This window comes from Ranitomeya variabilis, chromosome 4 (assembly GCF_051348905.1).
Source record: "Ranitomeya variabilis isolate aRanVar5 chromosome 4, aRanVar5.hap1, whole genome shotgun sequence".
In the NCBI taxonomy this organism is placed as follows: Eukaryota; Metazoa; Chordata; class Amphibia; order Anura; family Dendrobatidae; genus Ranitomeya; species Ranitomeya variabilis.
Genome location: NC_135235.1, coordinates 630,513,933 through 630,952,631, shown reverse-complemented (window position 1 = coordinate 630,952,631; position 438,699 = coordinate 630,513,933). Strand labels below are relative to the sequence as shown.

At 44.6% G+C, this 438,699-nt stretch overlaps 7 protein-coding genes and 1 long non-coding RNA gene across 14 annotated transcripts; 6 read left to right on the top strand and 2 right to left on the bottom strand.

The window, feature by feature from the left end:
* The first annotated feature begins 16,776 nt into the window (after positions 1–16,776).
* On the top strand, positions 16,777–76,612 carry LOC143767231 (uncharacterized). Of its 3 annotated transcripts, XM_077255407.1 has the most exons (8): positions 16,843–16,871; positions 38,685–38,876; positions 38,964–39,557; positions 39,687–39,860; positions 39,940–40,063; positions 40,141–40,280; positions 50,424–50,514; positions 73,880–76,612. In XM_077255407.1, the coding sequence occupies exons 3-8, from the start codon at positions 39,480–39,482 to the stop codon at positions 75,574–75,576; spliced, it is 2,304 nt and encodes a 767-aa protein (XP_077111522.1). In that variant the 5' UTR covers positions 16,843–16,871; positions 38,685–38,876; positions 38,964–39,479; the 3' UTR covers positions 75,577–76,612. The 3 variants fall into 3 exon arrangements, with proteins under 3 accessions (XP_077111524.1, XP_077111522.1, XP_077111523.1); XM_077255409.1 differs by lacking the exon at positions 38,685–38,876 and having other exon boundaries at positions 16,777–16,871; positions 39,408–39,557; positions 40,141–40,238; positions 73,880–76,610; XM_077255408.1 differs by having other exon boundaries at positions 16,844–16,871; positions 38,685–39,557; positions 40,141–40,238; positions 73,880–76,610.
* Positions 76,613–76,627: 15 nt separating this feature from the next.
* Positions 76,628–94,494, bottom strand: LOC143768144 (gastrula zinc finger protein XlCGF66.1-like). The gene is made up of 5 exons (XM_077256832.1): positions 94,417–94,494; positions 94,153–94,290; positions 93,947–94,070; positions 93,766–93,863; positions 76,628–78,539 (listed from the first exon to the last, which is right to left on the bottom strand). The coding sequence occupies exons 1-5, from the start codon at positions 94,492–94,494 to the stop codon at positions 78,480–78,482; spliced, it is 498 nt and encodes a 165-aa protein (XP_077112947.1). The 3' UTR covers positions 76,628–78,479.
* Positions 94,495–110,123: 15,629 nt separating this feature from the next.
* LOC143767223 (uncharacterized) lies at positions 110,124–433,768 on the top strand. Of its 2 annotated transcripts, XM_077255376.1 has the most exons (7): positions 366,140–366,232; positions 388,731–388,877; positions 388,998–389,171; positions 389,254–389,377; positions 389,459–389,556; positions 411,584–411,674; positions 431,174–433,768. In XM_077255376.1, exons 2-7 carry the CDS (start codon positions 388,776–388,778, stop codon positions 433,183–433,185), a joined length of 2,601 nt encoding a protein of 866 aa, XP_077111491.1. In that variant the 5' UTR covers positions 366,140–366,232; positions 388,731–388,775; the 3' UTR covers positions 433,186–433,768. The 2 variants fall into 2 exon arrangements, with proteins under 2 accessions (XP_077111490.1, XP_077111491.1); XM_077255375.1 differs by lacking the exons at positions 366,140–366,232; positions 388,731–388,877; positions 388,998–389,171; positions 389,254–389,377 and adding exons at positions 110,124–110,387; positions 110,517–110,696; positions 110,779–110,902 and having other exon boundaries at positions 431,174–433,761.
* Positions 149,768–156,525, top strand: LOC143767025 (uncharacterized). The gene is made up of 8 exons (XM_077255044.1): positions 149,768–150,409; positions 150,492–150,615; positions 150,694–150,791; positions 153,129–153,219; positions 153,895–154,590; positions 154,637–154,765; positions 155,081–155,124; positions 155,720–156,525. The coding sequence occupies exons 1-8, from the start codon at positions 150,206–150,208 to the stop codon at positions 156,368–156,370; spliced, it is 2,037 nt and encodes a 678-aa protein (XP_077111159.1). The 5' UTR covers positions 149,768–150,205; the 3' UTR covers positions 156,371–156,525.
* On the bottom strand, positions 179,492–226,047 carry LOC143767258 (uncharacterized). The gene is made up of 7 exons (XM_077255461.1): positions 225,925–226,047; positions 192,622–192,771; positions 192,313–192,492; positions 192,108–192,231; positions 191,932–192,026; positions 186,584–186,674; positions 179,492–182,819 (listed from the first exon to the last, which is right to left on the bottom strand). Exons 2-7 carry the CDS (start codon positions 192,697–192,699, stop codon positions 181,564–181,566), a joined length of 1,824 nt encoding a protein of 607 aa, XP_077111576.1. The 5' UTR covers positions 192,700–192,771; positions 225,925–226,047; the 3' UTR covers positions 179,492–181,563.
* On the top strand, positions 221,433–223,292 carry LOC143767304 (uncharacterized). The gene is made up of 3 exons (XM_077255537.1): positions 221,433–221,922; positions 222,016–222,175; positions 222,287–223,292. The coding sequence occupies exons 1-3, from the start codon at positions 221,808–221,810 to the stop codon at positions 223,233–223,235; spliced, it is 1,224 nt and encodes a 407-aa protein (XP_077111652.1). The 5' UTR covers positions 221,433–221,807; the 3' UTR covers positions 223,236–223,292.
* On the top strand, positions 239,286–330,419 carry LOC143767300 (gastrula zinc finger protein XlCGF66.1-like). 4 transcript variants are annotated; one of them, XM_077255529.1, is made up of 8 exons: positions 245,438–245,494; positions 278,919–279,065; positions 279,195–279,371; positions 279,460–279,583; positions 279,667–279,764; positions 280,736–280,771; positions 297,503–297,593; positions 329,486–330,419. In XM_077255529.1, the coding sequence occupies exons 2-8, from the start codon at positions 278,988–278,990 to the stop codon at positions 330,163–330,165; spliced, it is 1,284 nt and encodes a 427-aa protein (XP_077111644.1). In that variant the 5' UTR covers positions 245,438–245,494; positions 278,919–278,987; the 3' UTR covers positions 330,166–330,419. The 4 variants fall into 4 exon arrangements, with proteins under 4 accessions (XP_077111646.1, XP_077111647.1, XP_077111644.1 ...); XM_077255531.1 differs by lacking the exons at positions 245,438–245,494; positions 280,736–280,771 and adding an exon at positions 239,286–239,344; XM_077255532.1 differs by lacking the exons at positions 245,438–245,494; positions 280,736–280,771 and adding an exon at positions 239,892–240,222.
* Positions 248,269–249,012, top strand: LOC143769272 (uncharacterized). The gene is made up of 3 exons (XR_013214319.1): positions 248,269–248,707; positions 248,788–248,880; positions 248,959–249,012. It is a non-coding gene; the product is annotated as an uncharacterized LOC143769272 (long non-coding RNA).
* Positions 433,769–438,699: the final 4,931 nt, after the last annotated feature.

Here is a 438,699-nt window from a genome sequence, read left to right as displayed (position 1 = left end):
TAGTCTAACATTATGTTTGGTGCCAGGATTCTCCCACTCTTCTGCGGTCTCCCATTCTGCTTCAGCCAAAGTGGGAGCTGCTCAGCAAAGACATCAATCACAGTGTCTTGCCCAGACTGGTGATGTTCATTTGGTTACTGCTGGCTCTCCAGCCAAAGCTATTGTAACTAGCAATAGGCAGCGGCAAGCAGGCGTTCCAGAGGGCTTCCTCCACATCTGAACATCGCCGACACTATTGAAACCTGTATACATGACCCAATTGTCCGGGACTCCTGTCAGGAGCTCAGATACGCCCTCGGATGATTTCAAGGTCAATGCCATTGTTGGGTCCAAGGTGGTGCGTGGCAAAATTATTTTGGGTGGACTGGAAGGGTCATGGGCAGCAGGATAGGTCCCTGCCAAATGAGATCCTCAACTCATTGCAGCTTTCAAGCATAATGAACGTCGCCGGGTGTGGGGCCTAGCATGGAGGGGTAATGTTAGGCACCAGAATTCTCCCAATGAACAGGGTAGACCCCAAGCCTTGACTGCCTCTACAGTCTCCCATTCTGCTTCAGCAGCAGTGAGATCTGCTCAGCAAAGACATCTGTCTAAGCATCTTGCTCAGACTGATGCTGTTTGCTCAGTTACTGTTGGATCTCCTGCTAAAGCTATAGTAACTAGCAATAGGCAGCAGCGGGCAGGCATTCCACAGGCTAAGTCCAGAAATCACTCTACTGAGCATGCTTGTGAGGTGGCGACCTCTCATCGGTGGTTGGCCGTCAGCTGCTCGGGCGATGTGGCGGTTCCGGATTGGTCCACGAGCAAGATCCTGTCTGACTGGACTTGAACAGGAACTTATAAATGGTTTCCTGGAGCACGCTAAGATAATTTATGTCTTGTATGTTGGTGGATACATTACCACTTTGTGTGCACGTGTGCCGCTTCTAGCACGGTGATTGTGTGTCTAGGCAGGAAGTGTAGGGTGGGAACGTTTAGCACAGCCGAGTGTCAGAGCGAGCACAACCACCAGCTTAGACTTCCCTGGAGAGTAGCTATAGGGACCTAAACTAGAGTCAATACTGCTTTACTCCTGTGACATCTAACAGGGTAATGTTCTGAGTACTTTCCTCTTAGCACAGCTCTGTGGTGCAGCAGAGCTAGGTACTTAGCGCCCTGTTCACACTGAGTGACCTTTAACTCTGTGTGTTTATAGTGCTAGCTCGCAGCTTTGCTCTGCCATTGTTCACTAGCTGTGGTTATCCATCACTGCATGGTGGACCCCGGGCTGCAATCGCGCTTTATCTTAATTTATATTTAGTGCTATCCACAAACCCTAACAGTATATTAGTGCCAGGGTCTGGCTAGCAATGGCGGACAAGCTTTGTTTACAGCGATACATCCAGCAGCTGGAGGGCAGGTTGTCCTCTCTAGAGCGCACGACGACAGCAGTGGATGTTACCGCAGTAGCAGCTCATGCAGCCAGTGAAGCTGTGTCCAGAGTTTCCATTGCCACCCCTGTTCCGTCTCTCATGCACTTTCCCCTGCCTGATAAGTTCTCGGGGGACAGCAAAGTTTGTCAGGGATTCGTGCTGTGAATTCCGTTCTTGGGCTCCATCCTGTGGTTGCGAATGGTATTTTTGGGAGTTCTGCTCTTGGGCTCCCTCTGGTGGTTTCAAGTGGAACTTAGCAGCTGCGTTCACTAATCGGTTTCCTGGCCTTGTTATTTAACTGGGCTTTTGGCTTTAGTGGATGCCAGCTGTCAATGTATTTCCTGTGGATTCAGTCCTTTCCTGGAAGTTCTCTGTTGGCGAGTCCATTTTCAGCTTAAGATAAGTCTGCTACTTTTTGGGTGTTTCCCTGCTTATGACCTTCTGTTCAGTTCAATTTATGTCTCTTTGTCAAGCTTGTCATTATGAAATATTCCGGCTAGTTGGAAGCTCTGGGGTCGCAGATTTGCCCCTCCACACCATGAGTCGGTGTGGTGGTTATTTTTGTAAACTCTGCGTGGACTTTTAGTTTTTATACTGACCGCACAGCAACCTATCCTATCTCTGTCTATTTAGATAGTAGTGGCCTCCTTTGCTAAAAAAATCTAGTTTCATTTCTGAGTTTGTCATTTCCCTCTCCACTCACTGTCAATATTTGTGGGGGCTATCTTCCTTTGGGGGTTTCTCTGAGGCGAGATAGCTTTCCGTTTCCATCTTTAGGGGTAGCTAGCTCTTAGGCTGTGCAGAGGCGTCTAGGCAGAGTTAGGTACGCTCCACGGCTATTTCTAGTGTTGGTGTTAGGACTAGGGATTGCGGTCAGTAAAGTTACCACCTCCTCAGAGCTAGTCCTATTTTTGTTTTACCCACCAGGTCATTTCAGTGCTGCTCCGTAGTGAGTCCATGATTGGTTTTGCCCACCAGGTCATCTCAGCACCGCTCCGTACCCACCAGGTCATAACAGTACAGCTGGCCCACAATGTGTTAAATGCATCTCAAAAGAGGGAAGAGAAAGTTCTGAGTCATTTTTTTTTTTATTTGTGTTGCTTGTTTTGTCCTTTTTTTTCCCCTTGATTTTTGGATGGTGCAGGAGCTTGGTGCTGATATGGAGGTTCAGGGTTTGTCTGCACGTGTTGATCATCTCGCTGCAAGGGTACAGAGTATCCAGGACTATGTTGTTCAAACTCCTGTTTCTGAGCCTAGAATTCCTATTCCTGATTTGTTTTCTGGGGATAGATCTAGGTTTTTGAATTTTAAAAATAATTGCAGATTATTTTTTGCTCTGAGACCCCGTTCCTCTGGTGACCCCATTCAGCAGGTGAAGATTGTTATTTCTCTGTTGCGTGGTGACCCGCAGGACTGGGCATTCTCCCTTGAGCCAGGGAATCCTGCATTGCTCAATATAGATTCGTTTTTTCAAGCACTTGGACTGCTTTATGACGAACCCAATTCTGTGGATCAGGCAGAAAAAATTTAGCTGGCTCTGATTCAGGGTCAGGAAGCAGTAGAGATATATTGTCAGAAATTTAGAAAGTGGTCTGTGCTTACAAAATGGAATGAGGATGCCCTGGCGGCTATTTTCAGAAAGGGTCTTTCTGAAGCTCTTAAAGATGTTATGGTGGGGTTTCCCACGCCTGCTGGTTTGAACGAATCAATGTCTCTGGCCATTCAGATTGATCGGCGCTTACGTGAACGTAAGGAGGTGCACCATATGGCGGTGTCCTCTGGGCAGAGTTCTGAGCCTATGCAATGCGATAGAGTTTTGACGAAAGCAGAACGGCAGGAGTTCAGATGTCAGAATGGGCTGTGTTTTTACTGTGGTGACGCTACTCATGCTATCTCTGACTGCCCGAAGCGAACTAAGAGGGTTGCTAGGTCGGTTACCATCAGTACTTTACAGCCTAAATTTATCTTGTCTGTTACCCTGATTTGCTCATTGTCGTCCTTTTCTGTAATGGCATTTGTGGATTCTGGCGCTGCCCTGAACTTAATGGACCTGGAATTTGCCAAGCGCTGTGGTTTTTCCTTGGAGCCATTGCAGAGTCCTATTCCCTTGAGGGGGATTGATGCTACGCCATTGGCCAAGAATAAACCTCAGTACTGGACACAGTTAGCCATGAACATGGCTCCAGCACATCAGGAAAATATTCGCTTTTTGGTGTTGCATAATTTGCATGATGTGGTTGTGCTGGGGTTTCCATGGTTGCGGGTACATAATCCAGTGCTGGATTGGAAATCCATGTCCGTGACTAGTTGGGGTTGTCAGGGGATACATAGTGATATTCCTCTGATGTCAATTTCCTCGTCCCCTTCTTCTGAGTTTTTGTCAGATTTCCAGGATATATTTGAGGAGCCTAAATCCAGTCCTCTGCCTCCTCATAGGGACTGTGATTGCGCTATTAATTTGATTCCTGGCTGTAAGTTCCCTAAGAGTCGACTTTTCAATCTGTCTGTACCAGAGCATGCCGCTATGCGGACTTATGTAAAAGAGTCCTTGGAGAAGGGGCATATTCGCCCGTCTTCGTCACCGTTGGGAGCGGGGTTCTTTTTTGTTGCCAAGAAGGATGGCTCCTTGAGGCCCTGTATAGATTATCACCTTCTCAATAAGATCACGGTCAAATTCCAGTACCCTTTGCCTTTGCTTTCTGATTTGTTTGCTCGGATCAAAGGGGCTAGCTGGTTTACCAAGATTGACCTTCGAGGGGCGTATAATCTGGTTCGCATCAAACAGGGTGATGAATGGAAAACAGCATTTAATACGCCCGAAGGCCATTTTGAATATCTTGTGATGCCTTTCGGGCTCTCTAATGCTCCATCTGTGTTTCAGTCCTTTATGCATGATATTTTCCAGGAGTATTTGGATAAATTTATGATTGTATATTTGGATGATATTTTGTTTTTTTCCGATGATTGGGAGACTCATGTGAAGCAGGTCAGGATGGTATTTCAGATTCTTCGTGCTAATACACTGTTTGTGAAGGGGTCTAAGTGCCTTTTTGGAGTTCATTTTTTCTCCCTCGGCTATTGAAATGGACCCTGTTACGGTCCAGGCTATTTATGATTGGACTCAGCCCACATCTGTGAAGAGCCTTCAGAAATTTTTGGGCTTTGCTAATTTTTATCGTCGCTTCATTGCTAATTTTTCTACTGTGGTTAAACCTCTGACCGATTTGACCAAGAAAGGTGCAGATGTGGTGAATTGGTCCTCTGCGGCTGTGGAGGCCTTTCAGGAGCTTAAGCGTCGTTTTACTTCTGCCCCTGTGTTGCGTCAGCCAGATGTTTCTCTCCCTTTTCAGGTTGAGGTTGACGCTTCTGAGATTGGGGCAGGAGCTGTTCTGTCTCAGAGAAGCTCTGATGGCTCTGTGTTGAAGCCGTGTGTTTTCTTCTCCAGAAAGTTTTCGCCTGCTGAGCGTAATTATGATGTCGGCAATCAGGAGTTGTTGGCTATGAAGTGGGCATTCGAGGAGTGGCGACATTGGCTTGAGGGAGCCAAGCATCGTGTCGTGGTCTTGACCGACCATAAGAATCTGATTTACCTTGAGTCGGCCAAGCGCTTGAATCCTAGACAGGCTCGGTGGTCTTTGTTTTTCTCCCGTTTTGATTTTGTGGTCTCGTATCTTCCGGGATCTAAGAATGTGAAAGCTGATGCCTTGTCTAGGAGTTTTTTGCCTGATTCTCCTGGAGTCCGTAAGCCGGCTGGTATTCTCAAAGAGGGGGTGATTCTTTCTGCTATCTCCCCTGATTTGCGGCGGGTGCTTCAGGAGTTTCAGGCTGATAGACCAGACCGCTGTCCTGTGGGGAAATTGTTTGTTCCTGATAGATGGACTAATAAGGTGATTTCTGAGATCCATTGTTCAGTGTTGGCTGGTCATCCTGGGATCTTTGGAACCAGAGATTTGGTTGCCAGGTCCTTTTGGTGGCCTTCTTTGTCACGGGATGTGCGTTCCTTCGTGCAGTCCTGTGGAATTTGTGCTCGGGCTAAGCCCTGCTGTTCTCGTGCTAGTGGGTTGCTTTTGCCCTTGCCTATCCCTGAGAGGCCCTGGACGCATATTTCCATGGATTTTATTTCCGATCTTCCTGTGTCTCAGAAGATGTCTGTCATCTGGGTGGTTTGTGACCGGTTTTCTAAAATGGTCCATTTGGTACCTTTGCCTAAGTTGCCTTCCTCCTCTGATTTGGTTCCTTTGTTTTTCCAGCATGTGGTTCGTTTGCATGGTATTCCGGAGAATATTGTGTCTGACAGAGGTACCCAGTTTGTTTCTAGGTTTTGGCGGTCCTTTTGTGGTAGAATGGGCATTAATTTGTCTTTTTCTTCGGCATTTCACCCTCAGACAAATGGACAGACGGAGCGAACCAATCAGACCTTGGAAACCTACTTGAGATGCTTTGTGTCTGCTGATCAGGATGATTGGGTTACCTTCTTGCCGTTGGCCGAGTTTGCCCTTAATAATCGGGCTAGTTCGGCTACTTTGGTTTCACCTTTTTTTTGCAATTTCGGTTTTCATCCTTGTTTTTCTTCAGGGCAGGTTGAGTCTTCGGACTGTGGTGGACAGGTTGCAGCGGATTTGGACTCATGTGGTGGACAATTTAACATTGTCTCAGGAAAAGGCTCAACATTTTGCTAACCGCCGTCGGTGCGTTGGTCCCCGGCTTCGGGTTGGGGATTAGGTCTGGTTGTCTTCTCGTCATGTTCCTATGAAGGTCTCTTCCCCTAAGTTCAAACCTCGTTTTATTGGTCCTTATAGGATTTCGGAAATTATCAATCCTGTGTCATTTCGTTTGGCCCTTCCAGCTTCGTTTTCCATTCATAATGTGTTCCATAGATCTTTGTTGCGGAGATATGTGGTGCCCATGGTTCCCTCCGTTGACCCTCCTGCTCCGGTGTTGGTTGAGGGGGAGCTGGAATATGTGGTGGAGAAGATTTTGGATTCTCGTCTTTCAAGGCGGAAACTTCAGTATTTGGTCAAGTGGAAGGGTTATGGCCAGGAGGATAACTCTTGGTTTTTTTCCTCTGATGTCCATGCTGCCGATTTGGTTCGTGCTTTTAATTTGGCTCGTCCCGATCGGCCTGGGGGCTCTGGTGAGGGTTCGGTGACCCCTCCTCAAGGGGGGGGGGTACTGTTGTGAATTCCATTCTTGGGCTCCATCCTGTGGTTGCGAATGGTATTTTTGGGAGTTCTGCTCTTGGGCTCCCTCTGGTGGTTTCAAGTGGAACTTAGCAGCTGCGTTCACTAATCGGTTTCCTGGCCTTGTTATTTAACTGGGCTTTTGGCTTTAGTGGATGCCAGCTGTCAATGTATTTCCTGTGGATTCAGTCCTTTCCTGGAAGTTCTCTGTTGGCCAGTCCATTTTCAGCTTAAGATAAGTCTGCTACTTTTTGGGTGTTTCCCTGCTTATGACCTTCTGTTCAGTTCAATTTATGTCTCTTTGTCAAGCTTGTCATTATGAAATATTCCGGCTAGTTGGAAGCTCTGGGGTCGCAGATTTGCCCCTCCACACCATGAGTCGGTGTGGTGGTTATTTTTGTAAACTCTGCGTGGACTTTTAGTTTTTATACTGACCGCACAGCAACCTATCCTATCTCTGTCTATTTAGATAGTAGTGGCCTCCTTTGCTAAAAAAATCTAGTTTCATTTCTGAGTTTGTCATTTCCCTCTCCACTCACCGTCAATATTTGTGGGGGGCTATCTTCCTTTGGGGGTTTCTCTGAGGCGAGATAGCTTTCCGTTTCCATCTTTAGGGGTAGCTAGTTCTTAGGCTGTGCAGAGGCGTCTAGGCAGAATTAGGTACGCTCCACGGCTATTTCTAGTGTTGGTGTTAGGAGTAGGGATTGCGGTCAGTAAAGTTACCACCTCCTCAGAGCTAGTCCTATATTTGTTTTACCCACCAGGTCATTTCAGTGCTGCTCCGTAGTGAGTCCATGATTGGTTTTGCCCACCAGGTCATCTCAGCACCGCTCCGTACCCACCAGGTCATAACAGATTCGTGAACCAGTGTGCTATTCATTTGGAGCTACTGGCATCACGTTTCCCATCAGAGCGGGCTAAGGTGGGGTTTGCGGTCTCTTTATTAATGGACAGGGCATTAGAGAGGGCTACGCCGCTGTGGGAGCGCAAAGACCACATGGTGCAGAGCGTCTCCGCTTTCTGAGCGCTCTGAAACAGGTATTCTAAGGACCTTTTGTTACCTATTACTCTGCTCTCCAACTCTTGGTGTTAACTTGCCACACTGGAGGACCTATTATCAGTCTCTACCTGCATTGACCTTTGGCATGCCCAACGAAGGTTGGCGCGAGTCCAGTGTAGGCAGAGGTTTAGTCTGGCTTCAAATTTTGCCAAACCTCTGAAGTCTCCGGCTCAATCTAGCGAGGCCATGGAGGTATCGTGAGTGGAATCTAGGTCACGTTCTGCTCGCACACACCCGACCTGCCATGTTTGTCCCCAGCGGCAGGGAAACGACTGCGTCCAGTGGCTATCAGAGGAGGCTCCCTAGACACGGCGGAGATGTCCTCCAAACTAACTTTTAGGGCAACACTTTCTTATGGATTGACCTCCCACACTTCTGAGATTTGCATGGATACCGGGGCTGAGGATAATTTTATGTCCTCCACCCAACGGCACGCAAAACTTCTAGTAATGCTCTCCAAACCGATCACTGTCATGATCTCAATGGCAAGAGAACATAGCATCAGCATATATAGGAACTAGCTCTTGGAAGATGGAAACTGAGCTGACCATGAACTAAACCTAACGCACAACTAGCAGTGGCCGGGTAGCATGCCTACGTTGATTCTAGATGCCCAGCACCAGCCGGAGGACTAAATAAAGCTAGCAGAGGAAAATATTAGTCCTAGCTCACCTCTAGAGAAATACCCCGAAAGGAGACAGAGGCCCCCCACATGTATTGGCGGTGAGTTAAGATGAAATAACAAACGTAGTATGAAAATAGGTTTAGCAAATTTGAGGTCCACTTACTACATAGCAGAAGACAGAAAGGACACTTTCATGGTCAGCTGAAAACTCTATCAAAATACCATCCAGAAATTACTTTAAAACTCTGGCATTAACTCATAACACCAGAGTGGCAATTCCTGTTCACAAGAGCTTTCCAGACACAGTAACGAAACTACAGCTGTGAACTGGAACAAAAATGCAAAAACAAACATGGACAAGAGTCCAACTTATCTAGTAGTTGTCTAGGAGCTGGAACAAGCACAGAGAGGCTTCTGATAACATTGTTGACCGGCAAGCAACTAACAGAACAGCAAGGTTATATAGCGACTCCCACATCTTGATGGGAACAGGTGAACAGAGAAGATGAAGACACCAGTTCAATTCCACCAGTAGCCACCGGGGGAGCCCAGAATCCAAATTCACAACAGTACCCCCCCCTCAAGGAGGGGGCACCGAACCCTCAACAGAACCACCAGGGCGATCAGGATGAGCCCTATGAAAGGCACGAACCAGATCAGAGGCATGAACATCAGATGCATTAACCCAAGAATTATCCTCCTGGCCGTATCCTTTCCACTTGACCAGATACTGGAGTCTCCGTCTGGAAACACGAGAGTCTAAGATTTTCTCCACAACGTACTCCAACTCACCCTCAACCAACACCGGAGCAGGAGGCTCAACGGAAGGCACAACCGGTACCTCATACCTGCGCAATAATGACCAATGAAAAACGTTATGAATAGAAAAGGATGCAGGGAGGTCCAAACGGAAGGAAACAGGGTTAAGAATCTCCAATATCTTATACGGGCCGATAAACCGAGGCTTAAACTTAGGAGAAGAGACCCTCATAGGGACAAAACGAGAAGACAACCACACCAAATCCCCAACACAAAGCCGAGGACCAACACGACGGTGGCGGTTGGCAAAAAGCTGAGTCTTCTCCTGGGACAACCTCAAATTGTCCACCACCTGCCCCCAGATCTGATGCAATCTCTCCACCACAGCATCCACTCCAGGACAATCCGAAGATTCCACCTGACCAGAGGAAAATCGAGGATGAAACCCCGAATTACAGAAAAACGGGGACACCAAAGTGGCAGAGCTGGCCCGATTATTGAGAGCGAACTCCGCCAATGGCAAAAAAGCAACCCAATCATCCTGGTCAGCAGACACAAAACACCTCAGATATGTCTCCAGGGTCTGATTAATCCGCTCGGTCTGGCCATTCGTCTGAGGATGGAAAGCGGACGAAAAAGATAAATCTATGCCCATCCTAGCACAGAATGCCCGCCAAAATCTAGACACGAATTGGGTCCCTCTGTCAGAAACGATATTCTCAGGAATACCATGCAAACGAACAACATTTTGAAAAAACAGAGGAACCAACTCGGAAGAAGAAGGCAACTTGGGCAGAGGAACCAAATGGACCATCTTAGAAAAACGGTCACACACCACCCAGATGACAGACATCTTCTGAGAAACCGGCAGATCTGAAATAAAATCCATCGAGATGTGCGTCCAAGGCCTCTTAGGAATAGGCAAGGGCAACAATAATCCACTAGCCCGAGAACAACAAGGCTTGGCCCGAGCACAAACGTCACAAGACTGCACAAAGCCTCGCACATCTCGTGACAGGGAAGGCCACCAGAAGGACCTTGCCACCAAATCCCTGGTACCAAAAATGCCAGGATGACCTGCCAACGCAGAAGAATGAACCTCAGAGATGACTCTACTGGTCCAATCATCAGGAACAAACAGTTTATCAGGTGGGCAACGATCAGGTCTATCCGCCTGAAACTCCTGCAAGGCCCGCCGCAGGTCTGGAGAAACGGCTGACAATACCACTCCATCCTTAAGGATACCTGTGGGCTCAGAGTTACCAGGCGAGTCAGGCTCAAAACTCCTAGAAAGGGCATCCGCCTTAACATTCCTAGAACCCGGTAGGTATGACACCACAAAATTAAACCGAGAGAAAAATAATGACCAGCGCGCCTGTCTAGGATTCAGGCGCCTGGCGGTCTCAAGATAAATCAAATTCTTGTGGTCAGTCAATACCACCACCTGATGTCTGGCCCCCTCAAGCCAATGGCGCCACTCCTCAAAAGCCCACTTCATGGCCAAAAGCTCCCGATTCCCAACATCATAATTCCGCTCAGCGGGCGAAAATTTACGGGAAAAGAAGGCACAAGGCCTCATCACGGAGCAGTCAGAACTTCTCTGCGACAACACTGCCCCAGCTCCGATCTCAGAAGCGTCGACCTCAACCTGAAAAGGTAGAGCAACATCAGGCTGACGCAACACAGGGGCAGAGGAAAAACGGCGCTTAAGCTCCCGAAAGGCCTCCACAGCATCAGGGGACCAATCAGCAACATCAGCACCCTTCTTAGTCAAATCGGTCAATGGCTTAGCAATATCCGAAAAACCAGCAATAAATCGACGATAAAAGTTAGCAAAACCCAAAAATTTCTGAAGACTCTTAAGAGAAGAGGGCTGCGTCCAATCACAAATGGCTTGAACCTTGACAGGATCCATTTCAATGGAAGAGGGGGAAAAAATATATCCCAAAAAGGAAATCCTCTGTACCCCAAAAACACACTTAGAACCCTTCACACACAAAGAATTAGACCGCAAAACCTGAAAAACCCTCCTGACTTGCTGGACATGAGAGTCCCAGTCATCCGAAAAAATCAGAATATCATCCAGATACACAATCATAAATTTATCCAAATAATCGCGAAAAATATCATGCATAAAGGACTGGAAAACTGACGGAGCATTTGAAAGACCAAAAGGCATCACTAAATACTCAAAGTGGCCCTCGGGCGTATTAAATGCGGTTTTCCACTCATCCCCCTGCCTGATTCGCACCAAATTATACGCCCCCCGAAGGTCAATCTTAGAGAACCACTTGGCCCCCTTTATGCGAGCAAACAAATCAGTCAGCAACGGCAATGGGTATTGATATTTAACAGTGATTTTATTCAAAAGCCGATAATCAATACATGGTCTCAAAGAGCCGTCTTTTTTTGACACAAAGAAAAAACCGGCTCCTAAGGGAGATGACGATGGACGAATATGTCCCTTTTCCAAGGACTCCTTTATATATTCTCGCATAGCAGCATGTTCAGGCACAGACAGATTAAATAAACGACCCTTTGGGTATTTACTACCCGGGATTAAATCTATGGCACAATCGCACTCTCGGTGCGGAGGTAACGAACCAAGCTTGGATTCTTCAAAGACGTCACGATAGTCAGACAGGAACTCAGGAATTTCAGAGGGAATAGATGATGAAATGGAAACCACAGGTACATCCCCATGAGCCCCCTTACATCCCCAGCTCAACACAGACATAGCTCTCCAGTCGAGGACTGGGTTGTGAGATTGCAGCCAAGGCAATCCTAACACCAAATCATCATGTAGATTATACAGCACCAGAAAGCGAATAATCTCCTGGTGATCCGGATTAATACGCATAGTTACTTGTGTCCAGTATTGTGGTTTATTATTAGCCAATGGGGTGGAGTCAATCCCCTTCAGAGGAATAGGAGTCTCCAAAGGCTCTAAATCATACCCACAGCGTTTGGCAAAGGACCAATCCATAAGACTCAAAGCGGCGCCAGAGTCGACATAGGCGTCCGTGGTAATAGATGACAAAGAGCAAATCAGGGTCACAGACAGAATAAACTTAGACGGTAAGGTGCAAATGGAAACAGATTTACCAAGCTTTTTAGTGCGCTTAGAGCATGCTGATATAACATGAGTAGAATCACCACAATAGAAACACAACCCATTTTTCCGTCTAAAATTCTGCCGCTCGCTTCGGGACAGAATTCTATCACACTGCATACTCTCTGGCGACCTCTCAGTGGAAACCGCCAGATGGTGCACTGGTTTGCGCTCCCGCAGACGCCTATCGATCTGAATAGCCATTGTCATGGACTCATTCAGACCCGCAGGCACAGGGAACCCCACCATAACATCCTTAATGGCATCAGAGAGACCCTCTCTGAAAGTCGCCGCCAGGGCGCACTCATTCCACTGAGTAAGCACAGACCATTTACGGAATCTTTGGCAGTAAATTTCCGCTTCATCTTGCCCCTGAGATAGGGACATCAAAGTTTTTTCTGCCTGAAGTTCCAAATGAGGTTCGTCATAAAGCAACCCCAAGGCCAGAAAAAACGCATCCACATTGAGCAACGCAGGATCCCCTGGTGTCAATGAAAAAGCCCAGTCTTGAGGGTCGCCCCGGAGCAAGGAAATCACAATCCTGACCTGCTGTGCAGGGTCTCCGGCAGAGCGAGATTTCAGGGACAAAAATAATTTGCAATTATTTCGAAAATTCTGAAACCCGGATCTATTCCCCGAGAAAAATTCCGGCAAAGGAATTCTCGGCTCAGATACAGGTGCATGACAAACAAAATCTTGCAATTTTTGTACCTTCGTGGCGAGATTATTCAAACCTGCAGTTACACTCTGAAGATCCATTACAAACAGGTGGACACAGAGCCATTCAAGGGTTAAGAGGAGGTAAGAAGCAGCTAGACAGCAATTAAGGGCTAGGCAGCAAAACTCTGAAGGGAAAAAAAAAAAAAAAAAAATTTCCCTTAAACACTTCTCTATCTCCTGCTTCAGCCCAAACAATTAACACTTTGTTGGCCGGTCAAACTGTCATGATCTCAATGGCAAGAGAACATAGCATCAGCATATATAGGAACTAGCTCTTGGAAGATGGAAACTGAGCTGACCATGAACTAAACCTAACGCACAACTAGCAGTGGCCGGGTAGCATGCCTACGTTGATTCTAGATGCCCAGCACCAGCCGGAGGACTAAATAAAGCTAGCAGAGGAAAATATTAGTCCTAGCTCACCTCTAGAGAAATACCCCGAAAGGAGACAGAGGCCCCCCACATGTATTGGCGGTGAGTTAAGATGAAATAACAAACGTAGTATGAAAATAGGTTTAGCAAATTTGAGGTCCACTTACTACATAGCAGAAGACAGAAAGGACACTTTCATGGTCAGCTGAAAACTCTATCAAAATACCATCCAGAAATTACTTTAAAACTCTGGCATTAACTCATAACACCAGAGTGGCAATTCCTGTTCACAAGAGCTTTCCAGACACAGTAACGAAACTACAGCTGTGAACTGGAACAAAAATGCAAAAACAAACATGGACAAGAGTCCAACTTATCTAGTAGTTGTCTAGGAGCTGGAACAAGCACAGAGAGGCTTCTGATAACATTGTTGACCGGCAAGCAACTAACAGAACAGCAAGGTTATATAGCGACTCCCACATCTTGATGGGAACAGGTGAACAGAGAAGATGAAGACACCAGTTCAATTCCACCAGTAGCCACCGGGGGAGCCCAGAATCCAAATTCACAACAGATCACTATCCGGGTGGTAAATGGCTCCTCTCTATCCTCTCAGATTACACATCAGACCATTCCTCTCTCCCTTGCTATATCTCCAAAACATCAGGAGATAATCTCCTTATTGGTCATTCCTGAGGGTGTAGTCGAAGTATTGTTGGGTATACCTTGGTTGCGTCACCAATCACCTCACATTGACTGGTCTACTGGGAGCATATTAGGATGTGAGGGACGGTGTCTGGGGCCCCAGGTTCTGGTCAGTTCATCTGAGGTCACCACAGATCTAACCTCTCTCCCTAAACATTATTGGCAATATGCAGACGTGTTCTCCAAAAAAGCCACAGAGACTCTTCTGCCTCATCGACCATACGTCCTATTGACCTCTTGCTGGGTTCTGAGCCTCCCTGGGGGAGTTTACCTGCTATCTCTCCAGGAGACTGAGGCTATGTCCCAATACATCAAGGAGAATTTGTGACAGATTGCCCTATCTGTTCCCCTATTAATTGAATCCACCTCTATCACCACCTGTCTGGCTGTCTGGCCTGCCTGGCACTTCTATGTCCCCCTTACTGGAACAGACACTCCCTCGGCTTTCAGAGGACATGACTCGCTGCAGCAGTGCTACCCCTGTACACTGCTCATCTGCCAACTTAGCAATCTTGTTGGGGTGTGCCAGATCAGGACAAGACTGTCTGACACTCTTCCCTCTACTCCACCTTCTAACGGTCACCAAGCTAGCTGCCTCACTGTCCTGAAGCTCCATTCTATTGTCACGAACGGACATGGGTATGTCCGGCGGACAACACAACATATACAGTTGAAACCAAAAGTTTACATACACTATATAAAAAGAAACAAATGCATGACTTTCTCAATATCTTACATGAAATCAGAATAACCTTTCTTGTTTTAGATTAATTAGGTTTACCATAATTATTAATATTTGCCAAATGCCATAATAATGAGAGTCAAAATGTTTCAAGGCATTTTTATAACTTACTGCAAAGTCAAAAATGTACAAACATTTCATTAGTATTTGGTACCATTGCCCATAAATTGAATGACTTGGGTCAAACGTTTGGGATATCCTTCCACAAGCTTCTCACAATAGTTGGCTGGACAAAACTGGTGTAACTGATCCAGGTTTGTAGGTCGCCTTGCTTGCACCTGTCTTTTCAGCTTTGCCCATACATTTTCAATAGGACTTTGACTTTGCTATCCTAAAGGCCCCTTTCACGCATCAGAATGATGTAATGTGATATCATCAGAATCTCTCACCTCTCCAGTAAGCCGGAAGAGGATCTCTAGGGTCAGGTGTAATATCCTCTCCGCCATCTTGTCCCTGTCCCTATCCATCCTTGTAGGGTCACTCAGGAGAATTCTCTTATATAGAAGATCTCCACTGAGAGGATCCGATATTGTAGGGACCTGAATGGGGAGAAGATGACGACGTAACATCATAAAGATCCCATGTAAGAAATCTCCACGAGGCTGAAGTTGGTTTCTTATTCGGCAATTTTTTCTTTTCTGTTTTTTATATGTTTAACCTAAAAAATAAGCATCACAATAACAACATACAATGCAGTGTTGTGCCCTGATGTGAATACACTTAACAACAGCTGCAAAAATTATAAAACTGGCACAAAAATAGGCATCAAAGTGGGCACGGAAGGGCGCTAACGAAAAGGTTGAATGACTTTGGGCCACTGATATCACACTGCAAACATATAGAACAGGGTACCCCACTTAAAAATCAGGTCACTCCAGCTGGGTCCCAAATGTGTTCTGGGCATCAGAACTGGCAACAATGTGGGCAGTCGATTTTGGCCATTTGAGTAAGTAACTGTTGTTTTTAAGGGGTTACATTACTTTGGGCCACTGATCTCACTCTAAGAATACATAGGTAGTTGTGCCTTGCATCAAACACAGGACCCTCCAGCCTGGCCCAAATGGGTTCTGGGCATCAGAGCTGGCATCAAAGTGGGCAAACAGCCCATTTTAACACATTTGAATAAGTAACTGATGTTTTTAAGGGCTTAAATGACTTTGGGCCACTGATCTCACACTAAGAATCGGACATGGGTTTGATGTGGGCCATCGCTATCTGTGTATTCTTAGTGCAAGATCAGTAGCACCAAGTCATTTAACCCCTTTAAAACATCAGTTAATTATTCAAATGTGTGAAAATCGGCTGTTTGCCCACTTTGATGCCAATTCTGATGCCCAGAACCCATTTGGGCCAGGCTAGAGGGACCTGGGTTTGATGCAGGGCATCACTCTCTGTGTATTCTTAGTGTGAGATCAGTGGCCCAAAGTCATTTAACCCTTTGATTAACCCCTTTGGTGCCCATTTTTGTGCCAGTTTTATAATTTTTGTAGCTGTTTTTAAGTGTATTCACATCAGGGCACCTCGCTGCATTGTATGTTATTATTGTGATGATTATTTTTTGTTGTTAAACCTCTAAAAAACAGAAAAGAAAAAATTGCAGAATAAATGACCGACGAATAAGAAACCAACTTCAGCCTCCTGAAATCTCCGGCGCTGTCACTGGCATCACATGATCACTACATCCAGTCATGGCCCCGTCCTGCCCCTTGTATAGCACACAGTCCCATTATAGTCACATACAGAGATTTATCACAGGCTCAGCACTGAGGGGGTTAATGTGTCCCCTTGCCCAGTAATGGGGAATCTCCACAGACCTCCACCAGCAGAGCCACACACTAGGTATAAGGGTATGTGTCCACGTTCAGGATCGCATCAGGATATGGTCAGGATTTTCCATCAGTATTTTGTAGCCAAAACCAGGAGTGGAACAATTAGAGGAAAAGTATAACAGAAACATATGCACCACTTCAGCATTTATCACCCACTCCTGGTTTTGGCTTACAAATACTGATGAAAAATCCTGACCAAATCCTGATGCAATCCTGAACTTGGACACATACCCTTAGACTGTTCTGTGCGCACAGGACCTGTGATGAGGTCACAGACATGTGATCAGTCCCATGGAGGGGAAGGGCCAGACTCCATTTTGCTCCATGTGAGAGAAGACGTCTGCACTGGTGACAGGTAATGAGGGAGCAGGGAGTGTGTGATGGGGGTACAGGACTAAACCCTAATGGGCTGAAGGTCGGGGTCTCTCTGACACAAAGATGTAAGGAAAATATCTCGCTCCAGGACTAAAATCAAATGTCTTTATTTATATATCTTAAAAAGAAAAAGCCAGGCTGTCAGACCATCGTACCGGTAATACTGGAGGAAGAGTGCCTAAAACGGACACGTTTCGAAAACATTGAGTGTTCTTAGACTCATTGTGAACAGGGAAAGACGAGTTACAAAAAACACAAATTAGGTGAAACCCATAACATAATCAGAAGAACCCATTTGTGAACGAATGCACATTAAACAAAAATCTGTGTAAATGGCAAAAACTTCAGAGTATCAAAGACAATATTATGAAGCATAAAATTAATAATGCAGCATGATTTCTTTTTTAAGATATAATCCTAATGGCACTCGGGTATTTAATAAATATATCCAATAGGTTTCCCTATTACGTAATCTTTTTTCTTTATCTCCACCACGCAAATTTTTATGTATTTGTTCAACTGCTAAGGCTACTTTCACACTAGTGTCGTTTGGCCTCAGTTGCTATGCGTCGTTTTGGAGAAAAAATGCATCCTGCAAAAGTGCTTGCAGGATGCGTTTTTTCTCCATTGACTTGCATTAGCGACGCATGCGTCGTGCTTTGGCGGACCGTCGGCACAAAAAAATGCTACATGTAACTTTTTTTGTGCCGACGGTCCGCCATTTCCGACCGCGCATGCGCGGCCGGAACTCCTCCCCCGCCTCCCTGGACCTTACAATAGGGCAGCAGATGCGTGGAAAAACTGCATCCGCTGCCCCCGTTGTGCGGCGCTTGCACAGTATGCGTTGGTGCGTCGGGCCGACGCAACCCGACGGCCCCGTACCGACACTAGTGTGAAAGTAGCCCTAATTGTAAAGTGCTGTGGAATATGTTGGCGCTATATAAATAAAAAATATAATTATTATTAATTGCAAAGACATTAAAATGTATTACTTGTCATGAAATGTAATAAAGTGATAGGAAACATTTGATATATTGCGGGCAGTGGGTTGAACAATGTCATAAAGATGTTCTCTAATTTTTTTAGTTTTCTTAAAGTGGAACCCACATACAGTGGGTACGGAGAGTATTCGGACCCCTTTCAATTTTTCACTCTTTGTTTCTAGATGTGTGGCGAGCACTTTGAACCCCCAAGTTCTTCACAGAAGTATATAATGTAGAGCTGTAAAAATAAAAAATATTTTTTTCACAAAAATTATCTTTTAGCCCCCAATTTTTAATATTCACAAGGGTAACAGGAGAAATTGGACCCCGAATGTTGTGCAATTTGTCCTAAGTAAACTGATACCCCATATGCGGGGGGAACCACTGGGCGCATGGCAGAGCTCGGAAGGTAAGAAGTGCCGTTTTGGAATGCAAACTTTGATGGAATGGTCTGCGGGCGTCATGTCGCAGAGCCCTTGACGTGCCTAAACAGTAGAAACCCCCCACAAGCGACATCATTTTGGAAACTAGACCCCCCCAAGGAACTTATCTAGATGTGTTATGAGAATTTTGAACCCCCAAGTGTTTCACTAAAGTTTATAATGCAGAGCCGTGAAAATAAACATTTTTTTTTTTTACCACAGAAATGATTTTTTAGCCCCAATTTTGTATTTTCATAAGGGTAACATGAGAAATTGGACCCCAAAAGTTGTTGTCCAATTTGTCCTGAGTACCCTGATACCCCATATGTGGGGGTAAACCACTGTTTGGGCGCACGGCAGAGCTCGGAAGGGAAGAAGCACCGTTTGACTTTTTCAACGCAGAATTGGCTGAAATTGAGATCGGACACCATGTCGCGTTTGGAGAGCCCCTGATGTACCTAAACAGTGGAAACCCTCCAATTCTAACTCCAACCCTAACCCCAACACACCCCTAACCTTAAAACCCAACTCTAACCATAACCCTAACCACACCCCTAACCCAAACCTAACCACAACCCTAAGCCCAACACACCCCTAACCTTATTTCCAACCCTAACCTTAACCCTAACCAAACCCCTAACCCTGACACACCCCTAACTGTAATCCCAACCCTAATCCAAACCCTAACTTTAGCCCCAACCCCAAAAGTAACTTGAGCCCCAATCCTAACCCTAACTTTAGCCCTAACCCTAATGGGAAAATGGAAATAAATACATTTTTTTAATATCATTATTTTTCCCTAACTAAGGGGGTGATAAAGGGGGGTTTGATTTACTATTTATAGGTTTTTATGTTCGGCAGCTGTCACAAGCTAAAATACACTTTTTATTGCAAAAAATAGTTTTGAGAGGTATAATTTTTCCATATTTTAGCCCACAGAGTCATGTGAGGTCTTGTTTTTTGCGGGATGAGTTGACGTTTGTATTGGTAGCATTTTCAGGCACATGACTTTTTTTATCACTTTTTATTATGATTTTTGTGAGACAATGAACAAGAACCAGCAATTCATGAATTTTTTATTTTTTTTTTGGGGGGGGGGCGGCGTTTATACCATTCCATGTTTGGTAAAATTGATAAAGCAGTTTTATTCTTCGGGTCAGTACAATTCTTCGGGTCAGTACAATTACTGTGATACCTCAGTCATATCTTTTTTTATGCTTTGACGCTTCTATACAATAAAAACTTCTATATAAAAAATAATTTTTTTTTGCAACGCTTTAATCTGAGGACTATAACTTTTTTATTTTTTCACTGATGAAGCTGTGTGGCAGGATGACGTTTCAGCGGTACCGTGTTTATTTATATCTGTCTTTTTGATCTCTTGTTATTCCACTTTTTCTTTGGCGGTATGATGATGTAGCATTGTTTTTTTGCCTTTTTTTAAGGGATTTACTAAAGGGGTTAACTAGTGGGACAGTTTTATAGGACTGGTCGTTACAGATGCGAAGATACTAAATATGTGTACTTTTATTGTTTTGGTTTTTTTTTATTTACATAAAGAAATGTATTTATTGGAAAAATATTTATTTTTATTTATTTAGGAATTTAAAAAATATATATTTTTACACATACTAATATTTTTTAAAAAACTTTTTTACATTGTCCCAGGATGGGATATCTCTATATAAAGTCAGATTGCTGATCTGACACTTTGCACTGCACTGTGTCAGGTAAGCGATCTGACAGTCAGTGAAGGAGGCTTGCCGGCTCCTGCTCTTAGCAGGCGCTCACAAGCCATCTCCCTGCAGGACCTGGAAGGACCCCGTGGCCATCTTGGTGTCAGGGGTCTCCATGGAGACCCTCAAAATAACGCCCCCTCCCTGTGCGATGCTTCTCCATGCCTCTGCTGCCACAAGAACACTGTGATCTTGCTTGATCGCAGTGTTAAATAAAGGCAAGGAAAACACCACAGGCAATTATAAAACAATCTACCGTATATACTCGAGTATAAGCCGACCCGAGTATAAGCCGACCCCCCTAATTTTGCCACAAAAAACTGGGAAAACTTATTGACTCGAGTATAAGCCTAGGGTGGAAAATGCAGCAGCTACCGGTGAATTTCAAAATTAAAAATAGATGCTCCATACTGTTCATTATGGCCCTATAGATGCTCCACATAAAGCTGTGCCACATATAATGCTCTGCACTGTTCATTATGGCCCCATAGATGCTCCACATAAAGCTGTGCCATATACAATGCTCTGCACCGTTCAGTATAGCCCCATAGACGCTCCACATAAAGCTGCCCCATATATAATGCTCTGCACAGTTCATTATGGCCCCATAGATGCTCCATAGAAAGCTGTGCCATGTACAATGCTCTGCACCTTTGATTATGGCCCCATAGATGCTCCATAGAAAGCTGTGCCATATACAATGCTCTGCACCTTTGATTATGGCCCCATAGATGCTCCATAGAAAGCTGTGCCATATACAATGCTCTGCACCTTTGATTATGGCCCCATAGATGCTCCATAGAAAGCTGTGCCATATACAATGCTCTGCACCTTTGATTATGGCCCTATAGATGCTCCATAGAAAGCTGTGCCATATAAAATGCTCTGCACCTTTGATTATGGCCCCATAGATAGCTGTGCCATATACAATGCTCTGCACCTTTGATTATGGCCCCATAGATGCTCCATAGAAAGCTGTGCCATATACAATGCTCTGCACCTTTGATTATGGCCCCATAGAAAGCTGTGCCATATACAATGCTCTGCACCTTTGATTATGGCCCCATAGATAGCTGTGCCATATACAATGCCCTGCACCTTTGATTATGGCCCCATAGATAGCTGCGCCATATAAAATGCTCTGCACCTTTGATTATGGCCCCATAGATAGCTGTGCCATATACAATGCTCTGCACCTTTGATTATGGCCCCATAGATAGCTGTGCCATATACAATGCCCTGCACCTTTGATTATGGCCCCATAGATAGCTGTGCCATATACAATGCCCTGCACCTTTGATTATGGCCCCATAGATAGCTGTGCCATATACAATGCCCTGCACCTTTGATTATGGCCCCATAGATAGCTGTGCCATATACAATGCCCTGCACCTTTGATTATGGCCCCATAGATAGCTGTGCCATATACAATGCCCTGCACCTTTGATTATAGCCCCATAGATAGCTGTGCCATATATAATGCTCTGCACCTTTGATTATGGCCCCATAGATGCTCCACATAAAGCTGTGCCATATATATAGTGCTCTGCACCGTTGCCCCATAGATACTCCACATAAATCTGTGCAATATACAATGCTGCTGCTGCTGCAATAAATAAAAACAAAACACATACCTCTCTTGCTTGCAACTCCTCAGCGTCCCGGCGTCTCTCCGCACTGACTGATCAGGCAGAGGGCGGCACGCACACTAGTACGTCATCGCGCCCTCTGACCTGAACAGTCAGAACGAGAGGACGCGAAGACAGAGCGGCGCTCGGCGTGTGGAACGCGGACAGGTAACTATGAGATACTTACCTGCTCCCGGCGTCCCTGGCTCCTTCTCCCGGACAGATGGTCTCCCGGTGCCGCAGCCTCTTCCTCTGTCAGCGGTCACCGTTACCGCTGATTAGAGGAATGAATTTGCGGCTCCACCCCTATGGGAGTGGAGTCCATATTAATTTCTCTAATGAGCGGTACCATGTGACCGCTGAACAGGGGACGAGCTGCGGCACCGAAGACCGTGGGACGGGCAGGGGGAGCACCAGGAGCGCCGGGACTAGGTGAGTATGCGACACGCTCTCTCCCCCTCACCCGCCGACCCCACCGCCGACCGTGACTTGAGTATAAGCCGAGAGGGGCACATTCAGCCCAAAAATTTGGGCTGAAAATCTCGGCTTATACTCGAGTATATACGGTAATCATTGTATCTTACAAAAAGCAATCCATCTAAATAGGTCAGGCCTGTATATGGAGCAGTGTGGGACACACTGATATTGCAAAAAGCTAATCCATAGTGTCAGGACTCTGAACATTTTTTACCTTTTGTGCATTACTGCCCTTTTCCAAGATGGTGTCTTTGGTCTCATGTGCACTGTGTCTTCCTGCTCTAAAACTCCACCCCAGCCTTCAGTCTGTGCTAGAGTATTCTTCCTTGCATCCAGCTCCTGACCTCTGATTACTCCCTGGCTATACACCTGCTCCTGTGAACCTGTGTGGTGATCCTGCTACTCTGCTCTGAGTTCCTGCTGCATACACAAGCTTCCAGTAATCCTTCATCTGCTGCTCCTGTTTACTTCCATCTGCATTTGCTGGACATGTAAGCTGTTGCTGCTTTGCAATAACCTGAGACTATTAACCAGGCCTCCCTGGGTGAGCTAAGATATGATTTGAACTGCCTTATAAGCATATCTATCTGTGTCTGGACTAAGACAAGGATTTATTTTTGTCAAGTATCCTCAAGAATAACTGTGCTTCATAGACTTTCTGCTTGATTGCATTTTTCTCTGAAGTTTCCTATAGACTGCTAAGCTGCGTTTATTATTTGCACCAGGTGTTGTGGACTTGAGTTTCTCTCTGCACCTGTTTGAATCACCGTGTGATAATATAGACTTTACCACTTATAAAACTGTGTCCTGTAGTTGTCTTGTTCCACGCAAAGAGTCTCCTGAGTTATCCCCTATAATTATTACACATAGGAACAAACTGTGCAATAGTCCAGACAGGTCCGGCTCCAGGTTTTCATGGGCCCTGGGCGAAAGAGTCCCAGTGGGCCCCTTTAACACATACCACAATTCATAATGCACCGATACGGCAGAGAAATAAAGGTATAGTACAATGCCAAAGATTTCACTTACTTCTTACATTACATGAGTAATATCTATTGTACATTCTACATTAGCTCAGAAACCGGACAGTATAGTCCTCTATATAGAATAATGAGCCCCATATATTGCTCCAAACAGAATAATGAGCCACATATATTGCCCCATACAGTATAATGGCCCCCTATAGTACTCCATACAGTATAATTCGCACCACATAGTCCTCTATACAGAATAATGAGCCCCATATGTTGCTCCAAACAGAATAATGAGCCTCATATAATGCTCCATACAGTATAATGGGCACCACAGAGTGCTCCATACAGAATGAGCCGCATATATTGCTCCATATGGAATTGACCCCATATAATGCTCAATACAGTATTGTGAGCCACATATAATTCTCCATACAGTATATGATGGGCCCCATCTATTGCTCCATATATAATGGGCCTCATATAATGCTCCATACAGTATATGATCGGCCCCATACAGTATACTGACTCCCATATATTGCTCCATACAGAATGGGCCCCATATGATGCTCCATACAGAATCAGCCCATATAATACTCCTTATAGAATGGGTACCATATAATGCTTCAAAAATAATTGGCCCCATAAGATGCTCCATGTATAATGGGCCCCATATAATGCTCCATATATAATTGGCCATATAAAATGCTCCATATATAATTAGTCCCATAAGATGCTTCATATATTATTGGCCCCATATACTGCCCCATATGTAATTGGCCCCATATACTGCTCCATATTGGATTGGCCCCATAAGATGCTCCATATTAAATTGGCCCCATATAATGCTTCCTATAGAATTGGCCCCATAAGATGCTTCCTATATTATTGGCACATAAGATGCACCATATAGAATTAGCCCCATATAATGCTCCATATATGGGCCCCTTCTGATGGTCCCCATATATTGCTCCAAATATAAAGAAAAAAATGAAATACCTCTCGTTCCTTGACGCTGCTCTGCTCTGGACTCTTCACCGTCGGCGTCTTCCTGCTCTTTGCTGCGACTGCTCAGGCAGAGGGCGCACACTGGTGACGTTATTATCGCGCCCTCTGACCTGAACGTCACAGTGAGAGGATGGAAGACGCTGCAGCGCTGGAACCGGGAGAGGTAAGTATCGCAAGTGCCGGGGCCCGGAGCAGGCGGGGGGTCCACTCACGGGGGCCGGCACTATAGCGCGCCAGTGTCCCCAACAGCGAGTGGGCCCCCTGCCTGCTCAGGGCCCCGCCACTTGCCCGGGTGCTGACGCCGGCCCTGAGTCCAGATGTAGATAAATCATGAAAAAGTTTATTCAAATATAAATATTTAGACAAAGAGCATGTGCAAAAAGCATGGGTTAAAAGCGACTACATGAAACATGGAATACTGGTGTTGAGGGAGGATCTAAATTGATCCTTCACGGTTAACTCAGTGATTTCCAAATTAATCTACAGGGCGTTGCCGGCAACTGAAAATGACCAGACGGAGACGTGTGTCTCTGTATGGGGGATCGAGCAGATCTCTGGCCCCCGTTTTATTGTGTATCGCTTTTCATAGCCATAGAAATTATACTTCAACCAATCAGCATAAGAACACGCTCACAGTTCTTAACCTATAAGAATGCAGGAAAAACTTAACCCATGAGTATACAGAAAAACCGGAGAAAAACAGACTCAAGGTCTTTATACCAATTATGAACAATAGCCTAGTTGAATAACAGGCTTGTGAACAACAAGATAAAGTTACTTCATGGCAGCTATAACCTTTTACCTGATTAAATAACAGAATTTATCTTTAAGCAACAAGAAAATGGAGTCGAAAAGCACAAAATGGAGAATCGTTCTTAATTTGTCCCTTCACATTCCCCCCTAGATAAATTTAATTAATGTCCAGCATCAGAGGTACTATACCAAGCTCTAAGCTCGAGGGGTACTGGTCTTCACATGACTGGTGCCATGTTACCAGCCATGGCTGTTGCGGCGTACCCGTCCCCCTGTATACTAGAATTTACGAATAACAATTGTTGATGACAATGGTGGGGATCTTTTGAAAATAGCCATGCACTTGGCTCCAACATCTTCATCAGGTAACTTTGTGAAATCGGTGTAGAGAAGAGCAGGGGTGGCAACGCTTTTGGTATCATCATTAGTTGTCTTAGTGCAGAATTTCCTAATACATACAGAAATACACCAAAGAACAAGTTTTAGTATTACATACACAACAAGGATAAAGGCAACAATATACAACAAACTTTGAAAGATTTCAGCTATCCAGCCCCCAGGTCCCTCAAACCAATTGGCTGGATTAGGAAAGGAGAAGGTATCTGCCCACCAACTGTCCTTATTACGGTCATTGTCTTTATTATATTGATCTCTGAGTCTTTGAATATCCTCTAACTTTAACTTCATAGTGCTATTGGGATCTGTATAATAACAGCAAGCGGGTCCAATAACCTGACACATACCACCCTGTGCTGCTGTTAAATAATCCAGTACTACAGTGTGTTGATTAGTGACTATGATAAATTGGTTTTGGACAACAACAGTAGTATTAAGTATATCCAATATATCCCAAATTTGATCATCTAGATAGTCTGTGGCCCTAACCAATTTATCCCACATTTGTGTAATCATAGGGTAAATAAAAACAGAACTGACAATTTTATTGGCTATACCCATCTGTACTACTAATCTTTCATGATATTGTACAAACTTATTATTCAAGGATATTGGGGAATTTAGGCTGTCCCATGCGGTTACCAATATTATTATATGGCAATACGAAAAACCAAAACATTATGTCCCCTTATTTGCTACTAGTCTGTTTGACCAGCTTGCAGTGCGATATGTGGATCCACGTTGACCTTCCTTCCAGCTTTACTGACATAGGAATAATGAGGAGGACTTGGTAGGGACCGTCATACAAGGGTTCTAGTCCGTACTTTCTGACATGGCTTTTCACGACCACGAAACCACCAGACTTTAAAGTTGTGACAAGTGTCGGTTTCTGCTGAATCTGGAAAGGAAGAAAAAACTAAAACATAGATATTAGCAAGATTTTTACTAAGCTGAATAACATTGAACAGCACGGTCAGTTTCCTCTGATAACTACTGAGGCTGGAAAATTGCAACTGGGGGCCTAGCACCAAACAATATCTCATATGGGGACAGGCCATATTTTGCCTTAGGGGTAGTACGAATGTGGTACAGTACAATGGGTAGGAGCCCTGGCCATGGAGCCGTAGTCTCCTGCATCATTTTGGTCAGTTGTCCCTTCAGTGTGCCATTCAGCTTCTCAACTTTCCCACTGGATTGTGGATGGTACGGAGTATGGAGGGCTACAGTGGATCCAAACCTTGTCAAAACCTCCTGATACACATGAGAAGAAAAGGCCGGGCCTTGGTCACTTTCGACGACTTCTGGAACACCATATCTGCATATAACTTCTATCACCAGTTTCTTCGCTGTGGTTTTTGCAGTCATGTTGGTAATGGGGAATGCTTCTGGCCAACTGGAGAACATGTCGACAACCACCAGACAATATTAATACCTTCCAGACTTAGGCAACGTGATGTGGCCCACTTGGAGCCTTTGGAAAGGATAGTCAGGTTAGCAAGGTGCTTTGGGAGTACACGTTGAAGTTGACTGGGATTGCAGGTCTGACAGATGTTACATGCATGGTTGAGTGCTGTCAGGACTGTAGAAATACCTGGAGCCCAGTAGAATTTTTGTACATTTTTTTCCTCGATGTGTGGGCCCATGTGCCCACGTGGCAATAGCAGGGTACATCCGCTTAGGGAGACACACAAGTTGGTCCTTTTTCCAGAGACCATTGTGCATACATGCTCCATCAGCCTTCCACCGCTTCACTTCTTCCTTTGGGGACATTCTCTGCATCGTCATTAAGCGGTCTCGCGGGGTCCGGTAGAAAACCTCAGTCTGTTGTGGATCATCAGGTTCCTGTAGAGTCAGTGTTTCTTGTAACTGTTTACGCTGAGAGCGTGTGGTCACCATAGTTGGTATGGTCAGTTCAACGGGTAGGAGAGCAGCAGCTTTTGCTTGCATATCCACAAAGGCGTTACCAACAGTGTGTGGACTTTTCCTAGGACCGTGCGCCTTAGTTTTGATAATGGCCACCTGGGTAGGTAATTTGATTGAGTCCATGAGGGTTTTAACATCTTCAGCATTTTTCACTGGAGTTCCAGCGGTAGTAATAAACCCTCGATTGGCCCATAGGGCTCCGAAATCATGAGCAATACCAAATGCATACTGTGAGTCCGTGTATATATTAGCCCGCCTGTCTTTGGCCAGAACACATGCAGTAGACAGAGCCTGAAGTTCTACTTCTTGTGCTGACAGTGAGGGAGGGAGTGCAGCTCCGTGCACTACAGTATCTTCCGTAGTAACAGCATATCCGGTGTGGAATCTGCCAAATCATCAGCACATCTTAAACCGTCTTCCAGGGCATTGTAGAGAGGTTGCATTATGCGGGATGCGTCCGGTATCCACTGACGACAATAAGTACATAGTCCAAGAAAACGCTGGGGTTCAGTCTCATCTTTTGGTAAAGGAAGGGAGCTGACGGCTATTTTTCTTTCTTTTGTGAGGTGTCTGACATCCTGAAGGAGACAGTGACGCAAAAATATCACTTGACCAAGGCAGAACCGAAGTTTCGAGGCCGAAACCCGACAGTTCAGATCTGCCAGATACTTGAGGAGGCTAACAGTGGCAACAATGGCTTCCTGCTCTGTTCGTGCACACAACAAAAGATCAGCCACATACTGAAGCAGCATGACATAGCGGTGATCTAACTGCCAGGGAAAAAGACACTCGCCCATATTTTTTGCAAACTGATTGGGACTATTTTGGGCCCCTTGTGGCATAACTGTCCACGTCAATTGTCGTCCCTGATAAGTGAATACAAACAGAACTGGCAATCTGGGTGTAATGGAATGCTGAAGAAGGCATTGGCAAGGTCGATAACTGTGAACCAAGCAGCATCCTGAGGTATCTGGGACAAAAGAATATGTGGCTTAGGCACCTCTGGAGTTTCCAGAACAGTAGCTGCATTAACTGCCCGTAGATCTTGTACCAGCCGGTACACAGGGGGTTGGCCGGGTGGGGGCTTTTTCTTAATGGAAACAAGGGCGTGTTACATGGGGAAACACAGGGTACCAGGGCACCATTATCGAGCAACGTTTGTATTTGCCCCTTGAGGCACCGCTCCTGATCATGTTTCAAAGGGTACTGATAGACTTTGGGAAAAGGGGCACAAGGTTTGAGAAACACTTTTACTGGTTTCACAGGCATTATTGGGGGTGGATCTGGGCCTATCAGGGCCATCATAACCGTGGGAAGGGCGTGTAGGATACAGATCTCATTGTGTTCATCTGCATAGGGGTTATATAATGTGAGGACCATCTGACCATCATCTTGGAATTGTATTCTGAAGCGGAACTGTGATAATAAATCTGCCCCCAGTAAATTTACAGGACATGTGGGAGAGATTACGAACTGAGCAGTAACTTCAGAGAAAGGCCCCACAGGAATGGGTTTTGTAAGAGTATGTTTATTGGGTCTGCCATCTACACCGATTAAAACAAGCTCTTGGTCTGAGAATTGACATTGGAGGGCTTGGGAGGGAGATTCCCAGACAGGGTTAAAAGGGATATTGGATGTGTGTAAGGTGGGGAGGGCAGGAGCTGAAGTCTGTTACATGGGCCACTGATAAGGAACAGAGCTGCGTCCTTGCAGCTGTGAGGGGGGGGGGGGCTGAGATTGGAGTGGGAATTGCTGTGGCTACTGATTTAACCTTTAATTTCCCTGCTGATGCAGAACGGGCTAAATTCTTTTGAAAACTCTTTACTATTTTCAATGCATCATCCGGAGGGGAAGTCTCGATATCAGGTTTAACTGACATTATTGCCTCTTTCAATTCAGATTTAAAGTCGAACATTAAAGCTGCCACAAAAAGGTGTGAATGGGCTTTATTTTACAATGAGTATCCCAGATCTTTAAATACTACCATAAGACGCCCATAGAACTTCTCGGCAGTCCAGGATATATTGGTGCCTTGGGGTTAAGGGGCACAGAGCTTACAGTCGGGAGTAAAGGCTTAATTTCCTGGGGAGGGACCATATTATCTAGCAGGGAGACCCCCTGTCCCAAATTTTTTGACTGTTTGCTTTCCCGACACATTTATCTCAGTCACTTTCTCAGTTCCTTCTTGCACCACAAAACATCCAGTTTTTTTTTTTGTCATAGTAATAGACAACTTTCCTTCTTCAACGTAATTCACTTCCTCTGTTGATCCTCAATTTGCTATATATCAACCACTCAACTTGAAGCCGGTGAATCTTTTACCAATCTTTCAATTACTCTGATAATCAAACAATCTCTTACAAATTTCCTTCTAAAACTAGGTACCATATTTCAACTTTTGTTTAAACACAAATCTCCCAGCGCGACAGAAAATATAGAGAAACTTAGAACACAGGTACGTGCCCCCTCCATACGAGAGGCACAGCAGAGATAAGAAAATCACAGCATTCCTCAACACAGAGAAAGCAATAACGCAGCTGTTTGACTCCCCCCTCCCATCGGGTATCTTAGAGATAAACACAGAAACGGAATACAGCAGTTCTCAGACTTAATTAATTTCTACAAAACCTTCATCACACAATTCACATACCAGAACACCTTAGAAAAACCCATAATTGAGAATATTTTCCCCGTCTTTGGGCTAACAATATCAGATTCATCACACAAATTCAAAGTCTTCTTTTCCTTCCACGGAAACTGATTCTCCTTTAGAGCTAAATATCCTTACTTAGTCGTGCATAGTACTAGAGCGGCCGTATAGTCTATTCCACTGGGTCTACCTGTCCCCCGCTGGGACAACCCAAAAACGCGGTACTCAGTGAAAGGAGGAGGGCGTCTTAGACTTTCCCTCCGGACACCTCTGGACATATATAAAAATATATAACTCCTGAGTTACGCATCCTACCCAATCTTTTATCACCTCACCGCGCCTGATTCTAACAGTGATCAGGAATTCAGGATATTTTGACTATAAAGAGAATTACATCACTGGTCAATCCGGGGTGTCTGTCCCTTATGAGGTACGGTTCGAGCACTGGGCTTCCAACGGAACTACACCTCTATATGATTCCACCCAAAAATCACCCCACCATCGGGGACAAACCTCAGATCCTCTTTGCAGCAACAAACACTGGAAAACCACACCAAATGGTCAGTCTGGACAGTATAACTGCCAACTTACCGTGGTTGTTGTGCGGGATGATCAGTCCCAATTTTCCAGTGCCTGTGTCCGGTTCGAGGGTCCTTTGTCTTGTTGTCCTCCGGGGGGCAGAGGCGTTCCTGTTTGGGGCCCCACGTTTTCGGGCGCCAACTGTTGAGGGAGGATCTAAATTGATCCTTCACGGTTAACTCAGTGATTTCCAAATTAATCTACAGGGCGTTGCCGGCAACTGAAAATGACCAGACGGAGACGTGTGTCTCTGTATGGGGGATCGAGCAGATCTCTGGCCCCCGTTTTATTGTGTATCGCTTTTCATAGCCATAGAAATTATACTTCAACCAATCAGCATAAGAACACGCTCACAGTTCTTAACCTATAAGAATGCAGGAAAAACTTAACCCATGAGTATACAGAAAAACCGGAGAAAAACATATACTCACAGGTGCCTCAAAGTCTTATCTAGCGATACACCCCTGAGTCCCTTCCCTGGCTCGAGTCCGAAGACTCAAGGTCTTTATACCAATTATGAACAATAGCTTAGTTGAATAACAGGCTTGTGAACAACAAGATAAAGTTACTTCATGGCAGCTATAACCTTTTACCTAATTAAATAACAGAATTTATCTTTAAGCAACAAGAAAATGGAGTCGAAAAGCACAAAATGGAGAATCGTTCTTAATTTGTCCCTTCACACTGGGAGCCGGGCAGCAATCTCCATGGTAGAAAGCAAATGCATAATACTGTGTATATCCTTCTCAAATGGATTCAATACATGTCAGGTTCCCCATCAATGGCAGTGTAAGAATGAAATGTAACAGACCGGGAACACAAGAAAAAGATTTATCAACCATATTAGATAGAGACATACCAGTAGTAGAACAGGGGAAATCGCACCGTCTCCCGCCCACCCGGGGTAGGAGGAGTAGAACCATCTCAAGGAGGATCACAAGGAAATGGACAGCATGTAACTTAAATATGAGTGTCTGAGCAAAGGGTCTGAATACTTATCACCATGTGATATTTCAGTTTTTCTTTTTTAATAAATTTGCAAAAATTTCAACATTTCTGTTTTTTTCAGTCAAGATGGGGTGCAGAGTGTACATTAATGAGAAAAAATGAACTGTTTTGAATTTACCAAATGGCTGCAATGAAACAAAGAGTGAAAAATTTAAATGGGTCTGAATACTTTCCGTACCCACTGTTTTGCACTGTTTTGCAGGGGTGTTGTCCACACTTGTAATAACCTGTAGTGGATAACCAAGTGGAAGAATTCGGTGCCTTATTTGGATTGTAAAAGCTAGGAGACAGAGAATTACCTAAAGTAGGAGCACGTCTCGATACTGTTTTAATGCCATTTTTTACCAAAGCATCCATGATATTGTATCTCAAAATATTTAAATTTCAGTGTAAAATATCCAAAATTGACTTAAAATACTGTATATACTCGAGTATAAGCAGACCCGAGTATAAGCCGAGACCCCTAATTTTGCCACAAAAAACTGGGAAAACTTAATGACTCGAGTATAAGCCTAGGGTGGGAAATGCAGCAGCTACCGGTAAATGTCAAAAATAAAAATAGATACCAATAAAAGTAAAATTAATTGAGACATCAGTAGGTTAAGTGTTTTTGAATATCCATATTGAATCAGGAGCCCCATATAATGTTCCATGCAGTTCATGATGGGCCACATATAATGCTCCATACAAAATACACCCCATATAATGCTCCATATAGTTTAATATGGAGCATCTTATGGGGCCCATCATAAAGTATGCCCCATATAATGCTGCACAAATGCTGATTATGGCCCCATAAGATGCTCCATACAGACATTTGCTCCATATAATGCTGCACAAATGCTGATTATGGCCCCATAAGATGCTCCATAGAGACATTTGCCTCATATAATGCTGCACAAATGCTGATTATGGCCCCATAAGATGCTCCATACAGATATTTGCCCCATATAATGCTGCACAAGTGTTGTTGGTTATGGCCCCATAAGATGCTCCATAGAGACATTTGCCTCCATATAATGCTGCACATGGCCCCATAAGATGCTCCATAGAGATATTTGCCCCATATAATGCTGATTATGGCCCCATAAGATGCTCCATAGAGATATTTGCCCCATATGCTGTTGCTGCGATAAAAGAAAACTAAATCACATACTCCCCTCTCGTCGCTCAGGCCACCGGCACTTGCTATATTCACCTATCCCACGTTCCACCGCCGAGCGCCGCTGTGTCATCTGCGGTGGGCACACTAATCGCGTCATCGCACCCTCTGACCTGAGCGTCACTGCAGAGGACGCGGAAGACGGAGCAGCGCAGACGGTGGAACGTGGGACAGGTGAATATGCCCCCGTTATACTCACCTGCTCCTGGCGCGGTCCCTGCAGGTCCCTGGTTTTCCGGGCGCCGGCAGCTTCTTCCTGTATTGAGCGGTCACATGGTACCGCTCATTACAGTAATGAATATGCGGCTCCACCCCTTTTGGAGTGGAGTCGGGTCCATATTCATTACTGTAATGAGAGGTACCATGTTACCGCTCAATACAGGAAGAAGCTGTCAGCGCCCGGAGAACCAGGGACCGCGCCAGGAGCAGGTGAGTATTATTAGACAGTTGCCGCTCCCCCTCCCCTGCCGACCCCTGGGAATGACTCGAGTATAAGCTGAGAGGGGCAATTTCAGCCTAAAAAAATGGGCTGAAATTCTTGGCTTATACTCGAGTATATACGGTAAGTACTGTATGTAAGAACCAAAACAGGTTGTTCTAAAGAAAGTTTTTCTTTATTTTTGGTACTCTTATTGATTGTGTCAGGTTTGGAATTAGAAGTCGTAGTAATGAGTTCTCTCGATTTATTGTGTGCAATGTTAAATGTGCGATCAATCGTCCAACTAGGGTATTTTCTATCCATGAGACTTTTTTTAATACTCCTTTTTTTCCATGTTAAGTGACAACTCTTCACCTCAGTTTCTTTTAGACCTTAACCCCTTTCCGACATCGGGCGTCCATTTACGCCAATGTCGGACTCCCTCACTTTCATGTGGATTCTGGCGTGAGCCCACATTTTTCCTGACACATGTCAGCTGTTTTGAACAGCTGACGTGCCCGCAATAGCCGCAGGTGGAATCGCAGTAACCAGTAAAATGCCGCTGTCAAACTCTGACAGCGGCATTTAACAAGCACTTCCGTCAATCGCGCTGAAAATCCACCTTTAGTATTAGCTATCCCTCCTAGCTTTGTGTCTTCAGCAAATTTAATCAGTTTACCCTCAATTCCTTCATCTAAATCATTGATAAAGATGTTGAACAATACAGATTCCAGGACAGAGCCCTGTTGTACTCCAATTGAGACATTCTTCCAATTGGCTGTGCAGCCATTTACGACAACTCTGTAGGTCCGATCACTAAGCCAGTTATGAATCCACCTAACAGTTGCTTTGTCCATTCCATACTCAGTCATTTTTCCAATAAGGACAGCGTGAGATACTTTGCCAAATGCTTTGCTGAAGTCAGATATACTCTATCTACAGCATTTCCCTGATCCACCCAGTCAGTGATGTTGTAATAGAAGGAAACTAAGTTAGTCTGACATGACTTATTAGTTACAAACCCATGCTGAATCTAGTTAATTGCTTCATTCTTATCCAGGTACTTACATATTTAACAATTTGTTCAAAGATCTTTCCTGGTATAGAGGTCAGACTCACCGGTATATAGTTCCCTGGGTCCACCTCATTCCCCTTTTTGAAGATAGGAACAACATTTGCTCTTCTCCAATCTTCTGGGATTTCTCCTGTTCTCCAAGAATTTTCAAAGATTATGCAGAGTGGTTCAAAAATGTCTTCTGCTATCTCCTTCAGTACTCTGGGGTGCAATTCATCTGGATCTGGAGACTTGAATTCATTTATGTTAACTAAGTGTTTCCTCACTATCTTTCTTTTTATAGATATCCTGGATTCTTCTATTCCTTTAATAGGACAGTGAAGATCAGTTGATGTTACATTTCCTTTCTGAGAGAAAACAGATATAAAATAGGAATTTAAAAGTTCGGCCTCCTCAACATCCTTTCTTACCATTTCAACATTTTCATCCTGTAAAAATCCTATAGCATCTTTGATTTCTTTTACTTTTGACTTATCCCACAAATCCTTTTTTATTGCTTTTGATGTCTCTTGCAAGCCTTAATTCATTGTCAGCTTTAGATAATCTGATTTGGGCCCTGCAACTTCTGCAGACAGCATTATATTCTTTAGATATGCCTCCCTCTTTCCATTTGAAGAACATTTCTTTCTTCCTTTTTAGCATGTGTTTAAGTTCTGTGTTCATTCATCCTGGTTTTCTTAATGCGTCCTATTCTTACCTCTTTTCGGAATTGTTAACGATTGTACTTTGAGAATCTAATTTTTCACGATCTCTCATCCTTCCTAGACATTTTTGTCCTTAAGGATATCCAGCCATTGGATCCCTCCAATTCTCTTTCTGAGTCGCTTAAAATCTGCCTTTCTGAAATCTAACCTTGAAGTCTGAGTCTTCACAGGTCTTCCTCCTCTAGTTATCCAAAATTCTAAAATAGCTTGGTCGCTACCTCCTAGTGTCCCAGCCACTCTTACCACCTCAACCATTTCCTCCTTGTTTATAATGATTAGATTCCAAGGTAACAGATTCCTTTATTTTCTCACCTACCTTTTGGAAGATAAAGTTGTCAGCAAGAGGGGATAAGAATTCGCTTGACCTGTTAGTTTTGCCTGAGAGAGATTCCCAACAAATGTCTGGATAGTTGAAATCTCCCATGACCACTATGTCATATTTTTTGGAGAACTTGGCCATATGAAGAACTGCTTAAATTTTTGCTCCAGAAGCAGTGTGAAAGACTGATGGAAAGCATTCCAAGACGCATGAAAGCTGTGATCATGGTTATTTCACAAAATATTGATTTCTGAACTCTTCCTAAGTTAAAACATTAGTATTGTTGTTTCTAAATGATTATGAACTTGTTTTCTTTGCATTATTTGAGGTCTGAAAGCACTGGGGTTTTTTTTGTTTTTTTTTTTATTTTGACCATTTTTCTTTGTCAGAAAAAAAATACAAAATTTATTGCTTGGAAATTTGGAGACATGTTGTCAGAAGCTTATAGAATAAAAGAACAATTTACATTTTACTAAAAAATATACCTATAAAGAAAAAAATCAGACAAACTGAACATTTTGCAGTTGTCTTTTAATTTTTGCCAGAGCTATATGTACAGCAGTGGCCGTGCCCATTCTCCCCGCACTGTGAGGTTAGACAACAAAAGCTGAGGACGCTGCCTGGTCTGGGAGAGTAGAATGTAAACAAACTGGGTACAAGGAATGAAATTCAAGAGAAAATAAAGGTAGAAACCAAAAACAGGTGGATGCACCTATCAGTTATGCTCCCGGCTGCAGTAAAAACCCGCTTTGACAAAATACTAACAGCAGGGCAATTCAGCACCTCCAAGGCATTGATGGACAATTCATGCCACATGTCCAGCTTGGATACCTAATAGTTGTATGGCAAAGAGGAATCACGGAGGCTTGCTGGAATGGTCTGCTAGGTACTTGTTAACCATCTTCAAAAACTTTTCCCTTCTTGTCAGACTAACCTGCGCATGGGAGGGTCTAATGAAACTGTCACAGAAAATTGAATATGAACAGGAAGTCAGAGACCAGCAGCAGCCCAGACTTCCTCTTCATTTTCAATTTATCTGAAGGCAGGGACAGTGATGCCAGCTCTGATTGGGCGCAGGGGTTGTGTCACAACAACTGCATGAGAGAGCGAGTGCCGACACCTCAGGAACAGCCTTGGCATGGGAGCTGAGTATAAGCTTTATGCCAAGAGTGAGATATGAGAAAGGGTATTCGTAGTGGACAACCCATTTAAGTACTTATAGCACTGAGCACCTTATCCATTTTTTAGTGTACCAACGTGTGTGAATAATCAGTGTTTGGTCCGAGCTTTGCTCTTTACCACTGTTGATTTTAACTTATTGAATAAAAGTTAATTTTTAAAAATAATTAGAATCATAGAATGTTAGAGTTGGAAGGGACCTCCTGGGTCATCTGGTCCAACCCCCTGCTCAAAGCAGGATTCACTAAATCATCCCAGACAGATGTCTGTCCAGCCTCTGTTTGAAGACTTCCATTGAAGGATAATTCACCACCTCTCGTGGCAGCCTGTTCCACTCATTGATCACCCTGTCAGAAATTTTTTTCTAATATCTAATCTGTGTCTCCTCTCATAACGTTTTATCCCATTGCTTTGAGTCTTTCCTTGTGCAAATGAGAATAAAGATGATCCTTCTACAATGTCACGGCCCTTGAGATATTTGTAGAGAGCTATTAAGTCTCCTCTCAGTCTTCTTTTTTGCAAGCTAAACATTCCCAAATCCTGTAAATGTTCCTCATAGGACATGGTTTGCAGACCAGTCACCATTCTGGTTGCTCTTCTCTGAACTTGCTCCAGTTTGTTGATGTCTTTTTTTTTAAAAATGTGGTACCCAAAACTGAACACAGTATTCCAGATGAGGTCTGACCAAAGAGAAGTAGAGGGCAATAATGACTTCACATGATCTAGTCAACTATCACTGCAGCCCTCCACCAGTTGGGCCTTTATGGCAGAGAGGCCCGACGGAAGCCTCTCCTCAATGCAAGAGATATGAAAGCCCGCATGGAGTTTGCTAAGTAACACATGAAGGACTCCCAGACTATGAGAAATAAGATTCTCTGGTCTGATGAGACGAAGATAAAAATTTTGGTAATAATTCTAAGATATATGTGTGGAGAAAACCAATCACTGCTCATCACCTGCCCAATACAATCCCAACAGTGAAACATGGTGGTGGCAGCATCATGCTATGGGGGTGTTTTTCAGCTTCAGGAACAGGACGACTGGTTGCCATTGAAGGAAACATGAATGCGACCAAGTACAGAGATATCCTGGATGAAATCCTCTTCCAGAGTGCTCTGGACCTGAGAGTTGGCGGAAGGTTCCCCTTCCAACAGGACAATGACCTTAAGCACACAGCTAAAATAACAAAGAAGTGGCTTCAGAACAACTCTGTGACCATTATTGACTGGCCCAGCCAGAACCCTGACCTAAATCCAATTGAATAGAAAAAACATTCTCCAAGCCATTCTTAGCTATATGTATAGCGGTGCGTTAATTCGCATCTGTATGCTGATTGCATACTGTGATAATAGCGACTCAAATATACAGAATATGAACAAAAAAAGGAGAGAGCTGAGTCAATACTAATTTAACATACAAATTTAACAATATTTTATTTTAAACCCGTAAATCACACTAAGGTCAATACAAAAGTTAAAAAAGCAACGTATAGAGCAGTACAAAGAACAACTATATATACTGGGTCAGTGATAAAAATCCAAGATGATGAGTACCGCTCACAATGCAAAGCACCATGGGCAAATATAGAAAAAAGGAAAATACAATTACTGCTATAAATGTTAATTCATTAGTGGCTGATAAATTGGCTCAGCTGCGAGGCATATTCCAATAGGTGCAACCAGCTACCAGCAAAAAATTCAAAGAGAGGGCCTCCTGACTCCAAACAGCTGTATATATATTAGCCACATTCACTATATACCACACATGAATAGACAGTAACAAGGTCAATGAATAAAGTTAGGTTCTATTACCCATAGTGGTGCAAAGCAGGTGAGCTGGGACTCACTCCCCAACGTACGTTTCGGTACAGATCTTCAGGGGGTGTGAAGAAGGAGATCTGTACCGAAACGTACGTTGGGAGTGAGTCCCAGCTCACCTGCTTTGCACCACTATGGGTAATAGAACCTAACTTTATTCATTGACCTTGTTACTGTCTATTCATGTGTGGTATATAGTGAATGTGGCTAATATATATACAGCTGTTTGGAGTCAGGAGGCCCTCTCTTTGAATTTTTTGCTGGTAGCTGGTTGCACCTATTGGAATATGCCTCGCAGCTGAGCCAATTTATCAGCCACTAATGAATTAACATTTATAGCAGTAATTGTATTTTCCTTTTTTCTATATTTGCCCATGGTGCTTTGCATTGTGAGCGGTACTCATCATCTTGGATTTTTATCACTGACCCAGTATATATAGTTGTTCTTTGTACTGCTCTATACGTTGCTAACTTTTGTATTGACCTTAGTGTGATTTACGGGTTTAAAATAAAATATTGTTAAATTTGTATGTTAAATTAGTATTGACTCAGCTCTCTCCTTTTTTTGTTCTAAATCCAATTTAGCATCTCTGGAGAGACCTGAAAATGGCTGTCCACCAACGTTCACCATCCAACCTGATGGAATTGGAGAGGATCTACAAGGAAGAATGGCAGAGGATCCCCAAATCCAGGTGTGAAAAACTTGCTGCATCATTCCCAGGAAGACTCATGGCTGTACATCTCAAAAGTGTGCTTCTACTCAATACTGAGCAAAGGGTCTGAATACTTATGATCATGTAATATTTCAGTTTTTCTATTTTAATAAATTTGCAAACATTTCTACATTTCTGGGTTTTTTTTTAGTCAAGCCAGGGTGCAGAGTGTACATTAATGAGAAAAAATTAACATTTTTGAATTTACCAAATGGCTGCAATGAAACAAAAAGTGAAAAATGTAAAGGGCCTCTGAGTACTTACCGTACCTACTGTAAGTAAGAACTTAGTGTGTTGGGTGTATGGACTAATTGGGGGTACGTTATGTGTTAAATTTGAAGTCTGAGAGATGTAAGTGTGAGATTAACTTTGTAAGGGGTTCACATCACTTTACGTCACCCCTATCCAGTGTCATGTGGTAGCTAAGTGAGGGCCTGACCATGACAGTGACTATAATTTGATTGTGTGTTATACTGGGGCAGGATGGAGCCCATGACTGGATGTAGTGATCATGTGAAGCCGGTAACAGCGCTGCAGATTTCTTACATGGGATCTTTATGATATTACAGTACGTCGTCATCTTCTCCCTATTCAGGTCCCTACAATATCGGGCCCTCTCAGTGGAGATCTTCTATATGAGAGAATTTTCCTGACTGACCCTACAAGAATGGATAGGGAACAGGACAAGATGGTGGAGAGGATATTACACCTCACCCTAGAGATCCTCTTCCAGCTTACTGGAGAGGTGAGAGATTCTGATGACGTCACATTACATCATTCTTATCTATGGGAATAACAGATGGACAGAACTGGAGAGGTGAGGACTCTGGGAATGTCTGTAGTGAGATTTATTAATGTGTTTCTCCGTAACCAGGATTACACAGTAATGAAGATGTCTAGTGAGAGATGTCAGGCCCCTGTGTCTGAGGGAAGTGGAAGACCCCCGAGAATCACAGGGCCTCCATCTCACCCCCTGATACATGAGGACATCAATGAGCAAAAGATCCTAGAACTCACCTATAAGATGATTGAGCTGCTGACTGGAGAGGTGACATTGCTGGGAATGTTGTGACATACTGTAACGCTGTGAAGGGATCGATGGATAACAGTATCATTGTATGTGTCAGGTTCCTATAAGATTTCAGGATGTCACTGTCTATTTCTCCATGGACGAGTGGGAATATTTAGAAAGACACAAAGATCTCTACAATCACATTATAATGGAGGTTCCCCAGCCCTTCACATCACCAGGTAATAGACAGGACTAAATACACACATCCTATATGTATGTGAAGAATGAATTAAATTCCTGTATGTGTTTCCTACAGATTTATCCAATAAGAGGACAGCACGAGAAAGATGTTCCCATCGTCTTCTACCACAGGACTGTAAGCAAGAAATTCAGAATGTTCCTCAGGATCATCAGGTAGATGGTGTAAAAAAGCTACTCATTTGGGAGCAGGATCAGGTATCACAGAAATTGTTTCTGTTTAAAAGTCTGGCTGGTTTATTTCACTCCTTACAAACCACATTACAGGAAACCTTAAATACAGCCCTTGTCTGGCACAAAGTGAAACATAAAGTAAAAGCTCCATACAATAGTCCAGCTTCTTAGTGTTTTAGCAAAGGGACACAATCCTGGAGGCCTACACACCTCCAAACACAGACCATGTGTGAGACAAACCGGTCCCATTTTACAATTTGAAAAACACCCAAGAGTGGAGATATTGTGAGCAGCTGTCCAGCCAAACTCTTCAGCTGCTCACATTAAACCTGGCCCTGTCATAGCTGATTAACTTCTCTTAGTACTATGTGTACTAGAGCATTACTTCATATTTACATCACAGAGTACATTCACCTCTGTGATACATATCTCCCATCCACTATGTGTCCGGCAGCCAACTTACAATGGAGAGAAAGTGTCATGGAAAATCCCCTATAGTGTGTAGAAACTGTGAAAGTCTTGTCTTCAGTTTTGTTTTATACACCAGAATTATACACCGAATGAAAATTTTGTGGACATCATATTTACACTAGATAGCGGGCACTCAACTTTATGAACATTTCCTACACAATATAACTCATTTTCCACATGCAGTTCCAATTCCTTCCTTTTTCTCATGTGTCCTATATTTTCACCTTTCCTCTTTACTTCACCACAACCCAGCACAGTACTATAGCCCAATAAGCAAGAGTCCTATTCTCAACCCGTGGTTCCGTGTCTTCTTTCCCATCTAGAGAGCTATATTGCCAGTATGGCCAGTACTTAACTTCTCTGTCACTGACGCCTTGGAACTCCCGCCCAGGCCATTCTCTTCCTCTCATGTACTCTGTCCGATCTTGGCCTGTTACCTCTCGGAGTATTAAAGGGAACCTGTGACCCCCAAAATCGATGGTGAGGTAAGCTCACCGTCATCAGGGGCTTATCTACAACATTCTGTAATGCTGTAGATAAGCCGCCGATGTTACCTGAAAGAGGAGAAAAAGACGTTAGATTATACTCACCCAGGGGCGGTCTCAGGTCCGGTAAAGCGCCTCCCATCTTCATTCCATGACGTCCTCTTCTGGTCTTCATGTTGCGGCTCCGGCGCAGGCTGTTGTGAAATTGGATTTTGGGCTCCCCCGGTGGCCACTGGTGGAATTGAACTGGTGTGCATCATCCTCTCTGTTCACCTGTTTCCATCAGGATGTGGGAGTCGCTATTTAGCCTGCCTCCTCTGTCACTTCCATGCCGGTCAACATTGTAATCAGAAGCCTTTCTGTGCATGTTCCTGCTGCTAGACAACTTCCAGCTAAGTTGGACTTTAGTCCTTGTTTGTTTTTGCATTTTGTTCCAGTTCACAGCTGTAGTTTCGTTTCTGTGTCTGGAAAGCTCTTGTGATCTGAAATTGCCACTCTGATGTTATGAGTTAATACTAGAGTCTTAAAGTAATTTCAGGATGGTGTTTTGATAGTGTTTTTAGCTGACCATGAAAGTGTCCTTTCTGTCTTCCTGCTATTTAGTAAGCGGACCTCAATTTTGCTAAACCTATTTTCATACTACGTTTGTCATTTCATCTAAAATCACCGCCAATATTTGTGGGGGGCCTCTGTCTGCCTTTCGGGGAATTTTCTCTAGAGGTGAGCCAGGACTATATTTTCCTCTGCCAGGATTAGTTAGTCCTCCGGCCGGCGCTGGGCGTCTAGGGATAAAACGCAGGCTACGCTACCCGGCTACTGTTAGTTGTGCGGCAGGTTTAGTTCATGGTCAGTTTAGTTTCCATCCTTCCAAGAGCTAGTTCTTATTTTTGCTGGGCTATGTTCTCTTGCCATTGAGAACCATAACAGTTTGACCGGCCCAAAAAGGGTTAAATTAATTGACAGAGAAAGGAGAGACAAGAGAAGTCTGCTGAAGATTTTTTTTTTTTTTTCCTTCAGTTCTGAGTGTGCTTGTAATTGAATCCTTGCAAGTCTGCCTATGTTGCAGCCTTTCTCTCTCTCTCTCCTTCTAATCCTGGAATGGCTCTGTGTTCACCTGTGTAAAATGGATATTCAGAGTTTAGCTGCAGGTTTGAATAATCTTACCACGAAAGTTCAAAATTTACAAGATTTTGTTGTTCATGTTCCTATATCTGAACCTAGAATTCCTTTGCCTGAATTTTTCTCGGGGAATAGATCTTGCTTCCAAAATTTCAAAAATAATTGCAAGTTGTTTTTGTCCCTGAAATCTCGCTCTGCTGGAGATCCTGCTCAGCAGGTCAGGATTGTGATTTCCTTGCTCCGGGGCGACCCTCAGGATTGGGCTTTTGCATTGGCTCCAGGGGATCCTGCGTTGCTCAATGTGGATGCGTTTTTTCTGGCCTTGGGGTTGCTTTATGAGGAACCTCAGTTAGAACTTCAGGCGGAAAAGGCCTTGATGTCCCTATCTCAGGGGCAAGACGAAGCTGAAATATACTGCCAGAAATTCCGTAAATGGGCTGTGCTTACTCAGTGGAATGAGTGCGCCCTGGCGGCGAATTTCAGAGAGGGTCTCTCTGATGCCATTAAGGATGTTATGGTGGGGTTCCCTGTGCCTGCGGGTCTGAATGAGTCCATGACAATGGCTATCCAGATCGATAGGCGTCTGCGGGAGCGCAAACCTGTGCACCATTTGGCGGTGTCTACTGAGAAGACGCCAGAGAATATGCAATGTGATAGAATTCTGTCCAGAAGTGAACGGCAGAATTTTAGACGAAAAAATGGGTTGTGCTTCTATTGCGGTGATTCAACTCATGTTATATCAGCATGCTCTAAGCGTACTAAGAAGCTTGATAAGTCTGTTTCAATTGGCACTTTACAGTCTAAGTTTATTCTATCTGTGACCCTGATTTGTTCTTTATCATCTATTACCGCGGATGCTATGTCGACTCTGGCGCCGCTTTGAGTCTTATGGATTGGTCCTTTGCCAAACGCTGTGGGTATGATTTGGAGCCTCTTGAAACTCCTATACCCCTGAAGGTGATTGACTCCACCCCATTGGCTAGCAATAAACCACAATACTGGACACAAGTAACTATGCGGATTAATCCGGATCACCAGGAGATTATTCGCTTTCTTGTGCTGTATAACCTACATGATGTGTTGGTGCTTGGATTGCCATGGCTGCAATCTCATAACCCAGTCCTTGACTGGAAAGCTATGTCTGTGTTAAGCTGGGGATGTAAGGGGACGCATGGGGACGTACCTGTGGTTTCCATTTCATCATCTATTCCCTCTGAGATTCCTGAATTCTTGACTGAATATCGTGACGTTTTTGAAGAACCTAAGCTTGGTTCATTACCTCCGCACCGGGAGTGCGATTGTGCCATAGATTTGATTCCGGGTAGTAAATACCCTAAGGGTCGTTTATTTAATCTGTCTGTGCCTGAACATGCTGCTATGCGAGAATATATAAAGGAGTCCTTGGAAAAGGGACATATTTGTCCTTCGTCATCTCCCTTAGGAGCCGTTTTTTTCTTTGTGGCTAAGAAAGATGGTTCTTTGAGGCCGTGCATTGATTATCGGCTTTTGAATAAGATCACGGTTAAATATCAATATCCGTTGCCACTGCTGACTGATTTGTTTGCTCGCATAAAGGGGGCCAAGTGGTTCTCTAAGATAGATCTCCGTGGGGCGTATAATTTGGTGCGAATTAAGCAGGGGGATGAGTGGAAAACCGCATTTAATACGCCCGAGGGCCACTTTGAGTATTTGGTGATGCCTTTTGGTCTTTCAAATGCCCCTTCAGTCTTTCAGTCCTTTATGCATGACATTTTCCGTGATTATTTGGATAAATTTATGATTGTGTATCTGGATGATATTTTGATTTTTTCGGATGACTGGGACTCTCATGTCCAGCAGGTCAGGAGGGTTTTTCAGGTTTTGCGGTCTAATTCCTTGTGTGTGAAGGGTTCTAAGTGCGTTTTTGGGGTTCAAAAGATTTCCTTTTTGGGATATATTTTTTCCCCCTCTTCCATCGAGATGGATCCTGTCAAGGTTCAGGCTATTTGTGATTGGACGCAACCCTCTTCTCTTAAGAGTCTTCAGAAATTTTTGGGCTTTGCTAACTTTTATCGTCGATTTATTGCTGGTTTTTCTGATGTTGTTAGACCATTGACTGATTTGACTAAGAAGGGTGCTGATGTTGCTCATTGGTCCCCTGCTGCTGTGGAGGCCTTTCGGGAGCTTAAGCGCCGCTTTTCTTCCGCCCCTGTGCTGCGTCAGCCTGATGTTGATCTTCCTTTTCAGGTTGAGGTCGACGCTTCTGAAATCGGAGCTGGGGCGGTTTTGTCGCAGAGAAGTTCCGATTGCTCCGTGATGAGACCTTGTGCTTTTTTCTCACGTAAATTTTCGCCCGCCGAGCGGAATTATGATATTGGGAATCGGGAGCTTTTGGCCATGAAGTGGGCTTTTGAGGAGTGGCGTCATTGGCTTGAGGGGGCTAGACATCAGGTGGTGGTATTGACTGACCACAAAAATCTAATTTATCTTGAGTCCGCCAGACGCCTGAATCCTAGACAGGCGCGCTGGTCGTTGTTTTTCTCTCGGTTTAATTTTGTGGTGTCCTACCTGCCGGGTTCTAAGAATGTTAAGGCGGATGCCCTTTCTAGGAGTTTTGAGCCTGACTCCCCTGGTAATTCTGAACCTACAGGTATCCTTAAGGATGGAGTGATATTGTCTGCCGTTTCTCCAGACCTGCGGCGGGCCTTGCAGGAGTTTCAGGCGGATAGACCTGATCGTTGCCCACCTGGTAGACTGTTTGTTCCTGATGATTGGACCAGTAAAGTCATTTCTGAGGTTCATTCTTCTGCGTTGGCAGGTCATCCTGGAATCTTTGGTACCAGGGATTTGGTGGCAAGGTCCTTCTGGTGGCCTTCCCTGTCTCGAGATGTGCGAGGCTTCGTGCAGTCTTGTGACGTTTGTGCTCGGGCCAAGCCTTGTTGTTCTCGGGCTAGTGGATTGTTGTTGCCCTTGCCTATCCCGAAGAGGCCCTGGACGCACATCTCGATGGATTTTATTTCGGATCTTCCTGTGTCTCAGAAGATGTCTGTCATCTGGGTGGTGTGTGATCGTTTCTCTAAGATGGTCCATTTGGTTCCCCTGCCTAAGTTGCCTTCTTCTTCCGAGTTGGTTCCTCTGTTTTTTCAAAATGTGGTCCGTTTGCATGGTATTCCGGAGAATATCGTTTCTGACAGAGGTACCCAATTCGTGTCTAGATTTTGGCGAGCATTCTGTGCTAGGATGGGCATAGATTTGTCTTTCTCGTCTGCTTTCCATCCTCAGACTAATGGCCAGACCGAGCGGACGAATCAGACCTTGGAGACATATTTGAGGTGTTTTGTGTCTGCAGATCAGGATGATTGGGTTGCTTTTTTGCCTTTAGCGGAGTTTGCCCTCAATAATCGGGCCAGCTCTGCCACCTTGGTGTCTCCCTTTTTCTGTAATTCAGGGTTTCATCCTCGATTTTCTTCTGGTCAGGTGGAATCTTCGGATTGTCCTGGAGTGGATGCTGTGGTGGAGAGGTTGCATCAGATTTGGGGGCAGGTAGTGGACAATTTGAAGTTGTCCCAGGAGAAGACTCAGCTTTTTGCCAACCGCCGGCGTCGGGTTGGTCCTCGGCTTTGTGTTGGGGACTTGGTGTGGTTGTCTTCTCGTTTTGTCCCTATGAGGGTTTCTTCTCCTAAGTTTAAGCCTCGGTTCATCGGCCCGTACAAGATATTGGAGATTCTTAACCCTGTGTCCTTCCGTTTGGACCTCCCTGCATCTTTTTCTATTCATAATGTTTTTCATCGGTCATTATTGCGCAGGTATGAGGTACCGGTTGTGCCTTCCGTTGAGCCTCCTGCTCCGGTGTTGGTTGAGGGCGAGTTGGAGTACGTTGTGGAAAAAATCTTAGACTCCCGTGTTTCCAGACGGAAACTCCAGTATCTGGTCAAATGGAAGGGATACGGTCAGGAGGATAATTCTTGGGTGACTGCCTCTGATGTTCATGCCTCCGATTTGGTCCGTGCCTTTCATAGGGCTCATCCTGATCGCCCTGGTGGTTCTGGTGAGGGTTCGGTGCCCCCTCTTTGAGGGGGGGGTACTGTTGTGAAATTGGATTTTGGGCTCCCCCGGTGGCCACTGGTGGAATTGAACTGGTGTGCATCATCCTCTCTGTTCACCTGTTTCCATCAGGATGTGGGAGTCGCTATTTAGCCTGCCTCCTCTGTCACTTCCATGCCGGTCAACATTGTAATCAGAAGCCTTTCTGTGCATGTTCCTGCTGCTAGACAACTTCCAGCTAAGTTGGACTTTAGTCCTTGTTTGTTTTTGCATTTTGTTCCAGTTCACAGCTGTAGTTTCGTTTCTGTGTCTGGAAAGCTCTTGTGATCTGAAATTGCCACTCTGATGTTATGAGTTAATACTAGAGTCTTAAAGTAATTTCAGGATGGTGTTTTGATAGTGTTTTTAGCTGACCATGAAAGTGTCCTTTCTGTCTTCCTGCTATTTAGTAAGCGGACCTCAATTTTGCTAAACCTATTTTCATACTACGTTTGTCATTTCATCTAAAATCACCGCCAATATTTGTGGGGGCCTCTGTCTGCCTTTCGGGGAATTTTCTCTAGAGGTGAGCCAGGACTATATTTTCCTCTGCCAGGATTAGTTAGTCCTCCGGCCGGCGCTGGGCGTCTAGGGATAAAACGCAGGCTACGCTACCCGGCTACTGTTAGTTGTGCGGCAGGTTTAGTTCATGGTCAGTTTAGTTTCCATCCTTCCAAGAGCTAGTTCTTATTTTTGCTGGGCTATGTTCTCTTGCCATTGAGAACCATAACAGCAGGCGTACTTTGTCTGCCCTGTTCAGGGCAGAGCAAAGTACTGCAGTGTGCAGGTGCCGGAAAGGTCAGAGAGGCCCGGCGCCTGCGCCCCAAAGTCCTAATCTTTAATTCTAACTCTCCCTACCATCAGGCAACACGCAGTACCGACATCATTAACACATATCGCAATTAACATTACACAGAATAAATTACAGTTGTTCTTAAAAGAACATCTCCTTACATTTCACCTTTCTTTAATGATGGCCATCCAACCTGAAAAACACCAATACACTCTCCTGCACATAACTTATATCAGACCAGATGAAGTCCTTTTGTTTTCCTTGAGACAGACCCAGTTTTACTTGGTTAGGACTCTGGAACCGTGTCCATTCGAGTAACTTTTTTAATTTTGTTCCTAACTTGCCACCAGGCCTTCTAGTTAATTTGGCACCTCAGAACAAAGACCCTCAATCCAAAACAACATGGCACAGTCCTTCCCATTTAGTGCAGCTCTTTCTGCTGAGGGCACATCAGTGATGATGAGTCACTTCTCACTGATAAGTCGTCAGTCGGAATAATCAAGGAGGCCGAGATCAATAGCCAGGAAGATACGTCATCAACAGAGGGAAGAGACAGGGTCGTAGTCAGGTAATGGTCCGAGGCCAAAATACCAGGAGAGTGGATCAGAGCAAAGGGGTTTAAACAGACGGATGGTCAGAACGAAGTCTAAGGTCAGGCCATAGATCAATGAAAACCAGTGTAGAACCACTCAGTGTCTCTTAATCCAGCAGGGAAATGCGCAATGAGCACAACAAAAGAAGGGGAGGAAACACTCTTCTGCCATCCATGGCCATTAACATGGGGGAGTCCTAGATGCATATGGGTTCTAGAACCGCTGAACTGTGGCCTTTAGGGACCCGAAACTGTCCCAATCATTAGGTGTAACAAGCACAACATGGCCTCTTTCAGTCTCTGACTCCATTGTCCTTCACCAACCTTCCTCTCTCTCTTGAGAAAGCAGAGACAACTCCACTCCTTCCCTTCTGTGTGCCTGCTCCTGCTATGATACTGCCTCTAAGGCCACCAGAGTCTTGGGCATGTGAAGATGAGCCAAGGCTCCTTCCATAACCTGGACAGTAACAGACCATGGCGCCAGCTAGGCCATCCCCCTATGCCCCACCGATGGAATAGGTTTTGTACCCCTGAACTGATTGGCCTTCATGTTTCTTTCCCAGGCCCTCTCTAGTTCCCACATATGTACAGCAGTGGCCGTACCCATGCTACCCACGCTGTGAGGTTAGAAAGCAAAAGCTCAGGAAGTTGCCTGGTCTGGGAGAGTAAAATGTAAACAAACTGGGTGCAAGGAATGAAGTCAAATTCAGGAGACACTAAAGGTAGAAACCAAAAACAAAAATTATAGGGCTGTTATATATTATAATACAGCACAGATAAGCTTAAAAAAATTTGGAGTTTGGGGCCGGAAAACCTCTTTAATTATGTTCCGTGCATACACAAGACAAGGAGTTGAGAAAGGGGTATTAACACACAATTTTGAATACAAACTAATGGTAGAATATATTAAAACCATACTGTTATTTTCTTTCCAAAATCCATAAATGTTTATACTATACATCTGTACGTTCTGTAATAGTGGGATGTAATTCAGTTACTTCTATCCCGATATTTAGACCTTGATTGAAAAGAAGGATTCCAGCTGGCAACAATGGACATTGAGAGCCTGTACACCCACATTCCACAGGGTTCCAGTATACAGGCTGTAAGACATCGATTGAAGAATAATAATACCAAGGATTAACTATTACAATTTACACTATATGTAAATCCTTATTCTTTGTTTTAGGACATAATTCTTTTCAATTTGCGGACCACTGGTATACCCAAGCAGCTAGTACCGCAATGGGTACCCCAATGGTCCCAATATTTGCAAATACACTCACCGGCCACTTTATTAGGTACACCATGCTAGTAACGGGTTGGACCCCTTTTGCCTTCAGAACTGCCTCAATTCTTCGTGGCATAGATTCAACAAGGTGCTGGAAGCATTCCTCAGAGATTTTGGTCCATATTGACATGATGGCATCACACAGTTGCCGCAGATTTGTCGGCTGCACATCCCAAAGATGCTCCATACAAGGCAGGATGGATCCATGCTTTCATGTTGTTTACGCCAAATTCTGACCCTACCATCCGAATGTCGCAGCAGAAATCGAGACTCATCAGACCAAGCAACGTTTTTCCAATCTTCTACTGTCCAATTTCGATGAGCTTGTACAAATTGTAGCCTCAGTTTCCTGTTCTTAGCTGAAAGGAGTGGTACCCGGTGTGGTCTTCTGCTGCTGTAGCCCATCTGCCTCAAAGTTCGACGCACTGTGCATTCACAGATGCTCTTAGGCCTACCTTGGTTGTAACGGGTGGCGATTTGAGTCACTGTTGCCTTTCTATCAGCTCGAACCAGTCTGCCCATTCTCCTCTGACCTCTGGCATCAACAAGGCATTTCCGCCCACAGAACTGCCGCTCACTGGATTTTTTTTCTTTTTCGGACCATTCTCTGTAAACCCTAGAGATGGTTGTGCGTGAAAATCCCAGTAGATCAGCAGTTTCTGAAATACTCAGAGCAGCCCTTCTGGCACCAACAACCATGCCACGTTCAAAGGCACTCAAATCACCTTTCTTCCCCATACTGATGCTCGGTTTGAACTGCAGGAGATTGTCTTGACCATGTCTACATGCCTAAATGCACTGAGTTGCCGCCATGTGATTGGCTGATTAGAAATTAAGTGTTAACAAGAAGTTGGACAGGTGTACCTAATAAAGTGGCCAGTGAGTGTATATCTTTGTGGTATTTTGAAACTTGACCATATGAACTTGGAATAAAAAAAACACAAAATAATGCGCCAGTGGTGAATGCCACTCATTTTTCTTCTTCTTTCATAATTTTTAAAAATATTGCTGCACAGTTGCGCACCACCATATCTGGCATTCTCTTTTAACCAGCATAGCATACTCCAGTGGTATATACTTGCAGCATTGCTGGTTTGCTTGTCTTTTCAATTGAACGTAAAGCTGATCATACACACTAGAAGTTGTCTGGATCATCTCACAATTTTCTAGCTGTAGAGACTGCTGGTTAGAATTAGGAGCCAAAAGGTTGGATTTATATGGAAAACCTGCAGCTATGTGATAACTACTCCTGCATTGTCATTTATGGTCCTCATGTTAAATGATCTTTTCAGTTCTTCTAAATCATTCCACAAGACGCCTCCATCTTTCTTTGTCTTTTACAATTTTGCTCTAGGGTAAAGATTTGACCCATATTGATACTACAGAGACATATGTGAAGAGTGATGAGTGGTGTAAAGGGGAGATTCCTACAGATAACTGCACAGGTGAGTGATTACAATTAAAGGCAGAGAAGTCACATATTCTACTTAGTCAATGGCTTGTAGAATTTCTTTATATGTTTAATGTTTTATACAGAGCTTTACTTGTGGATTTTACATGTAAAGATTTAATGTTTCAAAATAAAAAACACATTTTGACACTGTTTTCGCCATGATCGCTTCTGAGCTGCTGTAGAGGAGATCCTTCTGTATTCATAGTCTTGTCCATTGCAGGACACTGAGCTCAGTGAATCCCTCTAAATATTCTTTTGAAGATTGTTAGTGTTGGGAACCTATGATACAGAAAAATATAGAAGAAAATACACTCTCTGACAGAAGTTATATCACTTATCCATGTTATGTACAGTACAGACCAAAAGTTTGGACACGCCTTCTCATTTAAAGATTTTTCTGTATTTTCATGAATATGAAAATTGTACATTCACACTGCGTTATGCCGCGGGTAACTCACTCCGTTACCGCCGCTATTAACCCTGTGTGACCAAGTTTTTACTATTGATGCTGCCTATGCAGCGTCAATAGTAAAAACATCTAATGTTAAAAATAATAAAAAAAATAAAAAATCATTATATACTCACCTTCCGCGGCCTTTCCCGCTCCTCGCGATGCTCCGGTGACCGCTCCATGCAAGCGGCAGGTTGCGGTGACAAGGATGGTCTGCGAGAAGGACCTGCCATGACGTCACGGTCATGTGACCGCGACGTCATCACAGGTCCTGCGCGCCTGCGTGAGAAGGACCTGCCGTGACGTCACGGTCATGTGACTGCGACATCACAGGTCCTGCGCGCCTGCACGAGAAGGAGGCGACAGAACTACAAGGGGCCCTCGGAAGGTGAGTATATGTTTATTTTTTATTTTTTAACCTGTGACATACGTGGCTGGGCAATATACTACATGACTGGCTAATATACACTGTGTTCCAAATTATTATACACAAAGAATTTAGGAGTGATAAGGTTAGAAGTTTTTTGTTTGTCATTAAAACTCATTGATGGTGATGTGTGTCAGGGCTCTTTATATCACTGAAAGCAATTGCAGATACCTGTGCAAATTAGTTTGACAGGTGTGTCCAAATAAAGGCAAGACTGCTTAAGAAGGCTGTTCCACATTATTAAGCAGCCTACATTTTTTGCCAAAATGGGAAAGAAAAAGGATGTGTCAGCTGCTGAGAAGCAACAAATTGTGGAGTATTTAGGTCAAGGCATGACTACAATCTACATTGCCAAGACACTTCATCGTGATCATCGCGCAATCAAGAAGTATGTAGCTGATTCCCAGCACACACGTGTGCGTGCTGATAAGGAAAAATTGAGGACTCTTTCCAACAGGCAATTGTGTAAGGTTAAAAGAGCAGCTGCAAAAATGCCTTGTCATAGCAGCAGACAAGTTTTGAAGCTGCTGGTGAATCCAACGTCCCCAGAACAACAAGATGCAGGGTCCTTCAGAGGTGCGTAAGCCATCCTGTCGACCACCTCTATCCACTGCACACAAGCAGAAATGGCTCCAGTGGGCCAAACGATACATGAAGACTGACTTCCAAACAGTTTTGTTCACCGATGAGTGCCGTGCAACGCTCGATTGTCCAGATGGATGGAGTGGAGGATGGCTGGTCGATGGACACCCCATGAAAACACGGCTAAGGCACCAACAAGGAGGAGGTGGAGTAATGTTTTGGGCTGGAATCATGGGGAGAGAGATTGTCGGCCCCTTTATGATCCCTGAAGGGGTAAAGATGAACTCCATAATCTATGTGGAGTTTCTAAAACAAAACTTCCTGCCATGGTTCAAGAGGAAGAACCGTGCTTTCCGCAGCAAGATCATTTTCATGCATGATAATGCACCGTCTCATGCCGCAAAAAACACATCTGCATCTCTGGCTGCTATGGGCATAAAAGAGGACAAACTTATGGTGTGGCCACCATCTTCCCCTGATCTCAACCCCATTGAGAACATCTGGAGCATCATCAAAAGGAGTGTCTATGATGGCGGGAGGCAGTTCACATCTAAGCAACAGCTCTGGGAGGGTATTCTGTCCACATGCAAAACAATTGAAGCAGAAACCATCCAAAAACTGACAAATTCAATGGACGAGAGAGTTCAGAAGCTTCTTTCGAACAAGGGGTCCTATGTGCAAATGTAACATCACCTAGAATACAGTTTTCACTTGAAAACTGTTTGATTTCATTTTGTAATAAGCTGATAATGCTTATAACTTCACAACTGACCATTTTTTTGTTCAAAATAAAAAAAAAAGGTTGAAAACTCTGCTGTGCATAATAATTTGGAACATGCATTTTGAGTGTTTATTTTATTTTTTTAAAGATACTGTTTTCATAGGCAGTTTGTTCCAAAGCATTGCAATTATACTAGAATAGTAGATGACTGGAAACTAACAATGACTGCAATTCAGATAGGTAATTTAGAGAAAATATGAGGAAATATGATTTGCATAATAATTTGGAACACAGTGTACTACGTGGCTGGGCAATATACTATGTTACTGGGCAATATACTACATAACTGGGCAATATACTACGTGGCTCTGTGCTGTATACTACGTTGCTGTGCAATATACTACGTTACTGGGCAATATACTACGTGGGCTGGGCAATATACTACGTGGGCTGGGCAATATACTATGTGGGCTGGGCAATATACTATGTGGGCTGGGCAATATACTACGTGGGCTGTGCAATATACTACATGGACATGCATATTCTAGAATACCCGATACGTTAGAATCGGGCCATCATCTAGTATCTTATATTCTAGTTTCTTCAAAGTAGCCACCTTTTGCTTTGATGACTGCTTTACACACTCTGGGCATTCTCTTGATGAGCTTCAATAGGTAGTCACTGGGAAAGGTTTTCACTTCACAGGTGTGCCCTGTCAAGTTTAATAAGTGGGATTTCTTACTTTATAAATGGGGTTGGGACCATTAGTTGTGTTGTGCAGAAGTCTGGTGAATACACAGCTGATAGTCCTACTGAATAGACTGTTAGAATTTCTATTATGGCAAGAAAAAAGCAGCTAAGTAAAGAAAAACGAGTGGCCATCATTACTTTAAGAAATGAAGGTCAGTCAGTCCGAAAAATTGGGCAAACTTTGAAAGTGTCCCCAAGTGCAGTGGAAAAAACCATCAAGCGCTACAAAGAAACTGGCTCACATGAGGACGGCCCCAGGAAAGGAAGACCAAGAGTCACCTCTGCTTCTGAGGATAAGTTTATCCGAGTCACCAGCCTCAGAAATCGCAGGTTAACAGCAGCTCAGATAAGAGACCAGGTCAATGCCACAGAGTTCTAGCAGCAGACACATCTCTACAACAACTGTTAAGAGGAGACTTTGTGCAGCAGGCCTTCATGGTAAAATAGCTGCTAGGAAACCACTGCTAAGGACAGGCAACAAGCAGGAGAGACTTGTTTGGGCTAAAGAACACAAGGAATGGACATTAGACCAGTGGTAATCTGTGCTTTGGTCTGATGAGTCCAAATTTGAGATCTTTGGTTCCAACCACCGTGCCTTTGTGCGACGCAGAAAAGGTGAACGGATGGACTCTACATGCCTGGTTCCCACCGTGAAGCATGGAGGAGGAGGTGTGATGATGTGGGGGTGCTTTGCTGGTGACACTGTTGGGGATTTATTCAAAATTGAAAGCATACTGAACCTGCATGGCTACCACACATACTGAACCTGCATGGCTACCACAGCATCTTGCAGCGGCATGCTATTCCATCCGGTTTGCGTTTATTTGGACCATCATTTATTTTTCAACAGGACAATGGTGCCAAACACACCTCCAGGCTGTGTAAGGGCTATTTGTCCAAGAAGGAGAGTGATGGGGTGCTACGCCAGATGACCTGGCCTTGACAGTCACCAGACCTGAACCCAATTGAGATGGTTTGGGGTGAGCTTGACTGCAGAGTGAAGGCAAAATGGCCAACAAGTGCTAAGCATCTCTGGGAACTCCTTCAAGATTGTTGGAAGACCATTTCCGGTGACTACCTCTTGAAGCTCATCAAGAAAATTCCAAGAGTGTGCAAAGCAGTCATCAAAGCAAAAGGTGGCTACTTTGAAGAACCTGGAATATAAGACATATTTTCAGTTGTTTTACACTTTTTTGTTAAGTATATAATTCCACATGTGTTATCTCATAGTTTTGATGCCTTCAGTGTGAATTTACAATTTTCATATTCATGAAAATACAGAAAAATCTTAAAATAAGAAGGTGTGTCTAAACTTTTGGTCTGTACTGTAAATAAAAGCTTATAACCTGACGTTAAACTCATCCATTGGTTGTATAAATTATTCTTTTGAAAGCTGAAGCCCTCGGAAATGTGGTTAAGGTTAAGAAAATAAATTTGCATCAATGCAGAAGTATTGATCAGTTAATGGACACAGAATGGTCAGATTTTGGCAAGACAAATGTTTTGTCGCCCACAGAAAGTAATGTGATATTCAAACAAATAATTAACTTAAAATACGAATATATGTTGCATAACATTAGTAAATGAAGTTGTGGTGCTATTAGAGTCATATTTAATATTTTGTGTGAGTTCCATGAGCTTGAAGGACTGCATCCATGCGGTTCAACACTGATTCATACAATTTATTAATGAAGTCATCAGGAATAGCAAAGAATGCAGTCTTACATGCCTCCCAGAGTTCATCTAGATTCTTTTGTTTTGTCTTCCAAGCTTCCTCTTTCATCCTACCCCAAACATGCTCAATGATGTTCATGTCTGGTGACTGGGCTGGTCAGTCCTTGAGCACCTTGATCTTTTGCCTGGAGGAACTTTGTTGTAGAGATGGATGTATGAGATGGAGCACAATCCTGCTGCAGAATTTGACCCCTTTTATGATTTGGAATATAAAAAGTAGCTAATACTTCTTGATATTTTAGGCTATTGATATTGCCTTCCACCTTGCAAATATTTCACCCCCCCCCCATACTGAATGTAACCCCAGACCATGATCTTTCCACCACAAAATTTAACTGTTTTCTGGGTGTATTTTGGATCCATACGGGCTCCAGTAGGTCTCCTGCAGTATTTACGGCAGCTGTGGTGTAATTCTACTGAAGATTCATCAGAGAAATCCACCTTCTGCCACTTTTCCAGCATCCATCTGTTTAGCAGGCTGTGGGACTTTGCAAATGCCACACGGTTTTTTATTTGCCTTTTGTTTAGTGCTGGCTTCTGGGCCCTGATTTGACCGTGGAGGCCATTTCGAGACAGAATCCTACAAACTTTTTTAGTTGATACAGGGACTTGAGGTGACCAGGCCTGTTGGAGCTCTGCTGCAGTGGAAGAGGGGTTTGCTTTGGATTTTCTAACCAACAAATGTTCCTCCTGAGCAGTTGTCTTGCGGGGGTCTGCCGCACCTGGGCTTGTCAAACACATCTCCAGTCTCTTCAAATCTTTGTTTAATTCTTTGTACTTGACGCTGAGACACATTAAAGGTGCCAGCCACCTCTGCAGTGAAACTGGTCTTCAGCCTCTTGATAATCCAGGCTTTGGTCGCAGGGTGGATTTTTGGCATGTTGTCAGAGCTCAAGTTGCACTTCAAGTGAAGGTCTGGGGTGCTGGATTTCTTTTTATACACGCACACACTAATTAACCGATCATTTACTGAGCACAGGTGAGGATGTAAACTAGGATTGGGTGCATTATTGTTGTGAATTCCGTTCTCGAACTCCCTCCTGTGGTCATGAATGGTACTTCGGTGAGTTCTGTCCGTGGACTCCCTCTGGTGGCGGTGAGTGGAGCTGCTGGTTCTGAGATTCCTTCTCCAGCTGCCCTCATTTAGGGCTAGGCTGGATTCTCTATTTAACTCCACTCAGATCGTTACTCCATGCCAGCTGTCAATGTTCTAGTACTGGTTCAGATCTCTCCTGGATCTTTCTGAGGACCTGTCTACTTCAGCAGAAGCTAAGTTCCTGCATGTTCATTTATTACATATGGTTTTCCTTGCTAAGTTCTAGTCCAGCTTGCTATCATGAAACTGCCTGGCTAGCTGGAAGCTCTGGGGGTGCAGAGTGGCACCACCGCACCGTGAGTCGGTGCGGGGGTATTTTTTGCACACTCTGCGTGGTTTTTTGTAGCTTTTTGTGTTGACCGCAAAGATCCCTTTTCTATCCTCAATCTGTTTAGTTAGACTGGCCTCTCTTTGCTAAAATCTATTTCATCCTGTGTTTGTGATTTCCTCTTAACTCACAGTCAATACTTGTGGGTGGCTGCTTTTACCTTTGGGGAAATTTCTCTGAGGCAAGTGAGGCTTTGTTTCCTTTCTTTAGGGGTAGTTAGCTCTTAGGCTGTGAAGAGGCGTCTAGGCAGAGTCAGGCACGCTCCACGGCTATTTCTAGTTGTGTTGATAGGAGTAGGGTTTGCGGTCAGCAGAGTTCCCATTTCCCCAGAGCTCGTCCCGATTCCGTGTTTAACTATCAGGTCATTCCTGGTGCACCTAACCACCAGGTCCATAACAGTACAGCTGGCCCACAAAGTGTTAATGCATCTCAATAGAGGGAAAAGAGAAGTTCTGAGACCATTTTTTTTTTCTCTGCAGTGTGTTTTGCCTTTCTTTTCCCCTTAAACTCTGGGTGGTTCAGAACTCAGGTGTGGATATGGACATTCAAGGTCTGTCCTCTAGTGTAGATCAACTTGCTGCAAGGGTACAAAACATTCAAGATTATGTAGTTCAGAATCCTATGTTGGAGCCTAGAATTCCAATTCCTGATTTGTTTTCTGGGGATAGATCTAAATTTCTGAATTTCAAAAACAATTGTAAACTGTTTCTTGCTCTGAAACCCCGCTCTTCTGGTGACCCTATTCAGCAAGTAAGAATCATTATTTCTTTGTTGCATGGCGACCCTCAAGACTGGGCATTCGCCCTGGCGCCAGGAGATCCTGCATTGCGTAATGTAGATGCGTTTTTTCTGGCGCTGGGTTTGCTTTATGATGAACCGAATTCTGTGGATCAGGCAGAGAAAAGTTTGCTGGCTTTGTGTCAGGGTCAGGATGAAGCGGAGGTATATTGCCAGAAGTTCAGAAAGTGGTCTGTGCTTACTCAGTGGAATGAGTGTGCCCTGGCAGCAATTTTCAGAAAGAGTCTTTCTGAAGCCCTTAAGGATGTTATGGTGGGGTTTCCCACGCCTGCTGGTCTGAATGAATCAATGTCCTTGGCCATACAGATCGATCGGCGCTTACGTGAGCGCAAAACTGTGCACCATTTGGCGGTATCCTCTGAGCAGAGGCCTGAGCCTATGCAATGTGATAGGACTTTGACCAGAGCTGAACGGCAAGAACATAGACGTCAGAATGGGCTGTGTTTTTACTGTGGTGACTCCACTCATGCTATCTCTGATTGTCCTAAGCGCACTAAGCGGTTCGCTAGGTCTGTCACCATTGGTACTGTACAGCCTAAATTTCTTTTGTCCGTTACTCTGATTTGCTCTTTGTCATCCTATTCTGTTATGGCATTTGTGGATTCAGGCGCTGCCCTGAATTTGATGGACTTAGAGTTTGCCAGGCGCTGTGGTTTTTTCTTGGAGCCCTTGCAGCATCCCATTCCTTTGAGGGGAATTGATGCTACGCCTTTGGCCAAGAATAAGCCTCAGTACTGGACCCAGTTGACCATGTGCATGGCTCCTGCGCATCAGGAGGATATTCGCTTTTTGGTGTTGCATAATCTGCATGATGTGGTCGTGTTGGGTTTGCCATGGCTGCAGGTCCATAATCCAGTATTGGATTGGAAATCAATGTCGGTGTCCAGTTGGGGTTGTCAAGGGGTACATGGGGATGTTTCATTATTGTCAATTTCTTCCTCCACTCCTTATGAATTCCCTGAGTTTTTGTCGGATTACCGGGATGTATTTGATGAGCCCAAGTCTAGTACCCTACCTCCTCATAGGGATTGTGATTGTGCTTTTAATTTGATTCCTGGTAGCAAGTTCCCTAAGGGACGACTTTTCAATTTGTCTGTGCCAGAACACACCGCTATGCGGAGTTACAGTATATAAAGGAGCCCTTGGAGAAAGGGCATATTCGCCCGTCGTCGTCACCATTGGGAGCAGGGTTCTTTTTTGTGGCCAAGAAGGATGGTTCTCTGAGACCTTGTATAGATTACCGCCTTCTTAATAAAATCACGGTCAAATTTCAGTACCCTTTGCCTCTACTGTCTGATTTATTTGCTCGGCTTAAGGGGGCTAGTTGGTTCACCAAGATAGACCTTCGAGGGGCGTATAATCTCGTGCGTATTAAACAGGGCGATGAATGGAAAACAGCATTTAATACGCCTGAGGGACATTTTTAGTACCTGGTGATGCCATTCGGCCTTTCTAATGCTCCCTCTGTGTTTCAGTCCTTTATGCATGACATCTTCCGAAAGTATCTGGATAGATTCATGATCGTATATTTGGTTGATATTTTGGTCTTTTCGGATGATTGGGAGTCCCATGTGAAGCAGGTCAGAATGGTGTTCCAGGTCCTTCGTGCTAATTCCTTGTTTGTGAAGGGATCTAAGTGTCTCTTTGGAGTTCAGAAGGTTTCCTTTTTGGGCTTCATTTTTTCCCCTTCTACTATCGACATGGATCCTGTTAAAGTCCAAGCTATTTATGATTGGACTCGGCCTACATCGGTGAAGAGCCTTCAGAAATTTCTGGGCTTTGCCAATTTTTACCATCGCTTCATCGCTAATTTTTCTAATGTTGTTAAACCGTTGACTGATTTGACCAATAAGGGTGCTGATGTGGTGAATTGGTCCTCTGCGGCCGTTGAGGCTTTTCAGGAGTTGAAACATTGTTTCTCTTCGGCTCCTGTGTTGTGTCAGCCAGATGTTTCGCTCCCTTTTTGGGTCGAGGTTGATGCTTCTGAGATTGGAGCAGGGGCTGTTTTGTCTCAGAGAAGTTCTGATTGCTCTGTAATGAAGCCATGCGCTTTCTTTTCGAGAAAGTTTTCGCCTGTTGAGCGTAATTATGATGTTGGCAATCGGGAGTTGTTGACTATGAAGTGGGCATTCGAGGAGTGGCGACATTGGCTTGAAGGAGCCAAGCATCGCGTGGTGGTCCTGACAGATCACAAGAATCTGACTTATCTCGAGTCTGCCAAGCGGTTGAATCCTAGACAGGCTCGTTGGTCGCTGTTTTTCTCCCGTTTCAATTTTGTGGTTTCGTACCTTCCGGGTTCTAAGAATGTGAAGGCTGATGCCCTTTCAAGGAGTTTTGTGCCTGATTCTCCTGGGGTGCCTGAGCCGGATGGTATTCTCAGAGAGGGGGTAGTTCTGTCTGCCATCTCCCCTGATTTGCGGTGGGTGCTGCAGGAGTTCCAGGCTGATAGACCTGACCGTTGTCCAGCGGAGAAACTGTTTGTCCCTGATAGATGGACTAATAGAGTTATCTCTGAGGTTCATTGTTCAGTGTTGGCTGGTCATCCTGGGATTTTTGGTACCAGAGATTTGGTGGCTAGGTCCTTTTGGTGGCCTTCCTTGTCGCGGGATGTGCGTTCTTTTGTGCAGTCTTGTGGGACTTGTGCTCGGGCTAAGCCCTGCTGTTCTCGTGCCAGTGGGTTACTTTTGCCCTTGCCGGTCCCGAAAAGGCCTTGGACGCATGTTTCCATGGATTTTATTTCAGATCTTCCTGTTTCTCAAAGGATGTCGGTCATCTGGGTGGTTTGTGATCGCTTCACTAAAATGGTCAATTTGGTACCCTTGCATAAATTGCCTTCTTCCTCTGATTTGGTTCCATTATTTTTCCAACATGTGGTTCGTTTGCATGGCATTCCGGAAAACATTGTGTCTGACAGAGGTTCCCAGTTTGTTTCAAGGTTTTGGCGCTCCTTTTGTGCTAAGATGGGCATTGATTTGTCTTTTTCTTCGGCTTTCCATCCTCAGACAAATGGCCAAACCGAACGAACCAATCAGACTTTGGAAACTTATCTGAGATGCTTTGTTTCTGTGGATCAGAATGATTGGGTGACCTTTTTGCCATTGGCTGAGTTCGCCCTTAATAATCGGGCCAGTTCGGCTACTTTGGTTTCGCCTTTTTTTTGTAATTCTGGTTTTCATCCTCGTTTTTCTTCAGGGCAGGTTGAGCCTTCGGACTGTCCTGGTGTGGATTCTGTGGTGGACAGGTTGCAACAAATTTGGACTCATGTGGTGGACAATTTGACCTTGTCCCAAGAGAATGCTCAACGTTTCGCTAAACGCCGTCGCCATGTTGGTCCCCGACTTCGTGTTGGGGATTTGGTTTGGTTATCATCTCGTTATGTTCCTATGAAGGTTTCTTCTCCTAAGTTTAAGCCTCGTTTCATTGGTCCTTATAAGATTTCTGAAATTCTTAATCCTGTATCATTTCGTTTGGCCCTTCCTGCTTCTTTTGCCATCCATAATGTGTTCCATAGGTCGTTGCTGCAGAGATATGTGGCGCCTATGGTTCCCTCCGTTGATCCTCCTGCTCCGGTGTTGGTCGAGGGGGAGTTGGAGTATGTGGTGGAGAAGATTTTGGATTCTCGTATTTCGAGACGAAAACTTCAGTACTTGGTCAAATGGAAGGGCCATGGTCAGGAGGATAATTCCTGGGTTGTTGCCTCCGATGTCCATGCTGCCGATTTAGTTCGTGCCTTTCATTTGGCTCGTCCTGATCGGCCTGGGGGCCCTGGTGAGGGTTCGGTGACCCCTCCTCAAGGGGGGGGGTACTGTTGTGAATTCCATTCTCGAACTCCCTCCTGTGGTCATGAATGGTACTTCGGTGAGTTCTGTCCGTGGACTCCCTCTGGTGGCTGTGAGTGGAGCTGCTGGTTCTGAGATTCCTTCTCCAGCTGCCCTCTTTTAGGGCTAGGCTGGATTCTCTATTTAACTCCACTCAGATCGTTACTCCATGCCAGCTGTCAATGTTCTAGTACTGGTTCAGATCTCTCCTGGATCTTTCTGAGGACCTGTCTACTTCAGCTGAAGCTAAGTTCCTGCATGTTCATTTATTACATATGGTTTTCCTTGCTAAGTTCTAGTCCAGCTTGCTATCATGAAACTGCCTGGCTAGCTGGAAGCTCTGGGGGTGCAGAGCGGCACCTCCGCACCATGAGTCGGTGCGGGGGTATTTTTTGCACACTCTGCGTGGTTTTTTGTAGCTTTTTGTGTTGACCGCAAAGATCCCTTTTCTATCCTCAATCTGTTTAGTTAGACTGGCCTCTCTTTGCTAAAATCTATTTCATCCTGTGTTTGTGATTTCCTCTTAACTCACAGTCAATACTTGTGGGGGGCTGCTTTTACCTTTGGGGAAATTTCTCTGAGGCAAGTGAGGCCTTGTTTGCTTTCTTTAGGGGTAGTTAGCTCTTAGGCTGTGAAGAGGTGTCTAGGCAGAGTCAGGCACGCTCCACGGCTATTTCTAGTTGTGTTGATAGGAGTAGGGTTTGCGGTCAGCAGAGTTCCCATTTCCCCAGAGCTCGTCCCGATTCCGTGTTTAACTATCAGGTCATTCCTGGTGCACCTAACCACCAGGCCCATAACACATTATGTGACCAGGTGACAAAACTTTTGTCTTGCCAAAATCTGACCATTCTGTGTCCATTAACTGATCAATATTTCTGCATTGATGACAATTTATTTTCTTAACCTGAACCGCATTTCGGAGGGTTTCAGATTTCAAAAGAATAATTTATACAACCAATGGATGAATTTATCGTCAGGTTATAAGCTTTTATTTACATAACATGGATAAGCGACATAACTTCTGTCAGGGAGTGTAGAGGACACGGGTGCTGTCGCTAATGATCATCCAAAGATTAAAACATGCAGTTATTAAAGCATAAGATATTCATTCTGCATTCGATACCGAATTGGCATCTACACCAGGCCAAATGCCAGTTCAGTATCAAAACGTGTTGCCTGAATGTGTTATCAATATAGAACCTATTACTATGTCTTGTACTGGTTAGATGGTAATTGTCAGCAGCGCCTGTGTTCTTCATTTTTTGCCATATCGTTGTGCATCTTGTAATGTTTTTCCTTCATTGCTCTGGAAAGGAGCAGCAGCTGACAGACCATAATTCTACAAGCCTTTACAAGGGTTGTGTCTGTAGATGCACAACTCCAGAAGGTGAGCTCATCCTCCACTAATCTACCCATATCTCCAACTTTTTTGGGTTTACAGCACATAGGAGGCACCATGACTTTTTTTTACCACAATTATTACTTCTGATCCAGAAGGCAACAAAATGATTGATCAGCCAAAGGCTGCACTGTTATGTACAAGAGAATTTTCTCAATGTAAAAACCTTAATAGCATTTTTTTTTTACAAACGGAATATATTGGTCTACTGTGTGACGTTACAGTGACACTAAATCCATTCTCACGGATAAGCCGTGACTCGAGATGGTACATCATAAACATAGGAAAGAGACAAAGGCGTAGTCAGGTAACTGTCCAAGGTCAAAATACCAGGAGAATAGCGGATCAGAACAAAGGGGTTAAAAAAATGGAGGTTCAGAAGGAGGTCCAAGGTCAGGCAGGGAAATATCATCAAGCAAAACACTAGGCACAGAGAAAACCAATGACACATAGCTGAAGCTACTTCTGGCAGAGGTCTGGAACTAACAGCCCAGCTAAATAGCCATGCAATAACCTGGGGCAATGAACACATGAAGACAGCCCAGGTCCTCCCAGTCTCAGATTGGATGACTGAGCTGTTAATCAAAACAACGACAGCTCAGCACCAGACTGGACACTGAGCTGTCAAACAAAGTACTGTCAGCTTGCTTCAGCACACCATTGTACCAGGGTGGTTGGCTGAGGAGAGAGAAAGAGACTCCAGAATGGAATCTCTATGATTTGCATAGAAAATGGTGTGAAAACCTGATCCGGTCGCCGGATTGTTGTTTCATATCTCCGTTTCTCCATGATTTGCATAGAAAATGGTGTGAAAACCTGATCCGGACGCCGGATTGTTGTTTCACATCTCCGTTTCATCAGTTTTTTGCCGATTCCGTTTTTTCCGGTGGACAAAAAAAGTTGCAGTAGACGTTCTGTCCGTTCGCCGGAAACGACTTTTTGAACGGATCCGGCAAAAAATAGATAAAACGTCTGGCCATCAGGCACAATCTAATACAACTCTATGGGAAAAAAATGGATCCGGCGTAAAAAAAAATCCGGATCCGTTTTTTACAAAAAGTGCCGGATTGTGCCTGAAACAAAAAGCCTGATGTGTGAAAGTAGCCTTAACCTGCTAAGAATGGGGCAATTTTTTTAAATATTATTTTATTATTTTTTTTTTTTTTTTCTTTTGTATGTTTCTCCTCTTATTCCAAGAACCATAACTTTTTTAATTTTTCCTTCAATATACTTCCGAGGGCTTGTTTTTTTGGACAAGTTGTACTTATGAATAACATAACCCAATTTATCATGTTTTGTACTGGAAAGCGGGAAAAAATTCCAAGTTCGTTGTTAAAGCAGAAATAATGCAATTCCGCAATTGTTTTTTTACTTACAGCATTAATTTTACTGTAAAAATGATCTGCCAATATGATTCTCCAGGTCAGTCCAATTACAGAGATTCCAAACATGCATAGTTTTTGTTTCATTTAACCCTTTCAAGACTGTTGACGTACATGTACGTCATCAGCTGTGTCCCTGCCTTTGATGCGGGCTCACATGCTGGTGCTGCATCTTTCCCCACATTTAATGGTTGACTTAAACTTTTTCGCTGATGCACCCATGGTTGTTAACCAGTTAACGCGCAGACAGGAAGCACGTCATTGATCCTGCCCATCAGTGCATCCATCACATGATCATGGGGCGCCAATGGGTTGCCATGACAGCTGGGGGTCTTCTGAAGATCTGTCATTACGATCCTCCTGTGCTTAACCACTGCTATGCATACCACAGGAGATCTGACAATTGGGGATTCAAGTATCCTAAAAGGGACTATTAAAAACAGTAAAAAGAAAAAAAAAGTTTAAAAAACCCCCCAAAAAGCGTATAGTCTTAAATCAACCCCCTTTTCCCGATTTTAAAATTAAAAAAATACATATATTTGGTATCGCCATGTTCAGAAATGTCCAATCTACCAAAATATAAAACAAATTAATCAAATCAGTGTACGGCATTATGGTAACGAGAAAAAAAAACAAAAACACCAGAATTATAAAAAAAATTTTGGTCGCCGCAACATTGCAATAAAATGCAATAGCAGGAAATCAAAACATCGTATCTACCCCAAAATAGTATCAGTAAAAATGTCAGCTCAGGGCGCAAAATATAACCACATCTACACAGCCCTATGTCCAGAAAAATGAAAACATTGCAGCTTTTCGGGAAAATGGCTACAAAACGACCCTATTCTCTCACATCTGCTTTAGTCCCTCTCCCCGACTGTCACTACCTACCTAACTAAAATATTTAGCCTCTTTTTTTTAACGGATACTTTCCTAACTCATTCAAGCGTACCATCATAACCCCTTTACTTATAGGGAACCTCCCACCAGGAATGACACTGTTAACCTGCAGAAATGGGGTTAATCTGCAGGTTAACAGAGTTATGATGCTTTCCGGAGCCTGCAAATGCAGTGGGGAGAAAATGATCTTTATTCTCTCCCCAAGTATTCAGTCACTGCTCTGAGTATACTGAGCAGCCACTGTAACTGCGCCCCCAGCTCTGACTGACAGCCGGCCGCAATGTAGAGCCAGGGCGCGGTTACAGCGGCCACTCTGTATACCCAGAGCAGTGACTGAACACATGGCACCCCCGCCTCCATGACCGAAACCGAATCCTGGCTGGGAACAGGAAAATAAAGTTCATTTTCTCATGGCTACATGCGGGAGCCGGACAGCATAATAAAGCTATTAACCTGCAGATTAACCCCTTTTCTACAGGCTAACAGTTTTATTCCTAGTGACAGGTTCCTTTAAAAAACCATCCCTCCACCAGAACTGCACTGCTAATTACAGACCAGGCTTTAATCTCTCCTTGTGCTCTAAACTCCTGGAATCCTTGATACATTCTTGACTAATCCATTATCTCTCAGATAACTATTTTCTTAACCATTTATAATCTAGTTTCCATTCTTTACACTCTACTGAAACTCCCCATACTAAAGTCTCTAATGATCTACTAACGGCTAAATCCAAAGATCACTACTCCCTGCTGATTCTTCTGGGTCTCTCTGCGGCATCTGACACTGTGGACCATCAGCTCTTCCTCACTATCCTCTGCTTCATTGGCCTCAAGGAAACCATTCTCTCTTGGTTCTCCACCTACCTTTCTGACAACTTCTTGACTGTATAATTTGCCGGCTCTTCTTCCTCTAAGCTTTCACTCACTGAAGGAGGTTGCTTTCCCTGCTCCTTGCCTGGAACCACTTAGTCAGACAGCTGGGTTGTTGGGGGGAAGACTTTCTGCCCTGGACAGAGGGGACGTGGTGACTGCTGGGAAAAGAGAGGGGAGTGGTCAGAAAAGTGCGGAAGAGAGAGCGCGCCAGAGAGGGGACAGCGTGCCAGAGAGAAAGCAGGCTGCAGCGCCTTGCTCCCCATGACAGAGTGCTCCCCGTGAGGGCACTAAGGCTGGAGTGAGAGTGGGGACTTGGAAGCCTCCATAATCTGAGAAGACTCTTCCCCTGACAGTGCAGAGACAGTGACTCAGTGCAGCCCTGGTGACCGCAGTGACAAGCAAAGATCCCTGAGTGAGATTAGTAACTGTCCAGTGTGTGTGACATCGTTATTACAGAGAAGCTGCCAGACTTACGGAGACTCCTGCAGCAGTGAAGGAAAGACTGTGCTATTTCCTGGTTCCAGTTCCACTTTGAGAAGAACAGGCTGCAGAGACTTAACCCCGGACTTTCCAGGAGACACAGAAAAGACCAGAATCTCAAGCCCTGCTGGTGACTGTATCCACGTTGGTAAAAGGACCCTCCAGTCAGGATCTCCATGGACTGATAAGTTACAAGAACACTCGTTAACCCTTTCGTTTCTGTTTAACTGTTTACTATTGTTTTACCTCTATTAACCCCCTGTTTACTCCCTGCGAGGAGAATCTACTCCTGTTAATAAATTCCCCTCAACAGTTGGTCTGTCTGTTCCGTGGTGACATACGCAACCCTGCACTCTATTACACACTGTTGAGGTTTCTCAAGCTTTAGTCCTCTCCTCTTCTGTCTATATACTGCCCCTTTTGGACAAACTATCAGCAGATTCAGTTTCCAGTACAATCTACATATTGATGACACCCAATGATACACCTCTTCTCCTGACATCACTCCCACATTATGGGACTATTATCCTCCAAAATCTAAATCTTCCACTTCCATCTCCAAAGCATCTCTTGTGCTGTGCCTGTTTTCTTAAATGTATTATCCAAGATCATCCAATAAATACCTATCCCCCAAATTTTTAAGCATGCTTTAAAACTACATCTTTTTAGACAGGACTATAACCTTACTTCACTAATCCAACTCTTCACTGTTCCCCCTTTCTAAATTTTCCTCAAAATCTGGTCCCCCCGTTTCATCTGTCTCCACATCCTCCGTGCACCCATTAGAACCCATTGGAATCTGCTGTAATACAGCGGGGTTGGTGCAGTGTGACAAATAGGCAGGGACCACGGGAAAATTCACAGCAAACGTGTTTAATCTTCACACAGTGCACAGCACACTGTATCCTCCTGATCGCAGCCGGGTCGTTACAACAGTCTGTACACAAGACCTGTTGCCGAGGGCGACTGCATCACTATATCAGGCTGCAGGGTGCCAGGCGTTCGCTGCTCTTGGCTATGTGTTAGCTCACACATGCTGGACGCTGCAGAGCCACATGCTCTGCTACTTGCAAACAAACACTGACACACCCAAACCCTACACTGCAGGGTTTTTAACTGGAATCTGTGGCCATGGGCCACCTGTAAGACCCGGCTTGGAGGAAGCGGACCGCCCCACTACCATCCTGTAGTAAGCTTAAAAAATAAAAGCCCTTACCGGGTTTTCCTGCACATTGCCTTGGTGAAATAGCTTTACCAGGTCCACACTAACTTTTACTTTGCTTTTTGACTCACAGGCATCCTGCTGTGAATACAAGGCACTCCAGCGGGTCTAATAGGACTCCATCCACATCCTGGGGGATATATATCGACCCTCCCATATGATCCTCTCACTGCTTCACATCCGCCCTCTATTCAAATTTGTGGGATTGAACTTTTGTCACCATACAGGGTGTGGAAAACATAACCTCCACAGTCGGGTACTCTCGGAGTTCCCCATGTATACACACCACCCCCACTTTCCATCCATTGGGGTTGTCCCCAGCAACAAGAGACCTATGGACCAGAGTCACTAAGCTCCCTGAGCCCAAGAGAGCCTCCGTTTGGTACCCGTTGACGAGTACCTGGCACATTTGGGATTCGCTGCCTGCGGTGCCTGTAGATGCGCTGGGCGTATATAGATACTTTGCGAGTATACACGCAGTCCATGGGTTCAGCTGTTAGAGAGCAGTTGGCACCGCCAACACTTAATAGCTGTGGTACGACTGGACCTTGGGGCCGATTTAGGAGAAATGAGACTTCTTTCACCCTCACTCCGTATTACCCCCTCAGTATTGGCTCACTTCTGATTGTTAGGTGTCGAGTTCCCGCCACTGCACAGGGGGAATCTCGAACCATGTCAGCTGCGGTCTCCCATTCTCATACAGCCACAGTGGAACCTGCTCAGCGGAGACATCGGTCCCAGCGTCTGGCTCAAGCTGATACTGTGCGAATGGTTACTGCTGCCTTTCCAGGCTCTGCCTTTTTAGCCAGCACTGATCAGCAGCAAGTAGGCCTTTTTGGGACTAAGTCCTGCTTTTCCCATACTGATCATACCCACGGGATGACCTCCCATTGGAAGTCGGGGGTCACATGCTCAGGTCCTGTTGCGGCTCCTATTGGACCATCAGGAAGGTCCTGGAGCACTACTGCTTTAAAAGATTTGCATGGCCATGTGCTAGTGTAAACTGATTTACTTGTGTGTGTGTAGATGAGTGCCTGTTGATGGATGAAAGCTCCGAATCATTCCCATCCCTAGTGTTGTTGCCTGCTCATGAATGGTGGAAGCTACCTAGTGCCAGACAGTGCTACTCTACACATCCAGCACACAATTCAGCTTCTCTCAGCAGCGACCGCCAGTGCGGCGCCGTGTGCTTAGTGCGCTTTCCGGGCCCCGGTTAGGGTGGTTGGTGGTGTCCGCCAGAGCGGCGTTGTACGCACTCTTATGCGATAAATTATTATTATTAGTTCAGTTCTACCCCTGACACCACAGTAACGGTGTCAAGCGTAAGGGGTCTAAAGGAACTCTTTCCCCGTGTCTTGGGACAAAGTTCTGTGACCCTTTACTTGCGCTCTCTGTGCAGTATCGCGGCCCTGTGACGCAACAGGGTTCACTTCCTTCATACCGGGTGAAGCTAACCCGTGTGTGTATTCATATTATACCACCATCTAGTCCGCCATTACCGAGCAGCAGGTGTCCTTTCTGCACGGTGGACCCCAGACTGCGAACGCACCTCATATCCTCTCTAAATATTATTTGGTGCGTTCCACCAGTCCTAACACTGATTAGCCCCACCAGAGGGTTGTGGACCTTTCTCAGGCTTCTGGGTTGGTGGAGCCAGTCGTGAAAGCTGAAGTGGAGCAGTGTCCCGTATAAAGTCCTGAGTGGCTGTATACCACTCAACCAGTCCAATCATCTGGTCCAGAGTGCCCGGGTGCCCTAGCCCCACCCAACACTGTATGGCTGCTGGCAGAGCCCTCACTAACGGGTCGACCACCACCTTCTCTACTATCTGGAAGGGAACTAATGTCTCAGGCTGGAGCCATTTGCAGTAAGTTATATGCCTGAGACCTGGCGGGATGAGACTCCACAAAAGACCGTTGAAATACTCGTTGTACACATACATATGTGTTAACCCCCAGTCGGGCAAGGATCTCACCTTTCAATTTACCATTGTCCAGGTAATCGTCCCGACTGAGGTCCAGGTAGGCTTTCTTGGCATCTCCTGTCAGGAAGGGGGCCACCAGCTCATTGGGAACATGCCAAGAGCTCCCGCTTGTGGTGCGCTCGAAGACGGTGAGGAAGGCCTCCATGTCCTCAGGACCCACCTTCCTTAGTGCTGACAGGACTTTGTACCGTGCCTCCGAACGAACCATTGTCTCTGGGGAGGATGTCTCAGCCGCAATCTGTTGCAGGATCAAATTGTTGGTTTCCTGCTGTAGTTGCTACTGCTGAAACTCCTGCAACTTCTGCTGTTGCACTTGAGAGACCGCCAATGGTCTTAGTATTTTCTCCATCTTGTCTGCAGTCTTGGGCTGCAGATTTGGAGGCCTGATCACCGACATGCAGCATGCTTTGGGGTATACCTCAGTTCACACTGCCAACCTTCTCCAACAATGTAATGCACCGGGGTTAGTGCAGTGTGACAGATAGGCACGGACCACAAGAAAGTTCACAGCAAACATGTTTAATGTCCACACAACTCACACAGAGCACAGCACACAGTATCCTCCGGATCGCAGCCGGAGCTTCACAACAGTCCGTACACAAGACCAGTTGCTGAGGGCGAGTGCACCACCGTATCACGCTGCGGGGTGCCAGGCGTTTGCTTCTCTTGGCTCTGTGTTAGCTCACACATGCTGGACGCTGCAGAGCCACAAGCTCTGCCACTTGCAAACAAACACTGACACACCCAAGCCCTATACTGCAGGTTTTTTAACTGGAATCTGTGACCATGGGCCACCTGTAAGTCCCGGCTTGGAGGAAGCGGACCTCCCCACTACCATCCTGTAGTCCGCTTCAAAAATAAAAGCCCTTACCGGGTTTTCCTGAACATTGCCTTGGTGAAATAGCTTTACCAGGTCCACACTTACTTTTACTTGGCCTTGTGACTCACAGGCGTTCTGCTTTGAATACAAGGCACTCCAGTGGGTCTAATAGGACTCCGTCCGCATCCTGGGGGATATATATTGATCCTTGCATATGATCCCCCTCACTGCACAGATACTGACTGATGACTTGATCCTGCAGCTTTATATAATAACTCCTACTTATTATAATGATGGCTGGAGCATACATGACGAGTGCAGTTTATCTAATTTGTCCCGCTTTGCCTCTATGTCCCTATAGATTGTAACTTGTGATCAGGGCCATAACTCCTCCTGTAACTGTTCAACTATGCATTACTTTGTACTATCCTTATTGTTTGTACATGTAACCCTTAATTGCAAAGTGCTGCAAAATATGTTGGCGCCACATAAATATTATTATAGGTTCACCTGTTCACCCTGCCAGTAATCCTCCTCGCCCATCCTGGTCAGAGGCAGTCTTGAGTGCAAGGTTTAACAGATCCTTGACTCTCGGTGTTAGGTGTTGAGTTCCCACCTCTGCACAGGGGGAATCTTGAACCATCTCCGCTGCGGTCTCCCATTCTTCTGCAGCAGCAGTGGAGTCTGCTCAGCAGATATGTCGGTCCCAGCGTCTAGCTCAGGCTGATACTGGACGACTGGTTACTACTGCCCTTCCAGGCTCTGTCCTTGAAGCCAGCAATGTTCAGCAGCTTGCAGGTCTTTCTGGGACTAAGTTCTGCTTTTCACATACTGAGCATGCCCACGGGACGACCTCCCATTGGAGGTCAGGGGTCACATGCTCAGGTCCTGTTGCAGCTCCTATTGGTCCATCTGGAAGGTCTTGTAGCACTGCCGCTATAAAAGGTTCGAAAGGCCGCTCGGCCATCCGCTAGTGTACACTTGTAAACGTATGTGTGTGTGTTGATGTGTGAAAGTCGTTCATTAATTATCCCCTCCCTTGTGTATGACTGCTCGCGTAAGGTGGATGATTGCTATCTAGCGCCTGACTTAGCTATCAGCACGTGACACACAAAACAGCATCTAATTGCTGTGACCGCCAGTGCGGCGCCGTGCGCTTTCACAACGCTTTCCTTACCCAAGACTGGGTGATTAGTGGCGTCCGCCAGAGCGGCACCGCACGCACTCTCGTGCATCTAAATAATTATTATTTTATTCTCTCTGACACTCCAGTTGTGGTGTCGAGCACAAGAGGTCTAGTTGAACTCTAATCCAGAGTCTTGGGATTGACTTCTGTGACTCCTTGCTTGCACTCTTTTGTGTGGTACCATGGCCCTGTGACGCAACAGGGTTTGCTTTCTTCATACAGGGTGAAGTTAACCCGTGTGTGAATCCATTTTGTACCGCCATATAGTCCGTCATTACTCAGCAGCAGGTTCCATCTCTGCACGGTGGACCCTAGGCTGCGAACACACCTTATTCTATCTATCTAATTATTTGGTGCGTTCCGCTAGCCCTAACACTCGGTTTCTGGGAAGATCACTTTAATATTTCGCTTATTGAAAGGATTATGTACCAGATGACAAATCATGGGTATCAGCTACTAACATTAATGAGCACAACCTGATCAAAAGATTTCACCGATCCATTCCAGATCAGCCTTTCCCTGAGGGATTCTGATAGCTGACACCCAGCACCCAGGGCCAGGAGCGGTTCCACACCACTCCCGGCACTTTAACCCCCTAAATGCTGTGATAGAACACAGCAGTTCAAAGGGAGAATTTCACTGCGTTGAACTCGCCTCTGCACGGCAAGACTTTTTCTCACTGTGTTGAGGTCACCACAGTTCATTTGCCGGCTGAGAATTCAACTTCAGTGACCAGCAGTAACCTTGGTGACATCACTGCTAGTCACTGACGCTGCGCTCAAAGCAGCTCATTCACCAGTGGTTCTCAGCCTGGACGGTTGCATCTTGGCACCGTCCAGATTGAAAACTATTTATCTCCAGACATGTATTTCAGCGTGGAACAAAATAACGGACAGATGAGGGATATTGTTGTTTTTTATTTTTGTTTTATTGCAGGAGACGAAGGATTCAGTGGAATTAGGTCTTAGGTGAGTATAACTGTTTATTTTTAAATAAAAATGGAAAAGTATGCTTTGTTTTATTCTAATAAAGGACTTTATACTTGTGTCTTTATTTACCATATAACTATAGGATTAGTATTGGATAGGTGTCTTATCGTCAATCAGAAGCACGACAAACACCCAGTGTTTGGGGGCCGAAGAATAACATGGGATTCCTGATGAAGTCTGTGTTCAGTGTCCGTGCCTAAAACGTAGGTGTTTGGTACAGATGCCTAACTTTACTGTTCGGATTCGCTCATCTCTGATTTAAGAGCGTAAGTATTTAAAGTTTGAAAACTGCAAAATTTTTGCCAAATTTCAGTTTTTTTCACAAATAAACTCAAGTTATTTTGAAGAAATGTTACCACTATCATGAAGTACAATATGTCACAAAAATAACTAACTCAGAATAAGTAGGATCTGTTGAAGCTTTCCAGAGTTATGACCTCATAAAATTACCCTGGTCAGAATTGTAAAAATTGGCCTGGTCATTAACTGGGGGGTAAAGGGGCTAATGTCAAAACCTCGGGTAACACTTACCAAGCATATTAGGATGCTTTTTTACCTTTATTGTACCTTTTTCTGTTTTTCGGATAGTTTTTTTAAATTTAAAAATAAAAGTTACATTTTAATACCATTTTTGCTATATTTGATATAACTTTGAAGTGGGCATTCACGTATATAAATCCTAGCTGATGAACAGTTATAATCTGACTTGCTTCTGTGAAACTTGTGTGCCTTGCTATTCTCCCAGTGGACATTCCAGATGTTTGACCACAGCTGGCTTTTTTACCATTCTTTTTTTTTTTGACACTTTTCATTTCATCGACCTCTTGGTTCTTACCTGTCTACCCGACATTCTCTTGCCTCTGATTAGCTTCTCTTGATAGTAGCTTTTCCAAGGAAGCAATCCAGCTGACTCAATTGTAAAACCAGATCCTTGTACAGGTGTAAAGTGATGAAGGTCGGAGTTCCTCTGGAATGTGCCAGAGTAGCTTGCACCAAGTCTGTCCTATGTAGTTTTTTTGAGTCTGTGGCCTCTGAGAGACATACCAGTGTGTAGATGAACATGAACTGTACTTGCACCTATCAGAGAGTGAATGAAATGGAAGCACCTAATAAAACTGATTAGAGGTCTCTTTATGAGTCTCTTCTGAAAATGCAACTGTAAATAATTGAGGACAAGCACAGTGAAACAGAAACCTACAGAGAAGATGTCTACAATAGAAAATTTAAAATTTGAAAGAGTACAAACTGGTGGCCTGACACCATAAACTATCAGCCCGTCTTTTGTGGTCTACTGCCTTAGTCTGTCGATAATGGAATTGTATTACAATTTGTATGGAAGTGATATAAATATATAAAAACATAAATAATTCAAATGCAATGTTATTTAAAAATAATAAAATCTGTTTTATTTTTGGCAGATGACTTTACGAGGAGCTCCGAGGGACATCTGATATTTTCAGATTTTGCACCTGATAATTCTAGTAGCACACCAGATACATGTGAAGAACAAGTAATTTTCACAGATACAGCTAAAGCTCATCAAAGAAAATATCTATCATCTGATCCTTTTGAAAATGTCTTCTCTTCTGCTTCATCAAAGACAAATATGCAAAATGAAAGTCAAAGAAGTGCTGTTGAAAATGAAATAGCTTACATAGGGGAGACATCATTTTCATGTTCAGAATGTGGAAAATATTATAGAAGTAAATCAAGCCTTGCTAAACATCAGATAGTTCACACAGGGGAGAAGTCGTATTCATGTTCAGAATGTGAGAAATCTTTTACAGAAAAATCATATCTGATTAAACATCAGAGAATTCATACACGGGTAAAGCCATTTTTATGCTCAGAATGTGGGAAATGTTTTAATTGGAAAGCAAGTCTTGTTGCCCATCTGAGAATTCACACAAGAAATAAGCCATTTTCATGTTCAGAATGTGGGAAATGCTTTCGTGTGAAAGAGCAACTTGCAATACATGAGAGAATTCACACAGGAGAGAAGCCATTTTCATGTTCTACATGTGGGAAATCATTTAAACAACAATCAGTTTTAACAGGACATGAGAACATTCACACAATTAAGAAGACATTTACATGCTCAGAATGTGGGAAATGTTTTATAGACAAATCACAACTTGTTAAACATCAGATAAATCACACAGGGAAAAAAACATTTTCATGTCCAGAATGTGCAAAATGTTACAATAGTAAATCAAGCCTTGTCACACATCAGAGAAGTCACACAGGGGAGAAGCCATATTCATGCTCAGAATGTGGGAAATGTTTTAATTGGAAAGAATGTCTTGTTAGACATCTGAGAATTCACACAGGGGAAAAACCATTTTCATGTTCAGAATGTGGGAAACGTTATAGAACAAAAGATGAACTTGTAATACATCAGAGAACTCACACAGGAGAACGGCCATATCCATGCACAGAATGTGGGAAATATTTTACCTGCAGAACAATTCTTGTTGCCCATCTGAGAATTCACAGAGGAGATAAGCCATTTTCATGTTCAGAATGTGGGAAACATTATAGGGTGAAAGCCAACCTTGAAATACATCAGAGAACTCACACAGGAGAGAAGCCATTTTCATGCTCCAAATGTGGGAAATCATTTAAACAGCAATCCGTTTTAACACTACATGAGAAAATTCACACTAGGGAAAAGCCATATTCAAGTTCAGGATCTGGAAAAGATTATAGTGAGAAATCTAAACTTGGAATTCATCAGGGAAATCACACAGAAGAGAAACCATTTGTCTGTTCGGAATGTGGGAAATGTTTTAAACGAAAAGCAAGTCTTGTTACACATCAGAGAATTCACACAGGGGAGAAGCCATTTGTCTGTTCAGAATGTGGGAAATGTTTTAATCAGAATGCAAATCTTGTTAGACATAAGTTAACTCACACAGGGAAGAAACCATTTTCATGTTCAGAATGTGGGAAAAATTTCATTAGGAAATCAAGACTTGTTGGACATCAGAGAAGTCACACAGGGCAGAAACCATTTTCATGTTCAGAATGTGGGAAAGGTTTTAGGTATAAACAAGAACTTTCTATTCATCAAAGAACTCACACAAGGGAAAAGCCAATTTCATGTTCAAATTGAGGAAAATATTTTAATCGGAATTCAAATCTTATCACACATTGGAGAACTCACACAGGGGATAAACCATTTTCATGTTCAAATTGTGGGAAAGCATATCTTGTCAGCCATCAGAAAACTCACACAGGGAAGTAGCCTTTTTATTTTATTTGTTTTATTGACAGCATGTACTAGAAAAGCATGTAAGTTATAGTAAAGTCACTCGTCTACAAAAGAAAGGGAAAACAATTTAGTGCACTAAATGATTACTAGAAAATGTATACAATTATCAATATCCATTTGTTATTGAAAACTAATAAGTATAAATTAATACACCTATATTTGAACAAAGTTTTTTTTGTACATTTCTACAACTACAGTATAAAATGGTTGTCTGTTGATGCTTTCTTCCATCCTATTTGACATTGACTGTGGAGAGATGATGCTATACATGATCAGTTGCCAAGCTAACCATTCAATGCCCTGCTTGTCTCATCCAATTATAAGCGTCACCTATAGGTAAGACCAGGGGCACGCATAGATATCCTGAGTAGTGATGAGTGAGTGTGCTCGTGTCCTAATCGAGTATTTTCGGTGTGCGCGAAAAATATCCTAACAGGCAATCCCTGCATGTGTTGCGTCTGTCGAACAGCTACAAGACATTCAGCCGCGGTGAGTCAAGCATTTTTTCAAGCATGCTGAAAATACTCAATTAGAAACGAGTGTGTTCAGATAACACCTTATCCGAGCACGCTCGATCACCACTAATCCTGAAGTGTAAAAGGAAAAGTCTGAATTGAAAATTCTTTTAAACAATTTGTTTAGGGGTGAAACAATTTTTGCATGGTCAAGAGTATAATTCACAACTTTTAAAGTTGGAAAGAGATAAATATATTGTGTCATGCATACAAAAATAGTGATGCCCCTTGGACTACGTTCCCACGATGAGCTTTTAGTGCGTTAGACAAGTCTATCAAGGTGGATGGGATTTATAGAATTCTCATGACCACTGTGCTTTTTTAACACTACAAAACTCACCTGTGGTGCATTTTTCAAATCTGTAGCATATCAAATTCTTTTGTGGGCACACTGAGTTTTCTGAGCTGAATTTCCCCATAGGGTTGAATTAGGTGCAGAGATTCAGCAGTTAAAAAATGCATATGCGTTTTAAGTGTGCTTCCGCAGCAGAAACATATCAAAAACACATGTAATCCTCACAAGTATGTCAATAAAGTATTGTCAAAAAAAAATTAAGGAAGTATCAAAAACAAAGCAGATTTATTTAAAGCATGACACAGCAAACATACAAAAAAAACAATAAAAACGCATGTTAAAAAAAGGCACACAAAAACGCAATGAAAAAACACAAGTAACCTAATTTAAATAATAGTTGCAGAAATGGTGCTGAAATTCTGCAACATCAAAAATGCACCAAAAGCTCACTGTGGGAACATAACCTTGTGTCCCACCCACTATAATACATGTTCCATGGCATCCACCTAGTATAACACCCCAATGATAGCTCTCCACAAAGTATGGTGCCCCCACATCGTATAATGTCACCACAATTCCATGTACACATTTTACTCCTTCGCTACCCCTCAGATGGACAGTATGATGCCTTCATTGCGCATTCCCCTACACAATGATGCCCCCTCAGTTCTACCACACAGTATGATGCTCCTCATAGTGCCCCTCACACACATGATGATGCCCCCACAGTGCCCTCAATTTATTTTGCAGTCAACACAGTTCTCACAATACATTGTAAGGCTGCCACAGTGTCCCCAATACAGCATGATGTCCACAATATGTTTCCTAATTCAGTATGAGGCCTCCATTGGGCTCCCCAATCTATAATATAATGCTGGATGCGTCCTGTCTGAATCCTCTGTAGACTGGTTCTGGGAAGTGTGGTGGAATAAGAAGAAATCATCCAGAGTTCATAGCTGACAGGGAGGAGGATGGGGATGTAGGAGTGTGGCGTCAGAGATTGCAGTATGCATAGGCGCTGACCACATACAGCGATCTGAGGCATCATGAAGACATACTGCGATCTCCGGTGCACACAGTGTCTTCAACAAAATGGCGCTGGATAGTGTGTAATAGTATGCAGGGTATGATACTGAGTGTGTCACCACGTAACAGACAGATCAACAGTTGAGGGGTTTATTAACAGGAATCAGGTTCTCCTCGCAGGGAGGAAGCAGTAGAATATAACTAACAATAAAACAGTGCAAACATATGGGTGTCAAACTGTAACAAGTAAGCAGGATTTCTTGAGAAAAAAACACTTATCAGTCTGATGAGGACTTGCTTGAAGGGCCGTCTTCAACGTAGGCGCCGAGAAACAGCGGCACTTGTCGGTAGTCTCTAGGAACCCGCTGCCTGCGGTTTCGGGAGTTAATGTGATATGCACAGGCTCTGAGTCTTTAGCTTTTACAGCACAGCCTATCCCGGGAAAACGATGGTCAGTCTATTATTAAGTCTCTCACCAGGAATCAAGGGCTCTGCACTGATACCGTGGGTACCAGGGGTCACAGTCTCTGCACTGATACCGTGGGTACCAGGGGGTCATAGTCTCTGCACGGGCCAATGCCTCTGCACTGGTCTCAAGGCGCCCCTCTCCAGTCACAGCAGAGTCCGCTTTCATGTACTCACAAGATGCAGTCTTTCTGGGCAATCTCCCTGTATTTGTCCTCTGACCGGGAGCTCTCTCTCTCTCCCGGAGCGCAGCTGCGCCCTGCTCTGACCGCTGCTCACGCTGCTCTGACCCTTGCGCGCGCGCCTTTCCCGCTCTAGGCCCGGCTTCTTTCCTGTCCCAGTCTCTAAGTCTTCCCCCTGGGGAACCTGTAGCACAGCTCAATGGTTCCAGGCACGGAGCAGAGAAGGTAACCGCCCTCAGACTCTTCTTGTGCTTCACCTCCTTACAAGTGCAATATGCACACGCGCTGACTCGGGTGCCATTTTATTATGCAGACGATGCACTGCAGATGCGCGGGGGAAAGGTGTGTAGGATTGTTTGTTTTTTGTATGAATGTACAGTACAGACCAAAAGTATGGACACACCTTCCCATTTAAAGATTTTTCTGTATTTTCATGACTATGAAAATTGTACATTCACACTGAAGGCATCAAAACTATGAATTAACACATGTGGAATTATATACTTAACAAAAAAGTGTGAAACAACTGAACATATGTCTTATATTCTAGGTTCTTCAAAGTAGCCACCTTTTGCTTTAATGACTGCTTTGCACACTCTTGGCATTCTCTTGATGAGCTTCAAGAGATAGTCACCGGGAATGGTCTTCCAACAATCTTGAAGGAGTTCCCAGAGATACTTAGCACTTGTTGGCCTTTTTGCCTTCACTCTGCGGTCCAGCACACCCCAAACCATCTCGATTGGGTTCAAGTCTGGTGACTGTGGAGGCCAGGTCATCTGACACAGCACCCCATCACTCTCTGTCTTGGTCAAATAGCCCTTACACAGCCTGGAGGTGTGTTTAAGGTCATTGTCCTGTTGAAAAATATGATGGTCCAACTAAACGCAAACTGTATAGAATAGCATGCCGCTGCAAGATGCTGTGGTAGCCATGCTGGTTCAGTATGCCTTCAATTTTGAATAAATCCCCAACAGTGTCACCAGCAAAGCACCCCCAGACCATCACACCTCCTCCTCCATGCTTCACGGTGGGAACCAGGCATGTACAGTCCATCCGTTCACCTTTTCTGCGTCGCACAAAGACACGTTGTGTTGTGAATTTGCTTTTTGCTCCCTCTAGTGGTTACTAGTTTTTTGACTCTGGTTTTTCTGTCATTCCTTTTATCCGCACCTGGGTCGTTAGTTAGGGGTGTTGCTATATAAGCTCCCTAGACCTTCAGTTCAATGCCTGGCAACGTAGTTATCAGAGCTAATCTGCTGTGCTCTTGTCTACTGATCCTGGTTCCAGTTATATCAGCTAAGTCTGCCTTTTGCTTTTTGCTATTTGTTTTGGTTTTGTATTTTTGTCCAGCTTGTTCCAAATCTATATCCTGACCTTTGCTGGAAGCTCTAGGGGGCTGGTGTTCTCCCCCCGGACCGTTAGACGGTTCGGGGGTTCTTGAATTTCCAGTGTGGATTTTGATAGGGTTTTTGTTGACCATATAAGTTACCTTTCTTTATTCTGCTATCAGTAAGCGGGCCTCTCTGTGCTAAACCTGGTTCATTTCTGTGTTTGTCATTTCCTCTTACCTCACCGTTATTATTTGTGGGGGGCTTCTATCCAGCTTTGGGGTCCCCTTCTCTGGAGGCAAGAAAGGTCTTTTGTTTTCCTCTACTAGGGGTAGCTAGATTCTCCGGCTGGAGCGTGTCATCTAGAATCAACGTAGGAATGATCCCCGGCTACTTTTAGTGTTGGCGTTAGGAGTAGATATATGGTCAACCCAGTTACCACTGCCCTATGAGCTGGATTTTTGTATTCTGCAGACTTCCACGTACCTCTGAGACCCTCGCCATTGGGGTCATAACAGTTTGCCAGGCCAGTATTAAATGTTTAATGCATTGCAGAAGAGGGATTATAAGAAAGAAGATTCTGAGTTTTTTGTTTTTTTTTCTTTCTTCTTCCCCTTTACCTCAGAGTGGCTATGCTTGCTGCAGACATGAATGTCCAGACCTTGATTACAAGTGTGGACCAGCTGGCTACTCGTGTGCAGGGCATACAAGACTATGTTATCAGAAATCCTAGGTCAGAACCTAAAATACCGATTCCTGAACTGTTTTCCGGAGACAGGTTTAAGTTTAGGAATTTTGTGAATAATTGTAAATTGTTTTTGTCCCTGAGACCCTGTTCATCTGGAGACTCTGCTCAGCAAGTAAAAATAGTTATTTCGTTCTTACGGGGCGACCCTCAGGATTGGGCTTTTTCGCTGGCACCAGGAGATCCGGCATTGGCTGATATTGATGCGTTTTTTCTGGCGCTCGGTTTACTTTATGAGGAACCCAATCTTGAGATTCAGGCAGAAAAGGCCTTGCTGGCTATGTCTCAGGGGCAGGACGAGGCTGAAGTGTATTGCCAAAAATTTCGGAAATGGTCCGTGCTGACACATTGGAATGAGTGTGCACTGGCCGCTAATTTTAGAAATGGCCTATCTGTAGCCATTAAGAATGTTATGGTGGGTTTTCCCATTCCCACAGGTCTCAATGATACTATGGCACTGGCTATTCAAATTGACCGGCGGTTGCGGGAGCGCAAAACCGCAAATTCCCTCATGGTGTTGTCTGAACAGACACCTAATTCGGTGCAATGTGATAGAAAAACCGCAAATTCCCTCATGGTGTTGTCTGAACAGACACCTGATCTAATGCAATGTGATAGAATCCTGACTAGAAATGAGCGGAAAATTCATAGACGCCGGAATGGCTTGTGCTACTACTGTGGTGATTCTACACATGTTATCTCAGCATGCTCTAAACGTATAGCTAAGGTTGTTAGTCCTGTCACCGTTGGTAATTTGCAACCTAAATTTATTCTGTCTGTAACTTTGATTTGCTCACTGTCGTCTTATCCTGTCATGGCGTTTGTAGATTCAGGTGCTGCCCTGAGTCTTATGGATCTGTCATTTGCTAAGCACTGTGGTTTTACTCTTGAACCATTAGAAAATCCTATTCCTCTTAGGGGTATTGATGCTACGCCATTGGCAGCAAATAAACCGCAGTATTGGACACAGGTTATCATGTGCATGACTCCTGAACACCGCGAGGTGATACGTTTCCTTGTTTTACATAAAATGCATGATTTGGTTGTTTTAGGGCTGCCATGGTTACAGACCCATAATCCAGTCCTGGACTGGAAGGCTATGTCAGTCTCAAGTTGGGGCTGTCGTGGTATTCATGGGGATTCCCTGCCTGTGTCTATTGCTTCTTCTATGCCTTCGGAAGTTCCGGCGTATTTGTCTGATTATCAGGATGTCTTCAGCGAGTCTAAGTCCAGTGCACTGCCTCCTCATAGGGAATGTGACTGTGCAATAGATTTGATTCCTGGCAGTAAGTTTCCTAAGGGAAGACTGTTTAATCTGTCGGTACCTGAACATACCGCTATGCGTTCATATATCAGGGAGTCTCTGGAGAAAGGACATATTCGTCCGTCTTCTTCCCCCCTTGGTGCGGGATTCTTTTTTGTGGCAAAAAAGGACGGATCTTTGAGACCTTGTATTGATTATCGGCTTTTAAATAAGATCACTGTCAAATTTCAGTATCCTTTACCGCTGTTGTCTGACTTGTTTGCCCGGATTAAAGGTGCCAAGTGGTTCACCAAGATAGACCTTCGTGGTGCGTACAACCTTGTGCGCATTAAGCAAGGTGATGAATGGAAAACCGCATTCAATACGCCCGAAGGTCATTTTGAGTACTTGGTGATGCCTTTTGGGCTCTCCAATGCGCCTTCAGTTTTTCAGTCCTTTATGCATGACATTTTCCGGAAGTATCTGGATAAATTTTTGATTGTTTATCTGGATGATATTTTGGTTTTTTCTGATGATTGGGATTCGCATGTGGAGCAGGTCAGGTTGGTCTTTAAAATTTTGCGTGAAAATTCTTTGTTTGTCAAGGGCTCAAAGTGTCTCTTTGGTGTACAGAAGGTTCCCTTTTTGGGGTTCATTTTTTCCCCTTCTGCTGTGGAGATGGACCCAGTCAAGGTCCGAGCTATTCTTGATTGGACTCAGCCCTCGTCGGTTAAGAGTCTTCAGAAGTTCTTGGGTTTCGCTAACTTCTACCGTCGTTTTATCGCTAATTTTTCTAGCATTGTGAAACCGTTGACGGATATGACCAAGAAGGGTTCCGATGTAGCTAACTGGGCTCCTGCTGCCGTGGAGGCTTTCCAGGAGTTGAAGCGCCGGTTTACTTCGGCGCCTGTTTTGTGCCAGCCCGATGTCTCACTTCCCTTTCAGGTTGAGGTGGATGCTTCAGAGATTGGAGCAGGGGCCGTTTTGTCGCAGAGAGGCCCTGGTTGCTCTGTTATGAAACCTTGTGCCTTTTTCTCCAGGAAGTTTTCGCCTGCCGAGCGAAATTATGATGTGGGCAATCGGGAGTTGTTGGCCATGAAATGGGCATTTGAGGAGTGGCGTCATTGGCTCGAGGGTGCTAAGCATCGTGTGGTGGTCTTGACTGATCACAAAAATCTGATGTATCTCGAGTCTGCTAAACGCCTTAATCCGAGACAGGCCCGCTGGTCATTGTTTTTCTCCCGCTTTGATTTTGTTGTCTCGTATTTACCAGGTTCAAAGAATGTGAAGGCCGATGCTCTTTCTAGGAGCTTTGTGCCTGATGCTCCTGGAGTCGCTGATCCTGTTGGTATTCTTAAAGATGGAGTTATCTTGTCAGCTATTTCTCCGGATCTGCGACGTGTGTTGCAGAGATTTCAGGCTGATAGGCCTGAGTCTTGTCCACCTGACAGACTGTTTGTCCCGGATAAATGGACCAGCAGAGTCATTTCCGAGGTTCATTCCTCGGTGTTGGCAGGTCACCCGGGAATTTTTGGCACCAGAGATCTGGTGGCCAGGTCCTTTTGGTGGCCTTCCTTGTCAAGGGATGTGCGGTCATTTGTGCAGTCCTGTGGGACTTGTGCTCGAGCTAAGCCTTGCTGTTCTCGTGCCAGCGGTTTGCTCTTGCCCTTGCCTGTCCCGAAGAGACCTTGGACACATATCTCCATGGATTTCATTTCTGATCTTCCGCTATCTCAGGGCATGTCCGTTATCTGGGTGATATGTGATCGCTTCTCCAAGATGGTCCATTTGGTTCCTTTGCCTAAGCTGCCTTCCTCTTCCGATCTGGTTCCTGTGTTTTTCCAGAACGTGGTTCGTTTGCACGGCATCCCTGAGAATATTGTGTCAGACAGAGGATCCCAGTTCGTTTCTAGGTTCTGGCGATCCTTTTGTAGTAGGATGGGCATTGATTTGTCGTTTTCGTCTGCTTTCCATCCTCAGACTAATGGACAGACAGAGCGAACCAATCAGACTTTGGAGGCTTATTTGAGGTGTTTTGTCTCTGCTGATCAGGACGATTGGGTGACATTCTTGCCGTTGGCTGAGTTTGCCCTTAATAATCGGGCTAGTTCCGCCACCTTGGTTTCGCCTTTTTTCTGCAACTCTGGTTTCCATCCTCGCTTTTCTTCGGGTCATGTGGAGCCTTCTGACTGTCCTGGGGTGGATTCTGTGGTAGATAGGTTGCAGCGGATCTGGAATCATGTGGTGGACAACTTGAAGTTGTCACAGGAGAGGGCTCAGCGCTTTGCCAACCGCCGCCGCGGTGTGGGTCCCCGACTACGCGTTGGGGATTTGGTATGGCTTTCTTCCCGCTTTGTTCCTATGAAGGTCTCCTCTCCCAAATTTAAACCTCGTTTTATTGGGCCTTACAAGATATTGGAAATCCTTAATCCTGTATCTTTTCGTCTGGATCTTCCTGTGTCGTTTGCTATTCACAATGTATTTCATAGGTCCTTGTTGCGGCGGTACATTGTGCCTGTAGTTCCTTCTGCTGAGCCTCCTGCTCCGGTGTTGGTTGAGGGCGAGTTGGAGTACGTGGTGGAGAAGATCTTGGATTCTCGCCTCTCCAGGCGGAGGCTTCAGTACCTGGTCAAGTGGAAGGGCTATGGTCAGGAGGATAATTCCTGGGTGGTCGCCTCTGATGTTCATGCGGCCGATTTAGTTCGTGCCTTTCATGCCGCTCATCCTGATCGCCCTGGTGGTCGTGGTGAGGGTTCGGTGACCCCTCACTAAGGGGGGGGGTACTGTTGTGAATTTGCTTTTTGCTCCCTCTAGTGGTTACTAGTTTTTTGACTCTGGTTTTTCTGTCATTCCTTTTATCCGCACCTGGGTCGTTAGTTAGGGGTGTTGCTATATAAGCTCCCTAGACCTTCAGTTCAATGCCTGGCAACGTAGTTATCAGAGCTAATCTGCTGTGCTCTTGTCTACTGATCCTGGTTCCAGTTATATCAGCTAAGTCTGCCTTTTGCTTTTTGCTATTTGTTTTGGTTTTGTATTTTTGTCCAGCTTGTTCCAAATCTATATCCTGACCTTTGCTGGAAGCTCTAGGGGGCTGGTGTTCTCCCCCCGGACCGTTAGACGGTTCGGGGGTTCTTGAATTTCCAGTGTGGATTTTGATAGGGTTTTTGTTGACCATATAAGTTACCTTTCTTTATTCTGCTATCAGTAAGCGGGCCTCTCTGTGCTAAACCTGGTTCATTTCTGTGTTTGTCATTTCCTCTTACCTCACCGTTATTATTTGTGGGGGGCTTCTATCCAGCTTTGGGGTCCCCTTCTCTGGAGGCAAGAAAGGTCTTTTGTTTTCCTCTACTAGGGGTAGCTAGATTCTCCGGCTGGAGCGTGTCATCTAGAATCAACGTAGGAATGATCCCCGGCTACTTCTAGTGTTGGCGTTAGGAGTAGATATATGGTCAACCCAGTTACCACTGCCCTATGAGCTGGATTTTTGTATTCTGCAGACTTCCACGTACCTCTGAGACCCTCGCCATTGGGGTCATAACAACGTTGGTTGGAACCAAAGATCTCAAATTTGGACTCATCAGACCAAAGCACAGATTTCCACTGGTCTAATGTCCATTCCTTGTGTTCTTTAGCCCAAACAAGTCTCTTCTGCTTGTTGCCTGTCCTTAGCAGTGGTTTCCTAGCAGCTATTTTACCATGAAGGCCTGCTGCACAAAGTCTCCTCTTAACAGTTGTTATAGAGATGTGTCTGCTGCTAGGACTCTGTGTGGCATTGACCTGGTTTCTAATCTGAGCTGCTGTTAACCTGCGATTTCTGAGGCTGGTGACTTGGATAAACTTATCCTCAGAAGCAGACGTGACTCTTGGTCTTCTTTTCCTGGGGCGGTCCTCATGTGAGCCAGTTTCTTTGTAGCGCTTGATGGTTGCCACTGAACTTGGGGACACTTTCAAAGTTTGCCCAATTTTTCGGACTGACTGACCTTCATTTCTTAAAGTAATGATGGCCACTTGTTTTTCTTTACTTAGCTGCTTTTTTCTTGCCATAATAAAAATTCTAACAGTCTATTCAGTAGCACTATCAGCTGTGTGTTGTGAACTCTGTTTTTGGGCTCCCTCTAGTGGTCACAAGCAGTACTGTGTAGTGTTGTCTTTCTGCAGGTTGGCGCATCAGCTGGTTCGTTATCCTTGGTTGGGTTTCCTATTTAGTTCACCTGGATACTCAGTTCCTTGCCTGCTCTCAATGTATTCAGTGCTCTTCAGATTCCTTGTGACTACCTTGCTCCCAGTCTCTCCAAGACAAGCTAAGTTTTTGTTTGATCATTTTTTGATTATCAGCATTTATTATGTTTTTAGTCCAGCTCGCTAAAATGTGATTTCCTCGCTTGCTGGTTGCTCTAGGGGACTGAGTTTCTCCCCCCCACACCGTTAGTTGGTGCGGGGGTTCTTGAAATCTCAGTGTGGATATTTTGTAAGGGTTTTTTACTGACCGCACAGACCCCTTTACTATTTTCTGCTATCTAGTGTTAGTGGGCCTCATTTGCTAAATCTGTTTTTACCCCTGTGTATGTGCCTTCCTCTTACCTCACCGTTATTATATGTTGGGGGCTTCTATTTCTTTGGGGATTATTTCTCTGGAGGCAAGAGAGGTCTTTCTTTCTCTCTAGGGGTAGTTAGTTCCTCAGGCTGGCTCGAGACGTCTAGGATTTTTTAGGCACGTTCACCGGCTACTTCTAGTGTGTTTGGATAGGTTCAGATTTGCGGTCAGTCCAGTTGGCCACCTCCCTAGAGCTTGCCCTATGTATGTTACTTAGCTGGAGTAATTTGTGATCCTCAACCACTAAGGATCATAACAGTAGAGCAGGCCTCAAAAGTGTTTAATGCATCGCAGAAGTGGGATAAAAAGAAGACCTGAGTACATTTTTTTTTTCCCTCCCGCTTTTCCTTTGCTGCAGTCTGTTTAGCTTCTTTCATCCCCTTGAACTCTGGGTGGTTTTGAGCTCAGCTGCAGACATGAATATTCAGACTCTGACTTCTAGTGTGGATCATCTGACTGCACGGGTGCAAAGTATTCAGGATTTTGTTATTCATAGCCCTATGTCAGAACCAAAGATACCCATTCCTGAATTGTTTTCTGGTGATAGATCTAGGTTTCTAAACTTTAAGAATAATTGTAAGTTATTTCTATCTCTGAGACCTCGTTCCTTTGGTGATTCCGCTCAGCAAGTTAAAATTGTTATCTCCTTGTTGCGTGGCGACCCGCAAGATTGGGCTTTCTCTCTGGCACCAGGAGATCCTGCATTGCTTAATGTAGATGCATTTTTTCTGGCTCTTGGACTGCTTTATGAGGAGCCTAATCTTGAGAATCAGGCAGAAAAAGCGTTGCTGGCTATCTCTCAAGGTCAGGATGAAGCAGAGGTGTATTGTCAAAAATTTCGGAAATGGTCGGTGCTTACTCAATGGAATGAGTGTGCCTTGGCTGCAAATTTCAGAGAAGGTCTTTCTGAGGCCGTTAAGAATGTTATGGTGGGGTTTCCCACCCCTGCAAGTCTGAGTGATTCTATGGCTTTAGCCATTCAGGTTGATCGGCGTTTGCGGGAGTGCAGGTCTGCTCATCCTTTGGCGGTATTTTCTGAACGGAGACCTGAGTCTATGCAATGTGACCGAACTCTGACCAGAATTGAGCGACAAAGTCATAGACGTCAAAATGGGTTGTGCTTTTACTGTGGTGATCCTACTCATGTTATCTCAGCATGCTCTAAACGCTTAAAAAAAATCGCTAAACCTGTCACCATTGGTACTATGCAGCCTAAGTTTATTTTGTCTGTTACTTTGATTTGTTCTTTGTCATCCTACCCGGTTATGGCTTTTGTGGATTCGGGTACTGCCCTGAATCTGATGGATTTGTCGTTTGCCAGGCGCTGTGGTTTTGTCCTGGAGCCTTTGGAATTTCCTATTCCTCTGAGGGGAATTGATGCTACGCCATTGGCTGAGAATAAGCCTCAGTATTGGACGCAAATGACCATGTGCATGACTCCCGTACATCAGGAGGTGATTCGCTTTCTTGTTCTGCATAATTTGCATGATGTTGTCGTTTTGGGTCTGCCATGGCTGCAGGCTCATAATCCAGTTTTAGATTGGAAAGCTATGTCTGTGTCAAGTTGGGGTTGTCAGGGAATTGATGGCTATGTTCCGTTGGTGTCTATTGCTTCTTCCACTCCTTCTGAGGTCCCTGAGTTTTTGTCTGACTACCAGGATGTATTTGATGAACCCAGGTCCAGTGCCCTGCCCCCTCATAGGGATTGTGACTGTGCTATAAATTTAATTCCTGGTAGTAAATTCCCTAAGGGACGACTTTTTAATCTGTCTATACCAGAGCATGCCGCGATGCGGAGTTATATAAAGGAGTCTTTGGAGAAGGGACATATTCGCCCATCCTCTTCCCCTCTTGGTGCAGGATTTTTTTTTTGTTTCCAAGAAGGACGGTTCGTTGAGACCTTGTATAGATTATCGTCTTCTGAATAAAATCACAGTCAAATTTCAGTATCCTTTACCACTATTGTCTGATTTGTTTGCTCGGATTAAGGGTGCCAGTTGGTTCACCAAGATAGATCTCCGTGGTGCGTATAACCTTGTGCGCATTAAGCAGGGAGATGAATGGAAAACAGCATTTAATACGCCTGAAGGCCATTTTGAGTGCTTGGTGATGCCTTTTGGACTCTCTAATGCTCCTTCTGTGTTTCAGTCTTTCATGCATGACATCTTCCGAGAATATCTGGATAAATTTATGATTGTTTATCTGGATGACATTTTGGTCTTTTCTGATGATTGGGAGTCCCATGTGAAGCAGGTCAGGATGGTGTTTCAGGTCCTGCGTGCTAATGCTTTATTTGTGAAGGGCTCAAAATGCCTCTTCGGAGTACAGAAGGTCTCCTTTTTGGGTTTTATTTTTTCTCCTTCTACTGTGGAGATGGACCCAGTCAAGGTCCAGGCTATTCATGACTGGACTCAGCCCACGTCTGTTAAGAGTCTTCAGAAGTTCTTGGGTTTTGCTAATTTTTATTGTCGTTTCATCGCTAATTTTTCTAGCGTGGTTAAACCTTTGACGGATTTGACCAAGAAGGGTTTTGATGTGACTAATTGGTCTCCTGCGGCCGTGGAGGCCTTTCGGGAGCTGAAGCACCGGTTTTCTTCAGCTCCAGTCTTATGTCAGCCAGATGTCTCTCTCCCCTTCCAGGTCGAGGTTGATGCTTCTGAGATTGGAGCAGGGGCTGTTTTGTCGCAGAGAAGCTCTGATGGCTCTGTGATGAAACCATGTGCCTTCTTTTCAAGAAAGTTTTCGCCTGCCGAGCGGAATTATGATGTTGGTAATCGGGAGTTGTTGGCTATGAAGTGGGCATTTGAGGAGTGGCGACATTGGCTCGAAGGAGCTAAACATCGTGTGGTGGTCTTGACTGATCACAAAAATCTGATTTACCTTGAATCTGCCAAGCGCCTGAATCCTAGACAGGCTCGTTGGTCGTTGTTTTTCTCCTGTTTCAACTTCGTGGTCTCATATCTGCCTGGTTCGAAGAACGTGAAAGCTGATGCACTTTCTAGGAGTTTTGTGCCTGACTCTCCGGGAGTTTCTGAGCCGGCTGGTATTCTCAGAGAGGGAGTGATTTTGTCTGCCATTTCCCCAGATTTGCGACGAGTGCTGCAGAAATTTCAGGCGGATAGACCTGACCGTTGTCCACCAGAGAGACTGTTTGTCCCGGATAGATGGACCAGCAGAGTTATTTCCGAGGTTCATTCTTCGGTGTTGGCGGGTCATCCTGGGATTTTTGGTACCAGAGATTTGGTGGCTAGGTCCTTCTGGTGGCCTTCCTTGTCGCGGGATGTTCGTTCCTTTGTGCAGTCTTTTGGGATTTGTGCTCGGGCTAAGCCTTGCTGTTCTCGTGCCAGCGGTTTGCTTTTGCCTTTGCCTATTCCGAAAAGGCCTTGGACGCACATTTCCATGGATTTTATTTCGGATCTTCCGGTATCTCAGAAAATGTCTGTCATCTGGGTGGTGTGTGATCGTTTTTCCAAGATGGTCCATTTGGTGCCCTTGCCTAAGTTGCCTTCTTCCTCTGATTTGGTTCCTCTATTTTTTCAGAATGTGGTTCGCTTGCATGGCATTCCTGAAAATATTGTGTCTGATAGAGGATCCCAGTTTGTGTCCAGGTTTTGGCGGACTTTTTGTGCTAAGATGGGCATTGATTTGTCTTTTTCGTCGGCCTTCCCTCCTCAGACTAATGGCCAAACCGAGCAAACTAATCAGACGTTGGAAACTTATTTGAGATGTTTTGTTTCTGCTGATCAGGATGATTGGGTGACTTTTTTGCCATTGGCCGAGTTTGCCCTTAATAATCGGGCTAGTTCTGCTACTTTGGTTTCGCCTTTTTTCTGCAATTCTGGTTTCCATCCTCGTTTTTCCTCGGGTCAGGTTGAGCCTTCTGACTGTCCTCGGGTGGATTCTGTGGTGGATAGGTTGCAGCAGATTTGGAACCATGTGGTGGACAATTTGAGGTTGTCACAAGAGAAGGCTCAGCGCTTTGCCAACCGCCGCCGCGGTGTGGGTCCCCGACTTCGTGTTGGGGATTTGGTGTGGCTGTCTTCTCGGTATGTTCCTATGAAGGTCTCCTCTCCTAAATTCAAGCCTCGCTTCATCGGTCCTTATAAGATCTTGGAAATCCTTAACCCGGTGTCTTTTCGTTTGGATCTCCCAGCATCGTTTGCCATTCATAATGTGTTCCATAGGTCTTTGTTGCGGAAGTATGTGGTACCTGTAGTTCCTTCTGTTGAGCCTCCTGCTCCGGTGCTGGTCGAGGGCAAATTGGAGTACGTGGTGGAGAAGATTTTGGATTCTCGTATCTCTAGACGGAGGCTTCAGTATTTGGTGAAGTGGAAGAGCTATGGTCAGGAGGATAATTTCTGGGTTGTCGCCTCTGATGTTCATGCGGCCGATTTGGTTCGTGCCTTCCACGCGGCTCATCCTGATCTCCCTGGGGGTCTTGATGAGGGTTCGGTGACCCCTCCTCAAGGGGGGGGTACTGTTGTGAACTCTGTTTTTGGGCTCCCTCTAGTGGTCACAAGCGGTACTGTGTAGTGTTGTCTTTCTGCAGGTTGGCGCATCAGCTGGTTCGTTATCCTTGGTTGGGTTTCCTATTTAGTTCACCTGGATACTCAGTTCCTTGCCTGCTCTCAATGTATTCAGTGCTCTTCAGATTCCTTGTGACTACCTTGCTCCCAGTCTCTCCAAGACAAGCTAAGTTTTTGTTTGATCATTTTTTGATTATCAGCATTTATTATGTTTTTAGTCCAGCTCGCTAAAATGTGATTTCCTCACTTGCTGGTTGCTCTAGGGGACTGAGTTTCTCCCCCCCACACCGTTAGTTGGTGCGGGGGTTCTTGAAATCTCAGTGTGGATATTTTGTAAGGGTTTTTTACTGACCGCACAGACCCCTTTACTATTTTCTGCTATCTAGTGTTAGTGGGCCTCATTTGCTAAATCTGTTTTTACCCCTGTGTATGTGCCTTCCTCTTACCTCACCGTTATTATATGTTGGGGGCTTCTATTTCTTTGGGGATTATTTCTCTGGAGGCAAGAGAGGTCTTTCTTTCTCTCTAGGGGTAGTTAGTTCCTCAGGCTGGCTCGAGACGTCTAGGATTTTTTAGGCACGTTCACCGGCTACTTCTAGTGTGTTTGGATAGGTTCAGATTTGCGGTCAGTCCAGTTGGCCACCTCCCTAGAGCTTGCCCTATGTATGTTACTTAGCTGGAGTAATTTGTGATCCTCAACCACTAAGGATCATAACAGCTGTGTATCCACCAGACTTCTGCACAACAAAACTGATGGTCCCAACCCCATTTATAAGGCAAGAAATCCCACTTATTAAACCTGACAGGGCACACCTGTGAAGTGAAAACCATTCCCGGTGACTACCTCTTGAAGCTCAATCAAGAGAATGCCAAGAGTGTGCAAAGCAGTCATCAAAGCTAAAGGAGGCAGTTTTTTGTTAAGTATATAATTCCACATGTGTTAATTCATAGTTTTGATGCCTTCAGTGTGAATGTACAATTTTCATAGTCATGAAAATACAGAAAAATCTTTAAATGAGAAGGTGTGTCCAAACTTTTGGTCTGTACTGTATTTCTCTGTTTTAAGGGCATAAAAATTTAAAGTTTGAAAATTACAAAATTTTCAAAATTTTTGTCAAATTTCCATTTTTTACACAAATAAACCCAAGCTATACCGAAGAAATTTTACCACTATCATGAAGTACAATATGTCACGAGAAAACATTCTCAGAATCTCCAAGATCCGTTGAAGCGTTCCCGGAGTTATTACCTCATAAAGGGACAGTGGTCAGAATGGTACAAATTGGCCCGGTCATTAACGTGCAAACCACCCTTGGGGGTAAAGGGGTTAAAGGTAACCTGTCAGCAGGATTGAGTTAATGATATGCTTGTGATCCGGGGTGGGACTGTGGGGGTGTCTTCATGTGGTGCTCTGCTTAGATATTCATGAGTATGGCTTCTGACAGGTCACTGATCCCTTGGTGACCTGCCCCCTAGTTTACATAATGAATATTATATATATTGAAAAAATAAATAAATCACCTTCAGCAGGCAACCTGCGCTGTAGCATGATCGCATGTGTAATGTGCATTAAATTCTTTAACTTGCTTGTATAAATCTACTGCGCAGGCACGGCCGGGGCCATTTTGAGACAGATTTTTTAAAATCAATTCATTTATAGAAGCAAGTTAAATATTTTAATGAAACGTCAAAATCTAAAAAGAAATGCAGCACTCACCCGATTATGTTTCAACTTGTGGTTTAATCCGTTATACAGAAAACACAGTTACATGCGGAGGTGCATGTGTCAGGGGAGTAGTTCATAAGAATAGAAGACCTGATGGATGTCCGTCCACCTGCACCTCCGCATGTAACTAAGTTTTCTGTGTGACGGAATAAACCACAAGTTGAAAGACGATCGGGTGGGTGTTGCATTTCTTTTTAGATTTTGACATTTCACTATATGCACTTTAAGAGTTTGAACCATCCAGAAGAGATCCTGCGAAGATAATCAAGAGGATTCTGGTAGCGTCAACTCAACACACTAAATGCTGGAACTTGGTGCCTGGAATAACCCTTTTTTCATAAATACTTTAATGAACATTATACATGCAATTATGCTGCTGCGCAGACGCCGGCACCCGCCTGCCGAAGGTGATTTTTTTTTCAATGTATATAATATTCATTATGTAAAATAGGGGGCAGGTCACAGAGGGATCAGTGACCTGTCAGAAGACATACAGAAGAATACCTAATCACCACATGAAGACCCCCACAGGCCCGCCCCGGAGCACGAGCATATCATTAACTCAAAACTGAGATTACACAGCAACCACAAGACAGATTTCATCAACCAAGGTATCATTGCAATCAGTATAACGGCGCCAATCTGACACTTTAACAAGAGGGTAGCAGTGTGGAGGAAATATTTTTGAAAGGGGCAGTTTTGGTGAATATTTAGAGAGGATCAGTGTAGGGTGTATATTATGGAGTGGGGCACTATGTGTGGGGATATTAGGGAGAGTGGCACTGTGGGTGGAGTAAGATGTAATGGAGAGGCTCATTGTGTATGTGGAGAGGATATTCTGGAGTGTGTCACTATGGGGGTTATTATAAAGAGGTTTATAGTCTGTGGGGGTATGGTATGGAGTGGGGCAATGTGGGGGGAATATTATGGAGAATGGCTATGTGAGGGGGACTTTATGGAAATGCTTATATTATGGAGAGGGATCACATAGGCAGAGGAAAAATTGGGTACTAGTAAGCACCAGGAGAGGAATCACATTAGGTTAGGCTCCCAGCAAAGAGGATCGCCTTGTCGTGACTGCTAGGCATACATGAATTAGCCAGTTTATGCGCTAAGTATCATTGTTTTTTCCTATTTTCTATAGCAGTAATGCACTTCCAATTTCATATATTTCATGTTTGTATGCTATAGCATTACAGAGTGCAACTTTATCTGTTAGTTATATATGGAAATAGCTACTCTTTGTATGCATCTGTTCAAACCTGTTTTCTGTTTGGAAGTGATTGTCAGTCTTCGATAAATTGATAAAACAAGACTGAATACAAAACCTTCACAGCCGTCTACATATCATAGAGGACATTTCATGAGACAAACTCTCCATCTACCTGATGATCCTGAGGAATATTGGGATCTTCTTGTTTACAGTCATGTGGAAGAAGAGGATGGGGACATCTTTCTGGTGTTGTCCTCTTACTCGATAGATCTGTAGAAAACACATACAGGGACTGAATTCATTCTTTACATACACATAATTATAGACCGTGTGTATTTAGTCCTATCTATTACCTGGTGATATGAGGGACTGTGGAACCTCCATGAAAACGTCCTTGTACAGATCTTTGTATCCTTCTAAATACTCCCACTCCTCCATGGAGAAATAGACGGTGACATCCTGACATCTTATAGGAACCTGACACATACAATGATACCGTCATCCCCCGATCCCTCCATAGTGTTACTGTATAATGTCCCAGCATTCCCAGCAGTGTCACCTCTCCAGTCAGCAACTCAATCATCTTGTAGGTGAGTTCTAGGATCTTCTGGTCATTGATGTCCTCATGTATCAGGGGATGAGGTGGAGGCCCTGTGATTGGGCTCAGGGTTCTTCCCCATTCCTCAGACACAGGGGCCTGGTTATGGAGAGACACATTAATAAACCTCACTACAGACATTTCCAGAGTCCTCACCTCTCCAGTTCTGTCCATATGTTATTCCCATAGATAATGATGTAATGTGACGTCATCATAATATCTCACTTCTCCAGTAAGCCGGAAGAGGATCTCTAGGGTGAGGTGTAATAAACTCTCGGCCACCTTATCCCTATCCGTATCCATCCTTGACTGGCAAATCAGGAAAATTATTTTATATAGCAAATCTCTACTGATAACTTGCAATATTGTAGGGACCTGAATGGGGAGAAAATGAGCAGATGTAAAATCATAAAAATCCCATGTTAAAAATCTCTGGAGTATTTTACCGGCTTCACATGACCACTACATCCAGTTATGTGCACCGTCTTGCCCACCTTATAACAAACAATTCAATCATAGTCACTGTCACGGTCAGGCCTTCACTAAGGGTACCGTCTCACATAACGATTTACCAACGATCACGACCAGCGATACGACCTGGCCGTGATCGTTGGAAAGTCGTTGTGTGGTCGCTGGGGAGCTGTCACACAGTCAGCTCTCCAGCGACCAACGATGCCGAAGTCCCCGGGTAACCAGGGTAAACATCGGGTTACTAAGCGCAGGGCCGCGCTTAGTAACCCGATGTTTACCGTGGTTACCAGCGTAAAAGTAAAAAAAAAAAAAACAGTACATACTTACATTCCGGTGTCTGTCCCCCGGCGTTCTGCTTCTCTCCACTGTCTGCGCCAGCCGGAAAGCACAGCGGTGACGTCACCGCTGTGCTCGCTTTCCGGCTGGCCGGCGCTCACAGTGCAGAGAAGCAGAACGCCGGGGGACAGTCACCGGAATGTAAGTATGTACTGTTTTTTTTTTTTTTACTTTTACGCTGGTAACCACGGTAAACATCGGGTTACTAAGCGCGGCCCTGCGCTTAGTAACCCGATTTTTACCCTGGTTACAAGCGAACGCATCGCTGGATCGCTGTCACACACAACGATCCAGCGATGACAGCGGGAGATCCAGCGACGAAAGAAAGTTCCAAACGATCTGCTACGATGTACGATACTCAGCAGGGTCCCTGATCGCTGCTGCGTGTCAGACACAGCGATATCGTATGGATATCGCTGGAACGTCACGGAACGTACCGTCGTAGCGACAAAAGTGCCACTGTGAGACGGTACCCTTAGCCTTTGCCATGACGTCGGATGAGGCTGACTATATGGGTCCACGTCACTCTACAGCTCAAACTCACACTTGCCCCTCACTCAGGTTACAGATTGAGCACATTGACGCACCCCCAACCATTCCCACACCAAACATGCTCAAAGCTGACACCACATATTAAAAGGGAGGCAAGTCCCAATTCAACTTAGAGACAGTTGTTTTCAATCAATGAGATGACAATTAGGTGTGAGTGAGGGACCAGTGTTATTTAAAAAACAGAGATCTATCAGTCTTCACAATACATATTTGTGGAAGTGCATCATGTTGTGACATGAATATAGGATATTTCTCAGAAGAGTTGTTGAGCTTCCTCAGGTTATAGAAAGTTACTAAACTATATTTATCAACTTTGGACTTCACCAATCTGAAGTTAGAAAGGCTATGCATGAAAGAGGATATTCCAGACAATTTTACCCTACTCTGAAGTAGTCAATCAACAAAGATCACCCCAAAAAACAAGGTTAACAAGTTGATCATAAAGAGACCCAAGGTAACCTCTAAGCAAAGGTCTCTCTCACATTAGCTAATGATAATGATCATGAGCCCACTATGGGGAGGACTGTGAATAACAATGGTGTGCATGGTGTTACACCCGGTCCAGCTCCGGTACCTTCCCAGGGTCCCCGTCGGGACTCCCGCTCTGTGCCGGCTCCACGCACTCTGGATACATCTTCTCCTCTCAGCTGCTTCCTGGCACGCAGCCAGCAAGTTCCCAAGCAGAGTACTTAAGTCGCGCGTGCGCTCACTCCCGGTCTCTTGAAGAAACAGCGTGCATTTTCCAAAAGTACTTCTGACAAATGGTGTGTTAGTGATCACTATTTCTAGCCCCTCCACCATAGGGAGGGTGCCGGAGCAACAAGTATCCACTGTTGCTTACTTCCGGTTCCTGTCTGCACGTGCTCCTGTTTCTGAAGTTCTTTTGCTAGTACTCCGCTTATACTACCAGAAACACATGGGCTACTTGCACACTGAACAAGTCTGTAGGAACCTGTTCACACCACCAGAAAACTTGAAGACACAAAAAAGCACAGTGAGGTCAAAAATACTCTGTTGTAAAAAAATCACAGTAATAAGCAAGTGCTAGTCAAAAGATGTAAAGAAAACAGGGTATTTAGTTGATACGTTTTTTTGCAAAAAAATGTATACTAAGCTGCTCCACCAAATCGCCAAGGTATACCCTTATAGAGCAGTCCTAACTAATGTATGCAATCCCTATCTGATGTATTTAAAACCTGATTATCTGTATAGTACCTGTATAAGCAGGGTTCAGAGAGAAAAAAATATACATGTGGACATGCAGGATGGAACAGCTTAAATGCAAATGACCCACAGAGGAGTGGTGGACTCCCCAGTCTTGTAGAAACAAGAGAACAATTATAGAACCAGAAACACATGGGCTACTTGCATACTGAATAAGTCTGTAGGAACCTGTTCACACCACCAGAAAACTTGAAGACACAAAAAAGCACAGTGAGGTCAAAAATACTCTGTTGTAAAAAAATCACAGTAATAAGCAAGTGCTAGTCAAAAGATGTAAAGAAAACAGGGTATTTAGTTGATACTTTTTTTGCAAAAAAATGTATACTGAGCTGCTCCACCAAATCGCCAAGGTATACCCTTATAGAGCAGTCCTAACTAATGTATGCAATCCCTATCTGATGTATTTAAAACCTGATTATCTGTATAGTACCTGTATAAGCAGGGTTCAGAGAGAAAAAAATATACATGTGGACATGCAGGATGGAACAGCTTAAATGCAAATGACCCACAGAGGAGTGGTGGACTCCCCAGTCTTGTAGAAACAAGAGAACAATTATAGAACCAGAAACACATGGGCTACTTGCACACTGAACAAGTCTGTAGGAACCTGTTCACACCACCAGAAAACTTGAAGACACAAAAAAGCACAGTGAGGTCAAAAATACTCTGTTGTAAAAAAATCACAGTAATAAGCAAGTGCTAGTCAAAAGATGTAAAGAAAACAGGGTATTTAGTTGATACGTTTTTTTGCAAAAAAATGTATACTAAGCTGCTCCACCAAATCGCCAAGGTATACCCTTATAGAGCAGTCCTAACTAATGTATGCAATCCCTATCTGATGTATTTAAAACCTGATTATCTGTATAGTACCTGTATAAGCAGGGTTCAGAGAGAAAAAAATATACATGTGGACATGCAGGATGGAACAGCTTAAATGCAAATGACCCACAGAGGAGTGGTGGACTCCCCAGTCTTGTAGAAACAAGAGAACAATTATAGAACCAGAAACACATGGGCTACTTGCACACTGAACAAGTCTGTAGGAACCTGTTCACACCACCAGAAAACTTGAAGACACAAAAAAGCACAGTGAGGTCAAAAATACTCTGTTGTAAAAAAATCACAGTAATAAGCAAGTGCTAGTCAAAAGATGTAAAGAAAACAGGGTATTTAGTTGATACTTTTTTTGCAAAAAAATGTATACTGAGCTGCTCCACCAAATCGCCAAGGTATACCCTTATAGAGCAGTCCTAACTAATGTATGCAATCCCTATCTGATGTATTTAAAACCTGATTATCTGTATAGTACCTGTATAAGCAGGGTTCAGAGAGAAAAAAATATACATGTGGACATGCAGGATGGAACAGCTTAAATGCAAATGACCCACAGAGGAGTGGTGGACTCCCCAGTCTTGTAGAAACAAGAGAACAATTATAGAACCAGAAACACATGGGCTACTTGCACACTGAACAAGTCTGTAGGAACCTGTTCACACCACCAGAAAACTTGAAGACACAAAAAAGCACAGTGAGGTCAAAAATACTCTGTTGTAAAAAAATCACAGTAATAAGCAAGTGCTAGTCAAAAGATGTAAAGAAAACAGGGTATTTAGTTGATACGTTTTTTTGCAAAAAACTCCGCTTATACTGTCTGTTTCCACAGATCATCAGCTACCTGTTACCCGGCTATCCTGGACGATAACTGTTCAATCTAAGCAATCCCATCTCGTCCCGTCAGTCAGCCATCTACCTCTCCATACAACGCCAGTCACACCGGTACCAGCTCTTACCCGTATACCCGGTATCATCTGGTTAGCTCTACGTCTTCCGCTAACCCTGCTTGTCCGTCTATTCCACTGGGACAGCTGCCACGAGTCCGGGGTCTAACTGGAGGTAGCACCCGTGTCCCCCAGACATTCCATTCTGACCCTGTTCGAGGGGGCTCACGTAGTCACACTCCCTTCTGAGCCCCCCGGACCATGGTCCCGAGGTTCCACATTAAACTTCAATAAAAATGAATGTGATCTTCATCTTCTGTGCCTTCGTTTCCATTTGTTACACATGGTTATTCAGGACAACAAGGAGAAAGCCACTGCTTTCTATAAGCACCTTGCTGCCCATCTGTAGTTTGCTAAAGATCATCTGGACAAGCCATAAGGCTATTGGAAAAATGTTTTATAGACAGATGTGACCAAAATAGAGATTTTTGGTTTAAATGAGAAGTGTTTTTCTGCATCTAGGCCAGGATGCATGTCCAGCAATAGCGTAGCTACCGGGGGGGCAGAGGTGGCAGTCGCCCTGGGCCCTGTGCTCTGAAGGGGTCCACTTGAAGCTACACTACTGTAACTATTGGCATGCACAGCACAATTACACTTTGTGGCACTGTGAGGCCCCTGAGCAGGAGGGGGCCCGGTGCCAGCAGTGGCCCCTCACTCCATCATTGCTAGCACAACTGTATCGGCTAGATGCTGATATAGTTGACCGCAATAATGAGAGTAGCAGCAGTACGCTCCCTCTCCCATCATCCCCCTCTCAGTGTCTGATGTCACTGATGCAGACACTGATAGCATCACTACTCGGCGCCCGCTGTCCTGATATAGGCGGGAGCTCGGAGCAGCGGAGGAACGAGGAGGAGAGGTGAGTATTGCATTTATTTTTTTTTTAGGGGTGCATTATTTTAAACAGAGTCTGCCTATGGGGGGTGCATTATACTATAGAGTCTCCCTATGGAGGGTGCATTATACTATAGAGTCTGCATATGGGGGTGCATTATACTATAGTCTGCCTATGGGGAATATATTATACAATATAGAGTCTGCCTATTGGGGGTGCATTATATAATATAAAGTCTCCCTTTTGGGGTGCATTATACAATATAAAGTCTCCCTATGGGGAGTGCATTATACAATATAGAGTCTGGTATGGGGAGTGCATTATACTATATAGAGTCTGCCTATGGGAGATGCATTATACTATAAAGTTTGCCTATGGGAGGTACATTATACAATGTAAAGTCTGCCTATGAGGAGTGCATTATACTATATGGAGGCCTATTGGGAGTACATTATACTATATGGAGGCCTATGGGGAGTGCATTATACTATATTAAGGACTATCTGGTGCATTATACTATATGAAGGTGTGGAGAAACGGGGTCAGTGGGTGCTCTGGTCCGCTGGCTCGGCTGTCTTTAGCAAGACTTCATGGACCACGGCTCATACCCGCTCTATCTCCCCGTGGGCACTACACTTCACAGACGACACAGGGTTAAGGTAAAACAGTGTGGCAATACTTTATTGAACCACAACACACAATAGCAAACAGAACAATCCCACCATGACTGGAATTGTTTGGTTACATGGGCGCATATAAAATATCACTGCATCTCCACGTATTTCCAGTATGACATGATGTCAGAGCTCCCAGGGTCACATGCGCGCATATAAAAGATCACTGCATCTCCATGTATTTCCAGTATGACATGATGTCAGAGCTCCCAGGGTCACTACTCCATCTGTGGATGAACGCACAGAGAAGGGGTAACGACAAGCATAGGGAGATGACCAAGAACTGTCCATAGAGTCCATACAAGGTCCAAAGCCAGTTGACATGATGTCAGAGCTCCCAGGGTCGCTACTCCATCTGTGGATGAACGCACAGAGAAGGGGTAGCGACAACATAGGGAGATGACCAAGAACTGTCCATAGAGTCCATACAAAGTCCAAAGCCAGTTGACACGAGAGCCACCACCTGGCTTATCTGACCATCTCCATGGAACCAGGCGACCAGCGGGTCCCATACCTGGCTTTCTCCAAACATATCCATGGTTCAGAGATGGTCACTGGATCAGATCTGTGTCCTTCCAACCGGAGCCGAAAACCCCTAGGTTGTATCCTATAGAATCATAGATCAGTGTCCCTCGTGATGGTGCCATGATAAATTGGCTGCAGTCCTTTCTCTTGTCTGTTGGGTGGTTTGCAGAATGTCTGGCTGGTAGCTCTGTATTACTTCAGACTCTCAAGATGTGAACTCTGAGGGTATGTGCACACGTCTGGATTTCTTGCAGAAATTTCCTGAAGAAAACCGGAAATTTTCTGCAAGAAATCCGCATTTTTTTGTGTGTTTTTTTTCCGTTTTTTTCGCGTTTTTTTTTAGCATTCTGCAAGCGTAATTAGCTTGCAGAATGCTAAAGTTTTCCAAGCGATCTGTAGCATCGCTTGGAAAACTGACGGACAGGTTGGTCACACTTGTCAAACATACTGTTTGACAAGTGTGACCAACTTTTTACAATTGATGCTGCTTATGCAGCATCTATAGTAAAAGATAGAATGTTTAAAAATAATAAAAAAAATAAAAAAATGGTTATACTCACCCTCTGCAGACAGCCAATCTCCTCAGCGGCGTCCGTTCCTATAGATGCCGGTGTGGTTCAGGACCTTCGATGACGTCGCGGCTTGTGATTGGTCGCGTGAGTCACATGAGCGGTCACACGACCAATCACAAGACAGCGACGTCATCACAGGTCCTGAACCACACTATCTATAGGAACGGAAGAGAGAGCATGCACCGGAGAGGTGGGAACACTTCGGGGGCCATCAGAGGGTGAGTATATCACTATTTTTTATTTTAATTATTTTTTTTTTACCAATTATATGGTGCCCAGTCCGTGGAGGAGAGTCTCCTCTCCTCCACCCTGGGTACCAACCGCACATAATCTGCTTACTTCCCGCATGGTGGGCATAGCCCCGTGCGGGAAGTAAGCAGATCAATGCACTCCTAGGTGTGCGGAATCCCCGCAATTCCGCATTTTTAATGAACATGTTGCTTTTTTTTCCGCGATGCGATTTTTTCGCGGAAAAAAATGCAACATTTGCACAAAAAATGCGGAATACCCTGTAAATAATAGGAGGCATATGTAAGCGTTTTTTTCGCGTTTTTATCACGTTTTTATAGCGAAAAAACGCGAAAAAAACGCGAAAAATCCTGAACGTGTGCACATGGCCTGAGTCATTTTATACCCAAGGCATGTAAGCTATTTTTAGAATTACCCAGGGTCTTTCAGTCCAACATCAAGATAAGGTAAACAATGGTGATGGGATTAAGTAGCACTATTAAGGTACCTTCACACTGAACAACTTTCCAACGAGAACGACAACGATCCGTGACGTTGCAGCGTCCTGGATAGCGATATCGTTGTGTTTGACATGCAGCAGCGATCTGGATCACGCTGTGATATCGTTGGTCGGAGCTAGAAGGCCAGCACCTTATTTCGTCGTTAGGTCGGTGTGTATCGTCGTGTTTGACAGCAAAAGCAACGATGCCAGCAATGTTTTACAATGGTAACCAGGGTAACTATCAGGTTACTAAGCGCAGGGCCGCGCTTTGTAACCCGATATTTACCCTGGTTACCATTGTAAAAGTAAAAAAATGTCTGTCACGTCCCTCGGCGTACGCGCTGCTGCTCAGAGCTTCCTGCACTGAACGTGTCAGTGCCGGCCATAAAGCCGAGCACAGCGGTGACATCACCGCTGTGCTCTGCCGGCCCTGACACATTCAGTGAAGGAAGCTCTGAGCAGCAGCGCGGACGCCGGGGGACGTGACAGACATCAGAAGGTGAGTATGTACTGTTTTTTTTTTTTACTTTTACAATGGTAACCAGGGTAAAAATCGGGTTACTAAGCGCGGCCCTGCACTTAGTAACCCGATGTTTACTCTGGTTACCCGGGTGCTGCAGGGGGACTTCGGCATCGTTGAAGACAGTTTCTACGATGCCGAAGTCGTTCCCCTGATCGTTGGTCGCTGGAGAGAGCTGTCTGTGTGACAGCTCCCCAGCGACCTAAACAGCGACGCTGCAGCGATCGGCTCGTTGTCTATATCGCTGCAGCATCGCTGAGTGTGACGGTACCTTTAGCATATAAGCACACATCAATAAACAAAGCTTAACCCACTCAATGTACAGTCACTATTACAGACTTAGGCCATGTGCACACGTTCAGTATTTTTCGCGTTTTTTTCCACTATAAAAACGTGATAAAAACACGAAAAAAACGCTTACATATGCCTCCCATTATTTACAGTGTATTCCGCATTTCTTGTGCAAATGTTGCATTTTTTTCCGCGAAAAAATCGCATCGCGGAAAAAAAAGCAACATGTTCATTAAATTTGCGGAATTGCGGGGATTCCGCACACCTAGGAATGCACTGATCTGCTTACTTCCCGCACGGGGCTATGCACACCATGCGGGAAGTAAGCAGATTATGTGCGGTTGGTACCCAGGGTGGAGGAGAGGAGACTCTCCTCCACGGACTGGGCACCATATAATTGGTAAAAAAAAAAAGAATTAAAATAAAAAATAGTCATATACTCACCTTCGATGGCCCCCGGAGTCTTCCCGCCTCTCATCAGTGCATGCTGCCGCTTCCGTTCCTATAGCTGGTGTGTGTGAAGGACCTGCGATGACGTCGCGGTCACATGACGTCATCGAAGGTCCTGCACACACACACCATCTATAGGAACGGACGCCGCTGAGGAGATCGGCTGTCTGCAGGTGAGTATAACCATTTTTTTTATTATTGTTAAACATTCTATCTTTTACTATTGATGCTGCATAGGCTGCATCTATAGTAAAAAGTTGGTCACACTTGTCAAACACTATTGACCAACCTGTCAATCAGTTTTCCAAGCGATGCTACAGATCGCTTAATTACGCTTGCAAAATGCTAAAAGAAACGCAAAAAAAAGGGGGGAAAAACGCAAAAAAAAAATGTGGATTTCTTGCAGAAAATTTCCGGTTTTCTTCAGGAAATTTCTGCAAGAAATCCTGACGTGTGCACATACCCTTATACAGTATGTTAGATAGTATATCAGTGGGCAAGTCTGTCCTCTTGACCCACCAGACACAAACACCTAAATTCACAAGCCAATATACAGATAAAAAGCCAGTTCTTTTGTTTTTGAAAAACATGGTTGTCTGGGAAATTAAGATACAATCTGGTTTCTTCACATTCCTCCCCCATCTGAATTAACCAGACATGATAGGCTTCCGATCATCAAGTTTCCTTAGAGCATATTCCATATGCTCCTTACGAAAATAAACTCCATACCTAATTGAAGCGTAACAACTGGTGTAACGGGGTCTACCGTGCTGGAGTACCTCTTTCAGCACCACCCCATGTCTCAGGAGGCCCACTCTGCCCTGGCTGGAGTCTGAATGAAGGACGCTGGCTGGAACTCCTTGGTTACATGGACGCATATAAAAGGTCACTGCTTCTCCACGTATTTCCAGTGCGACAACACTCCACTCACAGGACACAGAATATAAGGACGCTGGCTTGAACTCCTTACATGGACGCATATAAAAGATCACTGCTTGTCCACGTATTTCGTAGCTCCTGCATTAAATTCTATTCAATCCTTTGAAGCTGGAACATCTCCTGTAGTTTCTGTTTCTTGTTGAGGTCATATAGCTACTCTGGTCCTCTTCCCAAGGCCGATTTGGTGGGGTTGGATATAGTGGCATCCGAAACCTGCTGTGCATGCCTCATCAATGGTCTGCTGGGTCTGTCTGTATACCTCCCTGGTTGTGAAGCCCTGTACGGTGTCTACGAACACCAGTCCCCTGCAGCTCCCCCGGTTCCGCCGGGCTGAGTAGTGTCCCACTGCTGCCACCAATTGTGGAGAAACGGGGTCAGTGGGTGCTCTGGTCCGATGGCCCGGCTGTCTTTAGCAAGACTGCATGGACCACGGCTCATACCACTGAACACTTGCTCTATCTCCCCGTGGGCACTACACTACACAGACAACACAGGGTTAAGGTAAAACAGTGTGGCAATACTTTATTGAACCACAACACACAATAGCAAACAGAACAATCCCCTCCATTGTTTAGTTACATGGGCGCATATAAAATATCACTGCATCTCCACGTATTTCCAGTATGACATGATGTCAGAGCTCCCAGGGTCACATGGGCGCATATAAAAGATCACTGCGTCTCCATGTATTTCCAGTATGACATGATGTCAGAGCTCCCAGGGTCGCTACTCCATCTGTGGATGAACGCACAGAGAAGGGGTAACGACAAGCATAGGGAGATGACCAAGAACTGTCCATAGATTCCATACAAGGTCCAAAGCCAGTTGACATGATGTCAGAGCTCCCAGGGTCGCTACTCCATCTGTGGATGAACGCACAGAGAAGGGGTAGCGACAAGCATAGGGAGATGACCAAGAACTGTCCATAGAGTCCATACAAAGTCCAAAGCCAGTTGACACGAGAGCCGCCAGTTGACACGAGAGCCACCACCTGGCTTATCTGACCATCTCCATGGAACCAGGTGACCACTGGGAGATGACAGAACCGAAAGATTTCAGAGTTAATTCACTGCACATTACTTATAACCTGGGTGCCAAGAGGCTGAATAATAGCTCGATTATGTTTGCAAAAGATTTCACCAATGCAAATGATGGGGAAAACAGTCAGGGTAGTCACAGCATGATCCCTCCAGCCAGGACTTCCATACATGAGACCTCCAGACGTAGTATAGGTATTGTTATATTAGTTACTATAGATTCAGTTTTATTCTGTCATTTAATTTCCTGCTTTACAACACACACTCCCCTATAGATGAGGGACCTCTGTCTCTTTCCAGTCTGAGCCTGCTGGTTCATGTATACAATGACAGAACCACAGTAACCACTGACACTCACATAGCACCGTAGTGGCCTCTTTACAGAGGCTGATCCCGACCCTTAGAGGGGTGATTTCAAGATTGAAAATGATCAACTATATGTAACACCCCTTTAGGGCTACCTCGGTACACTGGGTGTTATGGGGGTCTCACCTCTACAGGGCGCAGTGCCTCCACCCGAATCTTGATTGGAGCTCTCTCTGGGACTGCAGAAGGACTATTATCTTCTGCCAGGGGCTGACTTGGGAAGCCCCTGCCACACTCAGTACACACTCACAGGTATCAGGAGTAAAACAGTTTAACAGGTTTATTGCTATGCAGCATAAATGAGATGGATTTAAAAGAATAACATGCAACTGTGCTCTGTCAAAGTCATATACACATCACACTCTAATTCTACTTCAACCCTGCAAGTATAACCTAGCAGGGTTTTTTTTTCTTTCTTCTGGTTTAACTCATTCCAAAGGTTGGGGCCCAGTTGCCGCGGATGTTGGCACGCATATTAGAACAGTTGGTGCACTTAGATGAATATTAATGACAATAGTCTGGGCTGTAGTGTACTCACTGTAAATAGCGCTGGTAGGACCACGTCTCAAAAGAGCACTCCCTGCACGTTTCCAACGGTCGGATGGCTCTCTGGACGCCAGCTGGGGGTGGCCGGATTCAGTCCTTTATACGGTGGGAGTGCCGGCAGAACTCTCCAAGTTCTTGATGTAACTTGCTTCAAAGGGTAAAAGAAACCGCACTTTCTCCAAGAGTTCGGGTATATCCGAGAGGACAACAACACTCCAGCGTAGAGGGATGCAAATCCGCCTTGCTCAGTCTCTCACAGCAAGTTGCCACGCTCACTTCTTTCTCTGCACTCTTGCTTTCACTTTCTGCCCAGCTCCTCCCTCTAAGTCCCTCCTCATCCAATCCAGGCTGTGTCATCTGGCTGAAACAAGGGTCCCTGGGAATTGTAGTCCACTGCAGCTCAGGGGAAAATCTGCTAATGTCTGTACATCCCTGTTTAACAGCAGCTGCAAAGCTCTCCTTAGTATCTGTAAGTCCCAGTATACCAGTAGCTTCCCTGACAGTTCCCAGTGCAGGTGTTACATATGTGTGGGATATGGGAGAACTTCCTGATCGCTGGGGGTCCAAGCAATATCACTCTTGAATTAGGGATGCCACCCAGCAAGTCCTGTATTTTGCATGTACCAAGCCATAGCTGCATGTACGAAGCGTAAAGGAAATTGATGGCCTATCCCTAGGACAGGTATTCAATATCAAATTGTGGTCTGACAGCCGTTACCAGTTCCTGTGGCAGCGAGAAGTGAACAGTATATGGATTAGGAACATCAAAGCTGCAGATCATATTCACAGCTATGGTAGACACTATTACATTGAAGATGCAAACCTGTATAATAACATAAGATTTGGGGAAATGTTTTATTTTACTTACAGTTGAAACTAGAAGTTTACATACGCTATATAAAAGGACACATATGAAGCAGTGTGTTTCAGGTGTGTATTAAAATAGATCCACAGGTGTGTCTCTAATTAACTCCAATGTTGCCAAAAAAACAGAAGCTTCCAAACACATATCTTCATGATATGGGCAGTCCAGAATTGTTTAAAGGAATAATAATCTTAGTGTATGTAAACTTTTGACTTTGCAGTAAGTAATAAAAATGCCTTAAAACATTCTTTCTCTCTCATTATTCTGGCATTTGGCAAATATTAATAATTATGGTAATCCTAGATGACCTAAAATGGGAAAGGTTTATTCTGTTTTCATGTCAGATATTGAGGAAAACCTGCAGATGTGTCTTTTTACATAGTGTATGTAAACTTCTAGTTTCAACTGTATTTTACACTTTTGTAATCACCCCACACATTTTGTCAATGTCACCAGAAGGCTATCTAATGCTGCAGCTTAGTGCTTGTTCTCTCTAATAAATAGTTTCTTTTTATTTCATTAGTATATATCTACTTATTATTATGTTGATTTATAAGACTTACATATTTCTATGGAGACTTATTATCGCGCCCCTTCTATATTCCAAACCTCTTGATTAGCTGCTCTGGTGTGAATGTGGCTTCACCCTGCCTGATTTTATATTCATTTTAATGGGTGCGCTCGCCCTGGAATTGCAATGTCCTAGTCTCTTTGGTGATGCATTCTCTCTGTGAAATTCTGATCCTCTCCTCCCCATGATGCACCTGAACGCTGTTTCTGGATATCATCTGGGTAATCCGGTTTCCTCCCACATTCCAAAAAAACATACTGTTAGAGACTTTAGATTGTGAGCCCCTCGGGGACAGTGATGATAATGTGTGCAAACTGTAAAGCGCTGCGGAATATGTTAGCGCTATATTAAAATAAAGATTATTATTATTAAATCTGATTTGTATGTAATGTATCAGCACAAAATAATCTAAGTTGGTGAAGTGAGAAAAATATAAGCATAAAATACATTTATGAAAGGAAAAAGTATCCTCCAGCGAATCATTACGTAATGGTAGAAAAAACTTTAAGTTTATTGTTTCTATAAAATCTTCGCGGATCCTGCAAAACCAACGCGTTCCTGCTAACGCGCCATACACCCTTACACTATGAGTAAGGCTTGTTAGCAAAAACGCGTTGGTTTTGTCTGCATTAGAGGATCCGCCAAGATTTTATAGAAACAATAAACTTGAAGTTTTATCTACCATTACTTACTGCTCCACTGGAGGATACTTTTTCCTTTCCTGTTTGCTGCACCTGGAGTCGGCCGGCTCCGTGTGAAGGCTCAATCCTTATCCTTGCTGCAGTGTGAGTGGTGAGCTGACTCTCCTCCCTTACCCTGTTTGGAAATTAAATTTATGGGATCAAAAAAACTAAAAATTGGCATGGGCATATGTTTTTACCCCTTCTGCTATGAAGCACCTAAAAATTTATCATGCAAGCTATTACCTTCATAAGTCACATGCTTACGGAGAAGTCCACCTATGTGCAGCCTAAGTGTCACATGGACTGTCAGTATATACACACATTGTCTAAAAGGTCACATAGGCTGCAACACCATTAAGCAAGAGGCAACAATAACCAAACAACACCATGAAGACCAAGGAGATCTCCAAACAAGCCAGGGACACGGTTGTTGAGAAGTGCAAGTCATGGTTGGGTTTAAAAAAAATATCCCAATTTCTAAGCACCATCAAATCCATTATCATCAAATCAAAAGAACATGGTACCACATCAAACCTGCCATGAGAGGACTGCTCACCAGAACTCTCAGCCCGGGCAAGGAGGGCATTAATCAGAGAGGCGGCACAGAGACCAAAAGTAACCCTGAAGGAGCTGTAGAGTTCCCAAGCAGAGACTGGAGTATCTGTTCATACGAGCACAATAAGCCGCATGCTCCATAGAGGAGGCCTCTATGGAAGAGTGGGTAGAAAAAAGTTTTGACTTACACACAAAAATTGTAAGGCTCGTTTTCAGTTTGCCAAAAGACATGTGGGACACTCTAAATACATGGAGGAAGGTGCTGTGATCAGATAAGACCAAAATTAAACTTTTTAGCTACCAAGGTAAACGCTATGTCTGGCGCCAAACCAACACAACTCATCACTCCAAGAACACCATCAGCTGCAGCAGCTGCAGATACAGAGAAAATGGTCCGTAATTCTGGCGCTTTGACTTTTTTTCTTGCTACTCCGTTTAGCGATCAGGTTAATCTTTTTTTTTATTGATAGACCGGGGGATTCTAAATGTGGCGATACCAAATATGTATAGGTTTGATTTTTTTATTGTTTTATTTTGAATGGGGCGGAAGGAAGGTGATTTGAACTTTTTTTTTTTTTTTATATTTTTAAAAACATTTTATTTTTAACTTTTGACATGCTTCAATAGTCTCCATAGGAGGTTAGAAGCTGCCACAACCTGATCGGCTCAGCTACATACAGGAGATGCTCAGATCACCTCTATGTAGTAGAATTACTCACTTGCTATGATTGCCGACCACCAGGAAGTAATAGAGGCCCAGGTAATAACAGCATATTAAGAAACTTTATTTAGAAGACATAATAATGAAAAAAAAAAAAGTTTAAAACTTTGCAAAATTAAGGGCGAATGGCAGCAAAAGATTCCCAATATCCAGGCCCTATCTAATGGAATACCATCTGATGAGTTTGAAATTTCTTGACATAAGCTGCACAGTATATAAGGAAGAAAGTATGAAACAATGATGACTTCTGTTGGTCAAAAAAATAATAGCAATTGCACTTCTATAAGAAGGAAGAGTAGAAGATAGGTCCTGTTCTGTCTCCGTCCATGTTGGATTTATACATTTAGGACTTGTGTGAGAATCTGATGGAGTTTTAGGTCAAATTTATTCAGAAATATGGAAAATTCTAGAGTTCCCGACCTTTCTGCCTCCGTCCACTGTATACTCTAGGAGTCAGAGAGACCCCGACCTTCAGCCCATTAGGGTTTAGTCCTGTTCCCCCATCACACCCTCCCTGCTCCCTCATTACCTGTCACCAGTGCAGACGTCTTCTCTCACATGGAGCAAAATGGAGACTGGCTCCTCCTCTCCATGGGACTGATCACATGACTATGACATCATCACAGGTCCTGTGCGCACAGAATATTCAACAGTCATATATCTAGTGTGCGGCTCTGCTGGTGGAGGTCTGTGGAAATTCCCCATTACGTTTCCCCTCGGACGTTCTCCTCCTCAGTAATATTTATCTCATTGTAATATTACATGGATCTTTATGATGTAACATCATCATCTTCTCCTCATTCAGGTCCCTACAATATCGGATCCTCTCAGTGAAGATCTTCTATATAAGAGAATTCTCCTGAGTGACCCTACAAGGATGGATAGGGACAGGGACAAGATGGTGGAGAGGATATTACACCTCACCCTAGAGATCCTCTTCCGGCTTACTGGAGAGGTGAGAGATTCTGATGACGTCACATTACATCATTCTTATCTATGGGAATAACAGATGGACAGATCTGGAGAGGTGAGGACTCTGGGAATGTCTGTAGTGAGGTTTATTAATGTGTCTCTCCATAACCAGGATTACACAGTAGTGAAGAAGACCTCTAGTGAGCGCTGTCAGGCCCCTGTGTCTGAGGGATGGGGAAGACCCCTGAGCCCAATCACGGGGCCTCCACCTCACCCCCTGATACATGAGGACATCAATGACCAGAAGATCCTAGAACTCACCTACAAGATGATTGAGCTGCTGACTGGAGAGGTGACACTGCTGGGAATGCTGGGACATTATACAGTAACGCTATGGAGGGATCGGGGGATGAAGGTATCATTGTATGTGACAGGTTCCTATAAGGTGTCAGGATGTCGCCGTCTATTTCTCCATGGAGGAGTGGGAGTATTTAGAAGGACACAAAGATCTGTACAAGGACGTCATGATGGAGGTTCCCCAGCCCCTCACATCACCAGGTAAAAGACAGGACTAAATACACACGGCCTATAATTGTCGGAATGAAAATAATTAATTCAGTCCCTGTATGTGTTTCCTCCAGTTCTATCCAGTGAGAGGACAACACCAGAGAGATGTCCCCGTCCTCTTCTTCCACAGAACGGTAAACAGGAAAATCACAATGTTCCTCTGGATCATCAGGTAGATGGAGATAAGGTGTCATGAGATCTCCCCTATGATGTGTAGAAGACTATGAAGGTCTTGTGTTCAGTCTTGTTTTATCCATCACTATAATACACGGAATGGTAATTTATTAGAGACACCAACTTTTTCCTGATTGAATCATTCCTGAAAATTTGACCAGTGACCCTTGAGTGCAGGAGAAAATCAAATAATTAGTTTTCTGTAGATCACATGCAGTGTACTCCGACATTATTGTGGGAGAATCGAGCAATCAATATTGTTTTGTCCACCAAAAGTATACAGTTAACAGATAACAGGGCCGGTTTTAGGCAAAGTGGGGCCCTAGGCAAAGTTTAAAATGGGGCTAACATGCTAACATATTGCACATCAAACAGAAGCATTTCGGTTGTATTTACATGCGCTGATCTCAGGCGGCTAAACGAGTGTGATCTTCAATACTGAAGTCGTTGGACGCTTGTTTACTGGCCTCTTTCCACTGTCTGAGAAAGAATGAAGGGGACAGAACGATCACTAATAGATCACTAACAGATCACCATACAGTATCATGTTATCAGCAGCACATCTACAGCGGCGATGTCCTGCTGAGAACAATGGTTATTATTCTGGCATAAACAATCCAATCACCCAATGAATATGCAGCATTTTGCTTGTTTAGTATAATACACCCCATTCTCCTCCATATATTATAATGTGCACCACAGTCCTCCATATTGTAAAATGCATACCCCATAGTCCTCCATATAATATAATGTGCCCCATACTCCTCCATATTGTATAATACACTCCTCATAGTCCTCCATATAGTATTATACACTTCCCATAGTCCTCCATATAGCATAATACACTCCTCACAGTGCTCCATATAGTATAATGCACCGCCATAGTCACCCATGTAGTACAATTCACTTCCCATAGTATAATACACCCCATAATTCTTCATATAGTATAATGTATTCCCCAAAGTCTTCGATACAGTATAATTCAGCCCACATATAGTATAATGCAGCCACCACCCCACAGAGTATAATGCAGCCACCCCACAGAGTATAATGTAACCCCCCACAGAATATAATGTAACCCCCCCACAGAGTATAATGTAACCTACCCATAGAATATAATGCAGCCCCCCATATAGTATAATGTAGCCCCCTCATAGAGTATGATGCAATCACCCCTCATAGAATATAAATATAATACAGCCCCCCATCGAATATAATGTAGCCCCGAACAGGATATAATACAGCCCACCTCCCCATAGAATATAATGTAGCCCCATCAAAGAGTATGATGCAATCATCCCTCATAAAATCTAATAAAGCCCCCCACAGAATATAATGCAGCCCCCCATAGTATATAACACAGCCTCCTCCATAGAATATAATGTATAATGTACCCCCTCAAATATATAACACAGCCACATAGTATATAACACAGCCTCCCCCATAGAATATAATATACCCCCATAGTATATAGCACAGCCCACATAGTAGTATATAGCACAGCCCACATAGTAGTATATAGCAAAGCCCACACAGTAGTATATAGCACAGCTCACACAGTAGTATATAGCACAGCCCACACAGTAGTATACAGCACAGCCAACACAGTAGTATATAGCACAGCCCACACAGTAATATACAGCACAGCCCACACAGTAGTATACAGCACTGCCCACACAGTAGTATACAGCACTGCCCACACAGTAGTACACAGCACTGACCACACAGTAGTATACAGCACTGACCACACAGTAGTATACAGCACAGCCCACACAGTAGTATACAGCACAGCCCTCACAGTAGTATACAGCACTGCCCACACAGTAGTATACAGCACAGCCCACACAGTAGTATACAGCACAGCCCACACAGTAGTATACAGCACTGCCCACGCAGTAGTATACAGCACTGCCCACACAGTAGTACACAGCACTGCCCAAACAATAGTATACAGCACAGCCCACATCCCCCTTCCCTCCCCTCCTCTCCCCTCCCGAGAATGGCCCCACACTCCAGTAAAAAAAAAAAAAACACTCCTCAACTCTCCTCGTGCCCGCGCTGCTCCCTGCTCCTGTGTCAGCGGCTGTTGCCGCACTGCCTGGCACACAGTGAGTGCGCGATGACGCGCACCCACAGTGTCAGAGGCAGAGCGGGGAATGATGGAAGAGGAAGCGTCAGGTGATGCTCTCTCCTCCATCATTGCTTTGAACTGTACCGGCAGATGCCGGTATAGTTCAATGCGGCGGGGGAGTTGGCGCTGGCGGCAGGCGGGCCCCCCTGTCTCACAGGGGCCCCATAGCGGCTGCATGACTTGCCGCTGGCTGGGGGCCCCTGGGGGAGCGGGGGCCCCAGGCAGCTGCCTGGTCTGCCTGCCCCTAACACCTGCCCTGACGGATAATTTATTACAGACATTGATCTCTTCCATCTAAAACTTATTAGGGTATGTGTCCACGGGCTGGACTACATCTGGATTAGCTGCGGATTGAACGCTGCATACAACCGCAGCATTCAACCCACAGCATCCAGATGTTACAGCGTAGTGGAAGGGATTTTATGAAATCCCATCTCCACTATGCGTGCGAAGACGCATCCGGCGGCTTTGCGTTTACGGACATCCGGCGCGTCTTTTTAGAATGCAGCAGGTCTGTTTACCTTGCGGCGACAAGGTAAATAATAGGGTCCTGTGTATAAGGTGCGGAGATTCCGGATGTGTGCAATGAACACATCCGGAATCACCGTGCGTACAGAAGGAGGCGGCGCTTTGGGCGGAGCTGGTTTTCCCACTCCGTCCAAAGCGCCGAAAATCCGGACCGTGGACACACACCCTTAGACTCATGACCCCAACTTGCATCATAAAACAAAATAATGTTTAGAAAAAGAGAAAATTGAAGTCTTTAAATACTTCAAAAGTACAAAACCTTCCATCAATACACAGCACTGAAAATAGATAGATACATAAGAACGGAGTATACAATGATCACAGCAAAAGACAAAGCGTCTGGTGCAAGATGTCAAGCAACAAATCTAGTAACTCAGACCCACGACAAGAATAGCAATCATGACCTCATAGTCCTTATTATAAGTGAACCTATGTGGGTGACAATTATATACATGCATTGACTGATACACTGTGGAATAATGAACAGTCATGACTATATAGTCGTAAATGCATAGTGACCAAGATATCTGTAGATAAATGTTACATAGATATAGTGGTAAAAAGTAGCATAGCAGTAAATAGGCACCAGAGGAGAAGTCAGTTAGGAGAGCTTCCCCAGTGTCCCTGACGTGCGTTTCGCGTGTTTACATATTACGCTTTATCGTGCTACTTCTAACCACGGTATCTGTGTAATATTTACCTGTGGATATCTGCTCACTATGTATTTTTCTATTTTCAATGTTGTGTATTAATCAAATATTTTGTACTTTTGAGGTCTAAGGGGTAATTTTCTCTATGTGGAGAGTGACATACTGCCTCTGGAGCTTACCCCTTAGACCTTAGTCCAGAGCCTCTCACCTAGCTAAATCAGTTCTCATACCTTGCACTGGCAAGGGGCAATATCCCAAAACACTGTGTCTGCAAATGAGATTCTGATTTTGCATTTCAAGGTTTGTTAAAGGGTCGATAGTGAATTGTAGGATCGCTGCTCGCAACATGTGGCGCTATAGAGTTCAAATCCTCTTCCTCTCTGAAGAGGAAGTTTGCATATTGGAATTTTGAAGCATATAAAGGCTCCAATTTTCTCTTTTTCTAAACATCTAATCTAATATGCTTCTTAGGCCAGTTGTGGCGAATCATGGGTTGCTCATATATGGCGACAATTCTATGACTACTTTGTACCTAGTGGATTTTGGTTTACTACGTAAAATAAAATAATCAGTTTTCAGAATGGGAAGATTAAGCAATCTGAATGACTTTGCACAAAGTCATTGATGCTAGATTAGCGAGCACGAGTATTTCGAAATTTTTACATGCAATGATGTCAAGATTGTACTGACAATAGTGTGATAAAAGAAAATTATCCAGTTATATTACATTTTGTGGATATAAGCAACTTATAACGGAAGATACTAAGAATTGTTCGAAGAACAGGTGGTTCACAGGCATGCAAATTGCAGACTAATCCAATTAACGTGTTCAAATGCACTCATCGTTCTTTAGCTATATCAACAGACAACCAGTTCCAGTGCCATTGCTTTCCAACAGAAACAGAAAGTAAAAAAAATTTATTGGGCAAAAGAAAGTGAAAATAATGTCACTGAGCAGTAGAAAACATTGTCTGTTTGAATTACTCCAGTTTGCAGTTGCACCATTCCGATGGGAGGATTAGAATATAGCACAAGCAACATGAATCTAAGTTCCCTTCCTGTCAGATGTCAACATTTCAGACTGGTGGAGGTCGGTCGAGTAATGGTGTGGGGAATGTTTTCTCGGCACATCTTTGGTCCTCTGACATCTGTGAAAGGATGTTTGGATACTAGGGTTTAACTAAGTGTTGTGACCTACCAAGTTCATTCCTTCATGACAGCTCTTTATTTACAATATTAGTACAATGAGCCATGTCATAAAGGCCATGTAACTGGAGGAAAGACTAATGCGTATGTAGAAAGTGCACACCCAAGGTACAAAAAATATCAAAAACTACTTTATTATCACCAAAGCACAAACATGATTAAAAACATTTAAAAACAACAATGATAACACCCCCATCCACGTACAATAATACATCTATGTGACCCTAGGACATGATACCATAGCAACATAGGCACTCATAATGGAAGTGCAATATGCATGAATAATGTAAACACCAAAAAGTTATCATAAGGTCATAACAGTCCAGCCATAAATAATAAAATAACAATCAAGTCAATATAGTTGGCTGAGTGCCCATACCATGGACCCTAGAATGTGGGCATCCCCACAGGTGTAAGCTCGGTGTCTGAAAAAGATAAAGCAATTGTCCAAAGAAGGGGGGGTCACATACTGTGACAGGAAGCATCCTAGATCCCTCATGCGTGCAAAATAGCACTATACAAATTGGAACAAGAGCGCAGAAAAAACGAAACTTCTCCCTTTCTTCCGGATTTTTCTGCACAACTAATATCATGTCGCAAATGCCAACAATGAGCAGTAAATAGTGCCACAACCTCACTGTACAGAGCTCCAGGTAAGAAACATGCACTACAACTAGAGTCTATTGTGTATACAGTACAATTTACACCACATGGTGAACCACCTAGAAACATCTCCTAAGACTCCCCCCAGCTTCAGACCTGTGGAATCGATGATAGGAAAAATTGCTGAGGTTCTGAAGGCTAAAGGAGGTCCACCATGCTAATAGATTGGTCTCTTTGATAATGTAGCAAATCAGTTCATGCTTTATACTTGGAGGAAATGACAGGATAAAGCTGATCATAGACATTAGATATTAGATGTTGTCTGGATCTTATCTGGTTATGGAAACTGCTGGTTAGAATTAGGAGCCGAAAGTTTGAAATTACGGTATACAGGAGACCTGCAACTATGGGATAACTACTGCTGTCATATCTGATCGTCATGATAACTCAGGATCTTTTCTGTTTTTCTGAATCATTTCACACGACTTCTCTGTTTCAGGGTAAAGATCTGACCAATATTAATACTACAGAGAAATATGTGAGAGGTGATGAGCGGTGTAAAGAGGAGAGCCCTACAGGGAACCGCACAGGTGAGTAGTGACCACTAAATGTAGAGAAGTCACATATTCTACTCAGTCACTGGCTTCTATAATTACTTTATGTTGATTTTTTTAATGTATGTTATACAGAACTTTACATGTGGATTTTACGCTTTAAGATTCAGAGTTTTAAAATAAAAAACACATTTTTACACTATTTTTGCCATAATTGCTTCTGAGCTGCTGTAGAGAAGATCCTTCTGTATTCACACTGCTGTCCATCACAGGACACTGTGCTCAGTGGATGACTCTGAATATACTTTTGAAGATTGTTAGTGTTGGGAACCTCTGATACAAAACAATATAGAAGAAAAAATAGAAATGTTGTGGATGGACCTAAAAAGAGCAGTTCATGGAAGAAAACCCCCCAAGCTCATCTAACCCAACGTGCAGGACTAATAGACAGTTGCCAGAACTGTTCAGATGCAGTTGTTGCTGCACAAGGGTCAAAAAGACTGACCGTCACATCCAAACATAAATCAGGTCTGAACAGGTGCTTACCTAGAGGAGCAAACTCATATACAATGAGTACACATGAATTGGCTAATTCATGCTCTAAGCATTCTCAATTTTTCATATTTCTAGTGCAGTAATGCAATCCAATTTTCATATTTTATGTTTGCATGTTATAGCGCTACTGAGTGCTGCCTTATCTGTTTCATTGTATGTAAGTTGGCGACTCTAGGTAAGCACCTGTTCAGACCTGATTTATGTTTGGATGTGACGGTCAGTTTTTTTGATATTTGTATTAGCCTTCTGACTGAGCACTCTGCCCCTTAGCCTTAGGTGTTTTTAATTGCAGCAGGATTCTACCCCTCCACAGAGATATAGACTTTAGTCCAGAGAGGATTCACATTAGGTTCCCAGAGAAATGTAGACTGTCTAAGAGAGGATTGGCATTAGGTCCTGGCCATGAGAAACACCTCAATGTGGCTGCCAGGTACACATGTATTGGCCAATTCGTGCTCTAAGCATTCTCAATTTTTCATATTTCTAGTGTAGTAATGCAATCCAATTTTCATATTTTATGTTTGCATGCTATAGCGCTACTGAGTGCTACCTTATCTGTTTCGTTGCTGCAAAAGGCGTCACGCCAGATATAGAAAGTAAAGTTTCACATACTTTTGTCACTCAGACATATGATATTGAATAATTTTCCTCATTGAAAAAATGACAGTCTAATAATTTTAACTTATGTATTTGATTTGGTTCTCTTAATCTAAAATCTGATGTACGGTAGTTGTATTTCAAATTTATGCAGAAATATGGACAATTTGGAAAATTATGAAGGGTTTACAAACTTTCAAGCACCAGTGTAAGGCAAGCAGACCTACGAAAAAAACAGGGACTGACAGCAACGGCATTCAGAGAACACTGCTGCAAATACTTTTTCAGATACCCCTTTGCTACCGTATTCGTATTTTTGCCTACTTTCTGTTGGCTTGCATGACATACAAAAGAATATAAAAATCTGCTAATTTCTTGCTTGTTACATTACAAAAGAAATACAAAACCTTACACTTTCTCCAAATCCTTTGGCGTCTGTGTGTGAGATCTGCATTAGTGCCTGCCTTTCCTGAAGCTCTCTCGTTGCCAGCGAAGTGGGGTGACAGTTCTTGTTTTATTTCCTCTGGAACTTGAAGTTGTACAGACTGGGCAATATAGAGTTAACATCTATCAGTGTTTGCTCTCTGCTGGGTTGTGCTGCAAGCTATTTAAGCTCCTGAAATCCTGCTGTCCACTGCCAGGTGGTGTGCCTTGCTATTCTCCCAGTGGAAATTCCTGATTTTCAACCTCAACTCACTTTTTAACTATTCTCCTTTACAATATTGTCCATACAACGACCTCTTGGTTCTGACCTGCCTACCCAACCCGACCATTCTATTGCCTCTGTTTCTCTCCTTTGGATAGCAGCTGTTCCATGGAAGTAATCAAGTGAATAACCGTTTAAGGGCTCATGCCCACTTGCGATGAAATCGGATGAATTCAATCCGATAAAAAAATTGGATTGAATTCAGACCAATGTTAATCTATGATTTTGTCTTCATCTGCGTTTTTTCCAGCTTGGATCGGATCATGATCGGGCTGGAAAAAAAATTGCAGCATGCTGCGATTGCAAACAGAGATCGGATTGCATCCCGCAATAGAAGTCAATGGGTGCGAGAAAAAAATTGCACAGCACTCGCACCACCGGTGTTCTTTGAAAACTCTGGCTATTCATATGCGACTACTGTAAAATCACACTGACAGGTTAGAATAGAAAAGATAGAATACAAATATACACATAGAATAGATAGATAGATAGATAGATAGATAGATAGATAGATAGATAGATAGATAGATAGATAGATATTATATAGTGTGGGAAAATGAAATGGCATTTTCCCATGCTCCAGAGTTCAGCGCAGGTCAGGCTGTGAGGGAGTGCAGCTTGAGTGATGGCACTGCTAGTCACTGAAGCTCCGCTCACAGCATCTCCTCATTCACCAGTAGTTTTCAGTCAGGGCGGTCGCATCTTGGCACCGTCCTTGTTGAAAACTGTATATACCCCAGATATGGATTACGGCGTGGGACACATCGACGGACAGGTTATTGTTGGTTTATTATTTCATGTTTATTACAGGAGAGCGAGGGCGTCACAGGAATTAGGAGTACAATAAAGATGGGAAACTGTGTTGTGTTTGATTTTATTAAAATACTTTATTCTGGCTGTGTCTTTATTTACCCCCTTATCAGCTATTGGATTAGTAAGTGTCTAGTTGACACCTCTCCATTACTAAGCTGGGCTTGATGTCACCTTACAATACAAAGGTGACATCAACCCCCACAACTATTACCCCGCTTGCCACCACTACAGGGCAAGTGGGAAGAGCGAGGCTAAGTGCCAGAATTGGCGCATCTCAGAGATGCGCATTTTCTGGGGCGGCTGTGTGCTGATGCTTTAGCTGGGGGGGGGGGCAATATCCATGGCCCCTTCCTAGGCTATTAATATCATCCCATCTATCTATCTATGCAAATATATATATATATATATATATATATATATGTGTGTATTATATGTGTATATATCTATTCTATTCTAACCTGTCAGTGTGATTTTACTGTATTCTTCTATCTATTATCTATCTGTGTTTTGAAGAATATTTCCTTTGAGAATGATGTGTAAATAATTATGTAAATGCTCATGCTAAAATAGCATTGCAGGCGGATAGCAATCGCACTGCATTCGGATGTAAATCGGATGCTAGGTGTGAAATATCATATTGTACTCACATGAAAAATTCATGACACTTGCATTACACTTGTCTGACTCTCCTGCATCACAATTGGACTGATGTTAAAATCGCTAGTGTGTCTCCAGCCTAAGACCAGATTCCTGTACAGGGGTTAAAAGGTGAATGCTAAAGGTACCGTCACACTAAGCGACGCTGCAGCGATAGCGACAACGATGCCGATCGCTGCAGCGTCGCTGTTTGATCGCTGGAGAGCTGTCACACAGACCGCTCTCCAGCGACCAACGATGCCGAGGTCCCCGGGTAACCAGGGTAAACATCGGGTTGCTAAGCGCAGGGCCGCGCTTAGTAACCCGATGTTTACCCTGGTTACCAGCGTAAAATGTAAAAAAAACAAACAGTACATACTTACATGCGTCCCCCGGCGTCCGCTTCCTGCAATGACTGAGCGCCGGCAGTAGCAGGGCACAGCGGTGTCGTCACCGCTGTGCTATGCTTTCACTTTCACTTTGCGGCGCTCAGTCAGTGTGGGAAGCAGACGGCAGGGGACACATGTAAGTATGTACTGTTTGTTTTTTTTACATTTTACGCTGGTAACCAGGGTAAACATCGGGTTACTAAGCGCGGCCCTGCGCTTAGTAACCCGATGTTTACCCTGGTTACCAGTGTAAAATATCGCTGGTATCGTTGCTTTTGCTGTCAAACACAACGATACACGGCGATCGGACGACCAAATAAAGTTCTGAACTTTATTCAGCGACCAGCGACATCACAGCAGGATCCTGATCGCTGCTGCGTGTCAAACTAAACGATATCGCTAGCCAGGACGCTGCAACGTCACGGATCGCTAGCGATATCGTTTAGTGTGACGGTACCTTAAGGTTTGTTTGTAATCTGCCAGAAAGACTGACTTGTGCTAAATTTGTCCAAGGTAGCCTTTTTCTTTACCTGCGGTCTCATGACAATGTGTACATGACCAGTTTATGCTCCTCCAAAGTGTTTTCCTCCATACTAGAGTGCTTGTACCTGTCAGAGAGTGCATGAGATGGAATTACCCAATACAACTGATTACAGGGCTCTTTACTAGTCTCTTTAGAAAATTTAACTGGAATTGATTGGTGACAAACTCAGTCAAACATTAACCTACAGAGAAGATGTCTACAAAAGAAAAGTGAAAATTTGAAAGAGCACAACCTGGTGGACTTTCGCCAATTCTCTTTTGTGGTTTACTGTCGATAATAGAATTCCATTACAGTTTGCATGGAAATGTTCTAAAGTATATAATAATATAACTTAATATAATTCAAATTATCTGTTATTTAGTAATAAAATAAGTTTTATTCTTGGCAGATGACTGCACCAGGAGCTCCAAGGGACTAGTGCTATTCTCAGATTTTGCATCTGCTAATTGTAGTAGCACATCTCATACATGTGAAGAACCTGTAATTTTCACAGATACACCTCAAGCTCATCTGAGAAAAAATCTGACACCTGATCCTGTTCAGCAGGTCCTCGCTTCTGCTTCATCAAAGGCAAATATGCAAAATGAAAGTCAGAGAAGTGCTGTTGAAAATGAAATAGCTTACTTACGAGAAAAATCAATTTCGTGGTCAGAGTGTGGAAAATATTACAGAAGTAAATCAAGCCTTGTTACACATCAGAGAAATCGCACAAGGGTGAAGCTGTATTCATGTTCAGAGTGTGGAAAATGTTTCATAGACAAATCATCTCTTGTTATACATGAGAGAATTCACACAGGGGAGAAGCCATTTTCATGCTCAGAATGTGGGAAATGTTTTACTCAGAAAGCAAATCTTGATACACATCAGAAAATTCACATAGGGGAGAAGCCATTTTCTTGTTCAGAATGTGGAAAACGTTATAGTGAGAAAGCCAAACTTAAAATACATAAGAGAACTCACACAGGGGAGAAGCCATTTTCATGCTCAGAATGCGGGAAATGTTTTAATCAGAAAACAAATCTTGTTACACATCAGAAAATTCACACAGGGGAGAAGCCATTTTCTTGTTCAGAATGTGGGAAATGTTGTAGTTCGAAATCTGATCTTGCTAGACATCATATAACTCACACAGGGGAGAAGCCATTTTCTTGTTCAGAATGTGGTAAATGTTTTACACTGAAATCAAATCTTGTTAGACATCAGTTAAATCACACAGAGCAGAAACAATTTACATGTTTAGAATGTAGTAAATGTTATACTACTAAATCAAGACTTGTTACACATCAGAGAAGTCACACAGGGGAGAAGCCATATTCATGTCCAGAATGTGGGAAATATTTTACTGAAAAATCAAGACTTGTTAAACATCAGAGAAGTCACACTGTGGAGAAACGATTTTCATGTTCAGAATGTGAGAAATGCTTTAAGGAAAAATCAGATCTTGCTAGACATCTGAGAATTCACACAGGGGAGAAGCCATTTTCATGTTCAGAATGTGGGAAAAATTTTAATCAGAAAGCAAATCTTGTTACACATCAGATAACTCACACGAGGAAGTACAAGTTATCGTAACATAACACGTACAAAAGAGAGTAAAAACAATTTGGTGCACTAAATAATTATTTGAAAATGTATACAATTAACAATGACCATTTGTAATTGAAAATTAATAAGCATAAAATAATAAAGCTATATTTAAACAAAGTATGTCTATTTGACATTGACCATTTAAGCGATTCATGATCAGAACAGATGCCAAGGTAAGCACTCAATACGCTGCTTGTCTCATCCATTTATTAGGGTGATCTGCTAATAACATAAGACCCGGGGCATAAATAGAAATTATGCAGTGTCAAAGGAACTTTTGAATTGAAAACTTCTTCAAACCTCTAAGCAAAACCATTATTTAGCGTGGTCATGAAGAGTATAATTCACAACTTTTAAACACAGGAAAGAATGAAATGTATTGTGGCATTCACACAAAAATTGTGATGCCCCTTAGTGTCCCAACCAATATAATATATCTTCCATGGCTTCCGCACAGTATGACATGCCCACGATGGCTGTCCACAAATTAAGATGTCCCCCACATAATATATTGTCACTAGTGTTGAGCGATACCGTCCGATACTTGAAAGTATCGGTATCGGAAAGTATCGGCCGATACCGGCAAAGTATCGGATCTAATCCGATACCGATACCCGATACCAATACAAGTCAATGGGACTCATGTATCGGACGGTATTCCTGATGGTTCCCAGGGTCTGAAGGAGAGGAAACTCTCCTTCAGGCCCTGGGAACCATATTAATGTGTAAAATAAAGAATTAAAATAAAAAATATTGCTATACTCACCTCTCCGACGCAGCCTGCACCTTACCGAGGGAACCGGCAGCGTTGTTTGCTTAAAATTTGCGCTTTAACTTCCTTACGTGAAGTCCCGGCTTGTGATTGGTCGCGTGCCGCCCATGTGGCCGCGACGCGACCAATCACAGCAAGCCGTGACGTAATTTCAGGTCCTTCAGGATTTTAAAATTACGTTCCGGCTTTGTGATTGGTCGCGTCGCGGTCACATGGGCGACGCGACCAATCACAAGCCGTGACGTCACGGGAGGCTGGACACGCGCGCATTTTAAAATGCGCGCGTGTCCTGCCTCCCGTGACGTCCCGGCTTGTGATTGGTCGCGTCGCCCATGTGACCGCGACGCGACCAATCACAAGCCAGAACGTAATTTTAAAATCCTGAAGGACCTAAAATTACGTCACGGCTTGCTGTGATTGGTCGCGTCGCGGCCACATGGGCGACGCGACCAATCACAAGCCGGGACGTCACGGGAGGCAGGACACGCGCGCATTTTAAAATGCGCGCGTGTCCAGCCTCCCGTGACGTCACGGCTTGTGATTGGTCGCGTCGCCCATGTGACCGCGACGCGACCAATCACAAAGCCGGAACGTAATTTTAAAATCCTGAAGGACCTGAAATTACGTCACGGCTTGCTGTGATTGGTCGCGTCGCGGCCACATGGGCGGCGCGCGACCAATCACAAGCCGGGACTTCACGTAAGGAAGTTAAAGCGCGAATTTTAAGCAAACAACGCTGCCGGTTCCCTCGGTGAGGTCCAGGCTGCGTCGGAGAGGTGAGTATAGCAATATTTTTTATTTTAATTCTTTATTTTACACATTAATGTTGTTTCGATACCGATACCCGATACCACAAAAGTATCGGATCTCGGTATCGGAATTCCGATACAGCAAATATCGGCCGATACCCGATACTTGCGGTATCGGAATGCTCAACACTAATTGTCACCGCTATTCTGACTACACATTTTACTCCTACATGTAGAGACACAATAAAAAAAAATCACCTTGCCTTGTTCCCATTACCATGGGGAGAATAAGTACAAAGAATGGAAAGGTCTGTAATTTTTATCCAAGTACACTTCAACTGTGAGAGACAGAATCTAAAAATAGAAAACAGAAAATCACATTATATGATTTTTAAATAATTAAATTGCATTTTATTGCATGAAATAAGTATTTAATTCACCTACCAACCATCAAGAGTTCTGGAGCTGTCTAAGGACGCCAGGGACAAAATTTTACACCTGCACAAAAGCTGGGATGGGCGACAGGGCAATAGGCAAGCAGTTTGGTGAGAAAACAACAAATGTTAGCACAATTATTAGAAAATGAAAGAATTACAAGATGATTGTTAAACTTCCTCGGACTGGGGCTTTATGCAGGATCTGGCCTAGTGGGGTAAGCATGTTTCTGAGAAAGGTCAGGAATCAGCCCAGAACTACATGGGATGACCTGGTCAATGACTTGAAGAGAGCTGTGACCACAGTCTCAAAAATTACCGTTAGTAACACAGTACGCCATCATGGATTAAAATTCTACAGGGCATGCAAGGTCCCCCTGCTCATGCCAGCACATGTCCAGGCCCATTTGAAGTTCACCAATAACCATCTGGATGATCCAGAGGAGGCATGTGAGAAGGTCACGTGGTGAGATGAGACCAAAATAAAACTTTTTGGTGCCAACTTTACTCACCATGTTTGGAGGAAGAAGAAGAAGGATGAGTAGAACACCAAGAACACCATCCCAATCGTGAAGCAAAGGGGACAGGACAACTGCACCGTATTGAAAGGATGGATGGTGTCATGTATTGAGTGATTTTGGCCAACAACCTCCTTCCTCAGTAGAACATTGAAGACAGGTCGTGGTTGGGTCTTCCATCATGACAAATCTTCGGAGGAAGCTGAAACTCAATGTTGCCAAGTGACATCCCCAAAACCTGAAAGATCTGGAGAAGAGCTGTATGGAGGAGTGGGCCAAAATCCCTGCTACAGTGTGTGCAAACTTGGTCAAGAACTACAGGAAATGTCTGAACTCTCTAATTGCAAAGAAAGGTTACAGCATCAAATATTAAATTATCTTTTGTATTGTTTCAAATACTTATTTCATGCAATAAAACACAAATTAATTATGTAAAAATCATACAGTGTGACTTTCTGTTTTTTAAGATTCTGTCTCTCACAGTTGAAGTGTACCTACGATAAATATTAAAGACCTCTCCATTATTTGTAGGTGGAAAAACTTGTAAAAACAGCAGTGTATCAAATATTTATTTTCCCCAGTTCATGAATGACAGTGCATTTTCCCACAGGCCAGAGTTCACTGCAGTTCAGGCTTTGAGGGAGCGCAGCTTCAGTGATGTTACCGCTAGTCACTTAAGCTACTCTCACAGCATCCCATTCACCAGTGGTTTTCAGCCGGGAGATCGAGGGCTTCGCAGGAATTAGGTGTGGTTGTAAGTATGAGGAAAAAATTGACTTGAATTTACCAAATGGCTGCAATGAAGCAAACAGTGAAAAATTGAAAAGGGTCAGAATACTTTCCGTACTCACTGTATGTATGTATATATATATATATATATATATATATATATATACACTGCTCAAAAAAATAAAGGGTACACTATAATCCCACATCGTAGATATCACTGAATTAAATATTCCAGTTGTAAATCTTTATTTATTATATAGTTGAATCTGGGGGTCTGAGGATCTCATCTCGGTACCTAATGGCAGTCAGGCTACCTCTGGCGAGCACATGGAGGGCTGTGCAGCCCTCCAGAGAAATGCCACCCCACACCATTACTGACCCACTGCCAAACTGGTCATGCTGGAGGATGTTGCAGGCAGCAGATCGCTCTCCATGGCGTCTCCAGACTCTGTCACGTCTGTCACATGTGCTCAGTGTGAACCTGCTTTCATCTGTGAAGAGCACAGGGCGCCAGTGGCGAATTTGCAAACACTGGTGTTCTGTTCAAATGCCAAGCGTTCTGAACAGTGTTGGGCTGTGAGCACAACCCCCATCTGTGGACATGGGGTACTCAGACAATCCTCATGAAGTCGGTTTCCAACCATTTGTGCAGACACATGCACATTTGTGGCCTGCTGGAGGTCATTTTGCAGGGCTCTGGCAGTACTCCTCCTGTTCCTCCTTGCACAAAGGCTGAGGTAGCGGTCCTGCTGCTGGGTTGTTGCCCTCCTATGGCCCCTCCACATCTCCTGGTGTACTGGCCTGTCTCCTGGTAGCACCTCCAGCCTCTGGACACTGCGCTGACAGACACAGCAAACTTTGTCACAGCTCGCATTGATGTGCCATCCTGGATGAGCTGCACTACCTGAGCCACTTGTTTGGGTTGTAGAGTCCGTCTCATGCTACCACGAGTGTGAAATCACAACCACCATTCAAAAGTGATCAAAACATCAGCCAGAAAGCATTAGTACTGAGATGTGGTCTGTGGTATCCACCTGCAAAACCAGTCCTTCAATGAGTGTGTCTTGATAATTGCCAATAATTTCCATCTGTTGTCTAAGCCATTTGCACAACAGCATGTGAAATTGATTGTCAAACAGTGTTGCCTCCTAAGTGGACAGTTTGATATCACAGAAGTTTGATTTACTTGGAGTTATATTCTGTTGTTTAAGTTTTCCCTTTATTTTTTGAGCAGTATATATATATATATATATATATATATATATATATATATATATATATATATATGTGCTTGTGTTTTGATGAATATTTCCTTTGAAAACGACGTGTAAATAACAGAAAATTGCTGTATGTAAAAGCTCAGGTTAAAATCGCATTGCAATGTAGAGGTGTCAATAAGACACCTATCCATTACTAATCCTATAGTTTGTAAAGGGTTAAATAAACACACACAGATGCAGAATAAAGTATTTTAATGAAATAAAACACTAAACACTGTTTGACCATTTTATTGTTACTGGTAATCCAAGCAAAGCCCTCGATCTACAGTAAAAAATTAAAAATAAAACAACAATATATCCTTACCTGTCCGGCATACAGTCAGTCCCACGCTGTAATCCATATCTGGGGTATATACAGTTTACAACCGGGAGCGGTGCTAATGGGACCGTCCTGGCTGTAAACTACTGGGGAATGAATGAAACGCTGGGAGCGGAGCTTCAGTGACTAGTGGTGACATCACCGAAGCTGGGCTCCCTGCCGGCCTAAACTAAGATGAACTCTTCAGCATGGGAAAGTCAGCTGGCATTTTCCCACACTCAAGAGTTCATTTGAGTTTATGCCGGCAGGGAGAGCAGCTTCAGTGACATCACCACTAGTCTCTGAAGCTCCGTACCCAGCATTTCATTCATTCCCCAGTAGTTTACAATCGGCTGGTCGCATTAGCACTGCTCCCAGTTGTAAACTGTATATACCCCAGATATGGATTATGGCGAGGGGCTGACTGTATGCTGGACAGGTATGGATATATTGTTGGTTTGTTATTTTTCCATTTTTTACAGGAGATCAAAGGCTTCGCTTCGATTACCAGTAACAATAAAATGGTCAAACACTGTTTAGTGTTTTATTTTATTAAAATACTTTATTCTGCATGTGTGTGTGTTTATTTAACCCTTTACAAACTATATGATTAGTAGTGGATAGGTGTCTTATTGATACATTACCCCATATGCCACCGCTACAGGGCAGTGGGAAGAGAGAGGCTAAGTTCCAGAATAGGTGCATCTTACAGATGCACCTTTTCTGGGGTGGCTGGGGGCAGATGTTTTTAGCCAGGGGGGGCCAATAACCATAGTCCCTCTCTAGGCTATTAATATCTGCCCTCAGTCACTGGCTATCCCTCTCTGGCGCAGAAAATTGTGAGGGACCCAACGCCATTTTTTTCCGTGAAAACATTCTTTTATTAAATACATACAGGTCCCAAATTTTACACACACATACTATTAACAGTATTAGACACTGACAAATATAATTCTAACTGTTCTGCAATGGTTTACTGTATGTAAACCATGTCTCCTATCCTGTCGGCTTCTGCAATGATTTTGCAGAAGCCGACAAATGAATTATTGGCTAGTCTGCTATCTATCTCTCTATGAAATATAAAGATATATATGTGTGTCACTGACATATATATATACATACCTATTTTATGTGTATATATATGTAATCTTGCATCGCAAGTGGGCATGAGCCCATAGGATGAGATTCTAGAAACAAGTATTGAATTGCTGAAATATAACCCTCTAAATTTCTTTTTTAGTTGTGGCAATATGTTTTCGAAGTTTTTCTTTCATTATAATTTTTTTTAGAATTTTTTTTTTTTCCAAACTAGTGATTCTAGAAAGGTAAAAGTTGAGATATTGCACCACAACACAAGAACTCCATTGAAAATTTACTTCAGAGAAATGATTTGCCTGAAGAACATAAAAGGAGATAAAAATGTACTAAAATTGTAGACATTTAGTTGCAGTGATTTCCTCTAAGGACTTGATGTGAGAAGCATAATTTCTTCTCAATTTTGTGTTTATTAGAAAATTTTACATTTACATCAAATATTTCAAGCTCTGAAAGCAATAAGTTTTGAGTTATATATTCACACAAAGTACAATTAGTATATAACAGAAATATAAGCAACAAGATATGTAGCCAGGGGCCGGATTGTCAGATCCTCTCTCTACGATTGGGTTGGGAGAGAGGTGAAGTAGAAAATATTCTGATATTTTAACTTCCAGCTGTTATATTTGATTCAAAGCAGTAATTTTTAATGTGTTCTCCAGAACATATTCCTAAACCACAACATTCCTATCAGAGTGGTGTGCTCCTGGGAATGCCGGGAGGGAAGGATATTCGCAGGACTCCCGTACAGTGGTCACAGATTACTGACCTGGCCGAGCGACCACAGTCCTGTAGATCAATTCTCCCATCTCCATTTAGAACTTTTTGTTATTTCCCTGCTCCTCTGCTCTGGAATTCAGCATTTTAATCATGTTTATGTACATTGTATTAATATTGTGATAATCAATTGCTATCCAACACTGAATAAAGATTTATATTTGTGCTTTTTGTTTCCTTTAATATTTCGTGGACATCCAATATTTGATATTTTTAGACCATACATGGTGCCTGTAAAGTTTTATGTAGTAGGCAGACAACTTCTTTAAAAGGGTTTTCCAGTGTTAAATATTGATGACCTATCCTTAGTGGGGGTACAACACATCAATGATCAGCTGTATTTTTCAGCCCTAGTGGCCATATGTATACAGTGAACAGAGCTGTAGCAGCAACCTGTGTACACTACGTAGTTGCCTAAGGCTGCTTTCACACTAGCGTCGGTACGGGCCCGTCGCAGTGTGTCGGGCCGATGTACCGACGCATGCTGTGAAAGAAATGCCCAACATGGGCAGCGGAAGCAGTCTTACGACGCTTCCGCTGCCCCATTGCAAGGTCCGGGGAAGAGGGGGCGGAGTTTCAGCCGTGCATGCGAGTCGAAAATGGCGTACTCGACGCACAAACTTACATGTAACATGCGCCAAAACACGACGCAACCGTCACACGCAATGCGTCGGTAATGTTAGTCTATGGGGAAAAAACGCATCCTGCAGACAACTTTGCAGGATGCGTTTTTTCTCCTGAACGACGCATTGCAACGTATTGCAAACGACGCTAGTGTGAAAGTAGCCTTAACAGCTTGTCTATTGTGGCAGTGAATATGATCGGCAGCTCTGGTGTTCCAAATCCATATACTGTTCACTTCTAGCTGCCGCATGAACTGCTGACGGCTGTCAGCCCCCAAACAATCTGATATTGAATGCCTATCCTAAAGTCCATCATCATCTAAATACTGGAAAATATAGCAATGATTGGACTACACAGAGCGGGGTTTTGAGTGCGGCATCTACATTAGCAAATTTCTATTGTGGGTTAATTGATGTCACTTTTCCTGGTGTCTGCACCTAATTTTTGTATATGTTTGGACTCCAAGATGGATCTCATTCAAGTGTGTTGCCTGAATTTGGCAGTGCCCTTACAGCACCAGGTCTACACCTGTCACGGTGGCACAGTGGTTAGCACAGCAGCCTTGCAGCGCTGGAGTCCTGGGTTCTAATCCCACCTTGGACAACATCTGCAAAGAGTTTGTATGTTCTCTCCGTGTTTGCGTGGGTTTCCTCCGGGCACTCCGGTATCCTCCCACATTCCAAAGACATGCTGATAGGGAATTTAGATTGTGAGCCCCATCGGGGACAGCAATGATAATGTGTGCAAACTGTAAAGCGCTGCGTAATATGTTAGCGCTATATAAAAAATAAAGATTATTTATTATCCACATGTCAATGTTTAAGCTAGAAATGCTGGTCCAAGCCCTGTCCGAGGTACTGTCCCTTGCATCCATGCTGCACAATTATAGTATTTATACTCTGGTTCAATTGATGCCATTTTCCTGGTGTCTGCCCCTAATTTTTCGCTGTTTGGGAAGCTTTTTGGGCCCCCCTTAAGGTATTGTTTATACATTTGGTTTTGCCTCCCATTCGGGTATGTTCGACGAACCGAACTGAACTGAACCTTCAAAGGTTTGCTCATCTCTAGTCATAAACAAATTAAAAAAAATTAACTTGTCAAAAATTTTCCACCTCCACATTTATATCAGAAATGGCATTAAATTCAGGGATGAATGGAGTAGTCAAATCTGAAGCCTCCCATTTGGGAATGCTACATCAAGTGGAAAAATCCCTTGTACATTGGTACGTGCGAATTCATTAGTACTAGGGACAACGCTTGTACTGGGCATTGTTTCCTGGTTTGAAGACATTTCTCGAGCAGCGCTATTTGCCTCTCTTACACTGGTCCTTGTTGTGTTTGAGAGAGAAGCAGATTGCAGAGCCACACACTAGATATATGGCTGGTTTTTGCTTCTAGGACCTGTGATGAGGTCACAGTCATGTGATCAGTCCCATGGAGAGGAGGATCCAGTCTCCATTTTGCTCCATGTGAGAGAAGACTTCTGCACTGGTGACAGGTAATGAGGGAGCAGGGAGGGTGTGATGGGGGAACAGGACTAAACCCTAATGGGCTGAAGGTCGAGGTCTCTCTGACCCCTAGAATATACAGCGGAGCCTGAAAGGTCGGGAACTGTTTAGTATTTTCCATATTTCTGCATTAGTTTAACCTAAAACTCCATCAGATTCTCACACAAGTCCTAAATGTATAAATCCTACATGGAACGAGACGGAAAATTATAAAGATTGAAGATCGTCGCTTTACAGCATAATAGAAATCTTTATTAATTCACCTGATAAATATCTAAGTCTATGGAGACATAAAATAATGGGAATTTCCAGGATTCTGAGACTGGATAAAAAGGTGACGGCAATACACACTATAATATATGTACAATAGATCAGATCCTGTGTCAGCGCAGAGTAAGTCACGGTGTCAGAGGAGCGAAGGCCGCACACCTGAGCATAGCAAAGCAGTGGAAGGAATACAGGTATAATGGGTATATCACACTCAGGAATGAATCCCAGTACCATACAGTAACACCAGAGACATCATTGATGTGCATTTCACTTTCAGCTTTTTCAGAGGGGCCTGTAAGAATGAGTGAAAGGGGGGTCTTTTTATAGAGACAGATGCCCAATGGCTGAACAAACAGTTATACCTGTGACTGGGCAGATCGGTATGGCAGTGGCACTTAATACTGTGCCCAGACGCGTCATGGGTAGGAGGGTATTGACGCATTATAGAGTGAATGCGTCACCAGGGGCATACATAGAAATCAGTGTGCCCAATAACAAAAGTTCTAATTGCCCCCCCCAAAAAAAATCATATTCGACAGAGTCACAGAAGAGAATATCTCCAAGCTTTGCAACACTTACAAAGTAAATTTCCTCCTACTGAAGCCGATACAGTTAAATGAGCGATGACGAGCCCAGTGCCATCGCTAGATAGCATATATATTATATAGGACTGTGTGTTACAAAGCAGGGAATTATATGACACAAGAAAATTGAATCTGGATCAGGAGATTTAAATTAATTTAAATTAGCATATTGTTTCCTCACCATCTCTCTGTTTATAGATAGTGTGGATTTGTTTATTCCTTCAATAGCACAGTGAAGATCAGTTGATGTTACAATTGCTTTCTTAGAGAACACAGATGCAAAATAGAAATTTAAAAGTTCGGCCTTCTCAACATCATTTTTGACCACTTCACTCTTTTCATACTGTAAAAATCCTATAGCATCTTTGACTTTTCTTTTGCTTTTGACATACCCCCCAAATCCTTTTTTATTACTTTTGGTCTCCATTGCAAGCCTCATTTCATTACCAAGTTTAGCTCTTCTAACGCTTGCCCTGCATTCCCTAGGACAGCATTATATTCTTCTATAATTATGCCACCCTCTTTCCATTTGCTATACGTTTCATTTTTTATTTTTAGGAACTATAAAAGGAAAAGGAAATAAAATATAATATTTCCTTTCCTTTTCAGACATATTAACCCCTTAACCCCCAAGGGTGGTTTGCATGTTAATGACCGGGCCAATTTTTACAATTCTGACCACTGTCCTTTTATGAGGTTATAACTCTGGAACGCTTCAACAGATCCTGATGACTCTGACACTGTTTTCTCGTGACATATTGTACTTCATGATAGTGGTAAAATTTATTTGATATTACCTGCGTTTATTTGTGAAAAAAAAGGAAATTTTGGCAAAAATTTTGAAAATTTTATAATTTTCCAACTTTGAATTTTTATGCCCTTAAATCACAGAGATATGTCACACAAAACACTTAATAAGTAACATTTCCAACACTTTGAGGGGTCTATATGATAGAAAAGTGTGACACCATTCTAAAAACTGCACCCCTCAAGGTGCTCAAAATCACTTTCAAGAAGTTTATTAACCCTTCAGGTGTTTCACAGGAATTTTTGGAATGTTTAAAAAAAAAAAAAATGAACATTTAACTTTTTTTCACAAAAAATTTACAATACAGACCAAAAGTTTGGACACACCTTCTCATTTAAAGATTTTTCTGTATTTTCATGACTATGAAAATTGTAAATTCACACTGATGGCATCAAAACTATGAATTAACACATGTGGAATTATGTACTTAACAAAAAAGTGTGAAACAACTGAAAATATGTCTTATATTCTAGGTTCGTCAAAGTAGCCACCTTTTGCTTTGATGACTGATTTGCACACTCACAAAAAGAGAAAACAGATTGGACTACAAAAAGGCCAGCACAGCCACATCATGTAGAAGATAGAAAAAGGTTTTATTTAAACACCACAGCAAGACATATAAAAACAATTAAAATACAACAAATGTAAGCACAACAACCCCATACACACATGATGTGTCTGCAAGCATTACATGAAAATACAAAATGGAATGAAATCGGTCGGGCTAACATTAATATGTGTCCCCGCAATTGTAGGAAGGTGACTCATGGCCGCAAGGGAAACCCATTAGACATATGAAAAAATATATAGAAATAGGAAATCCAAGGTGATATACATTGGGTCCCAAGGCTCCCTGTTAATGCATTAAGGTAAGAGGGCATAAGGAGCACATGATAATGAAAGGCTCACTGAGTACACAGAAAATGCAGAGAAGAAATACCTTTGCAGAGAAATGAGAGCAAAAATATGCCATGAATACTCAACTGACAAGAGTAAGAGACACCTTGAAGCCCAAGGATCAACAGCCCATAAGAAGCCTAGCAGAAGTCCAAGCCCTAAGTAGCCGGCATAAGGACAGAACGGGGTGTGTGGAAGAAACCCACGCGTATCGCCGCCGCAGCGGCTTTGTCAGGGAAAGTGGGTTAAGTCGTGGAAAACTTACGTTTAAATACAAGTGTAATCATCCATAATGCACAACGACCGCGGCGTCCCCAGCTGGGAGGTGTATACCGGAAGGCGCGCATTAGTGCAGAGTAACGAGACAGGGCGGAAGTATCAGAAATCTCCATGGAGATTGGTGGCGCATGCGCAGTCGCGGCTCAAAATTGAGCCACGCTGCGCAAGCGTCTAGCAAAGATAAAATGAAGAGCGCACGGCAGTGCGAAAAGCAGAGAAACACCCGTCGAACAGAGTATTGTGGAGCAAAACAAATAGCCATACAGGCAAGAATAAAAGACCTGAATGAGGGAGGAATATATATTGTTAATGCATACAAGAAATATATATATACACCACGGCAAATGGCCATATATAAAGCCCAAGTAAATAATATATACAAGTGGAACAATCTATGTCAAAAACATGGCCAAGTGGCCGTAACACCTCTAAAATATAGAGGAGAGTTATATAAGTGCACATATATACATAAACCGATGGCTACTGGAACACAAGACATATAGTTTATTCATAGTCCAAAAGTGAGCCAGCTGGTAGAATATGCAAAGCGTAGCAGGCATGGGAAAAGGGAAGAACAACTACTGTCTTGAGAAAGCATCCGAAAAGTTGTCCTTCTTTGATCTTCCCTTTAACCCTCAATGTGGCAAAGTAGGGATAAGACAGACGTACATCCAAAAATTGTGCATTGTCCACCAATTTACTGTCCATGATTGTCCAAAGGTAAAAGGCAGCAGCAGGTCATGTACAGGAGAATGGAATATCCGACAAGAGTGCTTTATGAAGCCGATAAATGTTAGAGCATACCAATCCTGATAAAGGGCTAAAGAGAAAAAGAGGGGAACAAAAGTATGAATGTTAAAAACTATTAAAGAAGTCCAACAAAGCCTATCCCCTCCATGGATTGGCATCCCAAAAATCCCGTAAAGAGAAGTTCTTCGTTTAATCCAGAGGGAGCAACAGACTGTAATTGGAAAATCCATCTGGATTCTATTTGAAGAAGCAATTTACGTCTGTCCCCACCTCTCTCATTGGGAGTGAGTTTTTGTAGGCCCACCACCCTAAGATTGTGTGAAGAGCCCCCATGATTACCTAGGAAATGTTCGACCACTGGGGTAAGAGTCTTTCCCCTTCTTGAATCCGACGCGGCTAGATGTATTGTCGAGATATGCTTCTGGACACGTCTCCTGAGCTCTTGTGAGGTCTGTCCAACGTATACCATCTTACAAGGGCAGATAAGGGCATAGATTACATCCCTGGATTTACAATTAATGTATGCCCTAAGGGGGTGTCTACTAAGGAGTGTGGGGTGAGTAAAGAGATCACGAGTCGGAGCCATGTGGGGACAAATGTTACAGTCTCCACATGGGAATGAGCCCTTAGGGTGTGGGGTGAGTAAAGAGATCACGAGTCGGAGCCATGTGGGGACAAATGTTACAGTCTCCACATGGGAATGAGCCCTAAGGGCTCCTTCCTTAGTGGACACCCCCTTAAGCTCAGGAGACGTGTCCAGAAGCATATCTCGACAATACATCTAGCCGCGTCGGATTCAAGAAGGGGAAAGACTCTTACCCCAGTGGCCGAACATTTCCTAGGTAATCATGGGGGCTCTTCACACAATCTTAGGGTGGTGGGCCTACAAAAACTCACTCCCAATGAGAGAGGTGGGGACAGACGTAAATTGCTTCTTCAAATAGAATCCAGATGGATTTTCCAATTACAGTCTGTTGCTCCCTCTGGATTAAACGAAGAACTTCTCTTTACGGGATTTTTGGGATGCCAATCCATGGAGGGGATAGGCTTTGCTGGACTTCTTTAATAGTTTTTAACATTCTTACTTTTGTTCCCCTCTTTTTCTCTTTAGCCCTTTATCAGGATTGGTATGCTCTAACATTTATCGGCTTCATAAAGCACTCTTGTCGGATATTCCATTCTCCTGTACATGACCTGCTGCTGCCTTTTGCCTTTGGACAATCATGGACAGTAAATTGGTGGACAATGCACAATTTTTGGATATACGTCTGTCTTATCCCTACTTTGCCACATTGAGGGTTAAAGGGAAGATCAAAGAAGGACAACTTTTCGGATGCTTTCTCAAGACAGTAGTTGTTCTTCCCTTTTCCCATGCCTGCTACGCTTTGCATATTCTACCAGCTGGCTCACTTTTGGACTATGAATAAACTATATGTCTTGCGTTCCAGTAGCCATCGGTTTATGTATATGTGTGCACTTATATAACTCTCCTCTATATTTTAGAGGTGTTACGGCCACTTGGCCATGTTTTTGACATAGATTGCTCCACTTGTATATATTATTTACTTGGGCTTTATATATGGCCATTTGCCGTGGTGTATATATATATTTCTTGTATGCATTAACAATATATATTCCTCCCTCATTCAGGTCTTTTATTCTTGCCTGTATGGCAATTTGTTTTGCTCCACAATACTCTGTTCGACGGGTGTTTCTCTGCTTTTCGCACTGCCATGCGCTCTACATTTTATCTTTGCTAGACGCTTGTGCAGCGTGGCTCAATTTTGAGCCGCGACTGCGCATGCGCCACCAATCTCCATGGAGATTTCTGATACTTCCGCCCTGTCTCGTTACTCTGCACTAATGCGCGCCTTCCGGTATACACCTCCCAGCTGGGGACGCCGCGGTCGTTGTGCATTGTGGATGATTACACTTGTATTTAAACGTAAGTTTTCCACCACTTAACCCACTTTCCCTGACAAAGCCGCTGTGGCGGGGATACGCGTGGGTTTCTTCCACACACCCCGTTCTGTCCTTATGCCGGCTACTTAGGGCTTGGACTTCTGCTAGGCTTCTTATGGGCTGTTGATCCTTGGGCTTCAAGGTGTCTCTTACTCTTGTCAGTTGAGTATTCATGGCATATTTTTGCTCTCATTTCTCTGCAAAGGTATTTCTTCTCTGCATTTTTTGTGTACTCAGTGAGACTTTCATTATCATGTGCTCCTTATGCCCTCTTACCTTAATGCATTAACAGGGAGCCTTGGGACCCAATGTATATCACCTTGGATTTCCTATTTCTATATATTTTTTCATATGTCTAATGGGTTTACCTTGCGGCCATGAGTCACCTTCCTACAATTGCGGGGACACATATTAATGTTAGCCCGACCGATTTCATTCCATTTTGTATTTTCATGTAATGCTTGCAGACACATCATGTGTGTATGGGGTTGTTGGGCTTCCATTTGTTGTATTTTAATTGTTTTTATATGTCTTGCTGTGGTGTTTAAATAAAACGTTTTTCTATCTTCTACATGATGTGGCTGTGCTGGCCTTTTTGTATTCCAATCTGTTTTCTCTTTTTGTGATTATATTATTTATTGGACTGGGCTCTGCACCCTCTTACCCCCCTTATATTTGTATTCAGCTCGAGTGCACCCTTCCTTATTACTTATGCTGATTTGCACACTCTTCACATTCTCTTGAATTCTTTCTTGAGATAGGACATCATGTCGCGTTCGGAGAGCCCCTGATGTGCCTAAACATTGAAACCTCCCACAAGTGACACCATTTTGGAATGTAGACACCCTAAGGAACTTATCTAGATGTGTGGTGAGCACTTTGACCCACCAAGTGCTTCACAGAAGTTTATAATGTAGAGCTGTAAAAATAAAAAATCATATTTTTTCACAAAAATGATTATTTCGCCCCCAATTTTTTATTTTCCTAAGGGTAACAGGAGAAATTGGACTCCAAAAGTTGTTGTGCAATTTGTCCTGAGTACGCTGATACCCCATATGTGGTGGTAAACCACTGTTTCGGTGCATAGCAGAGCTCAGTAGGGTAGGAGCGCCGTTTGACTTTTCAATGCAAAATTGACTGGAATTGAGATAGGACACCATGTTGCATTTGGAGAGCCCCTGATATGCCTAAACATTGAAACCCCCCACAACTGACACAATTTTGGAAAGAAGACCCCCTAAGGAACTTATCTGAATGTGTTGTGAGAACTTTGAACCTCCAAGTGTTTCACTACAGTTTATAATGCAGAGCCGTGAAAATAAAAATTCTTTTTTTTCCACAAAAATTATTTTTAGCCCCAAGTTTTGCATTTTCCCAAGGGTAACAGGAGAAATTGGACCACTAAAGTTGTTGTCCAATTTGTTCTGAGTACTCTGATACCCCATATGTGGGGGGGAACCACCGTTTGGGCGTATGGCAGAGCTCGGAAGGGGAGGAGCGCCGATTAGAATGCAGTTAGATGGAATAGTCTGCAGGCGTCACATTGCGTTTGTAGAGCCCCTGATGTACCTAAACAGTAGAAACCCCCCACAAGTGACCCCATATTGGAAACTAGAAGCCCCAAGGACCTTATCTAGATGTGTTGTGAGAACTTTGAACCCCCAAGTGTTTCACTACAGTTTATAACTCAGAGCCGTGAAAATTAAAAATCTTTTTTTTTCCACAGAAATTATTTTTTAGCCCCCAGTTTTGTATTTTCCCAAGGGTAACAGGAGAAATTGGACCACAAAAGTTTTTTTCCAACTTGTCCTGAGTAAGCTGATACCCCATATGTGGGGGGAACCACTGTTTGGGCACACGGGAGAGCTTGGAAGGGAAGGAGCACTGTTTTACTTTTTCAATGCAGAATTGGCTGGAATTGAGTTCGGATGCCATGTCGCGGTTGGAGAGCCCCTGATGTGCCTAAACAGTGGAAGCTCCCCAATTGTAACTGAAACTCTAACCAGAAGACACCCCTAATCCTAATCTGAACCCTAACCATAACCCTAACCACACCCCTAACCCTAATGCCAACCCTAATCCCAACCATAAATGTAATCCAAACCCTAACTTTAGCCCCAACTCTAACCCTAACTTTAGCCCCAACCCTAACCCTACCTTTAGTCCCAAAACTAACTTTAGCCCCAACCCTAACTGTAGCCCTAACCCTAACTTTATCCCCAACCCTAACCCTAACTTTAGCCTCAACCCTAACCCTAACTTTAGCCCCAACCATAACTGTAGCCCTAACCCTAACTTAAGCCCCAACCCTAACCCTAATGGGAAAATGGAAATAAATACATTTTTTTAAATTTTATTACTTTTCCATAACTAAGAGGGTGATGAAGGGGGTTTGATTTACTATTTATAGCGGGTTTTTTAGCGGATTTTTATGATTGTCAACTGTCACACACTAAAAGACGCTTTTTATTGCAGTTTTTGCGTCTCCCCATTTTGAGAGCTATAATTTTTCCATATTTTGGTCCACAGAGTCATGTGAGGTCTTGTTTTTTGCGGGACGAGTTGCCTTTTTTATTGGTACCATTTTTGGGCGTGTGACATTTTTTTTCGCTTTTTTTCCTATTTTTGTGAAGCAGAATGACGAAAAACCAGATATTCATGAATTTCTTTCTGGGGGGGGGGCGTTTATACCGTTCCATGTTTGGTAAAATTGATAAAGCCGTTTTATTCTTCGGGTCAGTACGATTACAGAGATACTTCATGTATATCATTTTTTTATGTTTTGGCGCTTTTATACGATAAAAACTATTTTATATAAAAAATAATTATTTTTACATCGCTTTATTCTGAGGACTATAACCTTTTTTGTATAAATCAGTTTTATTGGTCAGAACAATAAAGAAAACATTTGAAAATACAAATTAGTAAATCTGTGCATTATTAGACAGTAGTTACATATTAATCAGATAAAACAACGTTACAATACTTAAGTCTTGCAATTTAACTGTCTGACTGATAATGTTGTTATTCATCTCGAGATTGTGAAATACTAACAGTAGAGATATTTAATGATTATCATTAAGTTGTTTTGTAAACAATTAAGGATATAATATACACTCACCGGCCACTTTATTAGGTACACCATGCTAGTAACGGGTTGGACCCCTTTTGCCTTCAGAACTGCCTCAATTCTTCGTGGCATAGATTCAACAAGGTGCTGGAAGCATTCCTCAGAGATTTTGGTCCATATTGACATGATGGCATCACACAGTTGCCGCAGATTTGTCGGCTGCACATCCCAAAGATGCTCCATACAAGGCAGGATGGATCCATGCTTTCATGTTGCTTACGCCAAATTCTGACCCTACCATCTGAATGTCGCAGCAGAAATCGAGACTCATCAGACCAAGCAACGTTTTTCCAATCTTCTACTGTCCAATTTCGATGAGCTTGTGCAAATTGTAGCCTCAGTTTCCTGTTCTTAGCTGAAAGGAGTGGTACCCGGTGTGGTCTTCTGCTGCTGTAGCCCATCTGCCTCAAAGTTCGACGCACTGTGCGTTCAGAGATGCTCTTAGGCCTACCTTGGTTGTAATGGGTGGCGATTTGAGTCACTGTTGCCTTTCTATCAGCTCGAACCAGTCTGCCCATTCTCCTCTGACCTCTGGCATCAACAAGGCATTTCCGCCCACAGAACTGGCGCTCACTGGATTTTTTTTCTTTTTCGGGCCATTCTCTGTAAACCCTAGAGATGGTTGTGCGTGAAAATCCCAGTAGATCAGCAGTTTCTGAAATACTCAGACCAGCCCTTCTGGCACCAACAACCATGCCACGTTCAAAGGCACTCAAATCACCTTTCTTCCCCATACTGATGCTCGGTTTGAACTGCAGGAGATTGTCTTGACCATGTCTACATGCCTAAATGCACTGAGTTACCGCCATGTGATTGGCTGATTAGAAATTAAGTGTTAACAAGAAGTTGGACAGGTGTACCTAATAAAGTGGCCAGTGAGTGTATATCCAAACCAGTTATGGGGAAGACAAACAACTAGAGTAAGAAAAGAAAAGAAAGGGAGGTAAAAAGAAGAAAAGAGGGGTGGATGAAGGTATGGGAAATGTGAGAAAAGGGGGGAGAGTGGCTGTCGTCCCGTCCAGCGGCCAAAGCGTAGGCCACAAAACGATCCGGGAGCTCACATGAGTGAGCTGTATGATATATTAAGTTCTAGAAATCCAGAGATCTAGCTCAGGGGTTTCCCTAAAAACAATCCAGGGGGCCCAAGTATTGTAGGTTTTTTCAAAATTATCAGATGACTGATTTATCAGTTGCTCCATTCTATAAATGTTATTAAGTTCAGCCACAAATTCCGCACGAGAAGGAAATTTTTCTTGTTTCCAGAAACGTGGAATTAGATTCCTAACTGCTGTAAGAAAATGTCTAAGAATGCCTCTTTTGAATCGAGATATCGACAAGTCACATAAGGACAGCAATGCTAGACTCGCTGAAGGTTGGATCTGTGTGATAGACAGCTTGTTATGAAGTTCAAAAATAGCCAACCACAGATCCTTTATGGGGGGGCAGTCCCACCAAATATGCATGTAAGAGCCTATTTCCTTTAAGCATCTCCAACAGGTGTCAGGAGTCGTGGGGAACACCGCATGTACCATAGATGGGCATCTATACCATCTTGCTAGGATCTTGTAGCTCCTCTCCTGTGATACCACGCACAATGATGATCTAGACGAGAAGAGAAGGATTTTTTCCCTGTCCTCGGAAGATAAGGGTCTTCTCAGATCACCCTCCCATCTCGAGAAAAACATTGGCCAACCCTGCGGCGAAGCTCCCCCCTCTTTGAAGATTTTATATAGCAGCGAGACAGTGTGATCTGGGGGGTTTGTTGATATGCAGAGTACCTCAAAGGAAGTTAGCGGCCTACTGATATTAGTTTGTTTAATAGTCTTGTGGATATAACTTTTCAGCTGCTCATAGAAAAACCAGTCAACAGGGTGCATTTCTTCCTCTGGGAATAATTCCCGAAGGGACTTCATCCGATTAGCCTTCAAATAATCATGGATGATGGGTTTGGAGTCTTTTCTTTTGTTTAAATACATCTCTTTATGTAGCCCTGCCGGGAAAGTGGGATTATCATAAATCGGGGTCAAGGGGCCCGGGACAGCTGCAATCTGGAGGTCTTTGTTTCTGTTTTTAATAAGGAGCAATATGTTTCTTGTGAGAAAGGGTATATAAACATCCAGCCCCGTCCCCCTGCTTCCGGACCAGAGAACAACTTGAGAATCACATCCATTAAGATCGTTTTCCAGGTTTACCCACTTTTTACTGGTTTTACTGTGATAAAGATCCAGGATGCATGATCCTATTGATGCATAACTATAGATCGCAAAATCCGGGAGGCCCAAACCACCCATCAGTTTAGATCTACTTAATGATGAGTATGAGATACGTGCCCGGTTATGAGACCAGACGAAGCGAGTGATTATTTGTTTGAGGCGAGAAAAGAAGGAGGCTGGTAAGAATAGAGGGATTGTTTGAAAAAAATATAAGAGGTGAGGCAGAAGATCCATTTTAACTGCGTTAATCCTGCCTAACCAAGACAATTGGAGCTTGTGCCAATTCTCTAAATCCGATATTACTTTTTGAAGGGTTGGCGCAAAGTTGGTCTCAAACAATTTAGACGTTCTACTTGTAATTTTGATACCCAGGTAGGTGAGAAAGTCAAAACGCCATTTAAATGGGAAGGTCGTTCTCAATTTATCAACCAAGGGGAGTGGAAGTGAAATATTCAGGATTTCGGATTTAAGGGAGTTCATTTTAAACTTACTTAAAAGGCCGAATTTATTTAGTTCCGAGATAATGTTTGGTAAGCTCGTAGAGGGGGATGTGATATATAGGAGAATGTCATCTGCAAAAAGTGCTAGTTTATGTTCTTCAGACCTTAATTTTATACCCTTAATTGAGGGGTTATTTCTCAGGGCCACAGCCAGATGCTCCATTGTTAGGACATATAAAAGGGGGGAAAGCGGGCACCCCTGCCTCGTACCATTTCTGATCGGAAACAAATCCGATAATACACCGTTTACCTTGACCTGTGCACTAGGGGAGGAGTACAAGGCAGAGATCCTGCGCAACATATTTTCTTTTAAGCCAATTTCCTCTAGGGTCTGAAAGATGAACTCCCAATGCACCCGGTCAAAGGCTTTTTCAGCATCGATTGACATGATACATAGGGGATCCCCCCCAACCCGCCTTATCAAGTAGGGATATGGTACGAATTGTGTTGTCTCTTGCTTCTCGTCCTGGCACAAAGCCCACCTGATCTTGGTTTATTAATTTTGGCAACAAGGGGCGTAACCTATTGGCCAACATCTTCGCATATATTTTAATATCTAAATTTATCAAAGAGATCGGGCGATAATTATCACATGTAGAGGGATCTTTACCAGGCTTGGGTAGAACTGTTATGTGAGCGGTGAGTGCCTGAGAAGGAAAGGGCTCTCCAAGAGAGACAGAATTACAAGCCTTCAGAAATATTGGACTGAGTAATGTGTTAAACGACTTGTAGAAGCCTGCTGAAAACCCGTAAGGCCTTGGGCTCTTTCCCTGTTTCAAGTCTCTAATGGTTTCAGAAACTTCTTCTACTGAGAATTCCCTTTCAAGATCAAGCAAATCATCTTCAGGCAGTATGGGTAATTTGTGTTCCTGTAGGTATGATTTAATTTTGCTACGTAACGAATGTAGTGGAGCATCTTTATAATGTCCTGCTATATTATATAGAGATTTATAGTATTCACTAAAGTTAGAAAGAATATCTCTAGTATGAAACACTTTTGTCCCCTGTCTGTTCCTAATAAAAGGGATGTAGGTATTGGGATTGCGTCGATTGAGGGCTCTGGCCAAGAGCCTACCACTTTTATTGCCGAGCTGGTAGAATCGGCTCTTGAGTCTCTCTCTGAGACACCTGGATTTTTGGTCTATGATGGTTAGCAACTTTTGTCTGGCTGAAGAGAGCTGAGTAAATGTGTTGGCCTCAAGGTTTCGTTTATGTTTGTTTTCCAATTGGTGAATTTGCTCTGTTAGGCTGACTATCTCTGCCGCTCTTTCCCTTTTCAAACGAGCACCATGAGAGATGAGGACGCCTCTTATTACACTTTTTAAAGCCTCCCATTTCACAGTAGGGGACGTGGTGTCCCTCTCGTGGTCAGCCACGAATTCTATGATTGTTTGTTCAATCCTAGTTTTACATATGTATGTGATCCTGGAGCAAGTTTTCATTCAAACGCCAGGAGAAACATGGTCTCGAGGCAGAATGAAGCGAGATTGTTAGGTAAATAGGAGCGTGATCTGACCACAGAATCGACCCCACGCCGGCCCTCACCTGCATATCAAGCAGTTTATGTGAAATAAAAAAATAGTCTATTCTGCTGTAAGTATTGTGTATTTTTGAGAAGAAGCTATAGTCCCTAGTTGACGGGTTAAGGACCCTCCAGACATCTATCAGTCTCAAGCTGTGCAGTTGAGATCTTATTTTGTTAATGGAAGATGCAGGATATGAAGACATGAGACATCAACCGCAGGATTCATTGGGATATTAAAGTCGCCCCCAAGTATCACAGGAGAGGAACCAGCGAACTCCTCGAGGCATCTTTTGCAATCGGCTCCAAACTTCTGCTGCCCTTGGTTTGGGAAATATACGTTCGCTATTACAAGTTTATGAGCTGCCCATGCGATAAGTAAGAAGATAAATCTGCCGTTTTTATCAATTAGTGAGTCCAAGATCTCAGGCACAAAGGACCTGTGGAAGGCTATTGAGACACCCTTAGACTTTGAGAATGGATTTGGGCTGTGATACCATTTTGGATAATTTTTTGTGATACACTGTGGCACCGCACCAGTTTTGAAATGTGTCTCCTAGAGCAGTAGCACAGAGATCTGTTGCTTGTGACTATCAAATAGGACCTGTCGTCTTTTTTCTGGTACATTTAGTCCCTTTACGTTGAAGGAACAGAATTTAATTTCATCCATTATCAAATATCTTTGCGCCAGCTCGCAATAACGTGCACCCCATCCGCCAAAGCACACAACAGCCATGGGTAGTAAGGAAAAAACAGTAGGAGGGGAGGGAAAAAGACAGGTTAAAGGAGAAATAATATAGCATGGAAAACAAAGAAGAAGGTGCGCTAGGGTTTACGCACCAAGTCAAACTGTGCATCTGTGAAATTAGAGCGAGAAATGGAGAAGGAAAAATTCCCTCCCCTCTCTCACCCGTACACCCCGAGCGGACAAGGGAAGCCGAGAGAAGCACCAGCCCCTCCATCCTCCCGCGAACTCAGCAAGGCCTATGGATAAGAATTTACAAACATGTAAAGTAAATTTAAACAGAGTAATAGCCCTTGTTCAAGCTAACATACACATATACACTCACTGGCCACTTTATTAGGTACACCTGTCCAACTTCTTGTTAACACTTAATTTCTAATCAGCCAATCACATGGCGGCAACTCAGTGCATTTAGGCATGTAGACATGGTCAAGACAATCTCCTGCAGTTCAAACCGAGCATCAGTATGGGGAAGAAAGGTGATTTGAGTGCCTTTGAACGTGGCATGGTTGTTGGTGCCAGAAGGGCTGGTCTGAGTATTTCAGAAACTGCTGATCTACTGGGATTTTCACGCACAACCATCTCTAGGGTTTACAGAGAATGGTCCGAAAAAGAAAAAAAATCCAGTGAGCGGCAGTTCTGTGGGCGGAAATGCCTTGTTGATGCCAGAGGTCAGAGGAGAATGGGCAGACTGGTTCGAGCTGATAGAAAGGCAACAGTGACTCAAATCGCCACCCGTTACAACCAAGGTAGGCCTAAGAGCATCTCTGAACGCACAGTGCGTCGAACTTTGAGGCAGATGGGCTACAGCAGCAGAAGACCACACCGGGTACCACTCCTTTCAGCTAAGAACAGGAAACTGAGGCTACAATTTGTACAAGCTCATCGAAATTGGACAGTAGAAGATTGGAAAAACGTTGCTTGGTCTGATGAGTCTCGATTTCTGCTGCGACATTCGGATGGTAGGGTAAGAATTTGGCGTAAACAACATGAAAGCATGGATCCATCCTGCCTTGTATGGAGCATCTTTGGGATGTGCAGCCGACAAATCTGCGGCAACTGTGTGATGCCATCATGTCAATATGGACCAAAATCTCTGAGGAATGCTTCCAGCACCTTGTTGAATCTATGCCACGAAGAATTGAGGCAGTTCTGAAGGCAAAAGGGGGTCCAACCCGTTACTAGCATGGTGTACCTAATAAAGTGGCCGGTGAGTGTATTTATATACATGTTATACCGACGGCATGCGGAATATTGCATGTCCAAATGATCAGGGATTAGAATCAGACCTCCCAGGCAAACCAACAGTGGGATAATCCGCCCCGCTAGTAAAATCAATCAATCAACAACAAATACCATGGAGCCATTCAACCGCAGCAGAGTGTATATATACATTGCAGCAACGAGCAGAAACTAATAAACACCAAAAGATAAATGGGAACGAAGAAAAAGAACGTCATGGAGGATCAGAGGAGCTCTCATTGACATGCCGATTCTTGGAACTGGGGACCTTGAGCCATCTAGGAGGAGCGTCTGGGAGAGTCGGGACCAGAGGCCAGTCTGGAAGTTCTATTAGTGGGAGTTCAAACGTGCCAAGGAAGTTGGCCAGGTCTCCAATCCGACGGAAGTATGCGCTTTTGCCTCCTTTGAAAGCTATTAGTTGAAAAGGGAACCCCCACCTGTAGGGGATATCCCTCTCCTTGAGAACCGCCAACAGAGGTTTCAGGGCTTTGCGTAAGAATAGAGTACATCTTGATAGGTCTGATAGCAGTAGAATTGGTTGTCCTTCAAATTGAAGGGATCCTTTTTTTCTAGAGGCTGTCATGATGGCCTCCTTAATTCTGAAGTAATGTACCCTGCAGATGACGTCTCTAGGGCGTGAATCAGACGTGGGTTTGGGACCAAGAGATCTATGAATTCTGTCAAATTCAATGGAGTTGTCTTCATAGTCGCCGAGAATGTCCAGGAATATTCTCTGAGCCGTGCGGTCTAGGTCCTGAGGACCGACGGATTCTGGAAGACCACGTATGTGGATATTATTACGCCTATTGCGATTCTCCAGGTCCTCAAGACCGGATGACATTTCCTCTAATTTCATAGTATGGTCCATTAAGATTTCTCTGTGCGTCTGAAGTTTTTGAGCGATCTTCTTGTGTCTTTTCCACGTCCTCTATACGTGATGTAAATTCCATCTGCAGGTTATGTATCTCCTTTTTGTACGAGTTCTCAAGCCTACATGCAAAACTTTCCAGATCTGTTTTAGTAGGAAGAGCTTTAATATATTTACTCAGTTCAGCAATATTCATGTCCTCAGGCATGTCTCTGTCTCCACCACCATTATCTGTTGATTTCCTAGGAGAGTTATGAGAGGTCTGTGGGTCTTTTAAAGAGGAACTATTTTTATGCGGAGTTTGCGACATTGCTGATCTGGTGTTTCTTGTTTGGAGTGGCTGGTTCAAGAATCGTTCCATATCCTCAATAGGAGGCTCCTTGTGTAAGCTTGAGGGTTGCCCAGAAATCTTCTTAGTTTTACCCATAAATGTCCGCTGTCGCTGCTTGCCTGTTATATTGCTCAGGGGGGCATGGGGGTGCAGTGATCACCACATTAGGCACAGCTCCCCATCAGCAAGCCCCTTCCAGGGTGTATTTGATTATGGTCTTAAGGTTGGTGAAGCATATATTGTGTCCTGAACCAGGAGAGATGAGCCTCTGGATGTCATAAACGGTCCCAGCACTAGGTGTCGCCAGAGGACTAGAGTTGTAAAGTGCAGACTTATTAAGTGGTAAGCTGATGTTTTGCTTCTCAGTATTACTGGAGATAAAGCACAATAACAGCTCATGAAATGGTGAAGGTAAGGTGGCTGCTCCTTTTCTGCAGTGAGGACTATGTGCAAGACAATGTGCAAAAGTGCCAGGTATTCTGAATAAGCCCGCCCCAAGATGGTGTTTCACTGAGAGGGGATCCAACCCCAAGATGGCATCCGCCCTCTCACTGGCGGGAAAATGATCAGCACTGGGATACTATGGCGGGGGCCCTAGGGAATCCCCTGTCCAGCCGGGGCCAGCACTATCCTGCTCACCTTCCTCTTCTGTGTAGTGCGATCCGCGCACTTATCAGAGTCCTCCCTGTAGAGGCTCCGGTGAACGTGTCTGCGGTGCCTCACCACCGTCGCCACGTGGGATTCAAGGGAGGGAGAGCCTCTCCTTCACCTCCACAGCCCGATGGAGGACTTGCAGACCTCTGCCCGCTGCCGCACACCTCACCACCAGCCGCCCGCCGAGTCTCCTCGGGCCGACTGCTGCTCCTGCAGAGATCCCGCTCTGCCGACCTGTCTCCAGAGCACCGCGCTGCAAGGCCGCTCCGTCTCTGAGGGTCCGGTGTGCCGACTCCCAGCTGCAAGGGGGGCACAGGCTGATGATCCTCTCCACCCCAGGTATGCCGCCCGGGATTTTCTGGTGGTCTGTGTGTGATTGGAGTCTGGGGGAAGACCTTTATCTCCTCTTTGCTGGAGGAGCTCTCCACCATGTGTCCTTCTTCACCAACCGCTGGCCACGCCCCCCAGGACTATAACTTTTTTACTTTTTTGTTGATGATGCTGTATGGCGGCTCGTTTTTTGCGGGATAAGATGATGTTTTCAGCGGTACCATGTTTATTTATTTCCGTCTTTTTGATCGTGTGTTATTCCACTTTTTGTTCGGCGGTATGATAATAAAGCGTTGTTTTTTGCCTGTTTTTTTTTTTACGGTGTTTACTGAAGGGGTTAACTAGTGGAACAGTTTTATAGGCCGGGTCGTTACGGATGCGGCGATACTAAATTTGTGTACTTTTATTTTTTTTTTATTTAGAAAAAGAAATGTATTTATTGGAACAATATTTTTTTTTTCTTATTTAGGAATTTTTTAATTTTTTTTTTACATATGAAAATATATTTTTTTGTACTTTATAACATTGCCCCAGGGCGGCACATCACATTATCATGTCAGATTGCAGATCTGACACTTTGCAGAGTACTGTGTCAGATCAGCGATATGACAGGCCCTGCAGGGAGGCTTGCCGGTGCCTGCTCTGAGCAGGCGCTTGCAAGCCACCTCCCTGCAGGACCCGGAAGGAGCCCCGCGGCCATTTTGGATCCGGGGTCTGCAGGGAGGAGATGCTCGATAGAACGCTATCACATTGTGTTTTACCGAGGGTCTTAGGGAAGCACGCAGGGAGCCCCCACCCTGTGCGATGCTTCCCTATGCCGCCGGAACGCTGCAATCATGTTTGATCGCAGTGTTCCGGAGGTAGTTGTGCCGGGAGCGGTCTGTGACCACTTCTGGCACATAGTGCCGGATGTCAGCTGTAATAATCAGCTGAAACCCAGCGCCGATCGGTCGTGCTCCCCCCGAGAGCGCGGCCGAACGCCTATGACATACTATCCCGTCCCTGGGAATTAAGTCCCAGGTCACCACGACGGGATAGTACGTCATATGGGATAAAGGGGTTAAGCACTGTAATTTTTTTTTGTTAAAACCCCAACACTTTCATAGCTCTGCTTTGTTGCCCTAAGGATCCTAAGTGTTTCCATAAAGACTTAGTGGTAGTTTATGCAGGCAACCTGTATATGGTCTGCGAGTAGTGAGTACATTGTGCTCAAGACATTGGGACATTGGTAAGCATTTAGCGTCTTGGGTGTATGGTCTAATTGGAGTTACGTTATGTGTTCAATTTGTAGTCTGAGTGAGGGGCGTGTTTAGATTGACCTGTTAAGTGATGTGAACCCCTTATCGCCATCCTCTTCCCATGTCATGGTGGAGGCTAAGTGACATTAACTAGAATTTGAATCTGTTTTATACTGGGGGCACGATGGGGTCCATTACTGGATGTAGTGATCATGTGAAGCTACTAACAGCTCCGAAAATTTCTTGCATAGGCTCTTCTCCCCATTCAGGTCCATACAATATCAGATCCTCTCAGTGAATATCTTCCACATCAAAGAATTTTCCTGATTGACCCTCCAAGGGATGGTAGGGACAGAGACAAGATGGTGGAGAGGATACTACATCTCACCATAGAGAGCCTCTTCCGGCTTACTGGAGAGGTGAGAGATTCTAACAATGTCACATTACATCATCCTTAACAACAGAAGAAGAGAACTGTAGAGGTGAGAACTCTGGAAATGTCTGTAGTGAGATTATGAATGTGTCTCTCCATAACCAGGATTACACAGTAGTGAAGAAGACCTCTAGTGAGTGCTGTCAGGCCCCTATATCTGAGGGATGGGGAAGAACCCCAAGCCCAGTCACGGGGCCTCCACTTCATCCCCTGATACATGAGGACATCAATGACCAGAAAATCTTAGAACTCACCTACAAGATAATTGAGCTGCTGACTGGAGAGGTGACACTGCTGGGAATGTTGGGACATTATACAGTAACGCTATGTAGAGATCGGGGGATGACGGTATCATTGTATGTGACAGGCTCCTATAAGGTGTCAGGATGTCACTGTCTATTTCTCCATGAAGGAGTGGGAGTATTTAGAACGACACAAAAATCTGTACAAGAACGTCATGATGAAGGTTCCCCGACCCCTCACATTACCAGGTAATAGATTAAATACACACGGCCTATAATTATCTGTATGTAAAGAAGGAAATCAGTGCCTGTATGTGTTTCTTACAGAACTATCCAGTAAGAGGACAACACTAGAGAGCTGTCCCCATCCTCTTTTTCCACAGGACTGTAAACAAGAAGATCCCGATGTTCCTCAGGATCATCAGGTAGATGGAGAGAAGATGTCATGAAATCTTCCCCATGATGTGTAGAAGGCTGTGAAAGTCTTATGTTCAGTCTTGTTTTATCCACGATTATTATATACTGAAAGGCCAAATTATTATAGGCATCTGCTGTCTCCCAACTGCAGGTTCAATGTGTGAAAATTAGGCAGCAGCCCTTTCTCATCTATAACTTACTAGACGTGATGGTGCAGTATGAAATGATCAGTTTTCTGAATGCGAAGATTAAGTAATCTGAACAACTTTGCATAAGTTAATCACTGCTAGATTATGGGGTTTTACGTACCATTATGTCACGTGCATTGAGAATAGTGTGATAAAAGAACAACTTCAATAATATTACACCTTATAGATATAAGCAACTCATCAACAAAGACAACATGCTGTTTAAAAATGTATTCAAAGATCTTTCCTGATATAGATGAAGTAAGGCTCACTGGCTTGTAATTTACTGGCTCCATCGTCTTTCCTTTTTCGAAGATAGGGACAACATTTGCTATTCTGCAATCTTTTGGGACTTCTCCCATTCTCCAGAATTTTTCAAAGATTCTGGCTACTGGTTCTGCAATTTTGTCTGCTATTTAGTACCCTAGGATGTAATTCATCTGAGCTAGGAGATTTAAATTCATTTAAATTAGCTAAGTGTTCCGTCACTATTTCTCTGTTGATAGATAGTGTGGATTATTTTATTCCTTCAATGGCACTGTGAAGATCAATTGCAGATCCTCTTGTTCTCTCGTCTACCTTTCGAAAGATAAACTTGTCAGCAAGAGAAGATACGACTTTTCTGGACCCACTACTTTTGCCTAAGAGAGGGTCAGACAACCTCTTTAATCTTTCGTGTGCCCCTGAGGGATCCCCTGAGGGAGCACAATGTGAGGACCAAGGAGCAACAGGCTTTCAATTGACTAGGTTCTAACAAATACATAGTTATAAGAGATAGCAGACAAGGGATGTAATATTGTGGTCACGTTAAAAAGTTACATAGTTACATAGGTTGTAAAAAGACCAAAGTCCATAAAGTTCAACCTTCCTACAACAATTTTAAATTCTTTGTAATTAAATTATCTCTAACCTTAATGCCATTTGTTTGAAAGAATACATCCTCTTCTTTTCTAAAAACTGTTATAGCGCCTGCCATTACTACCTCTTCTATCTGGGCATTCCACAGTCTGATTGCTCTAACTTTCCTACTTAGCTGCCGGAAATTGCCTTTCTTCCACCCATAATTAGTTCCCCCTGTCCTGTGCATACGATATGGCTGAAGCCAATCAACAATTAAGTAATAAAAATACCTATATTTATCTTTAAGCTCAGATCCCTCACACTTCCATAGGGAACGATTGCGATCATTATTAAGACAAAGGGTATTATCACACAATGTTGAAAACAAACTGATGGTAGAATCTCCTAAATCCAAACCGGTACCGGTATTTTATTTCCAAAATCCATAAATGTATAGTCAATCCACCTGTACATTCTGTAATAATAGGATGGGGTTCAGTTACTTCTATGCCGATATTTGGACTGTATGTTATGCCCAGTGGTTGAGAAAACTCCCTTGTATATACATCACGCAGGAATTGTTTTTACAAATACTGGACCATCTTGATTGGCAAGAAGAATTCCAACTGGCAACAATCAACATCGAGAGCCTGTACTCCCACATTCCTCAGGGTGCCAGTATACAGGCTGTAAGACATTGGTTGAAGAATAGTAATCCGTAGGGTTTACTATTGGAATACTTATATTTTGTTTTGGGACATGATTCATTTCAATTTGCGGACCACTGTTCTACCCAGGCAGCTGGTACCGTAACAGGTACACCAGTGGCCAGACATTTGCATATATATTTTTGTGGTATTTTGAAACTTGACCATATGACCTTGGAATGAAAATAAGCACAAAACAATACATCATTAGTGAGTGCCACTCATTTTTAATCTACTTACATACATTTTGAAGATTGTATTGCTGCACAGTTGACCACCACCATGTCTGCCATTCTCCTCTAACCAGCATTGCATACTCCAGTGGTATATACTTGCAGCATTACTGGTCTGTTGATCTTTGGAATTTGATGTAAATCTGATAATAGATACTAGATGTTGTCTGGATCTTCTCACAATTTTCTAGTTATGGAGACTGCTGGTTAGAATTAGGAGCCAAAAATTGAATTTATGCAGAAAATATGCAGCTATGTGATAACTAATGCTGTAATGTCATTTTTGGTCATCATGTTAAATGATATTTTTTTTTTTTTTCTGAATCATTCCACACAACATCTACATCTGTCTTTGACTTTAACAATTTTTGTTTCAGGGTAAAGATCTGATGCATATCAATACTACAGAGACATATGTGAGGGGTGATGAGCGGTGTAAAGAGGAGATTCCTACAGATAACCGAACAGGTTAGTAGTGACCAATAAATGCAGAGAAGTCACAGATTCTACTCAGTCATTGGTTTGTAGAATTACATTAAATGTTAAAGTTTGTTATGTAGAGCTTAACATGTGGATTTTACATGTAAACTATTTTTGCCATAATCGCTTTTGAGCTGCTGTAGAGGAGATCCTTCTATAGTCACAGTCCTGTCCATCACAGGACACTGCGCTCAGTGGATGCCTCTAAATATACTTTTGACAATTGTTAGTGTCGGAAACCTCTGTTATAGAACAATATAAAAGAAAATAGGGCCACTGGTGATAATGATCGTCCAAAGAATAAAAGATGCAATCATTAAATGCAATCATTAAAGCATAAGACATTCAGTCTACGTGTTTCGATACCGATTCTAATACCAGTTTTTATTTTTTCATGCACTTTTCTTCCTTTTTGGTCTTGGCTTTTTAATTTTTCTTTTTTTCAGATTGGGGAAATTATCGGATATTGTTCTCATTGCACAAAAGCAAATCTTTTTTTCTCTTTTGATCTGACAAATTATCAGCATTATCTTATAGTTATATATTTATATGTATTATATTTTGTATGGAAATTATGTAAATATATATATAAAAAAGTAAATATTAATATAATTCAAATGCAGTGTTATTTAAAAATAATAAAATCAATTTTATTCTTGGCAGATGACTGTACCAGGAGTTCCAAAGGACATGTGATATTCTCAGATTTTGCAGCTGATAATTGTAGTAGCACACCAGATACATACGAAGAACATGTAATTTTTGCAGCTACACCTCAAGCTCAAATAAGAAAACATCTGTCATCTGATCCTTATGAAAAGGTCCTCTCTTCTGCTTCAGCAAAGAAAAACATGCAAAATGAAAGTCAAAGAAGTGCTGATGAAAATGAAATAGCTTACATAGGGGAGAAATCATTTTCATGTTCAGAATGTGGAAAGGCTTACAGTAGTAAATCAAGCCTTGTTACACATCAGATAATTCACACAGAGGAGAAGCCATATTCATGTTCAGAATGTGGAAAATATTTTACAGAAAAATCATACCTGGTTAACCATCAGAGAACTCATACTGGGGTAAAGCCATTTTTATGTTCAGAATGCGGGAAATGTTTTAATTGCAAAGCAAGTCTTGATACCCATCAGAGAATTCACACAGGAGATAAGCCATTTTCATGTTCAGAATGTGGGAAATGTTTTCAAGTGAAAGCCAAACTTGTAAATCATCAAAGAATTCACACAGAAGAAAAGCCATTTTCATGCTCAGAATGCGGGAAATGTTTTAACCTAAAAACAAATCTTGTTACCCATCAGAGAATTCACACAGGAGATAATCCATTTGCATGTTCAGAATGTGGAAACCGTTAGTGTGAAAGAAAAACTTGAAATACGTCAGAGAATTCACACAGGAGAGAAACCAGTTTCATGTTCCATATGTGGGAAATCATTTAGACAGCAATCAGTTTTAACAGGACATGAGAGAATTCAGACAGGGAAAAAGCCATTTTCATGCCCAGAATGTGGAAAATGTTTTAAAGGCAAATCCAATCTTGACAAACATCAGAGAATTCACATAGGGAAGAAGCCATTTTTATGTGCAGAATGTGGAAAATATTACAGTAGTAAATAAAGCCTTGTTACACATCAGACAAGTCACACAGGGGAGAAGCCTTATTCATGCTCAGAATGTGGGAAATGTTTTTATTGGAAATAATGTCTAGTCAGACATCTGAGAATTCACACAGGAGAAAAGACATTTTCTTGTTCAGAATGTGGGAAACGTTATAGGTTGAAAACCAACCTTGAAATACATCAGAGAATTCATACAGGGGTAAAGCCATATTCATGCTCAGAATGTGGGAAATGTTTTACATGCAAAAGAATTCTTGCTACTAGTGTTGAGGGATACCGTCCGATACTTGAAAGTATCGGTATCGGATAGTATCGGCCGATACCCGAAAAATATCGGATATCGCCGATACCGATACCCGATACCAATGCATTTCAACGGGACGCAAAGTATCGGAATGGTTCCCAGGGTCTGAAGGAGAGGAAACTCTCCTTCAGGCCCTGGGATCCATATTCATGTGTAAAATAAAGAATTAAAATAAAAAATATGGATATACTCACCTCTTCGGTGGCCCCTGGATCTTACCGCTGTAACCGGGAGCCTCCGTTCCTAAGAATGAGCGCGTGAAGGGCCTTCGATGACGTCGCGGCTTCTGATTGGTCGCGTGACCGCTCATGTGACCGCTCACACGACCAATCCGAAGCCGCGACGTCATCGAAGGCCCTTCACGGGCTCATTCTTAGGAACAGAGACTCCCGGTTACAGCGGTAAGGTCCAGGGGCCACCGGAGAGGTGAGTATATCCATATTTTTTATTTTAATTCTTTATTTTACACATGAATATGGTTCCGATACCGATTCCCAAAAGTATCGGAACTCGGTATCGGAATTCCGATACCGCAAGTATCGGCCGATACCCGATACTTGCGGTATCGGAATGCTCAACACTACTTGCTACCCATCTGAAAATTCATACAGATGAAAAGCCATTTTCATGTTCAGAATGTGGGAAATGTTATAGTGTAAAAGCCAACCTTGAAATACATCAGAGAGTTCACACAGGAGAGAAGCCATTTTCATGCTCAGAATGTGGGAAATGTTTTATACACAAATCACATCTTGTTAAACATCAAAGAGCTCACACAGGAGATAAGCAATTTTCAAGTTCAGAATGTAGAAAAAATTATAGTGAGAAATCAAAACTAAGAATACATGAGAGAAATCACACAGGAGATAAGCAATTTATCTGTTCAGAATGTGGAAAATGTTTTAATCAGAAAGCAAGTCTTGTTAGACATCAGTTAACACACACAGGGGAAAAGCCATTTTCATGTTCAAAATGTGGGAAAAATTTCATTAGTAAATCAAGACTTGTTGTACATCAGAGAAGCCACACAGCGGAGAAACGATTTTCATGTTCAGAATGTGAGAAAGGTTTTAGGGATAAATCAGAACTTTCTATACATCAAAGAACTCACACAGGGGAAAAGTCATTTTCATGTTCTATTTGTGGGAAATGTTTTAATCGGAAATCAAATCTTGTCAGCCATCAGAGGATTCACACAGGGAAGTAGCCATTTTATTTTTTTAATTGCTGTATTGGCAACATGTACTAGAAAAACATATAAGTTATAGCAAAGTCACTCATCTGCAAAAGAAAGGGAAAGCAAGTTAGTGCACTAAATGATTATTAGAAAATGTATACAATTACCAATGACAATTTGTTGTTGAAAACTATTAAGCATAAAATAATACACCTATATTTTAACAAAGTATGTATTTTACATTTGTATAACTACAGAGTAAAATGGTTGTTTGTTGAAGTTTTCTTCCATCCCATTTGACATTGACCATGGATGGATGATGCAATACATCAGGACAGTTGCCAAGGTAACCATTCAATGCCCTGCTTATCTCAACCATTTAAAAGAGTCACCTATAGATGAGACCTGGGCGTACATAGACATCCTGAGGTGTCAAAGGAAAAGTCAGAATTGAAAACTCCATTAAACCTCTTGTTAACTGGTGAAACAATATTTAGCGTAGTCATGTGTGACGCTGAATTATTACTCATGGACAAGCCAGGAGATAGGGTAATTGCAGCGCCCCAGAGTCCTGGTCATTGCAGTACTGTCGCTCCGCCACTAAGGGGAGTGATGGTACGTCTGATTGCACTAAAGGAGTTCACCTGACCAGGTATCACAGTCACACATTACACTTCACACTCTGGCCACCAGGGGGATCAAAGGGTTCTATGTATTAGGCCACTCCTCACACTCTGGTAAAACTGGGGGTTGGATAGGAAGTTAGAGAGAAGCTGACTGGGTTTTGCCCAGGCAACACCTAGTGAGAGAAGAGGTTCCTTGGGAAGATTCAGGGGGGTCCCTGTCAGGGATGGGATCCTGACAGAGGCCTAGCAAAAGGACAGATCATTACGGAGCCGCGCCTGCACTTCATTGCGGCGGCATCTTAAGAAAGGACACGAAGCGAGGTATATTGTGGAGAAGTGAGAAACAAGATCACAGCACAAAGGCGACAGAACCAGTAGAAGTCGTGCCCCGAGATCGGCAACATCCTACTGAGGCTCGTAGCCGGTGGCCAGAACGCCGAGGAAGTATTGGGCTCTACGCATTACTTCAAACCAACGGCAGGGCAGTTAATTTTAGGTTGGCTGCCTCACCTAAATCACCTAATGAAGACAACGGAGGCAATTGTGGGAGAGGGGCGTCTCTAGGGTCCCTATAAAATAACTCCAGGCCTACCCCGTCATACGGGTGCGTCCTATCCATAACATCTGGGGGACGGAGAGAAAGAACAGAAACATACACAACAGTTGTGAGGACTATCCCGTGGTGCTCAGCAGGGAAGTACTACAACACCCAGGCGCTAGTAGGTAGGCACTGATTTCCACCTGCAAAGGGAACTCTGGATGTGCCTTCGGACCGGCTGGTCTCAGCCAGCCCTGTTAGCAGTGCTCTGGATTGCGGATGCCGAAGCCTTCAGTAAAGAGGTAAAGAGACTGCAACCCTGTGTCCTCGTTATTTACTGCGACCTACACCACCACCTACACCTTTTATTGGGCGCCCCTTAGCAGGACCACGGACCGGGTCAGGCCACCGTGACATCCTCAGAACCGTGAAACCCGGTACCGAGTACCCCGCTGTCCTGCGTCTGGGGGCCGCTCCATAATCAAGAGGGCCGAGGTCAAATAGCAGGAGAGGTTGTAATGCAGAAGAGTAATATAAAAGTGTCAATATTTAAAAAAAAAATACAAGAAATTGGCGCTTCCGCTCAGTGTTTCCAGGATCCTTCAATATGGTTTATTAAAATGCAAAAATAAAAACAACGTGTTTTGGCTGGGTCAGCCTTTGTCAGGTGAATAGCTCAATAATGAAACATGCAACTTATTTCTACCTTTTCCGATGCTAGTAGTGGGTGGAGCTCCTTTGCATAGTAATTAGTTTCAAAGTACCTGTCCTCACTTTTTCTTCTTTCTATATCTTTCCTTAGTTTCTTTCTTTCTTATATTGGATGTGTATACATATTGTGACAGGTTGACACACTCAGCTGCTTTCCTGGGTAGACACAGGAGCCGTTCTGGTAGAAGATCACCTGCTGGTTTATTGTGGATAGCATAAACCTTGGCAGGGTTCAGCAACATAAACGGAGTCTTGCTGGCATAATGGTAAAATAAACAAAACACATTTCATAAGAGTCCTTTCACTGCAGGGTTCACCTGCAGTTAACCCTCACATTCCTTATCTCCTCTGAGGAGCTATGTGGGAGTTTCTTCTCTCCCAAGACACAACATCCACTGACTCTCATGGCCAGGTATTCAACACCACATGTGATCATCACATGACCTTGACATCACATAGGTCCTGTCAGGTCTCCGCAGGTGGAGATACGGTGGACCGCCTCCCACCCGCTCTATGGAGGTCCACTAAAACCAGCCCATAACATAACAACCCTCTCAACATATTACGTACTGGAGGAAAACAATTCTGGTTTTACATCACTGATGCTAATATGCACAGTGACACATATCTCCCTTCATACACTGTGCCAGTGACCCTATCACATATTCCCCCTCTGCCCAAAGCCGGGGGTTTCGGCATGTTCAGAAACTAAACAGGGAATTCGGGAGAGAGCATCCATGATGCCATGTAACTTCCTTGGCCTATGTTCCATGTGGAACGTGAAGTTTTGAAGGGCTAAGAACCACCTAGTCACCCTTGCATTCTTACCCTTCTCTCTTAACCGTCTCCGAGCGGCATGGTCTGACACCAACTTAAACCTATGGCCTAACAGGTAGTATTTTAGTGTGTTTAACTCCTCAACTATGGCATAATTCTTCTCGCAAGCAGAGAGTTTCCATCTCAGGTGTAGGATTGGATGCTCCTATCCTTTTAATTTCTGTGACAGCACAGCTCCAAACTTCTGAAGCTTTGGTCTGGACCACAAATTCTTTGCTAAAGTCTGGTGTGACCAGAACCGGATGCTTGCACAGAGCCCGCTTGAGTTCTTGAAACACCCTCACTGTATCAGGAGTCCATTTCACAATCGTCGACTTGGTGCCTACAAGGAGATCTGTTAATGATGTGGCAATTATGGCAAAGTTTGAGATAAAATGCTGGTAATTAACCACAATCCCAAGAAACTCCCTCACTTGCTTCTTGGAAAGCAGTTGCGGCTACTCCTGAATTGCCTCTATTTTATTCAGCTGGGGCTTGATTTCGCCTCTCCCAATGATGTAGTCTCAGTATCTTGCATCTTCCTTCCCTATGGCACACTTTTTGGGATTTATGGTGAATCCCGCTTTCCTCAATGCATCGAGGATTGCCTGTAGCTTTGGCAGGTGTGAACTCCAGTCAGGGCTGAAAATGACAATGTCATCCAAGAAGGCTGCAGCATAGTTCTTGTATGGAGTCAGGATTCGATCCTTCGCCCTCTGGAAGGTAGTTGGTAATCACTGCAGTCCAAAGGGCATTCTGTTGTACAGAAAACACCTATCCGAAGTTGAGAAGGCCGTCTTCTCCTTAGCGCTCTGGGACATGGGGATGTGCCAGTACCCCTTCGTCAGGTCGAGGGTGGTGATGTGCCTTTCATGCCCCAGTCGCTTAATGAGTTCACCCACACGGGGCATCGGGTACGTGTCAAAACAGGACCTCATTGAGCTTGCTGTAATCGTTACAAAACCGCCACTCACCATTGGGCTTCGGTACGTAGATGATGGGACTTGATCAGCCACTACTTCATTCCATTGTCACCCTTAGGAACATTCTCTTCACCTCTTTGGAGATTATCTCCCGGCATGCTTCGGGGATTCTGTAGGATTAGAAGTTTACCCTTACATGCGGCTCCGTCAGCACATCGTGTTCCACGACCTGTGTGTGTCCTGGCAACTCCGAGAACAGGTCACAGTTCTTCTGAAGCAGTTCTCGACATTGTTGCTTCTTGGCGGCATTAGCATCTCAGCGATCATGACCTCCTTGATCTTGACTTCAGAACGGCTACCCAGGCAAGGAGCTTCCAGTGGTTCACGGTCCTGCTGAGGTTTGAGTAGGTTCATACGGTATACCTGGTTTGGCTTCTTGCAACCGGACTGGCGCACCTTGTAATTCAAGTCCCTGATTTTTTTCCACTATCTCATACGGGCCTTGCTACCTCACCAAGAATTTGCTCTCCACCATAGGGATACATACTAGCACAGGGTTCCTGGGCTGGAATTGCCTTAGCCTTGCTGATTGGTTGTATATCCTCTCTTGGGCATCCTGTGTCTGGAGAAGATGTTCCCCTCGATAGGCATTACATGTGCCATCCTTTCTTGCAGCTAGGCGACATGCTCAATTACATCTTCCACTACAGCCAACCAGCAGATGGACACCCAACCAGGAGTGTTCACATTTCCCAAAATTAGTGGCAGACACCACCAAAGTGGCATCAATTTCACAATAGTAGAAATAGTATAATAGGGACCAACACTTCTTCCACTACAACCAACCCAGCAGATGGAGAGACCCAATCAGGAGTGTTCACATTTCCAATAATTAGTGGCAGACACCACCAAAGCGTCATCAATTTCAATACAGTATAACTATAAAAATGAGGACTGACACGTCCTCCATTACAGCCAACCCATCCCATGGACATTCAACCAGGAGTGTTTACATTTCCAAAAATTAGTGGCAGACACCACCAAAGTGGCATAAATTTCACCATACTAGAAATAGTATAATAGGAACTTACATATGTTCCACTACAGCCAACCCAGCAGATGGACACTCAACCAGGAGTATTGACATTTCTAAAAATTAGGGTCGAACACCAATGAAGTGGCATCAATTTCACAAGAATAGAAATAGTATAATGGAGAAAAATATCTCTTGCACTACAGCCAACCCAGTTGATGGAGAGACCCAATCAGGACTCTCCATATTTCCAAAAATTATTGGCAGACATCACCAAAGTGGCATAAATTTGACAAGAGTAGAAATAGTATTATAGGGAACGACACATCTTCCACTACAACTATTATTGGCAGACACAACCAAGTGGCATCAATTTCACCACAGTAGAAATAGTATAATAGGGACCGACACCTCTTACACTACAGCCAACCCAGCAAATGGACACCCAACCAGGAGTGTACACATTCCCAAAAATTAGTGGCAGACACCAACAAAGTGGGACCAATATCACCACAGTAGAAATAGTATAATGGAGAGCGACATCTTTTCCACAATAGACAGCCCAGTAGATGGACACCCAACCAGGAGTGTTCACATTTCCAAAAATTAGTGGCAGACACCACCAAAGTGGCATCAATTTCACCACAGTAGAAATAGTATAATAATAATAATTTTTATTTATATAGCGCCAACATATTCCGCAGCGCTTTACAACTTATAGAGGGGATTTGTACAGACAATAGACATTACAGCATAACAGAAATCACAGTTCAAAACAGATACCAGTAGGAATGAGGGCCCTGCTCGCAAGCTTACAAACTATGAGGAAAAGGGGAGACACGAGAGGTGGATGGTAACAATTGCTTTAGTTATTTGGACCAGCCATAGTGTAAGGCTCGGGTGTTCATGTAAAGCTGCATAAACCAGTTATCAGCCTAAGTATGTAGCAGTACAGACACAGAGTGCTATTAACTGCATAAAGTGTATGAGAACATGATGCGAGGAACCTGATTATGTTTTTGTTTTTTTTTGTTTGTTTTTGTTTTTTTAAAATTATTTTTTATGTATTTATTTATTTATTTTTTTTAATGGGCCACACAGGGATGGTTAGGTTAATGCATTGAGGCGGTAGGCCAGTCTGAACAAATGAGTTTTTAGGGCACGCTTATGGAGCGCCCCCACACCGCTGCAGGGCCGGGGGGTACCCGGAGCCGGGCCTCTGGGTCTCAGTCCTGGGGTTGTCACGATGGCTAGACCCGGTCCGTGGCCCTGTCTGTCAGTGGGGGACGTCCGGTGCAATAAGTGGTGGTGTAGCGGTGCAGTTGTGGGGTGCAGGTCGCGGTAAGTAACGAGGACACCAGGTTGCAGTCTCTTTACCTCTTTACTGAAGATCTCTGGGTCCTCAGTCCGGAATACGGTTCACCAGGCTGCGCAAGTCCGGCCGGTCCAATGGCACCTCCAGAGTTCTCTTCACAGGTGGAAATCTGCGCCTTCCCCCTAGCGCTAGGTGTTGTGGTCCTTCCCTGCTGTGCTTACGGAAAGTACCCCACAACTGTTGTGTCTGTTTCTTAAGTTCCCTCACAACTCGATTAGATGATGTTCTGCTAATCCTCCGTCCCTCCCTGATGTTCTGGTTGGGACGGCACCCGTTTGACGGGTAGGCTCGTAGCTCTTCCGGGACCCTAGAGACGCCCCTCTCCACAAGTTGCCCCCCAAGACTGCATAGGTGATTTGAGTTAGACAGCCCGCCTTAGACTGACTGTCCTGCCGCTGTTTAGAGTATTGCTTGAAGCTGGATATTATGATACTCTCTCGGCATTCCGGCCACCGGTTATGCGCCTCAGTAGGATGTTGCTTTGATCTTACAGCACGACTCCTACTGGTATTCTCCTATTGCTATGATCTCGTTTCTCACTCAGCACAATCTATCTCGCTTCTGATCCTTTCTTGGGCACCGCCGCTATCCTGAGCAGGCACGGTCCCGTTACGTTCGTTCAAGTTGCCAAGCCTCTGTCAGGATCCCACCCCTGACAGAGACCCTACTGTATCTTCCCCCACAACACCCTCTGCCACAAGGTGTTGCCTGGTTCCAACCCAGTCAGCTTCTCCTCTAACTTCCTGCCTGACCCCCAGTTTACCCACTATGGTGGGGAGTGGCCTAGTGAATAGAACCCTTAGCTCCCCCCGGAGGCCCGGCTGTGAAATGTATTGGTGTCTGTGATACCTGATCAGATGAACTCCTTCAGTGCCATCAGACGTACCATAGCTCCCCATAGTGGCGGAGCCACAGTACTGCAACGACCAGGACTCTGGGGTGCTGCACTCCCCCCTGGTTAAACACAGTACTCCGGGACTGGGAAGAAAACAACAATACAAGTTAGCAAAAAGACATACAGTTTTGTTGAGTGCAATAACAGTAAGTATACTTGAACAGGCTTCCCTTTATGGGAGGTAAGGACACTTGAACGTTACAAACATGGTTAAATATCATAGCAACATGCTATAAACAACTCTTCTTACCCAACCGGGTATTCTACTTAGTGCAACATTGTTGAACAATGATTTAACTTTGCCTTTAAGGACTTACACTCGGAATCCACTAAAGACCTTCTTATAATCACATTATAAGGCAATTTAACTTTTACATTCTCCTTCTTTAGATCTGCAGGACCGCCTGTCCTATCAGCACCAGACCTACTGCCTCTCCTTTCTTACAGGACCGCTCCTTTCAGCCCGAGCCTTCTGGCTTTCAACTACTATACACAGTATAGAACATAACATTACTTTCAATTTAAGAGCACTGAGCCATCTCTATATGGCTCCTATGAGGACTCAGGGTTTACCTTCTATCCTCATTATCTATCAACATTATTAAACATTTCCTATAGAACATCAACCTTCTCATTATTTTTCTCACTAACATGCACGCTGGACACTTCGTCTATCCCTATGGGCCCACTGCGTCCTTCTTCTAGCTTTCACTTTCAGGGAGCATCATCAGCATTTCTTTTACAATTAACTAGTTGTATACATATAACTTTCTTTCACAAACATTATCATTTTCTTTCAAGGCATCGTTATCACTTTACTGTTTGAAGGCAGTATTACTCATAAGTACACAGATGGACATCCCCTTTAAGAGGGGACCAAGTCTTTATGAGGTAGCGTATCTTCTCAGGCTACCAGTCCATATTCATCAAAGGCTCCGGTGCGGTATCTTCGCAAAGAGTCTCTCTTTAAGTAAAACCAGTAGGGGGCGCCTTTAATAAGGTGCAAACTATGTACAAAAAGTTTGTATCATGCACTGTTCATGATTGCGGCAGTTCTTAAAACTTGTGCAAAAACTCAGAAAAAATAAACAAAACAACAGGGATCCCGGGTCAACAAAGGGATCCCTTTTAAAAGTTAACCCTGAACGGGTTTAGCAGCAAAACAGAAAACAGTAACTATATACATATTTTAAGAGTAGTATTATCTTACTCATTCGGTGCAGAAGGTGGTTTCCTCCCGGGCATCACCAGACCAACGGGTCGCGCTGGTGTTCCAGGGAGTGGTTCTGGTCCCAGCAACGACAGGATCCCTCGCCGCGATGCTCTTTTCGCCGAGGATCCTGCACGCCCCCAGGGTACATGGTGGGTCCGGGTTCTCCGCTGCTCCGCTAGGTCAGGTTCCATTGCCTTTTCGGCAGGAGGCTCATCTTCAGATGTTGCAGCGGCGGCCTGGAGCGCGACGCACCGCTGGATGCCCCGCGCCATCCAGCCAGCCTCGCCGGTTGCCCTCCTCCACCTAGTATAAGTGACAGCATCACCGGGCTCCAGGTCGCGAGCAAACCTTCTCCCGCAGGGCTCGACCTCCTCCCGGTCCACGTGGACTTGTAGCGGCTCCCGGATCTCCTGTATAACCCCTCTTCCATGTCGGGGGTTGAAGGAGACCACTACACCCCAGTGTGACGACGGGGTTTCTCCCACACTGGTCAAATCAATCTGAGCTGTAGGCTGGGGCCGGCTCCGCCACGCCGTCATCAGGTGCCGCAGGTGCTCGGCCTCCGGCAAGATCCTCATACCCTGTGTGGGCAGCGTACCTTCCGCCGCGGCCGGGTTGGGAAGAGCAGGGGACACCGGAGATAGACGGATCTCCGTGGGCTGGCCTAGCCGAGTAAGCACGCGGGCATCAGCCTCTAAGCGGCGCGCTATTTGGCGAGCCTCGGCTGCAGCTACACACTCCTCAGACGGTGGCAAGGGGGGTCGGCCCATCGGTAACTCCGTGAGGGTCAGTCCCTGCAACGTTGATGCATCTGGGGCTGTGTCAGGTGGTGCAGCCTCAGGCTGGATCGGGTCAGTCCCACGCGGTGTTCTCGGTGTCGCCATCTTTCTTCCTTCTCCAGTGTCTTCTTCCCGCGGTCTTTTTCGTGGGCGGCCCCGTCTCCATGGTCTCCACCCTCCAAACAGGATCAGGAGGCGGACCTCGGCTTCTGACGGACACGTCCTCAGGACACAGAAATATTTAGACTGGGCGGCCATTGTTGTTCGCGCTCTCCAGCTTACCTACGCCCACTCCACGCCCCTCTTCTCTTCCTGCGCTCTCCTCAGCGCTGCAATGGCGGCGGATTTTGGCGGCAAGTGGCGCAGCACACAGTCTTTGCAATAAAGTACAGTCCAAGCACAGTAAATCACAGTTCCAAGGCACACATGACCTGATTCTTCAGGCTTAAGTAGATCCTGTTCGTGACGCCAAGTTGGAGCGCCCCCACACCGCCGCAGGGCCGGGGGGTACCCGGAGCCGGGCCTCTGGGTCTCAGTCCTGTGGTTGTCACGATGGCTAGACCCGGTCCGTGGCCCTGTCTGTCAGTGGGGGACGTCCGGTGCAATAAGTGGTGGTGTAGCGGTGCAGTTGTGGGGTGCAGGTCGCGGTAAGTAACGAGGACACCAGGTTGCAGTCTCTTTACCTCTTTACTGAAGATCTCTGGGTCCTCAGTCCGGAATACGGTTCACCAGGCTGCGCAAGTCCGGCCGGTCCAATGGCACCTCCAGAGTTCTCTTCACAGGTGGAAATCTGCGCCTTCCCCCTAGCGCTAGGTGTTGTGGTCCTTCCCTGCTGTGCTTACGGAAAGTACCCCACAACTGTTGTGTCTGTTTCTTAAGTTCCCTCACAACTCGATTAGATGATGTTCTGCTAATCCTCCGTCCCTCCCTGATGTTCTGGTTGGGACGGCACCCGTTTGACGGGTAGGCTCGGAGCTCTTCCGGGACCCTAGAGACGCCCCTCTCCACAAGTTGCCCCCCAAGACTGCATAGGTGATTTGAGTTAGACAGCCCGCCTTAGACTGACTGTCCTGCCGCTGTTTAGAGTATTGCTTGAAGCTGGATATTATGATACTCTCTCGGCGTTCCGGCCACCGGTTATGCGCCTCAGTAGGATGTTGCTTTGGTCTTACAGCACGACTCCTACTGGTATTCTCCTATTGCTATGATCTCGTTTCTCACTCAGCACAATCTATCTCGCTTCTGATCCTTTCTTGGGCACCGCCGCTATCCTGAGCAGGCACGGTCCCGTTACGTTCGTTCAAGTTGCCAAGCCTCTGTCAGGATCCCACCCCTGACAGAGACCCTACTGTATCTTCCCCCACAACACCCTCTGCCACAAGGTGTTGCCTGGTTCCAACCCAGTCAGCTTCTCCTCTAACTTCCTGCCTGACCCCCAGTTTACCCACTATGGTGGGGAGTGGCCTAGTGAATAGAACCCTTAGCTCCCCCCGGAGGCCCGGCTGTGAAATGTATTGGTGTCTGTGATACCTGATCAGATGAACTCCTTCAGTGCCATCAGACGTACCATAGCTCCCCATAGTGGCGGAGCCACAGTACTGCAACGACCAGGACTCTGGGGCGCTGCACTTAAAACTGTGGGGATTGGGGATTAATCGTATTAACCTAGGTAATGCATTCCAAAGAATCGGCGCAGCACGTGTAAAGTCTTGGAGACGGGAGTGGGAGGTTCTGATTATTGAGGATGCTAACCTGAGGTCATTAGTGGAGTGGAGGGCACGGGTAGGGTGGTTGACTGAGACCAGAGAGGAGATGTAGGGTGGTGCTGAGCCATGCAGTGCTTTGTGGATGAGGGTAGTAGTTTTGTACTGGATTCTGGAGTGGATGGGTAGCCAGTGTAATGACTGGCACAAGGTAGAGGCATCGGTGTAACGGTTGGTGAGGAATATGATTCTGGCAGCAGCATTCAGGACAGATTGGAGCGGGGAGAGTTTGGTAAGAGGGAGGCCGATTAGTAGAGAGTAACAGTAGTCCAGACGAGAATGAATAAGTGAGACAGTAAGAGTTTTTGCACAGTCGAAAGTAAGAAAAGGGCGAATTCTAGAAATGTTTTTGAGATGCAGATAAGAAGAGCGAGCCAGTGATCGGATGTGGGGGGTGAATGAAAGCTCGGAATCAAGAATGACCCCAAGGCAGCGGGCATGTTGCTTTGGAGTAATGGTGGAACCACACACGGAGATGGCAATGTCGGGCAAAGGTAGGTTAGTAGAGGGAGAGAACACGAGGAGTTCAGTTTTTGACAGGTTCAGTTTCAGATAGAGGGAGGACATGATTTTAGAGACAGCGGTAAGACAATCACTGGTGTTTTCTAAAAAGGTCTGCGTGATAACAGAAGAAGAGGTGTATAATTGGGTGTCGTCAGCATAGAGATGGTACTGGAAACCAAATCTACTGATTGTTTGTCCAATCGGGGCAGTATACAAAGAGAAGAGGAGGGGGCCTAGGACTGATCCTTGAGGAACCCCAACAGTAAGGGGAAGGTGAGAGGAGGAGGAACCAGCAAAACATACAGTGAAGGATCGGTCAGAGAGATAGGAGGAGAACCAGGAGAGAACGGTGTCCTTGAGGCCGATGGAGCGGAGCATAGTGAGGAGGAGCTGATGATCCACAGTGTCGAATGCTGCGGAGAGATCCAAGAGAATTAGCATGGAGTAGTGACCATTAGATTTAGCTGTTAGTAGGTCATTAGAGACTTTAGTGAGGGCAGTTTCAGTAGAGTGTAAAGAGCGGAAGCCAGATTGAAGAGGGTCGAGAAGAGAGTTATCTGAGAGATAGCGGGTAAGACAGGAGTGGACCAGGCGTTCCAGGAGTTTAGAGATGAAGGGAAGATTAGAGACAGGTCTATAATTAGCGGCACAATTTTGGTCGAGGGAGGGTTTTTAAGTAACGGATGTATGATGGCATGCTTAAATGAGGAGGGAAAAATACCGGAAGTGAGGGAAAGGTTGAATATTTTTGTTAGGTGAGAGGTGACAGCCGGGGAAAGGGACTGGAGGAGATGTGACGGAATGGGGTCACTGGTGCAAGTGGTTGGGTGAGAAGATGCAAGGAGCCTGCTTACTTCTTCTTCTGTAACTGGTTCAAACTCAGAGAGTGAACTAGATGCAGTGGGGGAGGGAGGACAGTGCATGGTATGAAGTGATTGGGAGATGATTTCCTGTCGAATGTGGTCAATTTTTTCTTTGAAGTAATTGGCCAGATCGTCAGCGTGGAGATCTGTGGTTGGGGCCTGCTCTCTTGGGTTGAGTAGGGACTGGAAAGTGTCAAAGAGACGTTTAGGGTTATTTGACAGTGAGGTGATGAGGGTGTTGAAATAGGTTTGTTTGGAGAGGTGAAGGGCAGAGTTATATGCTTTTAGCATGAACTTATAATGGATGAAATCTTCGGGTAGATTAGATTTTCTCCACAGACGTTCGGCACACCTGGAGCACCGCTGCAGGAAACGTGTTTGCAGCATGTGCCACAGTTGTCGCCGTCTGTGCCGAGTTGTTCTATGTATAGGAGGTGCAGCTTCATCCAGGGCACTTTGCAGGGTTTCATTGTAATGCTTCAGAGCAGAATCAGGACATGAGATGGAGAAGATTGGGGCCAATGAGGACTGCAAGTTCTTCATAAGTTTCTGGGTGCTAATGGCCTGTATGTTTCTATAAGTGTGGAAAGTGGGGGTGACTTGAGTGGGATGGCAGTTCTTAATAGAGAATGAAAGAAGGTTGTGGTCAGAGAGTGGGAGAGGGGAGTTTGTGAAATTGTCCACTGAGCAAAGCCGGGAGAAGACCAAGTCAAGGGAGTTTCCATCTTCATGTGTTGGAGAGTTAGTATGCTGCGAGAGGCTGAAAGAGGAGGTTAGAGATAAAAGGTGAGAAGCAGATGGGGAGGGGAGAAGCAATAGGGATGTTGAAATCACCCATGATAAGGGTGGGGGTGTCACAGGAGAGAAAGTGTGGAAGCCAGGTGGCAAAGTGATCCAGGAACTGATGAGAGGGGCCAGGAGGACGATACACCACTGCCACTCGCATGGAGAAGGGGATGTAGAGTCTGACAGCATGGACCTCAAAGGAAGGGAATACAAGTGAGGGTACTTGGGGGATGACTTGGAAGGTACATTTGGGTGAAAGGAGCAGACCTACGCCTCCACCTGCTCTGTTGTCTGATCTTGGGGTATGAGAAAAGTGTAGTCCACCATATGAAAGAGCAGCAGCAGCGGTGGTGTCTGACTGCTGGATCCAGGTTTCAGTAAGAGCCAGGAGATTAAGAGAATTAGAAAGGAAGAAATCATGAATGAAGGAGAGTTTATTACACACAGAGCGAGAATTCCAAAGGGCACAATTGAAAGAGACAGAAGGCATGCATGGAATATTAATAAGGTTAGAGGGGTTTCTGGGTGTAGCAGTTGGGAGGTTTGACTGGCTATAACATGGGGGGTCGGGGTTGGGAGAGATATCTCCAGTGACTAGGAGAAGGAGGATAGAAAGAGTGAGCAGATGGTTAAGTGATTTGTGAGAGCGTTTCTTGTGTTGGATGGTGGGACTAAATGGATCTGCGCTGTTAAGCAATGTGAACAGAGCGTGAGTGCTATACATAGGAGAGGAGAGGACAGAGGGGCCGATATGGATGGAGTTTAAAGAGTTTATGCATGGGCGGTGAATGTGAGTGAATGCAGCAGCCAGGATATAGATTATACAGATACATATGGTGTGTATTTGTTCTGTTTCAAGTGAATAGGGAATAGGTTTAGATTGTCTTACCTGTCTCCTGCCCTGTCTAACTGCCATGTTATAACTGCCGAATACTTAGAAAAAAAGTACTTTGAATAAAAGTACACGAATAATAGTGCACGAATGCACCCCTGCATGAATGCATCCCCAAGCTATGTCTACATTTATAGAAGGTTAGCTCTTAGCTCTCACTTTTTTTTTGGGGTGTTTCTCCCCCTCTCGTTACAAATCAATCTAACTCAGTTGAGACAGCAGGACACAATAAATGTAGTGATCAGATAAACAAATGTCCAGGTCTACATGGATCATAAACCCCTTTGAAACAGTTATGTGATTTCTCTGCATAAGGACAGGCAGAAGTGAGTTAAATATCTATAAACACAAACAAATGCATAATAACATGACTAGCATATATAGATATATGCAGGATTCAATGCCGAAGATAGAATGACTCAGATACCATTCAAGCCGCTTGCTGTCAGGGAATGGAGCAATAGGCATGCAGGATATTTCAGTTCAGAGAATGAATGATATGTTTACCTGTATGAGGAGAGAAGAGATGAGATATAACAGGGACTAACACCTCTTAAGGTACCGTCACATTAAGCGACGCTGCAGCGATAGCGACAGCGATGCCGATCGCTGCAGCGTCGCTGTTTGGTCGCTGGAGAGCTGTCACACAGACCGCTCTCCAGCGACCAACGATGCCGAGGTCCCCGGGTAACCAGGGTAAGCATCGGGTTGCTAAGCGCAGGGCCGCGCTTAGTAACCCGATGTTTACCCTGGTTACCAGCGTAAAAGTTAAAAAAACAAACAGTACATACTCACCAGCGCGTCCCCCAGCCTCTGCTTCCTGACACTGACTGAGCTCCGGCCCTAACAGCACAGCGGTGACGTCACCGCTGTGCTTTCACTTTCAGTTTAGGGCCGGCGCTCAGTCAGTGTCAGGAAGCAGAGGCTGGGGGACGCGCTGGTGAGTATGTGCTGTTTGTTTTTTTAACTTTTACGCTGGTAACCAGGGTAAACATCGGGTTACTAAGCGCGGCCCTGCGCTTAGTAACCCGATGTTTACCCTGGTTACCAGTGTAAAATATCGCTGGTATGGTTGCTTTTGAACACGGCGATACACGGCGACCTAGCGACCAAATAATGTGCAGACCTTCTAGCAGCGACCAGCAATTTCACAGCGGGATTCTGATCGCTGCTGCGTGTCAAATACAGCGATATCGCTCCCTAGGACGCTGCAACGTCACAGATCGCTGGCGACGTTGCTTAGTGTGACGGTACCTTTACACTACAGCCAAGAAGCAGATGGAAAGACCCAATCAGGAGTGTTTACATTTCAAACAATTAGAGTCAGACACCACCAAATTGGAATCAATTTCACCACAGTAGAAATAGTTTTATAGGGACCTTTACATGTTCCACTACAGCCAACCCAGCAGATGGACACTTCACCAGGAGTGTTCACATTTACAAAAATGTGTAGTAGACACTACCAAAGTGGCATCAATTTCATCACAGTAGAAATAGTAAAATAGGAACTGACATATCTTCCACTACAGCCAACCCAGCAGATGGACACCCAACCAGGAGTGTTCACAATTCCAAAAATTATTGGCAGACACCACCAAACTGGCATCAATTTCACGAGAGTAGAAATAGTATTATAGGGAACGACACATCTTCCACTACAACTAGTGGAATTGTCTAGGCCAGATAGTTTGTTGACTTCGAAAATAGAGGAGGAAAAAGTATGTAGATAGTTTAACTAATTAAGTAATGCTACTTGATCTCATATCCAATCTTACCGTTTAATAAATACTGACTGAAGGACACTTGTACTGAGTCAGAGAGAGAGACAGCCAGAAATTCAGCCAAGACATTCAAAGGACCAGAGACAGCACAGCAGCCAAGACTGCATGGCTCTATCACAAGAAACACAGATTTATTATTCTACAGGATGCTTAGGGGACTTTGGCCCTGGCTGGAAGAACACAGATTTGCTCCACTGACTATCTATGAACCATGGATACGTTTGGAGAAAGCCAGGATTGGGACTCGATGGTCGCCTGGCTCCATGGAGATATCTGGAGAAGCCAGGTTGTGACCCTCGGATCAACTGGCCTTGTACCTCAATGGACTGTCATCTTTCTAAGCTTGTCATTACCTCCTCTGTGTGTGTACCACAGGTGGGTTAATCGACTCGAAGATGAAGCCAGGTTGTGACCCTCCAGTCAACTGGCCCGTGTATCTGAATGTACTGTCATCTTCCTGCGCTTGTCGTTACCTCCTCTCTGTGCATATCACAGGTGGGGTAGTCAACCCTGGAAGCTCTGAAGTAACAGTTGCCATTATCCCGGTGAGTCAGCGAGTCAGTGGAAGGGTGAGACTCTGTAATGTGCACCATCTTGGAGTATTTTGCTGGGACTGTTCTATGTGTTATCTGTCTGTTTTGTGGTTCAATAAAGCATTGTCACACTGTTTTACCCTCACCCTGTGTTGTTGGGGTAGAGTTATGCCCACGTTAAAAAGAGATAAGGCATTTGGTGGGATGATCCCAGGTCCATGCGGTTTCAGCTAGCGGACCTGTGGCGGCTACCGACCCCCCACAATTATCCTCTTCATTTCCTGACAGTTGCTCACCCATCACATCTTTCTCCTCCATTTGTTGGAGGGGTTACCTTTTCCTGCCTCTATTTGGTTCTTGGGTGGCTATTTATTGGTGCTATTTTTGGCAGCCTTTGTCAGTGATAGTTCATGCTTCCAGGCTAGAGCAGCTGACCCATATACCCTGGTAATCCTTCTGCCTCTGACGTCCCATACTTGTGTGAGACTTGTTCCCTATCCCTGACTTAGTATTCATCTGGTTTTTTCCCTACAGTGTATGGCTTGGCCTGATCTCTGAACCCACGCCTCTTGTTTTCCGTCTCTGATACCACATTCCCTGTCCGTCTTTGATTCTCTGTCTTGTACCCTGACTTTACAACAATGAAAAGAAAAGACTGGACTAATAATGGTATGCACACCAATAAATAATGAAAAATATATATATAAAGCAAATTTTATTACACCTCAAGAAAGGACAAACATGCATTAAAACCATTTAAAAAGGGTCTAAACATAAGACATGTGACCAATACCCCCCAAAAAAGGTATTACATGTAAATAAAGACAATAAACCAAAATGTAGAATAAAAAATATAACTTGCCCATCCTCAAAATAAATGCAGAATAACCAAAGGAGACTGATGTGATTATATGCAGAAAGCAATATAATATAAAGTGAGGGATTTAGCCGATAAAGTACATGAAGGAGTGGACATATATTGTTTAACATACCCAGTGTGCACGGCTAAACTCCCATATGCATGTAGACCAGAAACCTAGGTCCTGCATATGGACAACCATATCAAGGTAATGCACCTATACATCAAATAAAAATGTATTCCGGGCATACTGAAATAATGCCGGTATAAGAAATAACCACCAGATAATTATGTCCAAATGGCACACCAATATCACCCAGACATAGGGTGGTGTGAGAAAAAAGTTTATAAATAAGCACTGGAACTAGGAAACCCAGACGATAAGAAATGTCTAATACAGGAAGGAAAAAGCCCAAAATACAATGAATGTAACCATAAAAGATGTCACCAAAGGTATGGGCACAGTAGTTGTAAAAAAGGATTCCATAATCCCGCAAGCTGGGCAAAGAAATGAGTATACCTAAAATGAAAGAACCAGTGCCAAATGCTGAGGAAGCCGGCTGACAGCCAGGGGTCCAAGGAGAGGCAAGAAGAAAGGGGGTAGGGTGAAGGCCCCACGCGTATCGCTGCCTCAGCAGCTTCGTCAGGGGAAGTGAGGCAAACAATCCTACCTGAAGTAATTATAGTGAGAGTAAATGAGCTGCATACAAACCGGTGTGCAACAATGGCGCCGCACGCCCGTATCGACCGCAGGAGAAGCAACACCATGGAGGGAAACCAAAACTCTGGCACTTTACCAGGGCAGTCTCTTGTCCTGAATTGCCTGGTGCAGCTCTGTGACCTGGAATTACCCAATGTTACTTGGTGTAAAACAGCGGGAGAACAGTGTGATCCTGTGAGAACCAGAGATGGGATCTCCTCTAAGGTGGAAGCCCAGAGAGAAGACAGCACTGTTTATGTTCTGAAATTTGACTCTCTACAAATTAACGACACTGGATATTATCAATGTAAAGCCAAGTTTAAGAATCAGGAGATAATGGGCCACCCAGTAGAACTTAATATTTTTGGTGAGTCCCATAGGTTTTCATTGTGATCATGTGAACTGTAATTTATATTAGCTCATAAGCAGGGTCGAAGTCAGCACCCGGGCAAGTGCCGGCGACCTGAGCAGGCAGGGATCTCCACTTGCCATCGGGGACACTGGCGCCCTATGGGGGCCTGTTGCCAACACCGCAAGTGGGTCCCCCGCCGCTTGCTCAGGACTCCAATACTTGCAATACTTACCTCTCGCTGTTCCTGCCCTGTGGCATCTTCAGCGTCTCCTGACATTTCAGGTCAGAAGGTGCGATGACATCACGTTTGTGCAATAATCTGCCTAAACAGTCACTGTGCAGAGAGACAGAAGATGGTGATGCTGCGGAGTCCAAAGCAGAGCAGCAGCCGGAGAGGTGAGTATTTAATTTTTTTTATGTTTGAAGCATTATATGGGGACAATCTTATACTGGAGCAACATATGGGCCCATTATATATGAAGCATGATATGGGGCCCATTAAATATGGAGCAATATATGGGATCCATCATATACTGCAGCATCAAATGGGACCCATCACATACTGGAGCATCATATGGGGCCCATTATGTATGGAGCAATATATTTTCAGCTTATTATGTATGGAGCAGTATATGGGGCCCATATACTGTATAGAGCATTATATGGGGGACATTAACCCCTTCACCCCCGGAGCTTTTTCCGTTTTTTTTGTATTCGTTTTCACTCCCCTCCTTCCCAGAGCCATAACTTTTTTAGTTTTCCATCAATATGGCCATGTGAGGGCTTATTTTTTGCGGGACGAGATGTACTTTTGAACGATACCATTGGTTTTACCATGCCGTGTAACAGAAAACGGGAAAAAAAATCCAAGTGTGATGAAATTGCAAAAAACGTGCAATCTCACACTTGTTTTTTGTTTGGCTTTTTTGCTAGGTTCACTAAATACTAAAACTAACCTGCCATTATGATTCTCCAGGTCATTACGAGTTCATAGACACCTAAAATGTCTAGTTCGCATCTCTGCTTCAGGAAAATGGCCGCAGCAATCTCCATCTGCACACGCGCGGCATCCCGCGGCCATCTTCCTGAAGCCGCGGCCAGCAGAGCGCCGCTTCTGCGCACGCGCGGCCAAAGGAAGATGGCCGCCCCCACGATCACCAATGAAATAGCGCAAATCGTGCTCTTTTCACTCCCCTGTGCAGTGGATTCGGGACCTTGGACATGCGCACACCACTACGCCACCAACGGAAAACTAAGCAAGATCTGGGGGAAGACACCACGCCCATCTGACCAGACCAGCCTGATTGACAGGCGAAAACGACTACTTTGGTAATGTATTTCGGCAGCATAGGTGGGGAATCGGGGTTCACAAAATACACTATTGCAATGCACAGCTCAGGCCCTATTTAACAGTATTTTTATCTCATACGGAAAAAACGGGGTGACAGGTTCCCTTTAATGCAAAGGCTTTACCAATGTAGGAGTCCCACTCAAAATGGGAAAAAATTGCTTTCTAAGGCCCTCCTTTGTGTTTTTATGTATCTGAGTCCTTCTTCCTTCTAATTTTTGGCAGTTCTCATTTTGTGCATAAGCTTTAACAATTCCACTCCTTAAAAAATGAAAAAAAAAAGGTTTTCTGAGGCCCTCTTCTACATGTCTTCCAGAGTGTATGGCAGTCCCTCCTTCTAATTTTTGACAGACCTTGCACTTAGTGCATAGGAGTCCCACTGCCCAACAATTTTACTAGGATGTGTATGAGGCTTTACCAGTCTAAGAGTCCGACTCCATAAAAATGGGAAAATAAAACATTTCTGAGGCTCTCCTGTATGTGTCTTTCAGGGTGAATTGCAGTCCTTCCTTCTAATTTTCGGAAACCTTGCTCTCAGTGCATAGGTTTTACAAGTCTAGGAGTCCCACTCCTTAAAATGGAAGAAAAACATAGGCTTTATGAGCCCAGGCGTCCCACTATCTAACAATTTTAACATGTGTATGAGGCCCTCCTTTATGTCTAATACTGGGTATATCAGAATTCCTCTTACTTCTAATTGTTGGCAGTTCTTGCATTGTCCGCATAGGCTTTTTGAGTTTTAGAGTCCCTCCTTCATAAATTAAATAGGATGTGTCTGACCATGTCACATACACCACATGACCAAATAAGGTAATAAAATGCTAAAAAGACATTTACTGGTGGGTGTAGTTTTATTTCTCCCTCTACTATGTCATCTTCTATAGTCATAGGCGATGGGGAATATGGTGAGAGATGGCCTGGCTATTAAGGGATAGAAGGTGTTTTTCTGTTTTTTATTTTGCCTTATATACTAGTCATTATACAGGAAAGAATGTTTCCTAATATTTTTCCTGTAAAATCCATTTTATCTTTGGTTTTGTATGTTTTATTGCAAGATCGTAAAAGTGGAGTAATACTTTGACAACATTGTTTCCAGCAGAGACCTGGAGTCTGACACTCATCCAGGTGTCTTCCTCATACTAAGAGAAACCCAAAAGAAGGTATTCAAAACAGGTAAAAACATTTTTTCTAAAATAATCACTTTATTAGATAAACTGCATATAAAAGCAACATAAAGACAAGGACATATAAAAAATATAAAAATACAGCTCAGGAGCTGGAAGGGTAAGTCCAAAAAAAAAATGTAGGCCATTGACGTACTCAGAAAATCTCCTTAGAATTTTTTATCCTTTGTAGCAAAATGACGCTTCAGATCCGCCTCGAGAAAAATGGAAGGCCGATAGGAAACGTTCAGCAGGTCCCATTTTCAAAGTAGGTGAAGGGACCTGCCTTCTTAAGCTGAAAGTACCATCAATGAAGTTTGGTCCTAAATTTATTGGTCCATACGAGATTCTGGAAGTAGTTAATATGATGGCATTTAGACTAAGACTTCCTCTAACTCTATTCCACAGATTTTTGTTGAAAGAGTTTGTCCCGTCAGTGTTGTCTGCCTTGTCTCTGCCTCCCCATTTCTGTCACTGGAGGTTTGGAGTATGAGGTGCAGAGGTTCGTGGATTCTCGGAGGCTCCAAAATTATCTCCAATATTTTGTTGATTGGAGGGGATACAGATCTGAAGAGAAATCCAGGGTACTGGCTCCTTCTATGAAGACTTATCATCTTGTCAGTGCCTTCAATCACATTTCCTGGGAAACCCTAGGGTCCAGTGGCCCCCCTAGAAGAGGTGGTACTATCATGATTCCGGTGTGGCTGGAGGCAGTGTGTGACAGTTCAGCCATCCAATTTGGGAGATACGGGTCTGCTGTTACTATGGTTATGGACAGCTCAGCCATCCAATCGGAGGCTGGGGCTTGCTGAGCTGTTAGTGTGTGTTGATTGATAACTCAGCAATCCAATCAGGGGTGGGATATGCTAAGGTTTCCTCCTTGTGTTTATTATTCTAGTGATTACCTGGCTATTTATCTGGCTCTCTGCCTGCAATTAGTGCCAGTTGTAGCTTAGCTCAAGTTGAGTGTACTTTGTACTTTGAGTGATGTTCTTTTATTTGATCTTTGCTGTCCAACCATAGACCTTGCCTTTGACCACCCATTTGCCTTGTTCTTTAGTCTTGATCTGCTACCTTCCCGGGACTTTGACCTTAAACTGTGACTTGCTATGCCTTTGTCTTACCCCTTTTGTTTATGATCAGCCCTCTTTATATCTGATAAAGCTGAGGACTGCTGTTTAAAGTTTAGACACTGGGCAGTAGAGACCTCCTGGATAACCCTGCTCTACATTGTCAATTCTGCCAGGGTCTTTCGGATCAGATTAAGGATATGCTAGTCTACAGTTCCTGGGAGCAGTCCCAGGAGGAAGCTATGACACTTGCGTGTCATTTAGATAGACACCTGACAAACAGAGACACATTTAAAAGGTGTTTCAGTGGCATCTTCCTCGTTACCTGTTGAAACTGGTGAATCTGTGCAAATTGGTGCTTGCAGAGATCCCAGAGGGAGTATGGAACTCCGAGAATCTGCTCCGTTTTGTTTATACTGTGGTTGTTCGGGTCACATCGTGGTTCAAAGTTTCAAATATAAAAATTAATTTCTAAAAGAGAAAGAAAAAAGACTTTAAAGTGTAAAGGTACAGGATTCAAGAGTCTGAGATTATCTATTGTACTTGCAACTGGGTTTAGTTTACAAGTATTCCTGGAAACTAACTGTTTTTATCTTTACGCCTAGATTTGTTTATTCAGTTTCTGCTTTAAATATAATTGATCATGATTTTGACGTAAACTGTGGTTATGATGCCTCTACGCTCAGCCTTTCCATTCCTGTTTCGGCAATTGATAACTCTCCTCTTTCTCAGTCACTTACTATGAAGGTCAAGAATGTATAAAAGTAGGAGTGTTACGTATTGAATCCATTTACTCGCTTTTTCAGGAGGAGCAGCATGAGCATATCATACAGGCTCTTCAGATCCTAAGTCATAAAACCATTTATTTGAGCAGGTCCAGTTCTTAGGACATTTGGTTTTTGCATCTGGGTTTTCGGATGGGCCCTGTTAAGGTGCAAGCTGTCCTTGAGTGGGTTCAACCAAGTTCTCTGAAAGCAGAGATTTCTGGGTTTGCAAATTATTATCTGACTTTCATTATACCCAAACCATTAACTGACATGCTTTTTCTTCTCTCAAATGTAGTTTTTTCATCACTGTATCATTCCTACAAAATTTCCAAACTTATAATAAATAGATATCAAATCAATTGAAAAACACAAATACAAACCTTTATTCGATGTGGGTTACAATTGTTTATCACAATATTCAAACAACATAAATACTTTTATGTATGAGTGATATCTTTATTGGCTAACTAAAAAAATATATATTTGTAAGCTTTCAAAGCACAGAGGCTCCTTCTATAGGCAGATTTACAAAAGTATTTACATAGATTTTACTGGCTAGTCAAAACCACAATATATATATTTTTTTATTGTACATCGATATTAAAACCAGACATATATACTCATTGGACATGATTAAGTTACTGAATATCAGGGCAGAGGAGCAGAGAAGTACTCAGCAGAGACGGGTGAAATGATTTGAAGAATTGTGATCACTCGGCCAGGTCAGTAATCTGTGACCACTGGCCGGGAGACCTGAGAATTAGTGATGAGCGATTATGCTCATTGATCGGGTTTGCTGAGCATGCTCGAGTCGTCTCTGAGTATTTGTGAGTGCTCGGAGATTTAGTTTTTGTTGACGCAGCTGCATGATTTACGGCTGCTAGACAGGCTGAATACATGAGGGGGTTGCCTGGTTGCTAGGGAATGCCCAAGCTGTCTAGCAACCGCAAAACATGAAGCTGCCGTCAACAAAAACTAAATCTCCGAGCACTCACAAATACTCGGATACCACCTGAGCCTGCTCGGGCAGACCCGAGCAATGAGTATACTCGCTCATCACTACTGAGAATATCTTTACATTCCGGCATTCCCAGACGCACACTACTCTGATAGGAATGATGTGGTGTAGGAATAAGATACAGATTACAAATCATTGCTCTGTATCAAATGTAACGGCTCGAACTGACAAACCGGATCCTGACTACATTTCTTGTTCCTTATATTTCTGGTATTCTCCAATTGTACTTTTTGTGAATATATAACTCAAAACTTATTGTATATTATTGGGACAGTTGCCAAGGCAACTTATTTGATTCTCAACTATTCCGATCCAGTGCTGAACATTCTCAAGTCTAATGGTATCTGCATCTTGAGGACATAGATTCAGTTGCATACATTTGTGGAACAGGGAGCGATCAGATTGTTGCTCCATCATTCAGCCTGGGTGTCTACGTTTTGGAGCTGCAAGCGATATCATTGTGCCTTCTATGGGGTGCCTCAGTCCTCACATAGCACAGACTGGAGCAGCACAGTCTCCTGCATGAGGAGGAGGGACACCAAAATGTACAGTATTTAGGACCAATTTCTTGGCTTCATACTGTATTGGGAGTGCAATGGTGGCCTCATACTGAATTGTGGAACATACTGGGGGAATCATGCTGTTTTGGAATCTCTGTGGCATCCTCATCATGTATTGAGAGAACTATGGTTGCTTCACTGGCACCGTGGGGACATCAATAATGTATATGAGGGGCACTATGACGGACATCATACTGTGTGGTGGAACTGAGGGGGGCATCATTGTGCAGAGAAGGCATCATAATGTGCATTTGGGGGTTAAATTTGGGGTAAAATGTGTAGTTGGAATTGTGGGGACATTATATTATGTGGGAGGCATTTAACTTCAATGAAAGCCATCTTGAGGGGTGTTGCACTGGGTGGACGCTGTAGAAGGTTTATCATACTGGGTGGGACACTATGGCGAATCACTATTTTTGTGTGCCTGCCACAATATATTCCTCAGTTCTTTGTCTTTCAAAGTTATACTCTTCATAACCATGTCAAATCATTGTTTTGTTTAGGGGTGAGTGGATCGAAGGAGTTTTCAATTGTGAAGAGCGGAACAAAAATGGTTACCTCAATGAACCAAAAAGAATTTGTGATCAATATTGACCTGTCCATTCAAGGACATTTTAGTTATAGTGTGAAATCCTATTTTTTGTTTGTGAAACTGCCACTTAGGCGAAACTGTACTGTTTTGTTTGTTGTGAAACTATCACATAGCCGAAACTGTTTTTTTTTTGTCTTCTCTTTTCTCTCTTTGTTTAAACAAGCAAAACTTGTATAACCACTGAAACTACCTGTACAACTATATAAAGAGGGGATAGCACCTTGAAGGCAGGCGTGCTTCAGAGGCTTATCCCAGTGATATACTATACGAGACGTGTCTTGTGTATTATTTCTGGTGATTCCCCACTTCCAAAGGCTTCTCCGACTGAGTGTGGTCCCGACACAATTCAGAATTTTCTTTGATGCCTCATAATTTCTATGTACGCCTTGGGTCTCATCTAAATAAGTCACTCTATTAATTGGATGAGACAAGAGGGGCATTGAAAGGTCACCTTGGCAATTGTCCTTAAGTATAGCATCATAATGTCTCCATGGTCAATGGCAAATAGGATGAAAGCGTGCAATAACAGACCACCCATTTAAAATGAATTATACAAATAAAAAAATACATGCTTTGTTCAAATATAGGTGTATTATTTTATACTTATTATTTTTTTAATAACAAATAGTTATGGGTATACATTTTCTAATAATCATTTTGTACACTATATTGTTTACATTTCCTTTTGTAGATGAGTTACTTTACTATAAAGTATATGTTTTTCTAGTACATGTTGTCAATAAAACAATTTAAAAAAAGTCTACTTCCCTGTGTGAATTCTCAGATGGGTAACAAGATTTGAATTCCGATTAAAACATTTCCCACATTCTAAACATGAAAATGGTTTCTCCCCTGTGTGAGTTCTCTGATGTGTTACAAGGGTTGATTTCCGATTAAAACATTTTCCGCATTCTGAACATGAAAATGGTTTCTCTCCTGTGTGAGTTCTCTGATGTTTGACAAGATTTGACTTCAGACTAAAACATTTCCCACAATTTGAACATGAAAATGGCTTTTCCCCTGTGTGAGTTCTTTGATGTATAAACAGATCTGATTTATTCCTAAAACCTTTCCCACATTCTGAACAGGAAAATGGTTTTGTCCCTGTGTGAGTTAACTGATGAGCAACAAGATTTGATTGCTGACTAAAACATTTCCCGCAATCTGAACAGAAAAATGGCTTCTCCCCTGTGTGAATTCTCTGATGTTTAATAAGACTTGTTTTCAGATTAAAACATTTTCCACATTCTGAACAGAAAAATGGTTTCTCCCCTGTATGACTTAACTGATGCCTAACAAAATTTGCTTTCAGATTAAAACATTTACCACATTCTGAACAGAAAAATGGCTTCTCCCCTGTGTGAATTATCTGATGTGTAACAAGATGTGATTTTCGATGAAAACATTTCCCACATTCTGAGCATGAAAATAGCTTCTCTCCTGTGTGACTACTCTGATCTTTTAAAAGTATGGATTTCTCACTATAATTTTGTCCAAATTCTGAACTTGAAAATTGCTTATCTCCTGTGTGAATTCTTTGATGTGTAACAAGATTTGTTTGCCATTTAAAACATTTCCCACATTCTGGGCATGAAAATGACTTCTCCCCTGTGTGAACTCTTTGATGTTTAACAAAATGTGATTTGTATGCAAAACATTTCCCACATTCTGAACATGAATACGGCTTCTCCCCTGTGTGACTTCTCTGATGTGTAACAAGGCTTGATTTACTACTACAGTATTTTCCACATTCTGAGCATGAAAATGATTTTTCCCCTCCATAAGCCATTTCATTTTTAACAGCACTTCCATGACTTTCATTTTGTATATTTGTCTTTGATGGAGCAGAAGAGAGAACCTTTTGAAAAGGATCAGGTGTCAGATTTTTTCTGAGATGAGCATGAGGTGTAGCTGTGAAAATTACATGTTCTTCACATGTATCAGATGTACTACTATGATTATCATCTGTAAAATCTGAGAATATCACATGTCCCTCTGAGCTCCTGGTACAGTCATCTGCCAAGAATAAAACAGTGTTATTATTTTTAAATAAGACTGCATTTTAATTATATTAATATGTATTTTTCTATATACGGCACTTTATATGATTTCTATACAAACTGTAATACAATTCAATTATCGACAGACTAAGGCATTAGACCACTAAATAGGGGCTAACAGTTTATAGTGATAGCCCACCAGGTTGTGCTCTTTCAAATTTTCACTTCTGTATTTTATCCATCTTTTCTGTAGGTTCATGCTTCACTGTGTTTGTCACCAATCATTTCCTACTACATTTTTAGAAGAGATTCATAAAGATGAATGTAATCAGTTTTATTATGTGATTCCTTTTCATTCACTCTGTTAGGTGCAAACACAAAGCAAATCACACGGGATAAGCCCAGACTGGTCATGTACACCTTGCTATGTCTATCAGGGGCCGCAGGCTCATAAAAGCTACATTGACAGACTTGCCAAGACCCACCCTGTCTGGCACATTACATAATAACTCCACCCTTCAAGATTGACTTAGAGACAAGGTACCTTGTGATAGCACCACTCTAGCTCCAAATTCAGAGGCATCGAACTCCACATTACAAAAATTGCTCAAGATCAAGCTGAATCAATACAGTGTCAGATACAAAAAACTTCTATTAATTCACTGGAGGCATGGATTTCATCTCTGACCCCTTCTTAGTCAAGTCAGCCATAAATTTGGAAATCTTTGAAACATTTTTAATAAATTTCCGATAATAATTTGCATCAGAAATGTTAAAAGCATCTGTAAGGAGTTTGTATGTTCTCTCCGTGTTTGTGCAGGTTTCCTTTGGTTCTCCGGTTTCCTCCCACACTCCAAAGACATACTGATAGGGCATTTAGATTGTGAGCCCCATTGGAGATGATAATGTCTGCAAACTGTAAAGCACTGCGGAATATGTTGGCGCTATATAAAAATAAGATTATTATTAAATAAAGAGTATTATTATTATCTCCTTCTCTTATACGGATCAGGTTATACTCACCCTAAAATCAAGTTTGGTAAACCAACAGGCTCCCAATCAGCTGGTTATAAAGACCAGGGATGAGTGATAGAGAATACTGATTCTTTACGGTATTTTTTTTAAGTTCCCTATAATCAATACATGAGCTAAAACCACTATCTTTTTCTATCAACAAAATAGAAACCTGGGCCTATTGATGACATGGACGGTCTGATACACCCTTTTTCAGACTGTTTGTTATATAATCTTTCATGGCCTGGATGTTCTGGACCAGAAAGATTATATAATTTATTCTTCATGAGATGGGAGTTTAGTAACAGATTACTAGAACATAACCTCTATGTGGAGGTAATTTTTCAGATTCAGACATACAAAGACTTTCGCAATTTCCATTATTTCAGGTAAACCACTAGGTATGGCTTTAGACAGATTCATAGATAAAGACCTACATTTCTTCTGACACTCAGGATTCCAGTGTACATTATCACCCTGGTGTCCTGATGGTTATAGCAATAATTATTATAAATCATTCCGTGAAATTCTTGTCCCCCATTTAGTTAAAATTTTCAATGCCGCTGCGTCCGTTAGTTCTTTCCCTAGGGAAAATTTGGATGCCACAATTATACTTATTCCCAAGCTTCATACTAGTCCTGATCAAATACTTAATTACCGTCCCATTTCATTAATTAATACTGATCTCAAAACTTATTCCAAAGTCTTAGCTAACCACCTTAACCTTATTTTGCCCAAATTAATTTCCACGGACCAGATTGGATTTATCAAGCATCGGCAATCCATTGAAGGCACCAGGAAGCTGATAAATATTATTAAATTAATTAATTCCCGAAAAATTAACTCCACTTTAATTTCCCTTGATGCAAAGAAAGCGTTTGATCGCTTAAATTGGACTTTTCTCAAATGTTTGCTACAAAAATTTGGCTTTGATTTGGACTTTATAAATAAAATTATGGCTTTATATTCTGATCCTCAGGCAAAAATTTATATTAATAATCACTTTTCTTCCCCGTTTCCAATCTCTAATGGTACCCGGCAGGGTTGCCCCCTTTCTCCATTGCTTTTTGCCCTTGTCATAGAGCTATTAGCCCAGCTCATTAGAGATAATCCCTGCATAGAGGGAGTTTGCACGGATCGTAAGGAATTTAAAATCAGTTTATATGCTGATAATATTCTCCTGTCCCTTACCAATCCTTGTCATTCTATTCCAGATTTACAAACCCTTCTTAAAAAAAAAATCATTTTTTTCATACTTTAAAATAAACGAGTCCAAGTTGAAAATTTTTCACTTTAACCTCACTGATTCTCAAATCTGGAGTATAAAGGATATTTTGCCCTGTGGTTGGGCGGAGAGCGATATTGTTTATTTGGGTCTGAGGTTTTCTAGAAACCTTAGCTCCTTGATTCCCAGAAATTTTATCTGCCAGTACGAAACCAATGGCGTAGAGTCTGGTCATTCCACCGTGAGTCTGTGGCTCTTTGCTAAATCTATGCATAGTAATTCTCTACAGTACTTTGCCAAAGCTATACGGCCAAGGTTGTCATACAGGAGCCCTAATTCTCCAAGTTAGGAGTCAGCAGTGGAGAGTTCTGGAGCATCAGGAGGCAGAGAAAAAGCCCAAGCCTGAGGGTTTCATAACAGGAGGGAAATTAAGAATCACACAAGCTGGCTCTCAGAACAAAATGAATGTCGGTAGAGCCTAAAAAGAATTCCTATGGTCACCTGAAGATCGGTCAGGTTAACTTTGACTTCAGAAAAAAAATCAAGGAGAGTGCAACAGGGGCTTGGGTCTAACCAGTTTTGTTATGCTGAAACCATACTATAAGATTGTGGACTAGCTTGGCCAGGTCTTGCATGTGATCGAACACTGCATGGAGAAGAACCATATGGCCAGTTATATAGTTACTAGTGATGAGCGAGTGTACTCGTTGCTTGGGTTTTCCAGAGCACGCTGAGGTGGTCTCCGAGTATTTGTTAGTGTTCGGAGATTTAGTTTTTGTTGCCGCAGCTGAATGATTTGCGACTACTAGACAGCTTGATTACATGTGGAGATTCCCTAGCAACCAGGCAACCCCCACATGTACTCAGGCTGGCTAGCAGCTGTAAATCATTCAGCTGTGATGATGAAAACTAAATCTCCGAGCAGTCATAAATACATGGTGACCACCCGAGCGTGCTCGAGAAAACGCGAGCAACGAGTATACTCGCTCATCACTAATAGTTACGTCAGAGACAATAAGCTAAAGAAAGGCTACTTTTCACAGATTTCGTATGAGCCATTCCATCTGACAGAAATTCCAGAGAAACCCAACCCTTCACCACTTAACCCAGTACAAGGATCTGGTTTTAAAACGGGATCCACTGGATTTCTTAAATGGAAGAGTTGCTGGCTGGAAGAGCAAACCAGAAGAAAAGAAAATGGTTGGGTAGCCAGGTCAAGAAGCAGGAAGTTGGGGTAGGTACAAAATCATAAAGAAGAAGAATTTTCAAAAATTCCATTTTCGTCTGTATTATATCCAAGGTTCCCAATACTAACAAACTTCAAAAGTATATTTAGAGGCATCCACTGAGCACAGTGCCCTGTGATTACAGAAGGATCTCTTCTACATCAGCTCAGACGCAATTATGGCAAAATAAGCACTAAATCTTACAGTGTAAAATCCACATGTAAAGCAAACCCTAAAAATATTCAACATACAAATTCTAAAAAGCCATTGACAATATAATGTGTGACACTTCTGCATTTAGTGATCTCTATTCACCTGTGCAATTATCTGTAGGAATCTCCTCTTTACACCGCTCATCACCCCTCACATACGTCTCTGTAGTATTAATATGGGTCACATCTTTTCCCTGAAACAAAGATTGTAACAGTCACAGACAAATAGAGAAATGATTTAGAAGAACAGCAAAGATCTAAAATTAGCATGAGAACTAAAAATGACATGACAGCAGTAGTCATCACATAGCTGCTGGTATCCTGTATAAATACAACCTGTCGGCTCCTAATTCTTATCAGCAGTTTCCATAGCCAGAAAATTGTGAGAGCTAGACAACATGTAGTGTGATTAGCTTTACATCCATTTCAAAAGATCAGTAGACAGGCATTGTTGCAAGTATATACCACTGCAGTATGCAATGTTGGTTAAAAGAGAATGACAGACATGGTGGTGCTCAACTGTGCAGCAATCCAATCTTCAAAAATTAAAAGAGTAGGAAAAAAAGAGCAGAACTCCCCACTGACACTTTATTTTGTGCTTTTTTTAGTTCCAAGGTCATGCGGTAAAGTTTCAAAATACTAAAAATACACTTTCAAAAAAATATTTGCAAAAGTTGGGGCCACTAGGGTACCCATTGCGGTACCAACTGCCTGGGTATACCAGTGTTGCGCATATTGAAAGAAATTATGTCGCAAAACAAAGCATAAGGATTTACATATAAATCCCAGTAGTTTGTCCTTGGTATTTGTCATGGATCCCTTCTCTGTGGTGTCACTTATTCATCACGTGCCTGCTCTCACATGTGACTTGGGGTTGTGCCTGCAAGGGTTAATCTATCTCCCCAATCTCAGTCCAGCATTCAACCTATGTCCTATGCTGTAATGGGAGCATAAATCACACACTGACCCAGGCCACACACCCGCTCATACACGCTGCCACCACTCATCGAATACACGGGCGATGAGTCCCAGAAATAATAATACTAATAAAAATATGTCTATCACTCATAAGGCTCACACACCTTAGGCTATGGATTCTTTTAGAACATTCAAGGTTCAACTTGTTAAAGCTTTATACTTTAATAACAAAAGGTTCAATGCTTACAATAAGAAAAGGTATAAAAATATGATAATAAAAATACATACAACTTATGCAACACAGTATCAAAATAAACAGGACAAACTTACAGAAGTTATCTAACTGGTAGTTGCTTCTGCTCCCTGAGGGTAGGACGAATGTAGGTTGGAACACACCAGCTTCTCAGGCTGCCCCCATCATGTGAACACAATTCTCTGTCTGCAGCCTAAATTTATAACTTTGGTCTGGAGGTCAGGTTTCTAGACCGGCCCCTCAAGTTAATATCATAACTGCTGCCTGTTTGATTGGGCCATGGCCACGCCCCCAATGAATACATTATTTTCTCTTGAGATACTTGTGAAAAGGTTCTCAGGAATAGATGCCCTCCAGCCGCAATTGGCATCTCCCCTCCTAGAACTCAGAGGTGCCAAATGTTACCTTTCTTCTTGGCCCTAGCTAGACCTCCTGGTGAGATATGGAGACACAATTTCTACTAGTCCCAAGGAAGTACCTATTAACACCTAGGTGCGACTTGCCTTCAGGACAGATGTTACATTATCACTAGTCACACATATAACCCTAGACATATGTCACTACACACATATAGATATATATACACATATTTCACCACAGTATTATTATCCTGCAATGTCTTACTGCCTGTACACTGGCATCTTGTTCGATGCGGGTGTTCAGGCACTCTACGTCAATCGTCATCAACTGGAATGTTTCTTGCCAATCAAACTGGTCCAGTATTGGTAAAAACAATCATGTGTCCTTTAAACATGAGGGAGTTTTCTCAACCAATAGGCTTAACATCCAGTCCAAATAGGCTCAGTAACCGAATCCTCACCCGCTATTACAGAACAACCAAGTGGATTATCTATACATGTATGGATTTTGGGATTAAAATACCAGTATGGGTTTTTAGGATACTCTACCATTAGTTTGCTTGCAAAATTGTATAATAATAACCTTTCTCAACTTCTTGTCTTCATGATCGCAATCGTTCCCTATGAGAGTTTGATGGATCTGAATTTATAGATATATAGGTACTTTTAGCACTTAATCGACAATTGGCTTCAGCCATATAGTATGCACGGAACATGTCAACAATATTACACCCCTTGTCTGCTGGCTTTATAACTATGTCACTGTTGGAGCTCAGCCAATTGGGAGCATACAGCTCTTTAGTCGTCATATTGGGCTTCCCACAAAGTACAGTAAAGATTTATCATCTCTCACAACATGATTGTAAAACAGGTCCAAAGAAGAGCCAGCAGGCATGGGAGGATTTAATGAAGAGAGGACCTCACCTGTAAATGGAGTCATTTTGTTATCAGATGATGCTATATTTCTATTAAGACACCTAAAACTTTAATATCAGATTCTTGAAAATTTTGGTTAAAAATAAAACCCAAAACATTAATCTGTTGTTCACCTGCATTGTTTTTTATTCCCATACTGACTTCTAAAGATCCATTTCAAATTTATAATTTTTAACACAAAAATGTAACCCTTTAGGTACAGTAACACTGATAAACTTGTGTCAGATAATTGTACCTTAGAAAATTGAATGACATTAGTCTCCGTAACATTTTCTGATACATGACAATTCATGGATCCACTTCTCTTCTCCAAGAGATCTGTTTGCTCTTGAAGTCATCTCTAGTATGTTTTCTGATTTGGTCATCCCATACAGATTGAGCATCTAAAAAGAACTGCGTTTCCTCCCATTTCCTGACTAGTCACATGTTTATGAGATGATATTTCATCATTAAAGGGGGTTTTGTTTATTTCAATTAATAGATCTTGAAATAAAAATAATTTCCACAACTGGATGTGTTAATAAAAAATGCTCCTGTTCTGAGAGTCTTATACGTATATGTGCCTCTGCTATGTACTGTGCAATGGCCGTGTCTGACCGTGCAGGAGCATGGTCTGATCATACCACATCTCCGGGGCAGGGGAGGAAGCAAAGAGTATACTGACATTACATCATGGGATTGCTAACTATTCTTTTTGTGAGGCAAAAACATTTCACTGCTTGTTTTTAAGCAATGTTTTACCTCAAAGAAAGCATAATCTGCGATCCCCTGCTGAAATCTACTATATAATTGTCTAAGGGGTACTTCCATCTTTCTGTCTGCAACTTCCGTCACAGAAATCCCACGACGCTGATTGGTCTCGCCAGCTGCCTGTCCTGGTTGCCATGACCAATCAGCGACGGGCACAGTCCGGCCGACAATTAGTCCCTCCCTACTCCCCTGCAGTCAGTGCCCGGCGCCCGCATACTCCCCCCTCCAGTCAGCGCTCACACAGGGTTAATGCCACCGTTAACGGACCGCGTTATGCCGCAGGTAACGCACTCAGTTAACGTTGCTATTAACCCTGTGTCCCCCCAACTTTTTACTATTGATGATGCCTATGAAACATCAATAGTAAAAAGATGTCATGTTAAAAATCAAAAAACAAAAAACCTGTTATTCTCACCTTCCGTAGTCCGCCCAGGCGCGCGTGGCTGCCGCCAGCTTCCGTTCCCAGAAGCTAACTCATCTGGGTAATTTCGCAATGCATCCTGGGAACGGAAGATGGCGGCAGCCGCGTGCGCATCGGCACAGCTTCGCTGGATCCCGGCGGGTGAGTATATGGGATATGGTGCCCACACTGCTAAATACTACGTGGGCTGTGTTATGTACCGTGTGGCTGCTATATACTACCTGGCCAGTGTTAGATACTATGTGGCTGTGTTATATACTACGTGGGCTGTGTTATATATTACGTGGCCAGTGTTATATACTATGTGGGCAGTGTTATATACTGCGTGGCCACTGTTATATAATTCGTGGCCTGTATTAACGCATCGGGTATTCTACAATATGTATGTATATAGCAGCCACATAGTATATAGCACAGGCCACGTAGTATTTGTCTGCTATATACTACATGGCTCCTATATACTACGTGGCCTGTACTATATACTATGTGGCTGCTATATACATACATACATATTCTAGAATACCCGATGCGTTAGAATCGGGCCACCATCTAGTGTCTTTATAGTTTCTTTTGCTTCCTCCCTTGCCCAGGAGCTGTGGTATGATCAGACCATGTTCCAGCATGGTCAGACCACAGCCATTACACAGTACACAGCAGGGGCACATTTATAAGATTATCTCAGCACAGGAATTGGAACACATCCAATTGTGGAAATTAATATTCTATTTATTAAAATGTTGATCAATATTCATGATATTAATATCCACATCGTGGGAAAACCTCTTTAATACTGGAATCTGAGCCCGAGTTCGTCATCCAATAATTAGTGTTTTTAACTTTTTTTTTTCTATAGTTCCAAAATAGTTTGGTATTCTTATTCCCTGAAATATTAAGTCTAGATCAAAGTCTGGTTCTGATTCACTGAAAAATTCTGTCTTCATCAAAGTCTCGTTCTTCTGTATCATGATATAGGATATATAAGATATTTGTTGCCACAGTAAACTATTAAGTATGTGTCTCTATTGGAAACAGATGTGAGTGACAAGTTCTGTACCTGCTAATCTCTCTATATTGTATCTGTTACATCGAGTTCTTCAGTAGGATTGAGTTTATTTTCATAACATTAAAGCAATCATTTGTCTATAGATTACATCTGGAGTGTCTGTGTCATCTGATTATATGTAGCCACACAGGAAAACTTCTGCACAACTTAACAAAACGTACCATGAGGAACTCCACTGCTCTGTAAAATCATTGTTACTTTCTTTTGCTCAATGCAGTTCTTTTGTTTCTGTTTTGTTGGAAAGCAATGTCACTGGAACTGGTCATCTACTGCTACAGCCTAATTGGGCTCAGGAACGATGATTGCATCCGGACAGGTTAGTATTCATCTGTAATTTGCATGACCGTGCACCACCTGTTCTAAGAACAATTCTCAATATCTTTGTTGATGACTTGCTTTTATCCTCGAGATCTAATATTAGTGGATGTTTTTCTTTTATCACACTATTCTCAGTATACTCTTAACATCATTGTATGTAAAAAACAAACAAAAAAAACAATCAAGCAATGATGACCTTGTGTGAAGTTATTCAGATTGCGTAATCTTCACGTTCTCAAAACGGATCATTAAATTTCATACTGTTCGCCAAGGTCATATGTCTAATAAGTTTCAGTTTAGAAAGGACCGGTGTTTCTAATTAAATCGGCCTTTCAATATATTATATTGGTGGATAAAACAAGACTGAAAAAACAATCTTCACAGACATCTACACAGCATAGGGAAGATTTCATGACACCATCTCTTCATCTACCTGATAATCCTGAGGAACATTGGGATTTTCTGGTTTACAGTCCAGTAGAAGGGGATGGGGACATCTCTCTGGTGTTGTCCTCTCACTGGATAGAACTGGAGGAAACATACAGTGATTGAATTCATCCTTCACATACAGATAATCATAAGAGTTTTGCATTTAGTCCTGTCTATTACCCAGTGAGGTGAGGTTCTGGGGAACCTCCATCACGACGTCCTTGTACAGATCTTTGTGTCCTTCTAAATACTCCCACTCCTCCATGGAGAAATAGACGGCGACATCCTGACACCTTATAGGGACCTGACACATACAATGATACCGTCATCCCCGATCCCTCCATAGTGTTACGGTATAATGTCCCAGAATTCCCAGCAGTGTCACCTCTCCAGTCAGCAGCTCAATCATCTTGTAGGTGAGTTCTAGGATCTTCCGGTCATTGATATCTTCATATATCAGGGGGTAAAGTGGAGGTCCCATGATAGCACTCAGGGGTCTTCCCCATCCCTCAGACACAGGATCCCGATAGAGCTCATTAGAGGTCTTCTTCACTACTGTGCAATCCTGGTTATAGAAAGACACATTAATAAATCTCACTACAGATATTTCCAGAGTCCTCACCTCTCCAGCTCTGTCCATCTGTTATTAGTATAGATCAGAATGATGTAAAGTGACGTCATCAGAATCTCTCACCTCTCCAGTAAGCTGGAAGAGGATCTCTAGGGTGAGGTGTAATATCATGTCTGCCGTCTTGTCCCTGTCCGTATCCATTCTTGACAGGTCAATCAGGAAAATGTTGTTATGTAGAAAATCTCTACTGATAACTTCCAATATTTTAACGACCTGAATGGAGATAAGATGAGCAGATATAAAGATCCCATGTAAGAAATCTCCAGAATATGTTATCTGCTTCACATGATCACTACATCCAGTCACTTGAACCGTTCTGCCCACAATATAACACACAATCAGATTATAGTCACTATCGCAGTCAGGCCTTCACTCAACCTCTGCCATAGCGTGGCATTGGACCTACGTCACTCTACAGCTCATTTTCACACTCGCCCCTCACTCAGGCTACAGATTGAACACAGGATGCACCCTCAACCATTCCACACACTAAACACACGCAAAGCTGCCACTACTTATTGCAAGAGTCACAAGTCCCAACTCAAATTAGATTCTGTTGATTTCAATCAATGAGATGTCAATCAGGTGTAAGTGATGGACCTGTTACACATAAAAGGACAGGGATCTACTGTATCAGAGTTTTACTTTCACAATACAAGTTTGTGCAAATGTATCGTGACCCAAATATAGATTTCTCAGAAGAATTGTTGAGGCTCATCAGGCTGTAGAAGGTCACCGAACCATCTTTAACCAGTTTAGATTATGTATGAATGAGGAAATTCAAGGCCATTTTTACCCTACCCCAGAGTGGTCAATCAACAAAAATCACCAAAAAAAGCAATGTGTATAACAGATGGTGATTTCATAAAGAAACCCAAGGTAACCTCTAAGCAACTAAAGGCCTCTCTCCCATTAGCTAATGGTAATGCTTACGAACCCACTATGAGAAAGATACTGAATACAATGTTGTGCATGGTAGGATAGCAAAGAGAAAGCCACTGCTCTCTAAGATTATTGCTGCCCATCAACAGTTTGCTACAGATCATCTGGACAAGCTATAACTCTTCTGGAACAATGTTTCATAGACAGAAGAGACCAAAATGGAGCTTTCTAGTTTAAATGAAAAGTGTTATGTTTGGGAAAAAAAGTATCAGTGCTTGGGCCTGTTTTTCTTCATCTGGGCAGGATGCATGTCTGGGATTATCTTAATGAGGAGAATGACTGATAGGTACAAATTACTCTGTGCAACACTCACTGCCACCACACTACAGTAATACCTATTCCACATTGTTCCTTGCTCTGTTCCTTCACCTTTCCTTATCAGTTTGTAAATTTGCTGTGGGGAAATTGTAGTCAGGTAGTAAAGAAGATAAGGTCCCACAGTGAGGTGCAAACTTTCGATTGCTCTTTCTCACACACTTTCCTCACCTTGGATGTTCCTGAGTCCGCTTGCACTGACCTTACTATCTCCCCCACTGGGAGATGACAGAACAGAAAGTTTTCAGAGTTAATTCTCTGCATGCTACTTATAACCCGATAGCCAAGAGGATGAAGAATAGCTCGATTACGTTTGCCAAGATTTTGGGAATGCAAATTATAGGAAATTCAGACAAGGGAGTCATAGCATGACCCCTCCAGCCAGGACCTCCTTAAATGAGAGCCCCAGATGCAGTATAGGTATTGTTATATCAGTTACTATAGATTCAGTTTTATTCGGTCATATAATTCCCTGCTTTACAACACACTCCCCTATAGTTGAGGGACCTCTGTCTCTTTCCAGTCTGAGCCTGCTGGTTCATGAATACATTGACAAAACTACAGTAACCACTGACACTCAAATAGCACTGTAAAGGCCCCGTCTCACATAGCGAGATCGCTAGCGAGATCGCTGCTGAGTCACAAGTTTTGTGACGCAACAGCGACCTCCATAGCGATCTCGCTATGTGTGACACGTACCAGCGATCAGGCCCCTGCTGCGAGATCGCTGGTCGTGTCGGAATGGCCTGGACCTTTTTTTGGTCGTTGAGGCCCCGCTGACATCGCTGAATCGGTGTGTGTGACACCGATCCAGCGATGTCTTCACTGGTAACCAGGGTAAACATCGGGTTACTAAGCGCAGGGCCGCGCTTAGTAACCCGATGTTTACCCTGGTTACCAAAAAAAACAAACACTACATACTCGCCTTTCGGTGTCCAGGTCCCTTGCCGTCTGCTTCCTGCTCTCACTGACTCCCGGCCGTACAGTGAGAAGTGAGAGCACAGCAGTGACGTCACCGCTGCGCTCTGCTCTCAGTGTACGGCCGGATCTCAGTGAGAGCAGGAAGCAGACGGCAAGGGACCTGGACACCGACAGGCGAGTATGTAGTGTTTGTTTTTTTTGGTAACCAGGGTAAACATCGGGTTACTAAGCGCGGCCCTGCGCTTAGTAACCCGATGTTTACCCTGGTTACCCGGGTGCTGCAGGGGGACTTCGGCATCGTTGAAGACAGTTTCAACGATGCCGAAGTCGTTCCCCTGATCGTTGGTCGCTGGGGAGAGCGGTCTGTGTGACAGCTCCCCAGCGACCACACAGCGACTTACCAACGATCACGGCCAGGTCATATCGCTGGTCGTGATCGTTGGTAAATCGCTTAGTGAGACGGGGCCTTAATGACCTCTTTCCCAGACTGATCCGGCAACTTAAAGGGGTGCTTTCTAGTGATGGGTGAGCACTAAATTGCTCCGATGCTCGTGTCGAGCAAATTGGAATGTTCGGGTGCTCGACCCGAGCAACGAGCCCAATGGGAAACTCGAGCATTTTTCCGGCGGCAGCCCCCTGCGGTCTGCAGAGGGACTAGAAATTGCAGAAATCGATGGGAACAGCGCTCAAATGACATGAGAACAGCATGGGGATCACCCCTGGAAGCATTTCTGACTCCCAGGTCACAGCTGTGAACAATGTTGTCAGAGTCTTACGCCACTTTAACAGACTCACAATAAAACATACAAAAACAATACCAAAATGGATTTTCAAGGGAAATATGTTAAGGAACATCCTTTCCAGAGTAATGACTTGTATATAAGGCAAAATAAATAACCAAAAACAAAATTGCTCCTCCACACCTTGGGCTATGTTTACACGTAGCGTTTTTGATGCGTTTTTGAACTTTAGCACTGCTTTCATCCAAGACAAATGCATTCACTGGTAAATGTCATTTTAACATTTTACAACCTTATCTGGTCATGTGGTGTGTGACACATAAGACACATCCTGTTTCATTTATGAAGGAGGGACTCTGAAAGTCACAAAGCCTATTTTTGTGGGGCCATCAGGTGGCCTTTACTATTCTTAGAGAGCCATCAGCCGACTATGCTTTGTTGCTCTTATTATTAAACATAGGGTCTCCTATACTGTTATTGCGTATGCAGTGAGTGGCAGGGCTGCCCAAAATTTGGACGCACCCCAATACCCCTTTGAAGAGACGTACAGGAGGGCCTCCTGAAAACAATGTTCCCATTATTAGGAAGTGGGTCTCCCATACTGTTTGCCTATGCAGTGAATACAAGGGCTGCCAAAAATTGGGAGGCACTTGAATGCCCCTTGGAAGAGACGTGGAGGAGGGCCTCATAAAAAAAATGTTCCCATTTGAAACGAGCGGGTCTCCTATACTTGTAATGCCCATGCACTAAGTGCATGGGCCGATAAACATTACCCCTGGGGGGGTCTACATGAACATACTATATAACAAATTATTTTTACGGGCATCATAAACACCCTTTAAAGAAATTATGTGGGTGTTGCATCATGGATAATGGTCACCCTGGTGATGTGGTGGTGGAGGATGAGGATGAGGAGAAGGACAACAGCAAATAGCCAAAATCCAAAAAAAGACACTGGATTTGAGTTTATGCTACACTGCTATCATTCGGTTCAGTAGTGTTGAGAAGTCTGGCCCAATCCAGCCCTTGTTTATTTTTATAAGAGTCAGCCTGTCAGCATTTTCAGTTGACAGGCGGATGTGCTTATCAGTTATAATTCCAACAGTGGCATTAAAAACCCGCTCTGACAAAACGCTAGTGGAAGGGCAGGCCAGGCCAGGACCTCCAAGGCGTAGAGAGCCAGTTCATGCCACGTGCCCAGCTTGGATACCCAATAATTATTAGGCACAGAGGAATCACGGAGGATGTTGGTACAGTCAGCAAGGCACTCCCTCAGCATCTTCCCAAACTTTGCACTACTTGTGAGAGTACCCCCAGCCTCAGGGCCTGTACAGTGGGAGGGTCTGAGAAAACTCTCAAAAAACTTTGACAATGTTCCCCTGCCTCTGCTGGATTGGAGATGTGTCACTCTTGTCTGTACTCCTTGGTTGTCCAACGAACTGTGACCTGTGCCGCCAGCGTATACAGATGGGAATTTTTTTATAATTCCGCAACAAGGGCCTTCTGGTACTGCCCCATTTTAGTAGACCTGTCCACCTCGGGAAAAAGAGACAAAGTCCTCCTTGTAGCGTGGGTCTAGAAGTGTCACCAACCAGTAATCACTGTCACTGAAAATTTTGAGAACAAGAGGGTCACGGGAAAGGCAGCGTAACAAACTCAGCCATGTGTGCCAGACTAACAGGCAAGAATTCCGTGTCCTCACCAAGAGGAAGACTGACCATTCTCTCCTCCTCCCTGTCCTCAGGCCATCCACGCTGAACAGACGGTATGACAGTTGTGCAGGTAGTACTGTCTATAGCACATGAAACTAGCTCCTGTTCTTCCTCCTCCTCTTTGTCACCCAATTCACGTTGGGATGAGATGAAGCTGGGCTGTGTGTAATCACCCTGTATGGTTCCTTGTTCCATCTCATCATGCTCCACCTGCAATGCATCCCCTTTGATTGTGAGCAGAGAGCATTTCAGAACACAGGATGGTGGTGCTAATTATGGCGTCATCGCCACTCATCATCTTGGTGGAGTCCTCAAAGTTTTGGAGGATGGTACATATCCACCTGCAATGCATCCCCTTTGATTGTGAGCAGAGAGCATTTTGGAACACAGGATGGTGATGCTAATTATGGCGTCATCGCACTCACCATCTTGGTGGAGTCCTCAAAGTTTTGGAGGATGGTACATATGTCTGACATCCATGTCCACTCCTGAGGTCTTTTGTGTGGAGTGTGAGCTGATTACCGAAGGCCTTGTTGATGCTGGTAGTAAACAACTGTCCTCTTCTCCTCACAAATCCTTCCCAACAATTGCAGTGTAGAGTTCCAATGTGTGAGGACATCACACACCAATCAGTGAGCCAGAAGCTGCAAACGCTGCTGAAGCACGGCCAGGGCAGCGGAAGCTGTAGCTGACCTTCTAAAGTGGACACACAGGCGGTGTACTTTGACAAGCAGATACGGCAGCTACGGGTAGGTTTTGAGAAACTGCTGAATGACGAGGTTAAGCACATGGGCCAGGCATGGTACATGTGTGAGCTCGCCTTGCCTCAGAGCCGCCACCATATTCCAGCCATTGTCACACACGACCATGCCTGGCTGTAGGTTCAGCGGTGTCAGTCACAGATCTGCCTGCTCTTTCATAGGTGTCCACAACTCTTCAGCATTGTGAGGTTTGTCACCTAAGCATATTAGCTTCAGCACAGCCTGTTGCCACTTGGCTGAGGCAGTGCTGCTGTGCTTCCAGCTTGTGACTGATGTGGTCATTTCGGAGATGGAGGCTGAAGAGGAGGAGGAGATGCAGGAGCTCTAGACTGTGGGGGCAACTCTGATTGATGTAGGGCCCGCAGTCCTCGACCTCGGGAGGACGTGTTCCATTTGAAGGTCTGACTGGGTCCCGGCTTCCACTATGTTAACCCAGTGTGCCGCCAGCCATATTTACCATCCCTGTCCACGTGTCCGTGGTTAGGTGGACTTTCCGAGAAACTGCATTGTTGAGTGCACGGCTAATGTTGTGGGACATGTAATTGTGTAATGCTGGGATGGCACATCAGAAGAAATAGTGGCGGCTGAGGACCAAGTACAGAGGGACGGCCGCCGCCATCAGGTTGCGGAAAGCTTTCATCTCTACGAGCATTAAAGGCAACATTTTGAGCGCAAGCAGTTGAGAAATGTGGGAATTTAGTAGTGTGGCCTGTGGGGCATTGGCTGCGTATTTACGCTTGCATTCCAAGGACAACTGGTCAATTGAACGTTGCGCTGGGACAAGGATGTGGACGTGCTTGCTGATGGTGCAAGTTGAGTGTGTGCAATGACAGGTGCAGGGCAGGAGGCAGCTTCGTATGCACCATGGACAGGGAATTGGCTTGCATGCACAACAGTGGAAGAAGCAGTGGTGTCACCCACTGACACTGTACTTGGACCCTGGGGTTCGGCCCACAAAGTCGGGTGCATTGCTGCCATGTGCCTGATCATGCTGGTGGTGGTCAGGCTGGTAGTTTTGCTACCCCTGCTGATGCTGGCCTGGCAAGTGGTGCAAATGGCCTTTTTTGGGTTATCGTCAGAGTATTTAAAAAACAACCAGACTTGAGAAGACCTAACAGTTGGACTGGCAACTTCCGTTGTGTTGGTGTTAAGGGGAATGGTTTCCCGCCTTCTGTCTGCGGCCACCACACTGCTTCTTCCTGCCTGTTGGGGTGCTACACCCATCTCCCCCTGTGTGCTGTTGTCCTCACTCTGCATGTTCTCCTGCCAGCTTGGGTCAGTTACTATATCATCCACCGCTTCGTCTTCCACTTCTGCACCCTGGTCCTCCTCCTGACTTCCTGGCAGTTGTGTCTCATCATCGCCCACCTCTTGTGACATTTTCCCAGCGCTGCCTTCATGTGACCGTGTCTGCTCAAATATTTGGGCATCGCTACATGCGATCTCCTCTTGCCTTTCTTCAAGTGGACCGGGCGAGAGGCCCGAATCTATAAATGGAAAAGTGAACAGCTCTTCAAAGTGTCCAAATGTGGGATCCAGTAGAGTAAAGTGTGGGATCCAGTAGTGTAGCTACCAGGGGGGCAAAAGGGGCCATCACCCTGGGCCCGTTGCTCAGAGGGGGCCCTGTTGTGAATTCCGTTCTGGAACTCCCTCCTGTGGTTGCTAATGGTATTTTTGTGAGTTCTGCCCTTGGGCTCCCTCTGGTGGTTTCGAGTGGAACTGCTACTCCTTTAGGTAGCTGTAGCAGCTGCCTTCACTAATCGCCTTGCCTGGGTTTGTTATTTAAACCTGCTCTGGGCTTTAGTTCATGCCTGCTGTCAATGTTCTAGGTTGGATTTGGTTCTTTCCTTGGATTTCTCATATGGCCTGTCCTTTTCAGCAAAAGATAAGTTTTGTTTGTCCATTTGCTTTGGACTCTATTGCTCTGCAAATATGTCTCTTTTTGTCCAGCTTGTCACTATGTCATATTCAGGCTAGCTGGAAGCTCTGGGGAAGCAGATTTGCCCCTCCACACCGTGAGTCGGTGTGGAGTTCATTTTTGTAAACTCTGCGTGGATTTTTTAGTTTTTAATACTGACCGCACAGTATACTTTTCTACTCTGTCTATCAAGTTTAGTATTGGCCTCCTTTGCTAAAATCTGATTTCATTTCTGTGTATGTCATTTCCCTCTCCACTCACAGTCAATATTTGTGGGGGGCTATCTTTCCTTTTGGGGTTTTCTCTGAGGCAAGATAGCTTTCTATTTCCTTCTTTAGGGGTAGCTAGTTCTTAGGCTGTGACGAGGTGTCTAGGGAGAGTCAGGAACATCCCACGGCTATTACTAGTGTTGTTGTTAGGATTAGGAACTGCGGTCAGTAGAGATACCACCTCCTCAGAGCTCATCCCATGTTGCGTTTTAGCCACCAGGTCATATCAGTGTGGCTCCTTAACCACCAGGTCATAACAGGGCCCACCCGGAGCTATGCAATTGTAACTGTATCAGCGCGGGCAGTGCGCCGATACATTTACATTCTGTGGAAGAGCAGGGAGAATCGATCTACCTGCTATGCTGCTATGGGGCCCCCGAGAAGGCAGGGGGCCTGGTGCAAGCAGTGGGCGCCCCGCCTGTCATCGCAAGGTCAGCTGTTTTCTGCATTTAGCCAATACAGCTGACCGCATTGATGAGGGAAGGAGTGCTGTGTTATGCTCCTTTTCCCATCATCCCCATGTCAGCATCTGACATTACCGACACTGACAGCAGGCGATGATGTCACTACCCGGCGCCCGCTGTCAGGAGACGAGCAGGAGCTCAGAGCTCCGCGGGAACAAGGAGGAAGAGAGGTAAGTATTTATTGTTTTTTATGGGGTGCTGCCTTATACTACAGGGTCCGCCTATGGGGTGCTGCCTTATACTACAGAGTCTGCCTATGGGGGTGCTGCCTGATACTAAAGGATCTGCCTATGAGGTGCTGCCTTGTGCTATAGAGTCTGCCTATGAGGGTGCTGCCTTATACTACAGGGTCTGCCTATGGGGTGCTACCTTATACTACAGAGTCTGCCTATGGGGGTGCTGCCTTGTACTACAGAGTCTGCCTATGGGGGTGCTGCTTTATACTAAAGGGTCTGCCTATTGGGGTGCTGCCTTATACTAAAGGGTCTGCCTATGGGGTGCTGCCTTATTCTAAAGGGTCTGCCTATGGGGTGCTGCCTTATACTACAGAGTCTGCCTATGGGGTGCTGCCTTATACTATGGAGTCTACATATGGGGGTGCAGCCTTATACTAAAGGGTCTGCCTATAGGGGTGCATTATACAATATAGAGTAGGCCTATGGGGAGTGCATTATACTATATTGAGGACTATCTGGTGTATTGTGCTATATGGAGGCTATCTAGGGGGCCATCGTACAGTGTGGGGATAACAGTGAGGGGGCAGCCATACAGTGTTGGAGCCATCAAACAGTTTGGGGGCTACTAAGGGGTGAGTATATTGTGTGGGTGGTACTATACAGTGAGGGTGCATTATACTGTGTATAAGAGCATCATACTGTGTATAGGGGAGCTGTACAGGGGGAGACTCAGGACATTATTAAATGTAAAGTGGGCACTTATTGTTAAAGGGAAACTCAGGTTACTGTGACTGTCAAAGGGGCACACAGGGCATTATTACTTTCTAGGGAGCAAAATATTTGCACTGTTTTCTAGGGCACTTGCACGCGGCATTACTATATTATAAAGGGTTGGTTTAGAATTTAAAAGCCACAGAAAACCACACAGCAGGTGCAGTAATAGGGACACATTCGTCAGAAGAGGCTCAGCATTGGGGTATCAGCAGAATGAGAAGTTTGTGCAGATTAGGAATAGATGGTGGTGGGGCTGGAATATGAGAAGTGAAATGTCTTTGTTGTAATCTCTGCAGCCGAGTCCTGGCTGGAAGAAGTTGTCATGTCGGTCTGGGCCAGATGGAAAAGATAAGAAAAGTGAACAAATGCATCAGAAAGAACGTCAGCGGTAAGTCATTATCTGTAACTGTGCTGTGATCTGTTATATGTTCTGCAGGGCTGGTCGCTACCACTGACCATATGGCGGTATTGTCTATATTGGTCTTTTTATAGAGATTATCTTCAGTAATAGTGCGGTCATCTACTGAGGTTCTCTTCCTCTATTATGGCGCGTCACTGAGTTGTAATCAAGGTCACCTGGTTAGGTGCCAACTAAGACATTTCGCCCCTGAACCAAAACCCTAGCTACTCCTCTGGTTGGATCAGTTGTCTCTAGGCACTCAGCATGGTAGGAGGAAGGAGGATCAGTGTGAGGAATATGCGGTCCAGACTCACGGCTCCTGAGATTTGACCGTGTGGAAGACAGGGTGGTGGTGGTGATGGCAAAGTGACTGGAAGAAATATCTGCTATCCAACCAACAACCTTTTGACAGTGCTCTGGGTTCAATAGTGGTGTGCTGCTGTTGTCCTCTAGTAATTGGGACAGGTAGGTCGGGCGAGAAGATGTGGGTATTTGTTGTGGCACAATTTCAGCTTGCCCACGGCCTCGGTATGCACCATCATGTCCAGTTCCCCATCCCTTGCCACGCACCTTGCCCATTTTAAATGGAGGACAATATTTTCCATGTTCACTACAAATGGCTGAATTTGGAGTGAACTTATATGTGATCGGTGTGACGGACAAACCACAGTTTTAAATAGATGGCCTGTAGGTAACTATTTTTAACAGCAAAATGGTGTCAATAACTTCGCTAACAAACTGCAACAAAATTTAAATGGAGGCCAGAAATGGCAGAATTTTGAGCGCTACTATAAGTGATCCGTGTGACGGACAAAGCACAGTTTCAAACAGCTGGCATGTAGGTAACTATATTTTAACAGCAAACTGGTGTCAACTTCACTAACACATTGCAACAAAATTTAAATGGAGGCCAGATATGGCAGAATTTTGAGCGCAATTATATGTGATCCGTGTGATGGACAAACCACAGTTTTAAATAGCTGGCCTGCAGGTAATTATTTTTAACAGCAAACAGATGTCAATAACTTCGCTAACACACTCCAACAAAATTTAAATGGAGGCCAGAAATGGCAGAATTTTGAGCGCAATTATATGTGATCCGTGTGACAAATGGACAAATCAAAGTTTTAAATAGATGGATTTTTAGCGCTTTAATATGGAAAGGATCTGGCTGTATTCTGCAGTGCCAACAAGCAAATGGAGCAGAAAAACGGTGTTCTCTGGATTGCTTTTTAAGCAAATAATCAGCAGAACCTCTCCCTACACTGCCTGATTCCGGAGTAGACTGTGACGAGCATGGCGGTGCCAGGTCTGATATAGACCGGATGACGCTGTGCGGCCTGCCAATCACTGTAATGTCATAACCAACATGGCTGCAGCATTACATTGTGTGGCAGACAATCCCTGCATGTTCATTGGCTGTCTAATAAGCGCCAAACATGCAGGGATGGGACCCGAGCTCCCACCGAGCAACCCCGGAAATACTCGGCGAACTCCGAGCATCTGGAGCAGTGAGATGCTCAGGTGAGTACCGAGTAGTGGCAAGCATGCTCGCTCTTCACTAGTGCTTTCAAGTTTGAAAATTATCACCTATGTATGAGATATGGGAGAACTTCATAATCGCTTGGTGTTCAAACAGTATCACCCAGTAATTCCTGTATTTTGCATATACTAAGCCATCGCTGCATGTACGAAGCGTAAAGGAAATTTCCAGCACTTCGATATTGATGGCCTATCCCTAGCACAGGTCTTCAATATCAGATTGTGGACTGAAAGCCTTTACTAGTTCCTGTGGCACAAAGTAGTGAACAGTATATGGATTAGAAACATCAAAGCTGCAGATCATATTCACAACAATGGTAGGTTATATTACATTGAAGAAAAGGAAACATGCAAATCTGTATAATAACATAAGATTTGGGGCATTATTTTATTTCATACTTTTGTAATCACCCCACACAACTAATTATGTTAATATCACCAGAAGGTTATCTAATTCCACTGCCAAGTACTTGTTCTCTCTAAGATATAGTTTCTCTTTCTTCCATTTGTATATATCTGCTTATTATTATATGATATAAGACATGTATTTTTCTGTGGAGACTTATTATTGTGCCCCTTCTATGTTCCAGATCTCTTGATTAGCTCTTCCGGTGTGCATGCAGAATCAGTCTGTCTGATTGTCTATTCATTTTGAATGGGGTTATGCCAACAAATAGAACATATAGGTAATGCTGTAGACATCATATAAACAAATAGTTTTGTAAATTAAACCTATTACAAATGTTGTACCATTTAATGCACATGTACCTTTGATGGTCAGGATAGCGCCCAGTGGTTATAGCATTACTGGTTTCTATGTTCATCCATCTAGCCCTCTGTAGAGACTACCCATGCAGGTTGGACCCCCACACGCATTAGCTGGCTGGATCTCATCCAACTGGCTGAAAGAAGTTAGGCACAGAAGCGTCTTAAATGGGTTGTCAGGTCCAAATCGACGAGTCTGCAGTCTGTGACTGGAGACTAATGATGTCCCACCAGCTCACACACTGTGCGCTGCGGGGATTCACCAGTTTCTGAGCCAGGACAGGAGTTATGCATACTCCTGGCCAGAGGCAGTAGGTGGGTGCATCCTCGCTCCATACACTTGTAAAGAGCTCGGCCAAGCCCTGTAGTCAGCCATGTCTCTGCCCTGGTAGCAGTGCTCGAGAATGCAGAGTCTTTACTGACTACTCCACTAAGGCTACGTTCACATTAGCGTCTTTGGGCGCAGCGTCGTCGACGGATACCGACGCATGCGTCATGCGCCCCTATCTTTAACATGGGGGGCGCATGGACATGCGCTGGTATGCGTTGTCAAGCGTTGTACGACGCATGCGTCATTTGGGCGCACCAGACAGGGCGCGGCCGACGCTACACGTTGCATTTTTACTGCTCCAAATTTCCGGTAAACAACGCATGCAACGCACTTGCGTCGTAAATGCGCCAAAAAAACACATTACTATGTACAACGCATAGGGCGCAGGTGCCTGCGTTGACCCGCGTTGTTCGACGCATGTGCCTTTTGAGTAAAAAACAAGTGATGAAGTGTCTAGACAATGACAAGACCACCCCATAGATATAAAAAAAGGGTGATAGCATTGTATTTCACTTGCCTGCACGTCTGGAAACAGAGAGTACACGAGACACAGCTCTGCCTTCAACAGATGTAAGTATATAATTTCTCTGCCCATTTTTTTTAATTCCTTGCAATGTTTGTTGTTTTTTTTTTTTACGTGTGTGACATTTTTTTTTTCTTGCAATTTATGGTGGTTTATTTAACCCCTTAATCCCATATGACGTACTATCCTGTCGAGGTGGGGTGGGCCTTAATTCCCACAGACGGGATAGTACGTCATAGCGATCGGCCGCGCTCACGGGGGGAGCGCGGCCGAGTGTCAGCTGCCTATCGCAGCTGACATCCGGCACTATGTGCCAGGAGTGGTCACGGACCGCCCCCGGCACATTAACCCCCGGCACACCACGATCAAACATGATCGCGGTGTGCCGGCGGTACAGGGAAGCATCGCGCAGGGAGGGGGCTCCCTGCGTGCTTCCCTGAGATGATCGGTAGAAGGCGATGTACTCACCTTGTACCGAGCGTCTCCTCCCTGCAGTCCCCGGATCCAAAATGGCCGCGGGACTGCATCCGGGTCCTGCAGGGAATACTTCCGGGTGCTGTGCAGGCGCTGGTAAGCCTGCACGGCTGTATGTCAGATCACCGATCTGACAGAGTGCTGTGCAAACTGTCAGATCGGTGATTTGTGATGTCCCCCCCTGGGACAAAGTAAAAAAGTAAATAAATAAATAAATAAATTCCTAAATAAAGAAGAAAAAAAAAATATTATTCCCATAAATACATTTCTTTATCTAAAAAAACAAAAAAAAACAATAAAAGTACACATATTTAGTATCGCCGCGTTCGTAACGACCCAACCTATAAAACTGTCCCACTAGTTAACCCCTTCAGTGAACACCGTAAGAAAAAAAAAAAAAAACGAGCCAAAAAACAATGCTTTATTATCATACCACCGAACAAAAAGTGGAATAACACGCGATCAAAAAGACGGATATAAATAACCATAATACCGCTGAAAACGTCATCTTGTCCCGCAAAAAACGAGCTGCCATATAGCATCATAACCAAAAAAATAAAAAAGTTATAGTCCTCAGAATAAAGCGATGCCAAAATAATTATTTTTTCTATAAAATAGCTTTTATCGTATAAAAGCGCCAAAACATAAAAAAATATATAAATGAGATATCGCTGTAATTGTACTGACCCGACGAATAAAACTGCTTTATCAATTTTACCAAAAGCGGAACGGTATAAACGCCTCCACCAAAAGAAATTCATGAATAGCTAGTTTTTGGCAATTCTGCCTCACAAAAATCAGAATAAAAAGTGATCAAAAACTGTCACGTGTCCGAAAATGTTACCAATAAAAACGTCAACTCGTCCCGCAAAAAACAAGACCTCACATGACTCTGTGGACCAAAATCTGGAAAAATTATAGGTCTCAAAATGTGGAGACGCAAAAATTTTTTTGCTATAAAAAGCGTCTTTTAGTGTCTGACAGCTGCCAATCATAAAAATCCGATATAAAAAACGCTATAAAAGTAAATCAAACCCCCCTTCATCACCCCCTTAGTTAGGGAAAAATAATAAAATTAAAATTGTTTATTTATTTCCATTTTCCCATTAGGGCTAGGGTTAGGGTTAGTGCTAGGGTTAGTGTTAGGGCTAGGGTTAGGGTTGGGGCTAGGGTTGGAGCTAAAGTTAGGGTTGGAGCTAAAGTTAGGGTTGGGGCTAAAGTTAGGGATAGGGTTGGGGCTAAAGTTAGGGTTAGGGTTGGGGCTACAGTTAGGGTTAGGGTTGGGGCTACAGTTAGGGTTAGGGTTTGGATTACATTTACGGTTGGGATTAGGGTTGGGATTAGAATTAGGGGTGTGTCAGGGTTAGGGGTGTGGTAAGGGTTACAGTTGGAATTAGGGTTAGGGGTGTGTTTGGATTAGGGTTTCAGGTAGAATTGGGGAGTTTCCACTGTTCAGGCACATCAGGGGCTCTCCAAACGCGACATGGCGTCCGATCTCAATTCCAGCCAATTCTGCATTGAAAAAGTAAAACAGTGCTCCTTCACTTCCGAGATCTCCCATGCGCCCAAACAGGGGTTTACCCCAACATATGGGGTATCAGCGTACTCGGGACAAATTGGACAATAACTTTTGGGGTCCAAGTTCTCTTGTTATTCTTGGGAAAATAAAAATTTGGGGGGCTAAAAATCATTTTTGGTGGGAAAAAAAAGGATTTTTTATTTTCACGGCTCTGCGTTGTAAGCTGTAGTGAAACATTTAGGGGTTCAAAGTTCTCCCAACACATCTAGATAAGTTCCTTGGGAGGTCTAGATTCCAATATGGGGTCACTTGTGGGGGGTTTGTACTGTTTGGGTACATCAGGGGCTCTGCAAATGCAACGTGACTCCTGCAGATCAATCCATCTAAGTCTGCATTCCAAATGGCGCTCCTTCCCTTCCGAGCTCTGCCATGCTCCCAAACAGTGGTTCCCCCCCACATATGGGGTATCAGCATACTCAGGACAAATTGGACAATAATTTTTGGGTCCAATTTATCATGCTACCCTTGTGAAAATACAAAACTGGGGGCTAAAAAAATCATTTTTGTGAAAAAAAAAAGAATTTTTATTTATAAACTGTAGTGAAACACTTGGGGGGGGGGTTCAAAGCTCTCAAAACACATCTAGATAAGTTCCTTAGGGGGTCTACTTTCCAAAATGGTGTCAATTGTGGGGGGTTTTAATGTTTAGGCACACCAGGGGCTCTCCAAACGCAACATGGCGTCCCATCTTAATTCCAGTCAATTTTGCATTGAAAAGTAAAATGGCGCTCCTTCCCTTCCGAGCTCTGCTATGCGCCCAAACAGTGGTTTACCCCACATATGGGGTATCGTCGTACTCAGGACAAATTGCACAACAAAGTTTGTGGTCTAATTTCTTCTCTTACCTTTGAGAAAATAAAAAATTGGGGGCAAAAAGATCATTTTTGTCAAAAAATATGATTTTTTTATTTTTATGGCTCTGCATTATAAACTTCTGTGAAGCACTTGTTGGGTAAAAGTGCTTACCACACATCTAGATAAGTTCCTTAAGGGGTCTACTTTCCAAAATGGTGTCACTTGTGGGGGGTTTTATTATTTAGGCACATCAGGGGATCTCCAAACGCAACATGGCGTCCCATCTCAATTCCAGTCAATTTTGCATTGAAAAGTCAAATGGCGTTCCTTTCCTTCCGAGCTCTGCCATGCGCCCAAACAGTGGTTTACCCCCACATATGGGGTATCTGCGTACTCAGGACAAACTGTACAACAAGTTATGGGGTCCATTTTCTCCTGTTACCCTTGGTAAAATAAAACAAATTGGAGCTGAAATAAATTTTGTGTGAAAAAAAGTTAAATGTTCATTTTTATTTAAACATTCCAAAAATTCCTGTGAAACACATGAAGGGTTAATAAACTTCTTGAATGTGGTTTTGAGCACCTTGAGGGGTGCAGTTTTTAGAATGGTGTCACACTTGGGTATTTTCTATCATATAGACCCCTCAAAATGACTTCAAATGAGATGTGGTCCCTAAAAAAAAAATGGTGTTGTAAAAATGAGAAATTTCTAGTCAACTTTTAACCCTTATAACTCCCTAACAAAAAAAAATTTTGGTTCCAAAATTGTGCTGATGTAAAGTAGACATGTGGGAAATGTTACTTATTAAGTATTTTGCGTGACATATCTCTGTGATTTAAGGGCATAAAAATTAAAAGTTGGAAAATTGCGAAATTTTCAAAATTTTCGCCAAATTTCCTTTTTTTTCACAAATAAACGCAAGTTATATCGAATAAATTTTACCACTAACATGAAGTACAATATCTCATGAGAAAACAGTGTCAGAATCGCCAAGATCCGTTAAAGCGTTCCAGAGTTATAACCTCATAAAGGGACAGTGGTCACAATTGTAAAAATTGGCCCGGTCATTAACGTGCAAACCACCCTCGGGGCTTAAGGGGTTAATTTTTATTGGGTTGTTCTGCGTTGACCGCATGCGTCAAAAAACGCTGCGTTGTGTATTGCGTTTTGGGTTGCGTCGACGACGCTGCGCCCAAAGACGCTAATGTGAACGTAGCTTAACTCTGCTCCCAGCCTCTCCTGCCACAGCAACTCATCTCTGCATCCATGGCTCCCCCACTCCTTATATGTCCTCCCACTACTCTCTAGATCCCTGCCTCTTTTCTCACCTACAACTTTGTGTGACTCGACACGACAGATTAAAAGAGTGTCTCCAATTTTGTTTGTTTTTTAAATCCCAACAATAATAAACTAATTAGTTTAACAATATAATATAATAAACTTTTCATCTTTACATACTTTTGCAAACACTGACTAGGGTTAGGGCTAATATTAAAGGGAATCTGTCACCAGAGAAAACGCTGTTAACCCACTGATATGGGGTTAATTTGCATGTGAATAGCGTTGTTAACATGCCCAGTGCTTGCACTTTGCCAAATGCTGCAGGGAGAAAATTAACTTTATTCCCCCCGGCGGCATTCCGTTTGAGTCACCGCTGTGTGTACAGAGAACAGAAGCTGTAACTGCGCCCCCGGAACTGACTATCGGCCCTAATGCTGAGAGAGTGTGAGTCAGGGCCACGAGGGCAGTTACAGCTGATGCTTTCTATACCCAAAGCGGTAATTGTACCCACGATGGCACCGCTGCCTTGACTGAAACTGGAACGCTGTCAGGGGGAATAAAGTTCATTTTCTCCTCGCAGCGTTCGGCTAAGTGCAGGTAGTTAAAAATGTTATTAACCTGCATATTAACCACATACCTGCAGGTTAATAGGGTTTTTTTTCTGGTGACAAGTTCCCTTTAAAGAGGTTGTCCACTACTGTAAACATTAATGACCTATTCTTGGGATAGGTCATCAATGTCTGATTGGTGGGGGTGCGACACGATGCACCCCCGACGATCAGCCGTTCTCAGTGTTGGCAGAGGCCAAAACTACTCAGTTATGGAAATGCTCCGTCTTCTCCACCAGAGAAAATTGGTGCAATTATGCTGGTCTGACTCTGATCAGAGTGGAATCAGTTTTCTCAGATGTGGAGAAATGTCTCCATTCTGTCAGTCTGTGAAAATCAGACCGTACTCAGATGTCATCAAAGTGTGGTCCGTTTTTTTCCCCTGACCCATTGACTTGCATAACCGACTATAAGGAAGTCGTCCAGGTACGAGATGATAACAATGTCCTGAGAATGAAGGTAGGCCATCACCTCCGACATTACCTTGGTAAACAACCTTGGGGCCATTCCGTCTCCTCGACCGGAAAGCAAGGTCGGCCGCCTACATCACTGTCCGAGGAGGAGTAGGAGGATGGGGGGGGAGGAGGAGGGTGACTGTGATTCCACTTGATATTCCCCCCCAGATTGTGAAGCCTCAATCTGTGACAAGCCCCCGAGCTCTCTTGCTTCCTTTTTCAAAGCTGACTTTAGGAAACCTTTCACCTCCGCCCTGATTATGGCCCTAAGGCTCTTGGCGAAGTCGGGGGTCTCTTCCCGTATTGTTTTCTGTATGCAGTCAGCCACTGAACGGCCAGTGGGGTTTTACAAAGGGCACATTTTTTATTCTTTGTCTTGGCGTTAGCCTTCCTAGGCCCCAGGTGATTAAGCAGAAAATGGCCCCTATTAACAACAAAGGTGACATTCTCGTAGATCACTCACCACCTGATGTCAAATCAAGGGTACCGGATTCGGAGGTTGATCAGGGATACAAACAACATCCTTCCTGGATACCGAGGAGTCCCACGATTTCTGGTCAGGATGGCTGCCACCCCTGCCACTCAAGTGGCTGCTGCTCTTAGTGCACCCAAGCTGGTGACCAGGAATAGACACTGGTGAATGCTCCTGCTGCTGTATGGGCTGCTGCTGTCCACTATTATCCTCCATAAAGGGGAGCTTTGGGCACAAGCGCCTCTTCTGTGGTCATCCCTCCTTATAAGAGGGATCCACTGCACTTCCCGCCTCCTCCGGTACCGATCCATGCCCCTCCCCCCTTCAGCTGCCCTGCCGGGACGCACCCAGTATCTACGCACCCCGGACGGATTCTTCACCATGGGTGCCGCCATCTTGGCCCCAGCGCACACCCCCTGACGTCACACGGGCACGTCCATTCCCAGCATGTCTTGCGCGCAACGTCAGCGATGTGCGCCCCCGGAAGCCCAGCTCACTATAGAGTAGCAGTCAGTAGGCAGAGGAGTGAGACTGGCACGGCAGCCGCAGAAGAGTCGCTGGGCCCATGACTGCACGGTTCCGCGCCCACACATACGTCGAGGCTCCACAAGACCTGCAGACAGCGCTTCTACCACCTGAAGGCCGGCATACAGGCGCTCTTCCTGTTCTTCCATTGCCGGGACAGGCGTGGGTGAGTGGATAAGAAAATCTTCAAACCGCCAAGTTTTCAGCACGAGGGTCCCCGTCAGGACAAAAAACCGAACTGAAGCGAGGGTGTGGTACCATGCTTTTATTTTCAGTAGGTTTCCTGACCTGACTGAGCGGATCCCTCTCTCTCTCAGGTCAGCTGTCATGGGCGAAGGGAAAAAATCGTGTACGCTGCAATTTTTTTCCTTGAACCACTCAGTCCGAGGAAAAAAAAAAAAATCGGCCCATAGAATAACATTGGAACATTCATCTGAGTGTAATCCGATGTTTTGTTGCATCACACTTGATGGAAAATGCTGTCTGGACAAGCCCTAGGTGCTTGTTCACACAATAGTATTTTTGGTGCGAGTGATGTCCGTAAAAAAAAAATAGACAACACTCAGACCAATGTTATTCAATTGGGCAATGCAGATGAGTGACTTTTTTCACTGACCGAAGTTGCGTGTGAAATAAATGTCATTATGAACTAGTTTCTTCTGTAAATCGGATGAGACTAACCCATACAAGTCTATGGATTGTGAGGCAGTGACCGGAGTCATATGTGAGGGTCGCTATGTGTCCCCCAGGATGCGCTGAGCAGCTTATTAGATCCGCTGGAGTGCCTTGTGGTCACAGGAGTGTGTCTGTGGGTCACAAGGCAGAATAAAAGTAAGTTTCAACCTGGTCAAGTTATTTTTAACCAAGGAGCTTGTTCAGGAAAACCGGTATGGGCTTTTATTTTTTAAATGGACTGCTGGAAGGTAGTGGTGTCCGTTCCATTTCCTTCTGCCCAGATCTTATAAGTGGCCCATAGCCACAGAGTGGAGTGAAAGGGAAAAAAAACCCTGCAGGAAGAGTTGGAGTGTGTCAGTTTTGGTCTTGCAAGCAGACAGAGCAGTTGTCTGCAGAGCACTCCCTGTGTGAGGCAAAACAGGGTCAGAGGAGCCAAAGGGTCCGGCACCCGGCAGCGTTGACACTCACAACAACCGGTCTCGGACTGTCTTTTGTTTTCCCGGCTTCAATCCGGAGGATACAGCATGCTGTGCACTGTGTGAGTTTTTGGACATTAAACACGTTTTGTTTTGAACTTGCTTGGGTCACTTCCTCGACACTGCGCAGCATGGACCCTGCTGCACTACATATGGTTGGAGAATGCAGAGCAGTGTGAACTGAGGCATACCAAAAAGCGTGCTGCATGTCGTTGGTTAGGCCTGCAACACTGCACCTTAAGCCTGCAGACAAGATGGAGGAAATACTAAGACAGTTGGCCGTGTCTCAAGAACAACAGCAGGAGGCGCTGCAACAGCTGGAGCAGCAGCAATGGCAGCAGCAGCAGCAGACAACTGAATTGTTGATGCAGCAGATCGTGGCTATGTGAGAGGCTGGTCGACCAGCGACAGCATTCCGGTCAGAGGCTTGGTATAAGGTCCGGTCAGCGCTGACGAGGATGACGCCTGAAAACGACATGGAGGCCTTCCTCACCATCTTCGAGCGCACTGCAGAGCGAGAGAGCTTGCTGGTGACTCAGTGGGCTGAAGTGGTGTCCAACTTCTTGACGGGAGTGGCACAGAAGGCCGCCCTGGACTATGGGAAGCTGAAAGGTGAGATCCTTGCGAGACTGGGGGTTAATACATATGTGCGGGCCCAATGAGTGTTTCAGTGGTCCTTTTCCAAGACTCGCGAGGTTAACAGCAAACCCAAAGAAATGCGTGATAGGGCTCATGGGAGCTCGGTACTTAGGTTACGTGATTGGCAGCGGGGTGATCAAACCCCAAGTAAACAAGATCGAGGCCATCCAAAACTGGCCGAAGCCCTTAAGTACCAAACAGGTATCTTATAGACACCTCTCCATTACTAAGCTGTGAGCTTGATGTCACCCAACAATACAAAGGTGACAGCAACCCCACAAATATGAACCCCATTTGCCACCGCTACAGGGCAAGAGGGAAGAGCCGGGCAAAGCGCCAGAATAGGCGCATCTAATAGATGAGCCTTTTTGGGGCAGCTGCGACCTGCTGTGTTTTTAGGCTGGGGGCAAATATCCATGGCCCCTTAACCAGACTGAGAATACCAACCTCCAGCTGTGAGCTTTAGCAATGCTGGTTGTCAAAAATAGGGGGGATCCCATGCCATTTTTCTAATTATTTAAATAATTAAAAAAAACAGAGTGGGGATCCCTCTATTCTTGATAACCTATCTTGCAGAAGCCAACAGCTGAGGTTTGCAGCCCCCAGCTCTGGGTTTTGTCTGGTTGGTTCAAGAAAATTGTGGGGGACCAACGTCAGGTTATTCATTCAATTATTTAGTTAGGTAGCAGGCGGCGGCTGAACAATACCCAGATCATCCACTCCTGCTGTCACTGTTATTAGCAGCAGCAAGTGTCTGATGATGGGAGTAAGGGTCCCAAAAGCCCCCACCTGCTGTCATCGTTCGGACTTTAATATAAGCCTCATCATTCTCCTCTGCTTGCGCCGATCGCCGTCAGAGCAGGGGAGAATGATGAGAGCTGACTGCCGGGGAACAGAGCTTACTGTAACGCTTCTTCCCCGGCAGTTGACCGTGTGTGGTGCGTGTTTACACGACCCATTGACTTGAATGGGTCCATGTGATCCATGCAGCTGCACAAAAACGGACATGTCGAAGTGTGGGTCACTTTGACACACGGTCTGTGAAAAAATACAGACATGTGCACAGACCCATTCATTTGAATGGGTCTACGTGTGTCAGTGTCTCCGGTACGTGTGAACTGTCACCACACGTACTGCAGACACTGACGTGTGAAAGAGGCCTAATGTGCATGGGCAATCAATGAACAACATCCCTCATAAGGAAAGAGGAAAACTTAGAGGCAACAGCCAAAAGTTCAAATATATTATAAAATTTATTAATTTATTACATACAAGAAAATGATTAAAATTGACAAGGGAACATCACCAAAAATTCCGAAGATAGTACAAAATTGATATAAATTTAGGAACCAAGGTACACACAGAATGTAGTAACGTAAATGCTCAATGTCTAAGTAGCCTAATATAAACTTGCCTATAAACCAGAAAAAAAGGCCTGCTGAATAGCAGGATCCTATATTTAAAGTGACTGTGCAGAAAAGGTATATAAGGCAAAAAATGGCTATATATATATATATGTGCCAAATAACTCTCAATGGAAACTGCTCACTGTCAGAATCCTAGTTATATAATAGCCATGCTGATTATAGGAAATATCAACATGCGGCAACCTTATAACAAATCCATATGGTATGGCAAGTTACTTACAAGTGACCTTTAGATTTCATGCACTATCCCGGACACCCCGACAGCGCCGTTTCGCCATGTGGCTTCCTCAACAGGGGGCATGTGTGCACATGCCCCCTGTTGAGGAAGCCACATGGCGAAACGGCGCTGTCGGGGTGTCCGGGATAGTGCATGAAATCTAAAGGTCACTTGTAAGTAACTTGCCATACCATATGGATTTGTTATAAGGTTGCCGCATGTTGATATTTCCTATAATCAGCATGGCTATTATATAACTAGGATTCTGACAGTGAGCAGTTTCCATTGAGAGTTATTTGGCACATATATATATATATAGCCATTTTTTGCCTTATATACCTTTTCTGCACAGTCACTTTAAATATAGGATCCTGCTATTCAGCAGGCCTTTTTTTCTGGTTTATAGGCAAGTTTATATTAGGCTACTTAGACATTGAGCATTTACGTTACTACATTCTGTGTGTACCTTGGTTCCTAAATTTATATCAATTTTGTACTATCTTCGGAATTTTTGGTGATGTTCCCTTGTCAATTTTAATCATTTTCTTGTATGTAATAAATTAATAAATTTTATAATATATTTGAACTTTTGGCTGTTGCCTCTAAGTTTTCCTCTTTCCTTATGAGGGATGTTGTTCATTGATTATAGGTGTTGAGGTAGTGCCTCATAGGTCGGATTTTGTAATGTATCTAATGTGCATGGGGCCTGAGAATGCTGATTTTTCAGCAACCTTAAAAATAATTTTAGCTCATGAAGATTGTATTTGTTCATTGGATGATTGATGGCCTCTTTAAAAAGATTGATAATTGGGAAACAAGTGTTCCTAGGAATATTTGTTGCAGCTTGTGTAAATATGCTCTTAAAGGGCATAAAATACCTGCCATGCCCAACGTGTCTTCATCCCATGCTATGTTATTGTGTTCTTGCATAAAAAGAGTTCCCTAACACAACTGATAACTGATATGCTGCAGACTTTTAAAAACCTGCATATGTGTACAGCTGGGGTCAGGAGACCCGACTATATGCTCAGACTGTGACACAGGAAAGAACAGTTGGTGCAATATGAATATATCATATTCAAGAATATGATGAAGAGTTAGACGGGGGAGCGTCTCTCAGAGATGAAGTAAAGAGCATAAACACAACAAGTGGATTATGTAAAGGCAGTGATGTGGCACTACAGTGGGGAAGGTGCCTGTTAGGCAGTGATGTGGCACTACAGTGGGGAAGGTGCCTGTAAAGGCAGTGATGTGGCACTACAGTGGGGAAGGTGCCTGTAAAGGCAGTGATGTGGCACTACAGTGGAGAAGGTGCCTGTAAAGGCAGTGATGTGGCACTACAGTGGAGAAGGTGCCTGTAAAGGCAGTGATGTGGCACTACAGTGGGCAAGGTGCCTGTAAATGCAGTGATGTGGCACTACATTGGGGAAGGTGCCTGTAAAGGCAGTGATGTGGCACTACAGTGGGGAAGGTGCCTGTAAAGGCAGTGATGTGGCACTACAGTGGGGAAGGTGCCTGTAAAGGCAGTGATGTGGCACTACAGTGGGGAAGGTGCCTGTAAAGGCAGTGATGTGGCACTACAGTGGAGAAGGTGCCTGTAAAGGCAGTGATGTGGCACTACAGTGGAGAAGGTGCCTGTAAAGGCAGTGATGTCGCACTATAGTGGGCAAGGTGCCTGTAAATGCAGTGATGTGGCACTACATTGGGGAAGGTGCCTGTAAAGGCAGTGATGTGGCACTACAGTGGGGAAGGTGCCTGTAAAGGCAGTGATGTGGCACTACAGTGGGGAAGGTGCCTGTAAAGGCAGTGATGTGGCACTACAGTGGGGAAGGTGCCTGTAAAGGCAGTGATGTGGCACTACAGTGGAGAAGGTGCCTGTAAAGGCAGTGATGTGGCACTACAGTGGAGAAGGTGCCTGTAAAGGCAGTGATGTGGCACTACAGTGGGCAAGGTGCCTGTAAATGCAGTGATGTGGCACTACATTGGGGAAGGTGCCTGTAAAGGCAGTGATGTGGCACTACAGTGGGGAAGGTGCCTGTAAAGGCAGTGATGTGGCACTACAGTGGGGAAGGTGCCTATAATGGCAGTGATGTGGCAGCTCAGTCAATAAAGAAGATAGTAGTAAGGCAATCTGGGGAGAGGAAGAGCGCACAATAGGGCTTTAAATGACCTCGAAATGTGTTGACTTTGTTAACCTGTTAAAATAAAGTCTCTAAGGAAAATATTCGTGGAATTCTATTATCAGCAGCGCATCCAGTAACACTTCACCCGGATATGTTCCAATTAAGAGGCAGATGCTGTCACATGGGTATTCTTGTAATCCCACCCACAATTTCTCCTATTCACCTCATAAAGGGTACACAATCAAAGCACCACTCCCTTCCTGACCATAACGCAGTTAAACGGGGTGGATAGGCGCTGCACTGAACCCTGAACCACTCGGGACCCGGGAGCTCCCTCATTAGGCTTCTTTCACACTTGCGTCGGTACGGGTCCGTCGCTAAGCGTTGGCGCGACGAACTGACGCACGTTGTGAAAATTTGGCACGACGTGGGCAGCGGATGCAGTTTTTCAATGCATCCGCTGCCCATTCTAAAGTCCGGGGAGGAGGGGGCGGAGTTCCGGCCGCACATGCGCGGAAGGAAATGGCGGACGCGATGTATGAAAAAAAGTTCCCTTGAACGTTTTTTCGTGCCGACGGTCCGCCAAAACACGACGCATCCAGTGCACAACGGCAATACAAGTCTATGGGCAAAAAATGCATCCTGCGGGCACATTTGCAGGATCCGTTTTTTCCCCTAAACGACGCATTCCGACGGACGTCACACGACGCAAGTGTGAAAGTAGCCTTAGGCTACTTTCACACTAGCGTTAACTGCATTACGTTTCAAAACGTCTTTTTTCAGAAAAAACGCATCCAGCAAAACTTTTTGCTGGATGCGTTTTTTTCCCATAGACTTGTATTGGCGACGTATGGCGACGGATTGGCATACGTCGTGTACGTTTTACGACGGATGCGTCGAAATTTGGCGACACGTCGTCTCAAAAAAACGTAGATTGTAACGTTTTTTGTCTCCGCCTAAAAAACGTGTCGCGACGCATCCTGCGGCATACGTCGTTGGCTGCAATGGAAGCCTATGAGCGACGGATGCGTCGGGACACGTCGTACGACGCAATACAGCGCTGCAATACGTTTTTTTTACACTGAGCATGCTCAGAAGAAGTATTTTGTTGCCAATTGGCCAGACACCCCCAAATCTATATAAACCTGGCCTGGGCCTTCAACCCCACATATGCCTGCAAGACCCAGAGAGGAGAAGACTGCCAGCAAGACCCCAGCCACAAGACCCCAGCCTGACACAGGAGCCAGCCACTGGAAGGAGCCAGCCACAGGAAGGAGCCAGCCACAGGACTCCAGCCATAAGACCTCAGCCACAAGACCACAGCCTGACACAGGAGCCAGCCACAGGAAGGAGCCAGCCACGGGACTCCAGCCACAAGACTCCAGCCACCATAGAGCCAGTGTGAGTATTGCAATTTTTGTGTGCATCTGTGTGCCTGTGCATTTGTGTGTGTATATGAGGTACTGACTACTGAAAGAGCTTAAAACCTGAAGAGAACCTGAGGCCTGCCATCATCCTGCACCAGCCAGTGCCATGCTAGAGTCCAGATCCACCATGATGCCAGCCACTGTGAAGACCTGCAGCTTCAGCCAAAGGATTGTCAGCCTTTTGTATGTGTGTGTGTGTATGCGTCTTCTGATTGGGTTCACCTTTCTGCCTTTGTTGTACATATGTGTATTTGCCTAAAGCTATGTGCGTGCATGTGGGTATTTTTGTACGGCTGTGTGCTTTTGTATCATGTGCCTGCACCATATTATGCCTTTGCCAATTTTATGCCTGTTCATGTGGGAGGGTATGTGTCCATGTGCAGGATTGCATCAGGGTGTGGTCAGGATTTTCCATCAGTATTTGTACGCCAAAACTAGGAGTGGGTGATAAAAGCAAAAGTATGTCTTTTTTCGTGTTATACTTTACCTAATTTTTACACTCCTGGTTTTGGCTTACAAATACTGATGGAAAATCCTGACCAAATTCTGATGCGATCCTGAATGTGGACACATACCAGGCATGTTTTTGGTGTGCGTCTTGTTGATTGCATGTGCATTTGTCCATGCTGTAATTGGTTATTTGCCTTTTTCTGATGTATTGACTGTATAGTGGTCTGTGCAGCATGTGTTTTTTTTTTTTTTTTTTTTTTAAATCTGATGTGTTTTTTAAAAAAGTCTAGCGGTCTGCAGCTTGTGGTTTGAATGTGAGTGTGGGGTTTTTCTATTTAATAAAAGTGTTGATTTTTTTTAAATTACAGTTATAACCATTTGCAGTTGAAGTACTTGTATTTAAAATAAAGAGCATGTCAGCTCCTAATTGTGATTTAAAAAAAAAAAAAAGAGTGAAAAAAAAATTATAATAAAATGTTTATTAAAAAAATGTCCGTAGTATTATTTCATAAAGGTAAATTTAAAACTGGTGTATGTACCAATGGTTACACATGCAATACAGGGTTGGTTGAGGGCTAATTTTTTTAATAAAGGTTAACCTGTAATTTTTTTTTTTTTTTTTTTTTTGGGGGGGGGGGGGGGAGGTTATTTTTTTCATGTGTCAAATATATTTTTTCTTGGTGTTAAAATTAAAAAAATTTATTTTATGGGACATGGAAATGAATGGTATAACGTGCCACTTTTTGGGGGGGTTTTGGTGTTCACCTGTATGAACATTTCTGACATCATTTTAGTAGGGTGTTTATCATTGAGCATTACCTAGTTCAGGGGGTGGTCTAACTATAGATCCATTATACATATTAACAGATAAACCAGGACCGCTGCCCACCAGGACACAGCCGCTGCCCACCAGGACACAGCTAAAGTGCTAGAAGTAAGTTTTGAAGACCCCAAATCTGCTACTTCAATGTGTAGAGCAGATTGCAAGTGTCTTTTTAACTTACAGATACACCAGGACCACAGCCGCAGCAAGCCGCCTCTAGTCCCAACCAACCAGGACCACAGCCACCAATCTTTTCAAGTAAGTTTTGAAGACCCCAAATCTGCTACTTCAATGTGTAGAGCAGATTGCAAGTGTCTTTTTAACTTACAGATACACCAGGACCACAGCCGCAGCAAGCCGCCTCTAGTCCCAACCAGGACCACAGTCGCAGCAAGCCGCCTCTAGTCCCAACCAACCAGGACCACAGCCACCAATCTTTTCAAGTAAGTTTTGAAGACCCCAAATCTGCTACTTCAATGTGTAGAGCAGATTGCAAGTGTCTTTTTAACTTACAGATACACCAGGACCACAGCCGCAGCAAGCCGCCTCTAGTCCCAACCAGGACCACAGTCGCAGCAAGCCGCCTCTAGTCCCAACCAACCAGGACCACAGCCACCAATCTTTTCAAGTAAGTTTTGAAGACCCCAAATCTGCTACTTCAATGTGTAGAGCAGATTGCAAGTGTCTTTTTAACTTACAGATACACCAGGACCACAGCCGCAGCAAGCCGCCTCTAGTCCCAACCAGGACCACAGTCGCAGCAAGCCGCCTCTAGTCCCAACCAACCAGGACCACAGCCACCAATCTTTTCAAGTAAGTTTTGAAGACCCCAAATCTGCTACTTCAATGTGTAGAGCAGATTGCAAGTGTCTTTTTAACTTACAGATACACCAGGACCACAGCCGCAGCAAGCCGCCTCTAGTCCCAACCAGGACCACAGTCGCAGCAAGCCGCCTCTAGTCCCAACCAACCAGGACCACAGCCACCAATCTTTTCAAGTAAGTTTTGAAGACCCCAAATCTGCTACTTCAATGTGTAGAGCAGATTGCAAGTGTCTTTTTAACTTACAGAGACACCAGGACCACAGCCGCAGCAAGCCGCCTCTAGTCCCAACCAGGACCACAGTCGCAGCAAGCCGCCTCTAGTCCCAACCAACCAGGACCACAGCCACCAATCTTTTCAAGTAAGTTTTGAAGACCCCAAATCTGCTACTTCAATGTGTAGAGCAGATTGCAAGTGTCTTTTTAACTTACAGATACACCAGGACCACAGCCGCAGCAAGCCGCCTCTAGTCCCAACCAACCAGGACCACAGCCACCAATCTTTTCAAGTAAGTTTTGAAGACCCCAAATCTGCTACTTCAATGTGTAGAGCAGATTGCAAGTGTCTTTAACTTACAGATACACCAGGACCACAGCCGCAGCAAGCCGCCTCTAGTCCCAACCAGGACCACAGTCGCAGCAAGCCGCCTCTAGTCCCAACCAACCAGGACCACAGCCACCAATCTTTTCAAGTAAGTTTTGAAGACCCCAAATCTGCTACTTCAATGTGTAGAGCAGATTGCAAGTGTCTTTTTAACTTACAGATACACCAGGGCCGCAGCAAGCTTGAGCAACAATGTCCTCTTCTGACAGCCCTCCTCCACAGCAACAGCGTGTATCGGTAAGTTAACACAAAACTTTTTTTTTTTTTTTTTTTTTTAAATTTCTTTAAATTACATTTTTATGGATAACTACATGCATAAATTATGTTTCAACAGGAAGCTGAATCAGATGAGGAGCTGTCAGAAGGGGGCGAGACGGGTGGAGAGATGCTAGTGGAGGAGGAACCAAGTGTAAGTAGTGGGGAAACAGTTTTTTCGCACATCACACTGCACCATACACAAAACAGATTTTCATACATAACTAAACACAGAAAATATATGCCTACATTACTGAGAATTTGTTTCCTTTATTTCAGGCTGCTGCTGCTGCTGCTCCTGCTGCTGCCGCTGAAGGTTCTCCCAGACAATCCCAGAGTCGGCGGACTCGTCGCCGCGGTTGGCTATCAGTGAGTTTTTTTTTTTTGGGGAGGGGTATTCTATTGGTACTTTAGTGTTTCAGTGTACTAATTTGTTTGTTTTCCTTTTTTTTTTTTTTTTTTTGGCACAGGCTTCACAGCGTGCTCCCGCAGAAGAGGATGATGATGATGACGACATTGATATCGAGAATCTCATCGAGGAGGTTCGCGAGCGGGAGCCGCTGTGGAACATGGCTGACCGCAGGCATGCTGATACCGGTGTCACCCGTCGGCTCTGGGACGAAGTGTGTCGCAACCTGTTTCCAAGGCGGGAGAGCCTTCATCCTCAGCAGCAGAGCAAACTAGGTAAGTATTCACTTTCCAGTGATGTTTTGAGCTGACTGTAATGTATTGCATTTACCAATTTTTGTTTTTTTCTTTTGATTCTTGTCTTCACAGTTGGAAAGATTAGGAAGCGGTGGCGGTCACTGAGGGATCGCTTTAAGAGGGAATTCAATGATGAGATGAAGGCCCCGAGTGGCTCTGCAGGAAGGAAGAGGAGCAAATATAAATATGGCCAGGCCCTCTCCTTCCTGAGGCGAACAATGCTAAGCAGAGTGTAAGTATTCTACAGCCCACTAATAACCATGTTAACCTGTCTACTTAGTTTGCTTTCAGTCAGGGCTTTTTCATTCCAATGTATTAATTTCATTTGTTTTTTCTTTCACAGCACCTTCTCCAGCCACCGGGCGCCTGCATCTTCCTCTGCGCCCTCTGGAGCGATCCCTCCTGAGTCCGCCACTGAGGGCCACGTCGGTAGGCCCCACACCTCTGTCCCCTCCTCTGACCCCTCCTCTGACCCCTCTGTCCCCTCCACTTCATCCGTCCCAAGCAGTGGAGCATTATTGCAGCCTTCATTGCTCGCATCTGATGCTGAACAGATAGCGTTTCCTTTACCCCACCCCTCTGATCCTGCCACCTCGACACCACCATTAGGTTCGTGGCGGCAGCGACAGAGGGGTCAGGAAAAGAGCTATGCTCCTGAGTTCTTGCACCTGAATGCATCCTTCCAAGGCTCTTTCAAAATTTTGGGAGAGCAAGTGACTGCTGGTTTCAACATGGTGCAGTCACGCATCAGTGAAACAAGCCGTGAAACCAGCAGTCGCTTGGATAGGCTGCATTCAGCTGTAAGTCCCGATCCGGCCAATATTTTTTTTAACTCCATGCTCAGGACCATGGAGAAACTATCTTTTGAGCAACAGATGCGGGTAATGAATACCTGCCATAATGCTCTACTGCAGGCCGTTAACGAGTCTACCCACACACCTCGCCACACCTCCACTCCAATTCCACACCATACCCAGCATTACCAAACCCAGCCCCAATACCCACACCAGCACCATTACCAAACCCAGTCCCACTACCCTACCCAGTCACAATACCCAACCCAGTCCCCACAACAATCCCGGCCCCAAGACCAAATTACTTCCCCAATGTTTTCCTTACTCAACTTTTCTCTTCCCCCTACCCCAACACCACCCCCCTCTGGTCAGCCTCTTGGTTTACCCCCCCCTTCCACTGCACCCCAAACAAGTAGGGTTTCCCCACCTATCGACGTGGTCCAACCTTCCTGCCCCTCCTCCTCTCATATCTCCACCCAACAGTTTCAAGATTTGTAAATACGATGTTTAGTTTTTTTTTGCAAAATCTTTCAAAAACAAATTTGATATTAAAAAAAAATATTTTTTGTTGGCAAAAAAAAAAAAAAAAAAGAGTTAAAATAAAATTCTGAATATAAAATTCTACTCTGTGTGTGTGTCTGGATTTATTAAGGTAATATAATAAAAAAGGTTTTAATAAAAACAAACACCGAACATTTTAAAGGTATAACAAAACGATTTTACTAGCAAGAAAACCATGCTTTTTGGCCCTTTTTTTTTTTTTTTTTTTTTGGGCAGAAACACATTTTTTACATAAACAAAACACATGGGAAACTGGTTACACAATCATGTCTTGCCACGGGATCCGCCCGACAGGTGAGACAAAATAATCGGCAAACTGGTCCCTCATCCTTGTAACTGAACTTGTAGAGCGAACCGAGCTGCTGCGGTAGTCCCACAAGGTGGTCTCCAACTCTTCATCATCCAAGGAAACGGGCTCCTTTGAAAGGACAAAGTTGTGGAGCACCACACAGGCTTTAACGACCTCGTCTATAGTTGTTGTTTTCAACTTGATAGCCGTCAGCAGAACCCGCCACTTCGCCGTCAATATGCCAAAGGAACACTCCACGACTCTTCGTGCTCTAGTAAGCCGGTAATTAAAGACCCGCTTGGTATGGTTTAAGTTCCGGCTACTGTACGGTTTCAGTAGGTGCGGCGACAGTTGAAAGGCTTCATCACCTACAAAAACATATTCCAGGGCTGGGTCATTGGTTCCTGGCAGTGGTCTGGCTGGCGGTAAATCGTAGCTCTCTCCATAAAGGCAACGACCCATCGGAGAGTTTTTAAGAACTTGTGAATCGTTGGACCGTCCATACGCTCCTATGTCCACGGCAAGGAACCTGCAGTTGGCATCTGCAATAGCCATAAGGACGATGGAGAAATACTTCTTATAATTATAATACTCCGATCCTGTTCCTGCCGGTTTCGCAATCCTTATATGTTTCCCGTCAACTGCACCCACACAATTAGGGAAATTGCAAATTTGCTGAAACTCTTCAGCACTTCGCAACCAGATTTCCATGGATGGTTGGGGGATATACTCTGGTTGCAAAGTGGTCCAAACAGCCCGACATGTGTCCTTCACTATTCCAGAGATAGTTGAAATGCCCAGCCTGAACTGATAATGGAGCGAAGTCATAGATTCACCCGTAGCTAGGAAACTTTAAAAAAAAAAAAAAAAAAAAAAACCATGTTAGAAAAAATTGCACAGACCAACAAGTTTTAATATGGCACTGTTAATTTTTTTTTAAGGACGGGACACCCAATAAAACCAGCATGAAACCGGTGTAAAAAAACAGTGGAATGTCCGCCAAGAAAACCCAAATTACATGCTGCAGAAAATAGTGCGCAGTATGTCAGCGCAGTATTGTCTGCAGCATGTAATATAACATTCAAAATGACCAATGACAGAAAAAAAACAGTTGCATGTCATCAAACCCAAAAAAAACAAAAAAACAAAAAAAAAAAAATGCAGAAAATGCAACGCAATATTTCAGCGCAGTATTTTCTGCAGTCTGTTATCTAACATTCAATATCAGCAATGACATTTAAATAAAGCAGTGGACTGTCCGCAAAGAAAACCAAAATTACATGCTGCAGAAAATAGTGCGCATTATGCCAGCGCAGTATTGTCTGCAGCATGTAATATAACATTCAAAATGACCAATGACAGAAAAAAAAACAGTTGCATGTCATCAAACCCAAAAACAAAAAAAACAAAAAAAAAAACTGCAGAAAATGCAACGCAATATTTCAGCACAGTATTTTCTGCAGTCTGTTAACATTCAATATCAGCAATGACATTTAAATAAAGCAGTTGAATGTCCGCCAAGAAAACCAAAACTACATGCTGCAGAAAATAGTGCGCAATATGCCAGCGCAGTATTTTCTGCAGCATGTAATATAACATTCAATATCAGCAATGAAATAAAAAAAAGAGGCTTACCGCAGGGTCACCATCAGCCGCTCCGCCGGTGTGATGGCAAGCCTCATCCTTGTATCCTGTCTTCGGATGACATCCTCCAGTTTTGCAAGCAAAAAATCGAAATGTTCAATCCTCATCCGCACGTAGTTGTGGAATTTGTGTGGATTGTGCCGCAACTCCAGGTACAGAGTGGACTGGACACCCCGGGTCATCCGTAGTTGATTAATCGGATGTATCCAGAGTCGCCTCCGTCTCCGTTGCTGCAGAAGCATCCTACGCCTTTCCGCTGCCGCCTCCTTCTCCCGCACTATGATATCCAGGCGATTCGTCTCAAAGATAACGTCGGTAACCAAACTAGCAATCCTCCCAAGAACACCTTCCATCGCTGCCACAAAACTAAAACCCACAAAGATGGGCTGTAAATACAGTACTATATAGTTTTTCAAATTTTCCAGTAGCCAATCAAATTTTGGGAGCCTCCCCTTTTAAAAACGGATCCGTCGGAAAAACGGATGCAACGGATGGTAAAACGTATGCAACGTATATAACGCATCCAGTATTTTCGACGGAAACGTTTAGCGGATTTGCGACGGATCCGTCGAAATGCTGGATGCGTGGCATACGTTTGTCACCGTTTTTCACTTTTTTGACGCATCCGTTTTTTCGGCAAAAAAACGGATTTGCGACGTAATGCAGTTAACGCTAGTGTGAAACTAGCCTTACCTGTCAACAGTGCAGACGTCTTCTCTCACACTCTCACAGGGAGCTGCATCCTACACTTCCTGCAAAATGGAGACGGGGCTCCTCCCCTCCATGTGACTGATCACATGACTGTGACATCACCACAGGTCCTGTGCGCACAGAACAGTCATATATCTAGTGTTGAGTAGCGATTTAGTTTGGTTATGTCTAGATCGGAGGGAATTTTTTGTGATCCTCATTTTAGCCACTCCACTGTAGACAGTTCAGTACTGAAGTGACTCGTTCAGAGTTGATTCCTTGAGCTCCTCATACAGATTCCATTCTAGTCCCCTCTAATGTTTTTTTTTTTATGGATGTGTTATGGAATTTCTCAAGGTTTTAATGGAGCAGACATCACAGGTCAGACAGGAAGATTCTTTACATGGTTCTATATTTTATGTATTTGGGTAAAAAAAAATGTTGTCCTGATTTATAAAACTTGCATTTTTATTGTCACTTTTTAAAATATAAATAATCACGCTCAGCGCTGATTGTTCAGTGTCACCAGAATGTAACGTCTCAAGTTTGTCATTGTCCTATCCGAAGCTGCAACATTGTGAGGAGTGGGCGTAGCTTCATGGGGAGAAAGAGAGCAACCGACCGTCATCATAGAAGAGCACAACCGACAGTCATCATAAAAAAGAGCACAAACGACAGTCATCATAACAGCACAACTGACATTCATAAAAGAGCGCCACCGTCAGTCATCATAACAGAGTGCCACCGACAGTCATCATAAAAGAGCGCAACCGACAGTCATCATAAGAGTGCAACCTACAATCATAAGAGCACAACCAACAGTCATCATAAAAGAGCACAACTGACTGTCATCATAAAAGAGCGCCACCGACAACATAAAAGAGCACAACCGACAGTCACCATAAAAGAGCGCAACTGACAGTCATCATAAAAAAGTGCAAATGACAGTCATCATAAAAGAGCACAAATGACAGTTATAAAAGAGCGCAACCGACAGTCATCATAAAAGAGCGCAACCGACAGTCATCATAAAAGAGCGCAAACCAATCGCCCAAACCAATCGATCGACATGAACCGATCGCGCTGGGACCCAGGATCGCTCCTCAGGACCGTAACCCCTCCAAAGGACCAAATACTGCAGCGAACTGTGTACCATGCGTGATTCCACAATCTGTTCCACCTCATACTCCATCTGCCCATTGAGAGAAACCGAAGGTGGAGGGGATGGAGACCCATCAGAGGAAGGTACAAATGGCTTCAGGAGAGATTTATGGAACACATTGGGGATCCGAAGAGACAAAGGTAGACATAAGAAAAAGGAAACTAGATTGACAACTTCAATTACCTCACACGGACCTATAAATCTGGGACCCAGCTTAACCCCTTCACCCCGAAGCTTATTTTCACCTAAGTGACAGGGCCAGTTTTTACAATTCTGACCACTGTCACTTTAAGGTCATAACTCTGAAATGCTTCAACGGATCCTGGTGATTCTGAGACTGTTTTATTGTGACATATTGTACATTATGACAGTGATAAAACTTCTTCGATATGACTTGCATGTATTTGTGAAAAAAATGGAAATTTGACGAATATTGTGAAAATTTAGCAATTTTCAAACTTTAATTTTTTTTGCCCTTAAATTAGAGAGTTATATCACATAATATAGTTAATAAACAACATTTCCCACATGTCTGCTTTACATCAGCACAATTTTGGAAACATAATTTTTTTTGTTAGGGAGTTTTAAGGGTTAAAAGTTGACCAGCGATTTCTCATTTTTGCAACAAAATTTGCAAAACCATTTTTTTTAGGGACCACCTCACACTTGAAGTGACTTTAAGGGGTCTATATGACAGAAAATTCCCAAAAGTGACACCATTCTAAAAACTGCACCCCTCAAGGTACTCAAAACCACATTCAAAAAATTTATTAACCCTTCAGGTGCTTCACAGGAATTTTTGGAATGTTTAAAAAAATTGAACATTTAACTTTTTTTTCACAATTTTTACTTCAGATCCAATTTGTTTTATTTTTACCAAGGGTAACAGGAGAAATTGGACCACAAACGTCATTGTACAATTTGTCCTGAGTATGCCAATACCCCATATGTTGGGGTAAACCATTGTTTGGGCACATGGCAGAGCTCGGAAGGGAAGGCGCGCCATTTGACTTTTCAATGCAAAATTTCCTGGAATTGAGAGCGGACACCATGTTGTGTTTGGAGAGCCCCTGATGTGCCTAAACAGTGGAAACCCCCCACAAGTGACATTTTTGAAAGTAGACCCTCTAAGGAACTAATCTAGATGTGTGGTGAGCACTTTGAACCTCCAAGTGCTTCACAGAAGTTTATAATGTAGAGCCGTAAATAAAAAATCATATATCTTTTCACCCCAAATTTTTTATTTTCCCAAGGGTAACAGGATAAATTGGACCCCAAAAGTTGTTGTGCAATTTGTCCTGGGTACACTGATACTTCATATATGGGGATAAACCACTGTTTGAGTGCATGGCAGAGCTCAGAAGGGAAGGAGCGCCGTTTGACTTTTCAATGCAAAATTGGCTGGAATTGAGATCGGAACCCATGTCGCGTTTGGAGAGCCCCTGACGTGCCTAAACAGTGGAAACCCCCCACAAGTGACCCCATTTTGGAAAGAAGACCCCCTAAGGAACTTATCTAGATGTGTGGTGAGCACTTTTAACCCCCAATTGTTTCACTAAAGTTTAGAATGTAGATCCGTGAAAATTAAAAAAAAAACATTTTTTCTTTCCACAAAATGAAGTTTTAGCCCGCAGTTTTTTTTCCCCAAGGGTAACAGGAGAAATTGGACCACAAAAGTTGTTGTCCAATTTGTCCTGAGTATGCTGATACCCCATATATGGGGGGGAACCACTGTTTGGGTGCATGGCAGAGCTCGGAAAGGAAGGAGCGCCGTTTGAAATGCAGACTTAGATAGATTGGTCTGCAGGTGTCATGTTGCATTTGCAGAGCCCCTGATGTACCTAAACAGTAGAAACCCCCCACAAGTGACCCCATATTGGAAACTAGACCCCCCAAGGAACTTATCTAGATGTGTTGTGAAAACTTTGAACCAACAAGTGTTTCACTACAGTTTATAACGCAGAGCCGTGAAAATAAAAAATATATTTTTTTCCACAAAAATGATATTTTAGCCCCCAAATTTTTATTTTCCCAAGGGTAACAGGACAAATTGGACCCCAAAAGTTGTCCAATTTGTCCTGAGAATGCTGATACCCCATATGTGGGGGGGAACCACTGTTTGGGCGCACGGGACAACTCGGAAGGGAAGGAGCACTGTTTTCGTTTTTCAACGCAGAATTGGCTGGAATAGAGATCGGACACCATGTCGCGTTTGGAGAGCCCCTGATGTGCCTAAACAGTGGAAACCCTATTCTAACTGAAACCCTAACCCTAGCTCTAACCCTAACCCTAGCCCTAAGCCTAGCCCTAACCCTAGCCCTAACCCTAACCCTAATGGGAAAATGGAAATAATTTTTTTTTCCTTTATTTGGGGAATTTTTTTTTTTTTACTTTCTACCATTGTCCCAGGGTGGAACAACACTATATTAGATCAGATCGCTGATCTGACACTGTGCATAGCACTGTGTCAGATCAGTGATCTGACACGCAGTGCAGGAGGCTTTCTGCTCTCAGCAGGCGCCGGCTAGCCACGTCACTCCATGACTCGGAAGGAGTCCCGCGGCCATCTTGGATCCGGGGACTCCTTCCGGATCACCGGAGCAATGCGATCGCATAGCGTTGCTCCGGTGGGAGAGCGCAGGGAGCCCCCGTCCCTGAGCGATCCCCCTCTATGCTGCTGTCACTACTGACAGTGGCATCAGAGGGGTTAAATGCCCGCGATCGGCGCTAGCGCCGATCGTGGGCATTGCTGCGGGGTGTCAGCTGTCATATACAGCTGACACCTGCACCCGATCACCGCAGCGCTCAGCGTGAGAACGCGTTGATCGGTGCGCCATACTAGTACTGCGGCTGGCACAAATGCAGTGCCGGCAGTGCAATACTAGTACGGCGCATGTCACGAAGGGGTTAACAAAAGGAACTTTCAGCCGAATGTTCTTGGTAGACAACGATACTTTATCTCCCACCAAGAAAATGGGTCCTGTAGATCATCGTTTATCCGCAAACTGTTTGTGTGCCATGAGCTTCCCAATGTTTCTCTAATCCTCGCCCCACACCTCCCTCAGCTGCTGAATGGCCAAATCAGCCCCTGGACACACCGAGTCTATCCTGTAAAATTCACCAAAATGGGGATGAAAGCCATAATTACAAAAGAACGGAGAGGTGCCCGTGGATTGATTAATACGATTATTAAAGGCAAACTCAGCCACTGGTATCAAAGAACACCAATCGTCCTGCTGGGACGTGGCAAGACACTGCAAAATTTGTTCAAGAGAATGATTGGTCCTCTCTGTCTGACTATTAGTTTTGGGATGATTGGCCAAGGAGAAGGCCAAAGTAATACCTAACCTTTTACAAAAAGCTCTCCAGAATTTGGACACAAATTGTACCCCCATCTGAAACCACATTCAAAGGCACACCATGCAATCACACCGCATGCTCAACAAACAACCTAGAAAGTGCTTCAGCATTAGGCAGTCCCCCCAAAGGTACAAAATGCACCTGTTTACTGAATCTATCCACCACCACCCAGACCACAGTTTTGCCATTGGAAGGAGGGAGATCAGTGATAAAGTCCATGTATAAATGAGTCGAAGGTCTATCCGGAATTGGCAATGGCACTAATTCCCCGGCCGGCCAGTTATGAGAGCTTTTAGAATGGGCACAAGTATCATGGGAAGACACAAACACCGCGACATCGGAAGCCATAGAAGACCACCAAATTAGCCTAGCAATAGCTCTACGAGTGGCTGAGATTACAGGATGCCCACTAAGAGCAGAATCGTTGAACTCCTGGAGCACCCTAAACCGGTACTGGACCAGAACAAAGAGCTTGTTGTCAGGCAATGATGGAGAAGCAAGAGACTGAGCCTCATGATTCTCCTGCTCCAATTCTGAGGACACCACTGCCACCATCACCCCGTGCTGAAGAATGGAGGAAGGAGGTTCGGAGGTGATATCGGATCCAAGCTGCGTGATAAGGCATCCGCCTTGACATTCTTGGAACCAGGCTGAAAAGTGATAGAAAAATCGTGGGAAAAAAAGTGACCACCTAGCCTGTCTGGGAGTCAAACACTTGGCCGACTCAATATAAGACAGGTTCTTGTGGTCCGTAATCACCTTGATCCGATGAACAGCCTCCTCCAAAAAGTTCCTCCATTCTTCAAAGGCCAACTTGATAGCTAAAAGCTCCCGATTCCCAACATCATAATTCCTCTCAGCTGGAGAGAATTTTTTCGAGAAGAAAGCACAGGGCCTCAAGTTGGGCAAAGTGACGGGTCCTTAGGACAACACTGCCCCCACCCCACCTCCGACGCATCCACCTCAACGATGAACGGTTCAGATGGATCAGGCTGAACTAAAACAGAGGCAGACAAAAAGCATTTCTTTAATAAAGCAAACGCCTCCACAGCCGGAGCTGACCAGTTTTTGAGATAAGCCCCCTTACGAATAAGATTCGAGAGTGGCTTGAACAACTGGAAAACCCTTTAATGAATTTCCTATAATAGTTTGCAAACCCCAGAAAACATTGAAGACCCTTTAAATCTCTGGGTTGCACCCAATCCACCATGGTCCGTGCCTTCCTACGGTCCATACGAAACCCCCTGTCAGACAGAATGAACCCCAGAAAGGACAATTCTTGGACAAAAAAAATGTGCATTTTTCAGGTTTTGCAAAGAGTGAGATCTCCCGTAACTTCCGGAGAACCGTACATACATGATCCATGTGAACTCGTTTGTTAGATGAAAACACAAGGATATCATCTAAATACACCACCATAAAGTGCCCAATAAAATCAGAAAATACATGGTTGATAAAATTCTGAAAAACAGCTGTCGCATTAATGAGATCAAAGGGCATAACCAAATTCTCATATAACCCTTCAGAAGTGAGAAATGCCGTTTTCGACTCATCCTCTTCCCGAATATCGATTAGATTATATGCTCCCCTGAGGTTCAATTTAGAAAACCATTTGGCACCCGACAATTGAGTGTAAAAATCAGGGATGAGCGGGACGGATAGGTATTGCTCACTGTGATTTTATTTAATTCCCGAAAACCGAGGCACGGCCGCAAACCACCATATTTTTTTTTTTTTTTTACAAAAAAGAATCCAGCCACCACAGGAGAGACAGAGAGATGGATGTGGCCTTTACGTAAGCTTTCAGAAATATACTCCTTCATAGCGGTTCGCTCCGGGCCAGACAGGTTGAACACATGGGCCTTGGACAATTTAGCACCTAGAACCAGATTAATAGTACAGTCAAAAGGGTGGTGTGGTGGTAAGACCTCGACCTCCTTTTTGGAAAAAAACATCCTCAAAATTCAGCCGCTTGTTAGTCGGTGGGCAGGAGGAACAGTCCTTTTTCCAATGTCCGGCATCTCCACAGTAAAAACACAGCTTTCCTTCACGTTGCCGTCTCCTCTGCTTCTCCTTGAGGTTGGTGGCCCCCACCTCCATAGGTTCAGATGGTGGCAAAACAATAGGATTAGCAGGGAGCAACGGAAGCTCTCGCTGTGTAACACCTCTCTCACAGCCTCCGATCCATACGGATCATAGCCTCCTCCAATGAGCTGGGTGGTGGATGGAGATCCAGAGCGTCCTTCAGGTGATCCAACAATCCTCCCCTGAACTGACATCTTAGCACAGAGTCATCCCAGGACACCTCAGTGGACTATCAAAGGAACTCGGAGCTATACCATTCAGCCGAGAGCTTACCCTGAAAGAGACTCATGATTGTGTCCTCTCAGATTACTTCCCCCTCAGAGAACACATGACAATTTAAATTTTAAACAATGCAAGGCTCTGAGAGAACTGAGATCTATGAAGGATCTAGTCATGAAGAGAGCAGACAAGGGAGGAAATGTGTTATGGCCTTATGGACAAATATGAGAAGGAAGCAACTTGGTTACAGATCTTGCTATAAAAAGCGGGAAAAAAATCCAACTGTAGCTCTCAGTAATGAACTCTTTACCATGCTTAAAATGGCTGTTGACAACAATATTATCACTAAATATGTTTGAGGGATTGGTGGATGATAGTACTGTAACCCTGACTTTACACCTTCTACCGAAGGTGCATAAGGACATCATAGAACCACCGGGACACCCGATAGTTTTGGGTAATACCAGCTTATGTGAGCCAGAATGCAGGTTCCTTGACTATTATTTAAAACCTCTTGTGCAAAATCTCCCCTCGTATATTAGAGACTCGATGGAACTTTTGATCAGACTACAGGAAATCACATTCGATCATGATATCAAAATGGCTACAGATGATGTTGAGTCTTTATATACTTGTATTGATCATGAGGACAGGATCAAGACGGCGGAGTTCTATCTCCACACAACCGAATCATCACCTGGTGGACCTCCTGTTAACCCTATTCATTTCATACTCACAAATAATTATTTTTTATTTAAGGGCAGAATATACCTGCAAACAAGAGGTACCGCTATGGGTGCATCCTGCATGCCTTCATATCTGGGCCTCTTTCTGGGTTTTTGGGAACACAGTATTGACTTCCCAGGTGGTGATCGAGGTGCGGTACACATGTGGGTCCACTTTAGATGATCCTTTCATCATCTGACAAGGGGGGGACATGATCTGAATGCTTTTCTTGATAAACTCAATGAAAATCGATTGAGCATCCATCTAACTTATGCATTGAGGTCAAAGGAAATTGACTTCCTAGATTTTAAAATAAAAAAAATGGATGATGGATCTATTTCTATTGATAAATATAGGAAAGCACTGCTGTAAACTCTCTTCTCAGTGCTAGATTCTCTCATCCTCCACAGGTAATTAAATCAATTCCAATGGGACTTTTTCTTAGAGCTTGACGCATTTGTTCTATCGATGAATTGAATTGTTCTACAGCCAAGCCAATGAACTAAAAAGAGATTCAAGGCAAGACATTATAACAACAATGTCATTCAACAAGGATACGACCACCTTCTTAAAATGCATCCACCAAAAAGGATCAACAGGTGAGACTAATTACCCCATATCATTGTCAATCGAGGGAAATGAGGGACATTTTTAGAAGGTATTGGCCAACACCAAAAAGAGCTCCAACACTTAATGACATGTTAGTTCGGAGTCATTACATCCCTACTTTCCCTTCACAATTTCTATTTATAGGCCAACAAAGCCAAAAATGGGGTTGCTACCTCTGCGGATCGCATGGTGCATGCCCCCAAGTAGATAGAGCCTTTGACTTCTCTGGCTCATCTAATGGACTTACGTTCAAAATCATACAATTCATTAACTGTCGTTCCACTGGCATTATACACTCACCGGCCACTTTATTAGGTACACCTGTCCATCTTCTTGTTAACACTTAATTTCTAATCAGCCAATCACATGGCGGCAACTCAGTGCATTTAGGCATGTAGACATGGTCAAGACAATCTCCTGCAGTTCAAACCGAGCATCAGTATGGGGAAGAAAGGTGATTTGAGTGCCTTTGAACGTGGCATGGTTGTTGGTGCCAGAAGGGCTGGTCTGAGTATTTCAGAAACTGCTGATCTACTGGGATTTTCACGCACAACCATCTCTAGGGTTTACAGAGAATGGTCCGAAAAAGAAAAAAAATCCAGTGAGCGGCAGTTCTGTGGGTGGAAATGCCTTGTTGATGCCAGAGGTCAGAGGAGAATGGGCAGACTGGTTCGAGCTGATAGAAAGGCAACAGTGACTCAAATCGCCACCCGTTACAACCAAGGTAGGCCTAAGAGCATCTCTGAACGCACAGTGCGTCGAACTTTGAGGCAGATGGGCTACAGCAGCAGAAGACCACACCGGGTACCACTCCTTTCAGCTAAGAACAGGAAACTGAGGCTACAATTTGTACAAGCTCATCGAAATTGGACAGTAGAAGATTGGAAAAACGTTGCTTGGTCTGATGAGTCTCGATTTCTGCTGCGACATTCGGATGGTAGGGTCAGAATTTGGCGTAAACAACATGAAAGCATGGATCCATCCTGCCTTGTATGGAGCATCTTTGGGATGTGCAGCCGACAAATCTGCGGCAACTGTGTGATGCCATCATGTCAATATGGACCAAAATCTCTGAGGAATGCTTCCAGCACCTTGTTGAATCTATGCCACGAAGAATTGAGGCAGTTCTGAAGGCAAAAGGGGGTCCAACCCGTTACTAGCATGGTGTACCTAATAAAGTGGCCGGTGAGTGTATATTGGACTATATGCTCATTAAAATTAATATATGCAGGCCTGACATCACTAGAGTTCAGAGTTAGAATTTTGGAACATATCAGAGACAAAAAATGCTGCTAGAATTGTGGCACTGGATATATTGTTGAAATAAAAAAACCTTCCCAAGCATTTTAGACTATCGCGATTGCAATTGGCAGCTACTCCAATTTTGGGGTATAGATATGGTTCATGTTGGGGCTAGGGGTGGTAACTTTGTTAGGATGCTGCATCAAAGGGACATCAAATGGATCACCACACTTGATACTGTTAAACCAACTAATTATTTAGTTTGTTTTGCTAATTTCCTTTAGAACGCTACGCACTGCAGTGTATGGGGTCATAGCTATGGGGGTCTTGATTTACTCATTATCATATTTGCTGCATATAATAATAAAGTGGCGATATTGGTCTGAATTAACTCTTATAGTGGTTACCCTCACATGACAGAATTTTCTTATGTACTGTGAGCCTGCAAATGCTTTTCTTTGTATTACATGAAGGATTATATCTCTGAAAGTTTTGCTAAGGGACATATTAGACCCTCCTCTTTGCTCATAGCGGCGGGTTCTTCTTTATTAAGAAAGATGGGGATCTGTGTTGCTTGTTAGATTTTCGTGAGTTAAACCGGATTACTATCCAAGACTTTCAGCTGTCCGCTTTATCAGGGCTGGTTATCAAGAATAGATGGGTCCTCACGCCGTTTTTTAAATTATTTAATTAAATAATTTAAAAAACAATGTTTGGTCCTCCCATTTTTGGCATCCGGACAATCTAAAGCTGGTATTCTCAGGCTGGTAAGTAGTCAAGGATATTGCCCCCCCAGCCTAAAAATAGCAGCCTGCAGCCACCCCAGAAAAGGCACATCTATTAGATGTGCCAATTGTGGCACATTGCCCGGCTCTTCCCACTTGCCCCGTGGTGGTGGCAACTGAGGCTCATATTTGTGAGGTTCATATCATCATTGTATTTTCTGGTGACATCAAGCCTAGCAGTTAGTAATGGATAGGCATCTACAAGACGCCTATCCATTACTAACCCCATAGTCTTATTTTCATAGTCTTATTGTCAGTAAAAAAACACCCAGAATAAAGTCCTTTATTTGAACTAAAAATGCAAACCGGTTTGCAAATTTATTTAAAACTAACAAACACTATCATATACTTGGCAGGAGTGGGGAAAATAGGTATTTGATACACTGACAATTTTGAAAGTTTTCCCACCTCCAAAGAATGAAGATGTCTGCAATTTTTATCATAGGTACACCTCAACTGTGAGAGATAGAATCTAAAAATGCAAAAAAAAAAAACAGAAAATCACATTGTATGATTTTTAAATAATTAGATTGCATTTTATTGCATGAAATAAGTATAATGATCACCTACCACCCAGCAAGAATTCTGGCTCTCACAGACCTGTTAGTTTTTCTAACATTCTGTAATGCTGTAGATAAGCCCCCGATCAGACAAACAAAATGCCGCTTCACGTATCGCCAAGACACAGCTGGTATATTTTAACTATGATTGGATTGATATTTAAAGCGCTGTTTGGGGGACCAGAGCATATCCACCTTGAGAAAGACACCACGAGTGTCGGAACGCGCGAGTCCGGGTTTCCCGGAGGCTGGACTGTACGCTTGGGCGACCCTCTGACTGTATCAGGGCCGGGGCTAAGTATTGACTTTCTGCCTTATTTTGATCTCACTTCTGTGGGATTACGGTTAGGTGATCTTTTGGCACCCCATTGTACTATTGGACAATACACGGTCCGGATTGGGACCTTTGATTAGTATATATTGTTCAACCACATAGATTTAGGAGGGACATTACTTATTCATTAGGCTATATTTTTCTAGTCTTAATTGTTGAAATTGTACTGTGATTCGGATTATAGTGGAGTTCCCTGCTTCTTAAGTGTATTGTACTGCTGTGAATTTTTTGCACATGTTATTTCCAGCCTAGAGGTAACCACTTTATGGGTATTTAACCATTTATTTATGGATCTGTACTTATGTAAACCATTCTCTAAGGATTTTTAAATGGTTTTTATGTGTGTTTTTGGTTTTGTAATAAAGCCTTTGAAATCTTGACTGTTGTGAGTGATCCCTGTCATGTGCATGTATCTGTTTCTCAAATTTCCAGATAAGCCCCCGATGTATCCTGAAAGATAAGAAAAATAGGTTAGATTATACTCTCCCAAGGGCGGTCCCGCTGCGGTGGGCGTCGCAGTCCGGTCTGGGGCCTCCCATCTTCTTACGTTGACGTCCTCTTCTTGTCTTCACGCTGCGGCTCCGGTTCAAGCGTACTCTGTCTGCCCTGTTGATGGCAGAGAAAAGTACTGCAGTGTGCTGGCGCCGGGTCTCTCTCACCTTTCCCGGCGGCTGCGCACTGCAGTACTTTGCTCTGCCCTCAACAGGGCAGACAAAGTACGCCTGCGCCGGAGCCGCAGCGTGAAGACAAGAAGAGGACGTCATCGTAAGAAGATGGGAGGCTCCGGACCGCGACGCCCATCGGACCGGACCGAACCACTCCTGGGTGAGTATATTATAACCTCTTTTTCTCATCCTTTAGGATACATCGGGGCCTTATCTACAGCATTCCAGAATGCTGTAGCTAAGCCCCTGATGCTGGTGGGCTTAGCTCACCTTCGATTTTGGGGGTGAGAGGTTCCCTTTAATTACACCTGTTTGAACTCGTTACCTGTAAATAACACCTGTCCACGCAATCAATCACATTCTAATCTCTCCACCATGGCCAACACCAAAGAGCTGTCTAAGGACACCAGGGACAAAAATTGTAGACCTGCACAAGGTTGGGATGTTCTACAGGACAATAGGTATGCATTTTGGTGACAGTGCAACAACTTTTGGCACAATTATTTGAAAATGTAAGAAACACAAGATGACTGTCAATCTTCCTTTGTCTGGGGCTCCATACAAGATCTCAACTCATGGGGTAAGGATGATTCTGATAAAGGTCAGAAATCAGCCCAGAACTACATGGGAGGACCTGGTCAATGACCTGAAGAGAGCTGTGACCACATTCTCAAACATAACTGTTAGTAACACACTAAGCCTGCTCATGCCAGCACATGTGCGGTTCACCAATGACCATCGGAATGATCCAGAGAAGGCATGGGAGAATGTCATGTGGTCAGATGAGATCTAAATAGAAGTTTTTGGTATCAACTCCACTCATGTTTGGAGGAAGAAGGATGAGTACAACCTCAAGAACACCATCCCAACCCTGAAGAATGGTAGGGAAACACCATACTTCATGGGTGCTTTTCTGCAAAGGGGACAGGATGACTGCACCGTACTGAAAGGAAGATAGATGGGTTTATGTACAGCGAGATTTTGGCCAACAACCTCCATCCTTCAGTAAGAGCATTGACGATGGGTTGTGGCTGGGTCTTCCAACATGACAATGACCCGAAACACACAGCCTGGACAAGTAATGAGTGGCTCCGTAAGAAGCATTTCAAGGTCATGGAGTGGCCTAGCCAGTCTCTTGACCTGAACCGAATAGAAAATCTTTGGAGGGAGCTGAAACTCAATGTCGCCCAGCGACAGCCCCGAAACCTGAAAGATCTGGATAAGATGTGTATGGAAAAGAGGGACAAAATCCCTGCTGCAGTGTGTGCAATTGTGGTCAAAAACTACAGGAAATGTCTGACCTCTGTAACTGCAAACAAAGGTTTCTGTAACAAATATTAAGTCCTGCTTTTCCATTTTATCAAGTACGTATTTCACACAACAAAATGCAAATTAATTATGTAAGAATCACACAATGTGATTTTCTGGATTTTTTTAGATTGTGCCTCTCATAGTTGAAGTGTACCTACGATAAAAATTACAGACCTCTCCATTCTTTGTAGGTGGGAAAACTTGTAAAATCGGCAGTGTATCAAATACTCATTTTCCCCACTGTATGACTGTTCTGTGCGCACAGGACCTGTGATGATGTCATAGTCATGTGATCAGTCCCATGGAGGGGAGGAGCCAGTCTCCATTTTGCTCCATGTGAGAGAAGACGTCTGCACTGGTGACAGGTAATGAGGGAGCAGGGAGTGTGTGATGGGGAACAGGATTAAACCCTAATGGGTTTAAGGTCGGGGTCTCTCTGACCCCTAGAATATACAGCGGGAACTCTTTTTAGGAATATTTATGAATTAATTTGACCTGAAACTCCATCAGATTCTCACACAAGTCCTAAATCTATTTCATTTTATGAGGTAATAACTCTGGAATACGTTAATGGATCCCACTGATTCTGAGACTGTTTTCTTATGATATACTGTACTTCATGATAGTTGTAAAATGTATTCGATATAACTTGTGCTGATTTGTGAAAATATCAGAAATTTGGCAAAAGTTCAGCAATTTTCAAATTTGTAATTTGTATGCCCTTAAACCAGAGAGTTACAGTACAGACCAAAAGTTTGGACACACCTTCTCATTTAAAGATTTTTCTGTATTTTCATGACTATGAAAATTGTACATTCACACTGAAGGCATCAAAACTATGAATTAACACATGTGGAATTATATACTTAGCAAAAGAGTGTGAAACAATTGAAATTATGTCTTATATTCTAGGTTCTTCAAAGTAGTCACCTTTTGCTTTGATGACTGCTTTGCACACTCTTGGCATTCTCTTGATGACCTTCAAGAGGTAGTCACCAGGAATGGTCTTCCAACAATCTTGAAGGAGTTCCCAGAGATGGGCGCATGGAAGGGAAGGAGCACCAATTGATTTTTGGAACTTTTTCTTAGAGCTTGACGCATTTGTTCTATCGATGAATTGAATTGTTCTACAGCCAAGCCAATGAACTAAAAAGAGATTCAAGGCAAGACATTATAACAACAATGTCATTCAACAAGGATACGACCACCTTCTTAAAATGCATCCACCAAAAAGGATCAACAGGTGAGACTAATTACCCCATATCATTGTCAATCGAGGGAAATGAGGGACATTTTTAGAAGGTATTGGCCAACACCAAAAAGAGCTCCAACACTTAATGACATGTTAGTTCGGAGTCATTACATCCCTACTTTCCCTTCACAATTTCTATTTATAGGCCAACAAAGCCAAAAATGGGGTTGCTACCTCTGCGGATCGCATGGTGCATGCCCCCAAGTAGATAGAGCCTTTGACTTCTCTGGCTCATCTAATGGACTTACGTTCAAAATCATACAATTCATTAACTGTCGTTCCACTGGCATTATACACTCACCGGCCACTTTATTAGGTACACCTGTCCATCTTCTTGTTAACACTTAATTTCTAATCAGCCAATCACATGGCGGCAACTCAGTGCATTTAGGCATGTAGACATGGTCAAGACAATCTCCTGCAGTTCAAACCGAGCATCAGTATGGGGAAGAAAGGTGATTTGAGTGCCTTTGAACGTGGCATGGTTGTTGGTGCCAGAAGGGCTGGTCTGAGTATTTCAGAAACTGCTGATCTACTGGGATTTTCACGCACAACCATCTCTAGGGTTTACAGAGAATGGTCCGAAAAAGAAAAAAAATCCAGTGAGCGGCAGTTCTGTGGGTGGAAATGCCTTGTTGATGCCAGAGGTCAGAGGAGAATGGGCAGACTGGTTCGAGCTGATAGAAAGGCAACAGTGACTCAAATCGCCACCCGTTACAACCAAGGTAGGCCTAAGAGCATCTCTGAACGCACAGTGCGTCGAACTTTGAGGCAGATGGGCTACAGCAGCAGAAGACCACACCGGGTACCACTCCTTTCAGCTAAGAACAGGAAACTGAGGCTACAATTTGTACAAGCTCATCGAAATTGGACAGTAGAAGATTGGAAAAACGTTGCTTGGTCTGATGAGTCTCGATTTCTGCTGCGACATTCGGATGGTAGGGTCAGAATTTGGCGTAAACAACATGAAAGCATGGATCCATCCTGCCTTGTATGGAGCATCTTTGGGATGTGCAGCCGACAAATCTGCGGCAACTGTGTGATGCCATCATGTCAATATGGACCAAAATCTCTGAGGAATGCTTCCAGCACCTTGTTGAATCTATGCCACGAAGAATTGAGGCAGTTCTGAAGGCAAAAGGGGGTCCAACCCGTTACTAGCATGGTGTACCTAATAAAGTGGCCGGTGAGTGTATATTGGACTATATGCTCATTAAAATTAATATATGCAGGCCTGACATCACTAGAGTTCAGAGTTAGAATTTTGGAACATATCAGAGACAAAAAATGCTGCTAGAATTGTGGCACTGGATATATTGTTGAAATAAAAAAACCTTCCCAAGCATTTTAGACTATCGCGATTGCAATTGGCAGCTACTCCAATTTTGGGGTATAGATATGGTTCATGTTGGGGCTAGGGGTGGTAACTTTGTTAGGATGCTGCATCAAAGGGACATCAAATGGATCACCACACTTGATACTGTTAAACCAACTAATTATTTAGTTTGTTTTGCTAATTTCCTTTAGAACGCTACGCACTGCAGTGTATGGGGTCATAGCTATGGGGGTCTTGATTTACTCATTATCATATTTGCTGCATATAATAATAAAGTGGCGATATTGGTCTGAATTAACTCTTATAGTGGTTACCCTCACATGACAGAATTTTCTTATGTACTGTGAGCCTGCAAATGCTTTTCTTTGTATTACATGAAGGATTATATCTCTGAAAGTTTTGCTAAGGGACATATTAGACCCTCCTCTTTGCTCATAGCGGCGGGTTCTTCTTTATTAAGAAAGATGGGGATCTGTGTTGCTTGTTAGATTTTCGTGAGTTAAACCGGATTACTATCCAAGACTTTCAGCTGTCCGCTTTATCAGGGCTGGTTATCAAGAATAGATGGGTCCTCACGCCGTTTTTTAAATTATTTAATTAAATAATTTAAAAAACAATGTTTGGTCCTCCCATTTTTGGCATCCGGACAATCTAAAGCTGGTATTCTCAGGCTGGTAAGTAGTCAAGGATATTGCCCCCCCAGCCTAAAAATAGCAGCCTGCAGCCACCCCAGAAAAGGCACATCTATTAGATGTGCCAATTGTGGCACATTGCCCGGCTCTTCCCACTTGCCCCGTGGTGGTGGCAACTGAGGCTCATATTTGTGAGGTTCATATCATCATTGTATTTTCTGGTGACATCAAGCCTAGCAGTTAGTAATGGATAGGCATCTACAAGACGCCTATCCATTACTAACCCCATAGTCTTATTTTCATAGTCTTATTGTCAGTAAAAAAACACCCAGAATAAAGTCCTTTATTTGAACTAAAAATGCAAACCGGTTTGCAAATTTATTTAAAACTAACAAACACTATCATATACTTGGCAGGAGTGGGGAAAATAGGTATTTGATACACTGACAATTTTGAAAGTTTTCCCACCTCCAAAGAATGAAGATGTCTGCAATTTTTATCATAGGTACACCTCAACTGTGAGAGATAGAATCTAAAAATGCAAAAAAAAAAAACAGAAAATCACATTGTATGATTTTTAAATAATTAGATTGCATTTTATTGCATGAAATAAGTATAATGATCACCTACCACCCAGCAAGAATTCTGGCTCTCACAGACCTGTTAGTTTTTCTAACATTCTGTAATGCTGTAGATAAGCCCCCGATCAGACAAACAAAATGCCGCTTCACGTATCGCCAAGACACAGCTGGTATATTTTAACTATGATTGGATTGATATTTAAAGCGCTGTTTGGGGGACCAGAGCATATCCACCTTGAGAAAGACACCACGAGTGTCGGAACGCGCGAGTCCGGGTTTCCCGGAGGCTGGACTGTACGCTTGGGCGACCCTCTGACTGTATCAGGGCCGGGGCTAAGTATTGACTTTCTGCCTTATTTTGATCTCACTTCTGTGGGATTACGGTTAGGTGATCTTTTGGCACCCCATTGTACTATTGGACAATACACGGTCCGGATTGGGACCTTTGATTAGTATATATTGTTCAACCACATAGATTTAGGAGGGACATTACTTATTCATTAGGCTATATTTTTCTAGTCTTAATTGTTGAAATTGTACTGTGATTCGGATTATAGTGGAGTTCCCTGCTTCTTAAGTGTATTGTACTGCTGTGAATTTTTTGCACATGTTATTTCCAGCCTAGAGGTAACCACTTTATGGGTATTTAACCATTTATTTATGGATCTGTACTTATGTAAACCATTCTCTAAGGATTTTTAAATGGTTTTTATGTGTGTTTTTGGTTTTGTAATAAAGCCTTTGAAATCTTGACTGTTGTGAGTGATCCCTGTCATGTGCATGTATCTGTTTCTCAAATTTCCAGATAAGCCCCCGATGTATCCTGAAAGATAAGAAAAATAGGTTAGATTATACTCTCCCAAGGGCGGTCCCGCTGCGGTGGGCGTCGCAGTCCGGTCTGGGGCCTCCCATCTTCTTACGTTGACGTCCTCTTCTTGTCTTCACGCTGCGGCTCCGGTTCAAGCGTACTCTGTCTGCCCTGTTGATGGCAGAGAAAAGTACTGCAGTGTGCTGGCGCCGGGTCTCTCTCACCTTTCCCGGCGGCTGCGCACTGCAGTACTTTGCTCTGCCCTCAACAGGGCAGACAAAGTACGCCTGCGCCGGAGCCGCAGCGTGAAGACAAGAAGAGGACGTCATCGTAAGAAGATGGGAGGCTCCGGACCGCGACGCCCATCGGACCGGACCGAACCACTCCTGGGTGAGTATATTATAACCTCTTTTTCTCATCCTTTAGGATACATCGGGGCCTTATCTACAGCATTCCAGAATGCTGTAGCTAAGCCCCTGATGCTGGTGGGCTTAGCTCACCTTCGATTTTGGGGGTGAGAGGTTCCCTTTAATTACACCTGTTTGAACTCGTTACCTGTAAATAACACCTGTCCACGCAATCAATCACATTCTAATCTCTCCACCATGGCCAACACCAAAGAGCTGTCTAAGGACACCAGGGACAAAAATTGTAGACCTGCACAAGGTTGGGATGTTCTACAGGACAATAGGTATGCATTTTGGTGACAGTGCAACAACTTTTGGCACAATTATTTGAAAATGTAAGAAACACAAGATGACTGTCAATCTTCCTTTGTCTGGGGCTCCATACAAGATCTCAACTCATGGGGTAAGGATGATTCTGATAAAGGTCAGAAATCAGCCCAGAACTACATGGGAGGACCTGGTCAATGACCTGAAGAGAGCTGTGACCACATTCTCAAACATAACTGTTAGTAACACACTAAGCCTGCTCATGCCAGCACATGTGCGGTTCACCAATGACCATCGGAATGATCCAGAGAAGGCATGGGAGAATGTCATGTGGTCAGATGAGATCTAAATAGAAGTTTTTGGTATCAACTCCACTCATGTTTGGAGGAAGAAGGATGAGTACAACCTCAAGAACACCATCCCAACCCTGAAGAATGGTAGGGAAACACCATACTTCATGGGTGCTTTTCTGCAAAGGGGACAGGATGACTGCACCGTACTGAAAGGAAGATAGATGGGTTTATGTACAGCGAGATTTTGGCCAACAACCTCCATCCTTCAGTAAGAGCATTGACGATGGGTTGTGGCTGGGTCTTCCAACATGACAATGACCCGAAACACACAGCCTGGACAAGTAATGAGTGGCTCCGTAAGAAGCATTTCAAGGTCATGGAGTGGCCTAGCCAGTCTCTTGACCTGAACCGAATAGAAAATCTTTGGAGGGAGCTGAAACTCAATGTCGCCCAGCGACAGCCCCGAAACCTGAAAGATCTGGATAAGATGTGTATGGAAAAGAGGGACAAAATCCCTGCTGCAGTGTGTGCAATTGTGGTCAAAAACTACAGGAAATGTCTGACCTCTGTAACTGCAAACAAAGGTTTCTGTAACAAATATTAAGTCCTGCTTTTCCATTTTATCAAGTACGTATTTCACACAACAAAATGCAAATTAATTATGTAAGAATCACACAATGTGATTTTCTGGATTTTTTTAGATTGTGCCTCTCATAGTTGAAGTGTACCTACGATAAAAATTACAGACCTCTCCATTCTTTGTAGGTGGGAAAACTTGTAAAATCGGCAGTGTATCAAATACTCATTTTCCCCACTGTATGACTGTTCTGTGCGCACAGGACCTGTGATGATGTCATAGTCATGTGATCAGTCCCATGGAGGGGAGGAGCCAGTCTCCATTTTGCTCCATGTGAGAGAAGACGTCTGCACTGGTGACAGGTAATGAGGGAGCAGGGAGTGTGTGATGGGGAACAGGATTAAACCCTAATGGGTTTAAGGTCGGGGTCTCTCTGACCCCTAGAATATACAGCGGGAACTCTTTTTAGGAATATTTATGAATTAATTTGACCTGAAACTCCATCAGATTCTCACACAAGTCCTAAATCTATTTCATTTTATGAGGTAATAACTCTGGAATACGTTAATGGATCCCACTGATTCTGAGACTGTTTTCTTATGATATACTGTACTTCATGATAGTTGTAAAATGTATTCGATATAACTTGTGCTGATTTGTGAAAATATCAGAAATTTGGCAAAAGTTCAGCAATTTTCAAATTTGTAATTTGTATGCCCTTAAACCAGAGAGTTACAGTACAGACCAAAAGTTTGGACACACCTTCTCATTTAAAGATTTTTCTGTATTTTCATGACTATGAAAATTGTACATTCACACTGAAGGCATCAAAACTATGAATTAACACATGTGGAATTATATACTTAGCAAAAGAGTGTGAAACAATTGAAATTATGTCTTATATTCTAGGTTCTTCAAAGTAGTCACCTTTTGCTTTGATGACTGCTTTGCACACTCTTGGCATTCTCTTGATGACCTTCAAGAGGTAGTCACCAGGAATGGTCTTCCAACAATCTTGAAGGAGTTCCCAGAGATGGGCGCATGGAAGGGAAGGAGCACCAATTGATTTTTGGAACGCAAAATTGGTTGGAATAATTAGCAGACACCATGTTGAGTTTGCACAGCCCCTGATGTGCCTAAACAGTGACCCCATTTTGAAAACTAAATCCCTCGGGGAATGTAACTAGAGGTGTGATGAGCACATAGATCCCACAAGTGCTTCACAGTTTTTTACATCATTGAGCCGTGAAAATGAACAAACACATTTTTCCCACAAAAATGTTTCAAAAGTAACCATACAATTTGTGGTTCAATTTGTCCTGAGTACATGGATACCCCATATGTGGTGGAAAACTACTGTTAGGGCACATGGCAGACCTTGGAAGGGAAAAAGCGCCAATTGAATCCTGGACTCCAATTTTGGCAGGAACAGATTGCGAATGACAGAACAGCAGAAACCCCCAAAAAGTGACCCCAATTTGGAAACTACACATCTTAAGGAATTCATCTAGCAGTGTATTGAGCATTTTTAACGCTCAAGCTATTCACAGAATTGTATAATGTTGGGCTGAGTCAATGGAAAATTAAGATTTTTCCTACTAAAATGTTACTTTGGCCTCAAATTTTCAATTTTCAAAAGGGATAATAGGAGAAAATGGACCACAAAATATGCAATGCAAATTCTTCTGGCTGTGCCAACACTTCATATGTGGTTGAAAACTACTTTTAAGGCACAGTGCAAAACTCAGAAGGGAAGGAGCACCATATTGTAGTGCACATTTTGCTGGAATGATTTGAGGGTGCCATGAGTTAGGCGTCGGGATTCTCCCGCTGCACAGGATAGATCCCAAGCCTTATCTGCCTCTGTGGTCTCCCATTCAGCTTCAGCTGCTGCGGGTGTTTCTGAGCATAGACGTCGTCCCAGTGTCTTGCTCAGGCTCGTAGTGTTCGTTTGGTTACTGGTGGCTCTTCAGCCAAGTCTATAGTAAGCCATAAGCAGTGGCGACCTGCCGCTCTGGACTCTAAGTTCAGAAAACACCTTACTGAGCATGCCTGGGATGTGGCGTCCTTCTATTGGTGGATGGACGTCAGCTGCTCTGGTGATGTGGCAGCTCCAATTGGTTCACGGGCAAGGTCCTGTCCAACTGGACATGAGCCTAGTGGATATAAGGCTCTCAGGGGCGCACGCCGGTGCGATAGTATCATTTATCTGTGGTTATTGCCAGTGGATACCACTGTGTTAGGCCGGGTTCACATTTGCATCTGTGTGCGCAGCATACGATCCACATGCATCAGGCATACAAATCTTTAACATTGTGTACGCAGTGACATGTTTTCGCATGCGTTCACTTGCGGATGCGTACGCAAGCATCGTTTGGAGGTAAGCGGCGGGTTCCGGTGAACGCAACATGTTGCATTTTTTGCAGCGGCAAAAATTGCAAAATGGTCCGCATGCATAAGATTGCGGATGATTGCATAAAAAAAAAAAAACATTACTGTCTATGGGAACGCATGGTTATGCAAGGACATGTGTATGCTTGCGTTCGATACGCATGCACACTTCTGACTAATTTTGCCTTGGAAATGATGTAACCACCTGAAAATTGCAAGCTGTATAAAAGTGGGCCTGGATACAGGAAGTCCATTACTCTTCCAAGAGTCCAAGACTCTTGATGCGGCCACAGGACTTTGGAAGAAGGCAGAAGACTCTGGATGCGGGCACAGGACATTGGAAGAAGGCAGAAGAGTCTGGATGTTAGTATAGAAGCTTTGAAAATGTCTGTCTGTCTCTCACTGCATTCTGTACTCTGTACTTATGTTTTTTTCTGTTGCTTCTAGACTGTTGCTGCCATCCCGGTGCCACTGCCTTGGTCCCAGTGCCTCTGTGTTGATCCCAGTGCCTGTGTCTTGATCCCACTGCCTCCATCTTGGTCCCAGTGCCTCCGTCTTCATCACAGTGCCATCATCTTGGTCCCAGTGGTGCCGTCTATATGTAAGTATAGAAGATGTGAAAATGTCTTTCTGTCTTTGCACTCTGTACTCCGTACAGATTTTTTTTTTTTTTACATTCCTTGCAGATTAAGTGCCTCTATCTTGGTCCCGTAGCCGCCGTATTGGTCCCGTTGCTGCCGTCCTGTTCCTGGTGCTGCTGTCTTGGTCCCCGTGCTGCCGTTTATGTAAGTATAGAAGCTTTGAAAATGTCTTCGTACTCTGTACTGTGTACAGAATTTTTTTTCCCTTTCCTTGTAGATTAGGTGCTGCTGTCTTGGTGCTGGTGCTGCTTTCTTGGTGCTAGTGCTGCTCTCTTGGTCCTGTTGCTGCTGTCCTGGTGCTGTTCTTCAGTCCATCCTGGTGCTGTGCTGCGGTTCCTGTTGTGTGGTGCCTGCCTGCTATGTGTTTGGACTACTGTCTGTAATGTAAGTATTAGTGTCCGTTTTTTTGGGGGGGCTAAAATTGTGTTTTGCTTTGAACAAGTTATATTTGTTTTTTTTTTTATCTCTAGTGTTTCAGTTGATTGCTGCCTGCTCAACATGTCCTCCACTGAAGGTTCTGAAAGTGGCCATGACACTGATTATGTAATCACATTTGATTTACTGATTGGTATGTATTGACTGCCAATACTAGATATGTGTAAAGTCATGTATTTTCTTTACAGGTACCTGACACTTTTGAAGAGCAGAAGCAGTCAAGTGGAAGTGATTCTTCCCAGGGTCGTCAGCCTCAAGTTGCTGAGGAGGAAAGATGAGGTGTAAGTATCCTTTATTAGAGTTGTTATTGAATTTGTTGTAATTTTTACTAACATTCTTTTTTGGTATTTCATCTATAGGTTCCACAACGTGACATAGATAATGACCGACTGATTCAAGCAGTGCAAGACCGAGCAGCGTTGTGGGACCCCCGTGATCGGAATCATTCCGACTCAATCTTGATCCGAAGATCTGGGAAGAAGGGCCAGATCGCTGCTGGATGATTGGGACCATGCAACGCCAAAAGTCAGAAAAGATTTTGGTAAGTATAGCTATTTTGTCCGCCTCTGTTTTCCTGTAAATTTTGCTGTCTTTTAACAATTGTTTTTTTTCTTCCTCTTCACAGAGAAGAGAAGAGAACAAAAGTTTGTTGGCGTTCTGTAATAGAGTGCAGAGTTGAGTATGTCACCACGGAACTGACAGACCAACTGTTGAGGGGAATTTATTAACAGGGGCGATATTCTCCTCGCAGGGAGTAAACAGGGGGTTAATAGAGATAAAGAAAACAGTAAACAGTTAAGCAGAACGGTTAACGAATGTTCTTGTAACTTATCAGTCCTGGGCGGTCCTGACTGGAAGGTCCTTATTCCAACGTGGGTACAGTCACCAGCAGCGCTTGAAGATCCTGAAGTCTCTCCTCTGTGTCCTGGGAACTGGAGACTCCGGGGTTAAGTCTTTGCAGCCTTTTCTCCCAGTGAAGCTGGAAGCAGGAAGTCACACAGCCACTCTGCTGTGAGTCTCTGTATATTAGGCTACTTTCACACTAGCGTTATCAGGCGGACGTCGCAATGCGTCGTTTTGTAGAAAAAACGCATCCTGCAAAGTTGCCCGCAGGATGCATTTTTTCTCAATACACTTGTAGTTGCGATGGATTGCCACACGTCACATCCGTTGGGCGACGGATGCGTCGTTTTTTGGCGGACCGTTGGCACAAGAAAGTTACATGTAATTTTTTTTTTTGTGTCGCGTCCGCCATTTTCGCCCGCACATGCACGGCCGAAACTCTGCCCCCTCCTCCCCGGAAATTTCAATGGGGCAGCGGATGCGTTGAAAAACTGCATCCGCTGCCCCCCGTTGTGCATTTATTTCACAGCATGTGTCGGTACCTCGGGCCGACGCATGGCGACGGCCCTGTACCTACGCTAGTGTGAAAGTAGCCTTAGGCCGACAGTCTCTCTCTCTCTTCAGCAGCAATGCTACACGCACACTGAGCAGTTTACTTTGTCACACTCAGGGGTCCTGGCTTGTCACTGCGGTCACGGGGGCTGCGCACTCAGGTCACTGTAAGGGGATACGTCTTCTCTGATTATGGAGGCTTCCAAGTCCACACTCTCACATCCAGCCTTCACTACAGCTGGTATCTCAGCCTCAGTGCCCTTACGGGGAGCACTCTCTCATGGGGAGCGCGGCGCTGCAGCCTGCTTTCTCTCTGGCGCGCTGTCCCCTCTGTCCCGAGCGCTCTGTTCTCCAGCTCTTTTCTGACCACACTCCTCTCTCTTCCTCTCTGCCCCCAGCAGTCACATGGTCCCTTCTGTCCAGTGCAGAAAATCTTCCCCAGACAACCCTGCTGTCTGACTAAGGCTGGGGTCACACTTGGCGTAAGACAATACGCCACGTATTATACGTCCGTACTACGGCCGTAATACGGAGAAATGTTCCCAAAATATTGATCCGTAGTCAGGGTGTGTCAGCGTATTTTGCGCATGGCATCCTCCGTATGTAATCCGTATGGCATCCGTACTGCGAGATTTTCGCGCAGGCTTGCAAAACCGACATCTAATGGATTTATGTGCTCAAATGTTCATTAAAACATATATACAGTATATATATATATATATGTCATTGAGACACATATATATATATTCTGTATTTAGATTTCATTCAGCGCGATATCTGTGAAAAGTCGGTAATTCAATTGCCGGCTTTTCATTTCTCCTGCACAAACCCGACAGGATATGAGACATGGTTTACATACAGTAAACCATCTCATATCCCCATTTTTTTTGCATATTCCACACTACTAATGTTAGTAGTGTGTATGTGCAAAATTTCAGCACTGTAGCTGCTAAAATAAAGGGTTAAATGGCGGAAAAAATTGGCGTGGGCTCCCGCGCAATTTTCTCCGCCAGAATGGTAAAGCCAGTGACTGAGGGCAGATATTAATAGCCAGGAGAGGGTCCATGGTTATTGGCCCCCCGTGGCTAAAAACATCTGCCCCCAGCCAACCCAGAAAAGGCACATCTGGAAGATGCGCCTATTCTGGCACTTGGCCACTCTCTTCCCACTCCCTGTAGCGGTGGGATATGGGGTAATGAAGGGTTAATGCCACCTTGCTATTGTAAGGTGACATTAAGCCAGATTAATAATGGAGAGGCGTCAATTATGACACCTATCCATTATTAATCCAATTGTATGAAAGGGTTAAAAAACACACACACACATGATTTAAAAGTATGTTAATGAAATAAACACAGCAGTTGTTTTAATAATTTATTGCTCTCTCAATCCATCAGCAACACCCTCGCTTGGAAAAATAATAAACGCACAAGATACATACCCTCAGCTGAACCGTCACGTCCCACGAGGTAATCCATCTGAAGGGGTTAAAATATTTTACAGGCAGGAGCCCTGCAAATGCAGCTGTGCTCCGTGCCTCTAATCCCCAGCGAATGAATGAAATGTAGGTCATTGACCTACATTTCCTTCAGTCGCGGTGATGCGCCCCCTGGTGGATGTCCTCATATGACCTGTAGTGTGGGAAAAAGTTCCCAGGCTGCAGTTCATGAGAACATCCAGCAGGGGCGCATCACCGCGACTCAATGTAAGTATAGATCACTCTGCTTTCCTTTCAGCACCCGGGGATTACAGGTACGAGCGAGTGGTTTATCGCAGCTCGTGCCTGTAATATTAGTTAACCCCTTCAGATGGATTACCTCGTTGGACGTGATAGGACATCAGAAGGTATGTATCTTGTGCGTTTATTATTTTTCCAAGCGAGGGTGTTGCTGATGGATTGAGAGAGCAATAAATTATTAAAACAACCGCTGTGTTTATTTCATTAAAATACTTTTAAATCATGTGTGTGTGTGTTTTTTAACCCTTTCATACAATTGGATTAATAATGGATAGGTGTCATAATTGACGCCTCTCCATTATTAATCTGGCTTAATGTCACCTTACAATAGCAAGGTGGCATTAACCCTTCATTACCCCATATCCCACCGCTACAGGGAGTGGGAAGAGAGTGGCCAAGTGCCAGAATAGGCGCATCTTCCAGATGTGCCTTTTCTGGGGAGGCTGGGGGCAGATGTTTGTAGCCAGGGGGGGCCAATAACCATGGACCCTCTCCTGGCTATTAATATCTGCCCTCAGTCACTGGCTTTACCATTCTGGCAGAGAAAATTGCGCAGGAGCCCACGCCAATTTTTTCCGCCATTTAACCCTTTATTTTAGCAGCTACAGCGCTGAAATTTTGCACATACACACTACTAACATTAGTAGTGTGGAATATGCAAAAAAAATGGGGATATGAGATGGTTTACTATATGTAAACCATGTCTTATATCCTGTCGGGTTTGTGCAGGAGATAAGTTTCCAAAGTCTGATTGGTTCGTTTGGTTTGGCCATTTGTCTGAGGATGGAAAGCCGAAGAAAAAGACAAATCAATGCCCATCTTAGCACAAAAGGACCGCCAAAACCTTGAAACAAACTGGGAACCTCTGTCAGACACGATGTTCTCCGGAATGCCATGCAAACGAACCACATGTTGGAAAAATAATGGAACCAAATCAGAAGAAGAAGGCAATTTAGGCAAGGGTACCAAATGGACCATTTTAGAGAAGCGATCACAAACCACCCAGATGACCGACATCCTTTGAGAAACAGGAAGATTTGAAATAAAATCCATGGAAACATGCATCCAGGGCCTTTTCGGGACCGGCAAGGGCAAAAGTAACCCACTGGCACGAGAACAGCAGGGCTTAGCCCGAGCACAAGTCCCACAAGACTGCACAAAAGAACGCACTTCCCGCGACAAGGAAGGCCACCAAAAGGACCTAGCCACCAAATCTCTGGTACCAAAAATCCCAGGATGACCAGCCAACACCGAACAATGAACCTCAGAGATAACTCTATTAGTCCATCTATCAGGGACAAACAGTTTCTCCGCTGGACAACGGTCAGGTCTATCAGCCTGGAACTCCTGCAGCACCCGCCGCAAATCAGGGGAGATGGCAGACAGAACTACCCCCTCTCTAAGAATACCAGCCGGCTCAGGAACTCAGGAGAATCAGGCACAAAACTCCTTGAAAGGGCATCAGCCTTCGCATTCTTAGAACCCGGAAGGTACGAAACCACAAAATTGAAACGGGAGAAAAACAGCGACCAACGAGCCTGTCTAGGATTCAACCGCTTGGCAGACTCGAGATAAGTCAGATTCTTGTGATCCGTCAAGACCACCACGCGATGCTTGGCTCCTTCAAGCCAATGTCACCACTCCTCAAATGCCCACTTCATAGCCAACAACTCCTAATTGCCAACATCATAATAACGCTCAGCAGGCGAAAATGTTCTCGAAAAGAAAGCGCATGGCTTCATTACAGAGCAATCAGAACTTCTCTGAGACAAAACAGCCCCTGCTCCAATTTCGGAAGCATCAACCTCGACCTGAAAAGGGAGTGAAACATCTGGCTGACACAACACAGGAGCCGAAGAGAAACGACGTTTCAACTCCTGAAAAGCCTCAACGGCCGCAGAGGACCAATTCACCACATCAGCACCCTTCTTGGTCAAATCAGTCAACGGTTTAACAACACTAGAAAAATTAGCGATGAAGCGACGGTAAAAATTGGCAAAGCCCAGAAATTTCTGAAGGCTCTTCACAGATGTAGGCCGAGTCCAATCATAAATAGCCTGGACTTTAACAGGATCCATCTCGATAGTAGAAGGGGAAAAAATGAAGCCCAAAAAGGAAACCTTCTGAACTCCAAAGAGACATTTAGATCCCTTCACAAACAAAGAATTAGCACGAAGGACCTGGAACACCATTCTGACCTGCTTCACATGGGACTCCCAATCATCCGAAAAGACCAAAATATCATCCAAATATACGATCATGAATCTATCCAGATACTTTCGGAAGATGTCATGCATAAAGGACTGAAACACAGAGGGAGCATTAGAAAGGCCGAATGGCATCACCAGGTACTCAAAATGGCCCTCGGGCGTATTAAATGCTGTTTTCCATTCATCGCCCTGTTTAATACACACGAGATTATACGCCCCTCGAAGGTCTATCTTGGTGAACCAACTAGCCCCCTTAATCCCAGCAAATAAATCAGACAGTAGAGACAAAGGGTACTGAAATTTGACCGTGATTTTATTAAGAAGGCGGTAATCTATACAAGGTCTCAGAGAACCATCCTTCTTGGCCACAAAAAAGAACCCTGCTCCCAATGGTGACGACGACGGGTGAATATGCCCTTTCTCCAAGGACTCCTTTATATAACTCCGCATAGCGGCGTGTTCTGGCACAGACAAATTGAAAAGTCGTCCCTTAGGGAACTTGCTACCAGGAATCAAATTAATAGCACAATCACAATCCCTATGAGGAGGTAGGGTACTAGATTTGGGCTCATCAAATACATCCCGGTAATCCGACAAAAATTCAGGGACTTCAGAAGGAGTGGAGGAAGAAATTGACAACAATGGAACATCCCCATGTACCCCTTGACAACCCCAACTGGACACCGACATTGATTTCCAATCCAATACTGGATTATGGACCTGCAGCCATGGCAAACCCAACACGACCACATCATGCAAATTATGCAACACCAAAAAGCGAATATCCTCCTGATGCGCAGGAGCCATGCACATGGTCAACTGGGTCCAGTACTGAGGCTTATTCTTGGCCAAAGGCATAGCATCAATTCCCCTCAAAGGAATGGGATGCTGCAAGGGCTCCAAGAAAAAACCACAGCGCCTGGCAAACTCTAAGTCCATCAAATTCAGGGCAGCGCCTGAATCCACAAATGCCATAACAGAATAGGATGACAAAGAGCAAATCAGAGTAACGGACAAAAGAAATTTAGGCTGTACAGTACCAATGGTGACGGACCTAGCGAACCGCTTAGTGCGCTTAGGACAATCAGAGATAGCATGAGTGGAGTCACCACAGTAAAAACACAGCCCATTCTGACGTCTATGTTCTTGCCGTTCAGCTCTGGTCAAAGTCCTATCACATTGCATAGGCTCAGGCCTCTGCTCAGAGGATACCGCCAAATGGTGCACAGTTTTGCGCTCACATAAGCGCCGATCGATCTGTATGGCCAAGGACATTGATTCATTCAGACCAGCAGGCGTGGGGAACCCCACCATAACATCCTTAAGGGCTTCAGAAAGACCCTTTCTGAAAATTGCTGCCAGGGCAGACTCATTCCACTGAGTAAGCACAGACCACTTTCTGAACTTCTGGCAATATACCTCCGCTTCATCCTGACCCTGACACAAAGCCAGCAAAATTTTCTCTGCCTGATCCACAGAATTCGGTTCATCATAAAGCAATCCCAGCGCCAGAAAAAATGCATCTACATTACGCAATGCAGGATCTCCTGGCACCAGGGCGAATGCCCAGTCTTGAGGGTCGCCACGCAACAAAGAAATAATGATTCTTACTTGCTGAATAGGGTCACCAGAAGAGCGGGGTTTCAGAGCAAGAAACAGTTTACAATTGTTTTTGAAATTCAGAAATTTAGATCTATCCCCAGAAAACAAATCAGGAATTGGAATTCTAGGCTCCAACATAGGATTCTGAACTACATAATCTTGAATGTTTTGTACCCTTGCAGTGAGTTGATCCACACTAGAGGACAGACCTTGAATGTCCATATCTACACCTGAGTTCTGAACCACCCAGAGTTTAAGGGGAAAAGAAAGGCAAAACACACTGCAGAGAAAAAAAAAATGGTCTCAGAACTTCTCTTTTCCCTCTATTGAGATGCATTAACACTTTGTGGGCCAGCTGTACTGTTATGGACCTGGTGGTTAGGTGCACCCGGAATGACCTGATAGTTAAACACGGAATCGCGACGAGCTCTGGGGAAATGGGAACTCTGCTGACCGCAAACCCTACTCCTATCAACACAACTAGAAATAGCCGTGGAGCGCGCCTGACTCTGCCTAGACGCCTCTTCACAGCCTAAGAGCTAACTACCCCTAAAGAAAGGAAACAAAGCCTCACTTGCCTCAGAGAAATTCCCCAAAGGTAAAAGCAGCCCCCCACAAGTATTGACTGTGAGTTAAGAGGAAATCACAAACACAGGATGAAATAGGTTTTAGCAAAGGAGGCCAGTCTAACTAAACAGATTGAGGATAGAAAAGGGATCTTTGCGGTCAACACAAAAAACTACAAAAACCACGCAGAGTGTGCAAAAAGGACCCCCGCACCGACTCATGGTGCGGTGGTGCCACTCTGCACCCCCAGAGCTTCCAGCTAGCCAGGCAGTTTCATGATAGCAAGCTGGACTAGAACTTAGCAAGAAAAACCATATGCAACAAATGAACAAGCAGGAACTTAGCTTCTGCTGGAGTACACAGGTCCTCAGAAAGATCCAGGAGAGATCTGAACCAGTACTAAGACATTGACAGCTGGCATAGAGTAACGATCTGAGTGGAGTTAAATAGAGAATCTAGCCTAGCCCTAAACGAGGGCAGCTGGAGAAGGAATCTCAGAACCAGCAGCTCCACTCACAGCCACCAGAGGGAGTCCACGGACAGAACTCACCGAAGTACCATTCATGACTAGTGTTGAGCGATACCGTCCGATACTTGAAAGTATCGGTATCGGAAAGTATCGGCCGATACCGGCAAAGTATCGGATCTAATCCGATACCGATACCCGATACCAATACAAGTCAATGGGACTCAAGTATCGGACGGTATCCCTGATGGTTCCCAGGGTCTGAAGGAGAGGAAACTCTCCTTCAGGCCCTGGGATCTATATTAATGTGTAAAAGAAATAATTAAAATAAAAAATATTGCTATACTCACCTCTCCGACGCAGCCTGGACCTCACCGAGGGAACCGGCAGCGTTCTTTGCTTAAAATGCGCGCGTTTACTTCCTTCCATGACGTCACGGCTTGTGATTGGTCGCGTGCCGCCTATTTGGCCGCGACGCGACCAATCACAGCAAGCCGTGACGTAATTTTCAGGTCCTCAATGCCTAATTCTAGGCATTCAGGATTTTAAAATTACGTTCCGGCTTGTGATTGGTCGCGTCGCGGTCACATGGGCGACGCGACCAATCACAAGCCGTGACGTCACGGGAGGCAGGAAACGCGTGCATTTTTAAAATTACGTCACGGCTTGTGATTGGTTGCGTGCCGCCCATGTGACCGCGACGCGACCAATCACAGCAAGCCGTGACGTAATTTTCAGGTCCTGAATGCAGAATTAGGCATTCAGGACCTGAAATTACGTCACGGCTTGCTGTGATTGGTCGCGTCGCGGTCACATGGGCGGCACGCAACCAATCACAAGCCGTGACGTAATTTTCAAATCTTGAATGCCTAGAATTAGGCATTCAGGACCTGAAAATTACGTCACGGCTTGCTGTGATTGGTCGCGTCGCGGTCACATGGGCGGCACGCAACCAATCACAAGACGTGACGTAATTTTAAAATGCGCGCGTTTCCTGCCTCCCGTGACGTCACGGCTTGTGATTGGTTGCGCAACACAGAGGGGTAAGCCATATAACCGAAACCTCTTACCAGGCTATAGCCGAAGGGTTCGCCATGCGGCGGAGCGATATAACAGTGTCCCAGCAGGGAGACTGTTATTAATCCGGTATCCATGCTGACATTATCAGGAGAGGGGGAAGCCAACAGGACATCCCCCTTCTCTGATACTCACTCTGGAGCCCCTGACGCTCAACAGAGACGTACAGGCGGCAGTACAGGCAAGCTTTCCTCTTCTTTTCCCTAAGCTCGCAGAGTTTCTCTCTGAGGTGTTCCACCTAGGAACAGGAAACCAACTGAGGAGCGAGGGGGGGCCGCCCCTTTTATCTCTCTGTAGGTTTCCTGTTCCCAGGGGCGGATCCCCTCTCTCTAGTGGGTGCCGTCATGGGCTCTATAAAAGAGCATTACCGGTGAGTAATCCGGTATTTTTTGTAATAATCCTTTTCTATTTAATTTCCACACAGAATCTGGAGCAGCACTGTAGAACCTGGATCTTCCTCTGTTGGAGAAGCCCCTCATCAACCAGCCAACCAGCACCATCCCAATCATCCACCAGGATTTAGCAACCAGGCAGGCTTCACGTGCTGGGGAACAGGAAGCCGGTACTTCTGGTTTTCCCCTCTCCCAGCCCTCTGCCACTACTTTACTTGTGTTTGCTCGGCAGCAGCAGAGGGCTTGGGAGAGGTCAGTCATGCCCGAGTTTATTCACTTAAGCTCGGTCTTCCAGGCTGGGATGATGGTGTTTGTGGATAGGATGGAGAGTGGGTTAACTCATGTGAACACACTCTTATAGGAAGTCCACAAACGCCTTGACCGCCTGGAAGGCTACCTTAATATACCGGCGCGACATTATTTTTCCACTATAGAATGGGGCGTGACTGAAATCCTTAGTCCTGATCTCCAGCTGTTTGTAATGAAGGCCTGTCAGGATGCTTATATTGAGGCCATGCAGCGGTCCCGATATCAGCAGCAGGCACAAAGTTCTTTCCCTACAGGGCAACAAGCTCCAGGACAGCAGCTGTGGCAGAATCTGCCAGCACGGACTCGCCAAGGGACTTATCTAACACCACCACCACCACCACCGCTGGACATTACAACATAGCCTAGAATACCCAGCTTCACTATGCAGCTGAGTGCAGTAGCCCAGCCATCCACTTCCACCACCATGCAGCCGAGTGCAGCAGCCCAGCCGTCCTGCTCCACGATCATGCCGAGTGCAGCAGCCAAGCCATCCTGTTCCACGATCATGCCGAGTGCAGCAGCCCACACTTCTCCTACACCGACGCAGCACCAGGAAAAAAAGGAGCAAAAACCAAGTCCCGGAGGAGAAAAGCCGGGAAAAAATATTACCTGCACCCCTTCAACCCTCACCTCCTAATGTGTCTGTGTTTTCTAGTCTGTCCTAACCTTCGCTTCGTTCTTTCCCTTCCAATGTGTCAATCCCTTCCAACTTGTTTTCCACTCCTAATGTGTCCTCTTCCCCCAGTGTCTGACCCAATCCTCCAATTGTCTTACACTTCCCCTGTAACAACTTCCCCAACCACTCCTAACCTACCATCACAGCCTGAAATCCCCCCCTGGTCCACCATGTTACTTCCTCCCACAGACCCCAAAAGTAATTAATCATTTTTCTTTTTTTTTTAAATTGTAAATTTTCTATTTCTGTTAGTAAAAATTGTTTTGATTCACAATACCGGTCTCATAGTGTTTTCTTTATCTCTTTATTTAACCATGTGTGTATTGTTGAGTGAAGTATGAATGGGTATATCAGTTAAGGTATATATCATACAAGTTTTATTCAAGGTGTTAATATTAGACTCAGAAAACATATACAGGTACATAACATTACAAGTACATAACATTACAGGTACATTTTATTTACAGGTTAAACCATTTCATCTTGCCATGACTCATGTCCACTATTAGAAACAAAATAGGCTGCAAAGCTATCCCTCATTTGTGCAACTTCGACTGTAGACCTGAGAGGGTGATGTTGGTAATCTTGCAATGTGTTATTAACAGTTTCCTCAAGTTCAAAGTGGGGTTGCTCTTTTGACAGGATGTAGTTATACAGAACAACACATGCTTTCACAACCTCATCAATTGTCTCTATTTTTAGATTTATGGCTGTGCCCAAAATGCGCCATTTAGATGCCAGTAAACCAAAGGCACACTCCACAGTTCTTCATGCCCTTGTCAGTCGGTAGTTGAAAATCCTTTTTGTGTGACTGAAGTCCAGACTTGAGTATGGTTTTAGAAGGTTGCCAGACATTTGAAAGGCCTCATCACCAACAATAACAAACGGCATTGGCGGTCCTTCAGTGCTAGGAAGAAGTTGTGTTGGGGGAAAATTAATATCATTCCCATAAAATCGTTCCATGTCCGAGTTTTTGAAAGTCTGTGAGTCATTTCCTCCTCCAAATGAGCCAATGGCAACAAATCAACATTCAGCATCCGCAATTGCCATCAGAACAATGGAAAAGTATTTTTATAATTGAAGTATTCAGATCCACTTCCTGCAGGTTTCAGAATCCAAATATGTTTGCCATCCACAGCCCCCACACAGTTAGGAAAATTACACACTTCATTGAATTTAGCAGCATTTTTCATCCAAAGTTCAGCTGTGGGTCGGGGGAGGAAGTCGGCACACAGAACATCACACAATGCACAACAGGTGTCTCCAACTATCCCAGAAAGGGTGAACAGTCCAATTTGAAGATAGGTAGAGATCTTAAGGTCTCTTCGGTAACCAGTAATCTGCAGAACAGACAAAGGAACAAATAAATCAGTACATGGCTTTTGTAACAATAATAGTAAAGACAGGTGTTTATTGTTCAAAATTACGTACCTTATGGTCACCAACAGACGTTCCTCAGCAGGAATTGCGGTACGTAGTTGGGTGTCCTGCCTGCTAATGTATCCTCGGACACGTTGCAGCAAATCATCAAAGCTGAGTTGTGACATCCTGGTGTAGTCAAAAAACTTCGCCGGGTTTTCACGAAGCTCTGTGTACAATGATTGGTAGGCTCCACGGCTCTGTTGGAGTTCAACAATGGGTTGTTGCCAAAAGTGATGAGGATGTCTTCTCCATCTTTCTCTTCTCCTTTCTTCCTCACAAGCCACAGCAAAAGAAAAAGCCAATTTCAAAGATAAATCCAGATTCATATTGAAGCTCTCCATGCTCTCCATCTTGCAGCAGCAGCATCCAGCATCCAAAGGAGCGAATTTCTGCTGTGCAATGTCTCTATATATAGAAAATACATAAGCCACGCCCATTGGGAAATAACTTATGCATACGCATAAACAACGCAAATGCATACAAACGCAAGCAATCGCGTTTTTTTTGACGACATGCATAAGAACATGCGGATAGAAAACGCTGTGTTCACATGCTTTTGCGTGTGTTTGCGCATGCAGTCGATACTCTGCGGGAACATACGTAAATGTGAACTTAGCCTTACAAAGGTTTGGTCTCTTGGACAATTTTTTCAGGCTGATTTCAGAAATGACTTTAGATTTTTCCTATCACATAAGGTTTTTGAGAAATTATTCGAAACATTATAATATTCTGTTATAATTCAAAAAACACGGATTACACTGCCAACAAATTTCAGTGAAGTTCTTGTCCCTTGAGAAAATGTTATTGTATCTTATAGATCTTAATATGCTGAGCACGAATATGTGCTGCATCACCAAAAGTCTGCATCACGTAAGGTTTTTAACCCCTTCATGACCGGAGCTTTTTTCGATTTTTCATTTTCGTTTTTCACTCCCCTTCTTTCCAGAGCCATAACTTTTTTATTTTTCTGTCAATATGGCTGTGTGAGGGCCTTTTTTTTGCGGGATGAGCTGACATTTTTAATGATACCACTTTTGTGCAGATACTTTCTTTTTATTGCCCGTTATATCATGCCAAATGTAAAAAAAAAAGTGTTTAAAAATATAAAAAAAACAAAAGTTCAAATCACCCGATCACGTTCAGAATCACCCGATCTATCAATAAAAAAAAAGAACTACCATGATCACTAAACGGCGTAGCGATAAAAAAAATCTAAATGTCAGAATTACTTTTTTTTGGTCGCCGTGACATTGCATTAAAATGCAATAACGGGCAATCAAAAGAAGGTATCTGCACAAAAACATCAGCTCGTCCCGCAAAAAATAAGCCCTCACACGGCCATATTGACGGAAACATATGTGCTTGTTCAGTGACGTTTAACTGGACACAGCACTCAGTACTTGTTTGTGCTGTTCCCCTCTGTGGAGTAAGGCCTGTCCCACACGTCCAGATAATTCCGGTACCGGAAAAATCGGTACCGGAGTTATTCGTGTGTCCGTGTGCTCACGTGGCACATCAGTGTGGCACACATGTGGCAGCCATGTGCCGCCCGTGTGCCGACTGGGTACCACACGGACCGTGCAGGAGACAGCGCTACAGTAAGTGCTGTCCCCTGCATCTGGTGCTGAAGCCGCCATTCATTTCTTCTCTCCAGCAGCGTTCGCTGGAGAGAAGAAATTAAAAATCATTTTTTTGTTTTTTTTGCGTTTGAAATAAAGATCTTTGACACCCCCCTTCCCACCCCCTGTGTGCCCGCCCGCTGGAAATTAAATACTCACCCGGCTCCCTCGAAGCGTCCTCTCCACGACGCAGCTTCTCCTGTATGAGCGGTCACGTGGTGCCGCCCATTACAGTGATGAATATGCGGTTCCACCCCTATGGGTGGAGCCATGTCACATTTGGCAGAGCTCCTATGGTGCCAGAACAGCAGATCCCCCTCCATTTGTCACCTCATTTTACAAACTGCTCATCTCAATTAATTAATCTAGGGGTGCAGTAATCACAATGACACCACAGATGTGTTACACCATTGGGCGGTGAAGAAAAAATACTTACATTTTTACTACAAAAATTTAGTTTTAGCCCCAGATTTTACATTGTCACACAATGAAATGGGAAATGGGTAAAAATGGCACCATATTATCCCTTTAAAAAATTTGATTTTTAATAAGATATATTTAAAAAATACCACTTCCCAGTGAAATCAGAGGGGCGTTCTACCGACAGCTAAGTGTCTTTGTTTGAGGGACAATACCCCCCTCACTGGCTGCCTTTAAAATCATCTATTTTGGTCTACCGCACTGTGCATGAACATAGACACTTACCACTGGCTATCATTTTTCCCATAGGGAGTAGCAGTTTTGTTGAGATGTACAACATTGTTTATACATTGTTTTATGTATGTATTCTAACTGCTACTGTATATCGCCAGGGGAGTGCTGTTATGCACAGGCTTTAATTTGGACTGAACCAGGTCATTTGTCATTTATGTTTTTTCCTCCCATTAATGTCCTACCGTCTATGCACATAGCTGTATTTTCTTTAAGCTGTGCAATAGAACTGCCACATAAAACCTGTATGAGTATAATGTCATATATGCTCTAAGTATATGTCTGTGGTAGTGTTACCGTCCTAATTTGGGCTTTAGTAAGGGAGGTTGACATTATTTTTTGTGTGTGCACCTTAGTTTTTGTCTACCCTACGCTTTCTTCATCTCTGTTAATTGCTCAATGTTTTCCCTCCTATAGCTGGTTAGATCTTCAACAGGGCCAATAGGCGTCAGCCGTCGCGGAGTGGGGGCGCCAAATAATCTGTCAGGGTGCCAACCTCCACTGATAGGAAGGGACAGCAGGTGAGCGTAGGGTCATTGTCTTAGGGCTGGTGCACCTAGTAGATGTTTCTATCTAAATTTTTCTGATTTCACTGGGAAGTGGTATTTTTTAAATATATCTTATTAAAAATCAAATTTTTTAAAGGGATAATATGTTACACGAGTTTGATTTTTCCTTTTCTACTATTTTTTTTTGATGTGTCTATTAAAAATGGCACCACCATTTGTCACACAATTTCTGCTGAACGTGGCAATACTCCATATGTGGTTTTAAAGTATTGCTTAGCCACACGTCGAGGCTTGGGAGGGAAGGGGCACTATTTGACTCTTGGTGAAAAAACTATCATAGAATAGTTTCCGGGCTCCATATACAGACCCTCTAAGTGCCAGAGGAGCAGAATCCCCCCTCAAGTGTCCCCACTTTGGAAACTACACCCCTCTGAGAATTTATCTACAGGTGTAATGATGATTTTGACTCCATGGGTGTGTTCAAGAAACAAGCAGCAGTGGATGTAGCTGAGTGAAAATTGCAAATCTGCCAGTGTAGTGCCCATACATTGTAGTGTCCAGTATATTGTAGTCACCAGTACTTTGTTGTGACCGGACATTGAGCCCAGCTCGTACTTCTGGAGACATGCAACCGTAAATTTGGCAGTCTCTCATCACTACAGAAATGCCAAACATGGATGCTAACTGTGGGGCTCAGAAGGGAGGGGGGCATTTGGATTTGAGAGCACAGGATTCGCTGGATTTCTTTTGGGGGACCAAGGAATCATATCGCTTTTCCAGAGCCTGTGTGTTACCATTAACGTAGAAGCCAACTATATTTACTTTAGCAGATGAGAACATTTTACATAACATTTGGGATCACATTTATCCTGCGCTATATGCTGAGCACTTACTTTGTGGTTTCCATCTAAATCTACAAGTGATGTTATTTAGATGAAACCCTCGAGGGATCCATTCACTATAATGAGGCACCGACAAAGAACAGAAAACCGAGCTACGGTTAGAGAAGTAAGTTTCCAGCACTAGTATGACTTTACTACCCTGAATTTGGATCCTTTACACTACCTTGGTGTTACATACCCTAAAACACCTAAGGCTACTTTCACATTTCCGTCTTTCCTCTGCCGTCGCAATACGTCGATTTTTTGAAAATGCAGGATCCTGCAAAAAAATTTGTTCCCATAGACTTGTATTAGCGACATATGTACTGACTTTTTGTCCGCCGGGCACTGGATCCTGCGAAATGTGACGGCCCATCTTTTGCAAAAAACGTTCAAGGGAAAGTTTTTCTGTACGTTGTATCCAGTGTTTCTGACTGTGCATGCCCAGCAGGAAATCTCGCACTCTCTTTCCTCTCTGGGACTATAGACGGAAATGTGAAAGGACAAACCTCCGTCGGTACGTCGCGCCGACGCTTTGTGAATGGCGAGTACCGACGCAAATGTCTAAGTAGCCTTCACTAGCATTTACCTTTATATTCTCATGATATGCGTCTGAGTTGCGCACCAGGGCCTGGGATACTCGGCACCGGGTCCGGGTAGTTAAAAGGGTGGTCACAGTGGCAGCGACCTAGTCCATGCCCTGGGCACTCAAATTTGAGGGAATTATCTTTTAAGGGTTTAATAAAGTCTATTTTCGTGACGCCACCTTTGTGTCAAGGTCAGCTACAGCCGCTGATGTGGCCCAGCCCATAGACGCCCCGACGCCGACCTACCTGAACTAGGGAAGGGCAGAGACCGGGGTTCTGTGGCAGCTGAGCATGTGGACAAGGAAAGAGACACGTAGGACTTGATTACACCGCACAACTTCATGTATAGAGAAAGTAAAGTTTACTAAAGTAAAGTCACATAGTACATAAACCAAACATGCTTATGCCAGGCTCCCGATTCCACACCTCCCAGAAGGGTACAACTCAGTGGACCTCAAGGCACCAACGGATCACCGAGGCACACATAGGTGGGACATCAGGACATAGGTGGGACATCAGGGCACAGGCAGGACATCAGGGTACATGAGTTTATCAGGACACAGGCAAGACATCAGGACACAGACAGGATGTCAGGACATCAGTGTACATGAGGTCATCAGGACATCAGGGCACACGAGGTCATCAGGATGCAGGCATGACATCAGGGTACACAGATAGGACATCTGGACACAGGGTCACTAGCAGACATCAGACAGGAGTCGTTCGGTTCAGGACATCTGACATGACCTACAGGCACCACCACAGTCAACAGGCTCCAAACTCCAGGCCATTACAACCATTACAGCACAATCAGTGCAGGAACTGAGGCTCAGGGCACCTAGCATCAACTGCACACACAGACACACGTGGAAAGTCATGCACCAGCTGCGAATGACCTCGCAACGCACGGACAGCTTCCACAGCAGCAACCAGGGACCGCACATGTGGATGGTCATGCAGCAGAGCAAATACCTAACCACACATGTATGCCTACGCAGCAGAGCAGGGAACTGAGAAGGCTCCATACAGGTAACAGCCAACAGTATCCCAGCTCAATCAGGGGGAAAAGAGCAAAGGGTTAAAGCAAAGACATGCATTGTCACGCCAAAAACCAGATACAGATAGAACGGCGTGACACTGTGGTTCTCGGTCAGCGACCCGGTCTGTGCCCTTGGCACTCAAATTTAGTGGGATTGTCTTTTAAGGGTTTAATAAAGTCTATTTTTGTATTTTCGTGATGCCACCTGTGGTTCTCAGTCAGTAGGGACCAACGCCGCTTACAGGGGTCCTCTGGGGTGATGCTATGGCGGCTGGATGGTGATGTTTCCCACAGGTGAAGCGTGGTAACCAGGGCTCCCAAGGTGTGTGGCAAGGATAGTGAGTCACCGGTGAATAAGTAGAGGACACAGGATTGCAAACTTTACCTGGTTTACTGATGTTGCAGACCACAGTCCAGGGTACCAGGTACAGGTAGAGATGGAGTCCAGGCATCCTGCAAACAGGTAAGGATCCCTTTGGCAGGTTAGGTTGGGGCCTTTCACTTATGCACTGCTTTCTGGTCCCTTGCTACCTGTAGTCCTAACAAGGAACACTTTCTTTCTCCTGTCCTGGGACAGCCCCTGCACGATAGGCAGCCTGAGCCGTACTCTCTGGGTCCTTGACACATTGACTCCAGGCTCTAAAATGCTGCTGTACTTCAGGTTTAGTGTGGGCAGGTCACATTAAGCTCTCTGGCCTCCGGTTCTGCTGGGGGGCTTGCAGTTCCCCCACAGCCTCGGGCTTCCAGTGCCCGGTTTCTGCGCTCTGGCATAAAGGAGATCCACTCGCAGCCTCCTCTAGCCCTTGATCTCTCCTCTGCTGCTTCCCTGTCTCTGTTCACTCTCAACTGAACAGGCTCCTCCTCCAGACCAGGATGGATATAGGGAAGTTGCCCTAAAACTGGGTTTTGAGCTCCCCCTCCTGGCCTGGAGCCAGAATGTCTTGAATACAAGATTACCTGCCAAAGGTGATCCCTCCTGCATGGCACTACCCTCCCCGAGAGGAGGGCAGCATCACTGTGGTACCCGAACTCCTGGTGTGCCACATTTCCCCCCCCCCATTAACTCCTGTACTCCCGGACTGGGAAAAGAAAACATAAACAACAGATTAAATTGTGCAAACATTTTGACACAGCATAAAACAGGTTTAAACTTTTTCATCCCTTACGGGAGGCACTTTTGGCTTGAACGTTGCAAAAACCAAAAAAACCTTGTGCCTTAACAGATCATAGATAAAACCAAATCTTTATTGCTCACTTTAAAACATTGAACAAACAATCAACATGCAAGCAACCGTGCTGGGCTAAAGATGCCCCTCACACTGTTAATACTAATTTTCCCTGCCTTGCAGCGGAGGTTGGCACCCTACAAATATATACGAGATAGGCGCCCCCGCTCAACGGCAGCTGTCTCTATGACTCCTGTTTGTCAACTATAGATAATGTGATACATTTAAACCACCATTCTGACATGACAGGAAAAGATGAAAAGAACGATGATTGCCTATCTGTAACTAATTCATTAGCAGCAACCATAAAACAGTGTGAAAAGGTTGAATAACAAAATAACATAAAGTGCAAAAGTGCATATTAAACACTGGGTACCTCACTATAACTGTTCCCTGCTGATATGCATCCTGCCTGACTGTGGGGGTTGGCACCCTACCAGCGGATATGGCACCCCCACTCAACGTCAGCTTACCCTAAGAGCAAGCCCTCCAGATAAACTAATCCCTTCAAGGGTATGAAACCTGTTGTGAATTCTGCTCTTGGGTTCCCTCCGGTGGTTGTTGATGGAAATGCAGTCGTCCCTGGGTTGTAATTCTGCTCAGGTGTCCCTGCTTATTGCTGTTCTCACTGTGGTATTTAGGTGTGCAGGATCCATTAGTCCTTGCCAGTTGTCCATTGTTCTTGGAGATTCTACATCTCTGTCTGGTTCCTCCTGCCCTGCTGCCCAAATCAGCAAGATAAGTGTCTGGTTTTTGTTTCTGCAGCCCACATGCTGTGGGCTTTTCAATTCAGTGCTATTCAATGTTATGAGACGTACTCTGGAGAATGTGGTAACTGTACTGACCGCAGACCCTGGACTTAACACCGCAACTAGAAGTAGCCGTGGGATGTACCTACCAATCCTAGACACCTCGACACAGCCGGAGGACTAATTAACCCTATAGATAGAAAAGGGAAAACTATCTTGCCTCAGAGAAAATTCCCAAAGGATAGGCAGCCCCCCACAAATATTGACTGTGAGAGGAGAGGAAAAAACATACACAGGCTGAAAACAGAATTTAGCAAAGGAGGCCAATCTAGCTAGATAGAAAAGATAGGACAGAGAACTATGCGGTCAGTATTAAAATACTAAGAAATGTCCACCACAGATAATACAAAAAACTCCACATCTAACTAAAGACATAGAGGGTAAATCTGCCTCTCCAGAGATACCAGCTTGGCTGCATAAATCCTTACACAGATTAAGCTGGACAAGAAAAAACATGTAATGCACTGAACAATGAGGCCCACAACATGTGGGCAGAAAAACAAGCAGAACTTATCTTGAAGAAATGAACTGCAAGCAGGAGCTACCAGGAAGGGATGTGAATCCTCCAGAACAATGAACAACTGGCACTCACTAAAGGGTGAAGCCAGACTAAATAGCCCCGTCCGAAGTGGACGCACCTGATGACTGCTGTGAAGGATAAACAGCAGCACTACCACTTATAACCACCGGAGGGAGCCCAAGAGCAGAACCCACAACAGAATTCACAACAGTTATCTCCCTGCTGCGTGGCGATCCTCAGGATTGGACATTTTCCCTGGAATCGGGGAATCCGGCCTTGCTTAATATAGACGCCTTTTTTCAGGCTTTAGGATTATTATATGATGATCCAAATTCTGTGGATCAAGCGGAGAAGACCTTATTGGCCCTGTCTCAGGGTCAAGAAGCGGCAGAATTGTACTGTCAGAAATTTAGAAAATGGTCTGTGTTGACTAAATGGAATGATGATGCTTTGGCGGCAATTTTCAGAAAGGGTCTTTCTGAATCCATTAAAGATGTTATGGTGGGGTTTCCCACGCCTGTCGATCTGAGTGATTCTATGTCTCTGGCCATTCAGATTGATCGGTGCTTGCGGGAGCGCAGAGCTGTGCGCGCTGTGGCGTTGTCCTCAGAGCAGATGCCTGAGCCAATGCAGTGTGATAGGATTCTGTCTAGAACGGAACAGCAAGGTTTCAGACATCAGAATAGGTTGTGTTTTTATTGTGGCGATGCTTCTCATGTCATTTCGGTCAGCCCTAAACGTACAAAGAGGATCGCTAGTTCATTTACCATCAGTACTGTACAACCTAAATTTCTGTTATCTGTGTCCTTGATCTGCTTGTCATCAGTTTCTGTCATGGCGTTTGTGGATTCAGGCGCCGCCTTGAACTTAATGGACTTTGAGTTTGCGAGGCGTTGTGGTTTTTCCTTGCAGCCTTTGCAGAACCCTATTCCTTTAAGGGGCATTGATGCTACACCCTTGGCTAAAAATAAGCCTCAGTTTTGGACACAGGTGACCATGTGCATGGCGCCAGCCCATCAGGAAGATTGTCAATTTCTGGTGTTGCATAATTTGCATGATGCTATCGTGCTGGGTTTTCCGTGGTTGCAGGTACATAATCCTATGTTGGATCGGAAGTCTATGTCTGTGATTAGTTAGTATAATCTTGTTCGTATTAAGCAGGGTGATGAATGGAAAACTGCGTTTAATACGCCCGAGGGTCATTTTGAATACCTTGTGATGCCGTTCGGGCTCTCTAATGCTCCTTCTGTTTTTCAGTCCTTCATGCACGATATCTTCCGGACTTATCTTGATAAATTCATGATTGTATATTTGGATGACATTTTAATTTTTTCTGATGATTGGGAGTCTCATGTGAAACAGGTCAGGATGGTATTTCAAATCCTTCGTGATAATGCTTTGTTTGTGAAGGGGTCTAAGTGTCTCTTTGGAGTGCAGAAGGTTTCTTAATTGGGCTTCATTTTTTCTCCCTCATCTATAGAGATGGATCCGGTTAAGGTTCAGGCCATTCATGATTGGATTCAACCCACATCCGTGAAGAGCCTTCAGAAATTTTTGGGCTTTGCTAATTTTTATCGCCGTTTCAGTGCTAACTTCTCCAGTGTGGTTAAACCCTTGACCGATTTGACGAAGAAAGGCGCTGATGTGACGAATTGGTCCTCTGCGGCTGTCTCTGCCTTTCAGGAGCTTAAACGCCGATTTACTTCTGCCCCGGAGTTGCGTCAACCGGATGTTTCTCTTCCGTTTCAGGTTGAGGTTGACGCTTCTGAGATAGGGGCAGGGGCCGTTTTGTCTCAGAGGGATTCTGTTGGTTCCTTGTTGAAACCGTGTGCCTTCTTTTCCCGTAAGTTTTCACCTGCTGAACGCAATTATGATGTCGGCAATCGGGAGTTGTTGGCTATGAAGTGGGCGTTTGAGGAGTGGCGACATTGGCTTGAGGGAGCTAAGCACCGTATTGTGGTCTTGACCGATCATAAGAATCTGATTTACCTCGAGTCTGCCAGACGGCTGAATCCTAGGCAGGCTCGATGGTCCTTGTTTTTTTCCCGTTTCGATTTCGTGGTCTCGTATCTTCCGGGTTCTAAGAATATTAAGGCTGATGCCCTCTCTAGGAGTTTTTTGCCTGATTCTCCTGAGGTCCTTGAACCGGTCGGCATTTTGAAAGAAGGGGTGGTCCTTTCTGCCATTTCCCCTGATTTACGACGGGTTCTTCAGGAATTTCAGGCTGACAAACCTGATCGCTGTGCAGTGGGGAAATTGTTTGTTCCTGATAGATGGACTAGTAGAGTGATTTCTGAGGTTCATTGTTCTGTGTTGGCTGGCCATCCTGGTATTTTTGGTACCAGAGATTTGGTTGGTAGGTCCTTTTGGTGGCCTTCTTTGTCACGTGATGTGCGTTCTTTTGTGCAGTCCTGTGGGACTTGTGCGCGGGCCAAGCCTTGTTGTTCCTGTGCTAGTGGGTTGCTTTTGCCATTGCCGGTCCCTGAGAGGCCCTGGACGCATATTTCTATGGATTTTATTTCTGATCTTCCAGTTTCCCAGAGGATGTTGGTTATCTGGGTTGTTTGTGACCGGTTCTCTAAGATGGTTCATTTGGTGCCTTTGCCTAAATTGCCTTCCTCTTCTGATTTGGTTCCGTTGTTTTTCCAGCATGTGGTTCGTTTGCATGGTATTCCAGAGAATATTGTGTCCGACAGAGGTTCCCAGTTTGTTTCTAGGTTTTGGCGAGCCTTTTGTGCTAGGCTGGGCATTGATTTGTCTTTTTCTTCCGCATTCCATCCTCAGACAAATGGCCAGACCGAGCGAACTAATCAGACTTTGGAAACTTATTTGAGATGCTTTGTGTCTGCTGATCAGGATGATTGGGTGGCTTTCTTGCCGTTGGGCGAGTTTGCCCTTAATAATCGGGCTAGTTCGGCTACCTTGGTTTCGCCCTTCTTTTGTAATTTTGGTTTTCATCCTCGTTTTTCTTCGGGGCAGGTTGAGCCTTCTGACTGTCCTGGTGTGGATTCTGTGGTTGACAGGTTGCAGCAGATTTGGGCTCATGTGGTGGACAATTTGGTGTTGTCTCAGGAGGAGGCGCAACGTTTTGCTAACCGTCGTCGGTGTGTTGGTTCCCGGCTTCGGGTTGGGGATCTGGTCTGGTTGTCTTCCCGTCATGTTCCTATGAAGGTTTCTTCCCCTAAGTTTAATTCTCAGTTTATTCGTCCTTATAGGATTTCTGAGATTATTAATCCGGTGTCTTTTCGATTGGCCCTTCCGGCCTCTTTTGCTATCCATAATGTCTTCCATAGATCCTTATTGTGGAAATATGTGGTGCCCGTTGTTCCTTCTGTTGATCCTCCGGCCCCTGTGTTGGTTGATGGGGAGTTGGAGTATGTGGTTGAGAAGATTTTGGATTCTCGCTTTTCGAGGTGGAAGCTTCAGTACCTTGTCAAATGGAAGGGTTATGGCCAGGAGGATAATTCTTGGGTTTTTGCCTCTGATGTCCATGCTGCTGATTTGGTCCGTGCCTTTCATCTGGCTCGTCCTAATCGGCCTGGGGGCTCTGGTGAGGGTTCGGTGACCCCTCCTCAAGGGGGGGTACTGTTGTGAATTCTGCTCTTGGGTTCCCTCCGGTGGTTGTTGATGGTAATGCAGTCGTCCCTGGGTTGTAATTCTGCTTAGGTGTCCCTGCTTATTGCTGTTCTCACTGGGGTATTTAGGTGTGCAGGATCCATTAGTTCTTGCCAGTTGTCCATTGTTTTTGGAGGTTCTACATCTCTGTCTGGTTCCTCCTGCCCTGCTGCCCAAATCAAGATAAGTGTCTGGTTTTGGTTTCTGCAGCCCACATGCTGTGGGCTTTTCAATTCAGTGCTATTCAATGTTTTTTCTTGTCCAGCTTAGACTGTGTAAGGATTTATTCAGTCAAGTTGGATTCTCAGGAGATGCAGATATACAATCCATTTCTTTAGTTAGATGGTGGAATTTTTGTATTATCTGCTGTGGATATTTTTTTAGGGTTTTAATACTGACCGCTTAGCATTCTGTCCTATCCTTTTCTATTTAGCTACAGTGGCCTCCTTTGCTAAATCCTGTTTTCAGTCTGCGTGTGTTTTTTCCTCTCCTCTCACAGTCAATATTTGTGGGGGGCTGCCTATCCTTTGGGGTTTTTCTCTGAGGCAAGATAGTATTCCCATTTCTATCTATAGGGGTATTTAGTCCTCCGGCTGTGTCGAGGTGTCTAGGATTGTTAGGTACATCCCACGGCTACTTCTAGTTGCGGTGTTAAGTTCAGGGTTTGCGGTCAGTACAGGTTCCACCTTCTCCAGAGAAAGTTTCATGCTGCTCCAAGGTCACCGGATCATAACAGACACCATTGGCCCCAAATGTTGTGGCCATACACCTTAATCTCCAGGCAAGCTACATGGGCACAGTACTGATACAAGACTGTGATCCCTCACGAGGCGTTTGTCTATGAATACATCAGAAATTATAAGTACCCTGTTGTTAAAACTGGTATATACATGTATTATAGAATGGGATCACAGTCTGGTATCAGTAACTTCTTCCATCCGAAGTTTCCTGCTCCATCGTGGTATGCTTCCAGAACCATTAGCGCATCTTGTTTTGGGACCACTATCTGCCAGACCAACTCGTGCATGCGTGGGTCGAAATTCCTCCGGCACAGCTTACCGTCGTAAATAAACAGCTTGCCTTTCTCTTTCCACAGCTGTTGAGTCTCTTGTGGAGCATCTGGACCAGGGTGCGAATCGGCTTGTATCCGCAGCTCCCTGACCAGATGACTGCGGGGTCACTGTCCTGCGTCTCTGCCCATCCATGATGAGGTAATGGGTTCAGTATAGCTTCTTGCTTGTCATTACACCTATTCCTCACATAATGGGAATACTGAGTCGCCCCGGGGCGATGAAAAGCTGGTAACTCTATCTCTTCGAGTGCATCAGGTTCGTCTCCCATTTCTGGTAAGTTGGGCATCCTGGACAGCGAATTGGCATTGGCATTCTTGTGCCATGGACGGTACTTGATGGTGAATTCATAGTTGGACAACCATCCATCGGCTGCTCCAAGGCACCTAGTTTTGCCGTCTTCAGGTGTGTCAGTGGATTGTTGTCCGTGAAAACTGTGAATCTTGCAGAGGCCAGGTAGTGCTTGAACCTCTGTTACCACTCAGATTATGGCGAGGAACTCCAGCTTGAAGGAACTGTAGTTTTTGGGCTTCCTTTCAGTGGGACGAAACTTCCAGCTGGCATAGGCAATTACTCTTTCTTTGCCTTTCTGCACCTGGGACAACACTGCTCCCAATCCCACGTTGTTGGCGTCTGTGTAGAGTGCAAACGGTTGGTCAGTCAGGGTAGGCCAGTACCTCATCTCCCATGAGAGCCAACTTCAACTGAATGAAGGAGCCTTCCAGCCTGTTGTTCCATTCAAATGGAGTATTCTTACCTTTTGTCTTCTTGGACTGGCCAACTAACAGGTCTTGAAGTGGTGCGGCTACCTTGGCGAAGTCTTTGATAAATCTTCGGTAGTAGCCTACCAACCTGAGGAACTGTCGGACTTCGTGGATTTTCCTGGGTTTTGGACAGTCCCTGATTACGGTGACCTTGTCAGGGTCTGGTGGCACACCTTCAGCGCTTACCACATGGTCCAGGTACTGCACTTTGGGCTTTAACAGATGGCATTTGGATGGCTTTACCTTCAGACCAAAGTTAGCTTCAAACACCTTGGCCAGGTGCTTCAGGTGGTCTTCATATGTCTTGGAGAAGACTATGACATCATCCAGGTACAACAGGATGGTTTCAAAATTCTTGTGCCCGAGACAGCACTCCATCATCCTCTGGAATGTTCCTGGTGTGTTGCACAGTCCAAACGGCATGTAGTTGAATTCGGAGAGACCCATCGGTGTTGTGAAGGCGGTCCTTTCTTTATCCGCCTCTGCCACGGGAACCTGCCAGTACCCACTGGTGAGATCCAAAGTGGAAAAGTAGTTAGCAGATTTTAAAGCAGCTAATGACTTCTATTCTGGGCAACGGGTATGCATCCTTGTGTGTAATGCAGTTTATCTGCCTATAATCAACACACATTGATAGCCAATAACATATGATGATGTAGCGGTCTCGTGAGACCGCTACGTCATCTCCAGTTGTTGCCGCAATGCATTCTTGCGACCGGAGCAGCGCGCGAGGAGCGGGAAAGGCCTGGGCTGGATCTGGGGCCGCCGGAGGGTGAGTATATAATGATTTTTTATTTTTTTATTATTTTTAGCATTATATGTTTTTACTGTTGATGCTGCAGAGGCAGCATAAATAGTAAAAAATTGGTCACACAGAGCGTTAATGGTACCGTAAACGTACTGCGTTACACCACGCTATTCCGCGGTGTAAGGCAGTCCATTTAACGCTATGTGGGAGCTGGCTGGGGGGACTATGGAGGGGGCACTGACTGCTGGGGAGTAGGAAAGTGCTAATTCGCGGCCTGACTGTGCCCAGCTGGCTGTGACCAATCAACGACTTGGGATTCCCTTTACAGACAGACAAACAGACGGAAGTGACCCCTTAGACAATTATATAGATAGATAATACCTGTGGCTGCGCTTCTACTTATAACGGATTGTTCATTTTAAATGTATATTATTATTTTTGTGAGCGCCTTCTGTGCCACCACATGCCCTTGTACTAGTTAATAAAGGCAATTTTATTCACAATATTTCTTTATTGTCCTGACATTTTGAAACTTACTTCTCTAACCGTGTCTCGATTTCTGTTCTTTGTCAGTTTCTCCTGTTTATCCAAGTGGTTTTCTTCCATTTGTCCATACTGACACTACTAAGTATTTAATTTTTATGTACAGATTTATTATAATATTTCTGGTGTCTCCCTTATCCTTGTACATTTATGGTGTCTCCTTTATCCTTGTACATGTATGTTAAACTATAATGAGGCAGCAGAGTTACTCTGAACTCCATCTGACCTCTGATCAGCTATGTCATTCTTTTCAGAGGTGCGCATAACTGTGGTTGATCACTTTTTTTCTGCACGCCTAAAAAAAACACCGCTGGATCACAGGCCAAATGGTATCCAAAGTGCCTCCATCTGCCTCATTATAAGGAATCTCCCACCTGGGGTTCCATCTGAATCACATATTTCAAAGATTTACATGGAAGCCCTGATGTAAGTGCTCAGCATAGAGCGCAGGATAAATGTGAGCCAAGCTTTACTTTTGGCTGCTGTCACACACTAAAAATGGTTTGTTTTGCTAAACAAAATTTTTACATCACCATATTTTGAGACCTATAATTTTTCTATATTTTTGCTGACAGTCATGTGAGGGCTTGTTTTTTTGCTGGACGAGTTGACATTTTTATTGGTACCATTTTTGGCCACATAACTTTTTTGATCGCTTTCTATTCCAATTTTTGGATGGCAGAATGAACAAAAACCAACAATTCTGAAGTTTTTTTTATGCTTTTACCGTGCGGATATATTGATAAGGCAGCTTTATTCTTCAGGTGTCGGTATGACTACAGCGATATGACATTTATATAATTTTTTTCATGTTTTGTTTCCGCTTTCACACAATAAAACTTTTTCCTATAAAATTGTTTTTGTTTTTGCATCTCTATATTCTGAAATGTATAAATTTTTTATTTTGTTTTTAGCTAATTATTTTTTTTTACATTCTACTTATACTTATTTCAGAGGTCTCAAGCTGCATTCCTCAAGGGCTGCAAACAGGTCATGTTTTCAGGATTTCCTTGTGTTGCACAGGTGATAACTTAATAACCTGCACAGATAATGATTCTAGCACCTAGTGCAATGCTAAGTAAATCTTGAAAACACGCAGTTTGCAGCCCTCAAGGAATGCAGTTTGAGACCCCTGACTTATTTTTATTCACTTTTTGTTCAGCGATAAGATAAAAAAGCATAATTTTTTGACAAGTTTTTTCTATTCTTTTACTGTGTTCACTCAAGGTGTTAACTAATAGGACAGTTTTATGGGACACGTTGTTCTAGATGCTGCAACACTTAAATATATGTACTTTATTTTTGTTTTTACATAAATGTATTTATTGGATTCATATTTTTTCTTTTTTCTTTTCTTTATTTTGTGATTTTTTTTTTTATACATAGCCTTCCATATAGTATAATGCACTTTCCATGGTTCTCCATATATTATAGTGCACTCTCTATAGTTCTCAAATAATATAATGCACTCCCCATAGTCCTTCATATAGTATAATGCACCCCGCCTAGTCATCCATATAATATAATGCACCTCCAGTCCTCCATATAGAATAATGCACCCCCAAGGTCCTATATGTAATATAATGCACCTCCCTAGTCCTCCATACAGTATAATGCACTTCCCATAAATGCACCCTTTTAGTCCTCCATGTAGTATAATGCACCTATCCATAGTCCTCCATGCAGTTCAATGCACCCTATAGTCCTCCATACAGTATAAGGCATCTCCATAATCCTCTATATAGTAGAGTTCACTAGACATAGTCATCCATATTGTACAATGCATCCCCCATAGTCTTCCAAATAGTATAATGCACCCCCATACTCCTCCATATAGTATACTGCATTCAACATAGCCCTCCTTATAGCACAATGCACCCCATAGTCCTCCACACAGTATAATGCACTCCTGAAAGTCCTGTATACAGTATTTTGGCCATTACAATGTATTCACAGATTTAAAAAAATACAATACTCACCTCTTCTTGTTCCCCCACTGCTCTGGTCTCTGCAGCGAGGTTTCTGAAGCACTGCACATATCAGTGCAGCAGGCACCATGTAGTGTGCTGCACTGAAACATCACATGCAAGTGGATCAAAACGTCATGACTCCCATACAAGTGCACACTGTGTGCTAAGAGAAAAGCATTAGGAATGAATAGACAATCAGACAGTGATGCTACATTCACACCAGAGCAGCTAATCAAGAGGTCTGGAGCATAGAAGGGGCACAAAATTAATTTTCCACAGAAAAATGTATGTCTTATATCAATATAATAATAACAACACAATAAAAGGTGACACTAGGTCAATAATGTTTAAAAAGCTATCAAATTGTATTAATGTTAGCATGAACAAAAGTGCAAGGGGATGAAAACAACAGCAAGACACTACTGCCACATATGTGTCGTGTAAACGCGCAACACCAGGATATACCAGCAGTAATAATAATAATAGATCTTATATCTTATAAGCCATATTCCCATATAAACAGCCCAGCCAGTGGCGTAAATAGAAAATATATAAAAATAAGTGACAAGGTGAAATGGGTTACTGCTGAAACCTAAACCACAACTACCACTGCTCCCATAGTGTGTCCAGACCTCCATTCAGCCATGTCTGTAGGAGTACCATCAAGAAAAAGTATTGGGACCATTATCCTTACCAGCAGCAGGGGGTAGGTTAGGTATCCAGAAGGCACGCATCCACCCCAATGCTTCGTCAGGGAGCAGATCTGGGAGCACAGCGGTACGCTTTGTAGACGAGGGCCAGAAAGAGCATGTGCTCCTGAGTATGGCAAGTGCTGAATCAAGTGGCCTCTCCTCCTCTTCTAAAACCTTAACATCAAACACAGCACAATCCTCAGAGGTTGCTCGCCAATTACCATTGTTTCCTCCTATGAAAAAACTCTCTAACCGGCCCAATGACTGTGGGGAACCACAGATGGGCCATTCTGCAGAGCTGTTCTATTCCATGGGCATCAGTGGTATGCTCCAAAGATTAACAGGATCAAAAGCAGGAAAGATTCTGCACCAATGCCTAAAATTTTTCCTGTTGGATCCAGGGCCGAACGAAGAAAGGTCACAGCAGAATCCAGATCCTCATCACCATACGTTAACCCCCAGGGGTGGAGAAGATCCTAATGAGACTTAGATACCCGAGGCGCATGTGGACTGTACTGTGCTGTCAGGGCAGGACAAGGAGGAGGGTGACTCTCAGGGCAAGGAGTGGGAGAAAAGAGAAGATGACGATGAGGTTGTAGGTCCCACTTGGTGTGAGCCCAGAGGCATGCAGCTGAGTAGCTCAGCAGAGGAGGTGGAGGAGGAAGACGAGGAGGTTACTTTGCAGCTTGCAGAATAGATACGGAGTGATGCAATCACGAGAAGCACTGCATCCTCAGCCACAAATCTGGCTGTGGCCAGCAGCAGTCGTGAGTCTGAAGTTCGCAGCGTCGGAAAGGGTTACCTAGCCTGGGCCTTTTTTGAGACCGCCAAAGATGACCCAATAATCATGATGTTCTCCCATATAACACAGATAGGTGATCATTTTCAAACTTGAGAATACCCCTTTGATGGTCGGGATAAGCCTGGGTAAAGAAGCCATTATTGCGCTATTTGAGTGTCAGTATTTACTGTAGTTACCATGTGACGTAAGAGTCTAAGTGAGGGACTGACCATGACAGTGATTATAATTTGATTTTGTGTTATACCGGAGGCAGGACAGGCCCATGAGTGTATGTAGTGATCATGTGAAGTCGGTAAAATCTCCAGAGATTTCTTGCATGGGATCTTTATAATGTTACATTGTCATCTTCTCCCAATTCAGGTCCTGACAATATCAGACCCTCTCAGTGGAGATCTATATCGGAGAATTTTCCTGAGTGACCCTATAAGGATGGATAGGAACAGGGACAAGATGGCGGAGAGAATATTACACCTCACCCTAGAGATCCTCTTCCGGCTTATTGGTCAGGTGAGAGATTCTGATGATGTCACATTACATCATTCTTATCTATGGGAATAACAGATGGACAGAACTGGAGAGGTGAGGACTCTGGAAATGTCTGTAGTGAGATTTATTTATGTGTCTTTCCTTAATCAGGATTACATATTAGTAAAGCCCTCCAGAGAGCGCCATCAGACCCCTGTGTCTGAGGGAGGTGGAAGACCCCCAAGCTCAATCATGGGGCCTCCACCTCACTTCCTGATACATGAGGACATCAATGACCAGAAGATCCTAGAACTCACCTACAAGATGATTGAGCTGCTAACTGGAGAGGTAACACTGCTGGGAATGCTGGGACATTATACAGTAACACTATGAAGAGATATTGTATAAGAGATGACTGTATCATTGTATGTATTAGGTTCCTATACGGTGTCAGGATGTCACCGTCTATTTCTCAATGGAGGAGTGGGAATATTTAGAAGGGCACAAAGATCTCTACAAGGACGTCATGATGGAGGTTCCTGATCCCCTCACATCACCAGGTAATAGACAGGACTAAATACACACGGCCTATAATTATCTGTATGTGAAGAATGAATTCAGTCCCTGTATGTGTTTCCTCCAGTTCTATCCAGTGAGAGGACAACACCAGAGAGATGTCACCGTCCTCTTCTTCCACAGGACTGTACACAAGAAAATTCCAATCTTCCTCAGAATTACAAGGTAGATGGAGAGAAGGTGTTATGAAATTTTCCCCATGATTTATAGAAGGCTGTGAAGGCCTATTGTTTAGTCTTGTTTTATCCATCAGTGTTATGCAATGAACGGCCAATTTATTAGAAACATCTGCTCTTTCCCAACTGGAGGTTCAAAGCGTGGAAATTAGGCAGCAGCACTTTTCCATCTGTGACTTATTAGACACGACACGACTTTGCACAAGGCAATCACTGATAGATTATGAGGTATTTATGTGCAAGGATGTCAAAAGTATAATGAAAATAGTGAGATAAAAGAAAAACTTCCAGTGTTATTAGATCTTATAGAAATAAGCAACTCATCAACAAAGACATCAAGAATTATTCTGAAACAGGTGCACAGTCATGCAAATTGCAGATGAATACTAATGTGTGTACTGATCATTCCTTAACACAATTCGGCTATAGCAGCAGATGTCTTGTTCCAGTGCCATTGCTTTCCAGCAAAACAGTAAGAAAAAAACTTATTTGAGCGAAAAAAAAGTAACAGTTAGGCTACGTTCACATTAGCGTTAAGCTAATGTGCGTCGGGTTTGCGTCGGCGACGCAGCGGCGACGCATGCGTCATGCGCCCCTATACTTAACATGGGGGACGCATGCGGTTTTTTTTGTTGCGTTGTGCAACACATGCGTCTTTTTTGCCGCAAGCGTCGGACCAAGAAAACGCAACAAGTTGCATTTTTCTTGCGTCCGATTTTCGGCAAAAACCGACGCATGCGTCGCAAAACGCAGCGTTTTTGCGTGCGTTTTGACGCGTTTTTGCGTGCGTTGTGCGTTGCGTCGCCGACGCAACGGCGCACAACGCTAGTGTGAACGTAGCCTTATTTCTGAGCAGTGGAAACATTTTCTACTTAGATAAGTTTTCTGTTGCACTGTACTGATGGGAGGATCAGAATTTTATTTATGCAGAAGCATGAATCCATGTTCCCTTCTTGTCAGGTGTCAACATTTCTGGCTGGTGGAAGTGGATTAAAGGTATGGAAAATATTGTGTGAGCACATCCTGGGTCCTCTGATACCTGTGGATGGATGTTTAGATACTGCAGCTTACCTGAGTATTGTCTGACCAAATTCATCCCTTCATGTCAACTGTTGAGTCTACTGTATAAGTGCAATGATCCACGTCACAAGGGTCATGTAGTTATGAATTGCTTCCATTATAAGGGTCTTGTAACGTGGATCGGGGTGGTAGCCTCGGGCTCGCATCTGACACCTCGGCAGGCTACATGAAAGTGGGGGTCCTGGCTAAGTGTGGACTAGGGCTAGCCCTTGCAGGCTGCATGTTATCGATGACTTTGGTTGGCCAGGAACATATGGTTGACAGTTCAACGAGGGAAACCATCAGTCAAAAATAAACTTTTTACTAAACAATAATTTGGTGGAGATCATATACAGTAGATAGCGGGAATACAACTTTATGAACGTTTTCTTTGCAATACAGCGCATTTTCCAAACATAGTTCTAATTCCTTCACTTGTCCTATATCTTCATCGTTCCTCTATACTTCACCACAACCCAGCACAGTATTACGGTCCAGTTAGTAAAAGTCCTATTCTCAACCTGTGTTTCTGTGTCTTGTTTCATCTCCAGGCAACTATATTGCCAGTATGGACAGTACTCACTTCCCCTGACGAAGCTGTCTTGAACAGCGATACGCGTTGGGCTCTCCCTCCATTGCCCTTCACTTGCTGGCTGCCCAGTTCTTGCTACATTTTCTCCATATTCTGTGAGCTTTCTGTCTGGATCACCTTCTAGCTGCTGCAGCATGTACCCCTCTTATGCTCAGGACGGGTGACAACCGTGCTCCGTCTTCCTATTTGGGGTAATTATTTGGCCGCATTTGCTTGTGCCCTACCCATTACATACCAGGAGGACTATTTGCTGGGGGTAAGCTGCAGCCTGACAGAGTTTTGCTATCGACAGATATATCTTTTGCTGATCAGGACAGGGCGGCTTTTGCCAGTAATTATTTATATGTGTATACTATTTGATTATCTGCCATATTTGATGTATGAATATTGTGTATTGGGCAGTGTTGGGCACACGTATATGGAGGGAGTTTTGTATGTATGGTTTTAATTGTTTTTATACATGTTACCAATAAAGCTTGTTTGATTCATTATAATTTCTGGTGGTGTGCATACAGTATAATGGCTCTCTTTTTCTTGTTTATTATCCAGTATGGACAGTACTTAACTTCTGTCACCGATGCCTTGGCCTGTTTCAGCCTCCGACTCCATCTTCCTTCACTGACCATCCTCTTTCTCTCTCTCTTGTGATTGCAGAGACGATTCCTCTCCTTCAATTCCTTGCTCCTGTTCGGGATATCATACTGCCTGTAAGACCCCCAAGTCCCAGACATGTGAACATGAGCCAAGGTTCTGGCATAACCTGGACGATGATCAGATCCCCCTAAGCTCCACCAATGCAATGCTTGTTGTACCCCCAAACTAACTGGCCTCCGTTTTTCTTTCACAGGCCCTCTCTAGGTCTTATATACGTACAGAAGTGGCTGTACCCTTGTGCACCTGCAGCACCCCAGAGTCCTGGTTGTTGCAGTACTGTGGCTCCGCCACTATGGGGAGCTATGGTACGTCTGATTGCACTAAAGGAGTTTCTCTGACCAGGTAACACCTCACTACACTTCACACTCCGGCCACCAGGGGGGGTGGTCCTATCTAGTAGGCCACTCCTCACACTATGGTAAAACTGGGGGTTGGACAGGAAGACAGGGAGAAGTAGCTGGGAAGAGCTAGTGAGAGGACCTGTCAGGGATGGGATCCTGGCAGACTCCTCAGAACAGAACTAACCAGTGCAAAACTGGAATACAGTAAAGAAGTATTGGGACCAGAAGGAGTCGTGCTGTTAGACCGAGGCAACATCCTTCTGAGGCGCAAACAGTCGGTGGCCGGAACGCCGAGCAAGTAAGAGACTTTAAGTACACTGCAAACCACGGCCGGACAGCTAATTATAGGTTGGCTGTCTCACTTAACACCTAAGCAGACAACGGAGGCAGTTGTGGGAGAGGGGCGACTCTAGGGTCCCGGAAGAACTCCAGGCCTACCCCGTCATACGGGTGCGTCCTACCATATCATCTGGGGGACGGAGAGAACGAACATCAGAGACAGACAGAAACAGTTGTGAGGACTATCCCGGGAGCTCAGCAGGGAAGAACTACAACCTCCAGCGCTAGAAGGTAGACACTGATTCCCACCTGTAAAGAGAACTCCTGATGTGCCTTTGGACCGGCCGGTCTCTGACAACCCAGTTAACAGCGCTCTAGACTGAGGTCTCCAAAACCTTCAGTAAAGAGGTAAAGAGACTGCAACCTGGTGTCTTCGTTATTTACCGCGACTTGCACCCCACAACTGCACCATCATCATCACTTATTGCACCGGACGTCCCCCACTGACAGACAGGGCCACGGACCGGGTCTAGCCAGGACTGAGACCTAGAGGCCCGGCTCCGGGTACCCCTCGGCCCTGCGGCGGTGTGGGGCGCTCCAACTTGGCGTCACGAACAGGATCTACTTAAGCCTGAAGAATCAGGTCATGTGTGCTCTGGAACTGTGATTTCTTGCGCTTGAACTGTACTTTATTGAAAAGACTGTGTACTGCCATTTACCGCCAAAAATTCGCAATTGCCGCGCACGGAGGGAGGAGCCTTAGCTACGTGGGCGGAATCAGCCAAAAGAAGCGCGGAACGGAAAGCGCGGTAAGGCGCCAATCCCGGAAGAGGAACTCCGACCTCCAGCAGGTTAGTGGGAGGAAGGGACAGCCATGTCTGAGTCGGGAGGAGAGGAGGTGGCGGTCGCAGCCGCGGACGCAGGGGCAGCTCCGGTCCCCGCAGCGGACGGAGCCGCGGCCCTAATACCACCACCGGTAGCCGCAGAACCCGCTGTTCCTCCCAGCCAGCCGGACGCTGCCGCTAACACAAAAGCCATAATGCCCTTTTCTATGCCGTACCTGCCCGGAGCGGCCTGGCTCCCACGATACTCTGGGGAGTCGCATACATTCACTGACTTTAAGGAAGGGCTCTGCAGCCTGCTCGAGTTCTATCCCCTGACAGAGCCCCAGAAGGTTCATATGATAACCGGCCAACTCTTTGGGGCGGCTCTGAGAGAATTGAAATCCTAGCCCGCTGAGGATAAAGGAACTGCACAACAGATTTTTGCCAAGCTTAAAGCCACCTTTGATACTCGCACTGCTACGGAAATTAAACTGACTTTTTATGGATGCAAACAGAGGCCACAGGATAGCTTACGGGACTATGCCCTTAATCTCCAGGAGGCGATGCGGGCCATTAAGCAGAGTGACCCCGGCAGCATGCAGGATGAGGATAAACTTCTGAAGGAGCGGTTCATTGAGGGGCTCCTGTGCAGTCACCAGCGGGGCCAATTGCACTTCCTGGCCATGCAAAATCCAGACTTGACTTTTGCGCAGTTCAAAGATAAAGCTATCCAGGCATTGCAGGAGCGACAGCCCAGCCGCGCAATACCACCCAGGCGCCCCGCTCTCACATACCACCAGGAGGTGGCATCGGATACCCCAGTTGCCGCGGAGGCCGACGCCCAGAGCTTCGAGGACGACTCCCCTGCAGGACTCCGTCTTCAGGTGCAGGAGCTGACCAAGAACGTTGCTGCCCTAGCCCGGACGGTGCAGTCCCTACAGGAGGCCCCCAAGAAAAAGATCCAGCTAGCCTCCGGACCAGAGGATGTTCCCTGGACGCGACAGAAGAGGACCCCACCGACCAGAGGCCGGGACAGCGATCGTTTCCATCATGACGGACGACCCATCTGCCGCCGATGTCACCAGGTGGGCCATCTTGCAAGGTACTGTCCTTTAAACGAGCAACCCCTGGGGCAAAGGGCCAACCCCCAGGAGTAGGACGGTCAGGCCCGCAGCATTGGAGAACCAAGTATATTGGAGGACGACCAGTTCTCCCTGTAGTGATTGATGGAATCCCCTTGAATGCTTTGCTGGACACCGGTTCTCAGGTGACGACTATACCTTACGTGCTCTACAAACGGTATTGGGAGGACGCTGATATTACTCGTGGCCCTGACGATGATTTCACCATAATCGCCAGTAATGGTCAGCTGTTGCCACAAGTGGGGTATAAGGAGGTCACCATCAAAGTGGGGCGGGTGGAATTGAAAGCCCAAGGGATTGTGATTGTTGATATTGATCGTCAAGAATGTAATCCCATGATGACTCTTGGTACTAATGTTATAGAAAATTGTCTTGCAGAAGTGATTGTTTTGTTGCAACAGGTGGCAGAAACCGCTGGCCACAGTGAGCAACGTGCCCTGCAGAAGGAAATCAGAGCTCTGATGCAGAGACAGCAGGTAGAGCTGACTGGTGGTGAGATTGGTCGTGTCACTGTGAGTGATTCAAACCTCATCGCGATACCCCCCAAGAGTGAAATGTTAATATGGTGTCGAGCAGCCATAGGCCTCAGGGGTAAGGACTACCAGGCCTTGGTAGAACCCGTATATTCAGACAATAGGCCTACTGTTCTGACAGCCCGGGGGGTGGTCGACGTCCGTCAGGGGAGAGTGCCCGTACGTGTCCTCAATTGTGGGGAGGAAGAGGTTCACCTCACCAAGTATACCACGCTCGCCAAATTGTTCACTGTCAATAATAATGTGATACAGACACCTGAACCCTTGGTCCCGTCAAACTTGGCGGAGAACAAAGGTTCTGCAGAGCCCTCGAAGGACTGGTGTTGGGAATTGCATGTGGGCACTGACTCTACCCCATCCCATCAAAAACAGGGGGCCTACAGGGTGGTACACGAGTACGAGCAGATATTCAGCAAACACCCCTCAGATTTTGGGCAGGTGAAAGGGATCCAACATCACATCCCCACGGGAGATCACCGACCCATAAAAGAGAGATATCGCCCTGTACCCCCAGCTCATTACCAGTGTGCCAAGGACATGTTGCGGGAAATGAAGGAGGCTGGGGTGGTGAGAGACAGCTGTAGCCCCTGGGCAGCTCCGTTAGTCCTTGTTAAAAAGAAAGATGGTACAATGAGAATGTGTGTTGATTACAGGCAGTTGAATCGCATTACACATAAGGACGCATACCCACTGCCTAGGATAGAGGAGTCTCTGGCTGCCTTAAAATCTGCTAACTACTTCTCTACCTTAGATCTCACCAGTGGGTACTGGCAGGTTCCTGTAGCGGAGGCGGACAAAGAGAAGACGGCCTTCACGACGCCAATGGGTCTCTGTGAGTTCAACTACATGCCCTTCGGATTGTGCAATGCTCCCGGAATGTTTCAGAGGATGATGGAGTGCTGCCTGGGACACCTGAACTTTGAAACCGTGCTGCTATATTTGGATGATGTCATTGTCTTCTCTAAGACCTACGAAGACCACCTGAAGCACCTGGCCGAGGTGTTTGAAGCCCTATCCAACTTTGGCTTAAAGGTGAAACCGTCCAAGTGTCATCTGCTGAAACCTAAAGTGCAGTACCTGGGCCATGTGGTGAGCGCTGAAGGAGTGGCCCCAGACCCCGACAAGGTCACAGTGATTAAGGACTGGCCAAAGCCCAGTGACCTCCACGAAGTCCGGCAGTTCCTCGGGCTGGTAGGCTATTACCGGAGGTTCATTAAGGACTTCACCAAGAAGGCCGCACCCTTGCAAAACCTGTTGGTGGGCCAACCAAAGAAGACCAAGGGGAGGAACAGCCCCTTTGATTGGAACGAAGAGCTGGAGGAATCCTTCACCTGTTTGAAGTCGGCACTGACGGGAGAAGAGGTACTGGCTTACCCCGAATACGACCAACCGTTTGTGCTGTACACAGATGCCAGTAATGTGGGACTAGGAGCCGTGCTGTCTCAAGTCCAGAAAGGCAAGGAAAGAGTGATCGCTTACGCCAGCAGGAAACTCCGTCCCACGGAAAGGAACCCTGACAACTACAGTTCCTTCAAACTGGAATTCCTTGCCCTTGTCTGGGCAGTGACAGAGAGGTTTAAGCACTACCTGGCCTCCGCGAAATTCACCGTCTTCACGGACAACAATCCGCTAACGCATCTGGGTACTGCCAAACTCGGGGCTTTGGAACAGCGGTGGATGGCCCGGCTGTCCAACTATGATTTCACCATCAAATATCGGGCAGGACACCAGAATGCCAATGCCGATGCTCTGTCCCGAATGCCCAATTTACCAGAAGTGGGAGAAGACCCGGAGGCACTTGAAGAGGTGGAGCTGCCTGCCTTCCATCGCCCCAAAGCCACTCAGAACTCTCACCATGCGAAGAACAGGCACAAGAACCAACCGGATGCCACGCTGAATCCACTGCCCCACCACGGATGGGCAGAAACCCAGGATAGTGACCCCGCGGTCCGTCAGGTGAAGGAGCTCTTGACGCAGGCTGGGTTGCACCCTGGCCCAGATGATCCTCAAGAAACCCAACAGCTGTGGAAGGGGAGAATCAAGCTGTTTATCCATGATGGCAAGCTGTGCAGGAGGAGCATCGACCCACGTACTCATGAATTGGTGTGGCAGATAGTGGTGCCAAGGCGAGATGCGCCCATGGTTCTGGGAGCCTACCATGATGGAGCCGTACACTTCGGATGGAGGAAGCTGGAGAAGCTACTCCGAGGGAGGTTCTATTGGATTGGCATGAAGAGAACCATTGAGAAGTGGTGTCGGGAGTGTGGTCCATGTAGTCTGCGCAGAAAGGACCGTGACAGTCAACGGGCTCCCCTGCGGCCTATCATCACCAAAAGGCCGCTCGAACTGGTCGCGCTGGATAATGTGAAGCTGACACCTAGCCGGTCGGGCTATATCTACGCCCTTACCATCGTGGACCACTACTCCAGGTTTTTGGTGGTTGTGCCTGTCAAGGATCTAACGGCCAGGACTGCCGCCAGGGCCTTCCAGCAGCACTTTTGTAGGCCCCATGGCTACCCAGAGAAGGTACTGACCGATCAGGGACCTGCATTCGAAGCGGAAGTGTTCCAAGAATTCTGCCAACTGTACGGGTGTAAGAAGATCAGAACCACACCGTACCATCCTCAAACCAACGGGATGTGCGAGAAGATGAACCAAGTGGTAATTGATTTATTGAAGACCTTACCCGTGGAGGAACGGAACCTGTGGCCGACAAAGTTGCCTGACTTGGTGGATATGTACAATCACATCCCAGTAAGTTCCACCAACTGTACTCCAGCGTACCTGATGCGAGGAAGATCTAGTCGGTTACCCGTTGATCTGGACATGGGGGTCCTAGTACCCGAAGATACCTCGCCGGATGCAGATTGGGATGCAGAAAGGCAGCGAAGATACCGCGAAGTACAGGAGTGTGTAGAGAGAAGTCTCGCCCAGGCTAGGCAGAAACAGGAAAGGGACTACAACCAACACGCTCCTGCGATCCCCTTGTCACCTGGTGAGCAAGTACTTAAACGAAAGAGAAGATTACACAAACTCGATGACCAATGGGAAGCGGAACCGTATACCATCCTGCCGTCCGACTTCGACAACACGAAGGTCTGTCTCATCAGCAAGGACCGAGGGGAGACCTCAACAGCGGTATCCAGGGATCACCTTAAGGTCTGCCCCGATAAGTTGAAAGAGAGAGAGACGGCCCCAGAGATCTCCCCGCCGGTAGAAAAGGAGAAGATGTTCCATACCGTCCTTGGTGACTTTCCCCAGTCCTGGACTCAGATAAATCAAGCCCTCGTGGTGCCTGTTCTAATGTTTCAACAGCCAGACCCACCAGAAGCAATTGTGGTACCAGATCATCCGGTCCCGCTACCTCAACAAGCCTTACCTGAAGATGCCATGCCAACCGTTGAACCGACAAATCCTCCCTCTGCTATCGGTGAATCTGCTGTACCCACTGTTGATAGCAGCAGCTCTGAGAGCCCTAACCTGCCAGTGCTACCCCGACTCACTAGAAGTGTAGCTAGAAGACAGTGCACTACACCAGCGGTAGCAAGCATAGCGGGCCCTGTTAGGCCAATAGCAACCCCTGCGCTGCGAAGGTCCACACGCAGCACTCAAAACCAAACTCCCCTCTGCTACAAACCTTGGAGGTATTAATAAGGGCTGCTCTTTAGTTAAGAATGTTTTTGTGTGTATTTTTGTTACAGGTTTTAAATGGACAATAGAGTAATGGACCGTGAATTGCTCAAAAACTTTCATAAGGGGGACCCCTTTGTTTACCCGGGGTCCCCGCTGTTTCAACCACTGAACTGAGAGTCATAAACTGTGCATGACCTAACTTTTGCAACGTTCAAGAATCCTCACCTCCCGTAAAGGGAAGCTGTCATGATCTCCATGGCCAGAGAACTAGCATAAGCCTCTATAGGAACAAGCTCTTGGAAGATGTAACTGTACTGACCATGAACTAAACCTACCGCATCATCTAGAAGTAGCCAGGTAGCATGTCCTACTTTTTATCCCTATATGCCCAGCGCCGGCCGGAGAACTAAATAATGCTAGCAGAGGGAAATATAAGACCTGACTCACCTCTAGAGAAATGCCCAAAAGGAGACAGAAGCCCCCCACATATATTGGCGGTGATATGAGATGAAACAACAAACGCAGCAGGAAAATAGTTTTAGCAAATTTGAGGTCCGCTTTCTAGATAGCAGAAGACAGAAAGCATACTTTCATGGTCAGTAGAAAACCCTAATAAAACACATCCAGAAATTACTTTAGGACTCTGGCATTAACTCATAATACCAGAGTGGCAATTCCTGATCAACAAGAGCTTTCCAGACACAGTAACGAAACTGCAGCTGTGAACTGGAACCAAAATACAAAAACAAAACATGGACGAATGTCCAACTTATCTAGTAGATGTCTGGGAGCAGGAACAAGCACAGAGAGGCTTCTGATAACATTGTTGACCGGCAAGCATCTAACAGAGAAGCCAGGTAATATAGCGACACCCAGATCTAATCAGAACAGGTGAACAGGGAAGATGATGTCACAAGTTCAATTCCACCAGTAACCACCGGGGGAGCCCAGAATCCAAATTCACAACAGTACCCCCCCCTCAAGGAGGGGGCACCGAACCCTCACCAGAACCACCAGGGCGATCAGGATGGGCCCTATGAAAGGCACGAACCAGATCAGAGGCATGAACATCAGATGCAGTGACCCAAGAATTATCCTCCTGGCCGTATCCCTTCCACTTGACCAGATACTGGAGTCTCCGTCTGGAAACACGGGAGTCTAGGATTTTTTCCACAACGTACTCCAACTCACCCTCAACCAACACCGGAGCAGGAGGCTCAACGGAAGGCACAACCGGTGCCTCATACCTGCGCAATAACGACCGATGAAAAACGTTATGAATAGAAAAGGATGCAGGGAGGTCCAAACGGAAGGAAACAGGGTTAAGAATCTCCAATATTTTATACGGACCGATGAACCGAGGCTTAAACTTAGGAGATGAGACCCTCATAGGGACAAAACGAGAAGACAACCACACCAAATCTCCAACACAAAGCCGAGGACCAACACGACGGTGACGGTTGGCAAAAAGCTGAGTCTTCTCCTGGGACAACTTTAAATTGTCCATCACCTGCCCCCAGATATGATGCAATCTCTCCACCACCGCATCCACTCCAGGACAATCCGAGGATTCCATCTGACCGGAGGAAAATCGAGGATGGAACCCCGAATTACAGAAAAACGGGGAAACCAAGGTGGCAGAGCTGGCCCGATTATTGAGGGCGAACTCCGCCAATGGCAAAAAAGCAACCCAATCATCCTGGTCAGCAGACACAAAACACCTCAGATATGTCTCCAGGGTCTGATTAGTCCGCTCGGTCTGGCCATTAGTCTGAGGGTGAAAAGCAGACGAAAAAGACAAATCTATGCCCATCCTAGCACAAAATGCCCGCCAAAATCTAGACACAAATTGGGTTCCTCTGTCAGAAACGATATTCTCAGGAATACCATGCAAACGAACAACATTTTGAAAAAACAGGGGCACCAACTCGGAAGAAGAAGGCAATTTGGGCAGGGGAACCAAATGAACCATCTTAGAAAAACGGTCACACACCACCCAGATGACAGACATCTTCTGAGAAACAGGCAGATCTGAAATAAAATCCATCGAGATGTGTGTCCAAGGCCTCTTAGGAATAGGCAAGGGCAACAATAATCCACTAGCCCGAGAACAACAAGGCTTGGCCCGAGCACAAACGTCACAAGACTGCACAAAGCCTCGCACATCTCGTGACAGGGAAGGCCACCAGAAGGATCTTGCCACCAAATCCCTGGTACCAAAAATTCCAGGATGACCTGCCAACGCAGAAGAATGCACCTCAGAGATGACTTTACTGGTCCAATCATCAGGAACAAACAGCCTATCAGGCGGACAACGATCCGGTCTATCCGCCTGAAACTCCTGCAAGGCCCGCCGCAGGTCTGGAGAAACAGCTGACAAGATAACTCCCTCCTTAAGAATACCTGTGGGGTCAGAGTTGCCAGGTGAATCAGGCTCAAAACTCCTAGAAAGGGCATCCGCCTTAACATTCTTAGAACCTGGTAGGTACGATACCACAAAATTAAACCGAGAAAAAAATAATGACCAGCGCGCCTGTCTAGGATTCAGGCGCCTGGCGGTCTCAAGATAAATCAAATTTTTGTGGTCAGTCAATACCACCACCTGATGTCTGGCCCCCTCGAGCCAATGGCGCCACTCCTCAAACGCCCACTTCATGGCCAAAAGCTCCCGATTCCCAACATCATAATTCCGCTCAGCGGGCGAAAATTTACGGGAAAGGAAGGCACAAGGCCTCATCACGGCGCAGTCAGAACTTTTCTGCGACAACACTGCCCCAGCTCCGATCTCAGAAGCGTCGACCTCAACCTGAAAAGGAAGAGTCACATCAGGCTGACGCAACACAGGGGCAGAAGAAAAACGGCGCTTAAGCTCCTGAAAGGCCTCCACAGCATCAGGGGACCAATTAGCAACATCAGCACCCTGTCTAGTCAAATCGGTCAATGGCTTAACGACATCCGAAAAACCAGAAATAAATCGACGATAAAAGTTGGCAAAGCCCAAAAATTTCTGAAGACTTTTAAGAGAAGAGGGCTGCGTCCAATCACAAATAGCTTGAACCTTGACAGGATCCATCTCAATGGAAGAGGGAGAAAAAATATATCCCAAAAAGGAAATTCTCTGAACCCCAAAAACGCACTTAGAACCCTTGACACACAGAGAATTAGACCGCAAAACCTGAAAAACCCTCTTAACTTGCCGGACATGAGAGTCCCAGTCATCCGAAAAAATCAGAATATCATCCAGATACACTATCATAAATTTATCCAAAAAATCGCGGAAAATATCATGCATAAAGGACTGGAAGACTGAAGGGGCATTAGAAAGACCAAAAGGCATCACCAAATACTCAAAGTGGCCCTCGGGCGTATTAAATGCGGTTTTCCACTCATCCCCCTGCCTGATCCGCACCAAATTATACGCCCCACGGAGATCAATCTTAGAGAACCACTTGGCCCCCTTTATGCGAGCAAACAAATCAGTCAGCAACGGCAATGGGTATTGATATTTAACCGTGATTTTATTCAAAAGCCGATAATCAATACATGGTCTCAAAGAGCCGTCTTTTTTTGACACAAAGAAAAAACCGGCTCCTAAGGGAGATGACGATGGACGAATATGTCCCTTTTCCAAGGGCTCCTTTATATATTCTCGCATAGCAGTATGTTCAGGCACAGACAGATTAAATAAACGACCCTTTGGGTATTTACTACCCGGAATTAAATCTATAGCACAATCGCACTCACGGTGCGGAGGTAGTGAACCCAGCTTGGGTTCTTCAAAGACGTCACGATAATCAGACAGGAACTCAGGGATTTCAGAGGGAATAGATGATGAAATGGACACCAAAGGTACGTCCCCATGAGTCCCCTTACATCCCCAGCTCAACACAGACATAGCTCTCCAGTCAAGGACTGGGTTGTGAGACTGCAGCCATGGCAATCCCAGCACCAAATCCTCATGTAGATTATACAGCACTAGAAAACGAATAGTCTCCTGGTGATCCGGATTAATACACATAGTCACTTGTGTCCAGTATTGTGGTCCATTATTAGCCAATGGGGTGGAGTCAATCCCCTTCAGAGGAATAAGAGTTTCCAAAGGCTCTAAATCATACCCACAACGATTGGCAAAGGACCAATCCATAAGACTCAAAGCGGCGCCAGAGTCGATATAGGCGTCAGTAGTAATAGAAGACAAAGAGCAAATCAGGGTCACAGACAAAATAAATTTAGACTGTAAAGTGCCAATGGAAACGGATTTATCAAGCTTTTTAGTACGCTTAGAGCACGCTGATATAACATGAGTAGAATCCCCACAATAGAAACACAACCCATTTTTCCGTCTAAAATTCTGCCGCTCGCTTCTGGACAGAATTCTATCACACTGCATGCTTTCTGGCGTCTTCTCAGTGGACACCGCCAGATGGTGCACAGGTTTGCGCTCCCGCAGACGCCTATCGATCTGAATGGCCATTGTCATGGACTCATTCAGACCCGCAGGCACAGGGAACCCCACCATAACATCCTTAATGGCATCAGAGAGACCCTCTCTGAAAGTAGCCGCCAAGGCACACTCATTCCACTGAGTAAGCACAGACCATTTACGGAATCTTTGGCAGTAAATTTCAGCTTCATCTTGCCCCTGCGATAGGGACATCAAAGTTTTTTCTGCCTGAAGTTCCAAATGAGGTTCCTCATACAGCAAGCCCAAGGCCAAAAAAAACGCATCCACATTGCGCAACGCAGGATCCCCTGGTGCCAATGCAAAAGCCCAGTCTTGAGGGTCGCCGCGGAGCAAGGAAATCACAATCCCAACCTGCTGTGCAGAGTCTCCAGCAGAACGAGATTTCAGAGACAAAAATAGCTTACAATTATTTCTAAAATTCTGAAAGCTAGATCTATTCCCTGAGAAGAATTCCGGCAAAGGAATTCTCGGCTCAGATACCGGAGCATGAATAATAAAATCTTGCAAATTTTGTACTTTCGTGGTGAGATTATTCAAACCTGCAGTTACACTCTGAAGATCCATTATTAACAGGTGAACACAAAGCCATTCAAAGATTATAAGGAGAGAGAAAAAAAAGAAAGACTGCAGCATAGACAGACTGGCAAGTGATCCAATTAAGAGCACAGAGGAAAAAAAAAAAAAAAAAACTCTCAGCAGACTTCTTATTTCTCTCCTTTCTCAGCCAAGGATTTTAACCCTTTAGTGGGCCGGTCAAACTGTCATGATCTCCATGGCCAGAGAACTAGCATAAGCCTCTATAGGAACAAGCTCTTGGAAGATGTAACTGTACTGACCATGAACTAAACCTACCGCATCATCTAGAAGTAGCCAGGTAGCATGTCCTACTTTTTATCCCTATATGCCCAGCGCCGGCCGGAGAACTAAATAATGCTAGCAGAGGGAAATATAAGACCTGACTCACCTCTAGAGAAATGCCCAAAAGGAGACAGAAGCCCCCCACATATATTGGCGGTGATATGAGATGAAACAACAAACGCAGCAGGAAAATAGTTTTAGCAAATTTGAGGTCCGCTTTCTAGATAGCAGAAGACAGAAAGCATACTTTCATGGTCAGTAGAAAACCCTAATAAAACACATCCAGAAATTACTTTAGGACTCTGGCATTAACTCATAATACCAGAGTGGCAATTCCTGATCAACAAGAGCTTTCCAGACACAGTAACGAAACTGCAGCTGTGAACTGGAACCAAAATACAAAAACAAAACATGGACGAATGTCCAACTTATCTAGTAGATGTCTGGGAGCAGGAACAAGCACAGAGAGGCTTCTGATAACATTGTTGACCGGCAAGCATCTAACAGAGAAGCCAGGTAATATAGCGACACCCAGATCTAATCAGAACAGGTGAACAGGGAAGATGATGTCACAAGTTCAATTCCACCAGTAACCACCGGGGGAGCCCAGAATCCAAATTCACAACAGGAAGCATTGTTATGTTCAATTGTTATGCTATTTCAAAAATGTGTGTGTTTTCTGTTAACATGTATTATTGTTCTTGTTTTCCCAGTCCCGGAGTACTGGATTTAACCGGGGGGGAGTGCAGCACCCCAGAGTCCTGGTTGTTGCAGTACTGTGGCTCCGCCACTATGGGGAGCTATGGTACGTCTGATTGCACTAAAGGAGTTTCTCTGACCAGGTAACACCTCACTACACTTCACACTCCGGCCACCAGGGGGGGTGGTCCTATCTAGTAGGCCACTCCTCACACTATGGTAAAACTGGGGGTTGGACAGGAAGACAGGGAGAAGTAGCTGGGAAGAGCTAGTGAGAGGACCTGCCAGGGATGGGATCCTGGCAGACTCCTCAGAACAGAACTAACCAGTGCAAAACTGGAATACAGTAAAGAAGTATTGGGACCAGAAGGAGTCGTGCTGTTAGACCGAGGCAACATCCTTCTGAGGCGCAAACAGTCGGTGGCCGGAACGCCGAGCAAGTAAGAGACTTTAAGTACACTGCAAACCACGGCCGGACAGCTAATTATAGGTTGGCTGTCTCACTTAACACCTAAGCAGACAACGGAGGCAGTTGTGGGAGAGGGGCGACTCTAGGGTCCCGGAAGAACTCCAGGCCTACCCCGTCATACGGGTGCGTCCTACCATATCATCTGGGGGACGGAGAGAACGAACATCAGAGACAGACAGAAACAGTTGTGAGGACTATCCCGGGAGCTCAGCAGGGAAGAACTACAACCTCCAGCGCTAGAAGGTAGACACTGATTCCCACCTGTAAAGAGAACTCCTGATGTGCCTTTGGACCGGCCGGTCTCTGACAACCCAGTTAACAGCGCTCTAGACTGAGGTCTCCAAAACCTTCAGTAAAGAGGTAAAGAGACTGCAACCTGGTGTCTTCGTTATTTACCGCGACTTGCACCCCACAACTGCACCATCATCATCACTTATTGCACCGGACGTCCCCCACTGACAGACAGGGCCACGGACCGGGTCTAGCCACCGTGACAACCCCAGGACTGAGACCTAGAGGCCCGGCTCCGGGTACCCCTCGGCCCTGCGGCGGTGTGGGGGCGCTCCACACCACACTGGCCACAAACCATCCACAGGGGCCATCCATCTTGAGTAAGGTCACTCGCGTACCTGGTGTGAGGTCGTGCAACCTCTGCGGCAAGTGTCTCTAACATTTTTTTTCTGCACGTTGATATGGTGGCCGATCCCAAATTAATAGATGAACCCATGTTCGCGCTGCAGATCATAGCTATGAACTTCCCCTCAGGAGACTAATTTTCCATAACTTTCAGAGAAAGGGGCCTACCAACATATTTCTGGCTCAGGTTTGGGCCAGCCTCCTCCCCGCAATCGACCATTCCAGGCCTCTCAGATCGCTGACAAGCTGCTGGACCCTCGTTCCTTTTTTCCTCAGTTCTTGGGAAGCTTGGAGGCATAGGCCACATCCTTCCTTCAGGCCCCATCCTACTATTGAAGCCACCTTGTTCCTGTCCGGATCCCCATAGCAAGATGCTGATTCACCCGCAGGAGAGCTATCCAGCTCTGGGTCCTTGGCGCCTCATTCTGACCCTTGGGCTGAGCAGTCTGACTCTTCGCTTCCATCTCTGACTATATTCTCTTCCACTTCCAACCAATAAATGGCACCATATCTTTTTTGACGCTCTTCATCCTACGTCACGGTTCAGACTTTTGCTGGGTGGGGTTCTCTTCAGTTAGCCATCCTAGGATTTACACCTTACTGAGTGGGGCTTTTCCTTCCACTTTGTTTTACTGCTGTGGCCACTCCTCATTGTAAGCTGGTTCTTGAAGTCCTGATACTCCCTCCCATAGGCGTAACCTCTGGAGGGCTGGACAGTTCTTTACGCCCCCTTTTGTTTCATCTTGAAAACAAACTAATGGTAGAATATGCTAAAACCATACTAGTATTTTATTCTCAAAATCCATAAATATATAGGCAATCCACCTGTACATCCTGTAATAGCGGGACGGGGTTCAGTTACTTCTTTACAGATATTTGGACTGTATATTATGCCAATTGGTTAAGAAAACTCCCTTGTAAATAAATGACACATAAATTTGTTTACAAATACTGGACCACCTTGGGTGGCAAGAAGGATTTCAGCTGGCAACGATCGATATCGAGACCTGTATAAACACATCCTACGGGATTACTGAAGAATAATAACACTGAAGGTTAACTATTGGAATTTATGTGTAAATGTTTATATATTCTTTCAGAACATAATTCCTTTCAATTTGCGGACCACTGGTATACCCAGGCAGCTGGTACCCCAATGGGTACACCAGTGGCCTCAACATTTGCAAATATATTTTTGTGGTATTTTGAAATTTGAACGTATTACCTTATATAAAAAAATATAAAATAATGCATCATTAGTGAGTGACACTCATTTTTATTCTACTTTCATAATTTTTGAAGATTGTATTGCTGTACAGTTGAGCACCTCCATGTCTGCTAGTCTCTTTGCATATCCCAGTGGTATATACTTGCAGCATTACTGGTCTGCTGATCTTTTGAATTGGATATAAAGCTGATCATAGACACTAGATGATGTCTGGGTCTTCTCACAATTATCATGTTAAATGATCTTTTCTGGTCTTCTAAATCATCCCACACATCTTCTCCATCTGTCTGTGACTTTTAAAAATTTTTGTTTCAGAGTGAAGATCTGCCCCATATTAATACTACAGAGACATATGTGAGGGAAGATGAGTGGTGTAAAGAGGAGATTTCTACAGATTTCTATCCAGGCGAGTAGTCAATGGCTTTTAGAATTTGTGTTGAATGTTTTTATAGTTTTTATTCAGAACTTTACATGTGGATCTTACATGTAAAGATTTAGTGTTTAAAAACAAAAATCACCTTTTGACACTATTTTTGCCATAATTACTTCTGAGCTGCTGTAGAGGAGATCCTTCTGTATTCACAGTGCTGGCCATCACAGGACACTGTGCTCAGTGGATGCCTCTAATTATACTTTTGAAGATTGTTAGTGTTGGGAACCTCAGAACAATATAGAAGAAAATGGCGGACAGGGGCGCTGCAGATAATGATCATCCAAAGAATAAAAGATGCAGCCATTAAAGCATTCAGTCTACACATCACAATACCGATTTGGCATCTTCATCAGGCCAAATACCAGTTCAGTATCAAAACATGTAGCCTTAATGTGTTACCAATAAAGGAACCTACTTCATCTTCTATTATTTGGATGTTCGTTATCGGCAGCGCCAATGTCTTTCATTTTTTTCCATATCGTTATGTATCCTACGGTGTTGTTTCATTGACATCACTCTGGAAAGGAGCAGCAGCTGACAGACCATAATTCTACTGTAATGTCAGTAGATGCACAACTCCAGAAGGTGAGCTCTTCCTCCACTAATCTGCCTATGTCTCCACCTATTTTGAGTTTACAGCATGTTGGAGGCATCGTGTCTGTTTTTTAAAAAAGCAAATTCAAAGGCTGCACTGTTATATACTATAGAATATTCTCAGCCTCAAAACCTCAATGGCATTTTTTACAAGCAGAATATATTGGTCTATAATAATAATAATTATTGTTATTTTTAATCATTGCTTATATAGCGCTATCAGATTCCGTAGTGCTTTACGTACATTATCATCACTGTCTCAATGGGGCTCATAATTGAAATTCCCTATCAGTATGTCTTTGTAGTGTGGGAGGAAACCGGAGTACCTGGAGGAAACCCACGCAAACATGGAGGGTACATACAAACTCCTTGAAGATGTTGTCCATGGTGGGATTTGAAACCAGGACCCCAGCGCTGCAAAGCTGCCCAATATTTCATTATGGCAGTATGGAGCACCCTCTAGGACCGTGGGAAACTCGGTACCAGGCCGGTCCTTAAAGGGGATGTGTCACGGTAGCGGTGGCCTGGTCCATGGCCCTGGAAGTCCAATTAAAAGGAAATTAAACTGTAGTGGGAAATAAAGTCAATAGTGTAATGTTCGTGGATGCAGAGCTCCTCTGTTCCTTTCATCTGTTTCTGCGACTCTTCACCGCCCGCCATTGCATCAATCGGGTAGCATGCAACCATCCTGTTCCCATGCTTTCCCACGCACTTCTCTTCTTTTTTCTGTAGGCAGTATTTCCTCTGCTTTCCTGCCAGCTATTTCAGGGGCAAATCCGTCCTCCTGACAGACAAGTCCTTTTCACATACAGGTCTTTACAGTGCGTGGGTCCAGCTTTCGTGCCCTTCCTGGAGCTCCACCAATGACAGCACATGTTCTCCATTCCTCACCTGCCACGTGGTGAAACACTGGCGGCAGTTGAACAATTTAACAAAGTCCCTGGCGCACAGGACCCGATTTTTCAGGGCGGTCCATCCTGTTCGTGACGCCAAAAATGGAGTGCCCGCTAGGACCGTGGGTAACTTGGTTCCGGGCCGGTTCTTAAAGGGGATGTGTCACGTAGCAGTGACTCAGTCCGTGGCACTGGGCTTCCAATTAAAGGGAAATTAAAGTGTAGTGGGAAATAAAGTCTATAGAGTAATTTTCGTGATGCGACCTGTGGTACTCGACCAGGGGTGGCCGACGCTGCTTAAAGGGATCTGCTGGGGCCGATGGTGATGCAGCTTAGATAGTCTTGCTCCCCACAGGTGGAGCAGAGGCCTCAGGGCTACCAGGACAGTCTATGAGGGGTTGTAGTGCAAGAATGCAATAATTGGATGGCACAGGGTTTGCAGTCTCTTTACCTTTTAATTGTCAGTGCAGTCCGGGGCACATCTTACAGGTGATCTTTGGAGTCCAGGCAGCCTTGAAGCGGTTCGGAATCCCCCTAGCCAGGTGGGGTTAGAAGCCTTCCTTTCTGCGCTGTTTTGCAAGGTTCTTGATGCATTAGCTTTCCTCAAGTCCCTCACTCAAATCTATCCCTTTGTAGAACACTACCTCCATGACTGAATCTAACTCCTCCTCCAGACCAGAGCTTTTAGGGAAGCTACCTTGAAACCGGGTTTAGAGCTCCCCCTTCTGGCCTGGAGTCAGGAAAGTGTTGTATGCTTGTGTTACCTGTTAAGGAGATCCCTTCTCGCTTCCAGGAATGGCATCACCCTCCCCGAGAGGCAGGCAATACCACTGTGGCACTCGGACCCCTGGGGTGCCACAAATACATTATACAATGAAGTAGAGATGCAAAATAACTACAATCACCATGGACATAGTTTGTGCAATCGTAACAACCTGTTCAATATAGTGAGTACATGATTTATGGTGAGTGGTTAATGGTGTGACCATAGTGGTTGAATTCTTTTTATCCAAGTCAATTGTTATAATGGTAAAAAAAAAAAAACAACCATCATTCAGAACTTTGTTTTCCATTCTAAATATAGATATATTTTGGAATCCAGGCGAACCACATAATAATCAATTGTGCCACTTTGCTTTATTTAAAGGGAACCTGTCACCATGTTAGGCCAATACGAGTTACAGCCACCTCCTTTCAGGGCTTATATACAGTATTCTATAATGCTGTATATCTGCCCTCAACCAGTCCTGGAAGAGAAGAAAAATAACTTTTATTATACTCACCTGCGGAGCGGTCCGGTCCGAGGGATATTGCTCTTCTTAGTCTGGCGCCCCAATCTTCTTGCGATACCGTCCTCCTGCTTGCTTCATGTGGATGACACATCCCTGCATCATCCACACAGGCTCCTCGGCACAGCGCTCCGGCGCAGGCGTACTTATCTGCAGTGCGCAGGCACCGGGCAAGGTGAGAGAGGCTCAGCGCCTGCGCACTGCAGGATTTTGCTCTGCCCTTAACAGGAGCCTGTGTGGATGATGCAGGGATGCGTCATCCACACGAACCAAGAAGGAGGGCGGCATCATAAGAAGATGGGAGGCGCCGGACAAAGAAGAGCGACACCCCTCGGACCAAACCGCCCCGCAGGTGAGTATAATAAAAGTTATTTTTCTTCTCTTCCAGGTCGGGATGGGGCTTATATACAGCATTATAGAATACTGTATATAAGCCCTGAAAGGAGGTGGCTGAGTTCGTATCTGCCAAACCTGGTAACAGGTTCCCTTTAAACAGTTTAGCAACAGATCAATTTGGGACATAAATTCTTTTTTTCTGTTCGAAAAAATGACAGAAACCAGGAAACAAGACCGCAAAACACAAATGTGAACACAGCCTATAACTGTCTGAGAAAAAAAGTGAAATGTCCATTTTTTATCTGATTTTCGGATTAAAGGTACCTTCACACTGAACAACTTAACAACGATATCGCTAGCGATCCGTGACGTTGCAGCGTCCTGGATAGCGATATCGTTGTGTTTGACACGCAGCAGCGATCTGGATCCTGCTGTGACATCGTTGGTCGGAGCTAGAAGGCCAGCACCTGGATCTCCCGCAGACATCGCTGAATCAGCGTGTGTGACGCGGATTCAGCGATGTCTTCACTGGTAACCAGGGTAAACATCGGGTTACTAAGCGCAGGGCCGATGTCTCTCCCCAGCAAAAGTACCAACTTGGCTTAATGATTGAGTGTGGGAATGAGATGCATTTTGCTTCTCAAGTGAGGATGATGTAGAGCTGCTTCTGGTGTGGGGATCTATTCTCTATTGTTCTGGACCCAATTGCACTCAATTAATGTAGGAAGAGGTAAGGACGTCTGCCCTATGGACTTGATTTGATAAACTGTGGCTCTTCTCCCAGATTCTGCACTCACCCCTGTGTAAGTTTTAAGTGAGTAGGATGAATTATGTCCATCAGAACTGAGATGGCAAGCGATATATTGCTTTGATTGGGGAGGATAGAATAGAGTTTAACCACCTTTTCTCTGTGGCCCAGGGCCGGACTGGCCATCTGGCAATTCTGTCAAATTCCAGAAGGGCCTGTCTGGTCAAGGGCTGCCTTGTCTGCAACGTTGTTAACACAATCAGTGTTCTCAAGACACCCAGGGGCGTAACTACAACAGGTGCAGGAGCTGCAATTGCACCCAGGCTCTGGAGCCTAGGAGGCCCTAAAAGTCCCTTTGGCCCATAGAAAAAGACAATTGCCATTAAAGATTTAAAATATTTGGGGGCCCAGTTGGAGCTTTTTCATCGAGGCCCATGAGTTTCAAGTTACGCCACTGAAGACACACATACTATTAAGAGTTGTGACATTGATATCATTAGAAATATTGGTCTTGTAGTAAATCTTGCTTTCCTCCATTCAGGGTAATATTAGTAATATAACCTCATCTGGTGCTCGGGGCAGGACACCATGGGCATGTGTGATCTCAAATGCTAGGGCTGAATTTTAGCCCCAGTCCGTACCTGCTGTGCCCTATAAGGATAATTGTGACAAGGCAGATCTTCAAGCAGGATTTGTTACTAAGACCTTCTCCACAGACTTTAGTACACTGGCGTGACACTTACTGAAGGTGCACTGTCTTTCCACTCCTCGCCATGCTCTGTAGGTTGGTCTATGGGTGAGTGAGTTTGTGGTGCTGGCACTGGGTGTAGAACAGTATTGTGCTCTTGGCTGTTACACTCAAACAATTAATACTGGCTTTGCAGTCTCTAGCAAAGTGAGATATAGATGCACAACACCTGTAGTATATGTTGTTCTCTTTGTGGAAGATTCTATGATCTTTAAGATATTCTTCCCTAAAGCTCCTGCACTATTGCAGGTGGTGAGGCCTTTTATGTAGGAGGCACTCCCTGTTGCGATTTTTCATTAGTGAACCTTCGGTTTCTGCTGTACTACAGGTCTTTTATAATGAATTTGTAGAAGAAACATTTGTATTGTGCACAATGATAGGTGTGCCTCTGGGGTTATGGACTGAAGCAGTCTTGCCTCTTCTTGGGTTGGCAGTATCTTCGGTGGAAAATTCGAAGCTGGGCTCATTCCTGATCTTAGTCGAGGCGCGCAAAGGCTGTGTCTAGGGACATGAGGCCTAGCAAGTCTCCTTCAGTCTTGGCAACTTGGAGTTCTACCAAGAGGTCTCTCAATTCTCTTGTGAAAGCTTTTGTTAAAGATTTTAGGAAAGTCTTCCAACTTTTTAAAGAGGGATTCTTCTATCATCGCTGAGGAGCCGTAGCATTCATCAAGCCTCTCCCATAATATATACAAGCCTCTGCTTGGGTGGTTGATATCGATATCTTTGATGCATTTTGCATGTTCTGCCAATTCATTTCCTAGCCACTTACCCAAGATGTCAATCTCTTTACTGGAAGAGACATCTAGGCCAGCAGTGGTGTTTGTGAGAGAAGCTCTCCAGGTCACACCGGTGGTAATAGGTAGACAAAATAACCTTTATGCTTAATGTGGGATGATTGGTGAATGAGGGTCGATGACTGGTAGGATTTTTCATTGATGATTGGAAGGGTTTGGTCTCACTCTTGGAACTGAATTTAGATAGTCATCTAATGGGGTGTGCAGTAGCACATAGCCTGAAGTGTGTCATGCGATACCGCAATGACTAAGTTTGGGTCTGAGTATTAAGCTGGAACTTGTGCCTAGGCTTCTTCTGCTGAGTGCTTCCTTGTCCATTGTGAGTTTTGCCAGGTAATCTTCAAGATGTGCTTTTTTATTCTTTAATTTCAACTCTATTTCAGCGAAGGCAGCTCTCACTTTGGTGGTTTCTGGCTTCGACCTGGCAGTGGCAATTGTGAGACTGCTCGCAGACTTTCTTGAAGCTAATGAGCTTACATGGGAGCGTGTTGGTAATCTTCAGATCCTCTATCTCACATCGTGTCTGTGTAGAAAGATGGACCGGGCCAGTGATGCTTCTCTCGTGCCGGTTCCGAAACTAAAGGGGCTGTCACCATTTTTGGTGGTGGAAAGCTTTCCAACCCGGACAGACCTTTGCACTCAACTGTAGGGGGCGTGTCAGGGATAAAAGGGATTGTGAACAGGAAAGCGGGACACTTTGCGGGAAGATAGAAGGTGCAGCAGGAGAAAGTTGACTCACTCTCTGTGGGGCTGTGCGATAACACAGGCCCGCGCTGCAGTACCTCAGACCTTGAATACACTGACCATGAGGGACGTGAAGTCGGGTGTCCATGCATTCTGACGACTGAAGCTCAGACCCGCACTGTTCCGCTGTCTGCCATGAGTGTGTGGCCTAAATCTGACCAGGCGGATTGTCGAGTACCGGGTAATTACTTCCTCGGCACCAGCATTGTTCAGAGATATCTTCCAGTGGTGACAGAGACTGCTTCACTTTGTGGACATTACCCCGGTAAGCAGTTACCTCACCTCAGAGAACCAGGATACGCTGTTTCCGTCGGGAGACAGTGCCTCACCTTCCTTCAAGACCAGGCCAGAGATGTTATGGACCTGGTGGTTAGGAGCACCTGGAATGACCTGATGGTTAAACCAAATGACAGGACAAGCTCTGGGAAGTGGGATCTCTGCTGACCGCAAACCCTGATCCTATCACACACACTAGAAATAGCCGTGGAGCGTACCTAACTCTCCCTAGACGCCTCTTCACAGCCTAAGAGCTAACTACCCCTAAAGATAGGAAATAAAGCCTTACCTTGCCTTAGAGAAATTCCCCAAAGGAAAAGGCAGCCCCCCACAAATATTGACTGTGAGTTAAGAGGAAAGTCACAAACACAGAAATGAAACAGGTTTTAGCAAAGGAGGCCAGACTTCACTAAATAGCAGAAGATAGTAAAGGGATATATGCGGTCAGCACAAAAACTACAAAAAAACCACGCAGAGTGTGCAAAAAGACCCCCCGCACCGACTCACGGTGCGGAGGTGCCACTCTGCTCCCCAGAGCTTCCAGCTAGCAAAGCAATATCATGATAGCAAGCTGGACTAGAACTTAGCAAGTACTAAGAAATATATTCAGTAAACAATGAACAACAAATGAACAAGCAGGGACTTAGCTTCTGCTGGAGTAGACAGGTCATCAGAAAGATCCTAGAGAGATCTGAACCAGTACTAAGACATTGGCAGCAGGCATGGAGTAATGATCTGAGTGGAGTTAAATAGAGAAGCCAGCCTGGCCATAAATGAGGACAGCTGAGGAAGCAAACTCAAGAACCAGCAGTTCCACTCACAGCCACCAGAGGGAGTTCATGGACAGAACTCGCCGAAGTACCATTCATGACCACAGGAGGGAGTTCGAGAACGGAATTCACAACAGTACCCCCCCTTGAGGAGGGGTCACCGAACCCTCACCAGAGCCCCCAGGCCGATCAGGACGAGCCAAATGAAAGGCACGAACCAAATCGGCAGCATGGACATCGGAGGCAACAACCCAGGAATTATCCTCCTGACCATAGCCCTTCCATTTGACCAGGTACTGAAGTTTCTGTCTCGAAATACGAGAATCTAAAATCTTCTCCACCACATACTCCAACTCCCCCTCGACCAACACCGGAGCAGGAGGGTCAACGGAGGGAACCATAGGCGCCACATATCTCCGCAACAACGACCTATGGAACACATTATGGATGGCAAAAGAAGCCGGAAGGGCCAAACGAAACGACACATTAGCGATGAAGCGACGTTAAAAATTAGCAAAGCCCAGGAATTTCTGAAGGCTCTTCACAGATGTAGGCTGAGTCCAATCATGGATGGCCTGGACTTTAACAGGATCCATCTCGATAGTAGAAGGGGAAAAAATGAAGCCCAAAAAGGAAACCTTCTGAACTCCGAAGAGACATTTAGACCCCTTCACAAACAAGGAATTAGCACGAAGGACCTGGAACACCATTCTGACCTGCTTCACATGAGACTCCCAATCATCCGAAAACACCAAAATATCATCCAAATATACAATCATGAATCTATCCAGATACTTTCGGAAGATGTCATGCATAAAGGACTGAAACACAGACGGAGCATTAGAAAGCCCGAATGGCATCACCAGGTACTCAAAATGGCCCTCGGGCGTATTAAATGCTGTTTTCCATTCGTCGCCCTGTTTAATACGCACAAGATTATACGCCCCTCGAAGATCTATCTTGGTGAACCAACTAGCCCCCTTAATCCGAGCAAACAAATCAGACAGTAGAGGCAAAGGGTACTGAAATTTGACCGTGATTTTATTGAGAAGGCGGTAATCTATACAAGGTCTCAGAGAACCATCCTTCTTGGCCACAAAAAAGAACCCTGCTCCCAACGGTGACGACGACGGGCGAATATGCCCTTTCTCCAAGGACTCCTTTATATAACTCCGCATAGCGGCATGTTCTGGCACAGATAAATTGAAAAGTCGGCCCTTAGGAAATTTACTACCAGGAATCAAATTAATAGCACAATCACAATCCCTATGAGGAGGTAGGGCACTGGATTTGGGCTCATCAAATACATCCCGGTAATCCGACAAAAACTCAGGGACTTCAGAAGGAGTGGAAGAAGAAATTGACAACAACGGAACATCACCATGTACCCCTTGACAACCCCAACTGGAAACAGACATTGATTTCCAATCCAACACTGGATTATGGACCTGTAGCCATGGCAAACCCAACACGACCACATCATGCAAATTATGCAACACCAAAAAGCGAATATCTTCCTGATGTGCAAAAGCCATGCACATGGTCAACTGAGTCCAGTACTGAGGTTTATTCTTGGCCAAAGGCGTAGCATCAATTCCCCTTAATGGAATAGGATACTGTAAGGGCTCCAAGAAAAAACCACAGCGCCTGGCAAACTCCAAGTCCATCAAATTCAGGGCAGCGCCTGAATCCACAAATGCCATAACAGAGTAGGATGACAATGAGCAAATCAGAGTAACGGACAAAAGAAATTTAGGGTGTACAGTACTAATGGTGACAGACCTAGCGAACCGCTTAGTGCGCTTAGGACAATCAGAGATAGCATGAGTAGAGTCACCACAGTAAAAACACAGCCCATTCTGACGTCTGTGTTCTTGCCGTTCAGCTCTGGTCAAAGTCCTATCACATTGCATAGGTTCAGGCCTCTGCTCAGAGGATACCGCCAAATGGTGCACAACTTTGCGCTCACGCAAGCGCCGATCGATCTGAATAGCCAAGGACATTGATTCATTCAGACCAGCAGGCGTGGGGAACCCCACCATAACATCCTTAAGGGCTTCAGAAAGACCCTTTCTGAAAATTGCTGCCAGGGCACACTCATTCCACTGAGTAAGCACAGACCACTTTCGAAACTTCTGGCAATATACCTCCGCTTCATCCTGACCCTGACACAAAGCCAGCAAGATTTTCTCTGCCTGATCCACAGAATCAGGCTCGTCACAAAGCAATCCAAGCGCCAGAAAAAACGCATCTACATTAAGCAATGCGGGATCTCCTGGCACAAGGGAGAATGCCCAGTCTTGAGGGTCGCCACGTAACAAAGAAATAATGATTTTTACTTGCTGAATGGGGTTACCAGAGGAGCGGGGTTTCAAAGCAAGAAACAGTCTGCAATTATTTTTGAAATTCAGAAACTTAGATCTATCCCCAGAAAACAAATCAGGAATTGGAATTCTAGGCTCTAACATCGGATTCTGAACTACATAATCTTGAATGCTTTGTACCCTTGCAGTGAGTTGATCCACACAAGAGGACAGACCTTGAATGTCCATATCTACACCTGAGTCCTGAACCACCCAGAGGTTAAGGGGAAAAGAAAGACAAAACACACTGCAGAGAAAAAAAAATGGTCTCAGAACTTCTCTTATCCCTCTATTGAGATGCATTAACACTTTATAGGCCAGCTGTACTGTTATGGACCTGGTGGTTAGGAGCACCTGGAATGACCTGATGGTTAAACCAAATGACAGGACAAGCTCTGGGAAGTGGGATCTCTGCTGACCGCAAACCCTGATCCTATTACACACACTAGAAATAGCCGTGGAGCGTACCTAACTCTCCCTAGACGCCTCTTCACAGCCTAAGAGCTAACTACCCCTAAAGATAGGAAATAAAGCCTTACCTTGCCTCAGAGAAATTCCCCAAAGGAAAAGGCAGCCCCCCACAAATATTGACTGTGAGTTAAGAGGAAAGTCACAAACACAGAAATGAAACAGGTTTTAGCAAAGGAGGCCAGACTTCACTAAATAGCAGAAGATAGTAAAGGGATCTATGCGGTCAGCACAAAAACTACAAAAAAAACACGCAGAGTGTGCAAAAAGACCCCCCGCACCGACTCACGGTGCGGAGGTGCCACTCTGCTCCCCAGAGCTTCCAGCTAGCAAAGCAATATCATGATAGCAAGCTGGACTAGAACTTAGCAAGTACTAAGAAATATATTCAGTAAACAATGAACAACAAATGAACAAGCAGGGACTTAGCTTCTGCTGGAGTAGACAGGTCATCAGAAAGATCCTAGAGAGATCTGAACCAGTACTAAGACATTGGCAGCTGGCATGGAGTAATGATCTGAGTGGAGTTAAATAGAGAAGCCAGCCTGGCCATAAACGAGGACAGCTGAGGAAGCAAACTCAAGAACCAGCAGTTCCACTCACAGCCACCAGAGGGAGTTCATGGACAGAACTCGCCGAAGTACCATTCATGACCACAGGAGGGAGTTCGAGAACGGAATTCACAACACAGAGATTTCACACGTCACCTACGGTGCCACCGTGGGATTTCAAGCTTCCACAGCCCGGAAACCATCAGATTGATAAGCTTACCAGTTTCATAACCGTTTGTTCATACCCTGACACAAAACCCAATTTTACTTCCCCCTTAACTCTTTCTCTCCCTGCGTGAAGTAATCCTGGTAATAAACCAGTTAACTCTTGTTCTGCCTCCTGTTTGTCACTGCATCCCACGTTCCTGCGATTCTTACATCTGTATGCAGCCTGACTACTCTCTGATAGAAGCCAGTGTCTGTGCTTCAACCCCGTTCTATAGTAGTCGTTTTACTGTTCTGGCACCCTCACTCTGTTCGGGAGATTGAGTTGACAGACAGCTACACTCTTTCCTATAGATGCATTGAGATCGACGCAGGGGGTTCTTTACAACTTTATTGATAGGATCAGTGTAAACAACAAAAATGAAATTACTCAGTACAAAGCATACAGTATATCTGAGGTACATAGCATTACGTATGGTACAGTACACACACAACATAATTACATAACATAGCAGGTAGTGGAGATAGTTATAATGACAGAAGAGAGACTATTCGATAAGAAAACATGAAGAACACAACATCTGCATCATTCAGTATGGTGAGCCCTAACAAAGGGAACATAATAACTCATCGATTGTGCTGTGTTGAGGTAAACAACCAGAAAGGCAGAAAATCCAGAGAGAAATAATCAGCGTGTCAGCTTTCAAGGGGCCAAGATAGCTGCTGAAGAAAGAATGGGTAAGGCTAGTGCAGTGTTGTGAATTTGGATTCTGGGCTCCCCCGGTGGCCGCTTGTGGAATTGGACTTGTCATCCTCTTTCCTGTTTCACCTGGTTCCATCAGTAGTGGGTGTCGCTATTTAAGCTCATTTCTCTGGTGGTTTCTTGCCGGTCAACAATGTTATCTGATGCCTCTCAGTGCTTGTTCCTGCTTCTAGACAACTACTAGATAAGTTGGACTTTTGTCCATGTTTTGTTTTGCCTATTTGTTCCAGTTCACAGCTGAAGTTTTGTTACTGTGTCTGGAAAGCTCTCGTTGATCAGGGATTGCTACTCTGGCGTTATGAGTTAATGCCAGAGTTTAAGGTAATCTCTGGATGGTGTTTTGTTAGTGTTTTTCTGCTGACCATGAAAGTATACTATCTGTCTTCTGCTATCTAGTAAGCGGACCTCAAATTTGCTAAGACTATTTTCCTGCTGCGTTTGTTGTTTCATCTGAACTCACCGTCATTATATGTGGGGGGCTACTGTCTTCTTTGGAATATTTCTCTAGAGGTGAGCCAGGTCTTATATTTCCCTCTGCTAGCTATTTAGGTCTTAGGCCAGAGCTGGGCATCTAGCGATAAATAGGAAATGCTACCTGGCTATTTCTAGTTGCGCGGCAGGCTTAGTTCATGGTCAGTATAGTTCCATCTTCCGAGAGCTTGTCCTTCTATAGGCTTGCTATGATCTCTGCCTGCAGAGATCATGACAGTTTGACCGGCCAATAAAGTGTTAAAGACCCAGGTTGAGAAAGGAGAGTTATAAGAAGTCTGCTGGAATTTTTTTTTTTTTTTTTTTTTTTCCTCCAGTCTGCCTTGCTGCAGTCTTTTTTCTCTCTCTCCTCCTAATCTCTGTATGCTCTGTGTGCACCTGACAATAATGGATCTCCAGAGTGTAACTGCGGGTTTGAATAATCTCATCACGAAAGTACAAAATTTACAAGATTTTGTGGTACATGCTCCGGTATCTGAGCCGAGAATTCCTTTGCCGGAGTTCTTCACAGGGAATAGAGCTAGCTTCCAGAATTTCCGAAATAATTGTAAGCTTTATTTGTCCCTGAAGTCTCGTTCAGCTGGAGACCCTGCTCAGCAGGTTAGGATTGTGATTTCCTTGCTCAGGGGTGACCCTCAAGATTGGGCCTTCTCATTGCCAGCAGGGGATCCTGCGTTACGCGATGTGGATGCGTTTTTTCTGGCCTTGGGCTTGCTTTATGAGGAACCTCATTTGGAACTTCAGGCAGAAAAAACTTTGATGGCACTATCTCAGGGGCAAGACGAAGCTGAAGTTTTCTGCCAAAGATTCCGTAAATGGTCTGTGCTTACTCAGTGGAATGAGTGCGCCTTGGCGGCAACTTTCAGAGAAGGTCTCTCTGATGCCGTTAAGGATGTTATGGTGGGGTTCCCTTTGCCTGCAGGTCTGAATGAGTCCATGACAATGGCTATTCAGATTGATAGGCGTCTGCGGGAGCGCAAACCGGTGCACCATCTGGCGGTGTCTATGGAAAAGACGCCAGAAAGTATGCAGTGTGATAGAATTCTGTCCAGGAGCGAGCGACAGAATTTTAGACGGAAGAATGGATTGTGTTTCTATTGTGGGGATTCTACTCATGTTATATCAGCATGCTCTAGGCGTACAAAGAAGCTTGATAAGTCTGTTTCCATTGGCACCATTCAGTCTAGGTTTGTTTTGTCTGTAACCCTGATTTGCTCTTTGTCATCCATTGTCACGGACGCCTATGTTGACTCTGGCGCCGCTCTGAGTCTTATGGATTGGTCCTTTGCCAATCGTTGTGGTTTTGATTTAGAGCCTTTGGAGACTCTTATTCCTCTGAAGGGGATTGACTCCACCCCATTGGCTAATAATAAACCACAATACTGGACACAAGTAACCATGCGTATCAATCCGGATCACCAGGAGATTATTCGTTTCCTGGTGCTGTATAATTTACATGACGATTTGGTACTGGGATTGCCATGGTTGCAGTCTCACAACCCAGTCTTGGACTGGAGAGCAATGTCTGTGTTGAGCTGGGGATGTAAGGGTATTCATGGGGACGTACCTTTGGTTTCTATTTCGTCGTCCATTCCCTCTGAAGTCCCTGAGTTCCTCTCTGATTATCAAGACGTCTTTGACGAACCCAAGCTTGGGTCGTTACCTCCGCACCGTGAGTGCGATTGTGCCATAGATTTGATACCGGGTTGTAAATATCCAAAGGGTCGTTTGTTTAATTTGTCTGTGCCGGAACATGCTGCTATGCGGGAATATATAAAGGAGTCTTTGGAAAAGGGACATATTCGTCCATCTTCTTCTCCCTTGGGAGCTGGGTTTTTCTTTGTCTCAAAAAAAGACGGCTCTTTGAGACCATGTATTGATTATCGGCTTCTGAATAAGATCACTGTTAAGTATCAATACCCATTGCCATTGCTTACTGATTTGTTTGCTCGTATAGAGGGTGCTAAGTGGTTCTCTAAAATTGATCTTCGTGGGGCGTATAATTTGGTGCGGATCAGGCAGGGGGATGAGTGGAAGACCGCATTTAATACGCCCGAGGGCCACTTTGAGTATTTGGTCATGCCTTTTGGTCTTTCTAATGCCCCTTCAGTTTTCCAGTCTTTTATGCATGATATTTTCCGCGATTTTCTGGATAAATTTATGATAATATATCTGGATGATATTCTGATTTTTTCTGATGACTGGGACTCTCATGTCCAGCAGGTCAGGAGAGTTTTTCAGGTTCTGCGGTCTAATTCTTTATGTGTGAAGGGGTCTAAGTGCGTTTTTGGGGTCCAGAAAATTTCCTTTTTGGGGTATATTTTTTCTCCCTCTTCCATTGAGATGGATCCCGTCAAGGTGCAAGCTATTTGTGACTGGACTCAGCCCTCCTCTCTTAAGGGTCTTCAGAGATTTTTGGGCTTTGCCAACTTTTACCGCCGATTTATTGCTGGTTTTTCGGATGTCGTTAAACCACTGACTGATTTGACCAGACAAGGCGCTGATGTTGCTAATTGGTCCCCTCATGCTGTAGAGGCCTTTCAGGAGCTTAAGCGCCGTTTTGCCTCTGCCCCTGTGTTGCGTCAGCCTGATGTGAATCTGCCTTTTCAGGTTGAGGTTGACGCTTCGGAGATCGGAGCTGGGGCAGTGTTGTCGCAGAAAGGTTCCGACTGCTCCGTCATTAGGCCTTGTGCCTTCTTTTCTCGCAAATTTTCGCCCGCAGAGCGGAATTATGATGTTGGGAATCGGGAGCTTTTGGCCATGAAGTGGGCGTTTGAGGAGTGGCGCCATTGGCTCGAGGGGGCTAGGCATCAGGTGGTGGTATTGACTGACCACAAAAATTTGATTTATCTTGAGACTGCCAGACGCCTGAATCCTAGACAGGCGCGCTGGTCTTTATTTTTTTCTCGCTTTAATTTTGTGGTGTCATATCTACCGGGTTCTAAGAATGTTAAGGCAGATGCCCTTTCTAGGAGTTTTGACCCGGACTCTCCTGGTAATTCTGAACCCACAGGTATCCTTAGGGAGGGAGTAATTTTGTCGGCCGTTTCTCCTGATCTGCGGCGGTCCTTGCAAGAGTTTCAGGCGGATAGACCGGATCGTTGTCCGCCTGATAGACTGTTTGTTCCGGATGATTGGACCAGCAGAGTCATCTCTGAGGTACATTCTTCTGCATTGGCAGGTCATCCCGGAATTTTTGGTACCAGGGATTTGGTGGCAAGATCCTTCTGGTGGCCTTCCCTGTCACGAGATGTGCGAGTCTTTGTGCAGTCATGTGACGTTTGTGCTCGGGCCAAGTCTTGTAGTTCTCGGGCTAGCGGACTGCTGTTGCCCTTGTCTATTCCTAAGAGGCCTTGGACACACATCTCGATGGATTTTATTTCAGATCTGCCTGTTTCCCAGAAGATGTCTGTCATCTGGGTGGTCTGTGACCGTTTCTCTAAAATGGTCCATTTGGTTCCTCTGCCCAAGTTGCCTTCTTCTTCTGAGTTGGTTCCTCTGTTTTTTCAGAATGTTGTCCGATTGCACGGTATTCCTGAGAATATTGTTTCTGACAGAGGTACCCAATTTGTGTCTAGATTTTGGCGGGCATTCTGTGCTAGGATGGGCATAGATTTGTCTTTTTCATCTGCTTTTCACCCTCAGACTAATGGCCAGACCGAGCGGACTAATCAGACCCTTGAGACATATCTGAGGTGTTTTGTCTCTGCTGACCAGGATGATTGGGTTGCTTTTTTGCCATTGGCAGAGTTCGCCCTCAATAATCGGGCCAGTTCTTCCACCTTGGTGTCCCCGTTTTTCTGTAATTCGGGGTTTCACCCTCGATTTTCCTCCGGTCAGGTGGAATCCTCGGATTGTCCTGGAGTGGATGCGGTGGTGGAGAGATTGCATCACATCTGGGGGCAGGTTATGGACAATTTGAAGTTGTCCCAGGAGAAGACTCAGCGTTTTGCCAACCGTCATCGTCGTGTTGGTTCTCGGCTTGGTGTTGGAGATTTAGTGTGGTTGTCTTCTCGTTTTGTCCCTATGAGGGTCTCTTCTCCTAAGTTTAAACCTCGGTTCATCGGCCCTTATAGAATATTGGAGATTCTTAATCCTGTTTCTTTCCGTTTGGACCTCCCTGCGTCCTTTTCCATTCATAACGTTTTTCATCGGTCGTTATTGCGCAGGTATGAGGTACCTGTTGTACCTTCAGTTGAGCCTCCTGCTCCGGTGTTGGTTGAGGGTGAGTTGGAGTACGTTGTGGAGAAAATTTTGGACTCTCGTGTTTCCAGACGGAAACTCCAGTATCTGGTCAACTGGAAGGGTTACGGCCAGGAGGATAATTCTTGGGTCAATGCATCTGATGTTCATGCTTCTGATCTTGTTCGTGCCTTCCATAGGGCTCATCCTGGTCGCCCTGGTGGATCTGGTGAGGGTTCGGTGCCCCCTCCTTGAGGGGGGGGTACTGTTGTGAATTTGGATTCTGGGCTCCCCCGGTGGCCGCTTGTGGAATTGGACTTGTCATCCTCTTTCCTGTTTCACCTGGTTCCATCAGTAGTGGGTGTCGCTATTTAAGCTCATTTCTCTGGTGGTTTCTTGCCGGTCAACAATGTTATCTGATGCCTCTCAGTGCTTGTTCCTGCTTCTAGACAACTACTAGATAAGTTGGACTTTTGTCCATGTTTTGTTTTGCCTATTTGTTCCAGTTCACAGCTGAAGTTTTGTTACTGTGTCTGGAAAGCTCTCGTTGATCAGGGATTGCTACTCTGGCGTTATGAGTTAATGCCAGAGTTTAAGGTAATCTCTGGATGGTGTTTTGTTAGTGTTTTTCTGCTGACCATGAAAGTATACTATCTGTCTTCTGCTATCTAGTAAGCGGACCTCAAATTTGCTAAGACTATTTTCCTGCTGCGTTTGTTGTTTCATCTGAACTCACCGTCATTATATGTGGGGGGCTACTGTCTTCTTTGGAATATTTCTCTAGAGGTGAGCCAGGTCTTATATTTCCCTCTGCTAGCTATTTAGGTCTTAGGCCAGAGCTGGGCATCTAGCGATAAATAGGAAATGCTACCTGGCTATTTCTAGTTGCGCGGCAGGCTTAGTTCATGGTCAGTATAGTTCCATCTTCCGAGAGCTTGTCCTTCTATAGGCTTGCTATGATCTCTGCCTGCAGAGATCATGACAGTGCAGAGGCTGTTGGGAAACTACGGCAGCCTCAAGGAGAAAAATTAGACTGCACAGTAACAATGAAGCAGAAATAAACATGCTGCCATAAGGGAACATGTCAACAGATGGCATTGCTGGAAAAGTTATCACAAGACACTACAATTCAATGATGTTGCAAAGGCATAGGTAAAACTGGTTACATGCATTTCTCTGAAGGCATGACATGGCAGGTGGCGCCGCACTCTTGTTTTGTGTCTTCTATCAGTGTTTGGTCCCTGATGTGTGGTCTGGGTGGGGCTACTATTCATCCTCCAGAAATCCTGCTGTCCACTGCCAATCATAATCTGATTTGCTTCTGTGTGCTTGTGCCTCGCTATTCTCCCAGTGGACATTCCCGTTCTTTGACCTCGGCTCATTTTTTGATAATTATTAATTTTTACGATTTTGTCCGAACACTGACCCTGACCTGGCTACCTGACTATTCTCTTACCTTGGGTTTGCTCCTCCAGACATCAGCACTTCCGTGTAAGAAATCTATTGGAACCAGTTTTAAGACCAGATCCTTGTAGTTTAAAGGGTGAAGACGGGGGTTCCTCTGGGATCTCTGCTAGATGAATTGGCTTGCACCAAGTTTATCGGAGGTAGTCTTTTTGAGCCTGAGACCTCTAACGGACATAACAGTATAGCTGGCCATATGGATCCCCTCCATGCGGTGGGGGATAACGTGCAAGACTGCTGTATGTTTTCAGCAAAATGAAAGCGGTTAGGCCCAAGCCTTTGCAGCACGTCCCATAATTTTTTTTTTGAAGGCAAGGTTGACCTCAATAACTAATTTTCAGGTGACCGTAGGAATTCTCTTTTATTTAGGGAAAGTTGTTGCCTGCATTTGAGGCTCTGCTCACATTTGTCTCATTCTGAAAGCCAGATTGTTGGATTTATAATTTCCCTCCTGCAGTGTGTCCCCCTAGATTTGCACCTTTTTCTCTTTTCCCTGATGCTCCAGAACTCTCCACAGTTGACTCCTATTTTGTAAAATTAGTGCTCCAGTTCGATGACCCTATCCATGTAGCTTTGGCAAAAAAGTAAATAGCCTCCTCTCCTTCCGGGGCAAAGTATCACTGAGTATTACTGTGAAAAGGTTTAGCAAGGAACCATAGACTCACAGTAGAATGACCAGGCCCTACACCGTCGGTTTTGTACTGGACATTCAGATCAAATAAAGGACATGTTATTTCAGTTCCCACTCCCTTAACCCCTTAATGATCGGAGCTTTTTTCGTTTTTTGCTCCCCTCCTTCCCAGAGCCATAACTTTTTTATTTTTCCATCAATATGGTCATGTGAGGGCTTATTTTTTGTGGGACGAGTTGTATTTTGAACGACATCATTGGTTTTACCATGTCATATACTGGAAAAGGGGAAATAATTTCCAAGTGCCGTGAAATTGCAAAAAAGTGCAATCCCACACTTGTTTTTTGTTTGGCTTTTTTGCTATGTTCTCTAAATTCTAAAACTGACCTGCGATTATGATTCTCCAGGTCATTACAAGTTCATAGACACCAAACATTTCTAGGTTCTTTTTTATCTAAGTGGTGAAAAAAAATTCAAAACTTTGCTAAAAGAAAAAAATTGCGCCATTTTCCGATACCCGTAGCGTCTCCATTTTTCATGATCTCGGGTTGGGTGAGGGCTTATTTTTTGTGTGCTGAGCTGATGTTTTAATGATACCATTTTGGTGCAGATACATTCTTTTGATCGCCCGTTATTGCATTTTAATGCAATGTCACAGCGACCAAAAAAATGTAATTCTGGCGTTTTGACTTTTTTTTAGCACTACGTCATTTAGCTATCAGTTTAATTCTTTTTTTTTATTGATAGACTGGGCGATTCTGAACTCGGCGATACCAAATATGTGTAGGTTTGATTTTTTTTAATTGTTTTATTTTGAATGAGGCAAGGGGGGTGAGTTGAACTTTTATTTATTTATTTATTTTTATATATTTTTAAAAATATTTTTCTTTAACTTTTGGCATGCTTCAATAGTCTCCATAGGAGACTAGAAGCTGCCATAGCCTGAACGGCTCAGCTACATACAGGCGATGGTCAGATCGCCTCTATGTAGCTGAATTACTGATTTGCTATGAGCGCTGACCACTGGGTGGTTTATGTCCTCTGGTTTCTGTCTAGGCTGGGAAATATAGACTGGGTTGCCAACTGTCAGAATATTTACAGACAGTCCATGAAAAATTGCTTAAATTCAAAAGCCAACATACAGATCACAGTCTATTCTTCTTGGTTTACTAAAAATAGATGTCTGGTAAATTAAGATACAATGCTGTGTGTCCACAGGCAGCACGGTGGCTCAGTTGTTAGCACTGCAGCCTTGCAGCGCTGGGGTCCCACCAAGGACAACCTCTGAAAGGATTTTGTATGATTTTGCCGTATTTGCGTGTTTTTTTCCGGGTTCTCCGATTTCCTCTCACATTGCAAAGACATAATGATCAGGAATTTAGATTGTGAGCCCAAATGGGGACAATGCCAACAATGTGTGTAATGTGCTGTGGAATTAATGGCGCTATATAAGTGAGAAAAATAAATAAATATGCAGCTCCAGAGAAGCTATGTAACTGTGTGATGCACTGTGGTATGCATATACTACTGCTGCAGTCCAGAAGATTTAGTTGGGTGTAATACTTTGTATCTGTATTATTCTGTGTGCATGTATATGTTTGTGCGTATATATACAGAGTGTAATTCTAAATATACTAGATGGTGGGCGATTCTAACACATCGGGTATTCTAGAATATGTATGTATGTATATATAGCAGCCACATAGTATATAGCACAGGCCACGTAGTATATAGGAGACATGTAGTATATAGCAGACAAATAGTACGTGGCCTGTGCTATATACTATGTGTCTGCTACATACATACATACATACATATTGTAGAATAGCCGATGCGTTAATACAGGCCAAGCAGTATATAACAGTGGCCACGCAGTATATAACACAGCCCAAACAGTATATAACACAGCCCACATAATATATAACACAGCCCACGCAGTATATAGCGGCCACGCAGTATATAACACAGGTGACGTATATAACACAGCCAGGTAATATATAGCACAGCCCACGCAGTACAAAACACAATTGTACAAATAGTCCCCAAAACATAATTATAATAAGATTTTTACCATGCATATAATTGCATATTAATGCTAAATTGCATTTTTAGAATATGAGGCAAAAAACGACTCAAACACTGAATTGCAAAACCGGAGAAAAATAGAGTCAAAATGCCAATAGTTACAAAAATTATGAGAAACTTTATTAAATGACATATACAAACATTAAAATCAATATTGTGCACACAATGTGCACAAAGCTATGAGCAATATGGTAAATAATGTAACACCATAGGGTAAGTGATATGACATTCCAAGAAAAATGAGGAACGGTGCACCTTGTCAGCACATATGGGTCATAGTACAGATATAGCTTATAAACACATAGATTGATCTTGTGTTAAGAATTTCATATGTATGGGGCGCCACAGAGAGGTGGTGGGTGTTATAATGCTGGACAGGCTACAGCCAATAGAGGATATTAAAGTCAACAACTCCTAGTGGTTGCCTGACACCTGTAGCAGCCAGATAATTAGTCATGGTCCAAAGGCTCCAACCAGCCCATAGCAGCATATAAAATAATCCCCCAAATGCCAAACAACAAAAGACCATACAAAGTATAGGCAGCCTAACAAAGATATTTACCCATATTGTAACAGAGACAGGCGTCACCGTGCTCTCTCCCCAACGCACGTTTCGGTGCGAGATCACCTTCTTCAGGGGGCCCCCTGAAGAAGGTGATCTCGCACCGAAACGTGCGTTGGGGAGAGAGCACGGTGACGCCTGTCTCTGTTACAATATGGGTAAATATCTTTGTTAGGCTGCCTATACTTTGTATGGTCTTTTGTTGTTTGGCATTTGGGGGATTATTTTATATGCTGCTATGGGCTGGTTGGAGCCTTTGGACCATGACTAATTATCTGGCTGCTACAGGTGTCAGGCAACCACTAGGAGTTGCTGACTTTAATATCCTCTATTGGCTGTAGCCTGTCCAGCATTATAACACCCACCACCTCTCTGTGGCACCCCATACATATGAAATGCTAAACACAAGATCAATCTATGTGTTTATAAGCTATATCTGTACTATGACCCATATGTGCTGACAAGGTGCATCGTTCCTCATTTTTCTTGGAATGTCATATCACTTACCCTATGGTGTTACATTATTTACCATATTGCTCATAGCTTTGTGCACATTGTGTGCAGTACAAAACACAGCCCACATAGTATCTAACACTGGCCACGTAGTATATAGCAGCCACGCGGTGTATAACACAGCCCACGTAGTATATAGCAGTGTGGGCACCATATCCCTGTTTAAAAAAATAATTAAAATAAAAAATAGTTATATACTCACCCGCCGGGATCCAGCGAAGCTCTGGCGATGCGCGCGCGGCTGCCGCCATCTTCCGTTCCCAGGATGCATTGCGAAATTACCCTCATGACTTAGCGGTCTCGCGAGACCGCTATGTCTTCTGGGTAATTTCGCAATGCATCTCTGGGAATGGAAGATGGCGGCAGCCACGCGTGCCTGGACGGACTACAGAGGGTGAGAATAGCAGGTTTTTTGTTTTTTTATTATTTTTAACATTACATCTTTTTACTATTGATGCTGCATAGGCAGCATCAATAGTAAAAAGTTGGGGACACACAGGGTTAATAGCAGCGATAACGGAGCGCATTACCCGCAGCATAACACGGTCTGTTACCGCTGGCATTAATCCTGTGTTAGCGGTGACTGGAGGGGAATATGCAGGCGCCGGGCATTGACTGCAGGGGAGTAGGGAGGGACTAATCGGACTGTGCCCGCTGCTGATTGGTCGCAGCAGTCATGACAGGCAGCTGGCGAGACCGATCAGTGACGCGGGACTTCCATTACGGAAGTTGCGGACAGAAAGACGGAAGTACCCCTTAGACAATTATATATATAGACTAGATGGTAACCCGATTCTAATGCATCGGGTATTCTAGAATATGTATATAGTTTATTTATGAAGATTTTAGAATAATACATTGAATACACAGGATTCGGCCAGCCATGACCAATTAGCGAAGCGTGGTTCAAATCCCGCGCCAATTCGCGGCCGGACTGCGCCTGACGCTGATTGTTTGCGGCCGGCCACGCAGTATATAGCACAGCCACGTAGTATATAACAGCCCACATAGTAAATAGCACAGCCAATTAGTACATAGCACAGCCACGAAGTATATTGCACAACCACAAAGTATATTGCACTGCCACGTAGTATATATCACAGCCACGTAGTATATATCACAGCCACGTAGTATATAGCACAGCCCACGGAGTATATAGCACAGCCCACATAGTATATAACACAGCCCACGGAGTATATAGCATAGCCACGTAGTATATAGCACAGCCCATGGAGTGTATAACAGCCCACATAGCATATAACACAGCCACATAGTTTATAACAGCCCACGCACGCAGTATATAACACAGCCCATGTAGCGTATAACACAGCCCACGTAGTGTATAACACAGCCCACATAGTATATAGCACAGCCACATAGTATGTTGCACAGCCCACATAGTATATAACAGCCCACATAGTATATTGCACAGCCCACGTAGTATATTGCACAGCCCACGTAGTATATTGCACAGCCTACGTAGTATATTGCACAGCCACGTAGTATATTGCACAGCCCACGTAGTATATAGCACAGCCCACGTAGTATATTGCACAGCCCACGTAGTATATTGCACAGCCCATGTAGTATATTGCACAGCCCACGTAGTATATTGCACAGCCACGTAGTATATTGCACAGCCCACGTAGTATATTGCACAGCCCACATAGTATATTGCACAGCCCACGTAGTATATAGCAATGTGGGCATCATATCCCTGTTAAAAAAAAGAATTAAAATAAAAAATAGTTATATACTCACCTTCCGTTGGTGCCCGGTTTCAGGCAAAGCGTTTACGGATTGTCCTCGCACCCTCCGGTCCCAAGAGTGCATTGCGGTCTCGCGAGATGATGACGTAGCGGTCTCACGAGACCGCTACGTCATCATCTCGCGAGACCGCAATGCATGGAGCGGTCACCGGGGCGTCGCAAGGAGCGGGTAAGGCCGGTTCTGGATCCGAGGGGCCGACGGACGGTGAGTATATAACTATTTTTTATTTTTTTTATTATTTTTAACATTAGATCGTTTTGCTATTGATGCTGCATAGGCAGCATCAATAGCAAAAAGCTGGTCACACAGGGTTAATAGCAACGTTAACGGACTGCGTTACACCACGGCATAACGCGGTCCGTTAACGCTGCCATTAACCCTGTGTGAGCGCTGACTGGAGGGCAGTATGGAGCAGGCACTGACTGCGGGGAGTAAGGAGCCGCCATTTTGCCGCCGGACTGTGCCCGTCGCTGATTGGTCGTGGCTGTTTTGCCACGACCAATCAGCGACTTGGGATTTCCGTGACAGACAGAAAGACAGACAGAGAGACGGAAGTGACCCTTAGACAATTATATAGTAGATATCCTCGTATTTTTTACATTTGGGATGTAGTCTTTGAGGGTGTGGAAATTTTGAATGTCTGTGAATTTTGGTCCAGTTGTTCAGATAAAATGTAAAAGTAGGTTGGCAACCTTGAATATAGAATTAACTTCTGTCAGTGTTTGTTCTCTGCTGTATGGTCTGGGTGGGGCTCCAAGCTATTTAAGCTCCTAAAATCCTGCTGTCCACTTCCAGTTAAGATCTGACTTGCTTCTGTGAAACTGATGTGGCTTGCTATTTTCCCAGTAAACGTTCCTGTTGTTTTACCTCAGCTCACTTTTGTTATTATTCTTTCTTTTACAAATTTGTCATTACATTGACCCAGAGGAGGACACTGACAGTGTTTGGCCCCTGTGTAAGAAATATGTCTGCGCCCCCTACCCTGCCTGGCACGCTGCTCATGATGTGAGGAATCTGGCTATGGGAGCCCCAGAGCCTTGGGCTCTGATCAACAAACGAGATTGCCCTCATTATTATTGCCTTCAAGCAGGGGCATACAGAGTTCACAGGGCCCCATAGCAAAAGTTCTATTTGGACACACACACTAATATATATATATATATATATATATATATATATATATATATATATATATATATATATATATCTATCTGTTACGACTTGGTTCTGTCGGTTCCAGCGCAGCCATACTTGCTGTCAGGTGACAACTCGAAAGTCAGCTATGTCGGTGAATAGAAGAACATTGCAAGACGTAGCTGATATGCAGCGCCCCAGAGTCCTGGTCGTTGCAGTACTGTGGATCCGCCACTATGGGGAGCCATGGTGCGTTCGATGGCACTGAAGGAGTTCATCTGACCAGGTATCACAGACACCAATATGTTTCACAGCAGGGCCTCCGGGGGGAGCTAAGGGTTCTATTCATTAGGCCACTCCCCACCATAGTGGGTAAACTGGGGGTCAGGCAGGAAGTTAGAGGAGAAAGCTGACTGGATTGAACGAAGCAACACCTTGTGGCAGAGGGTGTTGTGGAGGAAGAGACAGTAGGGTCTCTGTCAGGGGTGGGATCCTGACAGAGGCTTGGCATTAGAAAGAACGTAACGGGACTGTAACAACTCTGCTGGCATCACGGCATGGCCTCGCATTTCTCACACTATCTTACCCACTGCTCCAGGCCATGATGTGGTTTCTGTTTCTTGCCAGCTCCATGTTCTGTGTCTCTGCTCTCTGCATGCTTCATAGTTCTGTGTATAGAGGGGCGGCGCCTGAACTCTCTGGTTCTTATAGGAATCAGGTGCATCTGTCCAATCTGTTCCTGACCAATTGCCAGGAGACCTCCAGTATTTAGTTCAGCTCCACCCAGTGTTCTGGGCCTGTGCAATGTGTTAGCTCAGTTAGTGTCTTGCTTCTGAGTTTGCCTGGCCTTTCTCTGAGTTACTCCCTCTCTGGAGGATTCTCTGTGTTATTTCCTTGGTCTTGTTGTCTGCCCACCAGGAGGCAGTATATCCTGGTCCCAGTGGCTTTGTCCTTGTGTCTTGTTCCATTGCCTTGTCTGTACTTAGTCTTATCTCTGTCTCCTAGTCTTTGGCTTCCTTCCCTGTTGTCTTTCCTTGTATTCTCAGTCTGCTTTCACTCCGCACTCTTGCAGCTCTGCCTGCTCTGAACCTTTGTTACTTTACCTCGGCTCCTCTCTTCTGCGTTTCTGCTCCTTTCTACTCAGCTTATCTTCTGCTGTTGCAGTTATCCCTTGCTGCAGCTTCTCTCCACATTCTTTGTGGCTCTGCTCAGCTTTGCTGCAGAGACCCCTCCCGCAGCTCCTCTCCGCTCCTTGCGGTTCTACCTGGCTCCGCCCCTTGCGGTTCTACCTGGCTCCGCCCCTTGCGGTTCTACCTGGCTCCGCCCCTTGCGGTTCTACCTGGCTCCGCCCCTTGCGGTTCTACCTGGCTCCGCCCCTTGCGGTTCTACCTGGCTCCGCCCCTTGCGGTTCTACCTGGCTCCGCCCCTTGCGGTTCTACCTGGCTCCGCTCCTTGCGGTTCTACCTGGCTCCGCTCCTTGCGGTTCTACCTGGCTCCGCTCCTTGCGGTTCTACCTCCCCTGCACTTGGCTCTGCCGCCAGCCCTTGGCTCTGCCTCCTGCCTGTCTGCACTTGGCTCCGCCTCCAGCTCTTGGCTCCGCCTCCTGCCTGTCTGCACTTGGCTCCGCCTCCAGCTCTTGGCTCCGCCTCCTGCGGTTTTGCACTTGGCTCCGCCTCCTGCTCTTGGCTCCGCCTCCTGCATTTCTGTTCTTGGCTCTAGCTCCTGTGCTTTCTCTCTGCATCCGCTCTTGCGGTCTTTATCTACTTACTCCTAGGTCCTCGTGTCTGAACAGGTTCTTACCCGTTCTACATACCTGCCAGCAGACCGGTCCCTACCGGTTCTTCCAGTGTACCAGTCTTGTCTATCAGTCCTGCCAGAGAGCCAGCCTTGCCCGCCTGCCTGACAGTGTTCCTGTTGTACCCGTCTGCCTGCCTATGTGCCAGCCGTGCCCGCTTGCTTGTCTATGTTCCGTTCCCCGGTGGGATCAGCAGCCACAACCAGACTCCACCCTGGAGTGGTACCTGGTAGCTTCCTATTGCACAAGTCTGACCTCACCATTAGAGGCTCCAGCGAACACCTAGGAAGCTACTTAGTTACGCCCCTTCCAGGGAGGTTTGGTCTGTGGTCCAGTGGGGCAACTCCCCCGCACGCCCGCGCCAACCAGTCTGGGCGCGAGCATGACAGTTTGCACAGGCCATGGCCTCCGCTGTATCCCATGTCCTACCGCTCGCAGAGCATGATGAACTTTTTTCCTGCCCGTATGAGCAACCTGAAAAATTTGTTCCACCAAGGGTGGTTCAGATTGAAGAGACCTCTGACCCAATTATTGTCTCTAATGCTCTCTTCAAGCAACTTCTGGCCTATGAGGAGGAGCACTACCCAGCTGACCCACCTAGGTTCTATGGGAATCCTGAAGAATGCCAGGGGTTCCTGAAGCAGTGCTTACGCTACATCCTGCAGAATGCAGCTTGTTTCCCCTCTGACTGGGTCAAGGTGGGTTACATCATGTCCTACCTGGCCGAAGATGCTCTAATATGGATAACTCCCCTCTGGGAAGCAGGGGATCCTATTGTCATGAACCTGGGGGCCTTCCTGGTGGCCTTCCGTAAAGTCTTTGACAAGCCTTGTCCTGCTGCTCCTGTTAAGTCTTCCCCATCTAGATCCGAGAGGCGCTCCAGACGGGCGAAACCCGTGAAGAAACCCCCACGTCAAGCCATGACCGTCTGTGACCCTCCTGTTCCTCTACCCGTTAAAGCAGCAACCTGTGTTAAGCCTAAGAAGGTTGATGAGAGTGGGCTGGCAAAGCAGCAGCCTGAAATCAACCATAAGAAGGGCATACAATGTCGCTGCTGTTGTGAGGAACACCTGGATGGCCTCTGTCCAGGGGATCTTAAGCTCCAAAACCTCGGGCCAGTTGGAGAGGCTGCCCCTGGCGAGAGTACGTCCTCTCCATCTAAGTTAATGACTGTTTCTCTGCCTTCTGGGAGCTTTGGTGTGTCTAAGCCGCCTGTCATACGGAGTCGGTGTATGGTCTCCGTTCTTCAGCTCCAGAACCCAGTGTGGGCGTTGCCTGATAATGGCCGAACCCTGCTAAAGAGCAGTCTAGTCCTGCAAGGACAACTACAGCTCCAAGTTGGAGCCTTATACACAAAGAAGTTTGTTTTCCGTATGCTGTCTGTTATGCCCATGGGTCATTCTAAGCCAAAGACTCTACCACCCGCCCTGGTCAAGAGTTGCAGTAAGGTGCTTCGTTTGAACTTACCCAGTCTTGAGAAGTGTCTGGTTCCCATGCGTCAAAGACACTCAGCAGTGACATCTTCTTCTGCTGGTCTGCTAGTCGTCGAGTCAAGGTGTGCTGACGTCATCGAAGATGGGGAAACGGTGACGATTTCTCCACACATCTCCAGCGACTATACCAGTAAACACTTAGTAGTCGAGTCAAGGTGTGCTAATGTCACCGAACATGGGGAGGCGGTGACTATCTCTCCACACATCTCCAACGACTATACCTGTAATCCGTTCCTAGGAACATCCCCGCCACTTGGACGATTTCTTCTGGATAACGGGCAGAAGATGGTTCCTATGTTTGTACCTTCTGCGTCCTTGTGGCCGGCTGGTGAAGATTTCAAGACAGAAGTTTGTTCACCTCAATTTTTCTCTGGCCCGGTGGAGCTGATGCTCTCCACACTCATCTCTAGTGACTTTTCCTGTGTTCAGTATCCGGGAGCTTCTCTACTACCTGTTGGGCAAAATTTGAATCCTATGAGACGGTTTCCAGTTTCCAAGTGTCTGGCTGGTGAAGATATTAAGACGGCAGCATTCAAGTCCCTGTTACCTATGTACCTGGAGGAGGTGGTCCTGCTCATTGTGGAAGCTAACCCTGTTGAGTACCAAAAGACTTTGTTTTCTGAGATACCTGGTGACCCTCCTGCCGCCTTCTACCCTGAAGATGTCATGTTGGCCTGGACTATGTGTGCTCCCATCCTTCTTCTACAAGTTATTCTGGCTGGCTTGAAGAAGAGGGGCCGTAAAGGGGGGGGTACTGTAACAACTCTGCTGGCATCACGGCATGGCCTCGCATTTCTCACACTATCTTACCCACTGCTCCAGGCCATGATGTGGTTTCTGTTTCTTGCCAGCTCCATGTTCTGTGTCTCTGCTCTCTGCATGCTTCATAGTTCTGTGTATAGAGGGGCGGCGCCTGAACTCTCTGGTTCTTATAGGAATCAGGTGCATCTGTCCAATCTGTTCCTGACCAATTGCCAGGAGACCTCCAGTATTTAGTTCAGCTCCACCCAGTGTTCTGGGCCTGTGCAATGTGTTAGCTCAGTTAGTGTCTTGCTTCTGAGTTTGCCTGGCCTTTCTCTGAGTTACTCCCTCTCTGGAGGATTCTCTGTGTTATTTCCTTGGTCTTGTTGTCTGCCCACCAGGAGGCAGTATATCCTGGTCCCAGTGTCTTTGTCCTTGTGTCTTGTTCCATTGCCTTGTCTGTACTTAGTCTTATCTCTGTCTCCTAGTCTTTGGCTTCCTTCCCTGTTGTCTTTCCTTGTATTCTCAGTCTGCTTTCACTCCGCACTCTTGCAGCTCTGCCTGCTCTGAACCTTTGTTACTTTACCTCGGCTCCTCTCTTCTGCGTTTCTGCTCCTTTCTACTCAGCTTATCTTCTGCTGTTGCAGTTATCCCTTGCTGCAGCTTCTCTCCACATTCTTTGTGGCTCTGCTCAGCTTTGCTGCAGAGACCCCTCCCGCAGCTCCTCTCCGCCCCTTGCGGTTCTACCTGGCTCCGCCCCTTGCGGTTCTACCTGGCTCCGCCCCTTGCGGTTCTACCTGGCTCCGCCCCTTGCGGTTCTACCTGGCTCCGCCCCTTGCGGTTCTACCTGGCTCCGCCCCTTGCGGTTCTACCTGGCTCCGCCCCTTGCGGTTCTACCTGGCTCCGCCCCTTGCGGTTCTACCTGGCTCCGCTCCTTGCGGTTCTACCTGGCTCCGCTCCTTGCGGTTCTACCTCCCCTGCACTTGGCTCCGCCGCCAGCCCTTGGCTCTGCCTCCTGCCTGTCTGCACTTGGCTCCGCCTCCAGCTCTTGGCTCCGCCTCCTGCCTGTCTGCACTTGGCTCCGCCTCCAGCTCTTGGCTCCGCCTCCTGCGGTTTTGCACTTGGCTCCGCCTCCTGCTCTTGGCTCCGCCTCCTGCATTTCTGTTCTTGGCTCTAGCTCCTGTGCTTTCTCTCTGCATCCGCTCTTGCGGTCTTTATCTACTTACTCCTAGGTCCTCGTGTCTGAACAGGTTCTTACCCGTTCTACATACCTGCCTGCAGACCGGTCCCTACCGGTTCTTCCAGTGTACCAGTCTTGTCTATCAGTCCTGCCAGAGAGCCAGCCTTGCCCGCCTGCCTGACAGTGTTCCTGTTGTACCCGTCTGCCTGCCTATGTGCCAGCCGTGCCCGCTTGCTTGTCTATGTTCCGTTCCCCGGTGGGATCAGCAGCCACAACCAGACTCCACCCTGGAGTGGTACCTGGTAGCTTCCTATTGCACAAGTCTGACCTCACCATTAGAGGTTCCAGCGAACACCTAGGAAGCTACTTAGTTACGCCCCTTCCAGGGAGGTTTGGTCTGTGGTCCAGTGGGGCCACTCCCCCGCACGCCCGCGCCAACCAGTCTGGGCGCGAGCATGACAGGGACCGTGCCTGCTCAGCATAGCGGCGGTGCCCAAGAAAGGACTAGAAGCGAGATAGATTGTGCTGAGTGAGAAACGAGATCAAGCAAAAAGGAGAATACCAGTAGGGGTCATGCTGTAGGACCGGAGCAACATCCTACTGAGGCGCATTACCGGTGGCCGGAACGCCGAGGGAGTGGAATAGCATACAGCTTGAAGCCATACTCCAAACAGCGGCAGGGCAGTCAGTTTAAGGCGGGCTGTCTACCACATATCACCTATGAAGTCTTGGGGGGCAATTGCGGGAGAGGGGCGTCTCTAGGGTCCCGGAAGAACTCCAGGCCTACCTGACAAACGGGTGCCGTTCCAACCTGAATAACAGGGAGGGATGGAATACGAGAAGAACGTCAGTGAATCGAGTTGTGAGGGAACTTAAGAAACAGACACAACAGTTGTGGGGTACTTTCCGTGAGCACAGCAGGGAAGGACTACAACACATAGCGCTAAGAAGGAGGGCACTGATTTCCACCTGTGAGGAGAACTCTGGAAGTGCCATCGGACCGACCGGACTTGCGCAGCCTGGTGAACCGTATTCTGGACTGCGGACTGAGAGATCTCCAGTAAAGAGGTAAAGAGACTGCAACCTGGTGTCCTCGTTATTTACCGCGACCTGCACCCCACAACTGCACCGCTACACCACCGTTACTGCACCATCATCATCACTTATTCTACCGGACGTCCCCCACTGACAGACAGGGCCACGGACCGGGTCTAGCCACCGTGACAACCCCAGGACTGAGACCCAGAGGCCCGGCTCCGGGTACCCCTAGGCCCTGCGGCGGTGTGGGGGCGCTCCAGATACTCTAGTTGGCACATGCCAGCAAATATATAAAGCGCCTCCTCATGGTTACATGATAACTGCTGGTGGAACCAGCGGAGACCAACCATGTATATATTATATTACATTATATGTCTGGCATCTGGTGGTATACCACAAATAAAAGTATGGAATATTGTACTAGACTGCACTATTCCATATAAGAGTATCCCGTAAAAGACATGCTACAGTGTGTGCCCCCACATAGATTCCCTTTGTACAGAATGAGCGCTCACATAGCCTTCTATATACAGTGTTAGCACACACAGCCCCCTATATACAGCACAGGAGCCTCACAGAGCCCCCTATATACAGCGCAGGAGACATCAGAGCCCCCTATATACAACACAGGAGCCCTAACAGAACCCCCTATATACAGTGCAGGAGCCATCACAGAGCCCCTATATAAAACGCAGGAGCCCTAACAGAGCCCCCTATATACAGCGCAGGAGCCCTCACAGAGCCCCCTATATACCACACAGGAGCTCTCACAGAGCCCCCTATAAACAGCACAGGAGCCCTCACAGAGCCCCTATAAACAGCACAGGAGCCCTAACTGAGCCCCCTATAAACAGTGCAGGAGCCATCACAGAGCCTCCTATATACAACGCAGGAGCCCTAACAGAGCCCCCTCTAAACAACGCAGGAGCCATCACAGAGCCCTCTATATACAGCGCAGTAGCCCTCACAGAGACCCCTATATACAGAGCAGGAAATGATTGGTGACAGACACAGTGAAACATGAACCTACAGAGAATATTGCTACAATAGAGAAGAGAAAATTTGAACGCTCATAACCTGGTGGCCTAACATGAAAAACTATCAGCCCATCTTTGTGCTCTACTGCCTTAGTCTGTTGGTAATTGAATTTTATTACAGTTTTTATGGAAATGACATAAAGTATATATATATATATATATATATATATATATATATATATATATATATATATATAAATTAATATGCATGTTATATAACAATAATAAAATCCGTTTTATTCTTGGCAGATGACTTTACCAGGAGCTCCGAGAGACATGTGTTATTCTCAGATTTTGCAGCTGATTATCATAGTAGCACCCCAGATACATGTGAAGAGCCCATAATTTTTGCAAATACACCTCAAGCTCAACTCAGAAATAATCTGTCATTTGATCATTTTGAAAAGGTTCTCACTTCTGCTTCATCAAAGACAAATATGCAAAATGAAAGTCAGAGAAGTGCTATTGAAAATGAAATAGTTTACAGAAGGAGGAAATCACTGAAATGTCCAGAATGTGGAAAATATTTCAGTAGTAAAGCAAGTCTTGTTATGCATCAGAGAATTCACACAGGGGAGAATCCATTTTTCTGTTCAGAATGTGGAAAATGTTTTAATCAGAAATCAAATTTTATTAGACATCAATTAACTCACTCAGGAGAGAAGCCATTTTCATGTTCAGAATGTGGGAAAAATTTCATTAGTAAAGCAAGACTTGTACATCAGAAAACTCATACAGGGCAGAAACCATTTTTATGTTCAGAATGTGGGAAAGGATATAGGGATAAATCAGAACTTACTATACATCAGAGAACTCACACAGGGGAGAAGCCATTTTCATGTTCATTTTGCGAAAAATGTTATAATCGGAAATCAAATCTTGATAGACATCAGAGAACTCACACAGTGGAGAAACAATTTTCATGTTGAAATTGTGGGAAGGTTTTAATCGGAAAACAAATCTTGTCAGTCATCAGAGAACTCACACAGGAAAGTAGCCATTTGATTTTTTCATTGATTTATTAATAACATGTAATAGAAAAACATATAAGTTATAGTAAAGTTAATTGTCTACAAAAGAAAGGTGAAGCAATTTAGTGCACTAAATGATTATTAGAAAATGTATACAATTACCAATGACCATTTGTTATTGAAAATAATAAGTATAAAATAAAACACCTATATTTGAACAAAGTATGTATTTTACCTTTGTATAACTACAGTATAAAAGGGTTGTCTGACGCTTGCTCCCATCCTATTTGACATTGACCATGGAAAGATTGTGCTATACATGATCAGTTGCCAAGGTAACCAATTAGTGCCCGCTTGTCTCATCCAATGCAGGACAAGTGTTAGAAGAGCTAAAGCCAGTAGTGAAGTAAGGCTTGCAAGGGAGACTAAAAGCAGTAAAAAATGATTTTGAGGGTATGTTAACCCCTTCCCGACATCGGACGTACTATCCCGTCCGATGTCGGGTCCCCTGCTTTGATGTGCGCTCCGGCGGTGAGCGCACATCAAAGTCGCGACATGTCAGCTGTTTTTTACAGCTGACATGTGCGCGCAATAGCGGCGGGTGAAATCGCGATCACCCGCCGCTATTAACTAGTTAAATGCCGCTGTCAAACGCAGACAGCGGCATTTAACTACCGCATCCGGCCGGGCGGCCGGATATGAGCGCATCGCCGACCCCCGTCACATGATCGGGGGTCGGCGATGTGTCAGGACAGTAACCATAGAGGTCCTTGAGACCTCTATGGTTACTGATCGCCGGTGGCTGTGAGCACCACCCTGTGGTCGGCGCTCACAGCACACCTGCATTTTAGCTACATAACAGCGATCTGATGATCGCTGTTATGTAGCAGAGCCGATCGGGCTGTGCCTGCTTCTAGCCTCCCATGGAGGCTATAGAAGCATGGTAAAAGTTAAAAAAAAAAAAGTAAAAAAAAATTTGAAAAAAATAAAAAAAATATAAAAGTTTAAATCACCCCCCTTTCGCCCCAATCAAAACAAATCAATAAAAAAATAATCAAACCTACACATATTTGGTATCGCCGCGTTCAGAATCGCCCGATCTATCAATAAAAAAAAAGCATTAAGCTGATCGCAAAATTGCGTAACGAGAAAAAAAATAGAAACGCCAGAATTACGTTTTTTTGGTCGCCGTGATTTGCATTAAAATGCAATAACGGGCGATCAAAAGAACGCATCTGCACCGAATTGGTATCATTAAAAACGCCGTCTCGGCACGCAAAAAATAAGCCCTCAACTGACCCCAGATCATGAAAAATTGTGACGCTACGAGTATCGTAAAATGGCGCAATTTTATTTTTTATTTTTTTTGCAAAGTTTGGAATTTTTTTTCACCACTTAGATGAAAAATAACCTAGTCATGTTAGGTGTCTATGAACTCGTACTGACCTGGAGAATCATAATGGCAGGTCAGTTTTAGCATTTAGTGAACCTAGCAAAAAAAACAAACAAAAAACAAGTGTGGGATTGCACTTTTTTTGCAATTTCACCGCACTTGGAATTTTTTTCCCGTTTTCTAGTACATGCCATGGTAAAACCAATGGTGTCATTCAAAAGTACAACTCGTCCCGCAAAAAATAAGACCTCACATGGCCAAATTGACGGAAAAATAAAAAAGTTATGGCTCTGGGAAGGAGGGGAGTGAAAAACGAAAACGGAAAAACGAAAAATCCCACGGTCATGAAGGGGTTAAAAGCAAGAGAAAAATCAAAGATGTTTTACAGGATGAAAAGGATGAAGTGGTCAAAAATTATGTTGAGAAGATCGAACTTTTAAATTTCTGTTTTGCATTTGCGGTCTCTAAGAAAGCAATTGTAACATCAACTAATGTTCACAGTGCCATTGAAGGAATAAAAGAATCGACACTATCCATAAACAGAGAGATGATGAAGGAACACTTAGCTAATTAACATGAATTTAAGTCTCCTGGTTCAGATGAATTACATTCTAGGGTACTGAAAGAGTTAGCCAAGGAAATTGCAGAACTGCTAGTCAGAATCTTCGAAAAATCCTGGAAAACATGAGAAGTTCTAGAAGACTGGAGAAGGGCAAATGACTTCCCTATCTTAAAAGAAGATGGAGCCAGGAAATTAAGTCTTTAATGGAATTCTTCAAACAGAGGTTGGACAGATATCTGTCTGAGATGGTTTAGGGAATCCTGCATTGAACAGGGGGTAGGACACGATGATTCTGGAGGTCCCTTCCAACTGTAACATTCTATGATTCTATGATCCAATTAACCCCGTACGGACATTGGGCATAATAGTACGCCGATGTCGGTTCCCCCCCTTTTGATGTGGGCTCCAGCGGTGAGCCCACATCTTTTCCGGGACATGTCAGCTGCTTTGAATAGCTGACATGTGCCCACAATAGCCGCGGGTGGAATCGCGATCCACCCGCAGCTATGAACTAGTTAAATGCCGCTGTCAAACTCTGTCAATGGTATTTAAATGGTGCTTCTGGCGATTGTGCCGGAAATACGCACACCGATGAGCCCCGTCACATGATCGGGGGTCAACGGTTCGTTGGCAAGACAACAAGAGACCTCTATGTCAGTGCCGGATTGCTATGAGTGCCACCCAGTGGTTGGCGTTCATAGCAAGTCATATGCAAATTGCCTCTTCAGAGAAAAAGAGGACTGATATGCAATTCAGTAATTCAGCTACATAGAGGCGAACTGATTATCGCCACTATGTAGCTGAGCTGATCGGGCTATGGCAGCATCTAGTCTCCTATGGAAACTATTGAAGCATGCCAAAAGTTAAAGAAAAATGTTTTAAAAAATATAAAAAAATAAAAGTTCAAATCACCACCCTTTTGCCCCATTCAAAATAAAACAATAAAAAAAATCAAATATACACATATTTGGTATCAGAATCGTCCGATCTATCAATATAAAAAGGATTAACCTGATTGATAAACAGCGTAGCGATAAAAAAGTCAAAATGCCAGAATTACGTTTTTTTGGTCCCCACGACATTGCATTAAAATACAATAACAGATGATCAAAAGAACATATCTGCACCAAAATGGTATAATTAAAAACGTCAGCTTGGCACGCAAAAAATAAGCCCTCACCCAACCCGAGATCACGAAAAATGGCGACGCTACGGGTATCGAAAAATGGCGCAATTATTATTTTTTTTTAGCAAAGTTTGGAATTGTGTTTTCATCACTTAGATAAAAAAAGAACCTATACATGTTTGGTGTCTCAGAACTTCTAATGACCTGGAGAATCATAATGGTAGGTAAGTTTTAGCATCTAGTGAACCTAGCAAATTAGGCAAACAAAAAACAAGTGTGGGATTGCACTTTTTTTTGCAATTTCACCGCACTTGGATTTTTTTTCCCTTTATCTAGTACATGACATGGTAAAACCAAGGGAGCCATTCACAAGTACTACTCGTCCCGCAAAAAATAAGCCCTCACATGGCCATATTGACGGAAAAATAAAACCTTATGGCTCTGGGAAGGAGAGGAGCGAAAAACGAAAACGCATAACCGAAAAAAGCTCCACTCATGAAGGGGTTAAAGGTGTCACCTCTAGATGAGACCTAGATATCCTGAGGTCTGTCAAAAGAAAAGTCAAAATTGAAAACTCCTTTAAACCACTTGTTTAGGTGTTAAACAATTATTTAGCGTGCAGTATAATTCAAAATTTTTAAAGAAGTAAAGCGAAAAGTATTGTGCCATGCATACAAAAATAGTGATGCCCCTTGGGCTACATTTCCGCGATGAGCTTAGGTTTCATTTTTGACACTGCGTGTTTTTCCTGTGTCAAAAAACGCATTGTCTTACAGTTCTAGAAAAGTGGATAGGATTTATAGAAATTTAATGCCTACTGTGCATTTTTTTTACTCTCTGTAAACTTACCTGTGGTGAGTTTTTCATATCCGCAGCATGTTAATTTCTCTTGCGGGTATGCTGAGTTTTCTTTGCTGAATTTCCCCATAGACTTTCATTAGGTACAGAGGGAAATTCAGCAGGTAAAAAATGCATATACGTTTTTAGTGCGTTTGTGCTACGGAAACACATCAGAGATGCATATAACCCGAACCTAAATATGCAACTAATGTTGTGTCAAAGCAAAAAAATAAGGAAGCATCAAAAACAAAGCAGCTTTATTTACAGCACGACACACCAGAAACAAAAAAGTAGAGTCAAAATCACGATAAAAATGTATGTTAAAACAAGCGTACACAAAAAAACGCAAAGAAAAAACACAAGTAACCTAAATTAAATAATAGGTGCAGAAATAGGGCAGAAATTCTGCATAAAAAATGCAATAAAAGCTCATGGTGGGAACGTAGCCTTGGTGTCCCACCCAGTATTTCATGGTGTACACCTAGTACAACACCCACACACTAGTTCTAGTTGTTGTGCAATTTCTCCTGAATACGTCGATACCCCATATGTGGGGGTAAACCACTGTTTGGGCGCACCGCAGAGCTTGGAAGAGTAGGTGTGCCGTTTGACTTTTTCAATGCAGAATTGGCTGGAATTGTGATCGGATGCCATGTCACGTTTAGAGAGCCCCTGATGTGCCTAAACAAGTGCTTCACAGAAGTTTATAAAGTAGAGCCGTGAAAATAAAAAATCGCATTTGTTTACACAAAAATGATCTTTTCGCCCACAAATTCTTATTTTCACAAGGGTAACAGGAGAAATTAGACCACAAAAGTTGTTGTGCAATTTCTCCTGAGTACGTCAATACCCCATATGTGGGGGTAAACCACTGTTTGGGCGCACCGCAGAGCTTGGAAGAGAAGGAGTGCCGTTTTACTTTTTCAATGTAGAATTGGCTGGAATTGAGATCGGACACCATGTCGCTTTTGGAGAGCCCCTGATGTGCCTAAACAGTAGAAACCCCCCACAAATTACCCCATTTTGGAAACTAGACCCCTTAAGGAACTTATCTAGTGTGGTGAGCACTTTAAACCCCCAAGTGCTTCACAGAAATTTATAATGTAGAGCCGTGAAAATAAAAAATCCTTTTCTTTTCCTCAAAAATGATTTTTTAGCCTGCAATTTTTTATTTTCTCAAGGGTAACAGGAGACATTGGACCACAAAATCTGTTGACCAGTTTGTCCTGAGTACGCTGATACCCCATATGTGGGGGGGCACTGTTTGAACACCCATCAGGGCTTGGAAGGGAAGGAGCGCAGCTTGGAATGCAGAGTTTGATGGGATGGTCTGCAGGCGTCTTGTTGCATTTGCAGAGCTCCTGATGTACCTAAACAGTAGAAACCCCCCACAAGTGACCCCATTTTGGAAAATAGACCCCCAAAGAGCTTATCTAGATGTGTGGTGAGTAGTATGAACCCCCAACTGCTTCACAGAAGTTTATAATGTAGAGCCATGAAAAGAAAAAAAATCATATTTTTTCCACAAAAATGATTTTTCACCCCCCAATTTTTACTTTCACAAGGGTAACAGAAGAAATTGGACCCCAAAATTTATTGTGCAATTTATGCTGAGTAGGCTGATACCCCATATGTGGGGGTAAACCACTGTTTGGGCGCATGGCAGAGCTCGGAAGGGAAGGAGCGCCAGTTTGGAATGCAGACTTTGATAGAATGGTCTATGGGCGTTATGTTGCGTTTGCAGAGCCCCTGATGTACCTAAACAGTAGAAACCCCCCACAAGTGACCCCATTTTGGAAACTAGACCCTCAAGGAACATATCTAGATGTTTTGTGAGAACTTTGAATGCCCAAGTGCTTCACAGAAGTTTATAATGCAGAGTCGTGAAAATAAAATAAATAAAAAAATTCCACAAAAAAGATATTTTAGCCCCCAAATTTTTATTTTCGCAAGGGTAACAAGAGAAATTGGACCCCAAAAGTTGTCCAATTTGTCCTGAGTACACTGATACCCCATGTGTGGGGGGGACCACTGTTTGGGCGCATGGCAGAGCTCGGAAGGGAAGGAGCGTCGTTTTGGAATGCAGACTTTGATAGAATGGTCTGTGGGCGTTATGTTGCGTTTGCAGAGCCCCTGATGTACCTAAACAGTAGAAACCCCCACAAGTAACCCCATTTTGGAAACTAGACCCCCCAAGGAACTTATCTAGATGTGTGGTGAGAACTTTGAATGCCCAAGTGCTTCATAGAAGTTTAGTCTAGTCGTAAAAGAGTCGTGAAAATAAGTATAAATATTTTTTTTTCCACAAAAAAATATTTTTTAGCCCCCAAGTTTTTATTTTCACAAGGGTAACAGGAGAAATTGGACCCCAAAAGTTGTTGTCCAATTTATCCCTAGTACGCTGATGCCCCATATGTGGGGGTAAACCACTGTTTGGGTGCACGGCAGAGCTCAGAAGGGAGGGAGCACTGTAGAATCTGCTGAGCTTTGGGGTGCCAGTTAATACTAATTAACAAGAACTACTGGATCTTTAAAATGGGGTTTATTACAAACAAGGTATTTACAATGACATACATAAGGGAAGCCTAACTAAGGGACAAGGGTAAATTAAAGGGAAAAGGTAATGGGAGAGGGTAGAGGAAACTGGGATGTGGGAAGGAGAGGATGCATAACTGATCCTTACATATATATTAAACCAATACACATCCACACCCACATACAAGCCATGACTCTACCCTTGCTTCCGGTATCTTCTGTGGCTGCAGTAATCATCACCTTCCTGCAGATGGCATCCTCGTACTTGGGAAGAAAGTTCCTGTGTAGGACAGGTTCAACTCAATTTGGGCTGGCTCCAACATGTCCATTCAAAGAACAATGGTTTATCAACCAAACACCACTGGCATTGTGTATCAATATACATATCCATAGGCCAAAGACAGGATGTCTATCTCAGGACCACTGGCTTATAATGGAAACCCACAGGAGTTGTGTACATATGTAGATAATGATAGGTAACAAACAGGATAGAGGCTAGTCATTCAAGATTTTCACAGTGTACAATATATCCTCCATTAGGTTGGAGTGCCAATATTCATTTAGTATGTAGATGAACCTCTGCCTTATCACTAAAACAAGGGACATCACACAAAAGAACACAGGCCTGACTGCAAAATACGTTTTACACAGTCTTGTATCTGGTTTATCTCATAATTCAATATATCTCAGTGATTTCTATGATACGTGCATTGTCCATGTTGTCTCCAACAAGCACCATTTGACTTTTTGAGCGCAAAATTGGCTGTTGCGTTTAGAGACCCGCTGATGTACCTAAACAGTGGAAACCCCCCAATTCTAACTCCAACCCTAACCCCAACACACCCCTAACCCTAATCCCAACCCGATCCATAATCTGTTGTGAATTCTGCTCTTGGGTTCCCTCCGGTGGTTGCTGCTGGTAATGCAGTGTCCCTGGATTGTGGTTCTGCTCAGGTGTCCCTGCTTATTGCTGGCTTGCTGGGTATTTAGCTTTGCAGGATCTGTTGATCCTTGCCAGTTGTCCATTGTTCTTGGAGGATTCACATCTCTGCCTGGTTTCTCCTGCTCTGCTGCCCAAATCAGCAAAGATAAGTCCTGGCTTTTGTTTTTGCAGTCCACATGCTGTGGGCCTTATAGTTCAGTGCATTTCATGTTTTTTCTTGTCCAGCTTAGTCTGTGTAAGGATTTATTCAGCCAAGCTGGAATCTCTGGAGATGCAGATATACCCTCCAAATCTTTAGTTAGATGTGGAGTTTTTGTATTTTCTGTGGTGGATATTTTCTAGTGTTTTAATACTGACCGCATAGTATTCTATCCTATCCTTTCTATTTAGCTAGAGTGGCCTCCTTTGCTAAATCCTGTTTTCAGTCTGCGTATGTTTTTTCCTCTCCTCTCACAGTCAATATTCGTGGGGGGCTGTCTATCCTTTGGGGATTTTCTCTGAGGCAAGATAGTTTTCCCTTTTCTATCTATAGGGGTATTTAGTCCTCCGGCTGTGTCGAGGTGTCTAGGATCGGTAGGTACATCCCACGGCTACTTCTAGTTGCGGTGTTAAGTTCAGGGTTTGCGGTCAGTACAGGTACCACATTCTCCAGAGTACGTCTCATGCTGCTCCAAGGCCACCAGATCATAACAGTACAACTGGCCAACTATGAGTTAAATGCATCTCAGAAGAAGGGAAGGAAGCTTTTGAGCCATTTTTTTTTCTGTAGTCTGCTTTGTCTTTCCTTCCCTCTTTACCTCTGCGTGGCTGAGGAGTTTTTTGCTAGCATGGATGTTCAGGGATTAGCTTCTCGTGTGGATCAGCTTGCTGCTAGGGTACAGGGTATTTCAGATTATATTGTTCAGACTCCGGTTTTAGAACCTAAGATTCCTACTCCTGATTTGTTTTTTGGTGACAGGTCCAAATTTTTGAGTTTTAAAAACGACTGTAAACTGTTTTTTTGCTCTAAAGCCTCGATCCTCTGGTGATTCCATTCAGCAGGTTAAAATTGTCATCTCCCTGCTGCGTGGCGATCCTCAGGATTGGGCATTTTCCCTGGAATCGGGGAATCCGGCCTTGCTTAATTTTGACGCCTTTTTTCAGGCCCTAGAATTCTGTCTAAAACGGAACAGCAAGGATTCAGACGTCAAAATAGGTTGTGTTTTTATTGTGGTGATGCTTCTCATGTCATTTCGCTCTGTCCTAAACGTACAAAGAGGATTGCTAGTTCATTTACCATCAGTACTGTACAACCTAAATTTCTTTTATGTGTCCTTGATCTGCTCATTATCGTCAGTTTCTGTCATGGCGTTTGTGGATTCAGGCGCCGCTCTGAACTTAATGGACTTTGACTTTGCCAGGCGTTACGGTTTTTCTTTGCAGTTTTTGCAGAACCCTATTCCTTTAAGGGGCATTGATGCTACACCTTTGGCTAAAAATAAGCCTCAGTTTTGGACACAGGTGACCATGCGCATGGCGCCAGCCCATCAGGAAGAGTGTCAATTTCTGGTGTTGCATAATTTGCATAATGCTATCGTGCTGGGTTTTCCGTGGTTGCAGGTACATAATCCTGTGTTGGATTGGAAGTCTATGTCTGTGATTAGTTGGGGTTGTCAGGGGGTTCATAATGACGTCCCTTTGATGTCAATCTCCTCTTCTTCCTCTTCTGAAATTCCTGAGTTTCTGTCTGATTTTCAGGATGTATTTGATGAGCCCAAGTCCAGTGCCCTTCCACCGCATAGGGACTGCGATTGTGCGATTGACTTGATTCCAGGCTGTAAGTTTCCTAAAGGTCGACTTTTCAATCTATCTGTGCCTGAACATACCACCATGCGGAGTTATGTTAAGGAGTCTTTGGAGAAAGGGCATATTCGGCCATCTTCTTCACCGTTGGGAGCGGGATTTTTTTTTGTTGCTAAGAAGGATGGTTCCCTGAGACCCTGTATTGATTATCGCCTCTTGAATAAGATCACGGTCAAGTTTCAATACCCCTTGCCTCTGCTTTCCGATTTGTTTGCTAGGATTAAGGGGGCTAGTTGGTTTACGAAGATTGACCTTCGGGGGGCGTATAATCTTGTTCGTATTATACAGGGTGATGAATGGAAAACTGCGTTTAATATGCCCGAAGGTCATTTTGAATACCTTGTGATGCCATTTGGGCTCTCTAATGCTCCTTCTGTTTTTCAGTCCTTCATGCACGATATCTTCCGGACCTATCTTGATAAATTCATGATTGTATATTTGGATGACATTTTGATTTTTTCCGATGATTGGGAGTCTCTTGTGAAACAGGTCAGGATGGTGTTTCAAATCCTTCGTGATAATGCTTTGTTTGTGAAGGGGTCTAAGTGTCTCTTTGGAGTTCAGAAGATTTCTTTTTTGGGCTTCATTTTTTCTCCCTCATCTATAGAGATGGATCCAGTTAAGGTTCAGGCCATTCATGATTGGATTCAACCCACATTTGTGAAGAGCCTTCAGAAATTTTTGGGCTTTGCCAATTTTTATCGCCGTTTCATTGCTAATTTCTCCAGTGTTGTTAAACCCTTGACCGATTTGATGAAGAAAGGCGCTGATGTTACGAATTGGTCCTCTGCGGCTGTCTTTGCCTTTCAGGAGCTTAAGCGCCGATTTACTTCTGCCCCGGTGTTGCGTCAACCAGATGTTTCTCTTCTGTTTCAGGTTGAGGTTGACGCTTCTGAGATTGGGGCAGGGGCCGTATTGTCCCAGAGGGATTCTGTTGGTTCCTTGTTGAAACCGTGTGCCTTCTTTTCCCGTAAGTTTTCGCCTGCTGAACGTAATTATGATGTCGGCAATCGAGAGCTGTTGGCTATGAAGTGGGCGTTTGAGGAGTGGCGACATTGGCTTGAGGGAGCTAACCATCGTATTGTGGTCTTGACCGATCATAAGAATCTGATTTACCTCGAGTCTGCCAGACGGTTGAATCCTAGGCAGGCTCGATGGTCTTTGTTTTTTTCCCGTTTCGATTTCGCGGTTTCGTATCTTCCGGGTTCTAAGAATGTTAAGGCTGATGCCCTCTCCAGGAGTTTTTTGCCTGATTCTCCTGAGGTCCTTGAACCGGTCGGCATTTTGAAAGAAGGGGTGGTCCTTTCTGCTATTTCCCCTGATTTACGACGGGTTCTTCAGGAATTTCAGGCTGATAAACCTGACCGTTGTCCAGTGGGGAAACTGTTTGTTCCGGATAGATGGACTAGTAGAGTGATTTCTGAGGTTCATTGCTCTGTGTTGGCTGGCCATCCTGGTATTTTTGGTACCAGAGACCTGGTTGGTAGATCCTTTTGGTGGCCTTCTTTGTCGCATGATGTGCGTTCTTTTGTGCAGTCCTGTGGGACTTGTGCGCGGGCCAAGCCTTGTTGTTCCCGTGCTAGTGGTTTACTTTTGCCATTGCCGGTCCCTAAGAGGCCCTGGAGTATGGCATATTTCTATGGATTTCATTTCTGATCTTCCTGTTTCCCAGAGGATGTCGGTTATCTGGGTTGTTTGTGACCGGTTCTCTAAGATGGTTCATTTGGTGCCTTTGCCTAAATTGCCTTCCTCTTCTGATTTGGTTCCGTTGTTTTTCCAGCATGTGTTTCGTTTGCATGGTATTCCAGAGAATATTGTGTCCGACAGAGGTTCCCAGTTTGTTTCTAGGTTTTGGCGAGCCTTTTGTGCGAGGCTGGGCATTGATTTGTCTTTCTCTTCCGCATTCCATCCTCAGACAAATGGCCAGACCGAGCGAACTAATCAGACCTTGGAGACTTATTTGAGATGCTTTGTGTCTGCTGATCAGGATGATTGGGTGGCTTTTTTGCCGTTGGCCGAGTTTGCCCTTAATAATCGGGCTAGTTCGGCTACTTTGGTTTCGCCCTTCTTTTGTAATTTTGGTTTTCATCCTCGTTTTTCTTCGGGGAAGGTTGAGCCTTCTGACTGTCCTGGTGTGGATTCTGTGGTTGACAGGTTGCAGCAGATTTGGGCTCATGTGGTGGACAATTTGGTGTTGTCTCAGGAGGAGGCGCAACGTTTTGCTAACCGTCGTCGGTGTGTTGGTTCCCGACTTCGGGTTGGGGATCTGGTCTGGTTGGCTTCTCGTCATGTTCCTATGAAGGTTTCTTCCCCTAAGTTTAACCCCTTTCTGTCATTGGACGTACTATTCCGTCCATATGGGGTGGGCCCTACTTCCCAAGGATGGAATAGTACGTCCAGCGCGATCAGCCGCGCTCACGGGGGGAGCGTGGCCGATCGCGGCTGGGTGTCAGCTGCCTATCGCAGCTGACATCCGGCGCTATGTGCCAGGAGCGGTCACGGACTGCCCCTGGCACATTAACCCCCGGCACACCGCGATCAAACATGATTGCGGTGTGCCGGCGGTATAGGGAAGCGTAGCGCAGGGAAGGGGCTCCCTGCGGGCTTCTCTGAGACCCCCGCAGCAACGCGATGTGATCGCGTTGCTGCAAGGGTCTCCTACCTCCTTCCTCGCTGCAGGTCCCGGATCCAAGATGGCCGCGGCATCCGGGTCCAGCAGGGAGGGAGGTGGCTTACCGAGTGCCTGCTCAGAGCAAGCGCTGGTAAGCCTACTGCACTCTAAGTGAGATCGGTGATCTGACAGAGTGCTGTGCAAACTGTCAGATCACCGATCTGTGATGTCCCCCCCTGGGACAAAGTAAAAAAGTTTTAAAAAAAATTCCCACATGTGTAAAAAAAAAAAAAAAAATCCTAAATAAGGAAAAAAATATATATATTATTCCCATGAATACATTTCTTTATCTAAATAAAAAAATCAAACAATAAAAGTACACATATTTAGTATCGCCGTGTCCGTAACGACCCAACCTATAAAACTGTCCCACTAGTTAACCCCTTCAGTAAACACCGTAAGGAAAAAAAAAAAAAAACGAGGCAAAAAACAACGCTGTATTATCATACCGCCGAATAAAAAGTGGAATAACACGCGATCAAAAAGACAGATATAAATAACCATGGTACCGCTGAAAGCGTCATTTTGTCCCGCAAAAAAAGAGCCACCATACAGCATCATCAGCAAAAAAATAAAAAGTTACAGTCCTCAGAATAAAGCGATGCCAAAATAATTATTTTTTCTATAAAATAATTTTTATCGTATAAAGCGCCAAAACATCAAAAAAATGATATAAATGAGATATCGCTGTAATCGTACTGACCCGAAGAATAAAACTGCTTTATCAATTTTACCAAACGCGGAACGGTATAAACGCCTCCCCCAAAAGAAATTCATGAATAGCTGGTTTTTGGTCATTCTGCCTCACAAAAATCGGAATAAAAAGCGATCAAAAAATGTCACGTGCCCGAAAATGTTACCAATAAAAATGTCAAATCGTCCCGCAAAAAACAAGACCTCACATGACTCTGTGGTCTCAAATATGGAAAAATTATAGCTCTCAAAATGTGGTAACGCAAAAAATATTTTTTGCAATAAAAAGCGTCTTTCAGTGTGTGACGGCTGCCAATCATAACAATCCGCTAAAAAGCCCGCTATAAAAGTAAATCAAACCCCCCTTCATCACCCCCTTAGTTAGGGAAAAATAATAAAATAAAAAAAACGGATTTTCCCATTAGGGCTAGGGTTAGGGTTAGGGCTAGGGTTAGGGCTAGGGCTAGGGTTAGGGCTAGGGTTAGGGCTAGGGTTAGGGCTAGAGTTAGGGTTAGGGCTAGGGTTAGGGTTGGGGCTAGGGTTAAGATTAGGGCTAGGGTTAGGGCTAGGGTTAGGATTAGAGTTAGGGCTAGGGTTAGGGCTAGGGTTAGGGCTAGGGTTAGGGTTAGGGTTAGGGTTGGGGCTAGGGTTAAGGCTACAGTTAGGGTTGGGGCTAAAGTTAGGGTTGGGGCTAAAGTTAGGGTTAGGGTTTGGATTTCATTTACGGTTGGGAATAGGGTTGGGATTAGGGTTAGGGGTGTGTCTGGGTTAGAGGTGTGGTTAGGGTTACCGTTGGGATTAGGGTTAGGGGTGTGTTTGCATTAGGGTTTCAGCTATAATTGGGGGGTTTCCACTGTTTAGGCACATCAGGAGCTCTCCAAATGCGACATGGCATCCGATCTCAATTCCAGCCAATTCTGCGTTGAAAAAGTAAAACAGTGCTCCTTCCCTTCCAAGCTCTTCCGTGTGCCCACACAGGGGTTTACCCCAACATATGGGGTATCAGCGTACTCAGGACAAATTGGACAACAACTTTTGGGGTCCAAGTTCTCCTGTTACCCTTGGGAAAATACAAAACTGGGGGCTAAAAAATAATTTTTGAGGGAAAAACAAAGATTTTTTATTTTCACAGCTCTGCGTTATAAACTGTAGTGAAACACTTGGGGGCTCAAAGTTCTCACAACACATCTAGATAAGTTCCTTGGGGGGTCTAGTTTCCAATATGGGGTCACTTGTGGGGGGTTTCTATTGTTTAGGTACATTAGGGGCTCTGCAAACGCAATGTGATGCCTGCAGACCATTCCATCTAAGTCTGCATTCCAAATTGTGCTCCTTCCCTTCCGAGCCCTCCCATGCGCCCAAACGGTGGTTCCCCCCCACATATGGGATATCAGCGCACTCAGAACAAATTGGACAACAACATTGCGTGTCCAATTTCTCCTGTTACCCTCGGAAAAATACAAAACTGGGGGCTAAAAAATAATTTTTGTGGGAAAAAATTTTTGTTTTATTTTTATGGCTCTGCATTATAAACTTCTGTGAAGCCCTTGGTGGGTCAAAGTGCTCACCACACATCTAGATAAGTTCCTTAGGGGGTCTACTTTCCAAAACGGTGTCAATTGTGGGGGGTTTCAATGTTTAGGCACATCAGTGGCTCTCCAAACGCAACATGGCGTCCCATCTCAATCCCTGTCAATTTTGCATTGAAAAGTCAAACGGCGCTCCTTCCCTTCTGAGCTCTCCCATGCGCCCAAACAGTGGTTTACCCCCACATTTGGGGTATCAGCATACTCAGGACAAATTGTACAACAACTTTTGGGGTCCAATTTCTTCTCTTACCCTTGGGAAAATAAAAAATTGGGGGCGAAAAGATAATTTTTGTGAAAAAAAATGATTTTTATTTTTACGGTTCTGCATTATAAACTTCTGTGAAGCACTTGGTGGGTCAAAGTGCTCACCACACATCTAGATAAGTTCCTTAGGGGGTCTACTTTCCAAAATGGTGTCACTTGTGGGGGGTTTCAATGTTTAGGCACATCAGTGGCTCTCCAAACGCAACATGGCGTCCCATCTCAATTCCTGTCAATTTTGCATTGAAAAGTCAAACGGCGCTCCTTCCCTTCCGAGCTCTGCCATGCGCCCAAACAGCAGTTTACCCCCACATATGGGGTATCGGCGTACTCAGGACAAATTGTACAACAACGTTTGGGGTCCATTTTCTCCTGTTACCAACAAATTGGAGCTGAAGTAAATTTTTTGTGAAAAAAAGTTAAATGTTCATTTTTATTTAAACATTCCAAAAATTCCTGTGAAACACCTGAAGGGTTAATAAACTTCTTGAATGTGGTTTTGAGCACCTTGAGGGGTGCAGTTTTTAGAATGGTGTCATACTTGGGTATTTTCTATCATATAGACCCCTCAAAATGACTTCAAATGAGATGTGGTCCCTAAAAAAAAATGGTGTTGTAAAAATGAGAAATTGCTGGTCAAATTTTAACCCTTATAACTCCCTAACAAAAAAAAAGTTGGTTCCAAAATTGTGCTGATGTAAAGTAGACATGTGGGAAATGTTACTTATTAAGTATTTTGTGTGACATATCTCTGTTATTTAATTGCATAAAAATTCAAAGTTGGAAAATTGCGAAATTTTCAAAATTTTCGCCAAATGTTCGTTTTTTTCACAAATAAACGCAGGTAATATCAAAGAAATTTTACCACTATCATGAAGTACAATATGTCACGAGAAAACAGTGTCAGAATCACTGGGATCCATTGAAGCATTCCAGAGTTATAACCTCATAAAAGGACAGTGGTCAGAATTGTAAAAATTGGCCCGGTCCATAACGTGCAAACCACCCTTGGGGGTAAAGGGGTTAAGCCTCGGTTTATTGGTCCGTATAAGATTTCTGAGATTATTAATCCGGTGTCTTTCGATTGGCCCTTCTGGCCTCTTTTGCTATCCATAATGTCTTCCATAGATCCTTGTTGCGGAAGTATGTGGTGCCCGTTGTTCCTTCGGTTGATCCTCCAGCCCCTGTGTTGGTTGATGGGGAGTTGGAGTATGTAGTTGAGAAGATTTTGGATTCTCGCTTTTCGAGGCGGAAGCTTCAGTGCCTGGTCAAATGGAAGGGTTATGGCCAGCAGGATAATTCTTGGGTTTTTGCTTCTGATGTCCATGCTGCTGATTTGGTCTGGGCCTTTCATCTGGCTCGTCCTGATCGGCCCGGTGGCTCTGGTGAGGGTTCGGTGACCCCTCTTCAAGGGGGGGTACTGTTGTGAATTCTGCTCTTGGGTTCCCTCCGGTGGTTGCTGCTGGTAATGCAGTGTCCCTGGATTGTGGTTCTGCTCAGGTGTCCCTGCTTATTGCTGGCTTGCTGGGTATTTAGATTTGCAGGATCTGTTGATCCTTGCCAGTTGTCCATTGTTCTTGGAGGATTCACATCTCTGCCTGGTTTCTCCTGCTCTGCTGCCCAAATCAGCAAAGATAAGTCCTGGCTTTTGTTTTTGCAGTCCACATGCTGTGGGCCTTATAGTTCAGTGCATTTCATGTTTTTTCTTGTCCAGCTTAGTCTGTGTAAGGATTTATTCAGCCAAGCTGGAATCTCTGGAGATGCAGATATACCCTCCAAATCTTTAGTTAGATGTGGAGTTTTTTGTATTTTCTGTGGTGGATATTTTCTAGTGTTTTAATACTGACCGCATAGTATTCTATCCTATCCTTTCTATTTAGCTAGAGTGGCCTCCTTTGCTAAATCCTGTTTTCAGTCTGCGTATGTTTTTTCCTCTCCTCTCACAGTCAATATTCGTGGGGGGCTGTCTATCCTTTGGGGATTTTCTCTGAGGCAAGATAGTTTTCCCTTTTCTATCTATAGGGGTATTTAGTCCTCCGGCTGTGTCGAGGTGTCTAGGATCGGTAGGTACATCCCACGGCTACTTCTAGCTGCGGTGTTAAGTTCAGGGTTTGCGGTCAGTACAGGTACCACCTTCTCCAGAGTATGTCTCATGCTGCTCCAAGGCCACCGGATCATAACAATAATCCTAATCACAACCCTAACGATAATCACAACCCTAACCCCAAAACAACCCTAATCCCAACCCTAACCATAACCCTAATCAGAACCCTAAATCCAATACACCCCTAATCCTTATCTCAACCCTAACCTCAAACCTAACCCTAATCCCAATATACCTCAACCCTAATCCCAACCCTAACCTTAACCCTAATCCCAAACCTAACCCTAATCCCAAACGTAACCCTAATGCTAACCCTAATCCAAACCCTAACCCCAACTCTAACCCTAACTTTAGCTGCAACCCTAGTCCTAACTTTAGCCCCAACCCTAGCCCTAACTTTAGCCCCAACACTAACCCTAACTTTAGCCCCAACCTTAACCCTAGCTCTAACCCTAAATTTAGCCCCACCCTAACCCTAACTTTAGCCCCAACCCTAACCCTAAATTTAGCCCCAACCCTAAATTTAGCCCCAACCTTAACCCTAAATTTAGCCCCAACCCTAACACTAAATTTAGCCCCAACCCTAACCCTAACCCTAAATTTAGCCCCAACTCCTCTAGCTGCCGGCCAGCAGATCATGGCGGGCGCACTGCACCCATCATTTTCTTACCGGAGGAAGAAGCCGGCGGCCAGGAGGGGACACAGGAGGACCCAAGGACACCGGTAAGTATAACAGGGTCCCCGAATCCCCCTATTTCTCTGTCCCCTGATGTGCGATCACATCAGAGGACAGAGAATTACACATCGCTTTTTTTTTTTTTGCGGTCGCCGGTAACAGTTAATTACCGGCGATCGCAAAACAGGGGTCAGTAAAAACCAACCCCGATCAAGTTCTTTGGGGTCTTGGCTACCCCCGGCAGCCAAGACCCCAAAGAACTTCCGGGTGCCGGCCGGCATGTGCGCCCGCCATTTTTGGCAGCAACAAGATGGCGACGCCCATCGGGAGCCACGAGGAGCACCGGGGGAGACAGGTGAGTATCGGGGGGCAATCGGGGACCCCACTTCTCTGTCCTCTGATGTGCAATCACATCGGAGGACAGAGAAATTAAATGGGAAATCGCGGTTTTTTTTTTGCGACCGCCGGTAAACTGTTAACCCCTTAATGACCCAGCCTATTTTGACCTTAATGACCTGGCCATTTTTTGCAATTCTGACCAGTGTCCCTTTATGAGGTAATAACTTCGGAACGCTTCAACGGATCCTAGCGGTTCTGAGATTGTTTTTTCGTGACATATTGGGCTGCATGTTAGTGGTAAACTTAGGTCGATGATTTCTGCGTTTATTTGTGAAAAAAAAAAACGGAAATTTGGCGAAAATTTTGAAAATTTTGCAATTTTCACATTTTGAATTTTTATTCTGTTAAACCAGAGAGTTATGTAACACAAAATAGTTAATAAATAACATTTTCCACATGTCTACTTTACATCAGCACAATTTTGGAAACAAAATTTTTTTTTGCTAGGAAGTTATAAGGGTTAAAATTTGACCAGTGATTTCTCATTTTTACAACAAAATTTACAAAACCATTTTTTTTAGGGACCACCTCACATTTGAAGTCAGTTTGAGGGTTCTATATGGCTGAAAATACCCAAACGTGACACCATTCTAAAAACTGCACCCCTCAAGGTACACAAAACCACATTCAAGCAGTTTATTCACCCTTCAGGTGTTTCACAGCAGCAGAAGCAACATGGAAGGAAAAAGTGAACATTTAACTTTTTAGTCACAAAAATGATTTTTAGCAACAATTTTTTTTTATTTTCCCAAGGGTAAAATGAGAAACTGGACCACAAAAGTTGTTGTCCAATTTGTCCTGAGTACGCTGATACCTCATATGTGGTGGTAAACCACTGTTTGGGGGCACGGCAGGGCTCGGAAGCGAAGGAGCGCCATTTGACTTTTTGAATGAAAAATTGGCTCCAATCTTTAGCGGACACCATGTCGCGTTTGGAGAGCCCCCGTGTGCCTAAACATTGGAGCTCCCCCACAAATGACCCCATTTTGGAAACTAGACGCCCCAAGGAACTTATCTAGATGCATAGTGAGCACTTTAAACCCCCAGGTGCTTCACAAATTGATCTGTAAAAATGAAAAAGTACTTTTTTTTCACAAAAAATTTCTTTTAGACTCAATGTTTTCATTTTCACATGGGCAACAGGATAAAATGGATCCTAAAATTTGTTGGGCAATTTCTCCTGAGTACACCGATACCTCATGTGTGGGGGTAAACCACTGTTTGGGTGCACGGCAAGGCTCGGAAGGGAAGGAGCAGCATTTGACTTTTTGAATGAAAAATTATCTCCATCGTTAGCGGACACCATGTCGCGTTTGGAGAGACCCTGTGTGCCTAAACATTGGAGCTCCCCCACATGTGACCCCATTTTGGAAACTAGACCCCCCAAGGAACTTATCTAGATGCATAGTGAGCACTTTAAACTCTCAGGTGCTTCACAAATTGATCCGTAAAAATGAAAAAGTACTTTTTTTTCACAAAAGAATTATTTTAGCCTCAATTTTTTCATTTTCACATGGGCAACAGGATAAAATGGATCCTAAAATTTGTTGGGCAATTTCTCCTGAGTACACCGATACCTCATATGTGGGGGTAAACCACTTTTTGGGTGCACGGCAAGGCTCGGAAGGGAAGGCGCGCCATTTGACTTTTTGAATGGAAAATTAGCTCCAATCGTTAGCGGACACCATGTCGCGTTTAGAGAGCCCCTGTGTGCCTAAACATTGGAGCTCCCCCACAAGTGACCCCATTTTGGAAACTAGACCCCCCAAGGAACTTATCTAGATGCATAGTGAGCACTTTAAACCCCCAGCTGCTTCACAGAAGTTTATAACGCAGAGCCGTGAAAATAAAAAAATAATTTTTCTTTCCTCAAAAATGATTTTTTAGCCCGGAAATGTTTATTTTCCCAAGGGTAACAGGAGAAATTGGAACCCAAATGTTATTGTCCAGTTTCTCCTGAGTACGCTGATACCCCATATGTGGGGGTGAACCACTGTTTGGGCGCACGGCAGGGCTCGGAAGGGAAGGCACGCCATTTGGCTTTTTGAATGGAAAATTAGCTCCAATCATTAGCGGACACCATGTGGCGTTTGGAGAGCACCTGTGTGCCTAAACATTGGAGCTCCCCTAAAAGTGACCCCATTTTGGAAACTAGACCCCCAAAGGAACTAATCTAGATGTGTGGTGAGCACTTTGAACCCCCAAGTGCTTCATAGAAGTTTATAACGCAGAGCCATGAAAATAAAAAATAATTTTTCTTTTCTCAAAAATGATTTTTTAGCCCGCAATTTTTTATATTCCCAAGGGTAACAGGAGAAATTTGACCCCGAAAGTTGTTGTCCAGTTTCTCCTGAGTACGCTGATACCCCATATGTGGGGGTAAACCACTGTTCGGGCACACGTCGGAGTTCGGAAGGGAAGTAGTGACATTTTGAAATGCAGACTTTGATGGAATGCTCTGCGGGCGTCACGTTGCGTTTGCAAAGCCCCTGATGTGCCTAAACAGTAGAAACTCCCCACAAGTGACCCCATTTTGGAAACTAGACCCCCAAAGGAACTAATCTAGATGTGTGGTGTGCACTTTGAACCCCCAAGTGCTTCATAGAAGTTTATAACGCAGAGCCATGAAAATAAAAAATAATTTTTCTTTTCTCAAAAATGATTTTTTAGCCCGCAATTTTTTATTTTCCCAAGGGTTACAGGAGAAATTGGACCCCAAAAGTTGTTGTCCAGTTTCTTCTGAGTACGCTGGTACCCCATATGTGTGGGTAAACCACTGTTTGGGCACACGTCAGGGCTCGGAAGGGAGAGAGCACCATTTGACTTTTTCAACGCAAGATTGGCTGGAATCAATGGTGGCGCCATGTCGCGTTTGGAGACCCCCTGATGTGCCTAAACAGTGGAAACCCCTCAATTCTAACTCCAACACTAACCCCAACACACCCCTAACCCTAATCCCAACCCTAACCCCAACACACCCCTAACCCTAGTCTTAACCCTAATTCCAACCCTAACTGTAATTCCAACCCTAACCCTAAGGCTATGTGCCCACGTTGCGGATTTGTGTGCGGATTTTTCCGCACTGTTTTTGAAAAATCTGCAGGTAAAACGCACTGCGCTTTACCTGCGGATTTACCGTGGATTTCCAGTGTTTTTGTGTGGATTTCACCTGCGGATTCCTATTATGGAGCAGGTGTAAAACGCTGCGGAATCCGCACAAAGAATTGACATGCTGCGGAAAATACAACGCAGCGTTTCCGCGCTGTATTTTCCGCACCATGGGCACAGTGGATTTGGTTTTCCATAGGTTTACGTGGTACTGTAAACGTGATGGAAAACTGCTACGAATCCGCAGCGACCAATCCGCTGCGGATCCGCAGCCAAATCTGCACCATGTGCACATAGCCTAATTCTAACCCTAATTCCAACCCTAGCCCTAATTCTAACCCTAACTCTAACCCTAATTGTAACCCTAACCCTAATTCTAACCCTATCCCTAAGTGCAACCCTATCCCTAAGTGCAACCCTAAGTGCAACCCTAACCCTAAGTGCAGCCCTAAGTGCAACCCTAAGTGCAGCCCTATCCCTAAGTGCAACCCTATCCCTAAGTGCAACCCTATCCCTAAGTGCAACCCTATCCCTAAGTGCAACCCTATCCCTAAGTGCAACCCTATCCCTAAGTGCAACCCTATCCCTAAGTGCAACCCTATCCCTAAGTGCAACCCTATCCCTAACCCTAAGTGCAACCCTAAGTGCAACCCTAACCCTACCCCTAACCCTACCCCTAACCCTAATCCTAACAGAAAAACAAAAATAAATATATTTTCAGTATTTTATTATTGTTTCTACCTATGGGGGTGATAAAGGGGGGTTATTTACTATTTTTTTTATTTTGATCGCTGTGATAGAACCTATCGCAGCAATCAAAATGTGCAAGGAACGAATCTGCCGGCCTGCAGATTCGGCCGGTGCACTGCGCATGCGCCCGCCATTTTCCAAGATGGCGGCGCCCATGCGAGAAGACCGAGGACAGCGGGAGGGACACCGGGACTAGGTAAGTATGGGGGGGTGCAATCGGACAGCGGGGGGGGGGGGGGGGCAGAGGGGAGGACGGGGGAGGGTCGGATGGGAGAGGAAGGCGCTTAGGACAGGACGGAGGGGTACGGAACACTGACGGCAGCTGCAGATCGCCGCCGTCAGTCGGTGGGGGGGCCAGATCGGGGTCTCCAGCCATGGCAGATGCTATTGCAGCATCGGCCATGGCTGGATTGTAATATTTTACCAATTTTCATAGGTGAAATATTACAGATTGCTCTGATTGGCTGTTTCACTTTCAACAGCCAATCAGACGATCGTAGCCATGGGGGGGCGAAGCCACCCCCCCTGGGCTGAGGTACCACTCCCCCTGTCCCTGCATGTCGGGTGAAATTGGAGTTAACCCTTTCACCCGGCCTGCAGGGACGCGATCATTCTGTGACACAGCATATGCGTCACAGGTCGGATTCGCACCGACTTTCATGACGCATACGCTGTGTCACAGGTCGGGAAGGGGTTAATTACCGGCAATCGCAACCCGGGGGTCGGTAAAAAAACCCCAGAATCATGTTCTCTGGGGTCTCGGCTATCCCCGTTAACCGAAACCAGAGAAAATCTGACTCTGGTGGGCGCTATTCACTTTTTCCCCAGTTAATTAACGGCGCTGTGGTTTAAGTACCTTTAACTGCCGCAGTTAAAAGGCATATCGGCGGTCGTTAAGGGGTTAAAATAGGGGGGCCCCCTAAAAAAAACAATGTGGGGTCCCCCAATAATTTATAGCCAGAAAAGCGGGCTGATATTCATAGCCTAGAGAGGGACCATGGATATTGGCCCCCCAGCTACAAATATCAGCTCCCAGCCGCCCCAGAAATGGCGCATCTGTAAGATGCCCCAGTTCCGGCACTTAGCCTCTCCCTTTCCACTGCCCTGTAGCGGTGTCATATGGGGTTATTAGGGGTTAATGTCACCTTTGTAAGGTGACATTAAGCAGGCTTAGTAATGGAGAGATGTCAATAAGATACCTACTAGTGATCTCCGAGTATTTGTTAGTGTTCGGAGATTTAGTTTTCATCGCGGCAGCTGAATGATTTACAGCTACTAGCCATCATAAGTACATGTGGGGGTTGCCTGTTTGCTAGGGAATTCCCACATGTATTCAAGCTGGTTTGTAGTTGTAAATCATTCAGCTGCGGCAATGAAAACAAAATCTCCGAACACTAACAAATACTTGGAGGTCACCCGAGCGTGCTCGGGAAAACCCGAGCAACGAGTATACTTGCTCATCACTAAGGCTGCCATCACACTAGCAGTATTTGATCAGTATTTTACATCAGTATTTGTAGGCCAAAACTAGGAGTGGGTGATAAATGCAGAACTTGTGCATATGTTTCTATTAGGCCGGCCTCACACTCAGCGTATGTAAATACGGTCCGTTTTTTACGGCCATAATACGCAGAAAAGTCCCCAAAATAGTGATCCGTATGTCATCCGTAGGCAAGGTGTGTCAGCGTATTTTGCGCATGGCATCCTCCGTATGTAATCCGTATGGCATCCGTACTGCAATATTTTCTCGCAGGCTTGCAAAACCGACATCTAATGGATTTATGCGCTCAAATGTTCGTTAAAACATATATACAGTATATATATATATATATATATATATATATATATATATATATATATATATATATATATATAATTGAGACACATATATATATATTCTGTATTTATATTTAATTCAGCGCGATATATGTGAAAAGCTGGTAATTCAATTGCCGGCTTTTAATTTCTCCTTCCCAAACCCGACAGGATATGAGACATGGTTTACATACAGTAAACCATCTCATATCCCCTTTTTTTTGCATATTCCACACTACTAATGTTAGTAGTGTGTATGTGCAAAATTTGGGCGCTGTAGCTGCTAAAATAAAGGGTTAAATGGCGGAAAAAATTGGCGTGGGCTCCTGCGCAATTTTCTCTGCCAGAGTGGTAAAGCCAGTGACTGAGGGCAGATATTAATAGCCTAGAGAGGGTCCATGGTTATTGGCCCCCCCTGGCTACAAACATCTGCCCCCAGCCACCCCAGAAAAGGCACATCTGGAAGATGCGCCTATTCTGGCACTTGGCCACTCTCTTCCCACTCCCGTGTAGCGGTGGGATATGGGGTAATGAAGGGTTAATGTCACCTTGCTATTGTAAAGTGACATTTTAAGCCAGATTAATAATGGAGAGGCGTCAATTATGACACCTATCCATTATTAATCCAATTGTATGAAAGGGTTAAAAAAACCACACATTATTAAAAAGTATTTTAATGAAATAAACACACAGGTTGTTTTAATATTTTATTGCTCTCTCAATCCACCTGAAGACCCTCGCTCTGAAAAATAATAAACCAACAATATACATACCTTCAGATGATCTGTCAAGTCCCACGAAGTAAATCCATCTGAAGGGGTTAAATCATTTTACAGTCAGGAGCTGTGCTAATGCACTCGCTCGTGCCTGTAAACCCCCGGGTACTGAAAGGAAAGCAGGATGATCTGTACTTACCTTGAGTTGCGGCGATGCGCCCTCTGCTGGATGTCCTCATATGAACTCGAGCGTGGGAACTTTTCCAAGGCTCCAGTTCATGAGGACATCCAGCAGAGGGCGCATCACCGCAACTCAAGGTAAGTATAGATCATCCTGCTTTCCTTTCAGTACCCGGGGGTTTACAGGCACGAGCGAGTGCATTAGCACAGCTCCTGACTGTAAAATGATTTAACCCCTTCAGATGGATTTACTTCGTGGGACTTGACAGATCATCTGAAGGTATGTATATTGTTGGTTTATTATTTTTCAGAGCAAGGGTCTTCAGGTGGATTGAGAGAGCAATAAAATATTAAAACAACCTGTGTGTTTATTTCATTAAAATACTTTTTAATTATGTGTGTGTGTTTTTTTAACCCTTTCATACAATTGGATTAATAATGGATAGGTGTCATAATTGACGCCTCTCCATTATTAATCTGGCTTAATGTCACCTTACAATAGCAAGGTGACATTAACCCTTCATTACTCCATATCCCACTGCTACACGGGAGTGGGAAGAGAGTGGCCAAGTGCCAGAATAGGAGCATCTTCCAGATGTGCCTTTTCTGGGGTGGCTGGGGGCAGATGTTTGTAGCCGGGGGGGGGGCAATAACCATGGACCCTCTCCTGGCTATTAATATCTGCCCTCAGTCACTGGCTTTACCACTCTGGCAGAGAAAATTGTGTGGGAGCCCACGCCATTTTTTTTACGCCATTTAACCCTTTATTTTAGCAGCTACAGTGCCCAAATTTTGCACATACACACTACTAACATTAGTAGTGTGGAATATGCAAAAAAAAAGGATATGAGATGGTTTACTGTATGTAAACCATGTCTCATATCATGTCGGGTTTGTGAAGGAGAAATGAAAAGCCGGCAATTGAATTACCGGCTTTTCACTAACACCGCTGCGTATTTCTCACAAGTCACACTACTGGTCCATGTGGAATCCGTATTTTTCTCGCCCACATAGACTTTCATTGGCGATTTTTTTTTGCGCAATACAGTGACAAACGCAGCATGCTGCAATTTTCTACGGCCGTACAAGACCGTATATTACGGATGCGTAATATACGGCAGATAGGAGCTGGGCAATAGAGAATCATTGGGCCATGTGTAATGCGTAGTTTATGGACATAGTTTATGCGCTCATATGTCCGTAAAACTTGCTAGTGTGAGGCCGGCCTTATACTTTTCCTCTGATTGTTCCACTCCTGGTTTTGGCTTACAACTACTGTGGTAAAATACTGACCAAATACTTCTAGTGTGACGGCAGCCTAATACCTACCATTATTAATCCTATAGTTGGTAAAGGGTTATTAAAACACACACATGCAGAATAAAGTATTTTAATGAAATAAAACACCACACAGTTTTGCCATTTTAATTACACTGGTAATCCAAGCAAAGCCATCGATCTTCTGAAAAAAAAAAACAACAAAAAAAAACAACAGTATACTCCCTGAGTCTGACACCGTCCTTAATAACGAGTGTTCCACGATGAGTCCAGCTCTGCTACATCTGGATGCCTGACATCCAAACATAGCAGATAGTGTTGAGCGATACCGTCCGATACTTGAAAGTATCGGTATCGGAAAGTATCGTCCGATACCGGCAAAGTATCGGATCTAATCCGATACCGATACCCGATACCAATACAAGTTAATGGGACTCAAGTATCGGACGGTATCCCTGATGGTTCCCAGGGTCTGAAGGAGAGGAGACTCTCCTTCAGGCCCTGGGATCCATATTAATGTGTAAAATAAAGCATTAAAATAAAAAATATTGATATACTCACCTCTCCGATGCAGCCTGCACCTTACCGAGGGAACCGGCAGCCTTCTTTGCTTAAAATGCGCGCGTTTACTGCCTTCCGTGACGTCACGGCTTCTGATTGGTCGCGTGCCGCCCATGTGACCGTGACGCGACCAATCACAAGCCGTGACGTAATTTTCAGGTCCTGAATGCCTAGAATTAGGCATTTAGGACCTGAGAATTACGTCACGGCTTGTGATTGGTCGCGTCGCGGTCACATGGGCGGCACGCGACCAATCAGAAGCCGTGACGTCACGGAAGGCAGTAAACGCGCGCATTTTAAGCAAAGAAGGCTGCCGGTTCCCTCGGTAAGGTGCAGGCTGCGTCGGAGAGGTGAGTATATCAATATTTTTTATTTTAATTCTTTATTTTACACATTATATCGATCCCGATACCGATTCCCGATACAACAAAAGTATCGGATCTTGGTATCGGAATTCCGATACCGCAAATATCGGCCGATACCCGATACTTGCGGTATCGGAATGCTCAACACTAATAGCAGAGCTTGTAGATGATCAGTGGAGATAACTCTCTGACGATCACCTACACTCTAGCTCTCACGGTCAGCTGACCGTGAGAACTAGCCTAGGGTGACCAGAGATAACCCCCGGTCACATGCATGGCATTTCTCGCGGTAAGCTAAGCTATCGCGAGAACTGTAGTGGACGCGGACTTCCGGCGGTGACAAGTAAGAGTTTATTTAAATTAGTAGACATGCGTAGTAAGCTGCATTTAAGCAGTTACTACGCATGTGACTAATCGTTAAATGAGGTTTTACCGCAACTAATGATATTCTACGGGAAATTTACGGTGCAGTGATGGAGTGTCCCCGCATTGTAAACAGACATGCTGCATTCTAGAAAGAGGCCCCACATGTCCGTTTACGTAGGTCTGCCGCCTGCGTCTTTTAGCACATAGTAGAGACTGGATTTCATGAAATCCCCTCCACTATGCTGTAACATCTGGTCACTGCGTGTTTGACGCTGCAGCTGTAATCTCACCGGAATGGCGGGAACCGGAAATCTGCTGCTGACTGATACCAGAGAACACTAGCTGCACAGCACACAACCAGGAAGGAGAAGTTGCAGGGAGAGCTGAAAGACCAAATACAGCCCTGCCTCACTGTCCCTCTTATGGTACATGCCCTCCACACACCCCTCTCTCTTTTCCATACTTCACACTGTCTTCTCATACTGTGTGCCTACTGTAGAGCACAGTCTCTATACTGTACCCCTTCATTACACTCCTCCTACTTGGCATACTGTCTCCTCCTGGCTGTGCCCTTACACTGTTTCCCACACTATTCAGGTTCTTTTCTGTGACCACTCACACTTTCTTCCCCCATACTGTCTGCCCACATTTCTTGTTCCCTCCTCATGTACGTCCCCCCTGCTAACTATACTGTCTCCTCACTTACTTACCCCCTCACTCTACATATTTCCTCCTCAAACATCCCGCCGACTCCCCATACTGTGTCCGCACACATCCCATCACCCTCATACCCATAGTTCCTCCTCACACATCCCATCACGCTCACTCCCAATACTATAAAAGCACACAATTCTCCCTTCGCTACTCACTGGGTCCACCCCATCTCCCCACACAGAATATATCCACTCCCCTTCCGACAGAATAAATCCATCCCCATCCACACAGAATAAATGCACCCTGCCCCACACACTAAATAAATTCCCGACCCCACACCCACTGAATAAATTCCCGACTCCCCACACACACTGAATAAATTCCCAACCCCCCACACACTGAATAAATTCCCAACCCCCCACACACACTGAACAAATCCCCGACCATCACACACGCACACTGAATCCCCCCACACACACTGAATACACACACACTGAATAAATCCCTCATACTGAATAAATACACACAATGAATAAATCCCTGACCCCACTTTCCACACATACACACTCAATAAATCCCCGACCACCACACACACACTGAATAAATCCCTAATCACACACTGAATAAATCCCTGACCCCACCTTCCACTCAAGCTGACTAAATCCCCATACTAAATAAATACACACACTGAATTAGGCCATGTGCACACGTTCAGTATTTTTAGCGTTTTTTTCGCTATAAAAACGTGATAAAAAACGCGAAAAAAACGCTAACATATGCCTCCCATTATTTTCAGTGTATTCCGCATTTTTTGTGCAAATGTAACCTTTTTTTCCGCGAAAAAATCGCATCGCGGAAAAAAAAGCAACATGTTCATTAAAATGCGGAATTGCAGGGGATTCCGCACACCTAGGAGTGCATTGATCTGCTTACTTCCTGCACGGGGCTGTGCACACCATGCGGGAAGTAAGCAGATTATGTGCGGTTGGTACCCAGGGTGGAGGAGATGAGACTCTCCTCCACGGACTGGGCACCATATAATTGGTAAAAAAAAAAAGAATTAAAATAAAAAATAGTGATATACTCACCTTCGATGTCTTCCCGCCTCTCCGCTGCATGCTGCCGCTTTGTTTTCTATAGCTGGTGTGCGGTGAAGGACCTGCGATGACGTCACGGTCTTGTGATTGGTCGAGACCGGTCATGTGACCGCGACGTCATGGAAGGTCCTGAACCACACCGGCATCTATAGGAACGGACGCCTGCAGGTGAGTATAACCATTTTTTTATTATTTTTAAACATTCTATCTTTTACTATAGATGCTGCATAGGCAGCATCTATAGTAAAAAGATGGTCACACTTGTCAAACGCTATGTTTGACAAGTGTGACCAACCTGTCAGTCAGTTTTCCAAGTGATGCTACAGATCGCTTGGAAAACTTTAGCATTCTGCAAGCTAATTACGCTTGCAGAATGCTAAAAAAACGCGAAAAAAACGGAAAAAAAACGCAAAAGAAAAATGCGGATTTCTTGCAGAAAATTTCCGGTTTTCTTCAGGAAATTTCTGCAAGAAATCCGGGCGTGTGCACATACCCTAAATCCCTGACCCCACTTTCCACACACACAGAATAAATCCTTAATCACACACACACTCTGAATAAATCCCTAATCCCACACACACTGAATAAATCCTGACCCCCCCAACACACACACGCGGAATAAATCCTGACCCAACACACATACACACACGGAATACATCCTAACACACCCAAAAACACACACGCACCCTGAATAGATCTCTAACCACACACACACTGTATAAATCCCCATCCCCCCCACAACACACACACACTGAATAAACCTCCCAAGCACTGAATAAATAAAAATCAACACACACACTGAATAAATATTCACATACTGTACATACTCACAACCCACCCACCCCACGCTGAATCTTCGGTGTTTTCAACTCCGCAACCACAGGAGCAGAAGCACTTACCACCGAGTCTCTTCTCTCTTCTGCGCGCCGGAGAGTGACGTCAGCAGCATGATCACATGACCTGTTCACGCTGCTGGCCTCTCTCTGACCCAAGGGTCAGAGCCTCAATTGTACTCGCATCTGCTAGGCTTCTTTCACACTTCCGTCGGTCGGGGTGCGCCATAATGCAGTTAAGCGACGTATCGACGGATGTTGTGAAAATAGTGTAAAACGTGTTCAATGCATCCAGTGTTATGACGGATGCATAGAAAGAGTTCCTGCCTGCATTTTCAGGTATAAAAAAATCCTCCCGGGCATGCTCAGAATGAAAAAATGGGATACGTCGCTGGATTCCTATGTTTGACGGTCAGCGACGGATCCTGCGTCCATAGGCTTCCATTATAGCCAACGATGGACAGCGCGGACCCATCGCTGAGCGATTTTCCAACGTGCAGAAAAAACGTTCCTCTGAACGTTTTCTCCGCACAACGGACAGCTATTTTCAGACGGATCCAGTGCACGTCGGATGAAACTATGGGAAAAAACAGGATCCTGCAAAAAAATTTGCAGGATCCTGTTTTTTCAAAACTTGATGGATTTCGACGGGAGGAAAAAGACAGAAGTGTGAAAGAGGCCTAAGGCTACTTTCACATTAGCGCCGTACGACGCACGACGATTTGCGTCGTTGCGACGTACCGACGCAAGCAGTGAAAGCGCCGCACAATGGGGGCAGCGGATGCTGTTTTTCAACGCATCCGCTGCCCCATTGTGATGTGCGGGGAGGCGGGGGCGGAGTTCCCGGTCACAACGCACCAAAAAACGTTACATGCAACGTTTTTTGGTGGCGACGGACCGACACAACACAACGCAACCGTCGCACGGCGGTTGCGACGTGTGGCAATGCGTCGCACTGCTTCGCTAATGCAAGTCTATGGAGAAAAAACGCATCCTGCAAGCACTTTTGCAGGATGCGTTTTTTCTACAAAACGACGCATAGCGACGTGCAGTGTACGACGCTAGTGTGAAAGTAGCGTAAGGCTACTTTCACACTTGCGTTTTTCAGCTTCCGTCACAATACGTCGTTTTTTGAGAATGCAGGATCCTGCAAAAAAATTTGCTGGATCCTGCATTTTCCCATAGACTTGTATTAGCGACGGATTGTGACGGATGGACATCCATTTCATCCGTTGTGCACTGGATCCGTCGGAAAATAGCAGTCCGTCGTGTGGAGAAAATGTTTATAGGAACGTTTTTTCTCTACCTCGGAAAATCGGTCAGTGACACATCCTGCGCTGCCCGTTGACGGCTATAATGGAAGCCTATGGACGCATCCGCCGCTGACTGTCACACACAGGAATCCTGCGACGGATCCTGTTTTTTCCCTCTGAGCATGCACGGAAGGATTTTCAAATCTGGAAAAAAGTTCATTCACTCTCTCTCTCCGTCACTACACTGGATGCGTCACACACCTTTTTCCCTATTTTCATGACGTCCGTCGATACGTCATTTTGCTGCACAACGACGGACAGCAGAAAACGCAAGTGTGAAAGTAGCCTTAGATGCGAGTGGAATTGATCCTTGGGAGCCAGTACGCTGAAGCTTCTCTGTGCCGACACAGAGATCGGCTATATATATATATATATATATATGCATATATGTGTGTGTATATATATACAGTGGGGCAAAAAAGTATTTAGTCAGTCAGCAATAGTGCAAGTTCCACCACTTAAAAAGATGAGAGGCGTCTGTAATTTACATCATAGGTAGACCTCAACTATGGGAGACAAACTGAGAAAAAAAAATCCAGAAAATCACATTGTCTGTTTTTTTATCATTTTATTTGCATTTTATGGTGGAAAATAAGTATTTGGTCAGAAACAAAATTTCATCTCAATACTTTGCAATAAATCCTTTGTTGGCAATGACAGAGGTCAAACGTTTTCTGTAAGTCTTCACAAGGTTGCCACACACTGTTGTTGGTATTTTGGCCCATTCCTCCATGCAGATCTCCTCTAGAGCTGTGATGTTTTTGGCTTTTCGCTTGGCAACACGGACTTTCAACTCCCTCCAAAGGTTTTCTATAGGGTTGAGATCTGGAGACTGGCTAGGCCACTCCAGGACCTTGAAATGCTTCTTACGAAGCCACTCCTTCGTTGCCCTGGCGGTGTGCTTTGGATCATTGTCATGTTGAAAGACCCAGCCACGTTTCAACTTCAATGCCCTTGCTGATGGAAGGAGGTTTGCACTCAAAATCTCACGATACATGGCCCCATTCATTCTTTCATGTACCGGATCAGTCGTCCTGGCCCCTTTGCAGAGAAACAGCCCCAAAGCATGATGTTTCCACCACCATGCTTTACAGTAGGTATGGTGTTTGATGGATGCAACTCAGTATTCTTTTTCCTCCAAACACGACAAGTTGTGTTTCTACCAAACAGTTCCAGTTTGGTTTCATCAGACCATAGGACATTCTCCCAAAACTCCTCTGGATCATCCAAATGCTCTCTAGCAAACTTCAGACGGGCCCGGACATGTACTGGCTTAAGCAGTGGGACACGTCTGGCACTGCAGGATCTGAGTCCATGGTGGCGTAGTGTGTTACTTATGGTAGGCCTTGTTACATTGGTCCCAGCTCTCTGCAGTTCATTCACTAGGTCCCCCCGCGTGGTTCTGGGATTTTTGCTCACCGTTCTTGTGATCATTCTGACCCCACGGGGTGGGATTTTGCGTGGAGCCCCAGATCGAGGGAGATTATCAGTGGTCTTGTATGTCTTCCATTTTCTAATTATTGCTCCCACTGTTGATTTCTTCACTCCAAGCTGGTTGGCTATTGCAGATTCAGTCTTCCCAGCCTGGTGCAGGGCTACAATTTTGTTTCTGGTGTCCTTTGACAGCTCTTTGGTCTTCACCATAGTGGAGGTTGGAGTCAGACTGTTTGAGGGTGTGCACAGGTGTCTTTTTATACTGATAACAAGTTTAAACAGGTGCCATTACTACAGGTAATGAGTGGAGGAAAGGGGAGACTCTTAAAGAAGAAGTTACAGGTCTGTGAGAGCCAGAAATCTTGATTGTTTGTTTCTGACCAAATACTTATTTTCCACCATAAAATGCAAATAAAATGATAAAAAAACAGACAATGTGATTTTCTGGATTTTTTTTTCTCAGTTTGTCTCACATAGTTGAGGTCTACCTATGATGTAAATTACAGACGCCTCTCATCTTTTTAATTGGTGGAACTTGCACTATTGCTGACTGACTAAATACTTTTTTGCCCCACTGTATATATGAAGAAAACAGTCCAAAGGTGAACGGCACTGGCCAACGTTCATTAAGTGCAAAGCCGATAACAGAAAATCTTCTTAATTCAAAACAGCCGTACTACAACGATTTCGGGTGCAAATCCATCGGAAAAACAGATATAATCCATGAAATGAATAGAAGAAATCTATTCTATATTCTTCTATTAATTATATATATATATATATATATATATATATATATATATACCGTACATATATACACTTCTGGTGTAAATTAGACCAGAAGTGTTCTGCAGGGACTCCAGACATTCCTGTAATACTGTAATAATTTGTCACTTCTGTGTTATAAATTATGATGACTGTCGGTTCCGCTTTTTAATGATGACTGTCTGTTGCTCTCTTTTATGATGGCTATCGGCTGCACTCTTTTATGATGACTGCAAGTTGCCATCTTTTATGGTGACTGTCAGTTGCCATCTTTTATGGTGACTGTCAGTTGCGCTCTTTATGATGATGATTGGCTGCACTCTTTTATGATGACTGCCAGTTGTGCTCTTTTATGACGACTGTTGGTTGCGCTTTGTTATGATGACTGTTGGTTGCACTCTGTTATGATGAATGTCGGTTGTGCTCTTTTATGATGACTGTTGGTTGCACTCTGTTATGGTGACTGTCAGTTGCGCTCTGTTATAATGACTGTTGGTTACACTCTGTTATGACTGTCGGTTGCGCTCTTATGTATATGATGACTGTCGGCTGCACTCTTTTATTATGACTGTCAGTTGCGCTCTTTTATGATGACTGTCGGTTGCACTCTTTTATGATGATGGTCGGCTGCACACTTTTATGATGACTGTCAGTTGCGCTCTTTTATGATGACAGTCGGCTGCGCTTTTTTATGGTGACTGTCAGTCGTGCTCTTTTATGATGACTGTCGGTTGCGCTCTTTTATGATGGCGGCTGGCTGCACTCTTTTATGATGACTGTCGGCTGTGCTCTTTTATGGTGACTGTCGGTTGCGCTCTTTTTATAATGACTGTCGGTTGCGCTCTTACCGTATATGATGACTGTCAGTTGCGCTCTTTTATGATGATGGTCGGTTGCACTCTTTTATTATGGCTGTCGGTTGCGCTCTTTTATGATGACTGTCGGTTGCGCTCTTTTATGATGACGGTCAGCTGCACTCATTTATGATGACGGTCAGCTGCGCTCTTTTATGGTGACTGTCCGTTGCTCTCTTTTATGACTGTCGGTTGCGCTCTTTTATGATGACTGTCGGCTGCGCTCTTTTATGACTGTGAGTTGCTCTCTTTTATGACTATCGGTTGCGCTCTTTTATGATGACTGTCAGTTGCGCTCTTTTATGATGACTGTCGGTTGCGCTCTTTTATGATGACTGTCGGTTGCTCTCTTTTATGACTGTCGGTTGCCCTCTTTTATGACTGTCGGGTGCTCTCTTATGATGACTGTCAGTTGCGCTCTTTTATGATGACTGTCGGTTGCACTCTGCTATGATGACTGTCGGTTGCGCTCTTTCTGATGATCAGCTGCGCTCTTTTATGATGGTCGGTTGTTCTCTTTTATGATGCCTGTCGGTTGCGCTCTGTTATAATGACGGTTGGTTGCACTCTGTTATGATGACTGTTGGTTGCGCTCTTTTATGATGACTGTCGGTTGCGCTCTTTTATGATAACTGTTGGTTTGCGCTCTTTTATGATGACTGTCAGTTGCTCTCTTTTATGATAACTGTCGGTTTGCGCTCTTTTGTGATGACTGTCGGTTGCGCTCTTTTATGATGACGGCTGCGATCTTTTATGGTGACTGTCGGTTGCTCTTTTTTATCACTGTCGGTTGCTCTCTTTTATGACTGTCGGGTGCTCTCTTATGATGACTGTCGGTTGCGCTCTTTTAAGATGACTGTCGGTTGCGCTCTTTATGATGATGATCGGCTACGCTCTTTTATGATGATGGTCGGTTGTGCTCTTTTATGGTGACTGTTGGTTGCACTCTGTTATGATGACTGTCGGTTGCGCTCTGTTATGATGACTGTCGGTTGCGCTCTGTTATGATGACTGTTGGTTGCGCTCTTTTATGATGACTGTCGGTTGCGCTCTTTTATGATAACTGTCGGTTTGCGCTCTTTTATGATGACTGTCGGTTGCGCTCTTTTAAGATAACTGTCGGTTTGCGCTCTTTTATGATGACTGTCGGTTTGCGCTCTTTTGTGATGACTGTTGGTTGTGCTCTTTTATGATGACTGTCGGTTGCTCTCCATTATGATAACTGTCGGCTGCTCTTTTATGATGACTGTCGGTTGCGCTCTTTTATGATAACTGTCGGTTTGCGCTCTTTTATGATGACTGTCGGTTGCGCTCTTTTATGATGACTGTCGTGTTGCTCTCCATTATGATAACTGTCGGCTGCTCTGTCATGATGACTGTTGGTAGGCGCTCTTTTATGATGATTTTTGGTTGCTCTCTTATGATAACTGTCAGTTGCACTCTTATGACGACAGTCGTCTGCTCTCTTTTATGATTACTGTCGGTTACACTCTTATGATGACTGTCGGCTGCTCTCTTTTATGATGACTGTCAGTTGTGCTCTTTTATGATGACTGTCGGTTGTGCTCTTTTATGATGACTGTCGGTTGCGCTCTGTTATGATGACTGTCAGTTGCTGTCTTTTATGATGACTGTCGGTTGCACTCTTATGATGACTGTCGGCTGCGCTCTGTTATGATGACTGTCAGTTGCGCTTTTTTATGATGACTGTCGGTTGCTCTCTTTTATGACTGTTGGTTGTGCTCTTTTATGATGACGGTCGCTTGCTCTCTCTTTCTCCCAGTGAAGCTCCGCTCACTCCTTACCATGTCACTGCTGCGGACAGGACGATGACAGACGGGAGACGTTACATTCTGGTGACATTGAACAATCAGCGCTGAGCGTAATTATTTATATTACAAAAAGCCACAATAAAAATGTAAGATTTATAAATTAGGAAATTAAAGAATTTTGCCCAAATAAACAAAACATAGAACAGTGTTAAAAAATATTCCTGTCTGTGAAGTCTGCGCCATTAAACAACTGAGCAATTACATTAAAAAAATTAAGAAGCTGGATGGGGGGACCAGAATGGAGAGAAGCCTGGAGCTAACTCCATTATGCCCTGTCAGCGCTGAGCTGTCTACATTGGAGGCTCCAGTGAGATCCTCAAAAAATCAACTCCACTCTAGGTGTAACCATATGACTGCTCTGTGCGCACAGGACCTGTGATGAGGTCACAGTCATGTGATCAGTCCCATGGAGGGGAGGAGCCAGTCTCCATTTTGCTCCATGTGAGAGAAGACGTCTGCACTGGTGACAGGTAATGAGGGAGCAGGGAGGGTGTGATGGGGGAAATGACCTTTGAATGTGCGTGTGATATTACAGGGTATATACACTAGATTCCTTGATAAGGCGTTGATCCAGGGAACTAGTCTGATTGCCGTATGTGGGGTCGGGAAGGAATTTTTTTCCCCATGGTGGAGTTACTCTTTGCCACATGGGTTTTTTTTGCCTTCCTCTGGATCGACATGTTAGGGCATGTTAGGTTAGGCTATGGGTTGAACTAGATGGACTTAAAGTCTTCCTTCAACCTTAATAACTCTCTTACTACTATGTTACCATCGGGCGTTCAGCTGACATGACACCTGAGACCCGGCTTTCATTGCCAGGAGCATTTTAACCCTCTAAATGATGCGATCGATATAGAAGGCAGGCATAAGGTGAGGGATCCTTCTACTATGCTATCGGCACTCCAGTGACGTCTTCACGGGGACCTGATCATTGCCATGGTCACGACATCTGGGTCATCAGGCTACGGCAAGCCCCTTAGACCATGCTCAGAGTATGGACTTAGGCTGGTTTCACTCTTGCATAGGGCATAGCTGCAGAGGGCTGAGTACCTCCTTGGTATCTAAAAAAAAAATCACAAAATTATACATAAAAATACGTATTTATTGGCAGAATTTTTTCTTAACAAAAAATAAAGTACACACATTTGGTGTCGCTGCGTCCAGAATGACCCGATCTATAAAACTGTCACGCTAGTTAACCCCTTCCGTGAACACCCTAAAATTAAAAAAAAGCATTAAACGGTGCTTTTTCATCATACCGCTGAACAAAAAAGGGAATGAAACATGATCAAAAACGTAAATATAAATAAACATGGTATCACTGAAAACATCATCCTGTCGTGCAAAAAAGTAAGCAGTTCCATCAGCTGAGATAAAAAAAAGCTGTAGCTCGCAGAATAAACAATGAATTTTTTTATATCAAATGGTTTTTAGTGTGTAAATGCACCAAAACATAAAAAAACCTATAAATCTGGTATCACCGACACGAAGAATAATGTTATCTCATCACTTATACCGCACAAGGAACGTCATAAAAATAAAATCAAAGATCGCAGTAAGGCTCGGCACACATTTATCCTGCGCTCTGCACTGAGCGCTTACATGGGGATTTCCATGTAAATCTCTGAAATAAGTGATTCAGATGGAACCCCCAGTGGAAGATTCCCTATAATGAGGCTAAGGGCTCGTACTTACCTGCGAGAAACTCAGATGAGTCTCGCATGTTAATACCCGGCACTCAGATCGGAGTGTGTGGCCGCATAGGAATACATGCAGCCGCACGCTCCGCTCCTGAGTGCCGGGTGCAGCGCCTGGTATTGATGTGCGAGATTCATCCGAGTTTCTCGCAGGTGAATATGAGCCCTAATGGAGACTCTCTAGATGCTGTCTGACCTGTGATCCGGCGGTGTCCGTCTTTTTATTAGGCGTCCATAAAAGTGTAGTCGGCCATAGTTTTGTGCACCTCTGAAAAGGACAACACTGAACAGAGGCCATATGGAGTACAGAGTAACTCTGTTGCCATATTATAATGAGTGGATTCCTCGGTGGTTTCATATGAATCGGGTCACTAGGAGATTTAAATGGAAACCCCAAAGTAAGTGCTTATCGTACAGCGCCTGATAAATGTGATCCTTAATGTTATGTACAGTGTTCCCAATAACCGCTTCAACTTAGTCCACAAAAAATAGCTAGTCCCGACTCATATTCATCATCTTTTAATGGAACTATAGTGGGCCTCCAAATTACTGGTAACCCAAAGGCTCTGGAAAAGCGAAATTGCGCCTCGCCCAGTGTGCCTAAACCACATTTGGCATCCACATTTTTGGCATTTCTGTAGCGATGAGAGCCCATGTCTAATTTACGGTTGCATGTATCCAGAAGCACGAGCTTGGCATATGGGCACTACAATTTTCCATTTTCTTTCAGCAACATGCACTGCTGCTTGTTTCTGTAAAACACCCATGGAGAAAAGTCATCACTGCACCTGTAGATACATTCCCAAAGGGGTATAATTTTCAAAATGGGGTCACTTGAGGCAGTATTCTACTCTTATAGCACTTAGGGGCTCTGTATGTGGAGTCCGCAAACTATTCTCGGAAAATCTGCACTCTAGGAGTCAAATAGCTGTCCGTTCCTCTGGAGTCTCCCCCTGTGGCTTAACACATATGGGGTATTTCCATGTTCAACAAAAATTGTGTGACAAATTTTGGTGCCATATTTACCCATTTGCCAGTGTAAAATTGTAAAATTTTGTAAAACCCAAAATTTTCTTCACCACCCAATGGTATAAAATTCTGTGACACAGCCGTGGTGACATTATGATTACTGCACCCTTCGATTCATTGCACCCGCAAACCACATCACTAAATTCTGCAACAAATTATGGCACTTCTTCCCTTCTGATCTTTGCACTGTGCTTGAAAAGTTCCCGATTACATGTAGGGTATTGGCGCACTGAGGAGAAATTGCACAACAAACTGAGAGGTCCATTTTTTGCTATTAGCCTTTATAAAAATTAAAAAGTTGGGGCTAAGACATTTGTTAGTCAAAATGCTCACTGCACCCCTAGATGAATTAACTGAGGGGTGTAATTTGTAAAATGACATCAATTATGGGGGTTTCTGCTATGCTGACACCTCAGGGTCTCTGCCTGTATGACATGGCACCCTCAAACCATTCCAGAAAAAACTGAACTTCAATATGGCGCTTCTTCCTGTCTCAGCTTTGTACTGTGCCTCAAAAGTAGTTTTTTACCACATATTGGGTATCGGTGTACTCAGGAGAAATTGCACAACAAATTTTGGGGTCGGTTTTGCCCTGTTACCCTTGTGAAAATGAAAAAAAAATTGGGATTAAAATAAAATTGTTGGAAAAATTTAAATTTTTCATTTTCACAGTTCAACGTCGTAAAATTCTGTGGAGCACAAATTCCTAGAGGCAGCTAGTTACCAAAATGGGGTCATTTGTGGGCAGTTAGAACTGTTTAGGCACAGCAGGGGCTCTCCAAATGTGACTTGGCATCCGCTCTCGATTCCAGCCATGTTTGCATTCCAAAAGTCAAACACTGCTCCTTCCTTTCCGAGCCCTGTCATGCACCCAAACAGTAGTTTTCCCCTATATATGGAGTACTGGCGTACTCAGGAGAAATTGCAGAACAAATTTTGGAGTCCGTTTTCTCCTGTTATCCTTGAGAAAATAAAATGTCTCAGGCTGAAACAACATTTTTGAGGGAAAAAGGAAAATTCATTCATTTTTTTTCTTCCACATTCCTTTAATTGCTGTGAAGCACCTGAAGGGGTAATAAACCTCTTTAATGTGGTTTTGAGGGGTGAAGTTTTTAGAATGTGATGTCATGTGGTCCCCCCCCCCCAAAAAAATTGTTTTGTAAATTGTTTGAAAAAAGTGAAATTGCTTTTCAACTTTTAGCCCTTCTAACGTCATAACAAAAAAATGTTTAATGATGCATATGTAAAGTAGACATGTGGGAAATTTTATGTATTAACTATTTTGAGTGCTATAACTCTCTGAAATAAGGGTAATTTCCATGATACACAGACCGCAGCGGATTTTCCGCAAAGTGTGAACAGCATTTTTTTTCTCATTGATTTACATTGTACTGTAAATCAATTGCGGATCTGCAGCGTTTCTGCACTGCAAAAAACGCTGCGGATCCGCAGAGAATCCGCAACGTGTGCACATACCCTTAGGCTATGTGCACACGTTGCGGATTAGGCTTAGGAATTTTGTGGTGCGGATTCTGTCTCTCCTGGCAGAAAACGCACCTGCGTTTTTTTGTGCGGTTCCGCAGCGTTTTTTGTTTTTTTTTTGCTGCGTTTTTCTTGCGGATTTGCTGCGTTTTTTACCCCTGCGGTTTTCTATAATGGAATGGGTACAAAAACTCTGCAGATTCACAAAAAAGAAGTGACATGCTACTTCTTTTAAACCGCAGCGTTTCCGCAACGGATTTTCCGCAAAGTGTGCACAGCATTTTTTTTTCTCATTGATTTACATTGTACTGTAAATCAATTGCGGATCTGCAGCACTTCTGCACTGCAAAAAACGCTGCGGATCCACAGAGAATCCGCAACGTGTGCACATACCCTTAAGGATGGACTGAATTGAAGATGTGCGACAATTTTAGCGGGGAGACTTCAGATGAGGATATTGCAGTAGTCGAGGCAGTAGATGATGAAGACATGCACCAACATTTTAGTAGATTCAAGGTTTCGGAAAAGATGTATTCTGGAAATGTTTTTGAGCTGGAGGAGGTAGAAGGTAGCAAGAGCTTCAATGTGGGGTTTAAAGGACAGGTGTTGTGAATTGGGTTTCTGGGCTCCCCCGGTGGTCACTGGTGGTACTGAACTTGTGTGCTTCATCTCCTCTGTTCACCTGTTTCCATCAGGATGTGGGAGTTTTCTATTTAACCTTGCTCCTCAGTCATTTCTATGCCGGCCAACAATGTTACCAGAAGCCTTTCTGTTGCATGTTCCTGCTCCTAGACTACTATCAGCTAAGTTGGACTTGTAGTCCTAAGTTTGTTTTGCATTTTTGTTCCAGTTCTCTGTGTTTGAATATTTCTGAGGCTGGAAGCTCTTGTGAGCTGAAATTGCCACTCTAGTGTCATGAGTTGATATTAGAGTCTTAAAGTAATTTCAGGATGGTGTTTTGAATAGGGTTTTCAGCTGACTGTGAAGTTCCCTTTTCTGTCTTCCTACTATCTAGTAAGCGGACCTCAATTTGCTAAACCTATCTTCATACTTCGTATGTCAATTTCCTCTAAAATCACCGACAATATATGTGGGGGCTACTGTCTGCCTTTTGGGGAAAATTTCTCTAGAGGTAAGCCAGGTCTGTATTTTCCTCTGCTAGGGTCAGGCAGTCCTCCGGCTGGCGCTGGGCGTCTAGGGATAAAACGTAGGCACGCTACCCGGCCACTGTTAGTTGGGCGGTAGGTTTAGCTCACAGTCAGCTCGAGTTCCCATCTTCCAAGAGCTAGTCCTTTTGTATGCTTTACTACGGTCTCTTGCCATTGAGAACCATGACAGTTTGGCCGGCCAAGGGTTAAAATAATTGGCAGAAGAAAGGAGAGAAAAGAACTCTGCAGAGAATTTTTTTTTTTTTTTTTTTTCCTGGGTTTGCTCATTAGTTGATTCACTTGCATCTCTGCTTACTGCAGCCTTCGTCTCTCTCTCCTTCTAATCCTTGAATGGTTCTGATTTCACCTGATTAATATGGATCCTCAGAGTTTAGCTACAGGTTTGAATAATCTCGCTATGAAGGTTCAAAGTTTACAGGATTTTGTAATTCATGCTCCTATATCTGAACCTAGAATTCCTTTACCTGAATTTTTCTCCGGGGATAGATCTCGCTTCCAGAATTTCAAACATAATTGTAAATTATTTTTGTCTCTGAGATCTCGCTCCGCTGGAGATCCTGCACAGCAGGTCAGGATTGTAATTTCCTTGCTCCGGGGCGACCCTCAGGATTGGGCATTTGCTTTGGCACCAGGGGATCCTGCGTTGCTCAATGTGGATGCGTTTTTCCTGGCATTGGGGTTGCTTTATGAGGAACCTCATTTAGAGATTCAGGCTGAAAAAGCCTTGATGGCCCTGTCTCAGGGGCAAGATGAGGCTGAAATATACTGCCAAAAATTTCGTAAGTGGTCTGTGCTTACTCAGTGGAATGAGTGCGCCCTGGCGGCGAATTTCAGAGAGGGTCTCTCTGATGCCATTAAAGATGTTATGGTGGGGTTCCCTGTGCCTACAGGTCTGAATGAGTCCATGACAATGGCCATTCAGATTGATCGGCGTTTGCGGGAGCGCAAACCTGTGCACCATTTGGCGGTGTCTACTGAGAAGGCGCCAGAGATTATGCAATGTGATAGAATTCTGTCCAGAAGCGAACGACAGAATTTTAGGCGAAAAAATGGGTTATGCTTCTATTGTGGTGATTCAACTCATGTTATATCAGCATGCTCTAAACGTACTAAGAAGGTTGATAAGTCTGTTTCAATTGGCACTTTACAGTCTAAGTTTATTCTGTCTGTGACCCTGATTTGCTCTTTATCGTCTATTACCGCGGACGCCTATGTCGACTCTGGCGCCGCTTTGAGTCTTATGGATTGGTCCTTTGCCAAACGCTGTGGGTTTAATTTAGAGTCTCTGGAAGTTCCTATACCTCTGAAGGGTATTGACTCCACGCCATTGGCTAGTAATAAACCACAATACTGGACACAAGTAACTATGCGTATTAATCCAGATCACCAGGAGATTATTCGCTTCCTTGTGTTGTATAATCTACATGATGTGTTGGTGCTTGGATTGCCATGGCTGCAATCTCATAACCCAGTCCTCGACTGGAAAGCAATGTCTGTGTTAAGCTGGGGATGTCAGGGGACTCATGGGGACGTACCTTTGGTTTCCATTTCGTCATCTATTCCCTCTGAGATTCCGGAATTTTTATCTGATTATCGTGACGTTTTTGAGGAGCCTAAACTTGGTTCACTACCTCCGCACAGAGATTGCGATTGTACTATAGATCTGATTCCGGGCAGTAAGTTTCCAAAGGGTCGTTTATTTAATCTATCTGTGCCTGAACATGCTGCTATGCGGGAATATATTAAGGAGTCCTTGGAAAAGGGACATATTCGTCCTTCGTCATCTCCCTTAGGGCCGGTTTTTTCTTTGTATCTAAAAAAGATGGCTCTTTGAGGCCGTGTATTGATTATCGGCTTTTGAATAAAATCACGGTTAAATATCAGTATCCTTTGCCACTGCTTACTGATTTGTTTGCTCGAATAAAGGGGGCCAAGTGGTTCTCTAAGATTGATCTTCGTGGGGCGTATAATTTAGTGCGAATTAAGCAGGGGGATGAGTGGAAAACCGCATTTAATACGCCTGAGGGCCATTTTGAGTATTTAGTAATGCCTTTTGGTCTTTCAAATGCCCCTTCAGTCTTTCAGTCTTTTATGCATGACATTTTCCGTGAATATTTGGATAAATTTATGATTGTGTATCTGGATGATATTTTGATTTTTTCGGATGACTGGGACTCTCATGTCCAACAGGTCAGGAGGGTTTTTCAGGTTTTGCGCTCTAATTCCTTGTGTGTAAAGGGTTCTAAGTGTGTTTTTGGGGTTCAAAAGATTTCGTTTTTGGGGTACATTTTTTCCCCCTCTTCCATTGAGATGGACCCTGTCAAGGTTCAGGCTATTTGTGATTGGACGCAACCCTCTTCTCTTAAGAGCCTTCAGAAGTTTTTGGGCTTTGCTAATTTTTATCGTCGATTTATAACTGGTTTTTCTGATGTTGCTAAGCCGTTGACTGATTTGACTAAGAAGGGTGCTGATGTTGCTGATTGGTCCCCTGCTGCTGTGGAGGCCTTTCGGGAGCTTAAGCGCCGCTTTTCTTCCGCCCCTGTATTGCGTCAGCCTGATGTTACTCTTCCTTTTCAGGTTGAGGTCGACGCTTCAGAAATCGGAGCTGGGGCGGTTTTGTCGCAGAAAAGTTCAGACTGCTCCGTGATGAGACCTTGCGCGTTCTTTTCTCGTAAATTTTCGCCCGCTGAGCGAAATTATGATATTGGTAATCGGGAGCTCTTGGCTATGAAGTGGGCTTTTGAGGAGTGGCGTCATTGGCTTGAGGGGGCTAGACATCAGGTGGTGGTATTGACCGACCACAAGAATTTGATTTATCTTGAGTCTGCCAGGCGCCTGAATCCTAGACAGGCGCGCTGGTCGTTATTTTTCTCTCGGTTTAATTTTGTGGTTTCTTACCTACCGGGTTCTAAAAATGTGAAGGCGGATGCCCTTTCTAGGAGTTTTGAGCCTGATTCCCCTGGTAATTCTGAACCTACAGGTATCCTTAAGGATGGGGTGATATTATCTGCTGTTTCCCCAGACTTGCGACGGGTCTTGCAGGAGTTTCAGGCGGATAGACCTGATCGTTGCCCGCCTGGTAGACTGTTTGTTCCGGATGATTGGACCAGTAGAGTCATCTCGGAGGTCCATTCTTCTGCGTTAGCTGGTCATCCTGGAATCTTTGGTACCAGGGATTTGGTGGCTAGGTCCTTCTGGTGGCCTTCCCTGTCGCGAGATGTGCGAGGTTTTGTGCAGTCTTGTGATGTTTGTGCTCGGGCCAAGCCTTGTTGTTCTCGGGCTAGTGGATTGTTGTTATCTTTGCCTATTCCGAAGAGGCCTTGGACTCACATCTCCATGGATTTTATTTCTGATCTCCCTGTTTCTCAGAAGATGTCTGTCATCTGGGTGGTGTGTGACCGTTTCTCTAAGATGGTCCATTTGGTCCCCTTGCCTAAATTGCCTTCCTCATCCGAGCTGGTTCCTCTGTTTTTTCAAAATGTGGTTCGCTTGCATGGTATTCCGGAGAATATCGTTTCTGACAGGGGAACTCAATTCGTGTCTAGATTTTGGCGAGCATTCTGTGCTAGAATGGGCATTGATTTGTCTTTTTCGTCTGCTTTCCATCCTCAGACTAATGGCCAGACCGAGCGAACTAATCAGACCTTGGAGACTTATTTGAGGTGTTTTGTGTCTGCGGATCAGGATGATTGGGTTGCCTTTTTGCCCTTGGCGGAGTTTGCCTTCAATAATCGGGCTAGTTCTGCCACCTTGGTTTCTCCTTTCTTCTGTAATTCGGGGTTTCATCCTCGTTTCTCTTCCGGTCAGGTGGAGTCTTCGGATTGTCCTGGAGTGGATGCTGTGGTGGAGAGGTTGCATCAGATTTGGGGGCATGTGGTGGACAATTTGAAGTTGTCCCAGGAGAAGACTCAGCAGTTTGCCAACCGCCGTCGTCGTGTTGGTCCTCGTCTTTGAGTTGGGGACTTGGTGTGGTTGTCTTCTCGTTTTGTCCCTATGAAGGTTTCTTCTCCTAAGTTTAAGCCTCGGTTCATCGGCCCGTACAAGATATTGGAGATTCTTAACCCTGTGTCCTTTCGTTTGGACCTCCCTGCATCTTTTTCTATTCATAATGTCTTCCATCGGTCATTGTTGCGCAGGTATGAGGTACCGGTTGTGCCTTCCGTTGAGCCTCCTGCTCCGGTGTTGGTTGAGGGTGAGTTGGAGTACGTTGTCGAGAAGATCTTGGACTCCCGTGTTTCCAGACGGAGACTTCAGTATCTGGTCAAGTGGAAGGGCTACGGTCAGGAGGATAATTCTTGGGTGACAGCCTCTGATGTTCATGCCTCCGATTTGGTCAGTGCCTTTCATAGGGCTCATCCTGATCGCCCTGGTGGTTCTGGTGAGGGTTCGGTGCCCCCTCCTTGAGGGGGGGTACTGTTGTGAATTGGGTTTCTGGGCTCCCCCGGTGGTCACTGGTGGTACTGAACTTGTGTGCTTCATCTCCTCTGTTCACCTGTTTCCATCAGGATGTGGGAGTTTTCTATTTAACCTTGCTCCTCAGTCATTTCTATGCCGGCCAACAATGTTACCAGAAGCCTTTCTGTTGCATGTTCCTGCTCCTAGACTACTATCAGCTAAGTTGGACTTGTAGTCCTAAGTTTGTTTTGCATTTTTGTTCCAGTTCTCTGTGTTTGAATATTTCTGAGGCTGGAAGCTCTTGTGAGCTGAAATTGCCACTCTAGTGTCATGAGTTGATATTAGAGTCTTAAAGTAATTTCAGGATGGTGTTTTGAAAAGGGTTTTCAGCTGACTGTGAAGTTCCCTTTTCTGTCTTCCTACTATCTAGTAAGCGGACCTCAATTTGCTAAACCTATCTTCATACTTCGTATGTCAATTTCCTCTAAAATCACCGACAATATATGTGGGGGCTACTGTCTGCCTTTTGGGGAAAATTTCTCTAGAGGTAAGCCAGGTCTGTATTTTCCTCTGCTAGGGTCAGGCAGTCCTCCGGCTGGCGCTGGGCGTCTAGGGATAAAACGTAGGCACGCTACCCGGCCACTGTTAGTTGGGCGGTAGGTTTAGCTCACAGTCAGCTCGAGTTCCCATCTTCCAAGAGCTAGTCCTTTTGTATGCTTTACTACGGTCTCTTGCCATTGAGAACCATGACAGACAGGGTGGAGTCGAGGGTTACTCCGAGGAAGCGGACTTGCAGTACAGGGGAAAGCGTGATATCACTTCTTGTGACAGATCAAGCATTTGAATTAGTTGAAATGGAGGAAAGATAATGAGTTCAGTTTTTGTCCACATTAAGTTTTATCTGAAGCATGATGAATAGTAGGAGGATATGGATGATACACACTCAGGGATTTTGGACAGCAGAGAGCTGACATCTTGGCCAGAAAGGTAGATCTGAGTATCATCAGCGTGTAGATGGTAATGGAAGCCATGGGACTTAATTGTTATGGAACTGCAACACAGACCTAGGATAGAAGGGGGAAAACTGACCCTGCACTGAAACTAGCCTGATACCCTACGATGGAGTGGGCAACCCATTCCTTGCGAATAGATCCACCGACGATCCTAGGTTACTCTCAGCGAAGACCTATAGATAGGGGGAAGGAGGTCCCTAAAAGAGCTAAGGACTGGGTATAAAAAACAGGTCACCTCCTAATGGAAAACACAGAGATGGATGCAGAAACCAACTGAAAACAAACTAAGGATAGCAGAACCAGAGATCCCAGAACTGCACAATATCAAACACAGAAAGCTATCAAAGCACCTAGCCAGAACTCTAGCGGATTAACACTGTTGTCCAGCAAGGAGTGGGAGGCAGGTGCTTGGTAATAAAGTGTGATACAATAACCTGACCTAAGACAACCCAGCACCAGGGGAAAAAGACCAGCAGCCAGAAAACCATAACAAGATGGTTGATGGTCAAAAACAAAACAGATTCTAACATTAATGAGTTTTTCCAGGCAAAAGGTATAGATTGAGAAGAGTAAGGGTCCCAGAGCAAAGCCTTGAGGGACACCAACAGAGAAAGCACGGGATGAGGAAGTAGTGTGGGAGACACTAAATATGCGGTTGGAGAGGTAGGAAGGGATCCAGGAGAGGGCAGGGCATCAACAAAATAGAGGATTTGTAGTAGGAGAGAGTGGTCGACTGTGTCGAAGACAGAGGACAGGTCTAGAATGAGTAGTATAGAGATTTGGCTGTTAGTTTTGACAATAAGTCGTTGGTAATTTTGGTCAGGGCAGTTTCTGTGGATTGGTGGGGACCGAAGCTGGATTGTAGGTTATCAAAGCATGAATTAAATGAGAGATCGAAGGAAAGTTCAGTATGGACATGCTGCTTGATGAGTTTGGAGGCAAACGGAAGCAGTGATGTGGGGCAATAGCTGGATGTAGAGGTCGGGTCAAGGGATGGTTTCTTACGCATAGGTGTGATAGTGTCATGTTTTAAAGGGAAACTGTCACCCCCAAAATCAAAGGTGAGCTAAAGGTACCTTCACACTAAACAACTTTGCAACGAGAAAGATCCGTGACGTTGCAGCGTCCTGGATAGCGATATCGTTGTGTTTGACACGCAGCAGCGATCTGGATCCCGCTGTGATATCGCTGGTCGTTGCTGAAAGTCCAGAACTTTATTTGGTCGTCAGATCGGCGTGTATCGTCGTGTTTGACAGCAAAAGCAACGATGCCAGCAATGTTTTACAATGGTAACCAGGGTAAATATCGGGTTGCTAAGCGCAGGGCCACGCTTAGTAACCTGATATTTACCCTGGTTACCATTGTAAAAGTAAAAAAAAAAAACACTACATACTCACCCTCTGATGTCTGTCACGTCCCCCGGCGTCCGCGCTGCTGCTCGGAGCTTCCTGCACTGAATGTGTCAGTGCCGGCCTTAAAGTAAAGCACAGCGGTGATGTCACCGCTGTGCTTTAGGGCCGGCGCTTACACAGTGCAGGGAAGCTGAAGGCGAGGGACACGACAGACACGGCAATGTAAGTATGTAGTGTTTGGTTTTTTTTACATTTACACTGGTAAACAGGGTAAACATCGGGTTACTAAGCGCGGCCCTGCGCTTAGTAACCCAATGTTTATCCTGGTTACCCGGGGACTTCGGCATCGTTGGTCGCTGGAGAGCTGTCTGTGTGACAGCTCTCCAGCGACCACACAGCGACGCTGCAGCGATCGGCATCGTTGTCGATATCGCTACAGCGTCGCTTAATGTGACGGTACCTGTTATGATCCTTAGTGGTTGAGGATCACAAAATACTCCAGCTAAGTAACAAAAAATAGGACAAGCTCTAGGGAGGTGGCAAACTGGACTGACCGCAAATCTGAACCCATCCAACACACCAGAGGTAGCCGGTGAACGTGACCAAAATCCTAGACGTCTCGAGCCATCCCGAGGAACTAACTACCCCCAGAGACAAAGAAAAACCTCACTTGCCTCCAGAGAAATAATCTCCAAAGATATAGAAGCCCCCAACAAATAATAACGGTGAGGTAAGAGGAAGGCACATACACAGGGGTGAAAGCAGATTCAGCAAATGAGGCCCACTAATACTAGATAGCAGAAAACAGAAAAGGGGTCTGTGCGGTCAGTAAAAAACCCTTACAAAATATCCACACTGAGATTTCAAGAACCCCCGCACCAACTAACGGTGTGGGGGGAGAAACTCAGTCCCCTAGAGCAACCAGCAAGCGAGGAAATCACATTTTAGCAAGCTGGACAAGAAACATGATGAATGCAAGACCCCCAGGGCGATCAGGATGAGCCGCGTGGAAGGCACGAACCAAATCGGCCGCATGAACATCAGAGCGACAACCCAGGAATTATCCTCCTGACCATAGCCCCTCCACTTAACCAAATACTGAAGCCTCCGTCTAGAGATACGAGAATCCAAAATCTTCTCCACCACGTACTCCAATTCGCCCTCGACCAGCACCGGAGCAGGAGGCTCTACAGAAGGAACCACAGGTACCACATACCTCCGCAACAAAGACCTATGGAACACATTATGAATGGCAAACGATGCTGGGAGATCCAAACGAAAAGACACCGGGTTAAGGATTTCCAAGATCTTATAAGGACCGATGAAGCGAGGCTTGAATTTAGGAGAGGAGACCTTCATAGGAACATACCGAGAAGACAGCCACACCAAATCCCCAACACGAAGTCGGGGACCCACACCGCGGCGGCGGTTGGCAAAGCGCTGAGCCTTCTCCTGTGACAACCTCAAATTGTCCACCACATGGTTCCAAATCTGCTGCAACATATCCACCACAGAATCCACCCCAGGACAGTCAGAAGGCTCAACCTGACCTGAGGAAAAACGAGGATGGAAACCAGAATTGCAGAAAAAAGGCGAAACCAAAGTAGCAGAACTAGCCCGATTATTAAGGGCAAACTTGGCCAATGCAAAAAAGTCACCCAATCATCCTGATCAGCAGAAACAAAACATCTCAAATAAGTTTCCAACGTCTGATTAGTTCGCTCGGTTTGGCCATTAGTCTGAGGATGGAAGGCCGACGAAAAAGACAAATCAATGCCCATCTTAGCACAAAAAGTCCACCAAAACCTGGACACAAACTGGGATCCTCTATCAGACACAATATTTTCAGGAATGCTGTGCAAGCGAACCACATTCTGAAAAAATAGAGGAACCAAATCGGAGGAAGAAGGCAACTTAGGCAAGGGCACCAAATGGACCATCTTGGAAAAACGATCACACACCACCCAGATGACCGACATTTTCTGAGATACTGGAAGATCCTAAATAAAATCCATGGAAATGTGCGTCCAAGGCCTTTTCGGAATAGGCAAAGGCAAAAGCAAACCACTGGCACGAGAACAGCAAGGCTTAGCCCGAGCACAAATCCCACAAGACTGCACAAAGGAACGCACATCCCGCGACAAGGAAGGCCACCAGAAGGACCTAGCCACCAAATCTCTGGTACCAAAAATCCCAGGATGACCCGCCAACACCGAAGAATAAACCTCGGAAATAACTCTACTGGTCCATCTATCCGGGACAAACAGTCTCTCTGGTGGACAACGGTCAGGTCTATCCGCCTGAAATTTCTGCAGCACTCGTCGCAAATCTGGGGAAATGGCAGACAAAATCACTCCCTCTCTGAGAATACCAGCCGGCTCAGAAACTCCCGGAGAGTCAGACACAAAACTCCTAGAAAGTGCATCAGCTTTCACGTTCTTCGAACCAGGCAGGTATGAGACCACGAAGTTGAAACGGGAGAAAAACAACGACCAACGAGCCTGTCTAGGATTCAGGCGCTTGGCAGATTCAAGGTAAATCAGATTTTTGTGATCAGTCAAGACCACCACACGATGTTTAGCTCCTTCGAGCCAATGTCGCCACTCCTCAAATGCCCACTTCATAGCCAACAACTCCCGATTACCAACATCATAATTCCGCTCGGCAGGCGAAAACTTTCTTGAAAAGAAAGCACATGGCTTCATCACAGAGCCATCAGAGCTTCTCTGCGACAAAACAGCCCCTGCTCCAATCTCAGAAGCATCAACCTCGACCTGGAAGGGGAGAGAGACATCTGGCTGACATAAGACTGGAGCTGAAGAAAACCGGTGCTTCAGCTCCCGAAAGGCCTCCACGGCCGCAGGAGACCAATTAGTCACATCAGAACCCTTCTTGGTCAAATCCGTCAAAGGTTTAACCACGCTAGAAAAATTAGCGATGAAACGACGGTAAAAATTAGCAAAACCCAAGAACTTCTGAAGACTCTTAACAGACGTGGGCTGAGTCCAGTCATGAATAGCCTGGACCTTGACTGGGTCCATCTCCACAGTAGAAGGAGAAAAAATAAAACCCAAAAAGGAGACCTTCTGTACTCCGAAGAGGCATTTTGAGCCCTTCACAAATAAAGCATTAGCACGCAGGACCTGAAACACCATCCTGACCTGCTTCACATGGGACTCCCAATCATCAGAAAAGACCAAAATGTCATCCAGATAAACAATCATAAATTTATCCAGATATTCTCGGAAGATGTCATGCATGAAGGACTGAAACACAGAAGGAGCATTAGAGAGTCCAAAAGGCATCACCAAGTACTCAAAATGGCCTTCAGGCGTATTAAATGCTGTTTTCCATTCATCTCCCTGCTTAATGCGCACAAGGTTATATGTACCACGGAGATCTATCTTGGTGAACCAACTGGCACCCTTAATCCGAGCAAACAAATCAGACAATAGTGGTAAAGGATACTGAAATTTGACTGTGATTTTATTCAGAGGACGATAATCTATACAAGGTCTCAAAGAACCGTCCTTCTTGGCCACAAAAAAATATCCTGCACCAAGAGGGGAAGAGGATGGGCGAATATGTCCCTTCTCCAAAGACTCCTTTATATAACTCCGCATCGCGGCATGCTCTGGTATAGACAGATTAAAAAGTCGTCCCTTAGGGAATTTACTACCAGGAATTAAATTTATAGCACAGTCACAATCCCTATGAGGGGGCAGGGCACTGGACCTGGGCTCATCAAATACATCCTGGTAGTCAGACAAAAACTCAGGGACCTCAGAAGGAGTGGAAGAAGCAATAGACACCAACGGAGCATCGCCATGAATTCCCTGACAACCCCAACTTGACACAGACATAGCTTTCCAATCTAAAACTGGATTATGAGCCTGCAGCCATGGCAGACCCAAAACGACAACATCATGCAAATTATGCAGAACAAGAAAGCGAATCACCTCCTGATGTACGGGAGTCATGCACATGGTCATTTGCGTCCAATACTGAGGCTTATTCTCAGCCAATGGCGTAGCATCAATTCCCCTCAGAGGAATAGGAAATTCCAAAGGCTCCAGGACAAAACCACAGCGCCTGGCAAACGACAAATCCATCAGATTCAGGGCAGCACCCGAATCCACAAAAGCCATAACCGGGTAGGACGACAAAGAACAAATCAAAGTAACAGACAAAATAAATTTAGGCTGCATAGTACCAATGGTGACAGGTTTAGTGATTTTTTTTAAGCGTTTAGAGCATGCTGAGATAACAGGAGTAGAATCACCACAGTAAAAGCACAACCCATTTTGACGTCTATGACTTTGTCGCTCAATTCTGGTCAGAGTTCGGTCACATTGCATAGACTCAGGTCTCTGTTCAGAAAATACCACCAAAGGATGAGCAGATTTGCGCTCCCGCAAACGCCGATCAACCTGAATGGCTAAAGCCATAGAATCACTCAGACTTGTAGGGGTGGGAAACCCCACCATAACATTCTTAACGGCCTCAGAAAGACCTTCTCTGAAATTTGCAGCCAGGGCACACTCATTCCATTGAGTAAGCACCGACCATTTCCGAAATTTTTGACAATACACCTCTGCTTCATCCTGACCTTGAGAGATAGCCAGCAACGCTTTTTCTGCCTGATTCTCAAGATTAGGCTCCTCATAAAGCAGTCCAAGAGCCCGAAAAAATGCATCTACATTAAGCAATGCAGGATCTCCTGGCGCCAGAGAGAGAGCCCAATCTTGAGGGTCGCCACGCAACAAGGAGATAACAATTTTAACTTGCTGAGCGGAATCACCAGAGGAACGAGGTCTCAGAGATAGAAATAACTTACAATTATTCTTAAAATTTAGATTTAATTTATCCCACTTCTGCGATGCATTAAACACTTTTTGGCCTGCTCTACTGTTATGATCCTTAGTGGTTGAGGATCACAAAATACTCCAGCTAAGTAACAAAAAATAGGACAAGCTCTAGGGAGGTGGCAAACTGGACTGACCGCAAATCTGAACCCATCCAACACACCAGAGGTAGCCGGTGAACGTGACCAAAATCCTAGACGTCTCGAGCCAGCCCGAGGAACTAACTACCCCCAGAGAGAAAGGAAAACCTCACTTGCCTCCAGAGAAATAATCCCCAAAGATATAGAAGCCCCCAACAAATAATAACGGTGAGGTAAGAGGAAGGCACATACACAGGGGTGAAAGCAGATTCAGCAAATGAGGCCCACTAATACTAGATAGCAGAAAACAGAAAAGGGGTCTGTGCGGTCATTGAAAAACCCTTACAAAATATCCACACTGAGATTTCAAGAACCCCCGCACCAACTAACGGTGTGGGGGGAGAAACTCAGTCCCCTAGAGCAACCAGCAAGCGAGGAAATCACATTTTAGCAAGCTGGACAAGAAACATGATGAATGCTGATAATCAAAAAATAAACAAACAAAAACTTAGCTTGTCTTGGAGAGACTGGGAGCAAGGTAGTCACAAGGAATCTGAAGAGCACTGAATACATTGAGAGCAGGCAAGGAACTGAGTATCCAGGTGAGCTAAATAGGAAACCAACCAAGGATAACGAACCAGCTGATGCTGCCAACCTGCAGAAAGACAACACTACACAGTACCGCTTGTGACCACTAGAGGGAGCCCAAAAATAGAGTTCACAACAGGTACCTTAAGCCCACTAGCATCTGGCTTATCTACAGAATTCTGGAATGCTGTAGATAAGCCCCCAATGTATCCTAAAAGATGAGAAAAAGAGGTTAGATTATACTCACCCAGGGGCAGTCCCGGTACTCCCATCTTCTTACGATGACGTCCTCTTCTTGTCTTTATGCTGCGGCTCTGCCGCAGGCGTACTTTGTCTGCCCTGTTGAGGACAGAGCAAAGTACTGCAGTGCGCAGGTGCCAGGAAATAGAGGACAAGTGAAGACAAGAAGAGGATGTCATCTGATAGGAGGTGCCGGACCGGACTGTGACACCCATCGGACCGGACCAGGACCACCACTGGGTGAGTATAATCTAACCTCTTTTTCTCATATTTTAGGATACATCGGGGTCTTATCTACAGCATTACAGAATGCTGTAGATAAGCCCCTGAGGTTGGTGGGCTTAGCTCACCTTCGATTTTGGGGGTGACAGGATCCCTATAAAAGCAGAAGGAAGGTCCGAGAGATTAGCAATAGGTTGAAAAGATAGGTTAGGGCTGGGATAAGGCTGGTGGTGAGGTTGGGGAGAAGGTGGGATGGTATGAGGTCAACTGCACAAGTGCTGAAGTGTGATTTGGAGAGCAGATGAGTGAGCTCTCCTACAGTGATCGTGGGGAGGAAGATTTTGAGGGAGGGGAAGTGGTCTGTTATACGTAGGGTCTGTGGTGGATGGGCAGTAAACTTGCCTTGTTTGGTCTACCTTATTTTTTAAATGTGCGGCAAAGTCTTCTGCAGAGATGAGGGTGATCGGAGGGGGCAGTGGATTGCGGAGAAAGGAGTTAAAAGTTTTGAATTACTGTTTGGGGTTGAATTATAAAGAATATACAAGGGTTGTGAAATAGACTTATTTAGCAGAGGTGAGGGTTGACTTGAATGTGAAAGTTGCTGTTTTAAATGCGGTGAAGTCTTCTTGAGTTTTCCTTCCAATGCCGCTCTGCAACCCTAGACACTTTGCTGAAGCTTTTTGGTTAGGTTATTGTGCCAAGATTGTCTATTGATTCTCCACTCTCTGCCATGGCATTGCACAAAATGGTAGGATTGTGTGTGTCGTGGAGTGAAGATATGGAGGACAGAGGTAGAACAGAGATGAAGAGCATGTGAATGTGTTGGTGCGTGATGTTTCTATGGGGGTGTGCTAGTTTCTAAACACGTCGGGCAGGAAAGGAGGACAGAGATGCGAAGCTGAGTAGATGGTTGTCAGATAGTGGGAGAGGTGAAGCTGTGAGATTAGGTAAGGAGCAGAGGTGGGTGAAGATGAGGTCTAATGCATGTCCATCTGTGTGGGTGTCTGTCGAAGACCATCATCAAATGATGAAACAAGGGACTGGAGCTTGGAGGCTGCAGGCTGACGAGTGTCAGTGGGGATGTTGAAGTCACCCATGATGATGGTGGGAATGTCAGCAGAGAGAAAGTGGAGAAGTGGTCAATAAAGGCATTGGCTGGGCCTGAGGCTCGGTATATGACGGCCACTTGGAGCTTTGAGGGAGAGTATATATGGACAGCATGAACTTCAAAGGAAGAGAGAATGAGGGATGGTAAAAGTGGGATTGGGTTGAAGGTTCAGTTGTTGGAAAGACCCACTCCTCCACCATATCTATTGCCGGTAGGAAGGGTGTGAGTGAAATGAAGGCCACCGTAACACAGAGCAGAGATGGTACAGGACTTGCTGAGTGGCAACAGTTATTCAGTGGTGATACTGTTTGTACCCCCAGCGATCAGGAAGTTATCCCCTATCCCTCACATGGGTGATAACTTGTAAACATGAAATCACCCCTTTAAGGGTCGGGATCAGCCTGTGTAAAGAATCCATTACTTTGCTATTTGAGTGTCGGTGTTTACTGTTGTTTTGTAATGGAAACTTCTCTCTCTATGAACACCACAAGCGATAGTGAGTTCTGACCCACCCCCATCTTCACTTGCTGTAATTCTGTCATTGTATTCATTAACCAGCAGGCTCATACTGGATAGAGGCAAAGGTCCCTCAACCATAGCATAGTGTGTGTTGCAAAGCAGGGAATTACATAGAATCAGAGTGGTTAGAGTTGGAAGGGACCTCAAGGGTCATCATGTCCAACCCCCTCATCAAAAGAAAAATGAATTTATAGTAACTGATATAGCAATACCTATATTGCTTCTTAAGCTCTCATGTATGAAATTCCTGGCTGGAGGGGTCATGCTGTGACTCTTAAATCTGTATTCTCAATCACTTGCATTCCTGAACTCTTTGAAAGCATTGTTGTCCTATTCTTCAGCCTCTTGGCTCCAGGTCATAAGCAACATGCAGCAAATTGTCTCTGAAAAAATTTCTGTTATATCCCAATGAGGGAGATAGTATGTAAGGTCAGTTCAAGTGGACACAGGAACATTGAGGGGAGGAAAGTGTGTGAGGAAGAGCCATACAAAGTCTGCACCTCACTGGTGCTTATATATTTTACTGGTACCCCAACAACATCCTCACAGTAAAACTACTAACTGATAAGACAGAGGTGGAAGCACAGAGAAAGGAACGTAGTCGAACAGGTATTACTACAATGTGGTAGCAGTGAGCGGTGCAAAGAGGAAGTTGCACCTATCGGTCATCCTTCGCATTAGTCTGGCAGCCTGTGACTCATGCGAGTGCATAGGTGGCACAAATCTACCAAAATCCCAGACATAGATCCTGGCTCACATGCAATAAAACAGGCCCAAATAATGATACTACTTTGTCTAAACATTAACATTTCTGATTTAAACCAAAAAGTTCTATTTTTTTCACATCTGTCTATATAACATTGTTCGAATAGCCTTCTGGCTAGTCCAGATGATCTTTAGAAAACTGCAGATGAGCAGCAATATTCTTATGGAGAGCATTAGATTGCTCCTTGCTATCCTACCATGCCCACCATTGTTATTCAGTATCCTCCTCATGGTGGTCTCAAGAACATTACCTTTCGCTAATGTGAGAGAGGCCTTTATTTGCTTAGAGTTTACCTTGGGTTTCTTTATGACTTCACCAATTAATTGTTAATAAGCCTTGCTTTTTGGGTGATCTTTGTTGATTGACTACTCCAGTGTAGATCAAAAATGTTCTTGAATGTCCTTTTTTATACATAGCCTTTCTGACATTTTATTGGTGAAATGCAAACTGGTTATAGATGGTTTAGTAACCTTCTACAACCTGATGAGCCTGAACAACTCTTTTTCTGAGAAATCTCCAATATTTGTGTCCGTATACTCTTCCCCAAACATAGAATTCTACAAAGAAATTGCAGCACTATGCCCCAAAGTACCATGTGAGATGAGAAATACAATCATGAAATGGTAATATTGAAAGGTTTATTAATTACTCTCTCACATAGATACAAACATAGTGAAAAATGGGTACCATTGGTGAAGACCAGGCAAGCAACATCCTCATCAATATCTCATGTCACATTGTAAAAAAGCACAGGGGTCAAAATATTGCACCCATCCCAAAATGCATGGGAAAGAGAGTAAAAACTGCATATAAAATTGAAAGGCTTTCTTGCAATTGTGTGCAAGCTAAGAGAATTGTGAGGTAGACCTTGGATATGTGTATCTATATCATACTTCCACAAACATGTATTGTGAAGATAAGACAGATAGATCCTTGTTCTTTAAATAAAACAGGTCCCTAAGGGTACCGTCTCACAGTGGCACTTTGGTCGCTACGACGGCACGATCCGTGACGCTCCAGCGTCGCTCAATTATCGCTCCAGCGTCATAGACTGCGGTCACACTTCGCAATGCACGGCGCTGGAGCGATAATTTCATGACGTATTTGCGATGACAATATCATCATGACAATGACAATATCGTGCACACCTTTGTTACACGATGCGATCATGCCACCCCAGCGGGACACTTGACGACGAAAGAAAGTTTCAAACGATCTGCTACGACGTACGATTCTCAGCAGGGTCCCTGATCGCAGTAGCGTGTCAGACACAGCGAGATCGTAAGTATATCGCTGGAACGTCATGGATCGTGCCGTCGTAGCGACCAAAGTGCCACTGTGTGACAGTACCCTAAGGCCATGTTCACACGCTGCGGGTTCCTCTGCGGGTTAATCCCGCAGCGGAATTGAAAATCTGCAGGGCAAAACCGCTGTGGTTATCCCTGCAGATTTATCGCGGTTTGTTCCGCGGTTTCCGCTGCGGGATTACTGCTGTACTATTGATGCTGCATATGCAGCAATATGCAGCATCAATAGTAATGTAAAAAATAATAAAAATTGGCTATACTCACCCTCTGACGTCGCGATCTCCCCGGCGCTGCAAGCGGCTGTGCCGACAAGGACCTTCGTGACGTCACGGTCATGTGACCGCGGCGTCATCACGGTCATGTGACCGCGACGTCACCACAGGTCCTGTTCGGCACAGCAACTGAGACCGGACGGCCGCGGGCAGCGCTGAGAGGTGAGTATAGCTTCATTTTTTATTTTAATTCTTTTTTTTACACTATTTTATGGTTCCCGGGGCCTGGAGGAGAGTCTCCTCTCCTCCACCCCGGGTACCACCCGCACATTATCCGCTTACTTCCCGCAACGTGGGCACAGCCCATGCGGGAAGTAAGCGGTTCAATGCATTCCTATGGGTGCAGAATCGCAGCGATTCTGCACAAAGAAGTGACATGCTGCGGGTTGTAAACCGCTGCGTTTCTGCGCGGTTTTTCCCGCAGCATGTGCACTGCGGTTTGCGGTTTCCATAGGGTTTACATGTTAATGTAAACGCTATGGAAACTGCTGCGGACCCGCAGCATCAAAATCGCGGCGGTTCCGCGGTAAAAACCGCAGCGTGTGAACATGGCCTAACTCACACCTGATTGTCATCTCATGAAGATCCCATGTAAGAAAACTTCGCAGTATGTTATCTGCTTCACGTGATCACTACAAACAGTCATGTACAAAGTCCTGCCCCCAGAAGAACAGAAAATCTGATTATAGTCACTGTTGTCGTCAGGCCTTTACTTAGCCTTCAGGCTACAGATTGAACACAGGACACATCACTAGCTGATAGTACCTGACACTACTTACTGAAAGGGCGACAAGTCCCAATTCAAATTACAGTCTGTTGTTTTCAATCCATGATTTTATATCTGCTCAACTTATCCCCATTCAGGTCCCTTCAATATTGGATGCTCTTAGAGATTTTCTATATAAGAAAATGTTCCTGATTGACCCTTCAAGGATGGATACAGACAGGGATAAGAAGGGGGAGAGGTTATTACACCTCACCCTAGAGATCCTCTTCTGGCTTACTGGAGAGGTGAGAGATTCTAATGACAACACATTACATTATTCTTATCTATGGGAATAAGAGATGGACAGAACTGGAGAGGTGAAAAGGTCTATAGTGAGATTTATTAATGTGTCTCTTCATAACCAGGATTACACAGTAGTGAAGAAGACCTCTGGGGAACGCTGTCAGGCTCCTGTGTTTGAGGGACGGGGAAGACCCCTGAGTCCAATCACAGAGCCTCTACCTCTGATACATGAGGACATCAATGACCAGAAGATCCTAGAACTCACCTACAAGATGATTGAGCTGCTGACTGGAGAGGTGACACTGCTGGGAATGCTGGGACATTATACAGTAATGCTATGGAGGGATCGGGGGATGATGGTATCATTGTATGTGTCAGGTTCCTATAAGGTGTGAGGATGTCACCGTCTATTTCTCCATGGAGGAGTGGGAGTATGTAGAAGGACACAAAGATCTGTACAAGGACGTCATGATGGAGGATCCCCAGCCCCTCACATCACCAGGTAATACAGGACTAAATACACACGGCCTATAATTATCTGTATGTGAAGAATTCATTCAGTCCCTGTATGTGTTTCCTCCAGTTCTATCCAGTGAGAGGACAACACCAGAGAGATGTCCCCATCCTCTTCTTCCACAGGACTGTAAGCAAGAAGATCCCAATGTTCCTCAGGATCATCAGGTAGATGGAGAGAAGGTGTCATGAAATCTCCTCTATGATGTGTAGAAGGATGTCAAACTCTTGTTTTATCCACCAGTATTATACACTGACCAGTCAATTTATTAGAAAAACTTTTCTGTCCCAACTGAAATTATTAGACACATGACCCCGATGTGCAGTATGAAATGAAATGATCAGTTTTCAGAATGTGAAGATTAAGCAATCTGAACAACTTCGCACAAGTTTATCATTGCTAGATTAGGTAGTTTCTACATGCAAGATTAGAGATAAGCAAGATTTAAAATGCTTGGGTGCTCGTTCCTCAAACTGAGCAATTCCTAATACTTGCATGTTCATTTCGAATAGCATGTATAATAGGAGTCAATGGAAAAGATGAGCTTTTTTTCCTGCAGACCCTACAAAGAGGTCTGTGGGGCAGTGAAAATGTTCAAATGGGTGGCAAAAGTACTGAATGGAAAGAAAACAGCATGGGGAAGACCCCTGGAAGCATCTTTAACTCTCAGATCCCTGCTGAGAACAATGGTGTCACGCTTCTACTCCACTTTAACACCCTCATGACTGGATGTATTTTCGGTTTTCGTTTTTCGCTCCCCTTCTTCCCAGAGCCATAACTTTTTTATTTTTCCGTCAATACTGCCATGTGAGGGCTTGTTTTTTGCGGGACGAGATGTACTTTTGGACAACATCATTGGTTTTACCATGTTGTGTACTAGAAAACGGGAAAAAAATTCCAAGTGCGGTGATATTGCAAAAAATGTGCAATCCCACACTTTTTTTGTTAGGCTTTTTTACTAGTTTCACTAAATGCTAAAACTGGCCTGCCACTATGATTCTCCAGGTCATTGCAAGTTCATAGATACCAAACATGTCTAGGTTCTTTTTTTATCTAAGTGGTGAAAAAAAAATCCAAACTTTGTTTAAAAAAAAATTTTGCGCCATATTCCGATACCCGTAGCGTCTCCATTTTTCATTATCTGGGGTCAGGTGAGGGCTTATTTTTTGCGTGCCAAGGTGACGTTTTTAATGATACCATTTTGGTGCAGATACGTTCTTTTGATCGCCCGTTATTGCATTTTAATGCACTGTTGTGGCGAACAAAAAAAACGTAATTCTGGCATTTTAACTCTTTTTCTCTCTACGCTGTTTAGCCTTCAGGTTAATCCTTTTTTTTTATAGATAGATCAGGCAATTTTGAACATAGCAATACCCAATATGTATATTTTTGATTATTTTTTTTTGTTTTATTTTGAATGGGGCGAAAGGGGGTGATTTGAACTTTTATATTTTTTTATTTTTTAATATTTTTAAAAACTTTTTTTAACCTTTGGCATGCTTCAATAGTCTCGAAGAGAGACTAGAAGCTGCCATAACTCGATCGGCTCAACAACATAGAGGAGATGATCAGTTCTCCTATATGTAGCTGAATTGCTCACTTGCTATGAGCGTCAACTACTGGGCAGCGCTCACAGCAAACCGGCACTGACATCTATAGAGGTCTCCAGGAGACCACTGGTGTCATGCCAACCCACCGGTGACCCGTGATCACGTGACAGGGGTCACCGGTGGGCGGATTTCTGGCGCGATTGCCAGAAGCGTTTCTTAAATGCCGCTGTCAGCGTTTGACAGTGGCATTTAACAGGATAATAGCCTCGGGTGGATCGCGATTCCACCCGCTGCTGTTCTGGACACATGTCAGCTGTTCAAAACAGCTGATATGTGCCGGGAAAGACGTGGGCTCACCGCCGGAGGGAAGGGAGGGTATCCGACATTGGTCTCCTATTACGCCCGATGTCGGAAAGGGGTTAAGGAGTGACAATAAAACATTCCAAACCGATGAAAAATTGAATTCTACAGGGAAAAAAATGTTTAAACATTTTTCCTGTATAATAACTTGTGTATAAGGCTAAATTTAAAAATAATTTTAAAACATATAATTTGAGTAAATAAAAATTATTATTTTTTAATTAAAAAATAGGAAATTTCAGTGTACCGTATATACTGTATATACTCGAGTATAAGCCAAGATTTTCAGCCCCAAAAAATGGGCTGAAAGTGCCCCTCTCGGCTTATACTCGAGTCATGGAAGGCGGGGAGGTCGGTGGGTGAGGGGGAGCGATGCCTGTCAAATACTCACCTGCTCCCGGCACTCCTGACGCTGTCCCCGCATGTCCCACGGTCTTCGGGTGTGGCAGCTTCTTCCCCTGTTCAGCGGTCACTGGTACCGCTCATTAAAGTTATGAATATGGACTCCACTTCCATAGGGGTGGAGCCGCATATTCATTACTGTAATGAGCGGTGCCACATGACTGCTCACTACAGGAAGAAGCTGCCGCATCCGGAGACGTGGGACATGCAGGGACCGCGTCAGGAGCAACGGGAGCAGGTGAGTATGTCATATTCACCTTTCCGCGTTCCACCGCCACCTCGTCTTCCGCGTCCTCTGCAGTGACTGTTCAGCTCAGAGGGCGGGATGACGTATTAGTGTGCGCGCCGCCCTCTGCCTGAACAGTCAGGGCAGAGAGATGGGACGCTGAGGAGCAGCGGGCAGCGACGAGAGGTAAGTATGTCATTTTTTTCTTTTTTTTAGTGCAGCAGCATTACATGTGGCACAATGTTATATGGAGCATCTATGGGGCCACAAATAACTGCATGGAGCATTATATGGGGCATCTATGGGGCCATAACTGCATGAAGCATTATATGGGGCATCTATGGGGCCATAACTGCATGGAGCATTATATGGGGCATCTATGGGGCCATAAAGAACAGCATGGAGCATTATATGGAGCATCTATGGGGCCATAACTGCATGGAGCATTAGCATCTATGGGGACATAACTGCATGGAGCATTATATGGAGCATTTATGGGGCCATAAAGAACTGCATGAAGCATTATATGGAGCATTACCTGGGGCCATAAAGAACTGCATGAAGCATTATATGGAGAATCTATGGGGCTATAAAGAACTGCATGGAGCATTATATGGAGCATCTATGGGGCCATAACTGCATGGAACATTATATGGAGCATCTATGGGGCCATAATGAACTGCATGGAGCATTATATGGAGCATCTATGGTGCTATAAAGAACTGCATGGAGCATTATATGGAGCATCTATGGAGCCATAAAGAACTGCATGGAGCATTACATGGGGCATCTATGGATCCATAAAGAACTGCATGGAGCATTATATGGGGCATCTATGGGGCCATAAAGAACTGCATGGAGCATTATATGGGGCATATTTTTATATGGAGCATCTTATGGGGCCATAATGAACTGTATGGAGCATTATATAGGGCTTATTTCTCTGTCGCCCATGACGGCACCACGGAGAGAGGGGATCCGCCCACCAAGGACAGGAAACCTACAGATAAAAAGGCGGTACCACTCTCCCGCATCAGTTGGTTTCCTGTCCTTGATGGGAGACCTACAGACTCACCAGAAGAAGATCATCGTGGGATTCCGGGGCCAATCAGTCCGACTCAGGCAGCTGGGGTCCCTCTGCCTCGGCTGGTGTGGTGACCCGAAGCGCCACCGCTGGGGCTAGTGGGCCTCTAGGGTGTGCGGGGGAGGTGACATGGAGTTCGCGGTCACCTCCCTAGGTAAGATGCAGCAGCGGCAACATCCAGGGGGGTCCCTCTGTGGTTGCGGGAGAGGTAGCGCGGCTCTCCCCCCTTCAAGCGTCAGTCTGCACACTGCATGGCCAGGAGGCGTGCAGGGACCGCGCATGCAGGCTGCAAGCAAACCGGGAGCTCCGGAGAGGCAGCGTTTCATGTGCGCCATGGGCAGCGCCATCTTGGGCCGCCCGCGCGTGTGCGGGAGCTCCTGCGGCGCCGAATGGCGTGGGCGCCGGCGTTCTGCGAGCGCTTCTGCGCAGTCACCGGATGGGCGCTTCTGCGCAGGCGCCGGGTGGGCGCTTCTGCGCAGCCGCCGGCGGCGTTCGATTCTGAGCGCTTCTGCGCAGGCGCCGGATGGGCGCTTCTGCGGGCGCTTCTGCGCAGGCGCCGGATGGGCGCTTCTGCGCAGGCGCCGGATAGGCGCTTCTGCGCAGGCACCGGATGGGCGCTTCTGCGCAGGCGCCGGGAACGAGGCCGCAGCTATTGCGCAAGCGCGCCACGAGAAGCGCGGCGATATAAAATGGACCTGGCTCCAGTCATCAGGAGGCGAAAGACCGCAGCGCAAGCAGCGGCACAAGCCTCAACACCAGCGCAGAGCGCAGCACTAGTGCAGAGCACGGCACCGGCGCAGAGCACAGCATCAGCGGCCAGAGCAGAGCGGCGGTCAGCCGCATCATCAGTCGATTGACAGCAGCCTACGTGAGGCCATACCTGCAATCAGAATGAGTGACATGGCATCACCCTTACCTGAGTCACCACCACCACCATCAGCATCGCCGCAGCAGCAGCAGCAGCAAAAACGGCGACAGCAAAAAGGACACCAGGACACCACCGGTAAAGAACGCCAAAGGTCCCAACATAGCAAGGGGTCCAGTACGGCGTCGGGGGAAAAGACGGACATGGAGCATCCTCAACCGGTATTTATGGGTCCTGGAGGTGGTAAGTGATCTTCGTGAAAGTTAGAGACAGTAAGGGTATTATTTGTCTCTTTTTCTCTAGGGAAAGAAGAGCTTAGGGAAAACCAAGCATAGGATTTGTGCCCTGTGTAAAGAAGATCTTCCAAATATCTGGGAGAAAAGACTTTGTAGTATATGTATACAGCAAACAGTATCCGAGGGGCTTCCCGGGTTTGCAGCTGACCTCAAAACCCTGATTAAGAATCAGGTAGAAGACACCTTTAAGTCTCTGAAAAGGGGAAAAAAACGGAGGAAGACTAAACACAGGTCTCCGTCCCCGGTGTCTAATACAGACAAGGATAGTGCGGACTCAGATTCATCTGACTCCTCCACCACCTCCTCCTCTTCTTCGTCATCGTCTTCTTCCTCTGGGGGTCACAGCTGTTTCCCCTTAGAAGACACCGATGGCCTCATTAAAGCAGTGAGGAGCACTATGGGGTTAGTAGACTCTCACCCCAAAAGGTCGGTTCAGGACATCATGTTCGGAGGTCTTGAGCAAAAGAAAAAGAGGGCTTTTCCACTCAATGAAACTATTTCCGCACTAATCAAAAAGGAGTGGAAGAAACCCTTGAGAAAGGCGTTATTGACGCCAAAAAGGAAGTACCCCTTTGAAGACGAATCTTGCTCCTTCTGGGAAAAAGCCCCCAAGCTAGACGTAGCTATTGCTAAAGCGTCTAAAAAATTTGCCCTTCCTTTTGAAGACATGGGGGTCTTAAAAGACCCTATGGACAAAAAAGCGGATGCTTTTCTCAAAAGTGCCTGGGAAGCATCTGGAGGAGGTCTAAAGCCAGCAGTCGCAGCCGCATGCACGTCCCGTTCATTAATGATTTGGTTAGACCAACTGGAGGGCCAGCTAAAGGGGAAGGCGTCCCGTGACTCCATACTGAACACCTTGCCGGTACTAAGAGGGGCGGCCGCATTTGTAGCAGATGCTTCTGCTGATTCTATTAGATTGGCTGCCAGGTCAGCGGTCTTCTCTAACGCGGCAAGGCGCGCCCTCTGGCTTAAGTGCTGGCCAGGGGACTTACAGACGAAGTCTAAATTATGCACTATTCCTTGTGAAGGGGAATTTCTGTTTGGCCCCACCCTGGACGACATCCTGGAGAAGGCAGGAGATAAAAAGAAATCTTTTCCTGCCCTGGGTTTCCCCGCTTTTTTAATATTTTTAAAAACTTTTTTTAACCTTTGGCATGCTTCAATAGTCTCGAAGAGAGACTAGAAGCTGCCATAACTCGATCGGCTCAACAACATAGAGGAGATGATCAGTTCTCCTATATGTAGCTGAATTGCTCACTTGCTATGAGCGTCAACTACTGGGCAGCGCTCACAGCAAACCGGCACTGACATCTATAGAGGTCTCCAGGAGACCACTGGTGTCATGCCAACCCACCGGTGACCCGTGATCACGTGACAGGGGTCACCGGTGGGCGGATTTCTGGCGCGATTGCCAGAAGCGTTTCTTAAATGCCGCTGTCAGCGTTTGACAGTGGCATTTAACAGGATAATAGCCTCGGGTGGATCGCGATTCCACCCGCTGCTGTTCTGGACACATGTCAGCTGTTCAAAACAGCTGATATGTGCCGGGAAAGACGTGGGCTCACCGCCGGAGGGAAGGGAGGGTATCCGACATTGGTCTCCTATTACGCCCGATGTCGGAAAGGGGTTAAGGAGTGACAATAAAACATTCCAAACCGATGAAAAATTGAATTCTACAGGGAAAAAAATGTTTAAACATTTTTCCTGTATAATAACTTGTGTATAAGGCTAAATTTAAAAATAATTTTAAAACATATAATTTGAGTAAATAAAAATTATTATTTTTTAATTAAAAAATAGGAAATTTCAGTGTACCGTATATACTGTATATACTCGAGTATAAGCCAAGATTTTCAGCCCCAAAAAATGGGCTGAAAGTGCCCCTCTCGGCTTATACTCGAGTCATGGAAGGCGGGGAGGTCGGTGGGTGAGGGGGAGCGATGCCTGTCAAATACTCACCTGCTCCCGGCACTCCTGACGCTGTCCCCGCATGTCCCACGGTCTTCGGGTGTGGCAGCTTCTTCCCCTGTTCAGCGGTCACTGGTACCGCTCATTAAAGTTATGAATATGGACTCCACTTCCATAGGGGTGGAGCCGCATATTCATTACTGTAATGAGCGGTGCCACATGACTGCTCACTACAGGAAGAAGCTGCCGCATCCGGAGACGTGGGACATGCAGGGACCGCGTCAGGAGCAACGGGAGCAGGTGAGTATGTCATATTCACCTTTCCGCGTTCCACCGCCACCTCGTCTTCCGCGTCCTCTGCAGTGACTGTTCAGCTCAGAGGGCGGGATGACGTATTAGTGTGCGCGCCGCCCTCTGCCTGAACAGTCAGGGCAGAGAGATGGGACGCTGAGGAGCAGCGGGCAGCGACGAGAGGTAAGTATGTCATTTTTTTCTTTTTTTTAGTGCAGCAGCATTACATGTGGCACAATGTTATATGGAGCATCTATGGGGCCACAAATAACTGCATGGAGCATTATATGGGGCATCTATGGGGCCATAACTGCATGAAGCATTATATGGGGCATCTATGGGGCCATAACTGCATGGAGCATTATATGGGGCATCTATGGGGCCATAAAGAACAGCATGGAGCATTATATGGAGCATCTATGGGGCCATAACTGCATGGAGCATTAGCATCTATGGGGACATAACTGCATGGAGCATTATATGGAGCATTTATGGGGCCATAAAGAACTGCATGAAGCATTATATGGAGCATTACCTGGGGCCATAAAGAACTGCATGAAGCATTATATGGAGCATCTATGGGGCTATAAAGAACTGCATGGAGCATTATATGGAGCATCTATGGGGCCATAACTGCATGGAACATTATATGGAGCATCTATGGGGCCATAATGAACTGCATGGAGCATCTATGGGGCTATAAAGAACTGCATGGAGCATTATATGGAGCATCTATGGAGCCATAAAGAACTGCATGGAGCATTACATGGGGCATCTATGGATCCATAAAGAACTGCATGGAGCATTATATGGGGCATCTATGGGGCCATAAAGAACTGCATGGAGCATTATATGGGGCATATTTTTATATGGAGCATCTTATGGGGCCATAATGAACTGTATGGAGCATTATATAGGGCTTATTTCTCTGTCGCCCATGACGGCACCACGGAGAGAGGGGATCCGCCCACCAAGGACAGGAAACCTACAGATAAAAAGGCGGTACCACTCTCCCGCATCAGTTGGTTTCCTGTCCTTGATGGGAGACCTACAGACTCACCAGAAGAAGATCATCGTGGGATTCCGGGGCCAATCAGTCCGACTCAGGCAGCTGGGGTCCCTCTGCCTCGGCTGGTGTGGTGACCCGAAGCGCCACCGCTGGGGCTAGTGGGCCTCTAGGGTGTGCGGGGGAGGTGACATGGAGTTCGCGGTCACCTCCCTAGGTAAGATGCAGCAGCGGCAACATCCAGGGGGGTCCCTCTGTGGTTGCGGGAGAGGTAGCGCGGCTCTCCCCCCTTCAAGCGTCAGTCTGCACACTGCATGGCCAGGAGGCGTGCAGGGACCGCGCATGCAGGCTGCAAGCAAACCGGGAGCTCCGGAGAGGCAGCGTTTCATGTGCGCCATGGGCAGCGCCATCTTGGGCCGCCCGCGCGTGTGCGGGAGCTCCTGCGGCGCCGAATGGCGTGGGCGCCGGCGTTCTGCGAGCGCTTCTGCGCAGTCACCGGATGGGCGCTTCTGCGCAGGCGCCGGGTGGGCGCTTCTGCGCAGCCGCCGGCGGCGTTCGATTTTGAGCGCTTCTGCGCAGGCGCCGGATGGGCGCTTCTGCGGGCGCTTCTGCGCAGGCGCCGGATGGGCGCTTCTGCGCAGGCGCCGGATAGGCGCTTCTGCGCAGGCACCGGATGGGCGCTTCTGCGCAGGCGCCGGGAACGAGGCCGCAGCTATTGCGCAAGCGCGCCACGAGAAGCGCGGCGATATAAAATGGACCTGGCTCCAGTCATCAGGAGGCGAAAGACCGCAGCGCAAGCAGCGGCACAAGCCTCAACACCAGCGCAGAGCGCAGCACTAGTGCAGAGCACGGCACCGGCGCAGAGCACAGCATCAGCGGCCAGAGCAGAGCGGCGGTCAGCCGCATCATCAGTCGATTGACAGCAGCCTACGTGAGGCCATACCTGCAATCAGAATGAGTGACATGGCATCACCCTTACCTGAGTCACCACCACCACCATCAGCATCGCCGCAGCAGCAGCAGCAGCAAAAACGGCGACAGCAAAAAGGACACCAGGACACCACCAGTAAAGAACGCCAAAGGTCCCAACATAGCAAGGGGTCCAGTACGGCGTCGGGGAAAAAGACGGACATGGAGCATCCTCAACCGGTATTTATGGGTCCTGGAGGTGGTAAGTGATCTTCGTGAAAGTTAGAGACAGTAAGGGTATTATTTGTCTCTTTTTCTCTAGGGAAAGAAGAGCTTAGGGAAAACCAAGCATAGGATTTGTGCCCTGTGTAAAGAAGATCTTCCAAATATCTGGGAGAAAAGACTTTGTAGTATATGTATACAGCAAACAGTATCCGAGGGGCTTCCCGGGTTTGCAGCTGACCTCAAAACCCTGATTAAGAATCAGGTAGAAGACACCTTTAAGTCTCTGAAAAGGGGAAAAAAACGGAGGAAGACTAAACACAGGTCTCCGTCCCCGGTGTCTAATACAGACAAGGATAGTGCGGACTCAGATTCATCTGACTCCTCCACCACCTCCTCCTCTTCTTCGTCATCGTCTTCTTCCTCTGGGGGTCACAGCTGTTTCCCCTTAGAAGACACCGATGGCCTCATTAAAGCAGTGAGGAGCACTATGGGGTTAGTAGACTCTCACCCCAAAAGGTCGGTTCAGGACATCATGTTCGGAGGTCTTGAGCAAAAGAAAAAGAGGGCTTTTCCACTCAATGAAACTATTTCCGCACTAATCAAAAAGGAGTGGAAGAAACCCTTGAGAAAGGCGTTATTGACGCCAAAAAGGAAGTACCCCTTTGAAGACGAATCTTGCTCCTTCTGGGAAAAAGCCCCCAAGCTAGACGTAGCTATTGCTAAAGCGTCTAAAAAATTTGCCCTTCCTTTTGAAGACATGGGGGTCTTAAAAGACCCTATGGACAAAAAAGCGGATGCTTTTCTCAAAAGTGCCTGGGAAGCATCTGGAGGAGGTCTAAAGCCAGCAGTCGCAGCCGCATGCACGTCCCGTTCATTAATGATTTGGTTAGACCAACTGGAGGGCCAGCTAAAGGGGAAGGCGTCCCGTGACTCCATACTGAACACCTTGCCGGTACTAAGAGGGGCGGCCGCATTTTTAGCAGATGCTTCTGCTGATTCTATTAGATTGGCTGCCAGGTCAGCGGTCTTCTCTAACGCGGCAAGGCGCGCCCTCTGGCTTAAGTGCTGGCCAGGGGACTTACAGACGAAGTCTAAATTATGCACTATTCCTTGTGAAGGGGAATTTCTGTTTGGCCCCACCCTGGACGACATCCTGGAGAAGGCAGGAGATAAAAAGAAATCTTTTCCTGCCCTGGGTTTCCCCGCTTACAAACGGCCCTTTCGGAGCAAGAGGTTTTTCCGTAAAAAGCAAGGGAGAAACCAGGGAAAATGGGAGGATAAGAAAAACAGAAATAAAGGGTACCTGTTTAATAAAAACCCCGGCGACAACAAGAAACCCTCTCAATGAAGGTTGGCCCCGGGTGGGGGGGAGATTGTCACTCTTTCTCCCGGCCTGGGAAAAGATTACATGCAGCCAATGGATCCTGGGCATAATAAAATCAGGTCTAAAGCTAACATTTCTGAGAACTCCTCGTCCCTTCTTTTCAATAACCTCTCCAAAGTCTTCAGCGGAAGAACAATGGGCATTAGAGAACGAGGTCCTAGGACTAGTGGACAAGGGGGTTCTTCTAGAAGTCCCTCCACAAGAAAGAGAACAAGGTTATTATTCCCCTCTATTCCTGAGAAAAAAACCAGATGGGTCTTACAGGACTATCATAAACCTGAAGAGCCTAAACAAATACCTAGAGATTCAACCATTCAAGATGGAGACGATAAAATCCTCTATAAAAATGCTTTTTCCTCGATGTTTTATGGTAGTCCTGGACCTGAAGGATGCCTATTATCACGTCCCCATCCACATAGATCACCAGAGGTTTCTCAGGATAGCAGTTCATGTCAGGGGGACATTACGCCACTTTCAATTCTCAGCCCTACCGTTCGGACTGGCAATAGCCCCGAGAATATTCACAAAAATAATTTCGGAGGTAATGGCTCATCTCAGAGAGCAAGACACCTTGATTGTACCATACCTGGACGATTTTTTGATAATAGGCTCCTCCCCCCAACACTGCAGCAATCAGCTGGATACAGTGACAAGGTCCCTACAGGATCTGGGTTGGCTGATAAACTTGAAAAAGTCCAGACTGGTACCTTCCCAGGTCCAAGAATATCTGGGTCTAATACTGGACTCTATAAAGGAAGAGTGCCGTCTTCCAGAGGAAAAAATACAAAGCATGATAAGACGAGTGGCCAAAATACAAGCCCTCCCTTCTATAACACTACGCCAGGCTATGTCCCTCTTAGGATCCATGACTTCGTGCATACCGGCGGTCCAATGGGCGCAGCTCCATTCGAGACACCTTCAATGGCAGATTTTATCAGAAGAGATCTCTCTGGGAGGGCATTTAGAAAGTCGGTTGAGATTATCTCCAAAAACAACTCAGTCACTAACCTGGTGGGCATCACTAAGGAATCTTTCCCAGGGAGTCCCATGGGTAATCCCAATCTCAAAGATACTGACGACAGATGCAAGCCCCAGTGGCTGGGGGGCTCATTTAGGCGACCTAGTAGCTCAAAACACCTGGCCAACATCCCTGCGGGAGGAATCCTCCAATATGAAAGAGCTCCTTGTGGTCAAGTTCTCCCTCCAGGAATTCTTGGGGGCCCTTCACTCCCACCACGTCAGAGTCATGTCGGACAACAGGGTGGTAGTAGCATACCTGAATCACCAGGGGGGGACTCGCTCCAAAAAACTGATGGAGGTAACCAACGAAATTTTTCAGATAGCCGAGAGCAACCTTTTATCCCTGACAAGTCTACACATAAGGGGGGTGGACAACTTCAAAGCGGACTTTCTAAGCCGCTCCAGTTTAAAGCAAGGAGAATGGGAGCTAAATCAGACGGTATTTACCCAGATTACAAGAAAATGGGGGGTTCCCAACATAGATCTCTTTGCCAACAACACAAACAAAAAAGTAACCTCCTTTTGCTCCATAAATCCTCAAGGGAACCCGGTAGCCCTGGATGCGTTTCTGATTCCATGGCGGCATCATCTAGCTTACGCATTTCCCCCATTTGCCCTGATTCCGGCAGTGCTGAGGAAGATTCGGGAGGACGGGGCTCATGTAATCTTAATAGCCCCGTTCTGGCCGAAGAGACCTTGGTTCTCTTGGATGAGGAGAATGTCGATATCCGACCCGTGGGTACTCCCAGACCTCCCAGACTTGCTCTCCCAAGGGCCGATCAACCATCCACAAGTTATGAACTTACACTTGACGGCCTGGCATTTGAGAGGAAGCTACTAGAGGATAGAGGATTTTCACCAGCATTAGTATCCACTCTCTTACAAAGTAGGAAACCGGTCACGACAAAACAATACGGGAAGATATGGAAGAAATTCCTATCATCATCAGGTTCCAAAGTAGGAGAAAAGGTTCCCCTTAAAACTGTATTAGAATTTTTACAAAAGGGGTTGGAGATCGGTTTAGCCACGAGTACCCTGAAAGTCCATGTGGCAGCATTGGGAGCTCTGTTTAATTACGATCTGGCAGGGAATCGGTGGGTTTCAAGGTTTATCAGGGCAGCAAGCAGATCAAGGCCAATTCCAATTAAAACCTCCCCTCAATAGGATTTAAATTTGGTCCTTAGAGCCCTGACTAAACCTCCCTTCGAACCCTTGGAGGAGGTCCCGTTAAAAATGCTATCCCTCAAAACTTCCCTGCTGGTTGCCCTCACATCCGCTCGTAGGATTAGCGACATACAAGCTTTATCTGCTAACCCTCCATACACTCAGGTTTTAGAGGATAGAGTTATTCTCAAGATAGATCCTGCATACCTCCCGAAAGTGGCTTCCCGGTTCCATAGAACTCAAGAGATCTCTCTTCCCTCCTTCTGTCCTAACCCTAAAAATAAAGAGGAGGAAGCATTACATACGCTAGATGTAAGGAGATGTCTCATACAATATTTAGAAGCCACTAGAGAGAGTAGGGAGGATGCCTCTCTTTTTGTATGCTTTCAGGGTCCCCGAAAGGGGAAAAAAGCCTCCAAATCCACTTTGGCAAGATGGGTCACGGACGCTATCAGCTTGTCATATTCGTCAAGTGGAGTGTCTGTTCCAGGGGAAGTCAAGGCTCACTCAACGAGGGCAGTGGCGGCTTCTTGGGCGGAGAAGGCCGGAACCTCTATCGATCAGATATGTAGAGCCGCTACTTGGTCATCACCTTCCACATTCTATAGACACTATAGATTGGACCTTATTTCCTCTTCGGACCTTACTTTCGGTAAAAGGGTTCTGGAAGCGGTGGTCCCTCCCTGAATGTACAATCTATGAAATCTCTCCGTGGTGCCGTCATGGGCGACAGAGAAAAATATAGTTCTTACCGATAACGGTATTTCTCTGAGCCCATGACGGCACCCGTACATTCCCTCCCTTCACTTATGGGTGTGCACGTTAATATAGTGCCATAGTTTATTTTTTGATAGGCCACGTGGTATCTCAATTAAGTTAATATAAAGTAATGTTGAAACTAATAAGCTGTTCCATAGTCTCCCATCGTTCTCTAGTAAACAACTGATGCGGGAGAGTGGTACCGCCTTTTTATCTGTAGGTTTCCTGTCCTTGGTGGGCGGATCCCCTCTCTCCGTGGTGCCGTCATGGGCTCAGAGAAATACCGTTATCGGTAAGAACTATATTTTTTGTATGGAGCATCTTATTGGGCCCATCATGAACTATATGGTGCATTATATGGGGCTCCTGATACAATATGGATATTCAAAAACACTTAACCTACTGATGTCTCAATTAATTTAACTTTTATTGGTATCTATTTTTATTTTTGACATTTACCGGTAGCTGCTGCATTTTCCACCCTAGGGTTATACTCTAGTTAATAAGTTTCCCAGTTTTTTGTTGCAAAATTAGGGGGGTCGGCTTATACTCGAGTATATACGGTACTCATGATAAGCCGAGTTTTTCAGCATATTTTTTGTGCTGAAAACACCCCCGTCGGCTTATACACGAGTGATTGTCCAAGAAAGATGGCCGGGAAGGGGGAGCGGTGGAGCAGTGGGTCACAGAGGTGTAACAGAGGTGTAACTGTGCCTGCTGCTAAAGAAAAATGAATATTCACTGCGCTGGCAGTAAATATTCATTTGTCTTATAGTGCGCACAGTTGCAGCCGCAGCCGCCGGCTTCCAGCTCACATCCTACTTACCTTCCCTGTGTGGGGATAACGAGCCATGCATACGGGGATGGGGAGCCATTCATACGGGCATGGGAAACCATGCATACAAGGACAGGGATGGGAAGACCTGCATACCAGGATAGGGATGAGGGGATAATGCATACCTGGCTTATACTCGAGTCAACACGTTTTCCCACTTTTTGATGGCAAAATTAGGTGCCTTGGCTTATACTCGGGTCGACGTATACTCGAGTATATATGGTAATTTATGAAGGAAGCAAGAACTACTAGACATAAAAGAGGGCCTCATACACATTCAGTTCAAATTGTCATGTATTGGTACTCCTAGACTCATAAAGGCTATGCACTTTCGAGGGTTATATACCAAGGAAATGTACTCCAGACCACGGAATAGTCTATGGGTGAACAATATAATACTAATGAGGGTATGTGCACATATTGAGTAAAACCTCTTGGCAGGACAAATGCAGCTGCAAAAACGCATCTTTGGTGAGATTTGAGATGCAGCAGATTATTTTATGCACCAAATCTACAAGTCAAAAATACTCAACGTTCAGACATTTTTTGAGGCTTTTTTTATACCAAGGAAATGGTCTCCAGTCCATGGAATAGTCTATGGGTAAGCAATATAATAACGATAAATTTTGAACATGGTTTTTGAAGGCTACATACCAACAAAATGTACCCAAGAACACGTAATACTATATGGCTGAGAAATGTAACCCAGCAATTTTTTTTTTTATTATTATTATTTTTTTTATATATGACAAAAATGTACCCCCGAACACGGAATAGTGTATGAGTAAGAAATGTGAACAAACAAGCAATATTTTCAAATGCTTTTTTATACTGTTATATACCACCAAAATGTGACAGAAAGCATGTAATACTCTATGAATGACTAATCTATTCCGGAAATATTTTTCTACGATTTTTGTACTTTTTACATACCACTGTAATGTAACAATAATCTTGTTAGTATGGAAAAGTCATTGAATCCATAAAAAATTTTAGAATTAAAATATTTTGAAAGTGTAATTGACACATAAAGGCTTTGCAGAAAGTGCAAAGCAGACTGAAATTATGAGGCGGGTCTTAGCCCTAGCCTCATAGCACCTAAAAAAGCTGCAACTGGTGGGCCTGATTAAAATATTGAATATTACAAACACTTTATGTGCTGCTGTCATCTGGTGGTGTGGAAAAGTGGGGGTCAATCCAGGATTTGTTCTTTTTGTATGAGAGTGATCCTGTCTGGTAATGTCTGTTATGACCCCCGAGGCACTAAAAAACTACACCAACAAGATGCTGGCGGCATGGCAGCACAAGGTATAGAGTATAGAGGACATCTCATCCAGGTGTCCAGCTTTAAGACCCAAAAGTCACAGAGGAATTAGGGAGTACACTGGTTTGGTTGGCCAAGTATTGCTTTACCATCTTTAAAAACTTTTCCCGCTTTGTCAAAAATACCCGGTCATCAGGCCCCTGGGCTGGTGTCATGAAATTCGCCATGCCTTTGACAGTGTACCCCTGCCTCTGCTGTGTTACTCCATGGCTTCTCCTTCTTGGTTGGCAAAGATGCTTGCCCCCTACCGCTAGTGTTGTCTGAACTGAAGTTTTTCGACATATTTTCCACAATAGTCTTCTGGTATAGCACCATTTTAGAAGACCTCTCCACTTCAGGATGAAGAGATAAGTTCTCCTTGCAGCATGGGTCTAGCAAAGTGAACAACCTGTACTTTTTTTTTTTTTGCTAAGATGAATGTAACGCGAGGGTCACGGGAAAGGCATCGCTACATAAAGTCGGCCATATGTGCCTAGCTCTCCATCTCCTCCTCACTCTTTTGCTCATCATTCACAACCTCAGCCCATCCACGTAGGGGAGATGGGATGATGGTTGTGTGGATACTAGCCTCTGTTGCACTAGCCACCAGCTTCTGTTCCTGCTCCCCAGTGTCCACCTCCTCATTGTTACCCAATGTTACCCTAATTGAGCAGATGAGATGAGGCTGGGCTGGCTGCAATCTCTCTGTGTTATGCTTTCCTACATTCGCACCTGCTCCGCATGCAAAGCTTCATGTTTAATTGTGAGCAGTGACTGCTTAAGTTGGCACAGAAGCAGGATAGTTGCGCTGACTATGGCATCCTCACCGCTCACCATCTTTGTGGAGTGCTCAAAGTCGAGTTCAAGGTTCGGTTTTGCCGATCAGACCACCGTTTACCGAACAGTTTGTCGAATGGTTTGACGAACGTATCCGAACCGCATTAGATTCAATGGGAGGCAAAAGCAAATGCATAGAAAACACCATAAGGGGTGACAGAAAGCTTCCCAATCAGCTGAAATTAGGAGCAGCCACCATGAAAAGTGGCATCAATTGACCCACAGTAGAAATTTGCAAATGGCACAGCAGCAGTCAGCCATGGGCCATGCATGAGGTATCAGGGCCTGGCCCAGCATTTACAGCTTGGAATTGAAGTTTCAATGAGAACCTGGTGGTTAAGGTATCAGTGTAAACCTTCACCTCCATTATTTTTTTTTATTCCTGCCTCACTCAGATAGCTCAAACATCAGTTTCATACAGTAATATTGGTAGAAAAATGTAAGGAAAGTAACATGGGCCTACATGTCTTGAGCCCTACTTATACGGGCAACCCACCAGATGGAGACCCAACTTGGAATCTCCACATTTCAAAAAATTGTTTGTAACATCAGCAGAGTAGCAACAACAGGCATCAAAGACACCACAAAGATGGCACAGACTACAATAACGCAAGATCAATACATGACACTAAAACAACACCATTGCCTAGTCTGCCCATTCTGCGACTGGGGTGCAAAATTCATTGGAGATCCATGATTTGTTCATTTTTATGAAAGTTAGGCGGTCTACACTTTGATGGGACAGCCAGATGCACTTATCCGTCAGAACATTATCAGCAGCCCTGAAGACGCGTTCTGAGAAAATGCTGGCTGCCGGGCATGATAAAACCTCCAAGGTGTAACAGGCGAGCTCAGGCCACTCTTCCATTTTTGAAGACCAAAATGTAAAAGGGTCCAAACTCCCCCTAATGGCATTGATATTGTACTCCAAATACTCTTGAACCATACTTTCCAGTTGCTCACAACGTGTCAGACTTGTATTCTGTTCTTCTGGTGCACGGGCTGGTCAAAAAATGTGTTAAATGACTCGCAGAAATTGCTTATGCCACTTACACTGCTGCTGCTAATGTTTTGGCGATGACACCTTAATGTTCCCAGGGTTGGACTTCTACAACTGGGATGCACACTGTGTGCCTCACTGCTGTCTTAGGGAAAGCCACTTTTAAGATTGTCTACATGCATATTTCGATACTCCAGTAGGCGTGCATCCCTTTCCAGGGGAAGCATCTGGCTAAATTTACTCTTGTACCGTGGATCTAACAGAGTGGCAACCCAGTAGTCAGCATTATTTCTAACCCTAAGAATACGGGCTTCTTGTTGAAGATAGTGCAGCAAGAAGGCGCTCGTGTCGGCGCTTCCATGAAGTCCAAGTCCATGCTGTGTTGGTGGCGGGGTAACACTCAAGGTTGCTTCCTCCATTCCCTCTCGCCAACCACGGACAACATAGAGCATATCATTATCCTCTTCATCTCCTGATTGTTGCGTGTCCATCACCTTGTCCTCCTCAATTTGTTCATCGTCTCCTGCACATTCACTAACAGTTTGTCTGGTACTATGAGCCCCGTTTGATCGCTGTAAGCCACCCTCCCATTGCACCCGCCTGTGCGAGGACAGTCCAGAAATTTCAGATATTGTTATCCCTTCTGCATTCTCCTCTGATTCTAACTCTTCCTCTGGGACCATCACCTCCTCACCCAGACTATCCAAAGTGTGCTCCAGCATGTAGATGACCGGAATAATGATGCTGATGATGGCATCGTCAGTGCTAATTCTAACCGTCTTAATAGCCATTTCATAACTGTGCAGAAGGGTGCAGAGATCCTTCACATGTGCCCACTCCACAAGCATGATTTGCACCACGTCTGGACTGCTTTTTGCCTAGGCTATGCAAAAGGACATACTGCACCAGGGCTGATCACTGCTACAATACTGCTGCAACATATGCAGAGTGGAATTCCACCATGTCGGAACATCGCTAATCAAAAGGTTAACCTGTAGGCCAAAAGACCTCTGTCGATGCGTCGATGACCTGCGAGGTGCGATCAGCAGAAGTGAGCACACAGTGACTGTGCTTTCTGCACCAACGCATCCAGGCCGGGATCGTGGCATAGAAATTGCTGCACCGCCAGGTTAAGGACATGAGCGAGCCATGCAAGGCACATGTGTGAGGTTGCCATGGCGTAGAGTCACCACCAGATTTGCCCCATTATCGCACATGGCCTTCCTTGACTTCAGGTTTAGGGGAGACAGTCATTGCTCTATCTCGGCCTGGATACCTGTCCACAACTCTTAAGCTGTGTGACTGCGCTCTCCAAGGCATTTTAATTTAATCACTGCCTGATTGCGGTTAGCCATAGCTGCGCAGTACGGAGGTGGGGGAGATTCGGTCTGCACTGTTGGAACGTGTGTCTGATTAAACGAGAGGTTGAGGGCACAGGTGGAGGCCCTAGAGGAGGTGAAGGAGGCAGAAGCACTGGAGGAAATGTTAGATATAAAGGTTTGTCTCCCAAGCCTTGGGGATTCAAAGACTTGTGGTGCAGCCCATTGACCGCCTACCCCCACAGCCACCAGAGTCACCCAGTGCTCGGTCAGCGAGATATAACGCCCCTGCCCATGTTTGCTCATCCAGGTGTCACTGGTGAAATGCACCCTGGCAGACATAGATTTTTTCAGGGAATGGGTGATGTTGTCGCCAACATGCTGGGGTAGCGCAGGCATAGCTTTCTTACAGAAGTAATGGTGACTGGGCAACTGGTACTGGGGGACTGCAACAGCCCTCAATTTTTAGAAACCGTCTGTATCCACCAGGCGGAAAGGCATCATTTTTGTGGCCGACAGATTGGAGATGGTAGAGTTCAAGCTCTTAGCTTTGCCACGTGTCTTTTATGTGACCACAACTGCGGAATTGAGATCTTGCTGCTGTGCTGAGAGAGGTCAGAGTACGGAGAACAGGACAAACTGCTGGACTGTGAGTGAAGTGCTGGCGGAGATGTTATGGTGGATTGAGAAAGATGTGTTGTGCTAGGTGACACAAAAGCAGCAGTCATGTCTACTTCCATAACAGCTGACCGGCTCTCACTCACCCTGACTGTGGTGGGTAAACAATTACAGTTTTTCAGCCAGAGACCTGAGTGAGAAGATTTGCAATGGTAAAGGTTGATGCGATGACAGGTGGTTGGCGAGGCCTCTAGTCTGCATTTTAGCGCAGTGAGATTCCCACACTAAAGCTTGTTGATCGCATATGTGCCAGTTAATGCATGTAGTTGTCAAATTATTGCCTCTACTGAGTTTTTTCTGGCAAATTTGACAGATAGCATGTGTTGGTCATCCTTTGCCGTCTCAAATAACACCCAGGCTAGGCAACCCTTGCCACCCCTGGGAACTGCACACTCGCAACTGATGTTAGCCCCAGTTGGGGCTGAGGATGCAGGGCTTGTTGTGGTTGCATCACTTTGTGTCTGTGTGGGAAGCCGCAACGTAACTGCCTCATCTTCCTCCTCCTACACCTTCTCTGCTGAGCTACTCAGCTGCTTACCTCTGGGTTCACACCAAGTAGGGTCTCCAACCTTATCATCATCCTCTCACATTCCTCACCCTGACAGTCACCCTAATCCTCTTTCTGCCCTGACACCACAGTACAGTCCACGTGCACCTCCGTATCTGAGTCTCATCAGGATCACCTCCTTCCTTGGTGGTTAACATCTGGTGACGAGGGTCTGGATTCTGCTCGGACCCTACTTCGTCTGGCCCCGGTTCTAACATGAAAAAACTTTGGTCATCAGTGCACATGCTTTCTTCCTCTGGAATCTGCGATTCTTTGGAGCAGAACTACAAGGGTGATTGGGGTACCACCTCTGAGGATAGTACTGTGTGTAATGTTAAGGTGGAGGAAAAGGTGGAGAGGCTACTTGATGCAGCGCTTGCCATCCACTGGAGCACATGCTCTTCCTGAGCCTCATCTACAAGGCGTACCGCTGTGGCTGCCAAAGAAAGGGAGTGGAGGAGGCTGGCTAGTAAGAGATGTTATCAGTGATCTTTGGACAGGGTGAGACAGTGTTTGTTCAGTTGAGCTTTCATTCACTTTAACACCTAACCCATGTACATGTCTAACACCAGACCTATTCCCCCTTCCACCATGACCTCACTTTTTCCCACTAATATTGTAAGTAGCCTTCCCCTTTTGTACCCTGCTGTTTCACAACCTTAGTCCCACAGCTGTCAGTCACCTGTCACTAAATGAACAATCACTATTTATTTTCTTAGATCGTGTGCCTGAGCAACACTGTCATGCCTAACAATTTTTGCTTGGAAACCTGGCCTTCTGACTTACCACTGAAAAAACAGTTTTAGCACAAACGATTTGGAGTAGCTAATTAAGCCTCGTGGCAGCAGCACTATATTATGCCTAATGATTTTTGTGTGGAAATCTGGCCTTCTGATTTGCCACTGAAACACAGTTTTAGCCCAACGATTAAAAAGTAGAAAATGGAGCTTCATACTTAATGGTTTACTATGGCGACACATATCTTATACAGTATCCACCAGTTACATTCATTATTTGTCTCCATCTTACCTGATAACACTTTTTTTCCTTCTCCCTGCATCTCACTCCCACTGTATGGTCTGTTCCCCTTGGCTTGGCCGTCTAGATTTCTTTATCTAAACACCAAGTCTGTGTTATATGTAGGCTCTGTCCTTGACATCTTGGGGCCCCCCACATACTCTTGGATACTTTTCTAGACCTCTGACTCAATACTAGAAATGCTCCTTCTTCCCTAGATCTCTGACCAGGTCTTACTAGCTGTTCTCTAATTTTCCTGCCACGTGTCAGTATCAGTGTCCATTTAGGAGCACAATATCATCATCCTTCCTTATCACACACACTCTATGTTCCAGCTCTCTCCTTGCTTCTCAGTCACTCACTTATCTCTTCAACTGTCAATCTACAACTGAACCCTAACAACACCCAGGGGTCTATTTATACATTGAACCTCTCTCTTTCTTCCAAATTTTTCTGCATACCTAATTTAATGCATCAAGGACCAACAATGAGCATTTTACCAATATTTTACCAATATTATACCAGTTTGTCAAGAAGAATTTCAGTTGTAGACGATCAACGTCAAGAGTCTGAACACACGCATGCCACAGGAAGCAGATAATACCAAGGGCAAACTACTGGAATTTATCTGTAAATCCTTATGCTTTTTGTTTTGTGACATTCCTTTCAATTGGCAGAACACTGATATACCCAGGCAACTGGTACCGCAATGGGTACACCAGTGGCCCCGACTTTTGTAAATGTATTTTTGGTTATTTTGAAAATTGACTATATGACCTTGGAATAAAAAAAACAACAAAATAATGTGCCAGTGAGGAGTTCCATTCTATTTTCAGAATTGCATACTCCAGTGGTATATGCTTGCAGTAATGCCAGTCTGATGATCTTTTGGAATGGATCTAAAGCTAATCACACTGGATGGTCTCTAGATTCTCTCTCAGTTTTCTGGAGCCGACAGGTTGGATTTATACAGGAGACCTGCAGCTGTGTAATAACTATTGCTGTCATTTGGGGTTTTCATATTAATTTATGATCTTTTCTGTTCTTCTAAATCACTCTGGATCAACATGTTAGGGCATGTTAGGTTAGGCTATGGGTTGAACTAGATGGACTTACAGTCTTCCTTCAACCTTAATAACTATACTATACTATACTACTATATTTCACATGACCCCATCTGTCAGTGAACTTTTACAATCTTTGTTTCAGGGCAAAGATCTGATGCATATTAATACTACAGGGACATATGTGAAGGCTGATGAACAGTGGAAAGAGGAGATTTCTTCAGATAACTTCACAGGTGAGTAGTGACTAAATGCAGAGATGTCACAGATCCTACTCAGTCAATGGCTTGCAGAATTACTTTATATGTTTAATGTTTTTAGTCTATGTTATACAGAGCTTTACGTGTGGATTTTACACTTTTAAGATTTAGTGTTTAAAAATAAATAACACTTTCTGCCATAATTTCTTCTGAGCTGCTGTAGAGTAGATGCTTCTGTGTTCACTGTCCTGTCCATCACAGAAAAATATTTAGAATTGAGAGTCCTCAGTGGTTGATACCTTTTAATGGCTAATTGAAAAGATGGTAACAAATTGCAAGCTTTCGAGACTACACAGGTCTCTTCATCAGGCATGGTCTAATACAAATTCTGAAGAATCACATATTAATGCACAACATAGCACAGAAAAAAAAAACATGGATAAGACAGGTGACATGAAGCAGAATTACCATGAGTGATAAACAGTTATGTCCATAAATATTGGACCACTTCTTAGATAAGGAATGTTTTATTGTCCTCCGATTGGGGTCTGGGTCTGTTGTGATGACCCCCTCAGTCTGAGGGGCAAGTTCCTTAGTTGATGTAAAAAGACATAAATCCATGCGACACATTCATTCAACCACTAAGACAGTCAAAGGTCGTTATCAGTTTATATTCCCAGACTCTTCTGTCTCTCTGAGTTTTGAAGTTACCTTTTAACACAAGTACCGTATATACTCGAGTATAAGCCGAGATTTTCAGCCCACTTTTTTGGGTTGAAAGTGACCCTCTCGGCTTATACTCGAGTCAGTGTCGGCGTGGGGTCGGCGGGTGAGGGGGAGCGGCAGCTATCACATACTCACCTGTTATGGTTTCCAATGGCAAGGAAACATCAGAAGCATAGAATAAACGGACAAGCTCTCGGGTGATGGAAACTAGAGCTGACCGCGATGCTAAACCTACACACCACACTAGAAGTAGCCAGGGGGCATTCCTGCGTTGTCTCTAGATGCCGCGCGCCAGCCGGAGAACTAACTACCCCTGGTAGAAGAAAACACAGTCCTGGCTTGCCTCCAGAGAATGTCCCCACAGGAGATAGCAGCCCCCCACATATAATAACGGTGAGAGCAGATGAAAAGACACACGTAGTATGAAAGCAGATTTAGCACAGAGAGGCCCGCTAACTAAATAGCAGAAAGATACAACAGAGGACTTCGCGGTCAGCTGCAAAACCCTTCAAAACACCATCCTGAAATTACCTTAACTCATGTGACAACTCATGCCACTGGAGTGGTAATTTCAGCCCAACAAGAGCTTCCAGCTGCAGAGATTCACATAAGTGCAAACTGGACAAAACATACAAAAATAGACTTAAGGACTAAGTGTCCAACTTAGCTGAGCAGAAAACTGGGAGCAGGAACATGCAACAGAATCACTCTGGATACATTGATGGCCAGCATTAGAATGACTGAGGAGCAAGGTTAAATAGGATACTCCCACATCCTGATAGGAACAGGTGAACTGAGAAGGCAAAGCTTGCAGGACACCAGTACCACAAGAGACCACCGGGGGAGCCCACGAACCGAATCACAACACTCACCTGCTCCTGGCGCGGTCCCTGTATGTCCCAAGGTCTCCGGGCAGCTCTTCCTGTGTTCAGCGGTCACGTGATACCGCTCATTAAAGTAATGAATATGCATGCATATTCATTACTGTAATGAGCGGTACATGACCGCTGAACACAGGAAGATGCCGCTGGCTCCCGGAGACCATCTGATAGTAAGACGCTGCCAGGGACCGCGCCGGGTTCAGGTGAGTATTATTGGGGGAGGTGAGCATTGCGCGATAGTCACCTTGCTCGTTCCACCGCTGCGCGCTGCTCTGTCTTCCGTCCTCTTGCTGTGACTGTTCAGGTCATCGCGATGACGCAATTAGTGTGCGCGCCGCCCTCTGCCTGAACAGTCAGTGCCGAGGATGGAAGACAGAGAGCAGTGCGCATGTTGTGCATAAATATGTGATTCTTCAGAATTTGTATTAGTCTATGCCTGATGAAGAGACCTGTGTAGTCTCGAAAGCTTGCAATTTGTTACCATCTTTTCAGTTAGCCATTAAAAGGTATCAACCACTGAGGACTCTCAATTCTAAATATATTTCTATCTACTGGCTAAGACGGTACAAAGATATATATCTTTCCTGTCCATCACAGGACACTGTGCTCAGTGGATGACTCTAAATATACTTTTGAAGATTGTTAGTGTTGTGAACCTCTGATACAGAATGATATAGAAGAAAATAGCCGACAGGAGCGCTTCAGATAATGACCATCTGAAGAATAAAAGATGCAGTCATTAAACCCTTCACTCCTGAGCCTGTTTTCACCTTCCTGATCAGACCAAATTTTACAATTCTGGCCAATGTTACTTTATGTTGTACCAACTCTGGAACACTTCATCGAATCACAATAATTGAGACAGTTTTTTCGTAACACATTGTACTTTATGATATTGTTAAATTCAGATCCAAATTTTTTGAATTAATTCATTGGAATTTTGGCAAGAATTAAGCAATTTTCAAACTTTCAATTTTTATATTCTTAACGCCTTTCCGATACTTGCCATATATATACGCCATGGTTGAGAAGTACTTCGAATCATAAAATATTAGCATTGGAAGGGACTTCAACGGTCATCCTGTCCAACCCCCTGCTCAATGGAGGATTCTTTAAACCATCTCAGACAAATGTCTGTCCAGCCTCAGTTTGAAGACTTCCATTGAAGGAGAACTCGCCACCTCTCATGGCAGCCTGTTCCACTTGTTGATCACACTCACTGTCTAAAAGTTTTTTCTAATATCTAATCTGTATCTTCTCCCATTCAGTTTCATTCTATTGATTTTCTTTTTTCCATGTGTAAATGAGAATAATGTTGATCTCTCTACACTGTGACATCTGTAGCTGTAGACAGCTATTAAGTCTCCTCTTAGCCTTCTTTTTTGTAAGCTAAACATTCCCAGATCCTTAAACCGCTTACCATCCTGGTAGCTCTTCTCTGAATTTGCTCCAGTTTTTCAATGTCTTTTTTAAAATGTGGTGTCCAGAACTGGACACATAATTCCAGATCAGGCCTGACCAAGGAGGAGTAGAGGGGGATAATTATTTAACGCGAACCTGCCACCAGGTTTGGCCGATATAAGATATGGCCACCGCCTTTCAGGGCTTATCTACAGCATTCTATAATGCTGTATATCCGACCTGAAAGAAAAGAACAATAAGTTTTATTACACTCACCCAGGGGTGGTCCGGTCCGATGGTTGTTGCAGGTCCGGGTCCGGCGCCTCCCATCTTCTTATGATCGCCTCCCTCCTGCTTGCTTCATGGCTCCTCGGCATCGCGCTCCTGCACAGGTGTACTTATCTGCCCAGTACTTTGCTCTGCCCTCAACAGGCAGAATGCATTGCCAACTGTCCATAAATTTATGGGCAGTCTGTGAAAATGCAAATGCAGGTGCTTTTTTTGCTGTCCATTGTGTCCCGAAAAAAAAGCACAATCCATGATTTTTTTTTTGTTCCAAAGCTTACCACTGTGCATGTGCAAATGCTCCTCACTTCACTGCAGTGAACTTGAGAGAGGAGAGAGGGTAGGACAGAGCCTAAAGGTACCGTCACACTCAGCGACGCTGCAGCGATATAGACAACGAGCCGATCGTTGCAGCGTCGCTGTTTAGGTCACTGGGGAGCTGTAACACAGACAGCTCTCTCCAGCGACCAACGATCAGGGGAACGACTTCGGCATCGTTGAAACTATCTTCAACGATGCCGAAGTCCCCCTGCTGCACCCGGGTAACCAGGGTAAACATCGGGTTACTAAGTGCAGGGCTGCGCTTAGTAACCCGATATTTACCCTGGTTACCATTGTAAAAGTAAAGAAAAAAAACAGTACATACTCACCTTCTGATGTCTGTCACGTCCCCCGGCGTCCACAGGGTTACGCGCTGCTGCTCAGAGCTTCCTGCACTGAATGTGTCAGCACCAGCAGTAAAGCAGAGCACAGCGGTGACGTCACCGCTGTGCTCTGCTTTACGGCCGGCTCTGACACAGTCAGTGCAGGAAGCTCTCGGCAGCAGCGCATAACCCTGTGGACGCCGGGGTTGTGACAGACATCAGAAGGTGAGTATGTACTGTTTTTTTTTTACTTTTACAATGGTAACCAGGGTAAATATCGGGTTACTAAGCGTGGCCCTGCACTTAGTAACCCAATGTTTACCCTGGTTACAAGTGAATACATCGCTGGATCGGCGTCACACACGCTGATCCAGCGATGACAGCGGGTGATCAAGCGACAAAATAAAGTTCTGGACTTCTAGCTCCGACCAGCGATATCACAGCGGGATCCAGATCGCTGCTGCGTGTCAAACACAACGAGATCGCTATCCAGGACGCTGCAACGTCACGGATCGTCGTCGTTCTCGCTGCAAAGTCGCTTAGTGTGAAGGTACCTTAAGGGAGGATCAATAGACATCAGACAATCAGTGGTAAGCTCACGCTTACCGTGTGAACCCCCTTTGTTTTCCTCTGCCTGCCTCTGAATCAGAGACACCATTCCGGCATTGGTGTGCAGCTACTGCTCTCCTGCTGAGCTCCCTCCTGGCCTGGTGCCCAATCTCCTCTGCAGTGTCATGATGTGACATGACCCAATGGGGGGGTGTCGGTCAGCAGACGGGGCAACACACACACACAACGGCATGGAAATGGGGAGAGGAAGGCACTACTGATAGGAAAATAAGGGATGGTCACCACCTGAGCTCAAACCTGAGCCTGTCACTGCACTCCCCTAATTCCCTAAGTGGATCCTTTCCCCATCTCCGTCAGGAACCTCGTCGCTCGCTGTCACTTAGCACTGCCCTGGCTAGTACACTGGCCAACAAGGGGCGCTAGTCTCACCACTGCAGATAGTACCACGCAGGGGACAGTGACAAACACGAAAAGGAAAAGGAAAAACACAACACTTAGCTTCCAGACACCGCTGCCAAGCTCCACACTGCAGATGACACAGAAACAGGATTCCAAACACCAGAAGTAGCTGACACCAGAGAGCTGCAACTGCACGGTTGGTCTCCATAGAGAAATTCTGCCACCAACAGTCAACTGATGCATCAAGTGACCATTTAAAGGATGCTGAGGGTGGTCACTACCCACATCAGCTGACCCAGCAACTCTGCAGTTACAGCAGATTGCCGGTGGGAGAAAAACTGACATTAACTCTCGCTGGTCCTGAAAGGAAAAAAGCTACATTTAAAACAGAGTCGAACCAGAGCTGCCACAAATCCAAAAAGAGATCGTGACTGACCCCTGGACCCTCAACACCAAACCTCACCGGAAACAACGTACGGTGAGGACACCTTGATCCACTAGAGTTAACCTCTGGAGTCACCTTATCCTCAGGTTTATGCAAACGCAGCCCAAAGGAAATGGCAATAACCTAGGCTCCGGAGGCGCCACAAATCTCCAGAGCGCCGACCTGTGGAATACGTTGTGTGCGTGCATTACTGGGGGTAACTCCAGCTGGAAAGTCCCCAGACTGAGAATGGTCGACACCCGATACGTCCCGATCACTCTAGAACTACAGGTTCCAGAAGCATACTTCCACCTGTTTTTTGGTGGACACCCACATGTATTCATTCACACACAGGTCTGGACCTGAACGTTTATTTCCACGCATGCGTTTGCCACAGGATGGTGAACTCTTTGAGGAACTGACAGCAGAGGCGTCTCCCTGTGTCGACAAACTCTTACCCTCACTACATTCAGAGGGAAACACCACCTTCTCTTTACCTCTCCTCCTAAGAGGACTCATACCCATACTCCCTGGCATCGCCTCAGCTGCCCCCACCGGAGAAGAAGGGGTAGGTTTCAGAAAGATGACAGAGACAGTAGCTCCTGGGCAGCAGTCCTTACAGGACTGGTCCCAGAGGACTACTTCCCTGGACCGCCAATTTATTACCAGATTGTGTTTCTTCAACCAAGGGAGGCCTAAGATGATGGGAGTTGGCATACCCTCCAAGACGTAGCATGACAGGGACTCTTCATGACGAGTCCCTATACGCAGGTTTATACGATCTACGACTTGGGTCACCCTCCCCTGGCTGAGTGGGACAGAGTCAATTGCATGAATGCTAAGGGGTCTTGCTAGCATCCCATCCATTAGACCATGGGTCTGGACAAAGCGAGATTCCACCAATTGACTCCCACTCCACTATCCACAAGCAACAGTCAGCTGATTCATCAGGTGCCCATTTAAGTTATGGTGGATGTGGTCATCAGCCCCATCAGCTGACCCAGCAACTCTGCAGTTACAGCAGATTGCCAGCGGGAGAAAAACTGACATTAACCCTCGCTGGTCCTGAAAGGAAAAAGCTACATTTAAAACAGAGTGGAACCAGAGCTGCTATGAATCCAAAAATGGATCGTGACACACAGCCTTTTCACGGTTCATTGTGACCTGCCATTGTTGTTCCAATCGTTTGGTCCCATGACTTCCACCATCAGACATCAAACACTAGTAGTCTTCTGGTGTGATCTTTTATTGTTGTCGATTGACTCTCCAGGAGGCTCTGACCCCCCTCCATGATTCCTCCTGCTGCTAGTTAGTAAGGCTGAATGCAGCAAATAGTATTAGTCACTTGAGGGTGGGAGAGGGAATGCAAAGCAGGGTGCACCACACAGTTACATAGCTCCTTTGGAACTGTACGGAAAATAGTATATATTATAATGTGTGGTTCTATCATATCATCACATTTATTATAACATATTCTTCTGTGTATATGTTTTCAATACTCCTCCGGGGTGTAACACTGTTGTGTACCGTGCAATGTATATAGGACTGCTGGAGTCCAGGGTATTGCGATATACACAGCACCATAATAATATATACCATATATCTCCCCTTATCTATCACCACACCATATGAAAACCAGAAGAAATGGAGTGCATGAAAACCACCAAGAGTAGTAAAATCCAAAATGTTTTATTAAACAAAATTACATACAGTACATGAAGTATAAACCATACATACTGGCAAAAGGAGGGGAATAGGTGTGGAGACATGCTGATACAGCAAGGGAGAGAGACAGAGACAAAATAGTAATCAAAGGTAAGTAAGGTCACAACCCATGTATAAAAAGTATAAGAACATAGGTAGTAAAAGGTGCAAAGAGACTGGTGAATAGTCAAAAAATGAAGAATTCAATGGAACACCAGACTCATGTATCCACCGTGGTGGGTCCAGCTTACCCATTGTATCTGGTAGTGTCAGTGCGTTCCCCTGCTGATCCCCGACACGCGTTTCGCGGATGCTTTTTCAAAAAGGGGAGTGTCTTTGTGCCATATCCCTGGGGTTTAAATAGGAAGTCGACCTAACCTCCGGTCTATGTGGTGCTCGTGTCCAGGACACCATGCACCAGAAATGCTTCCTTCTCCCGCGACCATCATGTCACTGTGCGCATGTGGGTGAAAGTTCACCCAGTGACGTCAATGGACATGCGCACAGTGCATAATGCGATAGCCACAAGCAAAAGAAGACAGTGCAAGAGTCAAGGCTCACTGAGGCAGCCATGTTTAAGGGGACCAGTACAGCAGACATCAAGAGGAGGACCACAAGAGAATGCCCATTAAATATTATAGATAAAATCAATAAGTGTAAATGACTAAGGTCTACAAGAGTGGGCCAGTGAATAATGGATTACAATGGCATCTTAGGCCAAGAGAGCAAGAGGATGAGAATGATGAGAAGTGTAAATAAAGTGCTTAGTGCATTTGCAGAATCTTAAAGTGACAGAGTGCTAAAAAAACACAATCAATACAGCAACAAATAAAGACCACCACATTTTATAGTATATAGTTCTATACAGCTATAAGCAACCTATGTATATTATGGTGCTTGGTATATAGCAATCCTCTGGACTCCAGCAGTTCTATATACTGAACATAGCACTGTGCACCACAGTTACATGGTTCCACTGAAGCTGTATAGAAATATATTATAATAGGCGTGGTGGTGATATGATAGCCACCCATGTAATATATATTATTTTCTATACAGTTTCAGGGGAGCTATGTATATACTCCTACTGGATTTCAGAGGAACTATTTGTCAGTATCTTTATTATTCTGTGTGTATGTATGTGTACTTTGTACATGTTGTACATCACCAAAACAAGCTAAGAAACATTAATCCCTAGCCTTGTCCAAGCACTAACTAAACAGAACAGACCCTGGTTACTCATAAATGGCAGAGCTAACCCCCGCTTAGTCAAACAAAACAGTTAATGTTCATAGCAACAAGTGTTACTTGCTGTTCTCTGCACACAGCCTGTGCAAACTCTTTTCAGAGAGTGATTCTGGCCTGTCGCTCTCTCTCAAATCAGACACCTCCAGTCTGTTCATCTTCCCTAAGCTGACTGCCTTAGGCCCTCTTCACACATCCTGATATTTTGGATACTGTAAAAGCCAGTATCGGTGCTATCCGTGTGTGGCCTCTGTGTGGTCTCGTTGTGCCATCAGTGTGCACCATCCATGTGACACGTACTGGAATAAAATGCAGAAAAGAAATGACAGATGTTTAGGTGTTAGATGTGCAGAGATAGAGTGTTGGGATCTGTACTCAATTAGGTGCAGCAGGAGGAGAACAGGAGGCGTGCTTCTTTAAAAAAAAGTCCATGCGTGTTTTTTTGCTTCATAAGCCCAGTAGTAACAACAAACGGTAAGCGGCCTTCTGAGCAGGCAAAACAACACAAAACTGCCCTTAGGCTACGTTCACATTTGCGTTGTTGTGTGTTGCGTCGGCGACGCATCGGTAACGCATGTCCATGCGCCCCCATGTTAAATATAGGGGCGCATGACCCTCTGCAAGGTTCTGTCCGACTCCACAAGGCTCTGCACAGCAAGGCTCCGCACTGCTCTACCAGGCTCTGCACGGCTCTACAAGGCTATGCACGGCTCTGCGAGTTTATTTGCTTCATAAACCCAGTAGTAACAACAAATGGTAAGCAGCCTTCTGAGCAGGCAAAACAACACAAAATTGCTCTTAGCTGGGCTCTCTGCTCCCTCAGGCCTGTGGGCACACAGGCTGGGCAATGTCGAGCATGCAGGCTCGGTCTGGAACCACACACACAGGAGGCCTTCTACCTCCCAAGACACAGGCCATGTGCCAAACAACAATCTCCATTATATAGGCTGTAACCACACTCACAGGTGAGGTATGTGGTTAGCCTGACCCGTCCATCTCTCATAGCTATTCATAGCAACCCGGACCCAGGTGCACTAAACGACATCTTAGTGCTCACGTGCACTAAAACAAAATACTCTGGGTTGCATCGCATGGAGCAGCCATCTCTGCAACACATACCTCCCATTGACTACACGGCAATTAGCCTCCTTACATACCTCCCCCTCTGCCTAAAGCCATGGGGCTTGGCACCTTCCATTACCCGACCAGAGACCCTTCTCGGTCGCCTTTGATAGTACACCCGTCTGTCAAAATCGGGCCCTGTCAGTGAACCTTTTTGGAAGGATGTATCATCTGACTCCGTCACTTCCTCTGGTAGAGTTGCCCCTTTTCCAGACCATTCTCTCCCTGACCACATCCACTGATTTATGCACTCGCGAGACTCCCCTACAGTCGAGCCTACTGTCTGGTCTGAATCTGACCCTTTGTCACTACGTCCGCTACAGGGTCTCCTGCCTATGCTACTCAGCACTGAGTTAACAGAGGAGTCACTACTTCTAACTTCAAATTGCATACTACTAGTCTTTAGAGAACTGCTTCGTCTCTCTATACCCTGGGTTGGAAGTGGTCAGCGCCTTCTTTTCATTTCTTGGTGCTGTACCTTAATCTGCAGTTTGTCCCGTCTCAGCTGCTCTACCTCTCATAAGTACGCCAGCCGATATTTCAAGGAGAATTTGAATATTTTTAAGGCTCTCCATTGACCCGACAAAGAAGAATGGAACCATCCCATTTTCGCCAGCTACCTGGGCTTCGGCCTCAGCCGAGATCCTCACATTTGCCACACCGGACTTATTCACAATTTCTTGCATCACTTGTCCAAGTCTCCCAATGACTTTCCTCGATTTCCTAGATTTCTGGGCACTTGAATGATGTCTTCCACAAATACCAGCGGACTTTGAGCTTTCCTTGCATGCTCCAGATGTCGAATGGCTTCCTTATTCCTCAACAGGATCATCTGTTTTGTGCAGAGACAGTGTAGGTGCATGTCACTCAGGATAGCCAACCGCTTCAGTGTGACTTCCCTAGTTGACAGTATAACCAACGGCTGACTCACTGGTGCCCAGTTCACACTACATGCCTCCACCGCCTTTCTAAATGCCTCATGCACAGCCTCACTGGCACACGCTTCTTGCACGTCCTCGGGTACCTCTACCAGGCACTGGAAGAGCGAAATCTCACCTTCTTGGGCATAGTGTTTGATCTTCTCATCCTGAGAGTCAGAGCGGTTTTTCAAGACGCTGACCTTCCCTGTGAGGCCGTGTGGCACTTCCCCTGCTGGATTTCTTTCATCCTGGAGGCCACTTCTTTGGTCAGTCTCTCCAGCTCACTCTCCTTAATTGTGATCAGGTCGAGACCGCTCGTTCTGTAGAGCGGAGAGCTCTGTTTTTTGGCCATCCATGTATTTCTGGAAATGGGCCTTAGCCTCCTGCTTAGACTCCTTCTTGATCTTGAGCTCTCGGCCATCTTTATCCCGCGCTTCGGCCAGGCAGCGACTCTCGTCCTCTCTCTGGAAAAGCTCCTGCTGATGCTTCTCATGGACCTCTTTGATGCATGCATTCTTCTCCTCCAAGTCAGAGGACAGTTCCCTTAGGGCTTGTTCACTTTGTGTCTTTTCTTTTCTTATTGAACTTATTTTTTACTCCAAAGCAGCAATTTCCTCAGATTTCTGTTATTTCAGACTCTTTAGTTTGGCCTCCAAATCTGCCTCTTTTTGCTTCTCACGAACCAACTCTTTGGTGAGGCCCTGGAGCTCCTGCGCTTTGTTGCAGCAGGTCATTTCCAGCTAAAGGTACCTTCACACTGAACAACTTAACAATGATAGCGATCCGTGACGTTGCAGCGTCCTGGATAGCGATATCGTTGAGTTTGACACGCAGCAGCGATCAGGATCCTGCTGTGATATCGTTGGTCGGAGCTAGAAGGCCAGCACCTTATTTCATCGCTGGATCACCCGCTGACATCGCTGGATCGGTGTGTGTGACACCGATCCAGCGATGTCTTCACTGGTAACCAGGGTAAACATTGGGTTACTAAGCGCAGGGCCGCGCTTAGTAACCCGATATTTACCCTGGTTACCAGTGTAAATGTAAAAAAAAACAAACACTACATACCTTCTGATGTCTGTCGCGTCCCCCGGCGTCCGCTTCCCTGCACTGTGTCAGCGCCGGCCGTAAAGCAGAGCACAGCGGTGACGTCACCGCTCTGCTTTAGGGCCGGCGCTTACACAGTGCAGGGAAGCGGACGCCGGGGGACGTGACAGACACCGGAATGTAAGTATGTAGTGTTTTTTTTTTTTTTTACATTTACACTGGCCCTGCGCTTAGTAACCCGATGTTTACCCTGGTTACCCGGGGACTTCGGCATAGTTGGTCGCTGGAGAGCTGTCTGTGTGACAGCTCTCCAGCGACCACACAACGACGAAACAGCGACGCTGCAGCGATCGGCACTGTTGTCTATATCGCTGCAGCGTCGCTTAATGTGAAGGTACCTTAAGACGTGTTCTGCATCCTCCTGCCGAGCAAAGTGCAGCTTCTCCTTGGTGGAGCGGATGGCATGAAGCAGCGTCTGCTCCTGTGCTTTCATTTCTCTGAGCTGAGCTTTGGCTGCCGAGAGCTCGGATTCCAGGTGACGCACCTGAACCAGCAGTGCTGAGTTGGCAGCTTCCTGCAGGCTCTCCATTTTTCCTCGGAGTTCTTCTCCAACTGCGATGTTAGATGTTGAATCCCTACCACCACCCTAGGTCAGTTTTATTTTCCCCACATCATCAACTACCTCTGTGCTGTGGGTTTGTCAGTGGTAAAGTGACTTCCTTATCAAGGGTATTAACCTTGTTTGCCCTGACCCTGTCTTTCTGTGGCCACCGTGTCCCCGGCGACGAGAGGAAGACTTGCCATCTGTACCATGGTCAACCTTACCGCACTTTTTCCCTGTCTGACTGGGAGTCCCCACTACTCATCCTGTCATCCCGGAACAACAAGTCCCCACTTAAACAGGTGTCCAACCCCTTTTCTGGAACGACCCTGATTTTAACGGTCACACTGTTGGTCATCCCTAATTCTGAGACATCGACCTTAGGGGGTGCTACCTCCTCCTCACCACCAGGAACCCCTACAGCCACGTACTGCGGTGGGCCTTCCTTAGGGTCATTCCGGCTCCACCCTGAGCAGTCAGACTCTCCCCTTTCCTTCCACAAGTCCCAAAACAATTCAAAGTCCTGACCGATTACAATAGGGAATGGCAAGTCCAGGACTACAGGGACGTCATGGCTGGTAATAACCGTGGGTGTCTCAATGATTACCCTGGGCACCGGATAATCCCTAGGGACTCCATGGATGCAGTGGACCTCCATCCTCCTTCCATGGATCCGATAGAAAGGGAGTGTAGCGCTCACCAGGATCACCAAACTCCAGAAGTCCGGTCACGTTCTCTTCATTGACTTCTACAGAGCACCTCTGTAACATTTTGTCCGATGTATAGTTGACACCGGATACCAGACACTCACTGTTCAAACACTGTTCCCAGCAACAGTCCTTCGGCGCATTCACCGCTACCTCTTTTTGGGCCACAACCCTATTTGGGTCAGTGCCCCCTTTTGGGGCTCCACCCCCTTTTGGGACTCCACCCCTTTCAGGGCAACCATCCCTATTTGGGTTACCACCCCCTTTTGGAACTCCACCCTCTTTCAGGCAACCATTTCTCCTTGGGGTGAATTCCGTGGACTCCCCATGCCCTCTCAGGCCCGACATTGCCTGTGCACGGCAGTCTATCCACCCCCAACAGTTCCTAACAGTGAGGGTCCGCACCGCTCTGCAAGGTTCTGTCCGACTCCACAAGGCTCTGCACAGCAAGGCTCCGCACTGCTCTACCAGGCTCTGCACGGCTCTACAAGGCTATGCACGGCTCTGCGGGTTTATTTGCTTCATAAACCCAGTAGTAACAACAAATGGTAAGCAGCCTTCTGAGCAGGCAAAACAACACAAAATTGCTCTTAGCTGGGCTCTCTGCTCCCTCAGGCCTGTGGGCACACAGGCTGGGCAATGTCCATCACGCAGGGTCGGTCTGGAGCCACACACACACAGGAGGCCTTCTACCGCTCAAGACACAGACCATGTGTCAAACAACAACCTCCATTATGTAGGCTGTAACCACACCCACAGGTGAGGTATGTGGGTAGCCTGACCCGCCCATCTCTCATAGCTAGCTGCAACCCGGACCCGGGTGCACTAAACGACATCTTAGTGCTCACATACACTAAAGCAAAATACTCCGGGTTGCATCGCAGGGATCAGCCAACTCTGCGACACATACTTCCCATTAATTACACGGCCACTAGCCTCCTTTCAAGAGAAAGATAGAGACAGATAATAGGTACAGTAAGGGTACCGTTACACTAACGATTTACCAACGATCACGACCAGCGATACGACCTGGCCGTGATCGTTGGTAAGTCGTTGTGTGGTCGCTGGGGAGCTGTCACACAGACAGCTCTCCAGCGACCAACGATGCCGAGGTCCCCGGGTAACCAGGGTAAACATCGGGTTACTAAGCGCAGGGCAGTGCTTAGTAACCCGATGTTTACCCTGGTTACCATTGTAAATGTAAAAATAAACAAACACTACATACTTACATTCCGGTGTCTGTAACGTCCCCCGCCATCTGCTTCCCGCACTGACTGTGAGCGCCGGCCGGCCGTAAAGCACAGCACAGCGGTGACGTCACCGCTGTGCTGTGCTTTTACTTTACGGCCGGCACTCACAGTCAGTGTGGGAAGCAGACGGCGGGGGACGTTACAGACCTCGGAATGTAAGTATGTACTGTTTGGGTTTTTTTTACATTTACAATGGTAACCAGGGTAAACATCGGGTTACTAAGCGCGGGCCTGCGCTTAGTAACCCGATGTTTACCCTGGTTACAAGCAAACACATCGCTGGATCGGTGTCACACACCGATCCAGCGATGACAGCGGGAGATCCAGCGACGAAATAAAGTTTCAAACGATCTGCTACGATCAGCGTATGGATATCGCTGGAACGTCACGGATCGTACCGTCGTAGCGACAAAAGTGCCACTGTGAGACGGTACCTTAAAGAGATAGCCATGACATATAATTAGTGCCATGTGTGTAGTTTACTGTCCTTGTATTTAGCTATTAATGAATGATAAAAATGGCATGTGGTCCCACCTATTTTTATTAACCAGCTGTGAGCTGGTCTTATTAGTCTGGGAAGGGCCCAATAACCATGGAGCTTCCCAGCCTATTAATATTCCCAGCCCCCAGCTGTATGCTTTGATTTTCACTGGTTATTAAAAAATGGGGGAACCTTAAAAAAAAATGACTTGGGGTCCATGGATATTGGCCCCCTCCCAGCTTCTTAAGACCAGCTCTCTGCATCCGATAGTTGCTCCAGTCCTGGTGATAAGCCTCAGCTCTCCTGGATTGCCTTGGTGCAAGGGAACACTAAAATGTTACATCCTAGATATCACTGCATGAAATATTTCAGTTTCAAATCTTCATTCACTGCATAGTGAAATGATTTGAGAGCAATGAAACATAAAAATGATCAATGTAAATCAAAATTAACCCCTTCCTGACATCGGACGGGATAGCACGTCCGACGTCAGGTCCCCTGCTTGGATGCAGGGCTCCGCGGTGAGCCCGCATCAAAGCCGGGACATGTCAGCTGTTTTGCGATCTGCCCGCGCCTATTAACTAGTTAAATGCCGCTGTCAAACGCAGACAGCGGCATTTAACTACCGCATCCGGCCGGGCAGCCGGTTATGACATCATCGCCGACCCCCGTCACATGATCGGAGGTCGGCGATGCTTCTGAATGGTAACCATAGAGGTCCTTGAGACCTCTATGGTTACTGATCCTCGGCAACTGTGAGCGCCACCCAGTGGTCGGCGCTCACAGCACACCTGCAATTCTGCTGTGTAGCAGCGATCTTATGATCGCTGCTACATAGCAGAGCCGATCGGGTTGTGCCTGCTTCTAGCCTCCCATGGAGGCTATTGAAGCATGGCAAAAGTGAAAAAAAAAGTTAAAAAAAATGTGAAAAAAATAAAAAAAACATAAAAGTTTAAATCACCCCCCTTTCGCCGCAATCAAAATAAATCAATTAAAAAAAAATCAAACCTACACATATTTGGTATCGCCGCGTTCAGAATCGCCCGATCTATCAATAAAAAAAAAAGCATTAACCTGATCGCTAAACGGCGTAACGAGAAAAAAAATCGAAACGCCAGAATTACGTTTTTTTAGTCGCCTCGACATTGCATTAAAGTGCAATGACGTGCGATCGAAAGAACGTATCTGCACCGAAATGGTATCATTAAAAACGCCAGCTCGGCACACAAAAAATAAGCCCTCAACCGACCCCAGATCATGAAAAATGGAGACGCTACGGGTATCGGAAAATGGCGCAATTTTCTTTTTTAGCAAAGTTTGGAATTTTTTTTCACCACTTAGGTAAAAAATAACCTAGTCATGTTAGGTGTCTATGAACTCGTAATGACCTGGAGAATCATAATGGCAGGTCAGTTTTAGTATTTAGTGAACCTAGCAAAAAAGCCAAGCAAAAAACAAGTGTGGGATTGCACTTTTTTTGCTATTTCACCGCACTTGGAATTTTTTTCCCGTTTTCTAGTACACGACATGGTAAAACCAATGATGTCGTTCAAAAGTACAACTCGTCCCACAAAAAATAAGCCCTCACATGGCCAAATTGACGGAAAAATAAAAAAGTTATGGCTCTGGGAAGGAGGGGAGTGAAAAACGAAAACAGAAAAACGGAAAATCCCACGTTCATGAAGGGGTTAATATCCCATGGAGGTCTGGATTTGAAATGATACTCAAAATCAAAGTGGGAAATCAAATTACAGGCTGAACCTACTTCAGTGGAAATGCCTCAAGACAAAGAAATTATGCTCAATAGTGTGTGCGGCCTCCATGCTCCTGTATGACCTCCCTACATTGTTTGAGCATGCTTCTGATGAGGTGGCTAATGTTTTCCTGAGGGATCTCCTCCCAGACCTGGATTAAAGCATCAGTCAACGTCTGGACAGTCTGTGGTGCAAAGTGGTGTTGGTGGATGGATCGAGGCATTATGTCCCAGATATGCTTGATTGGGTTCAAGTTTGCGGAACGAGCAGGCCAGTCCATAGCACCAATGCCTTCATCATGCAGGAACTGCTGACACACTTCAACCACATGAGGCCTAGCATTGTCATTCATCAGAAGGAACCCAGGGCCCTCTGCTCCTGTATATGGTCTCAGAATGGGTCAGATAATCTCATCCATGTACCTAATGGCAGTCAGGGTGCCTCTGACTAGCACAAGAAGGGCTGTGTGGCCCTTCAAAGAAATGCCGCCCCACACCATTACTGACCTGCTGCCAAACCGGTCATGCTGGGGGATGTTGAAGGCAGCAGAATGTTCTCCACAACATCTTCAAACTCTGTCACATATTTCACATGTGCTCAGTGTGAACTTGATCTCATCCATTAAGCACATAGGGAGCCAATGGCAAATCTGACAATCTTGGTGTTCTCTGGCAAATGGCAATCACCCTGCATGGTATTGGGTTGTAAGCACAACACCCACTTGTGGAAGTCGAAGCCCTCATATAACCCTCATGGAGTCTGTTTCTGACAGTTTGACCAGACACATGGATGTTAAGGTATGTTCAGACTATTACCACCATCTTTAGAATAGTAAAAAAGTGTATACATTTTTTATTTTAACAATTATTTTTATTAATTGTAAATCACACAGCCAGACAGAAAATAATTGTAAACCAGACCCTTACTGTTAAAGGCATTGTGGTTCATGAATCAGGATTAATAAGCATTTTCATATAACATTGCTCATCATGTATTTACCATTCCAGGCATAAGTATATTGTTTTATAATAGAAGACATCCATATAGCCACTAGCAGGCATCGTCTCTCAGCACGCTACAGTCACCTCTCAGCAATTCCATCTGCTCCAACATTAAGCGGTTGGTCTGCTCAAATGCGCATTCCTGGGTCTGGACCAGAGTTTTAACGACTTTCTTCATAGTACGGGCTTGTGACTGCATAATAAACGGAGATTGTACCCAAGCCATCAACCGGTCATGCCCCCCCCCAAATGCTTCTTCTGCCTCCAGTAATCTTCGTAAACCTGACGATTCACAGGAACAGCAGATTGCAACCCTCACTGTCCTGTGAAGCCTGTATGTCATGCCATTACCTTTAACCTCCATGCCTGCATTCTCCACTATATTGTAATGCTCTAGGAGCGTTGTAGGGCGGCATGGCAGTGACCTAGGTGTACACAGTCTTTATAAGCATAACGTGTGGCTTTATCTTCAGCCAAAGTGTAGCAAGCAACAAAGCAACCAAAAAACAACAGACTTGCCCTGCTAGGAACTACCTAATACATCATACCTCTGATTCATGCTACCAGGGATGTATGTGGGCTTGGTTCTCCACCAACTCAGCATTTAGCACATTTAACCATTTTGCATATCCTTCTCAGAAATACACCATATCAGTCTAAAGGCTCTCTCTCAAGCTGTTTTCCAGCCTTTTCAGTGTCTATAATGAGGCGACCTCTATCAGATGAGCTGAATAAGCCTCAAGCGCTACTTGTACAGGAGCTGGAGTGGGAGTGATGAGTCCCCACCACACAATCTCCTCATTACTACAATAAAACCTGGCTGGGACTACCATAAATAAAACGGCTCAGCACCTAAGCTGCTGCACCAATCAGTACTGTGAGAAAAGAAAAAAAGTTGTTCCAGCTTCATATTCGTAAAATTTTAATTTGATACTTTATTGATCCATTAAAAGCAGTAGATGTATAGCTCTCCAAATGCACAACGGGAAAAAAGAGCGACGTATTTCGACTACTGAAGAAATGTGTCATTCTTTTTTCCCGTTGTGCATTTGGAGAGCTATACATCTACTGCTTTTAATGGATCAATAAAGTATCAAGTTTGAATTTTACGAATATGGAGCTGGAACAAGTTTTTTTTCCTTTTCTCACATGTGACTACGTCGATCAACACGGAGTTCCGTGCACCTGTGATAGCTGTTTTGTGAGCTGGCTTTATTTGTTTGTCTACCAATCAGTACTACCCGGTTTTATTATCTAGTCCAGCTTAACTTTTTAAGAGAGATATACACTCCATGTCCTACCTTTTGGCCTCCTATATATAAATATATTTATGTATATGTAATATATTTATATAATATATTTCTAATTATATCCTAATTTTTTACATTCAGCAGCATGGCTTTTGGGGGTATGGTATGCATTAGGGGTGTGGCAAATGTTCATAACCTTTTTTGACCAACTGTGAATTTTGGTTCAGTTGTCCAGAAAAAAAAGTAATGATAGGTTGGCAGCCCTAAATGTAGAATTAACTTCTGACAGTGTTTCCTCTCTGCTGTGTGGTCTAGATGGGTCTCAAAGTTATTTAAGCAACTGAAATCTTTCTGTCCACTGCCAGTTATAATCTGGTTTGTTTCTGTGAAATTTGTGTGCCTTTCTATTCTCCCAGTGGACATTCCTGATTTTTTTTATTTTTTACCTCAGTTCACTTTTTTGCAATTCTTTTCGATTTTGTCTTCATATCGACATCCTCATTCTGATCTGGCTACCTGACTATTCTCTTGCATCTGGTTCGCTTCTCCAGATAGCAGCTCTTCCAAGAAACCAATTCAGTTGACCCAATTGTAAGACCAGTTCCCTGTACAGGAGTTAAATAAAGGGTGAAGGCCAGAGTTATCCTGAAATGTGCTAGATGAAATGGCTAGCGCCAAGTCTGTTCGATGTAGCTTTTTTGAGCCTGCGGCCTCAAACAGACATATGAATGTGTGCATGACCAGTCTGTGCTTTTCCCATGTGCTTTGCTCTGTGCTAGAGTGCTAGTACCTGGCAGAGCGTGCATAACATGGAATCACCTAATAAAACTTATTACGGGTTTCTTTTGAAAATGTAACTAGAAATTATTGGTGACAAACAGTGAAACGTGGACCAATGGAGACGATGGCTACAATAGAGAAGTAAAAATTTGAAGGAGTACAACCTGGTGGCCTAATACCATAAACTCACACACTATTTTGTAGTCTACGATCTTAGTCTGTCGATAATTGAATTCTATTGTAGTTTGTATGGAAATGTTATAAAGTATATAACAAAATAAATATTAATATAATTTAAATGCTGTGATATATAAAATAATTAAATCAGTTTTATATTTGGCAGGTGACTGTACCAGAAGCACCGAAGGATATGTGATATTCTCAGATTTTGCAGCTGATAATCATAGTAGCATATCTGATACATGTGAAGAACCTGTAGTTTTCGGAGATACAACTCAAGCTCATCTAAGAAAAAATCTAACACCTGATCATTTTCATCAGGTTCTCTCTTCTGCTCCATCAAAGACAAATATGCAAAATGAAAGTCAGAGAAGTACCGTTAAAAATGAAGTAGCTAACATGGGGGAGAAATCATTTTTATGTTCAGAATGTGGTAAATATTACAGTAGCAAATCCAGCCTTGTTACACATCAGAGAATTCACACAGGGGAAAAGCCATATTCATGTTCAGAATGTGGTAAGTGTTTTACCGAAAAATCATATCTTGTTGTACATCAGAGAATTCACACAGGGGAAAAGCCATTTTCATGCTCAGAATGTGGGAAATGTTTTAACCGCAAAGCATTTCTTGTTAGCCATCTGAGAATTCACACAGGAGATAAGCCATTTTCATGTTCAGAATGTGGGAAACGTTATAGTCAGAAAGGTAAACTGGTAATACATCAGAGAAATCACACAGGAGAAAAGCCATTTTCATGTTCAGAATGTGGGAAATGTTTTAACCGCAAAGCAAATCTTGTTACACATCTGAGAATTCACACAGGAGATAAGCCATTTTCATGTTCAGAATGTGGGAAAAGTTATAGTATGAAAGCCAGCCTTGAAATACATAAGAGAGTTCACACAGGAGAGAAGCCATTTTCATGTTTAGAATGTGGGAAAAGTTATAGTGAGAAAGGTAAACTTGTAATACATCAGAGAAGTCACACAGGGGAAAAGCCATTTTCATGCTCAGAATGTGGTAAATGTTTTAGCTTTAAAACAAATCTTGTTAGCCATCTGAAAATTCACACAGGAGATAAGCCATTTTCATGTTCAGAATGTGGGAAAGGTTTTACAGAAAAAGCATATCTGGTTAAACATCAGAGAATTCATACAGGTGAAAAGCCCTTTTCATGCTCAGAATGTGGGAAATGTTATAATGAGAAAGGTAAACTTGTAATACATCAAAGAATTCACACAGGAGAGAAGCCATTTTCATGTTCAGAATGTGGGAAACGTTATGGTGAGAAAGGTAAACTTGTAATACATCAGAGAAGTCACACAGGGGAGAAGCCATTTCCATGCTCAGAATGTGGGAAATGTTTTAATTATAAAACCAATCTTGTTACCCATCTGAAAATTCACACAGGAGATAAGCCATTTTCATGTTCAGAATGTGGGAAATGTTTTACAGAAAAATCATATCTGATTAAACATCAGAGACTTCATACAGGGGAACAACCATTTTCATGCTCAGTATGTGGGAAACGTTACAGTGAGAAAGGTAAACTTGAAATACATCAGAGAGTTCACACAGAAGAGAAGCCATTTTCATGCTCCGAATGTGAAAAATATTTTAAATACAAATCAGATCTTGGTAAACATCAAAAAATTCATTCAAGGGAGAAGTCATTTTCATGCTTAGAATGTGGGAAATGTTTTACAGAAAAATCCTATCTGGTTAAACATCAAAGAATTCACACAGGGGAGAGGCCATATCCATGTTTAACTTGTGGGAAATGTTTTGGACTTAAATCACATTTAGTCACACATCAGAGAATTCACACAGGGGAGAAACCATTTTCATGTTCAGAATGCGGGAAAAATTTTAGGACTAAATCAGAACTTTCTATCCATCAAAGAACTCACACAGGGGAGAAACCATTTCCATGTTCAAATTGTGGAAAATGTTTTAGTCGTAAATCAAAACTTGTTACACATCAGAAAATTCACACAGGGGAGAAACCATATTCATGTTCAGAATGTGGGAAATGTTATAGGGATAAATCAGAACTTTATATACATCAAAGAACTCACACAGGGGAGAGGCCATTTTCATGTTCAGAATGTGGGAAATGTTTTTATCGGAAATCAATTCTTGTCAAACATAAGAGAATTCACACAGGGAAGTAGCCTTTTTTAATTGTTTTATTGACAGCATGTATCAGAAAAGCATACAAGTTATGTAAAATCACTCATCTACAAAAAAGGAAAGCAATTTAGTGCGCTAAATGATTATTAAAAATGTATACAATTACCAGTGAACATTTGTTATTAAAAGCTGGTAAGTATAAAATGATATTCCTGTATTGCAACAAAGTATGTATTTTATATTGGTAGAACTACTGTATAAAAGTGTTTGTTTACTTTCTTCCATCCTTTTTGACATTGTCCATGGAGAGATGATGCTATACAAGATCAGAACAGTTGCCAAGTAAACCGTTCAATGCCCGCTTATCTCATCCAATTATGAATATAATGCAGTAATACTTTATTTTTATTTATTATAAATTATACAGTGTTACTGTATTAACCAGAAAAATCAATGAGCCTTTGTGCCCTGAAAGCTTTTAAATATAATTTTTCTAGTTAGCCAATAAAGATATCATTCATAAAATGCATTTTCCTTTTTTGGACCTAAAAGTATTTACATTGTTTTAATATCATGCTAATCAACAGTACCAACAAATAAATAAAGGTTTATATTTGTGCTTTTGATTGCTTTGATATTTCATATAAGGCCAGGGTCACACTTGCGAGAAACTCGCACGAGTCTTGCATCTCAATACCCGGCACTGCCGCCGGCACTCGGGACCCCTGCCTAAGTTTGGAGATTTTGTAGGAATTTGATCTTCATGATGATGTCCTGCAGTTTGGTTTAATCATTCCTCATTCTTTTATATTAGGTGGTATCTTCCGCCTTGTTTTCTAGGAATGTTATATTCCCTTCTCAACATTGAAATTACAACACCAAGAGGGACAACATCTAAAGTTATGCAAATTGAGGGAGTAGCAGGTGTCACTTAACCCCTTCACCCCGAACTCTGTTTTCACCTTACTGACCAGGCCAATTTTTACAATTCTGACCATTGTCCGTTTAGGGGGTCATAAGTCTGGAAGTCTTCAACGGATCCCAGTGCTTCTGAGATTTTCTCATGACATATTGTACTTTGATAGTGGTAAAATTTCTTTGATATGACTTGCGTTTATTTGTCAAAAATATGTAAATTTGGAGAAAATGTTGCAATTTTCCCAACTTTTAATTTTTATGCCCTTAAATCAGAGTCATATCGCACAAAATAGTTAACAAATAACGTTTACCACATGTCTACTTTACATCAGCACAATTTTTGAAAGATAATTTTTTTTTTGTTAAAAAGTTATAAGGGTTAAAATTTGACCAGCGATTTCTTATTTTTACAACAAAATTTGCAAAACCATTTTTTCTAGGGACCACATCACATTTGAAGTGACTTTGAAGGGCCTATATAGCAGAAAATACTGAAAAGTGACACCATTTTAAAATCTGGACCCCTCAAGGTACTCAAAACCACATTTAAGAAGTTTATTAACCCTTCAGGTGCTTCTCAGGAATTTTTGGATTGTTGAAGGAAAAAATAAACATTTACTTTTCTTTCACACAAATTTTCCTTTAGAACAATTTTTTTTTAATTTTGCAAGAGTAACAGGGAAAATTGACCATACAGTTTCTTGCGCAATTTCACCTGAGCATGCTGATACCCCATATATTGGGGAAATCTACTGTTTAGGCACACGGCAGGGCTCAGAAAGGAAGGAGTGCCATTTCACTTTTTGAATGTAAAATTTACTGGCTTAATTAGCAGACGCCATGTCATGCTTGGGAACCCCTGATGTGCCTAAACAGTGGAAACCCCCAAACAAGTGACACCATTTTGGAAACTAGATCCCTTAGGGAACTTATTTAGATGTGTATTGAGCACATTGAACCCACGGGTGCTTCACAGAAGTTTATAATGTTAAGCCGTGGAAAAAAAATTTTTTTTTTCCCAGATGGGTCTTTATTAGATCCAAATTTTGCATTTCCATAAGGGTAACAGGAGAAATTGCTCCAAAGAATTTGTTGTGCAATTTTTCCTTTGTTTGCTGATACCCAATATGTGGAGGAAAACAACTGTTTGGGTGCACGACAGGGCTTGGAAGAGAAGGAGCGTCATTTGACTTTTTGAATGCAAAATTTGCTGGAATAATTAGCAGACGCCATGTCACGTTTGGAGAGCCCTTGATGTGCCTAAACAGTGGAAATCCCCAACAAATGACACCATATTGGAAAGCAAACCCCTTTAGAAACTTATATAGATGTATATTGAGCACATTGAAGCCACAGGTGCTTCACAGAAGTTTATAATGTTAAGCCATGAAAAAAAAAAATCACATTTTTTCCAGAAAGGTCTTTATTAGATCCAAATTTTGCATTTCCATAAGGGTAACAGGAGAAATTGCTCTAAAGGATTTGTTGTGCAATTTTTCCTTTGTTCGCCGATACCCAATATGTGGAGGTAAACAACTGTCTGGGCGCACGGCAGGGCTTGGAAGTAGAAGGAGCGTCACTTAACATTTTGAATGCAAAATTTGCTGGAATGATTAGTCAACGCCATGTCACGTTTGGAGAGCCCTTGATGTGGCTAAACAGTGGACATTCTCCACAAATGACACCATATTAGAAACTATACCCCTTTGGAAACTTATATAGATGTATATTGAGCACCTTGAACCCACAGTGCTTCACAGAAGTTTATAATGTAGAGGCTAGAGTTGAGTGAATTTGATTGGGTCTCTGCTTATTTGGCAAGCTATAGCGCTTACTGAATCAGCAACAGAGGGAACCTGGCTTCCTGGATCGTGCTGGCTGATCAGCTGTTCGGCTCTGCAGCTGTTTGTGTTGCGGCTGTGTGACAGGCATGACACATGCATGGAGAGCCCAACAAACAGCTTGCCGAATAAGCAGGGACCCGAGCAAATTCGCTCAACTCTAGTAGAGACGTTGAAATTAAAAAATCACATTTTTCCCAAATAAATAATTTTTAGCTTGATATTTTGCATTTCCATACAGGTAACAGGAGATACCACGCCGATACCACATATGTGGAAATACTACTGTTTGTGCATGGCAGGGCTTGGAAGGGATGGAGCACATTTGACTTTTTGAATACAAAATTTGATGGCATAATTTAGGGACGCCATATCGCATTTGGAGAGCCCCTGATGTGATTAAACAGTGGAAACCTCCCACAAATAACACCATTTTGGAAACTAAACCCCTTTGGCAACTTATCTAGATGTGTATTGAGCACCTTGAACCCCCAGGTGCTTCACTGAAGTTTATAACGTTAAGCCGTGAAAATGAAAAAAAATTACATTTTTCACACAAAAATCTTTTTTAGCTACAAGAGCAAAAGGAGAAAATGGACCCCAAAGTTTGTTGTGCAATTTCTCCTGAGTTCACCAATTACCTCATATGTGGTTGAGAACTATTTTTGAGGCACAGTACAAAGCTCAGAACAGAAGTAGCGCCATATTACAGTGCAGATTTTGCTGCACTTATTTGAGGGTGCCATGTCACATTGGCAGAGCCCCTGAGGTGCCAGAACAACAGAATCCCCCATAAGTGACCCAATTTTACCAATTAAACCTCTCAATGAATTCATCTAGGGGTACAGTGTTTATATTGACACCACAAGTGTGTCACAAACGTTTATACCATTGGGCAGTGAAGAAAAATAATTTACATTTTTACCACCAATATTGTGTGTTAGCCCCAAGTTTTACATTTTCATACTGGGAAACGCGTAAAAATGGTACCAAAATGTGTCCCATAATTTCTGCTGAATGTAGAAATACCCCATATGTGGATGTACAGTACTACTTAGCCATACGGAGAGACTCAGGAGAAACGGAGTGCTATTTGCCTCCTGGAGCGCAGATTTTCCTAGACTAGTTTGCGGATTCCATATAAAGAGCCCCTAAGTGCTAGAAAAGCTGAAATTATAACCCTTTGGCAGTGAATGTTGCTGAGTGAAAATAGTAAACTGACATTGTAGTGACCAGTACATTGCATATCACGGACCTGCCTATTGTGTTCCTTGGTCTTCATGATGCTTTCTGTGCTTCAAACAGAACCCTGAGACTATCACAGAGCAGGTGCATTTATACGGAGACTTGATTACACACAAGTGGATTATATTTATCATCATTAAGCATTTAGGACAACATTGGATCTTTCAGAGATCCACAATTAACTTCTGGACTGAGTTTGTGCACTGAAAGTAAAGGGGACGAATAATATTGCACTCCCCACTTTTCAGTTTTTGAATTTCCACAAAAATGTTAAATAACCAATAAATTTCGTTCAACTTCACAATTGTTCCACTTGTTGTTGATTCTTCACCAAAAATTTACATTTGGTATCTTTATGTTTGAAGCATGATATGTGGGAAAAGGTTGAAAAGTTCCAGGGAGTCGAATACTTTCGCAAGGCATTGTACATACAGAAAACACAGGCACACTGTAATGCAGGATATAGTTGGACCTGTATATACAGTATGGTACTGTGTAGGACAGGAGCTGCAAGAAAGATACACAGACAGACACTTGCAGACACACACACAGACAAGCAGAGATCATACTCACCCACCGCGACACTGTGAAGACTGAACCACTTCACCTCTGGATCTTCAGTGACTGAAGATCCAGAGTGAAGTCCTGCTGCGCTCCACAGTGGAGAATACTCTTCTCGCGCCGACATCGTGGCTCTGCCTCCTTCCTCGAAGGTAGCTGAACAAACTCTCATCTGATCTAATCCGAGGGAGCAATCGTATAGCTGAATAGGTAGCGCCTAGAAGCTTCTGTTGGGATCAGAGAAGGCTGCCGCATGCCATAAACTAAGCATTAGGTACAGGGCGGGTACTAAGGAAGTCTGGCTAGGCTAGCCAGGTCAGTGGATGCTGACGCAGGTCAGGTGCCATGACCCTGCCGCTCTGCGCCAGCCACTGACATGTAGGACCGTAGCCAGGTCCCTACACTTTCAATAGTTTCTCTTGTTAAATGTTCCTTATTAGAAACGGTTCACAGAAAAGAGACGTGTGTTTTACATGTTTTGATATATTTATCCTTATATTGGTGGGAGGCCCCCTCTTGGTGGGTGGCGCAGGGCCCCCCTAAATCTGGGCCTGCGGAGGGGTGTGGCCTAATACAAGGGGGTGTGTGGGCTGCTTCTCCTGCTGGCCGTGCAGGTGATGTATAGTCCCATGTGGGACTGGGGCACAGCCTCTAAATCGGGACAGTCCCACAGTATGAGGGACGGTTGGGAGCTATGGGCCTGGCCAGTCTCCTGACCTGAACCGAATAGAAAATCTTTGGAGGAAACTGAAACTCAATGTCGCCCAGTGACAGCCCCGAAACCTGAAAGATCGGTAGAAGATGTGTATGGAGGAGTGGGCCAAAATCCCTGCTGCAGTGTGTGCAAACTTGGTCAAGAACTACAGGAAATGTCTGAACTCTGTAATTGCCATCAAAGTTTTCTGTACCAAATATTACGTTCTGTTTTTCTATTTTATCAAGTACATATTTCACGCTATAAAATACAAGTTAGTTATGTAAGAATCTTAC

What these genes read in the sequence shown, in the direction of transcription:
- LOC143767231 (XM_077255407.1), top strand. Translation starts at nt 39,480, where the DNA reads ATGGATAGGGAACAGGACAAGATGGTGGAGAGGATATTACACCTCACC. An exon ending in TCTTCCAGCTTACTGGAGAG is followed by an intron (nt 39,558 to 39,686) that starts GTGAGAGATTCT and finishes CTCCGTAACCAG; the next exon opens with GATTACACAGTAATGAAGAT. An exon ending in CCAGCCCTTCACATCACCAG is followed by an intron (nt 40,064 to 40,140) that starts GTAATAGACAGG and finishes TGTTTCCTACAG; the next exon opens with ATTTATCCAATAAGAGGACA.
- LOC143767258 (XM_077255461.1), bottom strand. Translation starts at nt 192,699, where the DNA reads ATGGATACGGACAGGGACAAGACGGCAGACATGATATTACACCTCACC. An exon ending in TCTTCCAGCTTACTGGAGAG is followed by an intron (nt 192,493 to 192,621) that starts GTGAGAGATTCT and finishes TTCTATAACCAG; the next exon opens with GATTGCACAGTAGTGAAGAA. An exon ending in TTGAGCTGCTGACTGGAGAG is followed by an intron (nt 192,232 to 192,312) that starts GTGACACTGCTG and finishes TGTATGTGTCAG; the next exon opens with GTCCCTATAAGGTGTCAGGA.
- LOC143767300 (XM_077255529.1), top strand. Translation starts at nt 278,988, where the DNA reads ATGGATAGGAACAGGGACAAGATGGCGGAGAGAATATTACACCTCACC. An exon ending in TTGAGCTGCTAACTGGAGAG is followed by an intron (nt 279,372 to 279,459) that starts GTAACACTGCTG and finishes TGTATGTATTAG; the next exon opens with GTTCCTATACGGTGTCAGGA. An exon ending in TGATCCCCTCACATCACCAG is followed by an intron (nt 279,584 to 279,666) that starts GTAATAGACAGG and finishes TGTTTCCTCCAG; the next exon opens with TTCTATCCAGTGAGAGGACA.
- LOC143767025 (XM_077255044.1), top strand. Translation starts at nt 150,206, where the DNA reads ATGAATGTGTCTCTCCATAACCAGGATTACACAGTAGTGAAGAAGACC. An exon ending in CCGACCCCTCACATTACCAG is followed by an intron (nt 150,616 to 150,693) that starts GTAATAGATTAA and finishes TGTTTCTTACAG; the next exon opens with AACTATCCAGTAAGAGGACA. An exon ending in AAAGAATTCTTGCTACTAGT is followed by an intron (nt 155,125 to 155,719) that starts GTTGAGGGATAC and finishes CGATACCCGATA; the next exon opens with CTTGCGGTATCGGAATGCTC.
- LOC143767223 (XM_077255376.1), top strand. Translation starts at nt 388,776, where the DNA reads ATGTTCCTGATTGACCCTTCAAGGATGGATACAGACAGGGATAAGAAG. An exon ending in TTGAGCTGCTGACTGGAGAG is followed by an intron (nt 389,172 to 389,253) that starts GTGACACTGCTG and finishes TGTATGTGTCAG; the next exon opens with GTTCCTATAAGGTGTGAGGA. An exon ending in ATGTTCCTCAGGATCATCAG is followed by an intron (nt 389,557 to 411,583) that starts GTAGATGGAGAG and finishes TCTTTGTTTCAG; the next exon opens with GGCAAAGATCTGATGCATAT.
- LOC143767304 (XM_077255537.1), top strand. Translation starts at nt 221,808, where the DNA reads ATGGCTGACCGCAGGCATGCTGATACCGGTGTCACCCGTCGGCTCTGG. An exon ending in TCAGCAGCAGAGCAAACTAG is followed by an intron (nt 221,923 to 222,015) that starts GTAAGTATTCAC and finishes TTGTCTTCACAG; the next exon opens with TTGGAAAGATTAGGAAGCGG. An exon ending in CGAACAATGCTAAGCAGAGT is followed by an intron (nt 222,176 to 222,286) that starts GTAAGTATTCTA and finishes TTTCTTTCACAG; the next exon opens with CACCTTCTCCAGCCACCGGG.
- LOC143768144 (XM_077256832.1), bottom strand. Translation starts at nt 94,494, where the DNA reads ATGGATACGGATAGGGATAAGGTGGCCGAGAGTTTATTACACCTCACC. An exon ending in TCTTCCGGCTTACTGGAGAA is followed by an intron (nt 94,291 to 94,416) that starts GTGAGATATTAT and finishes CTCCATAACCAG; the next exon opens with GCCCCTGTGTCTGAGGAATG. An exon ending in ATATTCCTCAGGATCATCAG is followed by an intron (nt 78,540 to 93,765) that starts GTAGATGGAGAG and finishes GCGCATCTGCAG; the next exon opens with TGCATCGTCTGCATAATAAA.